Consider the following 556,908-nt stretch of genomic DNA (forward strand, 5'->3'; position numbering starts at 1 on the left):
GGAGGGCTGGACTGGCTTGTTATAGAAATACTGGAGGATCTTTACCACCAGATTGTGCAGAATCCTCTCCATAGTCTCCTGGTTGAACTCAGGATCCTCCAGCTGGGGGTTGGGGCAGCGCCTGCATTTCTGGCGAAAGACTCGCATCCATACCATGCCCCAGCCTGGGCACTGCCACATGTGGAACAGGATGTGCACTTTGGCCGAAGACCACTTATGATAGCACTGGGAGCACTGAAACCTGTCAGGGCACAGAGAATACTCATCCCAGGCTCTCTGTGCTGAGCCAGAGACTTCCTGCTCAGTCAGCAGGGACCAGAGAAGCCATGGCTGATGGATTACCTTCACTCATGCAAGCTTTACACTGAACTATCCTCCCCCTCTCTAATAGCATGATGCCAGTCTGGGGAGTTCACCGCAGATGTGAGCTGAGGGCTTGCTCCAGCATTAAACACTTCAGAAGCCAGGCTGCCTGGTGGGATACTTGCTCCACTGCCAGGAGCAGGGGTCCTTGGGGTGAGAAGCATCAGGCCCCTGTTTGGAACTCCAGCCCCTCAATCTGCCGGCTCATCACAGCTAAGCAGAAAGCCAACATCAAGTGCAGGACTGGGCAAGACAAAAAAAAGTAAAACAGAAGGAAGGTGTGGGTGGAGGCTGCTGTGCAGGTGAGGAGATGTCTTGAAGAGTCAAAAAGTGTGCAACCCGCAGCTCTTCATCTTGCACAATCTGCATCGAGGCTGGCAACAAAGGTCTCCATTTGCTGCCACCTGAGCAGGGCATCTGATCAATGCCCAGGGTGTAAATGTTTGAGGTGGGGCTTCTCAATAGCAATGCAGAGCCACAGCCTCTCTCCGCTCTGAGACCCCACAGCCTGGTGTAGGTGCAGGGGCTGCTGAAGCATGTGGCCATGTCCCAGCACACAGTGGCTCTCACTCTCATCCTCTGGGTGCAAACCCAGAAGATTTGACACTAGTGTAATAACTCCACTCACTAGAAAAGCTCTTTGCATCTTGACAACAACATGGAGAAATTCTGGCCAAATACCAACTGCCCTTTGGCCCTGTGGAGCTGCTGCACTCTTCTCTCCTCCAATTCTCATGTTTTCCAGTTTGGCAATTACGTACTAAGCTTTGAACTAAAATGGGAAACCCCCTTCCAGCCTTGCCCACCTCTAAACTGCCCTTTTTGTGTCAAAACCCGTCTCCTTCAAGCAAACTTTGCAAAAGGAAAAGATCCACATGGCAGCACATCATCCCTGGTCCCACTCCGACAGGGACCAAGTCAGCAGTCCCTTACCTCCCAAGAGCACGGTGCTGCACAAACTCCTTCCAGTCAGGACTGAGGGCCTGCACCTGCAGAGTATTATCCTCCTGAAGAGTCCACAGATCTGTTATGTGCATTTCTGCAAGCTTCTCTTTGAAAATGTCCTTCCAGGTCATTATGGTTTCACCTGGAGCTGTGAAAGAGTCAGTGACCAAGATTGCAGGTGAAGCGTGTGGCTTCTGATGGATAATGCAAATGTGCAACTCTTTTCCCCAGGCTTTTCCTCTTTGTACAATGTCTTTGTGCTTGGAGAGGGGAACCTTTGCTCCCATGCAAGCAGCACCACCCCCTCCCAGTCTCTATCTCAACAGTCTCTGCTGACACTGCACCCAGTCCTGGCCAAGTGAAATGTCCCCCAAAGCAAGGACAGGTGGCTTTCCTCAAGATCCACACATGAACCCTTGACCCTGCAAAGCCATGCTGTTGTGATGCTGCTCTGTCCATAGGCAGACAGGTTGGAAACAAAACCTCCTGCCAGGCTGACCATGCCCACCACTATCATGGCAGTGGGGTGAACTGACAGAGGTTGCACCCAGCTTAGGAGTGATGGAAGTGAAATCCACCAAAAATGCAGGACTTGGCAGATGATAAAGCTCCAGATAACCTTATCTCTCTCAATAGTGGCCACCAAACATGGGCTATTTTTATCAACTTTTAGCCAACTCAAGCAGAAAAAGGCCTGACATGAAACTGCAGAGTGGAAAGTTGGGGAGGACAGCATGGTTCATAAAACCAAAAGATGTGAGGCATGCTCTGAGCTGAGAGCACCCAGGGAAAGTATGAACAGCAGAGTTGGGGCTGCTTGCAGCACTCTGCCTCCCAGCATAGGTTCCCCAAGAAACCCCATGGAGAGCAGTGCAGGACAGGGAGCAGGTTAGGTAAGATGCCAAATGATAACTGGTCTTGAGTTAGAGAAAGATGTGCTGCTTGATAAGGCAGGCTCAGCTCCAGGCAGGCAATGTAGTTAAGTCCCAGAAACCACAGGCTGGCAGAGAGCCTCTGATCTTTACTGCAGGAAGGGAAAAACCAGCAAGTTGTTTGTACCAAGAACCCTTCCAACACCTTCACAATGTGTGATGCCACTCCTGTGAGAGCAGAAGGATGTGACGAGCTCCTGGGGCAGAGTATATCTTCAGCTTTGAGGTTCTTTCCTGTTTTGAGGTCCTTCCACTCTTAATTACCCCTTGATGCTAATATCTGGAGCAAGACTAGAAGGAATGAAAAAGGATTCTTGGAAGAAAAGGAGCCAAGGTCTTTAGGATCCTTATGAAGAGGCAGAAAGCTTTAATCTGTGGATAGGACCTGAGTCACCTCCTTTGCAAGAGCTCTACAATGGGTAAATAGAGTCCTGCTTGGGCTGTAGTAGTGAACAGTGAAGGAGGGGTCATCCCGCCAGCATTTCTGATGTTCACAGGTGGGGACAAGGGAACATCTCTGGCTCAGGGATGGTGTATGAGGAAGAGTGGAAGTAGCAGATCTCCCTGGCCGCCTCTCACTCCTTTCCCAGTGGCCCCCACGTCTATAGGTTCACTATAGAAGACCCCTTCATGCACCCTGCCAGAGGGATCTCCAGGGCTGCAGATTTCATGGTCAGAAAGTGGAAGCTTAGCAGCAACAAGGCTGGCCATACAGCTGGCACCAAGGCCCAGCATGGCATGGAGACCCAGTAGCAGCAGGGTACTGTGATGGGCCCTCCACCCTGCAGCAGTTGCCTGCCCCCTTGCTCTTCTTGGTATTATTGTCCAAGATTTACTTTGTGGGTGTTGAATGCAAGAAAAAACTAAAGGTTTCAACACCTCCCCTTTACATCTAGGGCAGCCGTGCCTGTGTTAAACACCTCAGGCCATTTTGACGAGGACCCCCCCCCCCCCGGGGCTGTGTCTCCTGGTACTCTGATATTCACCCAGAGAAACCAATCTCTTCATCTGGAGGATCTCTGATTTTAGCCCAGCTCTTCCTCCCTGAGGCTGCTCCTGAAGGACAGGCACTGCTGCCCATGCTTTCCACTCCAGGGGCCAAAACACTGCCCCTCAGGCACACTGTTCAACAGGGGTCCAGTGGCACTCTTAGCGCAGGGGTGGGTCCCTGCCTCCAAAATCCAGCTGTGATGGAAACTAGTCTTCTGTTACGTCATGGCAACACAACTCAAATCACAACTCACAATGTGCTGAGCCCTCACAGTCATCTCTGAGACACAGTCAGGTGCTGGTCCCTCTATTAAAGCTTTTGACTTGCTTTTACTAAAGGGAATTTCCCAGAACCACCCCCAGAGCTGAAACTACTTTGACGTCCTGTTCTACTTCACACACACCTCCCGGCTCTGCCCAAGCACCTTGCTGCTTACCAGCACCTGCTTGGAAACAAAAGCTGCTCCCACAGGGAGCAGCTCAGCCTCCACAGAGAGTGGGGATGAGCCTTGTCCTGGACACAGCATGACTCCACTGGGCTGGCAGCCCTTGCTGGGAACAGACCCTGACAATCCTCTCCATCCCGGCATGCTGGTCATGGCTTCTTCATGGGATGTGTGAAGGAAGCACACAAGGTGCCGCCTGTGTGGTAATTTCCCTGCTGCTTTCACACAGCCTGAAATTATTTTTGACTTGAGCTCCCACCCCTGTGTAAGCAGTCTCTGCAGAAGCAGGAAAGTTTCCCAAAGTTCTTTCTCCTCCTCTTCATCTTTCACTGTGTGTCAGTCCCCTGCCCCCACCCCTCCAGCCCAGGCCCATGAGGACCCTCCTTGTCCCATGTGCAACCCATCCTTCCTGGGATATCCATCCCTTCTTTTAGGATGGGTCACCCCATATGCAGATGCAGTCCCTGGGAGTGGCAGAAAGGGACATTCAACCCTGGTCCCCAGGCAGGACTGCAGAGAGAGACATCTCCTCAGCAGTGGGGATATTGTGTCCATGGGCAGGGCATGGCAAGGTTTGCAGGACAGATGGGCTGACATCTGAGCAACAGGGCAGAACCCTAAACTGCTTGGTTCATACCAGGACTTTCTTCTACTCTGAAGACACCCCTCATCTTTTCCTGCACTGAACACACCCAATTCTTTTTCATCAGTCATTCTTTTAGGACATTTTTTATCTTTTCCAGATCTTCAGAATGAATCAGAATTCTAGCCCTCCACCCAAACAGCCCCTACACCCTCCCTCAGTAGCATCTTGCCTTTATGTGAGCCAAGCTTCCACAGAAACCTGGTTTGATGTGTCTGCTGTTGTGAGCTATTGAAAGCTGCTCATGGGATTTAGCTTCTTGGGCAACCATCCACCCACAGTGGCAGAATTTCCCATTTCCCTGACTTGCTTATGAGAATGTTACATAAGGGAGCACAAAGATAGCATCAGTCCTGCTTTCCCTGTGGTACCCAGTTTGTCGCCCTAATGAAGAGAAAATGAGGTTGGTTTGACACATGTTCCTGCTAAATGTGTGATCTCAGCCACAGCACTGCCCTGTCAGTGTTACCACTTGGTGGCCTTACTAATTTGTTCCAGCAGTTTTCTGGGTACCAAGGCAGGCTGACTCATCTCAAGTTTCCTGGATCCTCTTTTTTCCCCTCTTTGAAGTAGATGAATTGGGTGAATTGGGCATCTGTATCCTTCTGGGACACAGCTCCATGCTAGCTCCAATCTTGCCACTGCTGATGGTGAATGGTTGTCACACTGTTGTGAAACCCACCACCTCTAGGGACAAGCAAAGACTGTAGGTTCCCTTCTAGGCTGGACTGTCTTCACAGTCAAGCCCTTGGAGCTGAAGGACCTACCTATCCCAGGGTGGATTTGAGGCAAGAAGTATCAGGTCCTTTGGAAATGGGGATATGTCCAAGGTAGATTTTAGAGAGGCTACATTGCCCCATGATCCCAGACTTCCAGGATGGAGAGCGATCCTGAGTGATGGGGAGAGATTAAACAAATTTAATGGAGTAGGTGAATGTGAAGATGTGGGCAGGTATCACTCCACATGGGGTTGGGATCTCTGACTTTCAAGTGAGCCCTTCAGGCATAAGGAGAGAGCTCAGCACTTGCTGACAAATCTCTGCCCCAGTGCCATGGACAGTGTGTTTGGTCTTATGGCAGTGGAGTGGGCAGGCACAGGGCTCCTGCCTGGCCCTCCAAGCCCCCATGTGTCAGGATCTGGCCTGCCAGCCCTCTCCTTGAGCATCACATCCCACCAAAGGGAGGAAGAGAGAGAAGAAACCCTGGAGACAACTCAAAGCAAAACTAGAGAAAGCAAATGCATTGGCGAGGCCACACCTTGAGTACTGTGTTCAGTTCTGGGCCCCTCAGTTCAGAAAGGATATTGAGGTGCTGGAGCGAGTCCAGAGAAGAGCAACAAGGCTGGTGAAGGGACTGGAGCACAAGCCCTATGGGGAGAGGCTGAGGGAGCTGGGGTTGTTTAGCCTGGAGAAGAGGAGGCTCAGAGGTGACCTCATCACTGTCTATAACTACCTGAAGGGAAGTTATAGCCAGGTGGGGCTGGTCTCTTCTCCCAGGCACTCAGCAATAGGACAAGGGGGCACGGGCTTAAGCTCTGCCAGGGGAAATTTAAGTTGGATATCAGAAAAAAAGAGAGAGTAATCAGACATTGGAATGGGCTGCCCAGAGAGGTGGTGGATTCACCATCCCTAGAGATTTTTAAACGCAGATTGGACCTGGCGCTGAGTGCCATGATCTGATAAATGGACTAGAGTTGGACCAAGGGTTGGACTCAATGATCTTGGAGGTCTTTTCCAACCCAATCGATTCTATGATTCTAAATGAGGGCAGAAGGAGGAAACACAAATATTCTACAAGGCTACAGCAGCTCAGTGACAGACAGGACAAGGCTTTTGGTGGAACACGACAGAAATGCTGTGGCCTGGACCGCTCAGGACACACCAAGGCTGTGCAAGCTGGCCATGTTTAGGGATCCAGGGAGCCTGCCCATCAGCCCCCTCCCTCCTATGACCAACCACACCACTCACTAGCTCCCCCCAGCCTGTCTCTTCCAAGACTGACATCTGCTTTCCCAGCAAGTCAAGGCCATAGCAGTGCTCCCACACCACAGTGCCATCCATAGGCCACTCCATTAACCCAGGGACCAAATAACTCACACACCTGCTGCAACAGCTCTAGCCTAACCTCTTCCAAACCAAAACACATCCCCCCTGACCAGCCCTTTTCCCCCTGCAGGAAAGAATTCCCTCTCCATCTCCATCTGCTTGCCCAGTTGTCTCGAGATATGATTTATGAGTTCAGGTTTCTTTAAGGGATGCTTGCTCACATGTTGTTCCCAATCACCTCTAATCAAGGTAGGGGTACATAAGGAGGCAGGCTGGCTCCCAAGCATCATGTAGGTGGTTTTGCTTGCTTAGGTATAGCTCAGACATGTGAAGTCACAAATCCAAGCTTCCTGCAGGTGCTGACAGGGATCAGACTCAGCTCTTTCAGGTCTCCCAGAGGGGTCTGGCCACTCCCCATCATCAAGACTGAAGCATGGGACCAGAGATGAGGCTCTCCAGAGGCCCCAGCTGGTGTGTGGTTTCAGGGAGCTGACAAAGCATTTTGACTCTGACAGTGGTGGCAGCCACTCCTCAGAGGAGTGTTGGGTCAAAATAGTTGCTCAGACTGCCCGACCAGAGTGTGCAGGAAATGCAGCAGCTTCAACACCCGCAGTCACTCCCTTGGCTGCACCCAGGTCCCATTACGGAAGAAGTTGAGGCACTTGTGTGCTGGGGAGATACGTGTTTGCAGAGGGTGCTTGTATCTAGTAACAATAACTGTGCAAATTTGGGGGTGTGCATACAATTTTGCATGGGGATTTGCTTCCACATCTGTGTGTTCGTGAGCATTTGTGTGTGGTTGCACATCAGTGTGCACAGCCAGGCTGGGGTTGATTGCTCTGGAGGGGGGGTACATAGTGGAAAAAATTGGGCACACACACACACCGTGCCCCTGTTTGACCACTGTGCACTTGTGAGCTTTCTGCATAGAAGAGGTTCTCAGGAGCATTCTTCATCACTCACATCACTATGACAAGAGGAATGCGGTGGCCAGACCCAAACCTGCACCCTGTCTCCTCTGGCATTTCAGGAGTCTTTCCCAGTGATGACACATCTGAGAACACGGAGTCAGGTTCCAGGTGCCATTAAATTTTTCAGGACCTTGTTCTTTATTCCCTCTTGCACTGATGTAAGCCACCATTTACCCAAAATGGGATGGAGGACCAGGCTAGAGCCCTTTTCTTGCTCTGTCTGTAGCCAGTGACCCTAAGGTACAGGGCTTAGCCCCAGGGGCTGTGATGCTGCAGAGAACAAGATCAAAATCCAGAGACAGTTGGTCAGCTCTGCCTAACCAACCTTCAGCAAATCTCCTCTCCACAGCTTAAACCAACGACCACTGAAACTCTGCCACCCACAGCCCTTCAGCACCAACAAAGCAGCTGCGGCAGAAAGGATGTACCCCAAACCCACACCAGGCCCATCACAGCCCAGCCTCTTCTTGATGTGGGCAGGGAAAGCCAAAGGACTCAAGAGTGTCAACTCAGCCCCCTCAAAAAATGTGACACAAACTTTTGCATCCTAGGTGAAAATGAGTTCACTTAGGTCCGTGCTTAATGTGGAGTGGAGAAAAGGAGCAAAAACCTGCCAGTTAGTGCAAACAACAGGCAACCAATGGTGCAGTAGTGAGCAAAACCAGGAGGGCTGTGATAGGGAGGGAGAGGCAGCAGAAGGATGGAAGGAGCTGGGAAAGCCAGAACTGGGGACTTCTCAGGACAGGAGATAAAACACCTTCTTCCAAATCCTGCACAGTGACTCCAAGAAGACCGAACTACCATCACTAGGCTAAAGGGAGAGTCAAAACTGCACGTCTGCTCTCCTGGCTTGTACACAAAGACAAAAGAACAGCTCCTGCACACAAACACACTCGCCTCCCCATTCTCAAGCACGATGCTGGGGTGTGGGGCCTGACACCCATCCCAAGGCACTGCTTGGTTTGGGGATGCTCAGTTGGGAGATTGAAACCTGGATCCTGCCTGAAACTCATTCCAGTCCTGTTCGTGCTCTGGCCAGCACAGCCAGTGCCTGCCCAGTGCAGGGAGACATGGCTCGTGTCTCTGCCAGTGCTGGGCACCTTGTGCTCCAAACAGGGATGGGAGATGGTGTCTGGAAGCCTGGAGCATCCCCACCACTCACCCCACACATCCCTAGAGCCCAACCTTCCTCCCAGCAAGGGGCAGGATCACACCTAGGCTGATGGGGATTGGAGGGGCACAGGCACTGACACAGGTTGGATATTCTCCCATTCCAACTGTCATAGGGAGATGCTTTTGCTACACCTTCAACCTCACCAGATAGCTTGGGAGCCTTTGGCCAGCCTCAGACCCCCATCCACCAAGAGAGGAAGGGGCTGAGTCCCAACTGCTCCTGGAGGAGTCACAGCTGCAGCCAGGGGGTGCAGGAAGGACTCAAGATCCACCACCTCTGCTGCCTTCGAGGCAGGATGGAAAATATGAAGTGGGGCCACTGGCCCACCCTTTCACCGCTGTTGTGTCTGACAGGAAAGCCAAAAGCAAAACTGCTGACGGAGCTCCCGCTTCTCACCCACTGCAGCTGCCTCCTGTCTTGGTTTTCCGGGCCCAGACGGCCACAGCAGCTCTGACAGAGCCTCTGGGGCAAGGAGCAGGGCTGCTGCTGGCAAAAAGCCCCGATGGGCTGAACCATGCATTGGCCCAAGTGAATGTCATGGAAGTTACAGCACTGCCCATGGAGGCTGCTGTGAGCCTTCAGCAGCACCAGGGACCTAGGGGGAACACCACTGTCCCACCCTAAGGAAAGAAGAAAGCCACCCCATCTGGTCCCCTCTGGAACTTTCTCATGGACTTTCCAGTCCCTGCAGAGGACAAGATGTGGTGCCTGGCTTGCCTCAGCCCTTCCCCCAGCACCCAGGCTGGTTCCCACAATGCTTACTGGAAGTAAGGGAAGAAGAAAACTGCTGACAGTGCTGCCAAAGTGTGAGTTGCAAGTGACATTTCTCTGTTTTCACTGGGTTTCACAGTCTCCTGGTAGTCTCTGCTGCCTTCAAAGCCACTCCTTTACTGAGGTTTCTCCCCTCTCGACCAGCTGTTGCTTCTTTCTGCTATGGTTTCTGGCAGATAGCATAGCCCTGGCACCTCGTTCAAGAGGGAAAGTGGAAGTTTGAAGCCAGAAAGCCGCATGAGCATCAGGCTGTGAGCTTTGTCCTGGTTGATGGCAGCCAGAACTCTGGCACAGCAGGGATGCTCATCCTCACAGGTTGGGTGAGTGACCCAAGATGAGATTGGTAAGGGGGGGTCTTGTTTGCAGCTCTGCCTGGGTGACCAGCTCAGATGGAACAAGAGGACAAAGAGCATTGGCCTCTTTAAATTATTAAAAGCAGCTTTGTGGAAGAGCAGCTTACATATCTCACACAGAGACACAGGAACCACAACAGATGCCGCCGCCTCCCAACTCTCGCCTGCACTGCAAGTGCCGTTATTTGCCTGCCCACGCGCTTGCCAGCACGAGTCAACAAACTCCCCAGACGCAAAACCCTTTATTCACCCCCGTGGCCAGATCCAACTCCCACCTGTGGACGGAGGGACATGGTAGATTTCTGCTCTTGTAGAGGAGGAGAGTGCCTGGAGACAGGAAGAAAACCAGCTGCCCATTTCCCAGGGGTTTCTTTAAATAGCAATACACAAGGCAGCCTCTGTTCTGAGCAAGGAGAAGCCCTCAGCCCTGGGTTCCCATGAGCAGCATCTCACAGGATCCACTCCAGCTCTGGCCTCCAGCATTTCCTCCAACAGTCATGGTTTGTTAGTTAGGTCCAATCTGGGGAAGGGAAGCAGCATGGCCATTCCACAGAGCCCTGGGTGGAGGTAGAAAGCCAAGTTATGACGTAAATCACCTTTGTCACAGATCTGTTGGCATTGCTGCTTTGTCCCAGCCCATCCTCCCTGCTCTGAGTAGAGACACAGCACAAGGAGCCCATCAGGCACCTTCCTCATCCTGTGGTACCTGCCCCACAGCCACAAGAACACTGTGGCCAGGACTGTCCAATATCCACTCCAGTAGCAGTGTCTCCGTTGCTTCAGTCCTGGATTTTTCCCAACTGCAAATTGCAGCGGGAACAAGGGGCCAGGGAAACGTGTTCATGCCCATACCCTCGTGAGGAGGGACCCTGACCCTCAGCAGAGCTATGAGCGCAGCTGTCGAGTCCTCTCATCCTGGTGTTTCTTCCCCCGTTCTGGTGTGACAGGTTTCTCCTCTGGGAAGATGATGGTGGCATATTCTGTCTGATCAGCTGCCCGGTCCACGGGGGGCACCTGGGTGCACTGGTCCCTCTGAAACTCCAGAACACCATAGTCCACAGTGGATATGGACACCACAGGGGGCTTCTCTACCTTCTGCAAGGAAACCCGTCATGGTGATTCAACATCTGCAGGTACCTGCCATCCCCAGCACAAGCCCCCTCTTGACAGCATCAGAATCAGCTCTGAGGCACCCCAAGAGAGTGAGAGCAATACAAAGCAGAACACACCTGTGATAGCATGTGCACAGAGGAACTAGATCATGAGTCCTGGGTTCACTGCAAAGCTACGTGGGTCTCAGCTCTCTACCTCTGTGCTGGATTCTCTGCCCAGCAGTGGCAGGCAGGAAGCTTCTAGGAGCTCTTTTCCCACCTCTCCACAGGGGTCCAAGGTGGCACGGTGTGCATGAGAAGAGCCTTGGGCTGGGTTTGCTCAGACCAGAGAGGAGACAGCACAGGGGAACCTAATCTCTGCCTTCAGCTACCTAATGAATGGGGTTGGAGTTAAGATGGAGATGGGTCCCTCCTGGAGGTGTCTGCCAATACGACAAACAAACCAGGCACCCGCTGCAGTGAGACATTTTAGCTTAATGTATTGGGGGGAAACATCCTCCCATTTTCTACAGCAACACAATCCACTGCCAAAGATAACCCTGCTTTGATGAAGGGTTGGACTAGAGAGTCCCATTCTCTCTTGGGCAGTTTTTTTTTTTGATTTTCTGATGGTGCTGTGCTGTTGCAGGTGCAGAAAAGCAGTTGTAGCTGTGCAGAAAAGATCAAGCAGCCTCAGAAAAAACCAGAAGTGAGATGCTTGTGAAGGCCTGATAAAGGGAGACGCTGCACCCTGCTCACCCCAGCCATGCCACAATGCTCCCCTGCAGCGCGGCAGGGCAGCAGTGGTGGAAAACTCACCGCTCGCATGTTTTCACTTGGTGGTTTCTGCACATCTGCAAAGTAACACACTTGGTTAGAAGAGGTTTGTTTGCCACAACAGCACCAGCTGACCCAGTCTCCGCATCTTAGAGAGCACTGGACACCACGATCATTTCACCACACTTCCTCCTTCTCCACTCAGAATCTAACAACCTGAGTATTACAAGGACAAGTGAGACACCAGCACACAGTCTAGAGTTTCATTTGAATTAGTAGAATGCAGGGGAGCCCCCTGTGAGAGCTCCCAGGGTGCCTGCAGTGTGGCTGACGCAATGCCCTGCACTGCAGCAGGGTGATGAGATGCTTCAAAAGTGCCTGGGGAAAGTGCCTGGAAGGGATTAATGTGCAGTATTAGGGCACTACACTAACAACTGGTGTAGAGCCACCACATATGGTCTTGGGTCTCTGCAAAGGGCAAGTAGGGCTCAAAGTACCCATCCTCCCTAGGCATGCAGATATCTTTCCCATAGGGATTATGCCACAGCAGAGTTTAGCATGTTGAACCAGCCCATATACCCCAGAGCTGCAGATATGTGGCTGACCCCTGGTCCCATGCGAGGTTTGCATGGCCCGCAGGGGGGATCATACCTGCTCTCCTGTATGTGTAGGTGAGGTAGCTAAAGATCAGCAACAGAACCACCCCAGCCAGCAGCAGGATGCCCAGGAGCATGGTCTTGACATGTTCTGAGATGCTGCTTTCCTCTGTCTCTGGCTCCTCAGTGGGATTCATCTCAGGGGCTGCTGCAGTAGCCATTCAACAAAGGGGGAACAAAACAGCAGGTCAGGAGTGGAAAATGGCCTCTTATAATCCTTATGAAAGGCAACAGAGGAACATGGGGGCTGTCCTCAAAATGGGCTCAGTTCCAGGCAGGTGGCCACAGCCCCACCATCCCTCCAGGGTCCCTGATTTTGATCTGCCATGGGGGATGTTTAGGACATGTCCATTCCTTCCCATTGCAGTTGGTGAAGATGATCACACACCTCTGACAGCTGGGGTGCAGAAGGCCAGGGCTCCACTCTGCACCTGCAGCCAGTCCTGTGGCATGACCCTCTGCCCAGCAGAGCACCATGAAGGACACAGCTCCCCCAGGCCTCCCTACCATGTCTACATCCATGGCTTAGCACACCATCAGCTTGCATTGGGAAGAGATGTTGTGGAAGACAGTGACTTTTGCAGTGTTTTTCCTTTTTATAAAAGGCCAGCTTGAGCCCCACAAAGACCTGATGCTGCCAAGCAAGGGCATAGCAGAGATTGCTGCAAGATCACTGTCTCACACACCATGGGACTATCAGACCCTCACAGAGCATGATTTTGCAATGACAGTATCTACAACAGCACTGGCTGTTTGAGGGGTATGAGCCCTGGTCATCACCCCAGAGGAGCTGTTCAAGGCTGAAGGCAGTTCCCTATACTGGTCTCAAGCCTCCATCCACAGGTAAGGATTTGCTTCTCTCCAGAGCATTAATGGGGACACAGCCCCAGCAAGATGGAGACCTCCTGCCTCAGGACCACACCCAGATGCAGTATTCACAGGGATGTCAGCCTATGTCCTTAGACTTCAACCCTGCATGCAAAGGAGAGGGGAAAGGGCAGGACTATGCTCTCATTACCCATGTCAGATCCTTCAGCAGCAGGGCACTGTCTGCCTTAAGCCCTGGAGCTACAATTTCCTTGGAACCCATCCCCAGGGCTGACCTGTGACCACTAGCTGGGACCGGTTGCTCTCCATCACTTTATTAGGTTCAAAGAAGGTGATCAGTCCACAGTAGTAGGACCCTGAGTCATTCTGGTGGAGGTTCAGGATCTCGAACTGGAAGATGGGAGTGTGGTTGGTGAGCCGGTACTTCTCCATCTTCGTCATGGGCTTGTTTCGGCTCATCTCAGCTATTTTTTGGCCTTGGCTGTGGTTGGTCACCTTGTACCAGTTGAGGCTGTACTCTGAGCTAGAGTCATGCTCCATAGAGATATTGCAGGAGAAGGTGGCTATGCTGCCTTCATGGAAAGTTAACATTGATGGAAAGATAGTCACTGTTTGGGAGAGAGGAAACAAGGAGCAGACACTGTTACAGCAGGCACAGGTCTCAAAAACAGCCATAACCCCTTGTGCAGGAGCCAGGGATGCAAGCCCAGTCCACACCATCACTCTGGGTTACAGTGTGGTACATCAGGCTGTCTCTCCCATCCTGAGTGTGTGCCTGCTGGCTTAAGTGGGAGCCTCAGGGTTAGTAACTGTACTGAAGTGGTTTCAGCAGAGCAAGGACTACCTAAAACTAACACAGAACACCTGTAACAGGGAAAACAGACTTTGAGGGTTGTATTATTTTTAAACCTATGCTATATTTTGATGTCTGAGTCATCCTTCCTCCAGCTGATGCTGACTCTGAAGGTGAGCAGAGGGGACTGAGTCCTAGGCTGGGGCAGTGCCTTGCAGTGCAGCCCATCTTATGCCTGGCTGCCTGCTGGAATGCTCCAGCTCTCCCCACTGCATCATGCTCAGCGCTCAGAGTACGCAGGGGCTGCCTATGGCATGGTATTTGCTATCTGCAGCCTGACACCACCTAACAGGGCAGAGCAACCTGGAGCTTACAATGCCAACCCTTTCCAGCTGCCTGTCCCTTCCTTGTGGGTACATGGGCAGCCAGGCACCCACCCTGGGGGTCCCAAACAGGCTTGCCAGGCTGCTCCCAGCACAGAGGGCAGTCAGCCATGGCCACAGGTCCCTTGGCCCTTAGCACCAACCCTGTTGCTTCCCCCCATTTCCCTGCCCATTATGCCTGCAGGTTCATCCCCCCTGGGCAGCGGGGATGCTGCAAACATGGGCCAGGCACACAGTGTCCCTGTTCAGCCAGTCCCATACAGCAGAATGTGGCAGCTGTTGCATTAATTTCTGCTCAGAGCAATAAAATGTGAGAAGAGGCATTTTTCATATATATTACCTGACCAAGCAATTCAAACCATCAAGGCTTTGAAAAGTCCCTGCCATTAATAAATTTACCTTCCTTTTTCAGAAATCAATACTGATAGCAGCCCTAAGGCTTGCAGACAGAGTCAGAAAGTCCCTCCCGTCCCTCCAGCTCTGACCTGAGGCTGTAGGACCATGATCTCATCATCACCAACCAGAAAAGGAACCTGGATAACTCTTGAATAAATACAAAATTTGATGGAAAACTAGGCTGAGAAATTAGGGATGAGACCAAACAGGAGAGAGGGAGAGAAGTGCCCCAGTTCCCGCTGGCAGCATTGGCTGTGGCAGTGTCCACCCTGAGAGATAGATTTTTTCCAGTATTTTGGATTTCTTGTGTTTAACAGGAAATATTTGGCAGGTTCAGAGCTTTGCTTTCTACCAGTACCGCTGCCAACAATGAATGAAGCATTTGGAAGCATTCTGAAAGTAGATGTTGGGTTTACATGTTTCCCTACATCTTCCCAGCACCAGAGGTAACATCTCCTCCTAGGGACACCCAGCTCTGCACCCACCCTCAGGGCAGAAAACATATGAATCCACCAAAGAGTCAGGCTGGGAGGAAGGGGGACACAGCTTCACCAGGGCTCTCACTCACTCTGCCGAGACTCACTCCTTCCTCTCAACCTCTCCTTCTTCCCCAAATTTCACCCAGAGCAAGGACCCTGGCTCCCTCAGTGTCAAGTCCAAAACAGGAGCTGCAGCCCAGGGGCGCAGACTGAAGCCATGAGAGCCACAGCAGAAAACACCAGACCCCACATGGCACTGGCAAACCCAGAAGCTCAACACCAAACCCCAGCCACAGTTACTGTGCCACAACATAGCTCTAGTGTCAGCACTGTGGGCTGTGTTCCCTTCTCCATCCTTTGATCCCGTTTCGGCCACAAGCATCCCCATGTCCTTTGTTTCAGCCACACATACCCTAAAGCTTTGGGTTTTCCGCCTTCTCAATGTCAGAGCTTATTTTTAACTACAAAGTTAGAAGCTAAACTAACTAACTAACCCTTAGTTAGTTAGACTAGCCTTTCAGTGTTTTCCAAGAGCTGAAAATTCCACAGGCCACACTCTGGTACCTACCCTGGCGGCAGCAGGCCAGCATGGGCCCACAGCAGAGCAGGACGATACAGAGGTCAGTCAGGGCCACCTCCACGCTGCCCCACATCCTCTTCAAGGCACCTGGAGCCATGGAGGAGTGGTGAGTCCCCTGCCCAGGCAGGTGTGATGTGATATGCTGTGCTGTGTGCTGAGCCACCCCCGGCTCTCTCCGTGTTTCCTTCCCCACAGTGGCAGCTTCTTCTCTGTTGTACACAGCAAGGGCTGGGTGGAAATGAACGTGCCCATCACTCCCCCAGAGGGAAACCCGGGCTGCCTCCCGCCTCCAGCTTCCTCCCTGCAGAGGCAGTGATCAGCTGAGCCAGACCTGGCCCCTTCCCATCCTTGCGTGCTCCTGGTGCACTCCCACACAGGCATGGAGCTGCCAAGCAGCGGGAACAGACATCTCTGAGACTGTATCCTTTTTAAGGAAATTTTCCAGGGATGGAGCAGGCACAGACCACAAGGGATATGCCCTCAGCTCCAAGTCTGGCTCATAACTAAAAGCTGTCTTGGATTCCCAGGTACCCACAGGTTGTCCTACCAGCTACCTAAGGCAGTGGGGTGTTGAGGGACATGTGGCACTGGGTAGATAGGGAGGGTCTGAGTAGCTATGGGGCACCTATTGGTAGGCTGTTCCCACTGGGATGGGAGGGGATGGGAGAGGAGGGAGAAGGAGGAATAGGAGCATGAAAAAGAGGAGGAGAAAGGAGAAGAAGGAGAGGGAGAGGGAGAAGGAGAAGGAGAGGGAGAGGGAGAGGGAGAGGGAAAGGGAGAGGGAGAGGGAGAGGGAGAGGGAGAGGGAGAAGTAGGAGGAAGAGAAGGAGGAGGAGAAGAAGGAGAAGGAGGAGGAGAAGGAAAGGAGAAGGAGGGAGAAGGAGGGAGAAGGAGAAGGAGGAGGAGGAGGAGGAGGAGGAGGAGGAGGAGGAGGAGGAGGAGGAGGAGGAGGAGGAGGAGAAGGAGGAGAAGGAGAAGGAGAAGGAGAAGGAGAAGGAGAAGGGGAAGGGGAAGGGGAAGGGGAAGGGGAAGGAGAAGGAGAAGGAGAAGGAGAAGGAGAAGGAGAAGGAGAAGGAGAAGGAGAAGGAGAAGGAGAAGGAGAAGGAGAAGGAGAAGGAGAAGGAGAAGGAGAAGGAGAAGGAGAAGGAGAAGGAGAAGGAGAAGGAGAAGGAATTTTGTCTCCTTCAGTGTATTTTTTCAAAACAGATTTGCAGAGAACAAAGACAGGTTCCCAGGGCCAGGATGCTGTTATTGGGGTGACATTTGCAGAAGACTTCAGTAATTTTTGCACTGTCAATGTTCCCCGCTCACCACACTGACTAATACTCGCATAGGAAATAACCAGAGGTGAAAGCAGCTCCTCCACTTCTCTCGAACACAGCCTCAGTGCCTCACAATTTTGGAAAGTGTCAGTGGAAAATTAATAATTGGGGTGAAGGATGTGATTCTAATGATGATTTCATTATTTTCCAGGCTTTCAGAAATGAGTTGCAGGGCTGGGGCTTGCTCACCTCTCACTTTCAAACATGGGCCTGGCACAAGAGTGGGCTGGGGGAGCCACCTCTAATTTCATAGAATCATAGAATCACTAAGATTGGAAAAGACCTCTAAGATCATCAAGTCCAACCATTAACTTAACACTACCATGATGGCCAAACTGGGATGGCCATGGAAGGGGTTCTGAACTGGGGCAGACAGGGCTCACGCTGGGTGGGTGGCTCAATCCAGCCCGTCCTGGGTCCTCTTTTACAGTCTCCTCCTGGCATTGCAGCATCATTTCTTTCTCGTGAGCTGCTGGCCCTGCTTGGGCTGCAGAGCAAGGGTGGGAGCTATGCCCACCTTATCACCTCTCCATGCCACCTTGCCAGAGGCCACCATGCTGCCTGGAGGGGTGGCAAAGGGAGTGCTCTCCACCATGTGCAAGGGTGCAAGTGGGTTTGAGGTGGACATCACTTCTTCCTTCACAATTTACTGCATTCCCACAAAAAAAAAAATCCTAACTAAACTAAACTGAACTTCAGGAAATATGGAAGCTCACAGCCAGGAGGCTTTTCCACCTTTAGGTGACACCAGCAATGTGGCCCAGGTGGGGAAAGAATGCTTGTTTGGCACTTGTCACATGTTTTGATTTCTAAAAGCAGAAGATATGATGGATATCACTGCCAAGATCACCACTCATCAAGCCAGGGATCAGCAGGAAAAACTGGCTCATCCTCCCCACCCCACGCAGCAGCAGCAGAGGGCTCTGATTAAAATCATAGCACAAATTGCTCAAACTTTCCAATGCACACTTGAAATGGGTGTAAGCCAGTACCCGAGGCGGGGAGGCTGCTACGTCCATGAGAAACCAGCAACGGTAGATACCCTTTTTTCTGAGAAAAAAATAAAAATGACAAAAAGAATAAAAGATCAATCTCACTGCTAGGAAGCCGCTGCGGAGGAAAGCGAGGTGAGCAGCAGTTCCGTGCCCCAGCCCAGCATGTGCCCCAGGTGTCAACATCGCAGAGGAGCCCAGTCCTGGCCCCACAGCAGTCACCAGGCTTCAGGCAGGCTTTGCATCCTGCCTCCACACTGCCTGCACTCGGCCAGACCAGCACAGCTCCTTCTGGCTCTTGCACCAGGTTCTCCAGCAACAAGGAAAACAGGCTGGCTCCAACCATGTTGGTAAATCCCCTCCAGCCCAATAGGACCATAAAAGGGTCCCTTGATGCTTAAAAAACCATAAAGTATCTTTCTGTGAGCTGGGAAATAGCAAATTGCAAGGGACAGTCCTATCCTATTTGGCCACCAAAAGAGGAAATGAAGGTCTAAAGAGGAAGAGAAAGAGGAATAAATTATAAGACAGTTTGTGATAAATAAGTGATAAAACTAAGAGACAGTAACTTTAGCAAACACATCACACCACTTCATGGAAGCACAAATGTCCTTTTTTTCCCCAACAAAAAGCTGGCCCAATGTGTCGAGTCCCACCAAGGCATCTGGGACCCAGAGGAGGCTCTGTTCTCCTGCAGCCATCACTGCTGGGGCACACAGCTATCACCTGAGCACTCATCACAAAGGGTAGAGGGTCAGTCCCAAAATGGCTTAAAAGTATCTGGGGTATTTAAGGAGCACTGAAAATCTGAAAGGTAAAAAAGAAAGCTGTGATTGAAAACCTCAGATGAGCTGACTAAAGTCCAGAGCAGAACAACCTTAAAAGTCCAGGCAAAGCAAAGATTCACAAATGAAAGGGGAACACAAATTATCACAGAAAAACGCTCAGGAAAAGAAACCCAGAGGTTCCAAAGATCCTTTCCCCAACAGTTTAACTGAATTCACATCTGTGGGTCCAACCCAGGCAGGAGGTAAGAAAAGGAAACGGTTAATAGTGTTTGCAAATAAACACAGAAGAGTGTTGAGGTCTTTCAGATACTTCTCGGAAATTAGGAAGGTCTCTGCAAATTATTTGCATGAGGAACAGCGCCTGGCCCTGTGGGGACAGGCAGCAACCTGTGGGTGTGAGTAAGCAGCGGTAAGCAGTGAGTAAGCAAAGGGATGGAACAGAGGCACAAAACTGTTCCTTTAGCGAGCGGAAACCTGCAGGGGCCTCAGCAGAGCAATGGCAACTGGGATGGGAAAGTGCCACATGGGGATGGCATGAGGCAACCATCACCTTCAGCATGGCAGTGAGGTGCTGTTCCTGCTGGCAGGCAGAGCTGATGCCCAGCCTGGTGGTACTAAGGGCTCTGATGGTCCACCTCTAGCAAGTGTTGCTGCTAAAATCTGTGGAATAAAGGAGCTGCTTCTGCTTGGGATCTCAGCAATCCATGTGTGCTCAGACCAGTTTGGGGCAGGACCTGGCACCAGTAGGGATATGATTGCGCATTCCAAGCAAAACTCCAGCAGCTGTATCCCCTGCCTCCTGGTGCAACCTCACACCTCCTATACCCAAGGGGCACTTCCAGGCACCCCCAGCCTTGTCACAGGTGATGGCCCCTCCATCCTCTCGATCCTGGTAGCAGCACGCTCTGCACCAGCACTGGCTGTGCCTTCACACTGTTTCCATTCAGAGCTGGGTGAAGCACACAGGGGCCTTTCTCAGCCGTGTCACTCGCTGCATGCAGGAAGGATCATGGAGATCACTGCATTGAGATAAACTGTGGAGGAAACAGCATGTCAGCTCCTCAGGAGGGGCTGCGTCACATGCAGCCTTCTTTGGGCCAGACAGCAGCTACAGGCAGGGAAAAGAGAACAAGGGTATGACAGCATGAGGATACCAGGGAGCAAGAATTTTAGGCCTTTCTGGAGGATTTAAGAAATTCCTGGAGGAAATGAGCAAGGCTAGGACCTCCTCCCTGATAGCTGGGATACATGGCCGAGGCAGGAAGAAAGCACAAGGCCTGGCAGCAATACACAGGCAAAAACTGGGGGAATTGGCTTTGCAACAGCAACAATTCCAGACTGTGTTCTCCTCCACATGCACTGGGCACTCCCAGCAAGGCTCCTGGGGCTGGGGCCAGGGTCTGGCAGACATGTCTCTGGGCACAGAGACCCCTCTGCCCTGCTGGCACCCAGAACCACTCCATGGAGCCCTGGTAGAGGTACAGACAGAGGCTGCAGCTGCCAGTTTGGAGTAGGATCGGGGCACTAGGGAAGCATCCAGAGAGGCCAGGCTGTTTTACCCTGCTCTCTCCCCATCAGACATCCGGCCACACTCGAGGCAGCAGCCTCATCAAACTCTTTATTTATAGAACCACGGGATCATTTAGATTGGAAAAGACCTCTGAGATTAAGTCAACCTATGACTGAACACCACCATGACAACTAGAATATGGCACTACATGCCACATCCAGTCTTTCCTTGGAAACACTTCCAGGGATGGTGACTCCACTAGCTCCCTGGGCAGTCCATTCCAATGTCTAATCACCCCTTTTATGAAGAAATACCTCCTAATATCCAACCTGAACCTCTCCTGGTGCAGCTCAAGATTATGTCCTCTCGTCCTGTCGCTGTTGGCCTTAGAGAAGAGCCAGACCCCACCTGGCTACAACCTCATCTCAGGGAGTTCCAGAGAGATAAGGTCACCCCTGAGCCTCCCTTTCTCCTGCCTAAACATCCCAGCTCCCTCAGCCGCTCCTCATAGGACTTTTGCTCCAGACCCTTCACCAGCCTCGCTGCCCTTCTCCGGACTCACTCCAGCGCCTCAACGTCTTTCACAATAAAATTTTACCATTCTTACAACCATTAAAATACTTTACAATCATTACAGCAATTATTTACCGTTCATTTACCAATGATGTTATGGCACAAGTTTTTTAATTGCGCCCCCGAACCCGCCCCCCCTGCCGGGGGTCCGCACGCGCCGATCCCGCAGCCCCGGGCGCCGTGACGCACGGTGACGTCACGGTGACGTCGCGGGGGTTGTCGCGGTAACCAGCGCCGGGGACGCTGCGAGGGCCGCGGCCATGGGCGAGCTGGGCCCGGACGACGGGGCCGGGAACACATACAGCCTCCGGCCCGGCCTCCAGCACCGGTGAGGGACCGGGGATGGGGGGCCCCCGGCGGGTTTGTGCTGGGGGAGGTTTGGCCCCGGGGATGTGGGAGCTGCGGGGGAATGTCGGGGAGGGGCTGGCATGGGGCTGCGGGGTGTGGTGGGAATGGGGTCCCCCGAGGGTTTGGGGGGCATTAGGCTCCCTGACCGGCTTGGGCACCCGCTCAGGTGGGAGATGGCTGCGTAGGGGCAGCCTCCGGCAGGGCTGGTTTCACACCTTTTGTGGGTGTTTGGGAGGGCTGGTTAACTTAGCTGCACTTTTCTGCCCCCTGCTTTTTCATTTGTAATTTTTCTTTAATATGTAAAAGCTACATATTCCCAGGTGGGGTTGTGTATGCTTCTGCACATTGTGTGAATTTTCGGGGCTTTCTGTTGCTGGTTTTTTCCCCTGACAGATTTAAATCGTCCACAGTAAAAGAATGCATCCATGCAATACTGAAGGAGAAGCTGGCAGATGTACAGTACGTCCCCGAAGAAATGCCCAAGCTTACGAAGACTTTATCAGAGACAATAAAAGACAGACTGAAAGGTAAAGAGGTCTGCTGACTGGGGAAGTAATTTCTTTTCTTACCATGCCCTCTCCCGTTTGACAAAATCTCTCTTTCCTCTTTTATTTTTTATTCCTCCTTTATTTATTATTTATATTTTTATTCCTCCCCTGTTGTCTGATTCAAGTCTACTGTTAAGAAACAATCTGTCCTATATACATTGCATTCCTTGCCTGCAGAACTGGAGACCTAATTCAAGCAGACAAGATCTGTTGTTGTGTAGCTTGGCTGGTGTGGGACATCAGCCTTGGAGGGGCCGCAGAGGCAAAGAAGCTGCATTAGAGAGAAGAAAGAAGTGATGCTTCATTGCTTCCTGCTTCCATAGACAGAAGTATTCCTGCTTCTTTTCTGCTGCGAGTTAGATCAAAGTTGGGTCAGATTGGAAGAGCAGGGAGATCAGAACAAGGCTCGGGGAGTGCAGGGAAGGAGAAGAGAGGATCAGTCAGACAAGGAGGGGTGTCACTACAGCCTTACAGCACTGGAAGAAGGTTGTGGTGGTGGTGCTACACAGGATGCCCTCCAACATTTTTCAGTTCAAGAAGGAAACTACAATCTCCAGCAGGTGTTTCCTGAGTTCTGTGCTGGTACAATGGATGTGTGTGCTGGCACGGCCACTTTTTTTGCTTTCCTCCTGGGTACAGGCTGGTGCTCCATCTGCTGGGCTGGCCTCATGGTGTGGCATGGCCAGACTGCCACCCTCAGCAGTAGCCATGGATTGATGCTTCTCCCAGAGCTGCACATCGGCTTTAATGCCAGCAGCAGGTGTACTCCCAGCACGTGTTGATGCCGAGCTCACATGCACAGGGCTTGGCTTCAGTAAATACACTGGCAACAGCCTGAAGCAAGGCTGGCCTGGTGGCCGCCTTGTCAGCTGGCATGTCTGATAAGCACTGACGCGGTGGATGTTAACAGACCCAGCATGCTGTATTCAATCCTCCAGTGGAAACAATGTGTCGGAGTCTTCCCAGGACACTGCTTTGTTGAAGACGGGCATTAGGATCTATATTTGATTTAAATATGCTTGTTCTGATATGGCTTCTGGAACATTGCCATGGCCTAATTGGATCTGGCCTGTGCCCTGGAGGTATTTCTTTACTGTTGTAAAACAATTGCATATCCCTGCAAACATATAACACAGACCCACATAGGCTTTTATGGGGCCTTTTATCCAACTCAGAAGCAAAGGTTAACATCTGTGTGGCAGAAGAATCTCTACAATGCCTTTGCATCAGAACAGTTTTAAAAGAAGACAGTTTTTTTCAAACTGCATTTTGTCGACCAGCAGCCTTATTTACATTCTTTCCATGTAGTCAGCTGTTGAAAGTTGTCAAAGCAGAACGCTGACATATAGTGGGGCAGCTCAGGGGGGTCTTCTGCCTTAGATTCCTCTCTTGAGAGATTCCAGCTACCCTGTTCACCCTTTAACTCCAATAAAATCATAGTACTCCGTACTAGCCACAAGGCAGTCTGTCCACTTGGCTGCTTGCATAGGCTTGTAGAGGACACTTGCTTTGTAGCCAGAAATCTTTAGCATTAAGGGTCCTGGTTTGTGCTCATATTTTAAACAAGTTGTTGCTCTATTATTTTTTTTCTCTCTCTCCAGAGGAGGGATTTGACAGGTACAAAATGGTGGTGCAGGTTGTAATTGGAGAACAGAGAGGAGAAGGAGTGAAGTAAGTTTTGCATCTACTAATTGTATTTCTATCATGCTTAATGAGTTTGAGTGTGGTTTCTTTTATTTGGAAGCTGCTTCCAGCTTCCCTAGGTACAAAGATCTCTCTGCAGATGATAAAAGTGTAAAGCACTTTCTTTTCTCTTTAACTGGCATTTGAGGGCTTAGGTTGTGGCTGATTGAATTAGCCAGTGATAATTGGCTCTGTGGTGGCTCTTAGCAACCTGAAATGCTGAGGAGCATTTGTGAGGAGAGTTGCAGAAGCGTTTTATGTTGTGTTCATAATGAACTAGGCACACACCCCATTCATTCCCAAGGCCCTGCTGGAGCACAAGAGCCATGACAGCTCACCTCTGTCTAAAGCCAGATTTCCATAAGCACTTCATCTGCATTTATTTACCCCAGATAGGCATTTTCCAGAAGTTTAAATATCTATAATCCCCCTCCAATACTGTCAAGGGAACTGAGACTAGATTCCCACGTAGGTGCTGATCACTTGCAGTCAGCTCCAGATGCTTGCAGTCACACAAAAGAATTCCTCTTGGCTGCAGTAGTGGGCTGTAGCTTTCCATTACTAGGGAGGAGAAAAAGAGAATAGCCTACAAGGTTTATGTGCTTTATCTGATGGGCTTATCTTTATTACTGTGCCTGGTACTTGAGCAGAAGATAAGTGTTCTGGAGGTCAGAGAGGAATATCTGTACCTGCTGCTCAGGCTTTTGTCAGGAATGTCCATCTGCAGGCAGACTACTCCAGGAGCACCGTACCAGGGTGAACAGTTCAAGAAGGTGGTCGGGTTGGAAATGTGAAGCCCAGCAACACAGACTGACAGAGCAATTGGGGAAGTTCTCTGGCTTGTAGTAGGCAGGAGACAAGATTGAAGCATGATCACCAACATCCTTAATGCAAAATAGTGGGTAACCAGGGTATTCCAGAGACAGAGTGGAATACTAGACTGCTGAAAAAAAGAAAAAGGCAGGATAACCCTGAGAGCTAAGGTCATAGAAGAGAAGATGAAATTCAATAATCTTAGAGCAATAAGTCATACATGTAGAGACTGGAAAAAACAGGAGACTGACACAAACAGGAGTCCCATCAGCTGAGACTGACTGGGGCAGGCTGAGAAAGGGGAATGTCAATGACATCAGACAAGGCAGCAGCAAGGTCTCTTCTGTAGTATCCTGTTATGGTCTGGTTGCTTGTCCTCAGGGTAAGCCTTAGACTGAAGCAAGTGTAAAAGTCCAGCAGAATGTTTAGGGAACAGAGGGTATAGATACACAAGGACCAGAAAAGCTTAGATCATGGTCTAGTAACACAGTGTCTGCCAAGGAATACGATAGCTCCCTATAAATAAGTTGGGGGTATGTACTATGAGGGTGCAGAAGGTGAAGGACAAGGACAAATAAGCTAAATTAGCCACTGATACGCATAGGCCAGAAGTCAAAGATTCTTAAGCACCATAGCAATGAGGTTTCAAGTCTTGCTGCACAGTGGAGGTGTCAGGGTTAGTAAGTGATGAGCTTAAAGATAGAGCTTGAGCAACATACAGAGTGGTTTACAGCTTTGAGGTGGAATTCACCAGTAAAGATCTAGGCTTGGGGTTCGGGAGAACACTTCCCAGTTCCTTTATCTTTAAAGGAAGCACAGTTTGGTTCTCAAGGAAAGTATCTATGATCACTGAGGTCCTCACACATGAATTCTGGGTAATGTCTCCACTCTGGCTCTCTGTTTAGCATGGCCGCGCGATGTTTCTGGGATGCCGACACTGACAGCTGTGCTCACGACGTGTTCATGAATGTAAGTATCAGCTGGATTCCCATGGCACTTGCTTTTGTGTGAGAGCCAGATTGACCTTAAATGTGGACCAGGAAAAAAACCCAACCAGTAGAAGGAAGGAACCAAGATTATTGAAACAGTGATTTATATCCTCATTCACATCATGTCCTTAGATATAATATCCAACACAGTAAAACTTCTCTCCTGGGTAGGTCATGCAGTACTGTACAAAAGTCATCATGGTCACACCATTTTACAGGTGGGGAGAGGAAGCACAAGAGACAAAGTCTGTTCTTACATGCTTTCCTGAACTACAATCATGGCCCATGGCTGAAATCCAGGGCTGAGCAGAAGTCAAGATTTTATTTTATTTTAAATTGACACCTAGACACCTGTGGGTGTGTGGATGGAGGAAATTGAGGCCTTTCTGGCATTCACGTGCACTGACTTGGGTTACACCAGAAGCAAGGTGAGCAAAAGACAGAAAATTGCAGTCTATTACAAGGCAAGGTTATGCTCTGGTCTTAATGTTCCCTGAGGTTTTCCCATTCCCTTAGGCAAGCAAAGACCTTGCCTTGACTAACACGGAGCCTTTCTCTGTTTTCCCCAGGACAGCCTGTTTTGTGTGGTAGCTGCATTTGGCTGCTTCTACTATTGAAGGTGGCAAACATTGCACAAAGGGACAGAGTTGGAGGAGAAAGCTTTGCTTTGGGGTATTTTTTGTTAAAGTGCACTAAAGCATCATGTTCTTCCTTTAATACCTAAGAAAATAACAAATCACATCCTACACCTGATCTATACACTACAACATTCCTTCTTCCTTGTGGATATTGATAGAGCTTTAAGCACAGTATTATTATGTCCTTTATTTAAATGGCCCTTTGTTTTTTATGTAGTATGATGGTTTTGTCCTAAAAGTGTATTATTGCTAAGACAAACTAAACATTTGTCTTGAAAGGGTTCTATTGCCTTTTATTTTATGAAATTAATGAAATATTTATAAGAAAATAAACTTAATAAATCTATGTATTTAATATTTCTTCTCCTGTGACATTTTCTTCCACTCTACAAGGTGCACTAACCTGGATAGCTTGTTTGCACTTCTCAGATGAGCATTTTCTGAGGATTCCTTGTAAATCAACCCATAAAGCTGACCTCTTATTCTGATTATCCAGATTTGATCCTGTGACTCCTATAACAATTGGGCTATGAATCCCAGCTGTGTCACATGAGGTGATATTAATTGATAGGAAGACAAGGTATTTAGGACATTAGGTCAGGCCAGCAGCCTGCACACCCTGAGACTGCCAGAACTCCTTCCTGCTGTAACTGCTCTTTGGTTTGGTGCAATTTGGCACCTAGGGACACTGTGAGTGATCACTGCCCTCTTCAGCAGACACTGCAGTGCTTTCTCAATCTTTGCCTCTCTGTAACTGTTTTGGGATATGAGGGTGGATATTTGGAGACAAAATCTGTTAGGACTCCAGCATTGGAAGGGATGCTGTAGACTGCTAAAGCTTCTCATCTCCCCTAAAGTTAGAGGACCAGGTTGGTCCCTGAGAGCAGGGGTGCCACCAGAGCACATCTCGGACACCTATCAGAAGATGGGATGAGTTGTTCTGTTGTGATGCCTGTTCTATGCTGACAGAGCACGCATAGCAAAACCATTCCAGTGGCAGGCTTTTAGTGTGCTGAAGTGGGGTGAGGTGAAACTTGAATCCAACCTTCACTAGCTGTTGGAGCAGAACACACTCTCCCCGTGCAGCTCTTGGAAGTCAGGAAAGTAAAAAATTAGGATGCATCTTCTAGAATCCCACTTTGGGCTACAGTGCCAGAGGCAGCACACTGCTGGCTCTCTATTGCATGTGTTTGAAAGTGGCTTCCTCTCCCTTCCCTCTGATAGGAAATAGAGGGTGACTTCCCTGATCGCTTTGCTGCTGCCTATGGCTGTCACCCAAAGGGACCTGCGGAGAGATGCGGTGGCACTGCTCAGTTTGTGCACAATCCAGGAGTGTAAGTTTTGGGAAACAGCAAAACCCTCCACACAGCATCATTCTCCAGGAGATGGTATATATGATCTCAGACTCTTTCTGATGCTGTTATCAAGTCATGGCTATTAAACCACGATTTCCCACCTTGGACTTGCTCCATTTTGGAGGGGTTTAACGGCTGCTTCACAAAGGTGTTGTACAAAGCAGGTAAACCTGTTTGAGGCCATGATCATTCAGCCTCACCACCCTTGGTTGTGGCACAGGACAGGAAAGGGATGCTGTTTTTTCCGTGGAGAAAGAAGGAACTGCTGCTGAGGCACTGCACGCTGGAGTCCTGCACGGCCGGGACGGGCAGGAGGCCGTGCGGAGCTGCCTTGAAGTCCCTGTGGCCCGGGGCAGCCAGAGCCGTGCTGGGGATGCTCAGCTGGAAGGGGTTCCTCTGGAAGCGGTTCCTCCTTCCAGAACCCCGTGGAATTTACACTGGACACGCTGAGGGGGCGCCTCATCGCAGTGTACAGCCTCCTCACGAGGGGAAGAGGAGCAGCACTAGCCTCTGAGAACGGCGTGAAGCCGTGCCAGGGGAGCTTTAGGCTGGATATCAGAGAAAGGTTCTTCCCCCAGCGGAGGGTCGGGCACTGGGACAGGCTCCGCAGGGCAGTGTCAGCACCAAGGCTGGCTGCGCTCAGGAAGCGCTTGGACAATGCTCTCAGGCACATGGCGTGATCCTTGGCGCTGTCCTGTGCAAGGCCGGGAGATGGACTTGGATGATCCTTTTGTGTCCCCTTCCAACTCGGGATATTCCGTGACGTGAAGGGCCGTCATGAGCCGGAACGGAGGTTCCAGGCGCGGTTTCCCGGGACGCGGCTTTCCGGGGCCGGGCCGGTCGCTTCCCGTCGTTCCGGCCCCACACGCAGCGGCTCCGCCCGCGCCCCGTTGGCGTCGGCGGGAGCGGGGCGGGGCCGCACCCGGCCGGGCCGGGCCGGGCCGGGCTGGGCTGGGAGGAGGAGGAGCGGCAGCGGCAGCGCTCGGGTACGGGGCGTCCAGCGGGAGCGGGGGCTGCCCCCGAGGGGGCTGTGAGGGGGGATGCGGGTGCGGGTGGGCGGCACATGAGGGCATCGCTCAGGGGCCCCTCCCCGGACCCCTGTCCCGGGCCCGTGGCACAGGCGGGGGCTCTGGGAGGTGCTGGCCGGTCGGGACTTGGGGCACTGTCTGCGTGCAGGGGGGCACTGTCTGCTGGCGTGGTCGCAGTGCGCTGCCTGCCCTCTGGGGGGGCCTGGGCAGGGGCTGGGGCTCGGGCGGGATCCTCAGGGTTGGCTGAGAGGAGGCAGCAGCAGATGCTGAGGGAAACTTTTGGAGTACTCACACAGGATTTGGAGCATGGGGGCTCTGGGGAACGTGCCCCGACCTAGAGGACACAGTCACGGCCTCCGGAGGACAGTGAGGAGGTGGCCCTGGCTGCGGCGAGGGAAGGTGTGACCCAGCTGCTGCGCCGCACACGTCCTCTCTAACCCGCTTTTTGTGTCCACCGAAGTCCTGGCTGCGCTCATTAATGGTTTTGTAATTAGACTTGAAGTCCTCGGGAATTGTGAGAGCTGCGATGCTCCGCGGTACCCCTCGCTCGCAGTGCAGGGAGGTGCAGGATGCCGCAGGTGGGTTTCCCTCTGTGCCCACCCTGTGCTGCTGCAGCACCAGGACCCCTCTGTGCGGCTGGAGAGGCTGGGGCAGTCAGAAGCAGGTACTGCTGGGTTTCCATCTGCAGGACTCCTGGGCTTGAGGAGAGCCACAGTACTTGCTTTGGAAATTCGGATGGCAAGTACCCATGCTCTATTTCCTGACGGAATTTGCTGTATATACATTATTATTAAAATTCATGACTAACTATTGCAGCAAGGAATTGGTATTGATCTTTAAAACTGCTAACTGAGGTTTACACCTAAAGTCTCAAAAACCTCAGTTTTTAAGCCCTAAAACCAAAACACAGTGCAAAAGCCGGGACAGAATGACCACCCATTCTCTTACTTTATTGCCCCAGGGCAGGGTCCAAATCTTCTCTGATACTCTGCATAAACTCTACTTTGGCTGCTTCACTACCCACAGCACAGACTGTTGCATGGCGGGTCCCTCAGTGCCTTGGGGTTGTGGTATACCCAGAACGGCTGTGAATTCACAGAAAAGGTCTTGCCAGCAGTTCTTTTTTATGTGTGTATTACTTCACAGCACTGCAGACATGATCACATTGCACTCTTTTCAGTTGTGGTGGTGTTAGAAAGAATCATCTTAAGCCATTTGGGACTTTGCTGGTGAGAAGCAGCACCTTTTTATCAATTGCAGGACACAGGTACCAGAGCTTGTTCATTCTCAGGCTCTGCTTGGGAAGTTGTCAGCCTGACTGGATCAGTTGGGGCAGCAAGGCCTTGGAGGTTGGTTTTGCTGGTGTAGCAGAGGTCTGGATGCTCTTGGACCAATGCGTGGCACTGGCTGAACTGGAATACCTTTTCTACATTCACGTGTCTGTGAATACACTGCAGGATAGCTGCTGTTGTTTATCCAGAGAAGCAGTTTTATGTGTAGACAGGACTCTGCCAGATCCTGCAGTAACCTTTACAAGGGGCTGAAGGACTTTTAGCCCACACAGCTAGAGCAGATGCTGACTGTGGGGAGCACCTCAGTCTCTGAAGGTGAGCAGGCTGGGTTGCAGCCAGTAGCACTCCATTTCCAGGCAGTTGCTCTGAGTCTGGAGTCTGGGACAGAGGTGGACATGGCAGGCCTGGACGGGACATAGAATTGCCTTGGAGGTTGGTCAAGATTTTTAAAAACTGATTGAAAAGAGATTCATGATGAGTCTTCTGTCCTTAACCTCTTCCCAGTCTTTCTGTCTACAACAGGTCTCCACAGGGATACACGCCAGTAAGGTTAATTGTAAACTGGGAGTTGGAGGTGTGGGAGGACAAGGGGAGGAGGATTCACTTTGACACTTTGAGGAATGTGGAGAAATGCAGGGACACTTTGGTACTTTATAGCCTGGCGAGGGTATTATCTGAAGTGACAGGACTACTTCCTTTTCCCCGAGGCTCCCACTTACATGCTGTCCATGTGTCAAGGCAATTCTCTGCGGACAGCTGGCAGAGTGCAACGTTCAGTAGTATTGCCTGCAGATGAGTCAGCAGAAGAGAAATAGTTGGTTCCTGTAAAGTGCCATGATCTTGTAGGCAAAGGAGCACATGACAGTGACCTCTGACTGTGCCAGCACTCCCAGGTTCAAAGGGACAATGGTGCAGCCTTGGAGCAGGTGGTGCCATCCAGTGAGCTGTGGGTGTCCCGGTGACTTGCTGGTCCAGCTGCCAGTCTTCTGCTAAGGTCCCTTGAAGGAATTGGAGCAGCCTTGGACTGGAGCATTTACAAAGTCTTGCAGTCAGCTCTTGTTTTGCACAGATTTTCAGTTTAAGTAGCAGGATTTATTTTGCTTTGGCATGTAAATCTGCAAGTGAAAAGCAAAAGAAGTGGCAGAAGAAATCCTGCTGGTGATGTAGGTTTGCAGAATAATATTCTTCAAGAAGTTCTTCCAGACATCAAAAGGCAATGCAGATGGGCCAGGTCCTTGTGCCATCAGTGTGCTTAGGATGCAGAAAGATCTGATCTTCTCCACTGTAGTGTGAGGCAGGGGTTCTGTGACACCACCCAGGCTAAAACACATCAGTGCTGTCCATGAAGATGCAGTGAAATAAGGCTTTGGCTAAGCAAGAAGATTTGCTGTGCCTGTTCTGACCTTTTCCACCTGCCAGAAGTATTAACTCTGATGTTGTGATTAAATTCCAGCTCTGATGATAGTGTAGTTAATTCACACTAAGGAAGAAGTTTTAAATTCCTTCCCTGCCTATATATTTTTTTCCTTTGTGGTAATCAATGCTTGTCCTTTTCCCCCCACCCGAAATGACTGCGTTTGAGTGGGATTTAGTGATTCCCTGACAGGGAGAGCAGAGCCCATACAGCTCTCTCTTTCTCGGCCAGCCAGCTGGCGGGTAATATAAGGCCCTTCTTTGATACAGGATATGCACCAAAGAATTAAGTTTAAGAAGCAAAGCCCTGAGTGTTTATTTAAAGTGGTGCAGAAACTGTGATTTGCCTACGGCTTTCCCAATTGGGGCACTTCCAACCTTGCTCTTTGCAAGCAGCTTCTCATATTCAGCCATGGACTCAGTAATGCAGGATGGTGACACCTTAAAATAGAACAATGTTAATATTTTACAGCAGGGCTCTTTCTTCTGGTTATGCTTGGTTTCTATCTTGAAGTGAGCTTTCAGAGTTATCTTGTCTTTCCCATTCCCTATTTCCTGCAAATGTAATTAATTTTAGAACAGGCAGTGTTTTTTGCATTTGGGGAAGAAAAGTGGTGTCCTCATGTGTTAAGCTCAGCTACAGATGCCAGATCCCATTGTTGGTAAGTAATTGTTTAGGATGCTGTTTTAGTCACTTGGCTCAAAACGAAACATTCTAAGATTAGTAGCTTTATCACAGTAAGGTACAGTGTGTTTTTGGAAACGTGTTCCCAGGTTTTAACAAAGACGAGTTGGTGATGGGAGGACTTCCCAGAAACACACTGGCCACAGGATAGAGGTTTTAAAGTTCCAAAGAGTGGTAAAATTATTGTTTAATTTCTACATTAATTTGAGTAATTAGCAGAGCTGCATCACTCAGGTGCCCAGCCCAGCTCTGCAGACATTGCGGAGGCTTCTTTGGCAACATCTGACATGTAAGATCAGAGCAAATAGAGCTTATTTATCCCATCCTTGAAGCAGGTTTCTCACTGGGTATATTGGGTAGAGTTGCTGCTGCTGCTTTGTGGCTGGTGCTGTCTCACCATTGCTGCTTATTTACTGAAAAGTCAGTAAGAGAATACCTGAATTTGGAATCCATTCACTTAAGTTATTGTTTACCATCGCTCGACTACTTACACCCTGAGAAGTGGAAAAGTTAGGGTGGAGGAGAGCTGATGTTTGGGGGTGGGAGGGGCTGGAAGAAGCTGTTGGAATTTTCTCCTGGGCTGGGACAGTGCTGCTGTACATCAGCCTGAAGCCCAGTGTTGCCCTGTAACCTGCAGTTCTTTGGCTGGCTGTGAACTCCACACCAGCAGCAGGGTGCTTGTGATAGTTCAGCAGAGATCTAATTATTTGTTGGGTGCAGAGAAGCTGATGTGGGAAGAGCTTCACCTGTTTGTGTGTAGGGGCTGATATGTCCATCCTTCAGCACCAAAACCTCTGCCAGTGCTTTTATTGTTTTGCTGGGCTGTGGGTCACAATGTCTGCATCGCCACATTAACAAACTGTTAATTCTCTCCAAAGGGAAGGGAAGGGAGTGGTCAGAGACCAACAGATGACTTGAAGCATAGCAAAATTATTTTGACCAAATAACAGGAAAATCTGCTGCTGTTTCCCCTCACTGTTTCCATGAACGCTGGGTTTACTTGAACCAGAGACAGATGTTCACTGCTTTTTGTGAACTGAATGGTTTCTGCTGAGACCATGGTGGTGAAGCAAATAACTGATCCAGTGTGCTTGCAAGGTGGCACCTTGCAAAATCTAAGAATGGCTTTGTCATACCCTGTGTTTTCTCAGAGGCATTCTGGAAGCTGCTGCATTTATAGCACAGATTTTGCCTGAAAGTTAAATGTGTTCTTAAGTGTTTGAAGACTTGAAGCTCAGGGTTGCAAACTCTTTTTGCCTAAGGTTGTTTGTTGTTAGGAAATAGTGAATTAATTGCTAGAATGGGGGAAACTTGGCAAACTTGACTCGCAGGCATTATGGAGTGAATGCTGGATGGGTCATGCAATTCTGAAGGGTTCTTATGGCTGCTCTTCACTATCACTTTTATCTTCTTCACAAAATTTTTTTGGCTCCCCATACGCCTAAGAGTCTCTTTTCCTCTTCTTAGTGTATTGTGGCAGGAGAAGCCAGGGATCCATGTAGCCTCAAACCAATTCAGCTGTGTTTGGCCCTAACCCTGTCCATAAGGTCCCATCTCGCTGATGCTCCCATCTCGCTGGTGGGGAGAGCAGAATGTTCGCGTGTTGTTTAACTATGCTGGACTCCTTACTTTGGAACATTCCTTATCCTGTAGTCATTTGTGCTTGAGTAAGTCCGATCACTAAATCTGCTTCTTAACAGCTCTTCCACAGAGCACACCCATCTTGGCTGCCAAACAGCAGAGCTTTGCCAGTGGCCCTTAGTGAGACAGTCCCGGCTCATCCCAAGCAGGAACACTCAGCAGAACCACTCTGCTGAGGAAAAGGGTGGTATTTGTGGAGGGGAATCTGCCCTTTCTCATACCTTACACTTGCCCCACCTAGCACATTCCAGCACACCCATTGCATATGGGTGGGGAGGTGTTTTAAATTCCACACGGCTCTTATTATGAGGGTGTTGAGGCATGCACATAGGGATCATTCCTGGGTAGAGGGGTTATGCTGCTCTCAGCAACAGCAGGCCAGAAGTACCATTTGCTGCACTGGAGAGGTGAGGTGAACACTGTGAGTGAGCAAGAGAGATGATGCTGCTCTTTTGTTTTTGCAACTCTGCCACCCATTTCTAACTCCTGTAGCAGTTGAAAAGGGAGTATTGGCTGCCATGCCGTCCTATAAACCTATGGTTTTGCTTCAACTCTGTGAAGCTGAGCTTTCTAATACTCCAGGGCTGTTTTGGAAAGGCATGATGACTCCAGCTCAAAAGCACAGATAACTTGCTTCTACATAGCTGTCACAATTTCTGTCCCAAGTTGGTGATGTTTGTCTGTCCATCACAAGAGCAGTTCAGCTGCACCATCACTAATTACAGCCTAGTACATAAAGTGCCAGAAGTAACTGTGCCCTAATGTGGTGTCAGCAGCTGCTTCGCCATCTGCTGAGTCACCACTGTGATGGGGACAAGGGACAAGAGGGGAACATGGTGGCAGCCATCCCAAGGTGAGCTGTCGACACTGGGGAGCTGCAGCTTGATCTTACACAAACAACAAAGCAAACAGCAAGCCAGCTAGTCATTTAAATTCTGACCCCTTCTCTCACCCTTATCCTTCTGCTTAGACCCTCACCTCCCTCTCTTGAGGATTCTACAGGGATGCAGCACAGCCACCAGCTGTCTTGGAGGGTGTAAAGGGTGAAGAGTCCAAATGAGAGCTGGGGCAGGGCTGAATGTGGACTGGGCGTGCCTTAATCCTTAGGTGGCTTTTCAGATGTGAGAATAGTGTAATTAGCCTTGTAATGATTTATAATTTGCATTGCAACTCTTGTTTCAGTTTCTCTACAGCCAGCTGATTGCTGCATGTTTCTCTCTGCAGAACAGCTCTGAGTTGCATTAAATGATTCAGTATTCCCACCAGGCACTGTTTGTCAAGCCTTGGCAGCTGATGCCAAATACAACTGGTTAAGCCCCTTGTGAGGTGGCTGTGTCTTTGCACTGACCTTCTGTACACTGTGCCTGCTGTTGACTGATTCTGCTTTGGAAGAACTGACAAATATCTCCCTTTTCTTTCTTTTCTTCTTTTAGGTTGGTTTTTATTTTTTTCCTCTCCTTCATTTTGTTCCAGTTCTTACTGGACGTGCTCGGCAAGATGGAGCCGCCGACCTCCTCCAGGCTGAATTCCCGAAAGAGAAGAAAAGATGGATCTGGCCCTAATGGGGCAACAGAGCTGGATGGAATCCCTCCAAAAATGTCCCGACGCTCACTTGTAAGTAAGCAAAGATATGAATTTTAGGAGCCTGTGAGATTAGGACATTGAGCTTTAACAGCAGAAAGATACATGTGGTGGTTTTTCTGTGGACACAGAAAACAAAGGGGGGCAGAGGAAAAGAAGCAAATGACAGTAGCTATCCTTGCAAATCCAGTTTGAAATCTTCCTTTGTTCATACTAATAACATACTTACAACGTGGGCTTAAATTAGGTCTGAGGCAACTAAGCTGCTTTTGTGGTGTGTCCAGCTTGTCACTTAAGCTGAACAGGCATGCATATAGATACCCATGGAGGAGTAGCAGGTTGCTTCTGACAGGTGGATTTTGAGTGACCCAGTAAGAGGGAGAGATACTCCAGACTAGCACATAACTCATGCAACTGCAGGAGGATTGGAAGTCTGTAGGCACCCGCAGAAGTAATCTGTTAAATCTGTGCACTGAAGCACTGGGAATATCACTGCCTGTTTGGTTTTCTTAGTCTGGAGAGAGACTGCCTTTATGCTCCTGTTACTTCAGGATTGTTCAGGAGCAGTAAAACTAAAAGCACAAGCAGCTAAAAGAATTTTTCCTAGGTCAACCTTGGGATAGCTTTAGCAAGCTAAAGCCAGTGGGATCTCTTCTGAAGGGGGTCTGGGCCAGTTAATGCCAGTGGTAAAGGGTTGACTAACTTGTCCTTGCCACAGTACTGTGACAATGGGCTTTTTACAGTTCCTCTCTGCCCTCTTCCTGGAGCTGTCCTGGGCATCACGTGTGCTCTGGTTGCTCTTTCTTTATCTCTTGTCAAAAGTCAGCTACCATCCCTGCCACATCACACCGGGGTCATAGTCCTTGGCAAAATACAGTCATGTGTTGCAGCTTTCCTCCTCGTTGGCAACGTTTGGCTCTTCAGGAGCTTCAGCCCTGTCCCAGAGCATTGAGAGGTGGTAAGAACAGTGCCAGCAGTGAGAACTGGGGAGGCAAGCATTGGGAATGGAGGCTTGAGCTGTTGTGTGACTTATCCCACACAGCCTTTATATCCTTGGCTGTTGTCAAACCTATCCCATCACTCTTAAAGACCTCATGTCTTTCAGTAAGGAAATAGAAATGTGCAAGTTATTATTCCAGGGGAGTCACTTGCTCTTCAAGTTGGTTTCTGTCCTGTATCAGAAATAAAGCATCTGTCTACAAACAGCACAAGACAAATAATAGCTAGCCACTTTCTAAGCTTCCTCCTTGTTTTTTAGCCACAGGGCAAACACAGATCTCCTGATGGAAGATTTCTTTTTTCTTCTTTTTGCAAAAGTTTTATTTATTATAGCAAGAGTAATAGTGTTGTCTAATTGTGAGATTACCTTGAAGCCTTTACCACTCCCAGCTATGCAGCTGGCTGGCAGAGTGTTTGCCTGAAGCAACAGGGCTCAGCAGCAGATGGTGGTAACAAACCTGCTGACACCTAAGCCCGTTGTACTGTGCACACCACATCAGGTTCTGACCCTCACAGGCCCTGCAGAGGAAGGGCAAGACTCTGGCAGGACTTTTGAGGACATTTCTCTGTGTTCCTCTGATAATTTTGATAAGGCTTTTTTATGCTTTTATTCCTAGCTTCATATCAGGTGTGTGCCAACCAAACTGCAGAGTCTGGTTTTATTGACAAGTCCCAGATATAATGGCAGTGATGAAAGGAGCAACCTGCAGGCCTTACCTGACAGTAAGGATCCTGGTAGAGGAGGTGATGTGTGAAATGTGGAGCCTCAGTAAGTTAAAGGAGTGTTCAGCAGTATCAGTTTGCTTGAATGTAGCGGTCAGTGATTGTTTTCATGTGCTCTTCACTATAAACACTCTAAAAAGGGATGACATTAATAATAGCAGTGGGTTTTTTGGCTGCAGTGGTGCTGTGCCCTGTGGCAGGATTCTGCAGTGGGACAAGAAGCCAGAGAGGAAACTGCTGATAAGCCTTTTGCAGCTTGAAGGTGTTACTGATCTGTAAGCTTGTTTCCTAGTGTTCTGACTCAGGAACGAGATTTCCATTGCTGCCCTACACCTTCCAGCTGGAAGGAAATTGAGCTATTGTTTTGTTATGGGAGAGGCTGATGCTTTGCCTTCATTCAGAGCAGACCAGAAATTATGCCTGGACTTCAGCTGTTGATCAAATGTATTGCTGTGGTCTAGCTAGCAGGTTAGAGGAGTTTCCTTGCAGCAACTGGAGGCATTCTGCCCAGGTAGAGGTCAGTCTCTCACTGTGTATGGCTCAGAAATGGTGACAATATGACTATACACACAGTAGTGCTGCTGTTGGTATTGCTCTTCTGTTCATTTATATACTCAAATCAAGGGTCTGTTACAATTTATATGTCATGGCACAAGCACTCAGGCACAGCAGAGTTATGGTCTTGCTAGAGTGGGCATAGCTGGAGCTGCAACAGTGAGATTTGAAGCTTGGCTTGTGCTGCTGTGAACTGCTATTTGTCCAAAGTCTGGGGTTTGTTGGGTCCAGTACCACTACTGTCTTCTAAACTCTATAGTTTCCCCTCTTCTTCTCTAAACTCAGGCTAATCACCCTGCAGGGCTGTTTTGAGGTTTTACATTAATTAGTCTTTTAGTACACATGTCTGAATTGTGGAGAGACACAGTGAGTCATTCAGTGACTAGGACACTGCAGTGGCAGTGCTGCTGCTGTGATCTGCCCTCACCTTTGCATTCTCACAGCGAAACTTCCCTGGCTGTTTAGGGACTGAGGGAACCGGCTCCATTTTCAGATGAAGTGGAAATCGACTACAGCAAGCCATACATCAGAGTAACATATGAAGAAGCAATGAGAGGAACCCCTTGTAAGTAAAAAAACAGACTGGAATGGGATTGTATAAATGTTGGGGGTTTGGGGTATGATTGTGATATCTCTTGAGGCGGAAACAACCTTGCGTGTTGGACCAGGTTTGCATCCAATGGCTTAGTTAATGCTTTGATGATTAGATAACTGTTCCCATGTGAAATCAGGTCTGTCAGTACAACTGAATTTCAAGCTTGTATGTGTGACAGTCTACCTGCACCAATAAGATTATTTGAAGCAAATAAATATTTAACTTTTCCTGTGCCACTGACAGCTGTATAGTAGTATCAGATCTGAACAGATCAGATCTGAACATTTACTTTGTCTGCAGTAGCTTAAAGTTAAACACTTTAAAAGTAATCTTTTCTGAAACTTAAAATCGGCAAGTGAAAAAAAAGTATCTGAATATCCCATTCTAACCTGGATTTGAATTAAAGTCAGTGTTGTTAAACACAGTTGGCCAGCCTCACAACAACAATGTGGAAGAAATACTGTTGTCATTGCAACTCCAAAGGGGAGGCAGAGACAGGACTGACTCCTGAAGGATGACTGCCCTCTCCTGCCAAACAGACTGTGCAGATGTCTTACTTGGCCTCTCTATTATGGCTACAGAGACAATAAAAATTGCACTTCTACCTACCCGACTGCTGCTGAGAGGTGAGCCAGCTCAGATTGAGACCTGGCAGTGGTTTCCTGCCAGAGGCTCTGGAAATCCAGTGTGTTTCACAGTCTGCATTGATTTCCCAGCTGAAAGTCTCCAGAGCCTGCACAAAGGCCTCTTAATTTCAACCGTGGTAGCTCTCCTGCCTGCTAGGACTGAAATACACTGCATACTTCCTTGTTGCTGTTTATTTCTGTGCTCAGGAACTGCAGCTGCTGCAGGTACAGAGGAAAGGAAAGGATATCCTAGCCAGTTTCCAGAATGTGATTGTACATTCATAGAGGCCTGCCAGGACCAGCCCTCTTTGGGCACACAGATAGCTTTTGCAGTCGCATATCTCCAGATCCTTGGCTCTTCAGAGCCTCTTGGCATCTTCAGACTGAGCTTGTAGAATCACTAAAAAGTGATTGCAAGAGGCTGTCCTCAAGCTGACTCCTCTGCTTAGCTTGAACTTAACAACTTGACCTTTGCATCAATTCCTCTTCTTGCTTCCTCCCAGTCTCTGTCTCTGGGTACCTTCAGGGCCCTGCCCAGACCCATGGGGTCTCATCTTTCCTTGTAGGTCTTCTCTCTGCCCTGTCCTCACAGCAGCTTTGTTGTGCCTCTGCTCACACCACTCCTCTGAGTCTGTCTGCCTGCACTGGGCTAGAGAGCAGCAGGCTGTTCCCAAGTGTGTCAGATACAAAGACCGTGTGGCTTTCTGTTAGCAGGTGCTTATCTGGAAAGGCGTCTTCACAACTGGCTTTCTGTCCCTTTTACAGTGGATCGCCCTGTCAGAGTTTATGCCGATGGAATATTTGATTTGTTTCACTCTGGACATGCCCGGGCCTTGATGCAAGCAAAGAACCTCTTCCCAAACACATACCTCATTGTTGGAGGTAAGGAGTGACCTTGTTGACTTTGGCTGTTGCAGGAGTACAGTTTACCTGCGTCTGTGGTTGTGCATACAGGGAGTTTGTCTTTTTGACCTCAGTAGTTCTCACTGCAGCCAGTTGTCCCAAACGTTGCTGGAGTCTTATTACAATGAGCTGAAGGTTGGATATGTCTGCAGAAAGATACCCTGTACCAAATGATGCTTCAGGAAAAGAGTTTTCGTCATGCTTGTCTAATTTGACCCTTCTATTTTGTGACAGATACAGGTGAGTTGCACATCTGAGTATCAGAATACATAAGGGATAATTGAGCATTTGACTCTTGAATGACACAGCTAAAGAATGAGTAACAGTCTCTCTGTGGCTGCTTGAGCTTTGTGTCACTTGTATTGCCCTGTAAGTCACTCCACAGCTCCAGGTCCCTGCTGGGGCTTGCTTAATGCCAAAAGATCCCACTGGGAGTGGGGAGATCATAGTGGTTTCTGGGGCATGGGGCTGGACACGTGGAATTCAGCAAGGCCCCATTTCCCCAAATAGAAGTTCACCATTTTGGCTGTTAGGTCATAAGTCTTTAGATGATGTCAGAAATACCTGCTGAGTGCTTGAGGAGATCTAACAGAGGTGTTTTAGCCAGGCCTGCTTCAATAATGTAACAGGCAAATGGATACCCTTCTTCTGGCTGCTGTAGTACACAGGCCTCTGTCCAGGCAATGCCTCTGTGCCCGTCAGGCTGTGCATGTTGTCTGTCAAGAGCTGACCCCTGGTCAGGCTGTGTAATGATGCTAAAGTATTAAGAACTGAGAATACCTTTAACTAGTTTTCTCAACTTCCATTACCTTCTTGAAGCAAGACGAAACTCTGATCTTGCAATAGAACCATCATAACATCCTTGGGTGGTTTGTCTCCTTATCACAGTTTCATCACTGCTGAGGGCATTTTTATAGTGGTACATCTGCATTTTTTGTGTGAGCTACACTAGTGTCTGAAAGGAGAGGGGAGAGAGGAGAGCTGAAATGGTTGTTCTAACCTACAAGATGCACTGAGGTTAGAAATCTTGAAAGTGGGAGGACATCCCCATGTACATAAACATCGTAAAACAAACAGGAAAATAAAACTATTAACATGTTAAAGTAGCAAGGAGTGTATCCATGCTCTCTGCCTTTTGAGACTGGTGAGGAGGTGGAGGGCAATGAGCTGCTCCTCTTGCAGCAGGACTGAGACAGGAGGCCACAGCCCAAGAGAACATGAGCTCTAAGCCGGGAACAATCTCACCTGCTCTTTATCATCTGTTTGTCTAGAATATAAATACATCCAGTACCAGTGAGACTGGTCATGCCTTGTTTACTTTTGAGTCCGATAAGCAAATAAAACTCCCTCCTTGATATCTTACCTTGCAGATTACAATGGGTTGTTAATTTGCTTTCTCACAGAACATAATAATTAAGTTAACTTGATTTTCTGTGAACTCGCCCTTTGTTTTAATACATCTTTCCAAGAATTCGACTGTGTTATGCATTTTATGAAATTGGAAGTTTAGGCAAGGGTTTTTTTCATGGACTTCAGATTCCAAGCCTGAGACATCTGTAGGCTTAAAAACCCACTAGGCTCCCAGGTGCTATTTCATACAGGAGAGTTGTCTTCTATGTTGGCTGGTTTTCTTGATAAGTGTTGTAAGCTCTAGAGACCTTGAAGGCTTGGGATGTGGGTCCCTAGTTTGGGCAGAAATTCCCCAGACGACCTGCCCAGCATTTCTCAGGAGACTGGTGCTCCATACTGCTCCCTATTTTGTCTGCTTTGTGGCTGGAAGAGCTGGCTTTGGAAGTGCCAGTGCCAGCCTCTGTCAGCAACTGCCATTGCCTGGTGCAGCAGGGGTGTGTGCAAGGTCCTCTTACTGTAAAGCACCAGGGTAAGTACCTCAGATTCACTGTTGTCTGCCTGTTTCTCCAGTCTGCAGTGATGAGCTGACCCATAACTTCAAGGGCTTCACAGTAATGAATGAAAATGAACGGTATGATGCTGTGCAGCACTGTCGCTACGTGGACGAGGTGGTGAGAAACGCGCCATGGACGCTCACACCCGAGTTCCTGGCAGAGCACAGGGTAATTTGTGATACCTGATCTGTTTGGAATTTTGATTAGCCTCTGTCTGTCCACAGCAAGAATTCATCCTTGGGGTGACCTCTGTCTGAGCAAGCTCTTTCTGTTGAAACTCCTTGAATATAAAATGAACCAGGTTATGGGAATCAAGTGGGTTTCTTGGGAGACTAGAAATGTTTGCTGAGCTAGCAGGTAATGTTAAAATAAGGTAGAGATTGTGACATGGTGAAAAAGCCTGAGAGGGTTCTCGCTGTTCCTGGTACTGGGTAGAGATAGGTATGAAATGCAGTAGGGAGAGAATAACTTGGATTGGAAGGGATTTCTGGGGGGTTTCTGGTCTAATTCCCTGCTTACAGCAGGAGCAGCTTGTATTTTCATCAGCTTCCCTTCAGCAGGAAACCAGGCAAGCTGCCTTGAGAGTCTTTTATCAGTTGGTGAGATAAAGTGAAAGGAATCTCTAACATCTGCTGAACTGCTCTGGAAGGTGAACAAGTCTCCAGGGAAGACTTGTTGCCATTAACAAGCCATTTCTCTATGGGGCTTAAAACAGCTGTGTCCTTATTCCCAGCCTCTCCTTTCCTCTCTGGTGTGCACTTAAAATTGATAGCTGATTGCCAATGAGAACTTGAGATGGCTGGATGCTGCTTTCTTAAGAGGAAAGTGTCTTGCTGTTCCCTGTTGCACCCCTGCGTGGAGGTGTTGAGCTGAAAGTTACCAGCCTTCGACAGAAGCAGGAGACCTGCACATTCAAGATAAAATGTTGTCTCGCTTTCTTAATTTTCAGATCGACTTTGTTGCACATGATGACATCCCCTATTCTTCTGCTGGCAGTGATGATGTCTATAAGCATATAAAAGAGGCAGGTGGGTCTGGGTCAGATTCCCTAGGTCTTCCTGTCAAATATCTTCTGTAGTTTCTACTGTGCCTGTGTATGGCAGGATTATGCCTGGGGAAGTGGCAGTGCTCCTCTGCTAACAAGGTCTTGACCCGGAGGCTCTGAGGGCAGGAAGAAGCGGCTTTGGGCCTTACTTCATAACACTAGGACTATCCTATGTCTCAGGCCAAGCATGGCCCAGTATTAATTCCTAATTCCAGTATAGTTGTGATTGAACTAACAGCCACCTTTTGAAAACATACTACAGTTTGACTTACAGATTCTCACAAATGGGGAATTTAGTGAACTTAGCAAAGGTGCTTCTCTAACTGTTTGCTGTGAAATTAACTGGGGATGCAGCTTTTTTATATTTATCCAAACTCGACCCTCACAGCATGTTATACTTCTACTCACTAAATTGTAGGGCTCGTTGTCCTGTCCTTGTCGCCACACTATTCTATATGCAGGGCATTATAGTAGCCTTTATACCAGATAAAGTGAAGAGCTTTTCATTAGAACACCTGGTATTTTGACAGGGTTTTGACAAACTTTGGTCTTACTTAGATCTTCCTTATAGTCCCAGAAAGGAGGACTCTGGTGTTGTACACTCAAGGATAAAGATGTGGTGATGGGAGGATGGTTAGGAAATGAGCTCTTGACAGGAAAGATTTTTTCCTAATAGAAGTGGCAGCAGCTTTTTGCCATGTAACTTGCTACTGCTGTCTTGGCTCCTGTTCCCCAACTTTAGGCATGTTTGCACCAACACAGAGGACTGAGGGGATCTCGACATCAGACATCATCACACGGATCGTGCGGGACTATGATGTTTATGTCAGACGGAACCTACAGCGGGGCTACACAGCTAAAGAACTCAATGTCAGCTTCATAAACGTGAGTTGGAGAGGGTCTCACCACATGTGCAGAGTGTGAAGGTGCCGAGTCTTTGTCTAGTGATAGCACAGTCCTGCCATGTGCCAGTAAAAGGCCTCTCTGCAAAGCTAAGCGTTTGCACCAACCATTGTCCTTGGAGTAGAAATTAGACTTCCTCTGCCCTTGAAATCACATCACCCAGAGGAACTGGGGGTTTGCTAATACTGCTCCATTGTCAGAGATATCCTGGTGACATTTTACCTGTTGAAAGAGCCAGAGAGAGGGTGTGTGTCCAAGTATGTGTTTTCTTTAATTGAATAAAGAGTGTGGTGTTTTTGGCAGCTGCTGCTGTCTCATCTCTCTCCTGTTCCCTCAGCCACCTTCTTAAGGTAGAGTCATTTGTTAGGATAAAATTTGATCCTGTTCCCTTCCTGGAGCTGCAGGAGTAATAGTGCTTGGGTTGGACAGAAGGACCTGCCCTGATCCTGTGCTGAGTGGCTCTAGCTCACGAGGAGAATATGTGGCAGAAGATATTTCTGATGTTGGAAGTAAAGTAGTAAACATTTTTTTATCACTCAGATACCATGCCTGTGAACAACAGTGAAACAGGAGAGGTAATGGCTGCTTGGCCTCTCTTTGGCATGTAACTCTGCCTCTGTTTAAAAACATCCAGCTAAAAGACTGGTGCTGTTGTGATATGCAGACAGACTTACAGCAGGTTGCTCAAATCTAATCTGTATGTTGTATAAATATTTTCCTCTTCTGTGCACTCCTATTTGAAATTGCTTATCTCTGGCTTTAGTCTCGCTCTGTGTACTGTGCCAGTGCCTGCCACAAAGCATCTCACAGCCCCACTGCGTCTGCCATGTAGTCTAGGGAAGAAGTGTCACGAAAGTGAAGTGTCAGCAGACGAATGGAGATGCTGAATCATAAGCAGCAATTCAGTGCAATAACACAGAGCAGAAGTGGTCACCTCTCAGATCTGGTGAGCTGTATTCTGATCCACCACTTATTGTGCAGGAGAAGAAATACCACCTCCAGGAACGCGTGGATAAGGTGAAAAAGAGGGTGAAGGATGTAGAGGAGAAGTCAAAGGAATTTGTCCAGAAAGTGGAGGAGAAGAGTATTGATCTCATTCAGAAGTGGGAAGAGAAGTCCCGGGAGTTCATCGGCAATTTTTTGGAGATGTTTGGCCCAGAAGGCGCCTTGGTAAGGAGCTGCTCTGGGAAAAGGGGATTCAACACTCATTGTAGGGCTTTTGCAGAGTCTGCAGAGCAAAGTTTAGGGTTTGTTGCGGTGCTCAGTGTGCTGCCAGTCTCCGGACAAGTTGTCCCAGGCTTGGGCAGACTGTTTTCAGGGAGTCCTCACCATTGCTAACTAGATAATGCCAGTTATGGTTGTAGGATGAAAAGTTTCTCTGTTCCATGAGCTGGCCTGTCAACTCCAACCTGTGCCCTGCAGGCCACTGAGCTGCCAAGAGGATGGCAGTCACTTTGTCACTGGCCTGGGATAAGTCTGAAGCTGCTTGTTTATGCCAGGCTTTCCTGTGCTGCTGGGTAAATATCACAGGCATTTCATATTAGAAGTGCTTGAACATCAGTGTGATTACACTGTGTGCAATTTCCAAAGCCCAGAGCGATGCTGGGGCTGTTTCTGCTCTTAGGTTGCATGAAATATTGAAGGGACACAACTCAAAATACTGGACAAGCTGTAGGTAGTGTCCATTTCCATGACTGTTTAAACTATGCTAACTGTCTTCCTGCTTCTGTTGCTAGAAACACATGCTGAAGGAGGGCAAGGGCCGGATGCTGCAGGCCATCAGCCCAAAGCAGAGTCCCAGCAGTAGCCCCACGCACGACCGCTCCCCATCTCCCTCCTTCCGCTGGCCCTTTTCCACCAAGACTCCTCCTTCCTCACCTGCCAACCGCTCCAGGAATGAGTCTGCGGTCACCTATGACATCAGTGAAGATGAAGAGGATTAAGCTGCCTACCAGGATTTGCTGTGAACTGCTAATCACCAAATCCTAAGTCCAGACCCAGCGGGGAACTCTAAATGAGCAAGAGAACCATAGGAACAGGGCTGATGGTGAGCAGAGGGCCTTGGAGGCACCCATTGCTCTTAGCAAGGGCTGCTGCCTGGAAGCACATTCAAACCTCCTCTCCCTTCTTCTCCACAAATCCCCTTTTTATTGTTTACATTCTAGTAGTTTCCAGGGTGAAGATGGCTTTTATATTTTAAGAAAATGCTTGTTAAAAGCGCAAAGAATAGCACTCAAGTGTGGCTTTTATTTTGGTTTCTTTTCCCTTTTTAAACCTCCAGGCAAGAGGGAGACTGGGAAGACTCATCCATCTCTTCTTTCCTTCAGCTCCTCTGTCTTATCCCCCCAACCCCCAGGCAGTATCGGTGCCACTGACAAATGAAAGACCCCTCAGGTCCTCAACCAGCATGGCTTTGAGAGCACACATGAAGCAGTGGTGTAATGAGGACCTCCCTGCTGGGCTGGAGCAATAAGAATCTATCCAGCAGACCCTGTAGTGCTCGCGTGCCTCTTAACTGGGCTTCCCGGCGTGTTGCAGTGAGGGCGTGCTGGGTAGGGGTTACCAGCTTAGCACGCAGGAGTTACACCTGGGAAGGACTCACAGCACAATGGAGTGGCACACCCCGTAAAACACACAGCATTCACAGCTCCAAATTATACAGGGGCTGCAGGGGAAAGGCTTTTCCAGCAAACCTCAACAAGACTGCTAAAATTGAGCCCTCAGTTGCTGTTGGAGAGAAGAGAATGAATCTTTGCCTCAGGGCACTTGCTGTCTGTGCATTTCCTTGGGTGTGTGAGAGCCCAGGGAGGAAATGAATGTGTGTACTCTTTTGAGAAGTTCTTGTCCCAGTCTGTGGTGTGTTATATGTTTCACTGTCTGTCCAAACGATCCCTCAGCACTGTGCTCTGTGCGTGTTTGTGTTTCAGTTGCTGTGCTGTAAGGGCTGGAGCAGTCCTTTAACACTGGTGCCGTGAAGTCGCTGTTCTGAGGACAAAGCAGCCAGTTTGCTGTCCATGTCAGTGTGTGCAGCTGGACAGATGAAGGGCACATTTTACCCCAGTGAAGGGTCCCAGTCCTGTGTGACAGTTACCTGGTTTGCGCAGCACATACACAAATTGGTGCAGGTTCGCTGTGCTCCTTGAGGCAGGCCAGAAAGCGTCAGAGAGTGCTGCAGCTTTTTAAGTCTTCAAACATGTGATGCTCATTTGAATCTATGGTCCCAGTTGTGCCTGCTGTCGTGTCTGTGATGCACACTGAACTTTGTGGTCTGTGGCTCCTTGAGGGCACTCACCTCCCCCAGGAGTGCCCTTCCCCTGCCTGAGCAGAGGAGGCCAGTGCTCTCAGTCCTGTAGCCAGTGCTGGAGGGACTGGCCTTGCCGTCCTGTAGCTGTGGAGCTCCCGCTCGCTTTTCTGTCAGGGTTTGCCTGTGATTCCCTTGGTCTCTGGGTGGAGCTGCTGGGCTGAGCTGCCTGTATCCTGTGCTGCTGGGAGCCTGGTTAGCAGTGCTGTTGGGAGGTCTCCAGAGTGGGATGTGAGGCTTTAGGAGCAGCAAGTGCAAGGAGGAAACTCATCAAGTGCTGCCACAAGCTCTGCATGGTTTGATGCTTCCAGGGTACATTGTGGCCCTATGGTAGGAACAGGCTGCAGCTTCTTTCCCACTTTTATCTTTCTGGTCCTTTGTCACACTGCCTGAATGGCTTAACAGAGACCCCTGTGCTTCTGTTGAGGCCAGAGACAGTATGGAAAAGGATGTTTTGGGGAATCCCTAATTTGCCACTTGAAGTCCAATGTGTGGCTATGGGAGTGTGGCTGGCTGCTATGGATTTTAAGCTGTAAGGAGCAAATAATGGTCACTTGGTAGAAGCCAGTTGTTAATCCTCTGGTTTATGAGTGGTAGAGCACTTACTGTATATCACTCACATTGTCTCTTCCCTCATCTTCCCCACCTTCCCTTCCTCACTCTTCCTTCAACATGGATGTTGCATTGCTTTCCTGAGCCTGATCACAAAGGCCAGGCTGCTTGAGAGCCTTACTACTGTTTAAAACACAAGTTATGCAACAGTGTTCTGTAAATTTGAGTAACAGTGGTGTTTTGGATGGTGCTTTGTTCTGTAGGGGCCTTAACATATTTGGTCTCTCTGCAAAACCTGGGGTGCTTGGTAAGAAGCCAGCCATGGTTTTACACTTAGCTTGGAATAACAGAGCTGTTTCTTGTAACCAATAATCCTTGATTCCTCCTTGCACTGAAATTAAATTGAACACTCAAATCCCAGTGTAGTCTTCTTTCCTTTTTTTTCCCTTTCTTTTGTTTTCTCCTGGATTACTGGACCACTCATCTCCAGCACTGTCATGTCCTATCAGGAATAGGTAAGAGCTTGATCTTTCAGCAACATGTGGCCAAGTTTCCCAGGATCATTGTGTTACCCACAGATACACCCAGTGCTGCTGCTTCATGGCTGTCCTGCACACCCCTAACCCATCCCTCACTCTTCAACAGAAAAGACATGCTTGAATTAAACATGAAGTAAAAAATACAGTGGGAAAATAACTTTACTAGCATGCAGTGAAGAATATGTGAAGTTCGATGTGACTAAATTCACAGGCATCTACTCCTGCAAGACAGCCCTGCTTCACTTCCTCTGTAGATCTGGTGTAAGTCCCTGGGAGGGGACTTCCTGATGGCAAAGAACAGCAGCAGCAGGATAGAGCTGAAAGGTGCCAAGGATCCTGGGAGAAGCAACAGCATCAGAGTGCTGCAAGTTCTTAGGATTTTAAACATGTAATCTGTTCATCTGAAAACATGGGCTAAGTTGTGCCTGTTGTAGTGCCTGTAAGGAACACTTGGAGGTCAATAGATTACCTAGTGGTTTCTGCAAGTTGCACTTGCCCCTGATGTCTGCCTCCACTGCTGTTCTGCATGTAGAACAGATACTGATACTGGAGCAAGGCTGGTTAAGGCAGCATTTACTACTTGTCTGTGTTATGAAGGTGCTTCAAGGCTCCTTTTCCCTGGCCCCAGGCTAGCAGGTGTGGATGCTCCCTCCATGCTCTCAGGAGCAGCCACTGCCATGGGGAACCTGCCCCAGGGACAGACCAGGCCGAGGGCTTGCCTTAGCTGTGGGACCTCAGCCAGCAGCACCCAGAGGTCATGGTCACAGCTGGATGTTGGGCACCCCATGACAGTGCCATGCCAGGGCTGTGCTGGTCCATCCTCCTCCCCCTGTATGGAGTTGTCTTCCACCCAGCATGGGCAGAGATAATGTGAACCAAGTCACCAACACAAGATTCAAATACAAATCTCTTTACTCAGTGCTAGACGAGAGCCCCCGGCCTGGAGGCAGCTTCACAGACCCCCTTGGCTTGTGGCTTTCAGGTTTTGCTTTCACTTAGTCCCAAGATGCCCTTTCCCCTTCTGCCTCCTCTGTTGTCAGCAGCTCCCCAGGGTTGGGGCAGGAGATGCTTATACAGGGCAGACCAGCCCCTCACCCCCTTCTGCCCCTTGGCACCCCAATTTCTCCCTTCTGCTCAATCATTGACATTAGCACCTGTGGGTGCAAAGCTGACGGGCTGGTAACCCGGCTTGTCATCCTGCTTGCGGTAGTACATCCGTGTCAGCACTGCCAAGATGAAGGTCTGTGGGATCAACAGCTGCGCGTTCATCTCTGGAAGAGCAGAAGGGTCATTTGAAGCTGCCTTCTTCCACCATGCCCACTCCCCATTCTGTGCTGTGTGACAGAGGGGCTCAGCTGGGAGCACACAATACCATTCCCCCGTCTCCTGACTTACGCTGTGACCTGGCCTTGGAGGAGAAGGGCGGCGAGCAGGCAATGCTGCCATTGTTGGCCAGGATGCTGAAGATGGCAGGCTGCAGTGCCGTCAGGAGGAGGAGGACCTGCGACCACCAACACCGCACGTGATGGGGGCCATGCTCCTGCCAGGCTACCAGTCTTCACCCCCCACTGTCCTGCAGCGAGACTAGCCTCTCTCCCACCAGCAGCTCCTATCCCACCATCTTCCCCCATGCTGCTTCATCCTGTCTGTGCTGCAGGAGCCCCTCATGTGAGAGAGAGCTGGGCAGGCCAGGGGCTCACCTGGAAGCAGGTGAACTTGCCCTGAATGTTCTGCTCAGCCAGGTGCAGCCGGGCCTGCCGGAAGAGGATGCCCAGGGCCCACAGCCCGAAAAGGGTGGAGACACCAACCAAGGTGTTGATCCAGAGGGCCACGCTCTCTGCTGAAATCTGGGGGTAGGAAAACATTCTTGGGCTGTCAGTGCTGCTGGGAAAGAAAAGGGCAGGTGGAGGCTCCCTGTCTAGGACATGGCCCTGCCCATCCCTGTACCCTGGCACTCACGTCAGCAGGGTTATAATTCCCATCAGCGTGCAGGACCAGCCCCAGGAAGACAGCAATTGCCCTGCAGAAGGCGTACTGGAAAGTCCCCAGCATCATCAGTTTAAGCTTTTTCCTGGTATTGAAAGAAAGACCAGTAGCACTCTGAGGTCCCTGAGCTCCTGCCCAGGGACTTCTCTTCCAGCCCAACAGAAGCAGGGAGAGAACCAGGGACAGGGGTTTATCCTGGTTCTTGCTCACCTGCTCATGGTGATTCGGGGCAGGCAAGGGCAGCAGCAGCAGCAGGGCCCAGTGCTGACCACCATGGGCACATCCTTCAGGGTGCTGAGCACTGCCTCCTTCCCTCCAAAGCCCTCCACCATCACCAGCATCAGCAGGTAGAAGCACACAGCAAAGTACCTGGCGAGATGGAGAAGGAGGAAGGCAGGTCAAGCCCCATGCGTTCCATGGTGCCCCTGCCCTGCGGTAGTTGATACTTACGCCGTGGTAGCCATCTCAACCACCATCATGGAGCGTGGGAACCACAGTCCAAAGCAGCTGACCACAGACACAACCTGGGGGAATGGGATCTTGGCACACAAACACTCCCCCCATTTGTGGGCTGGCACCCCTTGGGTGGCCCTGGCCCCCAGGGTGATGCCCCCCACCATCCCCACACTTCAGCTCACCGTAGGGGCTGAGCTGCTCCAGCAGAGGGTCTTCATCTTGATGGGGCAGCGGATCTTGCGGGTGAGATAGAAAGCTTCTTCCACAAAGATTGCAACTGACAGCAGTGTCATGATAGTGCAGAGGCCCATGATGGCAAGTTGGGCCATGTCCAGCTCTACCAGGAATGGGTGAGAAGCCATCTTCATCCTGTCCTGTCCCCACTGGGGCCACTGAAGTGCAGAGAGCTGCCCCTCAACCCACCACTCCACAGGTTTAGGAAGCTCTGTGCCACACCCTAGACATGTCTGACTGTCAGAGCTGACACTTCTGCCCTGCTGTTCCTTGTCCCATGTCACCTGCCCCGTGCTGGCCCTTCCTGGGCTATCCCCATCCTTGCAGGCAGGACTGTGGGATGGGACCCTGGCAGCACCCTGCTGCCTTGCTGTCTTCAGGGCTGCTCTCTGCCTGCACCTGCCACAGTCACTCTACAGCCTTCATCCCTGCCCTGCTCCCACCAGCAACAAGAGGAGGGTCCCCCCAACCCTGTCTCCCCACCTACCATGCAGCAGCTGCCGGGAGGTGGGCGGCAGGGAGAAGCAGGCTGCCGGCACGCTGAAGTTCCTGATCAGCATCTCCACCAAAGGGCGGGAGAACCTGTGGAGCAGAAGGGAATTGCTGCATGGGGCCACAAGGACATGGGGACACCCAGCCCTGCAGGGACTCCACAGTCCCCTGGCTGACTTGCCTCACCTCCAAGCACCTCCCTTCCTTTACAGAGAGAATAATCCAAAATTCTGCTCCAAAAAGTTGGATTTGTCCCTCTGAAAAGTGGCATGGGGGTCTCTGGCACTCACCTGGGGTCATCTGCCAGCTCGAAGGTGGGATCCATCCTGCTTTGCTCCTCGACGGCTCTGTCCCAGCAGCTGTGGGACTGCTCGTCACCTTCTGCCTTGGCTTCCCTCACCGGCCCACGGGGTCAGAGTCCCCGGAGAGGACGCCGCGCCTCGTTCCAGTTTAACCAGAGCCTCCAGCACTCCCCTCCCTCTCTGGCTGCTGCAGGCACCCATTGGCGTGCCCCAACACTGTCCCAGCCCACAGAGTGCCTTGGCCTCCCGGTTATCGACCTGGGGTGCCGGGAAGGCGGCTGTCACCCATGCTGGCACTCCTGCATGTCCCCAGAGCGCAGTGGGCCAGACACCTGTGCTGGGGTGACACTGCTGCAGATCACCAAGGGCAGCCTGGAGATGGGCTGGTGGTGCCATGGAGGACATGTCCGTAGTCCCCTCAGCAGCAGTGGCAGTGGGAAGCCTGCCAGGCCTTGTGCGGGTGCCTTTGCAGGCCCTGTGAGGAGTTTCTGGTGGCTCAGCTCCAGCATCCCAGGGCTGAGCCCTGCAGGGAGCAGCTTCCACGGCACTAGAGGGCAGGGATGGCTCAGCATTCAGCCCCAGCTCAGCACCCCGGCCTTTGGCGACAGCAGCAGTGCCCCAGCCTGAAGAGGGGGACAGCGGGCTAGAGGTGACACACTGAGTAGAGAGCTGGGGCATTAGGAGCTGTATATCCTTGTCGTAGAGGGATCCCAGTGTCTTCATGGATCCCAGGAGTGCCCACAGCTCCGGGTGTCCTCCTCCCAGCACCCCAATGAAAATGAGTGCTGGTTTGTACTGGGTCCCTTTGGAGCCCCCATCCTTTGACCCTTTGGCAGTGGGTTCCTACTGAAGCCAAAGTGGCACTGGGACCCCAAATGGGCCCTGCATCTTGCTGTGGGAGCAGAATGCTGCCACTTTCATGGGAATGGGATGGTGAGGTAGAAGTGCTTCAGTTGCTATGGGAATGAGATGGGGAGAGGAGGACGTTGCTGTAGGGGCTGTGTGCATGTTCGAGGTGCTGCACACACCTGGCTCTCTCCTCAGACCCATTAACTAAGCCACATATCTGTGTGCCTACACACTGTACATACCCTCCATGCTGCCCTGTATGCTGTACCCCCATACCTTACCTGGCACATTGCACACCCAGCCCTGTACACACACACACACACACACACACACACATGCTTACCCACACATTGCACAAGCAAACCCCTCACGGAAGGTGCCCACAGCCCTGGGTGGTCCTGGGTCTCACATGGTGCAGGGGTCCTATGGGCCCCCCCCCAACCAGCACCGCTGTGCCACACCAGTATCACCAGCATTGCCTACAGCTGAAGAAATATGTCAGCTCTTGTGACATCTGCTGTGCTGGCCTCTTTGTCAGTCACTGCTATGCCATGGCAGTCCCGCTCCTGTATGTTGTGCTCATCCTCCTGTGGTCCGTCACCACAGGGATGATATTTACATATCCTTGGCCCCAGGGAAGCAGAGCACTGCCCCAGCACACACACACACACTACACTGCCCAGGCTGAGGCTGTGCAGGAGCCTATTCCTCTGCCTGCACATAGTGCCAGGGCCAGCACCATCCATGGGTGCCCACTGTATGGGGGCACAGTGTGGGCCCCTTGACCAGTACACCTGGGTTGGTCTGTCCCTGACTCACTGCTCTAGCACCATCATGACCCTCCTCACCACTTAGGTAGCAGCACCTGAGCCTAATTGAGCCCTGAGTTCCCTGCATTCCCCAAGCATAACATGCCCAAAGGTACCAGCTATGGCTGTGAGGCATGGAGCATCATGCCAGCCTGAGAGAGGGATGCAGGACATGACTGGACCTCAAGCCCAGAGCTGTTGATGCTCTGCATGGGTTGGTCCCACCACACATGTACACACATGCAAGGAAGTTTCCATGGTTGCTCACACTCTCCTCTCCATCCCCTCTTGGTGCTGGATACACAGGTGACACCTGCAGGACTGACCCACCTCCACCTGCACCAAGCCCCCAGACCCATCACCCTGCCAAGACCACCCCATCCCACTCTGCATGAGGCCAGGACACATCCACACACCAATCCGCTGGGGACACCACCCCAGAGCTGTCCCCTAGGGACATGGAGGGCTGTGACCTCTGCAGCCCATGGTGCTAAGCCTTCCCTGTGCCAACAGGACAGGACATGCTTGCAACTTGCATGCTTTGACCTGCCCCAGGAGATGGTGGAGATGGGTCTGGAGAGGGGGAATGTAGCAGGATGGGGTATTATTGCAGCTTCTATCCATGTTTGGGATGTGTGGTCCTAGGGCCACTGGGGTCCATGGGCACCCTTGTCTCCCATTCACCCTTCTCCACACAGGTTGCTACCATGGCCAAAAGGTGGCAGGATGGGTAGGAGCAAGCAGCAAATGAGCATACCCTGGCATGGGCAAGATGGGGGTCAACAGATAGGTCAAGCTCCCTCTAGCTCAACCTCAGCTCCAGACTCCCAGGATGCCCCAGGCTGGTGCAGCCCCAGGCACAGGAAGCCCTTTTCCTGCCAAAAACCCCTTCAGCAGAGAAGGAAAAAGGAACACCAAGATGGGAGCTCAGTGCAGGGGTGGTTTGAAGGCTCATCACCCCCTCAGAATCAGGGTGGCCGTTTTGGTCTAAGGAGCTAGTAGAGAAGCCAGCAGCAGTTCTGGAAAATCTCCCCATTTGCTTGATTAGCTTTTTTATTTTAAATAAAACTCTTTCACCACTGAAATTCTGCCCCCCAAAAATAGCCAAGCAGACCCTCTTGGCATGCAGGCATCGCCCACACTGCTGCTGTGTCAACATTCCCCAATACTTGGAAAAGCCCTTGAAATACAAATATTTGCATGGGTTTGTAGGCAGTTTTCCACCCGTTTCTAATTTCCTGTGGTTATGGCCTGAGGGGTTATGACCAGGTGGGCACAGCAGGCTCCCAGCCAGTCATCACCAGCTTCCCCATGGCCGGGACATGGCAAGGAAGAAAAATCCTGCTTCATAGTCCTGGTAGGAGCTCGTAGGAGACCGAAACACATTCCTCCTCATACTCTCCTCTCCTGCCCAGAGCCTAGGGTCACAGTGGATAACACAGACAAGGATTGAGAACCTCACACCCATCTCAGGCTGTGGTCCAGCCAAACAGGTGGACAGTAAAGATCTGCACTCAGAGTTTTTGGTGATCCATGCTCACTGCTGTTGCAGAACACAGAGGGACAGACCCTGCTCAGTGGGATGGAGCAGACAGGATGCTCCCTCTGCCAAGGGAAAGCCCTGGTCCCTGTGCCAGGCAGGACCAACACCCCAAGAGCAAACGGACTGCATAGCATGGGGGGATGTCTGGCACCCACCTCTGGAGGAAACCATACTCCACAGGTGCCTCATCATAGTGATGCCAATGCTTTGCACAACCACAGATGTCTGTGGTCCCTGCCATGCTTGGGGTTTTGGAAAGAGTCATCGTTCTCATCCCACCAGTTTTCCAGGAGCACCCTGCCAAGCCACTGGAAACAGGAGGGTGGGCACAGCTCGAGAAACAAAGCATAGAGGTCAATCAGACTTGTGAAAGCGACAGGAAAACCTTTCCCAGGGCACAGGCCCTGTTGAACTCCCCCACCTCAGCCCTCACAAGCATCACCCTGATGAGGAAATTGCTGATGAGAGTTAGGTGGAAGAGGATGCAGATCCTGCTGGCAGTCATAAGGCTGCTGCCACCATCTGCCTTCAATGACACCGCAATCCACAACCTCCCAGCATGATAGCCTTGGCTGGACTCCTTCAAATCTGTCAGCGTCACAACACAGAACTGGAGAGGGGTCCTGGACCTTTGAGAATCTCCCTGTAATGGTCAGTGTGGGGAAATGACCATGCCCCCAGCCCTGGCCCCAGTGCAGCAGGAATGGGGCTGGTTTCCCTCCACCCCAGATCTGGAGCCACCCCACTGATAGGGATGGTAGTGAACCCTGCCCATGGCTGGCCTGCAGATAAGGCCCATGTGCTCCCCACCGATTGCCACAGGATGCAGCTGGTGGGGTGGGAGCTGCCATCCTTGGGAGATACAGCCAGGAGGGAGCACTGAGCAAGGAGGGCAGGGGGGCTACTGCAGGGGTTTGAGACACCAGGCCCCTGTGGGTCCCCTTCTCTGGGCAGGCAAAGGCACCCTGGCTGCCCTGACAGCACAGTTGGGATGGGCCAAGGTGTGGACACCATGGAAGAGCAATAGCCCCCATCAAATCTTCCCCTTCCCAGTGGGGATAAGTCCCTCTGCCACTGGAAAATACCTCCCAGTCCCCTTAAAAGTACAGCACTGCCTCACGGGCTTGCTATAAGGTAGGGTCAAGGACCCCACTCTGCCTCAGTTTCCCCATCTGTAAAATGGGGCACAAGTCCTGCGGCATGAGGGCATAGAGGGCTCAGTTTCTCATTGCTGTCATGCCTGGAGAGAGAACCATACCAGGTGTTATTTATAGACCAAGCTGGCATTTCAAATGGAGGGAAACAGTGCCCTGAGAACCAGCCAGCTGCCTCCATTCTCTGCCCCAAGGTCACCAGGAGAAATGCTGGCCTCAGAGGAGCTTGGAGTAGGAGTCCTGCTGGCCTCAGCTTCCTCTCCTGGGCAGGAAAAATCCCCTTCTCCCAGCACAAGGCAATAAGGATCATTCCCACCAGGGGCACCAGCCCCTGAGCCTCCTACCTAGCTGTGGGTGATGGGACACACCAGTGAGGTGGCTGTGGGGCAGCAATGGAAGTCTGCAGCATGTCAGGGAGTGCAAGGGCGAGATGGGGATTTTTGCTAACCAGAAGAGCATGCTGTTTCTCAGAAAAGCCAGTCCCCAGATGTCTCCAGTTCTCGAGAGGCAGAAGTGATGTAAGACAGTGTGTGAGCAAAATCCCCTCGTGTCCTCCACCCTGCCAGCTCTGGCTGTCAGAAGCACAGCCCAGTCATGGCTGTGGGACCAGCTCCTGTGCATGGCCCTGGTGACAGCCCCAGGGACCCTCTTGTTCCTTCCCCAGAGCATTCTGGGTGTCCCCATGGATGCTGCCCCCCAACCAGGCTCCCATGCTGCCAGGCTGGGAAGAGAATTGAGACATTGGCACAACCAGGGCATCACTGTGTCTGTCTCAGAGCACCTAGAGGGGTCACCCCCCGTGCCAGAACAGGCTTGCAGACCCTCAGCAGCCAAACTCTGCAGTCCAGATCAGCCTCTTCCCAAAACTGCTGAGACCATTTGACCACACATAATGTATACACATGCTTCTATAAGCATGAATGTGACTTTCTATACCATCTAGGATCTTGTATAGTGGATATAAACTATGATCATCTGGAATGGGTGTGCCCCCATGAGTGGAACAGCTTGTCCTCACAGGCTTGCTTATCACCCAAGCTGTAGCCTCAATCACACTTCCAAACCACTGCTCCCAGGACACTGGCCCTGCTGTTTCCACCCAAGGGTCCCCCCGACCCTATAGGGGACCAAAGGGGCTGCCCTTAGCACTGCCCAGCACTCTCCAGGTCATCTCCCACATGGAGAAGAGGAAGGGAATACTGGGGTTTGTCCCTGGCTTGGGAGGAAGTGGAGCCTACCATGAGAAGGAGGAAGCCCAGCAGAAACTGGAGGAAACCTTTCTCCCATCTGGATCGAGGCCATCAGAGCAGCTTTGATGGCTCCAGCCTTCTCTTCCCTTTTGTACAGAGCCTCACAGATGGGGTACCTGATAACACCCCCACCTTCTACCCAGCCCTTCTGGCCCCCCTTCTGTTTACTTCTCCTCCCAGCAGCCCCATGTCCGATGGTGCCGCGCTTGGCCAGAAGCGGAAGTTACCCAGCTGTGGGGCTCAGCATGGTGAGGGCTTTGTGTCCTTCAAAGGGGACGAACAAACAGCTGGCAGTTCCCAACCCAGCTGGGGAGATCCTGTGGAAATACCACAGTCAACACCCTCAGGAGCCACTTCCTCCCTACTCCAAAGCTTCAGATGCAAAAAGCATTCTGTTGCCGTAAGGGAACCTCTGCATTTCCAGCAGGTTGTCCCAGTGACATGCCACTGGTTTCTCAGAGCTGCCTCCAACCTCTGAATGAAAGGGCACCTTGTTCGAAAAACAGAGGGGCTTTCTTCTGCCACAGCTAACTAAAACACGTCACTGCTGATGTTTGCTTTTGGAGAATGGTGAGTTCAACACACCCTCTTGAGTGGGCTGTAAGCGTTTGCTTTGGTCAGGAGTTTTATTTTCATAGTCGTCTGTCTCTTGCAAGAAGCTTGCAGGTGAAAATGCTGAGGCTTTAAAAAGTCCTACCTCAGACAGACAAATATTTTCCCAGAGAGCCAGCAGAGACACAGCATGTTTGTGGAAGGGGGGTGGTGCTCCCATGATGGCCCTGAGCGCCCCTGGCCCCATGACACCCACCCACCAGCCTCAGTCACCCCACAGCTGATGCCCACAACAGTCTGGGTCAGGCACAGGGAGCAGTCCAACTTGCTGTAGGAAAGCCTTCAGCCCTTGGTGGGACTTCTCCAGCTCTCCCCAAGTGATGCTCTTTCCCATTGCAGGTGGGAAAGTATGCCAAGTGCAGCATAAAGAGAACCAAGTAAAACACCTCCCTTCCCTTCCTGTCACCTCCACCAGTTCCAGGTCCACACCAGGGTGCCAGGCAAGCACTTTCACCCACTTCCTGCTGGCTCTTTCTTTGGCAGAGAAGGAGTCAGAGGGGTGGGAGAGGATGGACATGCCCAGAGAGGTGTGGGCACAAACATAAGCAACGTACACGTGCTCATGTACGTGTGGAGAGGGGCATACATGTGCATGTACATGTGTGTGTGTGCCCAAACCTGACATGTGGAGGTGTGAGTGCATGTGGTTTCATCCACCTGGCTGCCATCCATACCTGCTAGCACAGCACCCTGTGGCACCCTACAAGGTACAAGGGGCTGAGGGTGGCAGAGGCCCAGAATCACCAACTCTTGCTGACAGCAAAGCAATGCTCAAGCCCTGGCCAAGCATCTTTCCTGGGTGTCACTTCTTCTCCCAAGTCCCTGCTGAGGGATAAAGCAAAGGGACAAGGCATTTTACCTCCAGTTTCCAATCATGAGGAAGAAAAGCTCAAGGAGAGGTGCACATAACCCTAGGCCCCTTTGCCCTTTTTGCATCATGAAGTAATAACTAAAATCTCTGAATTCACATCTGTCATAAAAACCACTTGGACATGCACAGGCAAAGAAAGGTGCTTTCTCCAGAGAGGGGTAATCATACCCAACAAGCCCCACAATGGTATGCATCTGAGGAGGGAGCCAGGCTGGGGCCTGCACCAGCACAGAGGGCTCAGCAGCCCCCGGGGCAGTTCTTGTGGACATCCTGAGCCAAGCAGAGCTAAAGGAGAGGTTGGTGCTGGAAACGGTCCCTGCTGACCATTCATTTATGGATCAAAGGTGACTAAAAGTCAAGAGGTAAAAACAAATACCAGCCTACTCTTCACTGGGGAAGTAGAGAGCAGGGGAAGTTGTTTCAATTGGTTTGACTAGGAAAGTTTTTTAGCTAGAGGAAAGATCTTGACTTTCAGGCCATATCAAGACAAAAACACAAACGGACATATTCTTTTCCCCTAGGGTAAAGTTAGCTTTTCCCACCAAGCAGAGACCTGCCCTGCCATATGTGCATCCCAAAGGATGCCTGCTGAAATAGGGTATAATAAGCAAGGTTGTGCCTCCACATAGCCCACCGTGGACCTTTGCTTTTGGCACCGCATCTCGTGGAAGGGCATGTGGAGGGCTGGTGCATGCCTGGGACAGGAGGCTATTGAAGGGCAGACCAGGATGGGAAGGTCAGCAATTTAGCTGAGGCACAGGACTGCTTATCTCCTGTTTCCAAGAGCTGGAGAGTCATAGCCCTTCTCCAAGCACACACCTCCCGGGAGATTTGCCCTTGAGGCACTGCCCTTCTTCACATGTCCCAGGGAAAACGATACCAGACTCAGGTTTGTATCAGCTGTGCCTGCTGTCTGCCTGTGCCCAGCAGCAGGGGCTGGCTGCAGAGTGAAGCCCATGAGTTTCAGCTCAGCTTTTGAGACCCCACAACAGCCCAAGAGAAAGGCATGAGCTTCCCAGGACTATGTAAGGTACCCGAGTGCCAAAAACACCCCAGACCCTCTGGCTGCCAGAGCCAGATCGAGCTCCCCTGGTTTGAGCACCAAATCTCACCCTCTGCTCCATAAATAAACTTACAAGGCACATGGCATCACCCCATAGCACAAAGCTGGCACACAGGCAGCCAGAGGCAGGTGTCACAGCCACTGCCAGTACAGAGAAGGGTCAATTAGCAGGTAGGGAGAAAGCTCCCGCTCTTCTGCTCAGCCCTGCTGCACTAATCCCATCCCAGTTAAAGCCCCCTGTCTTTGCCCTCAGATATTGCTGTGAGAGATTAATCCACCCTAAAACAAGGCAGTTCCAGCAGGCCAACAAGACAAAGCCAAATCTCAGTTTGCAAAAGGCTCTGACACCTGCCTGGCAGTGTTTAATTACCCTGACAATGGCATCAAGAGCAGAAGGGCCATGAGGGCCCTGCAATCACAAATCCACAGAGCAGATACCAGCTATGCCTGATGCTCTCACAGGTCTGGGGCCAGTGCTGGCTCTTGTGTTGGTCCTCTCCCTACTGCTGTCTTTTCCCTTTCCGTTTCCCACCACTCAAACCCTCTTTTCCTTGTGCCGACACAATGCTGGGGCCAGGTCCATGAGTAGCCATCAAACACATGGGATTTTTATTCAATGCAGAGAGAGATGGACCTTTGATGTGCCCCAGGGTGGCCACGCTGTGTCCCCTTGCTTTTCAAAGACTTGTCCTTGGCTATTGTGCTCACGTCCTGAGCTTATTTGTACACTTGTCAGAAGCTCCCAGCCCTGTAGCCCCCCCACTGCAGCCACAGCCACTCTGACCACCAGATAAAAGCAGCCAGGCTCACCGCACAGAGTTGCTATCAGAGTAGCAACTAACAGTCCCATGGTGCAGCTGACATGATAGCAGGAGCTTTGCTGCACTGACCCTGCACTGTTAAAAGCTCCAGGTCAACAACAGCCCCTGCTAGATCTCCACTGGCCACAGCTGCCTGCCACAGAGCTGCCGGGCTATGTAGTCTGTTAGCAGGAGTGGTATCAGTCCTGTGCATGCCAAGGAACATCTTTGTGCTGCTGCTCTCCCCCTCAGCTGCACCTGGGGAGGGTCAGCACCTTGCCAAAAGATGTAACCGCCAGGCGGGAAGCATAGTAAAGCTTTGCTTTTTGCTCATTGCCTCATCTCCCTGTGCCCTCTGGGCAGGTATAAACCAAGGTATCAGTCCACCCTCCTCCCTGTAGGCAGGGTGGGGTCATGCAAGGAGCACAGAGGGGTCCCCAGGACTTAGGGGTTCAAATTCCAGTGAAACACAGTCTTTGCAAGCAAGGAAGCCCAGTTAAAAGAACTAGACTGGTTTAGTCCCACTGGGGCAGTTGCCCAACCATGAGCCTCTCTGCTGGACCTCCATGCCAGCCCCTGGCAAGCAAAGCAGCTGTAATGAGCATCACCACATCCACATCCCTCATTATGTGATGGGGAGATGAGCCTCTCACTGCAGGGAGGCAAAAAAAAATCCCAGAGGTCTTTAAGGAGGGAGTCCAGGTCTTGCTGCAGGTGTCTTCCAGGTCTGCACCTTCATAGGAACAAGAGCCTGCACTACCCTCAACCCTGCATCTCTCCTCCAGGTGCTCAGCGCTTTCTGTCTCCTCTCCAGCTAACAGGAGGGAGCACCAGGCCAGCTGTGGACTATGAGAACAGCCATGCCAGACCCAGGTGCTTCTCCAGAAAGGATGCAAAATGGATGTTTGAAGGGACCACAGAATTGCACCAGCTCCCAGCGTTATCTGCTGTTTCCATGTTCTCCAGTACTTTTTCCCTTGCCTCCTCCACAGTCCCTTTGCTACAGGCAAAGAGGCAGCAGATCCTCTCCCAGATGTCAGTGCCTGCCATGACTGAGAAATGCAGCAGCAAAGGCCAAAAACACCTGGTCTTCTAGAGGATGGGAACACTTGTTGTGTTGTGATATTCTTGAATATTGAACTGTTGGATTGGGGAGACAGAAGCAGAGAGGGCAAGCTGTCCTGGAAGCCATGCTTGCCAGCCTTAACCTGGAGGGGAGGGGAGAGAGGCTGCAGCTTGATTCTGATGCTTCAAAAACCTAGATTTTGCACCTCCCTTCTGGGACATAAAATAGCCAATTGCCTCGCAATGCAAACCATGAGTTGAGTTGAGTAGGGAGCACAGACAGTTTATCCCTCAAATCCACTCACAGGAAGGCAGAAGCTGGCACTGCCACTTCTCTGAGTGACTGTGAACCAGAGGATGCGGTTGACATACACAGCAGAAGATCAAAGTCTTTCTTTTGTCCCCAGATGCCTGTTGCCTGTCTGGCCCTGCAGCCTGAGGTGCCTGGAATGTCCCACAGCTCCTGTTGGGCAGAATGCACAGTCCATGGGAGCCCTACAACTACCCTCCACCCAATGGGCCACTGCATCTCCTGCAACCCTTGGTCTCAACCCAACAGCACATCCAACTTAGCACCTGTTGTAGTTTGGGATTATTATGTAAATTCTCTCCCCTGCCACTTAACTGCCCAGGCCAGCGGTTAACAAAAGAAGTAGTTAACTGTGATCGCTGGGGTGGGGGCAGGTTTGTCTCTTTTGGTTTTTTTTGGATATTCTCCTCAGTCTTGGCTCGGCGGAACGGGGGAGTGGGGGCTCCAAGGAGGCAGGCTGCCCTGCTGGTTACTGCTGGGGTTTTCCCTGGCTGTCTTGCCGCTGCCTACTTCGGATTACTTTTTTCCTGCCGTGCTGCTACCTGCCTTGGATTTGCTGCTGGTTGCTCGTACCTGTCTGCTTCTTGGACGGGGAACACAGGGGAAAGAGACTGAGTCCATCTGAAAGCCCACTGCTCGTCTGTTTCGCTGGAGAGGGACTGAAACTCACTCTGCAGCCAGCGGGCTGTGACAAGGACACTTAAGTATAACCTTTTCTCCCGGAGGAAAACCTGCTGGGTTTTGTTGTTGTTGTTTTTTTTTTTCCTCTTATGGTGTTGGGGAAGTGGGTTGCACTAGTCTGTTTACATATATATATATATATATATATATATAGCAGTTATCCTTCTTGTATTAAAATTCCTTTTCTTAAATTTGATAAAGAGTGGTGTGATTATTGAGGAGGAGGCCCCTCCCCTGCTTGTGGGTAAAACATTTTGGTTTTTCCCCTCAAACCGAGACAGCACCACACTCCAGCACTTGGTTCTTGGCTTTTCCATCCTTTCCAGACTGAAGAACTGTGTTAGTTGCAGTATTTCCTGCCATCATCTCCCAACACCATTTTTTATAAGCTGCTCTCAAAGCAGCTTTTTAACTGCTTTTAACTGCCTTAATGTGGGTGGGACAACTGGTCACACGAGGGTCAGCTGTGCTCCAAAACTGAAGTGAAACTGTATTTTCCTTCCCACATTTTGATCTCATGTTTCAGTGTTAATCCCATAGGAAGAACACTGTCACATCATGAGGTATTGCACAAAAGAATGCAGAGTCATTTGAGCCAAATCAGGGGATTCACAAGACCCCCCAGAGTTCAGAGGAAACAGAGACAAACATCTCCTAAAATAACCAAGCCAAGCCACAGTGATGAGGAACACTGATGACAGATCAGAAGTCAGCAGTCACTAATCCTACATCCTCTTTCCTCCTCATCCATTTCCTAGCTCTGGTTTTCTCTGGTCCTTGCAAAGATTTTTGGCCAACCTGGGCAGCCTGAGCACCTGGGAATCACAGCAATATGGGCACCAGTGCATGAACAACACAGGTGCCAGACCTGAGGGAGGTAGCACCAGCCACCAAGCACCAGTAGCCAGCCAACTCCCACTCCCCACCTGCAAGGTGAAGGGTGCTCCACTGCTCACGAGTACCATGTTGTCTTTGAAGAACCCTCATTTTCATCTATTTCACTGCCAACACCAGCTGAGGCACAAAAATATCCAAGTTTCTAAAATGTCGACTTCCTTTTTTCTGGCAGGTGTAGAAATGGAGAACTGACTGCTCAGCACATACACATTGTGAGAGGTATCAGAGAACACCTAGAGCAAACATCTGCCAGGGCAGGTCAGGGCTGGCACAGCGTGGCATACAGCACCTCCCCTCCTAGGTGGAAGGGGGGCACAGCAGACAGAGGCCACAGGAAGGAATAAGTCAAATCGCTGCTGCTTTCCTTTCATGCATTGCAGCATTGCTCCAGGGAACATCCCTCCTCCAGTGGGACCTCGCCATGGAATCACTGCTCTGCTCAACAGCACTGGTGGTGATCATAGCCCTGTGCTTGGCACAGTTTGCCCAGTCAGTGTTCACCAGTAAAGGTGCTGTCAGAAGGTGAGGGCTTGGAACAGGGAGCCCAGGAGGAACATAAAAAACTGAGCAGACCTGGGACTACTTTTCCCAGGTTACACTTTCCTTAGCAGCAGGCTGCATCCAGACCATTACATTGAGAAAATACCCGAGGATCCAGCTTGCAAGACTGATCTAAACTCTTTCTGAACCCTTTTACACCTTGAGCTTCCACTGAGGCACCCATCAGCACCACATCCCACAGGGCAGTCACACGCTGAGTGACAACAGTTTTCCCCCTCATGACTGGCACCACCACACTAGTGAGGGATGGAGCTGGAGAAGAGAGAGCCTGGCTCAAACCTCCTCTGGTAAGCAGAGCTGGCAGCACATCTTGCCTGCGAGATGTTTTACAGGCTTGTCTCCAGACAGCCACATCAAATTTCAGGTCTAGTTAATCCCCCCTTTATCAGCGCAGGAATGTATTGCTTCCACAAAACATAATCCTCTTTGCAATCATGTGTTCTGCCAAACTACAAACTTTCTGCTCCCATCCTTCTTTCCTGGGAGAGGATTTGAGGCAATAATCCAAGCCTACAGATTTATTTTTTTAATGAGCAAGGGACAAACGAGCACAGCACTGTAGAACATGCGCACACACAAACCTTGAGGCACTCCCTGTTTCTGGCATGCTTTTGAGGGATGTCCTGAGCTGAAGGACTGAAGCTGGAAGCAGTGACCTTCTCTCATGCTGGGCCACAGGCAGCCCATGGCCTGACATGTACTGTCCATGCTTCTTGTGTTTATGCACTACAGGGGCTGGAACTCTTAACGACTGTCATGCTTCCCATCGTGCCAATGAAACAGCAATCTGGGTAGCCCAACATGAAGGAAAGCATCCTGGGTGTCTCTGCTCATTCAGATCTAAAAAGGCAGCCCTGAGCATGTGTGACTTGCTAGGACCTGAAGATGCTGAGAGCTTCCCAAGCCAAAGAAAGTGCTATGTCTGGTTTGCACCACCCAGGGGAGGAAAATATTTTCCCTTGTCCTCATCCCTCAAAATGCTGAGAGGGTGGGAATGCTGAATGTGTGACCCGCTCTTGGCTGCTGCGTACTGCAATACAAGCACGCCTTCCCACGAAGAGGTGTTAAACCTCACCTCCCGCCGCGCAAGGCGGGTGGCCGCGCTGCTTCCAGCCCTTCCCGTTGGGAATTCGGGACTCACTGGCGTGCACTCAGGGAATACCTGCCGCCGGGCAAGCGGCTCCTTCGCCGTACCGAGGGCATCCGAGAACAATTTATAAAGAACGCGGCTTCGTCCTTTATAAAGGAAGGAGGTCGTAGAAAGGTGGGGGCCGGTCTCTTCTACCTTGCCTAGAGGGAGGGGGCGAGAAGAAACGGCCTTAAGCTGAGAAAGCTGAGACGGGAGATTCAGAATAGGTACTAGATTTTTTTTTTCCACTGTTCAGGTTGTCAGGCATTGGGATAGCTTGCTCAACGAGGAGACGGAGTCTCGTACTACTATGATTTGCCCGTGCCGGTGGACATGCGCGGGGGATGGGCTTACAGCACCCGGCGCTGCCGGGATAGTGGGAGGGCGGTCGGGATGTGCTGCGAGATTGGCCGATTGGTCGCGGCGCGCAGGCGGCAGGCTCTGCCCCCGGGCACGGTAATTTAGCCCCGGCGGGGCGCGGAGCGGTGGCGGTGAGTGCGGGCGCGGGCACAGAATCGCGGGAGCGGGAATGGAGGTGGCGGCGGGAGCGGAGGCGGGTGAAGTGCGGGCAGGGAAGGAGGAGGGCGGTGCGCAGGGGCCGCACCGGCGGCGCTGCCGCAGCAGCCGCAGCTCCCGCAGCCCCCGGCGGGCAGCACGTGGTGGCGGCGCATGCGGCAGCGCCCGCTGACCTTGATGGGGAGAGCGGCCCCGCCGCGGCCCTGCCCGGCCCCTGCAGGGGAGACGGGAGGCGGGAGACGGGAGGCAGGAGACGGGAGACGACGGGAGATGGGAGACGGGAGACGACAGGAGACGGGAGACGTGCGCTCGGCCGATGGCGTATCGCCCGCGCCGCTTATCTGCGGTCCGCAGCCGGGCCCTGCCCGCGATACCGGAGTCACCCAGCCCCGGGGGACCGCTGCTCCTATGCGCTGGTTTTTTCTCTTTTTCATTTTTTTTTCCCCTCCTCTCTACCTTCTGAGAGATTGGGGACTACCCAGAGGGGCTCGGGGAGCTGCGAGCATCCCTGCCAGATGCGGTGCCTGCAGGCCCTTTGTGCTTCCCTGGCTCTTCCCTTGGGTTAGCTTTTAGGAGGCCCTCCATAAGCTCAGTTCTGTTGTGCTCTGCCTGCCAGGCCTGCGGCCGCAGGTTGTCACTGGGAAAAGGCTTCTCAAAGCTGTCGGGGTTTCATCTCTATGTGTTTGTGCTCTAAACAAAGAGTAAAATGAGCAACGGCCACTATTAACCTTTGATCTCCAAATAAAACCTTGCAGAGCTCTCGGGTGTAAAGCTAATCCATGTACACCTGAAGACCAGTTCAAAGCCACTTCTTAGCAGTGCTGCTTGAGGGCACACTCGGGTTGCTGCTCCCAGGCTAAACACCTGTCTAGGCACTCACTCACTCATTCACAAAGCATTTTCAAGCATCTTTTCAGGAAGAAATGTTGAAGTAAATAAGTTAGAATTTACCTTTCAGATATGTTTGCTGTGTACAGAGAAATTAGAATTTTAAGTTACTGAAATGATTTTTGAGCCTTGCTCTCGGCAATTCATGGAAACGGTTCAAAACAGAAATTGCCTTCATAAAATGGTAGAGAACTTAGCCATCTAGAAGGGGTGTTGCTGTTAAAAGTGTTTTGGCAGGGATATGCTGCTTTGCTTTATGGCCTTGTGCCAGCTGGACTTTTCCTGTCATTGAGACAGACCCCAGGAACCTTAAAATATCTGAAGTCCATTGTTGTGGTTGAGCAAATGCCTCTTTCCAGCACTACCTGAGTGGATGTCCCTACCATTTATAAGATCCTGGTCTGAACTTAGCCATTTCAGACTCCCCACTTCAATAGAAAGAGTCAGTTTGTCCATATTGACTGACTTTGGACATGTTACATAGTGGAAGGGCAACAGCCTGACTTGACTTGTTGTGTTCTGAACTTCTAGGGCTTTGATCAGGTTGGTGTGCACTCCTCCAGAGGGCAATGGATCATGCCAGAGCAGCAATCTCTAACTTGGTAAGACATGGTCCCCCATCACTGTTTTGTCTTTGGTGGGCTGACAATACTGCAGAAGAAAGGTTTGACAATGTCCATGTTGGTTTTGGAGAAGATGAGGAATCCAGAGCAGTGTTAGGTGTTGCTGTGTGAGTTGTGAGCCAGCTGTCACTGTAGCTAGCTGGCCATGATAAGAAAGTGGCCCAAGTGGTTCAGTGTTGGTGGGGATATCATTAACTGCCATCGTATCTTGGGTCTCTGAAGAAGCTGGTAAGAAAGGGAGGAGGGCAAGCCTTGAACAGTGTTCCAGGAGGAAGTTTCTTCATACTTGGGGGTGGGAATTCAACTGCAAGTCCAGTTTTTGAAAACAACCCATACTTTGAAACAAATATGCAGAAGGAGGTAGCTCTGAGCCTGCTTATCCAAACCTGCCAGTCCTGGAGAGCTTGGATTGTGAAATGACCTTAGGCTAGGACTGGTAATGGGGTGGTTTGGTCTGTGAACAAGTATCAAGGATATGTGGGGTTGGGACATGTCCTCTGTGTGAGGACATGTCCAGGTGTGAGAGAAGCCAAGCTACTGAGCAGCTGAGCAGGGAGACTGCTACGACAGACTGCAGTGTTGCCCTTTCGAAAATGTGAGCAGCCAGCCACTTCAATGTGGGTAGTGTGAGCCAGAGTGAAACTGCAGGTCTGAAACAACACTGGTTTCTTTTTACCAGCTGAGTAGGTGTCTGGGCTGCTCACTTCCAGCCACTGATGCGTAATATGAGAGCCAAGAACTGTGGATAGGCTACTGATGTAACAGGTCTTGGGTGCTTGTCATCAGCTGCTTCTGCAGTACAGTGGAGAAGAGCTGCAGAACTGTTGCTCCCAAAGCTACTCCTTTGGTGTTTTAGCCCCTCTCCTGCCACTTCCCAGCACAACCATGGCTGCAGGCAATTTCAGCCTCTCTAATGGAAGCTGAGTGGTTCTGTTCAGTGCCTGGCAATGCCTGGAATTGAGTTAATCTGAGCAGCTGCCTTGTGCACAGGCAGCTGTTCTGTGGGGGATTGGGCTCTGTATTACACCTGTTTAGAAAAGTAGCCTCCAGACTGGAACCTCTGCTTGGGCCCTGGTAAACACCTGTCAAATGGTGCCCAGCGCTGGTGGGTGCAGGAGGTGTAGCCTCAAGCTTTCACGTTAGCTGAGGGAGCATGATTCCCAAGGGTAATCTCTTTTCAGCCTAGCTGCTTTGTAATACTACCAATAGTGTAATTTAAGAGTAGCCTTAGGCAGCGTAATACAAAATTAGCTAGATGCTGGATGAGAATATTTACGTCAAAGTGGATGTGGCTTGAAGGCACAATCATGGAGGGGTTGCCTTCCCTTTCCTCTGTCCTCATCAAAGCGTGAGCTGTACACACTCAAGTTGGAGACGTGCTTTTGTAAGGCCAAGAGTTTCTGCTTGAATCAGCCTTTGCCACGGGGTCGTATGGGAAATGCCAGTGCTGTTGGCTGTAATAGACTCCAAGCTACACCTAGACTGTGATCAGTGTGGATCTGAACTTGTGCAGGGTAAATAGATGCTAAACAGACTCTGGAGACCCTGAGTGGATCTGAGTCTTAACTGTGTTTAAAGCAGCCAGCTTGACTTACTGACAGACAAAATACTTGCTATGCTGGAGCAGCTGCAGATGAACAAGCTGTGTTTGGGTTGGAGCTGCTGGCTGGAAGGACTGTAGGCTGGGGGAGCAGATTCTTCCATCATGTGACTATCTTTCAATACAGTTTGGTGGCGAGCCGATGTCTTACACACGCTTCAGCATTGCCCGGCAAACAGACGGAGACAACAGCCATGTGGAGATGAAGCTGTCTGCTGATGATGAGGAAGGAGGGGAAATTGGGAGACCAGAACACCTGCATGCCAGCATGCCTCCTCCGCGGAGGAATGGCAAGAATCTTTGCTTCCTAATCATGGCAGCTATGCTCCTCCTTTTGATTGGTAAGGAAGGGTGGGAGGTAACTGTATGAAGTGGACTCTGGTACCGGAACATGTCTGAGGCTATTAACATTTGAATAGGTATTATTTGGGGAGATAATTAAAGAACCAGAATCCAGGTTGCAGCTTCTTGTCACTAAGTATGTCTAGCTCAGACTTACAGTACAGAAGCGTGAAGTTGGTACAGAATTGGCACAAAGAAGTGTGAAGTTTGAAGTTAGCTGAAGGGCAGACTGGTCCTTGTAGAAGTCTTACTGGTTTTCTTTCCATTAACTCTTAGCACTTCTGTAGAGATGTGGATCAGCAGATCAGTAAATCCTTTGGTGCTTGTCTCTTAAGGTTTTAACACTGCCACTGACCTAAAGTAAGCATTCTCCTTCCCAAGTGGTGTCGGAGGCACTGCCAAGCACAAGATCAGATTTACAGTGCCCCTTAAAACATGCCAACTCAGGGAAAATGTCAGGCTGCATATTTCTGTCTGGCCTTGGGTAAGCTTGTCAGAAATGGTATGAGAGCAGAGATGCATCTTAACCCTGAAGCTGTGTGACTGGTTCAGTTATCTTTCTGCAGCACAAATACCTGTTCTGTCCATAGGGTTTCTGATCGGCTACTTGAGTTATCGTGGACGAATGCAGACCATTAACAGGTGTCTGGATGGAAGTGGGAAGTGTGAGATGACCCCTACTGCATCTTACTTATCGGATGATGATGAAATTGAGGAAGATGATGTGCCCGGACCACGTGTCTTATACTGGCCTGACCTCAGAGCCATGTTGTCAGATAAACTGTCAACTGCACAACTTGAGGCCAACCTGAGGTAACAGTTGCAGAAAACTTAGCTAGAACTTTGAGAGAGGCACAGCCTGTGAGTAGAACTCAAGCTCCTTTGGAGAACAAGGGCCTTACAGGTGATGTAGGGTGGCATGTGTTAAACCTGGGCTTAAATGGCTTTGCAGGCTGCAGTGCAACCTGATGCTATAGCCTAAGCTGTGCATATATCTGTTACTTACAGGCAAAGAGATGGTAAGGCCTCTTTTGAAGCTGGCAAAGTTGAAGATGAGGCCACTGCCAGCTACATTCATGACCTGTTCACCAGCTTCCACTTGGATGAGGTATGGAATGATGAGCACTACATTAAGCTGCAGGATAAAGGCAGGTATGTTAATGAAGACATGACATCTCTTCCTTACAGCGTAGATGTTTGTAGTTTTGAGCAAACACTTGATTTCTGCTTAAAATGATGTAAAAATTGTGAGTCTGTTACCACTCTCCAAAGAAGGCCTCAATCTAGCCAAGCAGTAGCTGCTCCTGCCTCTTCTCAGGCTTTCTAAATCTAGAGGGTCTGGTAGCAGTGCTTGGATTTTTCCCGTGACATCTGTTTCCTCAAAGTATGCTTAGGAAGCGGAAAGAAAACAAACGAGTGAAAACTCAGCTGAAGGGCAGATTTCCTGTGTCTAAAACTGCTAGCACAGGCGACTGTGTCTTGTCATTCAGACAGGTGTTGCACACCTGGTAGTGGCTCCTCTAAGCAGCTCAGGAGGGTATTAACAGGCATGGTGTTGTCTGACAGCTCGTACCCTTATGCCGCTTTGTGTCAGGGGGAAATGAATTTGCTTAGCTTCTCTTAGGAGGTGACTGAGACTTGAAAGCAGATTGTTTCTGCTACTTGTCTTAGAAATCAGCCTTCATTAATGTCTCTGAACAAACGCAGAGATTCTTACATGGAAGTACTGGGATGAGTACCTGTTTCAGGCTCTGTTGACTGGATCAGAATTGCAGAAGCACAGACTGAATATGAGAGTTTGTTAAATTCTTGTATGAAATAACATAATGCTGTCTTTTTATGTTTAACAGTAGCAGCAACCAAGTCTCTATTGTGGATGATGTTGAAGAGGTACTGGAGAATCCCAGTGCATATGTGGCATACAGCAAGAGTGGCACAGTTTCTGTAAGTGACTCCAGGAAGATCTGGAAATGTCTCTGCACAGTTACTAGGTGGCAATGTGCAAAATACGTCCCTATAACATATGGAGTGTACAAACCCCTCCACAGTTAGAGAGCTGGGTGTGGTTAGAGTCAGGTGAGAAGTGGGCCCACGTAGTCTTATGACATGAGCAAGATGCAGAAGTAACTTTCAACTTCCCTGCTGGAGGGATCCAGACAGAAGCATTGGCAGAAGTGCTGCTCCAAGAGACATGTTGCGTGGGATCCGTAGACATCGCCGTGCTTCAGCTCCCTGATGTTTGTAGGAGTCACTTTTGCAGTGACTCTGTAGGCTGTTTCAAGTATCTTACTGCTACACTTTTAACCCATGTTTCTGTTCCAGGGCAAACCAGTCCATGTGAACTATGGACTGAAAGATGATTTTCAGAAGATACGAAATCTGGGTGTTTCAATGAATGAAAGTATAGTAATCTTCAGAGCTGGAAAAATAACCCTTGCTGAGAAGGTAAGCAGGCTGTGCCCCAGAGCCTGGTTGAATGTGGCAGCAGGAAGCTATGCTTCCTCCTCTTTGAGGCACAAAGGTGTCTTTATTCAGGTCTATAGAACTCATGTAGGCTTGTCCCTACAGGTCTGGTCTTGCTTGTTTGCACTAAGCCTCCACGTGCAGGTCTGGATGCCAAGGCTGAGCAGAGCTTGTTACCACTCATGATGCCGTTCTTCTTGGCCTCTGGCAGTCTTACTGGAACAGCCAGGCATCTGGAGTGGTGGACCTGGGGGGCAGAGAGAGGCACCCTGGGAGCTACAGGGTGCAGAGCTGACTGATATCACTAGATGCAGCCATGAGGCAGCTAGAAGCAGAATGGTATTGCCTCCAGAGCACCTCTGGCTGCTGCAGTTAGATACTTTCAAAGTTTGGCAGCAGTGTCTCACTTGTGCCCTTGCTGACTGCTCACTTGGACCAAGTGATGGTGCTGGCACTGCATGCCCAATCAGCAGCCTTGCACGTTGCTGTACTGTTCCCTCTGTAGGGAGCCAAACCAAACATGCAAGCAGCATAGAGGATCCAAGTGCTTCTGTATGCAAGCCTGTTTGAGGTCTGACCTAGAGCTGCCCCTCAGAGGGGTGCTCCTGGGCAGGCTGGGGCATGGGACTCAGCCTGTCTGTATGCATCAGACACAGGCAGAGATGAAAAGTGCTTCCACAGAGGGTGGTTCCTGGTTCTCCAATCCTGTTCCTGTTTTTCAAACTATTGTCTAGCCTTACAAGAGTGTTTGTGCCTGTGGCATATCAGAGGCAGCTGGGTTGTAGGTGTATTAAACAGGAACCTGTCTAGGCCACTCTGCCTCTATTTTCCATGTGAAGATGAGCCTCCAGTGGCTGCTTCTCTGGAGACTAACCTCATCTTGGGAAAACAGATGGAGCATAATCAAAATTAAATAACATCTATCTTTTAAGCTGCTCTGAGGAGCAAGCATGAGCTGAAGGAATCATAGGGGGAGACACTAACTGGTGTATCCTAACTGTTCAAAAGGGTGACACACTGCCTGTAGTAGGACTGAGCTGCTAGGATTCAGCTGCCTTGGATATCTGTCACTGTCAGGTAGCTGTCACTGTCAGATAGATGTTAAAATCTGTTGTGGAGTTGGGCATCAAGGAGAGCAACCCTTCACAACATTACTCCATGTTCTTGCCTTAACTCCCCTGGCTTGCAGTGCAAATGTGCAGTTAACATTTCTCTTTCCTTCAGGTTGCAAATGCCAGAAAGGAGGGAGCAGTTGGTGCCCTTATGTACCTGGACCCCTTTGAATACAAGAACACTGAGAGACTTGTCCCCTTTGGACATGTGAGTATACAACTTGCTCTCCTGTATGTTCTCATGCACCTCTCCTGCTATGTCCTGCAGCAGTCCTGTGGGCCTCTCACTTAGCGGTGTTTCATGCCCTTCTGTAATTGGAAACTGTTGGGCTTCTCTGAGACTTGAGGACTCTTCTTGCTTTTCACAGGCCCACCTTGGAACTGGAGACCCTTTCACTCCAGGCTTCCCTTCTTTCAACCACACCCAGTTCCCACCAGTGGAATCTTCTGGACTACCTCGGATTCCTGTTCAGACTATTTCTAGCGAAGCAGTGGCCAAGCTGTTCAGGTAACTTTTTCTCTTGGCTTACAGGCTGAGCTGCTGGGGCCCTCTTGCAGCTGGGAGGGTGGTGTTGAGGTGCTGTGAGCCAGGGAGCTCTCTGCTGCTCTCTGCTGTGTGTGGCAGGTAATATGTTCTGGAACTGGCTGGAGAAATGTCACTTGTGTCTATGTCTCATGTCTTAAAGACTAAACTTAATCTAGTGTTGTATTCTCTTGGCCTCTGCACCTGACTCCTCCCTTCATCACTACTGGTGCAGTACTTCAAGATACTTCGCAGGCAGGCCTTGAAAACGGTTGCATCTGCAGTTGCAGGTGTGCTTTTTTCACACAATAACTAAATGAGGTTGGAGCTGGATAACAAGTTCAAAGGATCTCTCTTTTTCCCTCAGCAAAATGAATGGACACACATGCCTTCTGGAGTGGAAATCTGGGATCATGGGATGTAAGGTGACAGTGAGCAGCTCAAGCAAGATGACAGTGAAACTGACAGTGAACAACGTTATGGTGGACAGGAAGATTCTGAACATCTTTGGTGCTATCAAGGGATTTGAAGAACCAGGTAACAGCAGCTGCCTTGTGGCTCAGTCTTGAGGGAAACCCTTCCTCTTCTGTGACCATCAAGACATGACAACTGCTCCCAGTCAGACAGCCACTTCCTCAGCAGAACCAAGACCTTTCCCTGAGGATCAAAGAGAAAGCTGAACCGGGCTGCCAGGGAAAAGCTAAATGAAAGCACTCGGTGTGCCAGATTCAGGGGTCCGACTGCAGACTCTTTTCCTAGTACAGAAACTGAAAGCTGCTCTTCTGATAAATGGTGGTTGCAACCTGAAGCTTGCAGCTCAGATCTTGATGTCTCCTTTACAGATCGGTATGTTGTGATTGGAGCCCAGAGAGATTCCTGGGGCCCAGGAGCAGCCAAGGCTGGTGTTGGCACTGCCATCTTGTTGGAACTTGCCCGTGTGATCTCGGACATGGTGAAAAGGGGTAAGTATTTTTGAACAAAAGCATGAGGGTAGGAGGTGGTACAGGTCTGGCTCTTCATATATTAACACTGGAGAGTCCAGTTGCAAAACAGTGCTTTGGAAGGCACAGGGAATCTGACAAAGCTTCCTGAGAAGCTGTTACTTACTTCTCCAATACAGACAAGTTGTCTGCAGTGAGCATTTGCTTTCAAGGGATTGGTTGCCTGTACCCTGGTATGGCTCAAATGCAAGAATGTCCTTGGATAACACACAACATAAAGCTTAAACTTGAGCTGCCTGTTGGACAGCCAGGCCTGAAGGTGGGAAAACATTGGAGTGGCTGACCAGCTGAAGCAGTGGGGACTGCATGGTGGCACTTAGTGTGAGTGTGCTTGTCTCTAGGGTTAATCTGGGGCTCAGGCAGCTAAATAACATGGGGGAAATGCAGACAGCATTGTTTTCCTCTGCAGTTCTGCAGCATGGTGGGGGCAGGGTACAGTGTCCATGCAGCCACTAGCGTGCACATTTGTCTGCAGCAGCCAGAATGTCTCAATGCTGTTTCAGGACCAGGCAATTCATCATCCCAGGCCCACAGTGCTAATCTGCATCTCCATGGGGGAAGGGCAAACATCTCAGTCTCTCTCTCTTTGCAGATGGCTACAAACCAAGGCGCAGCATTATCTTTGCTAGCTGGAGTGCAGGAGAGTTCGGAGCTGTGGGTGCAACCGAGTGGCTGGAGGTACTATTTGCTTAGTAGAATTCTGTGTGCTGACTGCACAGTTGTTCCTGTGTATTAAACATCCTGGTGTTGTATTGCTACCGCTCATCTTATTAAAATACTTGATTTGTTCTAGGGGTACTCCACCTCGCTGCATGCCAAAGCCTTCACTTACATTAACTTGGATTCTGCAGTCTTAGGTAACCTGCTGCTCTTTAAGTTTCTTGAAATTGAGTTGGACTAGAATAGCTTGAACAGGCATCCCTTAACCTGTATGAATGGGAGCTGTGCCAGATGCTGACAGTGGTTGTCATTAAAGCTGGGAGGTTGTTGCAGCCTAAGCCATGAGGAGTCAGCTCTGCCTGGTCCCAATAGACTATCCTATGTCTGTTGAAGATCCTTTGGCAACAAGCTGTAGATCAGGACTGAACAGCTCTAGCAAGAGTGGTTGATTATGCCAGCATGTCAAACATCCTTTCATTTTCTGCAGGCTCCAACCACATGAAGATTTTTGCTAGCCCGTTGCTGTACTCATTGCTGGAGAGAACTATGAAGGGGGTGAGTTAAAGGGCTTTGGGCTGATCAAGGTGACTGGTTTTAAGGAGAAACTGAAAGACAGAGCTGTGTTGGGTCACTTTTCACAACTGCCACCTTCTGTGGAGAAAGCCCCATTTAGGAGGAAAATCTCAGAGGCCCCTGTCTGAAATCAGCTGGACTCTGGAAATTGCAGTTCACACATGCAGAATCTAAAATGAGCAAATGTCATAATTCAGTGGGAGGTGAATGCCTGTCCCACAGGCACTGTGCCTATGTGGAGAAGGGTCAGGGCAGCACACCTGACCCTGGCATCTGCACAGCAATGCAAGCTCCAGGATGGACCTGGAAGCCCAAGCAGAGGTTAGAACAAGTGCAGTGACTGTGATCTCTGTGCAGGTGAAGGACCCAACAAAGGATTCAGGAAGCCTGTATAATAGAGTTGCCTCTGACTGGACAGATAAACTGTAAGTATTGTTATTCATCTCTCTGGGGAAAGCAGATCTCCCTAAAGGAGGAAACCAAAGGGCTTCTGCTCTTTGTGTTGGAATGTCATACTGCTGTCTGGGGTTGGCTCTATCTCTGTGGTGCCCCAAGCTGCCTGTGGGCAGCCCAGACACTTTTTTGGAGGGCAAGAACAGCCTTGTACCAAGTCCAGTGGCTGGAAATGGACAAGCAACCCTTGGTACTTGGCTTGGACTTCCTCAATCATGTCTAGATAGGGTAGTCCAGCTGGCTCAGCTGCAACTGTAGGGCTTCTAGCTTTTCTCCTGGAATGCCCAAACCAGTTGGTAACTACTCAGTGCTTATCTTCTGCAGCGATCCCCTTGGTCTGGATAATGCAGCATTCCCTTTCCTGGCTTACTCGGGAATCCCAGTGGTTTCCTTTGGTTTCTGCAATGTAAGTATTGTGTGCCTGCCTGGTGTACTCATTCCATGCAGAGTGATATAAGGGTATCTGCTCTCCAGAAGGCAGAGCACAAGGTGCTGTCCCAAGTTCACTGTCTATGCAAGAACCTGTGAGGAGAGTGAGGTACAGCCTCTGGACCTGGTGGCTGTGGAAGTACTTGCTGAGAAGGCTGCTTCTGGGACAAGGCTTGCCTACAGTCTCTGCTCCAGAGTCCTGAACGCTTGTGGTTTTTTGGGAGAGGGGGCACTTGCTTTCCTGGAGGCTCAGATGTCAGTGATTCAGAAGCTAAAAACACTAAAAAGATGTCAAGCTGTTGCTGCATTAGTGAAATACTCCTACAGCCTGCTGGTCAGCAAACAGAGAGCATTGGAGAAGTGATATTGTTGACCAGACAAGTACTAAGACTGTTCAGGTCTGCTGCTGCAGTTTAGGGCTCACATCAGCCCAGCAGCCTACCCTGTTACTGCACGTGTGCAGCTGGGAGCCTTTCTGATAGCAGCTCCCTCTCATGGATACTTGGGTTTGTTAGTGTTAGACTTGTTTCAAAGAAAAACATGAGTTATCCAGACAAGGAGAGTTGGAGAATGCACCACCACGTACCAGGCTGGGTGGTGAGATTTGCCCACCTGCACTTCTGCAGTGAACTCTGAGGGGGTAAAGATTTGTATGTCTTCAGGTCAAAAAAACTTCACAGAGCATCCTGCTGATTGCTGGAAACTGTGAAGAATGAGCTGCAGGAACTCCATTCCTTTCCCCATGCTTTGGCATTTTGTCACTCCAGTCTCACCACTTAGCAGCACAAGGATTTGGGATGTGGTGGAAGTAGCAAGTAACCTGGGGGAGGGGGATGAAAAAAATATAGCTGGAAAAGCATTCTTGTCTAAATTCAACACCTTCTTTCTTGCAGAAAGATGAGGAATATGCCTTCTTGGGCACTACTGGGGACACAGTGATGAACCTGAAGAAGATTGACAAGTTGTATGCTCTTATGCGTGCTGCTGCAGAAGTTGCTGGACAAGTAGCTCTCAGGCTGACCCATGATCATGAGCTCTTCCTGGACTTTGATAGATACAGTGACGAATTGCTGTCATTCCAGGAGAGGTTTTTGTCCTTTGATCAGGATGTGAAGGTAAGAAAAACTCAAATTTCACCAAATCCCTGTGGACAGTCAGGGGCTATATGCTAATAAGGCCCCATGCCAGTGGATACAGCAGGGTGGACATCTTCCCTCTTTGGGCATAGAAGCGTAGCAAAGTGTGACCAGAATCGGTGTTCCTTATGGAGCAGTGCAGGCAGAGTAGCTGTGGCAGAGAGATTTTGCTAATCTGGCTGTGGTGAGCTCTTGAGGAAGAGGATGTGGGTGACTTCTTCTCTGGTATCACTGACAGCCTAATGCAGCTTTGCCTCTCATTTGCACCTCTGCTGAAAGCCTACAAGAAACAGTGGGTGGGGAGTGACCTCAGAAGAGCCTGCCAGAATCTTGCTCTGCTACTTGGTTAAACTGCAGAAAAAAACCCCAACAATAAAACAAAAAAATCCACACTTTCTTTTGGTAAGAGAGCAGCAAAAGAAGAAAATCAGGTTTGCTAACAGCTCCTCCCTTGCAGGCACTGGGGCTGACCTTGAACTGGCTGTTTTTTGCCCGTGGTGACTTTCAGAGAGCTGCAGATGCACTGAGAAGAGACATTGCAAACAGTGACAGGGAAAACAAGATTGTCCGCAGAGCCCTGAATGACAGGATCATGAAGGTGGGTTCTACAACTGGTTTTTCTTTCTTAAGGAAGGAAGAGAGTGCAGGCTGGGATAGGCCTTTCCCTAAGGGGCCATGGGCACTGCAGACTAGTGTCTCTTCCACTTGCTTAGTGTCAACCTGCCAGAGTTCTGCACTTGCATTTGAGAGAGGGTCTGGCCCTTACAGAACTGCTGTGGGAAAGGGCTGAGTGGGGATCAGAGGCTGGCAGCTCATGTTGAGGCAGATTAGGAATGAAAAACTTGGAAGGCCAGAGCATAACCCTAAATTTGCACCTCTGCTCAGGTGGAGTATGACTTCCTCTCCCCGTACCTCTCACCAAAAGAGGCTCCCTTTCGCCACATCTTCTTCGGCAAAGGCTCCCACACCCTGCCGAGTCTGCTGGAGAACCTGAAGCAGCTGAGAGACAACAAAGACAGTGTGGATGTGAACATGCTGAAAGAGCAGCTGGCTCTGGTGACCTGGACCATTAAAGGGGCTGCCAATGCTTTAGTGGGTGATATCTGGAATACAGACAATGAATTCTAGACACAGCAAACACCTGGTTAAGGTACAGGATTACCTCTCTAAGGTACAGGAGAGCTGTGTGTGGAGGGGCTTTCCGTAGCCCTAGTTCCACCTGTGGCAACACCCACAAACTCCCTGTACCTCGGATTAGGCATTGGCACAATTTTTCAATTGCAGCTTCCTGAAAATTTCCAGTACCTTATGTATCATGAAACCTAACTGAAATGCCCTGAAACCCAAACAAAACCCACTCCCTAACATGGTATTACTTTTCTGTAGATTTTCTGGCAACAGAGCTTTATTGACCAAAGTTGAGCACAAAATTTAAATTTCACCTTGACAAATTCACAGGAGGCAGTTTTAAAGGAGGTACTAGCATTACCATGAAATCTCTGACCAGGCTACCATCTGACCACAGTCCAAACCAGTTGTGTACAGCTGCTTCTAGGGCTTGCTCTCCAGTTTACTTGAGAACCAAGACCTTGGGTGACTCCTGAACCGGTACCTTGAATGGGGAGGTATATCACCTATTCAGGCTTTTAATTGTTGGCCCCCTAAACCTAGTGACAAAACAGGGAATGTGTTCCTCTGAACACTTGTGATGAGGATCCATTCTCTGGCAGGGAACTGTAAAAAGCTGTAGTTCCAAAATTAAACGTAGTAATACCCACAAGTGCTGGATTATCAGCAAGCTCTGAAGTGCCTGGCCTGCCTTTACTCAACAGCAGGGTCCCAGTGACATCTTGGAGGCTTGTTTCTGCACAGCCAGTTAGCAATACCCAGAGAATGACCCAAAGATTACCCAGTGTTCCCTTTATATCCTTAGCTGGCACCTCAGCGAGTCTTGCAGCATTCAGAAATGGCTCTAGACTGGCACTTCAAACCTTGCTGCTCAGGGGCCTTGTGTGAAATTGAGTCTCTTGCTGGCCAAACCCTGTTTGACTGATGTCATTTTGCAAGATGGCTCTTGTTTGGCACTGAGATATTTATTTCTTTATTTATTTATCAGTGACAGTGTTCACTATAAATGTTTTTTTTATAGAAGATAATTATCGGAAGCAGTGCCTTCCATAATTATGACAGTTATACTGTCGTTTTTGAATAAAGCAGCATCTGCTATTACAATCAAAACATGATACTGGAACTTTGCATTTAAAATAATCACAACAGGCCCCTAAAAAAGTTTTGGAAAACTAGCAGTTAGGCTTTCTTCGGCAAAAACACCCCTCTAAAAGAAACTTGAAGGTGTAAACCTAGTAGTGAGTCTCCAGGTTGTGCTCCAAAGTAATTCCTGAAATGCTGAAAACCTGGGTGGAAACTCATACTAGAAATTTGGCTTCTTTGCAGGGTCCATGCCCCTCTGTGGGCTTCGGACTCATTCCTGCTCCCCTTTTTGGATGCTGTGTGCTCTCATGGGGAGCACAGCTTCCTTCCTGGCCCCGGCCCCAGCAGAGGGGCTTGCTGTGTAGCCCTAGTTCCACCTGTGGCAACCTCAAATTAGGCATTGGCACGATTTTTAAATGGCAGCTTCTTGCAAACTTCCAGTACCTAATGTATCATGAAATCTAACTGACATTATCGGGGGCAGTGTCTTCCATAATGTGTAAAGAACAAGGTAGTTTTTGCCTACCACAGTGTTATATCGGAGGCAGTGACCTCCATATGTTGCACTATGGGTGTACGTAATTATCGGGGACAGTGTTTCCCATAATTGTTCTATGCTTAATATGCAATGTCACCTGCAAAGCTTGATGGTTAGTATCTAACATGGATTAATTTCCTGCAGTCCTATTTTTTCACTCTCCTGTGGTGATGCAGATACAAACTTCAATCTGTTATGTACTTACTCTACCTTCCTCATAGGCTGAACTGTTTGAAATAGCTGTGCTGTCTTGAATTGGCTTCCTGCCTCCAGCTGTGGTAGTGGTGCTTGAATCTTTAGGCTAGTTAGGCTGTGTGCACTAGTAGTGATGTAGTAAATTTCCTTCAAATCAGTTACAAAGACATGAGGAATTAAAGGTGAATGTAGGGCTTGGGGCTGACAGCTGTTTGGCAGGCTCAGGTCAGTGCAGTGGATGGGTTCATGTAATGCATGTAAGACAGTCCTGCTGTGGCACTGAGAGTGGTGGTATGCCCCCATGGGAAGCTGCTCACTCTCCAGTTCTTACTGGAAATTCCAGTCTTGCCCACCTTGAGTGTTGGGGGGAGGGAGAAAATCAGCGGCACCTTTGCCATGGTTCCTGACCTGAAGCTGAGCGCTGATGATGTGTAATACCTGCTAAACTGTGCTGCCTGTTCCCAAACAGCCCAGACTGGCTGTTGCCAGCCCTGTACTCTGCAGTTTGATCTCACATTTAACCCTAGCCTGCAGCTTAGTTTTAACCTAAACTCTGCAGACTGATAGGTATTTAAGCCTAACCTGAGTGAGTGACCTGAGCCCCAACAGTAGTTCTAGAGGGAAAGAACATTTTTCAGCTGCAGCTTCACAAGGAATGGGTGAGGACAGGTCCCCAGCCTAGTAACTGAGCTCAGTGCTCCCCAGTTTGGAGGGCTGGATTTTCATTGGTTTCTAGAAGCCCGATGCCCAGACTTGTGCAGCTCTTTGCTCCTCCCTAAGTTCTAACTCTCTAAACTTAACTCTTCGTACAGCCCTGTCTGTGGTAGTGTTTCCTAGTGACACTTCTCTGGATGGCAAGTAAGAGCTGCTGTCTGGTAGTCCTCACTGTAGTGGTTGCATGCATCTTGATGTCAGACTTAATCTTGTGCTTTATAGCCAGCAGAGAGAGACAAAAGAAAGCCTATCTGGGCAGCACAACAGTGACTACAGGGATGTTGGGATATCTTGCTCAGTGCTGGCATCTGACTGCTGTGGGATGCTTACCTGTTGTTTTCTTCAATAAATATTTTGAATCTTGAACATTCAACTTCTCTTGTGCATTCTTGTAAAGTCATGATGCTGGTTGTGACCACGGATGAGCTTAGGAAGCTGGAGGGAGGCTGCTCTTCTGCCTCATCAGGCCAGATGTGCTTCACAGTGAACCTGACAGTGTTGTTCATCTGAGTCCTGTCTGATCCCAGACAACTGGGATAAGGACTCTGATAATGAGGTGGAGGAGCAACATATGCAAAGTCCTGGGCTCCCCGCTCCCTTCATGGACATGTCTTGCCTCCTGCCAGTCAATCATGGCATTGACTCTGCAGAGCCTGTGATGTTTCGGTGGAAATGTCTTGATTTCCCATGGGCTGTGGCTTTGGAGGTCTCTGCTGCTGAGAAGCTGGCTGGACAGGGCTGTGTCTGACTTATGTCCCAGGAAGCTGTCCCACGGTGTCCTGCCTTCTCCCTGCCCCTCATCACCCTAGAGCTCCCCTTGGCCAAAGTGTAGATGGATTTGTGGGTACTGCTTAGACACTCAGGGAACACTGGGAGAGCAGAAGCTGTCCTTTCAGCCGCAGGAGCCTGGGTTTGGGTCTCTGTCTTTATAAATACACTCAGATGCCCAGCTCTCTCTGCTGTCCTGCCCTGTCCTTAGTGCTGGTCTTGCCTCCTGCTTTACAAACTGCATCCCGAGAAGATACACTATTTGGGGTGAGAGGCAGCTTCTCCAGGAGCCCAGCTCGCCCCTTATGGGCTGTCCCGTCATAGCTCTGGTCCCTCCTCTTCCACTGGGATGATTTACTTGTTAGAAACACGTCGTTTCCCGCAGCTCCTGCCCGCGCCTGGCAGGGCTCCTCTCCCTGCGGTGACTGTGCGAAGCGCCCCGGGAGGCCGGGCCGGAGCTGCGGGAGCACTGCTGCGGTCGGGAAGCGCCAGCCCCGCCGGGGCAGAGGGAAGGGGACAGCCCCTTCCCACTTACCTGGGAGAAGGGATTCGGGCAGCGCAGAGCAGCCCGCGTCCCGGCTCCCTGCAGCGGAGCGGTCCTGGGGCCTGGCGCTGTTCCGCGGTGAGTCTGACTGTCCGTTTGTCCATCCCCGCCACCCGCGGCTCACCCACCCGCCCTCCTGCCCGTCCGTCCGTCCGTCCTCACCCCCGCCGTTACGTAAAGCGGCGCCGCGGCGCCTTTAAGAGCGGGGCCGGGGGCCGGCCGGGCTCGCGGCGGCGGCGGCGGCGGGAGGAGGCGGCGGGGCAGGAGGGGAGGAAGGGGGCGGTGGCACCGGAGCTCCAGCGCTCCGCGGCTCCAGCAGCGCGGCGCGGGGGGGCTGCCCCAGCGTGCGGGGCCGGGGTGGGGCCCGCGACCGCGTGCACCATCCGGGGGCAGGGGGCGAGCGGGGCGCCGGGGGTGCCGGAGGGCGGTGGGCTGAGCCCGGCGGTGCCGGAGGGCGGCGGGGTGGCCCCGGGGGTGCAGGAGCAGGGGGGCTTCACCCGCGGCGTGCAGGAGGCGGGGCTGGGGGCGCTGCCCCGCGGCCAGGAGCTGGTGGCCGGCGGCGGGGAGCCGGGGGGCGGCGGCGGCGGCGGCGGGGGGCCCGGTCGGTGGCACTGGGTGCCGCTGGGCGAGCGGACGAGCCTGCAGGAGTGGGGCGAGCGGCCCGGGCCCGTTACCGCACTCGGCGGCCTCAAGCCGGGCGCGGAGCCGCGGCGGCCCCGGGACCGGGGGGCGGCGCGGGCGCGGCGGCGGGCGCGGGGCGCAGAGGAGGCGGCGGCGGGCGGCAGCCCCGAGGCGCGGCGGGCGCGGGGCGCGGTGCGCGGGGTGCAGGAGCACGGCCCCAAGGTCCGGCAGGAACAGGGCCTGGCCCGGCGGGCGCAGCAGGAGCGCGGCGGACGGCGGGACGGGGCGAGCCCCCCGGCCCGCGCCCGCTGGTGGGTGCGGCGGGGCCGGCAGGAGGAGGGTGAAGCGCGGGGCGGGGTGCAGGAGGAGGGCGAGCTCTACCCGGGGGAGCAGGAGCACCCCGGCGGCAACTCCGGCGCAAGGGCCCCGGCACAGCGCCCGAGCCGCAGGAGGTCCGCCCGGGTGTGAGGCCGGACCCCGTGCGCGGTGCCCGGCGCCCCGTGGGGGATCCCACCCGCGTCCCGGACGTCCCCGGCGTCGATCGTCGCACGCCACCCCGGCAGGTGTGTGGGCGCGTCCCGGCCAGCATGCCGGCTGTCTGGAGTGCCGCCGTGCCCGTCCTTGCCCTCCGGTGACGCTGCAGACCCGGCGCAGGATGCGGTGGCGGTGGCAGTGAGCACAAAGGTAAGGAACGAGGCGCGACTTCGTGTTTGGGGGTGATGCGAGGGGCAGAGGGTTTTCAGGGTTTGGCACTGTGGCACTGCCCGGTCGGCATCAGCATGTGCCGGCTGCCCCTCTCCGGGCCGCAGCTGGCACCGTGCCCTGCAGCACTGCGAGCTGCGGTGCTGCCCTCCTGCCCCGGCGCTGCGGGACTGCTGAGCCCCAGCCAGCAGCGTGCCCGATCTGCTCCTGCTGCCAGGGCAGAGCAGGCAGCAGGGTCTGGTGTGAGTGGGTGCCTGGTGCCCTTGAACTCTCCTAAACCACAGCGGAAACTGGGGGAAGGCTTTTTTTTCCTGGAGAAAAGGCTGCTTTGCTCTTCCTCTTCCCTGGGCTCGTGGGAGCTGCGGCAGTGAACAGAGGATCCTTGTCCTCCGGGGCCAGCCCTGTGCCTCGGGGTATTGTGCTGGGGCCGAAACCTCGAGCAGCAGTGAGGTGTGGGGAGCCTCTGACCACCGGCTCGGCAGGCAGCACGGTGACTCTGTCCAGCTGTGTTGCAGCAAGTTTTTCTCTGAACAGTCAGGAGCTTTTGGCTACTTTTGGTCTTTGTTGATTTTGCTTTTTTTAATAAAATTTTTAAGTTAAACCTGGTAAGGTGGTGCTGACAGTCCAGACAAGGATCTCATCTTGCCAGGTGGATCCTGCTCAGCTTCTCCCAGCACTATCAGAGCATTCACCCACTCTGAAGAGGTGGCTGGTGGGGACGGGCTTTGCAGGTGGCTAGAGGATCCTGGGCAGGGGCAGTGTCTCTGGCGGCCATGCCAGGGCTGGGCTGTCTGGGCAGGACAGGCCAGGGCAGAGCCTGGCACTGGCACTTCCCCACGCCCTCACCTCCCTGGGGCCACCTTGGTTCAGTGGGCACATCAGAGTGCCCTGGTGCTGCTGGGCACCACTGCTGCCTCAATACCTTGTGAAGTGTGTGTGTGCCCCTTGCCAAGTGCTGTGGGCTCTGGAGCTAATGCATTCCACCCTTACTCAGCCTTTCGTTTAGCTGGCTCAGGGCAAAGCTTTCAACAAAGTTTTTGAACATCAGGCTTTGCAAAAGTCTCCTAAAAACAGGACCTGCCTGGTGGAGTGTCTTTGAGCAGGGCTGCATTGCAAGGCCCCTCTTTAGAGAGATGGTCCGGGATGGCCCTTGAGTGCTGCATGCCCACCACTGGCTGTGGCCCTGTTCCCATTACCAGTCTCAAGCCTATTGCTCTCTGCAGGGAGTGGGGGGCAGAAGCAGACTCTGCATCCCCCATCCTACCGCACCAAGGCCTGGGGGTGCAGGGTGGGGGCTGTGCAGGCTGTGCAACCTGTTACCAATCCCTGGAGCTACTGGAGCCTCGTTAGCCTGGTATTCGTTAGCGTGGGGTGGGGTGTTGTGGGTATGGCTGGGGGGCCTGGCAATGCCTCCCTCCTCCTCAGGCAGCTGCCAGCCTGCTGTCCCACCATGACTCAGCCTCCCCAGGGCAAGGGGGGCCCTCACGGGGAGAGGAATAGTCCCCACCGGACCAGGAACTGCTATGAGCTTGTAGTTGAGCCCTGTCCCAGCCATGCTGCTGGCCAGACCTCCTACCATGCCTCAGTTTCTCTCTGAGAGGGTCTATTCTGTCCCTGGAGCACCTGGGTTTTTACTCCAATCATGTCCATGACGGATGGTAGCGGGCAGAGGCAAAGCATCCCCAGGGGGCATTACACACTTGTATGGGTTTTGAGGAACAGGAGGGGCCTCTGCCACCTGCACAGCCCCTGCTGGGACAGGACTTTTAGGAGAAAGTCTTGTTCCATTCCTTTACTGAGCGGCTGGGGGGAGCGCTGCTCATGCTGCAGCCTGGCTAATTAGGGGGCTGTCAGTTAGTGCTAATGACCAGCAGATGGTGGATGGTCTGGCCAGAGCACTGCACTGCTCTGGTGCTGGGGAACCGGTGGGAAGTTGAGCCTTCATCCCTCCACTTCCAGCTCCAGGGATCCCAATTCTCCTACTCTGAGCACAAAGAGAAGATGCTGCTGCATGTATGTGGCTTTGTGCCAATCTGGCCTGAGACCTGACAAACTCGTTTTATGCCAGGTGCAGCCCAGCCCAAGAACACATCCTGTACTGGTGTGGAGATGGGGATAATGCTGGGAGCATCCTAAAGGCAGAGGGACTGGTTGGACTCAGGGCTCAGGGTGTGTGCCCTTTCCCTGGCAGAACCAGAGGCAAAGCTCACCCTGGGGGGCAGGTCCACAAAGGCTCTGCCAGCTGCCTGGGCAGAGCAGGGGGTGATCCTGAATGCAGGGAGACTTCCCACACCTTAACCCCCAGGGAGTCTGGGGCATCTGGGGTGTTCAGATAGGGGGGCCAGGCTAGGAGGCCCAATCTGACCTTTCCCTCTGGCTTTGCCCCAGGGGGACCCCGTGGCCAGTGTCAAAGCAACCATGCCAGCCCCATGGCTAAGCTCTAATACTGTGTACCCACTGTGCTGGGGCTGGCACTGCTGAGGGACCCCCACAGCCCTGCCCCATGGCCCAGGTAAGATGGGTGCAGGGGTGAGTGGGCACAAACCAACCTTGCACTGGGACAGGATGGCAGCATCCCCACTGTGACAGTGATGCTAAGCCTGCTGCCCACTCGTTCTCTCCAGCACTGCCTGTGGGCATGGAGGGGTGGGCAGTGTGGTCAGGGTGCTGTGGGTGGCAGGGAGTGTTGCTTTGCCTGCTTGTCCCCTGAAACACTACTCTGTTCCCCTGCCTTTGTGGGAGAGCTTGGGGATCAGCCATGGGGTCAGCAATTCCTGCCTATCCCCTGCCTGTGCGGGGGAGCTGGGAGGTGCAAGACAGACTAAGCCCACCCCAGCTCGACCTGCGGAGCGGATTTAGTGCAGTAAAGAGGCTTAGGGAGGGGATTGGGGTTGTGCCAGGCTCTGTCGGGATGGGGGGGAACCCACACGGCTGTGTCTTCCGACGCAGCCACTGCTGCAAGCAGGGGTCAGAGCAGGGGGATGCTCTGTGCTAGGGGAGAGGATCAGTCCATGGAGACAGGCTCTGGAAGCCTAGAGATGGCAGCGAAGGGGAGCCTGGCACCTCGGCCTCCCCGGCCACCCCCACCACGAGGGTCACCAGGCTTCAGTTCTGGGCACCCAAGACCTCCTACTTGCCCCATCCAGCCAAGCAAGCAGCATCAGGTGCCAGCACCGAGGGAGGCAAAACACCCACTGGTATGGGGGTACATGGGGTGGCACAATCCAGCGAGGGGCTGGGGATGGTTCCCGGGCAGCTGGGTGGCAGTAGCATCCTGTGGGCGGACAGGATGCAGCCGGCAGCCCTGCCTCTGGTGGGAGTGGGGCAGGTTTGTACACATGGGTATGTGTGTGCCTGCGCCATGGCAGCCGGGCTGGGAAGTGTGTCACCACAATTTGGGGCCGCCCTCAGGGCCCCGCCAGGGCTGAATGAGCCAGCCTGGGGTGCCGGCGCGGCTGCCCTGCTGCTGCCACAGCCAGTGAGATCACTTCCACGTAACACGACTGCCAGGAAGGTGGCAGAGAGGCTGACAGTGAGCATGGTGATGTGACAGAGGTGAGTGGGGGACCGCATCCCCCTCTGGGAGCTTATTTTGGGGATCCACCACTTCATGCAGTTCTCTGTGTCAGGTGGTGGGCATGGGAGATGCTGTGGCACCAGTCCCAGAGGTGCAGGGCCTAGTGTGGTGTCCCGGAGGGCTGGGGAGCTCCAGTGTCTCCACTGAAGGTAGGGACAACCTGTGGTCAATGTGTCATTGCCCTGGCGTGCAGAGCACTGTGTGCCCCATCCAGCGCTTATCATCGGGGTGGGAGTCCCCGTGGGGAAGGAATTGGTGGTAGGTGAGTCAGGGGTGGCATGGCACTATGCCATTTGTCCCCCCGTAGGAGACTTAATGATTTGGGTATCAGCTGAGCCTAGAGAGGCCAGGAAGACCTGATGTGTGGTGTGTGTGACCCAATTTCATACTCAGGGCCGTGGGTATAGGGGTTATCACCACTCATCTTGGGGACCCCCCAGCATCACCCTCACTGTGCAGGCTGGTGAGGGTTTCAGGGTAGCTCAGGGCAGCCAGGTCCAGAGAGAAGGTGGCATAGCACAGAGGGAAGGTGGCATAGCACGTGCATCAGTCACCGTCCCATGGCATGCCAGCGCGGTGATGCCGGCGGGCCGTGCGCGGGGGCGGCTCGCTGCTCCCACGCCGCAGGCTCAGCCCGCCTCGGCTCCACGGTTGAGCTCACCTCCGTGGTATGGCAGGAGGAGTCGCCAAAGGGCTGCTCCCGCCCGGTCCCCCAGCCAGGGCAGATGCCCACCAGGAGTGGGAGTTTGTTTCTCGGGGGGAGGAGGGGGGGTAGGGGCAGGACAGGCTCGTGCCCCCTGCCCTGGCACGGTGACAGCCTGGTGTTAGTCCTTTGGCTACACCAGAGTCTCAAGGCTCTGTGGGGGGAACAGTGAGGGGGTCATGGGAGCACTTCTGGGGTTCAGAATGGGACAGCATGCCCAGTGGCGTTGGCATGAGGAGCAAACTGGTCCCTGGGGGCTGTGCCATGCTCTCAAGGACAGGCAGGTCACAGGGGTCTTTGGGGGGCTGCAGCCCCCCCCCCCTCCACTGTTTCAGGCTACTTGTAGCTCTGGCCCAGTGGGCAGAGAGACGGGCAGTGTTGGGGTACAAGCCAGTCCTGATGTGCAGGTTCCCATTGCGGGGGTGGCTTCCCAGTGCCACCTGCCTGTAGTCTAGGCTGTGCCTGGTGCAGCCCCTGGCAGAGATCCAGGAGACCCCCAGCTCCCAGCGAGGGGGCGGGGGAAGAGGATTGATCCTGGTGTGCCCTCCAGACCCCCATCCCAGCAGTACCCACCGGAGCCTGGCTGCTCTCCCAGCCCTTGCCGTGCTTGCGCCAACGCTGCTGGTCGCTGCGGAGCAGCCATCTTTCCTTTGCATCCCATCCCCCTCTGCCTGCGCAGAGAAGCGGGAGGGATGCTGGGGCTGCTGCCAGCCCCAGAGCCCCCCCCATCCCTCTGCAGGTGCCTCCCTACCCATCCTGCCTGCCACAGAACCCCGGCTGCTGAACGATGGTCCCCCCTCGTCCTCATCCTCCGCCTGGCTGCCTAGTGCACCGTGCCAGGGTGCAGGGAGAAGCGGGCTGCGAGCGCAGCGCTGGGGCTGGCGGCGATGCCACCACCTCTCCACTCAGGAGCCGGAGCAGGAACAGAAGGTGGGCAGTTGGGCTGCCGAGCCGGGACGAAGACAGTGGTGCCAGGCTGGGATCGGGGTGAGGACGGGCGCTCAAGGGGCTGCCCCCGCTTCTCTTTTCCCCGTTTCCTCCCGCATCCCTCCATCCATCCCCCCTCCTCTCCATCACCGTTGCGGTCACCTTCACCCTCTCGCTGTTTTCCGGAACTGCAGCAACTTTCTGCCATGTGATCCCAAGCCCGGCTCCAGCCCTCGCCGCCCCCAGGCAGACGCGGGCGTCTCCGCAGAGCCCCCCACTCGCCGTTGCGCTGCAGCCGCTGTCTCAGCCATGGGCGAGAGATGCGACTACCAGCGCTTGAGCAGCGCCGAGGAGGAGGAGGAGGAGGTGCTCGGCCCCCTGCCCCACAGCTTCTCGGACAGCACTGGGCAGCGGGCCCTGCGGCTGGGCAGCAGGCGACCCACGCCACCCCGCCGGCAGGACATCGCCGCGGGCATGCCGTGCCGGCGGGTCAGTGGTTGGGAGCTGGTGGAGGGAAGCAGCGGGGGACACCTGGCTGAGCTGGGTGTTCCCCAGAACGGGTAGGGTCCTGCCGTGGAGCAGGAATTGGCAGATGGCATGGGGCACGAGGGGGGTCCCTGCATGGCATCTCCCCTCTGGAATGTGAAGTAACCCGCAGTATCCAGGGCAACGTGAGGGTGGCACCCGCCCCGCTCGGCTGTGCTCCCATCCTGACCTACGGGAGTGGGGCTGCCTGCTGCTTCATGCTGGGGAAACTGAGGCATTGGGGAACGGTGTGCGGCACAGCCGAGCCTGGCACAGCTCGTGCAGGGGAGGGCACGGTGCCCAGCACAAAATGCTACCCCTCAGCCGCAGCGCTGCATCCAGAAGGTGGCCCCGCCAGCTGCCATCCCCATAGGGGGATGTCCCTGGGGGAATGTCGGGCTGTGCATGGGTGTGGGGAATGCGTAGTTGCAGGTGCCTTGGGGTGTAGGACAGGTGTTGGGGTGTCATTATGAGTAGGAGTAATCGGGGCGGGAAGAGGGAGGTGGAGGGAGATTGGCCACCCATGTGCCAGCCCGGACGAGTGTGTGTGATGCCAGGCAAGCGCGGAGGCGAGGAAAATGCCACAGCGGGGGTGGGCACGCGTGGGTGAACGGGGCGCGGGCGGCTCCAGGTGTGTGTCGGGCGGAGGCGGGGAGCGGCCGGGGCCGCGGCGGGCTGTGCGGCGCCGCGGTGTTTGCGCACGTGCGGCCGGGCAGGACGGCGGGAGCTGGGGGTGCGCGGAGGTGACGTGCGTGGGGGGCGGCTGCGGTTGTGCAGGTGGCGGGAGGCGCGCGAGGTGCCGGGGGTTGCGCCTGTGTGGTCCCGGGGTGCACGTGAGCGTCCTCACCACCCGTGCATGAGCCTGGGCGCACGTAGGGAGCATCCCTGGAGCTGCAGGGGCGGGTGTGCGCGGCATGGCGTGTCTGCGGGACACCAAGGGCCGAGCAACACCTGTGCCGGGGAGCTGGTGGGCCTGGATGGGTGTCTGTGACTCTCCCACCTTAGGATGGGAGTTTGCCGGCGGGACTCCTTGCCCGACTCAGAGCCGAGGTTGCAGGATCATCCCCTGTGCCTGTGGGGGTCTGTCGCAGGGAGGGAAACTGAGGCATGGAACGACCCTTGGCATGGTGGGTAGGGCTGGGTTCTGCCTTTCCCACTGTGGGCGCTGAACTGGACAGCCTCACTTGGGATTTTGGGGTGCAGGAGGTAGCACACTTGGTGCCAGTCCCAGTGGGTGCCATTCCTACCTGATGAGGGTGATGCTCTGTCAAGGCAGGGCACTGCCCCACCGCCGTGTCCCCTGACATGGGAAGGGCGAAGCTGGCGCGTGGCAGAGGCTGGTGCCGAGGGCACTGTGCCCAGTTGTCCCTGGTCAATGGGCTTGTTGTACCCGGCGCCTGTGCTGCCGATGCCAGCTGGGATCCCCGTGTCAGTGAAAGCCACAGTGGAGATTCCTGTTCTCTTGGGGATGCACTTATCTCCCTCTTAGCTGCCTGCCTGGCACAGTAATGGCCATGGTTTGGGGGGCCGGAGGCAGGGTCTATTGCAAGAGGTTGCTCTGGGTCACTCCTCTGTCACACCGTGGCTGCCGACACAGCCAGCTGTTCTCCCTGGGGAGCCTGTGGGTGGATAGCACTGCTGGGGTTGGGTGCCAGCCCCGCCGGGGAAAGGGAGCGAATGCTCTTGGCACCCCGCGGCAGAGCCCCGTGGGGGCTGGCAGCTGGGCAGTGGATATGTTTGCCGAGCCAGAAACTCCCCCCGCAGTGCCCATCGCCCTGGCATCATGCCTGTGGCCTCGGTTGGGGACCAGAGAGCCGGATGTCTCCTCTGCCTCCCTCCCTCCCCGCTTCCTGGGGGAAACTGAGGCCTGGGAGCGTTTCCCAGGGCCGAGGCGAGTTTCCATGGAAGTGGAAGCGGGGGTCCAGGCTCCCAGCTGCCGGCAACCGCCGAACAAGGGAGAAAGCGGCACATTGATGGGAGCCCGGCCCCTTGGGCGCGCGTCCCAGCCCGGCTGAAAATAACCCTCCCGGGGAGCGCTGCGGGCAGTCGGCCGGGACCGAACCCCGCTGCCAGCGGGGGGTCCCCAGGAAGCGGCTGTAGCCAGGGGAGTGACCCCCAGCCCTGCCTGCCCCCACTCCCCCGCCCCGGCCCCGTTGCGTTGGGGAAGGGGAGGGCCGGCCAGCCAGAGAATCGAGATCCGGATGGAAGGAGGGGCAGAGCCATAGCTCGCGTCCGGCCGACGGACAGCCCGAGCCCCCTGCCCGCTCCGGGGAGATACATGGGGCGGCCGAGGCCAGGGGACTTCTCTGTAGCCCAGATGAAGGGGCTGCGGGTGCCCCAGCGGCAGTGAGCGGGCTCTGCGGTGGGACGCCGGCACCGGGGAAGGGACATCAGCGGTGCCAGGGGCTGACGGCGGGCAACCAGGCAGGATGCGACGCTTCCAGGCTTTGCACCGATCTTTCCCCTTCCTCACCCGCTTCCGCTTCTACCGAGTAAGTGCTGACCCTCGCCCCGGGCAGACCCGTCACCCATCTCTATCCCCATCGCCTTCGGGCCGGGGAGCTGGCCGCTGCTTCGGCCCTGTGTGCCCCCGCCTGCCCCCGTGTGCCCCCGAGCCCAGCTGCTCGCCGCACCCGCCGTATTTTTAGCCCAGTGCTGAGGGTTGTAATTGCGATGACGCGGCAAAGGGAGCCGAGCGTAGCGGGTGAAGACGCCAGGGGCCATATCATCTCCCGGGAAAGAGGAGAGGATGGAGGGGACTGCCATGCTGTGAAGTCAGGACGGCATGTTTCAACGTCCCTCTGCTCTCAACCCCGAGAGACAGAGCCGTGTCCCTTTCTACAAATGTGGCCATAAAAGTAGGGGAGAGCTAGGGCAGCAGACATGGATGGGGAGTGGTGAGGGACATGGAAAGCTGTGTGTGAGACCTGGCCCTCCTTCCTTGTGTCCCAGCACAGCTAGGGGGGTGATGCTTGCAGTGCCAGGATGCCTTGTACCTCAGCACTGGGGCAGCAGGACCATCCCAGTGGTCGTGATGTCCCTGTCTGCCCTCTTCCCTGTGTCTGCCCAGCAAGGTGCCACCACCCATGGCAGGGGAGAACTACCATGGGTCTGTAGTGCAGCCCATCCAGGTGGCCGAGGTGTCTTCTGAGCTGAGCAGAGGGAGCTGGGCAGGCACATCCGTCTTGAGGCTGTGCCCCCTCCAGGGGATAGCCTGTGCTGGAGCAGAGGAGTGGGCTGGTGTTTCTGTGGTATAACAGGGCAGAGCGGGTGGCCTTGCCTGTCCCAGGGTGTCCTGCTGAAGGGGTGCCTCTCCCAGCCTCCCCCAGAGAACTGAGGATGGGCTTAGGAGATGAGTCTGCTAGTGTTCCTCACAGCAGCACCCCAGCTTTGGTTCTGAAGCCCTCTGGGTGACTCTCCGGCAGGGATGGGGCAGAGGGAAGTGGAGCAGGGTTCCCCCTAACCTGGCATTGTGTCCCAGCAGAGGCTGAGCTGTAGCATGCAGGCGGAGGAGGGCACAGACTGGCTGCTGGAGCTGCTCACCGAGCTTCAGCTGCAGCAGTACTTCCTGCGCATCCGGGACGAGCTCAATGTCACACGCCTCTCCCACTTTGAGTATGTCAAAAATGAGGATCTGGAGAAGATTGGCATGGGACGTCCCGGTGTGTACATCCCCCCAAACCTCCCCCCTTATCCCTGGCTGGATGTACAGCATCTTTTGGAAAGCCCAGAGGAGCATGTGGTCCATGGGGCTGGAGGAGACCCCTACCCTGGACTGGGTTGTGACAGTCACTGTGTCCCTCTATCCTGCAGGCCAGCGGCGGCTGTGGGAGGCAGTGAAGCGGAGGAAAGCCATGTGCAAGAGGAAATCTTGGATGAGCAAGGTAGGGATGAGAGAGGGACAGGTGTTGCAGAGAAACTAAGGCAGACAGGAGAAGCTGGGCCTCTTCCTGTACTCTTCTCAGGTGCCTAGCTCTGCCCACACCACCAGTCCCTAGGAGCTGACAGGGATCTCTGCCTCCAGTGTGACTGCCAGCGTGCACCCCGGTCCCACGCCACTCCTGGGTCACTTCCCAGTGAAGGACAGCCCTGACACCTCGGCACTTGGAAAATTCATTCTCCTCATGTTATTTGCCTCTTTGCCAGGAAAATTGTTTGCAGCCAATGAACCACAGAGCCTGTGCATCTTACTCCAGCCAGCTCTGTGGGCAGCAGCACTGCCTCACACTGCCTGCCCTGCTGCCTCACAGCAAGGAGGCACGGCCTTGTACCTGCGGGCAGGAACGCACCAAGTCAGGGGAACTTGGGATGCTCACATACTCTCCGATGCCATCCCATCCAAAGCTGGTACTGCTGGAACTCTTAGAAGAGCACAGCACTTACCAGATGGGCACTGGGTCATGGCCTCTCCCATGTGTGACTCATCTGTGGGATATGGTCAGGATAGGCTTTTAATAGAAGGCTAGTCCTACTGAAGAAGAAATGGCAGAAATGCCACCTCCCACCCCAGCCACATGCTCCCCCACGCACCCTGCCAAGACTGGGATGGACCCCATCCAGTGGGACACATCATCAGTCCCAGCTGAAGGAGATGGAAGAAGACCCCATCCCCTCCGGCAGGTGGTGGTGGCGACGGTGACAGTCAGTGCACATTGTAAAGCACATGTCACTGTTGTAGGGATGTGTCACTGCACTCGGCCTAAGCTGGAGGTTTCCCTTGGCTTTGTGCCCAGGCACATTGTGTGCCCACAGCCTGGCCAAGGAGTGCCCAGCGCCCTCTGGCTACTGGCCTGGTTTGCTGTGACTGCTGGGGAGCCGCTGCGGGGCTACGGTGAGAGGCACAACCCCTTCTTTCCACAGGAATCGTAGTCCAGCATGCAGACAGCTGGAGGAATAGAGCCTGCTCCTACAACCAGCCTGCCCTGGGTCATCACTCGGTTCCAGAGTGTACAGCTCAAACAAGGGGTTGTTCCAGCACTGCTCATGTGCAGACCTAAAGGTTTGAGGTGTTTTCATGTCCGTGTCTCACCTGCCTCCCATGTTCCACAGGTGTTCAGTGGGAAGCGCCCAGAGTCAGAGCTGCCACCCCAAGCGCAGAGTACCTTCCGCAAGCCCCCCACACCACCACCCCCCGAAGCTGGGGGCCAACACTCCCTCACCTGCCTTGTGCGGGAGCGAGACCTCTCGATCTTTGAGAAGCTGGGCGACGGCTCCTTTGGTGTCGTGCGTCGTGGCGAGTGGTGCACGCCTGCTGGCAAGACGGTGAGGGGGGCTGCTCATGGGTGGGATGTGGGGAGCTGGGCAGTGGGACCACCCACAGGGGAAGACACTTCAGGGCTCATTCCTGCTTTGGCCGTAGCTGAATGTGGCAGTGAAGTGCCTCAAGACGGATGTGCTGTGCCAGCCAGAAGCACTGGATGACTTCATCCGAGAGGTGAATGCCATGCACTCGCTGGACCACAGGAACCTCATCCGCCTGTATGGTGTGGTGCTCTCCCACCCCATGAAGATGGTGAGTGTGGGGGGATAGGGCCAATCCCAATGCTACCCCATGGGGGTCCCAATATGATGGCATGAGCAAAGCCAGGCTGGGTCTGTACCACAAGTCCTCTGCTGACATCCCCAGTGGGGCACAGGTAGGCTGGAAGCCAGGCCAGCCAGGATGCCCCTGAACTGACTGACCTGCTGTCCTCACCCTATGGCCCAGGTGACAGAGCTGGCCCCGCTGGGCTCCCTCCTGGATCGACTGCGGAAGAATCAGGGCCATTTCCTCATCTCCACTCTCTGCCAGTATGCCATCCAGGTGGCCAAGGGCATGGCCTACCTGGAGTCCAAGCGCTTCATCCACCGTGACCTGGCTGCCCGCAACATCCTGCTGGCCTCCAATGAGCTTGTCAAGATTGGGGACTTCGGGCTGATGCGGGCCCTGCCCAAAAATGATGACCACTACGTGATGCAGGAGCATCGCAAGGTCCCCTTTGCCTGGTGAGCCTTGGGGAAGGAGACACTCAGGGGTGCAGCATCCACAATCTGATGTTCACATCCTTCTCTGTGTAGGTGTGCTCCTGAAAGCCTGAAGACACGAACCTTCTCCCATGCCAGCGACACCTGGATGTTTGGAGTGACCCTCTGGGAGATGTTCACTTATGGTCAGGAGCCTTGGATAGGCCTCAATGGCAGCCAGGTAGGTGTCCAGGAGGGATCTGCCCCCTTGCCTCACCCCGCTGGTGGTGGTGGTGGGGGGTCTAGGACTCCCTGACAGCACCCCCTGCCCCACAGATCCTGCACAAGATAGACAAGGAAGGTGAGCGACTGCCAAGACCTGAGGACTGTCCTCAGGACATCTACAATGTCATGCTGCAGTGCTGGGCACACAAGCCTGAGGACCGACCCACCTTCGTGGCCCTGCGGGACTTCTTGGTGGAGGTGGGTGAGCAGGGAGGGGGACAGGAGCCCTCACACTCCATCCACTGGCTCTGCTGAAGCATGAGTAGAGTTAAGGATATCACTGAGGCAGGAGTTGACATGGGGGAGCTCAGCCCAGGCAGAGGTGGCAGGTGGTGACATGGTCACAGCAGGAGAAATGTGGGTGCTACCTTACCCTCACCCACCCCAGGGATGTGCCAGCTGAGGAGGTACTAGTGATGATGCTGTTTCATATCCATTTTGGGGGCCCTTGTGGTCTACATGTGGCTGGGTCTAGCCTCTAAACAGGGCAGGAACGGACATGGGCTGTGTCCCCTGTCCTTACCCACCTCTCCCTCCAGGCCCAGCCCACTGACATGAGGGCACTGCAGGACTTTGAAGAGCCCGACAAGCTGCACATCCAGATGAACGACATCATCACGGTCATCGAGGGCAGGTACTGCACAGGGGGGTGGCAGGTGTTGGGTGGCAGCCAGCCATCATGGGGACAGGCAGCCCCAGTAATGTAGAGACTGTGGTCACTGGGAGAGCTGTGGGAAGCAGGGATGGGGAGGGCTGGCTCTGCCCCCAGCACACCTGGCTGTGTACCCCATGGGTGGACAGAGCTGGGAGGTCTCTGGCTCCCCAGGCAGCACAGGACTGTGGGGCCACCCCGGTGTGGGGGCACAGCCCTGCCCACAGTGCCCGCAGCCCTGCCTGAACCATCCCCTCTGACTCAGCCCACTGTGCCCGTGGCTTTGCCCCGGGAAACTGCACGCCCCAACTGCACGCCCCAGGACCGCTCCCTGCTGATAGCAGTGGGGACGTGCCGCCATCACCCGGAGACATGCCACTGTCATCGGGCTGGGAGAAGCACCGTGGGGTGGGTTCTGCGCTGACAGCATCCACTGTGCCCTGGGCTTTGTTCCTTGGTCTCTGCTGACCACCCCGGGACGCAGCCACCCGCTCCGTTGCCCCGGGAACCTGCGGACTGGAGTGAGGGACCTTCCCGGCCCCACATCCCTATCCCAGGCTGTGCCGGTCCCCTTCCAGCTGGGGGACAGTGGGGACACCCCCAAAGGAGCGCAGTGTCCCCAGGCTGCTGCCGGCCCCCCAGCCCCGAGGGGAGGAGGAGGGCTCTGTCGCCGTCCCTCCCTGTCCCCCGCCCCGGGCCGGCTCCCCGCGGTTAGTCACGGCTCGGGGTGAATCAGGCCGGGTTTGTATGTCTGCAGGGACCGGCTGCTCCCGGTCCGCCGCCGCGGGGATGACTCTTGCCCAGGGTCTGGCGGTTTAATTGCAGGGAGGGGAGGGGAGGGGAAGAGGCGTCGGCGGAGGGAGGAAAAGAGGGAGGGAAGGAGCGGCGGAGGGCGGTGCGGCCGCGCCAGAGCGCTTACATCGTCCCCGCCACCGCATCGCGGCCAGGCTGCGGGTCCCGAGCACCCCGGCCCGCCGCCGGCCCCAGGTGAGCCGCGGGGCGGTGGATGGAACGGGAAGGAGGGCTGGGGGTTGCTCGGGGGTCGCGGAGTGCCGGGAGTGCGGCAGAGCTGGGGCGCTGCGTCCCCTGCCTCAGTTTCCCCGGGGGAGGCTGATCCTCGGTGACCCCCAGTGGGCAGGTTTTTGAGTGCGGGGTGGGCTCAGCAGCCGGGGGATGGCCAGGAGCCCCAGCGGCTGCCGCTGCTTCCGCAGGGGAGCCCCCTCCCCGTGCCTCAGTTTCCCCCCGGCGGCTGCCCCCCCACCGCGCTGCCGGCGGGGATGCCCGGGCAGGGCTGGGCTGGGGGGGAGCTCCTCCCGGGGGCCGCATCCGGCCCCGCCGAAGCCGCCCGGGGCACCGTAAACACCCCCCACCCCTTTTCAAGCCCCTGCCTGTCGTTCGCCGGGCGTCGGGTGTGCGTACGTGTGTGTGGGCAGGGGCAGGGACCTCCCTGAAAGCCCCCCGGGGACCCAGCCGGCCGCGGGATGGGGCTGTCGCGGGGAGAGGAGCCAGGACAGCGCCGGAGCGGGTTTGTGCCGGGGATCCGAGATCGGGTTCGGTGGGACGAGGCGGAAAGCAGAGGGAGCGGAGGGGTGGCCCGGCTGCAGCATCCCTTCGGCGGGATGCGGCGGTGAGGGGTGCAAGGAGGGCGAGTGGAGGGGACCTCCCAGGGAGGGGAGCTGCTCCCCCATCTCCCCCGGCCCGCCGCGGGTGAGGGAGGGGCTGGTGCCGGCTGAGCTCTGCCCTGGCTCTGCCGAGGGGTCCTAAGGCTGAGTAAGGCGGCTGGCTGGCGGCAGCGGGAAGGTAAACAGGAAAAGGGCTGAGCTGGTGGCCGGGGGTGACTCACAGGTGACTCCAGGAAACTGTGGGGCCCGTGCCAGCCTCTCCAGGCTGGCAGCCACACTGTCACTGCCCCCTGCCCACAGCATTCCCTGCCCAAGGGGAGAGGGGGGGCCCTGGCAGGCAGGGAGGTGGTTTGGGGTTGGAGCCCTCCTACATTTATTTGGCACAGTGCTGAGTGGGGGGACAACACATGGCGTGCCTTTCCCTGCCCCATCCGTATGCCCCCTCAGTCTCTGAGCTACATGACCATTTTGTCATGAGCTGGCTGTGTCCTGGAGCACACAGCTCCTGGAGGACACACTGGGAACCAGCACCCAGGATCATCTGGCCCACTCAGGTGGCTCAAGGAAGATTGACAGCCTAAGTCCCCTGTCTGTCTGTCTGCCCATCTCCCCTCAGCCACAGAAGCCTGCACAGGGCTCACTAATAATGTAGGAAGGGAGTGAGGAAGACCCCACAGCCCCCTGTCCCCCATGTGGGCCCCCATCAGACCCCAGGCGTGGCCCTTGTTCCATCCTTGGCTCCATGGGACATGGTGATGAGCAGCTTGGTGCAGGCATCACCCCAAGGCTCCTGCACAATAAGAGGCAGCAGGAAGGAGAAAGGAGCACATCTTTTTGAGGGCAAGCGTGGAGCTTTGTTCTACACCACCTGCACTCCCAGCACCACCAAGTGCAGGGACCATGTGAGGTAGGATCCAGAGCATCCTGCCAGCACAGGGTTGGGATCCTGGACACCCAGGTTCCCGGACACCCAGGTTCCCTTCCCACTTATGTCACTGCGTGCCTGCATGGACTTGGACAAGTCACCTCGCCTCCTCCCTTTCACTGGGGCAGGCACTCGTCACCCTCCCATCCCCTCATCAGTAACAAGGTCCTTTTTATTCCTTAGGGCCGAGAATTACTGGTGGCGGGGTCAGAATAAACGGACCCTAAAAGTGGGCCAATTTCCCCGAAATACGGTGACCTCGGTGGCAGGGCTGTCAGCCCACGACATCAGCCAGCCGCTTAAAAACAGCTTCATCCACACAGGCCATGGAGACACCAACCCTCAGCACTGCTGGGGATTTCCCGATAAAATTGATGAGTAAGAAACTTTTTGTCTTCTCTGCATCCTCTGCTTGCTCCCTGCCTTCCCCCCTGCCCACTGGGCACAGGAGCGAGCCATGGTTTGGCTTCTGTCCCTCTCTTTCTCCATGAAGCATTTCTTTCCCCACTGTGCTGTACTGCGAATTATAGCTCTGGGTAGGGTCCCTTCAGCTGGACTAACTTCCTTTCCTCTTCTCTACTAATGGGGTTAGGGATGTGGGGGACTGCTGTGCTTATGGGGGGCTGTCCTGGGGAGGAGACCCATGTAAGCACCACCCTGGAGGTGGCCACATTATCCCAATTCTTCTGGGGTCTTCCAGGACTGCTGAACATGTGTGACTTGTAGCCTGTCCCTACCGTTTTAACAGCATGAGTCTTTGCAAAGCAAAATGTGAAAAAAATCCACCAAAGTGATTTTTTTTCTCCACTCTGCTCCATCAGGAGACACCCTGGCTGGATTGTGATGGGGGGGGGGAGGGGGGCTTGGGTGCTTGTGACCCAGTGTCCCACATACTCCTCTGCCAGGTGGCATTGGTTGTGCCCAGCATGGGTACTGGGTGAGCAGGAGCATCTTGGCAGGGGACACGGAGGGTTCTCTGCCAGCACTGGGCTGGTGGGACGTGGGAGGGCAGTGTGTGGGGGGCAGGATAGGATTTCAAAGCCTGGAAAGCTCCTGCTGGGTAGGGCCAGCTCCTGCACCAGGCTTGATCCATCCCCTGGGACCATGATCCCCACTGCTGTTTGGCATCCCAGACCTGGGACAGCTCTGCTGGTGACCTCCATCCCAGCCTGACCCCTCCACGGCACCCTGGTGTTTCAGGCTGTGCCTGCAGCTCTTGGAAGGCTGATGTGAGGCGCCATGCACGCAGATCTGGCTCGTGCCCCAGCAGGCCTCCCCGTGCCCCGCTGCGTGGGCATGGGCGCTGGATACGTGCTGCCCGGGCTGCCGAGAACGCACCAATCTCGGCACACACCCAAGCCTTCAGGCTGCACCAGCTCCCGCCGGCTCCCTGGCTTGCGATGGCTCGCCCAGGCCTCCCGGCACCACCCCCAGCGGTACCGGGGCACTGTGCCTGGGGCGCAGCATCGCACCACGGTGCCCTGGTGCTGGAGGGTTGTCCTGGGCACCACACCCCACACAAGTACCCTGGACACAGCACATCATGCACACGGAGCCAGAGAAGCATGGGTGAAATAGGGACAGCATCAGGCTCTGCTGTAACACCAAAAGTTTCTGGGGTGTGGTGTCCCAGCGCTCACAGGGACTGCACTTGCTGGGGCATGGTGTGTGGTGGAGGAGCAGTGGGGTGTTCCAAGGCACGAACCTGGGGAGTGAGGGGTCCTGCATAGCCCCTGCTGACTCCCAGGTCCTTTCCTCTCTCCCCACAGGCTGTACCTGGGAAATCCCATGGACCCTCCTGACATTTTAGGTGTGGACCCAAGTGCTGCCAGACCCACACAGCTCCCAGGCAGGGCTAAAAGTGAGCATCTTTTCTCCTTCCTCCTGCCCATCAGCTGCACAAAGCCCCCATCCCCATGCCCTGCTGTCAGGGTGATGGGCTGGACCCTCTCCTTTCTGTCTCTCTGCTGGAACTTGCTTTTTGCAGAGTCGAGGGCAGGCTGGGGTGATGGGGCATGTTGTCACCTGGCCATATGCCACTTCCAACAGCGTGGGCGGCTGGTGGCTCTGCCTGGCTGGACTCTGCCCCACTGCCCTTCGTCCGAGTCCCGAGTCCCCTCCCAGCCTCCCAGGGCTGGTCTCCCCTGTGTGGGAATCTCAGCAGAGCTGCCACAGGGAAGGGAGCTCAGGCGCTGTGCGTATGCCACAATCCCCCTATACCTACAATTTTCCTTTGTGGGGGGCTTCCCACCTGCGTCCTCCCTGTGCCCCACCAGTGATGGGGGATGCAACGAAGCATGCACCCTGCTAACAATCACCTGGCTGCCACTGGCTCTGCGTGCTCACCCCATGCCTCTCCTTCTCTTGGGTTCTCTCTTCTCCTGCAGGGCAGCCACCTCCGCGCCCACCTCAACCTACAGTCCTGCTAACCAGTAAGTTTGGCTTCTTTGGCTGCTGCTTTCCCTCCTTCATGTCCCACTTCTTTTCTGTCTTAGTTGGTTGGCCTGGGGCAGGTGCCCCCTACCCTGGTTTACGGGCTCTGCCCAAGGGGGGGAGCAAAGGGAGCTGAAGCAGCTTTGGAACTTGAAGATGCAGGTGCCTCTTCTTGCATCCCAGAAGTGGGTACTGAGACTCTCACCATCTTTTCTCTGGCCCCTCCTAGAGCCTTGCTACGACCCAGTGAGTGAGGAGGAGGAGGGTCTGCCAGGGGGTCTCAGGAAGCTCTGCCTGAAGAAGCCAGGTACAGGGAAGGGTTTGCGACCAGTCAAGCCATCAGCACGGGTACCAGGCACCAAGGTGGGCGAGCGGCAACCCGGAAGACTGGCAAGTGAGGGGCCGGCGGGCAGTGAGGTGACGCTCATAGACTTTGGGGAGGAAGTGCCCCAAGGTAGCCCCTCTCCAGTAGGGGAGCTGACAGCCCCATCATTAGCCAAGCTGGCTATGGAGGCCTTCTCTTTGCTGGACAAGACCCCACCGCAGAGCCCCACTCGGGCTCTACCCCGGCCTCTCCACCCCACTCCGGTAGTGGACTGGGACACCCGCCCCTTGCCCCCACCACCTGCCTATGATGATGTGGCACAGGATGAGGACGACTTTGAGGTCTGCTCCATCACCAGCCCCCCAAGCCGACGGGGCAAGACCAACTATGGCTTTGTAGATGAGAGTGAGCGAGGACCAGTGCTGGAGGACAACCTCTTCCTACCCCCCAAGGAGACCAAACGGCCCAGCATGACGCAGACCACAGAGCTCTTTGAGGAGCTGCAGCAGGAGTGCATGAAGAGGCTCAATGTCCCCCTGGGACAGGCTGCTGCTCCTGATGACAAACCTCAAATCCCACCCCGTGTTCCAATCCCACCTCGGCCCCTTCGCCGCAATGAGCCTGGACGCTGGTCAGGGGACCTTTCACCAGCTTCAGGGGGTGAGGAAGACCGGCCACCCCAGATTCCCCCCCGGGACCCACTATCGCAGCCTACCTCCCGGACACCCAGCCCCATGGCTTTGCAGGTGGGCTCCCCCCAGCAACGTGCTGCCCTCTCCTCCTGCCTCTCCACCTCACCAGGGAAGCCCATGCCTACCACACAGAGCTTTGCCCTTGACCCCAAGTATGCCACCCCCAAGGTCATCCAGGCACAGGGCAAGGACTGCTCCAAGGGACCCTGCATCCTGCCCATCGTGAAGGATGGGCAGAAGGTCAGCAGCACCCACTACTACCTGCTGCCTGAGCGCCCTGCCTACCTGGACAAGTATGAGAAGTTTTTCAAGGAGGCTAAAAGCCCAGAGGAGGTGCCAGCAGCCCGCCAGATCACCACAGCCACTGTCCGTCCCATGGTGCAGCAGCCACTGCCAGACTGCAAGGCCAACTTTTCCTCCAACAACAGCAACCCTGGGTCCAAGTGCCTAGTGAAAGCCTCTTGCAGCCTCCAGAAGATTGTCTATGATGGGCCAGATGTTTGCCGTCCCGCTGACAAGATCCGGCTGGTAAGTGACATCCCCAATATGCGTAAGGAGGAGTGCACACGCTGGACATGAGCTCACCTGGGCAAGAGCCCCATGCCTCAGTTTCCCCAGCCCCCAAGGGGTTGTCTACAAGGGGGGCCCAAATATGTGAGGGGCCATAAATGTCACTGCAATGCTAAAATCGGAATTGAAGGCCCTTTTAACCCAAATTGGCCCTACCCAAGACCCTAGGGAAGGAGAAGGTGGCTGTTGCTGTGGTGCTCCTGGGGTCTCCAGGCTGGGGTTATTGAGGCCCACCCAAGCCCTGGAGAGGCTGAAGATCCCAGGGATGAAAATGGTGTCAGCTTGAGGCTGACAGTGCTTCCTGGGGAAAGAGACAGTGCTGGGGCAGCCCCGATGGCCCACTGCTTCAGTCACAGGCTCTGTGCTGCGGGGGTGGCAGCAGATGCTGACTACAATCTCCCCACCAGGTGCAGGAAATGGTGCATGGTGTGACCACCGACGAGTGCCAGACAGCTCTGCAGAACCACAGCTGGAACGTCCAACGGGCCATCCAGTACCTGAAGGTATGGCACACCCCTGTTCCCTCACCCTGGCTTCCACAAGAGTAGTGGCACGCCTGCCACCCTCCTGGCCGTGCCTTGTCCTCTTCCAGGTGGAGCAGCTTTTCTGCCTGGGGCTGAAGTCCCGTGGAGAGTGTCAGCGAGTACTGGAGATGTTTGACTGGAACCTGGAGCAGGCCAGCTCCCACCTCCTTGATCCCTACAGCACTGCCCGTCCGAAGTAGGGCCATGGATATTTTTGGGGAGGCGTTCTCCATGCCACACTGCTCTGGGCGAGCTGGTATTTTCACCCCTCCTGAACATGTCCTGTCCTTTCCTTGCAGGTGGTGACAGCAGGGACAGGGCAAGTGGTGTCAGATCTGGAGAAGGCATCTCACCACGGGGTCAGTGCCCCTGCCTCCACCCACACAACCTGCTGCTGGACTCTGGACTGAGGCCCCACTTGGGGGCTGGGGACACCCCAAAAAGGGACCCTGCCCAGTGCCTCAGACTTGCTGGGGTGGCTATGCCCTGGCTTGGGCAATGGGCTCTGTCCCTTGGCTCCTTGTTGAATTGTTTTTGTAAAGAGAAATGTAATTTTAATATATATTATGTATATATATAAAAGTATTCTATGGAGAGGAGGAGGGTGCCTGTGACCGTCTCCCAGGTTCATCCCTGCCAACCACAGGGACAGGCAGCGTCTCCGTGGGTGTTGGTTCTTCCCTGCAGGCTGGAACTGTGATCCTTGAGATCTACCATGTAATGGAGCTTGGGAGGGGATGCACTGATAGTGGGGATCCCTAGGGAACTGGGCACACAAAAAAACTCGTACTGATGCCTCCCAAACTATTTTCCCCAAAATTCTCCCCATGTGGGGCTACTGGAGTTAGTCAGTTTGTCCCACCCTCAGGCACAAAGCTTGAAGGCTGGGCGTAGTTTTGCCCACACTGAATGGGCAGTGCTTGCCTGCAGCATTGCCCCATGCAGGCCAGCCCCCTGCAGCAGGGCCCCCCTTGCTCGGTGCCCCGCGGCTCCCGGCTACCGCCTGACTCATGCCCAGGCAGGGAGTGGCGGGACGGCGTCGCCCCCACCCACGCGAGGAGTGTTGTGCAACCGGGTGCCACCACCACAGCCGGAGCCTGGAGCTGGTGGGGGAGTGGGGGTGGCTCCCATGGAGTCCCAGCTTAGGTGCCGGTGCTTACCCCCTTCCAAGTCGGTATCAGAGCCCCTTAGCTGGGTTTAATTTGGATCAGGTGAAGGAGGATCTTGGTGCCCAAACCCACCAGATCCGTGGGCAGTGGTGATACCTGCTACCTAGGATGCCTTCCAGAGCTGGTGGCTTCAGAGGAGAGACCCTGCCATACACCGTGAGGAAGGACTGCCCTGGCATTGTCTGGGGATCTCTCCCTGTGGCGGATGGTAGCTGGTACCACATCACCCGTGTTCCCTGTGCACCCACGGCTCCCTCATCTCTGATGCCCTGTCCCTGAGTGCAGGGACAGGCAGTTGTGCTGTGGACCCACAGGTGTGCTGGGACTGCTGTGGACACAGTCACGCGTCGGTGCTTCGGACTCTGTGCTTCTGTTTCCGCATGTGAGGTGCAGCCACCGTGGCATGGCAGCTGTCTGGGATGGCTGTCAGTGAAGCGAGGAAGGCACAACACCATCAGTGACTTAATTCTGCCCCCTTAAGTGATCGTGGAGCTGTGTAAGACCCTCTGAAGAAGCAAACACATTTGCTGCAGTGGTCTCGCTGGGTTCCTTTCCACAGCTGGGTCCATCTGGCCTCTGTCCCGGTGGAAGGTGACCTGCAACCCAGGGCAATGCCTGGCCCCGCCACCCGTGAGGGAACAGCGCCCCCCCCCCACCCCCATCCAATCCGGCTTGCGTGGGCGTTTTCTGCGATGGCACAGATAAAGGCTGACCGCAAGTCCCAGGCAGCAGTGCCGAGGTGGGGGACAGGGCAGGGTCAATTTGCAGGACCCCAAGGCGCCAGCAGGAGCCTGCTCCTTCCTTCTTCCTCCTTGGTGGTGAGCCAATCCCTGCCAGGGGTTATCAGCCATGCAGCTGAGCGTGGAGGGACCTGGCAGAAAACGGGAGGGTGGATGGGGGTACAGAGCCCAGGATTGACTCACCCCCCAGAAGTGGTGGGGACCCCTGTCCCCACCTGCCATCCCAGGGCCTTTGGGCCAAGGGACTTTGAAACCCACTAACTGCTCCCCAGGAGCTGAGGACCCCAACCTTGGGCTGTTAATGGGGACAGCCTGGGAAGGACCTTAAAACCTCCCATGGCAAAACGGATGTCCCCCAGCACGAGTGCGTCCCCAGAAATGGAATGCTGCTACCTCACTGCAGGCTGCAAGGACATAGAGACGTCAGTGCCCCAGGTAGGGCACGTGGTGTCCCAGTCCCCCCCACCCGGGGAGTGCTCACCGGCGGAGCCAGAGTCACCCGTTGAGTCGCTCCCTTGAGACAGGGAGAGCTGCAGCCCTGTCTCTGTCGCCCAGTAAGAACCATGACGTGCCGAGGTCCGTGGCCACTCTGGATCTGGGTGCTGTGGGGGCTCTGGATGCTGTCAGGTGAGTGTCAGGGTCGCTGGCACAGCCACCGAGCTGACCGGGTGTCTGATCCCATCTGGGTGATGGGCTGCAAACAACCCTGCGGCTGCTCCAAGGTCCAGCCCGAGTGCCCGGCCGGGGCTTGCCCTGTCTCTGTCCGTGGGTGCCACAGCCTCGGCACAGTCCCCAGCTGCATCAGGGGAAAGGGGGTGGAATTGTGGATCAAATGGGGACTCCCCTCTAGCCCTTGGGGAAGGTGCCTGTCTGCTGCTGATGTTCGCTGGGCTGTAGGTACTGCTCCCGCAGTCGGGAGGAAGGATGAGGGTGATGGGACCTCTGGCTGTTTTTTTCCTGATCCTGCTCTGCTCTCACCCACCTTTGCACAAGCCGGGGAGATGAAGGAGCAGTCCCTTGTCCCCATGCTGGTCTCGGCAGAGTCGGACAGCATCTCCCATGCAGCTGACAGTACCAGCACCGAGCTGCCTTCAGACCTGGGCATGTGCCAGGCATTCCCCACCACTGCAGCCACACGGCCGGAGCACCCCTCTCCCATCGGCCAGACCATCGCCTCCGCGGGCAGACAGGGCTCAGGTAAGGCTGGCAGGCAGCTGGCCGCGGGCAGGTTCCTGCCTGCTGGGGCCACGGTTGGGTTGATCCAGCTGGCGCTGCCTTGTCTCGCTCCACAGGCATCCTGGTGCCAGAGGTGACAACAAGAGGGCTGGTCCCAGCTGGGAGCAGTGATGAGCAGGAGGGGCCTCCCAGCCCAGCAGCAGTCCTTGGGGGTCCAGTAATGCCGGGCAGCTTCCAGGCAGGGGTAAGGGCTGGGATTTCCTCTCCAGGCACTGCCAGCCACCCAAGCAGCGCTCCTCCAGCTCCCACCACTGCTTGGCTCAAGCAGTTTCCATCCTTCACGCCAATGAGGCATGTGGTGGGTGCTGTCACTGTGGAGGCGATGCGAGAGACAGCATGGACCGCAGTGCCATCACTGCCCCAGAATGAGCACAGCACAGGGACATCACACTCCAGCATCAGCAAGGGCTCTGCTGAGCCACAAGAAACTGCCTTGCTTCTGTCTCAGAAGGTCGTGCTGGGGCTGGATGAGGACATTTCGCTTTCAACCACAGCAGCCAGCATCTCCCAGGACAGAGGCAGCCCCATGAAGATGGCAGCAGCCTCAGCCAACCCTGCTACTGGCCCCCCTAGAATCTCCACCAGCGCAGCCACAGAGGGAGCCAGGATGGCATCCCCACCATCTGAAGATCCTCCAAGTGCATCCTTGGGAAAGGTCACCTTTTCTGCTGCCACCATTGGCAAGGCTACAGAGCTAGGGACACGTGCCTTATCTGACACTGGCCACAGTGCTTCACAGGAACCCCCTGTGCCTCCTGCTCAGCTGCCTCCATCCCTTTTGTCCTACCTCCCTGGTGATGCTGTGCTGGGCACAGGAGAGAAGCTTCCCCCCAGCCACAGCGCAGCTCCCAGCACTGCTGTAGATGGGCTGCCTGGAGCCAATGCTGTCATCCACCTCCAGGCCACCGCACTAGCTCCAGGCACATTGCCTATGGTGACGGATGTCATAGCTGAAGAGCGTATCCCCACTGTATCATTCCTAGCTCCGGAAAGCACCAGTGCTGAGCTGGTGTCCATCAGGAATGAGGACAGCACCAAAACTGCAGCAGATATTGCATTCCTGGAGACCAAGGCCACCCCAGAGGGGCTCAGCATGAGCCTGTCCCCTCATGCAGCTCTCACTGACCCTGATGGTCCCTCTCCAAGACCCTTTCTGCACTCCATGGACTCTGCGTTCCCCCAGACTCTCTCAGCGGGCCCTTGGACCACCACAGCAGAGGTGATTGCAAGCGGAACCCCTCCAACCAGACCCAGCATGGCCATGCCCTTGTCCCTCACAGGTGCCAGTGGAGCAAAGCCAGAGAGGGTCCCTCGAGCTGCTGCAACACCTTCCATCACTGCATATGGCCTTGGGACTGTGCCAGCTGCCCATCCATCCTCCCTTGTTGGGAACACTCCAGTTAGTGAAGCAGGGATGGGAACAGCATCACTGGACAGTGGCAGTGCCACCACTATGCTGGGGGACACTGGAGCTACCCTGTCTGTGCCCGATGCACCCCCCAGCCACAGCCAGCCTGGTCCCACGGTAGGCTCAGCAACCCCAGAAAGTGGTGTCATACCCAGACCTGCACCAACCCCACCGCTCTGGACTGGGGCCCAACATGGGGACGCTTCAAAGACAGAGATGTGGTCACCAAATACTGCACCAGGCACTGGCACAGCTGTACCAGGTAGCCTGGGAGTACTCAAAGCAGTCACTGTCCACATGGCATCACAAGCAGACATATCCCATCTCCTGGAAGGCAATGCCAATGTAGGAATGGCTCTGGGGGTGCCCCCATCCAGCATCCTCCAAGAGATGCCAGCAGTTACGTCCCCACTGTCCCTAGCTACCTCACCACCAGCAATGGGAGCTTCAAGTGACCCCCACCTTGATGGCAGCACTACAGGGAGAGCAATGGGGATGGAGTTTCTGGAGGTGGGAATGGAGGGGAACCCAGATGCCAGTGCAGCTGGGCCAGCTTCCAGACGTGTGACCATCACTGTCAGGCCATCACCAGAGCCACGTGCCCAAGGGAGTGATGCTTCTGAAACAAGGCCCTCAGTGGATCTGACTCTCCTGGCTCCCAAGGGCAGTCGCTTAGCCCCACTGGTCATGACTAATCCCAGCCAAGCACCAACCAAGGCCAGACCCTTCCCCCATACAGCCACTGGTGAGACACCCCCGCCTGTGACACCACCAACCCCAAAAAACGCAGCTGCAGAGGAAGGCCAGGGCACATCCCAGTTGGCAGGAGATGGCAGCACCACACAGGCAGCTCTGGACTCAACCCTGGCTGAAAACACAAGGGTGAGTACCACAACAAGTACCCATCGCAGTGGTGACATGTCTTCAGGGACAGCCCCACTGTCATCACTCCATACCACAGCCAGCATTGCTACTTGGCGACCTGCTGCACCACTCCACAGATACCACACTGCTGAGCCCACCTCAGACATGGGCATGAACTTGGACACGGCTTCTTCCATGGTGAGGAACGAGGCTGCAAGGCTGCCCCTGGAGTTGCCCACTCCTATGGCTGGGGTGACTGAACCAGCTGCCAGCAATGCCTCCCCATCAACACGCTCTGCCCCAGACAGCAAAAGCCCTTTGGCAATGGCCATCATGGGCTTGGTGTCACCCACAGCTACAGAACTCGCTATACCACCTTCTCCCGGCCTTGCTCACAGCACTGCTGAGCCAGATGTCAGTGTGTCCACTGCTGTCCCCAGGAGCACCCATCTAATGATGGTGTCACCCTCTGACACTCCCAGCATCACTGTCACAGGTCCAGCAGCGGGAGCAGGTGATGTCATTATGGATGGGGTCACAACACCCACCTCTGCTGTTCTCAGCAGTGCCTCTGCTCCACACAGCCCCCATGTCACCTTGAGTCTGCCTCCTGAGGCCACTGACAGCATGCACAACCCAGTCCTGAGGACTTTCAATCCAGTCACTGGGGATGAGCCCACAGTTGGGGTCACCTCGCTGTCTGTTGGCCCACGGGAGACTACAGTTGCATCTTGGTCAGGTGCCGAAGGTACCACTGCTCGTGAAGACACCACTCCATCTGAGAAAGGCAACAAAGGTGCAGCACCCTCAGCCAGCACCAGCACCACCCATGTCCCTGACTCAAACACCGCTGGCTCAAGCCTGGCCACCACACTGGCCACAAGCATATTCCCCAGCAACACTGTCCCACCAGCCACCTCAGTGGGCTGGGAGACCTTTGAGGTGACCAAAGCCACCACAACCATGCCGTTTGCCACAGCAAGGGACACCAGCACCAGCAGTGCCCTGTCCCTCACTGTAATACATGAGACAAGTGGAGATGGGCATGTGTTCCCAGCACGTACCCCCTCTCCAGAGACAACTGCTGGGTCCTGGGGCACCCTTGGTCCCAGCGCTGCTGTTGTGGTGCCCAGTTCACCTCTCCCCAGCCTGAACAGCCCACCAGAGGAGACAACAACCACCCCTTCATCCCTACTTGTTGTTGGTACAGCTGGGAAGGCGGCAGCTGTACAGGCTCCCACCGAGCCAATAACAGGCACCACTTCTACATCTGTCAGCAACTACAACATGGGACAAGCAGTGAGCACATCACTTCCTGCCTTCCAGACATCTCCAGGGGCACCTGCCTGGGGAAAGAAAACAGCCATCACTACAGGCAACACCATGGCTATCACTGCAGGGAGCACCTCAGCCACCACTGCAGGGAATACTGTGGCCATCACTGCAGGGAACTCCATGGCTGTCACCACAGGCAGCACCAGAGCCATCAGCACTACACCCATCACTGCAGGCAGCACTGTTGCTATTGCATCCACAGCCCCAGTGACCCCAGCCAAGGAGGTGGGTGGTTTCCCAGCCCCAGGCACCACAGCACTTGTGAGACCACCAGCCACCACCAGCCCTGCCACGTCCTCATCTTCTGCCTTTGGGACACAGACAGGACCTGCCGCAGCACTGAGCACATCTGCCCACACCACGGCCAGCCTCAGAAATCCTGCTCCTGAGCCCCAGCCCACTCACGAGCTTATCAGTAAGTAGATTTTCATTTTCTGAAAGCCAAGAGCAGGAAGGGGTTGTTTGCCAATCAAGCATCATGATGAATGAGAGTATAGCCTGGTCCAGGGTGTCTCTCATCTGCATTGTATGTTGAGCTGCCAGATTCATGGGGAAAGGCAAAATAGGACAACTGAGAGCATTCCAAAAGTGCGTTAAAAACTGGGTTGCAGTCCATCAGAGCACAGGCACATCATCCCAGCAGCAAGCAGATGAGTTTGTCCTAGCTGCAGGATGGATAAAGCAGACACTAATGGTTTTACACCTTTTCCATTATTCTCCTGCCCATGTCAGTGCCAGCAGTCTCACTCTATCCCTTTGGCATCAAAGAAGGGGACCAAGAGTACGTCCGGAGAATGGTGGATTTTAACTCTCCGCTGTTCAAGCCAGAGATTGGATTTCCCTTTGGGAAGTCACTGCGAGACACTCTCTATGTAAGTTCCTCCCTCACTGAGCACATAAGGGATGTGCTGCCTTTTTGGTAAAAAAAACAAAAAACACAGAAATGGAGTAGAAACCAAATTTCATCTGAATGTCTTTTTTATATATAGATATATTTCAAATGGCTGGTTTTTACTCACCTGTGGAGGCTAAAAGCCATCCCAGGAGCTGCCTGGGTTGCCAGCAAATAACAAATTATTTTGGTTAGTTCACAGACAACGGACAGATCATTTTCCCACCCACGGACAACTATGTCCCATCCAACCCCAACCCACCTCCCCGGGGCTTCAGTGGCCGGGAGAGCTTGCCAATGGTGGCTGCCTTTTGGGATGATGCAGATTTCTCCCAGGGCATTGGCACCACCTGGTACCAGGTGAGGACCACCAAAGATGTTCTCCTGGGAAAGCCCAGCTCTTGGCTTGCTCATTCAACCCTCTCTCTTGCCGACCATCAGGAGTACTCCACCCTCAGCTCTACCCGAGATCGCTTTGTCCAGGACGTGGAAGCAAAGATTGAGAAATACCAGAAAATCCCCTATGTAGCAAAATGGACCTTGAAGGTGACATGGGAGAAGGCTCTGGCATATCCATCCCAGAGGGATGACAGTCAGGTGAGCAGTGGGAGACTCAGATGATGGAGGGGACTGTTGGCAGCTGTTTCAGATCTCACCACCTCAGTCTGCACTGCAGAGAGAGCAGGGGAGGCTTTTGGGGTGCTAAGGGGTTGCCTTGCGTTTCTCCAGACGAGCACATACCAGGCAGTCCTCACCACTGACGGGAACTATTCCTTCGCCCTGCTGCTGTACCAGGATGGCGGGATGCGGTGGGACTACACCAAGCTGGCTGCAGGCAACGTGCTGATTGGCTTCTCCAGGTGCTGTGTGTGTGTGACTGGGTTTTGGGATGGCAGAGATCTCTCCCAGCACTGTGTTTGGACCACTGGACATGTTATTCCCACGAGACCCCAGCTCCCACTCCTGGAGCAACCCTGTCCAATTTAAACCCTCTCTTGCACAAACCGCAGCAGTTGCCACCCCAGCTGCCCTGTGGGGAGCAGAGGGGGGTTGTGTTGGAAGTGTGACCCCGAACCTCCTTTCTCCACACAGTGGCAGTGGCTACGCCCAAAACAGTGCACTGACTCAAAAGCCACCATCTGTCAAGTACCGACCAGACCAGCACAGCAGTGCCGGCTCCGGTATGGCACTGGGGGATCCTTGGGGTGGGTGGAGATGGGGGAAGCTGTGTGCTCTGTGCCAGGAGCATGTCCCCAGCACGTATACCTGTGAGGCGGTGGGCCAGCGAAGTCACTGGGCAAAGGCTCACCACGCAGAACAGAGCATGGATGTTCCGTGTCCTGCTATGTCTTGCATGGGTGTCCCATGTCCTGCTGTGGCTGGCCACAGCCACACCGGCTCTAGAGGGAGCCTGGAGACCTTGTGTGAGGTCAGTGGCCAGGGACTGCTGTCTCACGGGATCCCTCAGCACAAGGTGAGACCTCGGCTGAGTGGTGCTGTTCTCTGGTTGCTCCCCTAGATGTGCGTGGACTGTGGATATACAGGCTGGACAGTCGCTCCCGGGTGAACTACAGGCTGTGGTGCCTGGCGTGGCTGGATGCAGAGCCAGCACCAGCCACCTGGAACAGTCAGCTGCCACCATGTCCCTGCTCCCAGCCTCAGGCAGAGCTGGACCCGCGCTACCGCTGGAGCAAAGGTGCCAAGTGTAGCCCCTCCCCCGGCAATCCATGGGGTGGGGGGATGGCAAAGGCTCCCCTCCTGCTGTGGAGACAGCTGTGATCCCCCCACGCTATTTCAGGCCCAGTGAATACCCCCGTGAGGATGCTGCGCACTGCGTCCCCCAGCCCAGCTGGAGCTGGGGTGCGATGTCTGTACCAAGACGGCAGTTTTCTCGAAGGCTGGCAGGAGAGAGCATGGAACCTCCCCATCCACCGCACCACTGGTAAGTGGGCACTGGCATTGCCTCACCCTAAAACACCCCAAGCAGCAAGCACAAGTGCAGCAAGGGTCCCAACAGCCCCCCAGCACTTGGCCACCTTCCTCCACAGACAGGGAGCTGGAGGCATTCAACTGGTGCTGCCGGCGTGTGGGGAAGCCCCAGTTCTGCTCCAGGTTTGCTGAAAAGAGACCAAGGGTCAGCTGTGAGGGATACATTCCACCCACCCCCGGTGAGTTCCCAGGCTCTGCCTCCTCTGTGCCAGGACACTGAGTGGGTGGCACAGCTGCACAGAGACCCCATGCTTCAGCCACGATTTGAGGTATCCTGGTGAGGACTGCTGAGCTAACACAGCCCTGGGGGTGCTCTCCTTCCTGAAATGACACCAGCATTTGCTCTTCTTCCTCTCCCTAAAATGATTCCATCTTCTTTGGTCCCTAGCTGGTGCCTTTGGGGATCCCCACATCACCACCCTGGATGGACACACCTACACCTTCAATGGGCTCGGGGACTTTGTCTTGCTGGTGGCCGATGATGCCCAGACCACCTTCATGCTTCAGGGACGTACAGCACAGACTGGCACAGCCAAGGCCACCAACTTTGTGGCTTTTGCTGCCCAGTACATCATCTCCACCACCACCACAACAGTGAGTAGGAGCAAACTGAGTATGAGTTCAAACTTCTAATAGGAGAGACCTCTCTGGCAGGGTGGGCATCACCTCTGCATTGCCTACAGAGTGATGTGGGTGGGACCCAAGGAGCATCTTCTCCTTTTCCAGCCACCTCCCACAACTCCAGCAAAGTGCTAAGAGTGGGACTAATACTCTCCAGACACAGATCTAACACCACTTGCAAACAGGCTAGTAAGGGCTGGGGAACTCTGCCGGAGCATGGTCTGCTCCACATTCTTCATTGCATACTCTTTGTCCTAACACATGGGCACAGGAAAATGTTCTTCCTCCCTTGGCAGAATTGCTTCCCACATCTGTTTCATTAAGCAGAACATCCTGGTGTCACCACAAACAGCCACTGAGCAGTTTAAGGAGGGGGCTCAGAGCTGGGAGCCCACCAGCACAGCTCTCCACATTGTCATGGTCAGCCAAGCAGCAGTGATGGCCTTGGTGTGCCCCATGCCAGTGGTGACAGGGGGCAGCTGGTTGTCCTCCTCTGTGCAATCATCAAAGCTGCTTTATTGTGCGTCTGCTGGGGTGAAGATAATAACAACATGGGGCCTGGAACTGAGCCTCTCTGTCAGGGCTGGAGGAGGACAGGATTTAACTCATGTGTTCCCAGCATGGGGAGACGGCAAGAAGGGACGAGCAGAGGGGCTGACTGGGACATCCATCATGATTTGCAGGTTGAGTGGACCTTGGAGAGCCAGGGTGACATCCAAGTACTTCTGAACAATGAAACCATCCAGTTTTCCTATTCCCAAGGTGAGATGGATGTGCTGTTAAATGTATGTGGGGGAGACAAGGGATGTCCCAGGCCCCTGGCACCAGCCCTGCCCACACCTCCTGAGCTCCATCAAACGTCTCCTACCTGCACCTGTCTCTGATTTGGGTAGGGTGGATGGGGAGCACTCCCCTCCACAAATTCATGGCTCCCAGCCTTGTGCAGAGTCTCCCTCTGTGCTCCTTCTCTTGCAGACATGGGTGCTGAGGTGTATTACAGCCCTGGTGTCCTGCTAATCAATGCCTCCTCTGTCACGGCTGTCTTCAATGGGACCATCGCTGTCTCCATCTCGGCCACCTCTGGGATCCTCAGCATGGTCTGCAGCCTGCCTGCCTGGTACCGCAACAACACCAAGGGCCTCCTGGGTGAGAACTGCTGGCACTGCTGCAGAGCTGGGGTGCAAGTTCCCTTCCCACCCTAAAGCAGGGTGGTAAATTGGGAGAATGTGCTTTTGAGGGCAGGGACCCCTGGATCTAAACTAAACACTGGCCAGCACTGGACAGGAGGTCAAACCTGGCATGAGGGACTCCATCCTTCTGGTGATGCTCCACCAGGTGTTTGGGACTATGACCCTGCAGATGATTTCCAGATGCCGAATGGTACCAGCATCCCTGTGAACAGCAGCGAGGAGGAGATCTACAGCTATGGGATGACCTGTAAGTCCACACTTAGGATCCATATTGAAGGTGCTCTCCTTCATGCACCTTTTGGCCTTGCTTTGGCTGGAGACATTTAAACACTTGCCTGAACAAAAGTGATTCCAGGAAAACCTTTTGGTCTCCTCACTACTCCATGAAAATGAACCCTAAAATATAAGAAGCCTTAAAAACCCAAGACTGTTCCCATGGTTCCTCTCTTGCAGGGGCAGTTGGTGGCCACAGCCTGTTTGCTCAACCTTTGGACTCACCAGCACTGAACTTCACACCCATTTTCTTGTCTCGGCTGCAGCAAGAGAATGAAAGCCAGTACCAGCTGGCAGTCTCACAGTGTCACAGCAACAAGGAGTGTATCTATGATTCACTGAGCACTGGGAACTTGGCCCTGGGCCTGGCCACCCAGAGCCTTGCAGCCGACTTCCAGCACAGGAAGACAGTACTCAGTAAGTGGAGCAGATCCTCACCCCCAAGCAGGCATGGCTGGAGTAACTGGGCTGTGCCCTGCTCCCTCCCTGGGCTCTCTTGCTCCCTGTGAGACCAGGGAAAAATCACCAAGGTCTTGGAGTTGCTTTGCCCAGCTGGCTCATCTCCAAGCCTGGGAGGTGTCACCATGCTGTGCAACACAAGAGTCTTGTTGTTGGGCAGTCATGAGAGCATCTGCCTGGGGTCCCATCCTCACCAGGAGGGACTCAGAGTCAAGGGATGACATGGCCACAATAGCAAACCACCAGCTGTGTGCTGGGCTGCTCTTTCCTCAGATGCATTCCCTCCTGTCATCGTTGGTGACGCTTCACTCACTGCCTTCAGGACAGAAAAAGTCAGAAAGCAGTACTATGCCATGGGGATGGGTGCACACTTTGTCCCCTACCTCTCACCAGAGCTGAACATATCAGGTAAGGAAGGAAAGATGGGGAAGATGGGATAGGATGGAAGTGGGGCACACCCTTTCCTCTGCCACCTCCTCTAACTCCCATCTCTTCTCCTGACAGAGAATGGCACCCTGATGTGGGAACCCCATGGGATAGTCCCATTCACCATTAACCTGGAGGCTGTCGGATCCAACAACCTCTCTGCACTCCTCCAGCTCCGCTTCACCCTTTGCAAGTGCAGCAAGAGCCAGGAGTGTGACTATAGCAACACTGTCATTCTCAAGGAGTCTTCCCTGCAGGTAGTGTTCCCAAAAGCTCCATGGCTGTCCCCATGCCAGCTGGCTGTCTTCTCTGTCCACCCATTCTTCTTGTGTCCCCTAAGCCAGTGTCACCCATCCTCTTCCCAGCTGGCAGCCTGCAGATGTGAGGGCGGCTACTCAGGTCCCTTCTGCCAAGACCCTCCAGATCCCTGCTCCCAGGGATGCTTCCCTGGTGTGGGCTGTGATGTGGACACTGGCTGCGGCCCCTGCCCTGCTGGTCTGACAGGAGATGGACGGCACTGTTCGGGTGACAAGGGCTCACTGTGGCCACTGGGAATCTGGCGAGCCTGTGGGACCCCAGCCAGTGTGTTTCTCCTGGTATTATGGTGCATTGCCTCAGCAGATATCGACGAGTGTGCGCAGGGGATGGAGTGCCCGGAGAACACCACCTGCACCAACACAGTGGGGAGCTACATCTGCTCCTGCCCAGCCAGTGAGGAGGGTGAGTACACACTCCCTGGCAAGAATGGTCCTCATCCCCATCATCCCTGAGCTCCATGGAAGAGAGTTCCTATTGGACCCAGGTTAGCTGGAAAGGAGAGAAGGGAGAATTGGCTGAGCTCTGTGCCCAAGTCCTTGGTGTCCTTAACAGAAGGAACTGGAGTTCAGCCACCTCTCATGTTCCCAGGCTGTAGGTCTTACTAATCCTCTGAGATGGGAAATTTTTCCCATGCAATTTTTCTTCATGAGAATAAAAAAAGCTCACATGCAGAGGTTGGAGCCTAAAATCAAGCCCTGTTTTCAGATGGCTGTGGTGGGGTTGAGGTGGTGGGTTTTGCTCTCATTCTAATGCAGCAGGCTGGGATTTCACAAGGGTAAACAGTTGCAGCTGGGAGAAGAGAAAGCAGGGCTCTTCATTGAGGATCTGAGTTTACACTGAAAGTCCTGACTCTTAAAACAAAACCAAAACAGATCTTGGAAGAAAAGCCTTACAGAGTGGCTGAGGGTGGCTCAGTGCGCTGGGGCCAGGTTCATGCCCCCAACTGATCTGGGCTCCCTGTTCTGCAGGTGAGAGGCCAGGCTGTAGCTCTTCTTGCAGATCCCACTCCTGCCCCAAGGGCTACTGCAGCAATGGGGGACGCTGCCACCTCCACCCCATCACCTGCACCCCCACCTGTGCCTGCCCCTCAGCTTTCACCGACCAGCGCTGCCTGGTGGCAGGAGGGGATTTTCAGCCGCTGCCTAGCACAGGTGGGTGTCCATGGCTGTACTCCAATATCACTCACCCTGGTCCTGGGATGCCAGAGTCACCACTGTGGCTTTCCCCCCGCAGATCTTCCCCAGAGAAGCATCCAGCTACGTGTTAGGACACTGCAAAATGCCACTGCTGAGGAAATCAACAGCACTGTATGTCACTAGAGGGGACGGGCTCAGGGAGGGGGACACACCAGCACACTGAGCAACATGGCAGTTTGGGATGCCCACGCCTCCATATGCCTCCCTCCCATGGGATCTGTGGGGATCCAACAGATCCAAAAGCCCACAGGGAGGAAGTACCAGCTGCATGATGCCTGCTTTGGCCACGGCTGTTTGCCAGGTTGCCAGTACATGAGCCAAAGACCATAGCAACATTTGGGGCTTAGCCATGGTGCTACATCACCCTTCATCCTCTCCCCATGCTGATTCCATTCTGCCCTCCCCTAATGCCTTCTTTTGCTGCAGGTCTCAGCCATCCTGGGCTCCTTGGAGATAAAGGCTTTCCAGAACAACAGTAACATCACCCAGACGTGAGTCAGCAGTGAATTGGCCCTGTGCCCACCCCAGTGATCTGGCAGAGCAAGGCTGGGCATGGGGCCACAGGGTTTGGTGCACAAAATCTGTTTTCTTCCACCTCAGAGTCTGTTTTTCCAGTGCTGATGTTGGTAAACCCTTGGAGACCCAAGCCATTTGTCACCCTCCGCCTCCTGCCTCATCCCGTTTTACCACTGCCTAAATGGGAATACTGAGGCACAGTGAGGCTCAGTCACTCTGTGATGCAGCAGTGGCTCTGCCAGCAGACTCATCTTTTCCCCGCAGGACAGACAGTGAAGGCTTCACCTTCGTGGTGGTGTCCGAGTTTGCCTACGACAGCCGCAGCACCGTCATCCAGTTCCTGAATGAGAAGCTGACAGTGGCCATCACTAGCGCCTTCAACAGGCGTCGGGGGCGACGGGAGGCGGGCACAGGGCTCCTCTTCCAGCGCCTGTACCAGGACAACATCACTGACCTGGTGAAGCGTGAGTTGCTCCCGGCACTGAGCTATGGAGCACAGGAGGAGCACCCCGCTGTCCCCATTGCCCCCATTACTCTCTGTGCCCCAGCATTTCATTGACACCTGTGGGGGAGGAGGGTGGGCAGCCTCCCCCATCCCAGGCTTGGATCCAGCTCCGGGAGATCTGACAAAGCATCAAGGGGTGATGCTGTGTGGCCTAACCTAGGTGGCTTCCCTCCACAGTGACAGTAGCTGAGCTGAGAGACTATTTCCCCTGTGCTCTGTATGGCTACAAGGGCTACCGGCTCCACTACGTGGAGACCACTGGCTTTGTCTGCATCTCCCCTTGCAAGATGGGTTACTGCCAGCATGGTGGCCGGTGTCAGCACCTGCCAGAGGGGCCCACATGCAGGTAGCTGCAGCACTGGGGTGGATGAGGCCATGCAGCACAGCCACTTCTCCCCACAGCATCACTGCTCCTCCCTCCCCATCCACAGCTGTCTGCCCTTCTCCATCTACTCCCCGGCTGGCGCCCGGTGCGAGTGGCTGGCCATCAGCCTCGCCGCCTTCCTTGGTATCTTGCTGGGAGCCCTGGCTCTGCTCTGCCTCTTGTTTGCCATCGCCTGCCTGGCCCTGCACCTCTGCCGCCAGTACCGCCAGCAGCACAAGGGGTGAGCCATGGGCTGGACCCACACAGAGGTGGGTGCTGGAGGTGCAGCAGGGAAGCAGGTTGGGTGTCAGAAAAACTGATGGAAAATCCACCTTTGGAAAACCCACCTTTGGAAGATCCACCAGTGATGGGACTCATATGCCCTGGGGAAGGGGCTGGGTGACCTTTCAGCATTTTCCAGCCCCTTTCCTAGTCAATTGCTGCTCAGAGGTGCAATAGGTGGTTGAATGTTAGCTTCATTTTTGTCCCCATGTAAGGGAAAGTTTGCATTTCTTCCTCATCCCACCCAGTGCTTGGTTACAGGTGGGCTTTCTATTTAATTTTAATTTGAATACCACCCAAATGATTTCCAGTGCAATTTACATGTGTCTGAAAAGAGTTGGCCTGGAGTAAGGAAACAGTGGTTTCAGGATTGGACCTTGCCCTCCAGCAGAGCAGGGAGTTAACAGAAGAATGGCAAGGTGCAAAACTGAGGTGGAAGCACCAGTATCTTCTTCCCTCCTCCCCAACCCTTGGTCCTGAAGTGGCATCCTCTCTTAGGGAAGCTTAGAGCCCCAAGCCTCCTGCTCTGGTTGGAGCTGTGTCCCCGTGATCCCTGCTCCCTGCTAGCCCTGGAGCCAGGGATCTCTGGGAAGCAACTCTGTTCATTTGTACTTGCAGCTAGGCAAGAAATTGTGTGGACAACAACTGGAGCTTTTCCTCTTCTCATAGCCCCAACTCACCCCCACAGTCCCCTTTGCCATCTGCTCCAGACACCATGATCAGGCAGGGGCTCTCCCAGCACCCCCTCACATGTTGTCCCCTTTCTGTTCCCCCTTCCAGGACCAAAGAGACCTTCTGGAGGACACGACCCTTCTCCTGTGAGTATATCTGCAAAATCCCCCCACCATGGCTCTGCTTCATCCCAGTCTTCACACTCTGCTCATCTTCCTTGCTCCAGCTTTGACAATGGCAGGAGAGCAAGCAGAGCCCACCTACTCCCACTCTCTGGAAAGGCACTGGAAACCACAGCTCCAGGCCATTGACCCCTCAGTCCAGGTCTGCCCAGGGATTATGGTACCCATGGGGCCTTGGGTTGGGGAGCTTTGGGCTGGGGACTGAATCCTGGCCCCATCCCTTGAAGATGCTTATGAGCCATGCCTCATGCTGGAGCATCATGGATGCTTTGGCTGGCATTGGGATCCACACCACTCTCTGAGCTCACTGCAAAGAGCAGAGCCCATGCAGTATTGACAGCATAGTGAAGCCTGTCCTTATTTACAGATAAGGATCCAGAGACCCCACCTCAGGCCCCCAAGCCAGTTCCCCCAGCAGCCCTAGCCTGCCTCTGATCCTGCTCCGTGCCTCCATGCTCAGGAACCAGACTGTGATTGCCACTTCACCACCTGCTCTCAAGGTCTCCACCAACAGCAACACATGGAAGCAGAGGACAGGCAGCTGCCTTTTGGATTCTAGTCTTTGCAGGAGGATCCAGTCTGGAGGAGGAGCTTTTTTGAATGAAAAACTTGAGTTTATATTGGGTGACCAAAGCAACAGGATTTCACCTTTCCCTCAGGATCTGCAGAGACAACCAGGATTGTCCTTGAGTGTGTCTGCACTGCTAGGGTATTTGCTAGTGCAATCTAACCAGACCCTGCAGAGCCTGTGATAGCAGGGTCAGATGGGGCAATACAGTGATTATAACCTGATAGAAACAGAATAAACTAAAAATGATGTCACGCTGCTAAATGGTCTGCACTTCATGGGTCCGTGAGCCAGCCCTGCTTCCTCGTTGCTAAACTTTCAAGTACCTGCTTTCTTCTAGTCCCATTCACAGAACCAAAGGGAAGGTAGATTTTTTTGGTTGCTCCAACTGCTCATTCTCCCTGCAAAGCTGCAAGTCTCCTCTCACTGCTTTCATGGACACTGCTTAGAGTGGCTCAGTCAGGCTCTGGTCCCCACAAACCTCCCCCCAGCCCTTCAACCCTGGTGATGGGAAATGCTGATCCAAGGAGAGTGTATCAGACTCTGTCAGACCCCAGCTCCAGCCCCACTCACTGCCCTAGACCCTGGCTTAGCTGCAGCCCAGACGTTCACATCCCCAGCACTAAATCCGAGGACAAGCATCCTGAAATACTGCTGCTCCAAGCCTGTTCTGTCACTACCTCCCACCCCATTTTGGCAGAGGACAGGGTTGCTGCAGGATCAGTGATGCTCAGACCCTCCTGAGGTTTTACTGAACAAACAAGATTTGACAATGATTTATTTTTTTAAGAAAAGGAAATGCTTGCTTACACACAAAAAATTATTTTTCTCTCAACATTTTGATCATGGGGTTGCATTTTGTCCTAATACACTCAGCAGACATGTAGAGCTGATTCTGGCTTGATCCAGAGAATTGTCCCTTCTTCTGGGCACAGAACCCAGGGACCACCCAGGGAGGGATGCCTGGGGGACAGAAGTGGGGGATAAGATAGGACTGGCTCATGGGACCAGGGTGGTGCACCCTGGCATACAGGGGATTGGCCACAGCCAACACACATGAGGTGTAAAAACCCTTTTCCCCAGATGTCAAGGATCCAGGCTCACTTCACACTGTGGGAGTACAGTGGGATGCAGGAAGGAGAAGGATGGTGTGTGTGATGAGGGTACTTGCCCACCTCCCCGCCAGCAAGGAGGTGCCCACAGGCACCCACTCATTTGCAGCTGGGAAAGGACAGCTGAAACAACCAACTCCCTGGGACTACTCTGGGTTAGAAACATGTAGTTAATGTAGAAATACGAAGTTTTGTCAGTGCGGGCAACCACAGGAGAAGTGAGCTGCCCTGTGTGGTGGGCAGGGGTGATGGGTTCTGGAGGAGACACAGGATGCAAAGGACTGTGAAGGATCAGCCGTAGCTCAGACCATGCTGTGTGTGTGCAACCCTGCAGTTACTTGTCCTCTCCTTCTGCAAAGAAGAAATGTGATTTGCTCAGCCACCTACCCCCAGGTGGACCTGAGGCAAGCTGAGAGCTTCACAGAGGGAGAGGGACAGAGGGAAAGGAGACCCACAATCCAGCTCACCTATTTCCTCATCTGAGTTTCTCTCTACCTCCTCCGAGGAATCTGTTGAAGGTTGCAAGAAAGCCCCACATCAGCTTATGCCATAAGCACATTAGCTGTGGTCCTTCTGCCCTCCCAGCACTGTCACACCCGGATAACAGGATAACACTTTTGGTTATGTGCTGAGGGAGATGCCCTACACAACCCTGCACAGCTCAGGGCATGGCACAACTGCGTATGGGCACCACAAAATCCTTCCCTCATCTGCCCAGAGCTCCTTCTGTCTTAACCACAGGGAGGCTGGCACATTCCTGCTTCCCTCTCCAGCCCTGGGCACCAAGACAGCATCGTCCCAGCACACACAGGCTGGAAACCCACCTGTGCCAGGTGACTGGTATCCATCACAGCCAATCTTTGGCCTCTTCTCACTGTAGCGGGTGCAGAGTTGGGCACTGCCTGCCCGGTTACAGCACCAGTCGTACAGCTTCAGTTCCTGGTCTGGAGGCAAAAGGGAAAGTAAGGGGCTGATGGGAAGAGCAGACAGAGATGGAATGGCTCCAGGCAAGGCTTGCCCCAGCTTTGAGCAGGTCCATGCACCCTCCAAGGGAAACACCATGTCAGGAAACAGATTGGCACAGAGACTAAAACTGTTTACAAGCTACAACAATGCCAGCTGCAGCCAGGGGATGCCAAGGCTGTCTGTGCTTACCACGGTAGGGTGACGCCTGCCTGGAGGACCTCCAGTACCTCTCCTGCCGCCCCTCGATGAGCTGGTTCTGGCTGTTGTACAGGCAGCGGACGCCGGCACCGTGCTGGTTGGGGGAGGCCGAGTGCAGCATGGAGACACGGGCAGCCCACCGGCCTGTAACAGGACTGCAGTGAGCCTTGGGCAGTTCTGCGTGACCAGCACCCCTGCCTCAGGGCAAGGAGTGGGGCGGGGACTGGCTCCTTGATACCCACATCACCCACGGTGTTAGAGCTGTTCAAAGGGACTGATGGAGCCCACCCAAGTGGTCCCCCAGGGTGAGACCCTGCACCCCAGCATCCTCATGCAGGTTAGACCAACTTTGGCCCATCTAAAAAGACAGGTACAGGTTAGCCCTCATTCCTTCTCACTTTCCCTGCCTTTGCAGGGAAGGACAGTCTCTCTCTCATTTTCCCTCATTTGCCAGGAGGAACCCCAGCCATTCTTGCAGGGAAGATGGGGAGCACCAGCACGGGGATGAGGAGGGTGAGGTCCAGTCCACTTGCCTCCACGGCTGCTCTTGAAGCGTGGGTCCTGCTGCCCTTGCTGCAGAGAGCAGGGGCAGGTAGGCAGGTCCTGGCTCCATGTCCGTGGCTCCTGCTGCTGCCCCGTCCATGCCAGGCACTTCAGCCTGTAGTTGATGCCCACACGGCTCTCCAGCTTGTAAATCCACAGCCCACGGAGGTCTGAACAGTGAGAGAAACCGTGATCTGTCACCTCCAGCCAAGGGGACCACAGAGGGTATTTCATATTGTGGTGAATGCTGTGCAATGCTGATGCTGAAAGCTTAGTCCACATTGATTCCCTACCATGGGACTCCATCCTTAACAGCCACCCAACAGAAGAGAAATGGAGAGAGGCTCTTGCCAGAGAAGAAAGGCTTTGGACAGAACCGTTAGAAAAAAAAAGGGTCCATAGGCACAGCAGGGATGTTTCAGCCTCAGAGCACAGCCAGTATTGGGGGAAGCATTTTATGTGCTTGAGGGGAAAGCCTGGCCTTGGTGAACTCATTGAGAGTCTTGCCACAGCAGCAAGCTGGGCTTCATTCCCTGGAAATACCCTGCTCCTTGTGAACCTGCCCTGAGTGTGTGGCATTACCTGTGTTGTAACCCCTGAACTGGTCAGGGCGATATTTAGCAGCTGGAGGTCTCTTAGTCAGGTCATCATTGTGGTAAAAGCCATCCCCACTGTGTACAGATGAAAGAGAAAAAGTCAGGGGTTACTCTTCCTGTGTGGGATTATTTCAGTCCTTCCCCAGACTGCCCTTCAACCATCCTGATACTGAGGAGGCAGCTCCAGGGACAGGAGAGCCGAGGCACCAGCTCCCTCAGCCTGCTTTCTCCTCTATATAGGGTGAAGTTAGTTTTGGTTGCTGCAAACACTCCTGCTGCATCAGGGGCTGAACCCATGGACATCTGAAGACCCCCTCAAGCAGCTCCCACAGTTTTCAGCATCTTGCCAGGTGATATGGAGCAGAAACCCACAAGTGGTCACACACAGGCAAGCACACACACACACTTGTGCTGCCCATGCTTCTAGTCCAGGCGACCTTTTCCTTACCCAGCTGCAGCAAGCAGCTAATGAGAAAACTCTGGAGATGTTGTGTACAGGGCAAGACGTAATGTGAGGAGGCAGGAAGCGACTGCTCCGGCCAAGCACGGAAATCCCTTCCCTCAACTGGTGCAAAGTTCAGCAAACATCCCCTATTTCCCACTCCTTCCACCCAAACTGCCAGGATGCTGGGGGCCCAGGACTCCAGAGGGATTTGTGGATCTTACAACAAGCACAGCATAGCAAGAGAGCATGCTGCAGCACTATCCAATCCCTAATGAGGCAAATTTGGTTGTGAGACCCCCATATGTTAGGTTATATGGGCATGCAGACCCCATCTGGGCTGTTCTCAACCTTGTAGGTCACCTCCACGGACATGGGGGAAGGATTCCATGGGTGGAATGCACTCCATTGCTCAGAAGAGGCAGGGATGGGACTGGGCTGCTGTACCTGGTGTAGCCGATGAGCACATTGGTGGCAGCAAGCCTGGTGTAATCCCACTGCATGCCTCTGTCCTGGTACAGCATCAGGATGTAGGACCTGAAGCCATCAGTGGTCAGGACAGCCTGGTACGTGATCGTCTGGAGACAGGGGTTGCAGACAGGTAAGAAAATCAGCAAAGAAGGTGGGTTTAAAACTAGAGGTGTGGGTCAGTGCTTGCTGGGGAATGGCAGGACTGAGGTCCAGAAGTGCAAGGCAAACACAGCCTGGACTGGTTCACATTTCACATGAAAAATGTGATGGCTTTACTTTGAAGCTGTTCAATGACAAGCCTCATATTCACACAATTTTATGCCTCTAAAGAACAGTGTTTCTGGTGCTCAATCAACTCCCACCATATTAAAGAGAAAGGTTTTACAGAGCAGGGAGAGTTCAACTAATTATGTCCTTCAAAAAAACTGAAAACCACCAAAACTTGGGCACAGCCCAGTTCTTTTTGGCAAAAATTCTTCAAGACTGGCCTGTGTCACAAAACTATTTCTTATTTTCAGGCACGGGGATCTTCAGTCTTTTTGACAACTAAATTAGCCTCTCATGAGTCCTTTACCTTCCGGGTGTCAGTCCATGCCGCGTGGACAGGTGCCTTCTCCCAGGTGATCTTCAGAGTCCAGGCTGCAGAGTAGGAGGATCTCATGTACCGCCGAACCTTCGCTTCCACGTCACGGACGAACGGAGGCTTGGCTGTGTTAAGGGTGGAGAACTCCTACGGGTTGGATACACCCACAACTACATTAGCTCCCAGTAGGGAAAAGACTGGTCTAGACTGGGGTCTACAGCTAAGGGTCTGGATGGCTCAAGCAGTGACACAGGACCAACAGCTCTTAGATGTGGCCTACAAAAGGGAAAAGCCACTCATGGACTCCATTACTTACACATCTCACAGGACATCCAGAGAATAGGTGATGAGTTTATAATCAAAAGGTGTTTCATGCAACCATGCACCCAAGTGGCTTCACTCACCTGGTAATATGTGGTGCCAACACCTCTGGAGAAGTCAGCGTTGTCCCAAAATACGGCAATCATGGGAACCTCCTCGTGGCCATTGAATCCGCTGGGAGCAGGGTTGGGATATGTGAAAACGTCTTTGTCTGAGGCTGGGAAAATGATTTGTCCATTGTCTGTAAACTGAGCAGAGGGATCCCTCCATCAGGTGAGGTCAGGACCATTGGCACTCCCTGGCACAAGGGTGGCAGCCCTCCCATTTCTAAGTCCGCTTTGGGCAATGCCCAAGGAAAGCCACCACCTGTCACTGCCAAAATGGCCACAAAGCCACCTCCTGCTGCAGACACTGGCAGCATCCCAATAGATTTGACCCTTCAAGGGTCCCATTCCAGGCACCTAGTCCCTGGTGCCTCTCCCAGATTTTTGGGTGATGGCTGCTTGCCCAACAAGTCAAGCACAGGTAGACTCACATAGAGAGAGTCGCGCAGGATTTTCCCAAATGGGAATCCAGTCTCAGGCTTGAAAAGTGGAGAATTAAAATCCACTCTCCTTTCCACATACTCCCGATCATTTTCCCTTGCTCCATACCCATAGAGGGGCACAGCTGGAACTGGAAAATAAAGGAAAACAAACAAACAAAGTAAACCCCAAAACACACTTACAGTATAGCCTTTGATCTGTGCCAAAAACTTAAAAGGCTTGAAATGATTTTGCTTCCAATGGGACACCGCCTGGGCAGAAGGAGGATGGAGGGACACTACCAATAGCCACCTGGAACGCTCTGCATGTCACCTTCCCTTGCAGGAGCTTGCTCCCACCCCTTTCACTGCCTTACATGGACACAGCTGCCCTAAGCCTGCTGTCATGACCTTTGTGGTCACTTTCCCCTCATTTTTCCAGCCTCACTGGGATACTATGCTGAAGGACTGTTGTTGGGAGGGGAAAAACATTATACAGGACTGTATAAAAGGGGCAGAAGGGAATTAAACACCCACATTTCTTTCTAGAGATGTTTACAGCCTTCAGTTCCCTATTTATGCCTGTTAAATGCAACATTTGGAGGGATAGGTTTTCCAGCTGATGGGACCATACTGAAGGCAGACTCAGCCTGCCAAAAGTGCACAGTCATGTGCAGAGGACTCCTGTGGTGCATGTCCCCCAGGGCCCTGACCTCAAATAGCCACCTTGACTTCTGGGTACTGAATGCCCCTCAGGATGGTCCAGCAGGAAACTGGTGCTGGTCCCACCCAGGCTGCCCTGCAAGCATCACGTACCTGTGGGACTGGGCATCTGGGCTGGGGCAGCTGCTGGCCTTCCTGGTGGAGCTGGAACCACAGGGGACGATGTGTGTGAGATGACAGTGGCTACTCCTGGCCTGGGAAACACCTCCCTGCCCCTGGGGAGGGGGCCCGATGGGTGTGGGTTGGCAGGGGCCAGACTGCAGGATGTGCCTTGGCACACAGTGCCTAGGGATCTTCCCTGGGATCCCTCCTGACCTGGGAAGGCTCTGGGGAGACTCAACCCAGCAGTGGTAGGAGCACCATTTGCCAAGCTGGTGGTCAGCTCACTGCCTAGGATAGGCTGCAGGGCAGCAGGTGATGAGCCACCAGTAGGACCTGGACCTGGGACTTTTGGTCCAGTGCTACCAGCAGTGATTCCAGTGCGAGGAAGGCTAGGGAGCCTTGGACTTCCCTGCAGTGGCAAGTCAATGGGAGTTTCCATATCTGCCCCAGATGCAGTCGCACTGGGAAGAAGCTGGACTATGTCCTCTTGCCCTGCTATCACTCCAGGGAGCACAGCACTTGCTTTCCTAGGCACGGGGCTGTCAGCATCAGAGAGGGGGGCTCCAGGGCTTCCTGGCTGGCAGGGAGGCAGGAGCAAGGCAGGCTTCCCTGGCACAGGAGTCCCCAGCTTTCCCTTTCCCCCTGCAGAGGACCCCACTATCGACTCACGTGCTGCAAGTGGAGCAGAAAGCCCAGGGCTGACCAACACTCCCTCTGCAACATTTCCTCTCTGTGGAGCAGAAGGCAGCACTGGGGCAGCATTGGGGGATATGGGAGCATGGGATGATGCTTCTCCTGAAGGTGCCGGCATCCCTGATGACAACTCATCTTCAAGAGACCAAGAGGTGCCCCCAGCCTCTCCTGTCAGCTCACCCGGTGCCCCTGGTGCCAGGGGGCTGCTCCCACTCTGGGTCCCGGGAGCAGAGTTGGGGTCTCCATTGGGTGCCAGCCCTGAGCTCAGCCCATGTCCGGGGAGAAACAGAGAAGCATCTGTAGAGCTGGCCATGCTGTTGGAAATGCCACTGTTGTCTGGAGCCACTGGTACCAGGCTGGCACCAGGGGAAGGCCCTCTGTTCACCAAGGATCCTCCAGACACCTCCACCACATCAACTTGGCTCTGTTTTCCATCAGAAAGTCCAATATTGGCACCACTTTGGATGCCAGGAGCAGACACAGGGGTTTCCTGGGGGCTGGCAGCCTCCAAGCCTGTGTTCAAGCCACCATCAGCCCCACCAGCTCCAGGAAGGCTTGTTTTGTCAGCAGCTTCATCGGTTCTCCCAGGTAAGGAAGAACTCTCTGTAGATGAGGAAGATGATACTGATTGTAAGACATCTCCCATTTCTTCATTAGAGGCTTCTGAACCAGCTGGTCCCTTTCCAGTAGGAGTCTGGAACTGCCCTGTGGACCCTCCAGCACCAGACACTTCACCTGCCCCTTCCCCCATAGGAACCCCAGGCCCAGCACCCAGGGAAGGCTGAAGACCTCCAGGAGCATTTCCCACTTCTCCAAGTGCACCCGAGTTGGATGGATCTGAAACAGAAGATGCTGCAACCTCACCACTCGGAGAGGCAGGACCAGATGAGGAACTTGAACCAGGCAGTTGATCTTGCTGAGAGCTGAAGGCTGAAGGACTTGTCTTCACGTAAGGACTTTCATTCTCTGGGTTTTCAGCCTGTGCCACATCATCTGCACTCTCAGCCCCCACCACCAGACCAAACCCTGGGCCAGTTTTACTGTCTGGAGAGGTTGGGGACAGGCTGTCAGGGCCAGGGGCTGTAGCTGAGTTGGGTCCTGCTTCATCACCCTTTGAAACGGAAGGTGCTGTCACCACATCACTGGAAGAGGCAGGACCAGATGAGGAATCTGCACTGGGCAGTTGATCCATTCCAGCTGCCATCCCACTGCCACCTGCTCCTTCCAGTGCCTGCTCTGCCATGCTGGATCCAGGCCCTTCTGGCAGACCCAGGTTTGTGCCAAGCTGGTCCCCAAGGGCAGGTGATGGAGGTCCTACTGGTCCATCAGCTGATGAGCTGGGGACATCCCACACTGAAGTCAAGCCAGCACCTGGTCCTGCGGCTCCAGGGAGACCTGCTCCCAGGGGAGCACCAGCTGTTGTTCCCCATGTCTGCGACTCAGCAAAGGTTGGAGATCCAGGTGCTCCCTGGACAGCACTGAGGTCAGGGCTTCCTGATATCTCTGCCCCAGACACAGGGCCAGCCACAGACCCCGGGAGTGGGTAAACAGCCCCAGGAGCACTGGCAGATTCATCTGGCAGGTCCCCTGGTCCTTCAGCCCCTGAGAGGTTGGGCTCCAGTCCAGCACTGCTGGGAGGTGCCAAACCAGGTGAGGCCACTTGCCCTCCTGCTGAGGGACCTCCTGCTCCTGCTCCATCCCCAAATGCTGATGGAAGGGACAGTCCAGTATTCACCAAAACCCCTGCTACTCCTGCTGGCAGCTCTCCAGTGTTAGTGGGGTCCTGCTGAGGGCTGAAGCCTGAAGGACTTGCCTCTATATAGGGACTTCCATTCTCTGGGTTTCCAGCCTGTGCCACATCATCTGCACTCTCAGCCCCCTCCACCAGACTGAGCTCTGGGCCAGTTTCGCTGCCTGGAGAGGTTGGGGACAGGCTGTCAGGGCCAGGGGCTGTAGCTGAGTTGGGTCCTGCTTCATCACCCTTTGAAACGGAAGGTGCTGCCACCACATCACTGGGAGAGGCAGGACCAGATGAGGAATCTGCACTGGGCAGTTGATCCATTCCAGCTGCCATCCCACTGCCTGTGGTGGAGTTCAGGAACTGGTCAGAATCAATCCCACTGCCTGCTCCTTCCAGTGCCTGCTCTGCCATGCTGGATCCAGGCCCTTCTGGCAGACCCAGGTTTGTGCCAAGCTGGTCCCCAAGGGCAGGTGATGGAGGTCCTACTGGTCCATCAGCTGATGAGCTGGGGACATCCCACACTGAAGTCAAGCCAGCACCTGGTCCTGCGGCTCCAGGGAGACCTGCTCCCAGGGGAGCACCAGCTGTTGTTCCCCATGTCTGCGACTCAGCAAAGGTTGGAGATCCAGGTGCTTCCTGGACAGCACTGAGGTCAGGGCTTCCTGATATCTCTGCCCCAGACACAGGGCCAGCCACAGACCCCGGGAGTGGGTAAACAGCCCCAGGAGCACTGGCAGATTCATCTGGCAGGTCCCCTGGTCCTTCAGCCCCTGAGAGGTTGGGCTCCAGTCCAGCACTGCTGGGAGGTGCCAAACCAGGTGAGGCCACTTGTCCTCCTGCTGAGGGACCTCCTGCTCCTGCTCCACCCCCGAGTGCTGATGGGAGAGACAGTTCAGCATTTGCCAAATCTCCTGTTCCTCCAGCCAGTAGATCTCCAGGGGAGGCTGAGGGCTGCAGGGCTGAAGGGCTCATGTCACTCTGGGTGTCTGTATAGGGACTGCCATCCTCTAGACCTCCTGTCTGTGGGACACCCTCTGCCCCCTCAGCTCCCTGACCCTGGATCCCAGTAGTAGGCCACACCAGTCCACCTGGTACCAAAGGGGCTAGGCTGGGGGCATCTGAATCTGAACTCAAGCCAGTACCAGGTCCATCAGCTTCCAGGAAAGTTCCATCTGGCATCCCTCCTGGCTGTGACTCCCCAAGAGATGGCGACACAGGTGCTTCTGGGGCAGTAGCAAGGTTGGGGCTGGATTGTGTCTCTGCTGCACCATCAGCTGCAGGCAGGGTGCCGGCTTCAGCCTCTGGGGATGGGTAAGCAGCCCCAGGAGCACTGGTGGTATCTGCAGGGGATGTCAGAGCATCAGGAAACAGTGGTGGCTCTTCTCCAGTGGGTGTCCACCATGGGCCAGGCTGCAGTGATGGATTGTCCAGACCCACAGTCTCCATGTCCCCTGTGGGCAGCACAGTGGCCAAGACTGGGAGATTCATGTTACTCTGGGCACCAGTGGGAACACCTGGGACCAGCAGTGAGGTGGCAGTGTGCTCTGTTTCCTCAGGTCCCACTGGTGCCACACTGGCTGCAGGTGACAGGACTGAACTAGGAGCTTCTGATGACATCCCAGGAACTCCTTGCCCATCCCCATCCCCACCATTGGATGGTGCCAGCAAAGCATCTGGACTGAGCACTGCCTGGCCACGGAGGAGGGAGGGCTCCCCAGGGTTTCCCACTGTTCCTGACATCACTGGGCTCTCTGGAGGTAGGTGGGATGAGCCAGCTGTGCTGAATTCACCATTTACTGCATTTTCTGAATCTCCAGACTCTGAAGCCAAGGGACTTTCCCCAGCAGCTGGGGCCATTTCTCCTGCTGGCTCTGGGTTAATGCCCTCAACCCTGCTCACTGCTTCATCCTGCTGGGCTGTAGTCAGCTCCCCAGCACTGGGGCTGGGACTCAAGGAGTTGGCATTGGCTCCACTTGGGATAGCCACAAATGGGGTTACACTTTCCTCAACTGCTCCCATGGCTGAAGTCAGCCCTTGGCTTGGCAGCACAGTGGCACTGGCACCCATAGGGCTGTCTGTTGTTGGCTGTGGCATCCAGATGTCTGCTGGTGGAGGGGTGGTTAGGTGGGACATAGCGCCTGTGGTGAGGTCTATGTCTTCTCCTCTGGTCACGGCTATGAGGATGTCTTCCTTCACATCTGCAAAGGGAGAGGTGATCCCCAGGGCGGTATCAGGAGTGGCCTCTATTACCTCATGCTCTACTTCTGGAGTGACAGCAGGGTGTTGTGCAGTGATGGCTTCAGCGGTTGTGGCTGTAGTGGGAGCAGCAGAGTCCCCCTCAATATCCTGAGACATGTTAAGAGGCTTGGTCACGTTCATCAAGGTTGTCACTGTAGAACCATATTCACCCATTGCAGTCACAAAGGAGTCCGACTCTGTCCCAGGAGGCAAGGTTGAACTCAATGGATTCCCTGTGAAGATGCCCTCGTCTACCTCAGCATCAGCCACCGTGGTGTTTGTTTTCACAGTGACTGTCACCAGGGCACTGAGCCCCTCATTTTCTACTGTGGTGGGAGAAGCTGTCCCCACAGTAAAGGACTCCTCGGTAGTGACGGGGACAGCAGCAGCCCCGGGCCCTGCAGAGAAGCATAAAGCGGAGCATTATGCCGGGTATCAGAGCCAGCAGCCTGCCAGGCTCAGACACATCTCTCCACCGGCTGAGCATCACAAAGCTCCCACCACTTCTTAAATCCTACTGCCTCATCCCACAACTTTACAAGTCTCTGATTTATGAGCTAAGGAGTGCAGTCTGGGCTGCTTTAGACATAGCACTGCACAACACCTCTTCCATCCCCAGGATCAGCAGCCACCAGCTGAGACAGGACATAACTCATCACAGGTCAGGGAGAAACACTGGTGCAAGTGTGGAGGCAAAGGCAGCCACTGCAACCCAGCCGAGTTAGGCTGGGGATGGTACTGCCTGGCCTCTGGGTAGAGCTGGAGCCCAGTAAGTCTAGCTCATAGTCCCGGAGGTGTCTGTGGAGTTCTGCTGCTCCAGGACAGCCCTCAGCCCTCTTTCAGTCGCTGAAGGGACAGCTCTGAGCGTAATCACTTCTGTAGAGCCTCGGGTGGTGTTTTCTCACCTCCTGGGTGTCTGAGGGACATTTAAATAACTTTACCCAAAGCCCTCTGGCAGAGAGGACAGCCAAGGCTTAGACAAGCCTTCCCTGACTGCAGGTAGCTTGTGACCTGCTGCAGTTAAAGCAGGTTCATTAAACCTTACCTGGGGTGGGCATCTGCCTGTTCTTGCTCCCACCCCTCTTGCCTTCAGCTGGGTGAAGGCACCAGGGGTTTCCTGCACATGGAGGGAATATTTGCAAGCTCCCAGGACCAAACCCTGTTTACAGCACTTTCCTCCTGCTGCCAAAATCCTGACCCATATGCAGGAGTTTTGCTGAAAGGAGGAGACACCTGCCCACATCCCTCCAAGCACCTACTGGCACCTATTGGTGATGTTTCACCCAGTCTTATGTTTAGGGCAGGGACACAGGCTTTGGGGAGACCAAGCTGCTGCTGTTGGCTCCAGGAGAAACTGGGTGGATCTGCTGACACTTGGGTTTAAGCAGCTGCAATTAGGGGAGACAAAGAGCACCCCAATGGCAAGACCCAGCAGGGCTTTGCCACAGTCTGACAGCCCCAGCCTGCTCCCCATCCTGGTACTCCAGTTCATCAGGTTCCCCCTGACAAGCAGCCAAAACTCCCTGAAGCAGAGGTGCCTCCAACCTCACCGCCAGCTCAGCTCATTAGCTTACAGATAGCTTATGCAGAGTCATTAATGAACATTATCTTCTATGTCAGACCAGTCTTTGAGGGGTCCATCCTCTTCTAGAGCTCCATTCCCTATCCTGGCAAGCTCCTTCTTCACCATCTTCCCCAGCTGAAATAAGCTCTCTGCACCAACCCACTCAGCCAGAGGAGCTCAGCTGCTTCCATCGCCATCTCAGGGAAAACAAAGCAGACTAGTGAAGTCCCCCCAGGTTAATTTGACACACTCCAGCCCAGTAAATCCATGTTTTATCTTAATTCCTCCATGTGGGGCAGGAAACACCATCTACCCCACACACCCATTCATGGGAAGTTTGTGCAAGAGGGGCCCCAGCATGGAGCACCAGCATTTGCTCTTCCCTGGGAGTGGGAGGGATGGGAACATCCACAGTCCCGCTCCGCTGGCTGGCCTCGCTTGCTGGAGGGATACAAGGCTGCCTGCAGGCTTCCAGGCTGGGGTCTCTCCTCTCCCTAACCCTCTCCCACAGCTCCACACCTGCAAACAGCACCTCGGGGTAATGCCTGCCCCATAAAACACTTTTCCAGCTCTTTGGCTGCAATCTATTGCAAGGACTGGTCTTCAGAGGACTTTCTGGTGCAGCTGGAACAGAGTACCTGCTGCACACTGACAGGGCTCAGGCAGGACATGGGCTAGCAGAAAAATATAGGACATACCATGCAGAATCCATGCGTAGCATCCCAGGAAGGTGAAAAGCATCCATCCCCTGGTCCCCATGCCTCAGGCCTCCACGCAGGCAGAGCACTAAGAAGCTCAAAGGGAGGAGAGAGCAGCAAGGAGCAGCTCCCTCCGTCCCTCCCTGCCTGCCTCTGCTGCAGAGCTGGAGTTCCACAGGTGCTCCTGCTGCCTCCTATTTATAGGGATGGCAGAAGTAGGCAGGTTGCCGACGTCCTCTCCCGCCCCCGGTCCCTTCCCTCCAATGTCCCCGTCACCAATCCCTTCAGGTCAAGTCCTCCCCCTCCCAAGGGCTGGATGTACTGTTCATTTGTGGCATGGGCTGGGGGTTACTCAAAGTCCACCCTCCAGGGATTCAGGTCTCCCGAGGGACCTTAGCTCAGCCAGGTGTACCTCCCTGCTCCACCAACATGAGCAGGCAAAGCTGAGCCCAGAGCAGTGTGTGGTACTACCAACAGTGCCATGGTAGTCACCCCGCAAACCCCATAGGACCTGTTTCCCATGGCAGACACCCCACAGACCCCACAAAGCCTGCTCCACGTGCAGAGTAAGGGAGCCATGGAGTCTGTGGTGTTGGTAGAGCAATGCCAGCTGATGCCACCATGTCTGTGAGGACACCATGGGCACTAAAATCACCAGCTGAGCCATGTCTCAGCCCAGGGCAAGGCAAGACACAAGTGCCCACTTGGCGCAAATCTTCCTTTGGAGCAGAGTCAGGTTATAAAGCAGGGAAAGGTATGGCTTGGGACAGGACCTGGGGTGTCAGCTGAGCTCCCAGTGCTCAGCTGCAACTGGAGACACTAGGGATCCCTGTCCAGAGTCTTAGCACACCCCAGAGGGGTTTCAAAACTGCACCTCAGAGTGGGGACAGCAGTGTTGGGCTGCTGAGAGTGGGTAAAGGGTCCAGGGAAGCTTCTCTGCAAAGTGGGACAAGCATCTCCAAAAGCTGGATCAGGAAAAGGCTTAGGCCTGGACCCCCCTTCCCCGGTATGGGAATCCCCTGAGGTCACTTCACCTTGATACCCTTGATACACTTCATCCCTATATCTCTCCTTCCTCCTTCTCCTGGAGCCGCAAGTCCCGCACCCCCCCCTTGAAAACTGCTGCCAGCTCCCCCATGAACAGCATTATGCAAACTCCCACTACTACATGGTTTTGTAGTCAATTAAATACTTCTTAACCAGAAATGTCCCCAGGCAACTCCTGCAAAGTGTTATGGGGGTGTTAGGTGGTACACAGTGTCCCGCTGGAGCTGGCCCCCTTCGGGCAGGTGGCAGTGGCTGGGCACATCAAGTGACACCCCCGAGCCACCAGTTGGGCAGAGTTGACAGGGAAATGCCAGGGGAGGCCAAGTCACGGCTGGCGAAACACCATCCTGTAAACCCACGCATTACCCCCGGCAGTGGGAACTGGGCACAGACAGTAAATCAGGAGAGAGCAGCACTCACCTGGAACAAATGTTTGCCTGCCCACCGAAAATGCCAGTGTGAGAGTAAAGTCAGGGGGGAACAGTGTGTTGGAGGCCTGTGCAACCAGCACTGCAGATCATGGGGTGCCAGCCCAGCCAGTGACAGCCTGAGCAGTCACCACACCTGGGCTGATGGAGGATTAGAGGGAAGCAAACCTACCGTGGGAGAGTTATTCCTGTCTGTGCTGACAATGCCATATCATTTTGGAAAACCACCCTGGCAGGGAATATATGCTGACACTGGAGAGAGTTGCTCCAGATGGTGTTTGAGGTGCAAAATGTGGTGGGAACCCCAGGGATTGTTGCAAATATGCTGCGCAGCATAGGGGAAAACAACTTCTCGAAAGGAAGGCAGTGGCCTCAGCCCACCTGCAAGCTCCTGTCCATGATCCAGGGGCCACCACTGTCTGGAGACCCTCATACCTGCAGCTCCTGGCCATGCTGTCCCCAAGAAAACCCATCCCCCAGCAGAGTCACAGGGATGGCAAACCCTCCCAAGAAATTGGCACACCCTCCCAAGAAAGCCTGCAGCCACTGAGGGATGCCTTGTCTCAAGGACAGTGCCCTGTTCCCACCCCGGGAAGGGGCTTTTCACTGATCCTTCTGCTACTCCTGAAGCCAAGTCCTGGCAAAGCACTCATTCCTGTGAAAATAACTGTCATCTGCAGTTATCAAAGACCAAAGCATCATGTGGGCACCAGAGCCCTTCAGGAGCCTGTGGCCAGGGAGCAATTCTACAAATCACAGCACCCAGGGGTTCTACACCATCCAGCACAGCAGAGCATGGCCCAGAACAGTGCCTTATCAGCTTTCCTGGAATTAATGGGCTGGTTGTTCCAGCCCTGTGGAGAACACAGCATCTCCTACCGAATCCCCTCCAGCCTCCTGGCAAGGGCATTTGGAGAGGGCTCAGGGGTGGCAGTGGGGAAAACCAGGTTATCCATCAACCCCACAGGTTCTGGATGACTTGGCACGCTGGATATGTTGCAACACCCTCCTGCCAAACAGTGGGAGCTGGGCTATAGCCATCAGCAGGCGTGAAGGCGAGGAGGACACCTCAGTCACAAGGGACTTGAGCCAGGTGCCCGATGATGCTGCCAGGCCCTCTGGAGGTGACAGTCCTGCTGGGCACTGGGTCTGTTCCTTCAGACAATGCTGATAAATGGGAGTGGATCACAGCAAAGAGATTGAGAACTGACTTGTGGGCTGGGAAAGCAGCAGGACCTGTACCCAATCTCCTAAGGCCCTTCTGGTCAGGGGTCTGTGGCAGGCAAGCAGCCATGGGGTGAAGGTGGCAGCCAGCATCCTCAAGGATGGCAGGACAGAGAAGATGGGTAGTGTTGGGAACTTGTCAGAGCTCTGTGCTGCCAATGCCTGGGCAGTGACCACAGGAGCCACATGTCCCCACTGCAGCCCTCTTCTCCCTCCCAGGCTGGGGGGCAGAGGTGACCAGAGCATCTCCTCACCCCACTGCCCCCCAACCACAATAATGGTGGAAGGCAGCCATGCTGGCAGAGGACAGCAAGTACCCTGGTCACCTTTTCATCCCCACACTTCAGGACCTTTTCCTCCCTTTGTGACGCAGTTTGGCTCCACAACTCCGGCTTTGGCACTAGGCCATGTCCCGGGGTCTGAAGTTATGGATTCAACAGCCGGAGAAAACAGCCCGGTGGGACGCAACGTGGGAGGACTCTTGGCCCAGCTCCATGGCGTAGGCAGACCACATGGATTTCTTTCCCAGCACCCCACCAGGCGACCAGCACACAAACCCCTTCCAGCAGGCTTTGCCCTACTCCCTAGCTCCCTAACCAGGTGCTAAGGGACCTCTCTCGGTGTCAGTGGGTCCAACAAGCCCACAAAAACCAGGCAGCATCCTAATAAGCAAAGGAGCAACCCTGGGATGCAAGGGGCATCCCAAATGGGAGCATCCTGATGAGCTGCCTAGGCACAGCCTTCAGCCTCAGCCCAGCCTCTCCCAGCTCCTGCAAGCTGGTAGGCAGCCAGGTGATCCCACGGAGTCTTTCCCCATCCTGTCCAGCTGCTGGCTCCTTCCCAGATGGTTGACAACCCAGGCAGCCTGGAAGCAGTCCCCAGGCTTGGAATCCCACAGCTCCATGAACCCCTTCCCAGCCCTCCCTGTGCAGGGTGGTGAGGGCTGCCAGTGAGGAACAGGGAACAGCTAAAAACAACCCCTGACATGCAACAAGGCTATTTTGCTAATTATTTCAGTTTTCAATCTCCAGGTGAGGTGGCTTGCTTAGGCTAATAATTGCTTCAGTTGGATTTTATCTGGCTAATTAATCAGTTAATAAATGACTTTGCTGCAGGGGGACAGATGTTGTGGCCGTCTCCTTAGTTTGGGACTGGAAAAAAACAGGGAAGGAGCACAGCCCACAGGATTTCCCTGGCCCCACAGTGCACACAGCTGCCCTGGCAGCTGTGGGGTGTCATGGGGCAGAGAGCACCAAAGCGGGGACCCCCAGCCTGTCAGGGTTCCCAACCATCTTCAGTATGTCTGCAGCAGCCCCTGCCAGGAGGGGACAGCACTGAGCCTGTCGCTTCATGTGAAACTTTTGGGACTCAGACCATTTTTCTCGCTGGTACCTGCAGTGCATGGTATAGCTGAAAATTGTGAAAGGCAACTTGGAAAATCAATAAGTCATCAACTTCAACACAGAAAACATGAAGTTTCTATTTACTGCCCAGCCTGTGTTGGCATGGGTGTGCTCTTCTGTAAGACATATGCAGGTGAGCCTTGGGCACAGCCGTACTGGGGGCTCCCAGTCTCCTTCCTCTCATCCATCAGTCCCCAAGGTGGCCTTGATGGCTAGGCCAGCTCAGTCCCAGCTGTAAAAGCCCAGTCTTGCAGGGTCCCCTACTCCCAGCCCCCTGGCAATGCTGAAAGGGGTCCCACCACAGGAGCCAGGTCTGGAGCAGGGTGTTGGGAGACCCTGGGCTCTACAGACAGGCTATGGGAAGGGGCAGGGACACCAGAGCCCAGGGAGGGCACTGGGGATGTGTAGTGAAGGACGGGGAGCCCCAAGTTCAAGAGCAGCTGTGCAGGTTACCCCAAGGGGCTGCACTGCCATGGAGTAAGGAGCTGGGAGCAGGTGTCTTGCCAGTCTGCATGGGAGCTGGCCAGGTGAGGGGCAGTGGTCAGGTCCTCCTCTTCCCTCGCCATTCCAGTGACAGGCCAGCACACGGGAATGCTGTCTGCAGGTCCTCACGGAGCTGGGGGGGAAGAACAGCCATCAAATTGTGCCAGAGGGGGTTTTCTACCCCCCAGTCCCCACCTGGAAAAGGCTTGATCCTGGATTGTGGCAGACGAAGGAGGGCTTCCCCTTCATCTGAAAGAGCTTTGGGTGACAGTCATGCAAGACCCAGCCATTCTCCTCCCACTGGCTGCCTGACCCCTCCCTGATGGGGTGGACCATGGCTGGCAGATGCAAAGTGGGTTGAGCTCCCACACAACTCACCTTGGACAACACCAGCTCCTGCACTGTGCCATTCTCCAGGCTGAGGGGGGTGGTTAGCCGTAGCGACAGAAAGAGATGAGATGCACCTAGGGGTGAAAAATGTAGCTCTGATTATTGCCCTTGAACCTTGGATTGTGCCAAAGAACGTGAAGGTCTCTCCAAAAGGTCACTGGAACAGACACAGGACCTCCTCCCTCAGTTGTGTCATGGACACGCTACACTGTCAGGAGAGCCACCCTCCCACTGCACAGCAAACCCAGAGCACTTCCCCCAGGACAGCAATGCCTATTATAGAGAGCATGACAAAAAGCAGTGGGGTTCCAGGACTCCCTGCGCTGGCCTATGGGGGCCCAAAACCACAATGGCTGGGTGGTGATACCCACAGGCACTGTACTTACTGGTGTTGGATGAGCCAGTGGGGCAGACAGGTGGCAGCGGTGGCAGCGTTGGTGGGTCTGCAGGGGTGCTGAGGGTCATCTCTGAGGTCAGAGTAGAGCTTGTGGTTGGGGATGAGGGCTCAGAGCCTGGGCAAAGCAACATTATGTTAGTGCTGTCTGCAGAGGTGCAGGATGCTCCTGCAGCTGGGGACAAACTAAGTGAAGACACCTACACAAAGCCACCCCAGGACATGCCCAGAATCCCTGTGGGGATTTGTCCACCTGAACATGTCCCTGCCCTCCAGGTGCCCCATGGCTGAACCCACCCACGGCTGCACAGGGGGTTCCAGATACTGTTGGGCTACCTGGAGTCGACTCTGTAGATGTGGGAGGGGAAACCTCCATGGTGGTAACAGGGCTGGCCGTGGTGCTTGCCAGGGTCACCAAGGGCTCAGGTGAAGTAGCTGTTGTGGTGGTAGAAGGCACGGTGGGAAGTGAGGTTCTGCCAGTCCCCGGGGATGTGCCGGACCTCTCTGGGGTGGAAGCTTCTGTTTTGAGCGTGGAAGGAGAGAGGGTGGCTGCGGTGGTGGAGTCAGTGGTGGGCAGCCATGCCGAGGTCTCCATAGATATTGAGGAGGTAGGGGGAGACAGGGACGTGGCTGCAGTCACATCCATGGCAGTTGTCTCTGCAAAGAGGTCAGACAATGAAATGCACAAGGGTTGGTGGTAAAAGGCTGAGTCCATGGCTGTTCTGGGGATAGTGCAGCATCACCACCACCATGAGGTCCCCAAGGAACTCAGAGCTACACATCAACCACAAACCACTGGGAGCAGAGATTCACCATCCTGCATGGATCAAACACACGGATGCCCTGAATGGGCATCAGCAAGGCAGGCCATGTAAATCCCTAGCTTGACAAAGTAGGAACAAGCCATGGGCATTGCCAGTCTCAGGGCACAAACTCCTGTAGGCACCAGTCCTATGACCCATTCCACCACTTTCACCCATCCCTGAAGGAAGTCAGACAAACCCGTCTGACAGGAAGAGCCGAGCAGGAACTGGTGACCGTGCGACAGTCTGGAAATGCAGCAGCAGCAGTTTACACAAACCTCTCTGCTGCAGATAGTCAGGAACTGATAGCACTGGGTGTAAATAATGGCAGTGGGGGAAGCAGCCCCACAAAGGAACAAATCCCAGCTTGCAGCTTATGGTGAGCCATTAGAGACGTGCTGTGACCCACGAAACTCTGTGAGGGGACTGTGAGACACAAGAGGACAACCCTTTCTTCCCATGTGGACCCTGTGCCAGGGCAGTATGCTGTTCCCAACAAAGCCCAGAGATCTGTAACCCTCTTCAAAGGTGCACAGGACAGCCTGGCTTCCTGGCCGTTTCTCAAGGGCTGTCTGTGAGAATTCCCTGTGTTCCCAGCACAAACCCAGTGAGTCTGAGGCTCTGCTTGCATGCGTATGGAAAACCGAGCCACAAACTGCCATCTGCTTTCAACCAACCCTGCCAGAAACTTCCAAAGCCCCCAGCAGCCACTCCCTCCCAGCACACAGCAGCTGATTAAGTAACAATGTAGAGAATCCCAGCCCCTGCCAGGTGGGTGTCTGCACAGAAGGGCATCATCCTCACACAAAGGAGGAGCCGTAAATCCACCTCTACCTCTCGTTTAGCAAACAGGACCCACAGCATTTCACCCTCCCACAACCCACAGGTGTGGGATCATCCCCGCCACCCTGGGGAATGATGCTTCTTGTTCACCACCCACCACATGGAGAGCACCACATCCCACTGAGCCCTTACCCAGAGCAAGGTGTAGCACGGCGAGGTAGGTGAGGCTCAACAACAGCAGCAGCAGAAATGGCAAAGGCAGGGGCAGGGGCAGCCCTCCTCTCTGCCCAGCCATGTCCAGGTGAGCAGGAACCGTGACACTCCCACAGGCACTGCTCCGAGTGCTCCCCACAGCCCCTGCACTGGGCTTTCCACGTCTCCTTTGCCCAGCAGAGCAGGAGCATCCAGGTGGGTCCTTTTATTCCCCAGGTGGTGGCAGCGAAGCAGGGGGTTCCACCTGACACTGACACTCCCAGGGACTGGTGCAATGCCCAGCAGACATCAATTGCACTACTGGACCCAGAGCAGCCACGAACAGTGGGCAGAGCAGGCCAGCAAGGCCACCACTACCACAGACCTGGTTCCTGCAGCTGAGAACTGTGCCGTCCTCTGCCTGCTGAGGAGAGGGTGACAATGGAAAAAAGCCCAGGGAAGCAGCCAGGCTACCTGGAACCGTCCCTGCGCTTCGCCACAGGGGTGATGTTTGGTGATGGCTCCCAGCACCAACGTCCTTGGGAGACAACAGCCAGCTCTGTCTGAGCGTGAGGAACGGGCTGAGAGAACAGGCAGCGCTCAGGAAGGGCGTGCTCCAGGCTAAGGGTTTGTCCCCTGGGCTGTCTGTACAGGCATCACTTCCCTGTGTCACAGCGTATCACGGCTGAAGTTCACTGCTCACAGCTGGAGCTTCCTTCTTCTCAGGGTCAGGGACAAGACCAGCTGGAGGTGCCTGCAGGCACTGGGCCAGGTTCAGGCATTTCACAGGCAGGCAGGCATGCTGGAGGATTGTCAGGATATATCCGCCCTGCTGCTACAGGTACATGGGGGCACTGCCAGGGCACAGGCACCCTGATGAGGTGCTCTTACACTGTGGGCATCAGGCCAGGGTGCAGGTACTCTGTGAGTTACTCTGCTGGGGTACAGGGACACCAGGGACACGTGCAAAGCCAGAAGTACAGTCTCCCTGCCAGGATAAAGGATACAGGCTCACTGCCAGAGGCACAGCCACAGTACAGCCACACAGCTGGGGTACAGCCACAGTGCAGCTGCACAGTTGCAGTACAGTCACACCGCCAGATGCAGTCAAACCACAGCACAGTCACACTGCTAGGTACAGTCACACTTCAGCATGGGATCCATCCACTGGCCTGCAGAGCCTGGAGACCAGCTGGCCCCTGCAGGACTGGGCCCAGGCTGTGGGCTGGGATATGGGGAAGGAGCCAGGCACCTGGCTGAGCAGGATGGAAGTTCCCATGGGGATTTACCACCCTGATCCTGCCCCCTGGGTGCCCTGTGGCTGCACTCACCAGAGATGGTACTGGAGGTCTCAGGTGCTGTTGGGGTGGAGGTGCCAAGGGTGGTCCTGGCTGTGGTCCCCACCGGCTGGCTGGGACCAGGGGTGCTCTTGGCAGCCACCGTGCTGGTAATGAGGGAGGCTGTGGTGTCCAAAGGGGTCGTCGAGGGCTCGCTCAAAGTTTCTGTCAGTTCTTGTGTGGTGGGAGAAGAGGTGCTGCTGGTCCCCAGGGATGTGCTGCCAAGCAGTGTGGTTGTGGCTGGCCCTTGGTGGGTGCTAGTGCCAAGCATGGTGCCCACCCAGGTGGAGGAGAGAGGAATAGAGGTGCGGGAAGGCAACGTGCTCATTTCAACTCCAAATGAGCTGAGAGCCAGGGCTGTGCTGGTCCCCACAGATGTGACATTAGTCGTCATGGGACTCTTGGGTGTTACGGCCATGGAGGCTGGAGTTGGGGTGCTGGTGTTGAGCCCTACTGCTGTTGGGGTACCAGTGGTGAGCCCCAGTCCAGGTGACCCAGGAGAGCTGTGGGCTGTGCTTCCCTTCTCCTGTGGTGGGGTGATGCTGGATGCTGCCAGGCTACTCCCCTGAGGTACAGCAGCACCGGATGCAAAGGCATCCATTGGCATCTCTGAGGTGGAGGTAGCAGGACTGGAGGGATGTAGGGTGGCTGCAGTGCTTGAGCTGGTGTTGGGCAGCAGAGCCATGGTCTCTGTGGGTGTCAAGGAGGTAGGGAGAGTCAGGGATGCAGAGACTGTCATGTCTTCGACAGTGGTCCCTGCAAAGAGGTGGGAAACAGCACACAAAGGCTGGCAGTGAAAAGCTGAGATCACAACCCTGCTGGGGATGGTGTAATGTTACCCCTGCCATGAGCTGCCCAAGCCTCACATCAGCCATGGATTGCCAGGACTGGGGATTTATCATCCTGCATGGTTCAAGCACATGAATTCCCCGAATAGCAGACCACGTAAATCCCCAGCCTGACAAAGTAGGAACAAGCCATTGGCATCTCAGGGTGGAAACTCCCATCACCAGTCCTAAGACCCATTCCACCACTTTCACCCATCCCTGAAGGAAGTCAGACAAACCTGTCTGACAGGAAGAGCCGAGCAGGAACTGGTGACCGTGCGACAGTCTGGAAATGCAGCAGCAGCAGTTTACACAAACCTCTCTGCTGCAGATAGTCAGGAACTGATAGCACTGGATGTAAATAATGGCAATGGGGGAAGCAGCCCCACAAAGGAACAAATCCCAGCTTGCAGCTTTGGGCAAGTCCATGGGAGACCTGTTGTGTCACAAACTCTTCTGCAAGGAGGTTGAGGGATACAGCAGGAAAGGACCTACGGCTGTAGCTTGAGGCCCTCAAAAAGTACAAGCCTCAGGTTTATTCCAGGAGATACAAGACTCAGGTTTACTGTCTGTGCTCAACTCAACACTTGTCTTGCCTTGCATTAAGTGTATCAAATTTGGGTGGCATTTGAAGTTTCCTACGCCCAGTACATCCTGGTGAAGTTGTCAGCCAGGCAGGGCCATTTGGTGCTGCTGGGCAGGTTGTAGCAAAGGCAAAGAGCCCAGCGGGGACCAAGGTTCAGCAAGGGGGTCCAGCTGGGTCCAAGGTCTGAGAGGCAAAAGAAATAAAGTCAAGCTTGCCGCTCATGTTTTGCAAAGTGCTGCTCTGTTTGTTCACTGGGATGGGGCCAAGATGTTGGAGAGCAAACAGCACCTACAGCATTTCGCTCCTGTGGGTGAAGCTGCCCCAGGCCCACACACCACCCTGGAGAACAATGCTACCCACTCTGCACCCACCCCACAGATAAGCACCACATACCGCTCAGCCCTTACCCAGCGTGAGATCCAGCACAACAAGGCGCAGCAGCAGCAGGGGCAGGGGCAGCCCTCCTGTCCCCCCAGACATGTCCAAAGCCAGCACCCCAATGCCTTGCGAGGTGGGGACCTGAAGAGGCAGGGCGTGGGGAAGGTTACAGCGGAGAGCTACGCTGCTGAGTGATGGCTGAAGGTGGTTGGAGGTGCTTCCTCGTTCCCGAGGGCAGGGAGGGGAGGTACCCGCGGGCACTAACCCACCTCCCGGGCAGGTGCAGGGCCGGGGACATCAGGGCAACACCTGCGCTCGTGCGCGGGGCGCGGCCCCGGGCGTTGAGGCCACGCCCCCTGTGCAAGAGGCCACGCCCCTTAACACGCCCACGGCTTGTGTAACACTCGGAGAACCGCGTGGCTGCTGGTGGGAAGCGGGGTCGGGGTCGGGGTCGGGGTACGGGTACGGGTACGGGTACGGGTACGGGTACGCATCGGGATCGGGATCGGGATCGGGATCGGGATCGGGATCGGGGTCGGGGTCGGGGTCGGGGTCGGGATGGGGATCGGCCACCAGGACCAGATCGGACTGGTGACCGGAATGGACACGGCGCCGTTATCTCCCGGTGCCCCAGGAGCAGGATGGGCAGGGGCCCAGCATCCCCTGGGCTCTGGGGGCGGACCGGGGACCGGGATGCTCAAGGAAGTTGAGCACGGTGGCGTTTCCTTTCGCAGCGGCCCCGCGCAACCACGGTGCTCCGGGCGCTGGCCAGGGCGGTCCTAAGGATGCCGCGGGGACAAGGGAAGCGAAAGGCCGAGGTCACGGAGGTGCCACGCGTGTCGCGGAGGAGGACGGAGGAAGAGGAGGCAATGCAGGAGGCCCGGCGGAGAGCGGCCCCGTCCGTGCGAGAGTTCAAGTACAACAAAAAGCGAGTTCGCCTCGTCTCGCAGGGCTCTGAACTGAAGGATGATGCTAGGTGCATCCTGTACTGGATGTGCCGGGATCAACGGGTACAAGGTGCGAACCAGCTGGCAGAGAGGGCCTGGTAGAGCTGCCATGGCTCTGGCCCCTCTCTGCAGGGGCGTCTGGAGGGAAACTTCGTGTGAAACCCCATCCCTGTCCCTTCAGTGAAGTATCCTGACACTTCCCTATGCGATTTCTCGCCAGATAACTGGGCTTTCCTCTATGCCCAGCGCCTGGCTCTCAAACAGGAGCTGCCCCTGCATGTCTGCTTCTGCCTGGTGCCCAAATTCCTGGAGGCCACCATCCGCCACTATGATTTCATGCTGAGAGGCCTGCGGGAAGTGGCTGAGGTACAGCCAGGGGATGTCCATGCTGGGTGGGACAGGGCTCCTGGGGAAGGGGGGAGGTCCGTCCCTTCAGTGGATGGTTGGTGGGGTGAGGTCTGCAGAGCTGTGTACCATCCCATAGCCCTTTCTCTGTCACTGCAGGAGTGTGCAGAGCTGAACATCTCCTTCCACTTGCTGCTGGGCTATGCCAAGGATGTGCTGCCTGCATTTGTGGTGGGGCGTGATGTGGGTGGGCTGGTGACAGATTTCAGTCCCCTCCGCCTCCCCCGGCAGTGGGTGGAGGATGTCAGAGAACGGTTGCCAGAGGATGTGCCATTTGCACAGGTGGGTGCCAGCACTCTGGGAAAGGAAAACTCTTGATGGTGGGATATGGGAGAAACTTGTCTGCTGTGTCTTGTGCACTGTGGTGACCTGAGCAGAGAGCATGTGTGTCATGTCATCGGGACCGATTGATTCTCACACCCTTCTTCACGGCTTTGCTTCCCAGGTTGATGCTCACAACATCGTGCCCTGCTGGGTTGCCTCCCCCAAGCAGGAATACAGCGCCAGGACCATCCGAGGCAAGATTCACGCACAGCTCCCCGAGTTCCTCACTGAGTTCCCTCCCGTTGTTCGTCACCCATATTCCCCCTCCTGCCCAGCAGAGGTATCAGCAGGCGACACCTCCTAACCCATTCACAGCCTGTCTCAGAGTGTTTTACAGTTGCTTTGTGATCCTGGGCGGGGTTGGCAGCGGATGGGGATGGTGGCCTGCCTGAGGTCACACACAGATGGTGTGGAAATGGGGATGCCCTGGGGAAGGGGAGGTTCCCACCTCATTCATTCAATTCCAACATCTCTGCCATGCAGAGGACTAGTTAAAAGGCGGCTGGCACGGGCTGGGAACTTGCTGGCTGGAGCCATCCAAGCAACATAACACTCAGGACAGCCCTGGCTGAAGAGCATCTGCAAATGTACTCACTACTTGGTTGCCACCCAGCCCATTGCTTGGGAGGCCTGTTATTCCAGCTTGCAGGTGGACCACACTGTGAAAGAGGTGGAATGGGCAACCCCTGGCACAGCTGCAGGGCTGACTGTGCTGAAATCCTTCATCACAGAGCGGCTGAAGTCCTTTGGCTCCCACCGGAACGACCCTAACAAAGCAGCTCTCAGCAACCTGTCCCCATGGTTCCACTTTGGTGAGTGTCCCCAGGCTTCCCAGTCTGCAGTAGGACTGAGTAAGATGGCTTGGACTGGCAGCCTGACTTGCTCCTTTCCCTGTGTCCCCAGGCCAGGTTTCCACCCAACGAGCCATCCTGGAGGTGCAGAAGCACCGGCGCACGTACAAGGAGTCGGTGGATGCGTTCGTGGAGGAGGCCGTGGTGCGGCGGGAGCTCGCTGAAAATTTCTGCTACTACAATGAGAACTACGACAGTGTCCAGGGTAGCACCGGGTTGTGTGGGTAGTGCTGGGAGCCAGGCTGGTACACAACTGGTCACTCCAACTTGGCAGTCCTATTTCTACTAGGAGAAGGGCTGTGGGGGCACTAATGTCCCATCACTTGGTCCCTTCTGGATGTAGGACAGGAGCTGGCAGGTGCCCTCTTCAAGACTGGTGCCTCCAGGGCATGGTGCCCTCAGTAGCCCAGTTCTCCATCTCTTCCTCAGGACCCTGCAGGAGCAGGTTGCTCAGTGTTGCTTCTCACCTCTTGCTCACAGGTGCTTATGACTGGGCGCAAACCACCCTGAAACTCCACGCCAAAGACAAGAGGCCTTATCTCTACAGTCTGCAGGAGCTGGAGCAGGGGACCACACATGACCCACTCTGGAATGCTGCCCAGGTACTGCTCTACGTCTTCACCACAAACTGCTGAGCTTTTTCCCGAGGGGTAGAGGTGACCTGCCTCAGACTGACTGACCCTTGCAGCTGTTCCTATCCCCCCAGCTCCAAATGGTCCATGAGGGCAAGATGCATGGCTTCCTGCGGATGTACTGGGCCAAGAAGATCCTGGAGTGGACCCGCTCCCCTGAGGAGGCTCTGAAGTTTGCCATCTACCTCAACGACCGCTACGAGCTGGACGGGAGGGACCCCAACGGATACGTAGGCAAGCTGCAGGATAGGGGCATGGGGGTCTTATCTGTGATGGAGGGGAGGGGGGGCAGGGGCCCTCTGCAGGCAACCCAGCCCATAGTCCAGCCCATCCCGCTTTTCACGTACATCCCACTTGCTCTCCATGTGCCTCTGAGCAAGGGGGAGAGCTGACATTCCATCTCCATGCCTGGCAGGCTGCCTCTGGTCCATCTGTGGGATACACGACCAGGGCTGGGCAGAGCGGGCCATCTTTGGGAAGATCCGCTACATGAACTACGCCGGCTGCAAGCGCAAGTTTGACGTGGACCAGTTTGAGCGTCGCTACACCCCTGCACAGTCCCAGTGACAGGCACAGCTGTGCCTTCAGACGGCTCATGCCCCTCTGTGCTGGGACAGATGTGCCTTTGTCAAGGTGCCAGCTTGCAGAGATTACCCAGAGCAGGGATCACCCCTGGCACTGTTGGAGGGCTCACTCTAACAGCAGCAAGCCCCAGGATTTTGCAGGTCTCTTCTCTGCCATCACGCCCTGCTGGAGCTGCCACACTGGAATTGCTGCTGGAGTCCTCTCCCGGCAGCTGCGAGAGCCCATCCTCAGCGTGCCTGTGCCTGTGCCTGCCAGAAACATTTTCTACAACCATGATGCTCAGGATAGCCCAGGCCACTGTTGTTGCTGCTAACCACAGCTTCGATTTCAGCTAAGCAGAGGTTTTCTGGGGAAAAAGCCCTCAGAAAATGGCTTCTCGTGGAGCTGTGCTGTGCTGGGCTGGCAGGTGCATCCTTCAACAGTTGTTTTAAAGTTTACAGTTTCTATCACCTGTGTTGATGGTGTTTATGGGGTGATGCATGACACTGCTGTGAGGGGAGAGCTGGGCTGCGCGGAATGGGGATGCAAGCAGGGACAGAGCAGCCAAAGCCATGCTCCTGGGCTCCTCTGCCAGCAGCAAAGGCAGGCTCAGGAAGGGGAGAGGCATTACAGATAGCCCCTCAGTGGCTTATACCTCCTGACTTGAGTCCCCTGGTCAGTTTTCAGGGGGTGGCCACAAACCAGATGAATTAATTAAGGAATGGTGACAGTAACCCACTCACAGTGACATCTGGGGATGCATTACTAGCTATGCAAGCTGTCTCCTGCATTGCTCCCTGCCATCAGCAGCACTCCCTGCCTGCCCTATGACCTCAAAGCAGGATACACACCATTACCCCACCTGAAACGATATCACAACACAACTGGACCCTGTATTAACTTAGTTTATTAAGGACGGCATTTTAATCGCTATGCTGTGCAACAATAATCCCATGGGGAGGGCTCCAGTTGATGGCTGGGGCACCCCCTTGCTCTCCTTCACAAAGAGCTCACTGCCTTGGCCAGGTCCAGTGTTAACTGTAGAATCAGTGCTGGGCACAATCTTGCCCTGGAAACCTCCGCCAGGTTTGCAAGTTCTGTGCTGCTTCCAGACAGTCCGAGGCAGAGGATGGAAACCATAACTAAGCCAGAATTCCTTCCCTCTTCTCTAAATGTACTCAGTGCTTCTAGAAAGGAACATAGGCAGCTACTCAGCTGCAGTCCCATAACATTAAAGTGCTTGAAACAAAACAGAGTGGATGGAGGTGTGCTGTTCAGGCAGCTCCAGGGAAGTGGGCAGCAGCAGGAGGGCTTGGCTTGGGGTCAGGGATGGGCAAGACTAAGGCAGACCAGCATCTGGCTGCCCCAGGACTTGCAGAGACACTGAGTGAGCAGAAGAGCAGCTGCTCCACTGGGGAAAACAAACAGAAGCAAGACACAAGGTGGCAAAAACCCCAGGGGACCAAGTGGGGAGCTGAATCCCATTTCCAGGACTCTGTCAGGATGCTGCAGGCAGGGTAGAGATGGTACTGTGCAGCAGTCTGGCTCCCAGCAGCAAGGCTTGCAGCCATCTTCCCTGACCAAGTCCTGCAGCCACCTCTCCTGGTCCCAGCCTCTTCCTCTATCCCTAACCCTGCCACCCCCACAGGAAGAGCCCATGAGGGGATCACATCCCAGCCTCGAGTCAGGGCACATGCTGAAAGAGCCATTGCCTCTTGACACCTTCTGCCAGTGTGTTGCTCCCCAGTCCCTCAACACCCTTCTCACACATGCACAGGCCACACCATCCTTCCAAACACCCTACATCCCACCCATGCTAAGGTGGTGCTGAACACTCCCGCGTGCCATGGGCTAAAGCATTTGCTGTGCTGCAGAAGCACCTCCCTGACTAACCACAAGCCTCAGGGCATCGAGCTCACCTGGTACCTCTGGGTCTGACCCTGCAGAGCTGTCAGTGATAGCAGGCAGCTCTGCATCAGCGAGGGACCAACCCTTTGCAGCACCCCAGTGCCAAACCCCTCTTCTCCCGTGCACCCCAATCCAAGCAGACTGCCTGGCCACCCCGCAGCCAGGAAGCTTTGAGGCTCTGCTTGGCTCAGGGACCCCTCTCCCAAGAGAAGCAGGAGATCTGCCAGGAGAGGAGACACCTAGCAAATGCCAGCTCCATCCAGGAGTGAGGAACCAGGAGCAGGACAGCCCTGAAGAATTTATACTGGTGAGTTGCAAGCAGATCGCATGCCCCCTAAGGAGGCATTTCAAGCAGCACCTCCTTCAGTGGGCAAACACACAGTTAAAAATACAAACAACCACATTAAAAAAATAAAACCAAATCCAACATTAAAAAACAAAAATCTAACCTAAAAGAACAAACCGAGACAGACTTGGGGGATGCAGCTGGAGGGCTGAGCCTTCACCTGCATCCCAACAGGTCTCAGGCAGAAGGCAGCTGCACACAAGGCAGGACCTGGTGCCATCAGAGTGAGGTCCCAAGTCACCCTTAGAGGAGGATGTGTACCCTCAGGAGGACAGAATGGCAGCATGAGGAGGAAGTAGGGTTGGAAGCCTGTACCCCATGGAGGCAGATCCTAACTGAGCCATGGGGATCTGCCTGTCAAAAGCCCGTCAGCAACAGTCCCCATGCGCGGCCGCTCCAGGGGCAATGTCCCACTGCAGCACAGGCTACAGAGGACAGGGAAATCTGGCATTTCCACCATTGCCATCTGTGTTTGATCCTTGAGTGAGAGCAACTGCTCTCCAGCACTGTCCCACACCAGCTTTCAGAAAGGGAGCTGTTAAATGTACAACCAACCCCAAACCCCCACCCTCCCTCCATCCACACAACCCTCAGCAGCAGAACGGAGGATCAGAGAACTCAGACAGGTGATTCCCTCCTCCAAGGAGCAGATGTGGCCAGAGATTCCTGGTGTAGAGCTGACAAGCAGAAAGTGCTGACCCTTCAGAGGACCCTGCTGGGCTCGGAGCAGGGCACAGCGACAGGCAGCACAGCCCTGCCTGGTTCATCATGAACAACTGCTTGGAAAAGGTCTCTGTTCTGCCTTCAGGACAGGCCGAAGCAGCCGCCTTTCCCCAAGCAAAGGCATCAGGGAATGTGAGTCGTACCTGGAACAGATCCAGAAAACAGGAATATGCCCCTTTCCCAGTACAGCACTACTGCATGGGGAAAACAGATCCCTTAGAGACAGTGCTCCAGGCCTCCCAATAGTCCTCCTTATCTCCAGTCTGCGTGGCTCAGTCTGGTGACGAAGACCACGCACATAAATAAACCCATGATATTCTCCTTGGCTGCAACATGCTCATGTGGCTGCCACTGCCTCTGGCTGCTCTGGCTCATCTTCATAGTCCGAGATGTAGGACTCCATGCTCTGCTTGGCCATCAGCTCTCTCCGGGCTTGAAGACGCTCACAGCGGGGACAGCGCGTGGATTTGAAGCAGGATTTGTGGTAGCAGGCTTTGCACTCTGTGGGGGAGAGCATGGCTGAGAGCTGCAAGAGGCTGCCTGACACTCCTCACCTCAAGTCCCTGCACCAGATTGCAAAGCCTTTGGAAGCACAGGAGGGAGGTTTTCTGCTCCACACGAGGTCCCTCCCCAAACCTTCCTGGTACTCCAAGAAAACAGTGACTTTACCTCAAGTTTTCCCCCAGCACTGCACCTGCCAAACCAAGGCTTGCATGTTGTCAGGAACTATTTTAAGCTAGTTCAGAGGCTGGTCCCAAGCTGTAGGGACAAGCTCTACTCAGCTATGGTTCTGTATTTCTTGTTAGCACAAATGCCACTCAAAATGGTGGCAGACCTTGGTGGCTCCAGGGTCTGTCTCCTCCTCCTTTCTCCTCCAGTATCTCACCTTCACAAGTCCTGCACTTGTTGAGTTCAAAGGGGAAGATGATGTCATCCTCATTCTGGCAGAACTCACAGATGAAACCTTTGGCTTGGCACAGCTGGAAGGAGAAAAGATGAGGAAAAGCTAAATGCTCATCTCCATGGCAACCAGGGCAGGAGGTAGAGCAGAGCCTCTAACCATGTGGGACAGCCCTTCATCAGCATGGAGCACAGGAAAGTAGAATCTATGTGTGTCAAGGATGGAGGAGAGCCAAAATGGGGTAACAAACATCCCATATGTTCTACATAGGAGCTCTGTGGAGCAGGCTGGAACAGTTAGCAATGAGTCGGTAATTTGGTGGCTGCCCTGCACATCAAAGCCTCCCCATCAGTCATCTCTGCAGCAAACCCTGCTTCCAGGGGTGCTCCCAAAGGCGTAGAGCAGTGCAGGGGGCAGGTGACGGAGGCCTTACCATGCACTTGTCAACGTGCAGGCTGCCTGCCTTCAGGAGTTCTGTCAGGCGAGGCACCAGGTCCCCTTTCTTTGTGGCACTGAGGTCACTCAGTGAGTAGAGGTGCAGATCCTCTGTCAAGTGGCCAGGCACTGTGTCAAAGGAGTCCAGGAGGCTGCAAGGACAGAGAAAAGAGAGCTCAGAGCAAAGCAACTCCAGTAAAGCCTCTCTCTCCACTACTTCTGCTTCCTCTCCCCCTTCACTCCCCTCTCTCCCTGCTGCTCATTGCAGAGGCTGCACAGATTTCCAGTGCAAACTGCCATAGGACAGAACCAGGAGAACAAAACAGCCTCATCTCACAAAACAGACTCACTCTTTAGCTAGTCGGCAGGTCTTGAACATGTTCTTCATGTGGAAAAGCTGGATTCGCAGCAGCTGTAGAAGCAGGGAGGGCAAAGAATCAGTAAACAGCACAGTCCTTGGCCAAGCAGATCTGTTCCATTCCCCATGATGGTGAAACGATTGTTGCTTCTCAGCTGCTGCTCCCCAGTTCCCGAAGTGTTTACACCACACAGGGCAAGGCAAGCATAACTGTTGTCATGTGCTTCAGGAGATAAACTGAAGCCCCGCTGGATATCAGCCAGAAATTCCTTTTGAAATTCCTACTTTATTGAGGAAGGAAGAAGAGGTGACTGAAAAGACAGACAGATGAGTTTTTGAGCCTCAAAAACTGAAGTATCTGCCTCTTACCAGCTTCTGTGGAATATGGTTTACAGTTGGCAGTCATCCACCTCGCCCAAGCCCCGCTCAGGAAGGCATGGAAAGGGTCTTACCCACACTTGGTTGAGAGTCTTCACTTTCCGGTACAGGGCAGGATTGATATCCTGCACGTTGAAGAGTGGGTCACTCCAGATCTTGCTCAGCAGGTCTTTGGAGAAGTTGCTCACGTAGTACTTGCTGAAGTCCCACTTGCACAGGATGCGGCTGGGGATGACCATCTGGGCATTCTCGTGGCAGCACTGGCAGAAGTACTTCCCCAGGTACTCGCAGTACCGCAGCCGCTTGATGTAATCTGGCCAAACGCAGACACACAGGGAGCTCAGCCCAGGCACGGGCTCTGCCCAGCCACAGACTGGACCCTCAGCATTGCTCAGCATTTTCAACAAGCATTCCCAACAAGCAAGGCACTCTGCCTTGCTGGTATCTCCTCTACCCCTGAGTGCTCAGCACTGGGGTCTGCAGGCATCCCTCTGACTGCAAAAGGACCACAGTCTAGCCTTATGCAGCCACCTGAACCTGCACATTTAAGGAGGAGCTCTGCAGCTGTACCACTGCAGAACCTGCTGGGAGCTTAAGGACCTCAACAGAAGACTTTTGCCATACAAGAGTCTACATCTGAAATGCCCTCCTAAGGACAGGCTGGCTACACTTTGTCTCCACCAGCCCCGTCACCTTCTGGAGGTGGAGGCTCCACAGGGGATGGTGCTCATCAAAGTGTAGGCAGAGCTGGCAAAGGCAATGTACCAGTGCCTCACTGATCTTGTGCTGAGCTCCAACACCATCCACCCACTCAGCACCTTGCCACTTGTTCACATGTTCTTCCCCACTCTCTAGCTATGGGTCAGGCTCCCAGTACTCACCAGGATCAGTCCGGATGCCACAGCCTGCACACCGGTAATTCTGCTTGGCCACAGCCACCTTCCTCCTGCCCAGGGACAGAAGACAACATGCATGAGCCCAGACCTGGTAGTGCCCAGCACCAGAAGATGGGTACTGGCACAGGTCTGGGATGTTTGTGTGGACAACAAAGCCCTGTTGTGTCCTGGTCCACACCAAAGGCACCGACGGTAGGCACTGGCTCCATCTCACCATCCCATGGTGGTGACCACTACGGATTTACCAGACTCAAGCAGGGAATCCCCATTAGTCAAGTGGGAAGGAGAGGATAAGCAAGGTTGGTGTTCATGGAAAAAGGCTGGGAAGGGCAAGTCCCCAGGGAGCCGTGAGGGTCCTTACGTTGGGGCTGGGTGAATGTTGAAGATGATCTGTGGTCGCGGCGGGGCCCACTCCAGGTTTCCGCGCACCCGAATCCTCAGTTTGTAGATGTCAGCATGTTCTCCATCGTCAGGAGAGATGGGCAGAGAGTCAGGGATGGGCAGGAGCTGGGAGAGGCAGACAAGAGGGTCAGATCCCTGTCTGGTATCACAAAGGCAGTACACCTGGCTGGATTGCAACTGCAACACTCTGGAAAACTGCCAGGTACCGAACTACAGGTCCAGCTGAAAAGGAGCTGGAGAAGGGCTGTTCCCAGGGATCTGGGCACTCTGATGTAGGAGGCTTCTGTGGCAGAGCCCTGCCCAGCTGCACCCATCTCCAGAGGCCAGACAAACCTTCTCTTTCAGTTCCAGAAAGGGACCACTAGGACGAGCAAAGCCCCTCAGCAGTGGGGTAAAGCCAGGGGTTCAGGGAAGATCAAATGCAACTGGTGACAGGAACTCATAGCCCTACCTTCTGTGGGGCATCATGCTCAGGGACCAGCCACTCCAATTCAGAGGCAGCTGGGAGCTGCATGCCCTCAAACTGCTTCAGCAAGCCCATGGCCACTGCCTCCGCTGAGTTGGAATTGAGGAAGGAGTGAGATCTAGACAGCAAAGGGAGTGGTTAGTTCTGGATCTCACAGCTGGGCCTTCCTCCCAACACCCAGTGCCAGTCCCAATACAAGTCGTATAGATGGTCCCTTCAACGCTGGTACCTTATTTCTGTACTGCTACACAGACTTAAAATTGATGTATGTCATTGATTTGTGTCATTGCAGCTGTCCTCAGTTCCCACTTTGGGTCACAGCACAGCAGTGACTGTTGGAGAGTAGGTGGCAGCACCATGTAGTCTAACAGGCTGTCCCAGCTGAGAGGGGGAGGCAGGGGAGGCTCAGAGGCAGCAGCAAGCCAGAAGCCAGTCCAGATGCTCCAGGTTGTTACCAGACACATACTAGGAGGTATGAGTGTCTCTCCTGACACCAGTCCATAACATATCACCTCATGTGAATATCCTGATGATACCAGCTACTGCTTCCCAAATTTAAGACTAGGACCCAGTGCCCAACTGCTAAGTAAAGGAAGGAAGGGAGGCAGGCAGGAGGAATGTCTAGTCCAATGCAAAGCAGCAACTGATGCAAGTGGAAGAGCAAAGTTAAGCAAGAAGGAGAATTTGGTACCAAGATGCATCACCATGAGTTGAAGACGTACATGGAGTCTGAGGAGAGAAAGGACTTCCTGGAGTCTGGGTTCCTCTTGATATCTGCATCTGAATCACAAACAGACAAGGTGGAACAGATGGGATGGGGCAAGGCAGGGGAATACAGTAATTTCAAACCAAAGCTTCCAAGTGAAACTCATCAAGCTGTTCAAAAGCACGTGAACTGTAGCATCAACTTCTACCAGTGGCACTGAGCAGCAAAGAGGGGTGCGGTCAAATCAGTCGGCTGTCAGAGTTACAAGGGAAAGGTATGGTGGGATGCTGTAAAAACAGCCAGCCCAGGGCTTGTGGGAGACAAGTGGCTGCTGGTACAGGTCACACACCAAGCCCTAGCAGTGACACGGCCTGAAACAGAGCACACACAGGAGCTCAGAGGGTTAGCAAGAACAGTTAGTAGCTCTCTACACGGAGTATAGATGCTGGAAGGGATCAGCAATGGGATGCAGAGGCCTTTTATGTACTTGACTGCAAACTGTAAGTTCAGACAGTGGCTGTGCCACAGCTTGTCAGTGATTGCACAGCCAAGGCTGGCAGCCTGTGCCCAGCACTCCACAGACACACTGGCACCTCTGCAGAGAGCAGGCCAGTAGCCATGGGGCCAGCCCTCTGCAGAGGCCGCAGACCCATCTCCTAAGAAGGGAGGTGTCCAAGAAGATGTGCAGGACTCTGGGGTCCTGCTCCCTCCACCAGCTGCCAAACAGCCCTGGGCTGCCCTGCAGCCTCAGGTACTCAGTGGTACCTTCACCACTTATCTTTTTTTCACTCCAGCAGGTGTCAAAGATAGCGGATTCCCTGCAACAGGAGACTTCCAGTAGCACTATACAGACAGAAGAAGGCACTACACCTGATTCATTGCAGATAGACTGCCAGGTAAAGCAAGAGGGGATGCAAGGGAAAGTACTACAGGTCAGGACAGACTCGAGGCCAATGCCACAACCTGCCACCCAGCAAGCCTCCTGTTTTGTACCTCTGGGGGGCTCTAGGCATGGTCTGCAGTGACCACACCACCCCCAAACACAATCCTGCAGCTTTCCCTGTCCCAGTGCCTGGCATGAGGAAGCACAGCTCAGGGTCCCTGTTCCTCTACCTCAAGCAGGTCGACTAACACAAACCTGTGCAGAGCCCACAAAATCCCAGCCAGGCACCAACCACACACTGAGGCCAAGGAAATCACAGCCCAGCTGAGCAAAGAGTGCCAACCTGCCCCAAGCAGAGCTGGACTGCCCTGGCAACAAAGGGAGCAAGTTCTGCAAATTTACAGACTACACTTCTGGAATTCAACATGGATGTCTGACCTTCATTGTTTGACATCTATTGCTGGAATAGGCACAGGGAAGCATCCTAATGCTAAGGAATCCGTCTATCTACATCATGTAAACAGACTTCTAGCACAGAAAACAGGCCTCCTGATCAGTAGAGCACCGGCCAGACATACCTGCCATGCTATGGTGCCTTCTGCTCTGTGCAGGAAGGTGCCACATGGTCCTAGACTATGACAAACATGAGCCAACAGTGGGGCACACATAGCATGTGGCCCATGTGTTATGGGAAGGCAGAGCCAGCATGCTCAGGCACTGACATGGTCTCAGGGATGAGAAGGAGACAAATCTGACCCTAGGCTCCTGCAGGAGCTAGCACTGGGATTCTGCCACCACTTGCTTCCTAACATTAACTGCAGACACTCCCCAAAAGCCTTGTTAGCTGCCCAAAACGTCTCTGCTGCCAATGCTATTACCAGGCAGGATAGTCCTCAGGAGGCTTGTGAATAGCCCCTAAACCCAAGGACATCACTCAACCTCCCACATGCCAGCATCAGGCCCGCATGAGCCCCACGATATTAAAGCCCTGCTCTGTGAACACAGCAGGGCTGATGGGGAAGCTCTGAGCACCAGCACCTCCATCAGAAGCACTGGGTCGGTGACAAACACCTAACAGGAGTGATCAGCAACAGCCCAGCAGGCTGTTCCCCCTGCTAAAGCAAACAGGGAACACACGAAGGGTATTTCATGTGGCCAGCAGACCAGAAGGATAACCTAGTAGTACTGTAAATAAAAAAACCCATTAAGCTAGACCTGGCTGCATGTGATCCCAATGCCCAAGGCCTCCACCAAACACAAACTGCCTGTGCCCCATCTGATCTTACTACTTCTCCCTCCAGGACTCCTTTCTGGAAGGATTCCACTCCAAGTCAAGTCTGAACAGAATGGGAAGTGCTGCAGTGGTTTGAATCAAAGCTATGGCACACCAGTTCTACCAAATGAAGCAAGATAATGCTCCCCAAGGCACCTTGGATGGAGACGTGGTCCCACACAGAAGAGGACTCTGCTCTCATCCAGCCGTGGCTGACTTCAGCACCTACAGAGCCACAAAGCTGTGCCACCGCCCTGCCAAGGCCTACCCCAGGCAAGACACCACAGCAAACACCTTTGGTACATCCAAAATACTGCAAGGCAAAATGCTCTGGGGGACAAAGCCCACAGCATTGATACCCTGCCTCCTCTCTGCTCAGTGCTGCCATATCATCCTGCCACAGCTCTTCTTGCTGACATCTGGATGATACAGGAACTAATGCACAGTTCCAAAATCAGGCAGATTTCTAAGAAGTGTGCACGCACACACAGACCTTGCACATACACACACACATGCTGCAGGGAGCACTGCAGGGTACCTGAGAACAAGGAAGCCATTGACACTGAGAGGCCGTTCTTGGACATTTGAATCAGGTTAGATCCATCGTTACCATCTGTATAATATGGTGATGACAAAACAATTGACTTCAGTGCTTCAGTCAGGCCAAAGAGATAGGGCATAACAGAAGAGCAGCACTTGCACAAGGAGAGCCCAGAACTGAACTCACACACCCCTTTGTGGGCTTCAAAACCTCGCCCAAAACCTCACCCTCATGGCTGTAAGGAGTGGCTTGCTATTAATAGTTAAGAGACAAGAAGTTTAAAGCTGGAGACTGGACTGCTCATCTTCTTTTTAAAGTCAGAGAGATGGAGGTACTGCCAAGAACTAAGTCATCCACCTCAGAGGATGAATATAGCTCTGAAGGAAAGGGATACCCAGGGACTCAGACAGGTGTCCTGTGCATGGTAAGCTCAGCCACACAAGCTGTCAGGAGCAGAGACTACAGGTCAGGATGTGACCAGCACACACCACCCAACAGGTAAGTGGTCAGAGCTATGGCTCCTTTTGCCTGGGGAGGAGAAGAGCAAGATGGCAGCTTTCCCACTTCTCTCTAGCTGTGACAGCTACTACAAGGACCAGGCAATGAAAGGGAAACCACCTACCAGCCAGAGGCAAGAAATGCTACAGGGTTACAGAGGGTTTTGAAGGGAAGTGTTGCCACCACATGAGGGAAACTGGTTGCTCTGCTTATACTCAGAATTCAGCCATCTGTCTGAGAGAAGCCATTCCAAAGGCCAGTGGGACATGCTCTTCTTCAGTGGGACTGACCTCAGTACAACCACACCAAGGAGAAATCTGTTTCTATGCAAGAGGCCAACACAGCCATTCCTTCCTACCTCGGATCTCGTACTCTTCCACGTCCTCTGCAGAGCCAGAGTCAGAGAGCCGCATGGAGCCATGGGAGCTGAACTGGGACCCACTGTCTGGTGCCATAAGACCTGGGAGAAATGCATCACAGCCAGGTCACCAGTGGCCTGGAGGGTCACTGACAGCTACAATAGAAGGAGATGGCCAACTATAGCTAGGGAAGGGAGGGATGGAGTTCAAGGCTGGAAAAGACTGGGTTCAAAATGAAATCACATTCCATAACTCAGTGACAGCAGCGCACAAGTGTTATCAGTGTACGGTATGGGTCCCATACGGTCTTTCAATAACAGCAGTTTCACAAATCTCTGCACCACCTTGGTAGCCAATGTCTGTTTCCCAGGAATAGGCAGGAAGACAGGATGCTATAGGATTGGCAATGGACAGAAAACCCACGTTCCACTAGCTGATAACCCCCAAAACACATCACCCACTGTCTAAGCCGATCTCCTGGCAGGTAGGGAACCGACTGGTGCGGATCTGCTGGCGCCGAATGCGAATCTTTTGTTTAAGCTCCTGGATCTCCTTGTCACTGTCCTCCTCCTCCTCCTCCTCCAGCTGCCGACTCATCATGTTGCATTTCATCAGCTCAATGGCAGCAATCAGGGACTCCGAGATGCTGAAGTGGGCATTCTCCTGCAAGGCAAGAGCAAAAGCATTCAAGGCTATACCATGGACAAACTAGGAAGACTTGGTAAAATCTTCCCCATCTATGACAGGAAAGTTTATTACTCATGGATGGTGGTAGAAAGATCTTAATTCATGTCAATCCCACAAAATATGACTCTTCTATGAGAATCTAGAAAATAAAGCCTTCTTGGGCACCGAAATACTCACAAAACATGAGGCATCCTACAAAGAGGGTGTGCAACACATCCACTCTGGCCCTGAGGAGCCCTAACATGTTGCAAAGATGTGTACACATTGGATGGGCAGACCCTGGCTACCAGACACCACTGAGTAGCTCAACCTTGAAGTTCTCTGCACAACTCTATGGCAGGAAATACCACGGCATTATCTTCCCCAAGGACTGAAGTATCCCTGAACCTGCAGAAAAATATGATCTCCAGTGCACCAAGGCTGCTGCTGCCTCCCTCACCTTCTCCAGGTCTGCACAGCTGCCAAAGTCCTGCTCAGATAGGTAGCTGATGAGGGACTGCCCTTCCGAGGGTCTCCTGAACATCCCTTCCCCCGAGCTCAGATACTGTCCAGAGTCTAGAAAAGCAAGAGACAAAGGTATGAGTGAAGAACCTGCTGCTATATCTCCACGCTACCAAGCCCAGCCAGCATCCCACAAGCAGGTGCCAGCAGCTGAGGTCACCAGCGCTGATGGGGGAGCCTGAGCAGGAGTGAGTGTCCCCACTGAGGCTGACTGTACTCACCATACTCCATGTACAGGGAGCTGGGTGTGCTCAGTTCACTGCTCTGGGTGGAAGCAGAGACTGGCCCTCTCCCTCCACCTGGATCACCATGGGACTCTGGAAGGGAAAATGACACCAGGAACACCTCAGAATCGCAGAGGCACCCAGCCATTGCACAGGGTGAAATGAAAGGGGCTCGGCATCACACACGCAGGCACAAATGGATAGAAACAAGGAGGGGTATCTTCCTGCTCCATGCCAGCTGAGGGCAAGCCCAGGAGGTGACAAAAATAGAAGGGCATGTCAGGCAGGAGAGAAAGAGAAAGAAGGAAAGAAGCTCTTGAGAGCCATGGAGCAGTCGAGTCTTGAGCCTTCCTCTTTACCTCTGAGCAGAGCTGGGGGGCACAACAGGCTCCAATAAGTACCTCTTGCCAGCCCCTTCTTCCTGCTGGAATATCTCTGAGGGGAGGGTTAACCCCCAGAACAGGGAGTCAGGTGAGATGAGAGGAAACCTCATTTAGTAGCTGACAGATCTGTGGGGCTCCCAGCTCCAAAGATCAGCCTGGACACCAGTGTAAGGGGGCATCTGAAGGACATGCTTTTGCTCCCAAAGAAGCCAGGGTTCCCTGCACACAACCCTGGAGCCTGAATGCAGTGCTCAAGGTGACCTACACGGGCTGTGGGCAGGGCTCTGCCCCACACACACACTGTGGTGCAACTCCATGCCAGACTGAGCCGGTGAAGACTGCCAGGAGCTGGCCTGACTGGAGACCAAGAACAGATGGTGCCCTATGGAGAGCCATGGCCCCAGGGAACACCTGGACAGAGCGGGTGGGTGACAGAGGACTGCTGAAGGAGACTGAAAACACCCTGACTGGAGTGGGACAGGAACATACAGCTCTGGATACAGGGCAGGTGCCAGCTGACACCCTGAGCACAGCAGAAGGGCAATGCTGCCCTCTCAGCCTCCTACTTATTTTTGTTCCCAGCTTTGTGTTGTAATTCTGATGTGGATGAAGGCTCCTGATCTCACCAACACCAGCCTCTCCCTGTTAAGACCATGAAGTAGCAGTCACCAGAATGGGGCCTGGGGCCACCCCATCCCCAAAGCTGGAAGTCAAAGGAGACTTGTCAGGGTGTGAGGCTCTCACAGCTATTAGCTGCAGCCCCCTCAAAACAGAAATCACCTCATGAGAATGCCACACAACACAGAGCCTACTGCTGAAGAGTAAAGTGAGGCAGTGCTCAGCATCATCTGCTGGAGTGGGACACAGGGCTGGACACACCTGCATGCCCAACACACCCAGGGAGGAGCCTTCCCAGCCATGGAACCCTCAGCACCCAGATGGGAACTCAACAAACCCAGTGCCACTGTTTCACAGAAACACTGTTCACCAAAACAGATTTTTTCAAGCTGCTGATTCTTTCTGCATGTGGGGGCAAAAGGATGTCAGCACCCAGCTTCTCTGCTTAGGGGAAAATCTGCCCTGAGTCCAGAAGAGCATTTGGGAGTCCCAGCTGTGGGTGTCTCCACAGCTGGAACTCAGCCAACATCGAATGTCCCTGTGTCACAGATCCGCTAATTCAAAGGAAAAATAAGTTGTTCAAGTCCATGTCTGCTTAGCTGCCAGTTCTTATTTGCTAGGAGAGAGATGAAACTTCTCCTGGCTCCCAAGGTAGTGGGTGGAGGGAAGGGCAGGCGATGCAGCTCAGGGAGTCAGTGGCCAGCATGCCCTAACGCCATGCAGGGGAACCAGGCACACTTCTGGCTGTGGGCCACTGCTCCCAAAATCCAAGCTGGGATCTTCAATCAAGTTGCATGCATAAACCTGACCACACTCCAAAGCATCAGTTGGGACACAGCAAAGAATTTTTTTTTGTTTTCTAGATGGACACTAATGGTCTGATGGCAATCCTGAACTTGATGAAATGATCATTAATGATAGGCTGTTATACTGGCTCTCAAACCTGCCACTGGATCTTCTATTATAATGGTGATATCCCTGAGGCCTCCTGAGCAGACAGAGGAGGAGAATTGCAGCATTAAGGGAGAGAAAACAGAGACAGACTGGTTACTACTCAGCAAGGACCTGCACTTCTTCCATGAAGGCAGCACCAGTGGGACAGACTTCCTCAAACTATGTGTCCCCTCACATCCCACTCTCCCCATCCCCATGCATTCACCCACTCAAGAGCAGAGGAGGATCCAGCAGTTGGATGACATCCTACCAGTAGGATGAGCCCAGGCACCACCCCAGTGCTTTGCTGTGCCCCATGCACCAGCTGAGCAAGGCTAGTGGGGAAGCAAGACAGCTAATGCCAAGCACTGCTGCCAATTTCTAAGATTTTTTGGTAAAAGCTGCCAATACCAGTAAGTCTGGCCCAGGGCATTCTGGGAAACAAGATGTCAGCCTATTATTCCAGTGTGGAGCAGGAAAGCTAAGGGAAAAGACCAAATTTCACAACCACTTTCCCACTGTTCCTCTCCCCAATCTGATCTATGGAGGCAAAGGCGTAGCCAGCATCTGCCTCCTGGTACCAGAGACTCCCACATCCAAAAGCCATCCCAGAAAAGCTGTCCCATTACCATGCAACTTCCCTGAAGTGACGTTGGTGTCAGAGTGTGAGCGCACATGACTCTTCTTGAGGATGCCCTGTGAAACTGACGACTGTCCCTCCGAGAAGCTGGACCGTCGAAACAGGCTCAGGCCCCTGCTTCCACCTCCACTTGCCCCCTGCTCCCCCAGGGATGATACTGAGTCCAGCTTCTGGGAGCTGCTGGAGGAGAAGAGTTTGGAGCTACTGCTCTTGGTGCTGTTGGTGCTGGCGCTGCTGCATGCCCGGCCCCGGCGCCCCAAGTTCCCGATGGCCAGGTACTCTGGCCCATCATTAACATCACTCTGTGGATCATCCTGACTCCCTGTCCAAGTATCCTCGCTCTGGCTGGTGGTGCTGGAGCTCATCTCGCTGGCTGGAGAGAAGGGGTCTTTGGGTGAGGGGTTCTGAAAGCTGGTGACAGAGCCAGGCTGCTCCAGACCAGACTTGCCCTCACTGAAGGAGGAGGACCGAGCGGACAGGCAACGCTCCTGGGGCTGGCTGCAGTTGGAGCTGACAAAGGAGCTCGCTGGTCTCCTGTCTGGACAGAGGCAGGAGCATGATGTCACACACTCTGGCACAGGTAGACCACCCTATGTCAATAAACTCGTGACTTCACACACCAGCATGCCCACCCATCACAGGCAAAGGCCAGGTATCTCCCTCCCATCACAGGCAGAGATCTCTTCACACATCCACCACAATGAAGAGCTGATAAAAAGGCAGTCTTTTCTATGTCTACCCTGAGCTCCCCAGCCCACCCTTAATACCAGAGAGGCCAGAAGATGCTGGATGGTGGAGGTTGGAGGAGGACCCAAAGCAGCGCTGCTGGGTGCAGCCAGCAGCAGGGACATACGGGGACGCAGGGAGGGCTGTCAGGCTCTGACTCTTGGTCACTGGATTGTCACTCTTCCTGGTAAGCTGAAGAGAGGTGGCATCATTAATAAATCCGCAGCTATGAGGCTACATGTCAAAGGAACAGCAACAGAAAGGGATCAACCTGCAAGTGCCTGGTCACCATCCAGCAAAGGATGAGGCAGACCTGGGCATAGGAGGATGGGAGGGAAAATCACAGCAGCACACAAAGGAAGTGGCTCTTTGTTCACAGCTATAGGATAGGCTCCTTGGGAAATTACCAGGCTCTCAGTGAAATGATCCAGACAGCCCAGTGCTCCAGGCAGACGGCTCTTGTGTCCTTCAGCGTTGTGGTCACACATCTCTCTGGACTCAGCAGAAGGGTCTGACGTGCACAGGGATGGCAGTGACGTGCCAGCCAGCTGAAAGGACGTAGCCCCATTTAACAAAGCCTTATTAACTGCTGTCCTCTGGGGAGCTTAGTGCAAAGAAAGCACTGTTCCCCTCCTCTTGAGAGGGGGCAGCTGGTGCAAGGGGGTACAGAGGGTCACCAGTATAACCAGCAGAAGTGGGCATCCAGGTGTTCTGGGGTGTTACTTGTCCCCTCAGAGGGTGGCTGTCCCCCATGACCAGGTAGCTCTGTGTGCTGGCCCTGAAGCCTGGGACTGTTGGAGATGGCTTTAGAAGTGTCTCACGAGGAACTCGTCCTCAGTCCTCTACTCAAACCCTTGATGCCAGCCTGAACCAAGGTTCCCCACCACAGGCCCCACACATCCATCGCCCCAGCCCAATCCCTGCCAGGTCACACAAGCAGCATAAGAACCAGTTCCCAGCTCTCCTCCCATCTCCTCCCAACTTTTGCTACTTCCAAGTCCAGCTCCTCGTCCAAGGGCTTTGTGTTCCCTGAATGTGACCTTGCAGGAGCAGCCACAACCAGTTGGCATCTGGGGAGAGCCAGATGTAACATCTGTGACCTCAGCTCACCATTGAGGTGTCGATCTGAGCGAGAAGCCTGGGGTTGTTCTGCTCAACAGCTTCCAGGCACTGCAGCATGGCCGTGACGTGGGCGTCACTGAGCAGGAAAGCAGTGTCTAGGGAGAGAAGAATGCTGCCCAGAGGAGTCCCTCTCACACATGTGCTTTGACCCACCAGTTGCTCATATGCAAACCAACTTTTCTGCTATCCCCCCTCACTCCCATGCAGCTTGGAAACACAAACAACTAGATATTTTCCTAATGAGAAGGGAAAGGCCCATTGCTCTTTACCTGCATAGAACTTCCTGATGTACTGCCGGTTGCCCAGGAGCGGTCTCAGCTGCGCTGACAAGCAGTGGCACTGCAGGCTGTGCTGCAGCCACAGCTGCGCGATGGCCTGGTCCCCCAGGCCCTCCGGGTTGTGCTGGCCACCCTCCTGCAGGCTGATGAACTGGAAAGGGACATCAGGCACAAGTTAAGGCATGCAGAGGCAAGCAGGTGAGCAGGGCTCGTTCCACCGCATGGTCCTCTTGATAATAGAAACTTTCCAGTGCCAGTCACCGTCAGTGGGAATAAGGACATGCCCCAGCAGCTCCCCAGCCACCAGGGAGGCAAAAGCACCAGGCAGGAACAATGCATCAAAGGTCAGCCAGTGACCAAAGTCCTCTCACAGCCACCAGCACAACAAATTTCTCCTGCACATTCTCCCATGCATGTGTTTAGCTCCTGACCTGGAGGGACCCCACACTCCCAAATCCAACCCGATCCTGGTGGTGATGTCATGTTCTTGCTGACACACTAACTTGTGAAGGTTATGACAATACCTGAGCTGCTGCAGCTTGAACAGCTGGACTGGAGTCACACCCTACATCCCCCCAGCAGCAGGCTGGGCACAGGGACCACCAGTGGACAGCCCTTTGTGCCCACCCAAAGCAAGGATCATGGATGTCAGCATGGGGCAGCCAAAGATTAGGAGCAACCCCATGTGCCAGTGATTGGCATAAGTCAGGAATGGGAGAATAAATGCGTGGTGAAGCCAAAATCCAGAAACGGGACAGCCCAGACCTTTAGACATTTGCACAGATGCATGAATCACCCCTGCTTACACACAGGCACTGCTTGTGCCAGTTCCCTTGCTGATGCCTGCTGTGCCCAGCCCAGCCGAGCTGGAGACTGGCCTAGGGAAAATAAGCAGCCAATTGTCTCAGCCCAAGGCACACTGAGGTCCCAGGACACAGCTTGTACCCAAACACACGGCTGTGTCAGCCTCCACAACCCATGGAACCACTTTACCCACAACAGCCAAGGCATGACTATCCCACCAGTGATGCTCATACCCCAGCTGCCCACTCCCCTCCCACTGGGCACACCAGACCACCCACAGAACCCACCTTCTCCAGGTGATGAGCAGAGCTGGGACTCAGCCAGCGAATGTCCTTCACAAACTGCCAGTAATCCTTCTGCCTGCAGCACACCTGCCCAGGACAGCCACAGTTAGATACCACATCCCACATCCCAGTTACACCACAACACTCCCCGTTAGCTCCTTGCTGCTGTGAGAGGACATGCTGCTTGCCTCAGCATTATTCAGACAATGAGTTATTCTTCCCGTTAGAGAGGAACTGCAGCAGAGTTGCTGTTTTCCTCACCACCCTATCGGGTGTAAACACAGACCCGAAAAGTCTCTCTTCAACAAAAAGCTGATTATTTTTACTTCCATTTCTATTTCCTCTTTCACAAGTCACAGAGGAATGGCTTCTGTTTTGTGGTTTATTTGGTGCGGTGGCAGGGGGGGAGTAGTTTGTTTTTTTAAGACTAGAAAACTAACCCAGCAATTTTAGTTCTCTGGACTGAATAGGGTTTTATGGACAAATAAACTCAAAAGTTTAAAAACATCTTACCCTAGTTCTTTTAGAATGTACATAGGGACTTACTCACCTTTTTCTTTTATTTCCAGTTCTAAGCAAAAGAGATGCCAAGAAAATAAAGTTTGAAAGGAAATATTTTGCTGAAGCAACTGTGAGAAAACTGCTGTTAGGAAGCTGTACTTCTGCAGGCCTCCCTTTGCAGCTCTGAAAGCTTGACTGGCATCACACACGACAAAGTAGGGAAGACATTCATGAGTGGAAGAGCTGTCTTTCCCTACAGTAAAAGCAGTGAGGAAGGTAACACACCATCCTGCTTTGCAGTTCTGGCATGAACTGTTACCAATAGACACACACGTATAAATAATTTAAACCTCCCATCCTGAAGCCTATTAATAGTAGGTCTATCAGACGGGAGCACTGCATTCCTCACATGCAAAAGGAGCATCTGTCTCTGCTGATCTCCCAAACATCCCTATGGGAGACTAACAGGAACAGAGCAGCACCATAGTGAGTGCTGGCTGCAAACAATAAATCCAGCGAGCAAAGCTCCCCAGTGGGACAACTTGCCAGCCTGGCTCTTCCTGGAGGTTTATTAGCTTGGGAGCAGCACTGCATAGGTGCTGTTTTCCTGATCCTGGACCCAGCTGGCCCATGCAAGCTGCCTGAGGCTCCTCTGCACCGCTCTCTTCACTCAGAGCCACTGATGGTAAGCCTGTCCCCGGGCATGCCCTGCCGCTTTGCTTCAACTTTCCCCTGTAAATTAATTGTGCTGGTAATTGCAAGCTGAAGGGGAGATCTTCAAGCCTCTGCACACAGGTGGGAAAAAGAAATTCTTCCAGGCAGCCATGCAAGGGGAAAAGGCCAGGTGAGCAACTGCAGGCACAACAAGAGCCTGGAAAGAGTGATCCTATTCATGCAGAGAGGGGGTTTGGCTGCCAGCTTCTGTTATTAACACAGCTAACCAGAAACAGTAAAGATCTCAGGTTTCTCTTGCCAGGCCTCACTGGGGACTTGTCCAAGTGCAGATGATATGGGGCTGACTCATTGCAAATGCAACTGAATTGTTCAGCTGCAGCAGGAAGAAAGGAGAGAGGGGCTGGCCTCAGCACAGGGGGCACAAGTAGTTAGAAAAACCATATTGAAGGTAGATGAGATAGAAAGAATCTACATCCAGGTCTCTCTGACAACCACAGCACTTGCCAGGCAAGCTCAGTCCTTGCTTGGATCATTTCCCACATTGCTACAAGCACTGTACCCACTCTGTGCTATGAGCACAGAAGTGAGCTGCCAGTGAAGTGGGCAGCAAAAGTGAGCAGCATGTGCCATCACATGCTTGTGATGGGCACCAAACTGCTATAGACAGACAGACATGCTGTCAAGACAGAGCTCTACCTTGTCATGGATGAGCCCATGGTAGAGGATGCTGTGCATGTCTCTGCAGAGCCGTTCCAAGCCGCCATACTTGGACCAGACATTTGGGTTGCTGATGGACACCAAACCTTCCACTGTGGTCTTCAGGTTGCCAAGCAGCTTCCAATGCTCCTTCCTGCAGAGGAACACAGCAAGATACACCAGAGATAACAGCAAGAGGAGCTCCACAACAGGAACATGGTCTTGCACTCCCTCCAAGGAGGCTCTGGTCAGGCTGACAGATTTGCTGGTCCAGAAGCCAACAAAGATGAGTTAAAGGACTTTACACCTCCCTATGGTCTCCCATACACAGTTTGTGGACAACAAGCCACATTATAATGATTCTTCTGATGACTGGTAGCCACCACCAACGCGGTCTCAGGAGACAGACAGAACAAAGACTGAGCAAAGACTGAACCATTCACTCACATGCTCTCTCTATCAGAGACTGTTAAGAGCAGGAGCCCCTCAGGAGCACAGCAGCTGTGAAGAAGGGCATGATGTTCACCACATCTAGCAGACACTGGCCTCTCTGCACCTGTGTTTACAGAGTGGCACTCCCTGACCAATGCACACTGCACCGAGCACTCCAGGTCTGTCAGGATGCACAGGTGCTCCACTGCCAGGGAGGCAGCACTACATCTACATCTCCACCTGTACAGCTGCTCTCTGGGCCCTGAGCTGCTATAGGCACAAGCTGACTGTCTGGAAAAAGCATTGACCATGTTCTGGAAAGAGATTAGCAACCTGCTAGTGTCCTCTAGACCGTGCACAGCATTTCATGAATACCATCCCCCTCAGCTACTCTGCATACAGCAAGAAATCACCACATCATTATCTACCACAAAGCAGGAGCAATGGTTCAGAGAGGTAATGCCACCTGCATATGCAAAAGTACCTTTGGGGAAGAAAGCTTTGCATGACTGAGGTCCACACTCAAGCTTCTTGACAGTATTGCCAGAGGACCAGCAGCTGTCAAAAACACATATTCAAACAGGAGCCACTCTCTCAGAACCAACAGGAATGTTGCAAGGTATAGCTAGAAGTGTAAAAATCAAAATGGTATGCCTCTGCAGGGTTTTTCACAAGAGCACCCGAGCTGACACCTTAGAGTGAAAATCCAGGCTTTCAACTGGCAAGAAATAAGCCAGTGTTTCAGCTGTTAATCCCTCCCACAGCCAAAACCAAAGTGGATCTCTAAAATAAAAGCGGGAGGAAAAAGAGGGAGGGAATTAAAATAAATAACATTATTTAAAACTGCTTTCATTTTCATCCCTTGGTATGAAAACATGGGCCACATACTTCTGGTATTTAAAACAAAGCTTTTCTTACCAATATTCTCTTTTCAAGATTAGTTTGCTACTGCCAAACTCATTAGTTGAACAAGCAGATCATCAAATATTGGCTCTACTTCAAGCTCCCCATCCACTCCTCTTCCTCATCAGGGCAATTTCATCACTTTCAGGGCCCACCTAAGCTTAAACCACACAGAAGCCAACCCATCCCACCAGCAAAGCCTGTCACTCTGGCAGCACTAGAGTTCTAAACCAGAGCTGCAGTCCATATGGCAGTATGTGTATCTTTACAATGTACTTAAACTAAAAAACACAGCCAGGGCTTTATCTCAGTAGAGACTGAAGAAAAATGCACAGAAAAAAATCAAAGGCAGCTTCCTGAAGGAGACAGGATTTTGGGAGACAAAAGAAAAGATCCACCTCTTCTGAATTTATCGGCTTTTCCCATCCCTGCCCTGAGGGCTGCAGATGCTCTTTGTCTGTGGATGCCCAGAGAGGCATTGTCAGTTCCTGGTCAAAGAACATCTGTAGCCACTGAGATCAAACGTCATCAGCTCCTCCCTATGATACTTCTAACACTCGGAGTTAGGAAATGCAAGTGAAAGCTTAGCCACAATGTTGATATTCCCATTCAGTGAGCCAGGGGAACTCCCTCCCATATTGTTTCATGCTACATAAAGCAGGAGATGCACACATGGATGAGAGGGCAGCACGTGCAGGGATGTGCCTTTCCAAATGAACAGTCTCATTAAAAAGCGTTGTGCGTCTCCCAAGATGTAGAAAACCAGGAGCCAAGAGACTGGAGCCACGGATCCCTCCCAGCACAGGGAAACTACAGTTAAGCAACCCTCAAACCAAACAACCTCTAAGTGTTAAAACACAAAACACAGAAGCACATAGAGAATGAGTGGCACAACAGAAGCACCTTTGCAGAGGTAAGGCAGCAGCTACCAAAAGTGAATTAAATCCTTGTAGGGACTTGTTGGCCCAAGCGAGTTCAGAAGCTGGACACACAAGACCCTTCTGATAGCCAAACCCCAGCTGTTTCTGGGCTGGAACATCCTGAAAAACACAGTGACACAAGCTTGAAGAAATGAAGACCTACATAGCTGGCTGCAGGTGGAAGGGAAATTGAGAGAGCACAGCAAACCACATTTCAGCTTTGACTGGACTCTGAGTTAACCCTGAACTAAAAGCAGGGTTTGCTCCTCTCCCACTGAAAGTGCCTGGGCTTCAGCTGCCAGAAGGAATGGAAGAAGACCAACTCCCAGATGCCCTCAAGTTCCACATTTCAGCAGGTGTTCAGAATATTACTAAGAAATCTGCTTGTTTCTTTCTGAATAATTCTCCTTTGCCACTGCTATAGAAAGCCTGACATGGGGCAAGGCCAATTCATATCACATCATGTAAACACCCCTATTTACATTAAGTGCAAAGTGAGCAACACTCCCCGGAAGGTCACAGTACACGAACAGTTTCCCCTGCAAGAACCATGTTTGCTTCTGCTCTCCTGTTCCAGCATAGCCTGGTTCCCCCAGACAGAATGGCGAAGGGTGCTCACAGGGGTCATGGTTGGTGAAGGACTAGCAAGACTTCAACTCCATCCCTCTCCTCCCTCAAAGACAACCTCTGATCCAGCCTCCAATTTTAACCACCTGCTCCATAAACTTGGCACTGGGTCTCCTTTCTTTACTACCCCAAACTCCATCTTCAGGTACAGCAACATCAACCTGCCAGCAGGAATTGCCCCAAATGTAACTGAACCTTTTGCAATGGACTGATAAAAGACAGAATCCGGCCTTGCAGAAAGAAATGGCTTAATGCCAATGCTGCAGGCATCAACAGGGAATGCTGCTGGCTCTCCCCAAGGCCTTCTCAGCCCCTCCATGCCAGCAAGAGTAGGAACTTCTCTTGGTCCAAGTCAGCAAAGGTGACTCAGCAAAGGTGAAGCAGGGATCCATGTTGCTGACTCAGGTGGACTTTTTCATTTAAAATTAAAACAAGCCCTGGTTACTTTCCAAAACAGAATCACAAAGGTAGCATTCAAAAAAAAAAAGCTCATCTTTCTTGCAAACAACATCCGCTGTGTGCCTTCTGTGCTCTGCAGGCAGCACCAAGCAATGGCTGCTCGAATCCTGACCTCTACCTGTAGGACTCCCTCGATCCTTATTAGCATACTAAAGAGGTCGAGCTGAGGATGCCAAGGTCGTGGAGGGACTTTGACAAATCTCCAAGGACATTCCGGTGCTGGCTGTCAGCTCCTCCTGCAGAAACCGAAGATGCCACGTAACCCACCACTGCGTAGAGCCCGCTCCCGCCTCATCGTCCTCAGATCTCCCAGACAACCAGCAGCCCCTTCCCTGGGTTCCCCCGCCTGCTCCTCCTGCAGGCTCAGCACTGCTGGGAAAAGGGATTAAAAGAAAGCCAGGCTTCGTGCAATTCATCTGCAGTCGCAGGGAGTGGCTGAGGAGGCAGAGGAAGGCAGAAGAGCTCTGCCAGCCCAGCAGGTCAGCCCCGCAGTGCCAGGCAGGGACAGACATGCAGGCTGGCTGGAAAAGGGACATGCCGGGTGCCTTGCCCCAGTACTAAAAGCTTCCACCGATGTAGAATGGGGGCACAACCACAAAAGGCTCCCCCAGCAAACACAGTCTAGAGCTGCTGTTTGCTGGTGCACTCTTGCTCTGCACTGGCAAAGGATGAGGGTAGAAAACACGAATTAAAGGTGGTTTTTAATTTTCTCATGACACATAGCTTTACCTGCTCATCCTGGCTAAGCCTCTTACAAGCAGAAGATCACAACTGTTGGATCCAAGATATTGTCCATCAGGGCTTCCATTTGCACAGGACCTGCCTGTGACAAGCACTCAGGCACCAGAGGCAGTGACAGGCAGAGCAGAGTCCCAAGGCTGGACACCTTCCTGGGACCAGCCACTCATCTCCCTCCAACACTCCCAGCACAGCTTCCCTTTAGGAACCCTCTCTGGCCCCGCTGTCCCTGGGGGCCTTGCCAGCCCCAAAGCTGAAGGCAGCAGCTCTTTGCCAACTTGCCCAGATGACCATTGGCCTCTCTGCTCTCCTGGGACTGCTGTGTCCTCTGCACCACCCGACCACCCTCCTGAGAGCCCTGCTCTGTGTCTAGCAGGACAGCACTAACCTTCCTGATGTTGCCTCCACAGACACTGGTGTTGCAGTCCCTGCTCTCTTGATGCATTTCAGACCTGCTGCTTAGGAGGAAAAACTCAGCATGAGATCCTCATTTTCCTCTCCTGTGCCAGCAGAAGGATGGACTCCAACAAAACAATTTTGCTTCTGTGTTTCCTGTGATCCATGGGAATATGGATCCGGTGACCTCTCTCCCATCACTATCAGTCACAGGCACAATCTAGTGTGAAATGGCACCTCACCAGGAATAAAATCACTAAACCTATCGCACAAAGGACACGGTGGTGCAAGGCCCACGTGGGATCCTCCCCAGGGCATAAGTGCCAGCCAGGAGAACAAGCAAGCCCCTACATTTGCCAGCACCAGTGCAGATGATGCCCTCCTTGTTCCTGGGGATGTACTGGGAGTGACAGCACCTCAGCCCTATTAGTCATGACACAGTAGAGTCTGGTAGTGTAGACCTTGTCCTTGAAAGGCATAAAAATGCACCAAGATGAGTTTGCAAAGACAAAGCAGTGAATGTAGTCAATTCTATTTGGAGCCTGCTGGGTGTGAAGCATTAGTGAAGAGGGAGAACAGCTCGAACTGTGCGATTCCAAAGGCACCCCAAACCTGTGCTATAGCTTTAAAAGCACCAGTAGCATTTTTCCAGCTGATAGGGCAAGCAAGAATAGAGCTGAGCCCCTGAGATAAGGAATGCTTCTCTCCCATATCAAGTTTCAGCTGCTCCTTTCTCTCCAGCCAACACTTCCAATTTCCATCCAACATTCACCCTGTGCTTGATGAGCACCGGGGCAAAACCAAAGCACATGCAAAAACCTGAAGTAAATGTCATCAAAACACCTCCAGGAAACAACCTCTGCTGCTCTTCCAAATGGTAACAAGGAAAACCAGGCCTGCAGCACACAATGAAGGCCGTGCAGGCGGGGTCACTGCAGTGCAGCCATGCTCACCCCCAGCCACGTGCAGGTGCAGGGCCTCGCCTCCAGAAATAAAGAGCAGCTGGAGATTTCTGTTCAGCACCTGAAGAGGTGATGCAGCTGAGTGGCAGAAGGGGAAGGACGCAGGATTCCAGGCCAGCGAGCAGCACAGCCCCCAGAACAGCAGCAGTGCAGCGCCAGGGCGGGGGGGTTTCGCCCTTAAGCTCAGGGTGTGTGAAGCAGAGGCTCGGCAGCTGCTGCACTGGCCACTGACTGATGGGACCACTGTGCAGGCAGAGCAGGCACTGGGGGCACAGGCCGTGGCCATCGCTGTCCCTCCAGTGGCAAACACACCTGCCAGGGCACAGAGCAGAGCGACGCGCTGGCCCCGCGTGGGTGACGGCAGCCACACTGCCCGTTCACCGCTTGTGCTCCCTCCCAGCACGGCCGGTGCGAGCACCAATCCCACCCATCCCAGGAGGGCTGTTCCGTCCCAGGTGGCTCCAGGCACCCCCGCACCTGTGCCCTGGCTGTGCGCACACGCTCCCACACACCCACGCGGGACGTGAGCTCCCCAGGGGCACCCCCAGAGCATCCCTAGTGCTTCCCAGGCACCGCGCGACCCCCCGTGCTCCCGCACGCACATCCCGTGCTCCCGCGACCCCCCGTGCTCCCCGCCGCGCCCGCACAGCTCGGGATCACCCCACGCACGCACACACGACTCTGCTGCCCCCAGTGCCAGCGCACACCGCGCCCGGCACTGACACTGCCCACCGCACCCGCGTCCGTGTCCCGCCTCCCACGGGCACCCCCGCGGGCCGTGTCCCCGGACACCCGCACCCGTGTCCCACCTCCCACGGGCCGTGTCCCGGCACACCCGCACCCGTGTCCCACCTCCCACGGGCCGTGTCCCGGCACACCCGCAGCCCGTGTCCCACCTCCCACGGGCCGTGTCCCGGCACACCCGCAGCCCGTGTCCCGCCCCCCACGGGCCGTGTCCCGGCACACCCGCACCCGTGTCCCGCCTCCCACGGGCCGTGTCCCGGCACACCCGCCCCTCCCGCCCGCGCGGCCCCACCTGCTCTCCGCGTGGGGCCCGATGTCCATCCCGGGCGCGCGCGGCCCCGCCGCGGCCGCGACACCGTCACGTGGGGCCGAGGGGGGGGAGAGCCCGCCCCGCCGCACCCTCGGACTACAACTCCCGGCGTGCCCCGCGGTGCGCCCCGCACCGCTCTGGACTGCGACTCCCGGCGTGCACTGCGGTTCCGCCTCGGTTCCCGTCCAAAAGCGCCGCCGCTGCTGAGATAAAACTCACCAAACACCGTGCAGGACCCGAGGAGAAAACTGTGATGGCAGCGGAAAAAAAAACAAGCAAACAACGTGCCCCTGAGGGGCATCTCGTGCTGCGATCACACCTGCAGAGATACAGAAGCGGTTCTCATGCCCACGCTAAGGAGGGTGTGGAAAATAGCAGAGCTGGGTGTAACTTCCACTGAAATGCAGTGAAATGAAACTTGAAAGGAAAAAGTGACGCTGCTGCCTTCAGACTGAGAACAGTCAGTGATGAATTATTATAGAAGGTAAAACCCAGATACGTCTGGAAGTGTCTGATGCCTTAGAAACCAAAGCCAGACTTGTCATGTCACAGAATCAACTGGGTTGGAAAAGACCTCTGAGATCATCGAGTCCAACCCAAGATCTAAAACCAGCGTGTCAGTCAAACCATGGCACTGAGTGCCACATCCAGTCTTCCCTGGAGGGGACTCCACCACCTCCCTGTGTAGCCCATTCCAGTGCCCAGTTACCCTTTCGGAGAAGAACAGCATTTGTATAATGGAAACTCCCTGTAACTCTTACTTTTAATGGTAAATATATGCTGTGTACATGAAAAAGCACCCCTTGACCTGACATTTTGTATGTGGTTTATTTTATTGGTGCAGTACTTGTGCAGCATATGGGGGAACAAGGTTCTATACTGCCGGTCTTAATTACAATAACATATTTTCCAGAAGGTTCTTAATGAAGAGACCAGGGCTCTTCATACAAAGTCATTGTATACAAGCATGGAACAACTTCAGCTCAGCTGCCAGGCAGAAACATCTTGCTTAGAGCCCACTGCACTGACTGAAAACACTGGCTGTACATGGCATGTTTGGTATCAGGGCATCAGACTGTGTTGACTCTCACAGTAAAAATATTGGAGAAAATGAAGTCATCAGGACTATTGCAATCATTACAGGATCATGTCTGGTGAAATGGAGCATGTAAATAAAGCTGACAGATCTAATTTAAGCTCCTCAATCAGGAATTACAAGATTCTTCTAGTTCCACAAGTTAGAAATAGCCTAGATGTTGCTCAACAGTGTTTTTTAAAATTTCTTCAGAAAAAATCTCCTTTTCCCTACTTCCTTATGTTATTTCCATATGTTACTTATAGATGTTGTTTACTTAACTTTTGTCAATGCCCATGTTGATTTAGAGAGCACATAAAAAGCCATAAAAACAGGCTTGTAATCACACACAGACACGTGAGCTTCTGCAATGGCACTGAGCTTAACCTGGAGATTAATCCTCCAGTGTAAATCTGAGGAGTGCCAACAGAGGTCAACAATTGTAAATATATGTTATTCATACATACATATATAAATATATATACATATATATACAGAATTTGGAATCTTGCAGACCTGATTGCTGCTTGGAGAAGATTTAGATGACAGTTATTGACTCTTCAATCATAAAAAGCTCATCACAGAGAAGGCAGATTGGAAATTATTGGTAGAAGCCAGGCAATTTCATGTTAGGAATAAGAAACCATTTTTATCGGGGTAGTGCCTATGTCCCTAGGGAAGCAGAGACCTCCTTTGGAAGGTGCACTGGAATAGCTCGCTGGTTTCTGGGATCAATGCAGGTGTGATATGTCATAGCTCACAACATGCAGCTTGGGCTGGACAGTCCCCTCTGGCTTGAAATGTTTGGGTGTACTCAGCATCCAATCCTTTGGCTGTGGTTTCTGCACAGTGATTTTAACATTTCCTCCTGGGAATTTCAGCATGTTCAGCAGGTAACCTGGTAACCTCTACTCTGCAATTCCTCCACAATGTACCGGAACAATGGGGGTCACTGGGCAGCCAAATAATGTAGTCTCATTTTGGTGAGGAGACAACCTAGTGCTCAGGAAGTCTGGGAAAGAAAGGCCCAGAAAAGAACCAGACCCAAAACTTGTTACAGCCTGTGGGTGGTTTAGATACACAGTGTTCTTGCAGTGGATGCAAACTCAGCAGGGCTGAGTCATACTGGACTTTTAAAGAACTGGTTCTTTGTAGCTGTCAGTGCCACCTGGAAGCTTTGTCCCTTGCTGGATGCTGGCGCAATCCTGAGAGCCACATAGCAAACCAAGAGCTGATATTTGCATGGTTGCCTTTGTGATCCCCCTGGTGTTCCAGCCATTTTGAACAAAGAAGGAAAATACTCTTCAGGATCAGAACTTTTGCCTGGTTTCTGTTGTGCTGACCAGCAGACAGCTGGTGTCCAGTTTGGATAACAAATGCAACCCATGGATGTGGTAAAATCTGGATTTTGTCTGATTTCCACTTGTCACGAGGGCAGGCAGCAACTGCCACCTTTGCAGTTCCCATGTTTGTTTATTCCTGTGATGCAGTCCCCAGATGGAGCTGCACCCTACAGCATCACAGGAATTTGGTTTAATGCTTTTTAAAAAAGATATCTTTTGGCACCTCTATTATTAGTAGTTGTTAGGTAATCTGGCAATAGCATCTTTGCTTTAGAAATGTAGCCTGACTATAAGAACCTCAAGTGCTACTTGTCATCAGTCACTTGTCATCCAATCCCACTTGTCATCTGGGGGAAAATGTGCAAGTTACCAAATCTGCAGGTCCAAGACTCCACATCTGAGCTTCTGCTTGGAAGAAGTTCACATCACATGGAATAAAATGGGGTGGAACTGTCAGTCTCCAGCACTGTGGTCACGAGCTTCTCCTGCCTGACAGGAAAATCTCTCACTAGCTGAAGGTGTCCTTTGACAGCAACTGAGCCATTCTTATCTAGACAGTAGGAGACAGCAAGAGGAACATCCAGGAACATGTTATTGGCCTTATTTTAAACGGGAAGAGATGTCTGAAGAGGGTAAATGGAGAGAGCAAGGCCTTGTCAACAGCTTGTAGTGTAGGAAACAGGAGAGGCCAGAAAGCCTCTACTCACTCCCCTCATTCTTGTGTTCATGATAACACTTCTAGAAAAATCTGTACAGTATTTCAGTGCAGGTACCTCCAAGCACAGGACAGAGCTGTGACAGGGATTACACACAGGAGCTCAAGATATTACACTTGCCAAGAGTGTTTATTTTAGCAAATGCACATGTGGAGTATACGGGCAGTTAAAGAAATGTGGGAGTGTTCCTGCTGCCAGGAGGTGTGTGCAAGGTGTGTATGGAAACATCTATTCCTGCCTGGGGGCACGTGCAATGCAGTCCCTGGAGTCTCAGTGTGGAGCTCTCCCTCCCCAGGCTGGTGGGCAGACCCTAAAACAAGCTGTGCTTTGGTCATGGTGCAGAGCCCACTGAAGGCCCACGGCTGGGGAAGTCACCCTTAGAATGGCAGCCTCAGCACAGCCCCCAAAGAAAACTTGAGATGTGGCCAGTAATGCCAGGTGACCATTGTGAGAGGGGGAAATGCATGTGGCATTTCCTTTCAGCATTTACTGCCTGGCTTCTGAAGGAAGTCTGTCTTCTGCCATCACCTTATCTGCCCATCTGCTCCTTTCTTTACTGCCTCTGGAACTCACAGACCAATTTCACTCAAGCATGAGCAAGATGTAGAGATTTCAGAAATAATGACTATCCCTTAAGTTAAACAGAGCTTCAAATGAAGGAAGGGCTGCTGTATAAAAACAGGTAGACCCCAGCTCTGTTACATGTACTTTGTTTAGCAGCAGCCAGTTCCCCACTAGGGTTGTGTGTACTGGGGACCCACCACCAATACCAACAGCTCCAAAGAATCCAAATACAGAAGGAAGAAGAAAAGGCTTCACTAGATTCCTTGTTCAAAAACCAAAGTTTGTAATCTCTCTTCTGAATTTCTCAATCATTCTCTGACCAAAAGCTGAAGATAAGAACTCTGAAAAGAACCCAAAGAGAACAAAATGTCCACAGACACACTGTTCCGAGTTTCAGTACTAATTTTAAGCCTTACGTGGTATTTTTAAATAGAAACCTGGTTTGAACTCTGCTGTTTGACATTTGGAAACATAATTCTGCTTGAAACCACCCTGTGTTGGTTTTGCTGTTCACAGTACAGGTTATTTCTCTTAATTGCACTGTGGTGACAGCAAAGGCATCTCACACTCAGCTTCCCAGCTGAACACTCTTCCCTGCCCTGCAACATAGAAGGGTTTGGGTTGGAGGGGACCTTTACAAGTCATCAACCCCCTGCCATAATTAGGGACACCTTCAACTGTCCAACCTTACCTTGACTGTTTCAGGGATGGGGAATCCACAACCCCTTTGGACAACCTATGACAAGTGTTCTAACACTCTCTTTGGAAAAAAAGTTCTTCCTTATATAGAATATTGTACAAAATACTCCTCCTTATATCCTTACACATATATATTCTGCCTTATATTACTTATGTACAGTATATCTAGTAATCTAAGTTGACCCTCTTTCCATTACACCTCATCCTGTTGCAACAGGCCCTGCTAAAAGTCTGTCCCCATCTTTCTTACAGGCCCATCTCAGGTACTGAAAGGCTGCAGTGAGGTCTCCCGGGAGCCTTCTTTTCCCTGGGCTGAACAACCCAAGCTCTCCCGGCCTTTCCTCACAGGGGAGCTGCTCCATCCTTCCAACCATCCCAGCACTCCACCGGATCTCCAGCCCGCCCGTGACTTCATGCCCTCTCCCCCAAGCCCCTTGCCAGCAGCCCTGCTTACCAGCGCCCCGGGCCTTTGTGGCAGGAAGGCGCTCACCCTTCCCCCTCCCAAGGACACGGCTGTCCCGGCCCAGTCCCCGGCCCAGTCCCCGGCCCTGTCCCCGGCCCTGTCCCCGGCCCTGTCCCCGGCCCTGTCCCCGGCCCTGTCCCCGGCCCTGTCCCCGGCCCAGCCCCGCGCCCGCCATGGCCCCGCCCGCTGTCCCTGCTCCTCCCGGCCGCCAGGGGGCGCCGTGGCAGAGGAGCGGCGCGCGCGTCTGTGCCCCGCGCTGGGCGGAGCTGCTGCGCATGCGCAGGGGTGCCCGTGGGGCGGTTCGGGTCTGTCGGAGGCGGTGGGTCCTGAGGGCGGCCATGAGCGCGTTCGGGGCTGCGGCGCCGCTCTCGGGCTCTTCGGCCGCGGCGGGGGCTCGGCATGGCGGCGGCGACAGCCTGGAGAAGATCGACATGTCCCTGGGTGAGGAGCGGGGCTCGGGCCGCCGCCGCGGGGAACAGGGCGGGGGGTTCGGGCTGAACCAAGTGCCGGGGCCAGGGGGACGGAACGAACCAAGGGGCTGTGCCGGGCAAGGGCGCGGGCGGAACCAACGGGGGCGGGCGGGGGGGTCCAGAACCCTGTCGCGGCGAGAGCGCCAGGGGGGCAGCGGGGACGGGGGGCGAGCCCGGCCGTGTCCCCGGGAGCGAAGGGGCTCTTGGGCTCGGGGGCCGCGGTGCCTGGCTCGGGAAGAGCCGGGGCCCCTTTGTGCCGCCTGGGGGTCCGAACAGGCCGCAGACCAGGGCGGTGCGTGCTCTTGGTCCAGCAAGGCCCTCAGTCCCCGGGCCTTTGGCTGGGTGGCCCTCGGGGAGCGGCCCAGGGCCTTGCCTGGCACTCGTAACTGCAGGGACGGGTGAGTTCTGGTTGTCTCTCAGCTGGCCTTGCCTTTTTATTCTTCTCAGGTTTGGAAGTCGGCAATGGCAAGTCTCCCGTGTAACCCCTTTGCAGTATAATACACGTCACATCAAGCATGACGTCGCCCCTACCACATAGTTTCCTGTGGCAGTCTGGCCCGTTCTCCCCTGCCCTGCCATTGCGGGGTGTGGGGTGTGTGTGGGGGTGTGTGTGTTAGGAAGTTGCACAGGTTCATTACAGACCTGCAGAGATGCGTCTCTCCAGTGTATCTGAGAGACTGACATCCACTCTAGATATTTCAGTCAGGTGTCTGACAGTAATTCTTTTCTGGTCCTTTGTGCTGAGTCTCCTTAACAGTCAGGGTCAATAGGGTGCATTTCTGGAGTGCATCTTCCAGTTCAGTTTTATTAAAATTAAAAAATTTTTGTACACTCTCAGGCTGCTCTGTGGCAATACCAGAGTGTGATAGGTTGGTGCTGTCAGGAGACTTTCTTCAAAAGGAAAAATCACAGTGTGAACTGGAATTATTAATGTCAGACTTGGCCTTTGTGGACCACTGTAAAATAAGAGGATTTGAACAATTTTTCCTTCCGTAAATAATCCACTGGAGCTCTTTGCTTTGGCAATGGAGATAACTTGTGTAACAACATTTAGAGTTTGTCTGAATGTAGAGTAGTATTACAGCATTCATAGAAAACTATAAATCTGCTTTTATTTATAGCACACAATCTTTTTTTGCAGGGTTACTAAGAGCAATAGAGTTATTGATTCTGAGTGAGTCACTGTATTTTCACATATTCCAATGCCTCCTGCCCAAGTCAGCCTTTCAGTCAGTCACCACTACATTCTTGGCCATTGACTAATAGGAGATTGCAAAGGACTGTTGCAGTGTCATTGTATTTAAGGTGGTGTGAGTGGGTGTGTCCCTCAGCTTCTTGGGTACATGAGAACAGTGCAGTCCTTGGCTACTGTCCCCAAGTCAGAGCTCAGTGGTCTGGTATAAAGAAAGAGATGATGCAGTCCCACATCTGTTCTAATAGCAAAGACACTGTCACAACCTTAATCTAGGAAATCTTAAGTTTGAGATCTCTAAGTTGACTAAATTCTCATGTGGTAAAGGTTAAACGTGTTTTTGTTGTGTTACACCCAGCTCATCTGAAGCTGAGCTCCCACTTTGATACTGTTCCCAGATGATTCTGCTGTTCCAGCTGTAGGTGTGATCTCTGATCTCAGACAAGATAGGACAATGCTTCGCTGTGTCTCCCCTAACAAGTGCATAAAGTCCCAAATGTTATTCATTTCCACAAATAAGGGTGTAACTGAAACTTAAGGCTTTTTGTTAAAATTTGTAACCCTGTGTGCTGCAATATCTGACTTGCAGAATTGGGATTTAAAGTGGAGCAGATAAACTGAAGCAAGAATTCATGTTCTCTGAACATGGAGGTTTGTATCACTGGTCCATAGGAATGGAAGTAGCCATTGTGCAGAATTACATGTTCTGCTCTAACAGCTCTGAAGTTTCAGTTTTTGTTGAACATCAATCACTTCATTAGTGGTGCTACATTCAAATAACGCTCCTGGCTGAGTACTAATCCTCGCTCCAGGGATAACCCCTTTGCTAGAGATGATTATATAGATATCAGACACTGAGTGACCTGCATCAATATTCTTTGTCCTAATAGCTTTTATCTGAGTATTCCATCATTGTGCAGCAAAGTAAGCGGATCTTTGTAGTTACATTTTTTTTACGCTGTTTTCTCTATTCTACCCTGAGTCCATTTGAACTCAGTTACAGAGTAAACCCATTTCCATCTCCTTGACTCAAAAAAGGTTGTCCACATGTTTGTGGAGGCTCCCTATTGATAGATGAAGTCTTTACCAGTTGTGCTTTCACGATTGAGATGCAGTAAACACAATCTGACAATTTCCTTTTGGGTGTTTATTTGAACAAGCTGCTCCCAAGCCACACCTGTTGCTTTACTCTTCTCTCCTGAGCTGGCTGCCAGGTCAGTGAAGGGAATCAAACTGGTGTGGCATGATTTGCGCTTGACAGACCTGCTGTTCACTTTTCATCAGCTTATTCCTTACACATACTCTTGAACCAATTGATTATTTGTCTGACATTGTTTCCCAGGACCATGGATAAGATGATTGCTTTGGATATATGAGGAGAGAAGTCTTGCTTTTTCCCCATAATCTCAGTCTCAGTGAACATCTGAAAATAACTGGTGGCCCAACTTCACTCTGTGTGATCTTTCTTAAGTAATTTAGGATGAGGGAACTGAGGCTGAAATTGACATTTTCTCTGGAGTCTGCAGAGTCTGGGAGTGAGATGGGATTACTTTAACAGTATGCAAAAACTAACAGAGTCATTCAGTTTAAAATTTAATGCTGGGCTGAATGCCATGATCTTACAAGCCTCTTGAAATTTCTGGATGTTTGCAACTGCTTCCCTTTTGCTAGGGTAATGTATCATAAAGTAAGACTATAAGACTAACAAGGTTTGGATGTTTACAGCAATAATGTTTCTGAAAACTTAACTTGTATGTGCTGCCTTTGCAAGATTGACCGGTCTGTTTCCTGGGACTCCAGGCTGCTCATGGGGCTTTATTCAGTATGTCAGATTTTATGCAGTGTGTCAAATTTTTCTTTTTTTTTTTCTTTTTTCCTTGCAGATGATATAATTAAGCTGAACAAGAAGGAAGAGAGAAAGCAATACTCTCCCAAAATAAAAAGAGGGCTTCAGCAGAATCAAACTCGACAGTTCAGTTCTCCAGGCTCCAAGTGGGGAATCCAGCAGCAGAAAGGTGTGTATGTCAAACATAATGTGGCTTGCACGGTATTTTTTTTGAGTTCAAGTGTAACCTAATGAAATGCATGTATTGACATAGTCAGTTCAGGTGTCTTTCCAATAGTGTCATACACACTTTTGATTATGATTCAGTTTTTTCCTATTCCTTGTTTCTGGTCCAGTGTGAGAAAGTGATTGATATGTTTGGCTATCATGGAGCTTAGATGTTTGAGGAACTGTCTTTAACTCAAGGAGGGATTAGCTTTCTTTCTGATTCTTTAAATTTATTTTAATTTTGGAAATTTTGTTGATACTTTGTCCTTTCTCAGAGATGGATACAATGAGTGCTTATGCCCATGCCTATATAATAGAAAACGTGAAGGCTTTGCCAGAACTCAGAGCTTTGTGCAAAAAAGAAAACATATTTATATTTGCTGGGTAGAATTCTCTTTGTAGGCCTCCTCAAAGTATCTGTTACTGCAGCCTGTAATGCTGGCTCTGGAATATATAAATGGATAGTGCGGAGTCTGAATTGGCTTTTCTTGATAAGGGCTTGGGATGCAAAGAAACGACTGTGTCAGCCTTCTTAAGCCACTGTTTCACAGTGGAATACCAAAAGGGGAAAAAAGCCCTATAGGCAGGGAGTGAAGAGAGGAGGAATGCTCAGTAACAGCTTTGCTGTCAGTTCTTCTGAGTAACTGTCAGGGGTTTTTTATAAACAAGACCTATTTTACAATATTCCCAGGGTTTAGTCCAGTACAAAGCCAGCACCTGCTTGAAGTACAGACTGGTTTTGCCTAAAATTAATTGTAAAAAGTACATTTTTAGCACGGGATCATCAAAATATGGAAAAATACTGTCTGATCAGGAAGCTTATAACCTCAGTACAAGCTAATTAGATGCTTAAATTAGTACATGCAATTTCTTCTTTAGTAGCATTTATTTAAAACAAAGGCACATCTGTGGTGTATTCACAACAGTCCCCGTTTTTTCTTTGTCTTGCTTAGTGTTTGTGGTGGCAGCAGCTTGTTGTTAATGTCTTAGACACAAATGTCTTTGGGCATCAGTGGAATGTTGTGTTGCTCAGGGCTCAGAGGAGTTTTGGGTTTTATGCAGGCCCACATGGCTGTGTAATTTGTGCATCTCTAATAAACTGGTGACAGTGCAGAAAAAAAATTACATTTCTCAGCCCATGTGTGAGAATATTTGTGTGGGTGAAGAGTAAGTGACTTTAAGTTGCAGATTATCAAACACGTAGGCTCTGTTAGTAACTGCAGTTGTCAAATGCAATTGTTTATCATCTAAAGGGCACAGAAGAAACAAGTATTAGAATTTAGTATTTTAGGAAAAATTTGAGCTGTAAACATGAAACTGAATACAACTGTCTTGGCAGTTACTTTTCTCTGTTGGAACCTTCCCTGCTTGCCTGCCCATGTTCTAGGGGAAAACCAAACATTTGTTTGCAAAATTGCCAGATACACTGAAACATTGTGAATACCTTTAACTGCTCCATCCTATACAGCTCCACACGTTTTTTCCCACTGAGAACAAACCTCTCTTATGTTGTTTTTAAGCAGAAGGTGCCATTAAATAGTTCTGAACATTCTAGTGCTGCTCTGTTGCTATTGAAGTTAACTCTGATAAGTGGCAAATCTTGTGTGTGGACAGCTGCAGAAACCACAGATGATCAATAGAACTCAATTCCTTGCAGCTTTAGAAGTGGCTGCCAAACTGTCTGGAAAGGAGTGAGGAACTTGAGCTGGGACTCGTTTCAGCTTTTGGGGGTAGCAACAGATAGAGGAACATTGTTCATTTAAATAAAAGTTGTCCTTGGTGATACACAGAATGCAACTGCACAAAGCCCTGTGCAGCTTGAGCTAAGTTGTAATTTATTTGAGCAGAGGTTGGTCCAGAAACCTCATGAGCTCCCTTTCAGCCTAAACAATCGTGTTTCTCAGCTTTTCCCTTAGAAAAGAAGAGCATTTGCTAAGCTGCCACAAAGTGTGGGAACACAGCACTTCTCCATGGCAAATTGATCTGAGCTGGGTTCTGATTAGGGGCTTACCTGGTGTGATGGCTCCTGTCCCATGAGGAAGCACAGATTTATTATCAATGCTGTGAAGTCCAATATGTTAAAACGAGATGTGTCCATTGCTGGAGAGCTGAATCTTTAGTCTTATATTTTGCAGTCTGAGGTTCTAGAGGAGATGGTGCTTTGGGACAAAACAGAAGCATGGTCTGTATTCACAGCATGAATCCAAATGGCTCCAGACAGGGCCAATCCAACCCTTGTAACTGGAGACACTACAGACCTCAGATGTACAAGCCTTTTATATTCAAACACTGCTTTCAGTCCTCAGTTTGTTCAGACTGCCATGCAGCCTTCTAATTGAAAACATTTTAAATATGATCTAATTCATATGCTGTTTAATATGATTTTGTGGGCCAATTGCTATGTTCTTTCTTATTAAGTCATGTCTTGTGAACTACTGATTTAAATAAATAATATTTGAAGTTGTTTGGGTTTTTTTTAATTAAACTGGTAACTTTGCTGCATGGGTAGGTAGCTCAGTGGGGTTTTTTGTTTGATTTGGTTTTATATTATTAAGTACTTGATGAAGTCCCATTTCAGAGTATTTTGGCAGTTTTCTGTGCTAGAAGGCTCTTATGTTGTCCCTGTAGATAGGTGAAATAATGCATTTTCAGCAGGAATTAATGCAGTGACCTAGAGCAAAACTGTGGTCTGTGAGAAGCTGATAATTGCTGTGCCGGGGTTTGGGCCAGAGCTGCCAAAATAACTGACCAGGTTGTCTTCAAGTGTAGTGATGCCTTCTGCTCTAAGGTTTGAAGTGTGCAGCCAAGTAACTTGCACTGCCTGCAAAGCTTCTTAAAGCATTAAGCTTTTCTTTCCTTTAGAACTGTTGAACTTTTTGTGCTTGTTGCAGGTTATGGTAAGAATCGTTTGGGGCACAGGAAGAAGATAGCAGGGAAGAAGCGTTCGTATGGAGTTATAACTGGCCTGGCAGCCAAGAAAGCAGTGGGTTCACACAAGGGAATCAGCCCTCTGAACAGACAGCCACTGAGTGAGAAGGTAATTAGTGCAACCCTAGTGACTCAGGTTAAAAAATGAAACACAAGTGCATCAGAATGGTGCTACTGAAATATAAAATGGAGACATACGGTACAAGCTTGTGTTAAACTGGGGATGTGTTTGCTGAGTTCTTGTTTGTTTTGATGGGCTGGGTAATGACTAGGTGTGAAAGTAGTTTTTAACACTTAATTGGGTTGCAAGTCATGAAAATTGAAGTACAGATGTATATTTTGTGCAAGTGTGGAGGGAGTTGCTGTATTTCTACAAGAGTTGGGTTTGTTACCAAGCAATGGGTCAGCCAACCTGCAGGTGTTAAACATGTGCTTACCATTACAAAAATGGAAGTTTTTGTAGAATACTAAACTCTGTCTGTAGGCTCCCTCTTGCCTACTCCATCTCATTTACCATTGTAGAATGGGGATTGCTTTTGGATTTGTGAAGAAGATTAATTTTAATGACATGTGAAATGTGGATTTTATCAGTTCAGGGACATGGAGTGATGAAAAAGTCAGTGCTCTGCTGCTTTTTTCCCTTCTTTCCTTATAATGTGGAAAGTAGAGAATTCATGAAAGTGTAGAAGGTATTTTTAAATTACACCAGACTGAAAGGCAGGCAAAGCTAAATGTATTCTATATGCAGTTTGTAAATGAAAACAGAAAGAAGAATGTTTGGGTGTGTACAGAAGACATTATGCTGTATATGTTTATTGTTCTTTAAGAATGCACAGCGGAATTACCCAGTTTTGAACAGGAAAACAAACCTGCAGAGACAATCTGAAATGCAGAGAAGACAAGCTGCTGCCCTCAGGAGGACTGCCCCCCTAAACAGGAGGTAAAATACCATGCCTGGTTGCTGAACTCTCCTTGGCAACTTTCCATAGTGAGTCCTGTTTGACAGGACCAAGTCCCAGGGAAGACAGGAGGTACTGGCAGTAGCAATGTGGTCAAGACTCCCTTGTCTGTGAGGGTCTACAAATCTGGAAGCCAACCATGGGACTAACATGGTCTTCATACAAAGCCAGATATTTATTGCCATTAGAGCACTGAGGAAGTACCTCTATTTGTGAGCACCTGGTATCCTGCCTTCAGTTATATCAAAGGCAGTCTGTATTTGAGCAACCTGGTCTAGTGGGAGATGTCACTGCCTGAGTCCGAGAGGTTGGAATTGGATGATCTTTAACCCAAACCATTCTGTGTTTCTGTGATTCTGTACGGAAATGGCCAGTTTGAATTTCCACAGCTTTTAAGTGTCTGCCATGGTTTAGTGAACTTCCTAAACAAAATGCCTTTGTGGAAGGTGGTGCCATCTACAGCTTCATGGAAGCCACTGCACATTTTATTTGTGCTGGAATTAACACGTTATAAACTCCAACCAAATTGTCTCCAGGATGAAAGTTTTCCCTGTGTGACTCCATTGTGAAAACTGTAAACAAACCTTCTTTATACATAGCAATTTTTTTTCATCTAATCAGCAGTGTTTAAAATGCTGGAGGATACTGAGCAAATGGAAAAGCAGAATTAATTTCCATACTGTCCTGTGACACAGGAGCATTAGGCTGTGACTTCTCCATTTAGGTGTAATGTATTTTGTTCCTAGTACATGAGGAGCTTATCCCAACTGATTTGTTCATCCTCAGAGAGGATAACCACCATTATGGGTGGTTTGTGCGCCTTCTAGACTTTCATAGTAGTCTCTCTAAGGGGTTATCTGTGAAGCCTTTGCTAACTATATATTTTATAAATATTACAGGAATAACATGTCATCCACTTTTGTCAGAATTGGAAACAAACTAAATCAGCAGAAAGACACTCGTCAAGCAACTTTCCTGTTTAGAAGGGGCCTGAAGGTAACAAAAATTACTGAAAGCAAAAAAATTGTATCACAGGTTCTAAGCTAACCTGTAACTGATATAAAGGAATCAACTTCAGGCAGACTGGGAGATAAGCACAGATTCCACTAAGGAAGTGTGTTTGTCCTCTTGAGTTACTGTAATCCATCCATCCACCCATTCCAGTGTAGGTGGGCTATTTCGAGGGGCAAGGAACTTGTGTTTGAGGGGGGTTGCAAAGTGTTCCTTGTTACTTTTAAATATAGATGTTAGAAAGCACTGTCCAGCTTTCAGAAATTGCCCTCAGGTGAAGAATAGAGCAAAAATACATTTCAGAATCTGAATATGGTTTGGTTTGCTTTTTTGGTTATTCTGGCATTATTTATTTTAGTTATTTAAGTTCTTATTTTAGTGACTTAATGATTTTTTAGTTGTTTTGATGAAGATTCAGAGAATAGAGGGTGTACAGTAAATGGAAAGTGGCAGGTTGGGCTGTCATTTGTGCCCTCATTCCACATCTGCCATCGTTGTGAGTGTAAGTAGCTGCTTTCTTCCTTACACATCAATTGCAAAGTTACAGACAGGATCAGAAACTGGACTGTTTTTATTTGCTAGCCTGGTAACATTTTGGTGTATCTTAGTGAAGTGTGTATTTGGTGACAGAGTCCTCCAAAATGTTGCCATCTGTCTAAGTTACTGTCATTGGCAGTTTTGTTTAAATCCTGTTCTGTTCTTAAAGTAATTTCTTTCCAGCATCTTACAAAAGTAATGGGACAGTTATTTTTAAGTCCCTCTGGCAGTACAGCCCCTTTTGTGCAGAGTATACAAACAGCTTTAAACCTCTGCTTTTGAACTTCAGTATTCCCAGCTGGAACTGACACAGTATTTAAATCTGGTATCTGCATTGATGTGCTTTCAGGTGCAGGCTCAAGTGCAGTCAACAGATGATCTTGATAATCAGACAGTAAAAAGAACTCGTCAGTAAGTATTTAATTTGGAAAACTTCAGTTTTGTTACTCATGAGATTCTCATTTTAGCTCAGACTTCCTGGCTATGATAGTTGAATGGTGTGGATTTTTTACCCGGTAGGCACATCAATGAGAGCGACAGTGATCCTCCCCCTGTTCTCAGTCATTTCCTAAATGATCTTCTAATTTAACCCGGAGGAGTTTATTTGCATAAGATGCTTGCAAGAATGAGGGAGAAGATGGTGGCTTCAGAGGATCAGACTAATCTCTAGCACTCATGAATACTGCATAGTCTAGAAGAAAAATTCAAATGTCAGTGTTCTCTTGAGCTCTTGATGTAATTTTCTTTTTATTTAATATGTATATCAGCCTATGAAGTAGCTTGAAAATGAAAAAGGCAGATGACAAGGTGGATGCTCACCTCTCCCCCCACATATTTTTCCCATGTCATTCTCTGCCTGCCAGGATCTTCAGAGGGTGTTTGTTGGGAACACAACAGGCTGAGCAAGCAGGGGGTGCCACAGACTGCAGTCTGTCACCTCGTGGATTTGCTGCGAGGACAATTTTGGCCCCATCTTTGGCAAGGAAACTGTTCTGTAACACTTGGGTCAGTGCTGTAGTTCTGGTGCCCCCTGACAGTGTGTGATCCAGTGCTCACCTGAACAGGTTTAAGTGATGTAAAAGGTACAAGAATCAATAACCATGTGTCTTGTAACTGCATGTGGTCTTTGTACTGGCCAATGCTCTGAAAGCTTGTACATTCTTTATTGACCAGTGTTTTGGACACATCTTTAAAGATACTCTGATTGAAATGTCTGCAACATTTTTGAAAGTGATTTCTGTGTTTTCAAACTAGATGGCGAACTTCTACCACAAGTGGAGGGATCCTGACTGTGTCTATTGACAACCCAGGAGCAATCATAACCCCAATGTGAGTTTTCACATAAGTTTTGAAATGTTTTGAACATAACTGAGATTGCTGCTCTGACCCATTTAGCAAGTTCCTTGCAGGTATTTCAGGTGATCTCAAAGTCACAGCTTCTTGCAAAGGCTTTTAAATCTGCCCGCTTTCTGAATTTTTCTGAGTTGTGTTTAAATAAAATCACAGCTGGATTTCACATGTCAGCTCTCAGTTAAGAGCTTGATGAGGGGTATAGAGTGGAAGAGTGGTGAGCTGGTGGATTTGCACCTTGTCTGCCCTTCCAAATCAGATTGTGTTGCAGATGTTTTCCTCCCCTATCTGAATGGAAATCAATGAGCACCTGGTTGATGAATGATGGTAATAGTTCCTCCCTGACTCATAAATTACTGCTTGATTTATGCTTAAAGAGAGCTTTGTTTGCCTTGGAGAAGGTGCTGGTACTGGTGTTTATAGGTGTTGTATTTTTAACAATGACATAAGTAGCTTTTTTCATTAGTAGGATTTTATCAGTAAGGAAGACTGTACCAATTTTTATTTTTTGTATTTATGGAGTTGATTAACTGCAAATTACATGTTTGTCAGTAGGACTGAGAGATAAAAAATCAGATGACCTCCTGCAGGGACGCTTGTCTGGTAACAATCACAAATGCTCCCTTTTATAGTTCTGCCTTCTTGAATTTGTGCCCTCCATCTATTCAGCCAGCCTGATCAAATGGCTTGATGAAAATTCATGCCTCTATCAGCATTTCGACTTTATTACATAAAACAGTCATCACATCTTTTGTAATATTCTTCTTTCACAGTTCCCAGAAATTACGATTAACTCGTACTCCTGTGCCACCATTTCTGATGAAGAGGGACCAATCTGAGGAGAAGAAGATTCCCAAAGGAGTTCCATTGCAGTTTGATATTAATAGTGTTGGAAAACAGGTAAATGCAGTTTCTTTTCCTAACTGTGGAAGTAGTTTCAAGACCAATAAAAGCCAGTGAGGCACTTGCCTTCTCAACTCACCGGAGTGGCAGAAAGAAGGAACTAGTGGCTTCTTCTTGTTTCCACTTCCAGTTCTTCCACTAATTAGCTATGTAACTTCAAGCAAGTAGCTAAACTCACTATTCCTGTTCTTCTAGTTCATGTCTCACACACCCACGTGATTTAAATGGGATTGAAAATGTTGAATATTCCTAAAAGCCTTCTGGTGTTCCTGCTGTGCTCATCAGCAACTGTGTGTAACTCGGGGATGAGCTGCTTAAAGCTGTGTAACCTGCATGGACCCTGAGGCAACCTTTGCTCTGCATCTAGGAAAAAGAAATCAAATATGATGACATAAAGGCTTGAAAGATGAGCAATTGTTCTTAATTTTCATGAAGACAGGTGGTTTGGTGCAGGAATCCTGGTGCTGTTACTGAAGGATTTCTCCCAGGTGACAGAGTTAAGTGCTGTTCTTGTAATGAGCTCCTCAGTGCCAGCTGTAGAAAACTGCAAAGGGTCAAGGCATTGGTCTGGGTATGTTCCATCCATGAATAAGGAGTATGCAAAAAATTGTCTGCTACAGCACTGTAAAATTAATTGAACTTTTGGATTAAACTCCAGCCTCAACTGGATGAACTGGAAAACAACCTGCATTAACACAGAGAAAAGGACACATTTGTTTAAGTTACAGAGAATCTGTGGGGAAATGTATAGCAAAAGTTCCTTTTTTCAATCTGTCTGCCCTCAGTTTAACCTATCACATTTTCAGTAAGCTTTGAGTAATGACATTGTGCACCATGTGTTCTTAAGGAATTCTGTGGAAGTCCAATCTGATTTTTAAATGATGTAGGAAATTACTAAATCAATCCTTAAAAACATTCAAGTGAGGCAATTAAGGAGTCAGGTGGTGATACACATTGAATGAAAAGGTATTCTTGTCTCCATTGCTTTGATTAAATTAACCCAACATCTTTCTAAGTTTATGGTTAAATGACTTTATTTTTCAGACAGGGATGACGTTGAATGAGCGATTTGGGATCCTGAAGGAGCAAAGAACGGCGCTGTCTCAGAACAAAGGAAGCCGCTTTGTAACCGTGGGTTAACCTGGCACATGGACTTGGGCACTGAGCCCACCTACCCAAGAACCTGAGATACAAGTGGGCAAAAGAATACAGCATATGTCACTAAATTTCTCCAGACATCTTGCTAAGATGGTGGCAGATCTATCTCTCTTTTTTACTTTTATTTTCAACGGTAAAAGACATGATAGCCTGAGGGAGAAAAGTGAGGAAACTGATCCGCTGGATTGGCACCATCACCTGGTTGGAAAATACTCCGTTGCCCAGCTGACGACAAACACTGGTTTTGGTTCATATTGCAGTTGAAACATAAAAAAGAATTTTAAAAGTTGTGGGTTTTTTCATTTAGGAGTGCTCAGTGTCTGTTCTTCAGCCCCTCTGTTATGGTAGTGAGATTGTGTAAGTGTTTCATTATAAACCCCATTGTAGGGTTTTTTAGGGACTGCCTGTGAGCTCTCCCTCTGACTGCAGTTTGGCACAGAGCCTCAGTCCATGGATACTTTGGTAGCAATGTAGCTGCATTTTTCATGGGAGCGTTGGTTGGTTCTGTACTTCTTTGTGCTTTTAAAGTTCCATTTTTTTCTTTCTTGAAAACAGAATGTTTTGCATCCTCACTTTCACAAATAAAGCTGTTAGCTGAGACCGAAAATAAGTAATGAGGATGGAGACTATTCTACTCATATCCTTAAAAATGGTCCACATCATATATCATACTGGAGGAGTACTGCAGAGGCAGTATGAGATTAATTTATATTACAAATAGCTCATCACCTTCCTCTGTAAATGGAGTTTGTCTGTCTCCTTTTTGTCATGAACTTCAGCTTTCTATTTCTTTTTGAAAGGTTTTTCACAAACAATGCAATAACTTCACATTTTTTAATAATTTCGTAGAATTAAATACAGCAGTTCACAAGGAAGTCAGCAGTGTGGTAGAACTCCTCACCCTCCGAGACACAGGGTTGTCATCCTGCAGACCCTGCCCCAGAGGGTTTTCTCTGGCTCCTACAAATAGCTGGAGGCAAGCAATCTAATAGTTCTTGTTTGTGTATACCAAAGAGAGGTAAGATGTGTAGCTGATCTGAAGTGATCAGACATCTGGAAATTGGCTGAAACTGGGGAACATGACTGGAGGAAAGCCCTTGGTTTGCCAGTGTGTGTAAAGCTTTAAGCAGGAGCTGGCAGTCACTTGCTTTTAGGCTTAGCTCTGTGCACCAGAATTTGCAGAAGTAACAACCAGGGCATCCTCAGTCTGAAGTTACATAATCCCTAAAACTGAGGCACTTCTTCAGAATTGCTTCCAAACCAGGAACTGATGAGCTTAGCACTGATCTATAGCAATGAGGTTTAGGTACAGTCAGGTAATAGAGTGGTTGTCCTTCTGCATCTGGGAATGTTTATGGTCTTTGAAGGGGGTTTTAGCTCCTTTTACGTTCTTGAAGAATCTACATTTGACTTCTGATAGAGTTGGTTTCCTTGCATTTTTATCTCAAATTCCAAGTTAACTGGCATATACTGGCAAGTTCAGCCTTGAAGAGCATTTGACAGCAGAAGGGCTTTTTTTATGTATAGCAGTTTTGATGTCAGAGTACACTCTGAGGCTATGTAATACTTAAACCCTTATTTTTAATGTTGGAAAATATACCTTAGCAGAAGCAAATGAAATGTAATGGTGTTAAGATTTCTTTCTCAATTACTAGTAGGAATTTTTTTTAAGTGTCCCACTTACAGAATTTGAGTAGATAAGGTGTTGTCAGTCATCCTGTTTCAGTGTATATGTTTTCCATGTGCCAGGATGCAACAAAAAAACTTTTGCATCAACATAGATGCAAAACCTTGATGCAGTGCATCAAAAAATGTTAGTTTGTATTTAATGAGAAGATGCTTTACACTGTACTTTTTGGTATTTTTTTGGAGAAGTTATTACATTTTATCTATTCTGAAGCTGTTAATTTTTTTTTTAAATAAAAGGTTACAGGTTTCATACTGTCTTTTTCCTGTTAAAATCACCTGAGCAATATATACTGTCATGTGAATTTTCTGATAGCATGCAAGGGGTTCTTATTGATTAAATTCTTATTAAATGTTGTAAAGAACACAGCAAAAAGCAGCCTAATGTAAAGAGGGTTCACTCCTTGCCCAGCTCAATACCCTGACAATTGAGCACTTCTTGGAGTGGCACCATGTGGTCTCAACTGCATTTAAAGGTGTCAGCTGCTGATGCATGTTTCATGTCTAACGTAGTGGTTTGGTGTGATTAGAGCACCAGGTCTGTCAGCCCAGGCACTGGTTGTTGGTGTGACGTGTCCTGCCAGTGACAAACCACTGCCATTTAAACCTTGTGCTGCAGAACAGCCCGAGCAGCCACGGCCGTGTCTGGGAGCGCCACGCTGGCAGGGCATGAATGGTGCAAATGCTGCTGTAAAGTGGTGGTGCAGGAAAAAATACTGCCTGTACATATATTCGATAAGGTGTTGAGTATGGTGAGAGTCTTCACACCTGGTATCTCCAGCCTTGGTTCTTGGTTCCCAGCTCAGCTCTGCCAGCTCCAGGTCGGGCAGTGCCAAGACACGCAGCAGCCCAAGTGGAAGCAGCAGGGCAGGATGGCATTTATGGCGTTTATCAAGCCGTTGCAAAGTGTGTGGCGTCTTAACGATTGATGACATTAAGTGAAAAACGTGAAGCAGCTGTGATTTTTCCCTACCTGGGATCTCTCCGCTCTGTCCTTGCTTTCCTGCCGGGAAGGGTCTCACACCCCCAGCAGTGGTGATCGATGCTCGCCCAAAAACCAACTTGTGACATCCCACCTCGGCGGGTAAACTAGACTGTTTAACCCTTTCCGAAGGTGTACGGGCAGGCGGGGCCTGGCACGGCACGTTCCGGGGACAAGCGGGAAAACAGCCCCGAAAAAAGGACGTTTCGGGCAAACCGCGGGGGCCCCGCGCTCCGGCCGCGCATGCGCAGGTGCGGCCCGCGCTGTCATGCGCCGTGGGCCGCGGCGTGGCGGGGAAATGGCGGCGCCGGAGGGCGGCTGTGCCGCTGTGCCCGCGGCCGGACCCGCTGCGCCCGGACCCGCCGCTCCCGGCGCATGGAGCCGCTCCCTCGACCGAGCCCTGGAAGAAGCGGCGGCCAGCGGAGCCCTCAGTTTGAGCGGCAGGAAGCTCCGGGACTACCCGCGGGCCAGCGCCGCCAACCACGATCTGAGCGACACCACCCAGGCTGGTGAGGGACGGGGCGGCGGGGCCGGGGCTGGGGCGCCTCGGAGCGGGGCTGGGGGTGGCTGTACCGCCGTGGGGCTGAGCGGAACTGTTTGCTGCCTCTCCCCTAAACTGAAGCTGCTTCGCCGCCTGGCCTCGCTCTCCGCCCTCCCTGTCCTCGTCTGGGGCAGATGGAGGAGTCGTGTCAGGGTTCTCCTACCTCTGCCCGTCTGATGAGATCTCTTCTATTTGTTGGATCTTTTTTTCGTTATCATCTCCGCTCTGAAGTGTTTGCCTTATCGGAGGCTGTTTTTAGAAGAGCCGTGAGGTTTTTCTCGGTATTGCCTCGCTGATGCTTTAGCCGCCGTCTTCTCGCTTTGATGCAGGAGATGTGAGTGTGTAAATACACAACCTTCATCCTGTGCTGCTGACAGGGCAAACCCAACTTTCAGAGAAGGCCTGTCAGGTGTGCCTGTGCCAAAGACAACTGTTTCTTACAAGCTCTGTAAGCTCTTATGCTTCTGTTACTGTAATTTCAGACAGCCATAAACAAGAAAGGTACTCTGAACGCAGTCACGTTACTCTTTCTTTCTCCTGTATAATGTGGATTTAAGGATATTAAGGAATATTAAATACTTTACAAGGCATAGTAACCAATAGGGCTGGTTTTATTCTTCTGCCCCTCAAATATATTCATAAAAGTAGACTAAAACTATGTACTTTGCCTATAAGTACCTTGATCACAAGCAAACTATGTTTGTGTAGTGTGTTTAGATGTCACTGTATTGAATAGAGAGATGGGAACTTAGGAAACAATGAGAGTTTCTGCAGGATGTAGAATTTTTCTTAATGCATTATGTAGAGCAAACTGTTTATTTTGATTTTCCAGTTCTATAAGTCAAGTAATTTTAAAAGGTGTCAGTGTGCCATTTCTTTGTAGCTTTGATTGTTTCTGTTGCAGTCATTTCCATTTTTTTAGTGCTTTGTGTTAAGTTGTAGGTTGAAAGCTTAGAAACAAATTTCAAATGTCACCTTTTTTCAAGTTACCAAGTTTATTAATGTGTTGGTTACACTGTCAGTTAAGTAGTTCAAAATGGAGCCTCCTTTCAAATTATCTGACTCTGTCCTGTAACATCCTATTTATGCAAAAATCTGCCACTAATGAAAAACCCACCCCTGAAAACCCTGGCAGACGAAGATAACTGGTTTGCTTGACTTGAGCACATCTGTAAATAGAAAACACTTCTTGCTGGGATATATTTTTTTTTTGTTCTAAGGGTTTTGTACAAGTGCAGTTGCACAATGAGTGTGTGTAATGGCTGATCTGTCAGCCAGTGTAGCACAGACATTTGTGAGGAGTTTGGGCTTTTTGTTTGTAACACTATTCATTTACTGTACTCTTAAACAATTTGTGGGAATTCTTGTTTCCACCAAGGTTCCCATCTATTGTGATGAATATTTGCATTGTAGTTGTTCAAGAAGCATTAAATGCTAATAAGTGGCAGTGCATGCCATACACTTTTGTGCATTTATCATCACAATGAACCTTAGAAAAAAGCTAGAACTGTTAAGTTATAAGAAGCAAAGCTTATTGAGCGTGTGTGGGATGCATTCTGTTTAAACTCTGTTTGAAGGATGCTGTGAATAACTTCATCTTGTGCCTGGTTTTAGTGTGGTCCATTCTGTGACTTTTTTGTTTTGAATAAGGCTGAGCAGTGGAAAAAAAATCCGTGCAAGTGTTTCTGACCCCCAGTTTTCAACTGAGTGCTCAGCTCCAAATTTAATCCACTTCTTTCCCCACATTGGTTTCTTTAAAGTTCTTTTGTATGGGAGTAGCCACAAATAGTATGATATAATGTATATCTGTGTTAGGTGTTACAAGCACTTAAAATAAGCACTTTAAATAACTCCCAAGTGCCTTCCTACATGCTGTGCCACAAAAACTCCAAGCACATGAAGTGGAACATGTCTGTGTTTCATAAACATCATTGGAATTACTCTCAAACTACAAAACTGAAGGTGGAACAATGGATTTGCTCACCTTCCTCCTTCTGTGCTCAAACAGACACCTCTCACCTCTCCAATGTGCGTTGTGTTTTGCTGGTGCAGCTCATTCCCATTCTTGTGGTATTAAAAGTAATTGCGCGTCACTGTAACCACATCGATGCTTGGGAAGGGGGGGATGAATCACATCCCTCGTTAATGTAACTATCCTGCTGGAAAACCACCCTCAAGGCTTAACAGATCTCTGGCCTTCCCTGGGAGCCGCTGGTAACGCAGGTGAGCAGCAAAGCAGGTGGGAACAGGGTGTTAGATTAGATACTAAATCAAGTTTAGCTGGGTGCTCTGTGCAGATTTTGAGTTTGGTGATGGGTGATGTCATCCATAAGGTGCATTTTCAGATGTTAAGTCAATTGAAAGGTAACATTTCTTTGGACTTGAGTTCAGATTTGACTAATATTAATGCTGGTGCGTAGGTACCATCCTTAACCCCCCACTAAACAGACATCAGAGCCAATTTTCTGATAGGTGTAACTTGACTGTGGGAAAATATCTGATAAAACAGATTGTAGAATCATATAATTTCTTAAGTTGGAAGGAGCCCGTAAGAATCCTTGAGTCCCACTCACTGCTCCTGGCAGGACTGCCTAAAATGAAATGAGATTGGGTTTGCACTTTCATTCTTGAAGTTAATACAGTATTTCTTTTAGGCATCAGTGGAAAAATAAGGTTCCTCATTAATCATTTGCCTCATCACTAAACTTTTCACTGGGAAGTGGATTCTTTAGTCACGTCAGAGCCTCTGCTGCTCCTGGGCACTGCCATCCTCCAGATGAAGACCCACGTGTGGGTCTTGTTTCCAAACAAGATCAGTGCTCAAGGTTATTTTCAGACCTGAGCAGGGAACTTCAGCAGGCAGTAAAGTTACAGTTTCCGGCTGGTTTGTACTTTGACTGGAATTACGATCACATAATATAAAATCAGATGCAAGGTGGGACAATCTGTGCCTGAGAGCTTTGGAATGGATTAGTGGGAAGGGAACTTCCTACAGTGTGTGATACAGTTGTCCATGTAAACTTCTCATCCATGTGGGATGGCTCATGGACAAGAAATGCAGTGTAATAATGACTAGTAATGTAGGTGCTGAAACAGTATCTCATCCCTTTGTGTTCCTCCCTTACAACTTAACTGGAATTTTAGGAAGTGACTCAGGCTTACAAAGCTCATTGATGATGAAGAATGAGCAAGCTTCATTATCAAGTCAAGGATGTGCTTTTCTTTTTCTTTCTCACTCATTTAGCCTGCGTTATCTCTACCCATTTTATCTGGGTTGAGTTACAGACCATTTGTTCATTCCTCTCTTGTTCTTGACCACAGAGTAGGAAGAGGAAGGACTGTAAACCACCTGAGTTAAATGTGAAAGGAAGCATGGCTGCATTTTGCCAGTGTTAATGCAGACTCTGATGTCATTATTTGACAGCATTCCCAGTGGCCTAAAGCATACATTGAGCAGAAAAGTTATTTTTAAAACCATCCATGACAGCTGTAATTACCTAAACCACTCACTGTCTTCATTTTTCAAGGAGAATATGGGAATATGTGGGTTTATGCCATAAAAGAAATGGCCATTGTATGGAAATGAACTAGTAGGATAATTACATGCAGCTCACTATGTCTTTTTTTTCTGAAATATATTAATAGTGAAAAAAAAAAGAATAAAATTGTGTGCTATGCCTTTTGGATGGCTTTGCCATTAAGGCATCTCTGTAGTTTTGTTCTTGGCAGCTCTTCATAAAAACGGTAAAATCTGATCATAATGCCAATGTAATTTCTACATGGTAAGTGCTTGCATGGTTCTAGAAGGTTTGCAGTGATTATGTGAGTGTTCTGCAGTAAAGGGTCTCACTGGTATTCTTCTTTCCTGCCAGAAATTCAGTTTATATTGTCTGATGAAATGTAAAACAGCTCAAGAAGTGCAGTGTGGCTCATGCAGCAGTGACCCTGCTTCCCAAGCATGTGTTCTTAAAGCAGAATCCAAACCAGAATAAAATTAAATTACTATTTGGGAAAAAACCTCTTCAGGTTACTGTATCTTGATGTAATTTTATTATGATCTATGAGATAATGTGGAAGGAAATGGGATTGTTGTTCAAGTCTCAGGCTGTTTGTCAGCAGCGTTTACAGTGTTGGTACTTACACATTGTCTAAAGTTTCATTATTAAAAATCAAAGCCTGAATGTAGTTATGGTCATTCAGAGTCTCGTACTTGCATTTGTGTACTTGTCTCTGTGCTTCCTAAAACCCAAAGAGAAATACATTGTCCAGAGGTTCCAGTGGCTGTAAGGGCGGGAAGGAGAGAGGATGGCAACTTTTCCCCAGACTTTAGACAGTAATCCAGCTTGTTCTTCAGTTGCTTTTTTTAGTCTTAGCTCCTACTTGTGTCAATCACTTTTTAATTTGATTATTGCTCCCTCTTGTTTCCCTTCTTATGTTTCTGCTAATGGAAAGTCTTCATTTTGTGTGTTCTGTACGTAAATACTGGCAAATCTTAGTCTGGGCTGATGGAATTGTCTGAGAGTGGTGCTTTGCTAAGCTGGTAAATTGAGGTCAGTTCTCTTGCCTTTTTTTTTTTTTGTTACCCTCAAAACGCCATGAGCAGTGGACTGTCATAATTTATGGTTCATTTTTGCCGGATATGTTGGGGTTTGATGGAGACCTGAGGCCTTGCAGCAAGTTCTTGGCACGCAGGCCGTCCTTTTGCCTAATGTTTTATGGCAACCGGGAGTCTGAGCTTGTAGCCTAATCCTTGTGGCAATAAAAGCAGTACGTGACATTCAGAATGCCTTTGTTATCTTTTAAAACAAACAATAAAGTCCCACAATCAAACTTTTACAACCAGTGAGCTCTTCTAAGTGGTGTTCAATGTGTTGCATGTGTTTGCAGTTACTGCCCTGGTTTCCACTTCCTTGTCTCTGTTATGATCAGATTTATTTTTTTAATACTCTTTTGTCTGCAAACACACTTGTAGTTATATTTTTGGGAGATAACTGTAACTACATAAAAAGTCAGGAGGGGAGGAATTGATAGGTGAATATATTGAGCCCTGCAGTCACATGAAAGGCAAATTAGAATTTAGGGGGAAAGGAAATGTCTGTGTTTCTCTCATGGTGTTTCTAGCCCTGTTCTCCTGTGTCTGTGCTTGGAGGTGGCACATTAATTTTGGTTAAGTCCTCCCTGCAGTCAGTCATAAACACATGGCCTAATGTCATCCAAGTTCTGTGCTGTTGCCAGAAGGGGAAGTTCTGCCTTCATCTCCTGCTGCACAGGCAACACCAGTAACAACCACAGTGCCTTCCAGCACAGCTGTTTCATACTTACCTGGCTGAAAGCTCAGCCAGGAACTGCTTGGGTCAGATCCCTGGACAGCAATCTGCTTTTCCACCTGTGTGTGAGTGCCAGTGAATGGCCAGGCTGGAAGGACTGTATGGGTGATGAGAATGAGAGGGTCTGTTTTGGCAGGTGTGTAAGCCTAGATTGACTTGTATCAGTTGTGAAATCACACCTTAATTCTATTTTTAACCTTTTACCACTGGCCTGCTGTATGTTTGGTAATTATTTTCTGTAAAACAATGAGCTGGCCTTTGAGTCAGTGAGCCCAGAAATTTTTTCTTTTACAATGGGGCTTATAGAGTAGAATTTCATTCAGTGAAACTTTGCTGCAGACAGATTTGGATCTCATGCTTTCATTTGGCAGTGCACGTTATTTTATGTAAGTTATTTTAAACTGATGGTTTAGGTTTAGATTCAGAATGCTGTAGATGTAATTAGTTTATTCAGTAGAGGAACCAGCAGTAAAGAACTAGTTACAACAAACTGCAAATTATGTAGCATGTGTTAAAAATAAAATTACATGGTAGCCAACAAAAAGGCTGTAACTCAATTCAAGGGTTCTTCTCTCTCTAATCAGGCTTGTATCTCATAGTTTCCAATGTTGGCCAAACAGCCTGAGTGAATTGCAGTTGTGTGTTTATCTGAAGCCATGGGCTGTGGGGAGTGCTTTCTTCTTCATCTGCTGTGATTCCCCCTCCAGAGTGGAGGATTGGAAACCCATTCTTGTCAAAAGCATCTTGGTGGTCAGATTTATTAGTGCTTTAAACTTTTGCTTTCGTTCTCTGAATTACAGATACTTGGAGAACATGCACAGGGTAAGACATTGTGGTCTTTCCCTTAGGGGATTGCTGTGTGTAAGTTAGTCCTTCTGTGTATATGCAGGAACAGGGTTTATTTCTCACTTCAAAGTCCCCAAATTGTCCTTTACTTTAGCCTTTCTTACAATTCTACTCTACAAACTGCTGCTTTCAGTGACAAAGCCCACAAATCTCTCTGGAGTGAGCAGAGTCCTTGTTCTCTCCAAGATGAGGTTATGTCCAAACCCCCCCTTGCTGTGCAGCCCCGGTGTTGGGTGTGCACTGGGTGGTTTGTGGTGTGCCCTGTGCAGGGGGCAGCAGGATCAGGGAGCACCTACTCACTTCCACGCTGGGACGTTGTTCAGTGACCCCTGTGAATTCAGTCTCTTTATTCAGCTTATTGTTCAAACTTAGCCTTGGATACAGAGACATGTTATTGTTGCCTTGAGCTCTTGGGTAGTGCTCCAGACTGTTGAAAAGGTTTCAAACACTGTTTTTCGTGTAATCTCTGTGAAGTGAAGCAAGTCATTTTATGTTTGTATTTGAAGCTTGGAATGGTACAAAGTTTAAAAGCATTTGCTGATTTGGGGTACCAAAAACTCAAAATACTTAGTACCTGAGCTTCTAAGCAACCAAACTATTTCAGATTAATTGTTCTCACTATTTTCAAATGCAGCTCTTGATGAATTCAGGTGCCTTAGTGACTCCTCAGGAGTACTGAGAATCAAGCCCAACATCTAGAAAAGTGGAAATATGTGATTAATTACTACCTTTGGAAAGATTAGTTTAGAAGATTTGCTTAGCATTATGAAGGAAATATGTGGTACTGACAACATGTGATCTGTTTTTCCAAAGCAGCATTCACCACCTTTCAGGTTAACCATCCCTTTTTCTTTCTGTAATTCCTTGGGTTTTTTCCTCTCACAATTTTTCAACAACACTCTCTTTCACAAGACTGTTACTGTGATCAGGCCTAATTCTTAATTTCATCTTGGCTGAAAAAATCTACTTGAATAGCATCTTGCCGAAAATTGAAAGGTGGTATGTGGTTGGTAATTAAAGACATATGAAGAGTAGATATGCACAGGAAATGAGCAATTAAAGTTATGTGGGCATTTCTGATGACAGACTATGCTGCCCATGTGCCTGGTTCAGCAGTGTTAGGTAAGATTTTAATTGAGTTTTCTCTCTACAGAATATCGATGTGTTTTCCAGGTTACTTTCCTGATGCTGAATTCTAAGTTCAGGCTGAGTTTCAGTCAGAGATGCAGTCTGAACTTTCTGGATTTGGTTGAGTGGAATCATGTTGCCGTCCGTGTGACTCACCAGGACAGTCCAAACCTCTACGTCCACCAGTTTCTCTTACGTGAGCCAACAAGGTGACAGGAGGTTGTCATTCCCTGAAACCTGTTTGTGAGGTGGGATGCTGCACCTCTGAGTTGTGCAGATATTGGAGGGCAGAGGAGTGGTGGTTTGAGCAGGTTTCAGGTTCTGTATTTGGGTATTATGGGGCGATTGTGCTCCACCAAATTGGGGTTCCTCCCGGTGTTCATGCCACATGTCCTGTTCCCAACAATATGTTGTTATCTCAGTTCTGTGTCTTCTGCCCTGAATTTATTTTTTTCATCCCCTTCATCCCAGTTTCCACGTCTTAACCTTTTCTCTTTTCATTCAGTCTTGCCCTGTCTCAGATCTCTCACTGCCAATTCCATTCTTCTCATCCAAGTTGTTCAGATGATTAAAGAGGAATAACTAGTATTTTAACATTTGGTGAAAAATTCCTTTTAAATCTGAGGCGAACATTAATTTTAGGCTGCTGATGAGACAAGTAGTAATTTAAACCTGCTTAATTCATTCTTACCATTATATATTACCCCTTAGTTCAGCTGTAGGCCTGGGCTTTTACTGATCTTTGAGCTGGTGTCATTCAGTCTGTTCTCTGGGCGTAAGAGAGTCCCTGAGCACAATAGTAGCAGAACAATTGGGAGCTTGTCATTACATTGGCTCGAAGCTCAGCTGTCGAATAAGTGGTTTTGTAGAGGGCCACAACTGAATGTAGTTAAGAGCCATAAAATATCTGCTATTTCCTTCCATTCTGCTGGCTTGCAAAGGAGAGGGGAGATTTGTGCTTATCAAGGTAAAAATTCTCTTTGGAACCACATCTATGGCAAAACAGCAGGTTGATCCTTTGAGCTGTAAACTTGTTGCAATTATAAAAGTATTATATGTTACATGACTGTTCTGCTCTATGCAAATCCTATCCCCATCATTAAGGGATGGTAGTCTGTGTGTGTGTCTGTCTGTCTGTCTCTGTGCGTGTGTGTCTGTGTGTGTGACTGTGTGTGTCTCTGTGTCTGTCTCTGTGTCTGTCTCTGTGTGCGTGTGTGCCTGTCTGTGTCTGTCTGTCTGACTGTCTGTGTGTATCTGTGTCTGTGTTGATGTGTCCGTGTGTGTGTCTATGTGTCTGTGTGTGTGTGTGTGCCTGTCTGTGTCTGACTGTCTGTGTGTGTATGTCTATGTGTCTGTGTGTGTGTCCGTGTGTGTGTCTATGTGTCTGTGTGTGTGTGTGTCTGTCTGTGTGTGTCTGTGTGTCAGAAGACTGTTAACAATTACCATTAAAAGTCACAGTGTGGGATATCCAGGAGCTTCCCTGTTGGTACTTTCAATGGTGTTTAGCTCAGAACTGGCTTTTCATTCTGAGTGAGAAGGAAATCTCCCACTCACACACACTCCTCATGCACAGTTTGGCTGTGAATTCTGTAACTGAGTAACACAGCTGTGACACTGAGCATCTGCCATCTCTGCTCTCACAGATTCGGTAAAATGAAAAGTGCATCTGTTAAGTTCTTTCTGTCAATGTCACTGCAGTGTCGTTTCCATTCACAGCAGCTGAAGTGTCCTGTAGTGCTTAAGAAATAAGTCTGTGGAAGTTCCAATTCAATTGTCATTTTGAAATTAGACCACTTAAACAGCTTTTCAGATTTAAATAAAATGAAAATATTATTTGGTTTACATTCTTTTTACTTAAAACACACTTTTACCCTTTGGATAGGTAAAACAAAAGGCAAAACCAGATTTTCATCAACAACACAGTTTTTGCCACAGTGCTGCCAGATTTGCAGTGCATAAATGGAAAATATACTTTCAATCACCACTGTTACTATTTCTGTCTAATTAGATTTTCAGACAGAAATGTGATTTGTTTTGTTTTGTTATATTTTTTAAAACTGACTGAATCCTTACCGTATGATGCAGTTCTTTTCAGTTCTTGACCACACTGAGTATGTGATAAATGGAAATGCAAGGAATTTTAGAAGCACACATTGCAAGCTGTTTGAGTGGATTCTGGGATAACTTGAATGGGGTGGCGTCTCCTCTGTTTTTGGGAAACAAACAAACAAACAGACCTGAGTAGGATCCTGAGAATTTCTGTTCTCCAGAACAGGCTGGCCTGGCTGCCACTTTGCTCTTGGAGAAGCAGCTCATATTTGTGTTTTCCTCAGCTGGAGATATTCCAGTCTGCTGAACACTGGTGTCTATTTTTCAATCGTATTAGAAGAAAGTGTGTTCACACTTACATTATGATTTTTAGATTTGCCTGTTCTATTTCCATTCTCTGTTTTGGACCACAAAGAATTCCTCCTGTCACTGCATTTCCCACCTCTTTGCTCTTGATTCTCTGCTCAGTGTTGGTCCATCTGCGTCCTCACTGTGTGCAGGGTGATACATCCTTATGTCAGTGGCATTTATAAGTGAACTTGTTTAGTGTATTGTTTTACTTCTCAGGCAAAATTACATCATTTTAAAGCCAGAAAACACAGTTTGTGCCCCACAAAGAGAAGAGGAAAAAAGAAATTACAGGCCATCCATCTTATATGGGGGACTTTTAATTTTTTCAAGTTGTATATTGAGCATAGGCTAAATTTGTTGAAAGAGATTTATTCATATGCCTTTGTATCTATTTCCATGCCAGGTGATTTGAGGCTGTGTGACTACATTATGTAATCTCATAGAATTGCATGTTGTCAGTACAGAAGGGAGGGAGGATGGTAACAGCTGTAAAGACACATCCCCTTTGATGAGCAAAAACAGTTTGTGGTGTTCCAGAGATCTTTACTCATAAAACATTGTCAGCCTTCCTCTCATAGGTAACATCTTCTGTGATCAGGAAGAAGATTAATGAACAAAAATTTAACATGTGTGTGTGTTAATTGTATATGAAACTTTAATTCTCCTTCACACCTGTAGCATCAGCAAAACTTCCCTGTAACAATTTCACTGCAGCCGTTCAAGAGCTTTGGTTGTGTTGCTTTTCATGTGACAACTTTTCCATGTAGTTCTTGTGACAGAAGAGTCATTTTTGCTGTATTGTTGGGGTTTTTTTCAGGGGATGTCAAACTCAAGTGGCAAATTTTCATTTCCAAATTTTTAGTCAGTTTATGGCACCTTGTTTTATGATCCTGCCACCCTTGCTGTCTTACTGTGCATCAATGAAATGCAGTGCTCTCTTTATTTTATTTGGTATTTCTTGTCACAGTTGCAGCAGTTGTTTCTTCTTTAGATGTAGGTGCTGTTTAATAGAGATGGGAGAGTTTTATTCGTAAAGAATGTTACATTTTATCAGGTGAAATATAAACTGTTTTTATTTTCAAATGTGTTTTATAGTGAGACTTTTCAGAAGTTTCTCATTCTTACTTTATAGTAGCCTGGGAGTTTTATTTTAATTCTGTTAGAAGTAGAGATTCATTTCTGTGCTTCTGGTGATCTTGGGATGGATTTCCTTCATCATATTGTCCTTACAGTAATGAGATCAGTATTGCTTTCAGGGCAAGAGGAATATTCGGTACTGCCATTGTTGTTAATGCTTTATCATAATTTTTCTTTTTGCATAACTTCAAATACCCTACTTGACTCACATTTTCCTACTCTTAGTGCTTTCTTTTTGCTGATCACTTCCATATTTGTACTGGAGCTTAATTCGTCTTTTAATGCTGTGCCATTTTTATAACAACTTTCAAAAGTTGCATAGCAGGGCCCATTATTTTCAAAGTATAACCAGCCCTTCCATTTGCTCTGTGATTCGTTGGCTTATTTGCTATTCAGTGAATATCAAATCTGTAATTTCAGGACCTTTAAGTTTTCCAGTACTTGAGCTGCACCCAGACCTTTTTCTCTTATCTCCCCATGCCTTATGCAGACTCCTGAAAGTTGGTAAAGTTGAATTCATAGAATCACAGAATTGATTGGGTTGGAAAAGACCTCCGAGATCATCAAGTCCAACCCTTGGTCCAACTCCAGTCCCTTTACCAGATCATGGCACTCAGTGCCACATCTCAGTTTAAAAACCTCCAGGGATGGGGAATCCACCCCCTCTCTGGGCAGCTCATTCCAATGCCTGATTACTCTCTCTGGAAAGATTTTTTTTCTGATCTCCAACTTAAATTTCCCCTGGCAGAACTTGAGCCCGTGCCCCCTTGTCCTATTGCTGAGTGCCTGGGAGAAGAGACCAACCCCCACCAATTATTTCCATTAAGTGTATCAATTAAAATCCATGGAGTGATTGTTGCAGTGGGACTATTTGCTGTTTGGGATTGGGTTTCTTTGGGATTTTTTTGCAATGTTCTAACTACTAGTTTACCTCCTCTTCACCCAAATTGAAGGCTGTTGTCCCTCTGTGTACTCCAGCCAGTTATTCCAGTGAGGTTTTGGAAAAGATAAATGGATTGAATAGATATCAAACATGTGCCTTTAACAATACTGTAATTTATAATAGGAAAAAATAATAGTTGGATCTAGAGGTTTGCACATGGACCTACAATCTGGCAATAGTTTTACCTCCATTTTCAAAGCTTTTTTATGTCTTCTACTTTAAAATGTTTGGGGTTTTTTTTTTAAATTGGATTTTTTAGTTGGGTAATTCCTTTTGTACCTGAAGGAACTTTTTTCTGGGGGGCTGAGCAGGATGAGTTCATCTACTTCCCTCACCACTAACTTTGTGAAGCAGTCTTGGAAAATGAAACCCTGCTCTGCTGGAACACAGTCAAGTATTTCCTGAGCAGGGGCAGTGTCGTGTTGCCGAGGAGCCGAACGCTCTCAGACATCTCGAGTGTCGTGCTTGTATCTGTGTTAGTGGGGTGGGTGAGGCCGTTTCTCTGTAACTTGGAGATTTTTCCAGTTGAAATTCCTACATGCTTGCAAATGGACACTTTTTAAATTATGGTTTTATATACATGTAGAGCTCTAAAAATACCAGCAGTTGAAATAGTCATTATGAAATGGAATCATGGAGATCTGTGGAAGTGGAATCCTCATTGTTGTTGTGCCATGTGGGCAGTTCCCACACAGCTTTTTTCTTCTGTGGCTCAGTACTTGTCAAGAATTCTCCTGGCAAGGGAAAAGCTTTCATTCTCCTCAGTTTGTACTGGGGCAGTACAGACAGGAGCTGTCACATGCAGAAAAATGATGATTCTCTGAAGGAGCTGGAGGGATAGAGCCAACCAGCCAAAAACTTCCGAAGTGACTACTGCGTTTATAACTCCCTGAAGGGAAGTTCTGGCCAGCTGGGGGTTGGTCTCTTCTCCCAGGCACTCAGCAATAGGACAAGGGGGCACGATGGGCTCAAGCTCTGCTAGGGGAAATTTAAGTTGGAGATCAGAAAAAAATTCTTTCCAGAGAGAGTAATCAGGCATTGGAATGGCCTGCCCAGAGAGGGGGTGGATTCCCCATCCCTGGAGGATTTTAAACTGAGATTGGACGTGGCACTGAGTGCCATGATCTGGTAAAGGGACTGGAGTTGGACCAAGGGTTGGACTTGATGACCTCGGAGGTCTTTTCCAACCCAATCAATTCTATGATTAATTTTCCTCAAGGCCTCTAAAGAGCAATGTTTAGTGTTAAAGCTCAGCTTAAGCATTTTCCTCAACAGAAATTGTTTTCATTTGTGGTCAGGTCAGTTTGGATTTTGTCTTATGTGTTTGCTTCCAGCCTTCTTATTTTTATTTTTTTTTGTGAAAAGATGTGTATACCATTCATCTCAAATACTAATTTGAGAATATAACAATCATTTTGATAGCCTTGTTACTGGTTTTTAGCAAGCTTAGCTTTTAAAAGAGTGAAGATGTATGAAATGGTGACTGCCAGTTCTGTAGCCCTTGATCCCTGGTAATGTCTGCATGGTGTGTTTTTGACTGAAGGTGACTTTTATGGTTTCCAGATACAAATTTTATTTTGTATTTTAAACATATGTTTTGGCAATTGCTGTCATTTATCTCCTCGTTTGGCTGTTCTCTGTGTTTGATATGGGATATTTTCTATACATACACTGTTGTTTTATTTCGTGTCACTAAAATGGCTTGTACTGCCCAGATGACTTGGTAAGACTCCAGCTCTTTTTCTGGAATTCTGGCAGTAATTGTCCTATTGGAATTGAAATGCTGCTTGTGTAAAGTGTAACAGGCTTTTTTTGTTAGGGGTGATGTCAGCATGAGAGATGGCCTCAAGGAGCCATTAAAAGAACACAGGACTTTTGACTGTTGGACTTCATTGACTTTTCTCCTCCGTAAAATGCAGTTTTGGGGAAGACAGATCAGTGTCTGCACTGATATGAGACATATTTGGTGACTGTGCTGTGCAGTCTGTCGAAGCTGTATCTGAGTGCCATAAATACTGAGCCACTCTTAATAGAGTGTCAGAGAAATGCAGTAATAACAGGCATAAAATTTTATAGAAATGCTTGCCTTTCTGTGGGTGTAATTGGCCTTTTTATGTGAAATTACTCACTTTGCTTTCTAGGACTTTTGAATTTTCAGTTCTGATTTGTGTGTGTTTGTTTCTAACTCTGCACCTGAGACATTCTGAAATGTACTCACAGGTAACATTTATTTTTTTTTAAATTGTCTGCCCATGTATTGCAGACTTTAATATTCTATTTAAACTGTTGGAGGGGAAGGGGTAAGGTAATGCATTTCAAACTGATTGGTGAAATAGAGAGGGAGAACATGCAAAACTAATGTGATAATAGGCAAATAGCAGCTGTTGTACTAGCTGAGATATTTACATGTGAAAATAACTTGTCCATAGAGAATTTTATGTCCAATATTAACATTAAGTGAAGATGTTGCTAACTTTTAGTAAAATAAATAGATGAATGGGGGAAATATGAGGTCTTTGTTGGTTCTATTTTATGTTTCCAGCCCTCCTGACTGACATACTCCTCCTGCCTTTATTCCATGCCAGGTCTCCATCTCCACGTTACAGTTTAGTCTCAGAGCCATTGGAATTACTGAATATAGGAGACATTTCACTGATGGAGATGAAAGACAGAGCAGAGCATTCAGCAAAGTGGCAGTACCATACAATCCTCCTCACTCATGGTCTCTTCAGATGTAACTGGTAACAGAACAGGTTGTTGAGGGTGGCCTGACAACATGGTCACACTTGCCCTCCTTCCTGCTCTTGTACCACATTTTGTAGCCCCCTCAGTTGTCCTGACACCTCTGACTGTAGTCAGTGTGTTTGGGGTGCCTGAGCTGGTTGTGGGAGTACCCACTTGGGCACCATAAATGTGTTCAGAAGCCTCTGTGCTGCCTTGCAGGGGTTTGCCAGCCTGGCCAGTCCTGCCTGGGAGGTACCTGATGCTCATCAGTTTGGATTGTCATGGCCTGTGATGGTTCACCCTCTGCATTCGGTTTTATATTAACCTGTGGTGTTCCTTATTGCTTTATCCTCATCATCTGACCCTTCTTTCTCCTTCCTTTTATGAATAACTAAAATTGACTATGGAATTTAAACTACAGACTGTGGTATCTAGCATAGTATCTGAGAGTCTTGTAATGAAATGGAAGAATTAATACCATGTTTTTGTTTTCTTGTCTTTTTTGTGCAGTTTCTTGGCAAGAGTCTTTTATATTTTACAAAGCTGCTTCTGTGCAGTGTCTTATGTACATACTGCATGCTCCATGTTTTCTATGGAAAAGTGGGGGAAATGGAGTTGAAGGAGATGATAATGTGTGTGAAGACATTGAAGTCCTCTGAGCGCTCATTGACCAGTCTCTGGACTATGAGAAACATGTGCTTACTTTTAACTTGCAGAAATAAGGAAATTAAAAGCTGCCCAGTAGAACACGCAGCTTTCCCTTCCCTGGTGGGAGCAGAGTCCCCATTACAGCACCAGCTCAGCCCCTGCTCTGGGGGTGCCTGCTGGCATTGCATCCTGTACTGAACCTATTTTTGAATACAACGTACCATGATGTGAGGACAAGCATAATGACTTTAGTGAGCTGTTTAATTTAAAACAAGATAAAAATTATGTATTAAGTGACTTGACGTTCAAATTCAACATTCCAGCTGCAAAAGTGTCTTGAACTGAGCTCTAAAGAAGCTTGAGCAGAGCTCCAGGAGTTGCTGTCCCAGCAGTTGGAGAAGTTGCAGCCCTTTGCCACGTTCGTTCCTGTGTCGGTGCAGCAGCTCATCCCTCTGCACTGCAAACCAGACCACAAAGAACAAGGAGCTGTCAGTCATGAGCTGACAGGCACCTTCATTCTGCCCCTGTGAACTTGAGGAGTTACACTCAAATCTTGAGTTGTCAGTTGTCTTGAAGTATTCACAGGAAAGTGAAGAGATGTAAAAGAAAATGGGGAATTGTTTCTGGGTTGGGAAAGAGTTAATGGGGGGGATAATGTTGATGTTTTCACTGGGAATATTCCATATATTCATTCTCCATGATCCTGAGCCTGAAAACTGAGAAAAGCAGATGTCTTGGATGAAAAGAGATGATGAAGAAATAAAGAAGAGGTAAATTTAATTTACTGTGTGCTGAGGTTGAGGGCCTGAATCAAAACAGCAAATCTGAACCCTGTAATGATTCTAAGTGATGCTGTTGCAGTGAGACATTTACAAAATGACCTTAATATCCTTTTTTTTTAGCCAAGATAGTTGCTTAGTGCTAGAAGGAAAATTGAGTGCTTAAGTAATGAAGACTTTGATCTTACTTGATTCCAAGTAATGCCTGCTTAGAAAATCCTGATGAAAGATTTTCTTTCAAAAGTTTTCTTCTCCTCTGTCTTTTACTCAGCCTCTTTGTAAAGGCCAAACTTTAACTTGTTTGTCAATGTGCAGATAACAGCGAGTTTAAGGAATCTGCTGCCAGAGGAAGTCACTGCCCTCATATATCCACTAGAGACAGTTCATGTGAGTCCTCCCCGAGTTGGCTTCAGGCAAAATTTGCAAGAGTAGTTTGAACAACTTCTGAAATCATAAGAGCTAATGTGACGGTTTTTCTGCCTGATGAGAACTGGGAAATGCTCACACAAGCATTGCAGAATCAGTAGCTTACAGCAAAGTGCTGGTAAGGAAGATCCAATAGAGGGGATAATTTTAGACCAGTGAGGTTGGATCCCAGGGAGTGGGATCTCCAAGGCTTTCACGTAACATTTTAAGCTTTGTTACATTAGAATAAAAGTTGGACATGAATATTTCATGCTATGATTTCACTTTTTGGTTTTATTTATTAGTTTTAAATCACCAAAGGAGTAGGTTTGGGTTAAACCAAAATAGCTTTCTCTAAAGCAGTTTTATCCATGAAGGGGGGTGTGCTGCATTACCAGCTTTGTAGGTGTAGTGCAAAGGCTGCATATTTTTCTTGGAGGTCAGTACTGTGTGTATTTATGTTTTGCACCAAAACCCCTGGGGACCTGCAGTGCAGCTGCCACTGAGGAGCTTCCCCAGTTTAACCCAGCTTTGTGAGCTAAAGACTCTGCGTTGTTTCCGCAGTGTTAGATCTTTTGCAACATTTCTTCTCCAAATTTCACTTAGTTCAGTGTGTTTGGCTTTAAGTTTTAGGGCTGTTTGAAGGAGAATCGTGAATGTGCTGTTGGCTGAGTACCAAGTTCAGTGAGGAAAAGGGAATGAAATTGCTAGAAGAGGGCAGAGCGTAAGTAAAAATTTCATTAACCACAAGCCCTGTGTGAAGGGGTTCAAATTAATTCCTGTTTTCAAACAAAGTTCTGCTTTGCATCCTCTGCTGGAGCAGTACATGAGCTGCAGTTTGTGTTGTCTGTAATCCCTCCCCTGGTTCACTGACCAGTCATAAGGCCCAGCTGCCAGGTCATGTGACTTCCTTCTGCCTCCCCTTTAAAGCTTCTGAATTCCTCTCCCTGCTTATCTGAAAAGTGGTTTTTTCTCATTCCTGAAGTGTTTGCTTCACTCCACTGTGTTCCATCCTTAAAATACCATGCTGTGCACACAAGGACATACCACACACTCAGCAATAGGGCAAGGGGGCACGATGGGCTCAAGCTCTGCCAGGGGAGATTTAAGTTGGAGATCAGAAAAAAATTCTTTCCAGAGATAGTAATCAGGCATTGGAATGGCCTGCCCAGAGAGGGGGTGGATTCCCCATCCCTGAAGGTTTTTAAACTGAGATTGGACGTGGCACTGAGTGCCATGATCTGGTAAAGGGACTGGAGTTGGACCAAGGGTTGGACTTGATGATCTCGGAGGTCTTTTCCAACCCAATCGATTCTATACACAGGTATATGTCTATAATGAGCAAAACTTGAGAATAAATTCCTGATCACAATCCTGTGTTTGCTACTCTGAAAATACCTCTTCTATTAGAAGTGTTTGAGTTAAGGAACCAAGAAAGATGCAGTTTCCTGTCTGCTCTAACCCTTGTCCAAATCTCAGCTACTGCCAAAAGTCGTGGTTCTTCGCTCACATCCTCGTCCTGTCCCTTGTGTTGATGTTGAGTTTGCACAACTGCAGCATGAATTGGATCACACCTGAGAAGGACTGAAAGCTGTTGGTGGCCTTGGCTTTTTTCAGAATTTGTTCTCCATAATGAGGCCCAACTGGCTGTGTGGGCCCAGTTGGGAATGCTGGCAGGAGGGAGGGGATGGTGTCACACATGGCCAGTAAGGAATCGCTCTGTGGCTGAAAGTGGCTGACTTGGAAGCCACAATCTACACTGAATAATGAATAAATAATACTTGACATAACAGTTTGATCCATTGAGGCTACAGATTTTTCTACTCTAGAGCCAACTAGAGGAAAAGAAACTGTAACTGATGAGAGTAGGAAGAGTTTTCAGTTCTTGCAGGAACTGGAGCTTGTCACTCTTCCCTTCTCTTCAGAAACCACACTTGAACAACTGCATAGTGATGTTGTGTTGTTTTCACTGTTGTTTTTTCTTTTTCTTAATAAACAAGCAATATTCTTCCATGGAAAATGAAATTATTTCACAGAGGAAGTGGCATTGTATTCCATGTTGTTACTCTCATTAGGATGTTTATCCTCTTCTTGCAGTACTTGGGCAATCTGTTCCAGTGAGACATCGTTCTTTCCCTGGGAATTGTGCTTTCCTTGGGAATTATGCTTTCCTTGGGAATCATGCTTTCCTTGGGAATGTGCCTTCTTGCCACTGGCCCTGCAGCAGCTGACATAAGTGCAGGACTATAAAATATGAGTTTCTATTAATTAGTGTTTTTTATGGTGACACCTCTGAGGTTTTCCTTCATGTGTAGAAGAGAAAGTTAAACTGCAGCAAATATGCATTAAAATCATGTGGAGACAGAAAAGGGAGGGAGGCTGGGAGTTGGTGCTTGGAATCTTCTGTTTTCCTCTTTGATCCCAGCTCTGACTCATTTTTCTTATTTATTATCATTAAAGTTCTTACAGATCTTTGCACATAGAATTTTGTAGTCTTAACAGCAAAAGGTGAATGTTGCAGAGACTGGGCCAGGTAAGGGAATTGTACTTGATTAATTTTTTTGTTTTTATATGATGTGTTTTAGTGGAGAAGAGTTGAGGAGACAACTTAATGCTAAAGAAACCTAGTGTAGTTCAAGGAATTTGGAAGCCAGAATCTGCAAAACTCCCCTGTGTGATTGTTCTTAAGATGAGCCTGAGTGAGAAAATAAAAAAGCCAGACAGGTTTCATTTGATAATGTAGGTATTGAAGGAAAAGGTAAATGCTTTGGTCATAGGTCTCACTTCACTAAAATTGCTTCAGGTAAGGGATTTGTGGGAGTTTTCTTGTTTTTTAAAACCTTTGGCAAGAGGCTTTGTTATTTGTATTCAGTGTTCAAAAATAGAAATGTAGCCAGAGGAAATACCATCTGTGAAACTTTGATCCACACATCTGAAACTGCACAATGATTTGGCAGCGTTTTGAAACGGGTTTTGTACAGGACAGTGGTGGCAGCCTTGGTTAAAGGGGACAAACTTTGTCTTTGGCACACAAGGCAGAACATCCAGAGAGCCCATTGCAGTGGGACATGTAATTTTTCCATTTGTGTTGTGTGTCATGCAGTGCATTCTCAGGTTTGGGGGTCAGCACCTCCACACTCCAGATGTAGCACCCACCAAGTTGACATTTGGAAAAAACCACCAACCTTTGCCTCGTTTTCTGTAACTGCAGAAATCACAGTTTGTGCCTGTTGAGAAAACAGCAGGTTGGAGATTCTTGATTACAAAATGTTAGTTTGTGGAAATGGTTAAAATACAGTTTAATGCTGCTGGTGCTGCTGCTGAGCAGGAATGTGACTGTGCATGTCAGAAGTGGATTTGCTGAGAACTGAAGTGTGGTAAGTGTAGCAGGGATGGATAGTGTGTCTGAACATAATTTTCCTTCATGAAATACTGGAAATTGAAACTGGAATCCCATATTTCATTGCAAGGCTGCAGAAATAATGTTGGTGAAAAGAGTCTTCATTACATCTGTTATTCAGGTATTCCAGTTTGGGCAGTGGTGCTGTCCTCAACAGCGTGTATTCCCTAGGGAAAACAGACGGAAGAGATGCATTTTGGTTCAGTAAATGCCACCTTTTTTCACACTGACTTTATAGGTTTACACAAAGTGTACCTTAGATACATGGGAAAATAGTTGGGAATAGTTCAGGTTTAACAGGACTGGCAGGTAGATGAGTCAGGAGGTGACATTTCAGAGGTTTCTTTAAATTAGGGTATGACAGAAGTGGTGGTCTTGTGTCACAGCAGGCAGGAGGAGGTAAAGTCACCCCTCCTGTGTCAGGAAATCCTCCAGGTGTAAAAAATGAAGCTTGAAGGATGCCAAAATTTTCAGTGCTTAGAAAGGAAAACACTCCCAGTAACTGAGTGCAGGGACCGACAGCGTCAGACCTGTATCCCAGAGTGTTCTCAGGTGTTCTCTTACAATGATTTCTGGTTTTCTTGTGCAAGAAAAGTCAGTACTGTAACACCAGTAGCTGATCTGCTTAGGGCTATGCTTTCATTTTATGTTATTTTAGAAGCTTTATGAGAATGTTTCCTAAAAGTCAGCAAGATCCACAGGCATTGCTGCTCTTAGATTTTCAAGTTCTGCAATGTTTGAGGAGTGAAAAAAATAAGTTCATAAAACCAGGATGAATTTGCATGAACTTACTTGTCCAGTAGAATGACAAGCAAAAGGTGGAGTTGAGATTTACAAAACAATGTGCTCCAAATGCCTTTGGAAATTGTAGTTGTTCTAATGGAGCTGATTCTAAATGTCAAAACTGAGCAATCAAATGACATCACGTTCCTCAAAAGATGGGTTTAGTGGTTACCTGAGGGGTGCCTGTATCTAAGTAGTTAACTTAGAGGAAGCAGTGGCTGTAAACGAGCTGCATTCCATATCAGAGATTACATCAGCTACTTTAAGGATATTCTTTAGTGTGATGGTGGTTTCCTTATCAGTGTGAAACTGGGGAGTTTGCTTCTGGCCTTTAAATTGTGTATGTGAAAAAACCAGTCTGTTTACACAGTTCCAGATTCTGGTATTTCTTCTTGAGCAGCTGTACTTTGTCCTCTTGGAGCAGTTCATGCTGTCTTTTGCCTTCTGTCACTAAAGGGGCTGTCAGCTTCCTGATCACTGATTGGCTTACCTAATTATTTATATGAAAATATTTTCCTCTGTCAGCTGCAAGCTCATATGCCTTAGATTTGTCTGCTACTAAAGTAAAACTATGAATGTGCTTTCAACCTACAACACATACTTGGAAGTTTTTTGAAAACAGAACATTTTCTTGTCCTGCAAATGAAGCCACACAAGGTGAGGGGAGTCTGTAGCCACCAGTGTCACTGTGAGGATCCAGATCAATTCACAGACACCAGAGTTGTTGGGTCACTGTGGCACGTTCCTGGCTGATGTCACGCAGCTGCAGTGGGTTGTTCTCAAAGCCGTCGTGGGTGGGAACCCACAGCTTGGAGCTGCTGACAGAGTCACAGTCTCTCCCACATCAGTGTGTCCCCAGCGGGTGTTAGAGTGGATGCTGACATTTAGGTTGGAATAGACAGCCAAAAATCCAGGCTTTGCTGGTTTAAATTTAAAAAAAAAATAGCAAAGTTCAAAGTGTGTGGGGAACACATGCAGCTCTCTGGTGACAAAAGGCAGATGTTGATCAGCAAAATTTTGTAGCACAGCCCAGGTCTAGAACTGGCCTTCACTGCAGTCAAATGGAATGAGAGCCGAAGCTGATTCCCGTGCTACAGGATTAGGGGACTGATCGCATCAGCATCTCGTGATGAACTGGAATTCCCCACCACCCAGCTGGGTTAAGGGCCAGCAACAGTGGAGCTGCAGCTCCCTCTCTTTTTAATGTCTGTAGTGGGTTAAAATACCCTGTGCTTTGAACAGCATCCTTATGGATCACTGATCTGCCTTTGGAGACAAAATCTGTGTTACAGCTGAAGTTAAAAACTGCTAATTTCTGATGTTCAAGGAACGTTCTACTTTGGACAGGAAGAGTTTACATTTAATGCCAAACGATGCAGTTTTAAGTGTAGTGTATTCTCTAGTCTCATTTGATGTTGGATTTGCTGGCTTTCTGAACAGAATCCAAATTAAAATGAAAAAGGTCAGTGATCTAACTCTGAGATTTCATTTTGTATCTGTTATGTTGGCTTTTTTATCTTTCACGAAAAGCTTAGTTCCAAAGAATGCCCCCCCTTTGCCAAAATTCCACATGATCTTGCCTTCAAGGAAACACATCCATTTTTAGCAAATTAGGAAAGCCTTTCTTTAAAACAGATTTCTGGTAAACAGTGATTTTAACCTGTGAAATGTGAACACAAGTCAACCTATTTCAAATTATAACATCTATATTTCAGTCATCTGCTTATTCATAGTGAAATTAAGCATTTGTGCTTTGGGGCAGAATTAGTTATTAGTTTTTTGCACTTGAAGGTTTGAGAAGCAGAAAGGGTGTGCACATATATGTTAAAGGAAATAATCTGCATTGCACTGATTATTTCTTGCTTGTTAAAAAATATTAATATTTAAATAATATCTCACTAGAACATCCATTATTTTCTCTGAGAAGCAGAAGTCTTTGCCGAAATTTTATTTTACACAGTAATTTGTACTGTAACACCTCTTTGTTTTCTGGTTGTTCAAGTTACTTTTGTGTACAATTGCAGAAGAATATCACTAAAACAAGTCTTAATTTAAATAAAATACCTTAATTTTTTCCTTGACCTCACTTAGACTTTCTCTTTTGGAAAAGTACCAGCTATTGCTGTCCTGCAGGGCAACACCTGCATGTGGATGTATCACCAATCACTGGAATGCTTTTGCTTCTGTCCTGGTTTGGTAGAGCTGTGCCTTTCATTGAGGTGCCTTTAGGAAGAAGGTGGAAAAGAGGATGGAGTTGTTACATGCAGTGACTGCTGTACTTTCTGCTCCATTTCTGGTCCCATTTGAGGTCTGCTTTCTGGGAGAGGATTCCAGAGGAAGTGGACAAAAATAAAAATGTCCCTGAATCCTAAGGATTCTGTGTTCTGAACTTTGGGAAATTTAAATACTTACTGGAGGTTTGCAAGGGGGCTGGACAGGGGTTGCAGATAACCAGAAGCAGTTCTTCATTTACAGATTGAGAATTCACACTGTGTTTTATCATATGTTGCTTCTGTCTAATTCTCAAGGTACTCTTGTTTTAGTTTAGTTGTTTGTTTTTCCACTGGTGCTTGCCTGTTTTTGTGGCCCTGGCAGACCCTCCCTCCTGGCTCCCCTTTGGGGCATAGGGATGGTGTGTGTAAGACCATTCTCATGGCCATGATGAGTAAAAATGCTGCAAAGTTATTAACCAAACTTAGAAGTGGTTCAGCCCATTTTTGAATTATTGAAGGGACTACATTGCAGCATCAAAAATCAGCCCCAGTTTAATCTGTTTTCCACTGGATGTCTCCTGCTGAATAGAAATGCCAAGTTTTAGAAATCCCCGTAGATTGAGAGAAGTGTGGAAAAACTTAATCATTGCTGCTAACAAGCTTTGGTGTCTCTTTTCTATCACACTATGAGCTCATTTGTTGTTTAAAAACGTATAATTTCATTCCTTTGTACCTAATGTTATTTTTGCAGGGAGTTACTTCTTTAGAAATACTAAATCATAGATCAGAATATGGCAAGTTCTTGACTGGTTCATGACTTGTGGTCTGCACAAGGTGTAAAAAGTAATTTTTAAATGGTCTTTGGTAAGATAAAGTGAAACAAAAAGCAACTAAGAATTCTCATGTTTGATATTAAACCTTTCCAAACCAGTTGAAAGAAACTTTTTATTTGCCAGAAAATAGGGCTCACTACCTGGGAGCCCATTTCTGTGCTACAATGGGTTGTGTTGAAACTGCCTTTGCCAGCAGAGCTGTGTGAAGAAGGGAGAGAGCTGCAAGCTGAGGGATGTTTGTACACTGTGAGAGAAGTGGTGGAATTCATTTCTGTCTTCCACTGTCCCTACGGAAAACATTTACACCTTATACATAAACAAGTGTTGTAGTAGTTCTTTAAACAGATGCTTAAACATCCGGTCAGTGTGGAAACCAAGTATTTTTTGTAAATTACTCTTGCTTGTTTCTCGTCTCTGAAGTAATTTGCATTCCCTTTCTTAGATGGTAACACACAATTGTACTGTGGGAGCTCATGGCAAGTTGTGTGGATCACAGATAATTCCAGTGATTTCAAACACTTACTAGGAACTTTGCAGGATACAGAGCTTATGTTGAAAATTATGTTTGTTTGCAAACCTCTCTTTTCTATTACATTTTACAGCAGTGTTGGCACTTGGAGAGTTCATTAGGAATGTCACAGTTTCGGGTGTCACACTGTTGCACAGTTTTAGCACTGTTACTCTGCTTTAAATCTCCTGCAGAAGTACAGCCTGGAGAGAGAAAGGTTGGAGTTTGCTGCCATTTTCACAAAATCATTAATGAGAATTAAACTGTGGAAGTAAAGCAGAAGAAACCCCAGGACTCACTAGTGTACTATGGGGGATGGCGTGTGCAAAATGGAATAGTGTCTCCAAAGAGGGCTTTTTTAATCTCTGGAAAAGCTTCCCTTTCCAAAAAAAAAAAAACATATAAAAATAATATCAAGAGACACAAGACTTATCAACATTGACACTATTTAAAAAGTAGTCTGTATTGTGTGTTTCCTTCATGGAAAAAAAGATGCAGAAATTAGTATGTCAGCTTATTTTATGTATTTTGGGAGCTTTTGTCCTCTTATGCTGATGAGGAGAATTGGATGTTCAAAACAAATAAAGAAAATAACAATTAAACGTGATTTTTTTAAAAATAATTCTTAACACTGATTCACATTAGATGGGTTTTTGCAATGAATGCCTTCTCTTAAAAATGTTAAGTTGAAGCATCAATTCAGTAAACAGACAATTCTCTGTAGGAACTCCCTGCCAGAAGGTGCCTGGGATGTGAGCATTGCTCCTGTCAGGACTCAGAGCTGGGTGTGTTAGGAAATGGGAGCTGTAAGTGAGAACTGCCCTTTGGCATTTATAATCAACAGCTTTCCTTGACCTTTCAGGACAAAAAGAGCCCTTTGCAACTGCATTATTTATTACAGTGCAGATTTTGAAGGAGAGCAATGGTTGATGGGTGTTTTATGCCTATAGACTGGTGATTGGAACTGTCTAAGGAAAAGGTTTGATTCTTCAAAACTTGATAGGAGTTTTGGTTAAGCTTCTGTCTCTTGTCAAGCAAGGAACTCCGTGAAGTTTTAAGGTTGCTTTACTGAATGTTTGTTTTTTCCCTCCCTTCAGACTTGTCCCGGAACAGGCTGTCGGAGCTCCCAGCAGAAACGTGTCACTTTGTCTCCCTCGAGAGTCTTAATCTGTACCAGAACTGCATTCGATACATCCCAGAGGCTGTTTTGAACTTACAATCTTTAACATTTCTAAATATCAGGTAACAGTCATCTTACAAACTTTGCTTTAGCAAAATTCAGTCTGGGTTTGTAAGTTTTGGTGCATCCGTAAGTAATGCTGACTTGGTGTGTAATCATCGTGTTGTTACATTGTATGTCATTGAATCAAAGCAACCTCAACCAGTCTTAGCCACTTGGGTGGGTCAGGGAACACGAGGATTTAGCAGCAGCTTGGAGAAGTGGAATATGAAGAAGAAATCACACACACAGACTCACAGACTATTGTGAGTTGAAAGGGACCCACAAGGACCATCGAGTCCAACTCTTAAGTCAATGGCCCACACAGGGGATTGAACCCACGACCTTAGCATTATTGCAACCAAGTTTTAACCAACTGAGTTGATCTCAGGGTCATCCAATTCCAGCTAAAAGGAATAAATAAATCCAATAGTCTTCATGTGAAATATAGGCCTGCAGTCTGAAAAGAGATGACAGAGCTTTAACAGTCTTTGCAATTCAGTTCTCAGCAGCTGAATAGGGCCTAGGCAATTTCCCTTTACCTTCCTTGTACTGGAAAGGTCTTTGAAAGATCTTTCTCAAGCACTAACACTTCTCTGCCAGCATTAGTAGCTCATTGCTGCAACTTGGCCCATTCATGAAATTCAGCTGTGTACAGCATCATCCATTTGTAGAGTCTTTGAAGAGATGTGGAAAGTTTCTCCTCAGCAATTGGCAGAGATACTAATAAAAAAAAAAGTGTCAGACTATTTCCTTCTGGTGTTATAAGCACACTAAATTGGCAAAAAAATTTCTTTATTTTCTTTTTTTTTAATTGATATGAAAATGGTACAAATATGATATGAATCATGTATGGGTTTCCCAATGCTGTATCTCTAATAGGTGAAGTCCCATTTTTATCCTTACTTACTCAATTGGAAATATACTTTAAATATTCAGTATCTAATGATTTTCTCTGTGGCATTTTGTATGGGCTGACCTGCAGTGCTGCCTGTGAGAAAGTCTCTTGCACTCTGCTCAAACTGTGTTGTGACAGAGCATGGCCAGTTACCAGAAGCACCTGAAAGGGCACAAAAATGTCACATTCCCCTCACTGACTTCAAAATCTTCTGATCTGGCTTGGTGCTTGATATTCAGAGTTTGTTTACACATAACTAGATAAAGCAAGTAATAAAGAACAGCCTCATGGAGCTACTTCTACAGTAATTATATAAAAACTGATTTGATGATCCAAGTGGAGTGTGCTTTTTGTATGTGTCTTTCATTGCATTAAGATTTCTCATTTAGAACTGATTATTTTGTGTTCTCTCTGTCCAAAAGCCGAAACCAGCTTTCAACATTGCCAGTTCACCTCTGTAGTCTCCCACTAAAAGTTTTGATAGCCAGTAATAATAAGTTGGTTGTAATACCTGAAGAAATTGGGCAGCTCAGACAGCTGACAGAGCTTGTGAGTATACACTTGATTTTTAACTATTACTATTCAGTCTTTACTTTTTAATTGATTAGTTTATTAGGTTACAAGATGCTTCAGAAGAAATAACAATGTTTTAAACTGATCAAAATACTGCAGTAACTGGGGTGCTGTTTGGGCATGTGCAAGATCAACATCCTGTTTCTCTGCTGAGAACTTTGTGATTGTAAACCAACCACTTGTAGCAGCGGCAAGTTATTTAAATCTCCTCTTAGCCTAAGGAAGATTTGTGTCTGCCACAGTATCTCCAACTCGGTTTTAACTTTCTATAGAGGTTTTAGAAAAGAGTTTGAAATACTCTGAGATTTTAAAAAAAATTTATGTGAGGGTAAGATACACTGGAGAGCAAATGATCCAGGTCAATTAAAGTGTCTTCCCTACTTTAGAAAGGAGGCCCAGATGGAATTAGAACTCTTGGTACGTTTGTTTCTGGCAAAAAGCTTTTATGTAGCAAGTTGTGCTGTCTGAAATACTATGGAATAACTCAAATGAGGTAACTTGAAATAAACTTCTACATCTGAATGCTTAATTTTTTAAAGCTTTTATTTCACTGTGTATTTGAAATGAGAACAATGCTTCAGATGAGCAGTGAGATTTGATGAATATTATGATCTGAGGTGTTCAGTCCCTAAATAAAGAGCTGCATATTTTGGTTAGCAGAGGCTTAGCAGGCAGTGGTACCTCATTCTCTGCTTTTGCTTTGCAGGATGTGAGCTGTAATGAAATACAGACAATACCTCCACAGATTGGCAATTTGGAATCCTTGCGGGACCTGAATGTCAGAAGAAATAATTTGATGCGTTTACCTGAAGGTGAGATAAAGGCTCACAGTTTTAACAGCAGAAACTTCAAGCACTTCTTTATTTTCAATTCCTTCTTCTTCCCCTGAGAGCTCAAAGCATAGTTAATTGTTTTGTGAAACACATATTTTTGTGCTGTATTAATCCACTGAATTGAAATGTTTGTTTTCTATGTCCAGAGCTCGCTGAGTTGCCATTGATTCGATTAGATTTCTCCTGCAATAAAATAACAACAATACCAGTGTGTTATAGGAACCTCAGACATCTTCAGACCATCATGTTAGAGAACAACCCTCTCCAGTCTCCCCCTGCACAGGTAAACTGCAGCTAGGAAATCAGATTACTAGTTCAGCTAAAAACAGCAGAACAAAGTTAACAGCTGAAGGGTTATATTACAAACTTTATTTAAGAACAAGAGAACTTTAAATGAATTCTTCTGTCTAAAAGTGTTAGATGTATAGCACAGCTTGAAAAATCCCTTTTTCTTCTCTTACTGTACTGTATTAACAGTCTGACCTGTATGATATTGCAAAGAATTCCACTGTTAGCAGAACATTCCTGCTTTCAGCAGGAGAGAGGAAGATCTGTTAGGCAAGATGGATTTTGTGCCACTCAAATGTCAGAATTTTGACTGAAGCCTCAGTGCTGCTCTGTGCTGGTTCACTTTGCAGGCAGGAGGCTCAAATTGGCCTCTTAGGTAGAAACTACAATATGGTTAGTGACTAATTTGATCTTTATTGTGGATATACAGGCCCCTGTGTATTACAGGTTGTGCTCTGAGCTGCTGCTTCTGAGTCGAGTGGCACTTGCTGAGTCCTGTAGTTTCAGTCAGGGTTTGCCTCCCTTTTGAAAGCAGAGGCAGCTGTTACTGGCTTCATCCCCTATAAATCTGAGCTGGCTTTGGCAGTCTGCCACTGCCATTCAGATCTGGGCATGGATGGGATGCATCTGTTCTAGTGCCAAGGGTATAAATTCTGGTACTTGTAAATGCTTATGTCTTGTTTGCATGATGAAATTTCAGCATCCAGCTGACAGAGCTGCCTACAGACCAGATGTACTTCCATTTGTCTATTGTGGGCATCCCAGGATGCTCCACTGTAGCTGCTTCTCTAAAATGCAGTGAGATTAGAATAAAAGATACATTGGTTGATGTAAACATGCTCATTTATTACTCTCAACTGCTTGTTAAATGTCTGTAATATACTTTGAAAATATATTGTCAAGTTATACTTATTTAATTTTCCCATCTTTTTAAAGATATGTATAAAAGGAAAAATTCATATATTTAAATACCTGAACATAGAAGCATGCAAGATAGCTCCAGACTTGCCTGATTATGATAGGAGACCCATGGGATTTGGATCATGGTAAGTTTTGCACAAGCCAAGTTTCTAGTTTTGATGACATTCAGGAAAATTTTGTCAGTTGTCTGAGTGAATTACAAAAATAGATCCAAGGATTGTTCTTTGGTAATTGCATTGATGGAGGTGGTTTTGAAAAATATTATTCGTGTTATCTCATGGTGTGTTCTAACAAGTTACCAGTGCATAAAACGTGAGGGGCAGTTCAGAAGACGTGGGCAGTGTGATGTGAAAGGCAGTTAGAGTTGACACAGTAAGAAGAGAGTCTTGATACCTTCATAGTTCATGGGGTTGCTCTCATGTTGTTAACATGTATGTTCTGTTTATAAGATCTTAATATTTTCCACCTATTCCCTGGACTATATCCCTGCTGTGATTTTTAACCTTTTGTATAGAATTTTATAACTGCTGTGCCCAAACCACAGGTGTAAATGCTGATCTCCACCCCATGAGTAAACTGTTATTTCTGGCAAGCTCTCACTTGGCACTGCTGCTTGGCATTGTAACACAAACGTTGGAACAGTCAGTGCATCAGCTGCTAAATGAAGATGTCTAGCAAAAATCAGGAGTTAAAATTTGTTTCTGTTACATGGTACAGAAGAAAGGGAGTCAGTGAAGTATGAAACTGAATATATAAAAATTACCTCAGTCATCTTGGAAGGTGGTAATAAGGTGTGAAGGAGTAAGTTGTTAAAGGAAGTGCTGCTGCCTTAGCAGCAATAAAACACAAATGAGAGGGCTGCACAATAAATCATCATGAGTCAGATTTATGAAGAATGACTTGCATGAGGGAGTTGACAGAGGGATTCCTCATCAGCACTGCATGTCTTACATTATTTTTCTAGATGAGTTCAAGAAATGAACATGTTGAGTTTCCAGTACAAGTTGTGGCAGACAGTTGCTGCCTAGTATTGAGAATACTGACCTGTTACTGGAAAGAAAAGGCTCTAAATGATAAAATGTCATGATCTGTTTAGTTCTAACGTAGTACCTTTATTTTTGAGTGAAATTCCAACAAAATCAGTGGGCTTTGTGCTTACTGATTGATTGTTTTGTAGCTGTATGTTAATATGGAAGTTTTCATAAACTTCTTTTGTGAAATGAGGACGCCTTCTCTAGAATTGCTACCAGATTCAGCAGTGTGAAAGGGGCTTCTACTGGCTTTCATTTAGGTGTATTTCCATGCCCAAGTGGAGATAAGAGTTGGGGATAGAATTATTTGTTGTTACTGTGCTGTTTAGGGAATTTAGTGTTGCAGGTGATTCCTCCAGTCTTCATGTACCTATGGAAGAACTGTCTATGGATCAGCCATGCACATTACAAGGAAGTGGTAGAATGACCAGTGAAAGAGAGAATCCCAAATTACTGTGCTCTTCTGAAACTTGGGATGAAAAAGTAAAAGCCTTCAGCTATGATACAGTTAATATTTCCAGGCAGGTCACAGGAGCTTTGTGTTTGTTACCCTCACAGGTGACCAACAGGAATAAGGTGTCAGTCAGTCCACCCAAACTTTGTTGCTGGTTTATCTGATAAGCCTGGTGTAACACCCTGGAGGTTAAGAGTCTGAAACTGAGTGGTAGACTTGTAAAGTCTAAGGAAGTTTGTGTCATGCTGTCAGTTCACTCTTAATCAAACATTTTTAATAGCAAGGTTATTGATAATGCCAATAAAATAAGATACTGTGAAACATTATGGCAGAAAGTGTGGGTTGGAGGTTCTAGCACAGGTAATTATTTGCTTTAGCCTTGTTGAGTTACATCAAAATGTCTTACCAGAGCAAAACCTGGTATGTTGCAGTTCTTGTTTAAACATATGTCCTCAGAAGTTTTGCTCTGCTGCAGCCAGGCTCTCGTTTGCAATGCTGAAGTTCAGAGCAGCTCAGGTTGGTGCTGCAGTGAATGTCATGAGAGGAGAGGGAAGTGTTGAAGCAGTTTTGGCACTGAGGCAAACAGATATAATCTGGAGTTGGAAGGTTCAGAATATGAAGTACTCACGCCTGAACCAATGTGGTGGATCTTCTGGGACTTGGGCAACTGTTTTTTGTTACAGGAGGTAAAAATAAGTGTTTTAGTGTGGCTTTGGAGCTGTGCCTTCAAAATGTTGTCAAGTGTTGTCTTTCCTTTGATTTTTGACCTTACCAGACATTTGGCTTCTCATCCTTTGATTTCAAGACTTACATAGATTCCCACATAAGTGGTAGTTGCCCCCAAATGCTCTGATCAGTCCAAATGCCTAATTGTTGTTCCTTGTAGCTTGTTGGACAGGGAGGAGTAAGAATCTTAATTCTCAGCTGATTTCAGGATGGCTGCTCTGTGATTACAGACATGTAAAGTGTGCCCTGTTGAATAGCTAGTTTTAGTTGTGAGAGCTGGGAAGACAGAAAGCAGCTTTCATGTTAAAAAGAAGTCCTGGAAACAGTGATTATGTATTTTTGAGCATTCAGCTACCCTTGGGTTTAGGTGTATAGCTTTTCAAAATCTCTAATTGAACAGAAAATTTGTATCAAAATGCTTCCTCATTTTTGAGCTCTTCGATTTGCAACAATTGTTCATCCTACAACAGAGTGCTCAGTAGCTTCTGAAAATATTGATTCATTTAAAATGGAATTATACTGCATATATGTTTTAAATCCAGTATTTAAGTTCCATAAACTGTTAGCATAAATATGTTTCTATTGTCAGTTAATCAAGTTAATAGCTCTTTAACTGCAGTGGGTGATTTCATGGTTATTCTGTTTTCTTCACAGCCAAAAGAAGAGAACTGTTTTTTCCTTTTTTCTTTGTTTCTAGTGTTTTATTACACAGATGATCTTTCTGTTCAAATACAGGGCCATAAAATGGAACTCTTCTGGGTTAAAACTCAGTGCAGATACAACAGCTTGTCTTTTGGTGTACATCTGCATAGAAACACATGTATGGCCTAATGTTTCTCATCTGTAGCATTCCATCCCTCCTGGAACTTCCTTCTTACTTCATGTCTATCTGAAAATTAAAATAGCCCTGGGTAGAAGTCTGTCACTTTTCTACAAAGTCCCATGCACACATATGGTGCTGTAGTAGTAATAATAATAAAAATAATAATGGTAATTATTACTATAAATTATTAAATAAATAAATAAATTGAAACTAAGTATTTCCTGAAAGCAGCATTTCAGAGGGAGCAACAACTTGAGAGCAATAGCAGTGAGAAAATGACCTGCAATTTAGTTATGATGGGGTGGAGCAATTAGCTTCCTGAAATTCATTCTTCCTTGTGTGTTACGTAGTAATTACTGCTGCAGTTCTCCCTGGGGCATTGAGTGCCAGTGGGACAGTTGAGCCATTGTGAAATGCCATCTGCAGTGGATCAGACAAGTCCCATTGTCTCTTTCACTGTGGCTTTCTACAGCAGTTGCCAGACTTGACATCTGTGATAGCTGTACTGCTGAATTACGTAATTTTTAAGCCCAGAAATTTAGAGAAGAACTCTGTGGCTGTTTGGTTATGTCTTGTAACACTGGGCACATATCTAATGCCTTTGTCTAGACATGTCATTAACAAAGTTTGTGGATGAAAACTATACTGCTGTAGTTACTATATTATGAAGTATTTGAAATACTGTCCAGCTTATTGCACAGTGTCATAGGTAGGTGACAATGACACAGAAGACTGTTATGCAATACATGCTGTGTACTTCTGTGTAGAAATAATCTATTCTGTGATTTTACTAATATTGCATGGGTTTATGCTTACATACAAAAAAGCTTGTGGGGTAATATTTTTCAACCAAAACATACAAATAATGGAAAATGAAAATTGGACTTGTTAAATAGTGAAATATGAGACCACTTTGCATCTTTCTCTGCCATAATTTCTGTTTGGGAAACATTTGAAGTGTGGATATATCCTTTGGTTCAGATTAGCTCCTAAGAGGCCAGGCAGTGGCAGGTGACAGGTGGCTGACAAGCATGTTGAGTTGTAAGCACTTCCTGCTCTGTGTGGCACATGCAGTGTGAGGCTTTCAAACATGCTGAGCTTGTGAACATGCTGCAACTGTGCTTGGTGGCTTATTCTGCTTTTGTTCTGTAATAGCTGAAGAGCTTTTGCTGGTGTTTATATTACAGTAACTAAAACTGTGTGTTTGACAGCCACGAGGAACTCTATTCCAGTCGTCCATATGGAGCACTTGATTCTGGCTTCAATAGTGTGGACAGCGGAGACAAAAGATGGTCAGGGAATGAAGTAAGTGTTGCAGCTTTATTTTTGTTGAGTGCAGTATTGTATAGGAAAGAGAACAAAAAATATACATCAGGAAGCATATTCTATAGGTAACATGTCTGTGTTAGTGGGCAGGTTGCTTTGGGCCATGATTATTTGTTCCTTTATTGGAGAAAAGCAAGCATAATTTTAGATGGGACAGACCCAAAGCTTGAAGCAGTAACAGAAGTTGTGGTGTGATGGCAGAAGTGTGTAAAACAATGCATGAGAGATTAATTTGCTGGACAATAAAATATGAGAAAAATGGCATTCCCGATTTTAAAAAAGCATAGAACTGTATCATACTTACAATGCTGAGTCAATAAAACAAATCTGAACACGAAGGTTAAGCATCAAAAATCAGATGGAAATTTTGTCTTTTTTCTTTGCAGCATGTTTGAAATGTTAAAATCTGTTTGCCGTTTAGAAGCAGGAAAATGGGAACTCTTAGCAAAGAGACTGTCAGTTATTCTTCCAGAATAACTGGGATAACTAGAAAAGGCAGTAACCAAGGCAAAAAGTGTCTCAGTGAGCTTTGTTCCATATGTCTTCTTGCACTCCTATCTTGGTTTTTGACTTTCCATCTTGGGATGTTTTCCAGCACTTGCAGATACTGCAAACAAAACTGTAGGCAAGCTGGTTTTTAAAGAAAGCTTAACTACGTTTTCTTAAAACAATACACTATAGCTGTATTTTGCTTTAAATTAGTGTTTTGTAGGTGCAAAAAGGACAATCAGAGTAAAAACACAAGTCCAGAGGTAGTAGCTTACAAAGATGTTGTTCTGAAGGGAAGTGTTTCCTGAGCTCACTGTTTGTTTTCCAAGCCAACAGACGAGTTCTCAGATCTCCCTCTGCGCGTGGCAGAGATCACCAAAGAGCAGAGGCTGCGAAGAGAAAGTCAGTACCAGGAGAGCCGAGGGAGCGCAGTCGTGACTAATGGTGGAGGTAAATACTGACCCTTGGCTGACAATACTTATTGTCATCATTATTAAAGTTCCAGGATGTTTGCTATAAATGGTTGTCTAAAGAGTGGAAAAAAGAGAAAGATCAAGGTAGAATTATACAAAAGCAATGTTGTGGAAACAGTGTAAAAGCTGTTTTAATGTTGTTAAGGGCAAAATCAAACAGCAGCAGAATCAGGATTTTCTGGAGAACACTTTGTCAGCCTTTACACTTGTGCTCTGTTAAAGTCTCCAACTGCTTTGAACAGTATTTTGGAATATTGAATTTTGGTACATTGAGTTTTGCTGTTTGAGCTACTGGACAAAATTCCCAGCATCAGCAAATTGTCACTGCTCTGTTCCGACTGCTCTCGGAACAGAATGAACAATTTTTTGGTGGAATTCTGTATTTCCAAGTAGCACAGGTTTCTCATTCAGCAGTCTTGTGTTTTAATCCAAACTTTCAAGCCATCTTGGTGGGACTGGTGTTTTGATTAATATTTCTTCTTTCTCAGCTGCTCTCTGTTTTTCATTTTCCCTAATGGCTGCAGTTAATTTTATTAATCTGAGTGTCACTCTTTCCAGCTGTGTCTAATCTCTTGTGCCCAACTCCCACTTTTACTTTTCCCTCCTCCTTCCCATCTTCATCTTGTGCCATCTTCTTTTCTTGTTCTTACACTTCTGTGCCACAATATTTTGTTTAATTTGCCACTTCCTAGAAATATCTGAAACTTTTTAGTTGACTCACAGTCTGTTATACATTAATGGGGAAGAAAAATTCCTTCAAACAGTTAAATTCTGGCAGATAAAAGAATTGAAGACATGGTGTCATGGGAAGCTCTGAGCAGCCTTAATAACAGGTAGTGGTGCCAGCTCTGCCTCCAAGAGTGACTTTATTTTGTTCTTTGGGTTTGCACACCAGGGATTTCAAAATGCCTTGTAGTCTTTTAAGTTGGAGCACGGTCAGTTGGTGAGTAGGAGTATCTGGTAGGGGCACAAGCCAGAGAGTGGCTGTCAGAGATCCAAATGCTTTACAGTTTTGTGTTCCTAACACAGATACTGATGCTTTTCACTCCCTGCTGCCCTATTATTGGTGTTGGTGGTTGTGTTATTGTTGTTATTTAGTGAGCAAGGCTGGAAAGAAGGGGAGTTTTGGCTTGTTAGGGTTTTCTTAAGATTTGTAATTGAGATGGAGATTTAATGAAGCCCAAGTATATAGGAATGCTGTTTTGGATGGTTGTAGTAGCAGAGGAGGTGGCTTTGGCAGCAACAGTTGCTGGATTGTGTGGTAAGGCAAAGAGAAGTCTGTTTTAGACAAGCAGGAAAGAGGCGGGGGAGTAGAACAAGAATGTCTGCAAGAGAGTCTGGGGCAAGTTTGGGGGAGAGTTTTAAGAAAAAAGAAAGCTGCAGTGCTCTGAAAGGGAGTTTATGCTTTCCCCTGCACAGTATTTTTCACTAGGGTCATTTGCTCAATGTCATGACTCTCAGAATCCCTGGGCAGAATGTGCAAAAGCAGTGACAAGTGAAAAAATTGCCCTAGATAGTATCTCCCACACAAAGGAAAATCAATGCTAGCCAAGCTGTGCTGTTTCTTGCTTCAGCGATTCCTAATTTCTTTTTTAATTCCTCTTTTTCAAATAAAATTACAGGTGCCTTTATATAATTTTAGAGGGATTTTATTGTTTTCCGTAGTGTTCTTCATTAGTTCTACATACACTTCTTATCTGGATGTAAATGAAATAAATATAACTTAAACATGCTGCTCTCTATTTTGTTGTTGTAGTAGTAGATCTAGTAGAAGAATCTGTTATATCCATTCTAATTTTTCTGACAGAGATTAATTAGAATCAAGAGAAATTATGCAAAAATGTACACATATCATTGTACAGTCTTGTCTTGCTGACAAGATTTTGATATATAGTATTTGGTATTTAAAATATATCTCAGTGTTTACTTTATTTTTTCAGTTGCTGCACAAGTATCTGCAGGCAGCAGTATAAAGCTACATGTTAGATAGATGTTCCTCACTGCTTTTTAAAAAACATAAATTTTATCATTATTTCAAAATTTGTTTATCAAATGTTAAATCCAGGCTTTTAGGCTGAGCTTTCCCAGGTGGAAGAAAAACCGTAAGGCCTTAGTTCCTTACATTGCTGCTTTGTTGAGCCTTTTCCTCTCCTGTGGGTTATCTAATTATCGGTGTTTTCTTTGTGTATGTGTGTCAAGTGGAACATGATCTCGATCAGATCGACTACATTGACAGCTGTGCCACAGAGGAGGAGGAGGAGGAGGTGAGGCAGCCCAAGTGCCTGGACTCCGACAGCCTCAGCTCTCAGTTCATGGCATACATTGACCAGCGGCGAATCTCTAACGAGGTGGGGCTTTTACTTGAACTAATTGAATTCATACACCCCAGGAAAGCCCTTGTGAAAACTGTTCCCTGTTAAATCATTTGGATGGAACACTTTTGAACAGTGTCCTCAAAAATCAAACCTATAGAAATAGATTTTCAGGCACAAAATGTTTCCTTCTGTGTTCTGTCAGTCTTAATTAATAGCTGTGTACAGAGTTACATAGTTCAGTGGCTCATTGGACAGACTACATTAATAACTTGTCTGAAAAAATCCTTATGGCTGATCTGCTTAAACAGTAACTATTGTGCTGTGATTCAGATGTGTCCTTTCAAAGTTTTGTATGTTTTGAAGCAGAAAGATATTTGCTTTTTGATGAAAGAAGAAAAAAAAAAGCTGGATCTTTATCTTTCCCTAATTTGTGCACTTTGTGTTTAAAATAAATCACACAGATGTGAGAGGTGCATTCATTTTGCAAATGTCATAAATTCAGCATCAAATCACATGCCACTGGAAGCACAGACTCAATCAAAACTCAGAGAAAGCAACTATTGGCAGTGCAACCCAAAGACTCTTTGCTGTAGATACAGAAAATGGATTGGCCAACATCAAAAACGCTGTTCCTTGGAGTCTGTCTGTTCATAAAAATTAAACTGCTTTTACTGAAGCAGTAGTTTCTTTAAACAGACAGTGCAAAAGACTACTTAGGAAGGCTAATTATGCAATATGGCATCATGCATACAGGCAGGAGTGAAAATTGGCAAGTTCATCTTGCAAAGTTTTCTCTTTTCCCACATTCATGGGTGTCAGTAAAAGTCATTAAGTAACACCAAAGGCAGTATATCTCTGTTCCCAATGGGATAAATGATTTCATAGCTCAAATTAAACCCAAAGTGTTCTTATTCATCCAATGTTCTGCTTTCTTAGTCCCTCTGGGACATATCTTCACAGCATCATAAAAGTTCATCAGCTACAGTATCCTGAATTTCTGAGGATCCAGTCTGCACTGCTGTGCCCTTATAAACTCTGAAGACTGTATATATATTTCAGTTATTATTTTCTACCTATGTGAACATCTCTGCAGGATTCTTAATAGTGAAGGTTTAAAAACTCTTAAAGTTATCAGCAAGCATATTTAATTAAATTAGAGAAAAAAATAAGAGTGAGCTTGCCTAATTGGAAATTAACATCCTGGAGTTGTGTTTTCTGTTTCTTTGTCAGATGTTTTAAATATCAGTAGTTAAAAATGTATCTCTACAAGAGATTGATATAAATGTACAGTCTCCTGAATAAGTTGCTGACAGTCTTTTGTGGTTTTTGCGTAGAGCTCCCCAGTAAAACCTGTATCCATCAGAGAATTTCAGAGAACAGAGGATACAAGACAGCATTTACATCAAAACAGGTAAGAATTGCTGTGGTAACAGTAATTTTAGCCAGAATTTCATTGACAATGCAGAGCACATACTTACTGAACATGTTTAGAAAACAGCATTGTTTTCTGTTGCTGGAAATGCGCATGACACTTTATTGATAAGTTATTACTCCAGATTAGAAATTGAATTCTAATGATGACAGTGAGCAAAAAGGTGTGGCTGTTCTGGGCCAGCACTCAGCTTTAAATCATCAGTTGGTTAAAGAAATCTGCCTCTTTAAAGTGTATACTTTTAAACTGATTTCATACCTGTTTCTTGTGATGTGTTTTGTGCTTTGATTAAATACTTGGCTTCAGCTGTGTTACCTAAAGGACAGAAGGGATAAACATACTGCAAGTTTGGAGGAAACAGAGTTACAATGGAGTATCTGATATGCCGTGAGGTCACATTCCTGGTGCACTGTTGGTAATTGTAGTCTGCGGGGAGGTGTCAGTTTAATTTAAAATGTCGTTTTCTGTGCCGTAATCATGAGCTTGGATCAGGAGAAGGGACAGAATGGGAGTGGGAGCTGAAAACAGGTCACTTAGTTTAGTGATGTGGACTCTCTGACTCTGCCCATAGTGTTTATTGATGACTTAACTTACTGGAGGGAATGCTTGTCTGTAAAATAAGGGTCAGAGTTGGACAGAATATAAAGGAGGGATGCTTAGGTTTAAGAAAAGACTTTTGGATGTCTGGTCAAAAGACCAGAAGATAAGCAAATGCATAGCTTCTTGCTAATGAAACTATAATGAAAATTCATAGAACCTTTAATATGCCTTTGAAGCATTTCAGTGTTCTGTGGAGTGGAAGTGAATGTGCAAAGACCACAGAAAACCAGCCTAGTTATACTTGTTTGGGGGGGAAAACAACTTCTGGTCTTACATATGTCATTACTTGTGCTGTCAGCAGAAGTTAATTTTAATGAATTTTAAAATGGTATTGAAAGAGAAAATGAAACCAAGATTGGTGCATAAATTTTTCCAGAGTTTTGGCAACATTTTAGCACACATTTTGAAATGTGCAATAAATGTGTGGATACAGTAGCTGCACTGATAGAAGGCAGGGGAACTCCTTCAGCACATGTCACCTCAGCCTTCCATATTGTGTAGTGTCCACAAGCACATACCTTTATAAGGTATGTAAAGTAAAACAGCAGTCTAGCATGTTCTTCCCAAATAAAGTGGGTGCTCTTGGGTTGAAAGACTTGAGTTTTTGCTTTTTGTTTATTTATTTTTCTATTTGAAGATTTGTGGTCAACATGGAAATAATTAGACTTCACAAACACATGATACATCTGAAGGAAATGTGGGAAAGCTGATTAGCCAGGAGAGAGGTGCTCTTTACACAGACAGATGTTAATGATAAAGAAAATTGTAGTTCACTGGGGTACTCCTGTGTTTTCAAAATGTAACTAAAGGTTAGCAGCAGGTCTTCATGTGGAAGTAATTAATCAACACTCTAAATGAATTTTAACTTGTTCATATTCATGTTCATTTTAACTTCTTTCATGTTCAGCAGAGTAAAATTCCTAATAATAAAAAACAGGTCCTGTCGTTATTGCCTTCAAAATTGTGTAAAAAGGGCCATATGACAATGAGTAATTTTTTATATTTTAAGCTTGTATTAGTCAAATATTTCATTTGTGGCAACCACAAGCTGTAAAAAGCTTCCACAATAATTCTGCGCAAATGCCTTGGCAAGGAGCCTCTTTGGGTTTTTTCTTCAGCATGCTGGAACCATTAAAACTCTTAGAGTTGGATGTAATGCAGACTTCATCTCAAGAGTACTTCTACTATATTAGTTGATTCAATTCAATAAATACAGTTTGTGCCTCTGGACAGACTGTGGTGCATTCCTGGTGCAACAAAGCTGTGTGTACTCTGCTCTGAATGCTCTTCTTGGCACTCAGTTGAACCCAGTCCTGTCTGTTCAGAACAGCACAGTGATGGATTTGTCATGTGCCTCAGTGCTAATTTAAGTAACAGAGGAGATTTGTAACATCCGGGTCTTCCACATCTCTTAAACTTCTCCCTGCAGAAAAGGTCCCAAGTCTACACACAGGCAGCTGGACTGACATTTTTTGGAAATGCATTGTCAAGTGCGTGTCTGTTCCATAGTTGTCGCAGGAGCGAAGGTCGCAGGGCTGTCAAGAGCAAACTCCTCCATTTCCATCGACTTTCTTTCTGGGCAGCAACATGGCAGGGAACATGCTGTAGACTGTGGGTCTTGGGAGTTGATTCAGTCCTAACAACTGTCTTCTGGCAAAGAATTGACTACAAAATTTCTCTCTTACTGTTGATATGATGGATAAGAGATGGATGGGTTCTTGTTTACCTCGTGACTTTGATGGTCTGTATCACCTGACTGGTGCAGTGAGCAGATTTGATATGAAAATATCGAAGAGTACTGATGTTTAAAAATAATTCTGTTCTTTCCAGGGCAGAATAAGGCCTGCAATAACCAAAATATAGTCTTCAAAGAGAGAATCCCTCTTTGTGTATTTTGAAAACATTGTTAACAATAAAAGTAACATTTATGTAATTATGAACTGCAGTAGTTGTGATCTGACTTGGTATCACAATGTGATTTTTTTAGTCTTACTAAATTTCACCTTTGTGATTATCTGAAGCTAATTGTCTGGGCAATTGTCTTAGAAAACAGTTGTAAACTAGAGAAGAATTCATGTGACAGTAGTTGATATGCATCAGTGGCCAATCCCCCTTCCACTTGGTGTCTGCCTGCAGGGATACAGATGAATTACGAAGACCCGAAACTCTAAATTTGATGCAGGACAAAGAACATCACCAATTACTAAGGAGTTATGTGGACAGGACAGAGAGGTAGGGGAAAAAAACCGTACAGTTTCTACTGATTAATTTTGTTATTTCCCCCTCCCCCCAAATAACCGTAATAGGTAGTTATTCCTTTACATGAGGATCATCTAGAAAGTTCCTGATTTGTAGAGAATGGGTATAAAGCACTGAGAATCTCAGTGTAGTAGGTCATACATACAATCCCAGTGGTACATCTTGCACTGTAGAAAACTTCTATCACAATTAAGGAGAAGAGATAGAAATGACTGCACAAAATCTGTCATGCATAGTAAGTTAAATCATGATCACAGCAGTTAAAGAGCTTTTCTTACTAAGCAGTTACTCTTCTAATTTGTTAAGATACTTGTGTGTCACTGACAATTCGTATATGCAAAATTTTCATATTTAAGATTAAAAGATCAACTTACTGTCTGTTTTTGCTTTTGTCAGACCCCTGCCTGATTCACCTTATTTTCTCTCGCTGTCAAGTCACCACGGTCAGGTAACATGTTGAACTCCACTGTTTTGTTCTTTCGGATGAGTTTGATGCCAAACTGAACTGATGTTATCCATGAGACATGGACTGTTACTCCATAACCCACCTGTAGCTGTGACTTTACAGCCAGATGCCCTGTTGTGTTCCAGGTGCCTCATGCAGACCCTGAGCTGCACCGCAGGCACATCGAGCGCACCCGCCGGGAGGCCCAGCTGGCAGCGCTTCAGTACGAGGAGGAGAGGATGAGAACAAAGCAGATCCAGAGAGAAGCTGTCCTTGACTTTGTTAAGGTACCTCCTTTTAGTACCTACTTGGTACTTTATCTTCTCTGAATCCCTAATTGCCAGTGTCATTAATACCTGAAGGTTACACCCCTGGGCATGCATGGCGTGGTATAAAGAAAAAGAGACAAAGAGCATTTAAGTTGATTTAGTTGTGGTGCTGTAGCTTAACAGAAGCAAAGCTGGAGCTGGGGAGGAAATGAAAGATTTACTCAGTATGACAGTTGCAAAGAATTCTGGTTTTGCATTATCTGCCTCATTCTCTCAATTGTCATTTGCATAAATGTGACAGAATTGGTATAAGAAAGAAGGGCTCCTTACCTGAGAAGGCACAGAGGCAGTGTGATTGTGATGACAAATTTGGCAGGGAGGACAGAATCATACACAAAAAAAGACAGTGTCACCTGATCTATTTTGCTGTTTTATAATAAAATAAGTTATCTGCAGTTAAGCACAGGTGCAGACTTATGGTCCATCAGCACTCTGTGGACGCTGGTTCTTCTCTCTGCCACTGCAGTCAGTGTGGAGTGTGGAGTCTGCTGCTTAACAAGCCAACTTACTGATATGATAGTTGGCTTCTTAAATTTATTTTACTCTTTACTGCTCTGGTGACCTACCCAAATCTCACCATCTGCAGAGAGGCAAAAATGGGGTTTTGCCTTTATTTAATGTATGAAGTTAGTTTAGATAAAGGGGTTTCGCTGCATGAAACTGTGGTCTTCATTAGCACCAACCAGCCTCAGGGCCCTGGCACTATTTTTTAGTAAAGCTGCTTTTATTAAAGATTCAGCTCAGTCTTTCAGTTAAAGATTTTGCTGTATAGGATGCATTTTGTTCATTGATGAGCCTCTTGGGGTTTTTGGTTTGGATTTAGGTTTTTTTTTCCCTCTGTTGCCTTTGTTATTCATGAGCACTTAGCAAAGTCCTCCCTTGGGTTATATTTTGGATTTCTTATTCATATTTCATATGCATAATAAAAAAAAATAAGCTTTGTGCTTAATGTGGAATAAAGGCTGGTTTTTTTTATTAATATCATTGAAGTTTCAGCTGAGTGGAAACTAGCAATTTGCCCAATGCATGTTTTATTTAAAAACTAAGACTTTTGTTTTAAAACATTGTAAATTATGCTGGTTTGTTCTAAGCTTTTGTAATAATATTTTCATTTTTCCTTTTTCTCTATAGCAAAAAGCATCCTTAAGTCCTCAGAAGCAAAGTCCTCTGGATAGTGAGGTAAGAGTCCAGTAAGATTATTACTAGAGATGTCAGAGTTACTTTCCTGATTGTGGAGAATTCTTCAGAACTGGGTTGTGGCAGTTTTTTCACACGTTATTAAGCCTTGGGTTGTTTTTTTTGCTTATGGGACCAGTCGAGTATTTCCTTCTGTTCATGTAGACTGACTGTCCAAGTGTGTTGTTTTATTGTTTCTTGTATGTTTTGTATGTTCTCTGAAGAAAATACACTTCATATTCCATTTTAACATGCTCCTGGAAAAGCAAGACAGTTTGTTTTCTAACAGGAGTATTCAGGCTCGTTGCTGTGTTTTAGTCATCCTTCACTGATCAGTTTTCTCCCAGTTTCTTGTTATTAGATCACAAGTTATCGCAGAAGTAATATTAAGTATTAGAATTTTGAGGGCTATCAGATAAAGAAATAAATATTTTTTTTAAATTTTATTCTAATATAGTTTTATAATCAAAACCAGTAAGTCAGTAGGGAACACAAATCATACAAGGCTCAGTCTTGTAGAATATACAGAACTGACCCAATGACATCTGTTTGGTCTCTGCAGCAGATTTCTGCATAGTAACTGCTCTTTCACTGTTTGCCATCCCCACTTGCATCCAGAGGAAAATAATTCACTTGGTAGTGTTAATCAGATCAAAACTTTTAATAATATAATGAACATTATAGTTCTTTAGCCGTATTTTCCAACTAACTCGTTTTTCTTAGAAAATTACGAAAATATGGTATATTGAAATAGTTTTTGCTCCTTTTTCTTCTTAATGTTCTTCTGTTCTTAATTTATTCTTTTAAAGGGTCCTTTGTTCTACCAGAGTAAGCACTGTCAGTGCAGTTTTCTGTATTTGCTTGAGACAACACAGAAAGCAGAGTAATTGATTCCTTAAAATGCACTGCAATTCATGGGTGGTGTGGCTGTGTATTCCTACAGGGTTCCATACCCCTCATGGATTGTTTTAAAAAGCCTCACAGTGAGATAAGCAAGCAGTTCATTTTCCAGAATTGTCTGTCTGTTCACATGCCGTGTGTTTCTGACATTGTGTGTGTTTCTGACATTGCTCCATCTCTCCCACCTCCCAGTGTCCCTTTCCATCCAGAAGGTCTCAGCATACTGATGATAGTGCCTTGTTAGTGGTAAGATCCTGCACGTCCTGGCCTTGTTATGTGGCAGATTCTAGAGCATAGAATTAAAAACGCGTTATGATTGTCTCAGATTAGACCAACTGTTTTAGAGCTAATCTAAATAGCATAAAACATGACCATCTTCATTGAAGAGGAGCTTAACTGTGAGCTATAACATTATGAATATGTTGACACTTTTGCTGTCAGCCATTTGTTAACAATACAACAATGTTTTTCCACAAAATAGTAAAAGTTTGGCTTTTGATGAGAGCAGAAGAAAACTACTGATAGTAAAGAACAGTTTGTAAAATGAAAAATTCACCTCTAGTTGTTCTGGTTTGATTTCTTCTCCATTGAGCTGCTTCCTAATTGATGTGCTCTTCAGTGTCAAGTAAACAATTTTAATGCTTCAGGTACAGCCTCTCCTTCAGCCTGTCTGTGTCCTGCACATGGGGGTTAGAGATACTTGGCACAGGAAAAAACTGCTCTACATGTGAATGCTGCAAATCATGAAATATTCCTCTTACCATTTTATTGTTTATTGATGAAAATGTCTTAAACATCATCTATTTCCACCACTTATCAAAAATAAACACATTTTTGTACATAATTCATGTTTTATGCTATTCCTTTCTTTATGGCATCTTAGCAATGTAGCATAATTAAAGAATATAATGCCATAATCTATGTCTATAAAAGAAAAAATACACCTGATTTGCCTGCTGCTGCATGACTGCATGCCTAGAATTTATTTTCTTGATTTATGTGCTTCCATTATTCACCTAAATTTTCTTTGGGCAGTGCTCTTAGAATATGCATGTTGGTCAAGATATTTACTGTGTCTTTATTCAGACTGTTTCGTTTTCCTCTTTCATATGACTGGCACTGTGTGAGACAGAAAGAGAGCTTGAAATATTAGAGAGATATTTAATGATCATGTGCCTGTTTAGAGAAATCACAATCAATGAGCACATTAAAAGGTGCTTTGGTATTTAAATAATAAGAAACAGGAGTGGTTTGGGTGAAGAGTTGACACTGTTGTCAGTAAATTCATCTTTGGAGTGTATTTTGAAGATGTCTTTAAGGACCCCATTTATACTTGATTGTGTGATCACATGTCTTTTATTGTAAATTAATGGACTTTTCAGAAACTATTTTGGAACTGGCTTCCATTGCTGTTTGTTTCCTTTGTGTCTTTAACTAAGTTACATCCTTTCACTTCACAAAAAAGGGACCAGGCTGGCAGGGAAGCATTAGAAGTAATCATTTTTCTGATCATTTTTCTTTTAACTCCTTGCTCTTTTCAGCAGCACTAACTATAATAGTATATGAAATGCTGGGGTTTCTGAACTGCTGAAGTCTGATCTGCAACTCTCTTGTGTAGTGGAAATAACACCCTGTGTCTAATGATGACACATGCCAGGGCAGCTGCTTCTGGCAATTACTGTAACTGGAACATTAAGCCCATACTAGCTCGTGAATTTGTAGCATTTTTTTTGTTTCCACAAATGTGTTTTATATGGTAAAAAACTGTTCAACAGCAAGAAAATATTCATCAGTTTTCTTTTAAAAAAAAGGTTTGTCATAAAAGTTAAAATTAGTTTTACCTTTTTATATTCTGTTGCATTTCATTTGATGTTTTCCCTAATGGGTTTGCAATTTAGCTTTGTCTCATTTCAGAGGACATAAGGAAAAGCTTTTAAAAGTCCTAAGTCTAATACATAGTTAGAAAGCAAGTGAACTTTATTTTTCTACTTTGCCCTTCTGGTATTTGTTACTCCTTTAACAAAAAACTTCTTAAAACCAAAATTTAAGTTGTGAATCTCCCTTTTAAAATCTTTAGTGTTTCTTTTGGTTGTTTTCTTGTTGTCTTTTGTCACTAATTAAAGTGTATTCATGTTGCACAGGTTGCTCTGACCATTTCCTTCCGTTTATAAGCAACTTCAGGACAGTCTGTTTGAAGTCACAAAATGATTGCTCTTGCCTTCTATGAATGTTACGAGTTTAGTTTAGTTGTTCCTCCTGCACACGTGTGATTAGAAGGGAAGTGGAGTGGCTGTAGCACTTCATTGCCAACTGTGGTGGATTTCTTTATGCTGACCTGTGATATACAGGCTGAGTAAAATGTTTTTGAATAAATGAAATCACTGGCCTCTCTGAGACAATAAAAGTTTTATATTGGCCGCATCCTCTTGCTGTTCTCACAAGAGTGCTCCCATTCATTACAGTTGAGATAACTTGTTGAGCTGGTATCAAGGTTTCAGACTTGGCTAATGATTTTGGCCTTCGTTGCTTATAAATCTCATTTTTCTCCAAGTATCTTTGTATTGTCTCCCACACTGTCCCTTACAAGGTCAGCAAGGCAGCTGCAGTGACCTCTTCCTTTCACCACCTTTGTGTCATTGCTGCCTTGTGCTCCCTTCCTTGTGTTGTGTTTCCTTGTTGTGGTCTCAAACATGGCCTGAGGCCGTCGTGTTGCTGTTTGTACGTGGGGTCTCAGAAACATTTTAAGTTAAGGCTCTTGGGCACCAGAGTGTGATGAATAATAATGGTAGGAGTAAAGTAAGCAGAACTTGAATTGTGCTAATTTGTACCTTGGAGTTTTCTCTCAGACCGTTGGTATCTATTTGTGTATTCAAATGTTTAATAACCAAATTCTCTTAATATATCCTTATTTGGTTCATGCAGGGTGCTGGTTGGGCTCTGCTTTGGCACTCCCTGTATCTGCAGTTGATTCTGGCACAGGGAGACTTCTCTGACTTCAGTGCTAGACCTAAAGACCATGTGCAGCATGTGCAGAGGGTGATGTGGGTCTGAATTGCAGCATCCTGGCTCCTTCAGTATTGTGTCTGCCTTTTCTTACAGCCATTCTTTGCCTCACTTCTTCCTTTCTTCCCTCTCTTTCTTTCCTCACTGTCCCTGACAGAATGGCTTTGAGCCTCTCTTTGTGTTTGAGATTGACAATAACACCAATACCATAAAAAGGAGGCCAGGGACTCGCAAACAGGTGAAGAGCATGTGGTGTGTTGCTGTTGTGATTGTCCTGCCCTGTGCTGTGTTCCCCCTCCCTTCGCCCACTGCTGGGTATGTGGATTGTGACAACTTCTTGTCAGTCTGTGTCAAGGTTGCCCTGCTCTTTTCATACAGGAATAAACACCTGTGTTAATGTTACAGCCCACCTAGTTGTGCTTGGTTTTACTGTTCTTCTACTCTAGCTAATGTGTTGTGTAAGTCAAGTCATATATTGAAACTCTTAAAAAGCCAGAACAAAACAAACCCACATTTTTGGCCCTTCCCTGCTGTCTTGAGGCTTAAATCTGCACAGTGCCTGAAGATGTTTCTGTATAAGGCTTGCCCTGAGTATAAATCTCTCCTTCTAGTCCTCCTGGCTGTGCTGTTCTGAAATGGCAGGAGAGTTACCAAAGTTTTAAATGCTGACACTTCCAAGTGTTTTTCACTACCTGTAGAGTTTCTGGGTGTCACCTGATGTTCTTTCCTGTGATGAACTCACTTTGCCATTTGAATGCAGTTTCAGAAAGTACAGATTCATTCTTCAGCCATTCAGTCCTCAACTGTGCTCAAAACAGAAGGCACAGAATTTGGCCTTTTAGATCCACCTGCCAGTGACAGATGGGCACACTGGAGCCCCTGTTCTGTAAACAGAAAAAGTTGTTTATTTGGTTGGTTTTGATATTGGTCATAATTGAAATGTGGCTGCACTTTATTTATAGCAACACTGACACAGTAAATCCTGACACTGACATCTTGCCTGAGAGGTACATTCCACCCACAGAATCTCATTTACTTTGTATTTAATCACAGGGATCAGCATGAGGTGTTTGTGGCAAACACAAAGTCTGCATATTGAGCCCATTATATGTGAGTTAATCAGATTTTACAAAGTTGATAGGAAAATAACTTACTAAAAATGCACAGTATCCTCAAAACATTTAGAAGAAAGCTGTTTATTTTTAGTAGTGGCCTAGAATTGTCTGTTGTAGGGTACGATGTCCTTTTTTCTGATGGCGTAGGTGTTACTAAAGAAGCTTGTACCTCACTTACTGTTCTTAATTCTGGTTTTAATGTCAGTGTGTTATGTGTAAAAGAAATATTGCACCTCCCAGGCTTATTAGCCAAAAAGTTCAGGAGGGTAGGAAGGCTTTAACTGTACTTTAGCAAGTATGGATCTGTTGCTTTCTGAGTGTTTCTAAGAATGTGATCGTGGTCACCCCTTCGTTTTTAACTTTGCTGTGTTCCACCTTTGTGCATGGCCTGTCAGCTGCTCTCTAACTCTGCTACTGCCTTCTCTCTTTCTGCATTCAGTCAGTCTCAGGGTTGAACCAAGAAACCTGTGCTACTACCCTGCCTAGTGCCTCTACCTTCAGTCCTGTCAAGGTATCTCTTGCTATTATCATTCACCAGTAGAGCCAACAAAAAATCTCGGACCCTCACATCTGTTTTAACAGGTGTTAGTCTGTCAGCGTCTAATCCAAAGTTCAGGTAGGGTATGAATCCGATTCACCTGATTGAACTGTGGGAGGTATTACCTCATCTTGGCTTTAGGCTGTGTCTAAAGGAGGCCTGATCTATAAAAACATGGTAACCAGTCTCTGCTCCAAGGGGCTATCGGTTGTCTTTGATGCTGCTTTTTCTCTGCAAGATCATTTACTCTTGATCAAGTTGAGTTCATCAAAAGTACACTTGTGTTCTTTACCTGTTTCTTTCTCTTTTGTGGAAGCTGCTGTACTGAATGCATTCCTCACAAGAAATCATTAGTCTGTGTGAGCACAGTGATAAAACCACAGTGTGTTTCACTGCGGAGAGGGTTTAGTAAGTAGCAGTTAAATAGCAAAGGTGTCAAAGAGCTGTATCCTTATCAGGGCCACTGTAATGCCATTTCTGCGTATTGGTAAATACCTGGAGTTTGATGTTCCCTTTGCAAAGAATAGTTTCTCACTTTTGATTGGAAAGAAGAGTTAGCAAAGATCTGTCATTGCACAGATAGTGCTATTTCATCATTCCTTTTCCTCAGATAAAAGCACTTGTGTCATTTCTGCAAAAGAAAAAGCTCTGTCTCTGTAGAGGTGAGACTTGGGGAACAACATACTGTGTTTTTTCACATTTCTGATTATTTTTCTGAAGCACATTTAGATAGATGGAGCCTTATTTTAAACACAGAAGATTAAAATGTAGTCATAGCTTTTCCAGATTAGCACCATTTATACTCTTCTATTTTTTGTTCACAGAGTGATGACAGATCCACCATCTCTGCTGGCTCACCTACCACTCAGACAGGTAACAGGGACAGGAAGAAAAATTTCTGAAAAATAAGATCAAAATGCCTGCTTGCTTATTTCTACTATGAAGAAAAGGGTGCATCTGTTCCCATCTCTGTATGTGGCACTGCTGTGTTTGAGAATTTACCCAGTTATTTGGGTCTCCTTAGAAAAACATGAGGGAAGAGAGACAGCAGGGATGAGGCATGTCCTGAGGCAGAGCACAGGCTTTGGCTGGTTTAGGCCTTCATACAGGCTTTGGCACACAGATGCATTCAGCAAGAGTCAGAACAGTTGTTGGAATTGGTATGTGGAATGTGCTTTGCATGCAAGTGTCCGTGGAAGTGCCTTTTCCTGCTCTGCTTTTATCGTGCATGGCTGTAATTTATTTTGTCATTATTACATTAAAATTTTTGGTTTGTTCTTTTTAATTAGCACATTGCTGAACCCATTTCCTATTTAAACTCTAACCATTTCCTTCCTCCTTCCTTTCCTGTGCCTTTTCACATTTGTTTAGTCCACCTTTCCCCTCCATATCCTGGCCATGCAGCCCCGCCTTCCTATAGAAACCCTTCCCAGCGACCTGAGAGTTTCCTTTTCCGAACAGCTGTCAGGGATGAAGCCAAGAAAGGTAGGTTATATAGCTCAGAAAACAGCTAGTTTTGCTGTTACATTGACATCTGCATTACCTGGGGTTTGCAGTGCTTGATTATTTCAGGTCTTTATCATCAAACTGCTTTTAAGAGTTCCATTTGTAGACAGATGACATTACATGCTCTGTGAACAAACTTTTATTTAGAGCTGTCAAATATTCCTTTGTCTTATCTGTGGAATTGTGAGAGTTTGGTCTGTGGTCTGTGTTTACACCTTTGCCACACAAGCCTTCAACAGCTGATGAGGGCAGCTTGATAAATTTTGCATTGCACCACAGCAAACACCAGAATTGCAGTTTCTGTAGAAAGACTGAACCATTTCAACCTATTCCATCTGGCAAAACTTTGTCCTCGTTTGTGCATGACCATTATCCAGCAGAAGGAACAGAATCTAAGCAGAAAGGAAAGCGTGTTAAAGAACACCTCATTTAGATTAGTAGAGCATTAGTTTGATTAACAATCAAAGGAAAAAAGATTTGTGAAAAGGAATGTACTGAACCCATTCTGCATGTGTGGTGCAGCACCAAATGACACAGAGCCAAACTGTCCTTAGTGATTTTCTTTCCTTTGTGCTTCCCTTTTAGCTTGTGCTTCATCCTCTACTTGTGCCTTGTCTCCTGCTAATGATTCTGCAGACCCTCGAGTGAGACAAAACTCCAAACAGCGAGAGGAGGAGCTGGAGCTGATAGAGCAGCTACGCAAGGTGAGTGCTGCCAGGAGCCAGAGCATGGACATGGTAGTAATTGTGTGACCTGGATAAATCTGCCTTTGCCTTCTGGACCAGTTGCACTGATCCAATATGGTGTGTAGCTGACCAAAACTAAGTGGCAGTGGTACAGTCTGTGTGGTTCTTTCGGATGGGCGCAGTGTGTTCACTTGGTTGGTTGTGGTAGATAAAGTCAGCTTCAAATCCTGTAAAATAATCTATGCTGATTCCTGCTCCTGAGTGTCCAGTGAACTCTGCTTTTAGTGTGAATCTGTGCTTCCTTTGTTCCTTATCAGCTTTTACACTTGTAAGGAACTCCCTGGAAAGTTGCCTCACTGTCCCCTTTCAGTCCATTTTTTAAAACTCCTCTTTGTTGTAAAGCCCACAGAAAAACACATGGAGTGCAGAGACTGCTGCCAGTCATGTTGTCAGCATGGTTTCCTCGTGTTCTGGATCTGTCTATTGATTCTTGCCTTGTCCTTCATTAAGTGCAGAACATTTGAGGCACAAACATTTCTTACATTTGTGCTTTTTGTCTGTCCGGGGCCACCACGATCCGGGTTTGTGTCCAGATACAATGACAATAAACATGAATATCGAAAATGCCACATGGCATTAAGGTACTGCTCTGCTGTGCCCCAGACTTGTTTCTGGACAGCATGAAGGGATTCCTTGAGGTGTTCTGTTTGTTGGAATTCTCCCAATAAATAAGAATTTACTTGTTGAAGCTAATCTTAAAAGCCATAAGCGTCCCAGATGGACAAGGAAAATTCCTTCTCTTTGTAGATCTTACAGTAAGGACAATCTTTGTCTAAAAGGAGAAAGTTACCTCAGGTAAAACAGAACTTGGTGCTGTTTGCCAATCCTCTCTTATTTTATCTCAGAATGCTCTGTATGTAGCCTGTCTCTTGTTTTACTTCTCAGGTAAGCTTAAATCTTCTTTTAACATTTAAAATCTTAGATACAGTATTACAACTCAGTGAAATTCACACTTTAAATAAGTTTGAAAGCCTGAATTGAATTTTTATTCATTCTCTTATACCAGTGCTCACTACCTCTTTTTTAAAGAACTGTTTATGCCAAGTAGTTCAGGTTTATATTTAGAGGCAAAAATGTTGTCTTGACTTTTGTTAACTGTATTGTCCTCCAAGCCACAAAGACAATTATTTTCACTTCCATAGGCAGAACCATTCTCTGAGGATATGTAGGGTTAGGAATACTGTTCCTAGATCCTGATTTCCATTATTTTTGAATAATGGTTGTGTAAGTCCACTGTGCTGTACAATGAGAACTGTTGTTCACTGAACTGCACTGCCCCCACTGTGGCCAGCTCTGGTCCTCGGCAGTGCTCAGAGCTCCCGTGGGGTTGTTCAGGAAGCTGGCTGGAAATGCCATGAGGATGGGCAGAGCTGTAATGCAGGCGCTCTGCCTCGTGCCAGCCGCTGTGCAGGAGGAATCAGTTGGAGGAGCCCAGCTCTGAGTGCCTGTGTGTCCTGTGCCTCTCTCCACAGAACATCGAGGCGCGGCTGAAGGTGTCGCTGCCCAGCGACCTCGGGGCGGCTCTCACCGACGGAGTTGTGCTGTGCCACCTGGCCAACCACGTGCGGCCCCGCTCCGTCCCCAGCATTCACGTCCCCTCCCCTGCCGTTGTAAGTGTGCAATAATGACAGTATTTTATAGCTGCTCAGAATAACATCCAGCAAAGTCCTGTGATCCAGACAAATGCTAAACTGAGTATTCTCTGTGAACGTGCATGACGAAAAGTAACCATCTGTCCTGTTCAAAAAAGGTCAGATGTGTTTTTAAAAGAAATTCTCTTTGGGTTTGTTTCATTTAATTGAAGTTATTCCTGACAGGGATTGTAAGCAAATGTTAACATTTGCAAGTCCTCCCTAAACATGTTAACTTGAAGACTAGTGAAATAAGAGCCAGTTCAACATTAAAACTCAAATGGGATATTTCAAAGGATCTAAACATCTGAGAAGTTCAGGAATTGCAACATTCTCTATAACAAGTAGGATCCCACTGCACAAAACAGTGAAAAGAGGCAGAGGGACCAAGTTGATTCCTGTGGCCCAGCATTACAAATTCCTCTGCTTAGGAATTTTAGCAGAGCACACATCAAGTACCTGGAGAACACCATCTCCTGGACCTAAACAAATCCAGTCATACCTTTGTGACAACAGGAAAAAAAGGTGGGTGTGTCAGGGGGCTGTTGAGAGCAAGGAGGGAAGCACACAGAGAAGTTTGAAAATGTGTGAAGTTGTTTCTGTTACCCAGCCTGGCTCAGTGTTCATGGAAAGCACTGAAGGTGATCTGTATCTGGGTACATTATTGTGTATCCTTTAGGGAAAAGAGAGAATTAGAGAAAGGTCCAAAACTGTAGGATAACAGCAGATTATTTACCTAATCTGTGTTTGCAGAATTCAAAGTTCAGTGAAAATGTTTAGGATCAGCTACTTGAAAGTAGTATAGAAAGACAAATTTCTTGTTGTGCACCTTTAAATTGTATGAATAAAGAAGAAAACTGAAGATCGTTCTGGGGGAAGAAGTTAAAACATGCATGTAGTGTTCACTTATCCTTCTTTTGGAGTCAGCCTTTGTGTTGGTTGGAATTTGAACTGGCACTTACAGGGCTGCCAGATGTATCATTGTGGTTCTTCTCCCTTGGACTCACTGGGGCAGGAAGATGCCCTCGTTATTTTGAGGAGGATTGAACTGGACACGCCAATATTTTAGGCAGATTGTGGAATCCTTCAGAGCAAAGGCATGAAGCCACTACTCAGAAGATTTACGTCACTGAGAAGATCTTTTCAATGGCCTGGTTTTGTGTGCTGTTGAATATTGTGTGTTAGGAATTAAATCATGGCTTTGTCATGTGAATCCCAAGAAAGAGGCAGCCATTAGTCCTGTGGCTCCAGCAGCAGGAGAGGCATCATGTCATTATTCCCCAGGCACAATGTGATCTTTGTATTCCCTTCACTCTTTGGGAGAAAGAAGTCAGCACTGCCCTTCAACCTGTTTCCTTGGTGGGGAAATGCAGCATATGGAGAGGAGAGAAGAAGCCTCAGCACCGAAGGAAGTGCTGGACTCACAGAGGCTGCTGCCACATGGACTGTGAGTAGCTTGTTCAAAGGAGCAGGGAGCTTGTGTCTCTTGAACCAGAAAGGAATGAGCATCAAGAACAGAAACAAGACAGAGCCTGTGCTGTGTGTGTCTGGAGAGGTGTGAAGGGACTGCAGAAAAACCCTCACTTGAAAACATGCCAGTGAGTGCAATTCAAACAGCTGCATCGAACACATCTAAAAGAGGCCGACAAGCAGCAAGCTTCAATTCCAGTCTTCTATTTTTTGTTTCATCTTTTATTATAACTCTTCACTAATTGAAATAGGATTGGGTATATATATATTTGCTTTAAGTAATCCACAACAGACTCTAGATTGCCTTATATAATGAAATTGCTCTGGAATCACAGCATGAAAGCCAATGTTCTGGTTTTGGCTGGAGTAGAGTTAAACCATTTTACAATGATCATGCTGCAGTCACTAGAAGTGTTAGCCAGTTTTATATAACACCATGTGTATAAATATTACAGAACTTACAATTGTCTTCTTTTAAAGACTTCCAGCATTCATAACTTAGCTTTTCATAAAACAGCTTTGAAAATTGGGCTTGGTTTTCTAAGAAAGGCAAACTTCAGCCTGCTTTGAATTAGACAAGCTTATGTCAGTGCAGTATGTTTCTGGCAAAGAGATTTATTAAGAGTTTTCTTTAAATAAAAAATAAAAATCGTTTAAAATCTTGCCAGTTAAGAACACTGTATGCCTTTGCTTCATTTCAGCCTAAACTTACAATGGCAAAATGCAGACGAAATGTGGAGAATTTCTTGGAAGCTTGCAGAAGGATTGGAGTGCCTCAGGTATGTATTTCTGCTGTTCTGATATGTTTCAGATGCAGTTTCATATGGGCTTCAGAACAGAACCTTCCTTAAAAGATTGGATTAAAATAAAATTATTAAAAGTTTAGGAGGTTCAAATATAAGCTGTCCTGCAGTATAGATCAGACTGATCTTGCAGGGTCTTCCAAAGCAGAATGAAGTCAGATATAATTTATCACAGCTCTGAGTCACTGTTGTGCCTCAAGTTCATAACAACTGATGCAGATTTATTCTGCTTTTAGAACTGGAAGGTATTTCTATAAAATCAGTTACATTTTCTCATAATTAGATATGTGGCAGCTTAAAAGTGGGATGAAATTTGGGTAGTGTTTTGCATGTGCTGTTTTTATTCCAAAGCTTTTCATGTTCCCTCACAATAATTCTCTTACATGTCTCTATTGTCTTACCAACAAGTTGCCTTTCTCTGGTGGTTGGTACCTGTCTTTGCATAGATGCTGATTCATTTGTTATGTACCAATGGTAGAAGTCTGTTTTCTCCTATTTCTTGTCCCCTTTTGAATCTTGGCAGATCTAGGAGGTAGAAACATATAAAATAGTCCATCTTATCCTGTTAGTCCAGTTATGCTGTTTTATGTTGTCCTGTCCTTTGCACTTTGTCTTGCTCAGCAGCTGTCTCAGTAGAAATAGTTTTAATACATCATGTTTTCCTTCATTTTTCTTCAAGTGCACTAATTAATTTGGGTTCAGCATTAGTGTTTCTGTTGTAGGTTATGGTTTCTTTCTTTTGAAAAAAGAAAGGGAAAAGCGACTCCTGTCCCAGATACAACTAAAGACAGTTCTTGAATCAGTCATGCAGGGGTTTTCTGGTGTTTCCAGATGGTTTTGTTTGCAGGCATTGGAGTATTTAGGATGCCATATTTATTGAGCTACGTGGCCATTTCACATGGCTCAGTGGTGAATTGTGTTGCAACATGATGAGGAGTTGTAAGTGTCAATACTGTGAGATCCTGCACTGTTTTGGTCCCCTAAGAAACTTTGGACTTTAATCCCAGCAGAGCTGCACAATATAAATCCATCTGAGGCAGAACTGCGCAGTTCCATCCCAACTTCCCTATTTATAGCTCCCTCAACTATGAAGATACAATGTTTGTGGGATTGCAGTACAGAGGAGATCACTGGAATGACCCAGAATTAAAAATAAACAAACACAAAAGCCACTCAAGAAAAAGTCCCTTGTAATCCCAGGCTGTTCTATCTGCTGCACCTCCTGTCTGGGACTCTCCTGTTTTTCTCATGTAGCTTGTTTTAATGTGAAAGAGTTCAAGGAGAGTCTCCCTGGGAAAACTTACTGAATACCCCACACCTGAACTCTAAAGTCTCTCACATGTCTGTGTCACGAATCTACTGAGATGTGAACATAAGATACCTGTATGTGAGAGTGGCGTGGCACCCCAGTGTGCTTTTCTTGAAAGGATGCCTGCAGATATTTCTTTTCATTTCAATTCTAATTACAAAAACAAAAGGCTTTCTGAAAGCATGGATCTGTGTAGGAATACTGACCTTCTGAGGGGAAGGCTGCTTTTAGAAAAGGCTAATTACAGGCACCACAGCAGAGCAGCAATTTCTGTAGGACTTCAGTGGTTAAAGAACTTGGATCAAAGGAAGCTGGCAGTTGAACAGATTGATACATGCATCTAGATTTCACTGATTATAGCAGCTACCTGTGGGAGAGGGAGGGAAAGACACACAGTGGGAGTATTTACAGAACTCTTAAACTCTTATTAGTAATAGATGTTTCTGCAGGATGCTGCATTTGGGCATCAGTTACACATAAACAGTTCCTTGTCCTGCTGTTTTCATTAACTAAATTACATGTGGAAGTTGATCTCTGGTGAGTACTCAGTGCCAGCAGCATCTCAGAAACCTGTAGCCTTTTCACCTCTGGAGAAAACCGATTTTCACTAAGGTGTGTGTTAAGCTGCTGTTCTTAACAAGGAGTAGTTCCATGTTTGAGCTGTACAAGTGACAGACACCTCGCTGAACACTAAACATTGACATGAAGTTCTTGGCCATGGGAGTCTTGCAAATTCCTGTGTGAGAATTAACCAGCTGTGATGTGCTTCTCGAATGTGTAGTTTGTATCTGAGATGTCTGATAACTGTGTTGCTGCTTTGTGGATGTTGCTGTGGCTCACTGACTGACCTTTTTTTTCTGTCTGTTTTCCCTTCCTGCTCACACACTCTGGACAGGACAATCTTTGTTCCCCTTCTGACATTCTTCAGCTAAACCTCAGCGTTAAAAGAACGGTTGAGACTCTTCTTTCCCTGGGGACAGATTCAGAAGAATCCAGTCTTGTCTCCCTTTCCGTTCAGCTCTGGGGCTTTGTGGTGTTTTACTGTACTCTAATGCTAACGCTCTGTATGTTCTATCGCTGGGTCTGTTTCCTGTAGCTGCAGGGTAGTAGTGCTGCTGCTCCCTCCCTCATCGCTCCGGTGCTTGGGAACACATCTGGGGGTTTGTCAAAACTGTGTGTATGAAGTGCTTTGTTTCCCGTGGATGGGACAGAGGTGACAAGTACAATGTGTAAACACATTGGTGCACCCACACAACCATCTGTGACGTGATCCACACTTGTATTTGCTGTGTCACATTGAGCAGATAAAACGCTTTCCAAGGGAGCAGGTGCTGTCCCTGGGCTAGGCCTGAGGACACGTGGGTGCTTTCTGTACTCTGCTGACCAGTGGAGTACTACTGGGGACACACTGCATTGTCAGCTTGTGCCTCTGTTTCCCCGTCTGTGTAATGGGAATTGCACCCACTTTTGTAAATTTCCTAAGGATTATCTGATGAAAAATGTTGAACAGTGTGAAGTATTTTTTTCAATGTCAGTGTTCTTGATGAGATCTCACAGTCTTAGGAGACATGGTCTGGTAGGTTTTGTCCACAGAACATTTTAAGTTCTTTTTTTTCTTAGCCCTAGTCCCTTATTCTGCTTCTGCGAGGATTTGATTTCTCAGTTATAGACTATGCTTTATTACTTTGAGTTAGGATTTTTAAAATCACTGTCAGTGAATCTTGAGCTGCTTGAACTTCACAACAGTTCAAGCAGGAAATTTTCAGAGAAATTAAGCCCTTCAACAGCTTTAAGTTTTCTAGCACAGAAAGAGAAGTCTTTAGTATTCTATGAGATGCTACAGCAGGTCATAGCATTTTACTGTGCTATGGATAAAACTTTCCAAAAACTCATTGAGTTGCCACTGGATCGTGGGCGCCCCAGCCAAAGCTTGTTCCATCCTTATTCCCTTCTTCATCTTATCCTGTCATTTTCAGAAACCCTTCTATCATGCAGTTGCAGAAATATAAATCCCAGCTGCACAAGCACCCTTCACTGTTTTACAAAACTCAGGAAGTCTTCCATAAAGCTTCACAGCTTTTCCCTCCCCAGGGAAAGCATCTTGGTGCTTTAATGTCTCAGGGACACCTCAGAGCTGCAGGGCACTCCCTGTGTGTGTGACAGACCGTGTCTCCTCAGAGTGTAGGTTGATTCAGAGAGCTCTGCTCAGACACCAGTCACAGGTAAGTGTTCAGGAAATGGCTGTTCCAAATGTGTATTCAATAAATTTCTGTTACATCTGCAAGGGCAGTAAATGGCTTGTAAGCCCAGTGCAAGTGGTGTTGGCATTCCAGCAGTAACCTGGAACTCTGAAGCACAGGTTAAGGTCCACAGGAGTTCAGTTGTTAATGTGGTTGCTACCAGTAAAATGTGTTATGTGTACAGAGATCTCGCAAGTTCTTGTATCAGAGAGTGAGTATTTAACAAAGGAGCAAGAAAAAAGCTGCTGCTCCCTGTCCAAGCCACACAAAGTGTTCTGTCCAAGCCAAACATCACTGAGGAAAGAGGGGACCTTTGACAGGGAGAGATTGTTTTATTTTTAAGTAAGCTATTTTTGCACAGCTTACTGGTATGAACTAGAATGAACTCGGTTCCTGTGTTTCTTAACTTCTAGTGAACACTGTGATAAAAGCTGCAAGGGGTTTTACACTAACAGTGCCTTCCAGTTTTTAAATTTTGTTTGTCATTACTGTCTGTGGTATGGAGTCATTCCAAAGCTTTTCCTTCATCTGTTTGCATACATAAGAAAAAAAGATAAGGCGTATTTGCTCAAGTTTACAAGTATTTTCTCAAAAAGCACACTTTTTTCAAAGTAACATAAATATGCTGGAAGAAAAATGTATTTTAGCCTGATCATGTGGCTTCCTGTGAGAATTTCAGTCTGGGTTCATTTGCTTTCTCTCTGCTCGGAGTTTTGCGAGGGGAGTGTTGGCTGCCACTGTTTGTGCTGAAGGATTTAACATCAAAAGTCAGTAAAGACTCAAGGAGTGGAGAAATGCCAGTTGGTGTGAAATAACACATGAAAAATAGTCTCTGTAGCTCTATAGGAAGGACATACTTGGGTTTTCTACAGATACAGAGAACTGTTGGACATGTATCCTGACTGTTGTGGATGAGGATGGCCAGGAAATGCCAAGGACTTCTGTAGGATGAGGCTTTAAATACATCTTAGACTGAGAATAGCACAACTGTTAATAAACACTTTGAAACCTCTTTTTGCATTTTGCGTATTCCTGTTATTCCTCAGAACAATTTTGGGAGTCACCTGCTGAGCCAGGGGCACTTCTGGGAGATGAGGGAGCGATGGTGACTCATTCCCTGCTCAGGCTGTGAGTGACCAGGCCTGTCCTGTGAGGACTCCCTCAAAAAGGTGGTGTGATTTGGAAAGGAAGCTGCTCCTCTCCTGCTCTGTGTTGTAGCAAGTTCACCGTGTTGAAGCAAAGCTTCCCCCTCCTCAAGTTCATCTCCTTTCATAAACCACTGCCATGTCATGCAGGCAGAGATGGAGGACAGTTTGTTATTCCCCTCTTCTCCCACAATGCTTTTTCAAATTCTTATTTGTAGTTTTTTAATAAATGAACACAGGGTTTAGCCCAGGGCCACCTTCTTTGAGTAGTCAAGGTCATGGTTCTTTCATTACAAGGAGAAATTTCATGTCCTGCCCCCGAGTGTGTGTGCTGCCTGTCCGTGACATTTCATATTTCAATCATCTTTTGCTTAATTTTTTTTTCTTTTCAGTTCAGTGGTTTTCATCCATTTTGTTTTTGTCTTTGTTTTGTTCCCCATTCAGGAGCAATTATGTTTGCCTCTGCATATTTTAGAAGAGAAGGGTTTGACACAGGTAGCTGTGACTGTGCAGGCGCTCCTGGAGTTGGCACCCCCAAAGCAGCAGCCACTTCACCACTTGTCTGCTGTGTAGAGACCTCCGGGACCTTTTGGGTTACCTTGGCTAAGCAGAAGGACCTGAAGACTTTACTGCCCATGCAGTGCATCCAAACACACAGAGCTCTGTTCTAAGGAAATGAGTTTCCGTGATTCCTGACAGGAATGTTTTACTTCATTTCTCCATTTTTTTGGAGATCACAACAGTTTCCAGTAACATTTTTTATTATCAATTTTTTTTGCCCCTTATTTAAAAATATGAAGGTTGGGAGGAGGGCAAGGAATTCCAGTGTCTGCTGTTGGAGCCAGCTGTAGAAACTGGCCTTGCAGGCAGAAGATACGGGTGTAGAGTTTGGAAAGCAATTCCTCGGGAAATTTAAAAAAAAAAAAGGATGTTGCTGCAGTGGGCACACAGGGAATTAAATTTCTTTCCTTACCCACAGGGTGCAAAGAAATGGAGTTCCTTTGCCTCCAAAGAAAAACAGCTATTTCTATTATAATATTTTAAAAATTGCATCACACAATCTTAACCTGCAGTGTTTGCTAACAGGGTCGAACCTCGCACAGCTGTAACTTGTGTTGGCATGTCCTCATTACTAAAATTTGAAGAAGAAAAAAACCCTACTTTTTTCCCATGGGAAAAATTACTGCATGTTATCTCCACCAGAGACATCTTAGTAAAAGATACTAAATCAGATCTGTTCAAATTATATTTAATCCCATCAGAATTCTTGCTGGGTTCACTTTCTGTTTGGGTTTTCACATGTCTTTATCTGAACACTTGTCCAGCATCAGTGGGTGGAGAATCTCCCCTGTCTCACCAAATCACAGGTGTATTTCCCTGCATTGTGAACAATTCCAGCCTGCCTTGCTGACCTGGGAGCCCATTATCAACTCATACCTTTGTGAGGGCCTGAAGCATCCCCTGCAGGCACAGAGTGGATCAGGTTAAGAACCCCCTGAGTTCCCCAGGTGGGCTGGGTGTGACAGAGCAGGGTCTGTGCAAACACAGCGTCTCTGGGGGTTTGACAAGGCTTTCAATAAAGCCTTTAACGTTGGAGTTTATGTAGAGGGATGTGCTGGTTCTACAGAACTGCCATTACTTCCTTCCTCTTTCCTTAGCATAAAAATAGAAATTCAGTGTACAGGAATGGGATAAGCCAATAAGTTTTGCATTTTCTTGGAAAGCTGATGTGCAAAACAAAGACAGCTCCATGTGCTCTGGTCCTAGTGATGAAGCCAAGCTCTCTACCAGATCAATTACAATAATTTATTCCCCCCCCCCCCCCAAATAAAATACCTCACAAAATCCAGCTCTCCTCCCATGCCATCCCTTTGTCAGGTTTTGCCCAGTTTAAAGCATCCGGGGGTGTTACACTACTACTTATACATGGTGCTTGGGTTCTGAAAGCAGCTCCAGGCATCAGTGGTATTCCATTTGGGGAAGGAGCATACACCGAGAGGGTTTTATGCAAATAAAGGAAGAGGAAATGGGAACAGATTAGCTAAAGTCATTTTTGCAGAAGTAAACCTGCCATGGGAGCTGCCAAGGACTCAGCTGTGTTTTTTCCCTTTTGATTTGCAGTTTTGTTTCCACTTTGTTTTGTTTCATGTATTTCTTTCAAGGTCCAGTGTGGTGACTGTTGAATCCCTTATTTCACATAATTGTTTTGGTTGCTTCTTATTGGCATTGGTTGATCACGTTGCAAGCAGAGAAGAACACCTGGAGGTTGTTTAAAACTGCCCAGCTGCAAAGAGCAACCTCCTCATGCTCATTCCTGAGCCCTGCAAGGAATGAGAGTGCCAGTAACTCACAGTACCCACAGGAGGAGCAGCTCCAGACAGGCATTCTTTCCCCCTTAAGTAGCTCTTGTGTTTCACTTAATTTCATTTGTGAGGAGAGTTGGTTGTTCTTACAGGGTTACATAGAGGTGTCTGAAGTCTCTGCTGCAGTTTGCTGAGGGGAAGGTTCTGCCTCTCACAGGCAGCAGCACAGACAGACACACAGACACGGGTACAGGTGGGTACAGGTGTTCCTGGTGTGTTTCTCTCTGCTCATCATTTCAGGGTGGGGGGCACTGACTTCATCTTGGTTTCCAGCATCAGGCCCCCTGTATTGTTACAGGGATGTGTTGCATTCAGCTGCACTCCCCTTGGGGGCTGTTTGAATAAAACCAGTCCCTTCACGGAATTGTGAGGGTGTGGTGATTGCTCCAGTCCAGTTTCCAGCACTTAAAAATGAAACTTAATACTATCCAGGTTGGTGGAAGTTTGACATTTCATTAATACTAGTTTTTTAGGAATTAATGGGGTGGGGGCTCGAGTCTGGCCAGCAAGAAGGGGCTGTTTGCTGTTGCCTGTGGCTCACGGCCGTGGCTGTGTCAGGGTGGGCAGGGGGGCCCAACACTGGGTACTTTGTTCTAAGCAATGTTCACTCTGGCAGTCTGAGTGTAGAAGATCTTGTTTGGCATTTATAATCCTGTGTTTTCATGCTGGCAAGCACTAAATCTGGTCCAGATGTTTAGGACAAAAATCCAAACCTGTACGGTTTATTTAATGTATTGCACCAAACCGACTTCACTTCTCTCTTGCAAAAATGGGTTGGGATTTTCCAGGGTATTTATGTGCAATTTTTGTTGTATCCCACAAAAAGAATATTTGAAAGAAAACACATATAAAGTAATTTGTTAAAGCAAAGAGATGATTGTCTTTCCTCTCCGGGGTGTTCTGTTGGAGGATGTGGGAGGGATCCACCTGAGCGTTCCATGCTGGTGTTCCTACACTGACTCCATGGTCACCACAATCCTTCCTCAAACCTGACGAGCCCTGAGCAGCATCTGAGGCTCAGGGAGGTCACGCACTCCAGGTGGAGCATTGAGGGCACTCGGGAGGCCCTGATGGCACAGGGGGGTCAGGGCAGAGCAGCCGCAGTTTGGGTCTTCCCCTTTGGCTTTGGAGAGGCTCCAACCTCCGTGTCCTACTCAAAATCTATCTGAGACAACTCTGCAGTGCCAGAGCACCTCTGTTGTTCTTGGCAGAGCGGGATGGCAAATGGTATTTTTACCCTTTTATGACTATAAATGGTTCTTTGAAAAACTGTTTTAGAAACAGAGGACTTGTAAGGTGAATTTGGACATCTAAAAATGCTTTTGTATAGATATTGTGATGTTTTACAAAGTGATCTAATTTTGTTATTTCTGAAAACAGTGTAAACGTGTAATTAATAGAGTAAAGGATTTTAAAGCTTCATCCTGTGCTGTATGTCTGTAAATACATTCCATAATTTCTGTTACATATAAATGTGTCTGAATATTGTATATTTTAAATTGCCTGTATTCTGCCAGTAGTGTGAACTTCTAGCACATTGATAATATAAGAGGAAACCATGGGTATTTGAAATAAAGTTTTAAAACTTATATCAATTACATTATTTCTTCCTGCTGTTTTTCTGTTGCATTAATGAATGTCACATGATGTGTGTAAGGTGTTTATTCCCCTTCCCATCATCACAGTTGGCATTTGATGGACCTGCTTTGTTTCTCTATTTTTCATACATACATATGAGTCCTTTCCAACTCAGGATATTCTGGGATAGTTAACCAGGATAGAAAAATTCGAGCATTTTTACACATACTATGCAGCCACATCAGAAGCTTTTTCTTGAGGGTATTTTAAACCTTCCCCAGACACAGTGATTTTGTACAGGTTCCTTTGCTCCTCTCTCCCCATCACCTCGTTTTTTACTTCTCAATGTAAAATGTACATTTCTGGGTTTGGGGTTTCCTGCTGCCAGTCCCGGTGCTCCTTGTTCTGGTCCTTTGCATGCTTTTAGCCTGTAATGAGTTTGAAGGGTAAAACTTGCACCCCTGCTTCCTGCCCCTACAGCATTTGAAAGGTTTGTTCTTAGCCAGAATGTTTATTTCTCTTTTTGTCCCTTCTCATTACTAGTTTATATTATTTTTTAAAAAAGAATTAAAATGCAAGGCTTAGAAATTGCCAGGGATCCGCAAACCCTCCCTGCATCATACAGGCTGTGCTACCCTGTGATGCTCTTCCCTGCTCACCAAGCTGCTTTCAGCATCCCTGTCTGACCTGCTGACTCCATCACTCACCTGGAAAAACTCCATTCCTGCCTCTGTCAGAGCTGCCCAGCACTCTCCAGCTGTTTATTTCTGCCCCTCAGTCTAAAGCTTTCTCCTAACCAGCTTCCCAGTCTCCAGCCTTTCTTATCCATTTAATTCCCAGGAAAACTCCTGCAAAGGGCTTGTGATTTCCCTGCAGAAAATTCCATGGAGGTCCACTTTGATCCCATCTCTCCATAGCTGGAAAATACAACCCTGGTAAAGTTTCTCCAGGTTTGGGACACTGCTCGTCCTGTCACTGGATGTGCCCAGCCTGGTTTTTGGCAGCTGTACAGCCATGAAACACGAGTCTGCTGTGGTTTCTACAGAGCAAGGTGAGGCTTGTTTGGAGACCAGCCCCTGGGATGGGCTGGTACAGCGGAGGAGGAGGCCGGGAGGAGCTGGATGGATCCAGAGTGGCCACAGTCCTCAGGTGAGAGAGAGTCTGTGGCAGCTCCTGGGAGGTGTGAGCTCACAGGTCTTGGTCAGGTCACACACCTGTGGCCCTGCCTCTACCTGGCAGTCACCAGGACACTCTGGTTGGGACCTGAGGTTCAGCACTCCCCACCTTAGGGAACAGCAAACCCTGTTCTGCTGTTGCTTTTTGTTTCTGTTTCCAGAGTTCTGTTTCATTCTCTGCTCAGAAGTGAGCACAGCCCAGCTGAGGCCACATGCCAGATTTCAGTTGTTTGATTGCATTACTGAAGTGTGCCTGGAGTTTGATATAATAAACAGCAGAGATCTGCTGCCCCTCTGTCCTATCCTGCTTTTTCCTTAGCTCAAGCCCTCTGGAGAGTTTAAGATCAACTTCATTCCTTCCACCCAAGCAGGTCACCTGTTAACACCCACCACACAGGGAAAACACAAGTGTGGTGAAATGCACTGAGTCAGCAGTGCCTGAAAAGGAAGAGTTAAAATTAGGAACGTAACTCCCCAGGGGCGTTCTGAGGCACTTCCTGCAGTGGTGTGTAAGCACCGCCCTGGCTCAGCTTCTGCCTGGACCGGCCTGGAGTGATCCCTGTTCTTACACAGCATGGGGAGTGAATGGATTTGTTCACAGCTTTGGTACCGGTGCTGGAATGGGAACATGCTGGGATTTCAGGCAAGCAGCCGTGCTCCGGCGGGAACACTGGTCCTAATGACTCAGGTTTGTCTGCAGTGTCTGGAACTGCAGCGCTCCTGGACAATCAACTATGCCTGGTAGTTGGGCACCAGCCCCTTTCCTGTTCAGAGTTCATGTTTTATCTCACTTCCCAGTTCAGCTCAGACACAAGGATGTTTGGATGGGACCAGGACAGGCTGGTCACAAAGAGCAGCACAGCCCATGGTTTGAGCTCATCTCCTGCTTTGGGAGAGTCAGAAACAAGCCAGTTCAGCTGCCAGGCTTTTTGCGCAGCCCTGCACATGATTGACTGACAGTGGTGTCAGGAGAAAGGGTTCCTCTCTTGGTTAAAAATCAGTTCTGCTGCCCACCAGATCCAGTCCCTGCCTACAGCCCCATCTCACTGAGCAGGGACAGTGGCTGAGGCAGCAGGCGCAGCGTGACAGACCAGCTCCCATGGGCAGCACATCCAGCTGTCTTTTTCCACTGTTCCTGTCCTTGGTCAGAAGGTGCTGGGAGCTGTTCTGTCTGTGTGCTGACATTGTGCAGGAATGCAGGAGTGGAAACCTGTGTGCTCTGGCTGTGCTTGTGCTTACTGTGGCCTGCCCAATTTTCCCCTTCTGACCTGGCCCCAGGGCTGGTGGCAGGGAGAGCTCGGCTGGAGCCAGTTCTGGGTGTCTCGACCTCCCTGCCTGGCCCACAGCCATGGCAAACACCAGCACTGCAGCCACAGCCAGGGCTTTGAGGGCTTCAAAGGAGGTTCCGAGTGCAGAGCATCCCATCCCAGGGAGTTACTGGGCTGGTAACAGGATAACCTCCCACTGTTTTGTTCCCATAAAGCAGTTTGGGGGGATATGGTGTTTCTCACTGCTTTGATGCAAATCCCCTTTGTGCTCGAGAAACTCCTTCTGCTGTACAAAGGCTGTATGTACAAGGGCAGCTTCAAGATCTTTACTGCAACTTTACCTTAACCATGTCTGTCACAAACTGTTCTCCAGAATTGCTTTAGCTCTTGTACATTGTTGATTTGTGTCCTGTTAGACAGACAGACCGCAGTGCCCTGCCCAGCAAGAGACCTGGAGCACATCTGTGGCCACTTTACTTCTTCTTTGCTCCAGATGTTTCCTTCCCTGGTAGCTGTTCCTTCAGAAGCTTCTCAAGGGCCTGGTAAGGGCCAAGGAATCTGCGGACCATCATACCTTTCCACCAGGCCTGCAGCTGGAAGTGAGAGAGAAAGGCCTCAGGGGAAATTCCTTGCTGGGGTACCTGGTACAGCTCAATGGCCAGAAAGTCTCCTGTGCTCCCCAGATGCAGGAGGGAACCCCCAGCTCACACAGCAGCCGTCAGGCCTTGCTGGTTGCACTGGAGGCATCCCCAGCTGGGCCCAGGGCATTTGTTCCTGGTGGCAAGGGATGAGCAGGGGCACTGCCCCATGACCCTCCCTGTGTCACCCATGTGGTGGGGCTGATGCAATGGGTACAGCCCCAGACCACTCCAGGAGACTGGCTTCTCCCCTTTGGCTCCCATCTCAAACCTGCAGCCAGCTGCTGGTTCTGAGTCTGCCCCACTCAGAAGGGGTCAGGCTTTGTCTTTGTTTGTGCCACCCCACACCAGCCAACCTCATTGGGCTGTTTTCTGCCTGGACAAAGCCTGTGGCACAGATTATTAACTCCCAGCTGCTGATGGAGCAGTGCCATCTCAGCTTTGCTGCCCTTCACCTTCAGGACACTCTTCTGCTCCAGGGCATCCTGCTCTCGTTGTTTTCTTTTGTCCTCCTTTTCTGTCCGGTCAGTGATGATGGTTTCCTCGAATTTCAGGCACTGCAAGATAGCACAGGGGTGGCAAAAGCCACATGAGAAACACACCCTCTAAACTGCAGGGCCAGCCTTCAAAGCTGGCTGTGCCCAGCCACTTGCCAGGGCAGGGTTCACCTGGATCCTGATTGTTCTCCTCTGGCTGCGTATGGGTCTCATCTTTGCTATTCATTTCCCACAGCCCTGCCAGGACTGCTCAAGCCTGTGGGTCATGGTGTGGGTCCCCACCCTGTGCACCAGGGAGCTCCAGAGCAGCTCAGGGGTAAAGTGTGAGCGGGGATCTTCCTCCCCGTCTCCTTTATTTCACCTTTCCTGAATTCAGGTGGCAAATGTTGCTCATTACCACCATCAGTTCTCAGCCACTTGGAGCTGCTGCCAAAGTAGAACCTCTCACAGCCTGGGTGTAATTAACCCCTTGAACCTGTGCTGTAAAATGGCTGTCTGATGGCAACCCAGGCAACAGCTGGTGCTGGGAAGGACATGTGGTCCCTCAGGCTAAGCAGCAGATGATGCACAAACACACTTGGGACACTGAGATGACAGTGCAGAGTGAAAAATGAGCCCACAAGCAGGAAAACATCAACTCAGTCCCATCATCTCAGACCCACTGAGGGTAAGGAATGATTACAAGTTAATTCCTTCTGGCTTTCAAACACACATTTTTCTCGACACATCTCTCTGCCCTGTGCTGCTGCTCCACTGCAGTCAGAGCCCAGCAGTTAACCAAGATCCCAGTGTGAGGCAGGAATGGTTCTAACTGGAACCAGCTCCCTGATAGCAGCCCTGTGCAGCTGGGTGTGTGTGTGTCTGCAGGAAGGGATGAGGCGCCTTTTCCAGTCCCAGCCTATTTTAGCCCAATGTTTCTAGAAGCAGCTGGAAGGAGCAGATTTGTTCAGACTGGGGCAGCAAACTAAGGTGAGATGTACTGACAGGATGGGACAGTGTCTTTGCCCCTCACAAAGGCTGCCAGTAGCTCTCTCAGTACTTGCTGGTATTCGAAAACAGCTGTAGGGGAAACATCAGCATCCCTCCTTAATGTCACAGGAGGCAGACAAAAGGACATCTCAGTTGCTGCCTTCCCAGGGCCAGTGTTTAAAATTGTGCCCTGTGTCTGAGAATTACTGATTTTTTTTCCCATGGTCCTGGTTCCTTATCTGAAGGAGGGCAGGGAAAAGCCCAGTGCAGTTTTGCATGGCTGAGCACTGAGGTGCTGCAGATGTCTTACCTCCTTGGCAAATTGCTGCATGGTTTCTAGATTCTCTGCCTTTAATGCTCTTAGGTCATCCAGTTCTTCGTCTTTTGCACCAGTGTCATGTTCATACTTCTCCATCCAGTATTCCAGCTTCTCTTCCACCCTCTGCAGGGGGAGAAGGTGGTGCTCAGCATGGTGCAAAGAGTGCTCAAGTGAGAGGTTTGCTACTCTTACATGGCCTGCTCTCAGGATGGTGGTGAGAGTCCTGTAAATGGTGCATGGTCAGTGTTTCCTTCTCTTCTGGGAAGGATCAAGCCCCTGGGACTAGTGATACATTACTGGTGGCCTGCTGGCCCCTCACTGGAAGCCACAGCGCAGGGATGAGGAGATGATATTGGGCTTTCAGAGGTGTGTGAGGGATAGAGAAGCATTGGGGGTAAGTTTTGTGCAGTCAGTCCTGGTGAAGCAAGGGACAACCAGAAGCCATTCTTTGTGTGTGTGTGTGTATACAGAGGGAGTGGGAGATAAAAACCAGAATTTGTCAGAGGGAAAGCTTATCTTCTGCCTGAGTCCCTATCTGCTTTCTGGATTTAGCACCAGGAATAAGGCCCCAGAGGACACCATCATGCTGTTCCAGGTTGTGAACTTGGCTTTGTCTCACTCCTGAATAGGGCAGGTGTTTCTGAAACAGCCACACAGATGACTTCCTCCCATTCACCAATGACCTCTCCATAGCAACAACCCTGATTGCTTCCATGGAAAAATAATCTGAGGAAAAGCATCAGTCTCATTATGGCATCACAGCTGGACACACAGGGGAGATGGAGGGCACGATCATGCTGCTCTCTGCAGGCCCCCACAAAGCCACCAGCTGCTGTCTGAGCACAGAGGGGCTGGTGCTCTGCTGTGAAGGTCAGACAGGCTGTACTTGGACAGTCCCCTCACTGTGTTGATCAGACCACGGCTCTGAGGTACAGAGCACACTGTTTAATGGCTCCCGAGAGACAGCACTGGTTTGCACTCAAATTACATTTTTAAAAACTTATTATCTCCTATTAAATTTGGTACTGGCAGTGACGTCAGGTACCCTAAAGTAGTACAGGTTATCTTGTAATCATATAATTTATGAGAGGCTTTGCAATGTTAACACCACAAGGACATTCATGGTTGGTTGCTGCTCAGAATGTGTACAATAGTTGTGGGTTAAAAATTTGCCAACCTGGATTCTTCCTCAGGTAAAGATAAGTCAAAACTGGTCTGGCAGTTTGTGTTGTTCCCTCCTCAGTGTCCCCTCTGTGCAGCCCTTGGGCAGTGGTGCTCTTCACTGAGGTGCTGGCAGCCCCAGATAATGCCAGGGAAGGTCTAAATGAAGTTCCAATTAGCCAAATACAACTATCTGAGGGAGAGAAAATCTGCAACACCTAAATAAGCAATACCAGTTAATAAACAAACCCTAATTTTAAGGAAATATATCTATATGTAGCAAATCCCAAGTGCAGGAGAGCTGGGTGAAAACTTGAGCATAAGTAACCATTAGAACTGCAGCAGCCATGAACCTGTTACATTTGTGGAGCAGTAACTGTTTTGCTTTAGGCAGTAATTGATGATAAAAGGTTTATAGATTGCTGTTTTAAGCAGTAGCTGACAGTCACACGTACCTGATATTGTCGCTTGAGGAAAGTTTCAGTCACAGTGTGGAGCTGATTCTCCTCATCAATTTTGCTCTTCAGACTCTGTGATCAGTGCAGACAGAAAACATGAGAGACAGTGTTAGTGTGTACCTCTGTGCACATACTGTTGCTGAAGGCCAAGTTACAGTGCTGGAGCTCTGTCCACAGACATTTTTTCCAGTGACAAAATTAACTGGGGCAGTCCTTGTCCCTTGGCCATCCATGAAATCAGTCAAAAAAAGATGCTTGCAAAACCAGAACAGTTTTCTAGGGCAGTTCATCTTGTGGCCACAAGAGCAGCTCTATCAGCATGGTCTGCTGGGGCAATGCTGGGAGCTCAGGCTGCCTGTGTTGCTAAATCCCGTTGTAACTACCTCTTAGGACATTGTTATGGGTCTAGTTTTCTGCCAGTGGCCTTACTTTAAGCATTCCCTGTCTCCTGCAACCGTGCCATCTGTGCTGTGGCTGTTTGCAGGACCATACAGAGAAGCAATGGAAAAGACAAAGGTTTCTAACCCCAATGAGTTTCCTGATCCACTTCAAACAGTAGTGCTGGTGACTAAAATGAAGATCAAGAAGGGCATCTGGGGAGCAAGGGAGGACTCTTCCCTTACAGCTGGAGATGCCTTCCAGCACAGACTGTGGGAAAGGGCTTACTTGGATTTCCTTGTCCAGGGCACTCTCTTCTTTGCTGCACATCTTCTGGGTTTGGTGGAGCTGGAGATCTGTGTTTTTCTTCATATAGGAGCTCTCTGTGTGCAGTTTGGCTGTCTTCTCTTGGAGTTTCTCTTTGAGGCAATCAATGATCTTATCTCGGTTCTAGTGGAGACAGAAACAGCACAAAAGCAAGCCTGGAGACTGTGGTCAGCTCACTGTCTCTTAATCTCTCCCTTCCCTGATAAACTCAGAAGAGACAAGGCTATAGGCTTCACACTTTCCCTGAATGTTGCTCCATTTCAGCCTCTGCTTCAAAGGTATGTTTGATTTGTAACCCATAGAGGCAGCAATAAACCCATCAGCAAGGAGTGGTTATCTCCAGAGAGGGTGGAGTGACAAACAGAGTGGGACAAGAAGCCAGGCCTTCTGGTCTCTGGTCCAGAAATGGATTCAGACATGCTTAGTATAAACATGAAAGAAGCCAAATAATTTTAACCACTTAAAGCTAGGCTTTATTTTTACCAACCTCTTGGATTGGACCATTTCAGTGAGTGAGCATCTATAAGAGGAGGAGAATGTCTCAGCCCCACATAAGCCAAAGTTTGTTATCCTAAAGTATACTCTATGCCTTGGATCCATTTTTTTTCTAGTTAGGCAGCAACTGTATAAACACAACCTTAGGAACAGTTGCAAATCTAATCCTGTCTTGCTCATATGTTTAAACAGTTCTTTCTTGAAATCCTACCAGGTAGATGGTGCCCACTTTGTTATAAAAACATACACCCAGGCCTCTCCCCATGCCTTTTTTAGTGATGGAGCTGGGCCTTTCCCTTTCCCTTTGTGTTCCCCAGAGCTCCCCCAAGGGCAAGAATCCTGAGTGGTTTGTCCAGCTTCTGGAGTGTGCTCAGGAAGCAAAGCACATTTCCTTGATTTGCTGTTTTGTTTACTCCTTTTTATAATCAGTGTCTTTGAGTAACAGATAAAAGTTCATAATTCTGGGCTTGGAACTTGGAAGAACCTCCTATAAAATGCAAAACTCTAGACTTTTCTATCAAGAGTTAAAAAGGTCATCAAAGCCTCCTGTGCAATTATGCAAGATCATTGTGAATGCCTCTGATTTGGAGCCCAGTTGTTCTGTTACAGCCTTTCTCTTTGCTTTCCTGCCATGCTGTGACAGGTTTGATATTCATCAGCCAAACCTCGCAGATGAAATACCAAAGTGCTGGCATTTAAACATTTTGAAGCCCACATATCTTGTCTCTGAAGTACCTCACATTCCTTAGCTGTGTAAACATGGAAAAGTGCCACAGGAAGAAGGCAGCTCAGTAGTGCTGTGTTTGAAAGCCTCTGCATGACTCATTTGGAAAAGGTTTCCTTATAAGAAGAGTTTGGAGCAGCTAAAAGGAAAGTCCTTCCTTCTGCACCCTTGTCCGACATAGTTAGGAAGAATAAAGTACGTTTATAAGGCTCAGGACAGTTGGGGGCCTTGGCTGATGCTGGTTTGTGGGTTCAAAGGTCAGGCATTCACATGTTTTTGAAGATTTCCAACATCAGGTTCTATTTTACAGACATAACATCATATGACTGCAGACAGCTACAGACATGAGCTGTTTGTGCCCTGTTAAGGCTTCTGGTAATGGCCCTTGTTTTCCCTGGCATAGAATTTTGGTGGCCATTGGGAGGGGTTTTGTTCCCAGTCACTAGACATGGGAGGTGAGTGTACCACTCTATTTTGAGATTGTCTTCCTGGGTCATGGTGTAATCGTGTCTAAATTGAGGGACTGGCAGAGAGAATGGGGAGATGCTAATGGAAAAAAATGATGTTTGGTGGCGCTGAGCCTCAGGAAAGTCAAGCACTGCTGATGTCAAGTGTGTTACTCCAATTGCTGAAGGTCTGCGAACAGGCCAAAAAAGAAGGGTTCAGCCTGGGTTACAAAGGACTCAGCAAATAGGAGAAGAGCATGAACATTTCACCACATTATTTTCTTTTTCATTTCATATTATAGTAAAGCAAAAAAGCCTTTTGATTCCAGTGCCCCAGACCTCAGCTGGGATGGGGACCCATCTGCTCTGTTTGTTTTCTCTGTTGTGTGGCATGTTTGTGGTTTGGATTTGGCCTGTGGTGTTGTAAAACATCTTGGTTAGAGGTGGGGAATCTGGGGCCTTGCTTACACAATCCAAAGCAGACGGGAAGTGAAATGCAAAACCCCACTGGTGGTTTACAGCAGCGCCTGTCTGGAGAGGGAAGGTCTGGAGGAACAGGGGCAGCTCCTGGGGCTGCCCTGGCCCCGCAGACCTGGGGCACATTCGGTGTTTGGCTGCAGGGAGTGAGTGCAGCAGTAGATGCCCACCATCTGCACCATGCACCATCTGCGGAGTGTGCTGTTCCCTGAACTTCAGGGACAAACACTGGGAAAATGAGTTAATATTTATTCGTTCTGATTTATCATAGCAAAGGTCCCCGCCAGGACACGGAACACTTTCATAGCTGATGCGGTAAATCTCTGGGCTGCTTATTTGGGATGACTTCAGCACTGAATCTGCCAAACCAAAGATGCAAAATCCTCCCTTGTGTCCAAAAGTATCAGAAAACTGTCAGAGACCAAGATCAAACCCCAGGAAATAGTTGTCAGGAGCCAGTCTGCTTCAGAAGCAGGTAAACAAGCTGATTTTCTCTGATCTCTCAGCTCACAGACATCAGCTCAGAGGCCTGTCTGCTGTCACCTGGTGCCACAGGAGTCTGCTCCACAGATGCTGTTTGGCTGCAAAAGCAACTGCACTTAGCTGGAGACGTTATCCACACTCCTGTGTTTTCATTTACTTTGATTTATCTCTCTTGTAAGTGCCACCAAGCACTCCCAGCTCGTCCGCAGCAATTAGTGTTTACACTCATTTAAAATACAGCTGGTTACAAAAGTAGCCAACAGGAGTAAACAGTCTGAGGATTTCTCCCGCAGTCAGATGAACCCGTGGCCAGCAGCACCCCCTGTCCTGCCATTTGGCAGGGGCAGGAGTGCTGTGCACTGCCCCGCCTGCTCTGCACAGAGGGCCTCGGGGCTCGGGGCTCTCACTGGCAGCTGCAGCATCTCAGCCTGGAGATTCGCTTAGATCTGCACACCTGCTGCAGCCTGGACTTGCTCCCCTCAGACAGACAGTTCAGTAAGGCTGTAGCCTGCATTCTGTCCCAGCTCCAGAACATCCCTGTGCTGCACACCCCCAAGGAGTATCAGGGCCCAGAGGGCAGTGGGGCTGGTGGGTCCCCCAGCTTGCACAGAGCAGCTTTTGCAGCCCCTGCCAGCCCACCCCTGATCCCAGCAACACATGAGAGAGCTCGAGAGGGGCAGTCCACTGGCAGAGGGAGCAGACCTGCTGGCAGCAGCACTGCTGTGGAAAGTCCTGCCCTTCTGGAGCCAGGTTTGGATCTCGTGCACCAGCCCCGGGTCCTGCTGCACTCCTGGGAGCTCTGCCAGCAGTGGAATGGAGGCACCCAGAAGCTCAGGACCATCGCAAACCTCGTGCCTTCTACTGTAATCACCTGGTGCATTTCTCCAGGAGAAACATGCACCAGTGGGTGTGTATATATGTTTAATACATTCCCTGGAACTCTCCACTGATGGATTTGTCTTCCTGGGAGATGAGAAGGGAAGAAACACAACAGATTTTAGTTGTACGACTAAAAGCATGACTGAGTAGTGCACTGATACAAGTGGAGCTGGATGTGTTATGACAGCCCACATAGAATTAAAATTATGGACCTGTTTTCCCTGGTTCCCTGGTGCAATGGCTTGGATTCCTGTCTGGTTGGTAGGTGCAATATTACTGCCAGTTATAAAATTACACCACTACTTGGACACACATATGGCATGAGTGTGCACAAAACCTACAGAACATAAAAGGTCTTTGGGTGAAGAGCAATGCAGGAATGCTAAAGTTTATACTCCTAAATTTTTATGTTAAGCTGTATAATCCTATATATTAATTTGTTTCAAAACCTGTACAGACTGCCATCACTTGCCCAGGAAGCCCAAGAAAGTGAGTATTTTTATACAAACTAAAAAATGAACACTGCAACAGCAAACAGAACCCTGCAGCCAAACCTGGACTTTCAGTGCTGCTCCTGCATGGACGGGTAAGAGCAAAACCAGACAGATCATTTCAACTCCTTTATAGACATCAGTGCTTTCCAAGAGGAAAGAAAACAAAATAATAAGAACATTTAGCATTTGATATGTGTCTCATTAGAAAGAAAAATGAGCTGAGCAGACTCATAAAGTATTAATTAGCATCTCATTAAGAGGTAGCAAGGCTGAAAATACAAATACACAGGAAACATGAGTGAAGAAAAGTCTGTGTTTTTCTGGTTCCAAGATTAGGTTTGCTCGCTTTTATTTTCTCATCCAGTAGGCTGGAGACAACCATGTAGGCTTTTGTCTACAGGTCTGTGCATTATTATTGTTGTTCAAAGTACTCCAGAATCAGCAAGCTGTATTTTTGTTTTTAATTAGTTGGCAAGGTGACAAATCATGCAAGTGTTTGTAAAACTGCCTACAGGAAAATCCCATATGAAGTAAATAGAAATTATTCTCCCTTGGGAGACACAGTGAGACACCATTGTTTTTGGCACAGGAGGAAAGCAGTACTTGAAAGTAGTCTTGTCTTTGATTTGTTATCAAAGCTGAAACTATAAGGAAGCCTAGAAAAGGATTTTTAAGTTCAAAATATTATAAAAACCACCAAAATAACCAGATGAATGCAGATCCCATGATGAGGCAAAACCCAAGAACAGAATTAGCACTTCAAAAACAAGAAGAGCCCCCTCTCAGCACAGGAACTACACACCTTCTTCTGACTGCAAGAGGTAGGAGAGGTGCAGGTCAGGACACAGAGAAGTGCCCCCCTTGGTTGCACAGTGCCAGGACATTGCTGCTGGTGTGAGATGGGATGGTTACAGCCCTCCACATACCAGACCCTGGGAAGGCATTAAATCAGAACCAGTTCCATGTGTTGTATGCACAGACATGGTGAGGTTTGAGGAGCACTACACAGAACTACCTCATCACATTCACTGGCTGGGGGAGTAGAAGAACAGGAACTTCCCAGGAGCTGTCAGAGTCTGACTAAGAAGGGATGATGTGCAGAAGCAAAAAGATCCTTCATATTTTTACAGCCATCCTGTATTTAAACTTTGCACTGCAGATGCATCCAGGCTGCTAACACAAAACCTTCATGTTCTACAAACCGACCTTCACCAGCATGTCAGTGGCTTAAAATGCCTCTGTGTACTCAACTATATCCTGGCTTGATCACTGTCTACACTTTTTTCCAATTATACCAATTCTTTCTCAGGTGCCCTTGCTGTCCTCTTGCTCAGTACTGAACCAAGTGTCAGATTCTTGTTCCTTCCTCCAGCCCCTGTACGGCCCTGCCCCAGCCTGCCTTTTGCTTGTTTGCTATCACACACCATCTCCTGCCTCAGCAGGGCCAGGTTATGCTTCCATGTTGAAGGAGCATCAAGTCTGAGCTGTCTGGCAGCATCAAAGTGACCAGTGATAAGCCATCCAATTGATCTGCACTTGTGTAGCAAATCTGACATTTCCAGAATGCCCCAGATTTACTCTTTGTGCACACACCATTTGCATGATGCAGACAGAAGGGCTGAAGCTTTCCAGAAAGATCAAGCTGATAGCATATGTGCAGTAACACTGATCTGCCCTTGTGTAGGCAAGTTTGGGATTTTTTAATGTCTGGAAGCCTAGAAAAATAGATTATTATCATGGCATTTTGCCCTGACGAAAATGTAGGTAGAAAAATTACCTCTCCCAATGAAACTGTCTGTGATTCTCATTTCCTCTTTGTCACATTTTCTTCTGTGCCAGATGATTTGCATGAGTATGACAGAACCTCACATACTGTTATCTGCAATAACCTTTTTCTTACTGATTGCAGGTCTGTGTGCTTTGCCACTTCCAGCAGTGTTCTTAGGATATTCTAATCTGATCATGTTCTCTCATGATTATGAGCATTTTGAGCTCCCATTTGAGAAACACTGGACACTGCTCTCAAAGTCATTAGTGGGCTTATTCCAAATACAAGTCGTTATTGCAGTTATTCTGTACTCCTCAGTGTTGGATCCTTCTGCCTGCCACAGGTCCTCTCCAAGTACCAAACCCTGGGCAGCAGAGTCCAGCTTGGGAACAGGCTCCCCCCTGGCACCATGCCCCGTGCTAAGTGCTCTCACCTGAAGCTCTCTTTCAGTTTGTCTCTTGACATCTTGCAGCTGTTTCTGGAGTGACCTTATCTCCTTCTTTCCTGTCTCCTCCCTGAAGAAAAGTGGGAAAACATGATCACTATCAAAAAGGACAAGACCTGTTTACTCAGAAAGGGAACTTCCTGTCTACTGATACATTGTGGTAAGATAAACAGAAGCTTCTCCCAAAAACTACTGACTTGGTCAGTAAATCCTGAAAGAAGAGGTGCACAAATGAATGAGCCAAAAAAACAGGGGATGCTCTTGTTGAAAGCCTGGAGTGGACTTGGGAATGATGCAATTCCTGTAGCAGTGAGGGAATTTGCCTGTTACTAAGTCACAGTTTCTACATTTCAGGCTGAAATGTCTCCGATTCTGTGCAGAATTGTGCCTGAGCCATGGAGTGCCAGATTGTGTAACTGTTATTCTATATATGGAGAATGTTTTTTTCATATTAGACTTAAAATCTTCCAAAAAACACTGTCTCACATTCTGAGATCCATGAAGGGATCTGAGTGAGGGCCAAAATCCAGAGAGGTGTTCATCTGTCTAAAACAAAATAGATGCATAATCTGTTAGGTATTATTATCTTATTTCACTTGGACCACTTATCCAAGCTCCTGGTAAGGAGTCCTGGTCTCACTACTTTCAGAGTAGTGTATTCACACAAAACCGGGCAGGTATTTATTATTTATTATCTTGAAAAACAGATCAAGTTCATTCTATGAAAAGAATGTATAGCAGAACAGACAGCAGAGTGGCTATAGATGACTGACAGAATGGAATGAAAAGCATTATGTACTTTCTGATTATAATTTGTCTTCTCCTTTCTGCCCTCCAGTACTAGATAGTTATCCCACATCCAATTACTACTCTCATTTTTGCTTTCTGTCTCTTCCACAGATAAACAATAAATCCCTTGGGTTTAGACAGTGGAAGAGTTGAGTTTCATGATTGAAATCACACATTCCACTGGAAGCTGGGGGTTTGCCCTGGAGACAGACCCCTGAGCCACCACAGAAGCTGTTCCAGTAGGTTGGATTCATGACAAATCATGACTTAAGACCAGCTTTGCTGTGCACCCTAAATGATGGGCCTGAGCTGCCACACAGTGCAAAGTAGCTTTAAAGTGGTCAAATACTTGTCTGATGACTGCAATTCTTTCCAACAGTCTTGGGATTGAACCAGAGTTTTGCATACTAAAAAATCTCCAAGCCTCTAGTATTCAGAAATGTGAGGTAAGGATTCACCACTTTGAGCTGAGAGGATAACAAATCTGTACCGTGAAAGATTTGGGACAGAAGAGGATCCACAGTGCAGTGGCTGGTGGATTAGCCTTAAATAAGACAACTCCTCTGACACCATCTGTGCTAAACCCTCACTGCTGCTGCTGGGAAAAGGGACCCAATTAGCATATGGGTCAGGGCAGATTCTCCTGGGCATCAGATAACCTAAAGGCCATATGTTGCTGGCCCTGGTTTGAACAGATTCTCTGCTGCTCTGGCTTTCACTGGGGACAGGAGTTAAAGATCAGGGAGCTCCTACATCACATAATGTTTTAATTGAAATGAGGCAGCTTTTGCATTAATGCAGAGACAGATGCCCACTGTGGTCAAAGCTCAGGCAATTCCTAGTTGAGATCAGTAGAACCATGCACTGTTTCTTTCTGAAGGGAAAAGAATTGCAGCTTGTAAAGCAAACAGAATAATTCAAGTCGAAAAAATAGAATGTTGAAAAAGTATTTTGGTTTTGTTGGTTTTATTAATTTTCAGCATGTGTTGAGTGGGAATGGGTTTGGCTTTCAGCTGTTAAGCAGTGAAGAACTGAGCACAACACTGACCTGATGAGGATGTCATAAAACTTGCTCTTTTTTTCCTCCTCTCTCTCATTGGCTTCTGTTAGGCTATTAAATATTCCTGATTCCTGCATGTTTTTCATGGTGACAGTAATGACATCACTTGCATTCTGCCTGCCAGGAACAAAAGGAGCACACCAGTACTTTACAGGTGTTGGTACTACAGTGTCTGGCACCTTTACCCATTACTGTTTATACCTAAAAGGTAAGGAAATAAAAGATCCCTTTTCTGTCTTACATCCTATCAAATGCAGGAGGGCTTCTCCCATGGTATCTGCTTCTTGTACATCTGGAGAATGCTGTATTAGGAGTTGCTTGAAATTTATTATTGAAAAATACTACCCAGCATGATACTCTGGGAAATAGCAGAGGCACAAGCACATCCACGCTGTGCCAGGCTGTGCTGCCCCTGGGAAGGAGGCTGCTGGCCTGCAGCAGTGGTGACAGACAGGTGGATCTTGGAAAATGAGGCCAGGGGATGCAAATGTGTGTCTGTGGGGGGATATCTGGATGCCAGAATACCCCAGCATAGCCCTAAGCTGATCCTAACAAATATGTGGGCTTGTCCAGTTTGTTGAATGTCATGGTGTTTATGAAGGCAGGTCCCACTGTTATCCTTAGAGGAACTCCTGGACCAAGACCGAGGTGCTCCAGCAGTGGGAGATGGGGAGCTTGTATTTTTGCTCTCAAGAGATAGAACATCACACCTGAGCATCGTCCACAGGTGCTTCACTCACCTGTCAGCCTGAATTTTTCTGAGCTTGTCTGCAGGCAGAGCACTGTGTTTCCCACCCCTTTCGGAAGGATGGTGGGTGTTTTTCTGATCTTCAGTTTTCCCCATCTGCTGCTTGTGTTCCATGTTTTTCAGGGCTGTGGAGGGAACTGTTTCCCCACTCTCTTGCCTCGTGTCATTAATGTCCAGCTCCTTCTGGGTCTCTGTAATTTGTTTCACTTCCTGAATGCCAGTCTAAAAGGGAATGAGAGACCTGCTTGTACACTGAGCAGTAAAAATAAATCCTTCACAACATTACGTGAGAGGAAGAAAAATGAATAAAAAACTAGAATGCAGCTTTACTGAGAGCAGCTGAGGGTGCACATTACAGTCTGCAAAGAGTGGAAGAGCAGAAACATTTACGCTGGTTGGCTTTGAGCACACAGTGTAGCTTCTTGATGTTTATGGGCTCAAAAGTCCTAAAGTGACAGGACTAGCAAAGGCCTCAAAAGGTGAAATCATCCACTGCAAGAGACGATAGTTCAGACTGTGTCATTCCTGACACGTCCTTAATGACCTCCAGCAATAGAGGCTGCACTCCCTCCTGCCAGTGCCAGCACCTCACAACAGCCCTTACCATAATAGAGTTTTTTCTCCTCAGCAGCAGTTGAGCCCCTGGCTTGTTGTCCTGGTCTCCATAGCCACAGAGAACAAATCATTCCCTCCTTTTTTTGCAGCAGCTTTTATGCACTGTTAGCCTGTCAGACTGTTAGCCTGTTCCCCCTCTGCCTTCTCTCCACCTGCATTTCCCACTGCCTGTCACCACAATCTTTCCCTACAATATTATTTTTATAACTAGAGCTGTGTGGAAATAAAAGTGACAGATATCACCTCTCTGCCTAGCAGGTTTTTTGGGAAAGTAATAGCAGAGAAAGTATAACATGAATTCAAAGATAAAATTCAAAATATTGGCAGCTCTTTCTACATGGAAAAGTATCTTATGGCTGTGTACAATTTTATTAATAAAAGGAAAATGCAAAAAAGGCAAAAAACATTATAAAATAAGCTAAGCTCTTGCTTCCAGGAATTTCTCTGCTTTATGAGCTGTGGGTGAGAATGCAGGTGTGTACACTGGAGCATGAAGAGAGAAAATGTTCTTGCCTGCCTACCAGTATCTCAGAGGCTGAACACTTCATGGCAGCACTGCTGACAGCAGTCACTGCCAACCCCAGCCCGGCCCACAGCTGCCTCCTCCCCACCCTGCCTGCTTAAGGAAGGAGATAAAGAGCTCACTGTGATGAAACATTTTCCAGCAAAAAAGGAGGAAAAAAAGAGGTTATTTTTAGCAGCACCAGCTCTCAGTCCAGATTCTTTCACAGCCACACACACATTTGTGCCAACAGAGTGCAGAGAGGGCAGAGTGAAAACAAGTGGTCAGGGCAGCAGCTGTGGATGCCGCTGGTACTTCCAGAAAGGTACTTGTCATGTGAGGCTCCATTAGTGGTCTGTGAGGGCACTGCAAGGGGCTGCTGCTCCCCGAGTGTCTTGGACAACTCTGGATGGGATGGATCAGCCTCTGGCAGTGCCTGACTCAGCACTGACTACAGAAGTAGGTTAAGTGACTACATGCTTAATTATTGGACCGTTAAATTTACATTAAATTAATCACATGCAAAGTATACACAGACCAATGAAAATTGCATAGTTAATTAGTAAAAAAGTTTAAACAGCTGGCTGGTGATGGCTGTACTTCAGAAAGAACTACCTTTAGCAAACAAGCTGCTTTAATATCATGTAGATTTTATGAATGTTCTGACAGATGCTTTTTAATGTCTGGGAGAGTTCCAGACAGGCAATAACTGGACTGTCTGTAAATACTAGGGAGTTACACACTAATTATTACCAAATAACTATGTAAGAGTAAGAAGTTTGTACACTGCATGTGTTACCAACTGTGTAGTCTCCTAACAGAATTCTGTCTCTTACCCAAAATCCAGCAAACAGAAAGGCTGCCTCCCTCTGGGGGATGCCCTGTGTGTAGCTATGTACAAGAGCATCTCATTTGGAAAATCAGTGAAGTGCTGCCCAAGACTGTGGTTAATCCTCTCAAAAATGTCACCAGTTGAAGTTTAGATGTCAGTCTTTAAAAATGCCATTGATTTGTTTGAGTGACAGCTCCAGGGCTCTTAGCAAATACAGCTCTTCTACAAATACAATGAAATCAGCCAAGTGAAAACTGAAGAATGGGGAGGAATAGCAAATTACAGGGCACCCAACTTAGCAAGTCACTTCCCTACGTCATTTTCTGGTTTCTGAATTGTTTTCTTCTCGATTTGTTTTGGCATTAATCTGTGAGAAAGTTGTGTTCCAGGCAGTAACTTGGTAAAAATGAGCATCTGTGATTGAAAAGTCTAAGTGTTTTCTCTATCATTTTAAAGTGTACCTTCAGTAGGTCTATCAGCCTGAGTCTGAGTCTGAGTCTGAAGAAGGACAACTCCTGTTGCCCCAGAGGTTGCTCTTTCTCTGTGTTTTGCTGCGGGAACATGAGAGGTTTCCCACCAGCTCAGAGAGAGAAGCCCTCTGGGGACAGGTGAGGCTCAGAGGAGTCTTTAAGGGGAGGAGTGCCCTCTAGGGCGCAGTCTGAGCATCGCTCCCGCCTTGAAATTCACCGTTAACTCCAGCTGCAGCTGCTCTGCGGTGGGTTCTTTGAACAGGTAATAAGGAAAGGAAACAAGTACAAAACGTGTTTATTTACCTTCCTCTGGCATTCTTAAGTAGTACATTAGACAGAGTGAACAGCACTGTTTGTGAAAACTCACATCCCAGTTTCTATTTCCATCTTGGTCTCACACTTTTTTCTGAGGTTCATCTTAAAAAAGTTTCAAACCTGCTAAAACTGGAAACAGTCACTTAAAATATAAGACCACAGAACTTAGAACCATCTACCCCACAGGATGGTTCCACCCTGTTTGCTATGTCTAACAGCCACCAGAAACATCCCAACACCTTCCTCCACAGCAACAAACCTCTCCCTGAGCATTAGGCCTTCTTCTCTCTTCGTATCTCTGCTCCAACTCTCTTAGTTACAATGCCTATTAGAAATCAGCTCATAATTAGTGACACTGAGAAGGGTAGTTACTAATAGATTTTGAAGTGCATCTTTCTTAATGCATTGTCTGTGAGAACAAAAGGAACTTTATCATGGACTTGGAGAGGAACAGAATTACCCTGGTTTTGAGTACTTTCAAATATCCTGTTCATTTCTACTCTTCAAACAGATGTGTATCTCCATAAGAACCTACATGTTTTTTGCTTCCTTTTCCCTAATCCTTTGCTTGCCATCTAACCACCAAGATTTTAAAATTATTAGCCCAGGAAATTCATCACAGATCAGTGGGGTCCTCTGCAAAGCGTTGACAGAGGTTTCTCAGTGATGCTGAAACATGAATATTAGAATTGGTCATCCAGGCACTTTTATTGTTTCTTCATGCCACGGTCATGGAGCATTTACAGAAAAAATATTTGAGTTGATTTTAAAAAAATGTTGGTAAAAGATATATACAAGGAAAAGACCTGTATTTTTTAAGCAGGGGGGATATAGGCACCTACATGGCTGGGGTCTGTCTTGTCCTCATGTGGAACTGGCATGATGTATCCAAGAATTTCAAGTTGATCGACACAGTTCTCCAGCACAGCAGAAAACAGCAGAGCTTGCAGATGAGGGACTTTTTCCATTTGTTTAGTCTCTGTGCTCTTGCTTGGAGGAACAAAGATAAAAGATACCAATCAGGAAAATGCTCTGGTGTTAGTCATGCTAGTACCAGTAGCTCAAACAAAAGGTAGACCCAGGAAGCTTTATTTGCAGCCTCACATTTACTTCCCTGGATTTGTTTATAGCCTTCCATACACTGTTTATAAGAGGAGCACGTTCTGCTCATGGCTGCATTCAGGGACAGTGGGAATGTTTAGATTTCACAAAACAAAGAGGTCCTGGTCCCTCCTACAGCAGCTCTGGGTGGATGGGCTGGAGAGGGAGTGGATATGGAGGGCACACACTGGGTGAGGTGCCTCGTCATTCCCTTCAAGGGGGGCAGAGTTTCATAGTGGGCTTTGGGAAACTACAGGACAAAGGTGCCTTTCTAAAAGGAAAAAAATTATTTGACATTTTATAAAATCTCAGATGCTGAACTTCCTTGCCTTCATTGTTACTGTGTAGCCTTCACACTTTTATGATCCCAGTCTCCTCAGCAGGAACTGTTACCTCCTTAAGATGCTGAAAGTCAAACAAGAACCAACACCTGGACTAAGTAAACAATCTTTAAAACTCTGTTATTTTACTTTAAATTGCATTTCAAACATGAGACTGCTCTGATGTAACTTAAGCCTCACCCTGCCTTGCTTACAGATGGAATATTGTGAAAGCACACCAAGGGAAAAGTGGAAATTTGCTATTAATCAAAAAATACCTAAGAAAGCACCTGCACAACAATGGAGAAATTCCCTGAGAATTATAATGTTTTAATAAGCCATTGGGCAATCCCTCCAAACCCTGTGTGTACAAACCAGATATTTCATGTACAACAGGTAGCACAGCTGGGGTCTGTGATGGCTGAGATCCCAAGTGGCTTTGCAATGGAACCATCAACACCCACTGACAAATCTTCATTTGGCTGCTATACCTAAAACTGTTCCTTGCCATCTGTAAAACCCTTGAATAAACATTGTAAGCCTGCAGAGTACTACAATCCAGGCTGTAAGTGTGCCAAGGAAATACATCAGCCAGTGCCTCTTAGCCTGAGACATGGTGACATTCTGTGAAAGTTACAGAGGTTTGGGTGCAGGAGTGCTCTGCACCACTGGAAGGCCTTGATATCCCATAAGCAAGTGCTATAAAAATGCACACTTGCTGTAACCTCTCTGAAGCTGTTATCATTGTCCTCATCCTTTTTGTTGTTGAATGTAAAGTTAATGCCCTTTTGAGGCAGAAAAAAGGGCCACTTTTCAGTGCAGGTTTGTTTGGTGTCTGTTAGTACAGAAAAGGTGAAACAAAAATAACTCAGATTTTACATATTTGTTGCCTGATGTCGCTCTGTTGCAATAAGTTGTTTTGAAATGTGCTGTCCTTTGTAAGAGGACACAGCTCTCCCTGTGGATAAGGTGACAGCTGGGAAGTGCAAGGGGCACTCACTGCCTGGGATTGCTCTCTGGGAAAAGCAGATTCCAGGGAGAGACAGAGGAGCTGAAGTTAAAGGGTAATACTGGTCCAGGGTCAAAGGATTGTAATTTCCCCAGAGCCAGGCAATTAGGATAAGGTTCTAACTTCTGTATGAATGAAGATATGGAACAGCCTTTCAGCCAAGGTAATGGTAGAGGAGCCTTGATTTATTTCAAGAAGCTGCTTAAACTGTGGCAGGAAAAGATGACAGCCAAGCAGGGATTCTGAACATTGTGTTCTCTGTCCTCCTTGTACTGTTTGTACTCACCTAATTAATTCCCCTGTGCAGGGCTTGTGATGGTCACCTGTGACAAAGAAGGAAGTGATTTCATCCTTTTGCTTCTGAGATTTTTTTTCTCATTATCTTAATTGTAAAAAAATCCAACACTTTCAGATAGGAATCTGATAATAGCATTAGCAAATAAATAGCAAATAATCTGTATCTAAACTAAACCCATCCCTTTTCCTTTATTTTCAACCTTGGAATCAATGACAGAAGTGGAGATGCAGAAATTAAGTATTTTTACATCAAGAAAGTCAGACAGTGTCTTTTTCCAGTCCACAGGCACTAATAAAATATTTTTTAAATGTTTTACTCATTTTATCTTTTTCAGAAATCTGAGATCCATATTTTGAGTCTAAACAACATGACAATAATCTATTACATGTGCAGTCCTAATGCCAAAAATGCAGTGAAAAAAGATGTGTTGGGAGATAGTTGTGACAGGTTATGGCAGCATTTTTGAAAGAAAAAATGGCACTTGCAGCTCTCATAGGGAAAAGTGACTTATTTGGAAACAAAGGAGGATGCAACAGCTTTTCCTCTCTCCCATCAGCATCTTCTGCCCAAGAGAGAATTAACTCAGGATATCAGTGTGTGTTAAGCAGCTGGAATGTTCCTCTAGAGCCTCCTCTTTGCTCCTCCTGTGTATCTGCTCTTACATCCCCGTCCTCACTCCCAAGATCCACGTGCCAGGCCAGCAGGTTCTGGGCTCTGGTTGACTTGGAAGAGAAGGAAACTGCTGTCTGGGGCAGGAGGAAACACCACAAACAGGAGCTGCCTGCTCTGGGTTTTCGTGTCAATGCCCTCCTGATGCAGCCACTGCACGGCCCTTCTTTGCTGTGTGTGCTGAACTCCCTCATTAAGCTCTATTAATAATAATTTAAAAACAGAAAACAAGAGGTATGTGAAGGATTCAGCTTCCCCCAGGACATTCTTTCCCTGCTGATAAAAAGGGAAAGGAAAACAAATCAAGAAATAATTTTTAAAACAACTGTATGAAAGGTTTGGCCTCCTGTTCCTTTGGGGATTGCAACTCCCTCTGCTGTGTGAGAGCCCTGGATCTGCATTTCTCCCACCCTGCTGCCTGATAAATGGAAATGGCTCCAAAGGCAGCATTTTGTGCAGCATTCCTTTTAGCCAGTTATGGAGATTCTGATGAATTCCAGGGAGAAAATGCATATCTGAGAATGTCCCATCTCCTTTTGCTTTGTTTGGCAAGTGACTGGCTAAGAGAGGTCCTGGGTTATCCACCGTGGCAGTGACTGGGCCAGAAATCACTGACAGCTTTGATTTTACCAAAGAAAATGTCTCTTAGAAAGCAAAATAGGGAAGGGGAAGGGGAAGGGGAAGGGGAAGGGGAAGGGGAAGGGGAAGGGGAAGGGGAAGGGGAAGGGAGGGGAAGAGAGGGGAGGGGAGGGGAGGGGAAGGGAGGGGAGGGGAGGGGAAGGGGAAGGGGAAGGGGAAGGGGAAGGGGAAGGGGAAGGGGAAGGGGAAGGGGAAGGGGAAGGGAGGGGAAGGGAAGGGAGGGGAGGGGAGGGAGGGGAAGGGAAGGGAAGGGAAGGGAAGGGAAGGGAAGGGAAGGGAAGGGAAGGGAAGGGAAGGGAAGGGAAGGGAAGGGAAGGGAAGGGAAGGGAAGGGAAGGGAAGGGAAGGGAAGGGAAGGGAAGGGAAGGGAAGGGAAGGGAAGGGAAGGGAAGGGAAGGGAAGGGAAGGGAAGGGAAGGGAAGGGAAGGGGAAGGGAAGGGAAGGGGAAGGGGAGGGGAGGGGAGGGGAGGGGAAGGGAGGGGAGGGGAAGGGAGGGGAGGGGGGAGGGGAAGGGAGGGGAGGGAGGGGGAAGTGGAAGGGAAAGGAAAGGAAAGGAAAGGAAAGGAAAGGAAAGGAAAGGAAAGGAAAGGAAAGGAAAGGAAAGGAAAGGAAAGGAAAGGAAAGGAAAGGAAAGGAAAGGAAAGGAAAGGAAAGGAAAGGAAAGGAAAGGAAAGGAAAGGAAAGGAAAGGAAAGGAAAGGAGGGAAGGTGAAAAGGGAAGCCTTGAAAAGCTGAAGTAATCTTGGTTTCATCCTGACTGTATAGAAAGACTTCCTTGGAGCTGCTGCGCTCTGAGGCTGCTCCAGTGGGAACCAGGAATGAAAAATGTGGTGCTGCTTTCAGCAAATATGTCCCAAATGGGACTAAAACTATATGGGTCAGGAAAATACAAGATTTAGGGAGAATTTATTGCCTGTGGCATCTCTACTGCTGGAAAACAGAGTGTTCTGACAGACACTTTACTCTCCTCAAAGCAGGGACTGTGTCCTTTCTCTGTGCTACACTTGGGAACAAAGTTACAGTGAAAACCAGGGCACATCTATTGGAACAAGTTCCTGAATCACTGAAAGGGCTCTGGAAGTGTAACTGAATGTCTGGCAGTGTCGCACAGGGAAGTGACAGGACCCAGGAATGAATGACCCTGAGGTGGGGAAATGGGTGAGCAGGCGCTTCCAGCTGTTCTTATTTAGGAAACACAGGGATGTGAGATTTCATTACAGGGATTTGAGTGTAGAAACATGTTTTCTCTCACCGAGGCGATATCGCGAGTAAAATAAATATGAGATGATTCACTGATTCAAAGTGAGAACAGAGGAGGACGGGCAGGGTCCGAACACCGAGCGCTGCCCTTTCCCTCTGCGGGCTCCTCTGCCCGTTCCGCGGCCGGTTCTCGCCCTGCCCAGCCGTGCCCAGCCCGGCGTGCCCTCAGCTTCCCGCCGGGATTCCCCCCTTCCCCGCTCCCTTTCCCCTTTCCGGGTCCCGCTCCCGGCCCTGCCGCGCTCACCGGGACGCGCCGCCGTCTCCATGGCAACCACCGCCTCGGGGGCCTTGCGGGGCTGCCCCGCCGGGCGCCTGAGCGGCAGTGCCGGGGCCGCCTTTCCCGGGATTGCCCGACAGGGATCGCCCCCGGGGGACGCGCGGACGGGGCGGGGGGCGCGGCGGGGGCGGCGCGAGGGCCGCTGTACCCCCGCCATCATCATCATCCTCACCCTCTCGGTGCCACCCGCTCAGGCGGCACGCGGGCAGCCCGCGACGGGTCCTGGCGGCGCGTTTCCCGGCAGCCCGCGCGGGGCGGGTCTTTCTTGCCGCCATCTTGGGGCGCTGGGGGTGAGGCGGCGGCGCCGGCGAGGCCTGGGCGGGCTCGGACAGCGCGGACCGGCCGTGCTGCCCCTCCGCGGGGCCGGCGGCGGGCAGGGGGCTCTCGGGGCGCGGCGGGGGCCGGGTGCGAGCCGGGGGGAGCCTGGGATGGCGCCGATGCGCGGCGGATGGTGCCGACCGCGGGTCGGAGCCCTGGGCCGGAGTGGGGCGGAGGCGGCCGCGCTGAGGGGGAGTGGAGGGTCCCGGCGCTCTGGGTGGGTCCCGGGTGGCCACTCGGAGCTGCCGCACCGGGGCTCATGGCTGTGTGTCGTTTCCAGGCCTGCCGGGACCGGGTGTGCAGGAGGACGCCATGACCGGGCGGTGAGTGCGGGGCTCTGGGCTCGCTGTCAGACCGGGCGTTTCTGGGGGTGTGAGTGATCCGGGCAGCGATCCGTGTGCCAGCGGCTGTTGTCCTTCTCCAGGAAGTCTCCTCTGCCCGCAGATGTGTGTCCTGTCCGAGGGGTGTGTGGCAGGGTGTTGTAACGATGTTTCCTTGGCTTGTCAGTAAGTGGGTGATACTGATCCTTCCTTTTTACAAAGCCTGTGAGCCTCCCGCGTGCACCAGAGACTGACATGCTGTCACCTTGAGTAAGGGAACTACTGTGCCATGGAGGGCTTTTATTGATACAGGGATTGAGTTTGTAAACGGGGGGATTGACAGAATACTCTGCTGCTCCTCCCTGCAAGTGTTTGAGGCAGGTCGGATGGGGCTCTGAGAAAACTGAACTCGTGGAAGGCGTCGCTGCCCATGGCAGGGAGTTTAGAACTGGGTGGTCTTTAATGCCCCTTGCAACCCAAACAATTCTCTGAATCGCAGCTTTGTCATGATATTTATCGTGGAGTTTTACCTCCTGTGCACACGTGTGGCAGGTAGAACTGGGTGTCTCTGTCTGATCCTGCTGTGTCCCAGGACAGGTGCTGGGTGCAGTTGAAACAGGTGTGCTGTGTACAGTGTGTGGAGCTGCCCTGTAGGGGCTGTACGTGGGCAGTGCAGGCAGGACTTTGTCCTCTGGAATTGCTGAGGAGTTTGTGTGATGTCTGTGTCTGGGGGCTGGGCAGTAGTTCACAGAATCATAGGATGGTTTGGGTTGGAAAAGATCTCCAAGATCATCAAGTCCAGCCCTTGGTCCAGCTCCAGTCCCTTTACCAGATCATGGCACTCAGTGCCACGGCCAATCTCAGGTTAAAAACCTCCAGGGATGGGGAATCCACCCCCTCTCTGGGCAGCCCATTCCAATGCCTGATTGCTCTCTCTGCAAAGAATTTTTTTCTCATCTCCAACTTAAATTTCCCCTGGCAGAGCTTGAACCCATCGTGCCCCCTTGTCCTATTGCTGAGTGCCTGGGAGAAGAGACCAACCCCCACCTGGCCAGAACTTCCCTTCAGGCAGTTCCAGACAGTGCCGAGGTCACCTCTGAGCCTCCTCTTCTCCAGGCTGAACACCCCCAGCTCCCTCAGCCTCTCCCCACAGCACTTGTGCTCCAGCCTCCTTGCTCTTCTCTGTTGCTCCTTTGAGGCTACAAATGAGGGGCAGTTCATACTTTCTATAGGAGTTACTCCTTCAGAGTGTTAATAAACATTTGGAAACATCATCTGCTGATGCTGAAGCCCCTCAGTACAAAGTGTGGTGCCAGAAGTTCATGGCAAGCAGAAAGTTCTCATAAACACTTCATGGCTTGGGTTTCCCCTGCTGAATTTCTGTTGTTGTGGGATTGGTTTCTGCCGAAACAGGAGGTGATTTGGTTTTCCCTTTGGTTACTTTGGAATGAATTTTAACTTGCAAACACTTTCCTTGTCCCAGGCTGTGGTGCAAGGCCATTTTTGCTGGCTACAAGCGTGGCCTCCGGAACCAGCGGGAGCACACGGCCCTGCTGAAGATCGAGGGTGTCTACGCCCGCCAGGAGACAGACTTCTACCTGGGCAAGAGGTGTGCCTATGTGTACAAAGCTAAAAAGTAAGTGAGTTTTTGTTCCTGTGCTGAATTAGCCAACTTCTGTATCAGCCTTTGCACGTGCCAGAACGTGACCAGTCTGTTTGTAGAGCTGCTGTTAGAACAAAAGTTACCTGGGCTCAGTTTATTGATACAGTGCCCATGGAGTGCTCTGTAGGCCACTTTTCTGGCTTGGTTTTGTTTTGAAAGGCCTTGGTGATTTTTGCTTTAGTTGGCCAGTGTGTTTTGATTCACATAGTAATATTCTGTGAAATAATCTCTTGGTTCATAAATGTGTTAGAGAGCAAATGGGATGGGAAACAAGTTATAGCTGAGACTGGTGGAAACTGAAGGTGGCTTGATAGAGTAAATGGAGATGAGGTGAATCTGTGTTGAGCAGTGTGAGCTACTGAGTTACATAAACAGTAGAATGATTTTGTGAAGCCTGGAGGAGTTTGTATTGTGGCTTTTGTGTGGCCATGGCAGGGCACTGGCTGTCATTTCTGTCCTGCTGCCACTGGCAGAGGCCTTGAGGACATCTGCTTAGTACCTTCCACTTCCTTTTTGGTTTTGTTGAGTGTCATTGTTAGAGTTCAGAATTGCCTGGAGTAAAATTGATCAGACTGTTGACTTGACCAACATCATTTCCATCATGACACGTGGCTTTTCACTTAAAGCACTTTTTGCCATCTGTCCCAATTCCTTACTCTTCTCTTGCCTTTACTGTATTTGGACTGGTTATAAATAAGGTGTTATATTTTCTTTGCAGTTGAAATTGTTCAGTTTAATCCCAGTAGCAGCAGTGCTTTCCAAATTGTTGAGCTTTGTAACTTGTTAAGAGTTCTCCAGTGGAGCTGTAATATTTACCTGTTTGAAAATCAGGGTGAAAATGGCAGGCCTGGCAAATTTCACAGGTAAATGAAGTTGGTGTAGTTGCAAAAGGCTGTGGAATGAAGTTCCTGAGGTGGCTGAAGAGGCCACACTGTGGCTGGTGGTGAGGGCAGAGCTGTGAGTGCTGTGCTGAGCTGTCCCTCCCTCTCTCCCCAGTAACACCGTCACCCCCGGGGGGAAGCCCAACAGGACACGAGTGATCTGGGGGAAGGTGACCCGCGCCCACGGCAACAGCGGCATGGTCCGGGCCAAGTTCCGCTCCAACCTGCCTGCCAAGGCCATTGGACACAGAATCAGGGTGGTAAGTGGATCGTTTGGGCAACCAGATCCTTACTGGCAGTTTTTGGGGTGCCTTTTTACTCCACGTATGAAGGAACACTTGAACTGTGGGTTTGTTCTGTTGGTGTCATGTTCACACAGCTCAGGGACAGTGTTCCTTTCAGAGCCAGGAGAGGCTTATTCCCAGTTTCTTGTGCTCAGGGGTCTGTGTGCTCACTCAGGTTATCTGGAAAGGCTCCTCAGACTCCCCTGATTTCTTTTCCCCAGATATTTTCCCTGTATTTTTGCACCCTTCTACTCCAGTTCCTACCCATTAGATTTTCCTCCTACCTCCCAGATGTTTGAACTGAGGGCTGTGCTGTCCTAACATGTCCCCATGGACCTGCTCCATATGTTTTAGCCATGGCCTTCAGCAAGACTGTACCTTGTGGTCCCTCATCCAGAGTCGTGATGGGATATTTTCCTACTGATGTTGTCAAAATTGTACAGAGGGGTGCAGTCCTTCCTTTCTGTCTTTCTCCTGTACCTTAGAAAACGCACAGTAGGAGCAGCACAGTTAAACCCTCAATCCAGGGCCATGGACACTCTTGCTGTCAGTGGGCAGGAGGGCTGGCAAAGTGCTACTCCAGGGCGCTGAAGCAGCTGTTGGGCTTTCCCATTGTCACACCTCTTCTCTGTAAATTGGAGGGTTGATTTTATAACAGTTGATGGTCTAGATTGTAACTGCAAAACTTGTGTTTGAAAAACAAGATTTCTAATGTGAATCTGTCTGGTTTTGTGTTTTACAGATGCTGTATCCATCTAGGATCTAAATTTTTATTGAAAATAAAATGGAGAATCTGTTTAATATTTGTGTGTTTCTGGTTTTTATCCCTGCCACCAATTTTGAGGGACTTCCTTCTTTCTCTGTAGAGCGTCAGAGTTGTCAGCACAGGGCTGGGGACACTGAGCTGCACAGTGGAACAGGTGAGGCCTTGGGAGAGCTGCACTCTGAGGATAAGTAAGTGCAGCCTCTGTGCCTCCCATCCTGGAACGAACATCACTCGTGTTTAGCACGTGCAGGGCTAAACAGTAAATGTTTGTAACCTCATAAACTGCACACAACTGTTGCACAGAACATGAGAAGCATTTCCTTGCTGACCTAGTAGAGGGAAACTTCTTGCACATGGTGCTGACTGTTGGTGAGACAAAACTGTATTTGTGACATCCTACCCCTAAGGGGAAGGAAGCTTCTGTAAGGGTGGGATGTCACAGTAATGGGACACTTAAGTCATAGAAGGTCAGGAGCAAGTTCTCTCATATCTGAAAATAGTGGTTGCAGTAGAATCCCAAATAACGAGTCTGTGTGTGCCTGGGCAGCACATCTGCCTGTAGAGTCTGCCCTGTGCAATTTAAACATGTTTCCATCACACACCTCTGTGGTGCCTGTGTTAACACTGGCTGGTCTCCTGGCCAGCCTTGTGCCACCTTCTCACATAGGGCGGTGAGGTTCTTCTCATTGCTGGGACAGTTCTCTAAGGTTTGTTAAACAAGAAGTTGGGGAAAAATGAGTTTAAAGTCTTGGAAATGCAAGGTTCGGAATTTCTTAGTGCGTCACCCAAAAATCCTGGGTAGTTTCAAGGGGGGTTTCAGGCAGCTGCAGGTTGTTGTGGTTGCTACTGATGTCATAGTCCCAAAATGACCTGTGGATACCCTGGAAGTGCAGTTCCTGCATTCTGTGTAGTTCCATCACTTTCAATGCATCCCTAGGCAGGCAGGCAGGTGAGTCCTTGGCTCAGCTGTCCCTCAGGCCCACTCAGTGCAGTCCCTCCTTCGCAGTGGATGGGAACTTCCTTCTCCCTGCCTGGTCCTGCTGCCAGTCTGTCAGGGAGCCCTCTGAGCTGTTGGCTTTGCATGTCTCCTGCAGTGGGCTGGTATTTCACAGCTAGTCCTCTTCCTTCTGAAGGAGATGGAGTAGTTGTATGTGCAGAGTGCACTGTTCAGTAAATCAAAACTTTTTTTTGAATGGGACCTGGTTGCTCAGCTCTGGTACAGAAGAGTTTGCTGGACTTGGTTTCAAGATTCAGTCGTGCCGCTGCTGTCCCTGGCAGCAGGAGGGCCATGGCTGTGGAAAGCTGCATTTTTTTGTTGGGAGAAACTGCAGCTTTGGGGATGTTGGGTCAGGTCAAGTAGGGCTTTAGTCTTCCACAACTACCAATGAGTTGTACACATAAAATTCAAAGAAAGATGGGTGGAATTTCCAGGATTGGGCATGACAGGATGGAGGAGGAAACTAGTGAGCAAATTTAACAACAGGTTCATAGGCCTATGGTCACTACCATGTAGCTGGATTTTGCTGATGAGAAGGTAGTAAGTCCTTGAGTTTGACTTAAGATGCCCAAAAATACATAATGATCCCTTTTCTCACTCCTGTCATCTTTCTCTACCTGCTGAGGTACAAAGCCTGTTTCTGAGAGGTCCAACATCAAAGAGCACATGGCTGTGATTTTTTTAATCTGTGTGTCAAAACCCAGTTGATTTGGTCCCATCAAACCCAGTGTTTGCTGCTCAGAGCAGGAGCCATTGCCTGTTTTGAGCCTGTGCCTTGCAATTGCCTTTGCTACAGCAACCCCCTTCCACTCCTTTCCCCAGCAGCACAGTGAACTGCCGCGTGGGAGGAAGCAATGGCATCACAGGAGCCTGCCTCCTTCGTGGACCGAACCACCTGGGAGCTGCTCAGCCTGCTGGACATGCTGGGAAGGGGGAACGGCCGCGTGGGCATGGTGGAGGTGGACGATGCCGAATCAAGAGCCCCCTCACTGCTGGTGGACTTTACCCGGGACCTGTGTGGCACAAGTGACATCAAACACAAGCCACAGCAGGCAGGGAGCGAGGGAAAGGAAGAGGAGGACATGCTCCCACCACATCTGATTTTTATGCTGTGGCAAGCCAGTGTGTTGAAGAGGCTCATGCAGTGGGAGCACCTGGATGAGGCCATCCGGGATGTGAGGAACCTTCTCCCCTGCCGGCCGGATGTGCTGGTGCTTGTGATGATCTGTCCAGAACCCCAGGAGCAACTGAACGAGGCAGTGAGAGCACTGAGGAGAATGCAGTGTGTGCTGGATGGGGCCTTGCAACGGACCGTGGAGACAGCCATCTACAGCCCAGGCCAGCCTGGAAGTGTCCTGGAGGCAAAGAGAGCTGCCTGTAGAGCACTGAGAGAAGCCTTGAACTGCCATGAAGGTAACTGGTGACACAGGGCTGAGGAACACACAGGGTTTTTGGAAACAAAACCATGCTCAGGGTGGGGCAGGGAGGAGTCTGAGGGGCAGTGTAGACCAAAGTGCTACTCAATGGGTGAATTCAGATACAGGAGGGAAGATAAGCTGGACCTTGCAGGAAATGTGAGCTGGAGATAAGAATGAGGGCTTAAGTGCTGGTACCGGAACAGACAATGTGTCTGAGCCAACTGTGTCCTCTTCCTAGTCAGATGGTAGTGGCCCTTCCTTGCCCAAGGCACATGTGACTATGGAAATGCTGCTCAGTGTAAGAGCTGCAGTCGTCCTGACTCTCCTGCTGGGGCTTTCTGTGGTGATGGCAACAGCTCCAGGGTCTCACTGACCATGCATTCTTCATTGGAGGGATGTGCCAGCCTTTCTGGGTGGGCCACAAGCCAAAGCTTGCAATAGGATGGTGCCAACTGTGCTGCCATTGGTGTTTCCTCCCTAGAAGTCGACTCCCAGGAGCCATTTATTATTTCACTCCCGGAGCTCAGGTACTGCCGAGTTCTGCCTGAACGTCGGCAAGACAAGGTATTGAAGACAGATGGAGAATGAATTCCTTTGGGCAGCAGAACCTGTCAGGTTGGTTTTAGCCCTGTTCACCTGGATGTCCCTTGGCAGAACACTTCCCTCCTGGTGCCCTGCTTGGCTGCCCAGACCTTCTGAAAGGTTTTGGTTCATGTGTGGCTACTGCCAGAAGGGGACACTGTGCCCTCAGCATCACACTGTCCATGCCACTTTGCTGCTGAGCAATCTACCCCAGGAAACTTCTATCAAAAATCACTGAGTTTCTGCTTTGCACGAAATGCCTGGCTCGATTATCAAAATGTCCCTGAGCAATGTGTCCCTAAGAACTCAATCATCAGCAGAGAGGGAATCCAAGCAGGCCAGAGGCTGCTGGATTTAAACTGTCCCAAAACTGAGACAACAAGTGAAACAAACTGAATGAAACAAATTGAGAGCTAAGACCCTGTTTTCCCAAGAAAGCCTGGATGCAGGGGTCCTTGGTACATAGTTTCCATCAGCACAAAGCTCCTGAAACTCCCAGGGGTTTTTGTAGCAGGGAGCTGTCCTTACATACAGTTGGATACCAGTAGACATCCAGCAGGCTGAATTATTTGGGTGTAAGGAACTGTGGGAGCAGTAGATTATTTTCAAGTCCAATTACCCACATAATTCATTTCCCATCCTTTCTGGGCATGGCAAGGCACTATGGGTAGCTGCATGTTTTTGTATTGGGAGTTTATATGTATTTCTTTTCTGTTTGGGGTTTTTTTTGCAGATCTTTTGTTGCCCTGAGGTCTTCATTATCATCAAAAGAAGGATTAAAAACGTGATATTTATCTCATTTCCCTGTGTGTCTGTGTGTATCTATAAGCTTTCAAGCTTATATCTATGAAACTCCTGGTGAAGGTGCAGGTTTGTGCAGTACAATACAGAAGGTGTGGGATTTGGGGGTGGTGCAGAGCCGCTGAACCAACATTTCTCTGGGAAAGGATCCTTCAGGTTATTTTTCAAATACAGACTCTTTCCACATTCTTCAGTACACTATGGCTTTACAAAGGTGGAGGTGTTTGGGTGGGGCTGGTGTTTGGCAGCCTTTTGGATGAGGTGATGCCATTGCTGTGTTGTGGAAGAGACTGTCCATGAGTATTTGGGCATCTGAATTTTGCCTTTCATTAGGGAGCACACTGGTTTTTGCTTTATGGATCAAGCTGACAACATATGGAAAATTAGGACAACTGCAAAGATGGGCAGGAAGAGGCACAGCTTTCAAAGGGAGCAGGATTTTGGAGGAGAGGGGCAGGGAAATGTTTGAGGTTATCCATCAGGAAGCCAGTCTGTGTCCCAGGCGTGGGGCAGCCAGGAACTTCACAGCTTTATTTGCTTATGGTGTGTAACCTCCACTGAGTAGAGCTCAGAGGGGTGTGATGACTTGGATGGATCCAGGCCAGGGCTGAGTTGGTACAATCTCCAAGGGACCAACACTGGGGCTGCACCAGCTGTCCCTGGAGGTCTGGGGTGAGGGGACTTGGGTCAGAAGAAAGTGACCATCCAGTTTGGATTCAGTTGTGACTGAAATTGTCATAGAAAGGATTTGTATCTGGTTTGATACCAAGTTCAAGCTCCAATGGGTGAAAAGCAGGGAGGGGTTTGGGTTCAGGGGCCAGAAAGATTAAGGGGAGTTTTGGGAAAAGTCAGTGGAGGAGATGGGAAGAGCCATGGACAAGTAAACGGGAGACAGGCTAGAAGGGAATCAGTGGGACTGGGATAGGTGAGGTATGAAGTATTTTCTTCTTTCACAATTACCTTCTCTGCTACTTCTTTGGGGGACCCCAGAAGATCTGGATGAAGAGCTCAGTGAGTGCTGGTGCCCTGCAGCAATGTTCCTGGTAGTGCTGTACAAGTAAAGCAGATGCTTTCCAGCATCTCATAAGGATGTGTTTTTCCAAAGCAGTAAATCGAAGCAGTTCTGGAGAACGGGTCTGTGACAGAGCACTTTTGCAAAGATTTGCTAAGGCTTAGCTTGTCAGCAGCCAGTTCCCATTCCTGTCTGGCTCAGAGGCTTTTCCATGTGCTCCCAAGAGCACTAACACTGAAAGAGTTTAAGGGCTGGGCTGGGTCGTTGAACGTTGGGCTCAGAGCTACTCCCACAGAATTCCTTCTTGCTTTTTTAGCCTCTGCACTTCTATCATCAAACCTAGCACAAGATCCTTTCTCCCATCCTCTTTCTACTGTCTTCAAGAGAGGTTAATCTTGGTAAACACATCCCTTAAGGGCTCTAATCTAGTGGACCTGTGATTTTGTTTGGACTTCAAGGCACTGCTAATACACATGCCAAATTTATTTCTCTGAACAAAGCATCTTCTCCTTTGAAGTCCAAAATGGGCAGCTGTTGTGTCTGCTCTGAACAGCTATGGGCATATGTAAGAGCTGTGATTGCTCTCATTTAGGGCTGTCTGTAGAGATTCTCTTCAACTGTAACTGTCAGATGGATGCTTGAAGGAGTGTCAGGCCTTCTAAATACATCTGTGTTTTTGCTCCAATTCCTGACAGGGCTCTGAAGACACTTTGTGGTGGACTACAAATGCTGCTGAGCTCATGACTGCCTCTGAACTGCTTGAGTTGTACCTCTTTAAGTAACACAAAGGGAGATAAAGTTGTATGTGCTATTAGATCTTACCTCTGTTAATGAGTAAAGAAATGTAAACAAGCTTGTTTGGGTATTGTGGGTGACATTCACCTTTCTAACCAGCCCCTGCTAGTGTGTACCCAAAATTAACTAAAGAATTGCAGCGACCATGGAGAACAGCTCTATGTGGTCCCAAATATTAGTTTTTAGTGGATGTGCTGGCAGTTTAAACATTGAGGCCACTGCAGAAAGTAGCCAGTGGTGTGCCTTCTGAGCTGAGTTAGGAAGATAACTTCAATTTTTTCTATTCCTTCTACTTATCTTCATAAATTTGAGGAATTGTCTGTCTGAAAGCCAACTTCCCAATACCTGAGGCATCTTGGCACCTCTGGGCAAGTCACTGGCAGGTGCTGCTTGAAGAGAGCCCTTGGAGGCCTATGCTGTAAATGGTGTGCACATCAGGGTGTAATGGGCACAGCATGGGCTGTGCTGGCAGATTGTGAGGAGTTGAAATATTCTGTGGGTCTTCTCATGGCAGTTTGCAGGGAGATGAGGGTTTCTGGGACCAGCACATGCTCTTGTCTCCTCCTCCTACTGCTGGCACAGCTCATGGTGCTGATTGCACCCTGGGCTTTTCCCCACAGGACAGTAAGGGCCACAAGCAACATTCTGAACAGATGAGAAAATCCTTGTAAATGCAAAATCTGGGCAACACTAAAGCCAGGCCTGGCTGTTGAATTATGTCTGACTTCAGCCCTGCCATGTTGACAGCTGCTCTGAGGGCTACCACACTGGCATGGAGACATGGGCTCTTGCAACAATAGACCCTGATCTTTGGAAGAGGAGCCTAATCCTTCTGTTTTATCTCCCTTCTCCCCTCCCCATTTGCTTATCAGCCCTTGTCAATGAGTAAGTTAATTTGCTAGGACCCAGGGCAGAAAGTCTCTTTGAAGTCCTCACCTGGACTGTCTGGCCCCACAATGCTGGCCTGGGGCAGCGTTTGCTAAGCCTGTCATACTTGGGGCAAAAGTTTTCCCGGATTAAAATTGGTGGCACACAGTGACCTGCCTGAGCTGTCACATCTCTGCTGTGCCTCAGGACCAGCCTGTGGCATCCCTTCCACTGTGGCTGCTGATCTGCTGGGCTCTGGGAATGGATGGCCATGAGTATGGGCAGGGAGCAGGCACCTGGCTCAGCCACCTTTGCAGCATAAGTGTGCCCCAATGCACATGGTAGGAATCACTGATCCAGGGCAGGCATGTGGATTTCAGCTCTGCTTTCACCCACAGTGCACTTAGAGACTTCTCCACCCATCCCACAGAGATGGTTTGGCTCCCAACAGCCTCAGAGTGACTGGCCAAGGTGATTCTGGCCGTTTGCACCTTTGAGCTCTTTATCCTTTCCAAGTTCTTGTGATAAGACGTTACTGTTACTGGTTTGGAGGAGCCAGTTCTGATATGGCAGAGGGGAAGTGTTTACCACATGCCATGGATTGGGAGCTTCCCCATGCAAGTGCCAGGGCTGGGCACAGTGGCTTTCACTCACCATCAGCTGGCAAAGCCAATTCATGGGATATGTGTAACAAGTGCCAGCACTGAAGCCCTGACTAAAGCTCCATCCTTATCCCTGCAAATGTTTGTGCTTTGATGGGACGTGTGTATATCCCTGCAGAGCATGGCTTACTCTGGTGGGGATGTGACTGTGGGCTGTGTTTCATGTGAAGGGGGATGGATGTGGTGTTCGCAGAGGAAAAGCTAAAAGGGCATTGGCCTGAGGAGGGACTCAGAGCTGCAGCCTGTGGTGTGGGGACTGCAGCTCAGCTGGGCTCAGTGGGGTGGGTATGTCCTTTGAGGGTGGAATTGTTTCCAGATGTGGCTATAGCCTGACCAGGCTGTGCAGTCCCATGGCACGTGATGCCAGGGAAGCCACTCCATTGCTGCCCTGGGATATGGAATGTTACATCCTAAGGGGCACCTTAAAACCTTTGAGGTGTATGATCAGCTGCTCTTCTGTTGTGGTCCCGCGTGTGTCCCATTTTGCAATCACCACAGCCTCTGCTCATCCCCTTCTCATATTCGCAGCCTCTCTAGGGGACGTTTTTTGCCTGAATTTTATCACCTCTTGGTGTGAAACAAGACCAGCCTGTGCAAGAGCTCTGGAGCTGGTTGTGTGACAGATCCGGGGCCCCCGGTCCCCACTGGCACCGTCCCGGCTGTGCCCACGGGGCAGTCGGCGCGGGCTGTTCCCGGCGGGGCTGTGCGGGGGCCAGGCCGGACGGGGATAGTCCGTGACACCCGCGCCCGGGGTGCTGCTGTGCCCGGGGGTGGCCGGGGCTGGCGGCGGGGCGGGTGCGGGGCAGTGGGCGGTGCGGAGCGGGGGCCGGGGCGGAGGGCGGTGCGGGTGCGGGGCCGGGCAGGGCGCGCGGCGGGGGATGGCGGCGGAGCTGCAGGAGCTGCGGGCGCTGGTGGAGCGGGCGGGCGGGCGGCAGGAGGTCCTGCTGGTGGCCGAGGTGGCGGAGGGCGCTCCGGCGGCGCCGGCGCTGGCCGCCTTCGCCCGCGACCTGCTGGGCGACGAGGCGGCGGCCGCGCCGTGCCCGGGGCCGGGGTGCGGGTCTCGGCGGCGGGCGTGCGGCGGGCGGCGGGCGCTGGCGGCGCGGCTGCTGCTGGTGCTGTGCGGGGCCGTGCGGGGCCGCGCGGCGCGGGCGCGCCTGCGGGAGGTGGTGCGGGACGTGCGCGGCCGCCTGCCCGCCGCGCCGCCGCCCGCCGTGGTGGGGGTGCTGCTACCCGGCGCCGACGGAGAGGACGCGGCGCTGCTGGACGCGGTGCTGCGGCGGCGCTTCCCGGCGCCCGGCACGGTGCAGGCGGCCCGGTACAGCCCCGGCAGCCCCGGGCAGTGCCGCGCCGCCGCCTGCCGCGCCCTGCGCGCCGCCCTGCAGCACCCGGCAGGTACCGCGCTGGGGGGACACCGGCCGGGCAGCGGGGGGGCCGCGCCGACCCTTTCTCCTCCCCTCAGCCCGCGGCCGGGGCGTTTTACAGTGGGATTTGCTCCGTTTTCCTGTGGGATCTTCCCCTTCTCGGTGGGATCTACATCATCTTAATGTGATCTGTTCTCTCCTGATGAGATCTCTCACGCAGTGGGATATCGCTTTTCTCATCGGGATCTGACCGTTCCTGATGGGGTCTTCCCAGATCTGGCTTTCTCCAATGAGACGTCTTTCATACTAGTGAGATCTGAGCCTTCCCAATGGGATTTGCTTCTTTCGGGGGAGGTTCCCAGTCCCAGCAGCTGGGGTGGACAAACTCCCCAGCAGTTTGGGAAGCACTAGAGCCGCTCATGGATAACAGGGATGTGGCAGCTGACAGCTGTGACACTGTAGCCATCCATGACATGGTATCCTTCTGTGCTTGTTCCATGTGTGTTCGTGAGGGATGCAGGACTGGGCTGTGGCCCGTGCTGTAAGGTGCAGGCAGGACCTGACCTTCCTGCAGGAGGAAGATGCTTGTGCTGATTTTACATAACGAATAAGTAAGGACGTGAAGTCACTATTCGGGTGTAAAACCATACGTGAGGGTGGCAGGATGAAAACTGGGTGTCAGCCAGGCCTGAGGAACAGCACTTGTCCTGGGCCAAAAGGCAAGGCAGGTTTGTGTGGCACTGCAGGGTGATGGGCAGCTGGGCAGGCTCTGCTGTCACAGCCACCACACAAAACACTTTAATCTTTGGTACTGCTTGTCTTGGGCTGTTTCCCTTTCTTCCTCCCTTCTTACATTTTTCCCCACTTTTCCCTTGTGCCCCAGTATTTCTGGGGGCATGGGTGTTCTGCTGCATTCTGACAGATCCTGGCACTTGCCTTCAGCACCACATTGGCAGGGTCCTCTGGGATCCCTGGGACACAGGGAATAGTTGGCTGCAGTTCATGTGCTTCTTGCCATCAGCTTAACCCAGAATCTGAATCTGAACACTGAGGAGCTTTGAGATGGCTGGGACCCATTGCAAGGGGACAGGACTGTCTCCTGCCAACTGTGTCACTGAGGCAGGCACAACCTCCTTTCCAACTTCTCTCTTTTTGCATGCTTTTGTCTTCCTCACATTGTTCCTGCTGCAGAAATTTCTGGTGTGCTCCCAGACACCAGCGAGTCCTCCAGTTCTGGCTGCAGCAACCTGGTGGGACATCAGCTGCAGAAGCAGAAAAGTACCCCTGGCATACATGACCTTTTTGTGCCTCTACATGTTGCTGGTGCTTGGCTTGGTACATGTATATTTGTGGCTTGCTGTGGAGAACGAGGAGCAGGAGGAGCTGGATCGGGTGTTGCTGCCGTTTTGTGTGTGCTTTATAATTGTGGTGGGTAGGACAACTCAGCTTTAATTCAGCTCTGATGCTCTGCCTGGTGCTCTGAGTCATGTAAGTGTCCCAGGACCTGCAAGTATAATGAGGGCACTCCTGAGCTCTAGGGTAGCGACAGCTTCTTTCTATGCTGCTGTGAGCCCTGCCTTCCAAAATCTCCACGTGGACAGAGGGTTCCCAAGCATAGCCAGGCTTCCAAAGAGCCACACCAGACACTGGAGTTTTTAGTTTGTTGACTGGCAGGAAGGATTGCCACTGTGAACCCTTTAGTGTTGCAATGGTATGATAAGCTGAAGGACACTGAATTGGTTATCATGTGTTATCTGATTAAGAGGTGAAAGGCTGGGTGATATTTCAATGGAGATGCTGAACTGCTGCTGTTGAAGACCTTAAAAATTACACTGCTGTAGTATTTTACAAGCTGCTGTAGTGTTTTACTATAATAGCTTGAAAATCCGTAGTAACTTTGTTGTCTTCCAGAATAAATACTATACACTGACCACAGGCTCTGTAATTTGTTGCAGTTTTCCGTGTACTGCAAGCCTGTGTGTCCAGGGAATTGCTTAATAAAGCAGGAAACAGTAAATAGGTTGGTGTTGCAGAAGCTGTGTGATAATACAAAAGAAAAACTTCCTTCTTAGGAATTCCTTAACCATGTCAGTTCCCAGCCTTGCCACGTGTGCCGGCTGAGCTCCTGCCAGGTTTCTTGCTTGCTCTGGGCTGCTGCATCCAGAATGGTTTTGGCAGGGAGGTAGCAAAGTAGAAACTGACACCAGGGACAAATTTCCAGGGTAGTAGAGAGGTTCCAAAAAGAAATAAGGATTGCCAGGAGGTGCTCTGTGCTTTCCACGGGTGGGCTCTGTGGTGTGGACCTGGTTTTGCTGTGAGGAATTGGGCTTGTGGAAGGGAGATGGGGGAGCAGAAGGGCTGACCCACTTCCAGTCTGAACTCACCTCCTCTGGTTTATTCAGAAGAGGGGAAAGACAGGGAGAGGTGGAGGCTCCCATCCTTCCTGCGGTGCATTTCTTGGAACCAGAGGAGCTGGAGAAAAGACCACGAAGCAAAAGCTGCAAACAAGGTTCATGAAGGTATGCCCAGCTCCCTGTGTTGTACTCTGCTGTGACCGACAGAGGTTCCTCACCAACTCCCAGGTGCCCAAACCCCTTGCTGGTGGCCTCCTTCGGCTCTTTCCAGCTCTGCAGTTGACCTCTCTTCCCTGGCTGTTTGCCCCAAACCTGAAGATAACAAGCACACATCTGTCTGCTGTGTTGCTGTCTTCGTTTTCTGACCTTTCACTTGCCCAAACAAAACCATGCTGGGTCTGGTGCCAAACACCCCCCTGGGAGCACTGCTGAACACAGCTGCCTTTTGCTGGAGTTTCTGGTGACAGAACTACTGTCTGTCTAAACAATTACCTGGTAGCATCACCCCGATGTTATGTGATGTTTTCTGCAAACAGAGCTGGAAGGAGTGTTCCCAAACCACTTGCCTTTGGGGCTGGCAGAGAGAAGGGAGTGGGCAATCAGCCTTGAACTCCCTGATTCTAAAGGAAATTGTCCAGGTAACAAGCAGCATAGTGTTCAGTCTTTGTGCGTGGTTGGCACTTCTGCTTGCCTTTCCCAGCAGTGATTTTATTGTTGTAGAAGTGCCTCATGCAGGAGGCTACAAAGTGCGTGGTGTGGAGACCCGAATTGTTCTATGAAGCACAAAGAGGAGGGAAAGCTTCTTCACTGTAAAAATAGAATAGAATATTGTATTTTCAGTTGAAAGGGATGTACAATGACCATCTAGTCCAACAGCCTGACCCCTCCAGGAGTGACCAAACATTAAAGAATATTATTAAAGAGTATTGTCCAAATGCCTCTTAAACACGTAAAATGCTTAAACAGCACAGGAGTCGGAGAAAACAAATGCTTAATTTATGCAGCTTTGAGGCAAGTCCTCCAGGGTCAGAAAAGTGCCTGATCTTGCTGTCAGTGCCAGGCAGGTAATGCCTTGTGGCCATGCAACTTGTTCTGAGATTGCTGAGACTTCAGGAGGGCAAGAGCTGGGTCCTGTGCTCCTTTGCTCTGTTTGCTGAAGCAACGTTGAGTTTGTAAAACAGTCAAAATCAGTTATGAAAAAAATCAGCTCTGAAAAAAACCAGCTGTGCTTAGGCTGTGAGTAGATATTAATTGCTTCATACCATGCTCTCTTTTCGTCTTGAGTTGTATTTTGCATGGGGAAGGGTTTTCCATTCAGATCTCCCTTGACCTCTCTCTGCTCTTTGCAGATGACCTGCAGGACCCTGAGGAAGAAGTGGCTCTGACCAGCCTGTCCCCCAATGGAAACTGCAAAGAAGCTGCTGGAGGCACAGGCACCTAGAGCTGCTGGGCACCCAGCACAGTCCACGTCCCAGATCTGCCCAGATCTGGTGGATTTGGAGCAGTGAGAGGAGGAGGTGGTACATGCCCACTCACCCTCTCCTCCAAGGACCCACCACTCCAGGGAGAAGCTGCTTGGCTGAACTCATCAATCAGGGTGTTCTGTGGCTGCCCAAGCCTCTGGGGTCTGTGCCAGAGCCATCCCCTGCTGGGCCCTGGGGGGCCTGGAGCTGCTGCTGGACACTGGGCTTCTGAGAAGCCCTTTGGGGATGTGTCCCATATCCTGAGCAAGATGACGTTGGGACTTGGAGCGTGAAATGCGGCTGCCTGTTTGAAGAATGAGGAGCATTTCCAATTCTGAGCAAAGTTCCCTGCTGAGGTTGCCAGGGCTGGCCTCCCTGGCAAACTGATTCTGCTGCCTTGTTTTCCTGCTTTATTGCTGCTTTGAAGTTCCCAGCCTCTTTGTGATCAGGAAAAAAACCCCAGCAAGTAACACAGTGGTGTGCAGACTGCAGTGGGACTAAACGTGAAGTCTTGGATCTACCAGCTCCTGAAAAGGCTTGAGTGTTAACTGTGTAACGTGAAGAATGCAGTGACAGCCCACTGTGGGCAGCAGGAATAGCGTAAAAGAAACTGATAGGAATGGCAGCTGGAGCAGAGTGTGGTTTGGGAGTGGATTCCTCCCTCTGGCTTGTGCTGGTGCTCACAGACTGGCTGAGGGACTGCCTGGGTGGGGGTGGCAGGAGGGCAGGACGGTGTGGCCGATGTTCGGTGGGGCTGGGGGAGAGGCCCATCTTACCTGGCACGTCTGCACAGCCACGTGGTGGCAGGTCTTGGGGCTGACCTGCAGCACAGCAGTTTGTGGCTGCTTCATAAATAAATATAAAAATATAAAAATTATCTATTTAAGTAGTTCCAAAGGGCTGCCTGTGGCCTGTGGGGCGACACAACCCATTACAAATCCTTGGTTTATGAGGACTATTACTCTAATGCTAATAATACCTTTTCCACTCTTATTTTATGCAACATAAAACATGCCTTGTTTTATTTTTAGCACAAACTGCAGAGTGTTGTTTGAGGCTGGCTGTGCTTTCTGAATTTCATCCACTTCACACTGTCATTGGGGGAATCCTCATTTTCTTACATCAATTGGCCTTTGCTGCCAGGAATTCACCAACGCAGAGGTGGCCCAAGAGCACAGACTTGCAGTTAAACTTACCTTGGTGCTGAAAATACAATGGATTTATTTACTGGTAACTTTTAGATAAATCATGCAAGTTTATCCTTGCAGGGAGAGCTGCAAAAGTGGATGAACTTTCTGGGCTTTAGGAGGTGTGATTTGCAATACTTTTGACCAAAAGTATTGTTTTCCTTTGACTGAGGAATAAAAGTTACTTGAATCCTTTTTTCTTTTTTTTTCTCTTTTCTTTTTTTACTGTCTGGACACAAGGAGGTGTAAGAAGATAGTTTTATATGTTTGATTGATTTAATAAGGGCATTGTCACGTGCTTGTTGTGAAAAATAAAGACATTTAATTTCTGAACTGGAATGTGCTTGTTTGTTTTTTGTTTGCCATGATGTTATCCTTGAAGTAGCATTATCCATGGCTTAACTCCTATTTATCTTGGTTTGAATAAAAGGGATATGGGGAAGGAATAGAAGTGCCTGCAGAGTAGGCTGTGCAGATCAGCAAAACTGGTCTGTGAGCAGCCCGGGTGGGGCAGTGGGGCAGGCTGGAGAACTCCCAGCTGAGAGCAGAGCTGCCCCTCCTGCTCTCTTGGGTAGGGCTCTGGTGACCTTCATTAAAAACTTCCATTAAGAACTTTCACTGACTGATGCCATCAAGAAAGCCAAGCCCTCCAGAAGGCAGCACTTCTGCTGCTGAGCTGGATTTTGCCTTTTGCAAAGCCACCAGCCTGCACGTCCCATCTGTACTGGAACCAAATCAGGAGCCAGAATATCTCTGCTTTCCCACACCTGGGACACCTTCAGGTCGTATCTCTGCAGATCTGTAACTGCCCTGTGCTGCCAGGTGATGGAGGGGGGAAAGGATTTGGCTGGGGCCAAATCAGACACACCTGTACCTGTGTTTCCCTTTTTAAGAGAGAGACAAGGTTGGGTGGGAATGTATGTGAGAGGCATTGGGGCCTGCAGAGGCGGCCGGCAAGAGCTGGTGAATCCATGGGGTAAATCTCTGATCCCTGCACTGCCCTGGAAGACGCTGTGCCCACAGAGACGCCTCCCAATTGTGGGCAGCCTGCAATACCGGGGGAAGCTGCCGTTTGTCTGGGCGGTTTGTGCGGGCTCGGCGGGCCCCGTGTGGGCTCCGCTCGCTCCGTGAGGGGCAGCGGCCGGCGCGAGGCCCCCGCGGCAGGGCTGTCCCGCTCTCGCCTGCCGGTTTCCTCGCCGTCTCGCGCAGGCGATCACCACGGACACCTTTCCCGGGAGCAGAGCGGAGCCGCCGGAAAGGGGCCTTGGCGGCACTTCCGGGCCGGGCGGCGGTGGCGGCAGCGCGACTGGGTCGGACCGAACCGGACCGACCCTCGGACCCCCCGGACCCCCCTGTACCTCCCGCCCCGCGAGGGACAGCCCGGCCGCACCATGATCACCTCGGCCGGTGAGGCGGCGGCGCGCGGCGGCGCTGCCCGGCGGGGTTTCGCTGAGTCAGGGCCGTGACTGGGCACTGCGGCGGGGCCGCCCGTCCCGGCACTGCCCCGGCCCCGGAGCCGCCCCGCGGCCCGACCGGCCCTGGGAGCGCAGCGCCCTGTCCGTGTCTTGGTGGTGCCTCCCGACGGCTCCGGTGCCCGGTCGGTCCCGGTCGGCGGGAGGGGCCGGGCCCGGTTGGGCGAGCACCGGGCAGGACGAGCAGCACCGCGGGGCTGGCGGGGCCCCGGGAGGGGCAGCAGGGACTGAGAGGGGCAAGAGGAAGGACTTTGGGGGAGTTCAGAAATGCAAATGCCTCGCGGAGGAAATGTCAGGCCGGGATGGGGAGGCGCGCGGGGAGGTGGATGTTGCACTGAGAGCTGGAGAGGGTGAGAAAATATGGGAGTGTTTCCAAAAATACTCAGGGCAGAAATTAACGTCTGTGTGGCTGTGGCTTTGCGAGAGGAACAGCGCAGAGGAAAACAGTCCCCAGGTGCCGTTCTCTGATTAAACGCTTTGCTTCGTTTAACTCTTACCTTACGTGATGGGAAGTGGGAACTGATTTCCGAGAGGTTTTAAAAAGGTTAAAATGGCGTGTTGGAGCGAGGGGTGTAGGCGGAATGTAGGAGTGAGAGTGCTTCCTCCTGACAGATCAGGTGAATGCAGGAGCTTATTTAAAATAAGCTAAAAAAATTTGAAAAAATCAAAACCCCACAAAAGACACCGAAACAAATGTTTGGAGTCGAGTTGCAGAAAACAGCTGAAGGAGCTCTGGGCTGCTGAATTTGCCTTCCTTGCCCAGGAGCCCCATTGGTGCTCCCTCAGTTGCTGTTACTGATGGATGTGTATCTGACCTGGTTTAATAAAAGATCTCTGATAAGGGGGGAGGCTCTGTGACCTCATCAGGCACAGTGCACAACTGTGTTACTGACAGAAAACGTTTCATGTCATCAAACCTCCTTCTTTGAAGCTTCACTGAAGTTTGGTCTTGCTCCCCCTGTTCATATCTGAGACAGAGATCAGGTTATTCCCTTCCCTGCAGCTGCCCTGGGCTCTGCACCCTTCCCAGGCTTCCACAGGCCAGGCAGTTATGGGGCTCCAGCCTCCCCTCAGGGTCTGGTTGCCAGAATTCCCTGTTCTCCCTGCCCCTCTCTGCACAGCTGGGTTTGCTCCTGACTCCCAGGGTGGGCCCAGCACTGGACATGGCTCTGGCCAGGCCTGTGGTGCCAGGGAGGGGGAAGGGGCCTTGTGGATCTGCCAGGAGCTGCTCTCACTTACACATCTCTGTGAGGTTGGGTTCTCCTTCTCCCACTGCAGCCAAATGGTATTACTGATCATGTTTCATCTTAACCCTGTGCTATTCAGATTCTATATTTGCACATTTTTGTTTGGACTTGCACCTGCTCCTTTAAGGTTTGTCAAGACCTTTGGAAAGCCCAGAGCCACACGTGGCCCTCCAGCCTTTCCAGTGTCATGTCTTACTTAGATTCAAAAATGTCACCAAGCTGTACAAGAGATGAAAGATTTAAAGCAGTGAATTGAGTGGGACTTTGATCAGATCCTGTTCCAACCCCTCCTGTTGCATCCTTGCAGTCTGACAGTGGAACTGCCCAGAGCTGTTCTTCAGATGAGCTCCCCAAGGTCTGAACCTCTCAGTCATGTCAGTTAAATAACATTCCTGTACCTGTCTGTACAAATGTTCTGGGACAGCACCAGAAGTCTTGCTGAAGCTGTGAGGTGTGACATCTCTTTTCCATGGGTCCAGTTTCCTTGGCATGAAAAAAATCTTGGAGTTCTTGTCCAATAGGTTTTCCTCTAAGAAGGATCATCTTTTATAAACAATGTACCTTTTCAGTTGTAAAGTCTGAACTATTTTACATCATTTTTATGCAAACTTCAATCTGGTCTTTGAAATTTAATACTGAAGATTTAAAACTAATATTCCAGAGACAACCTTTTTTTCCTGTTCTGTTGGCTTTGAACTAAATAACAAGCTGACTTTTGATACAGAGAGTCCCAAACTGACTATGATCTTGCTTTGCAGCTGGAATTATCTCCCTTCTGGATGAAGAGGAGCCACAGCTCAAGGTAAGCACTTACATCTGAGAGCAAACAACAGCCAATGCATGTGTGGAGAGCTTAAAATCAAAAAGGAGTGGATCTAATTAATGGTTAGACAGCAACAGGTGGGCACCAAGTTGCATCTACCCTGAAAGCTGAAAGAAGGGGCTTAAATAACGTGATAACAGATGGCAAACTTCTGTGTTTTGAACGTGGATCAAACTAGAGCTTCAAATGTAAAAATCTCTGTTCATCCAAGCTCTCAGCTCTCTGGTGGTAACAGGGCTTTGTTACTTAAAATTTTTCCAGAGACTGCATTTAGACTGTGTAAAATTCAAGCTGAGGAACGTCTTGAGTTTTTAGCATAGTTTAAGCAATGTAGAACAAAATCATAAAGTTCACTTGGAAATTAAAATCAGAGTAGTATGAAAAAAACAGCAGCACAAACTTTTCAGTGTGCAGAGCATGTGAATCTTTAGGACACCAAGACCTGGGGGGGTGTTGTGCTGATGGTTCTCAGGTACCTGAACAGTTAAGGTGGCCCCTATTGGGAGGGGAAGATGCACCTTGTAATCCATTCAGTGTTTTTGTTGGATGCAGGCAGAGGTGGTGCTGGGTCTGACTGAGCCCTGCTTTTGCTGTGCACTGATTTGGGCTGTTCCAGCCTGGATACTGTTACCTGCTAAAGTCTGTGTCCATTGAATAAATGGAGTTGGCTGGCACAGACCACAGGCCAGTGCTGTGTGCTGCAAACTGTGAAAACTTGGTATTTCAAGGAATTTCACCTATCAGTCACTTTAGCCAGTCATTCATCTCAGAGAGGCCATGGGAGGGAATGTCTTACTTGTTAAGTAACAGCCCTTTATTTGCAAAGGACTTGCAAAAATTAGTGAGTGCTTGCAAAGATCTTTTAAACAGAATTTGCTGTTGAAATGGGTCAGTGTTTATGATATCCATCTTAGTACTTCATTTTTACTGGGGAAAGGTGATAAATGCATTTTTAATGTAATAACACTTTTTTTTGTAGGAGTTTGCCCTTCACAAGTTGAATGCTGTTGTCAATGACTTTTGGGCAGAAATCTCTGAATCGGTGGACAAAATGTAAGAGAAGACTCTTTAATACTTCAGGGTGTGCTGCTTTAAAAGAACATGAGATATGACGTGGTTGAGTTCTGGTGGTTTGACACTGGCTAGTACAGCATCTCAGCTGTAACAAAAAGAGCAACAAGGCTGAGGAAGGGGCTGGAGCACAAGTGCTGTGGGGAGAGGCTGAGGGAGCTGGGGGTGTTCAGCCTGGAGAAGAGAAGGCTCAGAGGTGACCTCAGCACTGTCCAGAACTCCCTGAAAGGAAGTTCTGGCCAGGTGGGGGTTGGTCTCTTCTCCCAGGCACTCAGCAATAGGACAAGGGGGCACGATGGGCTCAAGCTCTGCCAGGGGAAATTGAAGTTGGAGAGCAGAAAAAAATTCTTACAGAGAGAGTAATCAGGCACTGGAGTGGGCTGCCCAGAGAGGGGGTGGATTCCCCATCCCTGGAGGTTTTTAACCTGAGATTGGATGTGGCACTGAGTGCCATGATCTGGTAAAGGGACTGGAGTTGGACCAAGGGTTGGACTTGATGATCTTGGAGGTCTTTTCCAACCCAGTCAATTCCATGATTCTAACTCTGTATTTCCTGGAAAGCACCAGTGTGTGTGGATGTGGGGTTGGAGCTACAGTCCCAAAGGTGGAAGTTCAGTCAAGCCCCTCCTTGTGGCCTTAAAGAGACCTGAGCACACGGGGCTGACGCTGCTCTCTCTCCTCTCTGCAGTGAAGTGCTCTATGAGGACGAGGGATTCCGGAGCCGGCAGTTTGCTGCTCTCGTTGCTTCTAAGGTGTTTTACCACCTCGGAGCTTTTGAGGAGTCTCTGAACTATGCCCTGGGAGCAGGTGACCTCTTCAATGTCAATGACAACTCAGAGTATGTGGAGACCATCATTGGTAAGAAACTGTTGCTGCAAAAGAAAAGCTCTTCTATTGTCAAAGCTACTGTAGCTTTGAGATTTCTCTTAATTTAGCTGCTTTTCTCTCTAGTCCTCTAGCTGTCCTTGTGTCATTTAAACTGATGCTGCAGCTAATTTTATCCAATTTATTTGTACTTTCTTTCTCCTGCTTTCTGATTCTGTAATGGAACTGAATTAAGAGTTCTGCCACTTTTTTTCTTATTCTTAACCCTCACTCTGTAGCAAATTCCTGATAGAAAAATTACTTTGGTTGTTTATTGTCCTTTCTCTCATTTGGGTGCTAATGTCATTATCAATTTCAGCAGAACTTTGAAAATAATTGACCAGTAGGTGTAGCTGCACACCTGACTGAGGGAAACAATTGTTTTTATCCACCCTTAACAAGAGAGCAAGTCAGCTGTTGAATGCATGTATAATTTGAATGCCTGTTAAAAGTCTCATCTGCTGAGGTCACGTCCCTTGTGTGGGATTTGATGGGCCAGGGCTGGCTCTCAATCTCCCCACCTACTGCTTACAGTGGGGCCGGGATGTCTCCTGTTTCCTTGTTTAAGGTAACCATGACACTTGAACAAAGGTCAAATCCTCGGTTTCATTTGTAAAATACCTACTTGATTTCCTCACTAAAATCAGAGTTTGTTAGGAGCTGAGTATCTTCCACCACCACTTTCTGCACATGACTACACAGATCATTCTTGTGCCTGTCTTTCCCATATGCTGGATTTGCTGCTGGAATGTATAAAAAACTTCCCTCGTAAAAAAACTGCAAAACTCTGGGAAGTCGACTTTTCCCTTCTTATTTGTCCATTTTCTCTTCAGCAAAATGTATCGACCACTACACCAAGCAGTGTGTGGAGAACGCGGAGCTGCCGGAAGGGGAGAAGAAACCTGTGGATGAGAGACTGGAAGGGATAGTGAACAAGATGTTCCAGCGGTGCCTGGATGACCACAAGTACAAGCAGGCCATCGGCATCGCCCTGGAGACGCGCCGGCTGGACGTCTTCGAGAAAACCATCCTTGAGTCGGTACGTGCCAAGGCAGGATGTGCCTGTCCAGGCACGGATCTGGAAGGCAGGTGCAAGATCCATGTTGCTGTGGAACTTGCCCTGTTTTGTGTGAGCAGAATAAAAGGTAAAACTCAAGGGTGTTCAGTTCAGCGTGGTCATGGAAGGCAGAGCCACTTGGTGCTATCAAAGTGGAGAGAGACCTTTTGGAAATTCTTGAGCTACAAGTTGTTGGGAGAATATTCTCAGGAAGTTTGGTTGTATGCTCTCTTCGTAATGTATTCCCTGCCAGCTACTGGCGGAGATGTGACACTGGACTAGGTCTGGCATAATGTAAGAACAGCTGTTTTGTTTAGTTGTTCCTGCCATCTGCTGTAATTCACTGTGCGAAGTGATCCTTAGGGCTGGGTAAGTGATTTATTAATGGCAAGCAAAACAAAACTAATCCAGTAGTTGGGTGAGCTGCTCTAATTTTCAGTAAATGGCTGTGTGCAGTCTTGGCTTTCCCTGACTCCCAAGGTAGTACAGCCTGATTCAACATCTTTCACTGAGGTTTTAGGGTAAGTTGTGTTACTATTAGTGGCAGTAAGAGAAGCACACCTGTAGTCATTTGCAGCAGCTCAGCAGACTTGTTATTCTGCAGTATCTCAATCACATGCCAGACACATAGTGAAAATCCTTTTTTACCATTTTACAGTTTACAGCTTACCCATAAGTTTGGATGTCTTCCCTTTCCATATGTGAGAACAATAATCATAAGACATCCATCTTGCTTTCTGTTCTCTTTGTTGTCCTATGCATTTGCAAACTTGATTGCCCATTATAAATCCCTCATTTTGAATTACCTTTCTGGAGTCTAGAAACCAAATCTGTTTTAGGCTCAAGCAAGAAATAAGTGTGTTGAGGATCTTTTCTTGGTGCATGGTTTGTTTTGCTGGCATTTCATGTTAATGCAGTGGATTTCACTGCATTCAAAACTGAACGTTTGAACAAGAAGGGTGAATAAAGGGGATTAGGTATTAAACTTTTAAATTGACCCTTTGCATGTTCTAACTACTGAATTGGTCCTGAATGTCTTTCATGGTGTTTTTTCTTTAAACTGCAGTACACTTGCATATAAGCTTTTGTGAAAATGGGAAACTGAAGATTTATTTGCATGTGTGTTTACTCTGCTTTATGAAATAGAAATATTTTAGTTTCTAAATCCTACTTGTCAGTCCAAACACAGACTTGATATCCCTGAATTTTCTTTCAGAATGATGTTCCTGGGATGCTGGCCTACAGCTTGAAGCTCTGCATGTCTCTGATGCAGAATAAACAATTCCGTAATAAAGTCTTGAGAGTTCTAGTTAAAATCTACATGAATCTGGAGAAACCAGACTTCATCAACGTGTGCCAGGTAAACTTCTCAGAGCTGTGTTTAAAGATCATAAAAAGTAACTCTTCTGTAGGTGTATTTGACTTGGAATTTAACCTGTCTCTGCTTTTTGTTCAGTTAAATGAAATACCTTTTAGTCATGATGTGCTTCCAACATCTGTCAGAGTGACTCAAAAAAGACATGCAAATATTGAACATTAGGTTAATTTATAGTGAAAAAGTGTGTTTGAAAGCAGTCTGAGGACATAGACAACTCTGACAGAATATTGTAAGCCTATGTACAGAGTATCAGATGATAGGTTTGCAGCTTGGAATATTTTTCATTCCTCCCAAAACATTTCGAGTGTTTTTTTTGGTAAGCCATTGTCTGAAAGTGTTTAGACAACCAGTTAGGAAGTTACTCAGGTGTTCTCAGGCCTTTGCCAGTCTTGGTGTGCCACGTGCTTGTGTCTCAGTGCTATGCCTGTTTCATTTTCACTGAGACATGCCTACAAAATGACTGATACTTCTTCAATGTGATTATAGAAGTTCTGTGTTTAGTTGAGCATTGTCTGTTTTCAAAAACAAAAGTATTGTAGTATTTGGTCTTGTTTTTCAACTGACCTGTGAAAACTTTTCAAAGTTTTCTATTGTCTCCTATAAAAGAGAAGTTTTGTTTCTTTGAAGGGGTGTTCTGTGGAAGCAGCAAATGAGGGATTTGGAGTATGGCCTTGGGTAATGTTGCTTTTTCATTCTGAAATACCTAATGCCTCCTGAATTTATTGTTTTTCTGTTCTTCCCTTTCTCCTGCTCAGTGTCTGATATTCCTGGATGACCCACAGGCTGTGAGTGACATCCTGGAAAAGCTGGTGAAGGATGACAACCTTCTCATGGCCTACCAAATTTGCTTTGATCTGTATGAAAGTGCCAGCCAGCAATTCCTGTCTTCTGTCATCCAGAATCTCCGCACGGTTGGCACTCCCATTGCCTCGGTGCCTGGCTCCACCAACACCGGCACCGTCCCTGGATCGGAGAAGGACAGGTGGGGACATTGGCTCTGTGCCCAGCCTGATCTCTGCACTGTCTTTGGTGTGTGATGGACAATCCTGCCTAGATCAGGGCTGGTTAAATAGGAGTGTTTATGCACCTGTGAGGAGCTGGGTATAAATACCTTTGAATCAGTGACCCAAGCATAGCTGTGTTTTTCTCCCTCTTCCAGTGAAATAAAGGCACAGAGTAATTTGTGTCAGCCTGTGATGCATCAGAACAAGGTGCTAACAACATCTTAATATGTTTTATTTCCATGTCAGCGCTCTAAGATCTGTGCTAATAGTGATGAGCTCAAGGTTTCTTGGTGCAGCTTTAATTATCCTTTGTTGACCTTGTTCTCTCCCATGTCTCTGTTTCTTCATTACCTACAAACATCTCTGTTTTTGTTGTCTCTATGTATGGAATAATAGAGAAGGATTTTCCAGGCCTTTATCTACAGATTCCCTGAAAATTGAATTGGGGATGAGTTTCCTGCTCAGCAGTGATCTCCAGGTAGATCATCTCCAAATCCCAGGCTTCTCTTTCAGGACAGTGTTCAGCTGTAATTATCCTTTTTGACTAGTTACAAGTGGTGAGCTGGGTTGCATTTTTCATTTTTATTTTGTTTCAGTGATGCTATGGAAGCAGAAGAGAAAGCAGGAAGCACTTGTGCAGCAGGGAAGTGTGCAGAAATTGTAAGTGCCATTTCCAAAATATCTTCCTTGCTTAGTTTTTCTTATGTGTTCCCTTTGAATCTCAAGGGTTGCCAGATTGGTTTGGCTAATAAAGAATGGACTTCCTTTTCTGTCTTGCTTGGAGATAAGGTGACAGATGATCTCTGAGGATGAGACATCTGATAGTCCGTACTGAAAATGGTCAAGAATGGGAAGTGGGCAGAGTTCAGTGGGAGTTACTGAGTTCTGACAAAGGGGACAGAAGGATCTGCCTCATTTGTTTTTTGTTGATACTGAAATAATTAACTCATTCCAGAAGAAAAGGCCTGAAATTTAACTGCTGCTGAGAACCTTAGCAAGTGAATTAGCTTGATGCATTTTTTTATTTCTCCTTCAGAAATCCAGCTGTAGTTCTGGCTGGATAGAACTGATGCTATTCTTCAGGAATGGCAGGAGGGGATGCTGATGTTCCTTTTCCAAGAAGGGGTAAAGTTGCCTCTGGCCTGTGTGGTGCTGAGCCAACTGGTTGGACTATTTTTGTTTAGTTTCTTTCCAAGTATTGGGAAAAGTGAGTTTGCTTCTAACATGCACATGCAGTTGCATTTTGGCATGTAGAATAGCTAATGCAGTTCTGACACTTCCAATGCTGAAGAAAAGAAATGCTACTAGAGAGGAAAGTAGAACTCAAGACAAGTGGGTTTTTTTCATCTTTTTTCCCCATGGTACACGTTTGCAAACAAAAGTTGGGAATCTTTGAAAGATTCTTGCAAATAACTTAAAAATAAAGGGCAAAGAGAAGTGTTTTCTTCAAATTATATTTCCCAAGGAAAACAAAAGGCATTGAGTTTCTTGCCCATCAAGGAACCTCTAACAGTGCTTTTGTGCAGGAAAGGTGTCCTGGATCAGTTTCTGCTGCATTGGCCTTGCTGACTGTGCCATGTACACAAAAACGATCTGTGTGGTCAGAAATGTTCTTGAGCTTAATCTTCCACTATTCAGAGTGCTGAGTACAAAGAAATAACTGAGGGAATTAGTTTAAGGGCTGAAGTACTCATGCTTGGCTGGTCTCTGACCAGCTAACAAAGAATTGTTATGTACTTTTTACCTTGCTCAGAAGAAACTTCAGTTTCCACAGATTAATTTCCAACTGTTCCATCATGAGGAAGAAGGAGACTTTCTCTAAGAGTTCTTGAAGATGAATGTATTAGAGATTCCTCTTAATTCTGCTGTTCTAAATGAAGCCTGTAGCTCACAAGGAGGGTGCTGCAGCTCAACAGGGTCATGCAAAGCATTGCAGTTTGTGGCCCTCTCCACTAAAGCTGCCATGGAAATACAAGTTCACATTTGTAAAAGGGGTTGTCTCTTGCAGGAACTCATTGTGTCTGTGAGGCCAAACAGGATCTTGGAGAATGTCAGGTGTCACTCATATCCTTCTGCTTTCGATGATAGAACACATTTCTTTTTGGAGAGTCTTTTCCCACCTGCACTGTTGTGCACAAGGGGACTTGATTATCTCTGAGGTTTGGGTTAGTGCATCAGGGACAGAAAACATCTTTTTAGTTCTAAAACCTGATGGATTTTGGCATATGGAGATGGAAACATACCAGAGTGGCCTCTCATGAATTGTTTTTTAACAGAGCCATAGTTGGGTTCTCATGATTTTTTTCCTTCTTTTTGCTTGTATGTGAAGAACCCAGAGCCCAAGGACCAGATCTCAAAAATGATTAAAATTTTAAGTGGGGAAATGGCCATAGAGTTACATCTGCAGTTTTTAATACGAAACAACAATACAGACCTCATGATCCTTAAAAATACAAAGGTAAGAGGCTTTGTTAAATATGGTTATCTTGGATTCATCCTGTGCTTGTTTTGACCATGATCCTGTTATTTTACAACATTATCTTATGTTTTAGAATGACCTCCCTGGGTTTCGAGGATACAAATGTGTTTTAGTCATGATAAATTAACATTTGCAACTTGAACTCGTGAGGCTGAAGAGCTGTTTGCACCCAAAGAAAGCCATATAATCAGATTGTTTCAGCTTACAGTTAGTATGACCTAATGACAGGCTGCTATTTGCATGTTGTTTTTTTAAAACATGTATTTCTGATTGGTTATAGAAACTAATCTTTTCCTCACCACTTTTTTTGGTGGGTTAATTTTTCATCTCTTCAGTAAGATGGGCAAAACTCACCTTGCAGCTCCATGTCTGATGCATTGCAAATACTGCTCATTGGGAGGGGAGGGAGGGAATCAGCCAGGACTGTAGGCTGGTGTCTTGGTTGAGGTGTTATGTGATCCCAGAACTTCAGCTTGGCTAAAGGAATCCTGGTATGTCCTAAGAGACCAACATTTCCATGTTGGAGACAAAACAGTCAGATACTGTAATGGAGGCAGTGCTAGTGAATTGAGTAACTGATCTTGTTTTGGAGGATGTTACTCACGGGTGGCCAAATGAAAACTTTCAGGTAAATTAGACTCTCTTAAATGATTATTAGAAACCATAGGGGAAGATTTTCATATGTGAAATAAGATGCACATCATCAGTAAAGTGTTCAGGATTGCTTGTGAGTGGCTTCATCTATTTCAGGAGGCACTTCAAATGTATTGGAAAATCTTTTCCATCCACTGGTTAAGTGCTCAAAAGTGATCCTACATTTGTGGGAATGGCTTGAAAACATCAGCAGCACACTCTGCAGTGCTTATTTCTGGGAAACAGGAAGGGGGGGTTCTGCAGCTCAGTTGCAATTGAACTAAACACGTCTTTGACAGAAACTCATAGAAAGGATTGTTTTGCATGGGAAAGATGGGTTGAGGATATATTAAAGTGTATTAACAATCTATTAACTGATTAAATGGAAATTGCTGGTTAAATTGAGGATCATTACAATCCATTTTCCTGGTGTACTGGCAAGCATGTTAAGTGACCTGGGGCATATCTTTGCCAACTGGTGACACTGTTTGTTCTGGTTCTTTCAGGATGCAGTGCGGAATTCCGTGTGTCATACAGCAACTGTTATAGCAAACTCCTTTATGCATTGTGGGACAACCAGTGACCAGTTCCTTAGGTAAATCTATGGCAAGGAAGCTCCAGTGTTTTCTAGAGGTGTTTGGGCAGGATTGTTGCCCTCGTTAACTCAGTGCTTCCAAAGCAGTGACTACGGAACTCTAATGGTCTTAGAGAATGTTTCCTTTTCTCTGTCTTCAGAGACTGGCTTTATTTGACTGCTAACCATATGAGCATTTGGAGGGTGGAGGTCTGCAATTTCTCTTCTTTTTGTTTACCAGCTGGAGAATTTCTCAGATGACATGGGGTTTTTTTGGTAGAGACTGACAGTGCTGAATGAGTGTTGGAGGGGAAATACCAGGGCTGACCTTACCAGAGACTTGAGGAAAGCTCCAGACACTGCTACAGTTTCTCCCAGAGCGTTGGTAGCCTGTGTGTTGAGCAATTGTTCTCCATCTTTCACTGATATCGCCTGTATGTGGAAGCTTGACTAAACCCAGGCAAAAATCAGGGCTAATGAAGGGGAGAGTGGAAATGTGGTTAACTTCCTTTCCTTCTGGAGCTACTTTCTGATTTGAAACCCTGCTTACAGGATGAGGAACAGACTGTATGAAAAACTTTATATAACTTTTCTCTTTTCATCTTCCAGAGACAATTTGGAGTGGCTGGCCAGGGCCACTAACTGGGCTAAGTTTACTGCCACTGCCAGCTTGGGTGTTATACACAAGGTAACATTGCATTCAGTTCCCTCTGCTTAGTATAAATACTTGACTTGTGAATACTGAAAATCTGGAAATGGGGATTCTGAGTGGTGCCTTCACTCCAGTGTATCTGGCACAGCTATAATGTATTTTGAGTCTTTGCACTAAAAATCTGTGCTTACATTATTTCATCTGATAACCAGTATAATTTTTGGCATGTTTTACTGAGAATCAAAAACATGGTAGGATAACATGGCTTAAGGAGAGAGACTTATTCCTAGCTCTTCTATTCCTTTGTGAGTTGAAAGATTCAATAGTTTCTGGTTATTAAAATTGCGTGTATGTATTTCTTAAATTTTTTTTCTTTTATTCTGGGGCATGCCAAAGTCTTTAGTGTAGTAAGCCTCACTAAGTTGGAGTGGTGACCCAAGTAGTCATTTTCTTCAACTTTGTTCACAGGGAGGGTATCTTTAAAGCTGTTTTGAAATAATAGAAGTCTTTATAATGGCTTTGTGTGCCTCAGCCTCATTGCAGTGCTCTAGTGAATGAATTGGTGTAGCTTCAGGCCAAATGTGTCCTGGTTTAGATCAGTGACCAAGTGATTGGTGAGTACTCATGTGCTGTGGTTACTAGAACCCCGGTACAGGGGGATTTTTTGCTTATTGCTCAGCACTGAAATGCTGATTTTTGTGGAGAAAGTAATGTTTTCTCCTGATGTGTTTACATATTATTGTGAAGTGTTTGCATCTGCTGTTTTTTCACCTTTCACTTCCCACTGTCTTCCTTCCTCTGGGCATACAGGGTCATGAGAAAGAAGCATTACAGCTGATGGCCACTTACCTGCCCAAGGACACCTCCCCAGGGTCAGCCTACCAGGAGGGGGGAGGTCTCTATGCCTTGGGTCTCATCCATGCCAACCATGGTGGGGACATCATTGACTACTTGCTGAACCAGCTGAAGAATGCCAGTAATGATGTATGTACTGGGTCCAGTAATGACCCTTTGTTTTGTTGGGAATGGGCAAAAGTGCTGGCTGGTTTAGAAGTGGGGGAGTAGAGGTAATTGAGACCATGGCAGTAGTATGGTACTTAGACCTCCTCTGGGCCTTAAAAGATTGGTTAAAGGTTGGTTTTAACAACCTATTGCTTGAGGTGTAGGTAAGATTTTTAGGACAGTGACTGTATCTTTATCATGTTTACTACTAGATATATGTCCTTTGCTAGTGGGCCTGCAGTATTCAGGCACTGTTACTGCTCATGGCTTGGCTGTCAAGGAAAAGTGCCCTGTAGTTTTAATGCATGTGGCACAATGAGAAGTGTTTTACTTCACCACTTTGCTGTTTGTAGACCTCTACGAAAAATATCTTTTAAAGTTTGGAATAGATCATTGTCCCAGCATGTTCCTTTCTTCTTTTTGTGGAATTTCAGATTACTTTTTAAAAATTCTGTGAACAGATCCCACTTGTCTTATTGCAAATGTACCACCTTTCCTGTATCCATTGCTAGAACAAAAGAGGTTATAGACTGTTTAAGTGGGTACTGATTTAACTTTCTGATTATAATCTCTAATTAGCCACTAATTGTTACACATAGCTCGAATTTATTGTTTTACATAAATCACTCAGTGGGGAAAAAGACCTTGAAGTTACTAGAAAGTCTCCAGTGCCATGTGTAAAGCTTGTGATACTCACTTAGTTTTGGGCTTTTGAACCTCTGTTTCTATTCCATTTTCTGCCTCTTTCATTGGACCTACTGCCTAAAACAGTGAACGTGATATTATTAGCAGGTCAAGAGATCAGTGTGGGTCATGTGGGGATAAAAGTTTGCAGTTTTATGTTGATGGAAATAAGTCTGCTTCAGCTGAAGCTGCATTGTTCCCTCCTGTGTGATAACTGAACGTGCATGTTCTTCTCTAGATTGTGCGACACGGTGGCAGCCTGGGCTTGGGTCTGGCTGCCATGGGGACAGCACGTCAAGATGTGTATGATTTACTGAAAACAAATCTATACCAGGATGATGCAGTGACAGGTAAGTGTTCTGCTTTCAAAGCAAATAACCATCTGAGGCCTTATCAGGCATCTGGGGTTTTTTGGTGGTGGGGTTTTTTTTTCAATTTCCCAGGTTTTCTTTTTGAAGCATAGATTGTTTGTAGCTGTGTTTTATTTACTGACCTTTTCCTGATCATCATGGTTCTTTTGTTGTGTGTCAGGCATGTTCAGAGGTCCTGTCAGGGCTGGTTTGTGGCACTATGCCAAGTATTCAGAAGACATGCTGGGTCTTTAAACAGTCCCTTAATTTGCTCTCTTCTTTCCTTTGTCGTACGCTTTTTATTCAGTGTGCCTGGTCTCCAGGGCCAGTGCTTTTTCTGGGCTGAGAGGTAGGCTTGGAGAAGCTTGTGGCAGCTACTGCTGCACTGGAAGGGACTCACAGGAAAATGATCTCCTGGGCTTTTGGCCCAAGGAAAAGATAATTGAATCTGGTAGGGAAGAACACTGAATTGTGGCTAGTAGGTCATTACAAGCACATTTGGCCATGAATAATGGAGTTGCTGGGCAAGGTGGTGTCCAGAAGTGATCTGTTGGCCTACATCTTGTGTGATCCTGTAGATACAATATTTACTATTTTTGGGAACTGAGTTTGCTTGATTTTTTTGCTTTTCTGTGCTTTGCAGGTGAGGCAGCTGGCCTGGCACTGGGGTTGGTTATGTTGGGATCTAAAAATGCCCAGGCTATTGAGGACATGGTTGCTTATGCCCAGGAAACTCAACATGAGAAGATCCTGCGAGGCCTCGCGGTTGGAATTGCTCTGGTCATGTACGGGCGGATGGAGGAGGCAGATGCTCTCATTGAGAGTCTCTGCAGAGACAAGGCAAGTTGAGCTGTGACTCAGTCCCTAACTGTTCATTGGGAAATCTCCAGCTACAGTGGGTTGGCTGTTCTTACATAGGTCTCTAGGGGGGCTGTTTCACAAATTGCTTCACTTTGATGAAAAATACAAGAACAACAGTACCTAAGTTTTGTATTTTTTTAGCCTCATACTTGGTCTTCATAGTCCTGTGAGCAGCATCAAGGAGCAGAACAGGGCACAATGGTTAAAAACAGATGAGGGTTTGCTGTAGGTGGGTCATTCATGTAGTTGGCTCTAGTGGTCAACAGCAGATAGCAAATAAGAAGCAGAGTGACACATTTGCCATATACTCTTCGGCAGTCTGTGGCACAGTAACTTTCTGTCCCTCTGAAATTGGTAATGACAACCATGCTTTGGTGATTGTCCTGTTACTCATCCCAAATGAACAATTAAGCAGTCCTGCTATCTATTTCCAGATTCCAGGCCCAATAGCGGCACAGATTTAAAGCCAGAGTTACTTGTGCCACTGTTTGGATGAATGTTAAATAGTGATGCTTCCTCTTCCAGGATCCAATTCTCCGTCGTTCCGGAATGTACACTGTTGCTATGGCGTACTGTGGCTCAGGGAACAACAAGGCCATCAGACGCCTGCTGCATGTGGCTGTAAGTACTGTGGGCTGGGGAGCACAGAGGGAGAAATCTGTGGTGAGAAAGTAAGCACCTCTCTTTGACAGGCTTTGTGTCTGCAGTGTTAATGTTCTGGTCCAAATCAGAGATTGTGAAGTGATGAAAGCTTTACTATGAGGAGAACCAGCAGGGCCTTCCAACATTAGGACTAGACTTTCAGCAAGAAAATATTCAAGCTGGTATCACAGAAAAGGAACCTATTTAAAAAATAAAACATGAACCTGAAGTAGCTAGTAACAAGCTTGCAGTGAATAGTCTGTGTAATGGTGGGCTGGAGAAAAACAAGTTTAATTTTTAAAAGATGAGGTCTCTGTGCTCTTTGATGGGCTTGCAGTTGGTGTGCAAACAAGGATGAAGCTGTTTCAGTGAAGGCTGAACATGATTGTTAACTAACTTTCTCTAGAATCCTGTTTTCGTAACTGCCACTGGCCTGAATTGTTGCAGAGTCCTCTGGTGTTTTAGCTGTATTGTGAGTGTCCTGTTTTCCCTTGTGTAGGTGAGTGATGTGAACGATGACGTCAGGCGAGCAGCCGTGGAGTCACTTGGTTTCATTCTGTTCAGGTACAGTATCTTCCTTGGTCACTTCTACAGCCTTCAAATTGATGTCTGTGACTTTTGCAGGAAGTGTGTGTGCTGCTGCTTTCACAAAATGACTCAATCTCTGAGTGGATGCTGAACAGTTAAAAAAATGAGAGGCAATAAAACTGGGTTCAGAATTAGAAGTGTTCTTTAATGTTCTGCAGATGCTTAATGAGCCTTTCGATGGGTTTCCGGACTTAGAGTTTAATTGTCTGAATAGAGTTAGATGCAGTTGACAAATGGAATGAAAAATTGATATTTGTATGATTGAAAGTTAATTAAAAATTAAATACATAGTGTTTGTGCCAGGCCTCTTCAAGGCAGCAGTACTCAAATATCTGCCTAATGGCTGTACAAAATGTTCCTGGAGGTTGTGACTTTGGTTAAAGGAAACCTGAAGAAGGACATTGAAATAGTTTTTGTTTTTTAGGTATCCAGTTAAACCCTGACAGGTTTCTGGTGTTACATTTTAATGTGAGCCCATCAGAAAACAGTCTTAATGTTTGCTTTGGTTCTCTAAATTGAAATCTGTCACTGAACAAGTATTTTGTACTGCCCTACAGTTCCTAAGGAGTGTTTGTGGTGGTTTTGTTTTTTCTTTTAATTAGATTGGGGAATTGGAAGGCTCCTCAAGGGCTACACCTTCACCTGTTAGTGCAGTAGTCTGTGTAATCTGAGCACTCTGAGTGTGCCTGAGAGGCAGTAGTGCGTACTTGGGTCCACACTTCTAATGTAAAAATCTGTCCTTACATCTTTGAGTTAGTGGCTGTCCTTAAAAGCAGGATGAGAGATTCTTAAAGATGGTATTAAAAATCTGGCTTACTGATGTGAGCAGTCACTTTGTCATTAACCAAGCTGCTCCTCACACAGAACTGCCTCAGTGCCGTTCTGCTTTAGCTGAAGGATGTTCTGGCAGCCATTGGCTGTGGTTTACAAACAGGGTGGATTCTCTCTGTGGGCAGCAGGTGTCTCCAAAGCGCTTCTGCTCTGTCGTTTCCAACGAGCACAGCCTGTTCTGTGCTGCAGAGCAAACAGGCCCTCTCCTGAAGCCAAGGGGTCTGTTTAACTGACTTGTGCATCTGTGTACAGAATGAAAATTCCATGCAAGCCTTCCATAGTTTCAGTCATGTTTTTTCCAAACAGGTTGTGACAAAGTCCTTTTGATCTCAGATTTCAGTGTAATTTTTCTTTTCAACAAATGCAAAACATAATTGGACATTGATAGCTCCTACCAAAATGAGAAGCTTTCAAGGCTCTGAGCTAAACCATTTACTGTGTGCTGGCATTGGTTGCAGCAGTGCATAGTTCAGGGCCTGTTCTCTCCATATCCAGCAGTGGAAATGGGTGACATCATCTTCGACTCTTTCACCTGCTCTGCAGTGGTTCAGGTGTTGTTCTGCCTCTTCCCTTCCCTTTCTGGAGAGGTGCAGTCCAAAATTTACCTGTTCAACACGGAGGAGCATTTCTTCATAAATTCCAGTGTCCACTTTACTTGGTAGCAAGGACTAAAACTTTTTAGTTGATTATCATTGGCTTCTGACGGCAGAAGGTTTGGGTCAGGGTGTGGTAGTTGCCAATAGTTTTTGCTTGCTGCCTTTCACAGGATACATGATGAGTTGTTTGCTTTAAGACCTAGCTCTGGAGGGAGCCTTTGGCTTGTCTAGCCCAGACCCCTCCATTCCCATGCAGCAATGGAGGGGATTTTCTGCTCAGAGGGCCCCACAGATCACCCCTGGCATTACTGTCTCTGGTTAGAAACCTAAAGCTGTGTTTCAGTTCCTGGAAAAAATGCCTGTCAGTGTAGAGATCTAGGCACTGGTTTTATAGTTACTTTTCCTGTTTGCTGAAAATGCAAGTTGGCACTAATTATATGCACTGGTCCAGCTCAACATTGCAGGTGTTCAGAGAAATAAAGAAAAAGTGATCGTGAGTTTGTCACTGAAGCTCCCGTGAAAAAAGTTCTCATTGAATGCTTTGTATGTGAAAGGGAACTATGAAGTCAGGATTTAAATGAGAGAACAAATTTTTTTTATGTGGTCTGCATTTTTCTCAGGCAATTTATGGCGTTACTGTAGGGTTGAACATGCTGGAGCTCTGATTTCATCCTCTGGGTTGTACACTGCAGCAGGAGGAGTAGCTCATACTTGTGCTTCTGTCTGTTCCTCCTACAGGAATAGTAAAATCAGTATAAGGGTGGAGGTTACCCAGTCAGAGGGGACTAATTTCCTTAAAAGCACCATTGATTGAACATGACAGAACTACAGCCCACAGACTCACTTTGTGTCATAAGTACCTACTTTGTTTTCTCCTGTTGTTACAGCTATCTGTGAATAAATGCTCTTCCTCTGGGATTTGAACTAAAAGTGTCCTAAACGTCACAAACCCGCTATTTTTAGGTAATACATTTGCATAGCAGAACATTCTGTAGGCTTTGCTGTCCTTGTTTACCTCTGTGAGTCTTCCTTGCTAGCACATACATACAGCCCTGTGTACATTCAAGAGCATATCTTGACTTTTATGGCTACAATTAATGAAAACAGCACGATATCAGAGTAAAATGTGCAATGTGTATAATGCAATGAAACATGGCATTTAATTTTAGAGCAACAAGGTTTTGCTTGAAATATAAAAGGTTTAAACTTTAGAAGATCAATATTTTTAAAAGATTAATATTTTTAAGCATGGAAAATTTTTTATATTTTTTTCCTGTTCTTTTGATTTACTAGAAAACTCTACAAAAGAATGTGTGTGGCTTCTTCAGTATTCAAAATTCATGAATCAGGGTTTAGACAGGATGTTTTAGTCTGGGTTCTCAAGTTTTACCTAAGAATTGCAAGCTTAAATTTTCTAGTGTGTTATGAAAGATACTAAATTACCTAGTTACAGTTTGGAGAAATCATGAGAAGTTGGTGAAACTCTCGCTTTGCAACAGGATCACTGGCTGTGTGTGCTCAGCAGTTACAGAATCACAGACTGTTCTGAGTTGGAAGGGACCCACAAGGATCGTTGAGTCCAACTCTTAAGTCAATGGCCCACACAGGGGGTTGAACCCATGACCCTGGCGTTACTACAACCAAGTTTTAACCAACTGAGCTGATCTCAGGGTTCCTCTGGCACTTGGAGGGTGAGCCGTGTAAGGAACACTTGATGGCTCTGGGCATTGCTCAGAACATCAGCTGTGCTGCAAGAGCTTAGAAGGGATTAGAGGACCAGGGGTTGGTGCTGCTGTGCCAGTTACACTTTGAGATGTTGGATCCACACTTGGTTGGCTGTGGGAACATCTGCAGGCAGGTCACCCAGGGGAGCAGAGCAGTGTCAGACATCCTGCTTGAGCTGCAGAATACATTGCAGGGTCCTGTTGCTACAGCACAGAAGTTAACTGCCTTATCCTATTCTTGAGCTCCCCAAAGCTTTCCAGGGAACCCTGTATGTAGAATTTGACCTGGACCAGCAGGGTTGTTGCTGCTACTCGTTTAGAAGCAGTTCATGGGTTAGGACTGGGGATGGAAAGCACAGCTTGCTGACTGTAGGACTTGGCGTGGTGTTTTCCCCTCTTGGCTTAATGCCATAGAAATATTGGGCTCTAGTTATGTATTTTGCAAGAGATCATTTTCATGCTGCTCTACTAAATGACCAGAAAATACTCCAGTGCAAGAGAATTGTTTCCTTCTTTCTTCCTCTTCTCAGCTAACAAGACAGTCAAAATTCTACAGCGTAGAAACCTGTAACTGTGTGTTCCCTTTTTTAAAAAATGGTCACTTCTTACAGGAGACACTTTAAAGTAAAATGTTGCTGTCAAGTGGTGGAGAGGCTTGAATAAAGCTTGAGATGTTTGGAGCTTGCAGTGTGGGATGCAGGGCTGGACAAGAAGGTAGGTTGTGAAATTGCAAGAAGAAAAGTGAGGCATTGAGTTGGCTGCTGTAATATGAATCTGTTTTCCTAGTCCTGATCCTTTTGCCACTGATTGTAGATGGCAAACTTACCTTATTGTAGATGTTTATATATTGGTCCTTTTTTTTACTGAAGTGGCTTATGAGAAATATTTATGCCTGTTGGAAAACAGCATCTAAGGCACTTGTGATTTCTGGTCAGATTTTTTAAAAGACTGTTATGATGAGATGAAAAACATGATAAATTTCAAGTGTTTTGCTTTTCAGAATTGGAAACAATTATTTTAATCTTAATTTTTACCACTTTAGATCATGAATTGGTCTTTGTTGATATTGCAGAGTGAGATGTGATTGGCTTACGTAGTCAGCTCTGTTTTTATCCTGTTAGAGCAGTGCTGCAGTGTATCTAAACACTTTATATACAAAATGAGGAGGTAAATGTTTTATGAACAGAACAAATCTGATCTGGGGGAAAGCTTCAATGTGGGCTGCAGCAGTGCTTCAAAGTGTGGAATAAAAAGGTTCAATGCTCTCATAGGAGTTGTGAAGTCCAGGGGAATGAGAGCCATAGGGAAGCAGGGCTTAAGTTTTAGGATGTTGCTTTTGCCATGGTGCAGTATTGTTGGGAAAAGGCTGAGGGCAGGAGAGGGAACAATGCAGCCTCTGGAGATTCCCAAAAGGAAGGTGTAGTCTCAGCTGATAAGTGTGGGCTACCCAAATACGGAGAACTCTGCATGGCTTGTGTTCAGTTTTTCATTTTAGGATGATGCATGTGAAATAATAATGTTTCCTGCTTTTGTATTCTTTGTGTTTACATAGCCTTTGGTATTTTAACACTATATATTTGTTTTAAGGCAAACACATCAGATACTTGGATTTTATTCCAGGAAGACTTGGGCAGTTTGTTTTGTTTAACTCCTCTGACTACCTTTATCCAGGAGGCAGATGGCAGATGGTCTGGGTGATTGGGTATGAGACTGACAGTCACTCTAACGTGACCTGTACCAGTGACTTTTTCAGGGTTATAATTGTGAAGAAGAGGAATTTATTGAAACATCTCTGCTTGTTAATTCTTGCGTAGGAAAGCTTAAAAGGGTTTTGTTTACTCTTCAACCCATTTTATCTTCGTTTTACTCAGTCTTTCTGGGAGAGGAGAATGAGGATCTCTTTCAGTGAAATAGAAGCAGAAACCTTACTATAATCAGAAGAAGGCATAGACTTTCACTGAAGTCTTTCTGGACTTGAAAATGCCTTTATCTGCAGGTTTGAAACTGGAAACAGAGCTGTGTGTCTTCACTGACAAAACTGGAATGCACTGGAGAACTCCCTTGGCATCTGGCAAAACTAATCCAACTTCTAATGAGAATTGTAGCTGTACAATTAGATTGCACAAATACATTCATTGTTTCAAGCAATATAGTATGACATCTTGCATTTATTCTTTCCCTGCCATTGTTTTCTCTTTGTTCTAAACTATTTCTATGCATGAGATTTTACTTACCCTGGAAAATAGGGCTCAGCCTTTTTATCACTTGAGAGCTTTGGAAAATCTTACAAGTATTTCAACTTCATCCTGTAAACTGGAATGTCTTCACAGATAAGTAAATTATTGATTGGTGCAAATCTGACATAGTTTCTGCTTGCACCCTGCTGAAAACTCAGAAAGTTATTCCTTCAGGAAGCGGCTTCCCCCTTATGGCCTAAAATACTGCCCGTAGTGCCTGTTACACACCTATAAGGTTGTGTGTAAAGATTTCAGATCACTCAATCACAGAGTGCATGAGAAGAGGGAGAGAAACTGGCCTTGTATGTTCTCCTCCTCTAATTTCAGAAAAATATTTTCCTTTTCTAGGACTGTACACACTAAGGCTTTCTAACTGGCCACTTTAAGCAGTGAGATTTATAACTAATTTGGTTGTCTGACCAAGTCCTTGAAATTTGCTTTTAAACTACTGTTCAGCAACTTAACTTTCAATTAAGTAATCAAAAATGCTGAGATTCTTTGAGCCATTAAATGAAGTTGACAAATTACTTTTTTATGGCAAAATCTTGTTGGATTTTGTGGGTATGCGTCTTGCAAAATAAAGGGCTCATTTGTTGTGCTGGGTTTAATGAATTTGAAAATGAGTTGCCATTACCTGTGTAGAGCATTTGTAAAGAGGATCCTTTAGAGAACAAGAAGCTCTTAACTTTTAAGAGCATGAAGTTTTTCAGAGATTGGAAAGGACCTCAATACCTGGAGGCAAGAAATCTGAGCTGCAGCATGTGTTGACATGAATCATTAAAAATAAGTGTAGAAATGGACACTTTGGCAAGCTATCTTTCCTATTTTGGTACCTAGATTCCCATGTTTAAATGAAAAAGCTTCCTCTCATTCTTTGATGGGCAGAAATCTTCCTTTTCCATTGGAGAAAACAGTGTTTCTCCTGGGAATGGCACTGATAGCAAACACCATGGTGTCATGCCAAAGCAAAATTGTGGGAGTTTCTTCTGTCCTGACTGTTGTTTTTGCCATGTTGATGGTTGCCTAGAGAGGCAGAGGGGAAGTGGAACGAAGGAGGGCTGTGTAGCAGTTGTGTGTGCGCATCTTTATCAATATGAAGTAAGAAATCTGACACTCTGTGGTGATATGAAGTCGGTGCTGAGAGCTGGGCAGAACTCTGGCACTTCTGACTCGGATGTGCAGGGCACAAAGCCAGCAGAGCTCTGGCAGGTGTTCTGCTCCTTGGGCTCCAGTGCCCCAGGTTGTTCAGCATGCTGTACCAGGTGTACCCGTGGTGTAACGGGGAGCACTCTGGACTCTGAATCCCAAGGTCCTGAGTTCGAGTCTCAGTGGGACCGTCCCCTGGCAGTAAATGCCTCCCTGCCATCCCATCCCGTCAGATCTCGGATGCTCAGCAGAGTCAGCCCCGGTCAGTACCGGGAGCTGTGACAGTCCCGAGGGCTTCACTATCGCTGTCCAAGCTCACTTGGATGTGGCAGATGGACCTTGGAACTTAAACGGTGGGGCCAGTTCTGTGCATGCTGTGCCTCACCTAAAACATCCACTGTACAGGCTGGAAGGGCACGTGGGGAGAGCCCTGCCCAAATCTTAGTTTGTGAAGTTTGGCCATACATCCATACCAGGTGTATGGTGTTTACATCACTTTACTTTTTAAGTCTGATGTTACACACAGCAGCCTAGAAAAAGATTTAGGGGAGTAACGCTTTTGGTTTCTTATACCAGCTTGCAGTAATATGGATTTTTCCACAACAGGAAAACAATGTAGAAACCCAACACTTTCATTGAAGCACCATAAAAGAAGATAGAAGCTGAACTGAAGGTTTGCAGCTTACAGAACCCCAATTGGTTTAGAACTGGCTTCAGGGATGCATTTTATATCACCACAGTTGAGATTAACTGAAGTTCTTGCTGTTTCTCAGGGTGACTTGAAGGTTGGGATGTTGGTTGGCTGGTTTTGCTTGGGTTTTTTTGTTTGGGTGGAGATTTTGTGTTTGTTTTTTTGTTGGGTTATTTGTTTGGTTGGTTTTGGGTTTGTTTAGTTTTTTTAAGGAAATACTTTTATTTTCATTTCAAGACACTTATTCAATTAGGTTTCAAACTCCATTATTTTCTTCTCTGCAAGATTGCTCAGTCCTTATGTCCGTGACTGTGCTGTAATTTTTAATTACATAGGCAGCCAGAACATTGACTAAATGTCTCCTAATGTATTTTAAATAATTAAACACACACACCCCCACCCATGCTTGTCCACTGTCCTTCTAAAGTGTATTTCTTCCCATCGTGCTTGGATGTTGCAGATCAGCTTTGGCTTTTGTTTGTCTGGCTTTTCTGTAGTTTAGAAAGAGATGAAATATGCCAGATAAAAGTTACTGTGATAAGGAGGAAAGTTGAACTAGGTAACTGTGTTAAGTTATGGAGTGTATAGAGGCCACAGAGCTGGCCAGACAGTTGATTTGGTGTGGGCCAAATTCTGAAAGAACTGGAAGCACTTTCCTCCAGAAAAATGAATCTTTTTTATCTTTTTGTGTCAAGTGGGAAGTGCATGACCCCTTTGATCTGTACAAGTGTCTTTGTGTTCTACTATACCAAGTGACTGCAGAGCTTTTATCAATTATTATTTAGGCTGCTAATTTATGAAAGAAGCTGGAAGCTATAAGCATACTCTGACTTCACAGCCAGTGTGTAAAAAATGTGTTCTATAAATTTGTGTTGCCTAAAGATGATGCTTTAGCCCTGAGTCTTGTCTCTTGCTTGTCAATACCACACCAGCAGCGTTGTCCTTAGTTACCATACAACAAACTCCAGCTTTCTTACAGCTGCTCGCAGTGCCTCTCTCATCTTGCCTTGCTAATGAAGGCAATGTCTTTGTTCAGATCTGTTCTTGTAGATACAGTTGCTAAAACAAAATCTCTGCTGTCCATTATGTTGTCCTTTTCTTTCAAAGTTCTGCATCTTCTCTTCAGCTTTCTTTTCAGCCTGTCCTTCTGCCTTCCAAGGCTGTTACCTGAAGTCTCGGCTTGTTTGCTTTGTCAGTGGACGAGCAATGTCTTTTTACTCTTAGTGGGGAATGTGCTTAATGGGAATGTGCTTGCTTTATTGCTGATATGTTTCTGTCTATGGAGAAATTTCCTTTCTCTGTAGGAAGACTGGATTTTTGATTAGTCACTAGTCTTTTTGATTGAGGTTTGTTGTTGTTGACTAAATTCAGTAGCTGGAACATGTTGAGCTTCTATTTACAGTTACTAAAACGGAGAAATCAGTACACTCCCTTGACAAAATACATCTTAGTTGGTTGACACTTCTTCAAGGATTATTTCCTGTTTGTGGAGTCTAAACACAATTACAGAGAGTCCTTGGAATAGTTCTTGGTGGGACACCTAGGGCAAATTACTGCTCATGTAAGAATGCAGTCTGACAGCTGTACACAAAGAGAGTCAACCAGAAGAGAACTAAGTTACCACTCATTTTTTCTAAATGCTGTGAGCCACCTGTGATGTTTCTTCTGGAAAGGGAAAATTTCAGTTATTGCTGAAATTAGATGGTTGTTGCCTGCCATATGAACATTGTTTGTTTAATTAACATGGATTTACTTAAGTATCAAGGGAGTTTTCAAAGCTGACTTCTTCCTGCTCTCTTTTTACTGGTCAGTAACCCCTCAAGAACTGTACTCTACCTGTTATTCCTCATGAGTGCTGGTTCCTGCACTGCAAATGATGCTTTTATGGTTTTGCTGTGGTCACTCTGTGCATGGATGTGATTGCACCTTTACCTGGTCCCAGAACACTTGCTCTGGGTTAAATAAGGCACTGGCCTGTGATGTGTTCAACTATGTACTTGGAAGTTTTGGAGGGTTTGATGATTTTTTTAAATCTCACTCTCTCCCTGTTTGAGCTTCAAAGTAATCTGGGTTTTTTTAAAAGCTTTTGATTGTCAAACATTTTTAAATGTAGGTGCCTTTAACAGCTCTACAGGCCATCAGTTCTGGTTTTTAACTACAGAATCCTCTCAGATTTTGTTTGACTAAATACGAGTGAGAGCAGTTAGAGCTTGTTCTGACCTCATGGCTGGTGACTATCACCAAAAAGGGGAGCAAGGAGACAACTTTTACTGTAAGTGCCACAGATGTATTTTTAATGCTTTCTTCTGGAACTCTCTGGCAGTTGTTCTGGTAGGCTCTGTTTTGAGCTTGCATATGTTTTAAATTAAATATATATAAATAGATGTTGGAGGGACATGTTATCTTTAGTACTTTCTGTTCTGCAGATGAAAGAAACCTAAGCCGTTTGCTGTACATAATTTTAGTGTGTAACTAAAGAATGCTGAAAACACGAAAAATGGAAACAAAGCCCAAGCTGAAAATTTTACTGTAAATGGAAACTATTGAAAAAATGATGAGCTGGGTGTTTGCTGTAAGAGCTCCAGCACACTGGAGAAATCCGATTTCCTTTCCCAAAGAGGGATTATCTGAAACTGTCAGAAGTTTCTGATTTCCCAAATGACACTCTGGTAACTTTACAGATTGTGGGAACGATTCCTTCCTATGAATTTTGTGCTCACATGGAATTCATGAACATTCTGGAGAGTGCACAGACTGGGACCTGTAATTCTGTGATTCTATTCTGTGGTTCTATGACTCCAGTCTTACGCCACTAGTCCAATTAAATAATTTTGAGCCAAGATAAGCTGCAGTGAACTGTTGTCTCTGCTGTCTGTTAAACACTTGCTCTTATTTTCAAGTGAAGTAGCTTTTCTATCTGTGATTTTTCTACTTTCTGTGAGCTACATTGGCTGAGGGAAGGATTTCACTGAAGGTCTCATGGTCATAAAAAGGAAGTTTATTCATATAAATTATAGAGATGTTCCAGGCACTGCTTGTCCTGTTTTACTCATGTTTACTGCTCATGTATCATCCTGTTTTCATTAAATATTTAATTTTGTTAGTATGGAAAATAAAAAGGGCAGTTTTCTGTGACAAATCTGACAATACTGGGCTTATGCCTATGTGAGTATAATGGAGATAGAATTCAGGTGGGTGAGAGATTCTGCCCACTCCTGCAGTAAAGAGGTAATTCCTGCTCATGGAACATTTAATCATCCCATGTGGAATGGGCGTGTACGTTGGTCTCTGGAGTGAGTGATTCTGCTTGTGGTTTACATATCCTGAGAGAACAAGGAAAGCTCATACGTGGATACTCAGTCTGAGAGGAATGTATCTGTAGGAGGGAATGCAGTGAGCTTGTGTGCTGGTCTGTTTACAGGGATTTAAATCAAAACCAGAGATCTTGCATCCCACTGCCACTTCCATTGTAGACCATCAGCCTACAGAGACTGACATTCCCCAGAATGAGTGTTAAAGTAGTGTTTGTACAGAAGTGCTTTTCTTATAAAGATGTGCTTTGAAGAGACCGAAGATGATGAGAACTGAAGTCAGATACTCAAAACTGATTTAGGTTTTATTTATTTCCCTCTTTCTTAGGCTACAGTTCTGCATGAGTCATTTTTCATGGAATGAGGTTGTGGTAACCAGTGTGGGGTTGGGCTTAAACTAGAGAAGTCTTTGGAGGAGAGGAATTAATACAAATTTATAAGATATTGCTTGCATAAATAACAGAAAACAATAGTATTTATACCCCCTTTGTAGCACAGTTATCTAGAATAACACATACAGTAGTGCTCTGTACAGACATGGCTGCAGTTCCACTATACATAGCTGACTTGTTCTTCTGTTTTATCGACCTCGTTCTCGGTGAGTAGCAACGTATCCAGCAGAATGGCTGATGATGCCTGGATGGGTGAGCTCCTCAGCCTCATTGGGCTCTGGTACATAATGGGGTTGATCCCATTTCTCATCCCATTCATGACAAAGAGCTTGGAATTTTCTGCCATGGAGCTTCTGAAGGAGATCCTGCTGGAGCATTTCCGCAGGGCCTTGATGGGCTTTGTGGTCTGATAGTTGCAAGTGATGTACCTGCTGAAAGCCTCCCTAAATGTTTTGTTGAACAGTGTATATACAAGAGGGTTCACTCCTGAGGATACATATCCTATCCAAACAAATATCTCCAAAAGCTTTTGGAAAACCTCCTTGTTGCAGGAGTTGCAGAGAACTGAACTTATGTTTGTTATGAAAAATGGGCACCACATCAACAGGAAAAGAAAAAACACAATCCCCAGAACTTTTGATGCCCTCTGTTCGTTGGTTATAGTTTGCATGGACTTCCTCCCAATTGTAGATGTCCTGCAGAGGGGCATGTCACTGGCCAGGGCCTGGTCCTTCCTGGAGCCATTCAGCATGGCCACCTTCTCTGGGGAGGAGGCTGGTGTCGTGTCACGCTGGAACACTGTGGACACTGCTGACCAAGTGAAACGCTGGGGCGGTTTGTTGATCAAATAGGCCTTCTTGCGCAGCACTTGGATGGTCAGGAAATAGGTGACAATCATGATAGCCAGGGGAATGAAGAAGGCAGCCACTGATCCGTACAGAATGAAGTCATGGAAGCGATCAGGCATCAGGACACACGTGATGTTTGTGGAGTTGGTGTCTCCATCTTCAATGCCTCTGATGGGGACTGGGATTGCAATGCCTACGAGAGAAAAAACAAGTACTTCAGCATGTGGCAGTCACTGCAATCTGCTCATCAGGCCTGAAGCCTCGGGATTTCTAAGGAAAGGTATTTCCTGAGCTCTGTAGCAGGCACAGGGTGACAGACACAACGTGAGTTGTTGAGAGCATCACGTGGGTAATTGGGCAAACAGTACCTTGTAAGACTTGGCAAGCTGAGCTTCAACAGAGTGCCCTTTCTAAGGAGGTTGCACCTTAGTGATTGAGGAAGCAGGATAAAGTTGCCAGCTTTCAAGTGTAAAACACATTAATTGCTTTGACTCTAGTTGTTAGAATTAGTACAGCTTTTCCTCCAGTGAAATGTGTTTTCCTAAAGCCATTTGCCCTTTTTTCTCTTCTCAAGAGTAACCTTTGCACTTTTTGAAGGGCAGTTTGGTAAATACATAAATTAACCAAGTGACTGGACACAGCTGATTTTTTTCACCCTGCTTGAGTCTTTCATATATACAAGTAGTTAAATAGTTGCCAGAATTATGCAGTATGTGTTTGAGATGGATTTGTTGTTTAAAGTCTCCTGCATATTTAGGAGTGTTTAAATGAGTATGGCCAGCTCTGTAATTCACCACTCGTTTAAAAAAATGTTAGCAGTCTTGTCTTTTAAATGAATTTTTTATAACCACTAAATTACAGTCAGCATTTCATTTGCCAGCAGTCTGACATTGCAACAAAAACAACAGGTTCCTTGCTGTCTGGTGAAGGTTATTTGTGCTGTTTTCTGATACCACTTAATGAGATCTAGGGATTTAGTGTATTCCTCTGCTACTCTGCTTACTGGAGTTGGTTGAAGGCAGCAAGAAAAGTGGGTTACTCTTCAGCAACTTGTTCCCTTTCTCAATTAGAGGCACACCTTCAGATATAGAAAACATTTAAAATGAGGATTGAACCAAATTAACCTTGGATTTGGAGAACCTGACTCAGCTGCACAGAAGTTTTGTGTGAGATAAAAAGAAATTGAGAAGTACAGCACTGGTTAATGGCAATAAATCACGCAGTAAAAGGTCAGCTTGTAAGTGTCTTGTCATGCTGTTTTCTTTTTTGTTTTATGTGATAAAATAAAAATAGTGTATTTTCTCCTATCATCACAGCTCTTCCAGAACCCTTTGCAAGTAAAAAATTTCTGGTTTAGGCACATTTTTCTCAGCCAAGAAGGTGGATGTGTTCATTGTCCTATGCATCATTGATCTTAATAATGCAGAATAATTTGGTTTTCTCTTGCACACAGAGCATGAAGTGTTATGGCTGCCTGCAGTGTGCAGTAAGTTACTTGAATTTAGTGCTTTCACCTCCTTAGCTCATTTAACAGATTTCAGCATTAGAGGGGAGGTGCTGCATGCACATCACAGCAATGCTAATATCCTAAAAATGTGTATGTTGGTATCCTTTATGTAAACTGTTCAGGTTTGTTGATTTGGGGATTCTTTGTTAGATTTTGGCCTTTCTGTGTCCTGCATTGGCAATGTCTCAGCCTTCAGTTACCAGGAAGTGGATGTTACCAGCCACTCATTTAGCTTTCAGTCTTTGGTGTAAGTAATTAACCTCTCTGTACTTGCTTCGTGGGGCAGTTGCAAGGCACTGATTTTTCAGCATCTACTCAAGGCTTAAAATATATGTTTGGGACAAAATATAACACCACAGGAACACGAATCTTGCTTTCCTGGGAGACATGCCATGCACGTGGATATAGTCTTCTGATTTTTGAACTTTTAGGACCAGGACAAAAAGTGATGATTATCCTGACTCAGTCCTTGATCTTTCTTTCTGGTGAGCCTGACAGGGAGCATTGATTCAGGCAGATCTTTATGGTGTAGCTGTGTATGATCCAAGAGGTGGACTTAGGCCAGCCTGGGTGTTAGAGTCTGCTAGTCAATAGTACTTGGCTAAATTTTCCATTTTGCCCAGCTCTCAGCTATTGTTTCAGACATGAAAAGCTTCTGTGTTCCTTTTCCAGCCTCACGTACCTATTGAAATGAGCCAAACCACGATGATTTTGATGATTGTTGTAGCCCATGAGTTGTACTGACTAGCCTGGATTGGCTTTTTTATCGCAATGTAGCGGTCCAGGGAGATGGCACACAGGTGCATGATGGAAGCTGTGGAAAAGAGGACATCAAGGAACAGCCAGACGGGACACAAGGCAGTTGGTAAAGGCCAGGTGTTGTCTGAAAGAGAACAGAAAACTCATTAGAATCTGAGCTTTTTGAGAATTTTCAGTGTGTGATTTTCCCTTGGTATCAGAGCCTTTGAAAAGTTCCTGGTACTGCAGGAACTGAGTTTTGCCACAACTGGATTCTCTCTTAGTTAGCTCCTAACTTGTCAGGGTTCCTGCCATCATATTGATCACGCTGTTTGTGTATTATAAGCCTTTCCCTGTCTTTTTGTCCCTTATAGATCAGAAGATCTTTGTGGCAAGGACTCTGGATTAGAAAGTTTATGAAAAAGGGCCATGACTGGTTCTTGCGAGCCTGCTGCTGAATGATTATTTGCAGCTGTTTCTCCTTGATAGTCCTGTGATTCATGGTTTTATTAAATGGTGAAGATAATTGGTCATAACCACTTTAAAAGTCAGTAATTGTAACTCTACAGTTGAACCTTAGTGGTGATTTTGAAGAGTCTGGTTCAAACAGTTTAAAAATGGGTGTGCTGTGTCACTTGAGCAGATACAGTTGAGCTCTAATGTGGCTGAGTAGGGCTGTTCTGTCTCAGTAATGATTTTATGCAAACTGAACGCTTTGATGCATTTTTCCCCCAAGAACAAAGGAGACTTTGAGTCTGTCATGCTGTTTGTTACAGTAGTTACAAGTCTTTAATGTTATCTATAGAGCAAACATGGGGTCTGTTGACTGCACTGTGTCCAAGGTAAAGGTTTTGTAGTATTGAGCTTTCCAAAAGGCTCATAATTTTGGGAGTTGTCTCCCATCTCAATGTCTACAATACCAAATGAACTTTGATGGAACTCTGATTATTTTTTATTTAACTGGTTTATTTTCTCTCAGCAGTAATTTGTATTGCAATCCAGTGCTAGCAGTGTTCAGTTTGAGGTGCATTTTGAGGTGTTGTCTGTCTATAAGGATGTTTTGTAGTCCTCAGGAAGAATGTGTGAACAAGGAAGATTTTTCTGTTTTTAATGGTAGAAGTTGATCTGTTAAATATATTCTTCTCCCTTGTGTTGTGCTCAGTCAATAGGCACACTGATAGTATTGCCAGAGAAATCAGTTCTTTGTTGAGTGATGATTAAGGTGAAAAAAAAGATATTTCTAATAAATCAGATTGGTTTTAATTTCCTTGCTTGGAATAAATAGATCTACATGCTGAGAATGCCAAACAAGCTGGAGTTCTGTCATGTTCAGTCTTACCAAAATGGTAACACTGCAGGAGTTTGAGATAAACATTTTTTTGCAATGTGACTGATCGATGGAAGTGATAATGGTGCTGCCTTGACCTGAGTCATTAACTCCAGGGGATGGAAAATTTTGTAAAGACAAACACAGCAAATACTTGTCTGCACTCTTACCTATGGTGGGAAACCTCCGTGTGAAATGAAGAGAAGGGATGGATGGAGCCTGCACTGAACCTCAGCCATCCCAGAGCACAGGACTCCAGGTGAGGATGACGTAGGCAGTGAGGCAGAGGGGAAAGAGGCAGTCTGTTTTCAATTTATTAACCAGTCAGCTTTAGTATCTATCATAACTATTTCCTAAAAATAGATTTCATGGTTGAAATTACACTTCAAAAAAATTACTCTTGTCAGGCAGATATGAGAAAGTTGTAATTAGTATATTAGGAAACTCTTACTCATCTTTAATTTTAGTGTCTGCACTTTCAGCTGGCAGTAAGGTGTGCTGCACTTCTGGAATGGGTTTCCTTTAAAAAGGAAAACCAAAATGTGTTGTGGCTCATGTAACCAGCTGTAATAATCATAATAAAAAGAAACATTTAAAAGAAATAACTGATTTGATGGGCTTGAAATGTTTTGCTCACTCCAGAAAATTAATACAACTTCTTTTGACTTTGTGCTGAAGGATTAGTTTAGATAAAACATGAACAATGAAAGGTGTGTTCTACAACTTGAAGGATGGCAGAAACACAGCTGGATTTCAAGTGAGCAGCTCACAGTTCTTTTGGAGATTCTGTGTATGCCACTTACTGGATTAAAACTGCTTTCTGTTCTGGAGAATCACCGTGTGATAAATTCTTTCCTTTTTTTAGTTAATGTACTGTTTGCAGAAGAAAACCCTTGAATGTCTTGCAACAAAAGGCCCTTTTCCTTCCTTTAAGTATAGATACATTTAAACAGCGATTTGATGCAAAGAAACCCTGTACACTTTTGAGTTGTAAGACCTTTTATGAGTTGCCAAATGCAACTGGGCAGAGCAAGCTTTATGTTTTCTTTATTTTTGTCTAGTTTTGAACTGGGTGCTGAAAACAAGTGTGTTATCATATTCATGATTATGGCATTATGTCCTACTGTGTTTGTGTGTATGAGATTATGTTTTTTATCCAAACAAAATCAATGTAGACTTTAAATGCAGTAGCTGGAAAGAGCTGGTAAGTTCTAATAAAGACTGAAAATTATGGTTATTATTTAAATGAAACAAATATCATGAAACTGGTATTTTAAAGTCCAGAAGAGTCACACAGTTGTCAGCTATTCATTCTCTGGTGTATTTTGCTATGGTTTACTTGGATTTGTTGGTTGCACCTGATGAGAAACTCCGTGCCTGGTGTTTGAGGGGTTGCTCTGGCTTGATTTTTGTGCTTTCCTGGTGGAGACAGTGTGTGTGACTGTTGGCCTGGGAGTGGGAAAGTGATGGACTATGAATTTCTGTTTGGGACTCAGAAAACATGACTCTTGAAGGTGATGGTGACCTGCTTGATTGTTGTGCTGCTTTATAACTCAGAAGGTAAAATGAGCATGTCCTACCAAGAGGTGATGCCAAGCCATTAGTGGGTCATACTTACTTTGGACTGTTGGGAATTCTGATTCCCCTGGTATAGATCCACATTGTCACAGCAGACCAGAGCAGTTACTGGGCTGACTGTGATTCTCTACCCCCATTTTTCTTGGGAATTGAAATGCTGATTTAAACAAGCTAGGGGATCGAGTTTTTTAAAACCTATTTTAAATGCCTTGGTTACCCAACAAATGTGCCTGCCTGAAAACTTGTCTGCTTTCTCCATCCATCAGGTGGTATAAGTTAAAAAGAAATTCCTTCTTCCTACAAACCTTGCCTCAATGCCCTCTAAGCACTCCAGCAGTGGTTCTGTTGCATATTTTCCTTACTTTGAGTCAAAACAAGATAGAATACACTTTAAGATTTGTCTTGCACCGTAAGAGAAGTAAGATGAGCTTTTAATTCAGCTGTCTACCCTTGATTAATCTTTATTTTAGAAAAGCTTTATTTATAGGAAATACCTTAGAAATGTGTAATCCTTAAAACAAAGTACAGTGTAGAAGAGCTGTTCTTGCTGTAAGCCAGAAGGTTTTTGGAAAGCTGGAGAGAAAGCACTACTTGTGCACATGTACAAGTGATTGAGAGATCTCTGTATAGACTTGGAAACTGTTCTGCTGTAGGGGCTGCAGAAATGTGTTACCTGTGAAGGGCTGTGTTGCTGATGGATAACGATGCTGTGGCTGAGGTGGAAATGGGCACTCTATCAGAAGCCCATTTAAGCCTAAATGTCAGTGTTGACAGCGGGGTGTCTGTGTGGGGTGTTCACCCTCCTGTCAGTACTGGGCTCAGTGGCTGCCAAGGCTTTGTGTCTCCAGGCTGTGCTCTAGGGTTTTTTTAATTTAACCTAAATAATGTGGGTTTTTTCTTTAATTATTATACTTGCTTTGTGAGAAATAAACCTTTGTTTTCTTACTTATCTTTAGAGTTGACATTTTGGGAAGTAGCCCTCGGTTAAAGTAGTTTTCTCTGGTAGTTCGCACAAGCAAGAAGGGAAGATTTGTTGTGGTTCATCATCAGTAATGAGGGAAGATGAAGACAGTGATTGCTTGTGATAAATAATGGTTTGCAGTTTAGGATGAGCAGTATTACCTTCTGATTTTAAGTGGATGACTATCAGGAGTAGAGAATATATTTTAATATATTTAACCCATTGCCCACCAAGCCTTGGACTTCTCACTGCTGCGGGCTTTGCAAACGGGAGACTCTCTCAAATGCGTTTGCTAATTTAACTATCCAGTGAACAGCAATATATTTGTTTTTCTTCAGTACTTCTGAGTGCTAGAAATTTGGGTAAACTGTTTTGAATGCCAGATTTCAGAGAATTAAATTGTCTCCTAGGTTTTATTTTTTAGAAATTAGAAGAATTCAGCAAGCAATAAAAGCTCTGAAATGTTTATGTATTATGACACTTGTAATCCTGAATTAAAGTTGCTGTGTATGCTTGCACTGGAGCACATTTAGTTTGCTCTACTGAGAATAAATAATGTGCTGCACGTGGCATTACACCTGCAAATGAGTTGCAGATTTATTTATTTACTTATTTTTAAAAGGGTCTTCTCTTTTATGGGGAGTCTGTTTCTGAAGATTTTTCGGTAAGCAGACCAGTATCTGTAGCAGGTTTTAAACACCCTGTGTGTGACACATTAATTTGTACAGTCAAGATCTCAGTCTGACTGCACTTTATTTCACATCTTTCCCCCTCAAATATTCTCTACATAATTAGATACCAATCCCAAATCGGAAGCACAATATTTGTACTCTGTATCTGGAAGCTGCACCCGGCCCTTTCATTATTAAGGAAACATTCCTGTGTGGAAGTGCCAGGAGGTGGATTTAGTTTGCTCTCTGGATATCAATGACTATTCTTTGTTCACATAGTTATCTGGCTAATGTAGCTTCAAGATTTAGAGTTGTCATATATTTAAGTGTCTGTTCCAGCTTCATTCCAGTAACTCCTTGTGTTTTGCTCACACTTTGAACTTCTATAAACACCTCAGCATCTTCTCAGTGAAGAGGCAAAGCAGCTTTTCTGGTTGGCTGCCAAAGAGAGACTTGTATGTGAGAAATTTGAGTTTTAACCACTGTTATGTGGAAGGCGAGTTGCAGCCTTAATTAGTTATAACTCATTTTACTACTTTCTGGTAAATTTCCTGCATCATGAAAGATGTTTTTGTTTGACTTCTGAATTAAGATGCCTAGCATGCTTTAAACTGTTGTATCCAGGGCTTAGCACTGGATTAATTGAGAGATTAAGGAGCAATAGTCTCTTTATAAAACTATAAAGAAAAGATTTGTTAGTCTAGCAGAAAAAAAAAAAAACAGAACAAAAAAACCCACCAAGAAAAGAACTCCACAAAATCCAGAACTTGCCTTCCCTTTATGTTGATTTCAAGTCAGTACTATGACTTGTTAATAGTTTTATTATTAATGAGACCTTTGGCAGGAACTAAGCAGTTACAGTATCTGTGTGTGTGTGCCTATCTGCTTCTTGCCTCCTCACACACATGCACATACCTGACATACCCAGGTTTTCTATAAGTGACTGATTTTTTTTTAGTTAAAAATTACTGCCCCAGTTATGTACATTCAGTTTTCTTTTTAGAAACTTGCTTCAAAAACTATTTTGTTATCTCAACACTGAATTCTGACGTCTAATTTCCACTTCTGTTTAGGGAGAAGCAGTCTGTAATGCACAGAAATTCAGTCTCAAGGCATTTAATGAGTAAACACATTTGTTAATAAAGTGATACCAGTTTTCTGCAGCAAACAAAAGCTACTGATGGCTTTTCTGAAATAAAGTTTATGGTTGTGTTTGGTTGTTGCTCAGGCAACTCTTAGAGTCTTGCCTAGGAAAAATGACCTCCCGCAGCCTTTTGTTATCTATGGCCCAGTGGTATCTATACCTTAAAGATAATTATATAAATCTATAAGTTTATTGAAAAACCTGACTTGTTGATTTTTTTTTCCATTTATGATATGAAAATAAACTACTTAAAAGGTATTCTTAAAGAAACCCTAGGAGTAAAAGAGAGACTTTCCCATGGAGCTGCCTCTGATTAGTTGTCAGAAGCAATACCTAAAGTAAAGCTGGGCATAAGAGACTATGGAAAAATCATGCTTGTTCTGTAAGGACTAGTGAGAAAGAAAATGTCACACCCAATATATGTTCATGTGAAAAAACCCTATTTTATTTCATTTGAAACAAATTAAATGACAAATCTGAATCTCAAAAATTAGGTATGTGGATTGAGGCTTCCTTGGCTTGACAGATAATTCTTTATGATGTTTGACAAACCTGCTGCTTTACCCAGGATGGGAGAAAATGGATTTCTCTGAAACTGGTACTGGTAAAGGTCGCTGTCACTGATGGTGGCAGTGACCATCTCTGCTCATGGAGTTTGGAATCAATACTCAGATAAAATCATGTGTATGACTCCTAGAAAGTTCAAAACCTGTTCAGTGTCCTGAAAAGATGCTGAGTTTTAATTTCAGGTTTTTTAAGGGAAGACAGCCAGCAATTATAAAATATCCAATACAACAAATTCCAGCATTGTGCTGATGTTAAAAATCATATTACACTGTACAAAATGTAATTTCCTATGTCCAGCTCCTACTTAAATCAGTTCTAAGCATCGTTTGATTTGTGAATGCTTTGTTTCAAAGGAAGGAATACCCACAGTAGTTGTACTTCCCATAGAGACATTCAGCGTTTTAAGGTGAGAGAGAGAGGGAAGATTTAGCAGCCCTCATGCAAGTGACTTTTAAAATCGTAATGGTGGAAAGCAAACAGCTTTTCTGTTTAAATTCAGCCTCCCCAAACTGCACCCCATATGCAAGCCTGATGAAACAAACATGCTGAACTTACCAAATAATATTATGAGAAGGGCAATCGGCATCACAAACAGACCCACGAGCAAATCTGCCACAGCCAGGGACGTCAGAAAGTAGTTGGTAGCATATTGCAGCTTCTTCTCGAGGGACACGGCCAGTATGACCAGTATGTTCCCCCCGATGGTGGGGATTATCACCAGCAGGATCAGCAGCGCTGCCCAACGCACTTTGTTTCCTTGTTCGTCACTTGGGTCGTCCTGCTTGGATGCTCCTGTTACCGAGAGAGGTGACAGGGATCCATTGCCAGCTCCAATTCCATTCAAGAAATATAAAGAATGGGACATTTTTGTGTCCAGCAGAACGTATTCAGGCGCTGTGTTTTGTGCAGGAATTGTGTATGGTACAAGAGTTCTGTGTTCCTCTCTGGTCCAGGATGGTCCTGAAGAAAGGCCAGCATGGTCAGTATAGTGAACTGGTCATCTGTTATTTTGAGATCCTGTTACCGTGTCCAAGCTGGTATCCATTTTTTTTAGCCTGTGCCTTGCTGAGTGCAAAATAGTCTTAAAAATTAAAGTCCTGTCTTGTGTCCATTGCTGGTTCTTGGGGTTCAGTGGTCTGGTCTCCCCTTTATAGCAAAGCTCAGGCTTCAGAAGATTAAAGGAAAAAACTCAGTAGCTGTGGAAAGTAAGCAGTTCATCAGTTTGCTTTTTTTCTTTCTTTCTTTCTTTCTTTCTACAGCAGTAAAAAAGTGATAGATGAATCTGAATGCCAAATATCTCCCTTTAGATTCAGTGTGTGTCGATTTGCTCTCTGTGAGTACAAACTGATGCAAAGGCAGATGCTTGAGTTGTGTATGTGCAACTCCTCCTCTCCTGAGTGTCTTGTCTCCAGCAGCGTGTGCGTAGGCAGGCATCAGTTCCCATATCTCCCCTTATTAAGAATCCGATTTCTCCACAGAGGGTAGCCCAAAAATACCTTCAGAAATTATGTATGAGGTTTCTGTTTTAATCTCTACAGTTCCTAATTTATCAGGTGAGGGTCAGGAAGCTGCAGACAATAAAACACCGGTGACGGTCTCAAGGGGACTGTAAAGGTTTATCGAACTGAGACATCTAAATTTACCCATTACTTAAACGGGTGGGGGTGAGTAAAATGCTTGTTTTTGTAATCCGAGCAGGGCTTTTATTAAGCACAGCCTATTCTCTCTCTCTCTGTCTTTCTTTCTCTGTCTCTCTGAACTCTACTGAAGACTTAAGACTTGCATTTCCCCCTTCAAGCAGAGACTCCAACAACTGTCCTGGCATTAAGCTGAGCAGATGCTCAGTTACTGAGAAGATCTGATGTGTTGCAATTTTCAGGTGAAGAAAACCTTACCTCTTTCTGTTGTGTTTTAGCAGAGTTCCCTTTGCATCCAGGAAGATCCTTTGTCATTTTTTTTTTCGTCATGTGGTGAATTTTTTGAGATTTTTCATTACTTTCTGGAAAACAAGTTGATCATTTGCTTTTGGCTTTTATAATATTTCTGAAGATTGCATCTTCATGTGCATTTGTTTAGCATTTACATTTCTTCTATCACCAAGATTAAGAATTTCTATTTGGGGAAAACTATATTTCTCACCCAAGTATTTTCTCCAGCTCTGAAATCAAGAGGAATCTTACCACATTTAAGAAAAGACAGAAATAAGGTTGTGTTCTTCTTTGTTGTCCTTTCTCTTCCATTCTTTGTTGATTTTACTTAAGTGATGAGCAGAGTGTGCAGTTTTCTCTCTGTTCACGAGCAAAGCTCTCAGTTTGCTGCTGCCCTTGTTCCGTGATTGACTCATTCCAGCGTATCCAGCTCCAGTGCTTGAAAAGCAGGGAAGCAGCGAGTGAGTGAGTGGGGGGTTTAGCTGGAGAAAAGCCAAGCGTGTGAATGGACTCGGTGCTGCAGCACCTCAGTGTGTGTGGCTGTGGCTGTTCTGTGGCTGTGCAGGGCTGTGTGTCTGTGTGTGCTGCTCTCTGCTCACTTGCTTTCTGGAAAGAGCACAGTTAACCCTAAAAAGATCTTCTCCCCTGTAAACTTCTTGCCTAATTTTATAAAAGTATTGTCTAGCATGGTATTTTAAGCATGTGCACTGTTACTTTAAAACTTTCTTCATGCAGCTGCTTTTTATTATCCCCAGTGTGTTTTGTTTTGTTACCTTTCAACTTTCAGTCAGATCTGTGCATAGTCATCTTATAGTTCTGCATTAAAATGGGAATAGAGTTCACTTGCAAGGATGATAGCTCCAAAATTGTGTAATAATTCCTTGAATTTAAGGCCAGAAGAGACCATGAGATCATGGTCTGCCCCCCTATATGACACCAGCCATTACATTCCATGAATTGCTATTGCTCACCAGCCTTGAGCTGGAAATCAGATCCTCAGTGAACTGTGAATCAAAAAATTCATATTTTTAGGATAGAGCAACTGGGAGGCCAAAGACAGAAAGGTGCTGCCAGAAATTAATAGAAATACTTTACTTGAAGTGTGTTCAGATAAGAGAGTTTTCAGTAGTTTTCACTTGTTCCTTGTTTTCCCTGTTTAAAGGAAACCTTCAACAAAATTACATACTGTATTTGTTTACAATTTACTGTTGATATATTTATTCCTTAGCAAAGTATATATTAGAAAAAAAAAGATTAATCCAGCTATGATAGTTCTGTTTTCTCACCTGGCCATCTTCCCATTGTCACCCCTGACAGTACTGAGAGAGGAGAGCTCATGAAAACATATAAAAAGTGAAAATTGAGACAGGACAATACTTTATTTAGCTAAAGAGCATTTGGATTCAGTTTTTTGTAAGCTCCCTATGTCTAATCAACTTTTGGTTTATATTTTATCAATCTTGAAGGCTCTCCCAGTGATAATCCAACTGTACCTGATCTCTTTACCAAAATTTCCATCGGATGAAACAGATGCAGTGTTCATTCTCTCTGATTGTAAAGATGAATCTTATTTTCAGTCATCACTGTCACTTGGTCTGTTTTTATGTTGTAGAAAGGTGGCTGGAATTATTGCCATTCTGTGGAGCCACAGCTCTTGGCAGTGTATCTGCATCATAAATGGAAAAACAATGATCAAGAGTAAAAACACCCAAGTGTAGTAAAAGATTAGTCATTTACCTTCACTAGGTACATGCCACATGCAGATTTTCATGTCTTGTCTCTGAATTTAAAGAACACAATTAAAAATTCTGTGGGAAAAGGTAGATAATGCATCTGTTGGGACCATCTGCTAATCATCAGCATCAGTTGCTCAATCATTATATGGAATGACTTTTATGGTTTTTTACTTTTCATGCTTTCTCTTTAACAATGCAGCAGACACTATCCCTCAGTCACTGCAGAGGGGAGGAACTATCAGAGTTACACAAGTGTAATTTTGTTAACTTGAGTTCTGTATTAGCTCTTTATAAATTTCCTTCACAGATCTTCCCATCCAAGGAGCAGCACTTTGGCTACTGCAGTAAAGGTTTGTTCTGATCTAAGTGGAAGTAAAGTGTTCCCCTTGTGAAATGCCTCAGTGGATGTTACAATGTCACCTGTGTGGCAAAAGCATCTTTTAGCCACTGGAATGACTAAACTAAGTTGGAAGGAGGGAGGCAGCTTGATGAAGCCCCAGCTAAGGCTGCACTGTTGCCCACAGGTTGTTCTGATGAAAGCTTTGAATGCATTCATATCTAATTGAAAGGAAATTGTTTCTTTAAATACAGATAAAATGGTTATCTTGAGAACTTGCAGAGGAAGATCATAACAAGTTTAGTGGCATGTAGGCTTGCATGTCAAATATACCTGCTTGATGCACTGTTTGATTTCAGAGAGCTAGAAAACTTATCTGTCTTTTGTGATGTCTTTTGGACTTTACCAGGTTTGAATAATTTCTGAGAAACACATCCTCCTCTATATCTACTGCAGATCTGCAGCAGGTTTTTCACCACATGCTTCTGGTTGGGCTGTTTGTGCAGGCTGGTGTCCTACCCCCATGTCCAGCTCTTCTCGTGTGTCAATGATGATAAACCTTAGACCCCACTCCTGGTCCACTGCAGCCAGAATGTTTGAACCAGGCAGATATTGTTTTTATTTCCCACTCCTTGCTGCTCCTTCTGTTTTCAAATTGCCAGTACTGTTGTATTTGAGTGCAGTGCCTGTGGGCAGTGCTCAGCCTCCGCTTCCTGTAGAAGGCTCCCAGAAGTTCTTGCTTGGACAACCAGGAGGCATTTCAGAGAAGAACATTGTGGAGAAGGAGGCTGTGCTGCACATGGCATAGTTGTAGGAAATTCTGGCTTGGAAATAGCTGGGATCATTTTTGTCCAGAGAGGGAGACAGGTTGTTTAGTCTACACTGAAATGCATCAGTTTGTTACATTTTAATCTGCAAGTTTTCAGTCTTCTGTGAATTCCCCCTTCTGCTACATGAACCCCCTTCAGAAATACAAATTGTGCAGTTAGGTATCTGCATTCCTCCTTTATTAACTCATTTATGGATGAAATTAAGCTTTTGTTAAGCTTTTTTCTTTTTAAATCATCACTACATTACTAAAGCAACTTGTGGAAATAGTTCTGTATAAAATGATTAATTAATGACCAATAGTTTAGAAAGTTATAAATATTTAGAATCTTTTTAAATATGACTGGAGAGACTTAATGAGGAATTCAGAAGATATATTTGACATTGTTCTTCAATTCTCTGGCAGTTCATTTTTCAATGAGTTGTATAGTACTTAAATATTTAGACTAAATAATAAGTGATGCTTCCATTTTTAGTCTTAATCACAAGACTAATGTAATGGATTTTATTCAGTATTTTGTTTATTTACTTATTGATGCCACCTTATAGATATGCGGGGTTTCATGTCTAAATATTGCTGAAATATAAAGAAAAATGACAATAATGCTTTAACCTTCAAAATGTTCAACTTACGGAATTGGAGTTAAACTGCACAAAGGTATTTGGATGTGATTCTAACTGGGCTGTGAGCTAAGAAACTTCAAGTGGAATGTGCTCCATGATGAGTTTTTAGTTTGTCATGTGCTTGGGGAAAAAAAGATTGAAGTGCGTTGTTAAACAGAGTTCGTGTTCCCAACAATGTTCCTCTACTTTGAACAGCCCAGCAGGACTCCGTTAGGCAAAGCCTGGTAAGAGCTATGGTATCTGTAGATGGTGCAGTTGTAATGACTTTAAAAAAAAGCCAACAACAAACAACCAGTATTACAGATTCCTGATAATGTTGCAGTAAAAAATGTATCTTGGTGAAAAGGCAATACAATTTTATGGTTTTGTGGATTGAAAGGGAAACTGTCTGTGCTGTGTCCAGCTGACCTGGGTGGTTTTGTTTGTATTAGTCTGTCTTAGTGACAGTCAACGTCCTGGTTTACATTTTGTTAAGTTTTGCACTGGAGGCTTAAGAAAAATTTTCTTGCTTTTCTCTTGTTGGAAGTAATGAAGAATTCAAAACTGTCTTCTCAGAAACTCAAGGTTACTTACAAGCTAAGTACCAGCTTTTATAGAGAGAATGTGACATTTGTATGTGTATAAATGTCACTTATATTTAATTATGTCCAAGAAATTAATGTCTCCAGAAAGAGTTCAAAGTTTAGGCTAAGGTTAAGGTAATTGGGCAGGAGTTAGACAGGTCCTCTGTGTTTTCTTGAGTGTTGCTTTCTAGAAAGAGTTGAAATCTTTAGCAGCACAAGGTGTTTGTTTCTTGTGTAGATTTCGAGAGCACCAAGTTGGCAAGTAAAGCTAAATAAAATGCCAGCTGTTATGTTTTGCTGAGAATCTCTTATTGCTGTCTTGGTGCATCTTTATTTGTCTTTATGATTTTGTTTGGCTTCTGAAACAAACCAAACTGGATCTTGGAGGAAGTTTTTCATCTGCAGCCAGTTTATCACAATAGTAAAATTTATCCTGCTGTAGGGATAAGAGCAAACTGAAAGGCCTGTTTTTATCCAGGTCACTTTATTCTTGAGAGGAAGGTGGAATCAGAGCTGTAGCTGACTACTGTGTTTAAGTTCCATAGAAGAAACTTTCAGACATTTTTGGGTTCTTGATTTCATTAGTTTCGTGGTAACAGAACTAAGTTGAAGCCAGTTGTGATGTAGGGGATTTTTTTTGTACACAGGTCTGGGTTCACTGACGTCTGTGGTTTCATGGCTTAGGTAGGAGCAGCTGAGCAATTTTCAGATGAAAATGAAGGAAATAATCAGGCCATTCTTTTGTCGTAGTTTTGCTGTTGTAGTAAAATGTAATTGCAAAAGCAAACTGCTTGAGCAAAACCAGTGTTAGGAACAAAGGAAGGAACTAGTGCATTAGAGATAATTTGGTTTTTAAAAATAGATGTTGCCTGTCTTTCTAAGATACAGAGCCCAGTTTAGAGACATGCCTTAGGCTTTAATGTAGGAATTTTTAGATGACATTATTTTACTGTGTTGTGGGAAGGTCAGACTTGGGGACTGTGGTACATTGCTTCTGTCTTCAAAATATATTAGTTATACTCCGGGCTTAGAATTTTTACTGTGACTTTTAAGAGGAGAGGAAAAATTTGTTTCTGGAGATAAAATTTCTGCCCAATAAATCTCTGTTAGCCTGGTATTTCATATGATGTTATTTTCTGTTTAACTTGCAGTAATGACAGATGTCTGTATTAGGAGTGAGAGCATCCACATACTGAGTGTTAGTTGTGACAAACCGTTTATGTTTTTCAGTCCTGTTTTTTTGTCACACTCTGTGTTATCTTTCTCCTTCTCCCACCAGAGGTTTCTGCTCTGTAGCCACACTGATTCAGCCATCAGCACTCAGCCAGTGGGGGAGGTCTCCAGCAGGGAGCCAGAGGGGTGGGCTGGGCTTAGGAACCTACATGGGGCTGGTACCAGTGAAGCAGAAACTTCCTCCATCAGCAGGACTGTCCCTCTGAACTGTGCTGAGTGTCAGGTCAGCAGCTCGCGGGGCTGTGCTCCCAGTGAAGGGTGAAAGCCAGGGCAGGGGAAGGATAATGTGCTCATGTTTTAAACATATTCCCCACCTGGTTTGCCACTTGAAAGTAATGCCACGGGAGCACAACTGCAGCCTGTAACTGCTTATGAGGGCCTTTTAACTTCTCTTTTGATCACTTGACAGAATTGGTTTGGGTTTTATGAGTTTTATGAAGCGTGGGTTTGGGTTTATACAGGCTGACCTTTGGCACAGTGTGTGCTACCACAGTACAACATTGTAAAACATCTCAGCAATAAAGGAGTGAGTAAATGTTACTGCTTAGGCACTGATACCAACAGTGCTTTTGTGCACTAAGTCCTGTTCCTCTGATACACACTTTTGGAAGACTCACTTCCTTGACCTGCTTGTGGATCTGCCTTTTAGATCTCTGTTTGGGAAGACACTTTTTGAAGATTGAGTGTTCAAGAAAGCTGTGTTACTGAGGACAGTGGTGAGACCCATTAAGTAGCTTTAACTCCCAAAGTGGAGGTTACAGAAGGCCCCCTGTAAATCAAACATTATAAAATGTTTGACCATTTCATAAATAGATTTGACATAAAACACTGAAAACAATGGCCACAAATAATTTAAATCTAGCTAAGAATTCTAAAATCAATTAGTGTACGTTAATGCTGGTTTTATAGTAAAAGCTGTGTTGGAACTTCTGAGCCTGCAGGCACAAATATGTGTTCAAGTTAATGGTTCTATAAAATCCAGCTTTCTGAATAGGAATTTAATGATTAATGCTTCAGAGTGCATAATCACATCTCTGCCATAATATGTTTGCTCTTCTTTGACTCTCAATCTGCATGTTCAACACTTGCTGTAGTAAGGCAAACACAAAGGTGTTAAAAGTCTTTGAGCAGTAGCCGAAGTCTTCCCTGCAACTGAATGTTTGGGCTCATTTGTTACAGGATTTGTGTCTCCTGGTCTCCACATCAGCTCATTTAAAAAAAAAAACATTGTCAGCATCCAAGGCGTTATTTGAGCAAGAGACTGACAGGTAGTTTTGAATGTGTCTTTTAGTTTATAGTCCTCCCTTACATTGCCTGCTTGCAGGACCGAACTGTTCTGTTGCCTGGCTCATCCCTCTTTCTTAATGTTTGTCATCACGGCTGTGTCTTAGAGGCAACAGAGTTTCCAGCAATTTTGTGTTTGCCTCTTCTTTTTTCTGCTGTTTGTAGTGAGGGAGATGTGTTTAAGGTAATGATGGTAGGTGGGATTCTTTCCCCATGTGAATGTTTTGGGAAAACTAATAAAGAAATAGGCTGTTGAAAGCAGAAGCGAGGTAAATCTGAGTACTTGCTGCCATTACTGTTGAAGGGTTGAGCAGCCTCTGAAGCCTCGGGTGCCTCTGGGTTTGTTCTGGAGGGGGACTCAGGCCGGTGTGGTTGATTGTGCTGCCTGTCTGTGATCAGCTGGAGCAGGAGAGAGAAATGTAAAGAGGAGTTTAGGACTAGTTGTCAGAGGAGACTCTGAAAAAGTGTTGAAATGGGAATAGCTAGAGTGGAAATTGATTGTGTGTATAGAGTATAACTGTAGTATAAGTGTGTCAGTATTATGGGCATGTCTTCTGTCCCCAGTCACAATAAAATAAGAGAATGAACTAGATTATTGCTTAAAGTCTTTTTTATTTCTTTTTTCTATGATTCAGCTATTCATTTAAATAAAGCCCATGCTGGGGTATACTCTATAATGGTTTTTCTCTCTTGTGTTGTTGAGTGCTTTGATAGACACTTAATGATCCTACATGATGCTGTAATTCCTGTGTACCACAGGTACTGCTGCCACCCTCCAACCTCCATCTTTCAGTGTAGCCAATGTAAGAAGGGAAACTAAAACTGAGGTGCTCTGGGCATCTTGCTGTATGCATTTCAGTTTGAAATCAGTTTATAGTCAAAGTAAATGGCTTACAAGACAGCTTTGCTTCTATCATTGTGAAGGTAACCATTAAAACGCTAGTCTGGGCTGCAAAGCACAGGGAGACAGAGTGAATAGACAGGTGATGTTCACTTTGAAAACATACAATTAAATCAATTACAATTTATAGTTTCTCATCTTTCTTTTTCATGAGCATGAACTTGCCAACCACATTTCTGCATTGGTCTTGTGCTCATGGTGTCATGAGACTGGAAGTGCTGAAATTGGCAGTGTGTGATACTATCAAGTGGTTTGTGTGGCATCAAAATCAATGGAATAATTAATATGACTATGAATACAGGAAAGAAATTAATACATCCACATCTGTGAGTTCTGCCCTACTTCTGAAATACTCAATATTTACAAAACTGTTTGCATTAGCAACCTGTGCTTCTTCCTGTAGGAAATTAATGTTCCCTCATCTCTTCCAGCACGGAGCTGGGAGTTCTATTGCTGTAATGACCAGCAGGACACTGGTTCCCAGCTGGGGAGGAGCACATACACCCATTTCAAATCTCCTACAAGGCAGCAACGTCGTAGCAGGAAGGAGGCAACAGTAGACTTTGCTCATAAACTGATTAAAAGTGTGTGTTGTGTCATCATTTCCTCGCGTGCTTTGATTTACAGCAGTAGTGGGGAGTGAGGAGGAGAAGAAGCTGTGATTGCAAGAGGGGGTTGGGGACCCACAAACCTTGAAGGTTGATTGAATACTGGAGCTGGGTTTTGTGTCTGCTGATGGAAGATTTAGTGCTGTCTGTCTTGTGGAGATAGAACTTCTGCTAGTGGAAGGTCTGTCACAACAGCATGATTTCTAGAGATAAAGACCTCGATCTCCATAGATAGATCATTCTGCTGGGTGATCTTTTAAGGGCATAAGATAAGCACTGAAAAGGAAGATTTCAGTAGTGGGAGCTCTGTGTGATATCTGCAGTGATAGTGAAGTTTATTAATCTGTGCACATCCCTGTTCTCTTTTAGCCCCTTAGTTGCTCCTTTCTGTTTGTATTTTGAGAAATGCAAAAACACACGGTGTGGAAGGACAACATGAAATTTTCCTGTATGAGCAAGTTAAGTCTCCATATTTTGAAGCGCAATACTGTGTTTTGAAGAACAATAATAATAAACAATATTCTTTTTTTATCTTTCTTTAGGACTCCTGAGCAGTGTCCAAGCGTGGTTTCTTTGCTGTCAGAGAGCTACAATCCCCATGTGCGTTATGGGGCTGCCATGGCCCTGGGGATCTGCTGTGCAGGCACTGGAAACAAGGTGAGGGGAAGGAGCATCTGTGGCCAAGACTGTCCCTACTCTCTCCTGTCACAGACACATTTGTGTGGTGATGTTGCACACACAGATTTCTCACACATCTACACTGCTCACCAGCTGGAGTACAGCAGTACTTTAATTCTTTAACTGTTCTGGGCATAGAGATTCTTTTGCTTGTACAGAATAGATAAAGTAGGAGCATGTTTTTATACATTATTGCCACATTCCTGGAATTTTGTCTTCAAAAGAGTTTTCTTGCTGTCAAGTTGCCATTGAACTTTAAATTGTGTTTAGTGCTCCAGAATCAATGCTGCTTTGCCCTTGGAGTGCCAGCAACAGGAAAACAGCAGCTGTTTTGCATAACTTTGAGTTCTTTTTTTCTTTCCTGTGATACGCGATTCGTGGAAGATCCATGTGGAAAAGCCAAGCACGATGAAATTAATTAAATGTATTGTTGTTTCAAGTGTGTAATTAGAAAATAGTAATTTTATTCTCACTTTGTAAGTGTTGGTGAGGGTTAATTCTCACAGATGGTAAAGGAACCTTTTACAGTAGAAGGATTCCCACTTGTGCTGTGGGAGGTGAGCACTCATGGGAACAAGCAGAAAGTAAACTTGGGAATATGCTCCCTCTTCTCCACCCATGTGTGTCTGTAATCTGTACTGATAAAGAATCACAGTTTCAGGACAGGTGCACAGGCTGTCCAGATGGAAGTAAGACTTCAGAGTCTTTGGTAAATCTCTTGCTTATGTGTCCCATCCCTCCCTCAGCCTCTGTTCAGCTCTTGCTCTGTGGCCCTTGGGTGAGCTCTGCCCGTGTGTCACTGGTGCTCTGCCAAGCACAGAGTGCTGACGTGCTCTGCTGACACCTTCAGTACCCAAAGCATGCAGACTTGAGAGCAAACTGAAAGTCCTATTTTTATCCAGGTTGCTTTATTCTTGAGAGGAAGATGGAATCAAGGAGCTAGTTATTTTTAACCTGCTGCATCTGACAAGATAATTTAAGTGGAAATGCTTTTAGTCACAAAAACAAGCCTGTTTTATTTCCAGATGCATTGTGTGATGACCTAAACCATCTGATTACATGCAGATATGTCTTCCAGTGCTTATATTAGTAGGTTTTGTAGGCCCAAATATATTCAAGTTTGGAGATCAGAAAGTTCAGCTCTTTGTTCTAGTGGATGTTCCATCCATGGTACTGAATGCTTGCCAGAGAGAGAATGAATCACCTTCAGGAGGAGAAGCACAGCCTCCAACATAGCTCAGATGGCAAAAGCAGTCAAAGCAAAGGCTTGATATTATTCTAGAAATAGTTTTCTGTATAAAATGAGCTTCTTTTTAAAAGCCTCACATTGACAGAAGTAACACCAAGAGGGGTCTTTGCTGGGAATCTCATGCACCCAACTGCATTTGCTGGTGTCCTCAGTTTAAGTATGGACAGGAGAGATTGCCAAGGGATTCTGGCTGACTTCTGTAATAGATAAAATAGATAAAAGAGCTGGATCTTAGGGTAGCTGTCTAACTGTTATCTCTCCTGTTCCAAAGAGTATCTATCAAATGCTGCTGCAAAGTACTTTTAGAAAGTCCCTACGTTGCCACAGACCAGATTTATCTGTGCAGCCCATGGCTCTGCAAACTGCCATGTTAGGTCTGTTCTGCTCAGTTCTGGAGTGTGGTTGCTGCAGGCTGGTTGAGCCCGCTAACAACAAACTGCTGGGATAGCCTTGGAACCTCCTGCCACCTTTTACTCTGTTCATGTCCCACTGCCTAGTGAGCTGTTTCAGACATAAACACATAGAAAACTGACCCAGATACCAGAGAACTGTTCTCTTTATTTGTTGTTACTGAATTATCAAACTAGAAAAGCTGAGAAGTGAGACAAGGGCTGCAGCCAGTACAGGGAAAGGGGAGAGACTGGATAGCTGAAGGGAGATTGAGTGAGGAAGGAGAGGGATCTCATTTTGGTAGCAGTGAATTTAGATGAGCTCAGTTGTCCTGTGTAATGTGCACTGGGGGCCTCTCATGGTTAGAAATTAGTTTGTGTCTCTAATAATTCTACATATGTTTAAGTCATGGCTTACAAAGTAGCAGAACTGTAAGTGGAGTTTTTCATAATCAGTGACTGCATTGAAGACAAATTACTGACAGGTCATTGTGGATCATGTTCCTGTTGCACTTAGCTGAGAAGTTACTGAATTTGAAGAAGTAGCAGAGCATTTTGAGCTGTGCTAAAAACCTACATTTACTGTATATGTGCTCCGAGACAGCCCTACTTGATGCAGGTTTGAAATAAATGCTTTCATGTGATGGTAAATATTACAGGTTCTAACAATAAAGTGTAAGGCCAAGAATTTGGAATCTAATATGATTTAATACATCTGTTGCTTACACCTGTTGTTTAGCAGTTGCCCAGTTCTTGCAGGTAGATCTTGTTCCATCCATCACTTGGTTTTAGTGTTTGGGTTTTCAACTCACAATTTTTAGATTAAAATCTAGAGAAATACAGATTTCTGCTTCACTTCAAAAGAACAGGCAAAATATTTTAAAAACTGTATCTAATAGCATCCATCTGACAACCTTTCACTGAAGTACTGAATTCTGGCCTATTAAAAATAATGGTATTAACTTTGTAACTAATTCTTTCTTTTTTTTTAGGAAGCAATTAATTTGCTTGAGCCAATGACAAATGATCCTGTGAACTACGTACGTCAAGGAGCTCTGATTGCATCTGCCCTTATCATGATCCAGCAGACTGAGATTACCTGCCCGAAGGTAGGGTGCCATTTCTTACATACCAGCTTACCAGGTGGAAAATGGTCTGGGTTGCCAAATCTTTAGTGCTTGGCATTCATGTGAGCATTGGCTGAGGGTGCCTTGGGACAAGCCAGAGCTGGATGTGCAGCAGGAAGGTCCTGTGTGGATCCGAGCGTGTTCTCAGGATGGAGGAGCCATTCCTGCTCATGGAAACATTTTAACTCTGGGCACAACAAGAATAAATCCTCTCCTGTATCAAAAATAGCGTGGCCAGCAGGCCCAGGGCAGTGACCCTTCCCCTGTACTCTGCGTTGGTGAGGCCACACCTTGAGTGTTGTGTTCAGTTCTAGGCGAAACAATTTCTGCAGTCAGAACTGGCTTAGAGCCTTTATAGTAAATACATTTTTAATGGAGTTTTCTGCTCAGGAGGCTAAAAGGTGTTTAGCTTTTAAAAGTAGGTTGGTCTGTCAGTGTGTGACAGGAGATGATAAGCAAACATTTGTACAGACTAAGTCCACATTTAGAGAAGCTCTGAGGTGCCTTCCACGTTTCACCTGCCGTGGTGAGTGCTGGGGCAGAACAGGTGCTGGTGCTTCACTGCTCATCTGTGGTATATGGGTTGCTTTTGATGATGTAATTTTAGAAATTAAACTGTGATAAAAAGAGCCACCTTTTTACTGCATTTGTATGAAGAGAAAGAAAAGATTTTCCACTCTTTGTCCAGTGGAAAATTTTACTTGGGAAGGTCAGTGAAGAAAATCTACAAATACAGGTGTTTGGGTATTTCTAAGTCATGGAACATGAGGATTTGCTGGCAGACAGTTTGTTTCTTCAAATTATTACCAAAAGAAAAAAAAAGAAAAAAGTTAGTTTTCACTGAGCAGAATCTGGAAACATTGTTTATATTAGCAGAATTGCAGTTTAACTGAATAAGCCAAAGAGTAGTTCCATTGAATAAGCCAGTGGAAAACAGTCGACTTCTGTTGGATCCCTTCATCTTCCAAGATACAGTGTCTCTGTAATGTGAAGTTGAATTATCTCTCTATAGAAAGAAATTAATTGTTGTTTTTATTGTTTCTTCCATAGTCAGGTGATTGGAATGCCAGGCCTCAATATAGATCAGGTTTAATCATTCACAAATTGTTCAGCTCAGCTGGGCCTCAGTTTCCCACCTGAAAAAGAATGAAGGATAATACTTTGATAAATGAATGGACATTATGAGAATAGATTAATTTTAATTACAAAGCACCCTCATCCTCTTGGGATGGGAATTGCAGATTTCTCTGAATCAATCAGAAATCTAAAACTGTTGTGTGTGGGTCTGACTGTTGGAGTTCAAGGCTTTTTGAGATGACAGGTGAAAGACTCTGTCCTGAAGAAAAATACAGATAGAAAATAGCAAAACTACAGATTATTTGAGGTGTGTAGTAAAGCAGATGTCTTCCCCCAAAGGGGCCTGGTAACCTTGACTTCTGAGGTGTGTGTGGTACCTGGGCTTGATAAGTGGGTTGTTGAAATAGCTGGACAGCAAATATGGGGTGAGATGTATAATGTGACAGTGGCTTGTTTAAAAATGGACAGAGAAACTGAAAGAGCTTTATGCTAGGGCCTTGTTTGAGCCAAAATTTGTGTGTATTTACCTGACAGAGATATAGAAGGCAATTTATTGCCCAGTCATAGAAGCCCTACAAGTATTAAAAAACAAAAAAAAAAAAAACAAACCCAAAAATTACAGATTATAAACTATCCCTGAAATAATGCTGCCACTTTAGAAACTAAACACACAATATGCAAACTTGTTTTAAATCCTTCAAAAGTTATAACCATTATAGTCTCTTGCTCAAAAGTACGAGGAATATTTTGAGGAATATCCTGCCAATCTAGTTATTTATTATCCATGGGAAATGTTTTTTGGAGCTGTCTGCTAGTCTGAAAAAAAAATAATTTATTCCAATGTGGAAGGGTGGAGTTCAGAAAAGGAGCCATTTTTGGTTTGCAGGGACGTGTTTTGATCCGATCAGATTCCTGAGTGACACTCAGGAGCACCGTGTGCCAAAGGGTCTGACTTGAGGGATGTGGATATTTGCAGTGCTGAGCAGGCAGCTGGGAAGAGAAGTGATGAGTTTTGTTTCCCACCAGCTCTACAGGGGGTTACAGAGAAGCCAAATTTTATATATCACCTTCTCACTGCTCCTAAATACTTCAGGGTGCTTGGCATGTGAGAGTTGGCGGTTTTAAGAGACTGTGACATACACTCTGACCAGCCTCCTGTAATTATTGTTCAGTTTTTTTCTCTTCTGGGATTTTATATTTGTTTGGTAAACTTATTTGTGAGATTTGTGTTAGAAATACTTCCAAGTTCTCTGTTGATAATTTGGGAGCAAACAACCTTTCTTGAATAGATTTAGATTTTTTCAGATACAAAGCACCATCAGAGTTTCGAGAGCTGAGCACTGCAATGCTGAAATGCCAGGAATAAACAAATATTTAAGAATCAAAGTATTTTGGTTTAAAAGAAGCATTTTTATTGTGAGACAAGGCAGATGTATGCCTTTGAATCAGCCTTGCTGTAACCTTCCCTTTGTGTTCATCCTCCTCTTTGTTGTGCTCACTCTTTGTTTAAATGAATAATTTAATGAATTTATATCTAAATAAAGAACTGTCATTATATGAAGGCCCCTTGAACTTGCAAGTTGCTGAAGTGCCAAAAGGGGTAGCAGGTGTTGAGTAAAGTTGATTTGGCCTTGTTAGAGTTGAAACACAATTCCTCCCTATGCAGCCAACGTGATTTTTTTCTAACTTCTGTTGATACATTTAAGAATCGTATTACTGCAGGATACAAATATTAACAAGTTTATATTGTGAAATGGAATCCTAAAGTACATCTGATGAGGTCATTGTAACCAAAAATCAATGACAACTTTATTCTGTATTCGTGACCTGCAGGACAATTGGGACAACCGTTCTGGAAATAAACTGCGGGTCTTAACAACTTGAAAAAGTAAATTCAGTTCCTGGTTTTGTGTTAGACGATAATTACAAAGGTCAAGCCTTTTCCTCCATCCTCCTTCAGTCATAGTGGCCTGTTATCTCTTAAGTTTTTGTGAAGAAACCAGGACCATGTTGCTGCTGGGATGTTTTTTCCCCCATTTAGATGAAATGCTGGGTCTTGTTAAGGTGCAAAAATGATTTTTGCAATATTTTAGTAGCACCTTTACATTCCTTTATGCAAGGCTGTAACTGTTAGGTGCTTCTACACATTGTCTGCTCCTTCAAGAGAGCAAGTGTGTGCAGAATAACTTTGCCTTTTGAAGAAGATAAAACATGCAGTTTTAAACCTGTTTTATTAGATTTTATTAATGGTCTTGTTCTCCAGGGTGTGCATTTGCCAAAAGCATCGTGCACATCACTTACCACTGTTTCCTGTAATTACTTGTTCATGAAATCTTGGTCTTGGCAATCTCATGGGCTTTGTGTGCATGGATATTGACTGGCAGAGGGAGAAGTGGTGATCAGCCTGATAAATGACAGCCTTGGTGTTTGTGCTAGGAAATGGTGCTGTATCATTCTCATATCTTAGTCTGTGTTTTTTCCTCAGTGTTTCCAAGGCTGTGTGTTTGGCTTCTTTTGAACTTAGTGCCATGTCGTTTTGGCCAGCATTAATTATCAGAATGGGCCGTGTGTGTTGTTAGTGAAAATGGAATGAGTCACTGCCTACATTTCAGTGTTCCTCCTGGAAGTTGCCCAAATAAATTTCTTGGTAGCATTTCCAAATGCTATAAAATTTTTGAAGTGCTTGAAGATTTCAACGGAGAAGCCAAGTTCATGGGTTTCACAGCATATTAATTAAACCCAAGCAGTAGTTTGGGTTGTACTTTTTACTGTGGTTTGAAAAAAATATAGTAGCAGATTAAAGGGCTCTGCCAGACAAACTCTGGCAGGTTTTGCTCCAACAGCTTAAGAAAAGACTGTCTGTTGACCCTTCTGTAAGAGGTGAGTGCCCCAACAGCAAGGGCAAGACTGAGCTTCTGTCTGTACCACTCATGCTTTCTCCAAAGAGATAGAGCTGTGGCTCCATGTGAGGATAAAACCTTCCTGAACCACTACAGCCAGATCTGCCAAACTAGGCTGTCCAGGCTTTCACCAGCAACAGGGAAGGTTTTCAGTTGGGATCTGATCCAGGCAAAAATCCCATTCCTGTGAAGCAGTTGCTTTATAGGAATAGGCTGAACAAGCATGTAGGCATGCTGTGTATTTGAGTGTTGAGACAGTGCTTTGATCTGGGTTTGTGTGGTCCTTAAGGCTGGGTGGGGTACTCTCCCACCCTTCACAGAACAACTTTGCTTCCAGTGATGTTGAACTCTGGGAAGGGCACAGTTGCTCAGTGCATTTTCCAGGCTGGCAGTGATCCGTGTCTCACAATGCACAAGTGTGCAGAATTTATCTGAACACAGAATGCTCTTGATATGGCACTACACGTTTTGTGTTTTTGTTAGTAGGTGGTGTATCTTACTGTAGCCATCCAGTGCTTGTTCACTGAACGCCTGCTTTCAGCTGATCCCCTGCTGTGACCTGTCCCTGTCACCGGGAGATGTGGCAATTCATGCACTCAGGTTTGGCAGTCAGATTTCAGTTCCTTGGTCCCTTGCAGTTGTCACCTCACCCGGTCACCTCACTGCCCTGCATGAACTCCTGGTGCCAAAGTCGGTGGGTTCCTGGTGGGTTTGTTGCCTGGGTGTTCTGGACTAATGTACACGTGAGGAGGAGCTGGGAAGACTTCTGAGGGAAAGGGTGCCTACAGGGGCAGTGCACCAGGACCAGGGGCAGTGGGTGACCTCCCCTGCTGGCCCTGGCTCACCTTTCCTGGGTGAGGCATTCCATCCCTCTGTCCTGAGGGGCTGTTCCATCAGGCGTCAGACACCAGTGTGAACATCAGCAGTTGTGCTGAATGTCTTCTCACTGCACCCAGGGTCTCGTTCTCTGAAGATTTGATTACAGTGTAAATGCTGCATTACAGTCCACCAAATGAGCTTTGTAACATCTGTCTGCTTTTATAAATATTCCAAACCCAGAAGCTGAGCCCAGTCACAGGAATCAGTCACAGAGGTACTGGAATCCTACTGCTCAGCTCTGCTCAGCAGAGGAACAGTTTCACACCTCGCTTCTGTGTCTTGAGTGTATCAGTTCCAAATAACACCTGAAGGCTTTGACACTGCACAAGGTCCCGTTCCAGGCTGCAAATGCAAACTAAGATATTTTTCCAGTGTGGAAGAGGTCAGGCGTAAGAACCAAGCCATTGCTATTGACCGTGCACACCTCAGGGTAAACTTTTCTAAATAAAAATCAGAAAAGCGTGAAAAGGCATAAATGGAGTGAAGTGAGGGCAGAGTCTGGTCTGCGTTTCCAGAATAAACCCTGCATTGTGTGTGCAGTATCTCTCTGCCACACATCTGTCCCTGTGGCTGCCCTGGAAATGTACACTGCTCCTTTTTATTAGTTCTAGTAATTTCAAGGAAATTTAAATCACCTGCTTTTGGGGACAGGAAATAGTAACTAAAAACTTTTTAATGCAAAAAGGAATTGATGAATAGAGAACTAGTATAAACACACAAATTGCTGGATTTACTTAGACTGAAAAATAGGAATAGCCACTGTTTTTCCCCTGCCAGTTCTAATAAATGCATCCTGCTCTCCCAGAGATGCGTTTCATTCAGCTTTGCTGCTCCTTCTTGAAAGTGGCTGGTTGCTCTGGTGCTTCATGGTATTAAGATTGTCCATTGGTGTGAAATAAATAAATAATCTTAATGCAGTCTTATTTAGCAGGTAATGGCCTGTTTGTATGAATTAGTGTCTTCTGCTGTCACAGTGTGGCTTAAATCTAAGGTTTGATGCCATCAGTGTTGAAGGAGTTGAGCTGACAAGTGGCACAACTGCATTAGTGCCTGAAAGAGTGAAGACAGGAGAGATGTCAGAGTATTCCATTAGGATACCTGTGTTTTAAGTAGTGTATGAGTTTACCTGCACTGAGAAATGCAGCAAACTTGCAGTCTTAATCTGAAGTGTCACCAGGAGTGCAAGGCTGCCAAGCAGCACTGCAGCTCTTGGGTATAATGCTCCTGAGCTGGAGAGGCAAGCTCTGTCTTCTTCCCATCCCAGACACTGGACATAATCTCTCAAAGGTCTGGTCTCAACTCATTGCTGCCTCTGTTCAAACAGACACTGTGTTTTGGAACTGGAAAGGAAGGGCCTTTCTTCAGTCACCCCTCACTGAGCGAAGGTCACTGGTGTGCCTGGAGGGCACAAGCTCTTTGGATGCGAGAAGTGTCTGTGGGTTGTCTGGTATTAGGGTTTTATATTTGGAAACTTGAACTGCATTTGCATTGCTAGGAATGCTCAGTCTCTGGTGGTGCTCCCTGGCCCTGCTGCCTTGAGCTAGAAGTTTGTCCTCTGGCTGCAGGTATAGGCAGGGCACTTGGAGCAGCAGCAACAACGTGGACCAGGAGTGAGGAGGAGCATATTCAAGATATCTTGGAAGGATACCTTTGGAAAACACCTCCTTTGCTTTTGAGTGTGTCAACTGAAGGCTTAGTATATTAACAGAATAAAAAGGAAAACAAAATGTCACATAGGTATATGGATTAAAATTATTTTAAGGAAGAGGTGTAAAAATTATTCCAGATGTGCTTGTGGATGGGATGCAGCTTTCCAGGTTTTTCAGCTGCTTTTTCAGCTATAAAAATTATATGTGAGCTATATTGTTGCTCCACTGTATATTCAAAGACATACGTTATTAATTTACAGTAAATCCTAAATTACTAAAATTAGTGCTGCATGGAATACTGTTCTGTCTCTTTAACCCTTAGTGAACCAGTGAAAGATGAAGCTGTTCACGCCAATGACAATAATATAAGCAAAGGTTTAGCAGTTTCCCTTACTAATGTGCACTTAAGATATTGTGGTGAATGTACCATGGCATAAACTGTTACTTATTACATATTTTTGTTAATGATTTTCACTTAAAAGATAGAACTGCAGCAGCAAAACTTGCTGATGATGCATCATAGGGGCATTATTGATATAGCAGAAATATTGTACAGGGAAAATGGGATAAGTTTGAGGTGTTCAGCAATAGGAATTGGAGGAAATTTAATAAAATGCAGTGTCACTCACCTAAGAACATACGGTGGTTCTTGCTGCAAACTCATCAGTTGGTGTTTTATTCCAGTGAAACTTCAGAGATTCTCAGGGTATTTCTGTAAGGCCAGCAAAATGTGGTTTGGAAATGAATGTCCATCCTGACTATTTTAAAATCACTAAAGGGGTATTCTCAAGTGGGGAAAATCTCTGTCATTAATTATTAGTGGGATGACTTGTAATACCAGTGACTAAAGCTGTTGAAAACACAAATGTCATTGTAGGATGCAGAAATCCAGGATGCTTCCATTATAGATGGAATATTTGACTCATGCATTCAGTTTTATAATCTCTCTATTTTCCCCTTTTTATCACTTTTATCCAGGTCAGCCAGTTCAGACAGCTCTATTCCAAAGTGATCAATGATAAGCATGATGATGTTATGGCAAAGTTCGGAGCAATCCTGGCACAAGGCATTTTGGATGCAGGTAATTCCCCAAACATTTAAAGCTGTCAACATTTCTTAAACTTGTTTAGCTGCAATTGCTGTAATAGCTAATTTTGTTTGGGAGATGAGGTGCTGGGTTTATGCCTGTCATGTAATAGTAGCAAGAAATCTCAAATTTCAAGTAATTTTAGCAAATTAAAGAAATAAACTGTTTTGCAGTTTCATATTGTATCAGGGTGTTTCTGTTAGGAGAGACTCAGCCCGGTCACTGGGGCAGAATTCATGTCCAGAAGTCTGGACAAATGTGTTACTTCTTGTCTAAGTCTGTTTTGTCACCCTGTATGTTGGTTTATTAGAGTGTAATAGGTTGCTTCTTTATTTCTAAGTAAGCACCTGCTCCAGAAATTTGGAAATCACATGGTATCCAGTCCTCATATTTTTCTTTTTATGTTAAATTTTACATAACCTTTTCTAGTGAAGGAAACTTCATTTCGTTATTGTTAATGACTAAATGATGGGTCGGGGATAGAACTCTAAAGGCATCAGCATTTCCCAAGGGCTGAGTTGCAGGGCCAATGAAGGAAGGTTTCTGTAAGCAACAAGGACAGACAATGTTTTGAAGTTTTCCTTCTTGTGTGGTTCAGACTTGTACGGTGCTGTGTCTGTCAATGGCATCCCTTGTCCTAGTTCCCAAAGACAGTTTCTCCTACCTGGTCTCTTGTGCTGTGGCCTTCTCTTGCCATGCACCTCCTTATCCCCTGGGACGGGCAGAAACAAGCTGATTTTTCCTCTGCTCTGAGACCTGAAGTCACATAACCAAAGGAGTCCCAGAATTTGTCTCTGGTGTGGTTCGGGCACAGCACCCTGTGCAGTGGTCATAGTGTGTGTGTGAAGGTGCTGCATCTCCAGGCAGGGTGGTGGAGGGAGAAAGTCTTAGGGCTGCCTGCAGATACCTGCATGGAAGCGTGGTTAGAAAGTGAAAGTTTTCTGCGTGGGCACGTGGCAGTCACAGGTGACATGGGGCTGCCCAGAGAGAAAGGTAAGAGAAACCATCTTCTTGATCTTTCTTGCCCCAGGATGCCCCTCCTGGAGCTCAGACTGAGCAATGTTCTTGGCACAAGACTGTTAGAACAATTTTGGTTGTTCCTATACTCATGCTGTGCTGCTGGGAAGGCCAAGCCCAGCTGGCTCTGAGATTTTTCTCTCAGCAAAATAGACTTGCTCTGAATCCTGACCTCTAAGAATTCATAAAACCATAAAAATGCAACTAAAACCATATTTTCTTTCTGCATCACTCATGTATTGTATAATGACTTGGAAACCAGAAACATGCAATTGTAATAAAGTACATGTGAATTTCTGCCAACTTTAACCTCTTTTATTTCTTGCTGAGTGGAAGGGGAAGGTTGTGTGAACTCCCTTTCTTAACCTATTGCCACTTTCATTAGAGCCTCCTGAAAGAACAAATTCTTTTTATCTTTCCTATACAACTGCAAGTGCTTATCTGAAACAATGAGTTATGGAATTTAATTATCACTACCAGGAAGAAAAGGTTCTTTGTGTTATCTGCCATAGTTGGGACAGTTGAATTCAGAGTTTTTTCTGGGTCTTCTTTTCATGAGGGGATGAGAAAAGCCTAATTCTCTTCCAGCAAGGGGGTTTGATTAGAAGTGCCAGATTTCCAGTGCACAACTGGGAAATGATGCACTGGATTTTTGCTCTGACAATGAAGCAGCTATTAGGCTGATGGTTTAATGGAAGGAGCAAGTACCTTGGACACTCTGAAGTGGAAGTGAAGAGTTTGGTGATTGTCTAATTGGTTGGCCTCAACAGCTGCATTTTTACTTTAATAAAATAAGAAAAGATAAGCACTTTGAATTTAACTTAGGGTTTGGCTTTTGTTTCCTCCAAAACCCCCTTAACTTTTCTAATGCTCCCCTTCGTGGTACAAACATGTTCTCTTGTTCCAGGTTTTCTGTTCTTTGCAAAATCATTATGCTTTATTTTCAGGAGTACTTTTAAGTGTGAGCTACAAAGGGGATATACTGATCTAATCAGATGTCAGCATTTTACCTGCTTGAAAGCTATTTTGCCCTCTGAACTCTTGGCATCTTCTCTGGTTTATAATGCCATATTTCTCAGTGAGAAAAACAAAGCAGCAGCAGTCCTGTGTGGAAAAAAGCAGTCCTATCCTGTCTGGAAAATCCTTTTCTCAGTATTTAAGGAAGGGTTAGGTGGTCAGTACAAGGTTTGGGGACAGAGTGCAGCACTGGACAGAGCAGACTGAAGGCAGAGAAACTATTGACAGCCTGATGTTGAATGTACTGGATTCTACAGTTTGGAGATATTTTAATTAGTGATGATAAAGAAACTGTCATTCAAATTACAGAAGAAAAAGTTGCCCATCTCCTCATTCCCATCTCTCCAAAGAAGCATCTCACATGATGTTGTATATTTTGGATGTTGAAACTTTGGTACAAAAAACATGCAGTCTGCTCTCCCACGTGACGAATTTCAGAGCTAGTGTTTACCACCTTTTTCCTGCCTATCCCTGTTCATGAACTCTTCATGTAAATTTGGGTCTAACTCTGTGTAATTAGGGAAAAAGACATTATCCTGTGCTCATGTTTTTGTCTATTAGATTAGAGCTACTTTGTGTTTCAGTGCCCGTGTGAGTCAGGTCTCTGGCACATGCTGAAATCAGCTCTGCTGGGGGTTTGGTGTTTCATCCTGTGAGATTTTGATATTCCAGTGCTGCTATTCACAGTCCAGGTCGTCTTCACTCACTACATAGATGAAGTGGATATTATAAGGCCTTGCTGATAGAGAAAGAAACAGTTTGATACTGTTTGAAAATGGGATGCTGCCTAGGCCAGGGTTGGAAAACAATTTCCAAAGTCCACAAAGCATCTTTATCTGGCATGTTGTCCTGGGCTACACGGCCAGAGTGTTAGCAAGTGCCACCATGCCTATATAAAGAGTGAGTTCATCGAAGTATATAAATCATGAGTGTCTGCACTCCCCCTCTTGTTAACTGACATTCAGCTTGGGCCAGCAAACTTTAGAGCAGCCACATGAATTCCAGCAAACCTTGCCACGCTGGTGATGTGAATTCTGGGAGATGGACCTTATAGTACTACCCCAGAACCCCCGATTTTTTTCTTTTGTGTTTTTTGAAATTTTTTTCCAGACATCATGTCACAGCTTTCATTCATCCAGCCAAAGATCTGGAATGAGTTCCCTTCCAGGCTGTCAGAGCTGCTATTTAATCATGAAGATAAATCACAGTTGTGCAGTATTATGTCTCCCCACCTTTCCTGCTCCTTGCAAAACCCTGGGAGTGAGAGTGGGCTGTTTGTGGGTGTAAAGCAGCAGAAAGAAGTAGCATGATGGCATCTTTTGAATATGAAATCTGTTACTCATTCAGGAAATTCCAGAGGTCGGGTAATTATAAAGGTTAAAATTCTGAAAATTAAAAAGCCAGAGTTTGTTAAAGTCCAGTTAAACTTCACTGGGCTGCTTGATGCAGAGTATCTGCAGATATTCAGGGCCTGGCCTTTATACAGTGATGCAGCAAAGAAAAGTTCAAGATGAAGATGGGGAGAAGACCAGAAATTAGAGCGTGCAGTGCTTGACATGTTTCAGTGTAGCACAAGACCTCAGGCAATCCTTCCACGGAGCTGTGGCAAATTCACATGAAAGGGCAAGAGACTGGTGTCACAGAAAATAAGGAGAGCAGACCTACCAGTAGTAAAAGACAAGACCAGATAATTGTCTTTCTCCAGAGAGGCAGCAGGAAGGAGTTCTTGTGTCAAACAGCAGGAGATCTGTTGCTGCCATGAAAGGAAAAGCAAGGAGATAGAATGTATGCAGAGCATCCTACAGGATGGCCGTCAGCAACAGGACAAGGGGGTACAGGCTTAAGCTCTGCCAGGGGAAATTTAAGTTGGATATCAGAGAGAGTAATCAGGTGTTTGGATGGCCTGCCCAGAGAGGTGGTGGATTCCCCATCCCTGGAGGTTTTTAAACTGAGATTGGACGTGGCACTGAGTGCCATGATCTGGTAAAGGGACTGGAGTTGGACCAGGTGTTGGACTTGATGATCTCGGAGGTCTTTTCCAACCCAATCGATTCTACTCTATGATTCTATTCTGTGAAAATCCTCCATCTTCCACTCCTTCTCCTGGGTCTAACACTGACAGATACCAGAGATGAGATTACTGCTTCAGTTAGGCCTTTCATTACTTTTAGCAGCAAAAAAATAATTTTGTTTGGCTTTACGACTGTTCCATTGCTACCTGGCCCTGCTGAGGTGGATGTCTGTGCAAGGCAGGGGAATGCTACTCCAGTTTGGAATTTTCAGCCACAAAGTGCCATGAGTTTGCAGTGAGTGGCTGTTTGTGTTTTAACAAAGTTAACCTCCCTGCACTGGTCTCGTCAGCGGTAATGGACTTGCCTGGTGCCCTCTTCAACTCAATTCACTGTGTTCATCAGAAAACAGATCAGATTAACACTTTCTAACTCTGTCTGCAAGCCCAGTCTTTCAATTTGGTTTCTAGCTGGATGTTTCTGCACTACATCGACATATGGAGTTGTTTTGTTCTCTGCTTTGCAAGTACAAGTCAGATTTGGTTGTCTGGCAGAGATGTAATTTTGCTGCAAAGACTGCAGGAGCTTGTCTCTGTGCAGCTTAGATTGATAAACTCTAGAAGCAACTTCTGAAGTTGCTGCTGTTTACATTTTTTTCAACTGAGATGGTGTAGGATAAAAACCTAGGCATATTTCTTCTAAATAACTGATAGTTCAGGGAGGCAGGCACAGAAAGAAAAGTTTGTGTGTGCTGCTTTATATGCAGTGTTCTCCCTGTGAGCATTCTCTTGGGTATCATCTCTGTGCTGTGTTTTAAAACTGCTTATGGCAAAAGTTGGCCTTTTTCTCCCTTCTCTTTGCCTTCTGCATTGTACCTCTATTTATCCTGGCAAAATTTGCTGTGGAAGGGCTGTATTCACTGGTTGTGTTTGGGTGCTGTAGGGAGTTCAGTCTTTACACTGCACATGTTTCATTGAGTAAGCTGAGCTCACAGTAAAGGAGGGAGGTGTGTTCCAGAGGAGAAAACTGGCAGTGCTGTGGCCTGGCTTGTGCTGTGCAGCCCCTTCACTGCAGCTGTTTGAGATGCATTGCTCAGGTGTCTCTGTGGAGTGCTCAGGAACACATTCATTAACTTGCTTCATTTATGATTCCTTACAGGGGGCCATAACGTAACTATTTCTCTGCAGTCAAGGACAGGACACACTCACATGCCTTCTGTGGTGGGAGTTCTGGTCTTCACCCAGTTTTGGTTCTGGTTCCCCCTGTCACACTTCTTGTCCCTGGCTTTCACCCCAACATGTGTCATTGGCCTTAACAAGGATCTTAAGGTACGTAATGAGCACTGACAGCTGCTTTGAAGATTGAGTGGTCTGCAAGGCTTGTGCATGGATTTGTTGGTTTTCTTTGCATGTTTCCAGCTTGTTTGTGCTAAAAAAGTTCTAACTGGAAGAAATCTGAAAAGCAGGTTTAAATTGCTGAGCTAGTGGTGGGAATAGGGACAAGAGAAATGAAGAAAACAGACTTGGAACCCTTTACTTCAAAGTAGCTTAAAAAGAAAGGAACTCTATTGGGTATATGTGGGCAGAGACCGCCCTGTTATCGCTCCTGGAGGTCAAGGTTATTAAAAAAAAAAGTGTGTTGCCCCCCCAGCCTCCCACATAAATTATGTGGTATTCTTTTCTAGGAAAGCTCCCAATGGGAAAAGAGTATTTGTTTGGATTCCTTGGGGAGTAAACATTAAACTGAGCAGTCAGTACTGCAGTTCTCTTATGCATGTGTTCTTCCAGCTGATCAGCTGTGGTATGGCCCCTGTAACCTGCCTACCATGGTGGGGCTCCTGTGCTGAAGAACTTGAGCTCGTAATGTCCACAGAAACGTTCTGGATGTACCACTGGGGGGTGTGCAGCCCCCTCCCATCATGGCTGCAGCCTCGCTCTGGGATGCACAGAGCATGCACAGGGCTGGCTGCTCCCAGAGTCCTCCTTGGCTTGAGCCAGCTGGCTGGATTGCAGCCCCTGGACCAAAGCCTTAGGGTTCAAAGTTGCTTTTCTTCACCTGTCTCAGACTGAGCATCAAGGCCATGTACACACAGCACAAAATTCTCAGTCTGTTTGAAGAGAGAGGTTTGCATTAAATACTTTTTCCCTCTGCCCTGAAAACTTCACAGAGGTTGTGTTGCTGCTTGTCTCTGTTCCCTCCTGGTGGTAATAGACTCAGCATCTTTTTGGCTGCTTGGCTGTACTGCCGTTTTGACTCTCTCTCCTCATCCATTAATTTCTAGGGAGCCCAAATGGCTGTCGGTCAGGTTGTACTGTATAATTTGGGTGGAATACCAAAGCCAGCTACGAGCTGGTTGTAAGTTAGGGGCTGCACCCACACCCACGTTGCTTCCTCAGGGCAGCCCTGGTTCTATTGTTGCTCTATGATGTGTTGTGAAGGTTGAGAGTTGAGATACTGCGAAAAATTAAATCAGTTAAGAATAGGGATTGGTTGTCAAAAGATGTTTTCTGCCCTCACTTAAGTAGCCAAGATTAAGACAGTGTGTGACACTGGTAACCCACCCTTAAATGTACAGTCCTTGGGCAGGAGTGGCATGTCAGGCAGTGCTTGGTTTGCCTTTGCGTGCATTGATAGAGCAGATCTTCACTTAAATCTTAAACCAATTTTGTGTTAATACAGACACAGCAACAACATCCAAACCACAAAAGCATCGAAACAATGAAAACAAAGCATGGTGTGAATATGGAGAGGGCTAGGAGAGCTTGCCAGAGTCAAATTATAGAATAATTAAATAACATTGTTCTAGTTGAACTGTTGCCACTGATAACAGTTTCTCAGCTTCCGGAGGGGGATAAAGGGAAGCTTGTATTCTTTAGAGAATCTGTGTTTGTCTCTGCTGGAAGGAAAATGAAGCTAAAGTAATTATTCTGTGGTGGATTCTTTTCCCCTGCCTTTCTTGTTTCTAACGTTTTTTAAACTCTTTGTCTTAGATGCCAAAAGTCCAATACAAGTCCAACTGTAAGCCGTCCACATTTGCCTACCCTCCACCTCTTGAGGTACCAAAGGAAAAGGAGAAAGAAAAGGTATTTGGGTTGGCTTTCCGTGTTGTGAAGACTAACCCCTTTTCCCTCCTAGTATAAACATTGACTTTGGTGGTACTAACAGGAAATCTAAAGAGGGAAGGAAAAATTGGCAGGCGCTGTGGTCTCTGGAAGAGAATTCTAGGTAATTTTTCCTGCTATGCCTGGGACTGTTGCTGACTGTGGCACACAACCGCTGTGCTACTGAATTGCTGGAACCTCCCTTTTCTGAAGGGGCCAAGCAGAAGCATTGATTAAAAAAACTGCTTTCCATGCCCTACTGACTTGTATGAGTGTGTCAGTGTTGTGCAGCATCTGGCACAGCAGGGTCCTCGGGCTCCAAACAACCATTGGGAATATGGGACACTTCTCAAATAGTCCCATATGAAAGGGGCAGGGTGCCCATGAGCTAGAAGAATAGCTGTCAGGTCTATGGATTGCAAAAAAGGTAAGTGTGGAACTGAGAATATCTGGGTATTGAAAAGATGAGACCTGTGGGATGGCAAGTGGGACAATAGTGGAAGCAATTTGTCTCCTGGCACAGGATGGTACAAGCTGTTAGCAGACCACAGCAGCAGGCAGAGCAACCCTTAGGGAGCATTTGCAGCAGTGGAGACCTCAGGCATGTCATGCTAATGAATGACATGGTGTGAAAACTGTGAAACATTTTACCAGAATTTAATGCTGGTCAGGACAGTTTTCCAAGCCACCAAAGAACCCAGAAATTAACTCTGTTGAAGGGCAAAGCTCAATGCTCACAGCTGCTTTCATGACTTTGAATAGGATGTGAATTGGACAAATCCTTTGTTTTAAACTTCCCTGGCCAAAAGTTAACATGTGCCAAGAGCCCACATTTAACCTCACCAGCAACATGACAAGTGCTGTTGCTCCTTGTCCCTCTCAGGAAGTTACTGTCATTTGTTCCCCAGCCCTGGGAGCTGAATCTCAGTGTACAGTGTTGTGGTCACACTGAATGCCTTCTCTGTTGTCATATCCAGGTTTCCACTGCTGTGCTGTCCATCACTGCAAAAGCCAAGAAGAAGGAAAAGGAGAAGGAGAAAGAGAAGAAGGAAGAGGAAAAGATGGAAGTGGTGGGTGGAAACATTGAAACTTAAATGTCTTCTTCCCCCCTTTATAAATGTGGTGTGTCATGAAAACTGGCACCCTCATCCCTGTCCCCCCACCACCTGTGTTAGTTCTGAGCAAAGCATTGACACACATTGCAGTGTTTTGCAGACCTTTACTCACTGTGTTTGTGTGTGTTTGCACTGTTAAAAGCAAGAGGTGCTATTATTTGTGAATCTGTTACTTCTCAGAAATAAATCTTCCTCAGTATTAAGTAACTGACTTCCTTAAAGGCAGAAGCTTGTTTTGATAACTTTAATTGCATGAACATTACAAGCATTATTCCATTGCCTGTATACTAAGTAAAATGTGCTGAACAGATGCACGTGTCTTCTAAAATTGCTGCAACCTACAGTTAAGTGCAAGTGTTGAGAGGAAGTAATATATTAGAAAGGATTCTCATGCTGTGTCTGTGCATGTGTCCAGATGTCTGAAAAGTTTTCTTGGCTGAATCGAGCAGAAAAACAAGGATAGTAAAAGGGGAGCTTGCTGCCACCTGCTGTGTTTGAGTTGAGTGTTTTGCCATTGCCCTAATGTTTTAGAGATACCATTGCTTTCCTGTTTTTCTGTTATGCCTGCTATATGACTAGTAATCCATAGCTTCCAGGGGGTCTGCACAGCAACGAGCAGCCTCTGTGTCAGAGAGAGTCCTGTTGGCTGTTACAGGACGTGCTGTGCATTCAGGGGTGTTCCTGATCCTTTTGTATTGGTTGTTCCCATTTTTTCTGCGGTCCGTTTTGTTGCAACTCAGATGTTCCTGAGCAAGAGGGAAAACATGGCCTGCATTCTTAAATATGTAAAGGATGCTGGGTTTTTTCCTTCTGAGCTTTTGCCTCTAGCTGCTGAGTCATTGGTAAGGGAGGGCTTCACTGCAGTTCCCTCAGGAGTCGCTGAGGTCGAGTTGTTTTGGGTGAGCTGCTGTCACTACCAGTAGTGTGAAATGTCAGCGACAGCTTTGTAGCTGGGAAAATACAAGGACAGCTTTTGGCAATTTGTATGTGCTTGGTAATGTCAAAGACTCTTCATTTGTGACAAGAAGTGATGAGTGAGTTTACGGAATGAGTATTAGGAAGGGAAGGCAAAGCTAAACTGTTCCTCTGCCAACCTCTCACTGAACTTGCTTTGATCTGCAGTTGGGAGTGAGGCATTGCCTTGTTGAAAGCACTTAGATGCTGGTATTGCCTGTGCCAGCCTATAATAAATGTTAGCATGTTCCTCAGCAGAATGGTTTCTCACCACACTCTGGAATTACTGCCTGGTTGTACCTTACCATCCTGAACTGTGAAAGGGTTAGAAGTTACTGCTAAAATCTAGCTGATGTTCTCCTCCTCTAGGATGAGACTGAAAAGAAGGATGAAAAAGAAAAGAAAAAAGAGCCTGAACCCAACTTCCAGCTTTTGGACAACCCAGCCAGAGTCATGCCTGCTCAGCTCAAAGTTCTCACTATGACAGAGAGCTGCCGGTATCAGCCTTTCAAACCAGTAAGTGTCACCTTCCCAATCCATGTTCTTGACAGAGCATTCCCAGTGCTGCACTTGTGCATAAGGACCCAGCAGCTCTGTGTGTACATGAGAACACCACTCACAGCTGGACAGTGCTGGAATGTGTTGCAGAGATTTGCAGCTTTGCTGTTGTCATTTGCTTTTTAAGTTTGCTCTCTCCAAATGGTCACATGCAGTTCTAGTTGGGGGAAAGTCAGAGCTGCTGCAAACCTTTTAACCATGCTAGTGCTGCTTTATTTTTCTTTCTTCTTGTCAAATGCTGCAACGTGGAAACCAATCAGACATACTCTGTGTATTAATAACATTGCTGGGAACATAAAGACTGAGGCATGATCTTTACAAAAGACTGAGAACTTGTACAGGTTCATTGTCAAAGCAGTGAAATACATTAGGACTTGTGCTGGAGTTTTATTCTCCTGCAGTAGTGATTTATACCTAATTGGTGGGGTTTTTTCATTGAACAGGTTTCCTATTAAATTACATCTGGCCTTAGAAATGTGCCCTCAGCTCCTGTTAACATAGAGAAGAGAAAGCATGTAATTGTCAGATGGAGAATGAAAAAGGTCTTTTAGCACCAAGCCCAATGGGTAACTAACTTTTCCATGAGATGCTCAGATATATTGCAAAGCTGATAAGCTTGCTCATGCTCGTGAACTCTGAATCTCCTGAGTCAAACTCTTCTGCCCTTTATTTTTGTTCAAGAAATAACACCCTTGACTTACCCTTTTGTAGGATTATGCATGGGGAAATGCTGTTCAGAAGTATCGGTTTTTACCAGGAAAATAGTAATGTTTTTAATACATATGTTTCCTGGAATTCCATCAGCACTTTGGAATTTTCTGTGCACTGTCCCCTTCTGAAACCTTTCCTTTAGCAAAGCTGTGGTGGGATTTTTTAGTCTCTACCCTTTAAAATGAGTGCGTGACCCAACTGCTGTTTGGATTGGAAAAATCTGCTGTGTGTTCCAGTAAGTGTCCACTCACAGAACTGTGGGCATATGCAGCTATTTGCTTCAGTTTCAAAAGAAGTAGAGTCCTTGGTGGGGGAGTGCAGTTTCCTGCCTTAAGGCCCCATAAACAGGCTATGAAGAGAACAGAACAGTGCAGTTTTTGCTGGGATAGGGTGTGTAACCAAGGAGGCTCTCGGAAAGGAGCTGTTCTGGACCTTTGCTTTGCTTTGGGGAATGCCGGAGTAAAAGGCCTCTTTGAAATGCTGTTTATGTCCTGTAATCCTCCTGTAGCCAAAGCCCTGATCCCAGCCAGGCGTGACACAGCACTGCCTTTTCACACCTTGTGTTCCAGTCCTGGACACACAGATTTGCTTCAGCCTGCCAAGATGTTTGGTTGTGATTTTTGTAATTAATTCCCATTTGGTGTTGTGAGGTTCTGCTAATAGGATTCCTTGGTTGGTGGAAGCTGGTGATCAGATTAGTCTCTGTTTCAGAGAGTCTCCTGGGAGGCAGCTACATGGAGAGGCTTCACTAAGCTTTGTTAACCTGAAAAGAAGAGCCTTATAAAGCAATTACTGTTCAATTAGTTTTCATGTGGAAAGCCCCAGACTGGGACTCAGGTAAAGCTGTGAATCCAGATGCCACTTGCTATTAAAATGAGACCTAGATAGTGGAAATATAAAAGGTAGCCTGGATAGGCTTTGTCTGTTCCATCTCTACATCAGGCAGAGATCCAGGTGAGTGTCAGATGCTTTGCTCTCATATGGCCTAGGACAGACTCTGTGGCCACAAACACTCCACCATGAGACAGAGGCAAATGGCTCTAAATGCTCATTGCACTTGTCTTTCAGCTTTCAATTGGAGGCATCATCATTCTGAAGGACACCAGTGAGGATATGGAGGAGCTGGTTGAACCCGTGGCAGCTCATGGCCCGAAGATCGAGGAAGAAGAGCAGGAACCTGAACCACCAGAGCCCTTTGAGTACATTGATGATTAAGATGTGAGGTACAGTGTAGTGCAGAGTCACCCTTATTAATCCCAAGGAAGGAAAAGCCTCTTTGGATCAGCTGAAGCAGTTTTCAGCACCCAGCACTCTTGTTCTAGCTCTTTGATGGCTTTTGCGTAAGATTCAGAAACATGCTCTGTCCCAGTCTCAAGAGTTTGGTAACAATTAAAGAGAAGTCCACTCTTCTGGGTTAGGCCTGACTCAGTTGTTCTGGATCTGACCTCTAATCTACCAGGCTTGGCTACTTTTGAGTGGAGCTGGGTGGAGTTAGAGCAGCTCACGGGGTCCTCACAGGCAACAGCTGAGCTGGGACTAGTCAGCTACTGAAAGAGGGTCCTAGAGAAGCAAGTAGTTTATGTAACAAAGCTATCATCAGGATTGGACAAAAGGGAACTGTTCTGCTTTCTGGGGTTGTCTTGTCTTCCCAGCAGTTCTTAGCAGAATTTGAAGACACTCCAGTGATGGGCTCTGTGGTGCTCTCTGAGCCTAACGTAACAATACTGGTAGATTGGTAGATCTGTTCCAGGCAATGCAGTTCTCAGGTTCCTTGGTTAAAGTGCCTGAACTGATGAACAAGTCTCTCACTGAGAGGCTTTATTTCCAAATATGGGCTGGCATGTTCCAGGGCTCCCACGAGCAAAGATTATGCACTCAAATTGGTGGAAGGGCAGGAAAACAAACTCCTTGCTAAAAACTATGAATGTTACATCAGTGACAGCCTCGGGTGAGTGTGTGGAGCCAACCACAAGAAGCCTTAGTTAAATACATTTAATTTTCTGGTTTGTCTCTCTCCTTCTTCCAGGGTCATATCCTCTAAAGAAGACACTATGCTTGATATCAGAAAGACAGACATGAAGACCTTGCTATCAAGATCTGCTGTTCAGTGCATGCAGCCCCAATCTGTGCTGAGCTAAAGCTGATAGTCCATGTTTTATGGCTGAAGAACCAGATATATGCTATTTAGTGTACTCTTTCACAAAACCTTGTTTTCAAATAAATATATTAAAAACTCTTGACAGAAAACTTGCTGCTTAAAAAAAAAGAAGCCCAGCAACCTTTTTTCCACTCACCCCCAATATTACAAACTAGACTAATTGTTCATCTTACTCCAACAAAGCCTGACTGACTGCTCTGCTGTAGAGTCGTCAGGATCTGTGAACAGCTCTGCTTTCTGTAGTACTTGTTTAGGCTGAGCAAGGTCACAATACCTGCCTGGCCCAGCCATAGCACTGGGCAAGAGAGGGCAGGTCTCTCCTTGCCAGAAGCTGCACAGATGAGGTCTGTTTCCAAATTACTGTCATGATACTGACCCTCCCGCTGCTCATCCTGGTATTTGTGTGAGTGTGGGGCTGACAGAAGGGCTGTGGGGTTAAGGGAAATTGAGGCATGTTTCTCCTTGTTTCACAGAATCTCTTTTTTGTGTGTGTGTGCTTTTTCCCTGCTTTCACCAAATATGAGCAAAATAGCTGGTATGAGCCGGCAGCTGGTTACGTTGCAGGCCTAGATGTGGTGAAGCCAGACATGAGTTGTTGTGCTGATGTGCATCATTAGGGGGAATTTTAGTCAGGGATATGGAACAAGGAGCAGTCAGAAGGCAGGAATGGTGTTCCCCTGTTCACTGTCCAGCCAGCCCTTCACCTGCTGGCTGTAGCACTTCAAAGGGTGTGTGAACACCAAACTGCAGCCCTGGTCTGCTGTCAGCCAAACTGGACAAAGCTCCATCATTTGAAACAGCACAGAAATGGAATGAGGTTTTAATTGTATGTTTTTGGGGAGTATTTTGTTCCATATGAACATACCACAATCTCATGTGCTTTGGTAATAATGGAAGACAAATCTTGCATGTAGTGCCTGGGAACTTTTCCAGCAGATAGTTTATTTTGGTGAATGTTACTACAGCAATAGGATAGTCTGCCTTGGTTCTCTGGAAACCAAAGGAATAGAGCAGAGGGGTGGGACTGAAAGCCAATTTTGAGTCCAAGGCTGCAGCCAGAAGTCCATCAAGTTCAAATGTCTGTGTAAGGGTGCTGGTCATAGCTTGTAGTTCTCAAAGTGATCCAGATCTGTTTTCCCATGGAGCAGACCCAAAAATGAACCCAAAATAGTGACAGACAATGTTACTGTCAGTAAAATTGGGAACAAAGAGGGAATTCTATGATTCTATGATTCTAATTGCTACTCCAATTCCATGGTCAAAGTAAGACCTGGTATTGTGGTGCAAGAAACAAGCTCGACAAATATACATTGTGTAAGTCTTCTGGTGCTGTGATCCCTTCCCTTTGAATGGATACCTTTATCCCCTTAATCCAGCATGTTCTGCCGATGGCAACCAGTTGGTGTTTTTCAGGTAACTTGTTAGTAATGCCTTTTGTCATAAAATACTGTGGAGAGGGGAGGACACTGGGAGGAGAAAAAACTCAAGGCATTCAGCAATCTGCCAGTTGGCTGGATATCGCGGGGAGATTTTTAGAGATTTTTAGAGTAAGTAGAAATGCTGGGAATTGTCAGCTCAGAAAGACCTAAAGTCCTGTATTGGTGCCTTGGCCAAGCTATGAACAGTCTGCTGCTTTTCATGGGACTTTCTACCGAGCTTTTCATGTTGTTACTGATGTTTCGCTCCCAAGAGACTGCGCTACCAGCCTGCAGCCAGCATCTCCTAGTGGTGGTAATCTTCTCTGTGCTTCTGAGGGACCCACCCTAGTTGTTTGCCAGGGGCTAATTGGACCTGATGCTCCTGGGTTTGCCAGAGGGAGAGGCTGGGGTGACAGGAAGTCTGCTTCTGTCCCTGTTGACTAGTGGGCTTCAACCCCCTTAGCCCTGGTGAGGAATAAATCAGCTCTAAAGCATGCTGCTTCTGACAGATCCCAGAGTCCCTCCAGGAGGTCCTGGACATGTCCTTTCCATTCATTAACTCGGGTGCAAACCCTCTGCTTGGCACCATGCTGAGGGCCAAACTGTGGGTGGAGAGAAAGCTCCCAAGACAAAGAGTCTTTGAGGAGGGGTCCAACAGCCCCCTGATATTGCTACTCCACCCTGGCAGGCACTCAGGAGGTCTTGTCCTCTCACATCTCCTGACAACAGTGCTGCCCTCCCTATCTCTCCCCTCCCTTCCAGGGCTGGGCAAAGCTCTTCCTCCTCACCATTCAGCATGAAAGTTGGGCACCACTGATAATGCTGATGAGACCAGCCATTTATCTCTCTGCATTCTGGCAGATGGAGCCTCCACCCTCACCCCTGCCAGATGCCAGCCTGCCCCAGGCTCTTTCCTTGCTGGCTGCTCTCAGCCTTGATGAGGGGTTGGACTTTCAGCTCAGCTCTGTGCCTACCTTGACCCTGCAGCAATGGCAGGATGGGGGAGTTGGGAGCACAATGTTGCAGGACTGTGCAAGGCTTGTGTATTTGCTTGCAGCCTCTGGTGGGACGAGTGGGCCTGAAGACCTTCACCCAAGGGTGCCAATCTTTGTCCAGAGTGGTTTTAAATGGAAGAAAGGGTCTTTGCTCCCTCGGCGAAGGTAACTGTTTTGGCAGACCTGGTTCAGTGTGTTTCTTTAGCACTGCTGGGATCAGGCTGGCTCATGCTCTGTGCCTTTGGAGGACACGCTGCCCCAACTGCTGGGACTGGCTTGACTTGGCCTCTGAAATCTTGCTCTGTGTGGACAAATATTCCAGCTGGCAGCAGTCCAGGTCTGGAGTTTTGTTTTGAGGCCCATGCTACACTTCCTGGCATTGGCTGCACAGCTCAAGTTCTGGGTTTTGCTCAGAAGAAATACTGCACAGGTACTCACGTGTGTCATCGGTGTCTGTCAGTGTTGGGAATCCGCATTACCCACGTAGTGCAGAGATGTGATTCAAGGCAGATCCTGCTGCTGCCCAAACCCTTTGGAGATCAGCTGATCAAAGGTGGTGGAGACCATAACCCCAGACATCCCAGCCCTGTGCCCTAGGTCTGATGGGCCCTGATGCCATGTACATGTACATGGTTAAGTAACATGTGTGTCTTGGTTTTTTCTTCATGTTTGCAAAGCATGAGCAGAAAATGGACAGTGGAGAGTCTATACAGTAAGGGCCCAGGTGCAGAAGGTCCTGGGGAGCAGGGCAGGGTGCTTGGAACACCCTGGGGCTCACTGCCCTGGTGCAGGGCTGGCCAAGGGGAAGTGCAGTCATTTGGTGGCAACAGCATCCCTGGCCAAGGGTATAAATAGCTGCTCTGGTGACCCAGGGAAGAATGGCTGCATGGGTGAGGTTAATTGTCAGCAGAAATTATGGAGACATTGTTCCTCAAAGATAACCTGCAAGGGATGAAGTGTGGAGCAAATTTTTCCCCTTCAGAGTGGAGGAAAAAGACCTGAAATATTGGTGCAGTGTCTTTGTTCTCTTTAGGCTGGCTCTCCCATTTGATTGTTTTTCTCCCTTCTGTGTCAATGAGAACCAAGATGGATTAACTTTTTGTTTCCCCACCATGTCCTCCCAAAAAAGGAGCTGAGATAGTTCCTGCAGGGCTGGACAAATTCTCTGTTTACTTTAACTTCACATGGAGGTCTTTTTTATTTTTAGCTTAAGCATGAAACCTGGTGCTGAAAATAATTTGCTGGAAACATCTGCACTGGACAGCAGAATTCATGGGCTCATTTGCAGATCAAACCTGTTGCTTGTTGGTCTTGTAGGCCCTGAGGTTTTTCAGTGTGTCCCTGAGTGATGGTGCAGGTGGCAATCAGTCTCAGTGGCATGGGACAGGTGGCCATTGGCCTGTCTTAGTGGCAGCATCAACATTATGACAAAGCAAGGAGGGCAGTGAGGCTCACTGGGACTGGGGATGTTTCTCCTGATGGTGAGGGTCTCCAAAGCAAGCTGATTTGGGGAATGAGAGGTTTTCAAGGGCTTCTGGCACAGACAAAGGTGATGGATGAAGTCACCTGTTCCTGGCACCTTTTCATCCATCACATGAAATGCAAGGAAGTAGAAACTGGGTGATTTGGCACAATCCTGGCCCAAACCATTGCTCTGCCCTTTACCAGGACAACTGTAATTTGATGAAGCAAAGCATGGGAGGGGACATAGATCTGTCAAGGCTGCTTCTGCCCTTCCTAAGGTATTTGATGTCTTTGTTCCCTTTTCTTTTCCCTTTCCCAAAGAGCAGCAGTCTGCCTCAGTATTTTATTCACAAATACCAGCCCAGGGTGCTCCCTGGCCAGGGAGCAGTGGTGAATAACTCCCGTGGGTCATGGATGAAGTGCTGGTGCCTGCTCACCGTCTGTCACAACTCTGCTTCCCAACACCTCGCTCTTTCCAAACTTTGCACTTATTAAGATGATAATTTTAGGTCTGGCCAGAATGTTCCAGAGTGGAATGGGATAGTTTCTGTCCCTTAATTTTTTTTTTTTATTGCATAAGGAGAAGAATATCCCTAGATCGTGAGTCAAGAGAAAGCTGTACCCTGAGCTGCATTCACGCAGCGCTGGTGTTGGCAAGTTAAGGTTTAGGAATGGCCTTGATGGAGGGCAGTGCCCCTGAGCTTTTGGGGCCTGGGAGGTTATGAAGGGTAAAAGTCCGGGGTGGGCTATCAGTGGCTGGTGCAAATCCAGTTTTGGGTGTGGGCTTTAGGAGCCTTCCCAAAGGAAGATGGATGTGCCCTGTCTGGCTGTGGGACATGCAGAGGACACGGTGGAAAACAAGGCTGCGCAAAGTGCTACTGAAACCCCAGGCAGGACATCACAGGTCACAGAACATTGTTTGACTGTGTGGAGCAGATGCTTTCTAGAAAACTGGTAAGGGCAAGAGGTTCATTAACACCACTGTTACTTGAAAAAGGGGCCCGATGAGGGGCTTGGCCAAGCCTCCTGTTTGCTCTGGTGTGAGGTGGTGGTACAGGGGCCGCTCCTGCCTGTGCCAGGGCTGTGGATCCCACTAAGTTCTGCCCTGACCCGGGAGCGTCTCCTTCGAACGAGTCAGGAGCTTCAAAAGGACCTGCCCAGTCAGAGGCTTCGGGGTGGTGTGGAGGGGACACAAAAGCATTTGCTGAGCGGCGGGGCATTGAGGAGAACTGCCTCTGTCCCCAAAGCGCCTCTGCCGTCCCCAGAGCTCTGCTGTTCCTGACCCTGCTGTTCCCGACCCTCTCCTATCCCCGAACCCTTCACATTCCCCGGCACAGCCAAACCTTCCGCGCCGCCCGCCAGGGGGCGCTGCCCGCCCGCCGGGAGGGGCCCGCCTCCGTCACGTGACGGCGCTTTCCGGGCCGCGATTGGCTGGGAGGGATCACGTGCGCGGGGAGGGGGCGCGGCGGGGAGAGAGGCCGCGGTTGCCGGGGAGACACGGACTGTGAGAGGGGACTGGGGTCGGGACAGGGGGGGACTGGGACTGGGATCAGGGCATGCGGGACGGGTGGGACTGGGGTTGGGACGAGCGGGACTGGAGTCGGGACGGGTGGGATTGGGACTGGGACAGGCGGGACAGCTGGGACTGGGACTGGGACTGGGACGGGGGAATCTGGGATTGGGATGGGGGAATTGGGGCAAAGGGGATTGGGACAGGAAGGATCGGGGCAGGTGAGATGTGGGACAGGGGGGATTGGAACAGGAAGGACAAATGGGATGTGGGACAGGGGCACAGAGGCAGGGGGGATTGGGATAGGCATAGGAGGGACTGGAATTGGTATGGGAGACTGGGACAGGTGGGTTTGGGGCAGGGGAACGGGGCAGAGAGGATTAGGACAGGTGGGATTGCGACTGGAGGGACAAATGGGATGTGGGGCAGATGGAATGTGAGGCAAGTGCGATGTGGGCAGATGAGACGGGATGTGGGCAGGTGGGACAAGGGCAGGTAGACTGTGTATGAGGGGGGGGGTGTCTGTCTGTGTGTGTCTCCTCATGCTGTTTGGAACTGTGATGGCTGATGGGCTGGGCTGTGTGTCCTGTGCTGCCCACTCATGCTCCCTTTCTTTACAGTTTTCCAGCTTTGTCAGGGAGCAGACGTGGCAGTGACACTCAGCAATGGGTGACATTTTAGCATATGAAGCTGAGTTACTCGTACTGATGAGAGAGGTTGGTTCTCTCCCATTATTTCTTTTCTTTTTGTTGTTGAAATAAGCAAGGCAGAATTTTGTAGTTGCTTGTATTCAGAGCCAGGCATGGTAACCATGGTCTGCATTCTGGAGTTATTTATCTGGCCAAGCGTTGCCACGCTCTGAAGTCATACCAACTCCTGTCACACTCTGTAGGTTCAAAGAGCTCAATGTCTATTAAATATCAGCAGTCAAACAGCAAATCAGTCCAAAATTAGGCAAATGAGGCTCTCATTAAGGGAAGAATGAGGTTGATTAGATCTTACAACTCTGAGACTCAGTTCCAGCCTATGATAAAGGTGAAATCTTTAAAATCTTGCTTAGCTGCCACCTCATTCTATGTGTGTATAAAATCAGAGGCATATAAAAACCCTAGAGCTGACAAAGCCCAGACAAGTCCTGAGACTACTGATCTCCATGGTTTAATGCCTAATCAGGGTGTTCCAGCTGGACACTCCTCTACCCTTATTACCTATAAGAGGAAATCAGAAGATGTTCTAAAGTGTGAAGCAGTTCTGTGAAAAAGACAGTGTGAGACAAATGTTGAAGGGCAGCTGCCTCTGTGTCAGTCTGTGCTCTGGATAAACTGGCTAAAATGGGATGTTTATGAATTGTAACAAGGACACACACTGTGATCTCTGCTGCTTGTTGCTGCCTCATCCCTTTAACTGGCCCTGTGTTGGTAGCCTTGCTTAGGGCCCTGGGTGAGCACCAAACTGAATCCCTGTGCCTTGTGTGACCCAGCCTGGTGCAGGTTCCACAGGTGCTGGTGCTGCAGAGGGGTGATCAGGAGTGGCAGCCAGCTGTCACCACGTCCAGCTGTCACCAGGCTGTCTCTTGAAAGCCTGGGCAGTTACTGCTTGCCAGAAGAGTCAATCAAATGGCAAAATCATACACAGTTTATGCCTCCCTGAAATCCAATCCCGTCAGATCTCAGAAGCTCAGCAGGGTCAGCTCCCAGTGAGTACTTAGATGGGAGACCTCCTGGGAATGCCGGGTGCTGTAGGTTCTAGTCCTGAGGACTTCACTGTCACCATCCAAGCTTGCTCGGCCCTGGCAGATGAACCTCAGGAGTTAAAGGGTGGGGCCAGTTCTGTGCACTCTGTGCCTCACCTAAAAAATCCCCTGCACAGGCTCAGAGGAAACACCCACATGGGGAGAGCCCTTCCCAGATCTTTGTTCACGAAGTTTGGCCATACATAAACAGTTTGAGTCTTTTTGTGGGTCTCTAAAAACAGATCTGAAAAGAGGTTTAAGTTCTTAATCATTACTGTAACTGCTGTTTGTTGTGAAGAAAGCAATTCTCGTTCTCTGTGGCAATGTTGGGAATCCAGGTCAAGTTTGCAAAATGAAATGTGATGTCTTGGCTCAGCAGCCAATGACTAAGAGTCCTGAGAGGAGGGGAGGAGGGCAAAGTTTGTCTAATACAGAGACTGTACATTGGGGGAGGAAGAGGCAGGGCTGTTTATTTCTTCCTCAGAAGAACAGTGCTTGATGAGTTGGTCATTGGCTTGCACAGCTTCCCATGAGGGCTCTGGCTAAGAACTCAAGCAGTCTGACTGCTCTCCCCTCTGAGAACATCACTTGCAAGGAAGCGACTTATTTGTTTCTTCAACCAAGTTGTAGCATTAATGGATTTGAGTTAATTTTCTCCTTTGGTTGAATGAAATTACTGGCTAAACCAAGGGGCATCCTTCTTTCAGAGAGGATGTACTTGGTTGTCTCTAGGATGCAGGAGGAAATCCAGAGTCAGTGTTTTCCTACTACAAGGTATCAGTCCTTCGTTTGTCACTGTGCAGCCTTTGGCATTTGTGAATCCTCCTGTACAGAAACTTTGGCATTTCATGGGTCATTCATTGAAGCATCAATAATCTTAAAAATGATTAATCATTTACTGAAGCATTTATCATCTAAAAAAATTTTTGTTCCTGCATGTTTTTGCCTTTTAGTATTTGGATTTTGCAGAATTTGAAGAAACAGTGAAAGTATTTAAAAAGGAATGTAAAATAAAAGGGAAGCCACTTCCTAAACCAGCAGATGTTTCCTCTAAAGATCCATTGCCTGTTCAGGTAATGCATTATTTACACTTACTTTGAATAATGCTACAAACGGTTAAAGGCCACTCATGGCCCTGTGAGTAATTACAGCTGTGAGATTGTCTGAACTGTCTGAACAGATTCTTCATTATTTGAAGAAGTCTCGTAGCAATCTTCTTCTAGTATAGGAACTTCAAGTTTGGGTTTGTTTTGTTTTTTTCAGAACTGCAGTGCTTTTGAACACAGTAGTTTTGATTCACACCACTTTAAGTTTTTAGCTTACTGTACTCTGATAAGACTGATTTTCATACACTCTGGGCATTTATTTTTCCCTTACAGTAAATCTAGGTTCCCAGACTGACATGCTTTTGAAAATTTGGGCTTTACTTCTTGTATTGATGGATTCAGGCCTTCAAAGATATTAAAGACATGTGGTGAAAGAATATCTAGGCAGTCATTGAGTGGTGATAGATTTTTTGATAAAACTTTTAATTTGAGGTTTTCAAATGGCACCTGAATTCTTCATTTGTTAACCTACTGCTGAGAAAATGTAGCTCTTCTGTGTTTGGTTTTTCACTGAATACTTTTCCCCTTCACAGGAAGATCTGCTTACAGCATTTGAAAATGGTGAGCAGAAAGTTTTCTTCCAGCTCTGGGAGGAACATGTTTCATCTTCAGTCTGGGACAACGATCCAGTTGCTCAGAAGTTGGAGTTCTATCTCCACGTACACTTTGCCACCGTCCTCTTGAAACAAACTATGGGAAAGCCTGTAAGTTTAGTTCACAATTCAAAGTTCAAATTGCTTTTTGTTTGTTTTACTTCACTTATTTTTCCTTAGCGTGGATGAGGATGGAATGTTTTCTAAGAAGAATTCCCAAAATATGTATCCAGTTTTGGACAACAATCTGCATTTTAGTTGAACCAGATCCCCAGATCCTTTGTATTGTGAAGTCCAGAGATGGAAGTTGGAGCTGTCCTTATCTTGGAGCTGCTGAAGTATTTTAACTTGGAAAATACCAGCATGCCAATACTTTCACACCTCTAAAAGCAGACCATAGAAGATTCTTAAACTGCTTGCAGTTTGGACTGTAGCTGTGAGTTAAAATATAATAATTTATAATGAAATGGGGAAGCTGAATTTTGACCACTCAGTGTACCATATTGAAAAGTATAATTCCAAGCTATTGTAAAATAAAATCTCTCTCACATGGGCCTTTTATGATGAAGAGACATTTAAGTAGCCTGGAGTCAGCCAGATCAGCCAGGGCTTAATAGCTCCTGCCTTTCACCTGTCAGCTGCTGCAGGAGTATTTGGATGCCTTTCATGTGTTTTAGAGCCTCTAAGAACTTCTGTTCTGTTCTGTTCTGTTCTGTTCTGTGTGCCAGCTCTCCTTCCTGGTGCTGTGCACCAGGATTTTTGTGGTTCTGCACTTATCACTGAAATAAAACATGTCCAGTAGGTGTTTCCTCCTCACCCTGAGTGTGGAAATGACATTTTGCTTTAGAAATGTAGCCTGCAATGAGCAGGAATGATTTACATATAAAAATCAATTGTATATCTCTTCTTTTGTTGGACCCGTAGAGAAGCAAAAGTGTTGGTTTAAATTTTCTTTTATGACTGGTGAAAACATGATACAATGTTCTCTAATTAAATAAATGTTGCTTTTTAGAAAACAAATATTCTGGAATATCAAACTTGATATTGATATACTTGTGTCTCTGCTTGTATTTTCCAGCTTTGCAGTGCATTCAGAGTGTTAGTTTTCTAAATTAAATATTCTGCTTTATTTCCTAGGACAAAGCTGAACTTGAGGAAAGGATTTCACATTTTAAGGCATACCTGGAAACAAAAGGAGCTGCACTGAGCCAGACTACAGAGTTTCTTCCCTTCTATGCTTTGCCTTTTGTTCCCAACCCCATGGTACATCCTTCTTTTAAAGAACTCTTCCAGGTAAGTATTTGTGTTGCAGAGATGGTATTTATGATGCCTTTTCTCATGGGGTAATAAATATTGAATGATGTTTAGGTTGGTGTTTGCCTTTATTGTTTCCTTTAACAGAAACTGGACAATCATAAAGGAACATATATTTGATGGAGGAAGGGTTGTGCTGTCTTAAATATGTATTTGATATTTGCTTGAATCTTAAACAGTATGCCAGCTTTGTGTCCATAAATTATCACTGATGCCTCTTCTTTTCTGCACCTCTCTGAAACGTGGATGCTTCTGGGAATTACTCTCTGGTAGTTCAAGTGCACTTATGTGCTTTGAGGTTGTTGCCCAAGCCCACTGTCTGTGTATATATAACTGAATTGAAGCATGGTGTCCAGGCATAAGGAGGGCAAAGCAGTTTCGTTTAATGTGGAAAAGTCGATTTAATAAATAATCCTCCTGTAACAGAAAATGAATCAGCGTTGTCTGTGTTCTGAGACTTCCCCCCACCTCCCAAAGAAAAGTGCTGGAAAAGCACTGCTGTGCTTAGTGGCTTGGTGACTCTTGCCACAGGCATTTTTCCTAGTTAATTTTTTTTGTTAAATACGTTTCAGTCTTTCCCTTTGAAATGACTGTTTCAGAGTTCAGTTCTTAGACTTGCATGTGCAAGGTGAGAAGAGAGTGTAAAAGTTTGTGTTCTTGAACTTCAGAATTGATCTCCTTTTGAGGTGCACTTTCAGTGTGATGATGAGGAAGGGGTAGTGATGATGGTCTACAACTATTCTGCTGAGGAAGGGGTAGTAAACACCCTTACACTGACCACTCTCTGGGCATTGTGCAGGTGATGGTCAGGAGATGCCCTTCAGAGCTGTGATTTGATGTTCCAAATTGGCAGTACCTGTGGGGAAGCTCCAGCCATCATTTCACTTGCTGACAGCTCCTTTCTGCAGTGCAAAACTGCATTTTGGTCATCAGAGAATCACAGAATCATTTGGGTTGGAAGAGACCTCTGAGATCGAGTCCAGCCTATGACCTAATGCTGGAAATGGCTGGTTATGTGGCTGCACTTGGCCTGGATAAAGGAACTGCTCTGCTTTGTTTCCTGTGGGAGTGTGTGTACACAGCTCCCATGTACACACACACACATACACAAATGTGTTTGTGAAATATATATAATATTTTCCAGGGTTGTCTGCTAGGAATACTTCCCTGTCCAGCCATATGGACATTGTGCTGGCCAGGCTGAGCAGCTGTGGACAGCCACTGAGGTGCAAGGAGGTGCCTCCAGCCTGTATTGCTGCCACACTCCTTTTGATATCAAATTAAAGTGATATTTGCCCTAGGGCAGACTTTGGATGTACCAACTGTTGAGGAGCTCCAGTTTATCACCAAAAAAGGCATATTCTGCCATTTTCCTTTGGGACTAGTCATAAATAATGAGATGGACTGGTTGACCTCAGAGATGGGATATGCTTCATCTTTTTGAATTTTATTTGGCAGGTTTTTTTTTAAATGTCTTATCTAAGATGAGATCCTCAGGTTTATTCATAGTAACCCAGTGTCCAAGCTCTTAGTCCACAGTCACTCATATTTTCTTGTGGGAATTGTACAACTCATTCCATGTTAGTGTTGAAACACAGATTGTTTTACGTTTGAGAAAGAGCAGCAGTGAGTCACTAGTCAAGGAAGCAGCATTCTTATGGCATATATTTTTCTCAGGCGTCTGATGCTTTATATAGCTGGAGTTCCTGTCAGTTTGTGTAATACATCTTGAAAAATAATACACACTCCTCTCTGTAGGAGACAAGGTTCCTTTGGTAATATACAGTGTGCTGTGGTGCACACTGCCTGGATACTGAATTGGTAAATGCAGCAAGTAAATCCTGAACACTCTCCAGCATGGTGAAATAGGGGCAAATCTGAGCTGTGAGAACAGCTTGTAAGATAGACATATACAGCAGTAAATTTAGGAAGCTCCTGCTACTTTTTGGAAGATAAAACTTTTTCATCTCTTGGCTAGCTTTTCCTCAAGCAGAAACGAGCTGCACTGAAGGTGTGAAATAAAATAAATGAGTATTCAGTGGATTGTTAGGTGTATTTTTGCCTTTTTCCCTTAGCTGTTATTTTTTTGCGCCTATGAGACACTACGTCAGGCAAGACAGCATTCCAGTTCATGCTGTTGGTCTGCTATGTTGGTCTATTTTTATGTGTTGTTTTTCTCCATATCCTTATTTTAGGAATGTTGTACCCCAATCACCAATGTCATGTCTTGACACTTGTAATAGTTATCAACAAAATCTACAATTCCCAGATCTTTTTTAGTAGTGAAAGATGATGAAAACTGAGCAGTGTAAAATTAGTCATTTTATACTCTATTTAGTAAATGTAACATTCATATTTTTTAAAATTTTTTTCTCAAGTTGCTTGTATTTAAAGGTACATTCTATTTCAGTGTTGTTGCATGTGCATATAAGGTACCAACACTACTGTGATAGCTTTGCACTTGAAATAAAGCTGCATTGTGCTTGTGGTACTCTTGTCTAGAAATAATACTGAACTCCTCTCTAACTTCTGTACACTTATGGTTAGTGAGCAAACACATTCACTTTAGTAACAGTGAAGGGGAAATCTCTTCAGTCCAGTGCTGGCTGCCTTCTGATGGAAGGTTGCTGTGATCCAAACAGTGCTTTCAGCAGAGTGTACATATTTGGTGAACAACTGTCATTATTTGTTTTTCTCTTCAAGGATTCTTGGACATTGGATTTAAGGACAAGATTGGAAAAGTTCCTATCTCTGACTCTCAAAGCCAAACAGACTCCTCGGCTTCTTACTTTACTTGTATCCTTTCGAGAAAACACTTTGAAGATAAATAGAAGTACTATAAAGAGGCAGTATAATTTATTGCAAGAGTGTGCTGATAAGATTTATTGCAGAATTGCAGTGTTATTATGATAGGAAACATTGTTTCTATTCCACATTAAACAAAAATTGTAAGAGTTATGTGAAGACAATATATAGATACATACGAACCTGCATGTTTATCATTTGATCTTCCTTTGCTTCCATGTATAAAATACAGGATACCCAAAGGCACCAATATGGCCTGACTTCTTTCTCAGCAGCTTCTAAGACTGTTAGTCTTTTAAATTAGCCATTTCAGGTTTTCAAGGGCTTTTCAGGATTCCAGAAATTGCTGGTTCGCTCATTGGCTTGTGCTTCAGACTGTATTGTTTTTACAACAATACTGCTTAAGTTATATTGTCAGGCCTAATTTACAAACTAAGTAGCTATATGGCAATTTTTTTTCTCCAGTTTTGGTCAATACAGTTAAAGATAAGGCAGAAAGAATGGAACTGGAGTCTTTATTTGTGTCTTTTTTTTTCATTTTTTTTTTAAACGGGACATGAGTTGAAAGTCCTATATCCTCCTTCATTCTAAAGCAGAGTGTTGCCATGGTGATATTGAATAATGAGCTGGAAATAGATCTCTTTTTGTTTCATTCCTGCCCATTTGCCAGGATGGGGAGCAGTGACCAAACCCCTGCTTTCACTCCCATGTTACGGGTGTTTGGGTGGGAGTCTCTTTGCTTATTTCTCTTTATGGAATAATGAACTGAGTCCTAAATAAGCCTTGGATTTTTCTTAGGTATAAAAACATCACTTGCCTTAAAACACTTGTAAAGTCATATGTTGATTTTATGTAAAATCAGCAGTTTGGCTTTTCATTTTGGTGTTAATACGATTAGACTGGAGTTACTGTATCTTACACTTCAGGGCTGGATCTCATGTCTTTAAAGGTCAGCCAAAGGTCTCAAGTCTCTATGCAAGTGCTTTGTGCACTTAAGAGATTTTCATGTATTTATTATGGATTAATTTATTCTTCATCTCCTGTGGCACATCAGATACTGGCTGTTGCCTGGGACAGCAGGAATATTTGGCTTGGCTGAGTTTGCCAGATGGTTGACTTTCTTATTCTGTGTCTCTGGAACACGCCTGTACTGAAAGGATGCACATTTTCCTCAACTGCTCCTACCTGTACAACAGAAAGATAATGGACAATGCAACAAAGGTAAATGCTGAGATATGTTAAGGATAATCTGGATGATTATTAGGGGCTGTGATAGTAGCAGTAGGCACACCTGCAGGGAGGGGGAAGCTGGTAATGCATGGCAGAAAGTCCTTTGAAATCCAGACCCTGCCTTGAGGTTGTTGCTGGACTGCTTGAGCTCAAAGGGTTGAGCATCAACAGGTAGGTACTAGAAATGGCAGAAGGCCTAGTGGTAGGACTGGTATTTAACCTCTATTCTGTTCTGAAATATGGTAAAAACAAGTGGAGAACTCCATAAGAAGTGCATACCAGCTGTCCATTTTTAGTTCTGATCAAAGTAAGCTGCCTCAGATTGCTTTCCCTTACCTGCTTTTGCCTATCTGTATCTTCAAGCCTTCAAATCTCATACAGTTGTTCTGATGACTGTCTGATGATCTTAGACAGGATGTCATCCTGTTTAAACTCCTAAAATAGTACATATTAGTATCTCCTGAATAAGAATGTGTTAATTTAAATGTGACTGGCTGTGTTGCATTTTGAGGTAATCTACTTATACACACTGAAGTGTGTATGTGACTTGGGGCTCTTTAAAAATAATAAATTCAGCACTGAATCCCATTAGATGCTGATGACACCTGAAATATGTGCCTTCAGAAATCAGTTCAACAAACAGAACTTAGAATTCCAACTGCCTTGCATTCACTTTTTCACTTGACTTTCTGCATACTCTTTATAGGTAGAGATCTGTATGAGGCCAGCTGGGTTCTTAAAATGACTTTCCTCTTGAGTTAATTTAATCTGTAGGTTTACCCTGAGGATTTACTCTTTGTAGACCGAATTAAAAGGAAGGTTAGGCTTTCTTGCAGTGTGAGTTCCATGTATTTTCTTTGTCATTTTGTGCTTTGTGTTGCATTAGACTTTCACTGAATATTTGAAAGATTTTTGTGGATTTTTATTTTCCAGAAGTTACTTTTTTTCCTCATGATGAATTTCTCTGAAGGCAATAATTCCATGTTCTGATTAAAAAGAAATAAGTACATGATTGAGCCTGAATTATTTTGAGCCTAATTATTTTTAATTTGGGCAAATTCTGTGGTTTGTAAAGTACAGGCACTGTCATGGGATTGAACCCATGCGCGTCAGCCTTAATTTGTAGCTGTTATGTGCCTTGCAGGTTGAGTCAGTTTGGACTTTCCATAAAGGTCACTTGAGGACTGTCTGGTATGAAAGTTTTGGAACTGAGAAGTTAATTTTCTCAGTAACTGCTCAGATCATGTGAGATCCAGAGCCTTCCTCCCTGCTGGAGAATGTTTATCAGTGAAAGGGAAATGCAAAGAGAGTTGATAGGCAGCACATGAATGAAGATCAGTGTGGCAGAGCCCTGAAAACAGCCTTTGATAAATGGTTACCAGTCATCAGTCTGACATGCTGAAGTACTTCAGATTTGGGTGGGGTGGTGCAAATGCTCTTGAGGGTGTCCTGGAGAGTTCAGTGTGTTTACCTTGCCTGATTTACCTTCACAGTCTGGCTTTTTACCCATTTGCTAAAAACTTAAGTCCCTGTATGACTTTCAAAGCTATTTGTGTGGCAGTTGTGCTTAACTTACTGCTCTCTCATATGTTTCCAGTTTGGCTGGAAAGGAAAGAATTGCAGAATGGTTGGCATCTTGCACAGAGGAGCTTCAGACTTTCTTTGTGCCCTCTGTGCTAACAGGAATGGAGGGAATGAAGTATTTGGAAGCGTTTTCAGCTGCTGTTCCCTTCACTGCCTCATTACAAGTCTGTGGATGAGTTCACAGTCACTCTCCCATGGTTTCAGGGAAGGGTAGATGGAGAGAAGTGCATCAGGCTGCTGCACAAGAGAAAGTGAGGTGTCTCTGTCAAGATTTGCTAAAGTGTAAAGGACTATTGGTGTGGAAATATGTTAGTTTAGAATGTGAATAGTAATTTTTGTGCACATGAGGTAAGCAAGAAGGAGACTCCTGCCTCTTCTAAGAGCAGGGTTTCAGTGTCACCTAAGGAGCCCCATCTCTTGGGACCTGCAGCTCCTCTGCTGAGAGCTCTGCTGTGTTTTGTGCAGGAGCTCAGCCTGGCCAGTGTCAGTGCTTCTGTATGAGCGTGGGCTGGGATTAAGAAAGACACAGCAAGCACAAGTTCAGGAAGCCAGTTTCAGGTGTAGGTAGTTGTTGTAAAAGAAAACTACCAATCTCTCACTTAGAAAAAAAGCTTATTGTGCAGTTATGTGCATATGTGTAACTCCTTGGCTGCTTGTAGGAACTGGAGTTAAAAGACTTGACAATTACACACGTGAGAGAACAGGCAAGAATACTGGTAGAAACATGCAGTGGTTCAGATGATGCCTAGTGCCAGCATCTTCATTTGGCAGTGACAGGCTTTACTGGATGTTATATCTTCCTACTCCAGAAAGTTAGTCCTCTCTGCTCTATTTTCTTCTTTTTTCCCCCACATATGAATAATGTTTCTGGTAGGTATTAGGTCTACTGAGCTTTTATTTTTCCTCTTTGATAAGCTTATCATGTGTAGAAAGGATTTGTGAGTGTTGGGAATTGTGTCTGGGAGAGGAAGGAGAGAAGCCATGTCTGGAGTTACTCTCTGGTTGCAGTTTGATCACTGCTGCAAGGTGACATAAATGTAAACTGAAATGCCTCTGAAACGTACCATTTGCTTTTGCCCTGTCTTGACTCAGATGGTAATGAATTAGCGTTTCAAACAAGCAACTAAATACTAGTTTTTACCTGGGCTAGTAGCTTCCTGATCTGCCTCAGTGAGTGCTGTTATGGGGATGTGACAGGAATGCAAGGGGAAGATGGGGCAGTGCAGGATCAGCTCTGCCAGCTGCCAACTGTGCTTGGAACAGCTGCTTGTCCATGATGATCTGCACTGAGTTTTGGTTATGTGGTTTTTTTTCCTGCTGACTTTAGTTGGAAGACAGATTTTCATAACTGGAAATTTTACCCACTGGGCAGTGAAAGGCAAGCAAACTCTGAGAAGGTTTGTGCTTTGTGATTTGCTGCTTCCAAATTTCCTCTGAGTGGAGGTCACGCTCCAGATACATCCACTGGAAATTTCTGAATCGAATGTGTTGTGTCACGGTTAAATAAAAATATATTCCAATTTGCTCATCTAGGCAATGGAATAAAGTGCTGGAGTGGCTACTTTTGTGCCATGGTTGCCCTCAGAATCTGTTAGTTTAAAAAAATACTGTTTTGGAGCTGTATCATATTAAAGCTGTGGTAGTGGTTTAGCAGTAGTGGCCGTGGAATAAAGATAACATCAAAGCTGAATTATTATCATCAAGGCTGAGTAATTTGGGTTGCCTTTGGAAGCTGTCTTAACTTCCCTGATTTTTAAGTTAATGAATATTGATTGCAGTTGAGATGGTTTTAACAGCTTACAGAACTGTAAAAAAGTTTGGCAGTCTCATCAGGATTGCTTAATGTTACTGGGAGCTGTTCTAGTAGTGTTGTGTTTGTTGGTTTGGGTGTTTTGTTCAAGTGCATTTGCTGGATTTGTACAGGATCTGTGGCTTGTCACAGCTTCTTTTGTTACTTCACACCAGGTTTGGCTCTCTCCTAGAAAGTATAAGAGAAATATCCTTAGGGTGGTTTGATTTGAGCTTAGTGTCAGGTGTTAGTGGCAAACCCTGCAGGTGCAAAATGCTGTGGCTCATGAGGGGTTCTCAGAAAGAAGCCAACCTTAGAGGGGAGGAGGCTTTGAGAGTAAAATAACTGGGGGGGGGGGTGTCTCTCTTAACTTGTAAGAAAATGTACCTTCTCTGTATTCCATGTTTAATTTTAAGTTTGTCAATTTATAGTGAAAGTTTATAGATAAGGGACTCTTAACACACATTTTCTATAAAAGATCCCATTAAAAAGGGCATTTTGTTAAATTTTCTGATAGCAAAAATCAGCTATTCTGCCATCTACTGCTTTTAGTAAAACAGTGGGATAAAAAACCCAACATATTTCAAAAACTCGGAAATCCATCAGATGTGACAAGTTTTTAAAGCTGTTTCCAAATCTGAAACCATAGAAACTGTGGTGCTAACACAGAACTCCCCGTTTTCCCTCTCCTGAAGAACCACCCTGTGGCACCTGCCATGGGACTGCAGAGCTTTGTGCCCCACTTCAGACAGCAGTGGAACAAATGCCAAGGCACAGATTCTGAGTAACTCCACGTTAATTCTCCAGAGGTTTTTAATCATAGCTGTAAGGAATTATATGATGAGCTTTTTTGAACTCAGAGCATAACTGTGCAGTGAAACTTTGCACTGCTTAGGATTCTCCAGATGAGGATCCCAGATTTCTGCTCATGTCACTTATGTTTCCCAATGCTTTGCTGTTCCAGGGACATATGACCTACATATTAATGGAAAGAGACAGCGAATCATGAGAGAGCATACTGGTTTCCTAGAAGATCATGGACAAAATCTGTTCAAAGCCAGGATCCAGATCTAGTTTTTCTGGTTTCCAGTTTTGCATCTTGGCTAGTTTGTTTCTTTTCTCGTTGGGTCTGTTTGGACCTAAACTATATTGTATTGGGCTGTTTGGACTGCTCTACCTTAACCCAAAAATTTTTTACATCTATGAGGAGGATTCCTACTTTTGTCTGAAACTCTTGTAGTCAAGCTGATTCCTGCCCATTGTTTAACAGAAAATCCTGTAGTAAATATTCCCTCTGTTTGCAGATGGGCCTGATGCCATTTCCACAACGCTGAAGCAATACTGGCTTCTCAGCAAACTGATGTAAAACATAATGTTCTAGCAAAATACAACAGATCAGCAGTAACAATAGGATTATTGTACCTCCCTTCACAGTTTTGTCTAGTCACAGAGATGTGCACTGTGGGGCACAGCTCCACATTCCGTGCCCGAGTTCCGTGTAGAACTGACTTGGCTGGTCTGACACTGGGGTGGAGGTTACAGATTCTGGTACTCAGTTTGCTTTTGTCTCTAAAGTAATCGAACCTACAGGAATAAAATGTGTCAGAAATGTAACAATTACTATTATTATTGTTGTTATTGTTGTTATCATTGAAACAAACAAACAAATTTGAGTTGTTTTCAGAAACTGCCAGTACTAAAAGCAACTAATACAACTTACCATCAACCAGTAAATGGTGAAGTCACTTGAAACATTTTTTTGGAAGTAGAGAATTCCCTGCAACTTCAATGAATTCAGTGAATATTTTAATAGCAAATGGGGAACTGGTTCTTGAGTGGTTCTTTTGGTTGGATTTGATGGGGTTTTTTTCATTCTGTGAATTGTACAATTTTCCTAAAAAAAAGAAGACTTAGTGCTTTGCTTATTTTAAAAAAAGACTACATAACCTAAATATCAGTGGTCTATTTCTGTAAATTAACACCCAGCCTCACAGTGTAGTCTAACAAACACTGGCTTGAATCTCTGGGTACTGTCATTCTCCTGTTTTGGTGTTTTATCTTTAAAGTGGCTACTTGACCTTTCCAGTTGCTGGTCATGATAATGTTTTCTACCCTCTGTTAGTTTAGTGGATGTCACAGATAGTACCTGAACTCATCTGCAAACAGCAAGTCCAGTTCATCAGCTGTGTGTTCCATGTTCCTCTGATTCCATGCCCAGAGCCTCCTTTTGTCATTCATAGCATGGAATTTCTCCTAGTAACAGACCTTTAAACCAGTATCTTCTTCACAAATCTGTTCCGTGATGTTTACTGTTTAACAGTTGTGTTGCTGCTGTAACTGGGAAGCAATTTTTTCTTTGGGCAGTTAAGGTGTGATAAATGCTTGTAGCTGTTGTGATAAAACGGGATAACTAGAGGTGTGGAATTATCCTTGCAGTGAAATTCCACACCTTGGAAGTTGAACTTGTCCCTTCAGAGCAGTAAAAATGCTTGTGGGTTCTTTTTGTTTGAAAAGGTGATACTATTCCTTTTTTTATATTCCCTTGGCAGAAACGTTGCAACATCTTCATCAGCAGTTGGTGGAGTCTGAACACAGGACCATGACCTACCTGAAACGATTTAACAAAATGCAAGCAGATTACCACAATCTCATTGGAGTCACTGCAGAGCTGGTGGATTCTTTGGAGGCCACAGTCAATGGCAAGATGGTAAGTGATGACTCAGACTTGCTTCCACACCCCGAGAAAGTGGAGACCAGAATGTGAGTTAAGCTTCATAGTTATGAGCATTTCTGTTAGGACTGTCACTATTTACTCATGAAACACAGCCCTTTAGATGAGAGGTTCTTCCATTGGCCCTACGTAGGAGGGTAAAAGTAGTGCAAAAGATGGGTTGGATTGTGCTGGCTCAAAAATCTTCAAAAAATTAATCACCATCTCGCAAGACACCTCAGATCTCTTGTAAGAGTCCCCTTTGAGCTTTGACACCAGCAGTGATTAGAGGGCATTTCTGTAACTACAAACTGCAATGCAGCCCATAATGGTGGTTGTAAATTTAAAACTTCTGTCAGGTCTGGTTTAAGTTCCACAGTGGTGGAAACAGTCTTCTCATCCAAAATTTTGGTGAGGGAAAGCTTTGCTCTCTGTTCTGCCAAACTGAACTTGTTAATTTAATTGATAAAGGCAACTGGGATAGGAGAGAGTTACTCACCATGTGAAATGGGCCACATGTGTGTGACTGGAGAAGATGTAACTTCCTTATGGGTATTTTTTATACAATGTTGATGGGTTGTTTCATCTGTTATGCTGTCTTCTCTGCGAGCACATTTCTGTGCTATACCTTCTGTGTAACCTGAAGGTTGTTCTTATGGCAGATTAGTGGCCTCTAGATGGTTTGAAAGGAGCTGTGAATTGTTAGCAGGGAGAATGACCTGGGATTTCAGCTGCCTGCTGAAAAGCCAGTATGTACCCTTTTCCTGCCATCAGCAAGAACAGCTTGTAGTTTGCGTCTGGCATCAGTGGCTGCTCAAGTATTACTGCAGGGAAGAATTTGCCTGCAGGTGGGGATTGTGCTTTCCAGCAGATTATGAAAGGTCTCTGCTCACATGAGCCTCGAAAACCATAAGAAACACACAGTCGTTCATTTGCTGCCTCCCATTTCACCCCTCAGTGCTCTCCAAGTTGATGTCCAATTATTTTCTGTAGGGGAGGAACCAGGTGCTGGTTCTCTGTTATTGCAAATGCTTATTAAATTTGATTTGTAATCCTCGTGCAGGGCAGTCATTTGATCTTTCCCAGGTGTGTCCAGCTGAGGGTGCTCTTCTGTTGTGAATCTTGGTTTCTGTCGTTTCTGAATTCAAAGTAGAGTTGGGTGCTAAGTAAAGTCATGTTGAAGCTGCAGCATTCTGAATTTGAAAGGTTCTGTTGTCTTGCTCTAGGTCTGGGAATATCAGAAGTCCCCATTTGTATTTCTGTAATCTTGCTGCGCTTGCCGCTGTTCTGGGCAAGTTAATAACTGTTCTGAAGTTAAGCTGTTCTATTCGGGTGTAGATTTCCCAAAACAAAAAATTAAACCCACTGAGATGTTTTGCACTGAAACACAAAGTGCTGTACTGTGTAATTCATATTTATTCTCTCTGCTGTATGAGACAGTTGAGTAAGTTCTGCTCTCTAGCTTGGCAACACATCAGCAAAGCATTGATACAAAACTGCTTCATTTTTTAATTCGATTTGATTTTGAACCTTTTGATTGAGAAAAGTCTGTGTGCAAACACAGATGTGACAAGTTCTAGTTTTCTTCTAGACTGTCTGAAGGTTTAGCATTAGTCCTGTGAATAGCATCACGAATCCCAGATGAAGAGAATTTACAGTTATTTAAATTTCTGAACAGAACAGCAGTTGCTGTGCATTCATTCTGCTCACATTGATGAGTCTCAGGTGTGTGACTTCTTACTCTCTAAAAAAAAATCAACCAAACAACTTTTAATATAGAACCACTTGTCTGGTAGAAAGTGGAAGCTTTATATGATCCTGTTCTCACTTTGTTTCCTAATTTTTAGATCACACCAGAGTATCTTCAAAGTGTTTGTGTTCGCTTGTTCAGCAATCAGATGAGACAAAGTGTAGCACACAGTATTGACTTCACAAGGCCTGGAACTGTAAGTATTTGAGATTTTTACAGTAAATATATCAAAAGACAAAACAACTTAAGCTGTATATTGAACAACAAACGTGAGATGGTAAAGACAAAGCATAATGTGTTAAAAGCCTGTATAAGAACAGGGCAATACATAAGGTTTTGTTGATCTCAGATGCTGGTGCATGAAATGGTTATGCATTCATAGCTGCATAAGTAGGATTAATTCTGTTGTGAGGACAGGAAGATTTGTAGCTGTTAAAATGCTAACTGAATGTTAAAAAAAAAGAAAAACAAACCCTAAACCTAATGTTCTGAGTGGGGTTTGATGGAACATCTTAGCCAATTTAATTTAGCTAAAAGGGGCAGGGATGTTGCTCAGCTCTGGGCTCCTGCTCTGTTCCTTTCTGCTGTCAGTGATGCTCCTGTGACCCTAGAGAGAATTGGCTTAGCCAGCTAAAGCAGAAGCATCAGACAGAATCATGAGAGCAAATGAGGAAAAGAGGAGGAAGAGATGGAGGAATTCCCTTTTCTGTAAGAGCCAGTTAGATGAGCAGTTAGATGATACACTTAAGCCACCTTATTGATTTACATGATAGACTTTTATCCTAAGACTCTTCGATCTTATTGATAAGCAGCTCAGGATCCCTAGGGGTGATTTTTTTTTCCACTTCACCAGCCTCTAGTTTCTTTTCAGATGGCTGCACTACACCTCACTCATTAATACTCTGCTCAATCTCTTCTGCCTAACTGGGAAAGGAGCTTTGGGGTTATTTTTCAGCAGCAGAACCAGCTTAGGATAGTTTGTAGTGTTTTTGAAACTATTCCTGTGAGATTTTAAATGACTCAGTGATAGTGTCAGAGCTGCTCAGTGGTACAACCTTTTTCAATAACTAGCTTCTTCAGGTTTTTCAAGTAAGTGTTAATCTTAAAACTACATTAAAACATTTTAATAATTAAATATTGTGTGCCACTCTCTTACAAAGACAAGCCAAAATAATGAAGTGTACTTATTGTTTTTGCTATGGCAGGTGTTCATGCTTATTTAACTTTGTTGTAGAAGAAATTCATGAAGTGTCAAAGGAAAAGCAGAAGAAAATAAATTTCCTTATCTTAGCCAAGGTTTTTAATAACAATGACGCTATGGGTATGTTTTGTTCCTCTTGAAAATCTGTTACAGAAAGATAAAGAGATAATAAAAATGTTCCCTTTTCTATATAATAATATTTTCAGAGATAAATATTATTCTTCAGTGCTCTTCAAGCTGTTTTAAATGCCTTCACTTCCCTCTTAACGGTCAAAACTTTCTCTGACTTGCCATGAATTTCAGAGGTGCACTCTTTCACAGCTTGCAAAAGCTGCTATTCCAGTGTTTGAAGAAGGATCTGTTTGTCTGCTGCCTCAACATTACAGGCTGCCTGCATTTCCTCTCCTGTCAGATTTATTTCTGAGATAATGCATTAGGTACCCCAGTAGTCTTCTGCATTTTTGCCGTGTTGGGGTTGTGTGTGTCTCCCCTTCCCTGTACTGAGATCATCCATTCTATACAGCCATGTGCCCTCCTCTCTCTGTTCCTGCTCTCTACTTACATCAAGACTTCTCTTCTTCTCCTATGCTTCCAAAGTACTCCATTTGCCCAGAGGTTTGCTCATTATTTCTTTTCTTTCAATCAGAAGTTGGTCCTCCAATCTCTTGAACCCTTTTGGGACAGGGGCAGAGGGAAGAGTGTCATCCGCATTCAAGCTGCTGATTTGTTTCTTTATCCACTCTGCAGAGAGTGCAGGCTGGCTAAAGCTGTGTCTTCTCTGACAAAAGCTGGCTGGATTATTGCATGTTTCTCTGTACACATAGCTATTTTAGCATAAACATCTGTCCTTGTATGGTTTAGCATTTAGGTATAGGTGTCTTCTCTATAAAAAAAGAGACTTTTAAGAGTTTTAAGCATAGTAAGTGATCATTGAAGAAGTGTATAGGCAGCAGAGTATGAACAGTATTTCAACCAGAAACTTTGTCACTGGAGGTTTTAAGAATGAAGTAGACAAAAGTTACCATTCATGAGGAGTAGTTCATGCTGCCTGACAGGCTAAGTGACAACTCATTCTCTTGCAGCCACACTTCCTCTGTTTCCTTCTACTTAAAGACGGTCAGCTGTGAAATGATTGTTGGTCTTGTTCATCATGTTTATTTACTTCTGCTTCTCTAAAAGTATCTAAAACCATTTCTTTTCTGAAAGTGCCTTTACCACTTTACTTATGCCACTATGGCCACTTTCACAGTTTCCAGCTGTGCAAATAGTTTAGAGGCAGAGGAGGTGTTGGTGGCCGATTTTTTTCCCTGCTGGAGGTAAATTTTTGCCTCTCTTTTGTCCCAAATTAGCCAGGTTAAGCTGAGTAAAGCTGTGTTCTTCTAGCACAGTTGTATCTATTTTTATACTGGACTTTACTAGTGTAACTATTTCTGTGCGACTTTATGGCTCCTTTACACGCGCTATTTGAGGTGGTTGCTGTGCCAGCCAAGCTCTCCAGTGAGGGGCCAGTCCAGTTTTAGTACTGAGACTGTTTAGATTATGGGTTTCTTGACTGGTTTAGGTCACTCCTTGACAATGAGGTCATAGTAGCTACTGTGGTTGAAATCTAATGTTGTTTCTATAAGCAGATCCACACAGACTGTCTGAGGCATTAGCCAAGTTTTGGAGGGTTAATCACAGTCTCTACATATAGACATTCACTGAGTCATCGTTAGGTTTCCTCATCTTATCCTTGTGTCCACTATTGATAGATCATAATTTCTTCATTTATTTCCCATGTAGAGAGTTCTGGTTTTATGCATGAATAGCAAACATGTAGAAACACAATTAAGTGTAAGAAGTAAAATACATATAGCCTATCTTATGAGAGGAAAAATGAGATTCCTTTCTCATCATCCCAAAATATTTCTAGCCACTCCCTGACTGTTGATCCAGGAAACCAGATGAGATGGACTAAAATTCTGACTGCTTGCCACTAGGCCACTAGTGCATCCCGTTACTTTTTCAAGGATTCAAATACTTCATTGTTATACACTCAGATGTTGTTGTTCTACCCTTAAATGGTTTCAGGTTTTTGCATAAGTTTTGGAATAAAGCTGCAGGCAGCGTGACCCAGACTGAGTAGTAGCACAAGTTCATGGCATCTGTGCTGCATTTGTGTTGGAAGGTTCCTTCACTTTTTGCTCACAAGTACTTAGAGGCACTGGAGTGTGGTCTTTGCAGCTACACCATTTCACAAACCTCTTCTGCTGTGTAAGTGCAGAGGGAAGAGACTAGCAGCAGGGCAGCTCCTTTGCTCATCCTTACCATTAGGTCTCTGTAGGCAAGATAAGTGAGAGGTTTAAAAAAAGGTCATTGTCTAAAGAGTTTTGACAGGCATTAAATACGGTGGTTTGTTCATTGAGGATTTTTCTTCCCAACTTCATCTTGAGTATTCAAGGATTTGATCCTATCTGACTGACATCACTAATGTCAGGACCAGACCCTGAAATAAATTGGTTCTGGTGGATCAATATCTCTAAATAAATGAGCAGAAAAGAGAATCATTAGCAAGGAAATTACTTTTTTGTTGTACTGTCATGCAGCCTTAAGTTTCTATCATTGTTATTTGGGAAATGAGTGGATGTGCATTACATAGTTTGGAAAGAGGAGGTGCTTGAGTTCAGAGTCACCCATACTGGCATAACTCAGTGGACAGTCCAGGTTTTGGGTCAGGTTCTGGGAGCAGAAAATGTTAAACGTTAAAGCTGCGTCATTCTCTGAGGTATGAACTTGAGTATATTTTGTTAAATCGGCTGCACTACACTGGTAGTTTGAAATTATGCTGAGAAGGAGGATTATACGAGTGCTGAAACCAAAATGAAGTATTGCCCAAGGAAATTAAGGAGAATACTTTGGATTATATCCTTGGTAGCATTATTTGTATACAAATTTGATTTTGTTCCCAGTGCATTGTACTCTCTGGTCAGTTTTTAATGTCAGTAAAAAAGTGTTGAGTAATAGAAAGCCTTGAGGTCTTAGGCTTTCAAATTACAAAAAGGGTGACTCTTATCAGTTATTAATGTGTGTTCTTAACATACAAACATCAGCTTCCTGGTTTGCCCCACAGCCATGACTGAAGGCCTGTCCTTTCATGCTGGAAGATATTTGTATTAGGAGGACAATCCCAGAAGCTCGTCTTTCTTACAGAACTGGCTGTAAGACCTGAGGCAGTACCAAGCAAAAGAGTTTTCCATTGTAATCACACCCCAAAATCTTACCTAGCAAGTGCTTCTGGTGTTGGCTTTCTGCTCTCAAGTGAGCTGGCTTGGATCTCATTCTTTTGCAGTGCAACTCCATGTCTCTCACCAGCTCTCTGACCTCCTGAGCCCAATCCACAATCCATTAACAGGATGTGTCTGCTGCCCACAGTGGGAGAGAGCCCACCTGACTGTGGTACAGCTGGCAGGTGTTTCCAAGGCCTCTCTAAGGGCCTGCTTTACCATAAGGCTTTTTTCCCAGCTGCAGGTCAATGTTATCCCTGCCTTCCATCGTGTCATTTGACGTGTGTGGTCCTGAATTCGGAGATAAGAAACCTGAGAGAACTGTCAGAGCAAAAGGCCTGAGTTTAAGAATAGGAGGCCAGAGCACCAGGTCTGACAAGCTGAGGAAACATTTATTTGAAGACTTAATTGGATTCCTGACTTTCTGATACTCATTTGGGCAGGGAACTGATGTAGGCAGTGGTAGATTTGAATAATTTCAACTACAGTAATCTATCATAGGACTACCATAGCTCCTTATATCTTCAATACTCTTGAGATGTCAGTGTTTACTTTTTTACCTTTCCAATAGTAATTTGTCTGCTGAATAAGAAGCATGAGTTGCAGTTTTTTCTGTTCATTACACATCATGAAACCAAGAGGATTCTGGTGTTTTATCACAAATGTAGTACCTTCACTCCCCATCATAAGTAGCATAGGCTCAAGTCTTAAACCCAGAAACAGTTTTTTTGAAGTAAGTTGTACAACTTCCTAGAATTTCTTGGATTATGGATAAGGTAATAAGATTCTCTAGAGTCTGGATTAAAGGGAAAACAGTAATTGTTTCTTCAGATACACAGTTTCTGTCAATAGCAGAGATGGGTCCTAATCAGTGGAGAGTCTCTCTGTGACCTGAAAGCTGTGTAGATGTTTGCATGTATTGCACCTGTGTCACAGAGTGGAATAAATGCCCATTATGTTTTTGCTGCTATTCAGTCTGATTATATTTACCTCTAACAACAATTAGGTGGATTAATGTCCCTTGCAAGTTTTAGATCTCTTTTGGCACAACTCTTGAAGCTGTGGAAAAATAGTGAGTTGTTTTTTTCTGTCACTGGACAAAATCATAAGCTCCTCTGTACAGTTGAACTGTCATTGTAAACAAGGAGGAAGTTTTCTTAATTTTTGGGATAGCTGTAATGACTAGCATGGGCTCCTGTTTTTCTTGGGCTTTTTTCCTCAAACACCCTTTTTGCTGCAACTGTGCACATGCCATCAGTCTGTAATAGTTTGTGGCAGGTATTCAGCTTCTTACTTGTGAAAGTTTTCTGCACCAGGAGACCCCATGAAACCCAGAATCAGGGTAGTTGTAGGGTTTTAGTTTGGTTTTTTAATCACTTTGAATAATTTAAAGTATTATATGGTTTTAAGGTGTTATGGGGACATACCCTCTTCATCTTAAAGTAATATGCACATTACAGCAAACAGCATCTACTCCAAGTGAGCTTTTCTTAGGATGAATTATATCAGTCTTATGGATCCCTCTCCATGGGATGATTTTTATGAGTTACCATTTATGTGTGGAAATGAAGAAACAAACTCATCTCTATGTAAGCAAGGACAGTTCTTTTTATTGCTGATACAGTATGTGATGCCTTTTTCACAAGTTGCTGCAGGGTTTTGTTTACATGAATTCTTCATCTCTAAAGGTGAGGTGTTGCCGTCAGTGGGGGTTCCCACAAACTTTTCCTGTTGCTGTCCTCAAATCATGGAATAGCTCAGGTTGGAAGGGACTTTGAAAGTTGTCTGGTCCAACCTTTTGTTTCCTTTAGTGTTAAAACTTACCTTTAATGTCATCTTTGTCTTGATTCCTATGTCCATTTTCACTGGCTCAGGCCATGCATGTGTTGAAATGTCTCTCATCATAACACAGTTTTATCTCCTGGTTTATTTTGCTCACTTACTGATCTCTTTCAGTGCAGTCTTTTGTCTTCAATTGAATTTTAAACTGTCTTTGCCAGACTCTCTGTACGTATGTATAGCACCAGGAAAGTTAAAATAGTGATTTGCATCAGGCAATTCTAAGTGTCAGGGTAATAAAAAGAATAATGTCAGATTTTTAAAACTGGTTAAAGAATAGAAAGAACTTTGTTTTCTGCTCACAGTGAAGAATGGCAAGTTTCTTATCTCTTCTGTGTAAGGCTGTATATGTCTGTTAAAGAGCAGCCTGCTAAATACAGTATTTATGTGCTTATTCATCTGCACAAATATGTCCTCTAAAGTAAGTACTGGCAGGTTTGCACAAAAAGATTGGAAGCAGAATAATTAACGTTGGTCTTATTTCATTGTGTTGAACTGTGTACTTTTATTTTGAATTAAGACTGTTCTTTTTAGATACAAAGCTGTTCTAAGTATTTTAGTCTAATTAGAGAGAGCATGACATGTTTTGTACTAAACTACTTGAACCATAAATTTTCACCATCTTTTATTTTAGCAACTGCATCTTAGGTTTCCTTCCAGAGGCTTTTTTGAAGTTTATCCTTGGAGCTTTTTGAGATGAGGAATGGATAATATTGATGAAACACCTTAAACTGTCTGTCTTGGCTCTTATGTGCTCATCAGAAACTCCAATCAAAGCAAGGATGGAGAATTCTGACAGGTTCTTTCTCAGAGGCTGAGATCTGATCGATACCACGTGCATTGGTATCTCTCTCTGAGCTGCCTCAGTGAACAGGACCAGCCACATATTCACATAAATGTGTCAGTGCTTCGTGTGCAGCTGTTCTACCTGATGGTTACAGTGTAACAGTGTGCAGATTAGGTGTGTTTGCCAGGTGCTGAGAGAAGGAACTTGTAAATGTATCACAAGAGAGGCACACCAATTTCAGTTCTAAGACATACCAGTATGAGGAATGAGATAAGGTGCTTATACTTTTCAAATCTAATAGTCTGTTAATTCTTAGCTGATTTTTATTGGTTGTTTTTTTACAAATGTTCATTTCTCTGTGATTTATTTCTGTTAACTTATGTTTTTTTTAATCTTCTTTATTTTAATGTGTGTCTGTTTGCCCATAAAGGGATATTACTCTATGAGCCCTTGTGATGACGGAGATGTAAGTGTCTATATCTTTATATCCTTTCACGTTGCCTGCTCAATCTGTCACGATCTGTATTTCTCTTCATTTCACACTCTGGAACAATTTTCTCTGCATTTTAACTTGTCATGACACTAACAGTATGGTTTATGAAGAGCCAAAAACTGTGCAAGGCTTGGAATTTCTGCATGGGGAATGGAGTAGATGTTCTGGGTCACCTTATGGCTTCATAATACACATAATGCAGCAGGTCAGCATAAGAGCAGTTTTATCCACAGATTTTACATAAAACACAGCTTCATACAGTATGCAGAAAGTAATTGTTTCCTCCATGTGATCACCTGTATGTGGCATACAATGTCTCTGAAGTGTGCCAACACCAACTGATCCCACAACACCTTCAACAAAGCAAAAAGATATTATTGCTCAGGTTGAGCTGTGCTCTTCAGAGGGGTGTCATATTCTATGTATTTGTATTTTTAATTCCAAAATTCAAACTTTCTCTCCGTAGTAAAAGTTATAAAATTCTTTTCATGCAGTTAAAATGGATCTCTTTTTCCTTGAAAACTGAAAATGCAAAATTATATAATTATATTCTGTGTACTGCCTGTGACTTCTGTACCCCAGATGGAGGTTCATATTCTGGCAATACCACAAATGCACCATAAGTATCTGATTTTGCCCATAGTCAGTGCATTCTTTGTGAAGAAAGGAAATGAGTCTACTTCTAAGTAACTCAGTATGTAATCAATTCATAAAAGTGATTGACACCAATTCTGAAAAACGTCAGTCAGTTTAACATAATCCATATTTATATTTTTATCACTTTCTTTAGGTAAAAGAAGATTTTACCTTTCAAGAAAAACTACCTATTTTTCCAACATATTTATCACCTGAGGTTACAGTAAACCCCTGTGGGCACTCACCTTCCCCTCAGAACAGCATTTTGTTTTGAGAAATAGTCATATAAGTACTGAATGTAATGCACTATTCCTTATGTGATTATCTTTATCTTGACGTAGAGAACACTCCCCCTGTTCACCCGTGGTAAAAGATCACCTGTATCAATCCATCTGTTCCTATTGATGACATGAATGCTCATAACAGAGACCTTTTGCTTCATGTTTGGGATTTTGTTCCCTCGCATAATGCTCTGGCTTAAGATTGATAAAAGTTCTTTGCAGATGAGCAGTTATGAATGAAATTATCTCCGCCAAAGAAAGGTTTTTGCCTTATACAGAGTAGTATAAAGTGTTAGTTAAATGTAACTTTGTGCAATGTAGAATTACAGTGCAGAGTTGTTTATAAAATTTTTGTAAAGCTGTCTGACTCTAATTCTGAGGTATTTCTTGAATACATGGATAGCTGTCAGCTCCCCTCACTGTTTATATATCGTATTTCATGCTTTTTTCCCCTGGTATTTTGTCTTGTCATTACTTTATCACACTGTATTACAGTGTGACTTTGTTATGTACACTTCAGATGTCTTAGAGAACCTGTTTTATATGGTAAGTGGGAAGTTTTCATAACAGCATATCTCTAGTATAAGTAAGAAAAAAAATAATTTAAAACATTTGCAGGTCTTCTTATGAAATAACTTTGCATAGCCTGAGAAGACCTGCCAGGTTACACAAGCTCAGAGTCTAATCCCTCACAGGCTGCACTGAGCAGTCTTGTTATTACCATGTAACAAATGAGCTCAACATAAATTTATGAGCTCTAATGATTTGTAAAAAATTTGCTCAAATTTCGTTTTTACTCATCACATACTCATCACTTATCTATGATTAATAATTCAGAATCTCACTGAATTTACACTGAATTCTTCTAGCATGTTTTCAGAGTGGGAACTGAAGACAGAATCTGGCTTTCAGCTTTGCCTTCAGCATATTATGAATATATACATCAAATAGCAAATGGGAGTTGGTTTGAACACAGGGCTACAGTATTTGATAAAATCATTGTGGGTTTGGCTTGCACATGAAATGCATCTGTTTTCTTTTATAAATATTGATTTTTGAACCCTTTGAACTTCCTTGGTTTATTCCATGCTGTTTGCATTCATGCCTTTCTTTGTTCAAAAATGAAGGGCTGCCATCTGTGGCTGATGTGCATCGTGACAGAATTATTGACTTAATGTGGCACCTGTTTTGGCTTTGGCAAGAACCAACACAAACCTAAGTCATACCCCATGATCCTCCTACCAGCATGAGCGATGCTTGGGCTGTTGTTTTCTTGTGTTTCTTTTCCTTTCCTTTAGATGCTGAGCTTCTGCATGTGTTTCAATTATGACAAATTATTCTGTCTCAAGATAGGTTTTGCATGAAAAGTATTTTGTTCAAAATAAAGTCTTTGAGCATTGGAACATGTCGGGACGTGGGAACATGTTTGCTCCATGTTCTTCACACTCTGTCTTTCTCTGGCAATTTAAGGAATGCTGTTTCTCAAAAGGTTAAAGTTATTTTTAATCTGTTCCAGGAAAGGTAAGACTGGGAAAAGACCTTGGGAGAAAATGCTGAGGAAATAAATCTTGCCATCTAAGAAAACTGATAGTGAAGAGGAGCTACTAAATCTGTTGATTTTCTGTTTGTTGTGATTGTTTAACAGCAAAATAGTAAATTTTAGCTCTTCCACCCTGCCATTCATTGGTAGATCTCAAAACCCAGCTTATTCAAGAGATTGATGCCTGTGTCTGCTTTCCAGATGAGGAAAATTGAGGCCCAGAGATGTGAAATGATGTGTTTTGATTTGTCTGCACTTGGTGGCTGAATCAGGACTAGGAGAGTATCTCTTAAACCCCAGGGGAATGCCTGACTCACTGTGCCACACTGGGCGGATACAGATTAGCTTATTTATGCCTAATGGCAATAATGTAGATACTTAGTACAATAATGTAGATGCAAATGAAGAAAGGAGAACATCTGCCTGTGACATGGTTGCATTCTTTCTGCTTGCCAGTAGCACTGGCCTTAGTCAGTGATTGTGAAGTGACAGCCCAGGGAAGGACAAACCAGCCTCACAAAAACTTTCCACAGTTCTGTTTAACCTTATTGAACCTGATGTAATATGAACTTAATCCTTACTGCTTTCCCAGAAACACCAAAGGCCTGAGTGAACTTCCTTCCCTCTGAGCAGGTTCCAGACTGATAAACTGGATCTGATCAGCAAAGTGAGAGAAGTCTCTCCAGCTCAGTCAGTGGGGCTGCTCTCAGAGCTCAGTGTAGGGCCTGCCTCGCTCTCTGGTGCCTCTTTGGTGTGGGCAGACTATGGAGGCAAATGGTATTAAATGCTTTGCTGTGCTCCATCTGCCACCCAAAATGTGAATTGGGAATTAATAGGGTTTTGTCCTGCTTGATCTGATTGATTTGTAAAAATCTGAATGTTTTTCCAGTTGAAGTTTCTGTAGTTTGAAATTTATAAAAACTTGCAAAATCTTGCACTTGCCAAAAAATTTTATTTGTGTAGAAGAGTGATGGATGTATCTCTACCAGTTTTATATATCCCTTAGTAGGATTCTGGTCAGAGCACATGTTATTCTAAGTTAGCAAAGAGATGGGTGAAAAGGACTTTGCTGAGAAGCAGAGGGCCTTTATGTACATCTATATACTCCTATTGCCCTGCTCTGTTTCTTTTCTCAAAACTGTTTCTGTTTTACCTTCTCATTGAGGGCTCTGACATTTCTTTTGCATTAAGTATTACAGTCACTTTTCTTCTGTTTCCTCTAATGAAGAAAGGTGCTGAGGAAGGCAATGAAAATGTTTTGTCATTTCATTGCACATTCAGGTACAAGATGTTAGCTTTTGACTGGAAAAACAGTTTTGTTTAAACAAAACTAACTCTTTATACTTAACAAAAACGCTAAGGAAAATTAATACAAATAAATGAGAAGACAGTCTGGGGTAGATATGATACTTTGAAAGACTTGTATTGTGTCAGATAAACTATGATGTGAGAACTGTAAGAACAGGTTACTTTTGATGTGTATGACCTGTTAATTGTCTATTGTGAACCAGTATTGGCAATATAAAATGCTTTCCAATGTGCATATAAGCTTATTTCACATCCCAGAGAGCAGTTCCTTGTATTACAGGGTACCCATGAGGTAGTGTGTTCAAGAATATGTCAGCTGGTGTAATTCAATATTCTCTGTGGTATTTCATGCTTTTTGTCTCCTAAATCCCCCAGTTTTAAATCTGACAATAGACATTGATTATATAGCTCCCATTGAAAGAGGCTTGGTTAGAAGAGAAGACCAGTTTTACAGCATAAGTGGTAATGAGAGATTTTTAGAAAGTGAATAGAGAGATCAGCACAAAGAGATGACATTGAATATTCTGCAAATATGCCATGTGGTTGACATTAGAATGCATTATATGAAGCACTTTTATGCCAGTATTGCTGCTTATTGGCTCTCCTACAATTAATTCTAGCAAAAATTATTTACTGAAGCAGAAAACTTTTATGTGCAACTTCTGTACAGTGTTGATGTTTCTTTTGACTTGTGCAGTGGTGCCTGTATATGTGCTGTGCCCCCCTGCATCAGAGAGGAAACATCCAGGATTAAATTGGCAGAACCAATGAGAAATTACATGCTGGCCCATATTGGTTGTATTCATAGTAGAATATATAGTCTTTTCTTTATGTTTGGATATTAAACATAGGGGTATATTTTAGTAGAAACTAAAATTTGATAATATTAGTGTTGAAACAAAAACTTACAGTGAATTTGGACACAGGAATGTGTGCTGGGTCTTCAATTAAATATTATTGCAGCTTAAAGGTATGAAAATTTATTAAGTCAATGAATGTGCTTAGCAAGTTCTTCATCTTCCTCAGCAGGCTTCAGACAGCAGTTCCTACTAATTTTTTATTATAATTGTTTTAGATGCTTCAAGTGGAGGTAATTTCTGGGGGATGAGGGTGAAGATACCTGGGTGGATAACCAGATCATAACAAAGAGTTTTTTACCTGTGAAACACTCTAAGGGAAAAGAAAGATAAATACTGGTGTTCTTTCTTTAGCTGCATTTCTGGTTTGCAACACAGGTTTTATGGGAAAAGACCTGCAGAACCTCAGTGAAGGAATTCACTGTGCACCTCATTAGTAATGTTGATGTGAAATTTGAACTAACCTGTTATAATTTCTTTTTTCCTTTCTTTTTGTGATCCAGGCTTCAACAATGTTAAGAGCATCTTTAGCCCCTGTGTAAGTATTTGTTGCTGAGCTTTGTCTCGGTGGAGAAGAGGGGTTTGCAAACTGAAGTGCACTGCCAGTTGTCTGCAGATGGGAATCACTCCTCTCTGTGCTTCTCTGATCTCACTGGACATTGATGCAAATACTGTGTGATCTGTATTCTTTTGCTGAGCAGCTTCAGTAACATTCTAATTACAGAAGGATGTTGCTAATCCAGTAAATCTGCCGTTCCGCACTGGTGAAGTTGTTTCTGTATTTTTACTGTTTCTGCACATTTCAGTCCCGCTGTAATTGGTTTGATTCTCACAAAGCCAGGAAAAGGGACAATTAGTAATAAGGATTTTTGGGTGCTTCAAGTTTAATTTTTTTGTGACTGACTTAATAAAGTTTAGCTTATAGTATCAAATAGAGGTGGTGTATCCAAAGGGAAGTTTAATTAAATTTTTGAAACACTGTTTTGATCCTTCTGTTGTTTACAAGATAATGGGTCAATTATACATATGACATATTTGTTTTAAGAAGTGGTAGCATGGGAAGATAGTAAAACAGTTTAGTGGACTGCAGTTAAATACTAAAATTAAAACATTGACTGGAAGCAATTTTGTTAAGGGAAACCTCTATTGCAATGTTAAAACTCAAAATAGCAAGATAGTACTGATGCAAAAAAGTGGTCCTGTGTCAAGTCTCAGGCTGTAAAATTTCATTCAGCCCAAACCACCTTTGCCTTGGAGAAGACATTTTTGTGTGCTTAAAGGCTTAGAGATGGAGTTGGAGCTTTTTACTGCATCTGTTTATATTTGTGTGCTAAGAGCCATGAGCTGCTGCCCTCATGGCCTTGTGGTCCACACAGAGGAGGGGAAAAAAGGATGTTACTGTTTTGTGCCGCTGAAAATCTCAGATCATCAGCTGGCTGGTTGTCAGTTTAGTGTCTGCAAGTTGTGATGGTAAGTGAGCTACATGCATGGTTAAAAAATAAGCCCAAATAAACAAATCTGTTGTTCTAACAGAGAATAAAAGTAACAAAAGTGTGAAAATGTGGAAGCTCATTTCCTGAAGCTGATTTCCTGTTGTGGCTCTTCTCACCTCAGTAACTTCAGCTGCACTGAACAAGGAGAGGGAGCTTTGATGAATGTCTTTCCCGTTTGCATTTAGGAAGATGCAGGATGTGCCATTGTTGCCCTCTTTGGATTATGAGAAGCTGAAGAAAGATTTGTTGACAGGGAATGATCGTCTCAAGGCCTTTTTGCTGCAGGCTCTGCGCTGGGTAAGGAGAGGGCCTCTGGAGAGTTAAAGAAATGGGCCCCTTCTGGAGGGATCCAGAACTAAGGCCCATTTGATGAGCAAACTGGTTGTTCTGGTGATCAGTTCAGCATTACAGGCAACTTCTCTCTTTGCCAGTGAAGTTTGCCAAGGCTCTTGAAATGATGAAGATAGCCCAGGGCAGTAGGTGTCTATTTGTAGTGTAACAAATGTCCTTCTCACCTGAGGAAAGAGATTCCTCACATGAGGAATTCCCATATTCCTGGGATGTTCAGTGGAAGTAATTTCTGATATGTTTTCAAATAAATTGTTGTTGCTTTAGGCAGTTCCGTTTTCCATATATTGCCCTGGTTTACATTTATATAAACATTGCTGTATCCAAGACATAACCTGACTCTAATCACCAGTTTGTCTTTATAATCTGGATGCTTTACAGGAGGCTGTGTTTTGTTTGACTTGGATCATGTAATGACATTTCAGAACAATTACAGGTGACAACAGGAAGTTACTTTTTCCTGCTGAAAAGGAAGCTGATGGGTTCAAAGTGACAGACATGAAAGATCATAATAGTGGAATTCTGACCAAGGTTCAATGTCTGTTTTCACATAAACCCCCATCCATTGGGTCTAACCAGTGGATCTTCTAGCCCAGTGCTCTGTCTCAGATGTTTCAGAAAAACCCCACATCTGCAGTTGTTAGAGGGGCTTTTTTAACTTGATGGGAAGTGGTGCTGTATCCTTCCTGCATGTACGGTAATGGCAGCTCCCAGCTAACAGTTTTGTAATGGATCACTGAGCGGAGGTCAGGGCAGTTCATTTCATCTCTTTCCCTTAGATCACTGAGGTTGAATTCCTTCTCCCCCTTTAAAATCTTCAGGAGTCATCAATCCACAGTACCTTTTCGTTTTTTTTATTGGTTTCTTTTATTGTTATTTATTTTAGCGCTTGACAACTTCATATCCTGGAGAACAGAGAGACACCGTCCTGCAGGCCTACATCAGTAATGACCTCCTAGACTGTCACAGCAACTGTCAGGTCAGCTGAAACTGAGAGGTGTCAGTTGTGCAACTTCTCTGTGATACTGCTCATTTATGGCTATAAAGTGCTGATCATAAAATTTTATTACTCTCTAGAAGTGGGGGAAAAGGTAGCAGTGCCAAAGTCAGGTGATACATTTAACTTCTAAATCCCAGTCTGTAAATGTTGATGGCAAAACTTTGCATTACAAGAGCTCTCAGTGTAGACAAATGGAAATTTATCACCTCTCCTTGTTCTTAACTTCTGTGACTTGAGTGGAAGCCAGAGGCCCTTATTTATGAGTTACCTCTTGCTTATCAGATCCTTTTTGAGTGATTAGGTATTGTTAAATAATACACTCAATTCGTTTCACTGATCTACGATAAGAACTCAATTAGGACTTCAGTCCCAATACTGTTGTGGAATATGCCATTATGCACTTGCAGTAACAGGTTCAACGGGATTTCTGTGAATTTTAACTGGATGGGTACCCTTCTTTAGAAAAGGGAATTGCTGGTGTGTTGATTTTGACAGGTTGTTTCAGTCCCAGAAAATCCAGTATAGTTGCTAACAAAAGTGCAACTTTTTTTTTATTTGTAGTAGTGAATTTAGTGCATATTTCAGTTCCCCAGGAGTTTGAGCCAGTGGGTCTACTCGTTATATTGTGGCTCCATTGTCATTGCAACCATAACTTGTACCACTAGAAGAGTTAGAGAATTATTAAATCAGTGACACATTTTTCTTCCAGTAAATTTCCATAAGAGGGAAGTTATCTATAAGTAATGCCTAAAGTAAAAGTTAGAAATAAGTTGTGATGTGGTTTTTGTAAGTTACTGAGCCACTTCCCATACTCTTAGTTGTCAAATAAAAGTGTTCTTACTTAGATAACTTTACTACATTTAAGTTCATCAGAAATACTGTTGCTTTGTAGGGTTTTTTGTCAATGACTATTAATTTTAGGTACTATCTTTAACTGAACTGTGTTGGGTCATTTATAATTCCCACTCTACACCATGGCACTTAATGGTGTTTTAACAGACTGCTGAGGAGCTGTAATTTGCTTATTTGTTCATTTTCCATCTATCCCTCAACCCCTTGCCAATAAAAAAGAAATTTAAATCATATTGACATTATTTAAGATATCAGTACAAATTCAAAGTTTGTTTGCTTTGTAAATTTAATGGAGCTTTTAAAGCATTGTAGAAGACTAACTTTGGTTTTTTCCTTCTTCAGTGAGATTTTTTAACATTTGTTTTTTTTTTTCAGAGAAGTGTCCTCAAATTATTAAATTCTAAGAGTGAGGTCGTCAGACAGTACATGGCAAGGCTCATCAATGCTTTGGCTTCACTGGCAGAAGGTAAAGATTCCCTGCAAAAAATAAGATAGCATTTTCATATAATGCTGGCTTATAGCTGCTTCACAAGTGCATGTCACTGCATGTGGAAATTTAGAGTCTTATTTTCACCCTTTTTCTAGGGATTCCTTGTCTTTTGTTACATGCATTCAGTATCTGGAAAATTTTCATCTTGACACTGTGTATTCAGCATTTCTGACCTGTTTTGATGATTTGTGGTCGGTGTGGGAATGTACCCAGGGACAGTCTTCAGTCCCTTCATGAGGGTTAAAAACAGAAATCCCCATTAATTAGAGGTCCTGTGAGCAGACCTGCTACGAGGCTGTGCAACAGTAGCTACTATGGCTGCTCCTACATTTTCCTGATCCTCGCCTGAATAAATCTATGTGCATCACTGCTAAATATTTAGATCCATGTATCCAGGCTTGTATCTCCCCCTGTCCCAAATTAGCCCTTGGTTTGCTGCTACTTTTGGAGCTAACTATTGCTAGGAACTGAATCCTGTTTAAAGTCAGTAGCAGCAGGGCATCTGACTTTCCTCAAGTTCTTTGGGCATCTCTGTTCTTTTCCTCGAGTGTACAAAACTGAGATAGATCAGAAAGCATGTACTGAAAGAGGAACAGTGGATTCTGTGTGGTACTAATTTGGCAAGTGTGGGCTTCTGATGCCCCAGGTGTCTGATTGAAGGCAACTGGTCTGGCACACAGCTTGGTTTGTGCAGGTGTGTTTGGGTCTTGGCACAAGATTGTCAAGCAGAAAGTGAGGTCAATCCTGCTTACTTTTCCGAGGGGAGGGAGCTTTTCTGTCATAGCTGATATCTCAGCATCTGTTCTTTCATCACTTGTTGCACCAGGTCGTGTCTACCTTTCTCAGAACCCAATGTTGCTGCAAATGCTGGAGGAGAGACTGAAAACTGAAGACAAGGATTCCCTTACATGGGAGAATATTCTGGGGGCTCTGCAGAAATTCAGTCTCAGGTGATGAAAGTACAGCATGTGGTGGTGACAGCAGGAGAGGAAATGCAGGCTAGTTAGTCCCTGTTCAGGGAGGAAAGAAGAGCACTTGATTTTCCCATAACAATCATCAGAATCCCTGATGGCTGATGAAAGCAATGGCATTTATTATGGAGGAGAACTCAGTTTTGCTGACTGAATTAACCTGACTTCCTACCAACTGTCCAGATTTAAGTAAATATGCATCTCCTGCCACAGCCTTGTGTGCTTCATATGTGTTCCTTAACTGAGCAAAGTGAAAATCTTAATGTAGAAAGCTCTGATGATCCTACACAGAAAAAAGGGTCACGTTACATTCCAAACATAAGGTTTTCATTATCCTTTCTGCTAACATTTTTCAGGGATTTCATCTTCATCCTGTTGATCTTCTTTCCTGGAGCTGTCTGTGCAAGGGCTGTCTTATTTCTTGCTTTTGCATTAGCAGTATGACTCAAATGCCCACCACAAAAGAAATATGCAAAAGCAGCAAAGGGCATGACATTGCTCTTATTGATCAAATAAATATGATCTTAGGAACTCTGTTTTCATAGTAGTCAAGAGCAATATTCAGCCCTAAATAGTTAATTAAATGTAAGGAGGTAGGTGGATGTGTTTAGCTCTTATTTTTATTCACATTTCTTCTAAATTCAAACTGCAAGTGTTCATTTGTTTTTGTTTGAGTTTCTTTGTTTGGGTTTGTTGAAGAATGAGGACTGCTTTTGGATTTGCTTCATTTAGAACTTGTCTGGATGAAGCACATATGAATGTGCTTTGTGCAAAATTCTGCACTGCTTGCTGACAAGATACCTTATACATATCTGTGATGAAAGAGAATAAATCTTCATATCCTACTGCTTGAAATGCTAAACCAATCTCAGAGAAAATGATGTTTCTATTAAAGCAGTTGTTCATAGTACGAGTTAGTTTGAATTTTGGGGTCTGGGCACTCAGCTACTGAAAATGTGAAAGGTTTTTACTTTCTAAAGAGTAACAGTTAATCTTATAGAAGTTAATTGCAGATACTTGTCATGAGGGAAACATTTTTAATGTATGGTCAGAAGCTCCCTTGTTTTGCTTAGTCCATGCCATAGATCTGCTGCAATATCCAGCACTGAGAATGCATGTGAGCTTTCAGGACTAAACCCAGGAAATATCTGCTTTGACCTTTGCAATTTAAACTTACTGCCTCTTGGAAATAATGTTATTAAAAATACTGTTCTTCAGTAGGACCTTTCTACCAGTATATATGATTTTTTGTATTATAAAGCATGGAATTTCTGTTGTAGATCACAGTTGGCCTCCTGACGCTTTTTTCAGTGTACTCCTCAGGGGCAAATACAGATTGAATTATGAGAACATGTGATTTAAGAATCTCTAGAGACAAGAGCAAATAGATTCAAGCAAAAAGCCTCATTTGTCAAATCAACAGTACAAAAGTCCCACAGTGCCATGGCTACCTATGACAGAAGAAGTAATTAATTTGTTTTATGGATCTGTTGTGTGTAGCTGGCTTTTTAAACCAATTTTAAAAGACAATTGAAAATGCCATTTTAGGTGGCTTAAGAAGCATTAGAAAACAATGAAGAAATTTCCCTCAGTAGTTCTCAGGTTTAAAAAGATAAAAACAAAAGACACAAACCCCCAACCTATCCAACAATGTTTTACTCCTCTAACTTATGGGAATCTACATCTTCAATTTCTTCAGGCTTTGTTCATTACTTAGTTTAATGATTTTGCTAAAATGGGTAGTTTGGGGTTTTTTTTGGCAGGACAGTGTGTTTTTAATGTGCTTACACTAGCTATAAATGTATTTGAACACTATTTATGTTGTGGTCTGATTTTTTTGGTTTGTGATCTGATGTTGTTTTTTAATCCTAGACGTGCACTGCAGTCGGCAATGATCAAAGACGGGCTCATTTTCTGGCTGGTTGATGTTCTAACAGATACAGATTGCCTGTCTGATTACACCCTGGAGTATTCTGTTGCCTTGCTCATGAATCTTTGTCTGCGGAGTGCAGGTGTCTTACATTTTGAATTACAACTTTATTCCAAGAAATGGATAAGGAAGATTGTGAATAGTTTTTTTTCCTTATACACCAGGAGTCTTTCAAGTGACTATAGTCAGTAACAGGGACTGATATGACCAGAGTGTTATAACCAATCCTTTTGAGCAGATCTCAATTATGGAGATTTAGTTTCACCAGAATCTAAAGAATTAAGCAAGGAAATAAGCAATGGAATCCACAAAATTTGGGGTTTTTTTCATATCAGTATCTGAAGGCTGCCATTCCTGTACTTCAAGCTCACTTTTCAAAGGACACTTTGTGCCCATTTATATTCCCTGTAAGAAATTTCTTTGTAATCAAGGAAGAATGGGGTTGAGGAGTAACAGAGGGGTGTTTAACCTTCACCTTGTGCAGTGAAACACTTGCCTGCTTCATGTCTGCAATGCAGAGATTCCCCTCAGGAAAATAAGGTCCTGTTTACACACAGGAGATTTAAAAGGAGCTTAAAGTAAATATTCTTTTAAGAAGGAAAGTAACAAATCAGTCTGCTTGTCGTAAACAAAAAAATGCTTCTGTTAAACTGTTTTAAACCCCTTTTGTTTTGCGTCCTATCCAAGATTTCAACTGCATAAATCCAGAGTAAATTCACCGATTTCAGCCCAGTTATCCTGAGCAGCATTTGTCAGGAACAAGGAACAATATTGCTCTGTCTAAACTATATTTAATACTGATTTTTAAAAGTGAAAAAGAAACTTGCTCTGATCTGTTATATTTTTTTCAAGCATGTTTATGTGTTTTCACTTTTCAGGGAGGAAAATGTGTGCAAGGATTGCAAACCACGTGCTCAAAGTTCTCGCCGATCTTCTTGGCCATGAGAATCATGAGGTATTTGTACAGCAAACTTTGGGTTAGGAAGAAGTGGAAGGAAATATTAAATATTAAAACAAAAAACCCAACACTAAAATGGAGAAAAAAAATGGCTTTTCTTTCCCTCATTTGATCCTCATGTAATTAAGTTGCACAATTCCATAAATTTTATTTTGTTGAGCACTCATCTTTCTAGACAAGTATTTTCCTTTAACAAATGTGGGCACTAAGAACGGAACTCTTTTAAATGCATAGTTATCATGCAGTCCATGTGCCATCTTGATTGCAGTTTCTGATGCTGTTCAAGTGTCATCTCACACCAAATCATTTCAAGCTTAACTCGTTCATGAGATGAACAACTTGTGGAGCAAGTCCATTATTTAAAACATCAGGTGGAGAGAAGCACATTTGCTTGGAGTTTTAAGGAATTCTGTGTGACAGTAGGACATTTCTGACATTCAGGCTTTAATATCTTTTCAGCTACCACTTCATTTGACCTGCACCTTAACCCTTTTGTGGTTCCTTTCATTTCTGTCTCCAGACACACTTGTATCTGAGATGCTAAATTGAACCACATTAAAGGAAAATGTTAAAAATTATTACATATTTCTATCTAATACTTTTCAGCACATCACTCTGATGCCTACTGGCTGATACAGCAAACATTGCTTCAGCTGTCTCTGCAGAGGGGCAGTTCTTTAACCATGAGATAAAACTCAAGGCAGGAGGAAATGCAGGCAAATATTGTACGAATTCAGGGAGGCAGAATCTTTACCAGGATATTCTAGAGTGATTCCATGATGAGTGTGCAAGGACTTGTACTAAAATTGAAATACAAACTCTGGTGTCTTACATTTATATTAAGTGACTAAGTCATCAGGGTTGGTTTTATTTATAATAGAGAAAATAGAGAATAAACTTCAGTGTAATGCTTAGTCTGTGTTTTGTAAATTAATTAAAGATGTAGATCAGTTTTTTAATGTTTATTAACAGGAAGCTTCACATATGTTTATTAGACTCTTTCAAGCTTGGTTTTTGTGAATTATTAAAAATTAATACAATAAATTAATATAATACATTAATATAATACAATATATTAATATAAAATAACATCCCAGTCCCTAGACTGAAATACTTAGAAAATGCTGCCGTACTGTTGAAGTCTGTGCCTTAAAGTGACTTTGAAATTTCGGGGGGTGCATTCCTACAACACAGTTTGCACCAGCACAGCTAACAGAAGTTTTATTATCAAAGGTAGGAGACAGCGCTCATGGGTGTCAGGAGAGCTTCCTGAGGAGCTGTGGAATCCTTGTGGAAGCTGTGGAATCCCAGTTCCTTATCTTCCCGTGCTTCCCCTGCTCGCAGTCTAGCTCACTGTTCATTTTCCCAAAGGTATAGACAGAGGATGACTGAAAATCGTAGTGCTCCAAAAGTAACTGGCCAATAGAAAGGGTCACACACATGCTGATAAAACATATTTGACAGATCTGGTGGCTTTCACTAACCATAATTCAGAGCTTTCACACTGGCTGTTTTCTTGCCTTTCCTGCGGGACAGTAACAGGCAGCAGAGTGTTTGAAGCTGCTACAGCTTTTATCATCCTGCCTAAGGCTAGAATGTTTGAAGTGTGTTTTGAGTTCATGCTGACAGGGTCTTGTCCCTATTCTTTGTCCTATTTTCTGTACTGCCACTTTGTCAGAAACTAACCTTTTTCTGCTCTTCTTTTCTTTTTCTTTTCTTTTTCTTTTCTCTTTTCTCCTTTTCTTTTCTTTTCTTTTCTTTTCTTTTCTTTTCTTTTCTTTTCTTTTCTTTTCTTTTCTTTTCTTTTCTTTTCTTTTCTTTCTTCTTTCCTCTTTCACTAAATCAATTTGCAGAATACATTTTTGGAAGGCAGAGTGTTTAAAATTGGCACACAGCAACACTGATTTAGATCTGTATCACAGTATATTTGCATCCTAAAAGTTCACTGCTTCCCAAGTGGGAAATTTTTTGCAAGTCTACTCTACCCCAATCTAACTCTCTGAAGTATAATTGTTCTGCGCTTTCACTGTTATGTTTTGCTTATAGTCAACTGGGATGAATGTAAGAATTTCTCTTAGTGGTATGGTTATTTCTTCCTCTTAGATCCAACCATATGTGAATGGAGCACTGTACAGCATTCTTGCCATCCCTTCTGTCCGAGAGGAAGCCAGAGCAATGGTAAGAAAGGCTGCTTTGCATATCACAGACATCAACGTCTGTTCCAGAGATGGCCCACACAGAGACCTGCTGAGCAGGGCATTGTGGAAGGGAACCCACAAGAGGCCCTGCCCCTTGGATACTCAGGGAGTGGGAGTGTAGGTCTCAAATGCATTTGCCATATTTGTGGGTTGTTTTCCCCTAAGTGAGACCCAGCAGTGTGAGGGATTCTGTCTAAATTATAAATTAAAGGTGTTATTTTAGAATAGTGTGTCCTTCTAGCATTTTGTAGACTCCATGTGGCCCAGGAGATGCTTTCATCTAACCTGTTGCTTCTTCCCTGTATGTAACTCATTCTGCACCACTGAGTAGCTGGTGAGAGAATAAGTTCCCGTTGCTGCTTTTGCTTCTCTTTGGTATAGAGGTAGTCAGTTGGGAAAAGCAGCAGGAAGAAGGTTTTAGAACTGGGAATTTATCTTCTATGGAAGTTAGTTTAATGGTAATGACTGTGGTTTAACTTCTGGATTTGAGGAAGCTGCTCCTGTGATAGCAGCATGTCTTTGAAGAACTAACCCCGAGAGTTGTGCAAACAGAACTGTCAGATGTTTTATCTCACAGAGCACAGAGGATTGTAAGTCATCTTAAGTGATTAAAGACACAACATCAACCCATCAAGGAGCCATAAAGAGAGAGACTGGGTTTAATATCAAAGCTGGTTCTGATTTTTTGTTTTCCCTCTCTGAACCTTGCACTGTTGTCTCCGTGGATCCAGATTTGCCCTATTCTGATGACTACTGTGTACTACATTGTAAAAATTTGCTGTTGATCACAGATGTGTCTGTGTTTAAACCTAGAAGCAATTTAGACAGCATATTCCTCTTGTGTTTGGAGCACTTGGAGCTGGACACCATGGTTTGCTTCACATTGCCTGTTTTTCCTGACAGAAAAAAAAGGCATTTTACCTGACAGAACTCTTTCAGTGTGACCACATGAAACACTGATCTAGCAATGTTTTCTGCTACATCCAGGGAATGGAAGAAATTCTGCGCTGTTTTATCAAGGAAGGAAATGCAGAGATGATCCGACAGATTGAATTTATTATCAAGCAACTCAATTCAGGTCAGAAGAACAGATGCAGCTATCAGAGCTTTAACTCTTTCACAAAAACCATAAAATAGCTCATGTTTTCACTTGGTTTTGGAACCCTCAAAGAATAACAGTAGTGTGATAGTTTGAGAGAAAGTGAATAGTGAATGTCAGGATTTGAACGTCAGATGTATTTTAAAATTTCCTTTTATGTTACAATTATAAAGAAGAAAAAAAAGGCTGAGTAGGTCTCAATTTCAGAGTTTTGGGACTGTAAATAGAATGACCTTGAGTGTTTACTTTCATTGCCAGTGGCCTCACAGTAATGAGAGACTACTGTCAACTGGGAAAATGTGATACAAGTCTGTAAAACATGATTTTTGGACTAGGTCTGTCTGTGCTCATCTCCTCCTCCATTGAGCTGTAGCTTTATCTGAAGTGGCTTATCCTGAATAGGGAGCAGAAACTGTCCCTTTTGACACGTATATTGATGGGTCACAGGAGTTGTAGATGCTGTGTTAATACACATAGATATGAGGAGCTAGAATATTTTTTCTGTTTTCTGTTCCCTATGACTGAAAGAAAAACCAAAGAAAAAGAGAACAAATACTGAAAAGGGGATTAATTCTGTAAATCTTTCTGTACAGTAAACACAGAACAAGTTTTACTACTTTCTTTGGCTTTTGGAAAGAGAAAACATTACAGCTGTAGCTTGTAAAGGAACAAATAAAGTATTTAAGCCCTGTATGCCCACTATACAAAGTTTGTTCATCAAGGTTATAGCAATGCTTCTTTTCTACCTAGGAACGCTCTGTTTAGGAGATTTTGTCTGATTGGTGAGTCCAGGTGAATGCAATTTTCCAGGATAAGCCTGTCTGCTTTTTTTTTTTCTGAGGAAATAATTTTGTCCAAAAGTTACAAGAAGTATTCTACATGAGTACTAACTTTTTATGTACAGAAGCAGTATAATATTGAAGTGTTTCTGGGGAGAAGTAGAGTCTGTTATTACAAATGAGTTGAAAGACAAACGAGCAAGTGCACACTGTTCCATTCAAGTCTTGTCAGTAAATACAGTGAGATGTCACAGTGGGTTTTATGGGAAAATAAAAGTTCCAGAGTGTTTCTATTTCTGCCATTTTTCAAAGTATGAATTGATTTCAGTGATTTCTAGAATGCTTTATAGGAGTGAATGAATCTATTTGTTGTCTTGGAAAGAATGTAGTGTCTATATGAGAAGGAAGATAAATCCTGCTCTTGTATAAGTAGGATAATAATGAAATTCTGTTAAGTTGTACATGTAACTTACACCATTACAACTTAACTTACACAGTTTTGTTTTTCTTCTTTCTAGAAGAGCCATTAAATGATGATGTTGTGTCTGATGATGAAGAGGAAGAGGACGATGAGGAAGTAAGTATGAAAGCCTTCTGACACCTTTTAGAAAATTCCTTAACCTTCTAGACAGAAAATATTTGTGTCAATAAACCAGACTTTGTTTTTTGGTGGATTTGGTTTTGACTTTTTAATTTTATTGTTTTTATTTTTCATTATTTATTTACTATTGCATTATTCTTGCATCAGTAAGAAAATTGGGTCTGTTTCCCTTCCTGTTTCTTCATTTGAAGTCCTACTCTTTTATTTTGACAACTCACCACCTCTGTGATAACTGTGGGATTGTAGTTTGACATAAGTGAAGAGATGAGGAGTTACTGTAGCAGTAAAAATCTTACTTTTAATCTGACCCATTTCAACAGTTAAAAATAAAGGAAGCAAATGAACCCGTATATTACCAGAATAGTTTACAAACAGGTTGTCACTTTTTATCTGTTCTGGGTGTGACTTCTTCTGCTGTTTAGAAACTTTGTAATATATTTAATAAATTGCTGGAATGTCATGAAGGAAAAGAGTAGTTACAAATAAGGAGTAAATCCAATGAGAAAAGAAAACTTCAAAAATGAAGTAAGCATGAGAAACTATATGATAGGAAATATAAACTGGTTAGTTGTATTTCCATCTCTGCTAATAAATGAATTTTATACCAATTTTTTAAGACGCTGTCTTCATGAAGTAATGGGTGTAGACAACATATAGTGTATTTGATCACCTAAATTAACAAGCAGAGCAGGGTGTAAATCATGGGAGGGAAATGTTATACCCACTTTTCAGTGGTGATGTTCATAAGCGTGCAGTGGGGCTTGAAAATACAGTGTCAGTAGTTACATGGGGGTTTTAGCTTAAAGAAATCCATCACATTGCATTTTTCTTTTATTGAGAAGTCTTGCTTGAGAAATTTAAAAGAACTATGGCAGATGTCCTTGAAACAGTATTTGGGCATACTCAGGTGTGTGTATATGTGCACATACAATTATAGGATGTATTTTGCCCTGAAGAAGTCAGTGACATTGAGAGTTAATGAACTGCAAAACGTTCTTGTATTGAAAATGTTAATGCAGAACATACTTGCTGAAAACCAATTTTTAGACAAAATGTGAATTTTTTGTCTGAACCAACAAAGAGTAAGACGCATAAAATTTACAAAGTCAGTTGTGTCCAGTAGCTGGTGGCACATTAATGGAAATGATGGTGACTGGTGACAGCCATGCTACAGCCTAAAACTTGCCTAAAACTTGAAAACACATAGATAATGAACTCCTTCCTGAAAGGTGTGGCCTTGAATTGCATGCTAATGTTGAACACTTCCATCACTTTACTTGCTCTTGGAAATGAAAGGAAGGTGAATTCTCCTGTTCAGTCATACCCTCTAGATGAGTTGCTGCTACTCACAACCCCAGCCAAGGCTCTAGGTCAAATAATTTTGAAATGCATTTTTGCCACTGAACTATCATGTGATTAGAACAGGCTTCTGGCACTTATTATTTGACTCAAAAATAACAGTAGACTTTTGAAACAGAGATGTGTCCAATTCCAGTTTTTCATTAGCTTCACCATGATATTAAAAAGTCTTGTTAAACCAAGTGTAAAACTCTTCCTCATGTAACAGTAGTTGTGACACATTCTAAATCCCTATTGCTGCTGGCAACTGTAATTCTGTTATGCTGTAAGGGTGCCTGGTTTCTTAGTCTCTCAGTTTAGAAAATACACTTTGCAAACAGCATAGCAGGAAAATGCATAATGTTACTTTGTTAAATAAACAAAGATTTGTTGACTCACTACCTCAGTGCTTGGAGCCCTTTTATATTTTGGAATTGCAGTGAGTTATTGTTCTCTGATGGTGTTCTGTGATAACATCTGATGTGATCTCAACAGAAAGTTTTGGAAAACTTTATCAGAAGTCTTGCCTTTACTTAACTTTTTAACTACTACAGACTGAATGCATTTCAGGATATGTGCATATATTGCCCATTTAATAACATGCATTCAGTTTACTGATGTTAGGATTTATTGTTCAGTACGGGTACTTACACCTTTAGAACTTAAGAAACAACTAACAGACACTCAGCCTTAGTTGGCAGGTTTTGCCCCAGCTTTTATTGTTTCCAAGAACATGTGAAAGTTCCTTTTGGTGTTAGAATTACCTTTTCATGAGTTTTTTTTCTATTATCTGTGTTTAATTTAGAGTTGATGAATTCTCTCCTGGCCTTAAGCAAGTCTTGTGGTAATGACAACTTTCTCCTAAACACTCTGGCCAACAGTTGAGCCTGTTGGAGGAAAATTCTGGGATTTCTAAGCGTATCATACACTTAGAAATTTAAGGTTCTGTACTGTGTGACGTGTGTACTGTTATTCAGAAATAAGTTGGCTTTTGAGTTTGTCTGGAGAGCTTTAAGTTCACTAATGTGGAGCTCAGGATGCACTGGCTCCTGGAGTACACACTGAGCTTTGAGGCATTGCCATCTGGGGTGTATTGACACGCACAGGATGTGTTTTCTGGTGCTTAATTCTCTCTTCACTGGTCTGTTAAATACTAACTTAATTTATCTTCAGTATTTGATCTTTACATTTTTGTTTTATTTGACTTGGACCATCGCAAAAAGCTGCTTGTAAAAGTGAATAGGTGATAATTGTAGCTCTAATTCAAAAGTTTAGTTACAAGCTGGAGCTGTGTTAGATAACTGTGCAGTGATGATTTATCAGACACCCTCTGATCCACCATCACTCAGCACCTGGCAATAAAATCAGTAAACTGCAGTGTGAAAATACACTTCAGCTGGAGAGCACATCAAAGGAAAGAGAGCTTAATCCCAGGACTTCAAGCCATTACATTAAAGGGCTTTGCTGCCAGCATGTGCTGAGGCCTGTGAGCAGTGGTAAACAGGGCACCAATTGTGTTATTTCAACAGTGGAATTGATGGCACAGTGGGTGAAGTTCTTGTTTTGTACAAGGAGGCAGAGCAGGGACACTTTTAGGCTCAGTTACCTGGTACAATAATAACATCAGGGAGCAAGATTGGCTGTATTAACAAACTATGTAAAAAAAATTCCATCAGACCTATTTATAGAGCTCATCTGTGCAACTTTCCCCCCCCAGAGTACAATATATTGTGGACTTTGGAATTTAGGGGGTTTTGTTTGTTTTGTTTTGCTTGATATAGATGATTGTTGCCTAGTCCACAAGTGTTTATCTTTTTCTCACTACCTGGATTATTTTTCACATATACCCAGCACTTCAGGTAATTAAGAACTGATTGAAATTTATCTTGCCTTTGAGAGAAAGGGATATTGAACATCTTCGTGAGGTCCTGTACAGCCTTGTCTTCTGTGGCTGCGCATCTAGAAAATACATCTTTAGGAGGATAAAGAGGATTAGCAATCTGGTAAATTACAGAAGAACTAAATTACAGAAGAATTAAGTTTTTTATTAAATTCATACATGAATAAATACATTATGGAAAAATTTTGCTCTAAACCTTGAAAACCTGTATGTTTTGTTGGCAGTATTTCTGTAACTACTTCAGTTCTTCATAACCCAGGCATCTAATGTGTCTAAAGTTTAACTGCAGCATCAGAAACACCTGCACAAGATTGTGGGATGTGACCTGGGACCTGTGGGAGTCCTGTGCCCTTTCAGAACTGCAGTGAAAGACCAGGCAGGATATTTCAAAGTAGGACTGGATGGTGCCGTGGGCTACTGAATTAAGCCCTTTGTGTCTGTACTTTTTACCTCTGCTTGACATCTGTGAATGAGAAGGTGATGAGCCATGAGAATAACTAATTCAAAAATTGTTGTTTTTAAGCCATTTGATACAAAGTTCAATGAACTTGAAAAAAAAGGAAAGCCTGCAGAGCTCTGGGGAAGCCAACACCTACTTGGTCTGAGCGATAGTAGTCTTGTTATTTTGCACCAAAGACTGGAATTAGTCATCAGCCGTTTCCATTGTAGGAAATACCTTCCCTGTACACACTTCCAGTGTTTTTCATGTTGTTTTTGTAGAGCACTGTCCAAGCTAATCTTTGTTACTGGCTAATCTTTGTGGCGGAGGGTATTTCTTACTCTGACTCTTTGAAGCTGAGTCTAAGTCTGACTAAAGTGAAACTGCTTTTCATTTTGTTTGTGCTCTGGGGCTTATCAAAGTCCAGTGGCCATTGTTTGTAAAGGACTTAATGCCAGGCTCTCTACATTAATATTACAATATATCTGATTAGAATGATTTCTTGACTTTTCTCTCCCTTGTTTTTTCTGACAGTCATTTACATTTACTGTCACAACCTGTTTCAAAAGCAAAGCACATTTTCTTCGTGTGGAATGGGTCTTATTTAGGGTATTTGGTGCAGGACAGAAGAGAATTCTCTTTATCAGCAAAACGCAAGCAATAATACTGTCTTCTTGTTTTATTAGTTTTGGTTTGCCAGAGGAGTCCCCCGAACTTTAAAATTTCCTGGCTTGTTGATCTGTAGAAGCTGCAGAGCTTCCATGAAAGATTAATCACCCATAGTTATTCTAGAAATAGGCATATGAGAGTGAATTCTTGGTACTTTTTCCTTGAATTTGATTCCTTTTGGGCTTTGTGTATGGTATTTGAGTCCTAAAGTAAGGGTTCCAAGATATTTGTACCAGCCCCATATTACCAGCTTTAAAGCTTCCCTGCAAACCTGAGTTTCATGTTGCTGTTGCAGGAGGACCATGACATCATGGAGGCTGATCTGGACAAAGATGAGATCCTGCAGCCTCAGCTGGGAGAGCTTGCAGGAGAGAAGTTGTTAACAACAGAGTACTTGGGAGTGAGTACCCCTACTGAAATAAATTAATTTGATGGATTAAGTGTTTGATTTCAGTACTTTCACCTCTTTCTTCAATTTATTGCTTGAAGAGCTGTGTGCTGCCTGCATAGCAATCTGAATCTTTCTCAGTCTGTGTATGAACTGCTGCTCAGAAGCACAACAAGCCTGAAGAAGGAGCTACCCTTTCACAGAGGGTGGTCAGGCTGTGGCTTAATAATAAGCTACAGGCAGCCTTAGGGCTCTAGTGCTACATCAGTGACTCTGGGCACACAAAACAACGTGCTGAGCAGGTTAATACCGGAACATTCTGCTGGTCTGAAATTATTTTGAAAAAAAAAAGTTGAAAAGTTAACTGCTGCTGCAGGCGTTATGGCAGATCAAGTATTGTCTGTCTTACTTCAAGCAGCAAAAAGCTATTAAGTAAAAAAGCATAAAGTTTGAATGCCATTTAGTGTGCTGTGACTAATTTGAGATATTCAGAGGGCTGGAGCACCTCTCCTATGAAAACAGGCTGAGAAAGTTGGGATTGTTCAGCCTGGAGAAGAGAAGGCTCCAGGGAGACTTTATTTTGGGCTTTCAGTCCACAAAGGGGACCAACAAGAAAGCTGGAGAGGGACTTTTTTACAAGGGCATGTAGTGATAAGACAAGGGGGAATGGCTTTAAACTGAGAGTAGATTTAGATTAGATATAAGGACAATTCTTTACTGTGAGGGTGATGAGGCCCTGGCACAGATTGCCTGGAAAAGCTGTGGATGCCCCATCCCTGGAATTGTTCAAGGGCAGGTTGGATGAGGCTTTGAGCAGCCTGATCCAGTGAAACCTCCCATGAGAGGGAGCTTGGAAGGAGGTGATCTTTAAGGACCTTTCCAAACTAATCTGTGATCAATGTGACTGTTGCCTTCTGCATCACAGAGTCCAGTGCCATGATGGACACGTGACCTGAGATAAAATGTCATGGAAGAGCCTACAGTGATTCCTGGCAGTTTTTTCTAGTGACACCACAATGCAATTTAGTTTCTGATGCAATGTTTCTGTAGAATGTTCTCCATTCTATAGAGTGGCTCCAGTTACCTGTCTTTCCACTGTTTTATTTTTTCCTTAATTTCCTGTGCATCAGATAATGACTCATACTCCGAAAACTAAGAAGAAGCTCTTTGCTGGTGTCCATCAGAGTATAGATGAGCCTCTCCAACGACCTGTGACACCAAGTTATCACAGGACTTCGTACCTAGTGTAAGTCCAAACAAATGGGATCAAGTTGGATTTTTTAAGCTCCTTTAAAAAGCAAAACAACAACGAAATAAAAATCACACCAGTGCCTAATAAGTAAACCTTCCCTACCTTTAAGTGTGTTGCCATTATAATTTCTTAAAGATAATTTAAAAAAAAAGAGTAGAATATTGTAGGCAGAGAAAAATCCATTGACTGAGACAACATACTTGAAATAGTTAAGTAAATATTTACTGATAAGGTTGATTTAAATTTTCATTATGTTCTGTATGTTCATCGTTCATTCATCTTTTCATAATTTATTTTTATTAGTAAGTTGTATGAAGTGTCTACAGTGCCTGGAATCTTCCACTTTCCAAGCGACCAAGTTTATTGCTCTGTGGGGGTTTGCTAGCCATCCATAAAAGGACAGATTAAAAAGAAAGTGGGAAAGGCAAAAATCCTGTTACATTGAGTTTCCTGATTTGGAAGAAATACATTTTCCATCAGGAGCATTTGTATCACCTTGCTCTTGATATGACTGGGGCCAAAGTGGAAACCTTATTGTAAATGGAGTACAGGAATCTTACAGTATAGAGCTCCTTGAATACTCTCTGCCTTCTGTTAGAACAAGTGTGCCTTCATTTCTGAGATGAGGCCTGTCCTGTTCACTGTCCTGACTGAGGGAGTAAAATACCAATGAGCTTTCAAATTTAAATGATTTTTTTACTTTCAGTTGCATACAGTTTTGGATTTGGTCAAATCCAGATATCTATGATACAGGCAGCTGTTACTGTGAGGATTTCATGTTTCTACGGATACTTAGTCTGAGAGACTACAAGCCTAACAAAGTATGAATGATACTACTCAAAAGTCACAGTATTGGTATAGCCAAGTGTGTCAAAATGAACCTGAAACACAACAGTGAAATGGAGTTAGAGGTGGTTCTTAGAAGAACCCATCAGCCCTGAAGATTGTCCTGTGTCATACCCCCTGCCACTGTTTGGTGTTTTCTTCACTGTTTCATGTTTTCTTAAGATACATTTCTTCCTCTTTTTACTGTGGAAGATGGATACAGAAGGCAATGAGGACTGATTTAGGCTGTAGTTACACAGGCACAGTTGAATCTGACTGGTCTGTGGTTGTTTTGGACAAGGAATGGTCACGACTTTATCTTGCCCATGTTTATTCCCTCCTATTGTCTTTTGCTGGCATTAACATTCCTACAAGCAGGTGATCCAACTGAGAACCCTCCTGAGTTATCCAAATATGTCTTTTTGGCAGGTGTACCATTCCTATGGGATTATACATATTAGGTTACCAGGGCCTGAGAACAGACATGTGTAACCTGCCAGATCTGGAAAAAGCCCTGGATGACATTTATTTTTTAGAAAAGCCAGATGAAGGGAACACACACTTCCAAAGCAGAAAAAAAGAACCTTTGGTTGTCCCATGGCAGAATTTGTCTTGCAGTCTTAACTTTTCTTCTGAGTACTGGACTGGATAAAATGGCATCTGTTTGAACATGGCCCCTCCTTCCTCTGCCTGGCATACCCTGAATGTGGAATTGGTGTTCTTACTTTGTGTCCCTTCTCACAGCTCTCAACTTTCTGCACCATCATAATGTCCACAGCTTTTGCAAGACCTCTCCCTGTGTATTAAATCTGCATGTTTGTGTGTCAGGAGAAAACACCAACTAATTAATATAAGCCCATATTAGGAACATAGTGATTATCTAATTCTTTTCCTGCAGTCCTCCAAAAGAACTGCAGGCCTTAAAAATCTGGACTGGCTAATATGGGACAAGATTTGATGGCTTTTATGCTCTTCTAATTTTAGTCCTCATTTACTAAAGTGAGGAAATGCTTGCTCAGGAATAATTGCAAGAGGAAGACAGTAAAATCTTATCTGCAGTAACTTGGTAGCAATATTTGAACTGGATGCATTTAAATGGCTTGTATCAGATGAAATGTCATGAAAAATGTTTAACACTTTTGCCCCGTATACAGCTTGTCTGTCTGGTACAATCCAGGACAGTTGATCTGAATTATCTCAAATTTTGGGCTCAACAGAGTAGTTAAACAACATTAAAAATTTGTGTAAATGCTTCCATTCAGAATTGAAGTGAATATAACTTGTTTGAATTTCTTCATGTGGAACTCGGTGTAATATATTCCATTTAAAACCATCATGAAAGAGAAAGCAGTTGAAGATCCTATAACGTATCTCTTTGAGTTGTTGGTTCATACCTCCAAAAGGAGGAGGGGGAGTGGAGATTTTTAGTGCTGAATAGAAGTATTCACACAGAAAATTAATGCAGAATAGCCACTGCACATGTAGCAGCTATTCCATGCTAATTTTTTATGACTTCCCAGTGCAGACAAGGGTCTAGTTACTTCAGATGAATTGCCATAGGATCCCTGTGTGATCAGGCCTCTGCTGTAGGAGCTGAAGGAGTCAGGAAATAGTGGAAAGCTGCCTTCTTTTTATTTTTTTTTCATTTTTGCCTCCTCTTTTAAAGCTCGCTGGCTGAGATCACTCAAGGGGGATTGAACTACTTAATATTCTGCTAGCTGTTCTTTAGAAACTGATGGAGCTGTGAAATCACTGAGTGCCTCCTTGGACTGCATCCTTTTTACTAGAAATATAGTTTAGTTACCTAAACCTGATATTGGGCAGGGAAATTTTATGTGTCTGCCAACTTCTTTTCACACATTTTTCACACCCCTCTTGCTTCTGCTGTGTTTTATTGCTTACTATTAAGCAGTTGTGTCCCTGTTCTGTCCTTCAGCTGCTTCAGTCTCTTACTGATCCACCTCACTTCTGAAAACAGGAGTTCTGCTTCTCACCTACTTTAAGCCTGTATTGCATAGTGCTCTTTAAGTGAAATCCTTGTAATATTCAGGAGCAAATCTTAAATCCCTGAAAAAGCTAAGTATTGAAAACCTGTCAGGCAGGTCCATTTCTACAGGTTTTTTTCTTTAAGTGTCATGCTGGTATTTTGGATCCTCAAGTTGCAGGGAGTTACAGTTTCCTTTCCAGTTAGTTTCCTTTCCTCGGCTCTTTTATTGCAGTAGGAATTGCAGTAGGAAAAAATGTTTCAAATATGTCTGACATCAACTGGTTTGGGGAAGCTACAGTCAAGCAGCTAAATTATGTCCTTAGCACTGGTTTGCAATATGAAATATAAAATAATTTTGATATCTACTATGTAATTAGATGCAGTTATCAGAAATGAGAATTTACTCTCGTGCGACTTTTTATTCTGTGAGCATTCACCCTGTGTTCTCTTTGCTCCTTCAGGCCAGAAAACGATACCAGTTCTTGTCACGATAGGGATGAGAAGCTGCAGTCTCTGCTGAGTGATCATTCTCCTGTTTGTGGTGGGAGCCAGTCCAGTATTTCTGAGCTCTGCATTTCCCCTTCATGTAAGGATAATCTGTGAACCTGGTGTTAATTGCTGATGCCTTTCTTGACTGGGGCAGGTGTTGGCAGCCTGGCTTGTGTTTTGCAGATTGGGTTTTCTTTTAATGTAGTGTGGAAATGTACCTCTGTTTATAGGCCCTGGGTCAGTCTCCAGGACCTTGGGGCACACAGTAGACTTTAGCTTGAGCTGAATGAATGGCTAGAGAAGGTAATGTGTGGTCAGCAGACACCAGTGGTTTCACTTGCCTTGCTCCATCTTGTTTCCCATGGAAGTGCCAAGGATCAAACCCAGGGGATACTGTATGACACTCTGCCCTGTCCTCTGCCAAGGGAAAGAGCTGCAGTCCAGAGACAGTGCACATCCCAACAGGCAAAGCCTCTTGCTTGATCAAATATACTCTTGTTTGGATCTAAATGAATCACTGTCTGCTGGCACCTGCAGGCTCTGTTGGCTGGACCTCAAGGCAGCTGCAGTTCCCTGCTTGGTTTTGCAAGTGCATTCAGACCATCCAAGGCTGTGGAGGATGGGCAGCCTGGTGCTGTGTAGCTGCATTGTGGGTGATGCTGCTAAAGATTCTGCCCTTGCAGCTTCAGCTGAAATGAATGCAGACTCAGCTGGGCCTGAGAGCTCAGAAACATGTGATGGAATTTAAGAGTATAGACTTCTGAAAGACTTGATTTCTGAATTTCTGATATGTGCAAGATCATGGAACTTTGGATCTGGGAGTTTCAGCCTTCTTGCACGGATTCATTAACGTTTCCCAATTATGGATTTAAGGCAAAATGTTCAGCAGTCTTCAATAAAGGATCTTGCAGCATATCTGGAACAGAATTATTAGTAGGTTGAAACAAAATGTGCCTTTGCTGAAAAATATGCTTTGAAGCAGTAAAGGAATAGCATACTTTTTACTTTCTCTTCTATTTTTTAAATTTCCTAAAGGAAATGAAAAGGATTCGGAGAAAAGTAACCGAGGCCTTGCAGACAGGAATTTGCTTATGCAATGCCTGGAGCTGATAAATACAACATCCTGAATGAAAGCTGTGTGATAGAGGCAGGCAAAGCTCCTGTCCAAGGTGGGCACTTGGGTTCTTGGTGTTCTGCAGGAATGAAAGCTGCTGTCCTGCTTGCAGTGCACAGTTCCACCCTGAGTACAGCTGAGCCTGTGCCACGGGGAGTTTGACTGGCCAGGAGCTGCAACTCAGATCAGCAAAGGGTGTAAACTAAGCAAAAACATACTGACTGGACAGTTCTCCTACAGAGAAGAAGAAAAAAAGAGTGGCTTTTTACATGCTCATGCTTTGTAAAAAAAGTTTAGCCAAGAAGATACAAAAAGTGTTCCTATTTGCTGTTTTAAAGTGTAATTGGATGCAATTCCTAAGGCATAATGAAGCTGTCCATAACCTAACATGCCTTCTGAACCACATTTTGATAGTATCTTGCCAGTGACATTCATTCAGTCACCTCTGTCACTTTTTCTGTGCTGCTGATTCTGTCTGATAATTTGCTTGTAGAGAGTTGTGAGGAGGTTTGAACAGAATCTGAGTAAGTCAGCAAAGTAAATGGTGTTAATTTTTGATGAATATTGATTTAAAGCTTTCATGCTGAAGAAATTCATGCCCACTCTAATACTTCATGTTGTCAGAACTTTGCTTGCAGCCTCTGTCTAAACCAAGTTGCTGTTTTCAGTCAAAATTCTATGCAGGTGGCTGCTAATAAGACTACTGGATTATGCTATTTTCTTGTAGGAAAATCTTGGAGGTCATAATATAAAGCATATTGCAAGTTTATATGCATTATACCTGTGAAAAGATAATTTTTGTGTGGCAGAGGGAATTCTTCCTAGCACTAATCCAGGCTATAAAATAACACCGAGCCCACTCGAAGGATTGCCTGAGGTTTGTTTCAGGTTTTTGCACTAGCCAGTGACATATGTGCTTGTTTTTCTTATCTTTTGGGACTTAGAAATGAGGAGCAGGAGAAGAGAAGTGAAAAGAGAGACCTCACTGCTGGACACCCTGGTTGTTATGTCAGTGACAGGACTTTCATTGTGCATAATGATAATTGAACTTGGTCTTTGGATAGCTCCTGTTTTCCCGAAGGCAGTGGGGTTCATAATATTTAAATTGGAAAGGCTTTAATATGAGACAATTAAGAAGTAAACCATTTCTGTAAGAGTTTCCCTGCCTTCTAAGATACAGCAGGGAATGATACCTAACAGAAAGGTGTAAAAATAATTGTACTGCTTCTAGAGGCTCTCATCATGCCCTGCCAAACATCTTTGCTGTGAGATAAGTATGGAATTTATTGTGTTCCTTTCTTGGTCAGATGCTCATTCTGCAGTACCAGGAACCTGCTCACTCAGAAATAAGTTTTCCAGCATCACATGTACTTTGGAACTAAGAGTTTCATGCAATCAAGTTGTGAAATTAATAGTAAGAGTTCAAGAATGAACAAAACAGAGTAAGTAAAAGCTTCATGTGGACAATTAGCATCATCAAGCTTGTATCTGTCTCAAGGAGACTAAGTTTAGCCTCAAAAAACCTGGATCCTCTTTTGTTTTTTAAAAATGAGAACAGTTCCTGATGTCCTCCATGCCTGGAAATATTCAACCGTTTTTGAGTCACTGTGGCTTTGTCTACATCCATCCTCTGTTTTTGTCACTTTGATAAAGAATTAATAGTTGTGACACTTTTTTCTTTTATGTCTCCTGTGAGCAGAAAACTTGTGGACTAAAGATGAACCCTGGTCATCTTGCTACACTTATTATGCTGAATGTCAGACAGAACATCTGCTGGGCAGTGAAATGCTTGTCTGAAAGTGACCTGCTCTGCATTCATGTCAGCATGTGAGAGCAAATCAGGACAGCAGCCTGTCCTGAGCATGGCAGGGATGGAGCTAGGGATTTTCCTTAAACTTTTATTGGACTTACACATCTTGGCAGCCTTGTGTCTCTCAGCAAACTGACTGGACTTCACTTTCCTATTAGTGTAAGAAGGCAAGTCTGACAGAAAGGTAAAACACCAGGTCTTATCTGCAACGGTTTCCTCTTACTGTGGATATGTACAGGCAATTGCAAGTGGTTGTGTTCCTGTGGCTTTAATGAGATGTTGGACATGATACATGTTAATTGATGGTCTGCCATGCTCCTATCCCACTGCTAGTGCAACGTGTAGCCAGTTTTACTTTCCAGCTGCAGAGGGCAGGAATTATCAGGTGTGCAGTTGTTTTGCTCAGGTGATGAGCTGTAATGCACTGCCAGACCAACTCAGTAACCTGCTAAGACCTCAAGAACTGCTTCATACAGCAGGAACTGTGACTTGATTGTATTTCTAGTAAACCTGTAAAGAGACAACTGCTCACTGAACTGTGTTTCTTTTTTAAATAGCAGTTGAAATGAAGTCATCTGAAGTATTCTCACCAGGTCATAGAATGGACCGAAGCATCCCAGCTGATGACAATATCTTGTCTTTCCAAGACTTCACTGAGGACAAAGTAAATGAGCAATTGTATAGGTATGGATTATGCAAAGGGTATCTCTAAGTGCAAAAGGGGTCTGACAGGCTTTTCCAGCTAATTCCATGCTGCTGTAAAGACAATCTGTGAAGTCATTTGATGTATGATGTAGGCTGGCCTGAGACAGCTCTGGTGGTGCTTGCCAAACAAAATACCCTTAGCTGTGCCAGAGGCAGCTGCTCAATTTCTAAGCATCTGGTTCAGAATGGGAGAAATCTCAAGCAAGACATTATTAATGAACTTCACATGCATGCTCAGCACAGTCTTCTGCAAATAAAACTTCCTGATTGCTTCCTTACATGACTCGACTCTAGCCCATGAAAAATCATTTATTAAAAAATAGGTGGGACTGTGGGAACAGGGCAGAAATTAACTTGCAGAAGGAAGAAAAATGAAGCATTTAAATGCATTCAGGGTGTTTAAACACTCTTGAGTTGCTAGCACTGCTGGCCAGAGCCTCTGATTTATCTGCTAGATGGATATAGCAAAAGAGGCAGTATTATGAGATCACCCAGCAATGGATTTCAACTCTTGCTTGAAATCATTCCTGTCAAATGAAAGGTCTTGTTCTCCTTATCCTGCTGGTACATTGAGCCCTCTGTGAAGCCTTTGTCATGTATACGACTGTGACGTTATATCTTGGATGAGAACTAGGAATTCATTAGCAGTTGGACCAAGGTCTCCCAAAATTTTCAGGGCCTGCATGCATCCTTCAGACATTAACAGCTTTTTCCTATAGCAAATTTGATTGGGCCAAGTTTTAAGCAGTAAGGAAGGGTAGAGAAATTTTAAAAGTGAGTAGTTCCAGGACTAAAACACAGAATAGGTGGAGATGTGTTAATGGAAAGGTTTTACCAGCTCTTTATGGACCTGATTTTTCAGAAGTGCTTGGTTAAAGAACTAGCACTTCTGAAAACTGGATTCTCTGCCTAGAACTTTGTTTCCTTCAGGTCAACAGATGTGTGGGGTTTGGGGGTTTTTGGGAGGTTACTGTGGTTTTGGTTGTTAGGTTGGGTTTTTTTCCAAGTTGTGCCGTTTCCCTGGTGAGATCTGAGAGATGATATATTGTCAACAAATTATCACTGGCTTCAGCTGAAGTGCTTAGTAGTCATACCTCTGTCTCATCATTACTGGGTTTATTTCTGTTATCTGTTATAACAGGAGCTAATCACAAAATACAAATAGACTATGAAAATTTTATGGCCAAATTGCTTGCTTTGTGATGGAGAGATATTATTTTTTAGGCTTTGGTTTGCAAGAAGCAAGTCAAATTGGCAGCATCTTGCCCCCCACCTTAGTGAGATACTTGGCTTCTCTATAGTTATAACCTGTTATTAAAAAGGCATGTCCCCGGTAATCTTTAATTTTTCTTCATAAATGTATATCTGAATCTCACTAATAGATGGATTTGATAGAACTGAAGGCATAGGTGCAGTATCCTGCAGAGGAAGATAATTTCTTTTCACCGTGGTGCTTCCGTAGCATTCATACAGTAAATTGCATTTCCAAATGCAGCCTTGAGTTAAGGATGTGGGAATGTAGCCATTCACGGTCCAAGGAACACAGGGTTTCTATGTCAAGGTTCTTTTGTTAATGTGTTGGTGTTGCAACAGCTAGACCTGCCTTTTCATTCTTTCACTCCTGGAAACGTACTTTAATTTGTTTGCACAACAAACAGAACTAATAAATCACTGCTTTGCTCATGGTTTTGTCCACTGTAAATGTCTCCTTCCTAGAGGCAAATACCTATTAGGCAAATACCAAGACCTTCCTAGAGAGGTATTTATGAGAAAAGGAAGGCTGAGCTGAGGTGGGGAAACAGTAACTGCTCCTTCCCCTCTTCCTTAGCGGTATGAATTGGGACTTTAATTGCACAGAGATGAGCGAAGTTAGGGAAAATCAGTCTGAGAGAAGAATGAGACCCTGGTAGTGACATTTCTGTTGCAGTTGTTTTATTTCCACAGGAAAAAATTATTATTCTAGCTGATGCATGTCAGACTGGAAGCTGCCCCTGCATTGCTATTCCCTGTTGCATTTTGATCATGTAAGAATGTAGCATTGTTTCGCTTTTTAGCTAGTCAAGGATAAATTTGTGAAGGACTTGAGTTCACAATTGTGACTGACTGGAAAAGCACCTTTTTATTGTTACTTTGTCTGGTATTATCATAATAAAGAACTTAAACTCTTCAGGGCCTTCTTAGGTCTATATTGGCCTTGCTTTTCTGAAAATCTTGTAAAATTGGTGAAAATTCCAAGTGTATTCTTGGAGAAAATGGTTTAATTCATTCTTTGTATGTTCCTGTCTCATCTCCTTGTTGATTATTCTGGTGCCAGTGTCAGCCTAATATGCACTTTTTTGTAGAGTTATTTCAGATTTTCCAAGTAAGCAGTTTCCTTTCTTCTCATTGCAAATGTAGTTTTTTACATGAGTTTGTTGTCTGTTTGGGATTTTTGTTTGTTTTGTTTTTTATTTGAGCACTTACCACACTTTGTCATCAATGACTCCTTTACCAAATGCAGTGAAACATTTTCCCACACTAGGTTTTGCTTCTTCTTTCTTTAACTCATCAACTTTTGAAGGATACCAAACAGCACTTTCAGGTGTTATCCTGTCCTGAGGATTAATTATTTTCTGTTGATCTTGGCCCATTTATTGATGCAGTAAAAGATGAAGTGGTTCTGAGACACTTGGACACATGGAGACCCAGATCCGCTCTACATCCTGTCAGAAAAAGAGCAGGTTTTTTTCAGCTTTACAGTTTTTGCCACCAACCTGTTTCACATAATCCTTTCCTGAACAGTGTGGACAGAGACGAACCATTCTGTGTGACCACCGTGTATCTCTTTCCTTGGTAAACTGACATGACTCTGGTCGTGTTGCTTTGCTTGGTCTCCAAAGTGCTTTCAGTCTGGCTACCGAGATTACTGCAGTGAAACTGAGGAGATGGTGGATGGCCATAAAAGCACTTTTCAGTGTATAGGAATACAGATACAAGGTTTTGTTATCTTACTGATGAATAAGGAAAAAACCGCCCTCATTTGTGGCTCAAAAACTGCTCTGAGGCTGTTGAATCTTCCTTTTTTATCTACCTAAGAATATCATAGCACATCTAAGGTTATCATGAAGAGCACAAATGAATTGAAAAACCAACTCACTTGAACTAACTCACTTTTCCAAAGTAAGTAAAATGACAAAAAACGGTTGATGAAACTATTTTATGGAAGGAAAAATATTTAAATATTTCTGTGATCCAAGCCGTGGAGTTGTATCTAGCTAATCTTACTTTTTTGATTTGTTTTGCCAGTATGTTTTTGCTCCATCTGCCACCTCCTCCTTTGAAAAGTGTTGGCACTTGTAATACTCATAGGTGGAAGGCTGCAAAGATGGCTCTTAGCAGAGCACTTCGCATGTCTCTGTCCTTAATAGTTAGTATATACATATGCAAAATACAGACAATAATGCTATTTCGAATACAAAAGGAACACTTGCTCAAATCTCCCTGCAAGGTGAAGCAGCGCTATGGAAGGGCTAATCAGCACTGACTCAGCAGCATTCCGGGGAGGTGGGGGCGGGGAGGGAAGATTAAATATCTTGAAAATCCTCCTAATCACCCTTTCTGATGGTCACAAAGGATTCTTTTGATGGAGTTAGTAACATGGAGACTTTCCATTTTAATCACCGATGTTTAAATGGCACCTTTTTGGATCTCCTGCCTTTGGCTCTTTGATTTCGTTATTTAAGTATGATGAGCTTTTTCAGGTAGCTGTTACTTCAGTTTAACCTTTTCTCCTTTTAAGAGAAAATCGAATCACTACTGCAAACATTAATATAGATTCAGAATTATTTTAGAGACTTGCTCTTTCCTGGTAGCCTCCATTTGTGTACCTGGGAAAGAATTTATTTATGCTGAAAGCAAGGAAGGACTGTGTATCCTCACACAGTTATTGACTAAATTTTAAAGAATGGTATTCTTGCAGCACATGCAGACTGTGAAATAGCAGCAGATGTTTTATGTTCTCAGTGTGAACAAGGAACCTGTGTGCTTAGGGAATTTATTTTATAGTTGCCATCATAGCTTTTTGCTCTTTTGACAAAGCCTTCAGGGAGTTCTACAAATCTTACCTTAGCCAGGAGCCAGGGAGGCTGCCTGCGTCTACCAGGATTGTGACCTATACCTGTGAGAAATTGGTGTCTGTGCCCTAAAAGGATGTAATCTTTCCTGTAGCACGTCTGTGTGTTTTTACCACCTCCGAATGAGTCACTGGGTATGATAAATACAATGGAAAACAAGCTAAAGATCAATTAATGATTTGCAGGGGACTTAACTGAACCTGTTGGATCCTGTTGTGCAAGGAGTGAGGTTTGGGTAGGATAGGCAGGTGGATAGAGCCAGGCCAGGGGCTGTGCAGTAAGAACATACCCCAGGGCAGTACCTGTGGTGCTGTGTTCCTTTCCATTTTCAGTCCCCCTGAATTTTGAGCAGCCTGTCATGCTGTCACAGCACAGCATGTACTGCAGGTTTCACTTGGTTGCAGACTTACTATGCATACGTATTTCTCCATGCATTGCTAACCCTTTCCATCTCCTCCTACAGCGAGTTTCCCTCAGCCTTCACTAGCAAATCCAAGATCCCTCGCACTCCTGAAGGGCACAGTACCAGCCCTAGAAAGGGAAAGGTCCCAGCCATCGCCCCCCAGTTCTCTCAGTCTGGACCCCAACAAACAAGCCATCCCAGCTCCTCAGGATCATCCACAAGGAGCAGACAGAGTAAGTGGAAAAAATTCATGCTTCTGTTTGTCATTCCTTGGGGTGGGAGAGGAGGGAGCACTGTAGAAACTCTTCAGGAATGAGGTCGCAGGCTACAAATGTGCCAGGAGGATATGACATTGTACTTGTCATCTGCAGCATGTACAACCATGTAATTATACCCTGCTGAACACTGCTCTTATTTCTAGGCTGTCATGTGAGCAGTTAAGAGACATGATTTTTCCTGTCACAGGGTGGAGGAAAGTGGCCCAAATTCTCAGAAGTTTCTTGGGAAGCTTCTCGTGTCAGATCAGACTTTCTCTACATGTCATCAACCTTTTTTCCTTTTCTTTAGACTCTTGTTCACTCCACTGTGTAATTCATCGAATGTTCTTGACTGTGGATCCCTGGGTGTGTCTATGCTGCAACTGAGTGTAGAGCAGAGTCAGACGATGGGCTCAGGGCAGCCTGGAGAGCAGAGAACCAGGCACAGTGTGCGGCTTGGGGCAGTCATCATTCTGCTGGAGACTTGTACTTCAGAACCATGTGGCTGTGTTGAGGTCTGGGAAAGTCTAAGCAGTACTAGCCTGCAGGGAGTTCAGAAATGAGGAGGGCTTTGATTTGAGGTTGGAGGAAAAGGATGGACACTTGCTTTAAGCCAGGCAACACAAGCCAAATAAAGTGGAAATGTTGATCTTGGGTACTCAAGCATCAGTAAACAAGTGTGGTGTGTAAGCTGTGAAGGTTTTTTGGAGTGGAGAGGGAAGAAGGATGCATTCTTCTGTAATTAATAAGCTTTTTCTCAGGAGTGTGGATGAGACTACCTGGATTCAAATACACCTCAGTGTCCACCATCAGTGAAAATGTCTGGAGTGATGTATATTCTTGTTTCAAATGCATTTTAACAAGTTTAATGATGATTATTTTATCACCATGTAACATCAGTTCTATTCTTTAGCTGTAACTGTTACCTTGAAGCATTTCACAAAACCATAGTAACTCTAATACCTTCCAAAAGAAATTGGAGGTACGTGTATATCATTAGCTCCTCATTACAGGAAAGGAAACTAAGAGAATTGAAATAACCTAGTACATCAGTAACAGAGCTGGAAAGAGCATCCTAAATCTTCTGTGCTGCTCACTCATTGTCATTCCACGCAGTTGCATGTGCAGGGAAATGGTGTGGTTTCATTCCAGGAGGACAGGTGAGGCAATGGAAGGGAATGTCCTTGCTGGTGAAGGGAGGTTTTGACCTAGAGGTTACCGATTTGAACATTCCTGTGCTGAGGTAACAGTGCCAGCTCTTTCGGCTTTACCTTTGCTGCTTATGCCCCATGTTTTACCTCTGACATCAGTGCTTTCTGTTTCCTGTGACAGGAGCACTGTTCTGCCCTGACTGGATGTGGTGTTAACACCCAAGAGTCTGTCCCTGGTTCCTGTTTTGGTTCTTTTCCAAAAGCATTAGCCCATTGAAAAGAAGTCCTGATGAGGAAAGGAAAAGCAGGGCATGTGTGTGTGCACAAAAACTCTCCATATTCCAGTTTCTCCAGGGCAGCTTTACACTCCTGGGCGTGTGTCCTAGGAAAGATGTGACATACATATGTTGCTGTCATAAGGCTCTGGAGCAAGGTCCTTTTCCAGTGGCACAGTGTATAACATCTTTTATTTTCAAATTGCATTCAAGTGGATCACTTGGATTTCTCTGTGAATTTAGTATGTGTGATTGATTAGTCCAGACTCTCAGCTCTTCTAACTTTTATTAGATAGGATATGTCTTACAATCTTCTTTGCCTGTGCATCCCAAGGCTGAATGTACAGCAGGCATCCCATCTTGCTATGTGTCCATTTAACCTTTTCTCCCAATTTTTATCTTGGGATTCCAGGTTATCATTTATTGGCTGTCCACATATGCCATGAGACAGGCTTAGTGTCAGCAATTCAGTGTTAAACTTTTCTTGCTAAAAATAGCAAAGAAATTATTTTGCAAACAAGTCATCTTCTATTCACTCTGTGTACATGTATCCAACCTTTCTATCTGCTGTCACAGAGCACCTGTTAGTTCTTGTCCATCCTGCAGGGGCTTTCACACAGGTGTTTATGGTTGGGAAAAGTGAGATGAAGGTTATGAGGACCAGATTTTTAAAGGACTAAAAGGGCTTTAAGCTCCTGTGTTGAAACTTGAGGTTCTCAAAGATAATTCTCAGCTGTTACTTAAAGGTGCAGGGAAAGTGTCTGAAGCAGGTGAACCCCTAATGTTCCCTAGTAAATCTGTGTCCTACAGCTCCTTTAATTTCCTGGCTGACTCATGGTATCAAATGCATAGATACCAGCAATCAGTAGATTTCAGCAGTTGCTGCCTCCTATTTACCTGCTGCATAGGTATGTAGGGTTTTTACATATTAAGAGACCTTGTCCAAGGGAAGTCTGTCTTTAATTTGTGGATTTTTTTGGTATAATTGCAGAAAAGCAAGTTTTTATAGCTGAGGGATACGATGAGAAAAAGATGAGTTTCTGATTGTCCTTGATGTGCTCGCTTATTTTAGAGGCACATCTTTAGCTTGATTTGAATATTTATTATAGGTGTATTTTCTGGAAACAAGTTGATTTTATATAAACCTAGCTAAACTAGCTGGACTGCTCCTCTTGGAGCATGGAGTGTGTGGAATGCCTGAGGAATGCAGAGGAAGCACAGGTACTTAGTTCAGCTGCAGGCCTGGGGCTGGATTCCTGCCTGAGATGCAGACAGCTGCTGTTAGCTGAGCTCTAAAGCTGTACCCTAAAGCAAAACCAAGCTCCTCCAAATAAAACCAGCCATTCTGGGTTCCACTGTGATTTTCACTTCTGAGCTGGCACAGGGATGACACTGGCAGCATGGCTAGAACATGGAGTTCCATAGGGAACAAAGGGACCTTCAAATTTAGACCTTTTCAACTGTGCTCCATGTGGATGTGGTTGAATGGTTTCATCTACCCTGTTCCTTATTCTGCATCTGTTCCAGGCAATTCTTCATGGGCATGCTGAAGCTCTTTGCAGTGTACCAAGTTCTGTCTAGGCAACATTGGAGCTAGGGCAGTACAAAAATCTCTACCAGAAAAATGAGGAGTGTTTTTTGTCAGGAGTGAGACCGGTCTGGTGACTCCCTTTCAGTTCTTTCAGTGTCCCTAGACAAGGAGTTTCCATAAATACATTCTGCATTTTTAAGTTGCAGCATAAGGGAGATGAAATACCTTTTCTGCATGTTTTTTGTGATGTTTGTGTCCCTGTACAGGTCAAATCAGTGTTGCCCTCAGGCAGCTCCTATCTTGTAATAAATACTGCTTTCAGCTGACAGACTCTTTCTTGCTGTTTTTCTGCAGGCAGACAGTCCTACAGGAAGTGAGAACAGTTCCTTTCCTCGAGAATCACCTGTCACATTGTTGAAGGACAGAGCCAACTTCCTGTAATGAGCTTTACTGGTGACCTGTGGAGCAGAGAGTGAGGCTGCTGACACCACATGGCATTCGCCTTGCACGGTGATTCCGGGATTATCTGATGGGATGTGCCTGTTGTGGTCTCTAAAGCTGGCTAAGACAAGGGCCTTGTTATTGCAATTCAGGTTCTCAGCAGCAGCCCAGGACTAATATGGGAGATGGATATAGTCCCAGTTCATCTGATAGTTTACTCTTAAGTGACATTGCCACCTTGAGAAGAAACTCTTGCTCTCTGCCTTCTGTGTTAGAGTAAACGGCCCTTGGAGGCAGTGTGGGTTCGGCACAACAGCCTGACCAAACAGCTGTCTCGTTAACATATTGTTTGCTGAGCCAGCCTGTCACTAGGCTTTCTAAAATTATGCCTTTGTGAATGGGTGTTCAAAGGCTCTGCATTAGGAGGAACAATGCACCTCACATGTGCAGAGCCTTTACTGCCTGGAACAGTCGTGTGGGGTGGGATCTGTTTGGCCTGCAGAGACTGGAGAGGAAGTATTTCATCAGCTTCTGGTTGACCTACAGCAGATGAAAAACACAGTGACAGTGCCCAAGGCAGCATGCATGCTCACCTCTGAGGATCTGATCAGCAGCTTTATCTGCAGCAATTACTCCTACTCTTTCTTTCTATATATTTTCTTAATTCTACTGTTTAACATTTGTGGAATGAATAACCTATTTCTTCCACTGGAACAAAGAGCTCTGCTGCTTCTTTCGTGGAAGAAACTGTGAGAATGTGAACAGACCAGAAGCAGCTTTGTCTTTACCTGTGGCTGTGGTCAATCTTCATTGGTCTTTGTTACCTGGTTTTTATTTATGTTCTTCACTTCAGAGCAATGACTGGTTTTGTCTTCATGGAATTTGTGCTGGTCTTTGGTGAATATGAAGTGCTGGCTAGGCAAGAGAAATCAGGAAGCCCTCCACTAAATAAAAAACACAGCAGTTAGTTCTGCCAGTGAATTACAAAGCTAGTGCTGTTTGTTGTTCTTTCAAAAGTAACAGTGACCAGGAAACACTCAAGTCTTCACTGGGGGTTGGCTTTTCGGTAACATCCCCTCATGTGACAGCTGTGAGGACACATAAATGCAATTTACATTGGAACTCGGCTGCTGCTGAGGCAGAGATGTACAAAAAGCAGGCAGTGTATTTGCCATAGACAGACTTGCAAAACAAATGCTTTAAGGGTTATGAAAAGGGGGAAGGTAAGGATTTGGTTTTGGAGTCTCACCTTGAGAAACAAACAAGTGGTATACAGCCTGAAAGGTAAAGCAACTCCCACAGTGACACTGTGCCCTGGAGTGAAGTGTTGTAAAGTCACTGGTCATTTCCACAGGACCAGAAGAAAGCTTTGTGCTTCTGAAGAGGTCTTGAGTTGTGCCTTTTGGTGTGGTGGCAACTGAAGAGCCAAGGCCACTGATGCAGTTGCCATGAGACCCACCAAGGTCAGCGATGCTGTGTCAGATGTTTGCAGAAAGGACTCCCTCACACAAGTTCAGAAAACCCCTTTGGATAATAGACTTTAAACTGGAATTGGGATGTTTTGTAGGAGAAGACATCCCTAATTTATAATCTGGTCAAGCTCATGTGGGAATCACAATTTATCGCTCAGTAACTTGAGGGTGTCCACAGGCCTAACACAAAGCAGACAGTACAGCTGTTGCTTTAACTCCCAAACTACAAAAAGTGACTACAGACACTTGATAGCCCCTGTCAGGTGGATCCCCATGGTAGACAAAGAAGTCACAGAAAATCTCTGACTTCTGCTTAGATCCATCTGCCTCCTCTCAGAGCTGCTCAACACAATTAATGGGAAAATGTCCTGTGGTTCACAAAAGGCCAGTAATGGAAAAGCCATAAAAGCTCACAGTGTGGTTTTCCAGGATAGGCAGCTTTTCTCTTTCCTCTGAAATTCGGAATTTTTTCCATCCTGTAATGTCAATGGCCAAGTTGTTAACACTGAAGTGCTAAGCACGGTCATTTGCATACGCGGATAACACAGAATGCTCCAGCAGTTGAGTTTTATTTATTTTACAACAGTGCTGAGTTTCATGTTGGAGCAGATCTGATTCTCTGACGTGGAGAGCAGCTTTTGAAAACTGTTGAGTGTCAAGTATTTTTGCAGGGTGGGGGGAAACAACAACCCCAAAACCTCACTGATTTTATCATGAGTTGAGGTCAAAGCTTCATCACTCCTTTCCAGTGACCTGAAGGTGGGTGGTAGGTACAGCTACAACTACTGAAAGGAACAAGCTGAAGTATGCGTGTACTTGTGTGTTTCTTACTTGGGCCTGTTGCAATGCAGAAGTCTAAATGTACGTTTTTCCATGTTCAATTCTTAGATGTTTTGGCATGTAAGTATGGGGTTTGAAAACGAAGAGTATTTTTTATATTAACACATGAGAAACATCATTTTCCAAATGTCTGAGAGAAACTGTGGATATGCTTAGGATTAATTTATCAGCTGAGCAGTAATTTGAGAGGCCAATGAAGTAACATGTCCTCCTTTCCCTGTGTTATTCACAAAAAGCCCCTGTGATGCCAGTTGAAAGGTTTGAAGCTAATGAAAACTGTCAGATCTGCCTTTGTTTGTAGGACTGCCCTGTCCGGGGTGAAGGTCCCTGAATGCAGGTCGGTAGCACACACATAGCAAATTCAGCACCTCACTGAACAGTTGTTGGGTGTCTTTTGTGTAAGCCACACAGAGGCTGCTGCCAGATTCAACACCCCCCTGGTGAGTTCATAACAGGAGCGCTGGAAAATGAGGGGTGTGATTGCACTTAGAGTGGCTATGGTTTAGTTTACAAGAAGCAGATACAGTTATTGCATTGACACGCAGATCTGCAAGGGGAGTTCTGGGACCAAAGTCCTATGTGGTGCTAGCATGCCTTTTGAATGTAACTTCTGTATATTGTGTAATTCTGTTTATGAACAGTGTTACTTGAGACAAACCACATAAGTATATTTAAGTTTACATAGAGAGCTCATTCTGTACCAGTACTTTAAAATTATCTGTCAGTGACTAGATAAATGCTTTTAAAGCTATTTTTTTTCTTCTTTCTCTTTTTGCATGTTTGTTTTGGCATTCATGACCTTGTACTGTGTATATTTCTTTACATTTCACTCTGGTTTATTATTGACAAATTCTGTCCCAAACAGTTTTATCTCCATCTAAGTGGAAAACACAGCTCCCTTCTGTTCAGCCTGGTCTGCCTCTGCAGAGGTACCCTTGTTTACTCAGAAACGTTGCAAAGCAGGCATGAACCACTCATTGTTCATGGTCTCTCATGAGGAGAGCCCAGGCATGTGTGATGCCACCAGCCACATTGATTTGGTGTCAGAAGTATTATTTGTTGTATGATTTAAGTGTGTAAGGGAAGACAAGCAAGGAAGTTCTCTGAAAGGGAAAACACTGCTGTGGTGGGGAGGGACGGTGGTTGCTTGGTTTGGCTTTGAGTTGATTTCTTTAACAAAGTGTCACTAGTCTGTAAATCATGGTGGAGATTGCAGTGTAGAGATAAAAAGAGCTGGGATGTATTCATGCACATTTTGAGTAGTGGTAGCAGAAAAGCAAACAGGCTGCTCCTTCCCAGGTATTTAAGTACATCTAGGCTTGCCTTTTAGCTTGGGGCTTGAATTAATCTTTGAGACAGAGCTGCTGGCAGTTTGAACCATCCTCACACTTGTTTGTGGTCTGGCTCAATATTGGAACAAGCCCTTTCTTGGGAGAGGAAATGTTGGAGTTGCACCTCACTCAGTGTAACCTAACAAAGGAATGTGTAAGCCCTGCTAGGCTCCAAGGACACACCTGGCTGTGCAGTGTGGCCCCCTGAGCTCAAGGAGGTGTCTGGGCATGGCCGGGAAAGAGGAGAGAGATGTAGCCTTGCAAACCTCCACTGACCCTGTGGGAACTCAGCACCAAAATACCTCTGACACTGAGCCATTTGGGCTTCTCCAGGCCATGCTGCGCTTTCCCAACCTCTGCTGTTCATCCAGACTGTAAAAGCAGTGGGACTCCTGAGAGTTTATTGACAAGTGAGAAACAGCAAGATGTTTCAAGACAAACAGAACAGACTAAGACCAGACAGTCCTAGCCAAGCTGTGTGAGAATCTGCTACTCATAGACTTTGAAAAGAAACCAGCTTCTGGGTGCAGAACACAGAACATTGTCTTACTACGTTATTAGACCTGTAATTCTTCTAGCCTGCCACCTTGTCAGTGGTTGGGATCTGATTTTCAAAGCAAGTTTCTTCCTATCCCCAGGCTGATTTCTGCCCTGCAGTAGAAGGGCATTGTATTCAGTTACAGGATCATGATCAAAATTTTCACTTTTTGAGGACCTGGTGCTCTCTGAACAACAGGCTCAGTGGCACTCCCTCGGACATCTAATAACTTTCTGGAATATGTTTTCCTTTCAGTACAGGTTCTCTCAGCAGTCCTTGGACTGTGGTCCACATTTCCAATAAACCAGGGCAGTAATTCATTGCAGTGAAAGTGAGAATGCTTCACATAAGCAGGAAGAAATCCATGTGACAGCACTAGTGCTTTGTTCTATCTTCTTCAAATATGAAAAATGCTGTTCTGATATAATTTTAAGTCAGTAGATCTGGGGAGTGTCAGTTATTTTGTTCACTCTTGAGTGTGAGTGACCCAGCACTGTGTTGAATTTAAAAAATCATTTCCAGTATATCTTCCTGGTTTTCAACTAAAAAGTCTTTAAAGTGTTACTTAATTTTATTTGTTTTTTTTTAATAATGCTCAGAGCTAATTCTGTTAAGTGAGCAGGTAAACAGGACAAATAAAAATTAGTGGATACCTGAAACAATAAGGTTTATGCTGTAGATGTTTAAGGTGCCTTTTATATTGAGCTGTAGCCGACAGCTGCGCGTGCTGAGGCCATTTGCAAATCACACCACCTACTGAGGGATTTTAGGAGTCGAGGACACCTCCCTCTACTCATCTCAAGGGAAAATTCTGGCCCTTGTAGATCCAGATTTTCCTACAGACGCGTAGTTCTCCTCCTGTGAAGAGTGAAAAAGTTGAGCTAGCGGAGGATGGGATGTAAGCACAGGAAAGAGCAGCCCTGTGCCAAGTGATACAGTTCTCCTTTGCTCTGCCATGTGCCGCTCTGACTGCCCTCGCCGTTGTCTGGATCCGGTTGGCTGTTGGCAGGGGTTGAATGCCTCCCGAGAACAAATCACTTTATTGTTCGTGTCTGCTCATGCACTGCTTTTCGGGAGCGTGGTTCATGCTGGTGGCAAGGAGCAGAACCATTAGCACCAAATGAGTTCTTTGTCAAGCAGGATGTCTCCCTGAAATTGTTATGCTTCTCTCAAACCGCTTTCCCCCTGTGTGGAATTCGCACTATCCTAGTGGACTGGCTTCTCTGAAGCAGGTGATTTTTTTGTTAACTTGGCAGATTGTGGCCTACCAGGATTTTCCATGCAACTGGCTCCTTTCTATTTCTTCCTCATCCAAGTGAGCAGCTGGGAAATGAAATACGGCAGCTATGGAACCTGAGGAAAATAGTTCTACTTCGATTAAGCCCCTTCCATCCTCAGGGCCTGTGGAAACTGGGCTGTTTGAAACAGCCAAAATTTCCACCCTAATTAACTGTACCAAGAGCTCCATGCCAGGGAGCTCCTAGTCATCAGCCACCACCTCATGGATTGAGCCACTGGCAAAGTACAACAGCAGTTCTTAAGGTTCCATCGCTCCACGCCCCAGCAACCGTCACTGTCCTGTTTCTGCCTGGATCCAGCCACTGGATCTGTCCAGAGTGGCTGCACCACAGTAGCCACACTACAGCTGGGAGCAGGGCATGGATTATGAGCCTTTACAACTGGTCTTGTGGCTCATAGTCATCCTCAGTGCTTATGTGACATGAGGTCATGAGCAATTTGGCTCATAACTAAGGCTCTTAGGCCTGTGCGCGGTAACAGCAAGAAGAATTTGGCTTGCTTCTCCCAAAATTTAAAAATTGGTCTGGTGGAGTTTTTAGTCATGCTTCCCTGGAGCTGACCTGACATTCAGTGTTGTCATACCACTCGAATTCAGGACCTGGCCATTGCAGAGCATGGTTTCCCATTTGTGCGGAATAGGAGAGATATAATTGACTTTTGATTTGCTTTCCACATAGATGAAAAACTTTGAGTGGCTAAATGGCTCTTTCCTGTTCTGTAGGTTAAAACCTCAGTGTTCTTTGGCCCAGGAGCAAGGAAAGGCATTGTAAGGCTGTTTCTCTCTGACCCTTGTTATCCTCATGACTCTGAAGATACAGGTGGTGAGGATGCAGAGTTCCACAAAGCCATGCTGAGCATTGCAGGAAGGTGGGTCTGAGCCACTTGGAACTTCCACAAATCTTGTTGAGGCTCCCAGGTTCTCTAAAACCACTTTCTTGACATCTAAAGCAAAAACCAGTGTCAGCAATTGTGTATTGCTGCCCAAGTCAGCCAGAAATAGCAGCAGTGACAACTGATTGCATCTCAAATCCTGGTGGGTGACTTGGCTCCTGGGCCATGTTCATGCTCAGGGCAGAGACCAAGGCTTTTTAACCAAACCAATCCAGCAACCTTACACCTTTCTGGTGACAATAACACATTTGTGTCATTAGAGTCCAGTCTGAAAAAGGTATTTCCTTGCTCTACATCTTGTTATTTTCATTATTTGTTGCTAGTGAAAAGAAAATATGTCCTGTATTTCAACCCAATCCAGCTTCCCCTGAGCAGCTGTCAGGAGGCAGCTGGTTTTGTGCACTCTTTCTTTGCTGGCACCAGGGGATGGCTTGAACCTTTGTGCAAAACTGGTAAGTTTTGTTCAGGTGCCTAAAGTAAGTTTCAGAAGCAACCTCAACATATGCATAAAAGTCTGTCTTATTCTGCAGCAACAGCCTCTCTGAAGAAAGTCCTTGTAGTTTCCTGTCTCTGCTTCCTTCCGTTGCTCTAACTTTTTGTTTTGTTTGGAGGGAGGTTTGCCATATTTTTCCCTGCAATGGGAATTGTTCCATAGGGCTGGATCATGTTTGTGCATTACAGAGGCAAAGAGAGGCTTTGAAAGGTGCTTATCCCAGGCTGGAACTCTCTGAAAACTGGCTAGATGTTTGGTTCTTGCTGGTTGCAGCCCCCTTTCTTTCACCTGTACCACAGCCTGTTGCTGCAGCACAAACCCAATCTCAAAGAGATCTCAAGGAAGAGTATTATGGTAATCTCTGGTATTGTACAGGAATCTCCTACCTTTTGTGCTGGGACTGATTAAAATCTCTCATTACCTTCTGACGTCAGTACTTTATGCAAACCCATTTCCTAGTAAAAACAGTTCAGGGCAACTCAGCCCTCAGGTGTTACCTGTCCAGAGACAGACCTCTGAACATTATACACCTTTCAAACCATTCCTGGGCAATGGGGATGGGACAATGTGATGCCAGATGAGCTGGGAGAGTATTTTGCTTCTTTCTCCCAACACAGCCAGTTGTGCTGGGCAAAGTAGTAAGTCCTAAGCTGCCTTACGTTCTGCAGAGCTGACTGTTCCTGGAGCTTGGCACAGTTACTGGTGTTACTCACGTGCTGCTTTTAATGACTTTTCTCTTGGCTGAGTGTGGCTTGTAGTGGGAATACCCTGTCCTTGCTAGGAAATCAGCTCCTGGGGAAATATGTCTTTGCTTAGCTGTGTTGGATATGGTGGAGAGGGTGTTATCACCACAGCCTTTAGGGGCGTGTGGTGGGTTAACCCCAGTGGGCAGCTCAGCCCCACACTGCCCTCATTGGCTCCTGCCCAGAGCAGTGGGGGAGAGAAGCAGAAGGGTAAAAGTGAGAAAATTCATGGATTGAGATAAAGATAGTTCAATAGGTGGAGTAAAAACAGTGTGCACCAACAAAGCAAAATAAGGAATTCATTCACTGTTCCCACGGGCAGGCAGATATTCAGCCATTTCCAGGAGGGCTGGAACAGTTGCTCCATCGTGCTAACCAGTATTTGGGAAGACAAACATCATAACTCCTTCATTCTCCCAGTTTTTATTGCTGAGCGCTTTGGCACACGGTCTGGGATATCCCTTTGATCATTTGGGGTCAGCTGTCCCTGCTCTGTGCCCTCCCAGTTTCTTGTGTACCCCCAGCCTGCTCACTGGTGGGGCAGTGTGAGAAACAGAGATGGCCTTCATGCTGTGTAAGCAACAGCTAAAACATCCCCTGCCTTATCAGCACTGTTTTGGTCCCCAATCCAAAACAGAGCACTGACATGCCTAAAATACCAGCTATGATAGAGAAAATGAGCTCTGTCCTGTCCACAGCCAGGGCAGGTGCAGGTCTGTTTGTCATGCTCTGCATGGGACTAGCCATAAGATGTGGTGAGTGGAAGCTCAGGACAGGCAGAAGCTGTTCTGAGTCCAGCAGGGCACCAGAGGAACTGAGTGGGTAGCAGCAGGAGCTGGTGTAAGGCTGGCACCCAGATACTGGACACAGACCAATCAGAGAGAGTAGAAACTGGAGTTTCCTGAACACATGGGGAGATCTGGGAGTATGTGGCATACAACTCTGAAAGGAGAGAGGGCTGTTGGTCATCTGCTCCATCTCTAGGGAGTTCCTGACAGACACCTTTAAACCCCCAGAGGTACAGGATGAAAGATACCCCAAAGCCCTGCAGTATTGGGTACCAGGGACTCCGGGGGGGTGTCTTTGTGCTTCCAGCTGTATGAGACTCTGGGGGAAGCTTTTCACCCTGACACAGCTACTCTGTCCATCGTTCCCTTGTACACTGGGTCTGGATCCAGTACTGCACTGGAAGGTGATAACTCCCTTTTCACCAGTTCAGCAAAGGTTCCTGCTACTGCAGCAGCTCTTCCAAGTCAGTCTAAGTTGCAGACTCCTTTTCAGCCCTAAGGAGCAGAATATTGTTTTTTTAATCATGAAAAGCTTTTCTTCTGTGTCTTTTCAGGAATTAATGCCATAGAGCTGTAACTGCTCCAAAGCCTGTTGCTGTGCCCAGCTTTCTGTGCAGACTTGTGCTCTGAAGCAAGAGTAAGGGGAAAGCAAAGAAGCTGAAGGCTCTGGTTTGCCAGTGTACCACCAGGTAGACACAATAGCTGCATATCAGCCTGGTTTATTACCCAATTCCGTTTCCATGCAGGATTCTGCAGTTTGATCTGCCTACAGGTGTGTATGTACCAATTAGTTTGTCTTAGGCTTAACCACAGAGAAGGTCATAAGATAATCTGGACGCAATAAGGGCTGAACCAATATGAAATTTATAGGTTGTTCCTGTAAACCTGTAAAGGTAAGAATCAGAAATGGAAGCTTTACCACCACACCTACTTTCAGAACTTGCACATCACAAAGTTGAGAAATACCTTTGTGACTCCAGTGTCCTGTGGTTGTCTGAAATGCAAATGTAATGGTTTAAAAGTGTCTCCGTATTTTAAATCCTTCCAGCCTGAGAGAGCTTTGCACCTGCCTCAGGGTAGATGGAGAGATTCCAAGAGACAGAGCAGAGGAATGTGGGCTTGCCCCCCAAGCCTCTCTGAAGTGTGGGCAGCTGGGCTGGGCAGCTGCTGAGCAGCAGCCAAAAAGGTAGAGATCGAGTTTTAGGGGGAGTCCTGCTTTAATCCGTATTATTTAATGTGGGGGTCCCTTTTGGTGTTGGTAGTGGTCACTGTTGTGATCCCTTAGTCATCCCATGTGTTCTTGCAGCAGAGCGAAGTGGTTTGGGCAGGGTGAAGGTGCAAGGGCTGCCCTGTGGGTAGGGAGAGTGGGAATGGGGGAGCCAGACCTGCAGTGTTGTGCTTGTGGGGCTGTGGCTGGAGATTATCTGGAAGCCTAAAAGGTTAACATGATCAGTACTAGCTTCTGGTTATTTTCTTTCCCAGGCACAGTTTGAAGCTAACATTTGTGACCCTGAGGGCGCGAAATAGATTGCTTGTCACGACAGCTGCCTGTTTCCCGACTCCTGTGGTTCAGAAGGGAGTCTCCTACATACTATTAGTTTCACAGTGAAATTGCAAAAGTTTTGATCCTGCACCTCCATATACTTGGCCCATGCCGTACCCATGTCAGTAAGAGCTGTCATGCGGAATCTGGCTTTTCCTCCACATCCATTGAACATGCAGCCCACGCCAAAGATTGGGGCTGCGCACACCCAGCACTGGTTTTTCTTTGCTGTGCCACCCACAGCTAATGGGGTGCAAAGTACCAGATCAACACCTCTCCTCCTGCACGTCCCTTTTTCTCGCAGCCTGAATTTTACTTTCTTCCTGCTACAGCCTCAATTTTACCTTTTCCCTGCTGCGTTGTTTGGCGCAGGCAGCATCTGGTCAGGTTTCTGTTGCATCAGAGCTTTTGGTGGGTATTACTCAAACAATGTATTCTGCCACAAAGGAGCGGGTTCAAGCAGGTTAGAGCTGTCCAGCCTGGCCGTGCAGGAACCAGTGACGAATAACAGCTCCATAAATACCTTCTTCTGCCTCTCCCCTTCCCCCACACATATATCAATTGCTTTTCCAGATTATTGAGAAAAGAATCTCTGTATTTCCTGGGTGTGAAATGTATTGGTTCTCCCTTTGCAAGCAATGAAGATAATCTTGCTGGCAGCGCTGGGGCTTGGCCCAAGGCTCTGCCGTTGGATGGCTGATCCCAAGGCCAGTGGGAGCAGTGGAGATATTTGCCTCAGTCCTGCGAACAAGTGGCAAGTGCCTCCAGATTGCTCCAGGGGCCTGGCTCTCACTTGGGATGCAGGACCAGCCCACAGTGAAGCTGCCAGCAGGCGTAGGGCTCCCCTCCGTCTCTGACCATGCCAGCAGGCAGTGCCCTGCAGGGGTTGCATGTGGGAATGTTCACTGACCCTCCCCCCCTTCAGCAACACTGGGCCTGGGAAATGGAGTCCCTCTGGACTCTAGGAATCTCAGGGCTCTGTATATATTTAAACCTTATTCGTGAACTGTTCCTGTGGCTGCTGCCACCCCTCCTTGGCATCATAACATCTGGCACCTGCCCCTGAATGGTGGATCTCCTCCTCCCCTTACACTCCCTGGACTGTGTAAGGGGTTGATAGGATCCATTGCTCTGTTCCTTAACAAAACCAGGCAATGTTGGAAGGACAACCAGGGAGGAAAGGAGTGAAAAAAAGGTTTTGCTGGATGGTTTCTGCAGCCTCAGGTAGCAACACTTGCTCTCATCTCTGAGGCAGTTCAACTCTGTGGGCTGATCTCCCCACGGCATCGTGAGTGTCTGGTGACAAGCCACATCCTTCCCCTATGGCTGCTGGTGGCTGGTGCTGGTGTCCACACACAGGTTGTTTGACCTCATGGCCAGGAGTGCAACTTCCAGGTGACCTTTTTCAGGTTAAGCACAGCTTGCGAAACCCTCGTGCCTCTGGGCTTATAAAACTCACTCCATTTGTTGTGGCAGTTTCAGCGGCAATAGGAGCTGAAGAGAGACTTCACTGCTACCGAAACCTGGCAAACACCCAGAAGAAAAAGGGTGGCTGCAATGAACATCTCAGCCCTTCGGATACTACGTTACTCCCACTAAGATTCTGAGATTTCACCTCTCTGGCCCTACTAGTGGAAGAGAACAAACAAGCCTTCCAGTGAGAGATGCCTGGGTGAGAGCAGAGGCTTGTCAGTAGCAAACCCTGGATGGAGATTCCCCTCAAGCCTGTTCAACTGCATTTTGCAGTTAAGCACTGTAGGTTTTTCCATTTAACCCTGTTCCCAAGCCCAGAGCTGAGCCTGTGAAGGTTCACATGGGCCACAGGTGCAAATCAGGGCAGCTTCAGCAGAGTTGGTGACCCCATGATGCTTCCCAGGGTTAATGAGCCCCTTCATCTGGTCTGCATTGAGGTCTGTGGTAACAGTCATCCCCCACAACAGGCAGAGGAGACTGTTTTGTCCCGTAGTTTTGGCATTTTGGCAAATTGAACAGAAAATCACAGCTGAAAAAGGCAGCAAGAAGCAGGAAGCAAAGAGGCAGAAGATAATTGTGCAACGTCATGCATGGAGTATTTCCCTGCAATTGTGCACCTCCTCGCTGTGTTACAGTCAGTAGAGTTCACCTTGCTCTTTGTATCACTTGAGGTGTGCACATCTTGCTGGAGAGGCCATGACAGCTGAAAAGCCCTGGTGTTAGGCTGTGGTAGGTTGGTAAGGCTCTTTGGGAGTACATCTAAGCACTACTCTCCCCTGCAACTGCATGTATGGACTTTTGCAGGCTCCAGCACTTCTCCCCAGGCCATTAGACACAGGTCTCGGGAAGGCAACAAGTCCCCTTGCACAAGCAGGATCCAGAGCAGTGCAGGGAATGGTGCTGTCCCACAGGCACTGTGCCTCCAGCCCACTCTCTGCACAGACCTGGCCCTGAGAAAGTGCAAGTGACTTTTCCAGTGGCTCCCCGATGGTGGATTTTGCAATGTTTCCAGGTGAAGGGGTGGTTTGTACGGTGGTGCCCACCCTGCTGCCAGCTGGGCACTGGGGAACAGAGAAGCCCCTTCTCTGGCCCCATCTCTGCACAGCAGACAGAGCCCCGCTGTTGGTCAGAGGAACTTTGGTGAAAACAGAAGGGAGGAAAAGATTCCTGGCAGGTTTCATCTGTCCAAGCCAAGAATGGTCCCGTTAGGAGCTTGTAAACCTTTTTCTTTTCAAATACATCTATTTATTTTTTTAACTGCTGGCTGTTGCTCAAAGCAACCCAGGCTGCAAGTCCGTCCCAGTCGGTCGACCTCTTGCTTGTGCCTCATCCTGGCCCAGATTACTCCGGGAAGGTCTTTGGCTTTCCAGCCGTGAAAGCCACTCTCAGTGAGGGCGTGGATGTCTCCCCTTGGCCTGGAGCCTGTGCCGGCAGCGGGTGCTGGGGGGGCTCGGCACGCCGGCGCTGGGAAGACTGGGACAGTGTTTGGGGCCGAGGGCTGCTGAAAGGGCTCAGTGTGTGCTGAGCGTGAGTCACCCGGGCTGGAGGGCAGCTGGGAGCCGGTGAGGAGAGCAGAGGAGGGCTGCCACAGGAGGGGCCAGCTCCCCAGGAAAAGGTGGTGAAATGAATATCATTAGCATGGAGTGGAGGCAGAAGGGCCTGAGAAAGGAGGAAGGCTGGGAGGTGGTGTTTCCAGGGGCAGAGAGATTTGAGGGACCCTCACATCACACCTGGGTCTGTGTAGGATGAGAACAGAATGGAGGCCATGGAGGCTGTGTCTGTCTGCACCCCAGATACCTCACTTAACCTTCATATGGCTTTGGGTGTCAAACAAAGCCTGGGAAACCCTGGAAAGATTTGTGGGGTCCTCAAGACAGGGAGCTGTGTTGTGTCACCCTTCAGTGCCCGAATGCTGGCTTGCAGGGCCGGCGCTCTGTCCTGGCTGGTGCAAAACATCCCTGGAGCTGGCGGTTTTCTTTGGCTCAGTTTGGCTGTGCACTTCCTGGTCTGGCTGATGCACACCCCGGCAGCTGTTGGGCTGTGCCAGCAACTTACACATCTCAGCATCATCTCCTGGTCCCCAGCAATGTCACCTGCTGTGGAAGACCCAGGAGGTGGCTTGTCACATCCTAGAACAGAGGATATTGCTGGTAGCTCTTGGCCTGTGCCAAAGGGAGAGTGGCTTCCTGGTGGTCCCAGAGGCCCTGGCTACATGTGAGATGGGAAGCAGAGAGGGTTTTCTGGTTTAGATTGGCCACAAGCAGGTATGGAAAGGTCTGAGTCCATCTCTAAAGCAAAGAGCTTTGTGCATGGAGGCGCCAGAACCCAGAGGTCCCCCATGATGTGTCTGAGGGTTAGTCATGTCCTACTGTCTTCCAGCAGCATTGTGTGGTCATGCAAGATGCCAGTACACATGCAAGAGAAAAGTAGAGGCTCCATGGGGTCCAGTTTGCCCCTGTCCTCAAGCCCACAGCCACTGGGGACAGTAAGAGGCTAGCACTGGTGCAGGGAGTGTGTGTCCAGAAAGTGCTGCAGTGGTGGTTGATGACGAGAAGCTTTTTAGTAGGGATTTAGCTGACTGAACTGTACGGGAGTTGATCTTTTCTGAAAAGTCATGCTAAGACATTTCTCTCTAGCACAAATAGCCAGAGCCCAAAAGCAGAGGGTTTCACCAGCCAAGCAAACGGACAGGGCAGCTGGTGTCCTGGGCAGCCTGGCAACATTGCTGTACCTCCAGACCTACAGAAAACAGCTCCAGAGGCTGGGAATAATCCTATCAATGTACTGGCTGCCATCCCAGAGCCAGTTTCTCCACCACACCTCTGGTTTGTTGATCTGCGAAGCCCCATTGCTGAAGTCCACAGCCACATGCCTGGTGTTGGCACTGTGAGCTGTTTGTGCCAGGGAGTGTCCCTGCCACCTCTCCCCAAGAACCAATGGGCTTTTCATCTTACTTTTTCCATGCTGCCCAGCTCTCCATCCTTCCCCACCTCTCCTTAACGGTGGGCAGATCCTCAAGGCTTTGGCCCTGAAGGAATGACCTCTTAGGGTGGTGCTTTTCTGTCCCGTTGTCATCAGTGGAAGCAGTAGATGGAAGGAAAGTAAAACATGATGGGGAGCACAGTTTGATGATACAAGTGGGCTGGAAGGACCCAGGAGAGCCATCAGTTTGTCCCTCCACCCTGTTGCAGGAGCCTTTTTCCCATGGTGAGGCAGGGATCAACCCAGCAGCGGTGTCTGGAGCCTCCCTGCTCCAAGACACAAGAAGCGCCGGAGCCACGTAAGAACCATCAGGCCAACAGATGGCACAGGCCTGTGGCTGCGCCTGCTGTGAATCAGGGTGGAAGTTGGATCCATGCATTAACTCACTGGCCATCTCAGCCCACAGCGTAGCATGACTTCACTGTCGGGTGAACATCCCACCATGGAAACCAAACCTCAGGAATGCGTCTGGGTGTGCTGACTCTCTTCTCCTCTCCAGAGGGCTCTTATGGCTCAAATACTCCCAGGCTAGCAAATTGCTGTTGTCACCTCTCCCACCAGCTGCCTGAGCTGGGCTGGAGAGCGATGCCCATACAAGGGTCATCCTCTGTGCCAGGCAGGTACCTGCCCAGGGGTGGCACCGTGGGTGCTGCCCTCCCTTCTCGTGCATATGGAAGCAGGGAGCTTTACCATGGCTTCAATCCAGTAGCCCCAGCCAAAGAGGGGAAATCTGTACTCTGCATGCCCTTTCTCCCTGTCCTCCCTCTCTTGCTGGAGACATATCCACCAGTAGCTGTAGCAGCCCAGGTTTTGGAGGTGAGCAGCAGCAGAATGATGATTAATGACGAGCAGAGCCACAGAGCCAGGGATGTCTGAGTTGCCTCTGCCTCCCTCCTAAACGCATTTGGCCAAAAAAGGCTACTGTGAGCATTTCTGCATCTGCCAGCCTGGGAGGGGACCCGGCTGGAGCTCAGGGTCTCAGCAGGCATGTGCCGTGCTGGGACTGTATGTTTTTCCACTTGGGCTGGAGAGGGGCTGTGGGCAGGCAGCTGCTGGGCTCAGGTGACTCCTGAGCCGCCCTTTCCATCTGACTCATCAGAGACGTTGTGAGTGCTCTCCTGCCCATGGAAAACACGTTGCCTTGCAGCTCAAGGCCTCTGGGTCTGTGCCAGTCTCCAGGCAAGCAGAGCTTCCCAGGGCTGCAAGAGCAGAGTGACAGCACCCTCGGCCAAGCCCTTCCCAGGCTGAAGCTGGTAGAGCAGTTCTGTGGGCTGATGCCCAGGCAGGGCTTTACCTTCAGTCTGTGCCCATGGCTGGCTTTGCCTTCAGGTTGTGCCTTTGGCATTGCAAGCCAGTCAGGGTGGCAAGGCTGGGCAGGACAGGCCCACGGTCCCTGCAATGGGCAGGAGCATCTGTGCAGGCAGTGCTTCTGGGTTCAGTGCTGGTGTGACGTTGCTTTCCCAGTACTCCAACCTGGGGTCTTCTCCCTTCTGGTTCCCTCTCCTCCACCTTTGCTCTTTGGGAGAGTCTGGGATGCAAGGGATCCCCTTCAGCAGCATGACGTATCTTTCCCTTCCCAAGGCCAAATGCATGATCATTCTCCACTTTCCTCTCTGGGTCTGAGCAGCATGAGAGTATCTCCCTTCTCAACCCCGCATTCCCATCCCTCTAGGCTTTCTCCATTCTGTGTCCTCACAGGCTTGTTTGTTTCAGTGCCTAGATGCCATCCTGCCACAGGTTCTTGGGACAAACCCAGACTTTGGGACTTTCTGCATGAGGCTGAATTGAGTGATCATCGAGGGGGAAACTGAGGCACGTTGGGGTGAGCACTTCTCACAGGGGCACACTGGGCTGGGAGGGACAAGCCGAGGTCTGTGTCCAGCCACAGAGCTGTTTGCATCATGCCACAGAGGCAGACCCACCAGTGGTCTGCTCCCCCTGTCCTGCTGCCTGAGCTACAGCATTGGGCTCTCCCTGCTCCTTTGGGAAAGAAAATGTTTTCCCTTTCCCCTCCCATCCGTGTTCGCCAGCGTGAGTCTGGTTTCCCCTGCACGCTGCCGCCAAGCGCCTCTGGAACCACTGGAAAATGCATAAAAGGTCTGGGCAAGGCTGCGGTGAGGGTTACTCGCAGTCACAGCTGGATCCAGCTGCTGCTTTAAAGCAACAGCACAGCCACACTGGCCTCCCCAGGAGACCCAGGTGTCCCAGGGATTCAAATCCCAAGGAGAGAAGAGGCAGAATCCCTCCTGGGCAGCAGCCCCAAGGCTGGGGGAGACTTTACACTAAGGAACAGGCAGCCCAAGGAGACAAACCCTTGGGTGGATCCAGCCCCAGGATTTGCTCACCCAGGTTTGCAGAGTGCTTCCCCCTGCCCTGCTCCTGTGGCTCCTGGCACAAAGACCAGGACAGTGCTTCCTTGCCAGCCCTGGCTGCATCCCACCTGGGGGCCCAGCTGCCACAGTATCACCTCCGCCAACACTGTTCCTACAGCCCTGCCTTTCCCAAGCCTGTGGCACTCAGGTCTCACTGTTGCTATGGGGTCTGTGTCCCTCCCACAAGCACTGTGCTCTCTGCCCAGAGGCAGGTTGTGGCTGCAAAGGGCAGCAGCAGCTTGGGGACCCCCGAGCAGGGGGGGCTGTCCCAGCCATCATTCTGCAAAGCAACTTCCACTCCTCCCCTGTTTGAGGAAGAAATCATGCAAATCCCACAGTGTTTGATTCCAAGCAGGGCAGCAGGTTGTTTATTTCAGCTGTGGCTCCAGGCTGCTTCAGCAGCCTCCAGTGTTCCAGTGTGTGAGCTGCCGAGGCCGGTGGAGCGGGACAGAACAGCTGGCTTTGGGAAGGCAGAAAACCTGCTCCTGCATCTGCCTGGGAGCTAGCACAGCCCCACTCTGTCAGAAGCACTGGGGTGGAAACAGTCATGGGCCACTGGGGGTTAATGAGTAAAATAACTCACCCCACTCAGATCTGGTTTATGGCCCTGTTAAAATGGGCAAGCAGAGGGAGCTTTCTGTGGGGGTAGTTGTCTTTCCTGGTGTCCCACGTCAGGCCTGAGCTGTACATGACGTCTTCTCCAGCTTCCAAAACTCAGCAAAAATCAGGTTAATCATTAATCCTGACTGCCCAGGGGACTTTCCCTGGGACAGAGGCAGTGGCAGTCCCTGGTCACAGCACCACATCCCACGTGAGAGCTGCGGTGATGGGCGAGTCTCCCAGGGTTGCTCTTTACCACAGCATCATGAAAGGTGCTTAGAAGACTTGGAAGGAGAAAGGAACATTCCTTGTTCTATCACACCCAGGATGTTTGCTCCTGAGTGCGTGTGAAGCCTTGATGTGGTGTGAGTCTGGCTCAGCTAAACAAATAGCAGCCGTGGCCTCCCTCCCTGCTCCAGGATATGCCACAGGTGAGTGGTTTAATGAAGAAAACCCTAAATATGTGACCACCCTGTGTGGCCGCTCTCGGGTCAGGCTGAGCCCCTGGTCCTGCTCCAGGCACTCAGAAGTTTGGGAAGGAGAGAGCTGGTTTATGTGTCTCTTCAGGTTGCAGGGCAACGAGACCTTGGCCTGTGTGGGAAACCCAGCCCAGGGATCACAGCATTGGCACAAATGGCCAGGAGGTGTGAGAGTTGCTGGGAGAATAAATGAGAGGTTTTTCTGTATATGTATAATTTTCTGGAATTAAATCAGAAAACACCACACGAAAACCCCCTATATCAAAGAAACCAGGGCAACTTTTCCCAGTGGAACAAACCCCAAACCATCAGTGGGAAAACACTGGCTGGGTCAACCTGCCACTGGCCAGTCTTCTGGGATCACATAAACTTCCTTAAAAAAGCTCACTTCTTCCTTTGTACTTACATTGTAAAAAAAATCTACTTCAGGTCCACATTAAAATTAAGGGAGGATTCTTGAAACAAAAAAAAACCAATGTGGTTCACTCTGAGAACATCTAGATGAGCTACTTAGGCATTGTCCTTGCCCTTTCCCTTTGCCCAGATGATGCCCCATGCCCCTGTTTGATGCAGCTCCAAAGCCTCATGACCCCACAGGTTGCTTGTCTCCACCTCCAGTGGTGACACTGAGGGGATGATATTCGGGCAAGAGGTGAGTGTGTGGTGCTGGTACTGGCTGTCTCCAAATGGGTTCTGGGAGTCATCAGCAGGAGCTGGTGTCACCCTGCTCTGTGCATTGCCTTCCCTTCTACATCCCCGTACAATGCAATGGCAACGTGTCCAAGTGTTATTTCTCACAGGTTCCCTGCCAGCTCTCCCAGGGCTGCAGTGGCTCAGCACACCTCAGACATCACCGGTGTTTTGCAAGGCAAAGGAGCCTTTCTTTGCCAGAGCAGCACCTGCCACACAAGAATATTTATCCGGAATCCCTCAGCACTGCCAACAGTGCCAAACAGGCACCCAGTGCCTGCAAATTTCAGTCTAATGGCTTAGACCTAAGAAATACGGGTGATGTATCCTGCAGCACAGGAGGACAGGGCTGGAGATCCAGCTGCTTTGCTGAAGGCAGAGCCAGGCAGGAATGGCAGGGATCTGCTGGTTGCTGGGTCTGCTGGGGTGAACGAAACAATTCAGGCTTCTCTTTTTCATGTTTCATTCTTAGCAGAGTGGTAGTAGTGTCTGCTTGGGTAAAACCTGTTTTTGCTGGGTGCCAGCAAGAGGCAAAGAGAAGGTGTGTGAAGAAGACCTTTTAAAGGAAATCTGCTTTCAGTTAGATTTTTATCCTTCTTGCTGCCACCTTTCTGTTTTCCCAGGGTGAATCTGGAGAGCATGAAAACTTGGGTTCATCTTAAACTTTCCTATGTAATTATGAAAAAAAATCATAAAAAATCCTTCTTTATCTTCAGGTTCATCCTTGAAACAGGAGATAGTGGTGTCAGGGGTGCCCAGGACAGTGCTTGTTTCTGGCATCAGTAGTCCCAGACCTGACAGATTTTGTTTTTAATGAACGTGAGAGGTAAAGTTTTGTGTAGCCATCACAGCCCAGGCCTGTGGTGGCATGTGCACCTTTCCCACACAGAGGCAGGTGGGAGTGGGGCCTCTCTGTCCAGAGAGGGTTATTTGAGCTGAAGCCTGCACAGCAGCAGAGAATCACCTGGGAAGTCTGTGCTTGCAGCCCTGCCACTTTCCTGCGCGGAGGCAGCAGTCGGAGAGGTGGGAGGCTGGGAGCATGGCTGGCACAGCTCCCTGCTGCGGGCTGCCAGGAGCCCTCCTCACCCCACAGCAGTGCCACTTCCGTGCTGCAGCAACACAGCCCTCGGGCACACTGCACCACAGGCTGGTCTGATGTGCAGATATTGGGGATCCAGAGAGCCCCAGGAGACTGTCACATGGCCACAGCAGCTGCGTGTCTCCCGGGAGCACCACAGCCCCTCCAGGGATGTGTTTTGGGATTTACTGCAGGCTCCCCATGGTGGATGCTGCTGTTCCTGTCGCCATCATGGCCCCAGGACATGTTGCAAGGAGAAGGTGGTGGCTGCAGCCTCGAAGCTTTGCTGTTCACTCCCCTTTGTGCCTATTTGGGCAAGGGAGGTTTGCCAGTGGGAAACCTCCACTGTGAGCCCCTCTTTGCAGATTGTGGTGAATTCCCACCATGGCCTGGTGTGCACCTTTGATCATTGTGCTACAGGGATGAGATGGGTCCTTCTCACACCCCGTTCTGATCAAGCTGGTGGTCAGTTAATCTCACAGTCATGATTTTCTCCTCTTCATGAGTGCTGCAAATACTGACTTTCCTATGAGCACTGGGAATCAAGGGAGGAATTAGGGAAGGCATAGGACTTTTGATCTTGATAAGGTCATGGGATGCTGTAGAGCTGGTGAAGCCTGTTTGGACCATGTTTCCCGGGGAGCTTTCCCAGCCCCCCCAACCTGGACACAGAGCTGCAGGGCATCTGGGAAAGTGATAAGCTGAGATAAGGAGAGAGAAACAGATCTGGAGAAAGCAATGCAATTTTCCTCCCCAAACTGAGCTGGACTTGGGATTTTCTTGGTGCAGAGCCAAATGCTCTTTGAGTAGCAGTGGTTGTGTGGGTCCCACTGCATTTCCAGCCTTGGAAGAGAAGAACCTTTCCCATGAGAAGCTCAGTGTGTCTGGGGAGCTGTGAGAGCTGCAGGAGACTGTGACCCTCATCACTCGTGAAAAATGCAGAGAGAATGTTTAAAAAGGCACTGAGATATGTCTGCTGGATAGGGAAGGAAATATTCTAAGGGATTTCCTGCAGGCTTCCCATCGTGGCTTCATGGTGGACATGAGCAGCTGGTGGGAGTGGGAGGGTGACAAAAAAGGGAGATATCAGAAATTACAGGGATCAATTTATATGGCTGAAAAAGACCTTCAACTGAAATGCTACATTTAGGATGAAAGGAAAGTCATAAATCTGCTTCTCAAAGGGTAACCGTGAGTATCGGGATCCCTCTCCCGTAACTGGGCTCCTTTGCTTTAAAGGCTCTGGAGCAGAGCTGTCGAACTCCAGAGAGGGCACTGTGCCCGGGGGGCTGGGCTGAGACTCCCCACTAGCTCCCAGCTCCTGATGGATGTCCCATCAGCAACGGGGAAGGTCCCCAGGGCAACGTGTGGGGTGTCACCCTTGAACACCTTCCCCGGCCAGCACTGGGGAGGTGTCTGCCTGCTGGTGCCACAGGGGCGGGGGGAGGAGGACAGAGGGGCAGGGCAAGAGTTAACCTACCTGCTCTGCCATCCCTCTTGGCTCCACCTCGGAGAGCAAGGGGAGGGAAAAGGGAAAAAGTAGGAGAAAAAAAAAAGAAGAGGAGGAGGAAGAGGGCAGAGAAGCGCCCGGACCGCGGGCAGCCCGGCCAGCAGCGGAGCGGCCGTCCCGTCCCACTCCCAGCATGTTCCAGTGGTGAGTGATCTCCGGCTAGCGAGAAGCCCGAGCCCTGCTCCTGCCCCGCTCCAGCACGGACTGAGCCCCCGTGTCCCCTGCTCCGCCGTCCCGCGGAGTGTCCTCCACTCCCGCCGCCCGCCACCGCCGTCCCGGCGCTGCGTCCTGCCCGGAGCCGCGGAATTGCCATGTCCCCTCCCCACCGGCTCCCTCTCAAGGGTCGCTCCGGTCCCCTCCCCACTGAGTCGCTCTCGAGGGGCGCCCCGGGGGTGGCTGGCTGGGAAAGGGCAGCTTTGGTGGGGAGAGTGGGCATGGTGAAGCGACTAAGGACAGCGTTTATCCTTTGTCCCCTGGTCGTCTGTCCCCATCCCAAGAGCGACCCTGCCCCCTCCCCAGCTCTGCGAGGGCTCTCAGGCAGAGCGTCCCGGGCTGCGGCACCCCGGGGAAGGCTCTCCGGGCTCCCTGCGCAAATCTCTCTGCATCCCGGGGCACCGGAGCTCCGGCCCGCCGGGAGCCGGGGCAGGGGCACCGGGCAGAGGCTGCCTGTTGTCCCCCATCCCTGGGGATGCCTTTCCCTGCGAAGGGCTGGTTTGTGTAGTGGGGCCGGGGAGAGAGAGGCCGCCAGCTGTGTCCCGTGGGGTCCCTGTCGCACCGTAGCGCCAGCCTTGGGGCTGATACCCTCGGCGGAGGGAACACACGGGACTTCGGCTCTTGTCTCCAAACCTGCATTTGTACTGCTTTCTGCTTAAACCAGACGGCTTTTATAAGGAGGGGACATGGCTCCGGGCACCCCAGGGATGTGGAGAACCGCCGGGAACTGGAATCCTACTTGGTGTTTTCTGCCCAGCATCTGTCCCTAGATAAGCTCCCTTCTCCCAGTCCGTGGCACTGCCAACAGACAGGGCTCTATACTGGCCGTGCCTCCTGTGACTGGGTCCAACTGAGGGGCCAGAAAAAAAAAACCAACCAAAGAAATAGATAGTGCTGGCGGATCAAAGAGATTTTCACGCGAATCTAAAGTGAGATGGGATAGTGTTAGAGAGTCCCAGTCTCCGGGGCCTGGTCTGCCCTCCATCATCAACACCTGAAAGGGAAACTGCCCAGCTATTTTTTGGGATTTATGTTTAACTGCCGGGTGGTGCAACCACCTCACACGAAGCGTTTTGGAGATTTCCTGGTACATAAAAAGGAAGGACCGAGCTGGGACCCTTTCAACGCTGTCTCGGTGGCACCAACATCAGTAGCTGGGGCAGTCAGTCCTGGCTGGCACAGATGGAAACCCTCGGCGTGGCTGCCACCCTCGGGCCCTTCAGCCCTGGGTGTCCCCAACTCCTGGGCATGCTGTTGGGGGCTGTGCCCCAAAGCAGGGTCCTGCGGCTCGGCAGGGTGACTCCTCTGTGATGGCAGCAAACCCAAAGCACCCCCTTCGCCAGTGCGGTGGTTCTTGGCTTCTCCAGAAAGCAGGACCTGATTTCTCCCCTTCTTGAAGTACTTCCCAGCTGAGGAGACCGCAGAGCAGAAAGACTGACAATCAGAAAAATGGGCATATAATTCTCACTCTTTTGTCCCTCAAATCCTTGTTTTGATGTGGGAATCTCCTGCTGTTGTTGCTCAGGGTCCCCCTAATCCCTGTGGCTTTCCTGCCAGTGCAGGGACAGGATTTCTGTGGGGCAGAGATGGCCATGGGGCTCCCTTTTCCTGCTGGACCTGGTGGTACCCCGTGGTTTGCAGTCAGACATGTAGAAAGAAATCCCAAGCAGGTTCTTGTAACAAAGCAGGAATTGCACATTGCACTGGTGAGAGTGGTGAAACGGTGCTAACTGATGGAACGAAGAATTAAGTTTCTGTGCTGTTGTGCAACACCTCACTGATACACCGAGATGTACCCAGCCCACCCGACTCTCTGCCTCTTACTAAACGCCAGAGTTCCCCCCTCAGCCCCGGCTCAGTGTCTTATGTCTGGACCCAAGAAGGGTAACCGAGGTGAGTGGATCCATGTGCCTCCTCTCCATTAGGCAGAGTCTGCAAAGGCTGGGACCCATCTGTGCAGGTTAGTGACAGTCCTACCTCTGCAAACTTTTAAAATTTATATCAGTAATTCCCTGCCTTTGGATTCTGGGAAACCTCTGGCCATCCTTCAGACTGGGTATTTTATCACTTGCTGCCCTGGGGGTGGCAAGAAGCCCAAGAATGGGATGGGACAGGATAGGGTAGGATGGGAATAAGGCTGGGTTGTCAGGATGGAATTGATGTAAATGGGGTTACTATGAAGGAGTGACTGGGGTTATGTTTGTGGCAGTGCTGGGTATTGATGAGAGGTTTTAAACATTGCTTGGCTGTGTTTGGAGTAAACTTGTACTGGAACTGAATGGTTTCTAATAATAAGCTCAAAGCTGTGTGGACAGGGCTGCAGAGGGTTAAGGAAATGGTGAGATCTAATCAGAACTGCTCCCTCATCAGTCTCAGATGAGTGGCCCCATATAAAACTGGATGGGAATATCTACCCATTTACCCGTAATTACTTATTTCCACACTCGCTCTCACAGTCCACACTAGTGATCACAGTTTTCCCACGACAACGTGGAACTCAAAAGCTCCTGAAAGCTCCCGCTTCTTATGTGGGATTCCTGCATTTCAGGATGTCCAGAGTCCCCAAGCACAATGCTGTGCCCTGCCCTGGGGAGCCTGAAAGGTTATGGGGTGTCCCACCCAGCAGGTGCTTTGCTGCAGCCTGTGGCCCAAAGCCCCAGCATCTTCCTGGCAGTGCTGATCACAATCTGGCCCCTGGGTCCAGGAAAGTTTCATGGTTTTTTTGTACTTTTAGCTGCCTAGAAAATAGTTGGGTTAAATGTTTCCAACTTGAGCCCCAAGCTCTTTCTCTGTGTTATCCCAAAGTGAAGGTGCCATCTGCCTGTGAGAGATGATTTTGGATCTTTCTGGCTCTGACGGGAATGGGAGGCTGAGGGCTGTCCCCTGATGGTGTCACGCAGGCTGGGACATACTTCTGTCACCAAGAGAACAGGCACAGGGGAGTCACGAGACTAGTGCCACATCTGTCTCCTTCAGCTCCCCAGCCAAGCTCCCTTTCATCCACAGGAAAAGGGTGTAGAGGCTGCCAAGCACTTCAGTTTGGAGCAGAAAGAGATGGGGCTGCCCTCGGGAAGCTGTCAGGAGTGAACACCAGGAGCTCAGCTGCCATCCCCCCATGCTCTGTGCTCATTTGGCTCAAGGCAGCTGGAACAAGTAGGACTGTGGTGGGAGGGAATTGGTGCAGCTGTGCCAGCTGTGGAGGGCAGCTAAGCACTTTGGAGCAGCATGGTGCAGATGGGCTGAGAGGGCAGTTCCTCTCCTTTGCAGCAGTGAGAAGAAGAGAAACTCACTTTTAGCTGTGTGGAAAAGCAAGTTGGTGGCATTTGTCCATCAGTAATCTCTGAGTGTAGCCTTCCCACTGTCCCAAGGATCTCTGGAGGATCCTGCTCAATCCCCTGGTGAGCTCCATCCAGGATTTGTCCCATGAGCCAGTAGCTTCCCTGGGAGATAAGTCTGCAGTGGGGGAGAGCAGCAGGATGGCCCTGAAAGGGGCTGGGTTTGATCCCCCCACACCCTGGACATGCAGACACCTGTTTTGCTGCAGGCTGGAAAAATCTGCCCCTTAGTCTGCCCTGTGTCCATCACTCCTTATCACCACAAAGGAAACAATGGGACTCTAGAGCTGGCCAAAATGCCCAACAGCACCCCAAGAAATACTGGTTCCAGAGGTGGTTGCAGTGTTAGGGATGTCTTTTCCCCACTGAACCTTGAAGTTTGACTCAAATCACTTCTTTTTTGTCCTGATGTGCCATTTTCAAATGAAACAGCAGTGCTGGTTTCATCTTGTCTCTTGTGGTCTTCCCTGCTCTGGTTTCTCAGTGTTGTGTAACCTCTGTTGACAGTCTAGGGCCATAGGCAGTATGTGTGCATTGGAGCTAATGCTTCTGTGGAAAAGATAATTCCCTTCTGCTCGTCCTAAACTGCAATATTCAGGTGGCTGAAACAGAGGTTTCCCTTGGGATTTTCCTCCAAAACAGCTGCCTTGACGAAACTCTCACCCTGACTTCATCTTTCTCTCAGCCCATTTTTTTCTTTCCCATGAAACCTTCCCAGATAACATTGCAGTCACCTCCCACATGCCTTTTGCCTGTCCCTGCAGTTAAACGTGGCCCCAGAGCCACCCCACGTGTGGGATGCAGGTGGGAAAAGCATGTGTGGAGGTGTCCCACAGCTCTTCCCATGAGGCTTCTGCTCATCAAAAGGTGAGGGGACACATACCAGCAGGTGCTTTTGCAGACAAGCCTCTTTCAGCCTGTAGTTTTCTCTTTTTAACCCCCCCATCTTGTCCCTTTAGGAGGAAGACCATCTACAAAACCATTTGTCTCTCCTTCTTGCTGGTCATCACGGTGACAGTTCTGCAGCGGGGAATGGCCCCCAACCAGTTCATGCAGGGCCAGGGTCAGCAGCAGAAAGATCTGCCCCCTCCAGAGCCCCTGAAAACGCAGAAGAGGGACAACGCCTTTTCCATCACCAGCACCTTCTGGAAGACCAAGAAGGAGAAAGCTCTTGTGAAGGAGGAGAGCGTGACAGCAAAGCAAACAAAATCCTGGGATGTCACCACTACCAACTGCTCAGCCAACCAGAACTTCAGCAAGGTGGACTGGTTCAAAGGGCTGGAGCCCAACTTCCAGCAGTTCCTGCTCTATCGGCACTGCCGCTACTTCCCCATGCTGATCAACCACCCGGAGAAGTGCAGTGGGGAAGTTTACCTGCTCATCGTGGTCAAGTCCATCATCACACAGCACGACCGTCGCGAGGTCATCCGGAGGACCTGGGGCCAGGAGAAGGAGGTGGAGGGCAAGAGGATTAGGACGCTGTTCTTGCTGGGCACGGCCTCCAAGGAGGAGGAGAGAGCCAACTACCAGAAACTGCTGGATTATGAGAACCACATCTATGGGGACATCTTGCAGTGGGATTTCCTGGACAGCTTCTTCAACCTCACCCTCAAAGAGGTCCATTTCCTGAAGTGGTTCGACATCTACTGTGACAACGTCCACTTCATCTTCAAAGGTGATGATGATGTGTTTGTGAGTCCCAGCAACATCCTGGAGTTCCTGGAGGACAAGAAGGAGGGAGAGGACCTCTTTGTGGGGGATGTCCTCCACAAGGCCAGGCCGATACGTAAGAAGGAGAACAAGTACTACATCCCCAGTGCCCTCTACAACAAAAACATTTATCCACCCTATGCAGGGGGTGGGGGCTTCATCATGGATGGACCCCTGGCCAAGAAGCTGCACAAGACCTCAGAGATGCTGGAGCTGTACCCCATTGATGATGTCTTCCTAGGGATGTGCTTGGAAGTCCTCAAAGTATCACCTGTTCCGCACGAGGGCTTCAAAACTTTTGGCATTGTGAAGAACAAGAACAGCAAGATGAATAAGGAGCCATGTTTTTTCCGGAGCATGTTGGTGGTTCATAAACTGCTGCCTCCGGAATTGCTCCAAATGTGGGACTTGGTCCACAGTAACTTGACATGCTCAAGAAAACTCAATGTCCTTTAGCTCAGTCTCTCTGGAGAGCTGGGACTGGAGGGGCTGGGACAACTGATCCCTGCTCCAGGGTGGGGTGAGCCTCTGCTGGTGGCATGTAAGTCCTTCAGGGGCATCTGCCTCCAGGGCAAGGAGGGCAGAGACACTGCGCTCGCGGGCAGGGTTTGTGATAGTGTTTGTTCCTGTACTGTATTGTGGTTCACTTATCTCCAGCTGGGTTGGGGGTTGCTGAAAAAGAAGAGAAAAAAATAACACGACAAATCTAGCACAAAATGAAGAGAGAGAGAGAGGGCACAGGGATTTGTGCTTTAGGTGCCTCTGTCACAGGAGCATGATGAGTGACAGAATCTGGGAGGCAGGGAGGGATGTGGCACAGGCATTTTTTGGAGGTGTGCAGGTCTGGCTATCTAGGGAAGCTGTTCCAAGGGAGTTCAGCTGATTACAAGTGCATCAACACCCCCATGACTCAAAAATCAAATGTTATCTCAAATTTCTCCGCCATGCAAGGTTTTGGTGACACTGACTCTGTGCACGTTGGGTTGACCCCCACCAAAGCCCTCTCTGTGTCCCTGTATGCAGCTGGGAAAAGGGGCTCTTCTCGGAGGCTGGCCCTCAGCAGCTCTGAGCCCCATTGGGATCTCAGCCTGGCAGGCAGGGGACTGGGGTCTTTGTTCCTGTAAGAGGGTCCCAAGGCAATGGTGGCTCCCAGTCCCTTTGTGGCCTCACTGTGCATGCCCTCAGAGGAATGCACCTAGATGGAATTCCTCAGGGATTTGTTCCTCCTGGCAGGAAAGAGAAGAGACTAGGCAGACTGACCTTGTCTGCAGCCAAGGAAGCTGCAGAGAAACTTGGTGGCCGCCAGCTGGAATGGCCCAGGGGTTTGTCACACCTGGGACCTCAGCCGGGGTGCAGGCAACCTGGGGGCTTCCTCTGGGCAGACACTCTCCTTGCAGCAGGGCTACCCTGGTGGGCTTCCTCAGAGGGGACAGTAACCCCCAAAGATCCTATGCACAGCTGCTTTGGGCTTAGCCTTGGTTTGGCAGCAATCAGAGTGGATTGGAGAGTGCTGGTCCTGCCCCAGCGCAAGGAGCAGGGTCCAGGGACAAAGTCAAGGAAGGCTTCACACTATGTCTGCTCCTCTCAGGGTTGTTGCAGTGTTTATTCTACAGAATGAGACACAGGAGCATGACAGAGAGTGGTATCACGAGATGTGGCCCTTTTTTGTGGCTGGAAGGGACACAAGCTCCTAAGAGAAGCTGTGGGCCAGTTACTGTCATGGAAACCTCCCAACACAGAGACATGTGGCCATGCAAGAGCCACGGATGTTCTCCAGCCACTGACTGCAGGTGTGAGAAAAGCCACACACATGCACAGGCACTGCTGTGCCAGCTCCCAGGCACAGGCTCTGCACACACAGATGTCCCCATGTGTAGGACTTGCACACCCAGGTGTCCCTGCAGGGAGGACGGCACAAGCCACATCCATGGCACTGATCATGCACAGCAAAATGCAGGCACAGGTGCACTCTCTCCCTCTCTGGTGCCAGACATTGAAAGGAAAATCTTTTGACTACCTCAAAGGTCCCCCTGTGCAGTGCCTTTTTTTTCTTTCCTTAATGTGTTTTGGAAATGGGCCTGTTTCATTTACTCCAAGTCTGTATGTTCCTCAGGTTAGAAAACAAATTAAAAAAGAGCATAAACCAGTCAAAAAAGGCACCCTCACACCAAGCCAGTCTCAGCAAATGCCCTATGTCTGCTCTCACTAGATGCACATTTGAAGAGGAAGAAAAAGAGTCAGCACTCCCCAGGGCTTGGCTGGCAGTGATACTGTGAAAGTTGATGTACGATGCACCCACCCTGTCCCTGGGGCAAGGGCCAGCGGCACAGGGCAGAGCCCTGAGGGCGTTTTTGGTGCCCACTGAGCTTAGGCAGCACACAGCACTCTTCTCCTTTCCCCTCTCCTCCCTCCTTCCAATGGGAGTGAGTTCAGAAATAATTTTCAAATTAATACCTCCATAATTTGCACCAGGTACAGTACTTTGGGCTGTATATTTATCCTGAATGGAGGGGTGGCTCTCGCTCTCCGTAGTGGTGTGTACGGCGAGCCAGGGCCGCATGCAGACATCTCTTCAGTGTTGTTCTCACCTGGTGGGACCTATGCAGAGAAATCTTGTAGATTTTGGTGAATAATCTAGTTTCTAAATAAAGGTTAAAAGAAGAAAAAAATCCTACAAGTCCTCAGATTGTGTCATCACTAGCGGTTTCTGCTGGGAACAAAACTGGCAATGGGCTACAGTGGCAGAACTACTGCTTGGACTGGACAGCTGGGGACTGACTGTAGCTGCCCTGTTCCAGTTTGGCAGTTTCCTTGTGGATCCTGGCATGGAGTTTACAAAGTTGGCAGGTATTTTGTCTCTTCCATGCACTCCTCCACCTCCATTTCAAACCCAGCTAAACTTCAGATCCTCCTGGTGCCCTGGAGTGTGGAGCTTCTCCTCTTGACCTGTGGCAAGGGCCACTTTTCAGCAGGGTTGGAAACTCACCTTGTGCTGAAGGAGATGGACACCTCCTGTCCCCACCACCCACCCCAGGCAGGAGCTTGCTCACTGCCCCAGCCAAAGCTCCACCACAGGATGACACAACCCCTGGCCACAGTGCAGTGGGGCACACATGCCAAGGGTCAGCAGAGGCTCCAGAGCAGAGTGAGCCATGCCCGCAGGGACAAACCCACACCAGGTTTGAACCTGGCCCAGGTGAAGAGGAGGAAAGCCACAGGTGAGTCTGGGGGTCTCACCTTGGGTGTTTGGACAGTGAGGACTCAGTTTCCAGAGCTGGCTCCCAGCTTGGCTGCTCCACCCAGTGACGGGAAGTAAAGGGGACCAGGACGCACTGGACTCACAGGCTGAGCCACCAGCCACTGGACCCGACTTCTCCTGCACATGCAAAACTTCACACGTGGGGACAAACAAGGGCACTTGCAGATGTGCTGCCCTTTCCTGCTCCAGTGTGGCCCTGAGCTGTGACCTTCCACTGCAGGACTTCGGTGGGTACTGGGCTGCCAGCAAGTGCTGCAGGCAGGGTCCCGGGTGCTACAGCCAGGATGTATGGTGGGATGCTGCAGGCAGAGTCCCAAGTGCCGCAGGAGCAGGATGTTGGGATGCTGCGGGCAGGTCCCGAGTGCCGCAGGGGCAGGATGTATGTTGGGATGCTGCAGGGGCAGGATGCTGGGACGCCGCAGGGGCACAGCGCGCACGTCCCGCTGTCCAAGTCCCGCGTGTCCTGCGGATCGGGCACGTGCTGCCCCCTGGCGGCCGGTCCCCTCGCCCACCACGTGCCCGCGGCGGCTCCAAAATGGCCGATCCCGACGGGCGTCGGCAGCCTCGGGCAGGGACGGGGACACACAGATCCCGCAACCCTCCCGCCACAGCCACCGCCCCGCACTCCCGTTTAATATAAGCACAGGGAATCCTCGCTCCCGAATCCATGGAGCAGGTGCAGGGGCGCTGCAGGGCACTGAAGGGCCCAGAGCTGTACGTGCCAGGAGGGTGGCACAGTCATCAAATGGTCATTGGAACGTGGCTGGAATGCCACAGCCCAGGGCAAGCAGGACGTTTCCGCAGGGCACAGGCTGCGGGTCCCTGTGCCGGGCTAGGCACAGCTGCCCAGCCCTGCTTTTGGTACCCACCCACACCTTGGGGGAAACTCTGCACCCCAACAGCTCCTGCTGCAGGGCAGCAGCCACGTGCCTGGCTAGAGACACTGGCCAGTGACCACTGCCACTAAGCCCTGTCACCCCAAGGCTGGGGCAGCCCCAGGCACTCACCTCGAGCCAGCCTGAGGAACAGCAGGCCTGGATTTGATGACAACCAAGCAGGCACTTACACCTGACCTCCTGTTTCAATGTATTTGCTTCACACTTATGGACAAGTCCAGAGGAGACAATTTGGAATGAAATACAAGAGGAAATTGCCTGTAGGAGCGAGCAACTGAGCTGCAGGGCCTTATCAGATGATCTGCTTTACCAGTTTAAGTAAAAAGAGCAATTGGCTAGGAAGCACCATTCCAGCATCTTCAGTTAAAAAGATTAATAAAAAAAATGGTTGTGGGTCCAGAGCTTACCTCAGCAATCACACTGCTCTCCCCTCCTTCCTGCAAGCACTCTAACACAGCACACACACTGCAGGCAGCTGACATAGGTATGCTTGAGCAAAGCACGACAGAAGCTGCTGCTGTGACACTAATGACCACAACCCGAGAGGAAAGTTACAGACAGCCTGTTTCTCACAGCCTGGCTTCATTTAGTGGCACAGAAGTAACACAAACCAGTTTAGGTCCTTTAATCTGTCCACGACAGGGTGCTGCAGCACAAATGATAAAACATTCTGCATTTTTACAGCAAAAATGCTACTGAAGTTTATAGGAAAAAAAAATTTGTACATGGGTAAAACATTATAAATTCATGACAACTCACAGACAAGGGGTAAAAGTTCCCACACCTACCACTTTTTTTAAAAAAAGTTCGTTTGAACAGGCAAGCAGTCAAAATGGCTTGCTCTCGCTTCCTTGAAATGAAAATTAGTATCTTCCAAGTGGCTCACAGTACTGCTTTGCTTCTTGGAATGTCCTCCGAAGGCTCCGCCAAGAACAAAGGAGAATAAAAACCCCCGGAGTCCTTTCAGATAGTCTCGGAGAGCAGAACAAGGGAAAGGAAAAGGGAAGTTTATTCAAACTTTATCTTCTTTCCTTGTGGCTTGTGATCTCCACCTCCTCCTCTGCCTCCTCGGAAGCCACCTCTACCTAAAAAGAAAATTATTGCAAAAAAAAAAAGTTACAGGTGTAATATATATGGTGTATATACATATATGTATTATAGATACATACAGTATATATACCACTGCCCTTACAAAGCCAGCCTAGCACACGACAGAAAATAAATTCAAATCCAATGCTCTGTGGTAGCCCCTCATAATAAATAACCCCAAGAATGGCTTTGGGTCAATTTTTGAGCACACTACCTCAGGACAGCAGCATTTGCCTCCTCTTACCTCCAAATCCACCTCTGCCACCACCTCTGCCACCAAATCCACCTCTTCCTCCTCGGCCACCTCCTCTGCCACCACGACCACCAAATCCACCCCCACGCTGAAAGTCGCCCTTTGGCTTGGCAAAATCGAGGATCACTTTGTTTCCATCTATCTCTCCATCCTCCATGGCTTCTTTAGCTGCTTTGGCATCTTCTGCAGAGCTGAAGTCCACAAATCCAAACCTAGGAAAGTTTACAAGAATGACAGTCGGTCACACTCTGTGAGCTGCAGCACCACCCTCAGGTACTGACAGCAACCCCTTCAGAAACAAACGGGCACTTCTGCATCCCACGGGACATGTCAGTTGTAGGACAGCAGTGGCTAATCACAATTGATGGAGCCCCACTGTGAGTTTGCCAGTACTGAACAGTTAATATTCTTCTCGTGCGAATCCATCAGCTGCCACGGATTTGTTGGCAGGAAGGAGCTCATTGAGAAGAGGTGAGAACTGAGCACGTGCTGCCCTCCAAAGCAGTTTGTTCTCAGCTTCCACCCCATTTACTTGTTTCACACAATCACACACTTGAGCATGAGAAACACCCTGCACTGCACAGAGCAGTTTAAGTGAGGTGCTGTAGCATCTGAACCAATCCCAGCGGATGTTTAACCTACCCTTTAGATGATCCAGTGTCTCTGTCTGTGACTATTCTTGCACTTATAGAGCCTTCAAACGATTCTTTTAGTGTCTCCTCCGTGGTGTCCTCAGAAAGGCCTCTGACAAACAATGTTTTGCTTTGCTCTATGGAAAAGGAATAGATTCACACGTCATTCAACCTACTCAAGGCAAACTTTAGCTTATTACATCCAGCCTTGCACTACTGGCTCCCAAAACAGCTCCCAGGTATGAGGGGGTTGTTTGCAAGTAATAGCTCAGGCACTTCAAGTCCATGAAAACTTTTTCAGGACTGCAGTTAGAAACTGAAATCAAAGGATCTCCATCAGCCAACCCGATACTGTGAAAGTAAGTTCTCCTCACTCCCCCTTTTTAAAAATAGATGCCTGCATCTTATCAACAGCAACAACAACTAACTGTACAGACACTGCTGGATCAGCACTTGACTATCTAGAGGAATTTGACAACAGTTTCATCAGCATTTCAGATAATCAGTCATCATATCCAGCACACTCACTTACAATGCAGGTCTTTCACTCCACTGGCATGGGTTTTTTCCAAAGCAGCCCCAAGTCTGCCTGAATGGTTCCCTCCTGCCACTGCTGTCTCAAGATCAAACATGCAACACTTACGGCCGAATCCTCCTCGTGCATTCGCGTTCCCCTTCTGCCATGGTGGTGTACTGAATTCCAGTCTGATTGTTCTGCCTTCAATCTCTGTGTTGTTACAGGAATTCAATGCCTCTTTGGCATCCTCAGTTGTGGGAAATTCTACAAATGCATACCTATGTGGAAAGAAAGATTCCAGTCAGCCTGGGTGCAACAGGGAATACCTGGAGGTAAGTCATTCACAATGTCAGCCCAGGGCAGGGAGGAGGAAAGCACAACATACCCTTTAGGCCTGCCCTGGTTGTTCTGTGGCAGCTTGATGGAAGAAGCTTTCTTAAACAGTTCTTGCAGAGTCTCTTCTGTAGCAGCATACGAGAGGTTGTTGACAATTAGAGTCTTTGACTCCCCCCTCTCTCCACCACCACCTATGGGGAAAGTCAGTGCTGAAAGTTAAAAGTCTGGAGAAGGACAGTTCTCTTCCTCTTTTTACCAGACCCTGGCTAGAGGTGATAGTAGTTGTTGCCAAGCAAAGTCCAGCCCTGTTTTGGTCACCTAGATCTGTTGCCCTCTCCTTGTCTGAAACACTCAGTAGAGACATGAAATGCACAGGATGCAGAGCACAAGTCAGTTAAATGTCTCCTTCCTGATATTTTAGGGTTTTTTGCAGTGCTTGAAGTTGCCATACCCCCAGGAATTTAATTCTGTCATTTGTATGCATGTTATCAACCTGGCAAAGTACCTTTCTGATGTTCTTGCTGGCTCTTCTCACCAGTGAAGTCAATGATCACAGCACGACCTTCAATCTCTGTGCCCTGCTTCTCCTCCAGAGCTTTGTTTGCCTCAGCTTCTGTTTTAAATTCAATATAGGCCATCCTACAGCACAGAAAAGAATGTAAGCAAATGTCTCCTTCCAGGAATAACAAAGTTCATGAATGTGGGGGAAGAACATGAAGGAAAAACATTGCAAAAAGCAGCTTTTTCAGTACACCTAATGCAGCAGGTTTCTTATGGCCACTAAAGGACACACAAGCTTATCAAAGTATGCAAAGAATTAAAGGAACAACAAGCATCCAACAGTCCTCTCTCAGCTACGCACCCTCTGCTGCTTCCATCCTTGTTCATTACCATCCGGACTTCTACTGCGTTTTCAAACACCTCCCTGATCTCCTCCTCAGTTACACGGTAGGGAAGGTTCTTCAAGAACAGTGTTCTGGCATCCCTCTCTGCAAAGAGAGAAAAGTTGCTTTCAGGTTACCAGCTGAAAATCCCTTCTCGCCTACACTGCCACTCAGTGAGACTCAGTAAGTTATCCAGCAGAAAATAAACCACAGCAAGTATTCACATTTCCAGAAGCTGCAAAAGCAACTTTAACTGAAGTAAGTGATGCTGCCATTGCACTTCTTTTAAGGCCATCAAGTTCAGAAAACAGGTCCTAGAGCTTCAGAAAGAAACACATTTTCTCCTCAGCCTCTCCAGTGTATGATTTCTTGGGACCACATTAGCAGATATTCCACTCTGAACTTGCATTTCCATGTCAGTATTTAAGAAACTTTACTATGTAGAGCCCAAAGCAGGAAGATGTGCCAGGACAGCTTTAGAAAAGCAGCCATCAGTAACACCCAAGCGTGCTGCTCCAAGCCCCTGTTACAACAATGTTTCTGTGATGTGCACAGGTATTCAGAGTTGTGAGTCATACCTTTCTTATTTTCTTTTATACTTTCCTTGCTCTTTGCTTTTTCCAGTTTGATTTCCAAACCCATTAACTTCTTTCCATTCATTTGGAGAGCTTTATCCATATCTTCAGCAGATGAGAAGTCCACATAGCCAAACCGTCTGAAAGAACAGTAACTAATATCTCAGCTGATCTCTCTCTGGCAAAGACTGCAAACAGAAACCCAAACCCAAAAGTTTCCACTGGTCAAGTTTGACTGTTAATAAAGTAAATATTATCTGGCCCATCTAAGAGAACAGCTCTGCAGTGGCAGCTTGTCCTTTAGGGAGATTCTCTGTGACACAGCTGCAGAGCAGGCACAGTATTAAACCCACACCTGTACTGTGGCTCTTCCATACACTACCAAACAAAGCATCCCAGCATTTTGAAGGCCATCACCATGAACACACTTGCACCCCTCTAAACAAATTACTGCTAATTGGAGGAAATAAGCAGCAAAATTCTACTGATGAACTCACTTGGTAGAACCAATTCTGACGTCTAAAACTTCAATATTCTTCTTCCCAAAGAATTCTCTGATGCCAGTCTTCAGCTCATCAAACTCCTTGGTGGAGACCAAATTTGCCATAAAGAGGGAGAAAGTTGACGTAGGCCCTTTAAAATGAAAAGATAATAAAGGGGGATTTTTTAAGGCATTTCTTTCAACAACTGAGAGGCAGACTCCAAACAGCTTTAGCACATCAGTTTCTGCTTGAAAGTGACATCATGCTTCAGTATTAAGTCCCTTATGATCATCATTTGTGCTGGGAAACCCCACTCTGGCCATCCTGGCCCTTCAGTTATGCTCCTCATCCAGCAGTTCAATCTCAGTGCATCAAAAAAATATCTTTTGATGATTCCACACTACTTACCATCTGTTTTCTTTTTCTTGGTCTCTGGTGCACCTTTATTGGCCATTTCTTTCTTCCTCTTTCCAGGTGTTTCCTTGACAGGTTCTGTGACAGAGAACAAATAACAACACTGAAAAATACAGAACTTTTCCTACACAGAATCAAGAAAGGAACATTAATCTTTACACAAGTCATACACAAGACCTCATCACTCAGCAACTGCTCCTCAACCCAGAAGACCATCATAGGACAGAATTTTTTACTCAGCCATCCTTCCTTTTAATAGAGTTATGATCTCAAAAACATTTAAACTCACTTTCATCCTCACTCTCCTCCTCAGCATCCTCATCCTCCTCCTCTTCTTCATCATCCTCATCATCATCCTCCTCCTCTTCATCTTCCTCATCTTCAGAGTCTGCCTTGGCTTTCACTGGTGCAGCCTTGGCTGGAGTGGTTTTCTTCACTGGAACAGGGGCTGTGTCCATGGCTTCATCTTCAGACTCTGAAACAAGTTAGGCACAGTACTGCAGTCAGTTTGAGATTAAACCATCTTTTAGACTAAGACAAGAAAATTCTGTGATAAAAAATAGTGTTTCTCACACCTCTTCAAGTTTGTATGTTCTCAGGAAATAAGTTTAATAGTTAATGTTTATAAAAGCTGCCTCTCCCCCTCAGGTTTTAACTATATTGAAAAATAATACCTATTCACCAAGTGTAAGAAAAAGGTTTACTAATAGGGATAAATTGACACCCATTCAGCTAAAGCCAAATGGGCACACACCACATTGTTACCATTAATCCCAGGCACTCAGCAATAGGGCAAGGGGGCACAGGCTCAAACTCTGCCAGAGGAAATTTAAGCTGGAGATCAGAAAAAAATTCTTTCCAGAGAGAGTGCTCAGGCATTGGAATGGGCTGCCCAGAGAGGGGGTGGATTCCCCATCCCTGGAGGTTTTTAAACTGAGATTGGACGCGGCACTGAGTGCCATGATCTGGTAAAGGGACTGGAGTTGGACCAAGGGTTGGACGTGATGATCTCGGAGGTCTTTTCCAATCTAATTAATTGTATGATTCTACTCCTCTCCCTCAGTTTTCTGCAAGTGTTTATTCATTCAACATCTTCTTTTAGGAGTCAGACAAAGTTTTCCTAAATCCCACATACCATCATCATCTTCATCCTCCTCCTCATCATCATCTTCTTCATCATCATCCTCTTCAGATTCCTGCTTTGCTGGCACAACTGCAGGCTTTTTGGCAGGCACTGCTGCAGGCTTTTTGGCTGCAGGTTTCACAGGCATTGGTGGCTCCTCTTCCTCATCTGCACCAACAGTACAAGTGGTTACTAGTAAGGCTTGAAGCCTGAGTGCTACACATAAAAAGTACTTTTTCACCAGATTCTGACAAAGTTCATCAAAGGAGAGTCAGGAAACCAGGAGATGCTTCACAGGCTGGGTATAATGCAGCTGCAGTCCCAAGTTCTCCTCCAAATTTAACTAATTCCCCACCTCTCCCACAACATATACAAGAATGAATATATATTTCAAAAGCAACTTACCAGAATCTTCTTCCTCTTCATCATCATCCTCATCATCCTCCTCATCTTCTTCCTCACTCTCTTCCTTCTTGGCGTTCTTTCCATTTTTTGCTCCTTTGGTTAGGACAGGAGCCTTCTTAGGTGATGGAACAACAGCCTTTTTGGGCTGGGGAGTGGCCACAGCCTTCTTTGCAGGTGTAATTGCCTTTTTAGCAGGAGTAGCAACCTTCTTTGCAGGGGTAGCAGCCTTCTTGGCTGGGGTAACAGCCACCTTTTGTGGTTTCTTCTGAGGGACCATCTGAAAGACACATTAGTGTAAGACTTTTATGCTGGCCCTTTACAATTCAGTGTCAGACAAACACACAGTGACTGCAATCTAAAGCATTACCTTCTAACAGTTTCTGTTAAATTCCCTTAATTGCTCATCCTTTTGAATTAATAAAGTCCAAACCCACATTTTTTGTGCTTTTAACACACTAGTTATGTAATTAACACACCTTCAAATTCCCTGGTCCAAAACCAAGATCAGTAACAGAATTCAGCAGCTCCAAAGTTTTAGACTTTCACATTATTTGTATGTGATAAATCACTTATTGCTGATGCTATAGAAGTTTAATTAATCACCCACTTGCTCACCAGCTTTAGGACAGCTTTAAGACTCCTGCAGTCCTTACAAAGCTTGGAAGTATAGACTTTCTTAGTTTCCTGAGCCAGTTTTCCCCACATTGCTTTTGCTTTAGAGAATTCAGTTTATTCTTTAGCCACAGCTAAATGAATTGTTTATTAAAGTTGATTTTGTCACAGTGTAACCCACAACCTTCATGACACTTTTGTAACATGTGCATCCCTTTGACTTTTTTTATATTCATCACCTCTTCTCCGCTGCTTTCATCTAGGTCAGAGGACTCTTCTTCCTCGCTCTCCTCAAACTTTTTCGGAGGAGGAGCCATTTTTTTCTGCTTGATCTGGTTCTTCGGGGTCTGAAAGAGAGCGCGAGCAGCACATTTAGCTCCGCGCACACCTCGGCCGCTCGGCCCCGGCGGGACAATGTCCCAACCACGTGGCCTTCCCGCCGGTTCCGCGGCGCTCAAGGGGCCGCCCCGGTGCCGCGGGGGGTTCCGGGGGTCGCAGCCGCCGCTGTGCGGGGCCGTCCCGGGGGGCGCGGGGGCCGCTCGGCGCTCCCACGTGCTCGCTCTTCCCGCGCCCCACGTGGCCGCGCGGTGACGTAGCCCCGCCCGCCCGTCCCGCGCGCGCCCGCACGCGGTGCCCCCCCCCGGGGCCTCACACACACCCGGCCCGGACCCCCCGCACCTCCCGCCGCCCGCTCCGCTCCCTCCCGCGCCCCCGCCCGCCGCTCGGAGCGGAGCGGGCCGAGCGGAGCCTGAATCCGCTTCCTCCGGGCCCGCGGCCCCTCCCCTCGCCGCCATCTTCACGGCGAGGCAGAGCAGGCCCGCGCCCGCCGTGCGGCCCGAGCGCACAGCGGCGGGAAGGCGGCCCGGCTCCCTCCCCGCTCCTCCCGTCCGCCATCCCCGCCCGCCCCGGCGGCGGTTGCCCCGCTCCCCCCGCCCGGCGGCTGCGCCCCGCGGCGCGCCCTCACCTTGGCGATCTTCACCATGATGGCGGCGGTGGCGGGCGGCGCAGGGGCGGCGTCCGGGCTGCGCGGGGAGCGGGGGGGGCGCGTCCGGCGGCGCGGAGGGAGCGGGCCCGGAGCGTTGGGAGCGCTCGGATCGGCGGGACGCGACCCGGGCCGGGCACTGACACGAAAGAGCGAGCGCGCGCCCCTTCCGCCCCCTTGCCTAGCCCTGCGCCAGGCCCCGCCCCCGCCGCCCCCGCGCCGGCCAATCGCCGCGCGCGCCGCGCCGCCGGGCCAATCGCCGCCCCCGCCCCTCGAGCCGCTCCGCCAATCGGCGGCGCGCTGCCTTCGGCCAACGGGAGCGCGCGTTACAGCCGCGGGCCCGCGGGGCGCGCGGCGGGGGCGGGGCACGCGCATCCCGGCCGGGGGGGAGTCAGCGCCGTCCAATGGGAGGGAGGCTGCGCGGCGCCTGCGCGCTGATTGGGCGGTGGGGCCCGGTGGAGGGGGGGCGTGGCCGGGGCCGTGGGAGAGCACGTGGCGGGCCGGCCACGTGGTGCGGCGGGCGGGGGGCCCGGGGGTCCCCAACACTGCTGGGAGTCCCAGACTGCCGGGGACAGCCCGCTGGCGGCTCAGCACTCGGGAACGTTGGAACCCTGCCCGAGCACACTGGCGCCTGATTCTTTGGGGTTGGGGTCTCCCCCCACCCCACCCCTGGCACCCCCTCCGGACCCTCGGGAAGCACTGAGAGCCCTCCGGCAACTTGAAGAAGTGTCCACAGGCGCTGGTCAGTGTACAGCTGCTGAGGTTGCAGTTGGCACAGGAGCAGCCTGCACCTGGCACCCTCCTCTGCTCCCGGCATGGAGAAGGGCACAGAGCTAGAGAAAAAAATAAGCCTGTGCTTGTCCGATGAATGCTTTTGAATTCAGTCATTGAAAGAAGACACCAGCTTTTGCCCGGCGGCTGTAAAGTCAGGGTAGGAATGACCCCCAGTGCCCCAGTTTAACTTGTGTCCTGGCAAGGCTTAGTGCTACCTTGCCCCTGCCTGTGTTCCTTATGGACTGGAGTGTCCTCCTTTGCCGGGGCTTCCCCACTACCTTACCTCTCCTCCCACTTCAAACTGGGTGTCCATCCAGCTCCTGGGGGCTCCTGACTCCATCATGTGTGACTACCAGTTTGCCCTTCCCAGGTCTACTTGAAAGAAACCCCTGACTTGGGGAACACAAGATCCTAGTAAGCCCTAAGCAAAAAAAACCTGCAGATTATCAATGAATGCCGACCTGCAGGGCCCTGATAGTCTAGAGGGTACACCCTTGGGTTGTTCAGTGCCACCTGAAGGCAAGGAACACACTGGATGAGCCAATATACCTGGCTCCTAGGTTGTCTTAGTGCCTCTTTCTCCTCTGCTGGGCAAGGGGAGGCAGTTTCCAGGCAGGCAGAGCCATAGCTGGGGGCACCCGCTCACAGAGAGGTGATGGGATCAGTCAGCCTCTCCAGGAGTAAGGCAGCTTGTGGAGTGCCTGGCACCATCAGCCAGTATGAGAAGGGAGCAAGCTGGAATTGAGGGGAGACTGGCCATGTCCCAGCCCTGGTCATGTATGGGGACAGATGGGATCCCACCTCGGAAAACCCCTTGTGTAGGGCAGCTGGACTTGGAATATGAAATAGCTGTGTCTGGATCATGTCCCACTGCATGTTGCAGGAGCTGTCCCCACATGCCCTGGGGAAGCAGGGACACAGACCCAGCATGGCCTGAGGGGATGCAGAGTGATGGAGGGGGATGGAGAGACCTGGAAGGCATTTTCAACTGTCTGAAGCAAGAGCCGATTGCACTTTCCCTTACCATCCATGTGGTACAACAAATCCCTGTACTGTGATTGCCAGTACAGCTCTGCTGCCAGTGCTGGGGCTGGCCTTGGTTCCTGTCCCTACTGTGGGAGGGGTGGTTTGCCATGAGAAAGGGACTGTTGCTCCAGCCAGGGGCAGTTTGGGCTGCCAGGACACTGCTTGTGTCCAATAGCACTGCCAGTGGTGGAATCGGTGGAGGGTTGGGCTGGCAGCTTGGCCAGTCTGGTTGCCAGCCCTGGCAGGGGACATCTCATATGGCCTGTGCTCCATCTCTTTTCCCAGCAGCGTTGTCCTTGGCACTGCCACCTCTGAGGCTGCAGCAGGACCTGAGGAGCACAGCACTCCTGTGCAGAGGAGTGGGAACCAAGGCTGCCTATGTTAATTCACACACCATCAACCAGGTTTGGATATGGCCCAACCCTGCCAGCTGCTGTTGTGGCTATAAAGGGCCCAGGATGCTGCAGGGAGGAAGGTAGCCAGGGCATTGCAGATTCCAGCTGTTCCCTGTATCCCTGTGGTCAGGACCTCTGGGCAGCCCTAGCAATGGGCAGGAGGATGCTGGAGTGCAGCAAGGCCAGCCTTTTTTTTGAGGACACACCACATTGCAAGGCTGGCCCAGTGGCACAGCACAGCCCTTCTGCTCTGCAGGCACTGCCAGAAATTTCAGGGCCAAGGGAGGTCTGTGGAGAATGAAGGGCAATTTGGCCAAAAGAGCAGGTTTAACAGCTCTATTTGTGCAGTAAATAACTTTAGGTATATTTAGGTATATTTATATGGCTGTCTCTTGTTGCAGCATGTCTGTCTGCAGCTTGGGAGCATTGATCTAATTCCACAGTTAAAGGGAATTTAGCTGGTTTAAAGGAAACCCAGGAGGGATTTGCCATGGATTTGCAGTTTCTGGCACAGCAGATTCATCCCCTGTGCTTCTCCCCAGCCTGGCAGCGCTGGGGATACCTTGCCTGGCTGTCGCTGCCCAGGGCTGGAGGGGAGCTGGGCTGGGAGGCACAAGCAGCTCCCCAAAAGGCAGGAAAAATGGGTGACCAGCCTGGGGGCGATCCCTATAGGAACCACAGGTGAGGGGAGTGAGTGTCCCCAAACATCCCACTCAACCAGTACCTGATCGCGGCTGCGTGTTTCCACTAGATGGTGACAAAAGGCTGCAGTGCCTGTCCCGAGTGGGAGCCCGCGGGGTTACCCGGCCCCCTAAACAGCCTCCGTGCGTGCAGCTCGGAGGGATATCCTGCCCTGCCGATTTCTTCGCTCACAGGAGGTCTCGGGATGCGGAGAAAGGTCTGAGATGTGCCCTGCTGTTTGATACCCACCGGGTATAAATGGCAGCAAGTGCAATCGGGAGAGAAGTTTTACTTGTGGCTGATGAAAGCACCACTCCCAGAAAACTGGCGGGGATCTATCTCCATGCAAACACCCCGCAGGTGCTCAGAGAGTAGGGAAATGATCTGGAGAAGTCACTGAACGTGTCCTCGAGTTCCCCATCCCCAGCCTTGCTGCCCTGGTATCAGAGCTCACCTGCTGTGAGGTCTGAGCAGTAGGCAAGTGTGGGTAAAACATGGCAAAGGTGATAGAAAAAGAAACACAGAAAAAGCAAATTTACCCATCCCAAGTCTAGGTGCTGCTTAAAACCTCTTGAACATCCCTATGTCCCACTGGTAAAACTTCCCCTGTCACCAGTGCCCACCTCACCCCATCGTGCTGCTCCCATGCCAGCAGGTACCACAGATGATGGATGGTAACTCAGCAGGGCCAGGCACTCAGGGCTTGTCCTCTCTCTTCCCAACTGCACAGCTCACTTCAAATACCTGTTAGGTGGAGAAAACTATCCTCAGGCCCTGATTAATGCAGGTCATCAAATGAGATGTGGCTGTGTGGTACTCTAATTAAATCTTTCCTTCATTATCCCCCTGTCTGTGCCAAGAGGAGAGCCCTCAAGCATGATGAGTATGAAATGGTCGCAGGGCTTGCTGTGACAAATGGCCTTTAATTTGAGTGGCCACAGACCGGCACACATCCTGTGCCTTGAAATGGGCAGCTCGGGACACGTTTGGCTGCAGGAATGACAGTGCCTGGCAGAGTATGGAATTTCTTCTCTGGGGACCATCCTTTCTTGATGGTGGGGTGCAGAAGGGATGGATGGGCCCTTGGAGCCAGATGTACCAATTGTTACTCTGGCACATGCTGGGTGATAACCCAGCACATCCCTGTGCCATTTTCTGAGGTTCATGAACAAGAAAACGCTCTGGTGACTCACACAGGGAGTTTTGTACGTGCAGCATTTAGTGGTCTTTTCTGGTACCCTGCAGAGAAAAAGGGCTTTTCTATTTCCAAAAGGAGCCAACTCCCCTAAAATATCCCTTCTGGCAGTCTGGATCCTATCCCTAATACCCCTTCCCTGGAGCTGGTGGTAGGATCTTGCTGTCTGCCTGTGAGCTCTCATCAAGCCCAAGCTGCCACTCGGAGCCCCCAAGCCAGGCAGGACTCCCCTCTGGTTCTGCTCAGCAGGAGGAACAAGTGCAGACCTGGAAAAAAGGCTGTGAGGGAGAGAAGTGTGACTGAAACAAAGAGGATTTGCAGTAGGTATGAGATAAACAGAAGAAAGCAAGCTAGGGAGATGTAGAGCAATTCAGGTGGTGAGAGGAGAGCTTGGAAGCACCCTTCTGTCTTCATCAGAGTGGAGAAAGGTGGAGTGGAAAAAGTCAGTAAGACTGGAATAGGCCAGTGGTTTGAGGCAACACATGCAAATGACTTTCTAACCCAGGGAAAGTCAATCTGGAGAGAAGCTACAGGTGATCCCAGTTTAGCAATCCCAGGCCAGCAGCCAGTGCACATCACAGTCCCATGCAACTGCACATTTCCCTGCACTGCCCACAGTGCTTGGGAAGGCTTTCCAGGACCTTTGTGCAGACAGCCCAGAGGGGGAAGCTCCTCTTGGCACAGGCATTTCTGTGCATTCTCTTCATCTCTTAGAGCTGGGGCAATAGGAAACAGGATCCAGACAAGCACTGGGTCCCCAGGGATGACTGTCAAGACTTTCAAGGAAAACATCTGCACACTGCTCGTGGTTCAGCATATTTGCCCCTTGGCACAGTCCCACAGAGCAGTGACCTGGGGCTTTGCCTCAGCTCGTCACATTTTACCTGCTGGAAGCTCCCTCTGCTCCCAGGTCTGTGTTGGGCTATTTCCATTCCACAGCAGCTCCCAGGCATGGGGCCAGCAGAAGGCAGACACTCTGCCTGGAACAAACCCAGACCAGGGGAATTTTTTTTCTTTTTTTCCTTCTCAATCGAAAAAATATTGAATCTTTGTTGAATCCAAACTGGAAAAGCAGGAGTCTCTCTCTCCCCTCCCCTTATTTTTGTGTTTGTTTCTGAGTGAGTGGGTGACCTCATCCCTGCCTTGTGAGCCACATGGGCCCATCAGTCAGCAAAGGCAGTAGGCAGCTTGGCATGGCTAACCCAGGGCTTCCTTACCTCTATAGAACCAGAACAGAGCCAAATGCCACCAGGGAGAGCAGAGCCACACGCACACGTCCCTAGTGTAACATGTCCTGGCCTCTGCCAGGGAGCAAGAGCCAAAACTGCCCTTGAAAACAGGCATCAGTGCCAGCAGAAAGCATGCCAGGTGGCTTCTTTAGCTTAATGGAAAATGTATCATTCCCCCTTGGAGCTGCTGTGCTGTGTTCTCCCAGCTCAAGTTGCCCACTGAGCCCCATCTGTGTGGTTTGCAAAGCTCCTTCCTCAACTTGCCGGTGGGAGGGACCAGCCACCCCAAGGGCTCCCGTGGTTGCATCGAGACATCTAGATAGGAGTTGAGCTTTCTTGGGAAGGGTCACTTTGCACTTAACTGTGCATGCAGAGCTTAAAGCAACCTGGGCAGGTGTCGAGCTGTAGAGACCACCTGTTAGCCTGGGAGAAGTCAGAGCTCAGGAGTTAGGGATACTGAGGCCAATCAGATTTCACCATTCATCTGCCCCAGCCTCTCCTCCACAGCAAGATCCATCAAAAGTAAAGGCTCCCTAAAAGTAAGGGCTAAAAGTACTTTCCCAGCCCAGACCTCTCTTAGGCTATTTGTGCCTCGTCCCAGCAGCACATTGGGCTGTTTCATTTATTCACTCTTGGCACAGAAGTTCCCACTGACAGGATGGGAATTAAACCCACTGCTTTGAAACTTCCTATGACCACAGTTAAAAACAAGACTCAGAGAAATAATATCCCCACTGTTGGTGCCGTCAGACCTGAAACCTGGTCCTGAACGACTCAGTGGTGTCTCATTAAGCTGGGCAAGTGTGTGATCATAATGTCTGCATCCTGGGAGGGAGGCAAGAACATGGTTTCTTGGGGAAAAGTCCTCTCCTTCCCATCCCTTACAAGGCAACATCTCATCTCCCTGTGTATGAAATGGCAGAGGAGGCTTGAAGCAGACTGAAAATTACACTGCATCTCGCCTGCTCAGTTTTAATTGTAGAGCAAAGAAAGAAGCCCATCGATTCATCCCGCTGGGTAATTAAATGCTTAATGCTATTGACTATAAAGACATTATGGTTCAGCAGCCCAACACTAATGCATTAATAATCACTTATATCATGGCAAGGAAGGGACACAAGCTGCTCCCAAGGAACATGATAGTTACGTGGGATGGGAGCTCACAGTGAAAAACCTTCGGGACTGAATTAGTGCTGTGACAACCTGCAGAAGCAAGAGCTTTTCCAAGGAGGCAGGGGGACAGGGAAGAACAGGCAGGCAATCCCTACCCCAGGGAAGTCCCCCTGGCCATGGCAGTGTGTGTGCACAGCTCTAGGACATGTCAGCCATGAGGTCAGGAAGATAATGCTGAGCAGGACAACCCTTTTATAACAAGCCATGGCAAAGGCAAAACAAGGTCTGCCCAGCTCCTGCCAGGCTCTACATTACCAATAATTAGCTGTCTGCTTTAGCATATGTATTATGCAGATGATAGATGACATGGAGCACAGGGCAGATCCTGCACATTGCCTGGGATTAAGTACATCAGAACGGGACAGAGTGAGCACTGCTTCAAGCTGGAGAGGGTGATTTGCTTCCAGGGAAGAGTGGGGTCGACTCTCAGAATGTTTTGTGCCAGTGGTTACTCTGCACTTCCCGAGGGGTTCCTCACCCAGTGAAGGACAAGGATTGCTATGGTGGCTGTACAGCATACCCTGCTGAGGGGACTTCAGAGCCTGGCATGTGGCAGGAATCCCATGTCCCATGGCCAGGTGGGATGCTTAAGGCCTATTTACAGAAGGTGGAGGAGGGAAGGACCTGCAACAGCATGGGGAGAGGGCATCCTTCTCAAGACCATCCCCTGCTGTGATTTTACCCCCCCCCCCCCGCCCCGTGAGCGAGGCATTGCCCCTCCAGCCACACCACGCTGAGTTACCCCAGCACCTCACCTGCAGCCACTTGGCCTAAAACCCACCAGGGGTACAGTTTCCACCTAAGCTCTCAGACCCATGTCAGCAACACCCTGCCCAAGGATAAAGGGAGCCCAGGCAGCCCTTCCTGACCTCCAACTTGAAAACCAAAATAACTTACAATTTTCTTTGAGCAAGACCAAGTACAGATCATCCCTTATTTGATTTGTTTTTCTGGTGGCTCTGCACCATTTGCCTTCATTACTTTCTCTGCCCTGCCATAGTCCAGTAATGTAGCATCTGCCCGATAAAAGGTCCATGAATATAATTTACAAGTAGTTGGCACTTTCTGCCTTGCCTGTGAAGACTGGCTCCCTGGGTACGCTGTTGATTGGAGAAAGTGTCATTTTTTTACAGTCATTCTCAGTGGGGTAAGTAACCTCTGAGGCTGCTTATAACCTGATTTATCTCTGTGAGAGTGCAAGTCTTCCAAACATTTGATTCATGGCTTGAAATTGAACCCCTTTGACTATGTTTCTTTACAGAGTCTTTAAAATAAAAAAAAGTCTGTGAAGAAAGAGGAAAGGTGCTTTCCTACAGATGAGAGAGAGGATCCCTCTGGCTGTTTGGAAATGGATGAAGGTGGACACTGAGCCAGGGGAGGAGGAGTACTGGTGCTTCCAGCATCCCACCTCTCCAGGTAAGGCAGCCCTGACTATGTGAGCTGCTGCATTCTACTCTAGAAAAGCCTTTCTGAAACAGAAGATGGCCTAAATACACCTATGTTAGTACATCTGTGTGTTTAACAGCCTCACTAAGGGTTTGTTGAGATATTAGGAAAGAAATAGATTTCCTGAGGATGCTGTGAGGGTAAGGGAAGCATGTGACTGTGTCTCCCTTTGGTCTGATGCTTCAAGATGTGCCAGTGCAGCGATGGGCAGAGGTCAGACCCTTTTCTGGGAGCGGAATGAATCATCACCTCTATGGATGCCAAACCCAGCACTCTCTGGGCTCTGAGCCTTGTGCCTAGACTTGCTGAAATTGGTGCAGATGTACCTTCAGGCTGAGGAGTGCCCAAACTGGTCCTACCACCTCAACGGGACTCGTCCTGTGCCTGCATCCTCACCCTGGCTCAGGACATCACTCCCAGGAAAACTGAGCTCCTCCACACAAAGTGCTTCCTGCTGCAGGGCTTGCATTGCCCAGAACTTGAAGGTGATTAAACATCCCTAAGGGATGAGCCACAGCCTGGGAGGGAGCCAACCTGTCTGCAAAAGGAGATTGCACCGGGAGAAAGGTCCATAAGGGAAAATTGAATGGAAAGCCCACAGAGGTGCCAAGTATATCTATTTTAATGGGTTTTCCTTGACCTTCAATTTTCAAATGGCTCCATCACACTGCAGGTGAAGGCTGCCTGTGCACAGAGAGGAGACAGGCAGTTTCTGCCCAGGACTGGCCCGAGCCCTCACAAACACCTGCCACAGCAGTGCAGGGGTTAACACAGAGCTTGGTTTCACCATCAGTCTTCTGCCAAAGCTTTGGCCAAGTAAGGGATTGGGGCTATTGAAAAGATCCTGCAGACTGGGCAAGTGTTGGGGGCCAAGAGTTTTTCCTGCCTCTGACAAAGACAGGGGAGACAAGTGCCCCCCAGGTCACTGCCCCAGACACCGGCTTTGCTGGAAAAGCAGCTAAAGGCAAACTTTAGTGAGTCTAAAAGAGCACCAAGCTGTACTTGCACTGTCATTACTGAAGGATTGGTGCAGTGCTGCACAGCTTGAGCTTCACCCTCTTGGTATTCAAAGGTGCATTTAACACAGAAATGACCAGAGGGGGCAAAAATGCACCAAGCAGGGAGGGTCCCACTTTGCTTACTCATATCAAGCCCTATCTCTTTTCCCCAGTGTGTTGGACACACAGGATCTGTTTTTCTCCTCCTGCTGCCCTTGCTTTCACCTGCAGAAAGAAGATCCTTTTCCTGCCACTGAAACTGAAGTGAAGGTAGTGAACAGGGGGCTTAGAGGAACAGCAGGAATGTGGTGGCTCACTGCAAAGTGCCCAGCTGTTTTCTGGAAAAAAAACACTGAATCCTTCTCTTAGGGGATGAGTTCAATTTTGTGAGGCTGGCACCAGGCACAGAGTAGCCTCTTGTATGAAGGAAAATTAAAACAGAAGGTCCTGAAGATGCTGACAAGTGCCTGTTGGGCTACACCACACTCACAAGTGTCCCAGCTGCCAAAAGCAGTTACAGTGGGGTGATCTGTGAATTCACACCCACAGCTCAGGAGGGGACCTGACATCACCAGCAAGGAGGGGACATGGCTGAAGGGAGTCCCTTGGCAGAGTGGGACTGCAGTGGGACCATGTCTCCCTGCAGCTTGAGCTTGGGGATGCTTCAGCTTCCTCTGGGTGCTAAACTGAAAGGATACCAGATTGCTTAGGCTGGTCTTTCCTGCTATTTTAAATTGTTCTCCAAGTTCCTGGCTTGAGCATGGTCAGGCTTTGTGACCAAAATCATCACTGGCACAGAAAAGCCAGGTGTTGGGACCTCCTGAATGGGGCTGGAGATTCCCAAACCTGTTACTAGTAGGTCTGGGGGGCAGAAATCATGAGCCATGCACTGTGTGCCTCATTGCTGACCCTAATATCTCCCAACACACACCTGCAGAATAAAATTGCACCAATGTCAGCCAAAGAACCTGTTCAGCTCTGGAGAGCTGTTGTGCTGGGGGAGATGTTAAACTTTTGGGACAAGGAAGCAGGCCAGGAGTCAGGAAGACCAGCAAATGGACACCAAAGTCTGGTGCTCCCTGCAAAGGAGGAGATACTCACAACTATAGCCCATCAGACCTACTTCAGTTCCAAGAATGGGTGGTTTCCTACTGCAACTCGTGGCTTTTGGAACAGGGGTTAAACTCTGTTACATCTCCCAGCTACATCTGCACAGAGACAATCAGCAGAGAGACACAAATCCTATTTTAGGGGGGGAAACCTTCAAATGCTTCTATTGCCACACTCACTCACCCTCCCCACTGGGTGCAAATGGGTGCTTTTCAATGCAATTACCAGCATTTACTCAGTTTTCTTTCTTTCAGCTTTTTGCTGCCATATATCTAACTCAACCATTCAACACGCAATCAGTAGAAATGCCTCTTGTCTATCTCCCTTCTTCCATGGCAGCTCTTCTTGCAGGGCTCCCGGCTCCCACAGATGATGCTTTAGCACAGCACTTGCTGCTGTTGTGTTTCAGGATCTTGCCAGATGGACTCACCGCCTGGCAGCCAGGATTGCCACAGAAAAATAGGAATGAAACCCAGCTCAAGCCATTTGCTTTTCCATCTGTGCAAGGAGGTTGTTTAAATCAATCTCATCAGAGAGACTTAGAGCTGAGGCCAGGATAAGTTTGAACAAGTGAAGAACTGTAGAGAGATGTGGATCTCCCTTTAGCCAGAGCAGAAATCACTTGAAAACACCAGAGGAGCAAACCACTGCAATGCAAATACAAGGCAGTACTTGAAAAAAAGGCAGCTTCAGCCTGATATTGCTAACAGGCCCCCGGGATGGCTTGGGGCTATAGGTGTGGGAGAGAAGAGCAGAGCCGGCAGCAGCAATATCCTCCCTGTTCCTTATAAATACATGGTGAGGCTTGATGGGTCACCTAAATTATAATGTCTTTCTTGTCATTAACTTGATTTCTTTCTGTGACAGCAGCAGCAAATTGGTCCCAGCTGTTCTGAGCAAAGGATGAGAGATTAAAAGGAATTAAACCAAGCCAAGTGCTGGAGGGGTTGGTGAGCAGGGGAGGGGGTGCTTTGGGCGCTCAATAACTATGGGGATGGTGTGTGCCTGCAGTGATGGGAGTAGTGGGAGATGCCAGGAAGGGAAAAGTGGTGTCAGGGCTCACACTTCTCCCTGTCAGTGGGACACTGAAAAGCAGGTGTCTGCTACAGTGAGGTCTGGCTTGGGAAGGGACATCCCTGTGTGTGCTGAGGCCACTGCCATGTGAGAAGACACATGGAGACTGATAGGTTATGGGATCTGGCCCAGCCAAGGGAGAGAGGCAACCTGTAGGAACGTTGTTTGGGATCGACGTTGCCTGAAAGCGACTGGAACAAACCAAAAGCCTGCCCTGAGAAAACAGAACTTTGTCCACTGTTTGCCATAAAGCTGCAGCCCCTCAGGGATTCCCCCCCTCTCAGGAGCATCCCCTTGTTAGGGTTGTGCTGCTGAGCTTCTTTACAAGCCTGCACGTGTCAGGCAGCAAAGAGTTTTTTGCAGCTGTCCTGGAAGAAGTCAGGCACAGGAGCTGAGAAAAAACAGATTTATGTCTGTATTTTCTGTTGCCCATTGGCAGCTCCTGCCTCTGCAGGTACCTGCCTGCCCTGCCAGGGCATGGAGAGGGACTTGCCTGGGGAAGCCGCTCTGTCAGCCTCAGCCAAATACCCACTGGGAACCTGTGTCCTCCCCTCCTGGCAGCCTCGAGCTGATTGCTGTGTGAAATATGGCTTTTGGTCTGGCTTTCAGCCCCAGGGCCAGCTGGGACCATCCTGTGCCTGATGCGAGCTCCGGGGGCGGGAGTGGATGTCTCATGCTCAGTCTCAGCATCATTAATGTGAGAGGTTCTGTAATGTGAGACAGTCACTATGCCCGCCAAAGAAAGATAAGAAGAAAGATGTATTTGGCCTCCAAATGCCTCTCAGACAGCTTTCTCCAACATGCCACATTAAATAGTCCTGGACTGAGAAGACAAACTCTCCCTGGCTGCCGTGATAAGGACAAAGGGCGATAAACCCACATAATTAAAGTCTGCCGCTATAATAATGTTGCAGCAGAGACAGTTGGGGTCTAGCCCTGAGCCTGGGTCCATATCTTGGGTTTTCACTTGTTTTCATTCAAACTCATTTTCCAGGTACTGCCAGCTGCCAGGAGAGAGGGGAAGATGCCATTTGGGCATGGTGGAATGGAGGAGCAAGGGCTGTCATTCTGTTCCTGATTCTGTGACACAGACAGAAGCATATACCCTCACAACCACATTTGAAGAGAAGCTGACATTACAGAAAAGCACCTGAACTGTGAGGAGCCATTTCCCCTCAACAGCCTCCATCACTGCCCTTAGGGACCTGCTCAGGGGCAATATTCAGGGACAACGTGGGACCTTGGACTGAGCCAAATTCCCCAGTCCTGCCAGCAATCACAGCCAGTTGTTAACAGTCCCCATTAGCCTCAGAGCTCTGCCATCCAGCCAGCTTTAATCCACTTACTGCCGTGCTAATTATGCATCACTTTCATTTCTTAACCAAAGTGTCCCCATGTACAAAATTAAGCATCACACAGGCTCCTCTGACATAAATTCTGTCATCTTTAGCAACAACACAGTCACGGCGAGAGATGGCGTGGGCTAACCAGGCAGTCTCTCTCTTCTAACCCATTAAGGTGGGGTTTTAATCCTGCCCCAGGTGATGCTTGTGAAGGTACCCCATGACTTCAATGGGTTGGCTCTGCTAGACTGCACTGTGCATTGCACCTCGGTCCTTCCCCTCACCCTGCCATGAGAACAGTGGGATTTTGGACAGGGACTAACACAGAGACCTTAATTTCTAAGGGATGCCTTTTGTCCCTCTAGCCCTAGTGTGTTCCCTTCCTGCATGCCCTGAGGTGGGGAGAGGTGGGGTACAAGGACCCTATCCTTTTCCTGCTCCTGGCCTTGTCCCTGTTGGGTTTGCTGTGACATGGAGAAGACTGTCCCCAGCACAGGTGATGATCACACTGCACCACAGCTGAGTCAGCCCGAGCATCAGGAGCTGCACCTGAGCTCCTCCATTCAGAACCTTCAGTGGGCTGTGGTCCCCCCTGTCACCTCTTCCCAGCCTCCTCACGGTGCTGCCTGAAAGCTGCTTTCTGTGAGAGTCCTGGCTCTTTGGGAAGTGGGAGGAAGATGGGCTGCCTCTGGCATGGAGCTAAAAACTGAGCCCAGAGGCATCCCCAAGGACCAGAAACAAATTCTGCATATGTACACTGGGGTTTGAACCAGATGATAGTCAAAGGTTCCTCTGAATCTGAACTATTCTATGATCCTATGATCTTGCTGTGCTACCTGTCACCATCTGTAGGCAATGGGTGTTGGCTTTTCACCACCATCACTATCCTGGAATTCAAAAGAAATGATTGAAATATAGTTCAAAAAGCAGCCTGAGTTCAAACCCAGGACATCCTTGTGGTTTCCTGACATCTACATTTTCCTGCTCCCCTCACAAAGGCTGGAATCTTGGTGTGGGAAAGGCTGCTGTGCCACATCCATGGCTGTGAAACCCAAATCTGCCCCACTGCCCAGCCCCAGACAGGGACTGCTCACTCTCAGGAACACAAGGGCTTTGCTAAATTAACACTGGACAAATTTTCCCCATACCATGGCTATGCCAAGGAAATGAAAAACAATCCTTTTCTTAAAACCATTTTCCCTTGAAAAGGGGCAGAAAAAATTCTGCTGGCACACGCTGGAGCAATCTATCATGGCTACAAATATACAAGGCAATTGCTGTAAAACTTGAGTTTGGCTCTGTAAAAGAAAAAAACCACAACCCATGCCTGTTGCAAACAACCACAGCACAAAAAAAAAGCCTTACAAGGCTGGGGCAGCCTCACAGATGGATTGCTTTTTAATCCCCAAAGCTCTGGTGATAAATCTTTTGACTGGAAGCTCTGGAGATACTGTGTCATTCAGGGTGTGTGGCAGTGCTGGGTGAAAACAACTCCATGAGCTGCTGGGAGAGAGGGAGTCTCCTGTGAGCAGGGCCAGAGGTGATGGAGGAGGGACTGATGCTGACTATAGGGATGCTGAGTGGGCACAGGGGAGCAGGAGGGTTCCCTGCAGCCAGAAGCAGGTGAATAGGCAGGAGCTGGCAGTTGGACAGAAACTGATGTAAGTCTGAGATGACAGACAAACATGTTTTGGGGAACAGCTCTTCAAAAACTAAGTGTTTGGAGAGGACATGATGGTGTGGAGCCCAGCTTGGCCACGTGCTCCATAGTGCATGGATAGAGAGATGCTTCTCCCAGCTCCAAGGAAAGACATGAAGCAACAGCATCCACACACTTCCCGCAGCTCCTGGCCCCTCAATGTACCTCTGCTCTGTGCCCTCTGGGCTCCCTTGGGTCCTGAAATGTTTATTCGGTTGACTCCCAGGCAGTGTTTTGGGATGCTCCTTGCCCCCAACCATCCTGAAGTGGCAGCCATTCCCCATAGTCTGTTGCACAAGTGGAGCAGTGGGAACAACTTACTATCCCTGGCTTCTGCCTTCCCCTGTCCTGCAGGGCTTTTTTCTTCTATACCACCTCACCAGCAGGAATAATCCCTCTAATTTATATTAGGAAGGTGTCAGGGACCAGGCTGACACAGAGGGCTCAGGGCAGAGGGGAGCATTGTCCTTGGAGCAAACAAGCTCCATAATTCCCTTCCTGAGGTCTGCAATGAACCCGAGGCAGGCAGGAGCCATCGACCACTGCCTTCCTGGTGATGGAGAGGTGTAAAACCCTCTCTGTGAAGCCATTCTCCCTGAGGAGATCAGTTCTTTTTATTAGGTTTCATGCCCTGACTGCAGATTTTACTATTAATTATGGGATTAAAGGACTTGCCCGGGAGCCTTTGATTCCAGCATCTCTTGAGAGCCTGGCTGGCATCTGGTAACCAGGGATGTCTCCACACACTGTCACCAACACCACAGCCAGGGGAGCACAGTTTGCCCCACCTCCTCCACCCAGGAGGTGCCACCAGCTATGCTGCAGCTGCAGCTTTGCCAAGCTGTTGGGATGTTCCTCAGGGTGATCCTCGCCCAGCTGTGTGTGGGGTGGGTGGTGGGACAGCCCCCAGTATCACTGCCCAGTATGCTGGGGCCCAAGCAGAACATTCCCTTCCTCCATCTCGAAGAGAGGAATTCAGGGTAGCCAAGGAGGATGGGGAGTACCAGGTCAGGGTATGGCAGTGCAGCTGGGGAAACAAGGCTGGATGAAGGCAAAACCAATGCGTCTCATCTTTCTGGCTCCTCTGAACTTTACTCCAGCTCTGCTGAGACCCAGGACTCCCTAAAAAAACCCTGGGAACACACAAACTGTCCTCTGGTACTGACAAGAAGCCTGAGCTGGAGCAGCCACAGCTGCATCCTTGCACAGCCTGGCTGCTCATGAGCAGGGGAACATGTTCTCCCAACTGGAAGCACAAGGGATCCCAGAGCTCCACGCAGGCACCTGTCTGTTGCTGCATAATAAAATACTATTGACTGTCTATTAAAAAGCCATTCCCTGGAGATTTGTGGCTGGGGAAACTGCTGGGTGAAGCAAGATGGAGCAATAATGGCCATCAAGGAGGCATCAGTCACATCCACACATGTAACAGCAAGAAGAGGCCCCACATGGCAGCCAGGGTGCTGTCCCCTGCCAGGATCATCAGCAACAGCAGACAGAGAGGGATGGCAATGCCCTTGGCCACACTGACATCCTCCATGGATGCTGCGAGCAGTTGGCAGGACTGAAGTGCACTGAAGTATAGAATTACTGCAGCCCAATGCCCACCCTTGTTCAGCAGCACACAACAGGACCCCACAAGCACTGAGGAAGACTTTGTCCATGTCAGATGCTGCTGTGGGGATAGGAAGCAGGGGGGAGCTACACTGTCCCTGAGGCAGAGACTGGGTGGATGGAGGCAGGAGGAAGTTTGCAAACTCCAGATTCTGTCCGTTCTTACTCACTGGCCTGGCCACAGTCCTGTGTGATGTGCTCAGGAGGGGCTGAAAGCAGAGCAGCAGCTGCCAGTGCTCTGCCTGGGGCTTGCTCCTGCAGTAGGTCTGCCCAGGTCCCCTCGGGTCCATGCTGCCCAAAGGCATGGCCATGGGATGCTGACCCAAGGGAGCCTCTACAGCTGGCCCAGGGGAATTGGGGCTGGGGAAGTAGTGCAGAACAAGAGCTCAAGCTGCTTGAACAGTCCCTCACCTGCTGTTTCAGATCCTCAATATTTCATCCTGTGGGAGGACCTGGTGTACACCGGGAAGTCAGCAGCATTGATCTCGGACAGTAAATCGATGGGTGCTTCCAGCCCAGGAGAGAACGACCAGCCAGCCTGCGCTCCCTGGCATTTTCATGACATTTTATGAGTTGTGTGTCTGGGGACAGACTGATGGCCACCACCTTAGAGGCAGCTGTCCCTCTGCAAATGCCTCAGACCCAGCTCATCCTGAGCATCCTGGAGACCAGGAAGGATGAATACATCCCACTTATGCCCCCTCTGCCATGCCCTGAGTGTGCCTAGACCTGCAGACCCCCAGCAGCAGCAAAGCCCTCAGGGAGATCTGGTGTCCATCACCCTGGCACATGACTTTCAGGAGCATTGCCCAGGTTTAGTCCAGGGGGACACAGCAAGGGCACAAATCAAAGACTTTTTTTAATTCTCAGTGAGGCTCAACCTGTGCAGAGCAGGGATGGAGAACAGTTTCCCACATTCCCCAGGAGTGCAGAGGGCCACGTTGAGCAGAGGAAGAAGAGGGTGGCACCTATCAGATGGTTATCAGAGAGAGAGGGGACCATATTCACGGGGCACAAGGACAGGCATGGAGCTGTTCCTTGGCACTACAGGCAGCCTGGAGCTCCCTTTGTCCTGTATTTTACTCACAGACTCCAGCTCTGGAGAGAGCAGTCATACTCCCTCCCTTGCCCTCAAAGGGCTGGGAATGCAGGGTGGGGAAGTCTGGGATGAAGGAGCTGGACACCAGCTGGCACCCCTGAAGGGATGTGCCACAAAATCAGGGTGCCAATACAACCAGCCTTTGCATCCCAGTGGGATGAGGACAGAGAGGCAGGGACCCCTCCATCACTCCTGCCCCACTGCCCACCAAAGGATGAGTGTCACAGATGGATGCTGGTGGTGAGGAAAGCTGGTCCCAGTCCTTCCGTGTCCCCACACTTCAGCAGAGGGACATTCCATGGGTGGTGGCCTGGCCCCTCTCCATCTCCTCCAGCTCATACTCCTCGGCATCAGAGAGGTGCAGCTCGTTGGTGCCAGGCACGGGCTCGCACTCGGTGGTGCGGGTGGTGGTGTTGGTGACACTGGGCGAGTATTTCCGTGTCCATGGTGGGTGGTGGCCAGGGCGACACATCACCTCCTTGAACATCTCCCGGAAGCGGGTGGACATCAAGTTGTAGAGGATGGGGTTGGCAGCTGAGCTCAGGTAGAAGAAGACACCTGAGATGATGTGGATGTACTGGAACATGTGGAGCATGTTGCTGGTCCAGGTGGAGACAAAACTCCAGACAAGGCGGTCAGTGTGGAATGGAGCCCAGCAGATTCCAAACACTACCACCAGCACGACTGTGGGGAGATGAGGAGCCAGTGTTACTGATGGAACGTGGTTTACCAACCCCTAGAGACCTTCAGTCAATGGCCAAGCAGCTTTGGCCACAGCAAAGAGCAACAAAAAACACATGAAAGAGAGGAAGACAGAGAGGGGAGAGGTCCCTCCGGTGCCTTTTGGACCTGTCATGGAGGGGCTGGGAGGTCTAGACAGGATCTCCCTCCCTCCATCTCCTGCCAGGGCTGCTCCACTCCTCATCTGCAGGCAGATGGCCCTTCCACAGCCCTGGAGCCATGCAGCACAGCTGGGGGACTCCCTATTGGCATCCAGCCTCTGGGAACCTGCCATCTTCACTGGCAAAGTCCAAGGAGTAAGAGCTATTTACAACCTTTCATTGTGCTCTGGTTTTGGGGTTTAGTCTTTATAACCCAGCTCTGCTGATGAAAAGGAAAGTGAGTGATGTATATCCTGGAGTCACCGGCTCTGCCATACCTGTACTACGATGTACCTCTGTGGCATGCAGGGGCAGGTCCCCCATTGTTCCTCTCCCGGCCCTTGTGCCAGGGGAAATAGAGTTACCACTTGTCTGGAACATGGCAGGGAAGCAGCTCTGGCCCCGCTGTTGGGCTGAACTGGGCAAGCTCCCAAAGCTGTGCCATCACAGGACTGGAAGCATGCAGAGATCAGCATGCTGGGGAGAGACAGCTACCCATGGGCAGCCAGTTCCCACTGCTGGGAAGGGGGCCAGAGGCTGTGGGGACCATGCTGGGGAAGGGATCAAGAGAACAGAGCAGCGGGACAGAGGATGGATGCTCCAGTTCAGCCTTGGGTCACTGCCCCAGTACAGTCACAGAGGCTGTGGGGCGGGACAGAAATGGTCCCCCCTTTGGGAAATCCCATCATCTCCACCAGCATGTGAGGTCTGGCCTCAGGGAAGGGGAGCAGGTTCCCCCATCCCAACCCATCTTCTTTGCCTTTTTCACCCTGCACTTTCCTTGAAGAGGGGAGGTCTCATGTCTGGGAGGGAGCTGCCATGAGCAATCCTCACTGCTGGACTGGAACCACCAGATCTGCCTTTGCCCTGACACCTCACAAGCCAGAGCCACAGCCTTCCTCTGGGATGGCCCAGTCTCAGTGCTCTGGACTGGCCATGCCTCAGTTACCCCCCAGCACCCTCGGAACACAGCCCTGGGAGATGCTCCCTGGCTCTGGCATCCCCAGCATCGACTCACATAGCATCTTTGTGACCTGCCTCCTCTTGACTTTCTTCTGCCCCTGGCTGTTGTGGCAGTTGCGGCTGCTGCCAGTCTTGGCTCCCAAGGCTTCCAGCATCTTTTCTTTCTTGAGCTGCAGGCCAATAAGAAGGTAAAGGACACTGATGGTCCCCATGGGCAGAAAGAAGAAGATGATGGTGGTGATCTGGATGATGAGGTTGTAGGTCAAGCGTGGCTTCACCAAGGTGCAGATCTCTGAATCAGGCACCCGCCCCCGGCCTGGCACATAGAGAGGCTGCAGCCCATGGAGGCTGGTGTTAGGAATGGAGCAGATGACTGACAAGACCCAGATGGTCACAATGACCTTCTTGGCGTGGTTCCTGGTCACCACATACTTGGCTTTGAGCGGGTGCACCACAGCAATGTAGCGCTCCACACTCAGGGCTGTGACATTGAGGATGGAGGCGAAGCAGACGGCCTCGAAAAGCAGTGTCTTGAAATAGCAGCCACTGGCACCCAGCAGGAAGGGGTAGTTGCTCCACATGTCATACAGCTCCAGTGGCATCCCCAGCAGCAGCACTAGCAGGTCAGACACAGCCAAGCTGAATAGGTAATAGTTGGTGGGTGTCCTCATAAACCGGTGCCTGAGGATGACGATGCAGGTGAGTGTGTTGCCCACGGCCCCCACCAAGAAGATCAGCAGGTAGATGACACACACTGGGACAAAGAAGCTGGACCGTCGAGGTCCCAGGTACTTATCCCGCAGCTGCTCCTCTGTCAGGTTGGCATCCTTGGGGTCAAACAAGGTCTCTGGATGAGTCCTATTGCTGAGATCAGGACTGAAGGGCTCCACAGGAAAGTCTTGCTGTGAGACGGGGAACTCAGGACTGGAGTAGTTGATGTAAGGATTCATGGCTGGAGAGAGATGGGGAGGTTTGTGGGTTGCTTTCCTAATCCTTTTGCTCCCTCTGTTCCTCTCCCCATTGGTGCCAGGGTGCCAGGATGCTGCTGATCACCACAGCTCTGCACCCTCACACTGACCCTGCCCCAGCCACTGCCTTTCCTTTGGGAAACCACACAAAATCTCCACCTAACCTCCCTCCACGTTTCCCAAATGCTTCTTGCCCTGTTTCCCACCCCCAAACAACCCTGGCAGCTCACCAGCCCACCTTAGCCCCTTCACCCCATCATCAGGGACACATCAGTGGTGCTGTCCCCCTTTCCCTGCTCCAGATGCAAAGCAAGACACAGCCCTGAAAGCAAACCCCAAAAACCGCTCCTGGTTCCAATTCTATCAGCCATGGAGAGGGGCTGGCAGGTCAACCATAAAATAGATGAGGAAAAACTGATTTTCCAACACGAGAAGGACTTACATCTTGTTGGGAAGCTCCAGTTGAAGGCTGAGGCCCCACCACCCTTGCGCCAGACTGGGTCAGGCTGGAGAGGGAGTGTGGGAGGGGATGGAGACTTCACTGCCTTAAGAGGCAGGCTAATGAAATCCTGCGGCTGCTCTCCCCTCGGAGCTCAGCTCGGAGAAGCTGCCTGCCTTATTCACCTTCTCTCTCTGTCCTCTGTGAGCTGAGGCTGGTGGGTGAGCCGGGGGCGTCCTGGGGGCCTCCTTTCCCACCGCTGGCCAAGCAAATTCAGGTGCTGAAACCCCCACCCCTGACACGGGGCTGGCTCCTCATCTACAAAGCAGCACTGCCGAAAAGATGCTCCTCAGAGAGAGAGAGGAAATAACGTTAAAGTAATAAACTCCGTTGACTCTGAGAGTCCCAGGGGGTGCAGCGCAGGCGTCTCCAGCCCCGCCAGCAGCCTTCGCAACGCCGGCATTTGTCATTTGCGTGGCCCTCGGTGGTGAGTAAAGCATCGATCAGCCCCACTGCCGCCCTGGCACTGCCCGGCACGGGGGCCTGTGCAGCCCTCAGTTGTCCGGGCTCATCTCGGGGACATGCAGATGGACCCAGCGGCTTCCTGGGGTGTCCCCACTTCCAGATGTGCAACCCCTGGGTCACCCGAACCACTCCCCCGTCAAGCCGATGGTTCCAGCCGGCGCCTGTCACACTTGGTGCGAGAAGTTGCTGCGCTCGCAGCATCGCGCCTTGCTCCGCGCCCGGCTCAGCTCCCTCCCCGTGCCCAGGGTCTGCCTGCGCTCCCGCCTGTGCTCCGTGCGCTCCCCTCGTCGCGCAGCCCCCGCACCCACGCGCGCAGACCTCCGCACACAGACGTACTCACGCGTCCCTGAGCCCCACGGGCGCGTGTGGAGGCTGCGTGTCCCCGCTCCACCCGCTGCTCCTCTTTCCTCTACGTGCCGCACCTGTCCGAGACCCACCTGGAGTCGGCGCAGCCCACGGGCTCCCACTCCGCCTGCAGCGGCGAAGGGCTGGCGGCTGCGGGGCGGGGGCTCCCCGGCTCCGGGCTCTCTGGCCCGCCCTGGCCCCTCGGAGGTGGGGAAGAGGCGGCGGAGGGAGCAGGAGTGGGTAAAGGGAGAGGCGACTGTGAATCGCTGCCGCCTTTCCGTCCGACGGCTGCGGGCGCTGCCACCCCGCGGGGCGGGACAGGCAGGCGCCCGTGGGCACAGGGACACGCATCGGTCCCTTCAACACCTTCGGAGGGTGGCAGGACGCAGGTGGACCCGGTTCCCCCCGGGATGACACCTTGAAGGGCTTTGGCATCCCGGGACTCTCCTCATCCAGCCTGTTCCCGCACTACTCCGCTCTCCACAGAGGTCGAATCGAGCAGGATGGAGCTGAAGGAGGCTGCGGTGGGGTTAGATTCGAGCAGGCAGTATAGGGATCTTGGGGAGGAAGTGTGGAGAGACCGGCCAGGAAAGTCCTTCGCTCCCCACTCCCGCCCGGGCTGAGCCCCAGCACAGCTCACTGCACTGCCGAGCCTGGCGCCTGTGGCCAGGGTGTGAGGAGCTACCTGGATCCCGTCGCCTCCAGCACGAGGACACTGCTTCTGGGGTCCTGCACCCCCAAATGCTCCTCCCGATGCCAGAGCACAAAGCAAATGGGACCAGCACCACTCACCCTTCGATGCTTTTGCTCGAAGATATTCCAGAGCAGGCGAGGGATGACAGGGCAAGACCATCAAAGTCCTGGGCTGTCTTGGTAGCCTTAAGCTGGCCCTGCCTCTGCTCACAGCAGCAAACAGGCATCAAGTAGAGGGAAGCTGGCAGAGCAAACACATCAAGGGCTGGAAGAGTCCAAGGCTGCCCTGAGACATGACTTTCCTCAGGAAATCATGTTTTTCCCCAGAGGAAAGGAACTGTTGAAGCCAAAAGGCTGGAGAGTAAATGAGTGTAAACAAGACATTGCTTGAGGGAATAAATCAACAAGCTGGAAAGAGTATCTGAAACTGGGAGGGAGAGGGAGAAGAGTTGCTCCCTGCTCCTGTAGAAGTGAGGAAATAAAAGAAACTTTATCCCCTCTGGGGTCAGAGACACAGTAAAAGAAGGGTTTCTGGCACAGTGCTGGTGACAGCTGGGACAGGACACAGAGACAGCAGCCAGATGATGCCGGCAGGGGCTCAGCAGGGCTGGCTCGGCAGATGCCAGGTAGGGTGATAGTGCCAGGGAACTGGCACGTTGTAGGTCACAATGCCTGGGTGGCAGAGCCAGAAGCAATAGCTGATAAGGCACAGATTTCTGTCCCTGCTTCTAGACTGTACACAGGTTGTTTTCCCTGGGGGATGCCTAAGGCAGGGGACAGATCTGTGCCACTGCAGAGACAGGCTGTGCTGTACTGCTGAGACACAAGGAGCCTGAGCATGAGGCCACTTCAGGGACTGAAACAGGGAAAGAAGCATTCCTGGAAATCTCTCTCCCTTCCATCCCTCATCTGTCCCCTCTGTTTTCTGGCTGCCCTGATGAGCATGGTAACGCTCATCCTGATGAGGCAGCTCCCAGCACAATCCCAGCTGCTCCCCAGGCTCTGTGCAGTTACACAGCCACCTTCCCATCCTTGGGGCAGTTCCCCACACACAGCCACAATGCCCCCCATCACATCTCAATCCTCATCCCCATCCAGGCTTTGCTGCAGGGCAGCCCCTGAAGAGCCCCCTGAGCTCTGCTTCTGTCCTTGTCCCTGCAGGGACCCCCATGGCTCATTTGTCCTGCACTCCCAGGAGGATGAGGGGATATCTGTTGGGACTGAGGTGTTTGGAGGTTGCTTGAGTCGGGCAAAGCAATGGAGATGCTGCTGATCTCTTGATGAACCTCAGCATCTGTTCCCCCTAAAGTCTCCTTTCCTAACTGAAGACAACAGTCATGCAGTAAGGATGGTGAGCAAGGAAGAGACAGATCTTGGTTCACTCAGTGCTGAGCCATGGGTCCACCCATCCTCCCCAGTCTGTCAGATCCTGGCTTCCAGGTGGTGACAGACTTCTCTGTCCCACTCACCCACAGTCCAGCTCTCCCAGACCTAGTTTTCCTGGGATACCATAACCACTGGACATGGACCATTTCTACCTTTGCCTCCTCTTTTTCTCCATGATTCACATCAGCCTGCTGGAGCATCCCACATAAGTGGGGCCTCAACAGCTGGTCCCACCCTTCCAGCTGTCACATCTATTTGAGAAGAGTTGGTAGCTCTCGGAGATTGACTGCACATCACTTCTTTCCCTTGGATCTGTGTTTCTTGCTACACCCCACCTCTGAGTCCCCTACAGGTCTAACAGTCCTTCAGAATGATCTGTTCTCCTTTCCAATTTTCTGATAAACCAAATGACCATAAGGTGACAACTCCTCTTCCACTTCTGCTCCCCCACTGCTTAAAAGAGGGTGAACTGCACATGGGAGCATGATCCTTCAACCTATTCCCCTTATCGAGTGTTTTATTACAGTAACCCTGCCTGGGGAGGTAGCAGGGGGTACAGCCAGCATCACACCTAAACCTGCTCCTCCCCACGATCTGTCAGCCACACCCCAGCCATCTCCATGGCCAGAGCATCCCTGGGTTAGACTGGAATTTCAGCAGCAAGTAGACAAACTGGTGTGCATGAGGCTCCCTGCATAACCCCAATCTCAGTCTTCCTCCCAGCATCTTACTCCTGCTCCCTGCTGTACCCCCATCCCTCCCAGTGAGCCAGCCAGTGTGGAGGTTGTCCCTCCTGGTAGGTGGGTCCCTCCACAAGTGGGTTAAGACTGGCACACAGAAGATGAGCAAGCCCAGCTCTGCAACATTGCCAGAAGAATTAAGAGGCCAAAAGAGAAGACAAACAGCAGTTTTGAAGCTCGAGAGGCACAGCCCTAATAACCAACTACATCCACTCCTGGCTCTTTTGAAGAGTGCATCACAGTAATTGCAGGGCAGTCCAGCACAGCCTTTTAGAGCTGTCTCTGTGCTGTCCCCCCTTCTTTACCCACTTTGCAGTTTTAATTAACACCTTCTGGTCCTGAACACAAAAAGTCACCAAGCCACAGAGAAACACTGAATCCAAGAGGGAAACTGAGGCACGAACAGTTGCTTGTCCCCTTCATGCCATCCTGCAGCAGGCAAGAGCCCCCGGGGTGCATCCTTCTGCCACAGAAACAAGTGGATAAGCAGCCCCTTCTCAGGGTATTGCTTCAGCAAATTTTCCATGATAGGGATAGCCAGCACAGGCAGAACAAAGTCATGAAGCTTTTGGACAAGAAGGAACCCTCTCCCCTTGGAGAGCAAGCAAATATCTTGGTCATGGGGATATACAAGGGGCTTCTCTCCTTGCTGGCAGCTGCCTACTCAAAGTTGCCTCTCTTGGTCACCTGGAGAGGACGCATCTAGAGGATGCATTTCACAGAGCAGGAGGATGCTTATTTCAGTGCTCAAGGACAGGAAGGGTCCCTCAGACCCACAGGGAACTGAACAGAGATGGATCTGGGTAATTTTGCAGAAACATAGCTGGAGGTGAAGGTAAAACAGTGGGGTGGTCTTTTCAAAGCCCTGCTGTCATTTACCCAGCAGATCCCTCCCACCAATCAGGTCTGTGTGGCACACCCTCTTAAAATAATCTTTTGGCCATCACTATGCTGTGCATTTCAAGTCACTAACTCTCCAGAGGCCTTTTTCCACTGTATAGAAGCTTTATCCACTCCCAAATCTCATCTCAGGATTTTTACCTTCTCATCCCCTCACACACAGTCTAAGCAGGTGACATCTTAATCTATCCCAGTAGTGGCAGCTTCTTCTAGATCTCCAAGTCCCCTTTTCTGAGCTGGTTATAAATTTGCCAGCACCTTTTCCAGGGTGCACATATACAGAAAAGGAACCAAAAAGGAGCCCTCACTTCCCTGGGTATGCTGGTTTAAAGGTAAACAGGCAGGAGAAATGAACCCAACACAAAAGAGATTATAAATCAGAGTTACAATTTAATAAAAAGATTACCATAAATGCAATGATACAAAGAGAAATTGGTTTTAACCCACAAACCTCAGAAGTATAACCCAGCACCTCGGGGCACAAACAGAATGGTGTTCATTTGCCCCTGTGCTGAGCCCCACATGGTTCCCCTGAGTCCAAAGTAAAAGAAAGGGAAAAACCTGTTGGTGCAGATGATGGTCACAGTTCTGTGGAGATTCTGGTCCTCCTCTGGATCTGATGAGTGGTCCCAGAAGTCTCCAAACCCCAAGTTTATATACCTGCAGGTTCAGGTGGGAACACTCAGTACCTCCCCCAGGGCGGGGACTTCCAGAACCTCTTGCAGGTCCCCATCAGGCCGAGTTGACCAGAGGTGCTGCCTTGGCTGTGCTCCCTGTGCAGTGATGGAGTGGGATGAGGGCTGACTGCAGCCAGGGCATCCTGACAAGAAGCTGCACAGTCCCAACACTGCATTCTCCATCAGCACAAGGCTGAGTACCATGGTTTTTTTACTGAGGCCAGAATGAATTACCCAAGATCAAAAAAAAGTATCAGATTATTTCACCCCAAGCTGTGGATGTGTCTGTCAGCCAGGGCTTGGCTAATAACACACTGTTTTCCTGCCTCCCCCTTGCCGCATCTTTTGGCTCCTGACGCTGCTCCACGGCACTGCGCAGGGTAAGCCCAGGTGGCAGAGCCAATACTGGCATTGCAACCAGCAATGGAGATGGCATTTTGTACCTGGAGATGAGAGATGCAGCTGTAAGAAGAGAAATCCTATAGCCCTCAGCCCCACACTCAGGGAAGATCTACCACCACATTTTCCTTAGCCTGGAAAATTCCAGTTTAGGGAGGATGAGAGGCAGTCCACAGCAGGTCCCAGGGCTGTAGCAGAGTGCCCTGCCAGACCCAGAAGCAGCAAACAAGCTCTGATGGAAATCCCTTGTTCTGGCTGAAATCTGCTCTGTGACAAAGGCTGTGGCACACTTGGTGGGCAGGAGGGACTTGGCACGTGGCCAAACCAACTCTTCCCCTGCTCAGCAGCACAGCCAAGCCAGGAAACACCCAAAGGAGCATTTCACCAGCTGGAAACATCCTGGCCAACACATAATGAGCTTGGGACCACCTCATCTACAGCCAGAGCATCTCTGAAACACATTTAAATGGAGCTTGAGTCCAGGGCATTTACCCAAGCATCAAGAGGTCACTTTATGGGCTTTATTACTTTCCAAGTCTCCTCCTTTTTCAGTTATCACAAATACGTAACTACATGGTATAGCACAGGGATGGCCTCTCTCCCTTCCCCTTGGTTCAGAGCCACTTTGCATTCATAGGTTGATTTGAGGTACCCCCCAGATCTCACAGGGTTGATTGCCAGGACTTTTGTTACCTCTCCTACTGGGGCATGGTAGGTATTAATTCCCTGCCTCTGCACAGCTCTCAGCACCCGATTCATGCGTCTTCAAATGTGCCTGGGAAGAGGCTTTCAGCTGGAAGGAAAAGCAGCTGCTCAAGCTCTGCAAAACCTCATTTGCAAAGAACACCGTGTGAGGAAATGACATCTCTGTGATGGGATCCATTTGCCATGTAGTGACTCACTCTCCAAGTCAAGATCAAAACCTACAGTCGTAAAAAAACCCCAATCAGCTACAACAATATCCCAATGAAACATAGACATGGCAGCAAATACACATGCAGCATAGAAAAAGGGAAACTCATCACAGGATCTGCAGCACTTGCCCTTGAAGTAATTTCCAACAAGCATTTCCCAGGTCTGGCATGGAACAGGGCTGAGGGATGGGACCATGGCAATGGCAGGGGTAAGGTTTGCTGTGAGTGCCTTGTTCTTCATGCTGACACCCCCAGACAATAATTTAATCATCACAATAATGACACCACAATTTTCTTTATTGCTTTGTTCCTTTGCAGTGTGACAGCTGGCAGCAGGGGAGGGTGGAAATATCTTGCACTGGCTGCTGACACCTTTACTGTTCACTGGGAATAAAAAGGGCTGGGGGTAAGAGGGTGGCTGCTTTGGGGAGAAGGGCAGGGACCCCTCTCCACAACTGCAGCATCCTCCCGTGGGACATAGGAAAAGTTACATGGGGAAGGTGAGAGAGGTGAGAAAGCTTTAGAGAGGGTCACAGTAGCCTGATGGTCACTCTGTCACCTGAAACATCACACCCACAGCATTTCAACCAAGTAAGAACCTACAATGATGAAGTGGGGGGATCTCCTGGAAGAGCTGGGCCCAGGTCTCCCAGTGAGGCCTCACCATCTCCTTATCCAGCTGGCAGCCAAGGGTACTGCCAGTCCTCCATACAGACCATCCCACATGCCACAATATGCTCCCAAACCAGGGAACAGGTTTCTGGTGTGCCCATTTCTACCCAGACCCCATCACAGTCCTGCTGCCATCCCCTTTTCAAACCTGGAGACAACAGAATCCTGCCTTATTAGCCCTTTCCCCAGCCCCTTTAAAGTCCTGAGACCACTCACCTCTCCACCAGGCTGGGCAGCAGCTGGGTGAAGGGATGGGCTGGGTTAACCCTCCACTTGACAGCCACCAGCCTAATCAGCAGATCCACATGTTTCAACTGCCCTGTCCCACCCCATTCCCACCAATCCACTCTCCCGTGCCTCAGTTTCTTTCTGTGTCCCTGCCTGCCACAGCTACTCTAAGGAAATTCCTGTTTTCTCCTCTCCCCTCCTTGAGGTGTTTCCCAAATGGGCAAATGTCTTTCCCCACCACAAGGCTTGGGGTATGCACACCCTGCTCCCACCCAGCATCTCTGGGGCTGCCAGCAGGGCCTGGGGCACAAACTCTAACCCATATAAGGGTTTTCCCTCTGATGGCCTTGATGAGACTTCCCAGCCAGGCTTGGTGGCCTCCCAGATGTCTCCTGGCCTCTATTTGCTTCCATGCCCCAAAGTCCCCAGGAGCTGAACATTTTTAGCCGCTCCACCAGGAAGTCAGGATTAAATGCCAGGTCTGGCTGGGATTTCCTCTCCCTGACTGTGCCAGACTGCTCTGGCAGCAGTGCTGGTTGGTAGACTGGCACTGTCTGCCTGGATTTGGCCCATATCCCACTTATTCCATGATTTCCTCTAGTCCAGAGCCTCTCTGCTTCTTGCTAACACTGTGGCAGCCTCCTGGTGTCAGCCCCAGCCTCTACTGTGCCCCAAAATTTCCCTCATGCAGATGAGGGTCTGGGGATCCCAGATCTGGAGCAGTTTTTAGTGGAAAGCAGGAATTTGGAGAGGACTTTAGTGGGTTAGACACATGGTCAAAAAGTGGCACCTAATTCAGCCAGGATTGGTGTGAATCCCATCCCACACGGCTACCACTAATGAGGGCTTTAAATAAACAAGTAAATGCCGGGTAAATGGGAGAAACTTTCCTCTGATGTCACACAGCATTGCCGCGATATTTCTTCTCTGGCTCTCCCTTCACCCATCTCCCATCCCCAGCTGGCAGGTTATTGCCATCCTGCTCCCTTTTCCCACCAATAATGTGTCCAACACTACCCAAACCTGGGGGACGACAAGGTGTGAATGAGAAAGCTTCTGGTCTGATGCCACAAACTGCCATTCCAAGAGCATCAGGAGCATCATGTCAACCCTTCCCCTTCTGGTGCTTTATGTGTGCATTAATTTAGGCTAATTACATGCACTATAAAAAGACCAGAGCAGAACTGCTGCATCCCCGCTTTGGATTTGGATGTGGTGCTGAGTGATGGTTTGAACACTGGTCAGAGCAGGGATTTGGGGCCGCCCCAAGGTGAGGGCAGCACCGTCTTTCCCGCCACAACCGCTGTTTTCGGACACATCTGGCCTCAAATTCGCTGCACAGGGAGCTGGGCTGGAGAAGAGCTCTGGCAGGGGCCAGAGATCCCCAGGCCTGGGGCTGCGCGGCCGGCCGACCCATGGAGAGATAGACACGCGGATTTTCTCTCCTCGGGCTGTGCGGCGGCTGGAAGGAGGTTTCGTGGCATTTACAAACCTCATGGAGGGGTTCCAGCCACGCGTGTCCTGCCAGGGCTGTGGCGTGTCCGGGCGTCCCGACCGCGGTGATGGGCGGCCGTGCCCACCATTCGTGGCATTTGGGCTCCCTCTGGTGGGAATACGTGGAAGCTCCGGCGTGTACGCCCACGGGCCACCACTGGCCACCTCTCGGGGTGGCCTCGCTGCTGTGAGGCTTCCAGGCAGGGCAGGCATTCGCCCGCACCCCCGTGCTGGGCTGGAGGGGGTGGGTGTGGCGTTGTGCCCGGTCACTGCAGCCCCCAAGGGACCCCCCGTGGCCGGGCACGGGTTCACTCGGTGTGGGGACTCCCTGGGGACATGCTGACATGGTGACACCCTGGGGACAGGCAGGCCTGGCGCAGGTCTGACCTTTTCCATGGGTAAAAGTTTAACGGAAAATGCGAAACAAGGAATATGAAATGCAGGGAAAAGGCGTGTCAAATGTAGGGAAAAAGTTTCCCAGTGGCAGAGAACCTCTCTTGGGACTTGGGGGACAGAGCAGATCTCTCCAAGTCTCATCACGTCTTTCCATGTCTGGCCACTTGGAGTCATTTATTGTCCTACCTTCCCTTGCCCAGGGGACATGGCGAGTGCCTCACCAGATCAGGAGGTGCTTCACCCCTTAACGTAGTCACAGTTTGGGAGTGGATGAAGAGGTGGGAAGGAGGGCACAGCACTTGTGGCTCAGGGGAAGATGCAGGCAGAGGGCAAGATTTTGGGAGACTTGGGGTGGTGTGAGTACGACATAAACCACCCTGGTGTTCAGGACAGCCCGGGAAAGTAGCGCTGTCAAGCTCGGTCCCTCCACCGTAGAAGGGGACAAGCGGTTTGTGGAAGTGTCGTGTGTCCACACGATGGCACCAGACCTGGAGCGGTGTCCCTCTAGACGCGGTGGCATGGCACGGCCCTGTCTCCAAGCCTTCGAGCTGTGTGATCCTGCTGTGTGAAGGTGCCAGCATATCCTGCACAGGCTCAGCACCAGCAGGATTAGCTCCCAAACCTCTCAGTGGGCAGCCAGGTTCTTCTCCATCCCCAGCACAGCCTTGTGCTCTGGGCTGGCTGCTGCAGGCCAGGATGCCCTTGGCTACTCCACCTGCTGAACTCTTCCCAAGGAATACAGGATATCCTTCCTCTCCCTTCACTGTTGGACAGATTTTCCCCTGAGCCTCCCCCACAAAAGGCAATGTGCATTTGTAGGGGATGAGGCCACCAGAGGAGACTTTGCAGACCCCAGATTTTGCTCAGTGTCCCTCTGACGGAGTTTCAGCAGGGTGGGGGCTTCCTGCTGCCCCCAGCTTCACCTGCTACAAAGTTGGCACAGCCTTGGTGAGTTTTCCTTGTTGATCTCCGCAGTGGCCCATGGATCCAACAGAGCAGCAATGCACATGGTGCCATCAGCAAGACTGGCACGTGTCCCAGACAGGGCTGTGAGCCCTCTCCAACCCCTGCTCCATACCCCAGCCATAGCTCCAGCCAGACCCCTCATCTCCGTAACTTCAGGGGAAAGCCTTTCCCTGCTCTCTCCCCAGCTGCCCATTTCCCTTGGGAATCATCTGAGCTCCTTGTACCCCTTTTCTCCCTTCCTCACTCGAGTCCCACAGCTCCTCAGCCTCAGCAAGCTCAGCAGCTGTTTAACCAGCAGAGAGCCAAGAGCCCATCACAGAAAACAGCTCTTGGTGCAGCCTCACACTCCTCTGTCTGCCCGTCTCCATCTGCCAGCTCTTGTCAGTCATCTCGACTGGCAGTGCCATGCAAGCAGCATCTGCCCCTTCCCCAACCCACTGTCCTCTCTGTCCTGCCTGTGTAGGACAGACATTTGGCTCAAAGGTCTCCACAAGGCTTTGGAAATAACACCGAGGCCGAGGGCTCACCAGAGCAAAGGAAGACACCACAGGACATCCAGTCTGGCCAAACTCAAGGTTTCAAGAAGAGATGCTCAGCTACTAACCCCAGGAAACCCCTTTCACACTCAGCATCCTTAGAAGGGCTCAGGCCACAGATCCTGGCTTTCTCTGTCTCCCTCTCTCCAACCAGGCTGCTGCCTGCCTGGCCAAAGCTCTAAGTAGCTTTGGCTAAATCCCCATCCAGGGGAAGCTGCTAATCCCTGTGGCTGCATGTCCAGCAGGATCACTGGAGCAGGCAGCAGGCTCAGGGGTGGCAGGGTGGAGGGATGGGGCACATCCCCAGGGAAAAGGGGCAGTGAGTGGTCATGCCCACGGGTCCATTGTTGCCACCCCAGCTGAACAAAACCACCGGCTGTGATGGTGCCTGGCCTGGCCAAGGTCCTAGAGCCAGTGGCAGGACAGAAGCAGGGATTTGTGCCTCAGAAGGAGCAGCTCCATCGCTTTCAACGGAGCAGATGTCAGGGTTTAGAAATAAATCGCCTCCAGCAGAAATGCAAGCTGGGGAGATGTAAAATCCATGGCCTCTCAGCAGCCGCAGGGACTGAGACCAGAGTGGAAAATGGGCTGCAGCACCGGGACGTCGCCGAGTACCTCCCGGTGTGTCCCAGTCCCCAGCCCACCCGTGCCCCCTCCCCATAGAGCCCAGCCCCACCGCTGCCCGTTTCCACAGGGAAGCACATTTCCCATGGAACGAGAGGACGTTCCCGACACAGGCGGCTTTTCCGCCAGGATTTCTAAAAATAGTATCTCGGGACGAGCCAAAAAAAAAACCATGAAAGAGCTTTATTTTCCTTTTTTCACTGTTTAAATACGAAGCTTTTGCTGTTCCCCGGGGGGGACACCACCCTCCCCGCCTTCGTGCCCGCCCTCAGCTCGGGGGTACGTGGGGGGACCGCCCCCCGATCCCGGGGGAGGCCCCGCATCCCCCACCGCCGTCTCACCGGCCCGTCGTCATAGCGACAGTGACCTCACACGGGGATGGGCGAGCGGACCGGTCGCGTAGCAACCTCCCGGTGACATCAGGAGTCCGGTGCGGTTCCCACGGCAACCCGCGGGGTAGGGAGGGAACCAGGGGGCCGTTCGCGGGGGGACTCTGGGCCTGAGAGGCCGGGGCAGCGGAGGGCTCTCCCCGCCACCCGCGGCCACAGCCTCCCCGAGACCCCCCGAGAAAAGGGTTAACGTGAATAAATCAGCCTATCTTAGTGACGTTATCCCCGCCGCACCCAATGGAGGGGTGGGGGGGGGCAGACAGGGAAAGGAGCTCCCGCCGGACCCCACGGGGGTCTCGAGGGGGCAAAAAGAGGCAACACTCCGAAACACTCAGCGTGGCTCAGCCGCACCCCACCCTTGCCCGGGGGTACCAACCCCGCCCCGGGTCCCCCCCAGCGCTGGACAGGGGACGGAGCTGATGTACTGTGGGGGACGCGGCAGCAGCAGCTCTTCATGGAGAAGGACGAAGCACGGAAAGGTTTAGGCCGGGTTCTCCCGGGGTGCGGCCAGGTGAGTGCGTGTCCTGGGTGAAGCATCTGAGTGAGATGCTTCCTGCCCCCCGGCAAACCCTCATGCACCCTTCATCCCTGGGAGGTGCATCCTTCCCCCCACCCACTGCGGACACCCCTCAGATCTGCTCCCAAGTCTGCATTCTCTCCAGTGGTTCCCAGCCCTAGACAACCCTCCAGCCTCACGTGAGGCCGGGGCAAAGGACAGCAGTTTTTGACCCCGGATAAACCTCTCACCACCCTAGGCTGCCAGTCCCCGAGCTGGGATGGTAAAGTGACTCTAAGAGAGGTGACCCACGGGAGGCCTTTGCAGAAGTTAATCCCCAACATCACCAGTGCCTGTTCCCAGTGGGATTAGCCACTAGATCGCACTCTTGCTTTATGCATGGGCGAGGGAGCTGGCAGGTACTTGGCAGCAGGGAGCTGGAGGCAGCCTGTTCACCTAAGCATTACCCACCACGCAAGACGTAATTCCAAACGGGGTGCTCTGCAGCGGCTGGGAGAGAGCCAGCTCCTCCAGCCCCACTGCCAGCCGAAAATAAACACGGTGGGGTGACTTTCACCAGGGGAGTGATCTGCGTGGCTCTACGGGCAGGGTGCTGAGTGCTGAAATGCAGCTTCCTCCAGGGCAGCAACTGCTCATCCCTTGGGATGAAAGTGGAAAGGATTAGGGGATGATTTAGGTGGGGAAAGAGGGCTGGATCTGTTTTGCAGCTTGTCTGGATGCAGTCCCGTCAGTGGGATAACCATTCCTTCCTGGAACAGCTGGCTCCACCGGAGAGCACCTATGTGCCAGCCACTCACCATCACTGAGAGAGGCTGGATTCATCCTCATGACCCAACGTACGCTGCAAATTCCCCTCATGCATTTATTTCCCTCTTGGTCACTGTGACTCACGTTCTCCATCTGCCTGTTTATAGGCTGTTTTCCCAAGGTCGCTGCGGAGGCAATGACTGGTTGGGAAGAACTGGGCTATTTGCCCAGATACTTGAGGGAAAGCCCCCAGAAGTCCTGGGAGCAGGACCAAAGGGGCAGGACCTGGTCCCTCTGAAGGGACAGAGGCCATTGTGTATCCCACAGTCCAGCTACACCCACAGACTAGCTACACTCACAAACTGGTTACACCCAGGAGCCCACGGCAATGCTGGGTCTGGCACCACCAGGCTGCCTGGCATTGCTCTGGCAGCCGGGCGCCTGCAGGGCAGGGGTGGGTACCACCCACACCACTCTAGTTCCAAAAGGTCAAGCGTCACCAGGCTGGAAATGGTGAAACCATTTCCTGTGAAACCACACTGCTTCCCTTCATCTCCCATCAGTGGGTGTCCAGCGTGCCAAGCCCTCCTGGAGCAGGGATGGGGGGAAGGCCATCAACAGGGTCACAAAGGGACAGAGGGCTGATAGCAAGGGAAGGGCAGAAGGATCAAGGGAGCCCCACGGGCGGGCAGGCCATCCTTGAAATAGACCCCCAGAGGGAGGTTCCCAGTGCGAGCATCCCCTCCCTGCATCCTGGTCCTGCCTCCCTGGGGATGCTGAGGCACAGGGGAGGGGGAGTGGTAAGGGGAGGAGGCTGTGCTGTGTGGTTTCACGGTGCATCTGTGCCCTTTGAATTCCCATGTGAATGTGGAGGTGGTAAAATGTCACCAGCTGGGCCGTGGGGAAGGAGGCCGGGCATGTAAAACCCCAACAAAGGACGGGCATTGTCTGGGGAGAGGCAGCAGGGGTCCAGCAGAGGACCCCCCCAGCCCCTGCCACCCCACAGCTCAGGTGCTGATGAAAAGGCAGTTTTATCCCCCACAAGACCCTAGTGGGAGGCAGTGCAGATCCCTGGCATCTTGGGGCATAGTCCAAACATGCCCCCCCTGGGGAAGCAGGGGAAGGTGGAGGGGAGCACAGTGTGCCCCAGCCCACAGACCCTGCTCTGGGCTGTTGGGGCTGCTCTCCCCTATCCAGCCTCCCATTCCCACATCCTGGCAAGCCTGACCTGCGTGGGCAGATGGGATGATCCCGTTCAGGCTTGAGAACAGCCCAACCCCCCACCCAGCTCCTCCATTTCGGGGCCTTTTATGGCCATTGGCTCCGGGCGGGGCGGCAGCCAGGGTGACTTCCCAGCTGGCCGGATTCCTGCCAGGCAGGGGAAAGGGACATTGATGGAGTCACCAGGGGATGCCCTGAAGGCAGTTCACCCTTTGTAATCCCAGGCACCAGGTCCCCCTGTGGAACAGCAGTGTTGTGGGGGCACTGCATTCCTGTACACTGCCAAGTTTACTTTGTGCCTGCTGCCATGCACTGAGGTCAGTGGATCAAGGGACACTCCCAAATACTTGGCAAGGGGTTTGTGAACCCCACAGGGTCCTGACTGGAATAACTGTAGCACAAAAAGCCCCTTCCCCCACTATGGAGCAGGGCTGAACACCCCGGCTTGGCTTTGGGCTAACATGTTGGAGAGCTGGAAGGCGAGCTCTCACTTCCATCCCTGGGCTGTTGAGCTCCTGTGCTCCACCCTGGAAGTGGCTGCACACAGGCAGAGGTGAAGCAGTCCCCCAGTGGGGGGACAAAAGGTGTTGCTGCAAACATCACCTGTCATTTCCTCGTCTGTGGTGGGAGCTATGGAACAGGTTCTTCAGCAACCCCCTGGCACAGTGACAGGGCAGGGAGAGGCTGGGAAAGGTGCCAGCCAAGACCTGGCACTGTTGTCCAGAACCGCTCTGCACGCCACTAGGAAAGAGGCACCCCAAACCCTGGCCATCCAAGTGGAAAGCCAAACTGTATGGGTGCTGGAGGATGCTGCATGGGCCACTAATCTCAGCCAAAAACCCCTGGGAGACAGCCGTCGGGGAAAACTTGGATTTAGTGTGTCCACAGGTTGGGACCTAGATCTACCCAGCAGCTGAGCAAGGCAGCCAAGGCTGAGTCGGTGGTGAGATCCCCCCTCCCAGCTGTAAACCAGGGTCCCAGTCAGGGTTCCCATCCCTATTCCCAGGCCGGGAGCTGCTGGGGGCAGGGGGCAGATGTGCCAGCAGCTCAGCAGCACATGTATCCCAGTGTGAGCCCAAGTGTGGGAGTTTACAAGGCTTTGACGCAGGAGATGTGTGATGGGAGAATTGTTGCCAGGCTCAGAGAAGGATCCAATCGCACCAGGGTGCTCTCAGCAGATTAAGGATTGGAAAGCTCTGGTAATTACTTTGCAGTATAAAAATAGGCCTGGCTTTATCCCTCGCACTGATCTCCCGCTCTTGCCTCTGCCTGCCCCACCCAAGGGTGAGCAGATGTCACCCACCCAGCAAGCACAGCAGGAGGGCACAACACAGCTGCTGGCCTGGTGCTGGCATTTCTGGGTGGAGGGGGTAAAAAAGACAGAGAGGGGGTCCAGGATGGGGTGGTGACAGCAGCACAGCAATGGCATCTGGCTGGCACGTGCAAACCGTGAAGATTGGGAGGCTGGGAGAGGAGCCGGGGCACGCACAGAGGCGTCCCTGCATACTGTGAGGCATTGTGCCAGGGAGGGAAGGGCCCAGAGACATCAGCAGAGCAGATGTCTGGTCAGGAGAGGATCAAGTCTGTAGGACCATCTGACACAAAGAGGAAACATGGCTCTGGCTCTGGTCGTCACCACATGCGGGTGGCTCTGGGAGGACCCAAGAGGAGGCTGCTTTGCACACAGTGTGGAGCATTAGGGATTGATTTGAAGCAGTTCCTGGACCTCCTGTTTCCCTTTGCTGGGGTCTGGGAATACGCAGTGGTTGGAACCACAGGGACAAAGCATGTGGAAAACATTCCTGGACATGCAGTCCAGCCTGTCTTCTCGCCTCCTCCATCAGACTGCAATAGGTCTGGCCAAGCTGTGTTTCTCAGCAAAGTCAAAACACAGCCTCTCCCTCATCTCCATCCTTGCACGGTGTCATACTCCTTTGCCAGAGCTTGCTTGGCCCAGGCCAAAAGAAAAAGCTGCTCCTTGCAACCTTCCTGCAAGACACCCAGCATGCAGGCAGCACTGCATGCAGTGTTGCAGGCAGCATAGCACGCGGGAACCTGTAGTCTGGCAGCGAGCCCCAGCATATTCCATGCAGCTCGTTCAGTCCTGAGGGGTCCCACCCACCCAGCCCCACCGGGAAAACGGCTCAGCTTCATCCAGAGGCTTCTGGATGGAGGAGTGGCAGCTGCCAGCCCCATTCCAGGCCATGCAAACCTCGGGCTAGTGGAACAGCGCTATAAATATCTCCTTTTGCGAGACCCGGTCACGCAGCAGAGATCACATAAGGGGAAGTGCTGCCCTCCTGCAGGTCTGTGAGTGTTGGTGCCTGCGCAGCACAGCCCGGTCGCCCGGAATCCCCCCATCTCCAGGTTCACCGCAAGGGCACTGGATTGCAGAGCCCGGAGGTGGCTGGTGGAGGGCTGGGCGGATCGCGTGTGCAAGCAAAGGCGGAATTTCTGTCACCAGCCCAGAGAGTGGGCAATACCAGCCCCACGGACCCACCATCTGTCCCCCTAGCCACCCCTATTGACAACCCCACTCTCCTTTACAAGCGCAACACCCCTAAACCCAGCTCATACAGTGCCACAAACCTCCCGCATGGCAGCCCCACGTCCGCGTACATATTCACCCCTCTCTGCCGCACTCTGGGCACGCTACACCCCCTGACCCCTGTGCAAATCTTGCAGCCCCTCTGTACCTTGAAACCCGCGGCAGGATGGCTGGGGAAGCAGAACTTGCTCACCCGTCGGGATGGCTGCGATCCCTGTTGCCTGCTGAGCCCCCAGCTCCGAGCAGCCCCCAGCCCGGGTACGGGTGGGGAGTCAATGCTGCCCTGGCACTACCAGACCTCGCACCACGCACCGTCGCCCCCAGCCCAGTTTGCAGACGAACAACCCTCCCCTCCCGCCGGTACTTTTTCATACACACCCCGCTCGATCCTTTGTTCTGTGTAAATCCCGGATCTGGCCCGCTCCCCGCTTGGGGGTTGTATATATCCCCCGGCCCACCCCGGATTTACCCTCCAGCACCCCCTGGGTGCCCCGTTGCCCTCGGAGGGGGCGCGGGCGAGGGTACCGGGGTTGGGGGGCTGAGCTCCGGCCCGGCCGCCCCCGCCCGCTTGCCTGGCTGCGGCCGCTGCCTCCTTCGCCTCTGCCCGTAGCCGGGACACCGGAGCCACCACGGGGCACCGAAGCTTCCCAGGTGTACCGGAGCCTCCCTGGTATACCGGAACCTCCATGGGTACCGGAGCCGCCCAGGGTTACGGGCGGTGCTGAGCTGCCCGGGTGCGGAGCCGCCCGAAGGTACCGCATCGCCGGGTACCGACCCACTGCGGGGGAGCCGGTGTCGGTACCGCCGCTCTCCTCCGCTCCTCCCGCCCCGCGCCCGTACCTCCCGCTCCCGCGGGCCGCCACCGCGGGGCCCGCCTGGGGGGACCGCGTGCTCCCAGCCCCGCTCCCGGGTAACGGAGACCGGGACTGCGGCTGAGGAAGGACCCTGATTCCCATCCGCTCCTCAGTCCCCGCTGCAGTGGCGGAGCTGAGTTCGCACACCCCACTTCGCTGCAGGTCTTCCCCCCTCTCCGCCCCAAATATCCTGCAAAGTCTGCCCCCTCCGTCCCCCCCGCAAATACTGCTGTCTCCTGTATTCCCGTTCTGCGCTCCCCAGAGCATATTCCTGTACCTACGTGCACAGCTCTGCTCTTAACAGACCCCTTCCTTCTACCCGCCTTTCACTGGCTGCTTCCAGGGGTTCTGCTGGCAGGATGGCCCCCGGCTCCCCCCTTTACGGGCTGTAGATGACACATAGCCCAGATGCCCCTGCAGCAGCAGCATTCAGTCCCATAGCAGAGACACAGACCCACCGTGTGTCTTCCCGCAGGGAAGTGGGGCTGCCTGCCCCTCCTGAAGCAGGTCTCACCTCCCTTTCCCCTTGCCATGAGGATCTGCACAACCATCTGGGCTGTGGAGAGAGGTTGCTGTCCCCAGGGCTCTGCAGCCGAATCAAGCAGGACCCCGAGGTGAGAGTGGGGTGGAATGCTGAGGGGGGCATGGGGCAGGGGATGGGGGTGCAGAGCCACCCTCTGTACAAACCAAAAGGGTCTCCCAGTGTGCAGTAAAGGACATGCTGGGGCAGTTCCAAGGACTGGGGGAGCAGCAGGTACTTGAGGAGCAGAGCAAAGGGGTGACTGGTCCCTCCTGCTTGGCCTTAAGCAGATTGTTAATGGCTGGGTGCCATTGTAAGAGCAGTCTCCTGGTCCCGAGCTTCCCACATGGCAATAGAGGGGCACAGCCGACTGGCAGGGGAGGGATCCCAGTGGGAGTGTAGCAGTCCCGGATTAAGGCTGTGCTGTGAAATCCAAGCACCACCAGATAGGCTCATTGCTTGCCTTGGCTGTGCCCCCTACCCGGCAAAGCGCCCATGGGCAGCCTCAGCCCACCCACAGATCCAGCCTGTCTCTGGCCACCCACCTCCCAAGCCCAGTTCTGGGTCACTGCTGCCACCCGGTCCCTGCCCTGAGCTGCTGCGAACAAGCCATTCTGATCTGCTCTCCATGGTGGAGAAGGGAGAACTCGCCAGAACCCCGAGCTGCTCTGGCAGGGAAAAGGCAAGTTAACCCCCCCTCCCTCCCTGCTTTAGTGGGGAAATGAGCACAAATCCAGTGTTATCCCGGTGCTTTGGGGCTGGGGCAGTGCCCAGCTGCTGGCAGTGCCTGCACAGCCTGGCACAGCCCTCCCTGGCCACCCAGTCACCTGCACCAATTCATTTCACCCAGGGCAAGCAATGACATCTCCCTGCTGAGCACGGCTGGACCGGGGCAGCTTAGCAGCCTTGTTGGCTTTGCCTGCTGGAATGAGCCACAGAGGAGGGCTGGTGCCCTGACAGGGAGGAGGCACTGCCACCAATCTCCTGGTGACCACTTGGCCAACTCATTGCATCTGGTCTCTGCCATCCCTTTCCAGCTCCCTGGGCTGGACTGGAGCTGCCCGGATGGAGGCATCTGCCATGCGAGCCATGCATCCCTCATCACTTGTTTAGTGTGGATGGGCAGGGATGAGCGTGGCAGCTCTGGGCTGTTTGTGGGGTGGAAGAAGTTGGATGACAGCAGTTGGGATGGGGGTGGCATCATATCACAGTGCGCAGGAGGGAAACTGAGGCACAGCAGCTGTGCCCAGGGGCAGGTGGGAGGCCCTGTCCGGCTCTCCGGAGGGCAGTGCCTGGGTGGAGTGGGCACAGCACTTCCCGGGAGGGCAGCAGAGCCGATGGAGACTAAGATAATGCTAAAAATACGGCAGCGTCTTTGTTACGGGCAACAATAGCCCACAGTATTTTTAGCTGTTATGGCGTTAGCGACAGAGCAGCTTCTCTGGTCGCGCTGCTGCCCTATCCCACCCTCCATGTCGCCGGGCCCCCCAGGGCTGCTTCCCGGTGCTGTGGAAACCGTAACGTTAGAAACTAAACACAAACACCTCACCCGCCACCCCCGGCTGAGTCACGGCACTGCCTGCTCCCCTCGCCCCTGCCTCCTCCTCCCTCCCGCCCACCCCCTGCCCCAAAAGCAGGAGATGGTGCCCCTCAAGCTAGCCCTGGTTTTGTTTATGGGGTATTGCTTGTCCCAGGACCAGGCTTGGGGTTGGCTTCACTTTCCCCCATCCCAGGACTTCAACAGCTGCGAATTTATGGAGAAAACTCTGCAGGGTGACATCGCTGTTCCCAACTCCAAGACTTTGGGATGACCCCACTGCAGAGTCAGACTTCGAGTGGTGTCCGGCTTGCCAGTATGGCCCCATAGGGATTAAAACAGCCAGACAGGAGCAAGTAGAGGCAGAAAGAGAAGCTCTGCACCCCATGGCAAGGCCCAGTCTGGGGTGCTGTGCCTGCTCCCCTTATCCCATTGAAGGAGAATGGGGTGTATGACCAGGGGAAGAGGGTTTTGGGGTAACAGTGGTGCTGGGACATGGGAAATGGGACAGCCCTGCCTGATCCTCCAGGGAGGTGTCAGTGCCGGAGACCTGCCAAACCCAGCATATTGATGCCCTAATCTCACCTTGTGGGGGGACAAGGAATGAGTAGGATCCCCTCCCACCTCCCAGGGATGGCCTCCCTCCTTCACTATGCTGTCCCAGCCCGGATGGGGTTTTGGGGACGGTTTCTGGGGAGCCAGCAGGCTGCCATAGGGCAAGTGGGGCTGTAGCCCCATTGTTGAGGCCATGCACACTGGCATGGCTGCCCTCCCTCCACCACTCACATGCACCACTCCTGGCACCCAAGGGTGTTCAAGGGCCGGGAGAACAGCTGCACCACCTCTTCCCTAAAATAAGGCTGTGGCCAGCAGGCAGGCTGGGCGGGCAGCTGCGACCGTGACTATGTTGGGATGTTCTGGGGCTGAGGACAGATCACATCCTGGGTATGAATTAATTAATGCAAAACATTTTTGGATGGTGTCCCAGGCTTTTTTTTTATTTTCATTTTAGCAAACTTCAAGCCTGCTTGGCGTCTGCCAGGTCCTGGGTCTGGTGGGGAAACAGGGGTGGGAGCACCCATGTAGTTGTCCCAGCACCTCCAGGTGCTGGGAGGCATCATGGGCACCCCACTGGCTCAATGCCTTGCTGCTCCCCAAACCGTGGGTGCTCCCGTTGCCCCCAGGGCTTCCTGGCTTTGGAGGCCAGTGCAGCTGTAGGTGGTTTGCAGGGCCCAGTGTAGCCCCCACTTTCTGCTGTGGGTTTTTTTCACTCCCCACCCTGCCTGCAAGAGTGTACACACACTTCGTGCCTGGCTCACAGCCCTGAAAATTATCTCGGAAAGGAATTTTTAATAAAAGTTGTAAACACCCTCTAATAGCACTTTTATTACCCAAAAATGGTGTGAGGATGAAGGACCAGGGCTGCAGGGGTGAGTGTGTGTGTGTGTACCCAGTGCCTGGGATGAGGGGGGCTGGCCCCATGTCACAGGGTCTAGGGAGCATGTGTCCAGTTGTGCGTGTGTCCAGCTGTGCGTGCACACAAGTCTGGTTGGGTGTGAGCAGAACAGCTGCTACACAGCACAGGGGTCTGAGGGTGCTTGCTTTGAACATGTCAGAGCCATGCAGGGGAACGGACATCTCTGCTGGTCACACAGCACTGCTAAAGCTCAGGCTTCAGCCTCATTTTCCACTGATGAAACAAGCAATTCTACCTGTCAGGCCTCCGAGCCCCCAGTGAAAGAAGGGGTGCAGTGGCCAAAAACATGCCCATGCCTCACGCCTCCTGTGCAGGCAGCCAGAGAGAAGCCCTGTGCCAGCCAGCCTCACTCGGCCCCCCCAACACCTTTAAATTTATCTCTTCCGTCTCCAGTTGTGAGAGCCAGGCTGGCAGCCAAAACCTCTGCAGCCATACGCACCCCTTGGAGAGCGGCTGCCTGCCTTGGCAGGCTTCAGAGTCCTGGGAAGTGCCCTGTCCTTGTTCCCCATGGCTGCCTCCCCAGCACTGTGATGTCCCACACCTGTGGTCACTCCAGCCCCTGCCCTGGGTAAGCAGGAAGGGTTAAATTATATGCCTAAGGTCCTCCCCGGGAAGTTGTGGCAGTTGAAAACAACCCCTCGGGCTCAAAGCGGGAGATCCCTGCTAGAAATAAATCCCAGTCCAGCTCTGCTCTCTTGGAGGGTCTGGAATTTGTCAGGCATGCCGTGCACATGTCCTTACCCTTTTGGTGCTGCTGAAAATGGGAAAGCTCAGCACCACTCACCTCTGTGCACACACCATCACCTGTGTGTGTGTGCACGTGCTTACACACATGGCACACACATGGGTCTGGCTGTCCCGCTGAGCACTCACCCCACGCCTATGTGTGCAGCTGTGGGCTCACTTGTGCACCCACTTGCAGCTCTGCAAACATGGAGGTGTGCGTTTACACTTGGGGTCACGTGTGTGTGTTCAGTGCTCATGTGCACACTCACGCAGACACAGAGGAGTTATGGGCAGTGGGGTGCACATGTGTGCACACAAGCACAGGGGCCCTCACTGTGAGCGGGCGCGGGAACACGTGGGTGGGCAGCACGCGTGTGGGCTGGCGTGTGCTGTGCCCAGGCACCACCAGATGGTGCCCTGTCTCCACGTCACCTTTTGGGGACACGAGCCCCGCACCCTGCACAGGGACATGAAGAGGTTCATAAGGAGGACACTGCCCTCTGTGGGGTGGTAACACTGCCCATGGTGCTTGGACTGTCCAGCCAGGCAGAGCCCCCCACCACAGCCAGGGGAGAGTGACAGCCACGGTGACACATGCCTGTGCCAACGCTTTCTCGGATGATCAGGGTGGTGCATCAGCACCTAGGTGCCACTAGAAGAGTGGGCTTTGTTGCAGGGGGTGGCCTCGTGGCCAGGAAGCAGGCAGAGCTTGGGAAAGCTGCAGCGTCTGTACATGGTTTGGGGTGGGTGGGCGGGCAGGTCCCCGCTCCTGTATTGTATCCAGCCCTTACAGTGGCTCAGCCACACATAGCACTTTTTGGGTGTCAGTGGATTCCAGCCAGCAGCGACTTCAAACCTGCCCAGAGTAAAGATGCTCGACTCCCACCCACAATCGTGGGGCAGGGGCTGCAGGTTGCCCCCATCTCACTTCCACGAGCCTGAGACCTGAACAAAATCACCATGCAGCAGAGATGAAAGGGACTACTGAAGAGCAGTGAGAGCCGCAGTTTCTGGTCCATCTCCCTCCCAGCTCTATGGGCTTCTGTCCCCACACCCCCTGCCAGTCTGCCCCACGTGCGTGGGTCGCCCCCAGTCGCCCCAGCACGTCCCTGCTGTGGGTGTTGTGTGCCCCGGGGAGCCCCCACTGGGCCGGGCGGGACGCTGGGGCCGCCCACCAGCCTCCTGGTCCCGCGGCTCCTCCAAACCGGCTCAACCAGCCGAGGAGCCCAGACCTGCCGGGAGACCCAGGCGGGTCCGCTCCCCCCGCCCCCTCCCGCCCGGGAACGGCCCCAAGCACAAAGGCAGAGACGGGGCGCGGCAGCGCCCGCGTCCTCCTGACCCGGGGCTGGGCGGGGGTCGCTGTCCGAGGGGTGCCACTTTTTGGCCGTGTTCCCCTTTCGGACAAAGAGCCCGGCACGAAGCCACCCTGGGCCCGGACTCACCGCGTGTTCCCGCCCACCGGAGCGCGGCTGTGTCCCGGGACAAGCCCGCACGGGCGGGGGTCCCGGTGGCCACAGCACCCGCTCGATGGCTGAGCTGGACTGGGCTGTGCTGAGCAGAGCACAGCTGTACCGAGCTGTGCTGAGCAGAGCAGAGCTGTGCCGAGCTGTGCTGAGCAGAGCAGAGCTGTGCCGAGCTGTGCCATGCCGTGCGGCCCCGACGCGCCCGCCCCGGGTGCACCCCCGATCCCCCCCAAAGGGCCGGCCCCGTGGGCACGGGGGTGCGGAGCGGGGCACGGGGACCCCCCACGCGTGTGCGGGCGGCGGGTCACACCCAGAGCTCTGCAGAAAGGGGCGAGCAGGGGGTGCCCGGCGAGGCCGCTCCGCACCCCCCGCTGCCCTCCGTGTTTTCCCTGCAGCCTTTTGTGTGCGCGGCGCCGTGCGCGGGGAGGGCGCCCGGCCTTTCCATTCCTCCTCCCCCGATCCCGCCCCCCGGCCGCCATTTCGCAGCGCTGGCCTCGCCCGCGCCCTCTCCACATCATGGAGGACCGGCGGCGGGAGGAACAAAGGGCGCCATCCGCCCCTGCCCGGCACGCGTGGCCGCGGCGCCCCCGCCCGGTGCCGTGTGCGCAGCGCTTACCGCGGGCCCGACTCGGGGCCGCCTGCGATGAGTTTGGTCCGGGCTCAGCCCGGTGAAGGCAGCATCGGGCCTGCGCTGCCGCCGAACCTCCCAGCCCCGGGGCCCAGCCCGCCTTGGGATGAGTGCAAGGGCAGCACGGAGAGGTGCTGCGTGTGCACAGGTGTGTGCACGCCTGACCTGATGTGTGCAGGAGTCGTGTGACAGCCTGTGCACGTGTGGCAGTGCACAAGGGAGAGCTGTGCACTCGTGAGGGGTGCATGGGTGCCCGATGACATGACAGCTGGCACGCACAGCCGCGTGCTTGTGTGTGACAGTGCACGTGTGTCTGTGCACATATGCCACCATATGTGCTCACGTGGCACCGTGTGTGTGCACGTCTGTGCCAGGCTGTGACAAGAGTGGCAGCAAGAGGGTGTGTGTGTGTGCATGTGTGTGCATGTGAGTGTGGGGGGAGGCGGACAGGGGAGTCTGTGTGTGTGAGTGTGCATGTGGGGGCACACATCTGCCGCCCATACTGTATATTCAGGCTGTGGCCCCTGTTTCGTCCCCAGTGTGTGAGCAGGGGATTGGGGTGAGGGTGAAAGGAATGAGCAGGGTTCTGTGTGTGTGCACACCCACAACAGGAGGCAGCTGATAGAGGGACACCTCAGGCATGGTCTGGAGCACTGCAAAGGCCCCCCAGCCTCCCCAGGACAGCAGCCCTATCCCCCAGCCCAGGGGCAGCCAGTGGGGAATGCTGTTTTAGGGGGGCAACCAAGCGGGGTGCAGTGCCCACCCATCCGGAGGGAAAGGCTGGCCTGGGCCCACCATGGGCACTGGCAGCAGGGTCCCCAGGCACAGAGCTCTTTCTTTCCCCAACAGCCAGGTCGCAACTGTGTTTTCTGTTGCTGATCACACTGAAACAAGCACCGGGGCCGGGAGGGGGGCCTGGGTTCCCCACTGCCCTTTCCTGTCCCCCAGTGCCCGCAGGCATGGCCCAGGGTGCTCCAGGAAGGAGCAGAGGAGGGAGTGGTGGCGCTGGAGGGCATGTGTCTGGGAATGTGGAAAGTGGGTGGGATGCTGTTCCCTGTCCCTGCCCAGCCCTTCCCACCCAGCCTGGGCACCCCTTGCAAGAGCCCTGCAACGCCCTGTTGCAGACGCTGTTCCTGGCTTCTTCCTTCATATTCCACCTGGTTTTTACTCTGTCCCCGCTTTCAGGTTTATCTTGTCCTGGCAATGACAGCCCTGTCTCTTCTACCTCCCACTAAACGCTGGTTGTTCCCAATGCTCCCTGGCTTTGGGCACCACTCATTTTTTAAGCTGGATGCAACCAAAACATCTGTCCCCACATAGGGCTTGTATTGTCCCCCATTCCATATTCCTCCAAGGAGAAACTAATCCAAGCAGTGACGCAGGGCACAGCTCACCTGCAAATGGACTGGAGCCAGTGCTGGTGCCATCCTCTGTCCCACTGCCCACACAAGCCCCCAGCCCCTGCTGTGCCCCCACTCCTCTACCCCACAGTGCTCTTGCTGGGTACCAAACAGGGCTGGTGACCCATGCCTTCATCAGCTGAGGAGCCAAAACACCAGGGCAGAGGGCACAGGGGGAGTGCTGGTGCCACCCTGCCCTACACGAGCTGCCTGCAGTGAGCAGTACTCTGATCACGGCGCCTGTCCCCTCCCTGGCGCGTTCCAGCCACCAGCGTCAAGGCACTTTGCCGGCATTAAATATTCAGTTCCCTTCTCCATCCCCTCCCTGGGAAGGAGTTCAGAATTGCAATGAACCTGCTGGCCTGCCTGTCCCCAAGCTGGCGGGATGTTTCTGGGCAGACGCTGCATGCCAGCCTCCTGCAGAAACAGCTGGGAGCAGAGGAGAGGGAAGCCACATCCACCAGCACATGGACAAGTAGTGGCCCTGGGGACCAGGGTCACCTTGCCCCCTGCCAGCTGCTCTCCTGTGCATCCGCCTGCTGCAATGCAGGGCTCAGCTCTCCCTGCATCTCTCCTCCATTTGGTTTGGATGCATCCAGAGGTGGCTTCCTCTTCCCTACCCTCATTCCCCTCCACCCCTCAAGTACCAGCTGGCCTGTTTACCCAGTTGCCTATTGAGTGTGGATTAGTACCCGTCAGGTCCCAAACACGGTCACACGAGGGCAGCAGGAGCTCCCCGTGTGCCACGGTGAGAGCAGGCTGGGCGGTGGGTGGCTGTCCCCATGTGGAGATCCTGTGGGATGGCCAGCAGACCTGGGGTCTGCAAGGAACGAAATATTTGGGGGATCAGCCCACTTGCGAGACAATTGCTGGGGCATGAGGTTCCCTCTGTGAAGCAGAGCAGCAGCAAACTCTGACCCAGAGCCAAGATGAGAAACAGTGAGCAGATTATTGTGCATGGTGGGTGATTGGTGAGCACCGTGGCTTTGGAAGCCTGAGCGAGCACCCTGGGCTGCAAAGGTGGGAACCTCACCAAGAGCCATAATCCCCCAGTATCCACCAGGGGAAGTGGGAGCCCAGGGTGTCAGTGCTGAGATGGACAGAGTGAATGCAGTGGGAAGAAGCAGCTCTTAGTGGGGCAGGGACTGTGTTCTGCTGCCCAGAAGTCACAGGGTGATAGTTGCAGCAGGGATATTTTTCAGAGAGAAAAATAAGTATTATGAGTAGGGAAAGAGAAGTGAATTCTGGTTAAATAGAGGCTGAAAAGTGACACACCAGGTCCCACCACCACAGCTGTCCTCAAACCCCTGGGAAAATGCACCTACCTAAGGGGCTCATTTTCTTTTCACCTTCAGGTCCATTTTCAAGGTTCACTCTGTGACTGTGAAGGCCAGGAATGTGCTGTGTGAGGTCAAAATGAGAGCCTGAGTCCTGCTCACAAGCCCAAAACGGGCAGGGGACAGGTCACAGGAATGTCTCCACGAGGTGTGCCCCAAGTACTCTCTCACTGTGAGGCAGAAGTTCACTGTTTGCAGCCAGGAGGGGAAACATCCAGAGCAGCACCAGGCTGGAGGGCACAGCCAGGAAGATTTGGGACCCCCCATGAGGGCTGGGAGGACCAGACGCAGGGCACGGCTGGGTGAGGCCTGTCCCAGTCTGGTGGTTCGCATGAGCCCCAGGATCAGAGGCGAGCCACTCCTGCCATTCCTGCGGCGTGGCATCATTGCTGCACACGGTGCCGCTGGAGTAATTGCCGCTGGGCTGGGTGCCAGCACAGTGCTCGCCTTCGGCCCCCCTGACAGAGGAGATAACTCAATCTGCCCCCTCCTGCCTCCACACAGCAGGGGGGGCACCAAGCTCCCCCTGATCAGCCTGGGGGACCCCCCACCCAGGGTGAGGTGAGTGGGGAGGGAGGCAATGGGGGACACTGGGGCAGCCTCGTGGTGCTCAAAGGCCACTTCCTTGCATCCCCCTACTCTAATTTCAGGCATCTGCTTGGCACAGCCTGAGGGCTTCCTGCTGCAAAGGCCATCGGAACATTTTAATAGCGTGCTTTTGCCTGGCTTCCTTCCTGGGAATAAACCACGTCCTGGTGATACTGTGCATAAAAAAAAGCAGCGTTAATGGTCAGTGGCCAGAGCTGGGAGTGGGCAGAGCTGCACCCACCCCCCTGCCCGGCTCAGCCTGTCCTGCTGGAGCGGGGGAGACACAACCTGCCAGAGCCCTGCCATGGGCCCATCCCTGCTGCTGTTGCAAAACCGGATGCAATAAAACCCCATTTGGAGCCTGAGTGACAGTAGGGAAGGGCGGAGGGATGGCTGGCTCATGCTGGGTGGCTGCTGCGGGCAGCACGCATGGCAGGTGTGCCATGGAGAGGTGTGTTTGGGGGGGCTGGGGCTTGGCACATGGCTGCCCCATCTCTCTGTGCCCAGCAGTCCTTGCTCACCCAGGAGCACAGCCCCACAGGAATCACATCCCAGGAAGGGGCGACTGGGCCCCACTGAGTGCCTTCCCAGAGCAGCCACTGCAGCTTGGGGACAGAAAGGGGCATTTATCCTGAGGCATCCCCAGGAGTCACACCTTCACCAAGAAGTAAGGGTGCTTTGAGCCCCCAGACTCACCATGGCCAAAGAGCCTTGGAGGGTTTTGTCCTTGCCTGCTCAACCTAAAGTTCTTCCCAAAGTGTATTTTAATAATTAAACTACTTTTTAGACTGAATGAAGTGAAAGGAGAGCATCGCACAGGACACTGTGAGTTACCCACTTGTCCCCAGTCTGCAGGCAGCTCCAGTGCTGCCTCAAGCTCTGAGTGTGGTGTGTGCTGGAGCCCCCATCCCCACTGGCACCCCACTGCTGAGAGAGCACGGAAACACAGTGGTAACACCAAGTCCAGCAAGGAAGTTTCTGGAAAACTATGTCAGATAAGTCACTGCAACTCCTGCATTCTCAGCCTGAATACTGACTGGTGGATTTTTCAGGGCTTTTGGGCAGTTGTGGCTTTCTTTGGAGGGAAGATGGAGTGGGGGAGCTGTGGGATGAGTGCATTTGGTGGCAGCTTGCTGCTTCTGAGCTGGTGTAGCTTGGCTTCCCCTGGCAGCATCTCTGGAGTGTGTGGAGTGCAGGCTGAGACTGACAGGTCTGGGGCCCAGGCTGTGATGTCAGCATAGGGTTCAGAGCCCCCACAACTGTGGAATAAGTCTGTCAGGGCTCAGCCCAGGTGAGTGGGCTGGCAGTCATGCCATCAGTCCCCAGGGAGCTTCCACAGCAGGACAGCTCAGGTGTGAACCCAGATCAAAGCCCTTCCTGCAGGTGGGGTGTGCTGGGTGCACCATACGTGGGCTTTTCCACTGTCTAATAAGGGGTTGAGGTCTGGAGCAGCCCACTTCTGTGCTGAAGGAAAGGAAAGCCTCTCTCTCCCTCCCCTAGCTGCTCATTTTTGCCAGCCTCATTGACCTCAGAATGTTTGCAGATTGCCGCCCCTCTGTCCACAGGGATGGAAAAGTGGTCAAAGTTTATGAGAAGGGCGCCAGCCGCGCACACACGTGTGTGTGTGTGTGTGTGTGTGTGTGTGTGTGTGTGTGTGTGTATAGGCAAAGCATGATGGTGTGACCTTTGTTTTCTTAGGAAGTCACACTGAAAGGCAAGGCCAGGAGGGGAGGAAGCAAACAGGCAGGAAGGGGGGACGCAGTGGGTGTATTTTCAGCTGTGCTTTGCCTCCCTGCAATGCCGGAAGGTGGCTGGGAAGGAGGGCACAGGGACAAATGGCGGCAGCAGGAGCCAGAGCCCGGAGAACTGCACAGGGACTCATCCTGTGCACCCCACGTCACGGCAGCAAAACCAGTCACAGTGTTCCACTGGAGCAATGTGTTTTGCCAGTCTGTGACACTGTCACAAGGCCTTGTAGCACCTGGCCTGTCGCCAAAGGTGATTTCCAGGCTCATTATGGGGTATTTCTCCTGTGGACAACAGCATGGGGACTGTGAACACCCCATCCTGCTGGGATGTTCATCTCCCCAGCACAAGAACATTTATCCCTCAGTGCTTTGCTTATGCCAGATGGAATCTGTCTGTCAGAACACTTCCAGCAGGCACTGGGGCAGAGATGTGGTGATGGGACCCTTCAGCTGCCATGACTAATTTTCTTCCTCATGTCAGGCCAGGCTCCAGCTGGACTTGTCCCCTTCCAGCATACCAGAGGCTGCTCTGAGGTCTGGGCTCTGCTCCTCTGTGTTAGGCAGGTGACATCGCATACACTCACCTGTGGCTTGGTCTGCAGGAAGAAGGGATGCTGCTGAGCTGACCAAACCAGGGTGGTGTGCTTGGTGGTGGCCATCACTCAGAGCTGGGCCACTGTGTCCCTCCCGTGGGGAAAGGAAGTGGCAGAAGCCTGGGTGTGCTCTGTCATGGATGCTGGCCGCTCTTGCTCACACACACACATATTGCTTCTTTGTGGCAGGCAAAACAATGCCTTTTGTATCTGACACGAGGCAGCTGCCTCCAGCCTGGCCACCATCATGTGAAATCTCAGGTTCCCCAGTATCTGATTCCCAGGGGACAGAAACCACTCGTGCCCATCGCTTGGATCACCAGGGTGCAAACTGCAGGACAGAGTGTGGCAGTGATGCTGTGATGATACCTGGGCATGTGTGGGGCTGTGAGGTTTCCCTGGCAAGCCTGGGCAAGGACATCATCCCCTGTTCCTGCCAAGGGGGCTGTGATGAAGGACACTGCAAGAGGACTGTCCTGGGACAGAGCAGAGGGAACCAGACCCTGCCCTCCTTGGGGGATGGCAGCATCCCCCAACCCAGTGCTAAACCCCAGTACCCCACAGATGTGCCAAAAGGAAGAAACCAGAGTGACTTTCAGGAGACCAAACTGGGGCCAAATCCTTGGATGTTTCATGCTTGCAGCCACAGTGCCCCTTTTCCAACCACACCAGAGTCCCCTCCATCAGGGCTCTACAGCAGTCCCTTTGTCCCTTCAGGCTGTTATGAAGCCATGGGAGGAAGGACCCCAGGAACAGAAACTGAACTGAAAACAGCCAGAACTGGTCCTTTCCCCAAACTGTACCCATTCTGTCCCACCACCAGCCCCTTAGCCAGGCACCAACCCACATTGCTCCCAGCCCGTTCCCCGAACAGCTGTATGTCCTGGGTGTGGTGGCAGAGGCTGCAGAGCCCATCTCTGCCCAGCCACAGGGACAAGGACCAGCTGGTGCCCAGATGCCAGAGCAGTGCCATGCTGGAAGGACCCTGGCCAAGGCTCTCAGCAGGCACTGCCACAGCATCTTGGAGCCAGGAAAGTCAGCCCTGGTGACTCAGGAGAGAAGAAAAATTCATATTCTTCTGCCCTCTGACTGACTGGGTCATTTTCCTGGCTCCTCTAAATTTGCATAACAGCCCCTGGGCTGCTCCCTGGGGCCATTGGGACTCCTGCAGCAACCAGGCCTGCTGCGGCAGGTGCAGGCTCCTGCGGTCAGACCCACCTCTCACTCCTGCTCATGCAAACAGCCTCACCAACGGCTCCCTGCATATGGGGGCTGGTGAGCACCTGCCCTTGGTCCCCAGCCAGGGCTCATCCCCACCCTGAGTGTCACGGGGGACTGCAAGCTCAGCTGGGGTGCCTTGTGCTGCCTGGATGCTCAGCCACACTCCAGCCAGCAATCAGGGCAGAACAGGAGTGAGGAAAGGTGGCTCTGTGTGGTGGCTACGACCAATGTCTCCTCCATCTTCTGCTCATGCAAGGCTGATGGCTTTGGCACAGAAGCATCACTCAGGCATCCAAGTTCACCAACGGTTCACTGGGTGACTTCCCACGGTGCAAAGGTTGAGGCCCCTTTTGCTTCCTAGTCAAGCCTGATGCTTTCCCAGCACTCCTGGGAACCCACCAGGAGCAAAGAGCAGACTCAGGTGGGACAGCTAACCACCATATACCTGACCCCTCTCCTGCCTCCCAGCTCCAGACTGAGCCACCAGCATGTTCCCTTCCAGCCCCTGCAGGGGTCAGGGAATCAGGGACAAGGAGGAAGAGTGACAGGCCAGATCCAGTTCCTGTGGTGCTGTTGGCTGGCTCCAACCATCACTGCTCATCCCAAGAGGGAGCTTTTCTGCTTCCAAGGACATGGCACAGCTCAGGGACTGCAGCAGGGCTGTGGCAAAAATGCTGAGGTGGGACAAGGCTGAGTTGGGGCCTGGAGGGATGTAGGCAGGTCCCACTGCAGTGGGACTGGCTGGGCACAGAGCAGGGCTGCTGCTGCCCGAGGCCACTGCTCATGGTACTATCTGGTGACAAGGCAGCTACAGGGACACCCCAGGCCAAGTTAGAGTGCCCCTAAAGCTGGGGTGTGGGCTGTAGGTCTGTTCAGGGCCAAATTTCAAAGGCTTTGGGAGAGGTCTGCCCATGGGCACTAGGGGGACAGTCTGGAGGTGCCCATTCAGCACCCAGCTCGGGGGAGCAGCAACCTGCAGTGCTGATCTCACCCCCTCGAGAGACCCTACAATAACAGACAGACTCCAGGGAGCCGCTCTGTGCTCACCCCACCCCCTCAAGCCACCGGTGACACCGAGCTGTCCCCAAAGAGCCCCGACATCTCCACTTGCGGGCAACACTCTGGCTCCACCAGCAGCCCCCGTCACCTCAGCCTGCTCTGCTCCAGGACCACCATGGTGTACGACACCCCCCAGCCCCATCATCCCAAACCAGCGGGTGCGAGGGAGGGAAGAAGGAAAGCGGTTACAGGAGGAAAAAAAAAGTAAATCAATAATAAAAGCCAACCACCCCAGACCCGGCAAAACGGCGAGTGGGGCAAGCCGTCCTGCGGCACGTTTATTGGGGTGGAGGGGAGGGGGAGGAAATACCTGCCGAGGGGGATGCTCGGGTCGCGGGGCTGCTCGTGCATCGTGGTCCAAGGCTCCTCCCGGCGACGGCGGCGGCTGCCGGCGGCACGGCACATCCCGGCACGGGACTGCATGGCACGGCACATCTCAGCACGGCACGGCACGGCACGGCACGGCACGGCACGGCACGGCACGGCGCATCCCGGCACGGCACACCCCGGTCGGAGCGCGGCGCACAAAGGGCTCCGCTTTTAAAGCCGCAGCCCGGGTCTCCCCGGCCCTGCCGGGCTCGGATTGGCGGCGCGGGCAGCGCTGCGGGAGGGGGGCCACGCTCGGGGGACAATTAAACATAAAAAAAGGAAAAAAAAGAAAAGAAAAAAGAAAGAAAGAAAGAAAAAGCAAACACCGGAGAGGGAAGAGCAAACCAGCCCAAACACCGGAAAAAAAACAGACCGAGGATGCCCCGGGCACGACACCACCCGCACCTCCTGGCTGCGGGGGCTCTGAGGGGCCCCGGTGCTTAGCGGAGGGGCAAACAGGGAAAGGCTGGAAACTGCAAACCTCGTGTGGAAAAAACTTGCTACTGCCGGGCCTGGCGAGCTGGGGGCGGGCGGGTGTTCACGCGTGTTGCGAGCGACTCCCGTCTCCAACTCTTTGTCAGCGCCCGGCCCTTCTCCAGCCGCCGGCCTTCGCCTCGGGGCTGCCCGGCCCTTCTGGTTCTATCCTCTGGTTGTAGCTGGGTTGGGTTTTTTTGGAGTGGCGGGGAGGGTGTCCGGGGAGCTGTGTTTTTCCAGCTCGTCGGCAGGGGGTATGCTTGTACCGAATAATCCATCTCTTTTGTTCGGGATGCTCGCCCCGGCCCCTCGGGCCTGTGGGCACGCAGGAGCCCCGCCAGCTGCCAGACCCCGGGGCCGGCGGGGAACCTTCCCTGGCACAGCGGAGCTGAGCTGCTGCTAGGTGCACCTCACGGGGTGATGGGATAGGGAACAATCCTCTTCACCCCATTCTCCTCGCTGGAAGATGCCTCCAGCCCCACCAGAGCCGCTAGGAAGGACACTGGGCAGGAAGGGTATATTCTGGGACTCGGTGACCCTGATGGAGCACTATAGTGTTCAGGGTGGCTCTTCAGCCCTGGTACGGTCGGTGGTGTGGCTGCATGTTTGGCCAAGGGTTATCTTGGCTTCACAAGCTCTGGGCATGTGACTGACCCAGGTACAGAGAGGGAAACCTTGCTAAATCCCACCCTGATGGGAGAAGTTTCCAGCCCCATTGTGTTTCAGTGCAGTGGTACTTTTAAAGTTGTCCCAAGCTTGAGTCTGAAGTGTTCCTGATTTGTTTTCTTTTAATGATTTCTGGGAGTTTTCATGTGAGGCATCCCCCCTTGGTGCTGGTGCACCTTTTGTCAGTAGGACCAAGCAGTGTCCACATGGAAGTGGGAATTGTGTGCACACACACGTGTATGTGTATGTGTGCATGTAGGTGCATGCAGGTCAAGGCAACTCCAAGGCCCTGCTCAGACAGGATGGATGCTCTGGGGATGGCTGCAGGAAGGGGAGGGCTCAGTGGGGTCCTGAGGGGTCCTGGCATAGGCAGGAGGGTGGGCACCACTGGGAACACCAATACACAGCCCCTCATTTGCTTTGAATTTCTGCTGACACTAGGCTTTGTTCTTGGGATAAGAGTCAAATGCCTCACCAGGGCGTTCAGCCCACCCTCTTTGCTCCATTGCTGAGCTCTGCTCATCTCCCTGAGCCCTGGGCAACAGCGTGTCCGGACAGAAAGTCATGAACTAGTCAGTAATGACTTCCCTTGTTGTTAATTGGGCAGCCAAATTAACTCAATGACTACTCTTTCAATACCATGTTGTGTGGCTGCTGTCTCATGTCCTTATCAAGAATTTCCCCCAGCAATGCCAGCAGAGATAGAGTTGGATGCTGCGGCCTCTTCCTCTCTCTGCACATCTTCTGTTGATCTTGTGGGTAGCTCTGCCTGAGCAGCTGGCATCCTTGGGGGAGTGGGAAAGTGAGGCACAAAAGCCTAGCTGGCACCAGCCATCCTGTGTCAAAAAAAGGGTTTTAATTCAAAGCAGTGATCCAAGAGCCCTCAGCACTGCTCTTCCCCTCCAGCTCCTGTACTAACTCCCAAAGAGCTCATCCCCACACTGAAAGAGACCCACACCAAGGGGGTCCTGAGGCTGCTGACAGAGGGGCAGACCCATCCATGGCAAGTCACCTTGAATATCAGCAAGAATACAGGGAAAAAGTAAGGCTACATCATACACAGGCTGTATCCAGGCTCTGTTCCTTTGATTTAATTTTTTTATTTTCTTATAGGGAACTTGACCTGGCTCTGGATTTTTGCTGTTACTTTGCAGGTAGCTAAAATCATAGAGGGATTGTGATCAGGCTGGCTTTGGAATTAACCCCAGAGCTGAACTCTCTGGGTTAGCAGTGTTCAGAGCTCCCCGACAGACAGTGCTAATGATGACACAGCATCGCCCTTAAGACTTGTTAAAACCCAGACTTTAACGAGATCACCATGTATATAAAACTGCACAGCCCTGTCACAGTGCCCATGTGTGGAACCAGACCTGCTCAGTGGCACATCTGAAAACCAGCTCGTGGCTGTGGCAGGTCTCCAGGCTGCCAGTACCGGCACAATGGGTACTGGGGGTTCAAAGAGTCCTGAGCTCTACTTGGGTAGGGATGCAGGCAGGGAAGGGGGCATGTTGCTTTGAGATGTCCTGTCGCTTCCCAGGACTGACCTTGCTGCCTTCCTGAGGCGATGGAAGTCACTGCTCAGCTCAGGTCATGCACATTAAGTTCACCCTTATCCATGCATGGCCCAAAATGGGCTGGATCTCGAAGGAGACATATGCCACCAAATCCAACTGCCTTTTCTCTCCTAAAGATAAATGTCCCACAGCAGCCCAGGCAACGGGGATAAAATAAACACAAATACTGAGCAAGGAAATTTTGGCTGCTCAAATTTTTTTGCTGGAGCCGGCTGGAGCATCCTGGCAAAGCAAACACTCCTGCTAGTGTTTGTTCCAGCTTTCCTGTGAAGCCCCCTTTTTTATTAAACAAGGTTCTGGCGAGTTTGCTTTGCCGCCCCTCAGAGCAGCCCTGTGGGGCCAGGCTGGCTGAGGGAGGGAGATGTGGAGCCAGGAAGGCCTGACCCCACCCCAGACCTTATTGCTTCTTTCAGCAAGAAGTGTAGCAGCATCACAACCCTTGGTGACATCGACGGACTATTTGTCATCTGGTGAAATGCACAAGATGTCACTGGCAGGCAGCAGAAGGAGAGCCAAAGGCTACAGCAAAGCATGAGGCAGGCAGGGCTCCAGCATTCCAGCACCGTGTGTTGCCAGCACTCGGGATCCTGCCTTCACTGCCCTTGTGAGGTTGGCCACGTGTGGGATGAGGCTGTGCCTGCACACAGCGACAGACATGCATGTGCACCACCTCCATGCACCACCTCCATCAGGACACCATGGGTGAATTCAGCAGCCTGGCTGTGTATGCTCAGCCATGAGAGGGAACTAAACCAGAGCTGGCTGAACGTGGGAACAGGGTGACCCAGTGAGGAGCTGGGACAGGCATCATGTTTAGGACAGGTTTCTGTGTAATACCAGCTCAGCTTTTCCTCTGCCTGCACTGACACCTTCCCAAGGATCGCAGCTTCACAGATACTGCACTGATGGTGCTGGATTCCTCCCCTTCAACATGTCACAGCTGGGCACTGTTTGGGGAAACCCTGGCTTGCAGCAATTTTGAATCAAGAATTTAAAGCTGAAATAGCTGTTTTGACATCCTCCCAAAGCAATGGGGGGAAGGAGTCAGATCTGCTCAGGGCTTTTCAGTCAGATCCTGGACCAGTGTCCAACTCCACCCAGTGTTCTGAGGGATTAAAAGGCTGAGGCAGCCAGGAAGTCAGTTTGGAGATGGTCTTTCATGTTGCATACACTCCTGGGACTGGGTTAAAGCAGCCATGATGAAAATTCAATAGAAAGGGGTTGGCTTGAAGTCTGGGGTGGGAGTTGAGTAAGGCAATGATCCACCCAGGAGCTGGAGCCCAGGAGGGATCCCAGCCACCAGCCCTGGTCATGCTCATTCCTAGTGCATCCCCTTCAGGATGAGCTCCTTTCTCTGCCCTTAACCTGAACGCTGTCTTCCAGATCACTTAGGACATGTATGAAGTGTGTGTTGCGTTTCAGGTGTACATCCAGGTATGGACATATGGTCCAGTCACTGCTCCTGCTTGTTCCACGGTATCACTCTTCTCCTGTTATTTTTGAAGCAGCCTGTCTGGATGAGGCCCCTCACCAGTCTCTCCATAATGTGCACACGTGTTCCTGTGCCTTCAGCAGCTTCTCCTGGGCTTTCCTCCTGCTCTACTTAATTAGGCACCAGGGGAGAGGGACAGTAACCAACAATTAGGTGAGCTGGAGAAGTGCCCTGGTTTTCTGGCCTCGCAGCTCTGAGCACCTTGGAAACTACTTTCCCCCTGAGACAGAAGAAGGAGAGGGAGGGAGCCAAGACTCTCAGAAAGATGGAGCAAAGCAGTGTCAGTTTGGAAGAGCAGGCAATGATGGGATGAGGCAGGGGAGTCCCTGGGAAGGGTTGAGGCCGTGGGGTTTGCTCCTGGTTCTGAATCGGTTGGGTTATTGGACAGCATCACCTGGATAGAGAAATGCCCTCCTGCAACATGGATACCCCTGCAGGTGCTCAGGAGTGACAGGCCAGCACTGCTGCCTGAGCTTGGCTCTGAGGTCCCTGTCCACTGGCATGGCCAGCTTTTGTGGCTTTGATGTCCCGAGTCTGCAGGGCTCTCATCCATGGAGGTTGTGAGGTTTGTCCATTCATAACTGGCTTGTGATCATTAGCAATCGCCTTCCCCATGGCCACAGTGGCATCTCCAGGGAGGGATTACCTCCTGCGCCAACTGTGTGCCTGGCCCAGTTGGAAACAATTCCAAGCAGCCTCTGCCTCTCTTTCTGTTGCCAATTTAAGGCCTTAGAGCTAATCTCCAGCCTCGCCAAGAGATCAAGTCTTGGCCCTGCTGGTAATGGTGTGATCACAAAACATTTTGGGAACAGATAACTTGAGATGCTGAGCCAGATGCTGAGTTCCTGGAGAAGACAGAAGGGCATAGGGTATGTGACTGCATCTAGGTGAATCTGGATGCTGCATTTCAGCTGGTGAAGGTGGGGACTGTATGGGTGATAGACAGAGGTGACTCTGCCTCAAAGTAACCTGAAAATGCAACAGGAACCAGCTGAAGCACAGCAGCTGAAGGCTTGGGAGCATCCAGCTGCATTCCTTATGGGCTGAGACATAACCAAAGGTGCTGCAGGAGCCCCACGAATGGGCTGCTGCAGAGGAGGAAGATGATGCTTGGGCAGTTAACAAGGATGACTGGAGCCCCAGTACCTGCACCCCACTGGATGTCTGAGTGATCAGAGACTTTCTTAGTCCTGGCCTCTCTGAAATGTTCAGCATTGGCCTTGTCAAGGCTAGAGCTGTCTCTACATCTGACCAAGAAATTCCTGCCAAGACATTATTTGGCCAAAGTCCTGGAGGCAGAATAAATCACTCTGGATTTGCAAACCCCAGGCAAGTGGCTATGTGGATGCTCAGACACACCCCCAGGAGCAGCCATTCCTCATCTGCATCCACCTCTGCTGATCCCCCTTCCCTCAAAGTTGTCTCAGCCCTTACTCCTGCTCCTGGCTCAGCTCCCTTAGCTTCAAATCCCATTAGGCTTCAGCAGTGTTTTCTCAAATGGCTTTTCAGAAGGGTTATGCCCCATTCCCCCTCAACTGAGGAGCTCTGCTGAGTGACACAGCATCCAAGGAGTGAATGCAATACCAATCAGCCATTTGTCCCTATAGTAAATGGCTTGGCAGTGGCAAGAGGCTGTTCTGTCATCCACAAAGCACATGCAGCTCCTCAGGAACAGATCCTGCCTTCTCTGTCTCCTGATGGAGCTGGTCATGCATTTCCAGGTCCATGTTCCCCTCCATCTGAGGCCACTGAATATGAATTTCCCATCCCTGCTGCTATGGAGGGGAGAGCTACCTATTGCTGCTCTCTCACTCTGCTTCACAGGGAAACCTCTGGTGGGCTGGATGATCCTGGATTTGCCAAATTTTCCACTAGACCCCATGATATGAAATGATCCATGGAGCTGGTCCCCTGCTTGACCATCACTGCTGGTACCTCTGACTCCACTCATCCAGTGAGTGAGAGTCTGAACTGTCTGTGCATGATGCCACCAGCAAACAAGTGATAAGTGTCAGTGGGTCCAGCTGTGCAGAATGAGAAAGGCTCTGGGGGAAGGCTGGTGGAGAGGAGGAGAGTCTGTCTGGGTGAGATGCATTGATCGGAGGCATCCAATACATTATTCATAAACAACCTGGGCTGCAGCTCAGGAGAAAGTGGTAAGCATGCACTTCTTCCCTGGGAAATACGCCTGTGAGAGCTGAAGAGCCCTGGCCCCCAGCTCATCAAACATCCTGATAGGCAGTCATGACACACCAGCTTTCTTTTGGCTTTTCTTGCGCATATCCACTGATGCTCATGGCACCTAAGGCTGGCTGGTGAGTCCCAGCATGTCACATTGTACCAGGGAATGTTTCTATCCACAACTGCCATCTCTAAGGGCAGAGCAGCTTCTCCATGCTGAGACAGCCCAGCCCTTGTCACAAATACATGTCGCTCATTAAAAGTGATGCTCCACCTTGACCAGCAAGTTAAGGGTGTTCTGCTTCCCAGCCTGGACATGAGCACAGCACTCAACAGCAAGGGATATGGGCCCCATCTGACTTCTCCAAGAGAAGGTAATGGTGACAGGGAGGAAGGCAGGGGCACACAGTGAGGGCATCTGCTTGGCTTCACATGGGGCATGATTCAGTGTAGTAGTCCCGGGTGGGTGCAGTCCCCAGGGCAGATTGCATCTGGAAGACTTTGGGAGGAGGGTATTAAGAAAGGAATCCTCCTCACAAAGTTTCCAAGCAAGCAATGCACCTAGAGAGTCGATCTCTGGGCAGCTGGAGTTTCTCTTGGAACCAGGTCCCCTGCCAGTAAGGTGCAACATTCACATGGGCTTCAGCCCAGCTGTCCAGGGGATTGTGGTCAGGGCAGTGAGGTACAGTGGTGTGACAGTAGTGTCACCCATGGTACCTGTTCCCACTACTGCAGGCATCCTGTGGGACAGGAGGCATGTGGATGTGCCATGGGACATCCACTCACTGTGGCACTTGGCATGATGCCACCCCACTGTGGAGGGACCAGGGCTGGGAAGAGACGCTGAGCTGGAGTGTGTCAGGCTGGAAGTGCTTGGGCTGGGGGAGGTCCTAATGCAGCAAAATGGGTTTGTGAGAGTCATTACGGACAGCCACACACTACATTTTGAGGGGAGGCCCTGAAAAATGCCTGGCTCTGGGTTTCACACCCTTCTGCCCACAGCAGCAGGTCCACAAGACCCTACGAACATCCTCCATGATGCTGCTTCTCTTCCTGAACCCATTTCCTCACCTTACCCACACCCAGGAATGTGCTGCCTTCCCTCTCTGAAGGCTGCAAATAAACCTGCCAGGCCTGGGACACCGTCTTCCTCCCTGGAAACATCACTGCTGTAATTCCCAGCAGAGCTGAGGTTGGCTCCATATGGCCACAGGCTCCCCACTGCCCTGCTCGCAGCCTGCCCGGCCCGGCTGCCTCGCTGCTTCTCCCCAGTGCAATATGGTACCTCACTGCCCAGAGCCAGCGCCGGCGGATTAGCTCTTTTTCTCTTGTTGTTGCCTTATTAGCTAAACCTAACGAGGCAGCGTTTGTGCTGGCCCTTGAGGGCAGGTGGCCAGGATTTATGACTGCAGCGCTGCCGGGTGACCTGGAGTAGAAACAGTGGAAGAGACCAGCACCCACATCCCTGGGGATGCTGGGAGGACTGGGACAGCTGCGATGCCCAGAGACCTTTGCTGATACCGTGTTTGCATCCAAGGGAGAGCAGCCTCCTGTGATCTGGGGGCATTCGCTGGCATCGCTCACGCCAGAGCTGGCAAGGACACTGTGCCATGCTGAGAGAGCACCCGCATTGCGAGAGTCACAGCTGGCACGGGCACGGCGTGGCTCTGAAGGGGCATTTCACTGCTCAGACGGCCGCTGCGCATGAAAAGGGCATTGTAGGGGAGTGTGTGTGGCTGGGGAGCAGCTGGCGTTGGCAAAGCATCGCCGTGTCTTAAAGGGACACAAAGACCACCACCTCCTTCCTCCCACAAAGGGCATTTTGGAGCTGGGCTGAGGGGTGTGGGAGAGGGAAGGACATTGTTTTGGGGGCATCACCTCAGTGATGGGAGCACCCAGGGACAGCCACACAGGTCCTGGCTGTGGTTTGGGGCCAGATGGGTCCCTGCCAGAGGCACCCAAGTGTGTGGCATGAACAGGGTAGATGCTGCACTGTGCCCTGTGACGCTTTCCACCAGGTGTCGTGGGATGCTGCACCCCCAGAGGGGTGACACCCACATCTGCCTAGGTGGTGAGGATTTACTAAAAGCCCCTTCTCTCCTTTTCTTCTAAGCTAGCCATGGGGGGCCCCTGGCCGTGGTCCCTTGCTGAATTGAGGGCAGCTCTCTGTACAGCTGCCTCCAGCCCTGCTGAGCCCCTTTTGTGAGCACCCCTCCCATGCACTGCCCAGGGGTGCAGCATGCCCCCATACCTGTCTGCCTAGGCCTAGTTCACAACAAGGGAGCACACAAGTTTCGTCCTGAAACTGGTTTTTGAACGGGCTTGGCTCACCCAGCGTGAAGAGCAGGACGGGCAACGCTTTATTTCAGACGGCAGCATAAATCAGCCCATGGCTGGTGTCGGGCTCTGCCAGACATTCCCCTGGGGAAGCAGAGGCAGCCGCAGGGGATGTTTCTCCAACCCTGAGTTTGCAGCTTGGGGCCTGAGTACAAATCCATGGCCACATTCAGGTTCAAAAAAGGGACCAGAGACATGCAAGGGACATGCAGGACCCTCTGGCAGTGCAGGAGAGGAGCCAGCTGGATGCTGTGATGTCTCAGCTCACTGCTGCCAGCTTTCCTGGAGCCAGTTTGCCAAAACAGGGTGCAAAAAGCGGTTTGGAAAGGCTTGGAAGGAGGCACAACTCCCCCTGAGGAGGAACCTGAGCAAGACAGGGAGTGCAGGAAGAGTCTGGAGTCAGTGGGGTGAAAAGGAAGGAGCCACAGGAGACAAAAAGCACTTGAAAAAGTCCTCGGCAGCCAAACCCACGAGCCCAGACACGTCGCAAAGCAACTCTCACTGGAAGCCGCTGCTTGAAAAGAGCCTTTGAGGAAAAGCCGGGGAGCACAAACACGTTTCTCCTCCTTTCCCTGGGGGGAAAGCTCCTGCTTCACAGCAGGGTGCTGCACCCCACATGGAGAAGGACGCTAATGGGGAGGGGCTTGTCACACATCCTCGTCGGGGAATGGGGGACTGTGGGTGCGCATGAGAAACGGGATCCAGACTTTCCAAGCGGAGGAAAGAGGTGAATCTGCCTCCCTGCCCAGACTTCCGTCGTAACAGGTCTGCCGGGAGCGAGGCGAAAGGTTTGGGGGCGGCCGACTCTGCCCCCCCGCCGCCCCCCAGGCGCTCGCCCCTCTCCCGGCAGTGCCGCTCTCTCGCGACAGAGGGCGCCCCGCTCCACGCTTGGGATCGCGGCGTGGGGCGGGGGACGGGGGGCGGCCGGTTTCCAAAGCCCTGAGCGAACCCCACTGCCTCCTGAAACAGGAGCCCCGGTCACTGCCCCGAGGGGCTGCATCCCTGCCCCGTGAAGAACCAGGTGATTTGCAGCCTGCATCCCTGCATCCCTGCATCCCTGCATCCCTGCATCCCTGCCTGTGAAAGGTGAGGGGGTTTGCAGCCTGCGTCCCTGCATCCCTGCCCCATGAAGGGCCAGGTAGGTTGTAGCCTGCATTCCTGCATTCCTGCATCCCTGCCAGTGAAAGGTGAGGTGGTTTGCAGCCTACAGCCATCCATCCGTGCATCCCTGGCCCAAGAAAGGTGAGGTACTTTGCAGCCTGCACCCCTGTGTCCCCACCCCGTGAAGGCCAAGACAGTTTGCAACCTGCATCTTTGTCCTTGGTCCCTGCCACTCCAGTCTTCCTGTTTCCTAAGGATTGCCCAGAACTGGGTGAGGCTCAGAGTGGCTCAAGGAGGTTCTGTGGAGAAAACAGCTGTGATGTCCACGTGGATGAAGAGACTCCAAGGGGACATGACAGAAGGTTGAAATAGTATCCCAGGTGTTAAGGAAAAGGTGAGGAGGGGAGTTGGTTCCTGCTGCCTCCAACAGAAATTTGGGGCAGCAAATGGAGACTGAAGGCAGAGATGTGAAATGGGTGGTGTAGGTCACTCAAGGACTCCCTGGAGGAATCCCCACTGCAGGAACAAAAATCCATGGCAGACTGTTAGGTACAAGAGCTCTGACATCCCTGTGCTGACAATGGTCAGAGGTTAGAGAACCACGTGGTCCATCACATTCTGCTCTTGCACTGCTCCTTGCACACCTGGGAGACATCCAGGCTGGCTACCATGGGGCAGTGGTGGAGACAGACCTCTGGGTCTACCTGTCTTCCCTTCTTGCTCAGTCTGGGTTTCATCCTACCAAGACTCCCTCCACATTAAAAGCTAATGTGATTTTTCTGGGCTTTTTTTTTTCTTCTCTTAAAAGAGAGCAGTTGTTCTTACCCGGGAATACCTGTCCCATCTGGCTTCCGAGTTGCTCGTTTTCATTGCATGAGCAAAGGACCAAGAAATAGACCATAAAAATAACTGCCTGCAGCTGAACCTCTCTGGGAAGCCAGGATACACAAAGGAGGTGGATTTAAGGAAAGCTGGTGACATAGGATCTAGGCTATAAACCACCTCCTTCTGCTGCAGGGGCAGAGGCTGTGTTTGTGAGAGGAAAGATCAGTGCTGTAATTCAGATGCTCTTGCAATCGTAGAGTGTGTCAGTACTGGGAAACCCCCAAAGCTCATTGCCAGATTAAGAATTAGCTCCAGATTGTAGAGAGATGGATTGGCATCCTGGCATGGTACCCTCCGGCAGTCCGTCATCGCTGCTCCTGGTGCTGTTTGATGTGATCGGTCCTCACTGCCTAAGGGAAGGAAACGCTGGGGAAGGAACCAAAACAAGTGGATGAGGAACTGGCACTGTGCCCTCAGATTCTGTCCTGATCCCAATGGCCCGAGCCCTGAGCTGATTACCAGCAGCTTGATCTCTCCCCTAATGCCGCAGCCTGGTGCCCATGCAGGGCTGCCCGGGGGGAGCGGGTGCACCTGGCCAACAGCTTTTATGGATGCAGTCGTTTCCAGCTTGACTTTGCTGGCTCTGCATTGTGTTTCTCACCTTCCCCATCAATGAAGTGCACAGGGCAGGGAGAGAGAAAGCTTCATGCTAAGCCACCGTCCCCCTGCCTGCTCCTGTGCCCAGGCAGCCTTGCAAGCTTTTGGCTGGCAGCGTGAAGGCCAGAAGTTGCTCAGGAGTGAGAAAGGTCCCCTGGGGACAGCACTGGGGTGACATAGGACACCATGGGAAACGCCACTTTGCAGAAGGCAACAGCTGGGAGGACAATGGCTGGTGTCAGGGCAACAGAGTGGGCACACTTGGATGAAGGTTGTGTACACCCGCCAAACAAGAGGCCTGTCTGCTCTGTGATCCTCTTCAAACTCCTGTCCCTCTCTCAGGGCTGGGACACAGAAAAGTTTTGTTGCTGTTTTTCTTGCAGAACTGTTGTCAGAAAATTTTGCCAGGAACTAAACTTTGCAAAAGCCCCTGGGGACACAGCAGAGAGGGTGGGGAGGGGTGAAGGATGTCCCTCCTGGAGCCGTTTGGCTTCAAAGCAGAAGGATCCCACAGAAGGCCAAGCGGACCCCCCAACATGTGGGCTCTGGTGCCCCAAGCTGCCATCTCTGTTTGCAGAAGACAGCCCCCAGCCCTGGGGCTGTCAGCCTCTCTTAACAAGCCAAGGCACACCAAGCCTGGCCAGGCCAGGATCTGAATCACAACGGCCTCCCTGCTGCCTGCACATGGGGAGAGTGGAGGATGCTGCTCTGCTCCTCTCTGTGCTCTCCTGGTCTTCCTGAGCTGGCAGGATATGCTCTGGGCTTTTCCTCTCCTGTGTACCCACACAGCGGACTGCCTGCAGCTCCAGGTGACAGCCCATCACCTTGGCCTCTTGGCTGCAAGGCTGTGAGGTTCCCACACATCCTTTACCAGCCTGGGGCTAAGTGTTTTGTCCTGGAAATTACATGTTTTTCTTGTCCCCTTTCTTGCCCCGCAGTCCAGCCAGGTGGGTGTTCAACACCACACACCTCTGGTGCTCCCTATGCCATGAGGTACCTATGGTGTCTGGTCCAGTACTGAGACACCTCAAGGACTTCATGGATTTGAGACCCTCTGGGCACCCAGACAAGTGGTGCCACAGGCATTTGGAGAATAAAGATTATAGTTTGGAGAAGGTGAATTAAAGTCTGGGGTAAAAAGTAAATGGAGGCAATTAAATAGCTGAGGAGCTATAGGACATGCTGTGGTTTCTCCTTGAAGAAAGGATGAGAGATGTAATTGTGAGACCAGATGGAATTTTGTTATCTGATAAGTCTTCATTGTTGAACAACCTACTGGGTTTTTCAGAGAAACTACACCAGGGTGAAGACCATCTTGAAGGTCTGACACATCCACTAGTTAAAAACCAATGAAGGTTGCCAAAACTGTAGGTAATAATCTGACATGAAAGGAACCACACAGGACACAAAATAACGTGACTCCAGACTTTGTTGTGACAGATACAGATGAATTAATTGCTGGGCTGGAGGGCAGTGGTTGCCTTGGGAGTAGCCAAGACTTGATTCTGCTTGTTCTTGGCAAAAAAGGGCAGTTCTGGCTCATTTAAGTGTGGTGCTCCATGGGGTTAATTTTTACAAGGCTGAGAGAAGGTAGGAGAGGAATTCAGGTTGGGAGGAATAACTTAGAAAAAATGTGAGAAAATATTGTGAGCTCTTCAGAAAGAGTTTTTGATAGCTGGCAGGTCACAGTGCAAACAGGGAGGAAACGGGTTTGGCTACAAGCCCATTCTGATTCAGTGGTGAAGTGGAAACCAAAGAGCTACAGATCACAACTGGAGAGGAGGAAAGACACTAAAAATCAGTCCATAAAATGGAAACTGATTAGGAAAGCTAAAAAAACAAAGATAAAAATCCATACTGGACACAGGTGAAGAGAACAGAAGAGATGTGCAGGTAGATGGAGAAGTGACAGCGTTAATACAGTGCCCATTTAACATCATGGAGATGATAAAACTGACAGTGATATGTAAAAGTTGTTGCACTCAGTAAATAATTGCAGGAGGGGGATTTACTCATATCAGATGAGATATCATATAGACCACTGGAATCTTGGAAAGATATTAGAGCACACACAAGAGTAAACTCACAAGCCCAAAAGAGTCCTTGGAGAGCTGGCAGAGGTGTCCTGCCCTACTAATCTTTATTTGCAAGAAGATCAGAGACATGCTAATGTTCCGCCAGAATTTCTAAAAAAGGCAAATGAGATCAGTGGATAAATCAGACCTGTTAACCTGGCATCATGCAAAAGAGTGGAAGAGAATCTGAGTATTAACCAACATAGAGCTAACAGGCAAGAATGGAAATAGTGAATTGACTGGTTTTTGTGGCAACAATGTTTGGGACACAAAAAACGATCCTGGGTTTGGTGAGTGAAGGTCACTGACCATGTTGTTCATTTTGACTGAGAACTCTGAGATACAACACAATAAAGTGTTTCCTACAGGAGCCAGCTACAAATGAGCCTCAGAAATAGATGACCCCTGTAGATATACAGGAACCTTCCCCATGGAAAGGTGGATGTTCCTGAATCCTCCTCATGGCTGATAACACTGGCACATGGCAGAAGGATGGGTAGTGAGATAAGGACATCACAGTCCTGCTCAGTGGATTGCTCCTTTGGTGACCTCAACCCATTCAAACAAAACATCTTAGCAAGTCAAATGCAAGGAGGAAGGAACAAATTGTGGACTTCAGTTACCAAGTGGGTGGATGGAAAGGTTCAGAGCAATCAACTCAACCAGACCTCCTACTGTGATATGGGATTACAAGGAAGCACAATTTTTGGATGTTTAAATAGAAAGTAATGACACGGCTGATGCAAGTCCTGCCTATGATTTTTGGTTTTGTTTTGTTTTGATTTGTTTTGTTTTGTCTTGTATTTAATGGGGAAGAAACATGGGAGAAGAGGTAGAAAAGAATCACTGCAAGGAAGCCAGAGATTGGGAGAGAACGAGAGCACACATGCCTAGTCTGGTTATCTAAATGAAACAGAGATTAAGAGGTGTATGAGTGCTTTCCTAAGGCCACAGGAAAGTTAATTTCAGTTGTAGGTAACAGCGAACATTTACAGAGGAGAAACCAACAAGACACAAACTCCTCAGCCTGTTGCCGACATGAGGGACGCGTTCTGACAAAGTTAAACCTCCAGCCTTTTCTCATCACGTTCCCAATCTCTCTGGCTTGGCAGAAGAAAGATCCACCACAGGTGTCGGAGACCTCACCCTGGGAAACAAAACCCTCAGACACACCCTTCGATCCCCTACAGCAATCCAAACGTACATATTCATCTCAACGTACCCCGAGCAGGTATCCCACAGCACATACCTGGGATACCTACCCCTGCTGGCTGACATCACATTCGTATCAGTTCCGCATTAGTCGAAGCATTAGGGCCACTTAATGTGTCGTTATCAGTGCTTGATCTCACAAGTGTCTTAAAGAAGGTGGTGTTCATACAGACTGACTTTGTTAATGTCTTATGAGAATAGGCAATGCTAAAATATCCTTATTGCTCCTTCTACACCCATTTTAATCTAGGACCATTACACATAAAGAGATTTATCATTTTATTGCTCCATTAACAAAATTGCCCACCTTCATCTTCATCTGAGGTCCTGTGACCCTTTTCTTTATACTAACTGAGAAAACCCTTAACTAGGGGTTAGCATTTTTTAAGTTAAAACTCTCTCAGGAGTCTAATTACTTCCATTTCAACGCTAAATGGTTTAATATAGGCAACAAACCAATGGCTAAATTCCAAAGCCAGGGTAAACCCACATTAGAAATGATCAGGCTTCCTCCACAAGAAGCATGATTAATCACCAGAACCAAACAGCTAATGAGAGCTCAAGACTCCATGTGTTTATCTCCAGATCAGGACTTGGTTCTCTCCTGGAAGAGGTGTTTTATTTGGCATCCATTGTAGGAGTAAGTGGGCAAAATACAATGGCATGTGGTGTAGAGGAAGCCACATGGGAGGGGTAGCCATTCTTTCTGGTCTGATCCTCCCAAGTGCACTACACGTCCACCTGCTTCACCAAGACCCAGAGGTGAGCAAATGGGCTTCCTGAAATCAGGGCTGAGGAAACAGCTCACCCAGCCCTTCCTCCTCTCTGCCTTCCAGGGATCCCTTGACATGCAGTATACAGCAGTGAAGGGCAGAGAGCCAAAGTGTGGCTAACCCCAGCCCAGAGTCACCAAGGGCCTGGGAGCCTCTCTGATACATAAAACTTTGACATGTGTCTGGAACTGTCACCAACCTGAAAGACTGAACAGGGGCTTCCTTGGAGGTCGCAACTTGGGGAACTGCTTCCTACTTAAAATCCTCCCCCCAGCCCAAGGCTGAGCCCACACATCATGTGCTTGAGAGAAGTCCCATTAGATTGGTGCTGCTTATGTGCCTTATGGTAGCTATGCCAGGATTGTCCTGTCACAAGCAACCCAACAGGTTGTCTTGGGATGTCTTATTAACTGAGAGGCACCTCTGGACACAGAACACCTTCTTTTCATTGTTACATGGTGGAAGGCCACTAACACAGTGGGATGAGTGAGAAGTGGGAGGATGAACTGTGCTCTGAAGGTGGTTCTCCACCCTGCTTAATGATAGTGGGCATCCTTGGTAATAGCTGGGTAAATCAGGGGTGATAAAATCTCACCTTCAGTTATCACCCTGAAACATCCCTCAGAAACCTTTGCTTCAACCGGAAGACTTCATCTTGTCCCTCTGGGCATGGCCACATCTCTACCATTTCCTCCCCTTCTCACCACCATTTCTGACTGCCCCACTGCACTACCGTATGTTGGGTGTGAGGACCTTTGCTGTCAGGAGATAGCTGTGAGCACTCAGCTTTGCCACATTTATCTCCAGCGACCCATGCAAACTACATCAAACTTGCCCTATGCTTCCCATGCCAGCATTTCTGGTTGGAGGCCACAGGGGCTGATGAGGGTGAATGCTTTGCCCCCGAGGGTGTTATGGGAATGATTGTTGCATCTTTGAAATGGATGCAACACCCTTGATTTCCAGAAAGAGGGACTTTTGACATCTTTACTGAGGTGAGTTCAAGCTTTCTTTGTCTTTGGGTGCTCCATGGTGTGAGATTGTGGTGAGCCACAGTTAGGACCATTATCTGTTCCTTTGACTCAAAAAAGTTGAGACCAACCATAATGATCCCCAGGAGACAATCCAGAGCAGTGCAACCCACTTCTCCAAGAGGGACAGGCTATTCCCAATCTTCCTGCAAGCCTCTCTGTTTCTGCAGTCATTCATTTCTTGCCACATGTGCACAGAGCAAGAGGCATTGCTGGGAAGCATGGGCAGACGTGGTCTATCAAAACACAACTCTTTTCCATGGACTTGCCACTCCTGAGGAGCACATGGGAGTGGCAACCAAAGCCATAGCACTCTGGGGAGGGTCTCCCAGTTCCCACTGGTCTGCCGAGAAGGGGAACATGGATAGGAGCGGGTGTTCAAGGTGGGGGTGGGTCAATCTGCAGTTCTTGGGAGCAGAGCTGCCCCATGTGCTTGGAGGTGCAGTCCCACACACTTAATCAGCACCAAATGTGCATAAAATGATCAGAGGGAAAACCTTTGTCAGGCAACAGCAGTCACTGCTGCTGTGGAAACAGTCAGAAAACCCTTTCCCCTTTAAGTTTACTACTTTTACTACTCTCCTGGTCTGGAAGCCTTTATTGCTCCCGACAAAGCCATGACTTTGCTCTAGAGCCAACCAGTGAGCAGCATCAGAAAACCTGCATGTCTGTGAGCCTGCGTGCACCTTTGTGTCTGCATTCCTCCGTGTGTGGGTGCCGTGCGTGTGCGCATGCCAAGGGTGTGAGCGTGGGTTTGGGTGGAGTGGGAGCACACCTCGCCCTCCCGGCTGCTGGCGTGGGGAGCCAGGCAGGGGCTACAGCTGCAGAACTCCTCCTGCTGCTGGGAGGCTCATGGGGGGAAGTGCAGTAGTTCTGCAAACAGAGGCCTCTCTCAGAAACGCCGGCAGCCACTTCAGGGACAGGTTTGAAAAGGAGCTCAGTGCCCTATTGCAGAGCTGGAAGGAAGCAAGTGGCTACTGCAGGGAACCTCTCACTTTGAGCCTTTGGAGGCTACAGGCTCTTTGGAGGGTCTGCCCTCCCAGCATGTCCCCACTGTGCCACACACACACCTGTGCAACTCAGAAACTTTGGAGCTGGAGCTTCTTGGAGAGCCCTGGTGAAGCTGTTTGGTGTTGACATCTGTTTGCATACGGATGTGGATCCTGCAGGTGTGGAATGGCCCAGGAGGCAGGGTCAGTGGTTGAGCTGCCACCAGAAAACCCCCAGCAGAAACTGCTCATGATCTCCAGTGAGCCCCAGCCAGGATCGGGGTCTCCCAACCACAGGGAGGTGTGAAAGGTGTTCAGACTGTATGGAAAGGACATTATCTTTTTGATATGGGTGGCAAAGCTCCCCCAGCTCCAGGGGAGCCACCAGCAGACATGGAAGCCAGAGTATCATGACCATTGCCCTCTGGCAGCTCTGGCTGCCTGACCTTTGCCAGCACCAAGGCAGGTGCCTGGTGACTCTTGGCTGAAGGATCACTTCTGCAATTTGAGACTCCATAGGAGTCAAGCCATGCATCCTGTGTTCTTGGTGGGAGACCCAAAGCTGGAGCATCCTGTGGGGCTACGCTGCCCGATGGGCATTTCTGCATATCCTGACTCCTGTCCTCAGGGTGCTTCTCCCAGGACTGACACCAATTGGTTGTGTCCATGGTAGGTGGAGGCACTTGCCCACATTTCATCTGCTGGTCCAGGCTGGCAAGAGAAGGCTGAAACCTGACCTCTGCTGCCTGTGGCCCTTCCCTAGCCCACAGTGTCTGGGAGCTGTAGCAGGCATGCCTGCTGCACCACACGGCGTGTCTGCAGGCGAGGAGGCCTTTGAGAGGCCAGGATAATGGCTAATAGTGCTGTTTTCCTCTGCTCTGCTTTCCTTCAAGTGAATTACCAGGGTCTTGCTGGGAATTATCCTGCCATTACCCAGCGCTCTGGGGAGCTGCCAGTGATTTACTTAACAGCAAACAACACAAAGAGCCGGACACGGCAGGAGCTACGCAACTGAACAAGCTGGGGAACGTGCAACTGGAAGAAAAATGCTGTAACAGCAGCCAGGGTGCAGGGATCTGGCCAGGGCTGCCAGCCAGTGATGAACACAAGGATGTCCCCAGGATCTGCCCTCTGTCTGCATGTGGAGTGATGGAACTGTTCTCCCCCCAAGGGTAGATTTTGTCCATGGTGTAGCTGAGTGTGATGGGAATGTCAAAGGGTGGTGGCCCCATGGTTCTGGTCCTGGCTGGCCAGGGGGGAGCCCAAGGCTATGGCATGAGAGGAAAATCCAGTTCTCCCTGCTTCTGGAGAGCCATAGGACTCAGGGATGGTTGGAAGGCTGTGAGTAGCTTGGCAGCAAAGCCAGGACTGACCCCACACTCTGCACCAGGACCCATCCAGTGCTTGCAGAGGGGGTTGACCAGGGACGAAGAGTTCTGACACCCCTATTGCTTCTTTGAATCTTCCAGACTTTGTAACCCTGTATTGTCCCATAGGTGAGCACAGCCCTCGGACACTCACAGCCTGCAGTGTCCCAGCCACACTACTGCCTGTGACAGCCTCGGCTCCAGCAGATCACCACAGTGCAAGTCTGCCATGGGCTGCTCCCTCCTCCCTCCAGGAACTGCCCTTTGCACACAAAAGGGTGCAAACACCCCCACAGACATGTGCCTCCCATATGTGTCCCCACCACACTTGTGCTGCATCCTCCCCACAGGCTCTCATGTTTGTGATTTCCCCCCTCTCCTCACACAGGCTGCCCCTGCACAGCCACCACTTGTCCCCTCCCTGGTACTGTGCTCCCCCAAATTCCCCAGCACACACATGAACCCCCCTGTCCCCCTGTCCCGAGCACAGCTCTGCACACACACACTCTCCTCTTGACACTTCACAGGTGCTGAGTGAAGGAGTGGCTCCTCGAGTGCTAGAAAGTTGTTCCTACTCTGCGCTGGAAGCAACCACATTACTCACGAGTCCCTTTTTGTCTGGGTATGTGTTTCCCCCTTCCATCTCCAGTCCATTAGCTACTATGGAAACAACATGTCATTGCCCGGAGGTGGAGTTCAGCCACAGCCAAAACAGCCGTGGATAAATTCCAGCACCCAAATTCACATCCTGGGGCAAAGCCCGTGCAGTTCAGCCGGGGAATGGGAGCAGAGTCCTGGCTGTGCTAAAGGAGCAGATCTCAATTTGGGCATACTAGCTGCAGGATATGTCGAGTGCAGGAAGAACTGGTGGGGATCTCATTGTCCCAGCCAGAGTGTAAAAGGCATCGCTGGGGAAGGCTGGGGTGACTTACTCACCTGACCAAGGATTTGTGAGTGGAGATAAACAGCAGATCCACGGGGCCTTGGCTGCTTCATGACTACTGTCCTGTGGCACCTACTGCCAGGCCTGTGACAGCTCTCAGATGTGGATTTTGGCTGCTGCAAGGTGTCCAGCCTATCTCACCCAGGCCCCCATCACAGGGGACAAGAAGCCAAGGCCACTGATACACCAGGGCAGCCAAAGTTCTTGAGCTAACCTGCTGCAGGTGAGCAACGGAGAGGAGAACACTGGAGGCTGCCCTTCTTCAAACTCTGTCCCCATACGCTGAGTCACCTGGATCTGGGGAGGGACCATAACTGTCCCAAAGCCTGCCCAGCCCCCTGCATGGGATATAACCCATAGTTGGGCAGGAGTTGTAAGGACCCCAGGGAACTGTAGTTTGAGTGTGTCTGGTCCTTGTCATATCATCTAGGGACCCTGGGGAGGAGGAGGGCAGGAAGAGACAGTGGCATGTCCTGCCTAGAGGCTTTCCTATCTACCCTGGTTCCATTTACCCCGGCAGATGGGAAATACTGGAGACAGGAAGCAAAGCCCTTGGAAGGAGGAACTTTCCTTGGTGGCAGCCAGCAGTCCGTGATGGACCAGTACTGCCCAGCTGCCTGCCACTGTCTGTGAGCACTCTCCCAGCCTGGACTGCCCAGGAGTTTCCATGTTCCTCTCCGGTGGCTTTGCCACCCTGCAGTGCCAGGACCTGGGGACAGCAGTGTCACATAGAGTAGGCAATAACTACCTCAGCACCTCCAACAGCTCACCCAGGGACAGGCACCAAAGCCAGCTCTGGCCATAGCTCGGACACTCCCTCCCTTCCTTAGCTTCTTCAGGAGATGGAGCAGGAAAACGTGTTAGTTTCTGGGGCAGCCTGGGAGTGATCCACTGGCTTCCGAGTTGGAGCAGTGACCCACGTAAGTGCCTGTCTGGATCAGGGCCAGCAAGAGTAAACTCTGACTATGAGGCTCCTTTGGAGGAGGGAGGGAGGGAGGGATGGAGGCAAGCTGGGATGCCTTTCCAAGCAGGCAAAGAAACTGCCTGACAGCAAAGCTTCTCCACAAAGAGGTGAGTTCTGCCTCTGAAAAATAATGGAAAAATATTGGGAGGAAGTAAAAAATAATGCAAGTTTCCAGAGCAGGAATTTTCAACCTAGTTTGCTTTGCTGATCTCCAAAAATATCCCACCAGAGATAGGAGTTCCTTTGTAGCAAACCCACACCACGTAGCAAGACACTTCCTGGCTCAGTTACTCTTCCTTAAAAGCAGCCACAGAGCCACGGGGATCTCCCAGCTGAGAAAGCTGAAGCTCTAGAAAGCACTGGAAACACAAACCACGTGGTTTGTCTACACATGTGGGAGGCCCATGAAGCAGATTGCAGCCCCAAAACTCCGGGGCACTGTGTCGCAAGAGTGATGCTTGTCCCACTCCCATTAAGAAAGGGGCAGGAGGGAAAAGCTGTATTGCAACCCTAGGGATGAGCAGCACTGGGGACATTGCAGCCTCAAAGCCATGCTTCAGCCATGCTGCTTGTTGTGGATTCTCTGGTGACTAATAAAAGGCCTGAGTTTGCAGTGGCCAGTCTCTCAGCTGGGGTACTAGTGAGTTAGAAAAGAATGGGCAGCAAATATGGGAGAAAGGCTCCTATTATTTGGAAACTAGTCTGGACAGGAGCTAAAATAAATGCTGGGCAATGTGGAAGGGTGGAAAGGAAAGAAGAATTAGGAAGAGAGTGATCCTGCTTTCATAAGAGGAGGCTGAAATATCTCTCCTCTCCAAAATCCTGCTTACCACAGGTGTCTCTACTGAAGTAGGATGCCTGAACATCCTGGTCTGTCAGGGAAGAATCTGAGATATAGATTGGTCCCAATGTCCTCAAACACATCATCATCCAGGATCTGAAAATTACCACCCAAGAAAATCCCTTCCCAGGCATGAATCTTCCTTGTGTTCCCATCCTGGCATTAAGGGTGTGAACACAAACCCCTGACTCTGCAGCTGATCTGTGTGACACCAGGAACACACTGTTTCCCCATAGGGATGGCATTTCACCACATAGCCCCTTTTTCTCTACTTTTAGTCACTCTGATGAAAGGAGTATCCTTATAACACACCTCTCAGATCAGACAACCTCTCTCTCAAGGCTGCAGAGCCATGAGACGAGTTGGCCAAAATATCTGGATGAAAATGCACCTCATTCTACAAAAGAGAAAAAAAAGAAAGGCAGCATTTGTTTTGATCCTTGACCATTCCCTAATCCGAGCTGGACGGCTCCTTTGGCAGCAGCACAGATTTCAATCGACTTGAAGTAATCATGAAACTGCAGCCTGAACTTCCAGTGACTCACCCAGAGAAGGGAAACTTCCTGGCTTGTGTGTTTGAGCATTTCTGGAAAAACTGCTATATTTGGCATGGAAAATAGGAAGGATTCCTCCAGTTGCTTGAAACGGGAGCAGCAGAAATGAGTCAATAGGCAGTTGAAGAGCATTGGACAAGGGTGCAATCTAAATTATTCATTGCGACTCTCCACGTTGTGTATTTTGCTCACAACAGGCTCAACAGTGTTGGTGCACACGATGGTCCAGGCTCTGCCAGGAAGATCCATGATTTATTGCTCCAACAGTCACCCCACCAATGCACACTGGCTGTGTACTATTGACTACGGACATTACAGGCTGCTTCCCATCTGTTTACCAACAAATACTGCTCCTAAAGGTATGGCATTTTGCTTATCGCTACACATTGACCCAGCGTGAAAAATCTGCCAATTTATATTTTCATGACATCAGTAGCTAGAAATGCAGTTCTTGCCAGCTTCAAACACTCTCAACTGTTTCATCTGGTATGCTGAGGGGAGAAAAATGAAGGAACTGCTCTTCTGCAAATTACTGAAGTTTGGGGGGGGTTATTTTGGGGGTTTGAAATGGGGTCTTCTTTTCTCCTTTTTCAAACATCTTGTTCATTAAACTCCTGAGTTGGTAAAGGATCTGATTTTCAAGATGTTGTTACCTAAAGGGAAAAAAAAAGGTATGAACGAATCCCAAGACAAAAAAAATCAACACCTTTTCATAAAAAATCAGTTGAAAAGAGAGATAGAGAGGGCAGCAGACATTTTCCATTGAGTGAAATGCCAACCAGCTCCTGGTTAGTGTATATTAAATTAAATATGCAATTTGGTCATGCACTGCTTTTATTGGTGGATTAAATATTGACAAATATGTCTAATGCAGAGAGATGCTTCACGCTGCAGCCTGGCAAATCCTGGCAGCTCTGGATCAGCGCTTCGGGTGGGAAAACCTCTTCCTCCTGCCGCTGCAACCCTGCAAGGCTGATGCCCAGGATCCATGGCCACTGCATGGGGGGTGCCCCTCTCATCTTGTGACCCCCAGTGCCCCATCTGGCTGTGCCAGCAATGAGTGACTGGCACCTCTGCCATGATGTTGAGGGCAGGGAGCAGGAGGGGGGCTGTCAGGCTGTGACCCAATCTCAGCCACTGAGGCTTTGGAACCAAGTGACCTCCGACCTCCAGAACAGAGAGTGGGACCATTGGATTTAACTTTTGATTCCTCTGCTGAATTTATTAGTTGCTTTTTGCTTGTAAATTTTTAAGACATTCTCCATGCTCCCACAGCAAGAAGGCCACAGTTTGGCCATGGCAGAAGAACTGTTCCTTTCACTGAAGCGGAGCTTACTGTTTTCTGGTGACCCCACACTCTTGTACAGAGAAGAGCAGAGCACTCACCTTGATTTGGCAGACTTCCTTCCTCCTCCCTGCTTAGCCTGCTCTTTCTGACAGTGCTGCTCAGTGGGAACCATCCCGTGCAGGAGGGTTTCAGCCTGGAAGCAGCAGCCTCCTTCCTCTGGCTCCTCCCTGCCTGGCTGGCTGGAAGGTGGCCAGTCCCTCCAGAGCTCCAGCAGTGCAGGGGGCAAGCTGGGAGGCGAGGCAAGTGGAGGAGCTCTCCTATCCCCAGCACCCAACATCTTCAGCCCACCAGAAGCCCTAGGCGGGAATGAGATCCATCGGCATCATATCAGAGAGAAGGGTCTTGTCCGGAGATCTGCTTTGCCTCTCGAATGCTGCCCCTGGAGATTCGGTATCTGCTTGAGACTTCTGGCCCATCAATTATTTAATTCCCTCCAGCCATGTGGTCTCCAGCCCTGAGTGTTCGCCTTCTCTGAGCACACAAGGCTGCCTGTGGGGGAGTGGGGTTGGGCAGGGGAATATGAAGTGGGGTTGGGAAGAGGATCCTCACCGGGAAGCAAAACAGAGGCACAGGGGACAGGTCCCACCAGCCAAAACATTGAGCTGAGCCCTTCACCTGGCATCTTCTTTCCCAGACACACATCAACGGGAGGGGTGGGCTCTTCTTCTACTCTCTGGGGATGACCCCAGCAAAATCACCTCTCTGCTCTGTGCTTTGCTTTCCCCACCTGTAAAATGGGGCCAAGGATTTCACAACTGGTGTGAACTCCGGCATCTCAAACGTGTTTTGCAATATCCAAGAGTGTGATTTCCACTCTTGTTTACAGGACCTACACCACCACAGATGTGTTTTAGTGGATCATGTAGGGCTGGTGGTCCCTTTTGCTGCTGCTGCCCATGCTGTCTTGAGCTAAAGCAGCATGGAACAGCATGGCACAGCACGGCACGGCACGGTGGGTGCTGCTGGGTAGGCAGGACAAGCCATGACACGAGGGCAGCAGGCGGCTGGAGCTGGGTAGGTGTGTCACTGTTACCCAATAAATAACTCAAGCCCTAAAGCAGCCCATTGTAATTACAGGGGCCCCGCACAGATTGAAAACGAAGAAGAAGGAGGGAAAAAAGGAAATCGAGGTTCAGTCTTCCCCAGGAGGTAGCGCTCCACGGGGAAAGCGATAGAGGGGAGCGGTGATTTATATCTCTCCTGAGGAATTCTCCTTTCTAGGGCCGCCCCAGGCACTGCCAGGTTCAGCTGAGTTTCTCATCTGAATATGCATGAGCCAGTAATTAATTCTCTCTGATACTGATCCAGATTTGGGGTTGGTTTTGTGAGTGTGTGTGCGCACATTGTGTGTCTGTCTTCTCCCAGGTGTGCGGACACGGCAAGGAGGAATGAGATGAAGGAGCAGTGGCTCTCCACACAGTTGTCCCTGTAGGGTGATGGCCATGGACACCCCATGGCCAGCTTGGGCCAGAAGGGTGGCCCTGGTTGTGTGGGGTTCTGGGTGGTGTCCTGCTGGGGACAGTGGGAGGAAGGGGGACAGAGAGCAGGGCAGGATCAGGGTCATGTGCCTGGGGCTGGCCACAACATGTGCCAATCCCTGCCCAAACACACATCCAGCCTCGGGCACGTACAGGGGTTGTTTTCCCTCCTCCAGCAGACATTGCAAAGACGTGTTTGCAAAGTGCTGGGAAGAGGCAGGTAGGGAAGAGAATCTGGACTTGTCTGCTCCCTCCCACCTTCCTGTCTCTCTCTTTTAAAATCTCTCCCGCGCATCACTTCTAGCAGTGGGATGGGAGCACTGAGGAGAGAAACCATGTCTCTGGCCCAAGGCCCAAGCCTGGGGCAGGGTGTGGGTGTGTAATTGCCATGTGATGGGCCTTTGCCCTGGGTCTGATGCATGGCTTGTAGTCACAACCAGTCTTCAAACCAGGGGAAACCCAGAAAACTTTAATAAGAAAGACAAAACCGTTTTCCAACTTCACTGAGTCCGTGCCCTGGAGCACAGGTTGTCCCAATGGTCTCCTCACTTTTCCCTTGAAAGAAAAGCAATAATCAGCTTTGCTGCCTTTAAAGCTGGCCATGGGGTTCCAGCAGCCTCTCAGCAACAAGTCGAAGTTGTCCCAACACATAGGCAGGGAAGGGCAGGGATTTGAGTGCTGGCTTCTGGGCGATGGCATCAATGGCACTGGCCCCTGGCAGCCAGGGAGGAGATGCTGGATTCCCTCCCGCTGTTGTAGGCTCCCTGGAACAGCCAGCATCCCAAACAGGAGGCTTCCCTGGTCCCCCCCACCTGACATATCCCTATTCTGCCCATAGCCAGAACCAGGATTAGGAGTAGTGCTGGGGTGTAATGCTGCCCTCCACCTGGACCTGGCTCCTCCCAGCACACATCTGAGAGGGCTCCCTTGCCACCACTGCTCAGCAAGCCGGGGCGGTGGCTTCCCAGAGTCATAGAGAAGCCAGTGAGCATTCTGGACATCAGGGGATCATGGTGGCATTGCCTGCTGGGGTCAGGGAACCCAGAGAGGCCACATTTGCTTTCCTGCATCTCCAGTCACAGGGGATAACTCCGGTTAGAACACTGTCCTCACCCTGGGGGCTCCACACAGATGCCCAAGGGGGATGTCGGGGCATTTATGCCACGTCCTGCTCACCACATCCTGCTCTGAGCGCTGGCAGTGCTGGGTGCAGAGCAGCCAGACTCCCTACATCCCTCTGAGGGATCCCTACAGTGTCTCCAGGCTTCAGGAGCAGCAGGCTGGGAATGGGCGGTGAGTCAGAGCCCTGTGTTGTAACGTGGGGGGCAGAGCGCGTGTCGGCGCAGGGATGGCTGTGAGCTGCACTGTGGGGCCCGCCT

The 556,908-nt window shown here is 48.3% G+C and overlaps 22 protein-coding genes and 3 non-coding genes across 58 annotated transcripts; 13 read left to right on the forward strand and 12 right to left on the reverse strand.

The window, feature by feature from the left end:
- Window positions 1-10,490: 10,490 nt before the first annotated feature.
- On the reverse strand, window positions 10,491-15,816 carry PDCD1 (programmed cell death 1). Its single transcript, XM_071566571.1, has 5 exons — window positions 15,605-15,816; window positions 13,261-13,593; window positions 12,153-12,305; window positions 11,544-11,578; window positions 10,491-10,728 (listed from the first exon to the last, which is right to left on the reverse strand). The coding sequence occupies exons 1-5, from the start codon at window positions 15,711-15,713 to the stop codon at window positions 10,519-10,521; spliced, it is 840 nt and encodes a 279-aa protein (XP_071422672.1). The 5' UTR covers window positions 15,714-15,816; the 3' UTR covers window positions 10,491-10,518.
- Window positions 15,817-21,016: 5,200 nt separating this feature from the next.
- DYNLT2B (dynein light chain Tctex-type 2B) lies at window positions 21,017-26,177 on the forward strand. Its single transcript, XM_071566170.1, has 5 exons — window positions 21,017-21,129; window positions 21,543-21,676; window positions 23,299-23,368; window positions 25,099-25,162; window positions 25,752-26,177. The coding sequence occupies exons 1-5, from the start codon at window positions 21,062-21,064 to the stop codon at window positions 25,797-25,799; spliced, it is 384 nt and encodes a 127-aa protein (XP_071422271.1). The 5' UTR covers window positions 21,017-21,061; the 3' UTR covers window positions 25,800-26,177.
- Window positions 26,178-28,036: 1,859 nt separating this feature from the next.
- Window positions 28,037-47,341, forward strand: PCYT1A (phosphate cytidylyltransferase 1A, choline). Of its 3 annotated transcripts, none has more exons than XM_071566187.1 (9): window positions 28,037-28,161; window positions 34,668-34,848; window positions 37,558-37,657; window positions 39,079-39,195; window positions 41,137-41,288; window positions 42,070-42,148; window positions 42,908-43,050; window positions 44,050-44,238; window positions 44,805-47,341. In XM_071566187.1, the coding sequence occupies exons 2-9, from the start codon at window positions 34,732-34,734 to the stop codon at window positions 45,009-45,011; spliced, it is 1,104 nt and encodes a 367-aa protein (XP_071422288.1). In that variant the 5' UTR covers window positions 28,037-28,161; window positions 34,668-34,731; the 3' UTR covers window positions 45,012-47,341. The 3 variants fall into 3 exon arrangements, with proteins under 3 accessions (XP_071422288.1, XP_071422290.1, XP_071422291.1); XM_071566189.1 differs by having other exon boundaries at window positions 34,708-34,848; XM_071566190.1 differs by lacking the exons at window positions 28,037-28,161; window positions 34,668-34,848 and adding an exon at window positions 38,113-38,313 and having other exon boundaries at window positions 37,568-37,657.
- A 1,013-nt stretch (window positions 47,342-48,354) lies between these two features.
- SLC51A (solute carrier family 51 member A) lies at window positions 48,355-51,115 on the reverse strand. Its single transcript, XM_071566350.1, has 9 exons — window positions 50,919-51,115; window positions 50,624-50,718; window positions 50,085-50,239; window positions 49,897-49,970; window positions 49,657-49,815; window positions 49,420-49,531; window positions 49,161-49,307; window positions 48,856-48,961; window positions 48,355-48,731 (listed from the first exon to the last, which is right to left on the reverse strand). Exons 1-9 carry the CDS (start codon window positions 50,951-50,953, stop codon window positions 48,595-48,597), a joined length of 1,020 nt encoding a protein of 339 aa, XP_071422451.1. The 5' UTR covers window positions 50,954-51,115; the 3' UTR covers window positions 48,355-48,594.
- A 13,799-nt stretch (window positions 51,116-64,914) lies between these two features.
- TFRC (transferrin receptor) lies at window positions 64,915-80,867 on the forward strand. 3 transcript variants are annotated; one of them, XM_071566321.1, is made up of 19 exons: window positions 64,915-65,015; window positions 66,460-66,530; window positions 68,279-68,492; window positions 69,084-69,306; window positions 69,502-69,645; window positions 70,344-70,437; window positions 70,816-70,938; window positions 72,181-72,276; window positions 72,437-72,576; window positions 72,959-73,128; window positions 73,434-73,553; window positions 74,185-74,270; window positions 74,386-74,449; window positions 74,740-74,807; window positions 75,183-75,250; window positions 75,603-75,684; window positions 76,601-76,822; window positions 77,301-77,441; window positions 77,729-80,867. In XM_071566321.1, the coding sequence occupies exons 2-19, from the start codon at window positions 66,498-66,500 to the stop codon at window positions 77,969-77,971; spliced, it is 2,331 nt and encodes a 776-aa protein (XP_071422422.1). In that variant the 5' UTR covers window positions 64,915-65,015; window positions 66,460-66,497; the 3' UTR covers window positions 77,972-80,867. The 3 variants fall into 3 exon arrangements, with proteins under 3 accessions (XP_071422422.1, XP_071422423.1, XP_071422424.1); XM_071566322.1 differs by having other exon boundaries at window positions 64,923-64,980; XM_071566323.1 differs by lacking the exon at window positions 64,915-65,015 and adding an exon at window positions 65,242-65,456.
- A 761-nt stretch (window positions 80,868-81,628) lies between these two features.
- Window positions 81,629-103,438, forward strand: TNK2 (tyrosine kinase non receptor 2). Of its 7 annotated transcripts, XM_071566100.1 has the most exons (18): window positions 82,899-83,118; window positions 88,156-88,403; window positions 88,538-88,832; window positions 92,353-92,530; window positions 92,682-92,752; window positions 93,918-94,130; window positions 94,228-94,380; window positions 94,576-94,853; window positions 94,926-95,052; window positions 95,148-95,294; window positions 95,636-95,730; window positions 98,479-98,673; window positions 100,065-100,156; window positions 100,683-100,727; window positions 100,958-102,273; window positions 102,723-102,818; window positions 102,908-103,035; window positions 103,139-103,438. In XM_071566100.1, exons 2-18 carry the CDS (start codon window positions 88,204-88,206, stop codon window positions 103,143-103,145), a joined length of 3,636 nt encoding a protein of 1,211 aa, XP_071422201.1. In that variant the 5' UTR covers window positions 82,899-83,118; window positions 88,156-88,203; the 3' UTR covers window positions 103,146-103,438. The 7 variants fall into 7 exon arrangements, with proteins under 7 accessions (XP_071422208.1, XP_071422201.1, XP_071422206.1 ...); XM_071566107.1 differs by lacking the exons at window positions 82,899-83,118; window positions 88,156-88,403; window positions 88,538-88,832 and adding an exon at window positions 81,629-81,891; XM_071566105.1 differs by lacking the exons at window positions 88,156-88,403; window positions 88,538-88,832.
- A 1,783-nt stretch (window positions 103,439-105,221) lies between these two features.
- Window positions 105,222-120,298, forward strand: MUC4 (mucin 4, cell surface associated). Of its 5 annotated transcripts, XM_071566702.1 has the most exons (30): window positions 105,222-105,375; window positions 105,742-105,945; window positions 106,041-109,816; window positions 109,913-110,006; window positions 110,324-110,463; window positions 110,679-110,843; window positions 110,925-111,080; window positions 111,213-111,343; window positions 111,576-111,664; window positions 112,003-112,179; window positions 112,282-112,425; window positions 112,532-112,651; window positions 112,861-113,066; window positions 113,777-113,855; window positions 114,069-114,239; window positions 114,336-114,530; window positions 114,737-114,973; window positions 115,289-115,423; window positions 115,520-115,698; window positions 115,807-115,966; window positions 116,063-116,161; window positions 116,728-116,910; window positions 116,993-117,066; window positions 117,382-117,446; window positions 117,736-117,935; window positions 118,154-118,322; window positions 118,408-118,581; window positions 119,403-119,440; window positions 119,521-119,618; window positions 119,844-120,298. In XM_071566702.1, the coding sequence occupies exons 1-30, from the start codon at window positions 105,312-105,314 to the stop codon at window positions 119,898-119,900; spliced, it is 7,779 nt and encodes a 2,592-aa protein (XP_071422803.1). In that variant the 5' UTR covers window positions 105,222-105,311; the 3' UTR covers window positions 119,901-120,298. The 5 variants fall into 5 exon arrangements, with proteins under 5 accessions (XP_071422803.1, XP_071422800.1, XP_071422802.1 ...); XM_071566699.1 differs by having other exon boundaries at window positions 106,041-110,006; XM_071566701.1 differs by having other exon boundaries at window positions 106,041-110,006; window positions 114,429-114,530.
- Window positions 120,299-120,790: 492 nt separating this feature from the next.
- On the reverse strand, window positions 120,791-133,720 carry LOC139676998 (mucin-4-like). Of its 3 annotated transcripts, XM_071566500.1 has the most exons (13): window positions 133,559-133,720; window positions 127,294-131,694; window positions 126,616-126,666; window positions 125,812-125,951; window positions 125,360-125,524; window positions 124,947-125,102; window positions 124,349-124,479; window positions 123,446-123,534; window positions 122,854-123,033; window positions 122,312-122,464; window positions 121,981-122,100; window positions 121,624-121,665; window positions 120,791-121,507 (listed from the first exon to the last, which is right to left on the reverse strand). In XM_071566500.1, exons 1-13 carry the CDS (start codon window positions 133,617-133,619, stop codon window positions 121,491-121,493), a joined length of 5,706 nt encoding a protein of 1,901 aa, XP_071422601.1. In that variant the 5' UTR covers window positions 133,620-133,720; the 3' UTR covers window positions 120,791-121,490. The 3 variants fall into 3 exon arrangements, with proteins under 3 accessions (XP_071422601.1, XP_071422602.1, XP_071422603.1); XM_071566501.1 differs by lacking the exon at window positions 126,616-126,666; XM_071566502.1 differs by lacking the exons at window positions 126,616-126,666; window positions 127,294-131,694.
- Window positions 133,721-137,712: 3,992 nt separating this feature from the next.
- On the reverse strand, window positions 137,713-144,166 carry LOC139676887 (integumentary mucin A.1-like). 3 transcript variants are annotated; one of them, XM_071566316.1, is made up of 6 exons: window positions 143,863-144,166; window positions 142,037-142,732; window positions 139,264-139,584; window positions 138,920-139,045; window positions 138,522-138,607; window positions 137,713-138,276 (listed from the first exon to the last, which is right to left on the reverse strand). In XM_071566316.1, the coding sequence occupies exons 1-6, from the start codon at window positions 143,933-143,935 to the stop codon at window positions 138,202-138,204; spliced, it is 1,377 nt and encodes a 458-aa protein (XP_071422417.1). In that variant the 5' UTR covers window positions 143,936-144,166; the 3' UTR covers window positions 137,713-138,201. The 3 variants fall into 3 exon arrangements, with proteins under 3 accessions (XP_071422417.1, XP_071422416.1, XP_071422418.1); XM_071566315.1 differs by having other exon boundaries at window positions 142,037-142,798; XM_071566317.1 differs by lacking the exons at window positions 142,037-142,732; window positions 143,863-144,166 and adding an exon at window positions 140,706-141,413.
- Window positions 144,167-144,220: 54 nt separating this feature from the next.
- LOC139676726 (deoxyribodipyrimidine photo-lyase-like) lies at window positions 144,221-148,786 on the forward strand. Its single transcript, XM_071565959.1, has 10 exons — window positions 144,221-144,259; window positions 144,568-144,850; window positions 145,001-145,146; window positions 145,285-145,467; window positions 145,631-145,789; window positions 146,123-146,321; window positions 146,413-146,565; window positions 146,841-146,962; window positions 147,067-147,226; window positions 147,408-148,786. The coding sequence occupies exons 2-10, from the start codon at window positions 144,619-144,621 to the stop codon at window positions 147,557-147,559; spliced, it is 1,506 nt and encodes a 501-aa protein (XP_071422060.1). The 5' UTR covers window positions 144,221-144,259; window positions 144,568-144,618; the 3' UTR covers window positions 147,560-148,786.
- On the reverse strand, window positions 148,446-174,236 carry RUBCN (rubicon autophagy regulator). 4 transcript variants are annotated; one of them, XM_071565955.1, is made up of 23 exons: window positions 174,175-174,236; window positions 167,702-167,855; window positions 165,833-165,916; window positions 164,733-164,892; window positions 164,452-164,558; window positions 163,749-163,889; window positions 163,383-163,533; window positions 162,605-163,153; window positions 161,986-162,030; window positions 160,039-160,134; window positions 159,756-159,871; window positions 159,091-159,292; window positions 158,629-158,730; window positions 157,770-157,844; window positions 155,092-155,149; window positions 154,355-154,487; window positions 153,863-154,008; window positions 153,487-153,551; window positions 152,680-152,918; window positions 152,220-152,281; window positions 151,868-152,021; window positions 151,420-151,513; window positions 148,446-151,034 (listed from the first exon to the last, which is right to left on the reverse strand). In XM_071565955.1, the coding sequence occupies exons 1-23, from the start codon at window positions 174,201-174,203 to the stop codon at window positions 150,871-150,873; spliced, it is 3,126 nt and encodes a 1,041-aa protein (XP_071422056.1). In that variant the 5' UTR covers window positions 174,204-174,236; the 3' UTR covers window positions 148,446-150,870. The 4 variants fall into 4 exon arrangements, with proteins under 4 accessions (XP_071422056.1, XP_071422057.1, XP_071422058.1 ...); XM_071565956.1 differs by lacking the exon at window positions 161,986-162,030; XM_071565957.1 differs by lacking the exon at window positions 157,770-157,844.
- A 5,090-nt stretch (window positions 174,237-179,326) lies between these two features.
- On the forward strand, window positions 179,327-193,550 carry FYTTD1 (forty-two-three domain containing 1). The gene is made up of 9 exons (XM_071566580.1): window positions 179,327-179,493; window positions 182,598-182,729; window positions 185,659-185,804; window positions 186,523-186,635; window positions 187,554-187,650; window positions 188,552-188,613; window positions 189,457-189,531; window positions 190,326-190,452; window positions 191,500-193,550. Exons 1-9 carry the CDS (start codon window positions 179,328-179,330, stop codon window positions 191,593-191,595), a joined length of 1,014 nt encoding a protein of 337 aa, XP_071422681.1. The 5' UTR covers window position 179,327; the 3' UTR covers window positions 191,596-193,550.
- A 1,015-nt stretch (window positions 193,551-194,565) lies between these two features.
- Window positions 194,566-257,873, forward strand: LRCH3 (leucine rich repeats and calponin homology domain containing 3). Of its 7 annotated transcripts, XM_071566084.1 has the most exons (23): window positions 194,566-194,790; window positions 219,994-220,138; window positions 221,436-221,562; window positions 222,293-222,398; window positions 222,566-222,702; window positions 223,644-223,753; window positions 227,874-227,967; window positions 228,807-228,927; window positions 231,150-231,298; window positions 232,600-232,676; window positions 235,434-235,529; window positions 235,953-236,004; window positions 236,148-236,288; window positions 237,462-237,509; window positions 238,599-238,652; window positions 241,567-241,647; window positions 242,964-243,035; window positions 243,887-243,935; window positions 244,434-244,547; window positions 245,154-245,272; window positions 246,787-246,924; window positions 249,117-249,194; window positions 251,423-254,347. In XM_071566084.1, the coding sequence occupies exons 1-23, from the start codon at window positions 194,580-194,582 to the stop codon at window positions 251,621-251,623; spliced, it is 2,520 nt and encodes an 839-aa protein (XP_071422185.1). In that variant the 5' UTR covers window positions 194,566-194,579; the 3' UTR covers window positions 251,624-254,347. The 7 variants fall into 7 exon arrangements, with proteins under 7 accessions (XP_071422185.1, XP_071422181.1, XP_071422179.1 ...); XM_071566080.1 differs by lacking the exons at window positions 241,567-241,647; window positions 242,964-243,035; window positions 251,423-254,347 and adding an exon at window positions 254,357-257,873; XM_071566078.1 differs by lacking the exons at window positions 241,567-241,647; window positions 242,964-243,035.
- Window positions 257,874-260,666: 2,793 nt separating this feature from the next.
- On the reverse strand, window positions 260,667-282,145 carry IQCG (IQ motif containing G). Its single transcript, XM_071566513.1, has 11 exons — window positions 282,124-282,145; window positions 279,302-279,338; window positions 277,428-277,575; window positions 273,844-274,073; window positions 273,092-273,220; window positions 271,243-271,324; window positions 265,005-265,166; window positions 264,336-264,410; window positions 262,711-262,842; window positions 261,390-261,491; window positions 260,667-260,889 (listed from the first exon to the last, which is right to left on the reverse strand). Exons 1-11 carry the CDS (start codon window positions 282,143-282,145, stop codon window positions 260,770-260,772), a joined length of 1,239 nt encoding a protein of 412 aa, XP_071422614.1. The 3' UTR covers window positions 260,667-260,769.
- Window positions 282,146-282,382: 237 nt separating this feature from the next.
- RPL35A (ribosomal protein L35a) lies at window positions 282,383-286,423 on the forward strand. The gene is made up of 5 exons (XM_071566185.1): window positions 282,383-282,446; window positions 282,755-282,797; window positions 284,278-284,430; window positions 285,454-285,598; window positions 286,365-286,423. Exons 2-5 carry the CDS (start codon window positions 282,787-282,789, stop codon window positions 286,386-286,388), a joined length of 333 nt encoding a protein of 110 aa, XP_071422286.1. The 5' UTR covers window positions 282,383-282,446; window positions 282,755-282,786; the 3' UTR covers window positions 286,389-286,423.
- Window positions 286,424-294,382: 7,959 nt separating this feature from the next.
- Window positions 294,383-300,220, forward strand: C11H2orf72 (chromosome 11 C2orf72 homolog). Its single transcript, XM_071566156.1, has 3 exons — window positions 294,383-294,914; window positions 297,286-297,402; window positions 298,587-300,220. The coding sequence occupies exons 1-3, from the start codon at window positions 294,401-294,403 to the stop codon at window positions 298,676-298,678; spliced, it is 723 nt and encodes a 240-aa protein (XP_071422257.1). The 5' UTR covers window positions 294,383-294,400; the 3' UTR covers window positions 298,679-300,220.
- Window positions 300,221-301,136: 916 nt separating this feature from the next.
- PSMD1 (proteasome 26S subunit, non-ATPase 1) lies at window positions 301,137-371,332 on the forward strand. Its single transcript, XM_071566275.1, has 25 exons — window positions 301,137-301,294; window positions 303,365-303,408; window positions 304,409-304,482; window positions 305,189-305,358; window positions 306,198-306,403; window positions 307,638-307,781; window positions 308,555-308,781; window positions 309,400-309,463; window positions 311,133-311,261; window positions 312,422-312,510; window positions 313,099-313,177; window positions 313,952-314,125; window positions 315,066-315,177; window positions 315,821-316,017; window positions 316,564-316,659; window positions 317,180-317,244; window positions 348,122-348,236; window positions 350,888-351,004; window positions 358,506-358,608; window positions 363,816-363,985; window positions 365,648-365,740; window positions 366,736-366,828; window positions 368,197-368,343; window positions 370,165-370,319; window positions 371,123-371,332. Exons 1-24 carry the CDS (start codon window positions 301,279-301,281, stop codon window positions 370,309-370,311), a joined length of 2,871 nt encoding a protein of 956 aa, XP_071422376.1. The 5' UTR covers window positions 301,137-301,278; the 3' UTR covers window positions 370,312-370,319; window positions 371,123-371,332.
- HTR2B (5-hydroxytryptamine receptor 2B) lies at window positions 328,113-338,932 on the reverse strand. The gene is made up of 3 exons (XM_071566276.1): window positions 338,093-338,932; window positions 331,234-331,434; window positions 328,113-329,237 (listed from the first exon to the last, which is right to left on the reverse strand). The coding sequence occupies exons 1-3, from the start codon at window positions 338,400-338,402 to the stop codon at window positions 328,357-328,359; spliced, it is 1,392 nt and encodes a 463-aa protein (XP_071422377.1). The 5' UTR covers window positions 338,403-338,932; the 3' UTR covers window positions 328,113-328,356.
- A 5,251-nt stretch (window positions 371,333-376,583) lies between the features above and the next one.
- ARMC9 (armadillo repeat containing 9) lies at window positions 376,584-440,256 on the forward strand. Of its 6 annotated transcripts, XM_071566420.1 has the most exons (26): window positions 376,584-376,635; window positions 377,262-377,357; window positions 379,327-379,446; window positions 380,013-380,183; window positions 381,210-381,365; window positions 384,090-384,182; window positions 385,388-385,412; window positions 391,344-391,501; window positions 393,352-393,450; window positions 400,775-400,810; window positions 405,963-405,997; window positions 407,138-407,249; window positions 408,187-408,279; window positions 409,528-409,618; window positions 410,469-410,592; window positions 412,486-412,625; window positions 413,422-413,498; window positions 415,605-415,679; window positions 416,687-416,777; window positions 418,096-418,154; window positions 422,820-422,924; window positions 424,043-424,158; window positions 427,438-427,562; window positions 430,947-431,073; window positions 435,670-435,842; window positions 439,178-440,256. In XM_071566420.1, exons 2-26 carry the CDS (start codon window positions 377,307-377,309, stop codon window positions 439,198-439,200), a joined length of 2,475 nt encoding a protein of 824 aa, XP_071422521.1. In that variant the 5' UTR covers window positions 376,584-376,635; window positions 377,262-377,306; the 3' UTR covers window positions 439,201-440,256. The 6 variants fall into 6 exon arrangements, with proteins under 6 accessions (XP_071422521.1, XP_071422523.1, XP_071422522.1 ...); XM_071566422.1 differs by lacking the exon at window positions 430,947-431,073; XM_071566421.1 differs by lacking the exon at window positions 400,775-400,810.
- A 20,106-nt stretch (window positions 440,257-460,362) lies between these two features.
- B3GNT7 (UDP-GlcNAc:betaGal beta-1,3-N-acetylglucosaminyltransferase 7) lies at window positions 460,363-468,300 on the forward strand. 2 transcript variants are annotated; one of them, XM_071566751.1, is made up of 2 exons: window positions 460,363-460,530; window positions 464,894-468,300. In XM_071566751.1, exons 1-2 carry the CDS (start codon window positions 460,520-460,522, stop codon window positions 466,098-466,100), a joined length of 1,218 nt encoding a protein of 405 aa, XP_071422852.1. In that variant the 5' UTR covers window positions 460,363-460,519; the 3' UTR covers window positions 466,101-468,300. The 2 variants fall into 2 exon arrangements, with proteins under 2 accessions (XP_071422852.1, XP_071422855.1); XM_071566754.1 differs by lacking the exon at window positions 460,363-460,530 and adding an exon at window positions 461,893-462,492.
- Window positions 468,301-470,409: 2,109 nt separating this feature from the next.
- Window positions 470,410-478,301, reverse strand: NCL (nucleolin). Its single transcript, XM_071566437.1, has 15 exons — window positions 478,086-478,301; window positions 477,361-477,468; window positions 476,510-476,786; window positions 476,117-476,272; window positions 475,271-475,456; window positions 474,976-475,059; window positions 474,583-474,718; window positions 474,089-474,225; window positions 473,489-473,615; window positions 473,132-473,265; window positions 472,676-472,817; window positions 472,417-472,568; window positions 471,784-471,910; window positions 471,133-471,353; window positions 470,410-470,884 (listed from the first exon to the last, which is right to left on the reverse strand). The coding sequence occupies exons 1-15, from the start codon at window positions 478,101-478,103 to the stop codon at window positions 470,808-470,810; spliced, it is 2,082 nt and encodes a 693-aa protein (XP_071422538.1). The 5' UTR covers window positions 478,104-478,301; the 3' UTR covers window positions 470,410-470,807.
- On the reverse strand, window positions 471,474-471,612 carry LOC139677245 (small nucleolar RNA SNORA75). The gene has a single exon (XR_011698803.1). It is a non-coding gene; the product is annotated as a small nucleolar RNA SNORA75 (small nucleolar RNA).
- On the reverse strand, window positions 472,215-472,291 carry LOC139677248 (small nucleolar RNA SNORD20). The gene has a single exon (XR_011698806.1). It is a non-coding gene; the product is annotated as a small nucleolar RNA SNORD20 (small nucleolar RNA).
- Window positions 474,800-474,869, reverse strand: LOC139677247 (small nucleolar RNA SNORD82). The gene has a single exon (XR_011698805.1). It is a non-coding gene; the product is annotated as a small nucleolar RNA SNORD82 (small nucleolar RNA).
- A 16,397-nt stretch (window positions 478,302-494,698) lies between the features above and the next one.
- Window positions 494,699-499,445, reverse strand: NMUR1 (neuromedin U receptor 1). Its single transcript, XM_071566512.1, has 4 exons — window positions 499,072-499,445; window positions 498,214-498,558; window positions 496,859-497,755; window positions 494,699-495,643 (listed from the first exon to the last, which is right to left on the reverse strand). Exons 3-4 carry the CDS (start codon window positions 497,751-497,753, stop codon window positions 495,240-495,242), a joined length of 1,299 nt encoding a protein of 432 aa, XP_071422613.1. The 5' UTR covers window positions 497,754-497,755; window positions 498,214-498,558; window positions 499,072-499,445; the 3' UTR covers window positions 494,699-495,239.
- Window positions 499,446-556,908: the final 57,463 nt, after the last annotated feature.

The sequence above is a fragment of the Pithys albifrons genome, chromosome 11 (genome assembly GCF_047495875.1).
Source record: "Pithys albifrons albifrons isolate INPA30051 chromosome 11, PitAlb_v1, whole genome shotgun sequence".
Lineage (NCBI taxonomy): Eukaryota > Metazoa > Chordata > Aves > Passeriformes > Thamnophilidae > Pithys > Pithys albifrons.

Coding starts and splice junctions, on each gene's coding strand:
- PDCD1 (XM_071566571.1), bottom strand. CDS start 15,713: ATGGCTCCAGGTGCCTTGAAGAGGATGTGGGGCAGCGTGGAGGTGGCC. Junction 13,594..15,604: donor GCTGGCCTGCTGCCGCCAGG/GTAGGTACCAGA, acceptor TCTCCCAAACAG/TGACTATCTTTCCATCAATG. Junction 12,306..13,260: donor GTCCCAGCTAGTGGTCACAG/GTCAGCCCTGGG, acceptor TGGCTACTGCAG/CAGCCCCTGAGATGAATCCC.
- DYNLT2B (XM_071566170.1), top strand. CDS start 21,062: ATGGGCGAGCTGGGCCCGGACGACGGGGCCGGGAACACATACAGCCTC. Junction 21,677..23,298: donor AATAAAAGACAGACTGAAAG/GTAAAGAGGTCT, acceptor CTCTCTCTCCAG/AGGAGGGATTTGACAGGTAC. Junction 25,163..25,751: donor CTCACGACGTGTTCATGAAT/GTAAGTATCAGC, acceptor TGTTTTCCCCAG/GACAGCCTGTTTTGTGTGGT.
- PCYT1A (XM_071566187.1), top strand. CDS start 34,732: ATGGAGCCGCCGACCTCCTCCAGGCTGAATTCCCGAAAGAGAAGAAAA. Junction 39,196..41,136: donor CACATACCTCATTGTTGGAG/GTAAGGAGTGAC, acceptor CTGTTTCTCCAG/TCTGCAGTGATGAGCTGACC. Junction 42,149..42,907: donor TAAGCATATAAAAGAGGCAG/GTGGGTCTGGGT, acceptor CCCCAACTTTAG/GCATGTTTGCACCAACACAG.
- SLC51A (XM_071566350.1), bottom strand. CDS start 50,953: ATGGATCCCACCTTCGAGCTGGCAGATGACCCCAG. Junction 50,719..50,918: donor GAGCTGGCAGATGACCCCAG/GTGAGTGCCAGA, acceptor TCTGCTCCACAG/GTTCTCCCGCCCTTTGGTGG. Junction 49,816..49,896: donor GTTGAGATGGCTACCACGGC/GTAAGTATCAAC, acceptor CCATCTCGCCAG/GTACTTTGCTGTGTGCTTCT.
- TFRC (XM_071566321.1), top strand. CDS start 66,498: ATGGATCATGCCAGAGCAGCAATCTCTAACTTG. Junction 72,277..72,436: donor GACTTGTCCCCTTTGGACAT/GTGAGTATACAA, acceptor TGCTTTTCACAG/GCCCACCTTGGAACTGGAGA. Junction 76,823..77,300: donor CCTTTGATCAGGATGTGAAG/GTAAGAAAAACT, acceptor CCTCCCTTGCAG/GCACTGGGGCTGACCTTGAA.
- TNK2 (XM_071566100.1), top strand. CDS start 88,204: ATGGTCCCCCCTCGTCCTCATCCTCCGCCTGGCTGCCTAGTGCACCGT. Junction 95,053..95,147: donor TAGGCCTCAATGGCAGCCAG/GTAGGTGTCCAG, acceptor CCTGCCCCACAG/ATCCTGCACAAGATAGACAA. Junction 102,819..102,907: donor GGGCCATCCAGTACCTGAAG/GTATGGCACACC, acceptor GTCCTCTTCCAG/GTGGAGCAGCTTTTCTGCCT.
- MUC4 (XM_071566699.1), top strand. CDS start 105,312: ATGACGTGCCGAGGTCCGTGGCCACTCTGGATCTGGGTGCTGTGGGGG. Junction 110,844..110,924: donor TTGGCACCACCTGGTACCAG/GTGAGGACCACC, acceptor GCCGACCATCAG/GAGTACTCCACCCTCAGCTC. Junction 114,240..114,335: donor CAACACCAAGGGCCTCCTGG/GTGAGAACTGCT, acceptor TTTTGAGGGCAG/GGACCCCTGGATCTAAACTA.
- LOC139676998 (XM_071566500.1), bottom strand. CDS start 133,619: ATGGGGACCAGGGGATGGATGCTTTTCACCTTCCTGGGATGCTACGCA. Junction 125,103..125,359: donor TTGGCACCACATATTACCAG/GTGAGTGAAGCC, acceptor TCCAACCCGTAG/GAGTTCTCCACCCTTAACAC. Junction 123,535..124,348: donor GTGCTCATCGGCTACACCAG/GTACAGCAGCCC, acceptor ATCTGTACACAG/TGGGGATGGCTTTTACCACA.
- LOC139676887 (XM_071566315.1), bottom strand. CDS start 143,935: ATGTCTGGGGGGACAGGAGGGCTGCCCCTGCCCCTGCTGCTGCTGCGC. Junction 142,799..143,862: donor TGTGCTGGATCTCACGCTGG/GTAAGGGCTGAG, acceptor ACCTCTTTGCAG/GGACCACTGTCGAAGACATG. Junction 138,277..138,521: donor AGGAGCTGGTGTTGTCCAAG/GTGAGTTGTGTG, acceptor CTTCCCCCCCAG/CTCCGTGAGGACCTGCAGAC.
- LOC139676726 (XM_071565959.1), top strand. CDS start 144,619: ATGCCGCGGGGACAAGGGAAGCGAAAGGCCGAGGTCACGGAGGTGCCA. Junction 145,147..145,284: donor GCCTGCGGGAAGTGGCTGAG/GTACAGCCAGGG, acceptor CTGTCACTGCAG/GAGTGTGCAGAGCTGAACAT. Junction 147,227..147,407: donor GGACCCCAACGGATACGTAG/GCAAGCTGCAGG, acceptor CATGCCTGGCAG/GCTGCCTCTGGTCCATCTGT.
- RUBCN (XM_071565955.1), bottom strand. CDS start 174,203: ATGGACATCGGGCCCCACGCGGAGAGCAG. Junction 163,154..163,382: donor AGCATCTTCTGGCCTCTCTG/GTATTAAGGGTG, acceptor GCCTCTGTCCAG/ACAGGAGACCAGCGAGCTCC. Junction 160,135..161,985: donor AATAGAAGATCCAGTGGCAG/GTTTGAGAGCCA, acceptor TTTCCCTTCCAG/AGTCCCATGGTGATCCAGGT.
- FYTTD1 (XM_071566580.1), top strand. CDS start 179,328: ATGCGCAGGGGTGCCCGTGGGGCGGTTCGGGTCTGTCGGAGGCGGTGG. Junction 185,805..186,522: donor GACAGCCACTGAGTGAGAAG/GTAATTAGTGCA, acceptor TTGTTCTTTAAG/AATGCACAGCGGAATTACCC. Junction 189,532..190,325: donor GGAGCAATCATAACCCCAAT/GTGAGTTTTCAC, acceptor CTTCTTTCACAG/TTCCCAGAAATTACGATTAA.
- LRCH3 (XM_071566084.1), top strand. CDS start 194,580: ATGGCGGCGCCGGAGGGCGGCTGTGCCGCTGTGCCCGCGGCCGGACCC. Junction 232,677..235,433: donor CAGCATTTACATCAAAACAG/GTAAGAATTGCT, acceptor GTCTGCCTGCAG/GGATACAGATGAATTACGAA. Junction 241,648..242,963: donor GGCCAGGGACTCGCAAACAG/GTGAAGAGCATG, acceptor TTCTGCATTCAG/TCAGTCTCAGGGTTGAACCA.
- IQCG (XM_071566513.1), bottom strand. CDS start 282,145: ATGGAGACGGCGGCGCGTCCCG. Junction 279,339..282,123: donor GGAGACGGCGGCGCGTCCCG/GTGAGCGCGGCA, acceptor TCTTTGTCACAG/GTGACCATCACAAGCCCTGC. Junction 277,576..279,301: donor TGCACAGGGGAATTAATTAG/GTGAGTACAAAC, acceptor TGTTCCTCCAAG/CAAGAGCACAGAGACTAAAC.
- RPL35A (XM_071566185.1), top strand. Junction 284,431..285,453: donor TATGTGTACAAAGCTAAAAA/GTAAGTGAGTTT, acceptor CTCTCTCCCCAG/TAACACCGTCACCCCCGGGG. Junction 285,599..286,364: donor TTGGACACAGAATCAGGGTG/GTAAGTGGATCG, acceptor TGTGTTTTACAG/ATGCTGTATCCATCTAGGAT.
- C11H2orf72 (XM_071566156.1), top strand. CDS start 294,401: ATGGCGGCGGAGCTGCAGGAGCTGCGGGCGCTGGTGGAGCGGGCGGGC. Junction 294,915..297,285: donor CGCCCTGCAGCACCCGGCAG/GTACCGCGCTGG, acceptor TGGTTTATTCAG/AAGAGGGGAAAGACAGGGAG. Junction 297,403..298,586: donor TGCAAACAAGGTTCATGAAG/GTATGCCCAGCT, acceptor TGCTCTTTGCAG/ATGACCTGCAGGACCCTGAG.
- PSMD1 (XM_071566275.1), top strand. Junction 313,178..313,951: donor GCTTGGGTGTTATACACAAG/GTAACATTGCAT, acceptor CTGGGCATACAG/GGTCATGAGAAAGAAGCATT. Junction 368,344..370,164: donor GGTATCAGCCTTTCAAACCA/GTAAGTGTCACC, acceptor CTTGTCTTTCAG/CTTTCAATTGGAGGCATCAT.
- HTR2B (XM_071566276.1), bottom strand. CDS start 338,402: ATGTCCCATTCTTTATATTTCTTGAATGGAATTGGAGCTGGCAATGGA. Junction 331,435..338,092: donor CCTTCTCATAATATTATTTG/GTAAGTTCAGCA, acceptor GTTCTCTTTCAG/ACAACACCTGGCCTTTACCA. Junction 329,238..331,233: donor GGTTTGGCTCATTTCAATAG/GTACGTGAGGCT, acceptor TTTCTCTCGTAG/GCATTGCAATCCCAGTCCCC.
- ARMC9 (XM_071566420.1), top strand. CDS start 377,307: ATGGGTGACATTTTAGCATATGAAGCTGAGTTACTCGTACTGATGAGA. Junction 385,413..391,343: donor TAATGGACAATGCAACAAAG/GTAAATGCTGAG, acceptor TTCCCTTGGCAG/AAACGTTGCAACATCTTCAT. Junction 413,499..415,604: donor TTGGCCATGAGAATCATGAG/GTATTTGTACAG, acceptor TCTTCCTCTTAG/ATCCAACCATATGTGAATGG.
- NCL (XM_071566437.1), bottom strand. Junction 475,060..475,270: donor GGAGGAGAGTGAGGATGAAA/GTGAGTTTAAAT, acceptor TCTCTGTCACAG/AACCTGTCAAGGAAACACCT. Junction 472,569..472,675: donor AACCAGGGCAGGCCTAAAGG/GTATGTTGTGCT, acceptor CTTTCCACATAG/GTATGCATTTGTAGAATTTC.
- NMUR1 (XM_071566512.1), bottom strand. CDS start 497,753: ATGAATCCTTACATCAACTACTCCAGTCCTGAGTTCCCCGTCTCACAG. Junction 495,644..496,858: donor GCAGGTCACAAAGATGCTAT/GTGAGTCGATGC, acceptor ATCTCCCCACAG/TCGTGCTGGTGGTAGTGTTT.